Below are 576716 nucleotides of genomic sequence, written 5' to 3' on the forward strand. Positions count from 1 at the left end.
CAGTAAACACGTGTGTTGAAGCAGGTCCAACTCTTATTCAAAATATGCGGGGGGAAATGTGCAGTCTAGGGTTCCCTCCCTTCAGCGCGTAGGAGTCTAGTCTGCGAATCACTTGTGGGTTTTAATTGGACTGGATATGGCAATTAACGGGAATCCTTGTCAGAGAAGAAACCGGCAGCCCGCCTCTCTCTCAGTCCTTATAAAAGCAGATACAGTGCAGGACTCAGCAGGATCTGGACGGAGGGTCACTCTTTCAAGGTACAGTGAGACCTTTCACTCTCAAGTCATTGTGTATAGGCTATATGATTTATAATGGAATAGAAATTAATTGAGTTGTGATGTTCTTTCTTCTCTCCTTTCTGTCTGTCTGAATGCTTTTGCTCAGGTTGAAACAGAGAACACCTGTGAAGATGACTCCATCAGTTCTTTCTGCTCTTCTTCTGCTCGCTTGTGCTCTCCCATTCAATTCTGCTCAGTGTGAGTATTTCTAATCACTGCATATGTAAATTGCTTTGATTCAGTTTCTGATGTGTGGTGTTTCTGGGTGTTATTCTAAATTGTTCTAACCTCCGTTAGAGATGATAAGGATACATGTTGTCACTCTCTATATGTAAATTACCATGAGCGTGCTGAATTGCTTTCTGTAAAAGTATAACAGACTGTATATACTGTATATACACTGATTTCTATTTATTCATTCACAAATGATTAACTAGGAGGGGAAAATAGTTTATTCTGTCTCTGTAATGTATGATTCAGCCATTATCTTGTCAGTGTGATAAGTGATAAGTCCATGTGACAAGGCCTTATTGTTGGAATGATATTGATACTGTTGTCATAGCTGGTGACTTGTGACTGTCTCTTTGTGGATATATCTCCATGACTGTGTGCTAAACTACTGAATGACACAAAATATTATTTATGTTGTTGACCTTTCTGTATAGCAAGCTGTAGTGGGAGATGTGGAGAAGAGTATTACAGGGGTTCCATGTGCCAGTGTGATTATGACTGTCTCACTCACGAGGAGTGCTGTAAGGACTACGAATCCCAGTGCACCACCAGTAAGGACTTTTCTTATCTATTTATTAGTGGTATCTGAGTTACATTACGATAAACAAACATCATAATGACCCATGAGAGTGCTTGACATGTTTTCTAGATGATATAGACGCACATTGATGTACAGGTATTATGCATGTGTTATAACATAACCAGGAGAGGACTGGTGTGATAATGGATGTACTGTATGTTTGATTGTGTCTGTGTACCAGGTGACTCGTGTAAAGGGCGGTGTGGCGAATCCTTTAAGAGGGGCAGGCAGTGTGACTGTGATCCCGACTGCGCTCGCTATAGCAAGTGCTGCCCAGATTACAAGAGCCAGTGTGGTATTGAAGGTAGTAAAATGTCAAACACACCTAGCATGGTCTTCTGAAGTAAAATCCTACATGCACGTTTTTTCCTGCATGTACAGTGCCTTCAGAAAGTATTCATACCCCTTGACTTATTCCACATTTTGTTGCGTTACAGCCTGAATTCAAAATGGATTCAATAGATGTATTTTCTCACCTATCTACAAACAAATACCCATAATGACAAAGTGAAACATGTTTTTAGAAATATTTGCTAATTTATTTGAATTGAAATACAGAAATATCTCATTTACATAAGTATTCACACTCCTGAGTCAATACTTTGTAGAAGCAGTGATTACAGCTGTTATGTGACTTGTTAAGCACATTTTTACTCCTGAACTTATTTAGGCTTGCCATAACAAAGGGGTTGAATACTTATTGACGCAAGACATTTCATTTTTTTTATTATTTTTTTTTATTTGTAAAACTAATGCTTTGCATTATGGGTTTATTTGTGAAGGCCAGTCACAAAAAAATCTCAATTTAATCAATTTTCAATTCAGGCTGTAACACAACAAAATGTGGAAAAAGTCAAGGGGTGTGAATACTTTTGTATGCACTGCAACTTTTCTGTATTGCATCCACAGGTAAAGATAGCATATTATTTAATGTATTAAATAAAATGCATGACATGAAATAATGTAGTATAAATGATAGTATGACTTACAATGAAGAAGTGGTTAGAGTTAGTTGATTTCAAGATAGGCATGCTGGCACTATGCATGTAAATATGCATGTAAATGTTAAACTCATGCAGTAGCCTGCGTCAGTTCATTTTGACTATTTTCTCTTTTAATAATTACTACAGACACCAAAAAACCAGCCAGCACAACAACAACGAAGACTAGCTCATGTAATAATGTAAATGATGACAAACCAAAAGGTATAGCTTTGATTTAAATAAGATAGTATATTCATATAAATATTGGTATGCATGTTAAAATGCAAAAGCTTGTCAGTTCATCTTGACTATTTTCTGTTTTAGTAGTTACCACTACAAGCACAAGACCAGCCAGTACAACAACACCGAAGACTAGCTCATGCGATAACATAATTGATCACAAACCAAAAGGTATATAATTATGATAAATAATAGATTTTAGAGAGATATTATAGGAAAGTTGGTTGCTTTTGGATACTTTGACTCATTTAGTACTTGGTTGACACACCAGAGCCAGAGCCTCCCCAGATCCAACCAACTGAGGAGCCAGAGATGACTCCCAATCCACAGGAGGAACTAAATGAAGGTCAGTATCTTCAGAACAACCTTACTGAGGAGATGGACAACCAACACTTCAGCCCTAAATAAGAATGAAAATTGAATTTCCACCAGTATTCACTCAGCCCATCTTCCAACGACAAATTCAAAACATTCCCTGTAATAAGAGAGTAATATTGTCTAATGAAAAACACAGATCTTTTTAACTTTTCCTGACCAATCAAGCACATGGTAGAGAGTGTGATTCCAATATGTTTTGGTTTGGCTGCCTGTCATGCTACTGTGACTCTCTCTAGCTGTGACTTGAGCCGGAGCCCAGAGGCCTAGTCTCCCTAGAGGTAGCCAGGTGCTCTGTGTCCGTGCCAGCCCCTATGGCCAAGAGAAACATGGGGAAATAATGTCATTATGAGTGGGCCGTGTGGAGGAGGGCAACAGGCACAGCCTCAATCAAAGAGAGAAGTGAGGAATGGAGAGATGAGGCCAGGATGGATGAGGAGATGGGAGTATGTAATATGTGGGTTGCAACTCAAAAGGTTGATTCGGGACAAAACAGGGTGTTTTTGGATTGATCCACTCTGGCCAGCCCACTACAGACCTGTTGGCACTGTAGAAGTGTATTCCTGCCTGGAATGTCATCAGTGTCTGTGGTTTGATTCAAGACATGCCAGGATTAACTAGAAAAACAGGAAAATATCAGAGAGAGACAGAGTTGTGTAATTACACATGCCACCTATAACTCAGCTATGTTAATAAACAATTAAATTCATTTTCAGATTTGTCAGATGACCAGCTCATGCCATTGGTCACCCCAGAACCAGAACTCCAGGATGAACAGGGCGATGGTGAGAGAAACTTTTTTCCCTTTCAACATTTCTCAACATAGCTACAAATTCACTTTTTATTTAGCCTATGCTGAGTTGCTAGTTAGAAGATGTGTGAATATAAACTTTACATTCATTTGCCCTTATTCCCTTCCAGATGTGAAGGGCGAGACCTGGCCAGACCTCCCTGTTCCCTCTCCTGAGGCTGGTCTGGAAGACCCTGAAGCAACCCCTAACCCAGAGGACCCTGAAACTGGTCTGGTGGATCCAAAGGCAACCCCTAACCCAGAGGACCCTGAAGTAACCCCTAACCCAGAGGACCCTGAAGTAACCCCTAACCCAGAGGACCCTGAAGCTGGTCTGGTGGATCCAAAGCCAACCCCTAACCCAGAGGACCCTGAAGCTGGTCTGGTGGATCCAGAAGTAACCTCTAACCCAGAGGACCCTGAGGCAACGCCTAACCAAGAGAGAACCAGTTGGTCAGAGCCATCTCCGACTGAGCCAGCCCCCTCGGAAACCTCTAATCCCACCGACCCCTCCGTGGACATGACCCCTTCACCCACAGACACTGAGACTGACCCTGAGCAGGAGGCCATTTTAGAGGGGGACTACACAGCCTTCCCTGAGGAATTGGATCCAGAGGCAACACCAGGCCCAGAGGGGACCCCACCAGCAGAGGTCAACCTCAACCCCTCCCTTGTCGAACCAGCCAAGGAGGTTCCCACTGAGAAGGAAGGTAAGGGATTCAATTCAATTCAATCTTTATTGTCACAGTAGGGCAATTCATTGTGCAGTCAGGACAGGAGTTTACAAAATACATGCATACACCACAGCATCTGGGCACAGTGTGGGAGATGATAGCTGAGCCATCTCACACATACAACGTCTATGAGATAGTCTTCACTATTTCACTGCTCCTGGAAATTGCATTTGACAAGATGTTTCACAATCTACTTTGAGTCATTTGGAGTCAAATCAAATCTGACACGGACATCAAATCTCATGTTTTTCTATCTCCCAGACTCCAGTGTTCCTGAGGGACAGCCTGATTCCAGCAGCAGCCTGTCTGCATTAGACCAAACTCCCCTTGGATCCTCCTCTGAGCCCACCCCTGCCGCCCCCCAGCCCTCCAACCAGGTCTTCCCGAGCTCAGAGCCCCAGCCTGGGCCTACTCCTGCAGAGGACACCCTTGAACTCCTACCTGAAGGACAGAGTGAATTGGACCCTGAGGGTCAGGAGGCAGAATCTGAGAACACACTGCCAGAGGACTCAGAACCCACACCCTCAAACCTAGAGAATGCTGCAACCACCCCAGCCGCCGACCCAGCCTCTACCAGCCCCACACAGGGTACACCCTCAGCCTCAGAGGATCCTGAGGCTACCCCTGCCTCTCCAGACAGCACCACCCCCTGCACCAAGCCTGACCAGACACCCAGTGCCCCTGAAGGAGCTACGCCAAGCTCAGAGCAGGACAGCCCCAAGGAGAATGCCCCAACAACCACCCCTTCAGACCCACAGGATCCCAATGCGGCCTCTGAGGCACCAGCATCTGAGAGTGGTCCCGAGGATAAACCTGGCAGAGGGGACACCCCAGATAGTTCTGATGACAGTGTCCCCCAGACTGGAGATCTGGCGATGCTTCCCACCCCAGATCCTCTGGCCACATCCACAGACCCAGCGGGACATGAAGAGGAAGGAGACGAGGCCGCACCAGAGGAGACCACCACCGACCCCATGAAGCTCACTCCCGTACCTACCACCAAACCCACCCCCAACAAAACCACGGAGAAACCCAAGCCCAGCAAACCCACAGGGAATCCCAAACCCAAACCCACCCAGCCCAGCACCCTCACTGATATCAACCAAGCTCTGGGCACAGACAACCCCAGGGACTACCAAGCAGGTAAGCTTAACCATGTTGGACCTTGCTTTGCCTTACTTTAATACTATTGCAAAGAAACACAGTCAAAGTGGTAGAGCACTTATTACTGGGCAATGGTAGAGTCACCAGCCTTATTACTGGGTAGAGTTGCCAGCCTATCCTTTTCTTCATGTGTAGCATTGGGTTTTATTACTTCTCTTGGATGAAAAGAGTTTCCTCCTGCCAAGTGTAGCTGCACTATATTAACTGTCAAAGGTGACAGTTTTCCCAGAGCCTAACAAGTCAGTCCAGCACTTTCTGTGGGTTGGAAAAAAAGTACTCAGCTCCTTCACAGAGAGAGCAAAACAGAAAAAGAGGTGACATTAAAGCGGCAATCAGCCGTTGAAACAATAACAAAGCGTTCTCACGCCACTGTTTCATTAAAAAGCTGAGAGATGGGCCTGGAGAAATATAACCACTCTCAAATTCATAGACTATGGATACAAGGACTGACCATGTTTTAACCATGTTTTGAGGCTATATAGTGTTTGTTTACATTTACTTTGTTAACAAATATTGGAGTGAAACAAAGCTTATATTTTGGGTTTTGATAGGGTACGACAGTTGAACTAAGCTCATGAACTAAGTTATATTCTTCAAGAATCAATGGGTACATTCATTTATAAGTTAAAACAAATTGCTGTAGCAACTGCTGATTGCCCCTTGGACAGACTCTTGAAATGGTCCTGGTTCGCTTAATACATTCACCATGTTGTTTTTCTTATTAGTCCTCATGTGGCTCCTTTTAAACGTGTCCTTTTTCTCCAGATGAACACGACACCAACATCTGCAGCGGTCGTCCCGTCAGCGCAGTCACTACGCTGAGGAATGGGACCGTGGTGGTTTTCAGAGGTCAGTGCCAGATCATAACGACTTGGTCTAGATACTGTGATTATATACGTCTATGTACCAGACCCACCAGATGTTGGGTTTGCCCTCAGACTGCACCCAGTCTGTCTGCCTTTGTGATCTTGTGACTGGACTATCCTTCAGCTCTTATTCATATTTTATAGATATGACACTGATTGTTTTTCAAACTCAAGATAATCCCAAACATTTTCTAAACGTTTCCTGTTCATTTACACGAGAGTTAGCTACAGTAAGACAACCCCTGTATTATAGACTAGAGGATACATAGAGGATGAAAAGTAATTGAGGACAAGATGCAGATGGACGTACCATAATACCAGTGTTGCTTCCACTGTCCTCCCTCTTTAGGACACTATTTCTGGGTGTTGGACAGCAACAGGGTGCCTGGACCTGCCCGTGGGATCACAGACGTGTGGGGTGTCCCTTCTCCCATCGACACAGTCTTCACCCGCTGCAACTGCCAGGGCAAGACATACTTCTTCAAGGTACACCTCCTATGTAACATTAAACATAAGATACCCAAGGCAAATGGCAGCATTTCCATTTTGTCATACCCTTCACTTCAAGTCAGTGCTATCTGTTCAATAGGCCTACAATGTGACTATCCTAAGCATAGTGTGTTATAAGACCTACTTTTATACTACACTAAGTATGTTGATAGAGAGAATAAGATTGTTTATCTATGCGTCTTCTCCCCTCCATAGGGTTCTAAGTACTGGAGGTTCGAGAATGGCATGATGGAGCCCGGCTACCCCAAGCTGATCAGGGTGGGCTTCAATGGGCTGCAAGGACAGATCACGGCTGCCCTGTCTGTGCCTGAGTACCGCAAGAGGAGAGAGTCTGTCTACTTCTTCAAGAGAGGTGACTGACCGCTGTACACTACTTACCCAGTGGAGGCTGCTGAGGGGAGGATGGCTCATAATAATGGCTGGAACGGAGCGAATGAAATGGCATCAAACAAGCATGCACATCATAACATAAACAAGCATGCACATGTCATCTGTAGTATCCTGAGTTATCATGTCTGATATCTGTATGATTGTCTGTTCCAGGAGGCTTGGTGCAGAAGTATTCCTACCAGTCTGGAACCAGCCCTACATGCGGCAGGAAGGTCCACTACTCTGTTTATACCGTACGCAACCGTGTTGCCAGGCAAGCAGGTAATGAGCCGCCCACGTTTTGACCTTTCAGTCCTTTCACTGAACATTTTATCAGACTGAGGCAGTGGTGAGAACCTGGGACACCGGTCACAGACAGGTTTTATTTGAGTTGAGATGCATTTTGTTCTCTATAAAGACTCAGAGGGAGATGCGGCAAGGAAGGAGGGAAAGAGAAAGAGGAGAGGGAACAAGGTTCACCGTATGTAAACAGGTTATTCAGAGAAAACAATCACAAGTCAGATTGTGTGGGTGCAGAATCCGATTGTAGTGGAACGTCGCAACACAATGTTTTCAATGAGTTACTAAAAGTAAACTGACAGATTGCAATGTCACACAAATCTAAGAACTACATAATTTCTAAGTTGAATGCACCAATTTGTAAGTCGCTCTGGATAAGAGCGTCTGCTAAATGACTTAAATGTAACATTTCCTCAAACTAGAAATTGTACTCCAACAATCAGACTCCTAGACCATAAACCTTCCATTTCAAATATCACACTATCATCAATAATGACATTTGTCAGTCTCTAAACTGAACTGTCTATCCTCTCAGTGCCTCTGCTGGGACAGGAGATCAACATCCGTCTGACCTGGAGAGGCTTCCCCTCCACCGTGACCTCCGCCGTGTCCATCCCCACCCGCAGGAAACAAGAGGGATACAACTACTACCTCTTCTCACGCTGTAAGTACTTAGCCAAGAGACAATATTTTTATGAACCAAATCAGAGCCTGTAGTCTGCCTTTGATGATTTTAATTAAATGCTACTTCAGCTTGTTTGTTTTTTTAAAGACTGGTTTGGTGGAAAACCATGCCCCTATCGGTCTGCCGTAAAAATCCAGTCCTAGACCTTACACAACGTCATGTCGGACACATGTCTGAGCGGGGTGGGTCACAGAGAGGGGAGGGTGGAGTAGTTGATGGGTCTGCTGGCATGGCATGTGGTTTGGTACTGTCCTAGGAGGTTGTGTCAACAGCAGCCCTTCCTTACTCCATAAGGAGGGAGGTGTTTGTCTGTCTAGTCATTATGTCATTAAGAAACACTAAATTGAGGCTCAGGGTCTGCGGTGGCCAATTAAGAGACCTGCCACAGGTCATGTTTTTCTGATAAAAGATGGTTCATTGTTGGTGGTTTTCTGTCAGTATCTTATTGATACACCAAAAAAAAAGAAATGCTTGGACATGTATGAAGTGACTAACATTTTCCTTTGCCAGTTATATCATATTTTACACGGTTCAAGTCAAAACAAGGAAACTCTGCAAATGATTACCAGTCCAGAGACATCAAGTGCGCCCATATTTTCCTCACATTAACCCACCCTCTTCCCTTGTGTCTTTCAGCCAAATACTACAACGTCAATATGGGAGATGAGCGACCTTTCATAGCTACTCCCCCGGTGAGCTCCATTCCCCAGAAGAACTCGGCCAAAGACTTTTTCAACTGTCCAAAGGAAGTTTGAGGAGAAACAGCTCGGACATTCAAAAACAGATTCAGATTCACTGACACACTGTTTTCCTCACAGATCTCAAACTTTATTAGCATAATTATTCATAAAACCAACACCACAACGTTTTAGCAAGGACTCCGCTTAAACCTTTTAAAAACAAACAAATATTATTCGTCATAACAATGAAATTATCAGTGATCATATCTACAGCTGATTCTAAAGCACGATACGTCATTTAGATTTATGGTATCTGCGGGTCTTCTCTTTGGAACCATGGTGATCAGTCTTGTAGCGGGAATGATGTCTTGTGGAGACGGGAATGATGTTGGGGCAGGAGCTCTGATCGGTTGTTTATCGGGCGAATCTCCTCCCAGTCCCAGTTACACCCCGTGATGGCAACGTCCCTGGTTCCCATCAAACGACACATACTGATATGAGACAAAGGTCTGCTTTACCAATGTAAAAACAAATCACATTCTGATTCTGTACAGCACCTGTATAATGTATAATGCAAAGACGATGCTAATGTAACTAATCATTTTAGATTAAATGTATAGCTTCTGTATTTTCGGACTATTAAAATCGATTTAACATCAACAATGGATCTGGACTTGGTTTTATATGTTGTATTAATAGTTGTGTACAGTATACATGTCTGTATGTTTTATCTCACCTCTCCTCATGCGGTTCTCTGTCCAGCGTTGGAGCTGTCGGCTGTGTCCTGGTCTAGAGGGTTTGGGCTGAGTGCTACTAGTGTCTAAGGTAGAGGCAGAGAGACAAAGGGCACAGTTACACACGGCTCATTCTAACACTGGGTGCTACTACAGCCAAAACTGAGAAAGCAATCTGGCCTACTAGTCAGAGACAATGGACCCTGTAATTAAACATTCCAAGGCGGTCAGAGCCAAGCTCCTATAAAACCAGTATTAATACTCAAATTTGAGAGGAATCTCACTACTAGAATGTTGACAAACTACAATTCCAACAACCAGTATGAATGGAGGGGTATTGGTAAGTGTGCAGAGGAGTAGGTCTCTTCTTGGCTTGGGTAGGGCACGCTAAGGTATTGAGGGTTAGCTAGTGGATAAGGGGTCCATAGGGTAGAGGTTAGAGTACTGTAGAGCGTTGGGGTCAGAACCTGCGGTGCTGGAGGAGAGTTCCTGGCTGGTAGAAGGCAGGCTGGAATCGTCTGAGAGCTGGGCAGGTTCCTCCATCTCCCCTGCCCGAGACATCACAGTTTCCAGAGATACCTCCACACTGGACACGTACACAACACACACAGGTCATTCACTATGGAGGATCACACTATTTATTAATGCTGTGGTTCAAGTACAGTTAGCTATATCAGTTAGCTATACGATTTGAAGCTTTACTTTTGATCAATTTCATAGAGTAAGCAAGGTGGTCTCACCGGTCTCCCTCAGGCTCCATGAAGACATCATCCCTCTCGTCCCCAGGACTGGGTCCTCCGGCCACCGCCAAGCCTGGGGTTGAGGTGATTACTATGGGAACAGACTGAGAGGTGTGTTCCGTGCCATCAGAGGGCGGGACCTCTGCGAATATGGACACTGGAGGGAGGGGGAGAGTGAATTAGAAGACGCTCTTATCCAGAGGAACTAAGGTTAAGTGCCTTGCTCAAAGGCACGTCGACTGATTTTTCAGCTAGTCGGCTCGGGGATTCGAACCAGCAACCTTTCGGCCCAACGCTACCTGCCGGCTCTGTCAATAATCAAACTGTTAAACTGGTACACATTTCACAATTCTCACATTTTCTCGAGTGAGTGAGGGAGTAGAGAGAAATAATGTGTGTGTGTGTGTGTTAGGTTGAGCATATTTAAAATACCCAAATGCAGGACAAAGGGATGATTTTGCAGGACATGTTCATACTATGAATCATTTAGCTATTTGATTTAGAATTTTAGGACCCCTTTAGGTAAAGAAAAACGCATTGAATAACACATTCATAAAGGGCAAAAAGGACAGTCAAAAAATGTATCATAAGAAACAAGATTTAAGGGTCTGTCCTAAATCCAGGGGGGAAAAAAATTATAAAATATATATATATATATATGCACACATACACACACACACACACACACACACACACACACACAGTTGAAGTCGGATGTTTACATACACTTAGGTTGGAGTCATTAAAACTTGTTTTTTAACTACTCCACAAATTTCTTGTTAACAAACTATAGATTTGGCAAGTCGGCTAGGACATCTACTAATCTAATTTTTCCAACAATTGTTTACAGACTGATTATTTCACTTATAATTCAATGTATCACAACTCCAGTTGGTCAGAAGTTTACATACACTAAGTTGATGTCATGGCTTTAGAAGCTTCTGATAGGCTAATTGACGTCATTTGAGTCAATTGGAGGTGTACCTGTGGATGTATTTCAAGGCCTACCTTCAAACTCCGTACCTCTTTGCTTGACGACATGGGAAAATCAAAAGAAATAAGACCTCTAATTGTAGACCTCTACAAGTCTGGTTCATCCTTGGGAGCAATTTCCAAACGCCTGAAGGTACCACGTTCATCTGTACAAACAATAGTACGCAAGTATAAACACCATGGGACCACGCAGCTGTCATACCGCTCAGGAAGGAGGCGCGTTCTGTCTCCTAGAGATGAACGTACTTTGGTGCGAAAAGTGCAAATCAATCCCAGAACAACAGCAAAGGACCTTATGAAGATGCTGGTTGAAACAGGTACAAAAGTATCTTAATGTATGTAAACTTCTGACCCACTGGAATTGTGATATAATCTGTCTGTAAACAATTGTTGGAAAAATTACTTGTGTCATGCACAAAGTAGATGTCCTAACCGACTTGCCAAAACTATAGTTTGTTAACAAGACATTTGTGGAGTGGTTGAAAAACGGGTTTTAATGGACTCCAACCTAAGTGTATGTAAACTTCCGACTTCAACTGTATTCATATGTACAGTGGGGAAAAAAAGTATTTAGTCAGCCACCAATTGTGCAAGTTCTCCCACTTAAAAAGACGAGAGAGGCCTGTAATTTTCATCATAGGTACACGTCAACTATGACAGACAAATTGAGGAAAGAAAATCCAGAAAATCACATTGTAGGATTTTTAATGAATTTATTTGCAAATTATGGTGGAAAATAAGTATTTGGTCACCTACAAACAAGCAAGATTTCTGGCTCTCACAGACCTGTAACTTCTTCTTTAGGAGGCTCCTCTGTCCTCCACTCATTACCTGTATTAATGGCACCTGTTTGAACTTGTTATCAGTATAAAAGACACCTGTCCACAACCTCAAACAGTCACACTCCAAACTCCACTATGGCCAAGACCAAAGAGCTGTCAAAGGACACCAGAAACAAAATTGTAGACCTGCACACCCTGGGAAGACTGAATCTGCAATAGGTAAGCAGCTTGGTTTGAAGAAATCAACTGTGGGAGCAATTATTAGGAAATGGAAGACATACAAGACCACTGATAATCTCCCTCGATCTAGGGCTCCACGCAAGATCTCACCCCGTGGGGTCAAAATGATCACAAGAACGGTGAGCAAAAATCCCAGAACCACACGGGGGGACCTAGTGAATGACCTGCAGAGAGCTGGGACCAAAGTAACAAAGCCTACCATCAGTAACACACTACGCCGCCAGGGACTCAAATCCTGCAGTGCCAGACGTGTCCCCCTGCTTAAGCCAGTACATGTCCAGGCCCGTCTGAAGTTTGCTAGAGTGCATTTGGATGATCCAGAAGAGGATTGGGAGAATGTCATATGGTCAGATGAAACCAAAATAGAACTTTTTGGTAAAAACTCAACTCGTCGTGTTTGGAGGACAAAGAATGCTGAGTTGCATCCAAAGAACACCATACCTACTGTGAAGCATGGGGGTGGAAACATCATGCTTTGGGGCTGTTTTTCTGCAAAGGGACCAGGACGACTGATCCGTGTAAAGGAAAGAATGAATGGGGCCATGTATCGTGAGATTTTGAGTGAAAACCTCCTTCCATCAGCAAGGGCATTGAAGATGAAACGTGGCTGGGTCTTTCAGCATGACAATGATCCCAAACACACCGCCCGGGCAACGAATGAGTGGCTTCGTAAGAAGCATTTCAAGGTCCTGGAGTGGCCTAGCCAGTCTCCAGATCTCAACCCCATAGAAAATCTTATTATACAATGTAGAAACTAGAAAAGATAAAGAAAAACCCTTGAATGAGTAGGTGTTCTAAAACTTTTGACTGGTATTGTATGTAACCCCTTTTTTGGGGTAGGCACAAAACTACTTCCATTCAGTTTTTTTTTTACCGATACCAGTTACCTTCAGACGAGTCCTGTGACACTTGTGGGGGTCGTAGATTGGGGTCCCATTAGTTTGTATCCCAAATGGTTCGGACGCTACAGACGTTTACGTGAAAATACCGATTTTCGGGATGTCTCATGGTCTGACAAACATCGCTCTAGCCACCTTTCACCGCAGAAGTGCGACACTGGCGGATGCGGTGGATTGAGACGCATCCAATGCAAAAAACAGATCTCTAGCTTAAACTGACAGATTTTGATGGGGATATTTTTTGTTATGCAGCTTCGATCGGCACAATCGACTCTAGGAGGTTAACTGTCCTCTCCAAGTTCAGCTGGAATTTAGCCCGAAAGGATTAGACAAATGGGATTGGTTTACAATATAACATTGGCCTACTTCGACTTGCGCTGCATAGAATATCAGATCTCAAAGATTAGAGAAGTGTTCAACATCACCAGTACCACATCCTTATGATATATATTTTCATAAGTGCAACGCGACTACAAGAGGAGACAGGTTGGAATGTCTGACTGAAATACAGGACAAATCAACCTATTTTTTTCTAAATTAGTGGATTGAATTTGTTGATAAAATGCAGGACATTGTAAACAATAACGGTAGAATTTTGTCATACAACCAATTAATCCAGGTGTATGGAGATGTACTGTATGCTCAACACAAAATAATAACCAACATCGCAGCTCTGCCACAAAAATGGAAAAGGCAATTACTTAAGAGAAAGGAATGAATGTCTGCCACCAATAAGAAAATTCTAAATGGCTTAAAACTACTAATATAAATCGTAAAATGTATCAGTTTCACTTACAGTCAAGAGGGTTGACAACTATGCCACATAAAAGTAAAGATAGTTGGGAACAGATTTTCGATGTCCCAATGGCATCGGGTTTATCAACCGATAAACAAAACAATTTATTCATCAATTAGTTATTTTCAATTTAAACTATTATATAAAATTATCGCTACAAAAAGAATGCTCAGTATATGGGGTATTCAACAGTCAGACCAGTGCAGACTGCCATGCGGAAACAGAATCAATAGAGCATCTCTTTTGGTACTGTCCATCGGTAGCTTGTTTTTGGAGTCAGGTCCAGGAATGGTTACTATGACATATTATCAGGTTGGACCTGCAAACTTTATTGCTGGGAGATTTGAAGGACCACAGTCAGTCAATAGGAAATAGAATTGTGATCTTGGGTAAAATGTTTATTTTGGGGGCAATTTCAGCAGAAATGTTCCAGATGGGGAGATTCAAGTCCCTAGTGAGACACCATGGGAGAATGGAGGGATGTATTGTGAGAGGAAATGGTAGAATTATGATTTATTGGGGAAAATGGGTTGATCTATGGCTGTCTGAAGGGTGGAATTAATGAGTGTTGGAATAAGTATATAGACAAATATACAGTGTAAATGTCTGAGGTCCTCCAATCAGGGGTGAGGGTGGGGATTATTGTATGTTTTGCTTTTCGTTAATTATGTTTTGTGGAAAAAAAAGAAAAATGCAGGACATGATTGTTGGGTTGCGGGACAAAATGCAAGACTGTCCTTCACAATCCATGGACATGTGGTCACCCTAGTGTGTGTGTGTGTACCGTACCTGGGGCAGCCACCTGCAGGGGTGTGGTGGGAACGCTGAGGCCCCCAGACTCATCCTCATGACCAGGCAGGAACAGAGGACTATCATACATCCCAAGACCTACAACACACACACTTCTTACTTCACCAAAGAAAGATGGAGATATGGACATGGCAAAAGTAAGATCTCATCAAATGTCTCTAATAGCTATCTGAGAAAGACAGACAGTGAGGAGCATATAACTAATATGTTGATCTCAGTGGTATGTATGAGGACAGAGAGAGTGGGGGTGTCTCAATGGTAGGGTATGGAGAAATAGAAAAGGGATGAGGTGTGCCTGTGTACAGTCCAGTACCTCCTTGTGAGGCCAGCTGTCCCAGGTCAGAGTGGGAGGTGGTGGTCTGGGGCATCAGGTCCTCTGGGGTGCCGAACCTGAACCGGGGTACACCAGCCACCTGGGGAGAACTGGACCACAGAGAGCGAGAAGAGGTTAGAAGTACTATGGAGTCTTTACTAGCGGTGTTTAGCTGCTGATTTTAGTGTGTGTTACTCACTGGATAGCTTCTGCAAAGCTGTCAGAGCGGTGTGGCGCCACCAGAGTAGGAGTACTGGGAACCATCCTGTCATCATCGTCAAAGAAATGCTGCTGTAGGAAGGCAGAGGGAGGAAATAATATTATACTAGAGCCTGACCGAAATCTATTTTTGGGTCCGATACCGACTCCGTTTTTTGGGGGGACCAAACTTACCAATACATCTGCCAATATACTGTTTTACAGCGGGGAAATGAAAAAGTGTCATTTTTCCACATTGAATTCTCATATATTGCCATCCAAAAGAGGAATAGTCCAAGAAATATGCTTCAAATGTTGATTTTTTACATTGTGACAATGACACATGAGAATGGCCGCAATTCAGATAAGCATGACATTCCTTTTTTCATCCTATTTATTAAATATCGGTTATCGGTAGAATTATCGTCCGATACAGCGCTAAAAAGGCCAATATCAGCTGATAATAATTGGTGAACTGAAATATAATCCGGGATCTATATTATACAAACACTGACAACACAACACATGAGTTGCAGTTTAAAGGGATAGTGCGAGGTTTTCGCAACTAAGCCCTTTTTCTACTTAACCAGATAAACTCATGTATACCATTTCTATGTCTCTGCATGCAGTTTAAAGGAAGTTGAAGGTCGTTTTCACAAGCCATTGCTAACTAGCGTTAGCACAATGCCTGGAAGTCAATGATAACAGCTAGCATGCTACCTGTTCCCATATACTTCCAGGCATTGCGCTAACGCCAGTTAACAATGGCTTGTGAAAACGACCTTCAACTTCCTTTAAACTGCATGCAGAGACATAAAAATCATATCCATGAGTTCATCTGACTCTGGGTAAGTAGAATAGGGACTGATTGCCAAATTCTTGCACTATATCCCTTTAAGATGTAAGGGGGTGACTTACTCCGCTGCTGGCCATCCCAGGGGTGAGCTGAGGGACTCTGCCTACAGACTGGTGACGCATGGGGCGCTGTAAGACACACACAACTCGGTACTACACAGATGTAACCACACCACAAACACTGCAATACAATTGTCTTACGCACAGACACACTGGCTATATTGACTCATAAGCACAAACCTGTACCTGAGCGGGGGGTCCCCGTTCCTGGGTGATGTTGAGGTGGGGGGGCAGTGGGTGGGGTGTTCTCCGTGGAGACTGGGGCATTCTGGGAGCAGAGGTGGTTGGTTCACTTGAGAAGGCTTCCATACTGCTGCTGCCCTCGACTGACAGAACAGGAGACGACAATGTGGTTTAGTTTAACACAGTTAAAATCTCAACACAAACGTAATCTCTCCATCAGACAGACGGAGTTTGCATCACCTTTCCTTGTTACATCATTGTCTGTTGAACTAACAGACACCCCAATAATATTATGAAATAGGCTCATGTCCGTATCAGTTTCCGATATGTTGAATCTATTGTCTTGGTTAGTCTACCAACACAGTGACTAAAATGTATCTCTCAATCCTGACAGACACCAACATATTACATCTCTCAGTTACTCAAAAGTGTCAGAGGTCTGTAGAGACAACAGTGTGTGACAGTTTCCATCGTCTTACAGCTGTGTGTCTGGGAGTCGGCCGGGCGCTGGGTGGAGTCAGATGCTCCTAGACTCTCCTCCGTCTCCGTGCCTGGGTCCGTCCCATCAGCACCCTGGGAGGGAGGGAGGCACACACACACACACACACACACAGTGGGAGAGACAGGAAAGAAGGAGACGTTACAGGATGGTTCCCACGCACTATGTTCTTGTGGTAAGCAGCACATGCTGATCATGATTCATTTCCCTTGTACAGGCGTTCCCTTAGAGGTCTAGTAACTTTACAGCTAGCTAGACGGGGAGGGTGTGGCCCGCTTTCTTCTGCACCCCCACCCTGACCACAAAGCCCCCACCCACCCTTCTCCCCTGCCAAATCTCCAGGACCTTCAGTTCCCCCAACACCTCCTTCCCTCCCACACACACTGTCACTCTAGATCACAACACAGACATGAGGTAGCAGAGTGAAGCAAGAGCACTGCTGAGACACCAATGCGTCACAGAAAAACGTGCATGTCTGGCTGTAACATCCGAGAGACGTGAGTTGGAAAGAATTAGGGAGTGGGTGCAAGACAGGAAGTGAGAGAGAGCGGGATTACAAAACACATGCTGGAAATGACATGGTTAAGTTTGTAACGGTGTGTGTGGGGAGCTTACCTCTGTGTCGTCGCCTTCGTATGCCTCATTGCCGTCTCCGCTCCCTTCATTGCTCTCCTCTCCTTCATCTCCCATCCCTCCATCATCTTCATCCTCCTCCTCCTCTTCCTCCTCGTCCTCATCCTCCTCGTCATCATAGTCCTACAGAGAGGAAAATGTAGAAGGTCTCAATCAACACAGTCATTGTTGAATTTAACATTATGAGTGGGCGGCAGGTAGCTTAGTGGTTAAGAGCGAAAGGTCGCTGGTTCTAATCCCCAAGCCGACTAGGTGAAAAATCTGTCGATGTTCCCTTGAGCAAGGCACTTAACCCTAATTGCTCCTGTAAGTCGCTCTGGATAAGAGCGTCTGCTAAATGACTAAAATGTAAAATGTAATGAGTATGGGCTGCATATCAACATTTTCATCCCTTCTAATAGAGTTCCACATATTTCTAAGTGCCATATACTCTCAAATCATTTTAGGCAAGATTTTTTCTAAGACTTGAGGGAGTTCCATTGACCATTTGCTAAACCCCGCCCCAGAATGTTTGGCAACCAATCACAGCACTTCAATGGATAGCAAACACCTCAGGCAAGCTCACATTTTAAATGCATGAAAGCCATTGAGGGCATTACAAAAACTGAGTTTTCTTCCAAAAACTGTGCACCAGGGGTACTTGCTACTGTGATTCCTGAAAAGCAGAGCCTGTTGGAGTATTTTTAGAATACGAAATTATACTTTTGATACATTGTTTGCTAGCTCAGCTGGTTAAATAGCTCTCACTATTGACCACCCAACGTTGCTAAGGCTAGCTAACTAACTAGCCAGTTAATATAACTAGGTTTTTTTCTAAATGTATGTTAGCTAGCTAAGTTAGCCATGTTATGAATAGAACTCATCTGCTGTCGACATCCGGATACGATTTGAGTGCTAGTTAGCGCCAAAAGGTGTTAGTAACTGACTGCATGCTGACAGTGCATTCAGAGCCATCCAGTGGCTAGCCACACTACAACCTTCATTTTACCAGGTTCCTGTGAAGCAATTGTAATGACAGTCCACCACGACCTACCTGAGAGTCTCCTGATTAGCAAGGGGTAGTCCGTTTAATTTAATTGTGTACTAAAAACACAGTATGAGATCATTGTGAGGGGACTTCGCCAGCGGTTAGAAGGGAGAATTGGGCTTCCCGGGAAAATGTTGTAACAGTAACCAAGGGGGGGGGGGCTTAGAGAAGGCTCAATTAAAGTGTCTAGCAACTAAAATATTTCCATTGACAACAGTCGATTCCCTTAGTCCATACCGGTTCCTCTTCCTCATCATCCTCCACCTCCTCCTGCTGCTGCTGCTCGTCCTCGCTCTCCGAGTCAGTCACTATGACGATGACATCGTGCTGGGGGGGTTCTTCGTTGGCGTCGTATGAGAACGTGATAGCTATTTGCTGGGACAGGAGCAGCTCTACAGGGACTGACTGAGACGCTGTCCCCTCCTCTTCAGCCTCCTCTAATACTGGGTACTCCTCCACCACCTGCTGATACAAACACATGATTACAGACACACAAACCAGACTGAAAGACTATATCAGCAGCCTCTCGAGATAGGGTGGGTATCACACACATACCTGGCTGGTGTCTGGGGCTTCCTGGCTCTCTCCAGGCACCAGTTCCTCTGCACTGCCCTCAGCCAGCACCTCCTCCTGGGCCTCTGGCTCCTCTGGGTCGACTCTCTGAATGATGCGTAGCTTCTTGGGCATGGGGGGTTCAGAGGGGTCCTCCTGGGTGGTGTCTGTGTCGGTCACCATAGAGCTGTCCTGCTCCTCCTCACGAGATCTCTTGGACATGGAGGATGTACCTGGGGTGGCTGAAACTGTAGAATTGGAAAATACACATTTCTAACTTGGTAGATATGCAGTTAATTCAATATTAGAGGACCAGTGGTAATGCAGCGAGAACTTCACTCATTGCCAACCCTTAAGCTTAGTTAGACAACGCTACTACACCCCAAATCTATAGAAACTCCTGGTTAGATTTAATCCCATCTCTCACCTGTCCCAAACACAGCTGTGGACGTCGACGGCCTCTCTATTTGCGAACTGGGTGCCGCTTCCATGACGACTGGGGCAGGGGGCTGCTCCTGATTGGCTGGTTCAGTGTGGGGCAGGCTCTGTTGCTGTGTTGGTTGGACGAAGGCTGTAGTCTGGGTCTGGGTCTGCTGGACCACCAGCATTGGGTTGGTGGTCTGAACATTGGGGCTGGTTGACCGTACTGAACCACTGGCACTGCCGTACACTGTCACATGCTCCAGCGGGCCCTCGGATGACTGCATGGCTGTAGGGGTCAGAGGTGACAGGGTCAATACAGTTCAGAGAGGGAAATACCATGGCTGCGGTCTGATTCTCCATCCGTCTGAAATGTGCTCATTCTCCCCCTCATGGATCTCATCCGATTCAAGTAATAAAGTGCACTTCAACTACCAAAACACTTCACAGACAGTCATCCTGTGCTTTAAAAATGACCAATACTCAAATATTTATGCTATAACATTCACATCATGCCAACAGTGATATTGGTTCCACAGAACTCCTCACCTTCCTGGTTCTCCACCTGTGTGGTGGGCATGACGGTGGCAGTAGGGGTGGGGGTGGGCACGGTGGCGGGGGTGATCATGGGCCGAATGCTGGCCCGGGGGGTGGACTTGTTCCCGGGGTTGGCAGGGGGCTTGCTGGGGCCTTGGGCCCCTAGAGGGGTGGGCTTGATGTTGGCAGTAGGGGGCTCAGAGGTACTGGCGCTATGGGGAAGGGGAAATACAACAGGTGAAAACGTTATTGCACAAGTTATCCAAGTGTAGTGAGTGTGTGTGCGGGAGAGAGAGTGTGTGTGAATACTTCACCTGCCCCTGTCTGCAGCTGGGGTGGTCTTCAGTGGTCCTCGCTGCTCTGTGGTCCTCTGCTGTTCCTGGGCCTATAGGTAGGAGAGGAGGAAAAATTAATAGCAATCCAGGCTAGTCGGGTAGAAAGCACAAGTGCTCTATTGAAATCTATGCCTCCATTAACCCCTCCATCTCTCACCTTGCTGGGACCCTGTTCAGGAGGCTCATCCCTCTGCTCTCCGTGTCTCTCCTGCTGTTCCCTCAGGTCCCGCAGCTCCCTCTCCTGGCGGCTCAGACGGCCCTCGTACTGGGACTTCAGAGCACTGACCCTGACCTCCAGCTCCTCCCGCTGCTGCTTCAGCTCCTCATTTTCCTTCTGCAGCTGGTCCTTGGAGCCTGGGGAGGAGGATGGGATAGGGTCAAAAAGGTCCCCCCTTTTCTTTTCTTTTTTACCACCCAGCAAACGTTTGGATGACAAGACAAAAAATATCAGAGATCAGCATTCACATACAGTTGCGGACAAATATATTGGCACCCTTGCACTTTTCTTAAAGCTGCAATTTGTAACTTTTTGGGTGAACCGACCAAATTCACAGAAATGTGAGTGGGCACTATTTCTATGCTTAAGTTTTGTTTTTCCTTTTTTTCCCCTTTCAGTTTTGTACACCAGATTCAAATAGCTTTAAAAAAAAATATATATATATATGTTCTTGAGTGATATTTCACAGCAGTTTAGACGCGATAATGATTCTTGTTTTGTCACAAACTGAAATGAGGCAAACTATTCGATACCGGTATCCCTTGTATATATCCTCATTATTGTTATTTTTATTGTGTTACTATTTTTCTTTAGTTAGCACATTTTTTTACTTTTTTAAAAACTCTGCATTGTTGGTTAAGGGCTCATAAGTTCTACACCTTTTGTATTCAGTGCATGTAACAAATAACATTTTATTTGAAAACGGCGATTTCTGCATATTGCACCTTTAAAATAATTCCCTATTTCTTCTCATATGGTGAAATTGAAAATAAAATTGGTCTCCACACCTTATTGGATTTTTAACATTGCAGAACCAAATACATTTTTGTCAAACTTAATTTTAAATTATTTATTTTTTAAATAAAGACAAATGGCACGGACAAAATTATTGCCACCATGGAGTTAGTACTTGCTTGCACGGCCTTTGGCCAAGATAACGGTTTACAAATGCTTCTTGTAGCCAGCAATAAACTTGCTGCACCAATAAACTTGATGGCCCAGTGTAGCTCAGTTGGTAGAGCATGGCGCTTGCAACGCCAGGGTTGTGGGTTCGTTTCCCACGGGGGGGGCAGTATGAAAATGAATGCGCTCACTAACTGTAAGTTGCTCTGGATAAGAGCTTCTGCTAAATGACTAAAATGTAAAAAAAATTATTCTACCGACAATTTGGCCCACTCTTCAGCAGCAAACTGCTCTAATTCTTGAATGTTTGAGGGGTGCCTAAGATCTGGACTCTTCCCTGACCACTCCAGAACAGTTCAGTGTTTCTTGTTGAACCATTCCTGGGTGCTTTTGGATATGTGGTTGGGGTTGTTGTCCTGCTGGATGACCATCACAATCAAATGCCGACCGTATTACCTCAAGAGAATTCTCTTCGGTTATAGTCACAGCCGTGAATATTCCCCCTCAAGCCGATACCACGATGGCCCTCAAGGAACTACACTGGACTTTGTGAAAACTGGAAACCACATATCCTGAGGGCGTATTTCTTGTAACTGGGGACTTTAACAAAGCAAATGAGGAAAAAGCTACTGAAGTTCTATCAACACAGTGCCTCTAGTACTCGCACTTCAAAAACTCTCGACCATTGTTAGTCTCCCTTCCGGGATGACTACAAGGGCCTCCCCCGCCCTCCCTTGGGCAAATCAGATCACGACTCCATTCTGCTCCTCCCTTCCTATAGGCAGAAACTCAAAACAGGAAGAACCCGTGCTAAGGTCTATTCAATGCTGGTCTGACCAATCGGAATCCATGCTTCAAGATTGTTTTGATCACGCGGACTGGGATATGTTGCGGGTTGCCTCTGAGAATAGCATTGACATATACACTGACACAGTGACTGAGTTCATCAGAAAGTGTATAGGGGATGTTGTTCCCACTGTGACTATTAAAACCTACCCAAACCAAAAACTGTGCATAGATGGCAGCTTTCATGCAAAACTGAAAGCACGAACCACCGCATTTAACCACGGCAAGGTGAGTGGGAATATGGTTGAATATGCATGCTCAGCCCCTTCCTGTTCACCCATAACTGCTTGGCCACGCTCGCTTCCAACTCAAATCATCAAGTTTGCAGACAACAACAGTAGTAGGCCTGATTACCAACAATGACGAGACAGCCTGCAGGGAGGAGGTGAGGGCCCTGGCGGAGTGGTGCCAGGAAAAAATAACCTCTGCCTCAAAAAAACGAAGGCGCTGATCGTGGACTTCAACAGACAGCAGAGGGAGCACACTGGAGAAGGTGAAATACGTCAAGTTCCTTGGCGTACACATCTCTGACAATCTGAAATGGTCCACCCACACAGACAGTGTGGTGAAGAAGGTGCAACTGCGCCTCTTCAACCTCAGGAGGCTGAAGAATTTCAGCTTGGCCCCTAAGACCCCCACAAACTTTTACAGATGCACCATTGAGAGCATCCTGTCGGGCTGTATCACCGCCTAGTACGGCAACTGTACTGCCCGCAACCGCAGGGCTCTCCAGAGGCAACTGTACCGGCCCTCCAGGACACCTACAGAACCCGATGTCACAGGAAGGCTAAAAGATCCTCAAGGACATCAACCACCCGAGCCACAGCCTGTTCACCCCGCTATCATCCAGAAGGCGAGGTCAGTACAGGTGCATCAAAGCTGGGACCGAGACTGAAAAACAGTTTCTATCTCAAGGCCATCAGACTTAACTAGCCGGCCTCCACCTAGTACCCTGCCCTTAGTCACTGTCACTAGCCGGCTACCACCCAGTTACTCAACCCTGCACCTTAAGAGGCTGCTGCCCCATGTACATAGACATGGAACACTGGTCACTTAAATAATGTTTACATACCGTTTTACTAATTTCATATGTATATACTGTATTCTAGTCAATGCCACTCCGACATTGCTTGTCCTAATACTAATATAAACTCAGCAAAAAAAGAAAACGTCTCTTTTTCAGGACCCTGTCTTTCAAAGATAATTTGTAAAAATCCAAATAACTTCACAGATCTTAATTGTAAAGGGTTTAAACACGGTTTCCCATGCTTGTTCAATGAACCATTAACAATTAAATGAACATGCACCTGTGGAACGGTCGTTAAGACACTAACAGCTTACAGATGGTAGGCAATTAAGGTCACAGTTATGAAAGCTTAGGACACCAAAGAGTCCTTTCTACTGATTCTGAAAAACACCAAAAGAAAGATGCTCAGGGTCCCTGCTCATCTGCGTGAATGTGCATGTTGCAAGGAGGCATGAGGACTGCAGATGTGGCCAGGGCAATAAATTGCAATGTCCGTACTGTGAGACGACTAAGACAGCGCTACAGGGAGACAGGACGGACAGCTGATTGTCCTCGCAGTGGCAGACCACGTGTAACAACACCTGCACAGGATCGGTACATCCGAACATCACACCTGCGGGACAGGTACAGGATGGCAACAACAACTGCCCGAGTTACACCAGGAACGCACAATCACTCCATCAGTGCTCAGACTGTCCGCAATAGGCTGAGAGAGGCTGGACTGAGGGCTTGTAGGCCTGTTGTAAGGCAGATCCTCACCAGACATCACCGGCAACAACGTCGTCTATGGGCACAAACCCACTGTCGCTGGACCAGATAGGACTGGCAAAAAGTGCTCTTCACTGACAAAGTCGCGGTTTTGTCTCACCAGGGGTGATGGCCGAGGCCTGTACTCTGGAGCGGGATCAAGTTGGAGGTGGAGGGTCCGTCATGGTCTGGGGCGGTGTGTCACAGCATCATCAGACTGAGCTTGTTGTCATTGCAGGCAATCTCAACGCTGTGCGTTACAGGGAAGACATCCTCCTCCCTCATGTGGTACCCTTCCTGCAGGCTCATCCTGACATGACCCTCCAGTATGACAATGCCACCAGCCATACTGCTCGTTCTGTGCGTGATTTCCTGCAAGACAGGAATGTCAGTGTTCTGCCATGGCCAGCGAAGAGCCCGGATCCTATTGAGCACGTCTGGGACCTGTTAGATCGGAGGGTGAGGGCTAGGGCCATTCCCCCCCAGAAATGTCCGGGAACTTGAAGGTGCCTTGTTGGAAGTGTGGGGTAACATCTCACAGCAAGAACTGGCAGATCTGGTGCAGTCCATGAGGAGGAGATTCACTGCAGTACTTAATGCAGCTGGTGACCACACCAGATACTGACTGTTAATTTTGATTTTGACCCCCCTTTGTTCAGGGGCACATTACTCAATTTCTGTTAGTCACATGTCTGTGGAACTTGTTCAGTTTGTGTCTCAGTTGTTGAATCTTGTTATGTTCATACTAATATTTACCCATGTTAAGTTTGCTGAAAATAAACGCAGTTGACAGTGAGAGGACGTTTATTTCTTAATTCCATTATTTTAGATGTGTGTATTGTTAGATACTACTGCACTGTTAGAGAGCGGAACAAGCATTTCGCTACACCCACAATAACATCTGCTAAATATGTGTATGCGACCAATAAAATGTGATTTGACCCACAAACTTCAACAAAGACCCAGTTTTTGGACACTGGGTTTAACATTGCACTCCAAAACATCTTGATATTCTGCTTATTTCATTATGTCTTGCACACGTTCAAGGTCCCCAGTACCAAAGGCAACCCCACAGCATTATCGAAACTCCCCAATGTTTGGTTGTAGGGAGGGGGTTATTTCTTTGAATGCTTAATTTGGTAATTGGTAAACATAGGAAGGCCCCACTGCTGAAGGAGACAAGAAAGCCTGATTGAACTTCTCAAAAACCCACCTAAACAAGCCTGAATCCTGGGGGAAATGTTCTGTGGACCAATCTATCAAAATTACAGATCACCGCTGTGTTTACCGACAACCAAATGAAGCATTCAATGAAAAGATCACCCTCCCTACAATCAAACATGGAGGTTTGATAATGCTGTGGGGTTGCTTTGCTGCCTCTGGTACTGGGGGCCTTGAACGTACGCAATGCATCATGAAATCAGCAGATTATCAGGTGTTTGAGTCCAATGTTCAACCCAGTGTCCAAAAACTGAGTCTCCATTGAAGGTTGTGGGTCTTCCAGCAGGACAACGACCCCAAACACACATCAAAAAGCACCCAGGAATGGTTCAAGAAGAAACATTGGAGTGTTCTGGAGTGACCAGTGAAGAGTCCAAAACCCATCCAAAACCTATGGCGAGATCTGAAAACAGCAGTTGGTGGGCACCTCTCAAAAATGTAAGAATTAGAGCAGTTTGCTGCTGAACAGTGGGCCAAATTGCTAGTAGAAAGGTGCAGCGAGCTCATTGAAGCATTTATCTGCAGTAATCTTGCCCAAAGGCTGTGCAACCAAGTACTAGCTCCAAGGTGCCAATAACTTTGTCCATGTCATTTGTCTTAATTTTCTAAATAAAAACTGTAACAAGGTGTGGAGACCAAAAGCGTTTTTCAATTTCAACTTATTTTAGAAGAAATAGGGAATTATTTAAGAAGTGCAAGGGTGCCAATATATTTGGCCGTAAATGTATACCTCTATGCAAACCTCAGCCAGACTCAAACCAACACACAAGCTTGCTCCACAGTCAGGTTGTCTGGCATGGCCTCTTACCCATGAGCTGGTTGATCTTCTGCTTGGCCCCTACTAAGGCCTTCCTGGTCTTCTCTTCCTTCTCAGCCATCTGCTGTCTGAGGGTGTCCTCCTGGGAGGCCTTCTCCTGCAGCTCCTGTCTCAGCCTGGTCAGCTCTGTCTGCAGCCTGGTGGCCTGCTCCTGGGCCCCGCGCACCTCTGCGTCACGCTCACCCACCACCTGAGAGGAACACACCATGGTTTGGGTTGGGAATATAGTTTTAAACAACCAGGCACCTTTACCACCCATTCTGACCCAGTGTTTCTCTTAACCCTCTGCCCAATAGGCATTTACAATTATGGTGAAAGTTATCCTGGATGTTGCCTGGGAAAAAAGTACAGGGGAAACACTGCCGGACCTTGTTGAGGTTGTCCAGCTGTCCCTCCAGGTCTTTGGTCCGGGTCTCAGCCTGTCCCAGGGAGTCTCTCAGACCCTGGAGCTCCTGGGCCGAGGCCTGCTGGGCCTCCTGCTCCTGGGCTGGGGTGGACGCTGCCTCCGACACCATCTGCAGAGGAGATCAGTCCAACACTCAGTCCATCAGTCCAACACAATATGGCAGAATTCACACAGTGTCTATTTAATCAAGGATATCAGATTAGACATTGAGTGTTCGACTTGGTCCCACCTAAACCAGCACACTTGTTATTCAGTGACAACATGAGTAGGGTTATTATTAGTTTAATGAGAAAACGATTGAGATTAAGAGTCTGAGTGAATTCAAGGCTAGGTTTCTGGAAACAGCTTAGTTACAAATTGGTTTTTTTAAAATAACTTTGCCCTGTACGAAACCAGAACAGGCACCAGGTGTTTCACCAACTGACCTTGTCGTGCTCCACCTTGAGCTCCTCATACTGGGTCTTGTAGCGGCGGCCGATCTTCTTGACCTGAGTGATGGTGCGGAACTTCTCCTGGATGTCCAGGTTCTTTGCCTCCACGCTCCTCCTCAGAGCATCCCTCTCAGAGCTCACCTTCCCCAGGCCCTCACGCAGCATCTGCACCTGGTTCTGCAGGGTTGTCACCGAGCCGCCACTCCTACAGGGAGATCATGCATTAATACATAACATCCAAACAGACTATTTATAGTACAATCATCAGATTTTCAAAATGTCTATGTATTGTGTTGCTTGCCAATTCATTGTGTAGCATGATGCTTTTTAATGAGGAGCCTATTTTGTTAATTGTATCAAGTAATTCAGCTCCTTGCTGTTGTTGGTACCATGTAATAACAGAATAGTCAAACTGAGCAATATTCCGTTTTGGATTCCAGGCTATATATTCTGTTTGTATTACGGACTAGGCTAACTCTCACCTGGCCACCTCAGCCTTGAGCCTGCCCGTCTCCTCAGTGAGCTGCTGGATGCGTTTGATGTGAGCCTCCTTCTCAGAGTGGAGACGCTTGTACTCCTCTGGGTCTGTGTCCTTCTGCTGGCTCACCAGGTGCTAAGGGGACACACAGTAGTCAAACAGAACAGAACACATTACGTTTCAAATCCAGTCAATAGACAGGCTTTCGGACCTTTGACAAATGGAGTCACAAGGAACAAGGTATCGTTCAAGCGTGGTATCAGTACTTTGAGAATGTTTTTATGGTTTTATTTTCTGTCATAGAGTAATATCTCATGGGTATGTTATCATATGATTGGGACAGATTGTGTCAGGAAGAACACTAACCTGTGTTCTGGCCTTCCAGCGTTTGATGTCCTCTTCCAGAATCCTCTTCTCTGCTTGGAGCATGCCGCTCTTCTCACTCAGTTCAGCGTTGGACTCCTGCATGGGCATTATGTCTGACTCCAGCTTACGCACCTGACAGACAGGGAGAGAGAGAGAGAAATAGAAGAAAATGTCAATCAAAACAGAGAAAAAAAGGTTGGGCCTCTTGTCTAAAACAGGCCCCCCCAAAGAAATTGGGACCAAATTCACAGAAGGTTTCCAGAGAAAAATGCCTTAAGATTGAATTTTGTAGGCCTCCCGAGTGGCGCAGTTGTCTAAGGCACTAGAGATCCTGGTTCGAGTCCAGGCTCTGTCGCAGCCGGCCGCGAACAGGAGACCCATGGGGAGGCGCACAATTGGCCCAGCGTCATCCAGGTTAGGGGAGGGTTTGGCTGGCAGGGATGTTCTTGTCCCATCGCATACTAGCGACTCCCTTGGCGGGCCGGGCGCAGTGCACGCTGACACGGTCGCCAGGTGTACAGTGTTTCTTCCGACACATTGGTGCGGCTGGCTTCCGGGTTAAGCGGACATTGTGTCAAGAAGCAGTGCGGCTCGGTTGGGTTGTGTTTTGGAGGACTCACGGCTCTCAAACTTCGCAGATGGGACAAGACTAACTACCAATTGGATACCATGAAATTGGGGAGAAAAAGGGGTAAAAAAAAAATATTAATAATAAAATAAACAAAAACTGTGATCTTAACCAAAGTTTGGTGATTTGACCCCGAGAAAGTAATCCTGCTGTTTTACTTTAGCCTGTGTCTGCTGGAGCTCCTGTTCCATCCTCTCCTTCTCCTCCCTCAGCATCTTGTTGGTCTCCATCAGGACACTCATGGTCTCAGTCTTCTTCATCAGCTCATCGTGCTGAGCCAGGGTCTTAGCTGTCACCTGGGGTCAGGGTTAAAGGTCATAAGCAGCACTGATATTATATGATCATCTTGAACTGCCATTTCTCTAATCACCCACACGCTCTTCATTTATGAACAAAATCTGTTTTTCCACTCTCCATTGAAAGGGCGTTTTAGTCTAGGAATAGGCTTAACCTGTGTCCAGGAAACTAACCCATGAAGCCATAACTCATTGGCTGTCCATAGTGTCCAGCTCACCTGCATCCGCTCTCTCTCAGCACTAAGGCGCTCCTGTAGTTCTCTCAGCTCTCTCTCCAGGTGCTCCACTCTCAGCCTATGGCGAAGACTCTCTCCTTGGGCCACCTCGAATCGAGACTCCGCTATCTCCTTCTCCCGGCGCACAAACCTGCAGCACGACAGGGAGGGGACAGAGGATATGATGAGAGAAAAGGGTGTTGTAGGAGTGAAGTGATTGCGTGAATTTGGATTTAAATGGCAGACTTGCTCTAGCTCTGCTAATAGACAGAGAGGGGGGGAGAGAAAGACCATTACCTGAGTATCTCAAGGACCTGGTCCTGAGACTTGCCTTCCTCCGTGAGGGAGATGTTCAGAGGGCTCTCGTTGGCCTGGCGCTGCATGGTGGCGGCCATCTTGCTGCTCATGGTCTGAATCTGTTCATGGAGGAGACTGTTCTGCCTCTGCAGCTCCTCAGAACGAGACGTCACCTTAGACATCTCCTCCTGACAGAGAGAGTTCATGCACATTACAGCCTTGTGGTGTACACCAACTATGTAAACTGTACAACCCTTGCAAACGTGAGTGGCAGTTTACAATCACTAGCAAGCGTCCAACTACAACACAAGTGTAAAAATCTATTTTACACTATCACCATCTACACCTCTAACCATTTGCCACAAACACCATATCTATTATAAATAATATAAGCATCTCCTTTTACTGCAATCAATCGACTGCAACTACATACCTTGAGGATCCTCTCCTGTTCTTCCCAGGAGACTCTGGCCTCCAGCAGCTGAGCAGAGGCTCTCTGGGCCCTCTCCTCCAGCTGCTGTCTGAGCGTGGCTGCCTGCAGGGCCTGGGCCTTAGCTGCCTGGAGGGCTTCCACATCTGCAGCGTGGAGCATCATCTCACGCTCATACTTATCCTGTCCCTCCGACGCCAGCTTGGCCTGGGAGGGAGGAGAAGACCAGCATTACAGACAAGCTTTAGCTGACCTTCTAGCTGGAATGCAATACATAATGTAGTTGATATGGATGTATGAACCAGTATCATGGTTTACATGTACTTGGGTTAGAGACAATCAGGCTAGGTAACGCTCTATAGCAGGCATGTGGAAAACAAGGTAGCAAATAGCTTAGTCAGATATGCCATGTGAAAAGTTGGGACACCACTACAACAAGATAAGGGCCAATTAGCCACGGCCCACTTCTCCCTCTCACCTGCTCCTGGCTGTCCAGTATGGCCTGCTGTTCCTGGGCTGCTGCCACTGCCGCCCTCTGTAGCGCCTCCTGGTGGTCCGCCTGGACACTGCTTAGACTCCTTCTCAGCTCAGCCACCTGACACACACAGGGATAAGGAAAACAGGAATTTAGAAATTAAATGTGTTAATTTATTCAACATGGAACAATGGGGACCCCTGCATTGTGTGAACCCAGCACCTATGGTGTGCACTGGATGTGGTTAAATAATACTGAACGCTTCAGCTACCATTTGAGCTATACAGTGTGGAAATGTTCCCTTAACAGTCATAATAAAGTACTGCAAGGGCATAGATGTTTAGCAATGGTCCTCTCTGCTTCGTACCTGCTGCTCAACAGAAGCCAGGTCTTTAATCTTCTCCTCCTGAAGGCCCTGCTTCTCCTTCTCTGCCTCCAGGAGCTTTTTCTCCAGCTGACGGTGCTGCTCCTGGGCCTCCTTCACACGCTCCTCGATGGCAGACCGAGCCTGCTCTGTCACCTAGAGAGACGAGAGGGAGAGAGTGCGAGAGAGAGTTAGGGCTGTACCGTTTATGATACGGGTCTGAATAAGGGCATGAGGGATAGGGTTTGAGGACTAAAGTTGGAAGGTCATGCATGGTTGTCCTCATTTTAAAGGGACAGTGCGAGAAGAACTTGTGGATACCATTTGTATGTCTCTGCGTACAGTATGACGAAGTTAAAGGTCGTTTTGTGAGCCAATGCTAACAAGCATTAGCGCAATAACTGGAAGTCTACAGGTACGCTAGCATACCATACAATGGTATCCACGAGTTCATCTGACTCTGGGTAAGTAGAAAAACAGCTTAATTGCCAGAATCTTGCACTATCACTTTAAGAGCTTAGCGCACTGCTAAGAAGTAAGGGGCTCGGGTGGTATACTACTAAGGGTTTAGGGGCCAGGCTAGTATCCTACTAAGGGTTTAGGTGCCAGGCTAGTATCCTACTAAGGGGTTAGGGGCCAGGGAGGTACACTACGAAGGGGCCAGGGTGGAGTCCTGACCTGCTTCTCCTTGTCCAGGGACTCCTCTAGGCTCTGGGCCATGGCTCTGTACAGCTCCATGCTGGAGGTGGCTGTCCTCAGTTGCTCCGTCAGCTCCTCTGCCCGTGTCTCGGCCTGCCTCAGGCGGCCATGCAGATCCTCAGAGTCCCCTTCTGAAACCTGGAGACCTGGAGGGGTGGGGAGTTGAGAGGAGAAGACTGGTGAGGAGAGGTAAGGAGAGAAAGAGGTAAGTGCCAAAGACTGAGATCACAGCTGGCATGGGCAGCATAGAACGAAAATCCAGGAGAACCCTAATGAAACCTCCATAACACTGCTAATGGTGCATGCCCCAGAACAACACACCCTCCAGGACTGTTTCAGGGTTTTATTTAGCCTGTTTTACTACATTTCCTATAAAATGTCATAAGACAAACTAATGAAAGCATAGCTGTAGACACTGACCTGACCTATAGCTACATGGAAAACTAGGACACATCCCACAGCTTTAATAAGGAAACGTGCTAACAAACGTTTGAGCTATGAAACTAAATAAATACTGCACTCTGACCCACAAAACCTATTTGTTGATTCATGACCGTGTTAGACAAAGCAAGGAAAGTGAACTTCAAAACGTGACGTATTTTTATTGGAATTTGCAGCTGTTGTTGGTAAGTAACGAATCTGCTAGCTTCTGACATTACTGCATCTTTAAGTCTGACATTTAGCTGTGACATTTGAAAAAGATCAGAGGCTATTTAAAGACAGGACAACAAACTGGGATTTAAAATAGTAATTGTGTAAGTGCCTGTGTATTGAAGAAAACTCCAACTGAGTACTATCCACATTCGAGCCATTCCAACATTCAGGCTATAAGAACTTCTATGAGTGGTTCCAGAACACTATGATGTCTCAGAAGGCAGTGAACCTGATGTGATTCTGTAACATTGTATGTACTCTTACCTCTGAGGCCCATGGGAGTCGACGGGGTGCTCAGGGACAGACGACCACCCTCTCCACTGCCCTGCTGCAGCCTGAGAGAGCTCACCTCCAGCTGGGCAGCACTCAGCTGATCCCTGGTCTTCTGGAGCAGGGCAATCTGGGTCTCCAGCTGCCTCTTGGCATCCATCAGTTGCAACTGGATGGGGAGAGGGGAGGAAGGGTTGATTTTATGTATAGGATGTAACAAATGCTTGAGTTTTGCTTTTTTGAAACAAGTCTCTTGGGGAAAAATGTATAAGTGTTATATTAGAGGAGAAAGATAGATAGAATCCAGGTAGAGTGGGGGGGGGGGGGGGGGTTGGACCTGGGATGATTCTTGGATGGACTTACATCTTGGTTTCTGCTCAGCAGGTGGCGTTGCTCCACCTCGTGCTCCAGTCTCTTCTGCAGCTGGCCGATCTCTCTCTCCTGCTTCTCTATCTGGGCGTTCAGACGCTGCCTGGTATCTGTCTCGGAGCGCTCCAATGTGGCCTGGATGAGCACACCGGGAGGGGAACAGTTAAAACATGACACGAACGCAGAGAGAACAGTGCAGCCACCATTTTATGAGTGGTTAGTGTGAGATGTATCTATTGTCTTGAGATTGGTGTGTGTCTGTATGTGTGTACCTGTATGGTCTTGAGGTTGGTGAGCAGCATGTTCTGTCCTCGTTGTTGGGTCTGGATGGTCTCCTTCTCCTGGGTCAGTCTGGACTCCACTAGCTTCAGCATATCTCTCTCCTTCCTGAGGCTCTCAGCACGACCCTGGAGGAGGAAAACACTCAGCTCAACTAGACGTAATGCATGTATAGAAATTCGGAGCAAACCACTAACAAACACACATTACGAGAGTGAGAGTAAGTATTGTATTTTTTCTAACAATTAACAAAATACTTGGAACACACAAACATAGAGGTACACACCTCTGCCATGTTTAGTTTCTCCTGTGCAACCCTCAGGTCCTGGGTCATGGTGTGAACAGTCTGCTCACTCTTCTGGGCTGCAGCAGCCATCTTCTGTCCCTTCTCCATCAGAGAGGCAATCTCCTTCCTGTAGCTCTCCACATTATCCTGAAGCATCTCATACCTGGGGGGGCACGTCACCAGGCAGGTTCAGTAAGTTATCAAGCGAACTTTGCAAAATATTCTGAAATAACTTCATGTTCCCAAGTTCACAGAGAAAGATAAATGTCCAAAACACCTTCTGAAAAAAAACCCAGGGAATTTAGGGAAAGTTCCCAGAATTTTGCAACCCTAATCGTGTGCCATTGTGTTGAATAGTGACCTGAGAGTGCTGTGCAATGCTCTTACCTCTTGGAGGTAAACTCCAGTTGGGTGGATATCTTGGCGTTCTGGGATCTCTGCTCAGACACCTGCTCCTGTAGCTTCTCACTCTGCTCCGCCAGGGCCTTGACACTCTCAGCCCTCTCCCTCTTATAGGACGAGAACACCTCCTGCAACTAAAACACACAAAACAAGACGTTCCTTTAGATAAGAGTACTGCAACCATTTTGTGTAAACCTGATTGAAGGATATTGTTTGTGATCTATCATGGTGGTTTGGTGCAACAAAAAGGACAGAATGTTTGATGTATCAAGCAATGCTGTATACATGTACACTGATTTGCAGAGTACCGTTTTCAATATTAAAACAGTAGACGTCACAGAATTCCAGTAGTTAGTAGGTATATACTGCCCTCTAGTGACTAAGAAAACGTGTCAAACACACAAGCGCAGATGATTGTGGGGGCTCACCTGTCGGAGGGCTGCCTTGGCCTCCACCGCCTCGGTTGACTCTGTTGCCATAGTAATGATTCCAGTGGGCGTGGTGGGGGTGGCGGCCGGGGAGCGGCGAGGGGTGGAGGTCAAGGAGAACTCCTCGGCGGCTGCTGCACCTGAGACAAGGGGTCAAAAGATCAGTATGTAGGTGACATATACACATCCCAAAGTTCTCCACCGGGGCTGGACCTAAAATTACTTATGAACCTAAAGCCTGCACACGGTATATGCTGCTCCTGTGCTTTATTCATGCACCCACATATAGAACGTTTCTGCTACACTAGCCTCATCAGGACCTGAAGAAGGAAATGTGAATTAACCTGAACCCGACCTTGCTGAGGGAAGGTGACTCCGGTGGCCTGGGCCAGCAGCACTCGGTACATGTCTCTCTGCCTGACGATGGACTCAGCCAGCTGCATCTGGTGGCTCCGTTGCTCCCGCAGAGCCACTAGCTCTGCCTGGGCCTTCTCCAGACTGCACTCCAGCTCACTGCGCCTGGGGGGAGGGGAGAATAGAATTACCTTTATTTATCCACAGACAGAAACATTTTACTGAGACAGGGAAACCAAAGGGGAAGGTGGAGCAGGAGCTACCACCATATTGCTTATGCCCATCCAACAATGTCAGATCCACAAAAGTATCTAGTGTAATTGGACACTTATCTTGGGGGGTTGAAAGCAAAACAAATGATCGGCAAAAAATATGGACAATTAAGGATATCACACTTGGTGCCAGTGGTCTCTGCCTCCTCTCTCTCCTGTGCGTCGCTGAGCTCTCTGAGGGCCACCAGGAGGCGCTGGTTCTGCTGCTGAAGCTCCTCCACGCCACGGAATGTCACCAAGTGCTGCGTGATGACCTCCGATGTGCTGCTGATGTCAGCAGAGCTCACCTCCTCATCGTGGGCTACGTGGTTACCACGCGCCTCCTCCAGTTCAATGAGTAGGACACGGATCTGGTGGGTTAGGGTAGGGGTGAGGGGTGAAAAAGTTAATGATTATGTCCCAATTAAACCTTATACCTAAAACCCTCATTTTATGATCTACATTGTTATTGATTTTTCACACCTAATTCTATGACAATAGTGAGGTTATAAGACAGGATGTTCTGTTTGGGCCCCACCTGCTGCCCCATGTCTGCAAGCTGCACCTCAGACCTCTGGTTGTCTCTCTCCAGGACAGAAGAGCGCTTGTTGGCCTCATCAGTCACCTTCTGCAGACGGTGCACCTCCTGAAACACACAGTAACTACTTATAAGTCCACTAAATGGTTTCTGCCACACTATAAGTGCACATCATAGGCAAGTGCAGTGCAGTTCACGAATAGCAACCAAAGCAAGCGGTACTGGAGCATCAAGTCCGACACCAACAGGCTCCTGAACAGCTTCTATCCCCAAGCCATAAGACTGCTAAATAGCTAACAAAATGTCTACACACTATCTGCATTGACCAATCCATTTTATTTTTGCACTGTCTATGCACATTCTACACACACTTCATTTGCTCACACACACACACACACACACACACACACACACACACACACACAGACACACAACACGCACGTCGCACACACATTCATACTGACTCTACACACACACAATCATCATACACGCTGCTGCTACACTGTTTATCATATATCCTGATGCCTAGTCACCTTACCCCTATACACATCTACCTCTATCACTCCAGTTTCCCTGCACATTGTAAATATGGTATTGGCACTGACCCTGGAACTGACCGTGTGTGTGTGTGTGTATATATATATATATATTTGAGATTCTTCAAATAGCCACCCTTGATGACAGCTTTGCACACTCTTGGCATGCTCTCAACGAGCATCATGAGAGTCACCTGGAATGCATTTCAATTAAGAGGTGTTCCTTCTTAAAAGTTAATTTGTGGAATTTCTTTCCTTCTTAATGCGTTTGAGCCAATCAGTTATGTTGTGAAAAGGTATGGGGGTATACAGAAGACAGCCCTGTTTGGTAAAAGACCAAGTCCATATTATGGCAAGAACAGCTCAAATAAGCAAAGCGAACGACAGTCCATCATTACTTTAAGACATGAAGGTCGAAGGTCAGTCAATCCAGAACATTTAAATTAGTTTCTTCAAGTGCAGTCGCAAAAACCATCAAGCGCTATGATGAAACTGGCTCTCATGAAGACCGCCACAGGAAAGGAAGACCCAGAGTAACCTCTGCTGCAGAGGATAAGTTCATTAGCGTTACCAGCCTCAGAAATTCCAGCCCAAATAAACACTTCAGAGTTCAAGTAACAGACACATCTCAACATCAACTGTTCAGAGGGGACTGTGTGAATCAGGCCTTCATGGTCGAATTGCTGCAAAGAAACCACTACTAAAGGACACCAATAAGAAGAGGAGACTTGCTTGGGCCAAAAAACATGAGCATGGACATTAGACCGGTGGAAATGTGTCCTTTGGTCTGGAGTCCAAATGTGAGATTTTTGGTTCCAACCGCCGTGTCTTTGTGAGACGCAGTGTAGGTGAACAGATGATCTCCACATGTGTATTTCCCACCGTGAAGCATGGAGGTGGTGGTGTGGGGGTGCTTTGCTGGTGACACTGTCTGTGATTTATTTAGAATTCAAGGCACACTTAACCAGCATGGCTACCAAAGCATTCTGCAGCGATACGCCATCCCATCTGGTTTGTGCTTAGTGGGACTATCATTTGTTTTTCAACAGGACAATGACCCAACACACCTCCAAGCTGTGTAAGGGCTATTTGACCAAGAAGGAGAGTGATTGAGTGCTGCATCAGATGACCTGGCCTCCACAATCACCTGACCTCTCACCAATTGAGATGGTTTGGGATGAGTTGGATGGCAGAGTGAAGGAAAAGCAGCTTTTTTTGGTTAAAACATGATTCCATGTGTTATTTCATAGTTTTAATGTCTACAAGGTAGAAAATAGGTGTGTCCAAACTTGACTAGTACTGTATGTATTCATGCATATATCACTTACACGTGTTCTTATTTTTATTTTTCGTACTAGACTTTTTAAAATTAATTTGTTATATTATTACTGCATTGTAGGGAAAGAGCAAGCAAGAAAGGCATTTCACGTGACAGAAACTAACTAAAATACAATGCAGTGTAGTTCACCAACACCAACACATTTATTTTCACTTACTCTGGACATGCTCCATTGATATTAAGTGTTCACACAGGATTTGGGATTGTGTTCAATCCATTTTATCATGTCACTCTGGGAGCCAGAAAGTCTGAAGGAACCACTGTTCGTTATCTTAGAATGAGTTCTAGAGGGACTGTCCCATCTGGGGTGCCGGCTGGTACCATCTCGGTTGGGAGGGTATTCCAGTGATGGTTGCCAGATGTTGGTTAAAACTTGTTTATCTTGAAGTATATAAATTGAGAGGTCTCTTTGTCTCTCATTCTGATAGCAAGAGGCAACTCACTTGCAGCTTGTTATGTTGAATCCGGTGCCGTATAATTAAATGCATTGTATCAAATCTCCATCTTAGAGTTTATTTTATTCTTGCATTCTGACTTCCTTAATACCAGAGAAACTCATCATATCATCCATGCTACAGTTTAGTGCAGTTCAGAACCATCCCAAGCCATTGCATTTATCAGGAGTTGACTGGATTGGTTTCTAATTATCCTCACATATCCTCAGATGTTTAACTAACACAGGTCTCTTGGTACTCTGTATGCCAATAATAAAATGCACAAACTCAAACCCACACACCTTAACTGCCTGTTCCAGCTTTGCTGACAGGCTGGCCACAGATTTCAGCATGCGCTCATGCTCATCCCTCTGGCGTTTGAGAATGGGACCCTTAGCCTCCACCTCCTGCACTATGTCATCCAGGTACTTATTCACCCGCTTGTTCTCCACACGCTCCAGCTGTAGTGCCTCCTGGGTCTCCACATACGCTGTGTACAACTGGAGAGAAGATAGAGGTCGCTCAAACAGTTATACAGTCCCACCCTCACCATTGGTACTATAAGCATTGTATTTTAATATAACAGTTTTCTTAGCAAAGTCAATCTCTGCAGATTACTTCTGTAAATGTTAAGTAAATATGTGACATGACAATGTTTAAATATGTGACATAGAAGAGTCCTCTGTCACCAAAGCAGTGCAACTGCGGTGGTTACCTCAGTCAGCTTCATGCCAGGTTTGACTATCTTGGCCACGGCGGCTGCAGTCGGGGACATGGTTGTAATCGTTTCCTCTGACAGCACTGAGGCTGCACCGGCAGGGCCTGGACACACACAACCATGCACAGGGTCAAAGTTCATCCTCCATTTCGAACTGAAGTCTCCAGAGCGTGATCAAAGAAGCAACATCAACCTAATACAAATCAGTCAGTGGACAGTTTATATTAGCCATCTAATGCACATTCAAATACAATCAAACCTGCTGGTAATTATGTTAATTCTGAGAGACATTGTCCGAAATAAAGCCATTTTACAGTCCAGTCAATTGTTCAGTAGAACCAGGCAAGAAATTGTGTCTAAGGCCTGACCTCTGAGCTTGGTGTCGGACAGCAGTTCGTTGGCATTCTCCAGTTCTTTCTCCAGACTGGAGATCCTCTCCTTCAGCTCAGCAGCCTCCTTGTCCCGACAGCCATCCATCTCCTGCAACCTCACCTCCAGGGCCTTGTTCGCTGTAGAGCGGAAAGGAGAGGATAAAGGTAGCCTACTTGTCACAAGCAAACCAAGTGCCCGTGTTTGAAGGTTTTGCATTGAGATGGTGTCTGTCTGGTCTCTCTCACCCTCTCCAGCATCCTTCAGCAGTTTGTGCAGCTCCTCTACAGCCCCACTCAATTCCTCACTCTTGGACTCAGAGTCTGCAGCAGCTCCCTGGGAAGACAAGGTAACGGGTTGTTGGCCAGTGTTGGGAAAGGAACAATGCACTTACCACAAAAATGTAGCATGAACCAGTTAACTAAAATGTTCACCAAAAGCTTACCTACAAAAAAGGCAACAAAAAAAAACCATCAAGATAGCAATGACGACCGCCTTTATTAGGAGAGCTATGGACTATCCATTGGAATTCAAAACAAATCAAAGACTTGTTCTACATACCTTGTACAAGTTGGAGAGCTTTATGTTGGCATTCAGCTCGTTTCTAAACTTCTCCTCCATGCTAGCCTGCTGCTCCTTATCCTCTTTCAGTTTGTTGATTATGTCTTCAGCCTGCTTCTGAAGGCTTTCATTTGAAGTCTTCAAACTGGTCACTTGGTCCTGGACTCTGTTCAACTACATAAAAAAAAAAAAAACGATCATGTTGACACAGTACTGGGAGAGGAGCCAGTCAGGTAATAGTTTGGAGACATTCACATACACTACTAGTCAAAGGTTTTAGAACACCTACTCATTCAAGGGTTTTCCTTAATGTTTTTTACTATTTTCTACATTGTAGAATAATAGTGAAGACATCAAATCTATGAAATAACACATGGAATCTTGTAGTAAAAAATCAAAGTATATTTTATATTTGAGAATCTTCAAATAGCCACCCTTTGCCTTGATGACAGCTTTGGACTCTTTTTCAACCAGCTTCACATGGAATGCTTTTCCAACAGTCTTGAAGGAGTCCCCACATATGCTGAGCACTTGTTGGCTGCTTTTCCTTCACTCTGCCATCCAACTCATCCCAAATCATCTCAATTTGGTTGAGGTCGGGGGATTCTGGAGGCCAGGTCATCTGATACAGCACTCCATCACTCTCCTTCTTGGTAAAATAGCCCTTACACCGCCTGGAGGTGTGTTGGGTCATTGTCCTGATGAAAAACAAATGATAGTCCCACAAAGCCCAAACCAGATGGGATGGCGTATCACTGCAGAATGCTGTTGTAGCCATGCTGGTTAAGTGTGCCTTGAATTCTAAATAAATCAGACAGTGTCACCAGCAAAGCACCCCCACACCATAACACCTCCTCCTCCATGCTTCACGGTGGGAAATACACATGCGGAGATCATCCGTTCGACCACCGGTCTAATGTCCATTGCTCATGTTCCTTGGCCCAAGCAAGTCTCTCCTTCTTATTGGTGTCCTTTAGTAGTGGTTTCTTTGCAGAAATTCGACCATGAAGGCCTGATTCACACAGTCTCCTCTGAACAGTTGATGTTGAGATGTCTTCAACTTAACTCTGAAGCATTTACTTGGGCTGCAATTTCTGAGGCTAGTAACTCTAATGAACTTATCCTCTGCAGCAAAGGTAACTCTGGGTCTCCCATTCCTGTGGCGGTCCTCATGAGAGCCAGTTTCATCATAGCACTTGATGGTTTTTGCGACTGCACTTGAAGAAACTAATGGAAATGTTCTGTAAGTAATGATGGACTGTCGTTTCTCTTTGCTTATTTGAGCTGTTCTTGCCATAATATCGACTTGGTCTTTTACCAAATAGGGCTACAGTGAGGGAAAAAAGTATTTGATCCCCTGCTGATTTTGTACGTTTGCCCACTGACAAAGAAATAATCAGTCTATAATGTTAATGGTAGGTTTATTTGAACAGTGAGAGACAGAATAACAACAACAAAATCCAGAAAAACGCATGTCAACAATGTTATAAATTGATTTGCATTTTAATGAGGGAAATAATTATTTGAACCCCTCTCAATTAGAAAGATTTCTGGCTCCCAGGTGTCTTTTATACAGGTAACGAGCTGAGAATAGGAGCACACTCTTAAAGGGAGTGCTCCTAATCTCAGTTTGTTACCTGTATAAAAGACACCCGTCCACAGAAGCAATCAATCAATCAGATTCCAAACTCTCCACCATGGCCAAGACCAAAGAGCTCTCCAAGGATGTCAGGGACAAGATTGTAGACCTACACAAGGCTGGAATGGGCTATAAGACCATCGCCAAGCAGCTTGGTGAGAAGGTGACAACAGTTGGTGCGATTATTCGCAAATGGAAGAAACACAAAAGAACTGTCAATCTCCCTCGGCCTGGGGCTCCATGCAAGATCTCACCTCGTGGAGTTGCAATGATCATGAGAACGGTGAGGAATCAGCCCAGAACTACACAGGAGGATCTTGTCAATGATCTCAAGGCAGCTGGGACCATAGTCACCAATAAAACAACTGGTAACACACTACGCCGTGAAGGACTGAAATCCTGCAGCGCCCGCAAGGTCCTGCTGCTCAAGAAAGCACATATACATGCCTGTCTGAAGTTTGCCAATGAACATCTGAATGATTCAGAGGAGAACTGGGTGAAAGTGTTGTGGTCAGATCAGACCAAAATGGAGCTATTTGGCATCAACTCAACTCGCCGTGTTTGGAGGAGGAGGAATGCTGCCTATGACCCCAAGAACACCATCCCCAATGTAAAACATGGAGGTGGAAACATTATGCTTTGGGGGTGTTTTTCTGCTAAGGGGACAGGACAACTTCACCACATCAAAGGGACGATGGACGGGGCCATATACTGTCAAATCTTGGGTGAGAACCTCCTTCTCTCAGCCAGGGCATTGAAAATGGGTTGTGGATGGGTATTCCAGCATGACAATGACCCAAAACACATGGCCAAGGCAACAAAGGAGTGGCTCAAGAAGAAGCACATTAAGGTCCTGGAGTGGCCTAGCCAGTCTCCAGACCTTAATCCCATAGAAAATCTGTGGAGGGAGCTGAAGGTTCGAGTTGCCAAATGTCAGCCTTGAAACCTTAATGACTTGGAGAAGATCTGCAAAGAGGAGTGGAACAAAATCCCTCCTGAGATGTGTGCAAACCTGGTGGCCAACTACAAGAAACGTCTGACCTCTGTGATTGCCAACAAGGGTTTTGCCACCAAGTACTAAGTCATGTTTTGCAGAGGGGTCAAATACTTATTTCCCTCATTAAAAATGCAAATCAATCTATAAAATTTTTGACATGCATTTTTCTGGATTTTTTTGTTGTTATTCTGTCTCTTACTGTTCAAATAAACCTACCATTAAAATTATAGACTGATCATGTCTTTGTCAGTGGGCAAACGTACAAAATCAGCAGGGGATCAAATAGTTTTTTCCCTCACTCCATCTTCTGTATACCCCCTACCTTGTCACAACACAACTGATTGGCTCAAACGCATTAAGAAGGAAAGAAATTCCACAAATTAACTTTTAAGATGGCACACCTGTTAATTGAAATGCATTCCAGGTGACTACCTGGTTGAGAAAATGCCAAGAGTGTGCAAAGCTGTAATCAAGGCAAAGGGTGGCTATTTTGATTTGTTTAACACTTTTTGGGTTACTACATGATTCCATATGTGTTATTTCATAGTTTTGATGTCTTCACTATTATTCTACAATGTAGAAAATAGTAAAAATAAAGAAAACCCCTTGAATGAGTAGGTGTTCTAAAACTTTTGACCGGTAGTGTATCAAAAACATACTCAATAGATGAATATGAAAACCAGAATGTACAGCTATAAAATATGTTGTTGTTTTTTAACTGTCATGGCCTTACCTCATCCTCTTTGTTCTCCAGGCTGCACTTCAGCTCCAGGATCTTGTTGCCCTTCTGGCGTGACAGGGCCAGTAGCTCCTCACTCTTAGCCTTGAGCTCTGCGTTCAGCCAGGCCGTCTGGCCTTGCAATAGCTCCTTCTCCTGCTCCATACGCTTCTCACGGTACTGGAGGGAACCGGCACAACAGCGTAGATTACACATGATGTATACATGTATCAGATCATTTCAACACCTTCCTTGAGAGCCGGGTCCTATTCAAGTGGCCACAAGTTACAGAGCGTTCAAATAGGCTCACCTTGATGTTGACCTCTGTGGATTCAAGCTCGTCCAACTTGAGCTGCAGCACCATCTTTGAGGCATTGACTTCCGCCACTTTGTCATTGAGGCGCTGCAGGTCCTCTGATGAGAAAATTAATCCAATAGACATTAGATCAAGTGTATGTGTGTGTTTGCTTGTTTGTATCTCTCCACATAGATTCATCCATACCACTCAGATAGTCCACTTCCTGGGATCTCCTCTCCAGTGTACGCACAAGCTCCCGCTTCTCTGCCTCCAGTTCATTTTTGGCTTTACAGAGCTGGGCCTATAATAAAGATGTTTGAGTCAATGTCAAATAAGGTGTCAACACGAACCTAAGGCTGGGTGATATGGCCTAAAAATGATATCTGGATTTTTTTCAAACTTATGGACGATTCAATATATATATATATACAGTGGGGGAAAAAAGTATTTAGTCAGCCACCAATTGTGCAAGTTCTCCCACTTAAAAAGATGAGAGAGGCCTGTAATTTCCATCATAGGTACACGTCAACTATGACAGACAAAATGAGAAATAAAATTCCAGAAAATCACATAGTAGGATTTTTAATGAATTTATTTGCAAATTATGGTGGAAAATAAGTATTTGGTCAATAACAAAAGTTTCTCAATACTTTGTTATATACCCTTTGTTGACAATGACACAGGTCAAACGTTTTCTGTAAGTCTTCACAAGGTTTTCACACACTGTTGCTGGTATTTTGGCCCATTCCTCCATGCAGATCTCCTCTAGAGCAGTGATGTTTTGGGGCTGTTCCTTGGCAACACGGACTTTCAACTCCCTCCAAAGATTTTCTATGGGGTTGAGATCTGGAGACTGGCTAGGCCACTCCAGGACCTTGAAATGCTTCTTACGAAGCCACTCCTTCGTTGTCCGGGCGGTGTGTTTGGGAACATTGTCATGCTGAAAGACCCAGCCACGTTTCATCTTCAATGCCCTTGCTGATGGAAGGAGGTTTTCACTCAAAATCTCACGATACATGGCCCCATTCATTCTTTCCTTTACACGGATCAGTCGTCCTGGTCCCTTTGCAGAAAAACAGCCCCAAAGCATGATGTTTCCACCCCCAGGCTTCACAGTAGGTATGGTGCAACTCAGCATTCTTTGTCCTCCAAACACGACAAGCTGAGTTTTTACCAAAAAGTTCTATTTTGGTTTCATCTGACCATATGACATTCTCCCAATCCTCTTCTGGATCATCCAAATGCACTCTAGCAAACTTCAGACGGGCCTGGACATGTACTGGCTTAAGCAGGGGGACACGTCTGCACTGCAGGATTTGAGTCCCTGGCGGCGTAGTGTGTTACTGATGGTAGGCTTTGTTACTTTGGTCCCAGCTCTCTGCAGGTCATTCACTAGGTTCCCCCGTGTGGTTCTGGGATTTTTGCTCACCGTTCTTGTGATCATTTTGACCCCATGGGGTGAGAACTTGCGTGGAGCCCCAGATCGAGGGAGATTATCAGTGGTCTTGTATGTCTTCCATTTCCTAATAATTGCTCCCACAGTTGATTTCTTCAAACCAAGCTGCTTACCTATTGCAGATTCAGTCTTCCCAGCCTGGTGCAGGTCTACAATTTTGTTTCTGGTGTCCTTTGACAGCTCTTTGGTCTTGGCCATAGTGGAGTTTGGAGTGTGACTGTTTGATGTTGTGGACAGGTGTATTTTATACTGATAACAAGTTCAAACAGGTGCCATTAATACAGGTAATGAGTGGAGGACAGAGGAGCCTCTTAAAGAAGAAGTTACAGGTCTGTGAGAGCCAGAAATCTTGCTTGTTTGTAGGTGACCAAATACTTATTTTCCACCATCATTTGCAAATAAATTCATAAAAAATCCTACAATGTGATTTTCTGGATTTTTTTTCCTCAATTTGTCTGTCATAGTTGACGTGTACCTATGATGAAAATTACAGGCCTCTCTCATCTTTTTAAGTGGGAGAACTTGCACAATTGGTGGCTGACTAAATACTTTTTTTCCCCACTGTATGTCTATATATCAATCATTTTAATGTTCTCTAAATAAGCTTTGTTGTACAATGAAAGGTCAAATACACTGCATTTCAAACAGTCAGCAATAATCTAATGAATTCAGGGCTTGTGAAATGATACATAGCCTAAATATAAGCCTTCCACCTCCATAAGACCCACTAATCATTTAAGTATTTTATCAAAATATTTTAACCTGATTTTTTCTTTTATTTTTTATAATCACTGATCTGGCTTACAAGTCTATGAAAATGCCTTTTTTGTTACAAATTCCACCAGAACCATGGATAATGCACATTCACTAATAATGACTAACTTCTTGTAGCAGGCATTATAGAAAATGAACACAGGTTTCATAAACAATCTCTCTAGCACAAGCCCACGTGCTAGTGAGTAGCCAGCTAATCTTTATAGTTCAAGTTTAGCCACCTTGGATCTATTTGCTAGCTAACAAGGCAGAAAAGTTGAATTGTTATGAATACACCCTTCTGTCCGTCTCCAACTGTTTGAACAGCATGTTAGCCTGTCCACTTTGTTCAGATGTTAAAATCAAGCGGCCTACCTTATATTACCAATTCCTTATATAATTATGTTTTATGCTTATTGCACATTTATAAAAACAGACTAGACAGCTAGTCATCTTTGGCTAAAATGCCGCAATGCCGTGCTTGACAAAAAAATAAAATTAATTTCCAAAGGGTATTGTTAGAAATGTTAACTTATCCTCTATTACAGTAAAATAATGTCTCAACGTGTTTGGGTATCCATATGACCAATTCTGTTGAACCAAACCACAAACAGCGATTTGAAAATGCTTGTCAGAGAGGAAGAAGTGATCTCTCATCTTTGTTTTTGTGAGTGGCAGGGGGAGGGGCTTGGTCAGTGTGTGTGTGTGTGTGTAAACAGAGAGGAAGGGACGAACAGAGAGGTTTCACTCCCACCAAAATCTGTCCAAAATAAGCCCAATGCGATTCTATGGACATAAGCTTGCCGCCTTTGGGACAACGACTCCCCTTGTTCGGGCGGAGACATGAGCATCTCGTCATTATAGCCAGATCTCTGGTGCAAACGGGAAGGTGCACACAGCACAGAATGTGCGAAGGAGACTTGACCAAAAAGATAACATGAGAACAAGTGGAGATAAACGCTTATAAAAACTTGATTCTTGCAATACAGGTATTTGGAATATGGCGCAAAAACAAATTTCAATAAATCTAATTAATTTGATATATCGCCCAGCCCTACACAAACCGTTAAAGAGGTGACAAGACCATGAGGCTCTCACCTGTTCAGATGTCAACTTCTCTTGGTTGATTTCATACTCTTTATTCTTTTCCCGTACACTCTTGAGTTCTTCATCTGTAGAAAAAATTTGCAATTTCATTAATGGTGGATCGTCATCCCCCCCCAATGATGGGATGTACTTGACCCAAGGTCAATCTTAGGTCATGGTCAGAAGGCTAAATAGTACATTCAACTTGTTGGGGAAACATCTGACTGGGAGGTGTGATTATTGTCAGGAGGAGATGGAGACAGTGGAACATGTTCTATTTCAGTGCCAGAAATATGAGCGAGAAAGGGAGTGATTGTTACAAGATTTGAGGAGTAATGGGGTTGGAGAGCCAGGATTAAGTGAACTGCTGGGGAAATCTTCAGGGGATGTAGTATTTAATTATGTATTCCGTTTCCTTAGGGATTCAAGATTATTGGGTAGGATTTCGACCACTTGGTGACGGTAATGCACCTTAAAGTTAGTCGCCAACCGCCATATAAAACCCACAGAAGAAGAAGAAAAAGGTAATGTCAGTAAATAGCGAATGAAGTAGCTAGTTCCACTTACCGATCTTGGTGAACTCCTCTCGGAGTTTGTGGTGCTGTTCAGTCTGGGTCACAAACTGTTCCTGACTGTGTTCAAGACGTTGCACTTTCTCAAAGAACTGTTGTTCTACAAGAGTGACAACAACATGTTAACTTGGCTGATCTTGTCTTGAAGGCGAAATGATAAATCAAAGTAGTTTAATAAAGTTAGCTGGGAGTAACGTTATAGAGAAGTTCTCAACAAACGAACTAACGTCAGCCAGTGAACTAGCTAATTAGCTTAACAATTTAGGCATGGCTGATGAACAATGTTGGCTAGCTACCCTAGCTAGCTAACTATTTTTTGTATCCATCACATCACTATGCCTTGTAGCTAACTAGCTAACAAACAGTTGTCGATGCTGCCGGCAATGGCCATCCACGTTATCTGAGCTAACTAACGTATACTGTCAAATATTTGCATAAGTAAACCTCATTTTTCTGCGATACCAAATATTTTTTTTACTAAGCCAAGATAGACCACAGCCCGACGTTTCAAATGGGAACAAAGTCATTGTGGGCAGAACCAGCATGGAGGTGGGCAGAGCCAAGCACGAGCTAGCGAGATCCTATTGGCGCGTTCTAGCATGCATGCGCATATTTCCGTTAGGGAACGCCTACTCTGAAGTGCGCGTGTACAATAACTCAATTTGCCTTTGCACTCCTTCTAAACAAGGCAATTTGTCAATTTTATTTTGGCAAAGAGTAAAGTATACAAAACGTAGTCCACTCTGTTCGTAACATATTCTAGTTTTGGGAACAGAAACTTGTATTGGAATCAAATGTTTCATCGATTAGAAAATTAGTTAAATTAATTAGTTAAATTAAACATAATATCGGCCAAAATCCAACTCGTTCCATCTTCTCTCACTGCAGGCAACTGTGCTTCCTCTCACTACCATATTTGGCAGTGAGTGGAAACGCCAAGCGGATGCATCACATTTATACATCCGGTGAAATATCTGTCTCATTCTTCTATCTGCGATACTGTCTTTAGCTAGCTACGTAGCATAACTAACGTTAGCTAGCTAGCTGGGACTGTACACAACATTACAATGACTTATTCGGCTATAACTTACCGCTATCGACTCTAAATTGCTCCTGGTGTGACTTGAGGGAATCTATTTCATATTGCAGATCAGAGAATAACTTTTCTAGTTTATTTTGAACAGCTTTTGGGAGCTTCGCTAGCTCAGCGCGCTCCAGCGCTTGCAGTAACACTGCCGCCATTTTTCACCCTCACTTCCTCTGTTCTGAGCAGGCGCAGTGATGACTTGTTCGCTCACAGCGTGGTGTATGATGGGAAAAGTAATCTTTACAAACAATTTTAGGACCTAAACAAAGACAGTAGAAATTATGTGACCTAGATATGCTTCCACTAACACATTAACGTACTTCTGCACTACTTAGAATATTACTGGTGAATGTAACTTTAAAGTCCTGATTGAAAGTGCACTTCAGTCCAGCAAAGGGTATTATCTGAGTCTTTGAAATCAGCGCTGAATGTTTTCAGCTCATGGTTTCATGACTTTGATTTTCATTAACCAACTATCATTATTAACAAACAGTTCTATTGTATTGCATTACTAGTACAATCTCTAAATTGGAGAGCCAGGATTAAGTTGTGTGGTCCTCTGTAGCTCAGCTGGTAGAGCACAGCGCTTGTAACGCCAAGGTAGTGGGTTCGATCCCCGGGACCACCCATACACAAAAATGTATGCACGCATGACTGTAAGTCGCTTTGGATAAAAGCGTCTGCTAAATGGCATATTTAAGTCCAATATAACTCACCTGTTACATTTCCCCCAGTTTACAGTGACTTTAAGTAAGGAGCTGCTCTTAAATAAACCATGGGAGTTATGTAAAATGCACTATGAGTTCATATCTTGTAATTGACAAATTTTCACAAAGAGATAAATAATGGCTGGAATGGAGTTAATGGAATGGTATCAAACACATGTGTGTCCATTCACTCCATTCCAGCCATTAAACTTCACTCCAGCCATTATTATGAACCGTCCTCCCCTCAGCAGCCTCCACTGCTCTACAATAGTACTGGGATATGCAGGGTCAGACTTAGTTTAAAGTCCTGGATCCTTGGAGAGAGTATAGGTGCTCTATAGTGAAAGTTATACACAGGGGAATTGTTGTGAAGATAATTTTTTTTACTGGACATTTAAACTTTAAGAGAGGTTAGACTTTTATGTATTATTTGGGGGTCTTCAAATCACAGTTACATTTGGTTATCAACTAAAATCAGCCTGCATTTCAAATCTACAGTTAATCAGAGCGCAACAATAAGCAAAACACACAAACAACCTGTGGTGAGCAAACAGGCATGTATTCTGAGATAAATAAGAGATATTGGGATCCAGATTAGATGGGTAAACGGTTTCAGATACTGTAGTTGTCTCCTATTTAGCTTTCAAACATGATTTACTATACAGTTTAACAGTGGTTTGTTATACAAAGGGGTGGCTGGCAACATAACATATACAGTGGTTCAAAATTGCTATCTTCATTAGCAAGAGGCACTAGCATTAGCATAATCACCAACTAATTGACAAATTACTAACAATGTTATTATTGTAGGCCTATGTTTAGTTCAAGAGCTTTTGAAGACCTAAATCCAAATAGTATTTGGCTCTTTACATGATGTGAAAGTGACTTTAGTAAGCGTTGACGTAGAAACACTTTTTTTATGAGTACATTTATATAGAGCAAAGAGTAAAACCAGAGATGTGAAGCTGATGAGAACGTCCAGAAACCCAATACGAGCTTTGTCATTGTCTGAAAAGAGAGGAGAATGATGTTACAAGGACCACATGGTAAAGGGGCATGATGTCAGAAATGAATGCTGTACTGGAGGTTGGTCTAGTGGTCAACACAGTCGCCTCCAGATTACACATGCCCCCCAACAGTGGGTTCACATAAAGTTTGTATTAATTCAAAAGTTTATCATTGTGATCATTCTCTAACTTGAGATTTGCGTTCACATCTTTGCATTCACATTGCAATGTTTAGAAAGGAACCAAGATCTTTTGCCAAGCCATTCCATCAGAACCTGTTATCGGACAGCTAATAGAAGTTGTAATCAGAAGATAATATTAACATGTAAATATTATTGGTAACAGAATAAATAGCAGAAGAATAACTTCAGATTAAATAATACTGTCATTGAAAATTGTAAACCCAATTTAGGCTACAGCCCCTTTAAGAGCTAGCATTGATTTTGTACCAAATACACTATATATATATATACAAAAGTATGTGGACACCCCTTCAAATTAGTGGATTCGGCTATTTCAGCCACACCCGTTGCTGACAAGTGTATAAAATCGAGCACACCACCATGCAATCACCATAGACAAACATTGGTAGTATCAGGATCACAGTGTCACAGAGGTATCAGGAGATTTTTAAGATTTTGCCTATGAAAAGACTTAGCGCTATAGGATGAAAGGAAATGAAAAAATGTATACTAAAGTGTGGCAGCCATAAAGGTAAGGCGAGTAAGGGGAAACAGTACTGTTTTTGCCTATATGTAAGCTTATTGCATGGAGAAATGTGAGTTGTGTATCTGAGCAGAAAGTTGGGCAATGATGTGGAAACTGTTTATTTGCAATATTAATTATTCCTTTGTAATGTTTTTGTAGTTATTATTATTGTAGGTTACTAGAGGCCTATGTTTTCTGATTATCATCATTGTTTCTTTCTTTGTTGATGTCCCTCCTATAGCTCAGTTGGTAGAGCACGGCGCTTGCAACACCAGGGGTGTGGGTTCGATTCCCACGGGGGGCCAGTATGAAAAATGTATGCACTCACTAAGGATAAGAGCGTCTGCTAAATGACTCAAATGTATATGTAAAAAAAAAATTATAACCATGATGGATTTACCCCTTGAACTTGTACAACTGCTTGTGTTTGATATCTATCAATTATATATATATACACAACCAGTCAAAAGTTTGGACACACCTACTCATTCAAGGGTTTTTCTTTAATTTTACAATTTTTTACATTGTAGAATAATAGTGAAGACATCAAAACTATGAAATAACACATATGGAATCATGTAGTGGCGCAGTGGTCTAAGGCACTGCATCGCAGTGCTAGTTGTGCCACTAGAGATCCTGGTTTGAATCCTGGTTTGAGTGCTGAAACTGGCTCTCATGAGGACCACCACAGGAATGGAAGACCCAGAGTTACCTCTGCTACAGAGGATAAGTTCATTAGAGTTACCAGCCTCAGAAATTGCAGCCCAAATAAATGCTTCACAGAGTTCAAGTCACAGACATATCTCAACATCAACTGTTCAGAGGGGACTGTGTGAATCAGGCCTTCATGGTCGAATTGCTGCAAAGAAACCACTACTAAAGAACACCAATAAGAAGAAGAGACCTGCTTGGGCCAAGAAACACGAGCAATGGACATTAGACCGGTGGAAATGTGTCCTTTGGTCTGGAGTCCAAATTTGAGATTTTTGGTTCCAACCGCCGTGTCTTTGTGAGACGCGGTGTGGGTGAACGGATGATCTCTGCATGTGTATTTCTCACCGTAAAGCATGGAGGAGGAGGTGTTATGGTGTGGGGGTGCTTTGCTGGTAACACTGTCTGTGATTTATTTAGAATTCAGGGTACACTTAACCAGCATGGCTACCACAGCATTCTGCAGCGATATGCCATGCCATCCCATCTGGTTTGGGCTTAGTAGGACTATCATTTGTTTTTCAACAGGACAATGACCCAACACACCTCCAGGCTGTGTAAGGGCTATTTTACCAATAAGTAGAGTGATGGAGTGCTGCATCAGATGACCTGGCCTCCACAATCCCCTGACCTCAACCCAATTGAGATGGTTTGCGATGAGTCGGACGGCAGAGTGAAGGAAAAGCAGTCAACAAGGGCTAAGCATGTGTGGGAACTCCTTCAAAACTGTTGGAAAAGCATTCCAGGTGAAGCTGGTTGAGAGAATGCCAAGAGTGTGCAAAGCTGTCATCAAGGCAAAGGGTGGCTATTTGAAGAATCTCAAATATAAAATATATTTTGATTTGATTAACACTTTTTTGGTTACTACTACATTATTCCTGGCGAAAACCAAACACTGCATTCTACAGTAAGAACATCATACAAAAGGTCAAGCATGGTGGTGTGATGCCTCAGGACCTGGACAACTTGCCTTTTATATTTAACCTTTATTTAACTAGGCAAGTCAGTTAAATGCTTAAAAATTCACAAAGTGATGCTAGCTGATGAAGATCATCTCATAGAAAAAAAAGTATAAGATCTCCTAAGCCTGTGTTTGGCACAGACCTTAATATCGGCGTTTATCTAAAAACGCTACAAAAACTCTATTAATTTTCCCATATTAGCTTTGTCCAACGAACCAGCGCATACAAAAAGACGCCATTACTGTTGCTCTCTATGTCCATTTTTAACGGTCATGGCTCGAAGGCATCAAGCTTTAGTCAAATTAATGTCCGATGTGACGTTTCGTAGCAGGTTATGAGAATTGGGTTAAGATTAGTTAAATTATGGTTAGTTTGCCAAAAGTAGATCCCTTTCTTCTAGCCATGTCAATTTGTAATCCATCTGGCAACCTTGCAAAGACGAAGAAGAATACCAGGTCACGTTGACGTCCGAAACTCTACTCTCATTGGTCCTAACGATTTGTTTACGTTTTTGCTAGACTCACGAGACACAGATCGCAAGAACACGTCATGGATGAGAATGGACCATCAATAAATGAGTATAGATAGCCAGCTAGTTTGTCAGTTTGCAACAAATCATATTTCTAGTTTTGCGAAGTAAAGAAATCAAAGCTGAATGCGATGCTTACGATTTATCCGTTCACAAAACGGTCAGCTAACGTTTGCTTGGTTGGCTAACAAACAACGTTAACTATCAAATGAAATCAAATGTTATTTGTCACATGCGCCGAATACAACAGGTGTAGACCTAACAGTGAAATGCTTACTTACAAGCCCTTAACCAACAATGCAGTTTTAAGAAAGAAAACAATATATATAATTAAAACAAATAATAATAAGAAATAAAAGTAACAAATAATTAAAGAGCAGCAGTAAAAATAGCTAGCTAGATGGGTAACGTTAATTCAGATGTAAGGTGTTTAACAGGGGAAAGAGATAGTAGTGGTTTTACATTATATTTACCTGCACGTATACTTAGCTAGCTAGCTGCCTGCATCCAGATCCGGGTTTCAGGGATTAGTGCCAATGGACCAAGACCCTGGGCATTGAGCCCAGGTCCAGATAGATACTGCATTTATGGGCTTTTGAGTAGTCTTAAGGCCAACATCACAATAACAAGAGACTATCTCTGCTATAAAGTATAGTAGGCCTGCTTATACTATGGTTAATAGGGATCAGGCATTCCTGTCATGGCATGTAGCGCATTGGTCAGCAATCCTGTTCCTGGAGAGCCACAGGGTTTGCAGGCTTTTGTCCCAGCTAACACTATGAGGACTAACACTCTGGAGGGCTTGACCTCAAGCCTGCTTTCCCCACGGCTCTACAGGACCATGGTTGAATAGTGTGTACCGTCCTACATATATGCTGAGAGCTGTTGCAGGCAGGCATGCTATATAATTAATATACAACATAGCTACAGGTGTAAGGCTACTTATTATAGGCAGGGTTGGATGGTGACCACGGGTCATAAGTTACCTTGGCATTAAGGGAAGGGCAATATCGGCATTTGCAATGTCATCATAAGGTAAGACTGATTCCTCAGTGTGTGTGATAGCATTAATAACTATTAAAACCTGAAATGTTAAATTGTACATATGTTGCATGATGTATCTGATCAATTACATTTGTATCTAATCATATTTCCCTCTTTATAAAGCAATTCAGGAGCCAAGTAGAGATGAGGCTTGTCAAGAGGAGACACGTAAAGAAGAGGCTCGGAAGAGTAAAGATGTACAGTATGTTAAGCTAAGTATGTTAAGTACAATTTCACCAATCTGAAATGGTGGCAGCATCTCACACTTCAAATTCAAAACACACTGCACAACATGGCCTCATATTAGCCTTCACACTGGGCGATTTCACAAGCCGATTGTTTATACTCGAGCCCCTGCCTTCCTTCTCTACCTAAATTCTGTGTGTACAATAGCTAAAGACATTGGGAGAAGTTAAAGGCCATAATCATAATGTTGTTGACCCTCTCCTCCTTGACCGCCGCATATGGCGTCCTGATGACAAGCAATCTAGAAAAACTACCGGTATGCTGTGGCTTGTGGCAAATTCACGTGATATATCTATTAGACATGACTAGTTCTTTGTCCTAATTCTTTCGATATTACACATTCAAATGAATTTAATTAATTCACATGGAAGAATAAAATGTAACTCTGAATTGCATGATGAAAACAAACATACATGCAGCATACATTTAGGGAACTATTGTTGTGGATGTTGTTTGGAGTTGGCGTTCATGTAGGGCAGGGGTAGGCAACCCTGATCCTGTTTTTGATTTAACCGACCTGGAAGACCAGGTGTGTGGAATTTAGGCAATCACTGAACTGATCAATTAGCTCAGTTGGTCAGTGTGGTGTGTAGTTGGAACAAAATTCTGCAGTTCCGGCGGCACTCCAGGAACAGGGTTGCCTATCCCTGATGTAGGGGATGGATGGTCTTTGAATTCGTTCAGTTCTTGCTTTGACAGGTGCATTTTTCATCCAGAGGTTGTGATGATTGGTTGTGGTAAGAGGTTCCGGTTGTCAGACTGGAGGAGATGATGGGCAGAGGTTGATGGTTGAGTGTGCTAATGTTTAGCTGCTGTATAATGGTCCAAGGATATTCCAGCATGTTCGCTTCTGTATTCACTCTAATTGTGCAGTCATGGTTGAGGTGAGATAGGAGTGCCATGCTGGGGAGCTGTGTTGTAGTAAAGGCCTAAAGTTGGTGGTGTAAATGTTAACCAGGCCAGGTCTGTTGACACTGAAACACTTGAGACAGTGCAGCACAAATAAATACATATATATATATATAAATATAAGAAATATATACACTACCAGTCAAAAGTTTTAGAACACCTACTCATTCAAGGGTTTTTCTTTATTTTTACTATTTTCTACATTGTAGAATAATAGTGAAGACATCAAAACTATGAAATAACACATGGAATCATGTAGTAACCAAAAAAGTGTCAAAGCCTGGAGGTGTGTTGGATCATTATCCTGTTGAAAAACAAATGATAGTCCCACTAAGCCCAAACCAGATGGGATGGCGTATCGCTGCAGAATGCTGTGGTAGCCATGCTGTTCAAGTGTGCCTTGAATTCTAAATAAATCACAGACAGTGTCAACAGCAAAGCACCCCCACACTATAACACTTCTCCTTCATGCTTACCGGTGGGAAATACCCACACCGCGTCTCACAAAGACACGGCGGTTGGAACCAAAAATCTCAAATTTGGACTCCAGACCAAAGGACACATTTCCACCGGTCTAATGTCCATTGCTCGTGTTTCTTGGCCCAAGCAAGTCTCTTCTTCTTACTGGTGTCCTTTAGTAGTGTTTTCCTTGCAACAATTCGACCATGAAGGCCTGATTCACAGTCTCCTCTGTACAGTCAATGTTGAGATGTGTCTGTTACTTGAACTCTGTGAAGCATTTATTTGGGCTGCAATTTCTGAGGCTGGTAACTCTAATGAACTTATCCTCTGCAGCAGAGGTAACTCTGGGTCTTCCATTCCTGTGGCGGTCCTCATGAGAGCCAGTTTCATCATAGCGCTTCATGGTTTTTGCGACTGCCCTTGAAGAAACTTTTAAAGTTCTTGAAATGTTCCGTATTGACTGACCTTCATGTCTTAAAGAAATGATGGACTGTTGTTTCTCTTTGCTTATTTGAGCTGTTCTTACATTTTTACATTTGAGTCATTTAGCAGACGCTCTTATCCAGAGCGACTTACAGTTAGTGAGTGCATACATTTTCATACTGGCCCCCCGTGGGAAACGAACCCACAACCCTGGCGTTGCAAGCGCCATGCTCTACCAACTGAGCTACAGTATTCTTGCCACAATATGGACTTGGTCTTTTACCAAATAGGGCTATCTTCTGTATACCCCACCTACCTTGTCACAACACAACTGATTGGCTCAAACACATTAAGAAGGAAAGAAATTCCACAAATTAACTTTTAAGAAGGCACACCTGTTAATTGAAATGCATTCCAGGTGACTACCTCATGAAGCTGGTTGAGAGAATGCCAAGAGTGTGCAAAGCTGTCATCAAGGCAAAGGCTGGCTATTTGAAGAATCTCAAATATTAAATAGATTTTAATTTGTTTAACACTTCTTTGGTTACTATATGATTCCATAGGTGTTATTTCACAGTTTTGATGTCTTCACTATTATTCTACAATGTAGAAAATAGTAAAAATAAAGAAAAACCCTTGAATGAGTAGGTGTTTTAAAACTTTTGACCGGTAGTGTATGCCATTTAGCTGACTCTTTTATCCGAAGCATCTGTGCATTAATTTTCTGTATGGGTGGCCCCAGTGGGAATCGAACCCACGATCTTGGCATTGAATGCGCCATGCTCTACCGACTGAGCTACAGAGAACCACAAAGAGCTTTTGGTTTCCCTTTTTCACCAAGGACTCCACCTGCCGGTCCACCTGGACATCCAGGATCCCAGCAGTTAAATATCAATCAAATCAATCAATCAAATGTATTTATTAAGCCCTTTTTACATCAGCAGATGTCACAAAGTGCTATACAGAAACCCAGCCTAAAACCCCAAACAGCAAGCAATGCAGATGTAGAAGCATGGTGGCTAGGAAAAACTCCCTAGAAAGGCAGGAACCTAGGAAGAAACCTAGAGAGGAACCAGGTTCTGAGGGGTGGCCAGTCCTCTTCTGGCTGTGCTGGGTGGAGATTATAAGAGTACATGGCCATTTAAGGCCAGATTGTTCTTCAAGATGTTCAAACGTTCATAGATGACCAGCAGGGACAAATAATCATCACAGTGGTTGTAGAGGGTGCAACAGGTCAGTACCTCAGGAGTAAATGTCAGTTGGCTTTTCATAGCTGAGCATTCAGAGGTCGAGACAGCAGGTGCAGTAGAGAAAGAGAGAGAGTCGAAAACAGCAGGTCCGGGACAAGGTAGCACGTCCGGTGAACAGGTCAGGGTTCCCTAGCCGCAGGCAGAACAGTTGAAACTGGAGCAGCAACATGACCAGGTGGACTGGGGACAGCCAGGAGTCATCATGCCAGGTAGTCCTGAGGCATGATCCTAGGGCTCAGGTCCTCTGGGAGGGGAGGGAGAGAGGGAGATGGAGGGAGCATACTTAAATTCACACAGGACACCAGATAAGACAGGAGAATTACACCAGATATAGCAGACTGACCCTAGCCCCCCGGCACATAGACTATTGCAGCATACATACTAGAGACTGAGACAGGGGTGGGTCAGGGGACACTGTGGCCCCGTCCGACAATACCCCCGGACAGGGCCAACCGGGCAGGATATAACCCCACCCACTTTGCCAAAGCACAGCCCCCACACCACCAGAGTGATATCAACAGACCACCAACTTACTACCCTGAGACAAGGCTGAGTATAGCCCACGAAGATCTCCTCCACCGCACAAGCCCGAGGGGGTGCAAAACCAGACAAATCAAATTGTATTTGTCACATACACGTGTTGAGCAGATGTTATAGGGGTGTAGCGAAATGCTTGTGCTTCTAGCTCCGACAGTGCAGTAATATCTAACAAGTAACATCTAACAATTTCACAACATATACCCTATACACACAAATCTAGTAAGGAATGGAATTTAAGAATATATACATACAGTGGGGAAAAAAAGTATTTAGTCAGCCACCAATTGTGCAAGTTCTCCCACTTAAAAAGATGAGAGAGGCCTGTAATTTTCATCATAGGTACACGTCAACTATGACAGACAAAATGAGAAAAAAAAATCCAGAAAATCACATTGTAGGATTTTTAATGAATTTATTTGCAAATTATGGTGGAAAATAAGTATTTGGTCAATAACAAAAGTTTCTCAATACTTTGTTATATACCCTTTGTTGGCAATGACACAGGTGAAATGTTTTCTGTAAGTCTTCACAAGGTTTTCACACACTGGAATTACAATGCTTAATGTATTCAGGCTATCAAAGCGTCCTAAAACACATTCTCAGTTCGACTGCCACCCTTCACACGTCCTTATGTAAGGACCAATTTTACATGTGAAGTCACAGAAGCAACTAATGAATTTGGATTACCAGAGCGTCCTAAAACATAGTCTCAGTTCGACTGCCACCCTTCACACAACCTTATTTAGGCACCTTCATTATGTGAAGTCACAGAAGCAACTGGATCCCTTAGAGACTTTTGTCTCAGGTTAACTGCACCTTTCACACAACCATTTAAATGGAACGTTTTAAATGTGAAATTACAGAGATAGCTGGCATCTCCGGGAATTTAGTACCTCTGGTCAATTTCGGTGATTCTCCCCCACCTAATGATGGGTCAAATCTTATCCACTCATACGTCAAAACACACCTACCACACAACCTATCTAAAATAGGACCTTTTAAATGTGAAAACTTATACGTGTGACTACACACTTCCACACAACCTATCTAAAAAATAGGACCTTTTAAATTGTGAAAACTTATACGTGTGACTACACACTTCCACACAACCTATCTAAAAAATAGGACCTTTTAAATTGTGAAAACTTATACGTGTGACTACACACTTCCACACAAACTATCCAAAAAATAGGACCTTTTAAATTGTGAAAACGTATACGTGTGACTACACACTTCCACACAACCTATCCAAAAAATAGGACCTTTTAAATTGTGAAAACTTATAACTAAATCACAGTACCAGATATCTCACTTATGCCTTAAATCATTTAGGATAGAAAATTATTTTAATAAGTATTCATACTCACACTCAGTACTTCTGATCAAAATTTGGTATTGGTCTATAATACAATATGCAAGATTTCGTTTTAACAGGCTCTGCATACCTTTTTTTTTTGGAGAGCTCTCTGATCAGGTTTCTGAGGTAAGATGAATAGTTGATGTCTCCTGGATTACAGGTCACTCTTCCGTCTGTTTTTAGATCGATGATTTGCCTTTTCCTCTCGCACCAACTCTTTAGATCGAATTAGAAACCATCCTCTGCTACCATTTTGTTGGTGAACACATAATTAGGAGAGGAAGTACAAACCATCGACGCTAGACAGAGAGGAATTTGCTTAAGCAAAAGGCAGTTTATTAAAACAGAGATAGCTGGTACTGCTCAAGCTACATGCATGGACCCAACCAATTGCCTCTTAAGGAGACAGTTGAGAAGGGCGATTAAAAAGAGTTTACAGCATTACTTTATAGAATGTAACATAAAGGAAGGGGTCCTTCTTCTAGTCCCTTGATTGGTTCCCGAGGCGTAGGAGGCGGGTCTGCTCTGTCCAGAGCAGATGCCCCATTGGTGCACGGCAGAGTCCTCTGCCCTTGGCACCCGACCAGTAGACAGGGGAGTGAGTTTGAGTGTGCGTGCAGTGAAATGTCTGTGTGTGTCCAGGGAACTCGTGAGGAGTAGAGAATGAGTGTGCGTGAAAGTGAAATATTGGTGTGTGTCAAGGGAAAGTGGTGGGGAGTATCTGGTGGTTTATGGCCGGAGAGGGGGTGTTGTCCTATTATCGCATTCCTGCAAGACTAGGCCATCTGGTGAGAAGATATGATGTTCTCCTCTGTCCTTTGTTCTCTGACCTGGAACAGCATTTATTGAAAACAAGCCTAACACAAATGGGTCTTTGCACAACATTTTAGTCAGACCAATCTATAACATTTTATATTTACTACGACAAATCCCCCTCTTCACGTCTACTAGACGTGATCCATTAATTATGGTGGCATGAAGCATAGTTGAATCAGTCTCAAAAGAAAAACAATAATGCAGAAAAGAAAACAACACATGATAACGCATAATGCAATTTTTTAAAAATTTCAACCATCCCCCTCTAGCATACTAATTATATGGCCAGTTAATCAAACAATGTTAGTCCCCCTCTAGTGCACGATTAAATACATCAAAGCTGTTGTTCAAATTCTATTTCATCTTCATTTTGGTGTCAAATTTTGGTTTTGGCTGCTCAAATCAGCCCTGACTTCTGTCAGTGATCTAGAAGGAGTGGGGGCTGGTGTGCAATGAGTTAGATGGTGCCAGGGTGCGCCTGATTTACCTCTGACCTGGACTGAGTGTGAAGTAACCTCCTTCACTTCGTACGGTCCAGTCCACCTGGGTTCCAGCCACTTTCTCTTGTGGACTTTTACCCTCACCCAGTCTCCCACTTTTACCTTCAGTGGCAGCGTACTTCCCGACAGCTCCCCCTCTTGGGCCTTCCGCACCTGAGAAGAGAGTGCTGCAGAAAGTTCCGTCAATTTCTTCACATAATCAGTCATTTCTATCTGTTGTACATCAAGGGAGGGCATATGACCTCCCTCCCTTGGTGGACCTATGTTAATTTTGTTCCTGCACAAACCTTTGTTATTTTAGCTTTAAATGTTTGGTTGGCACGTTCCACGAGTCCCTGGGACTGTGGATGTTACTGAACCGAATCTGTGCATGATTCCGAATATTTCCTCCACCTCTCTCAGATGTTTTGTTGCTAAAACGTGTGGTTGTCAGATCTTATCTGCCTTGGTATACCGTACCTGGGTATTAATTCAGTTTGTAGCCACTTAATGACTGACCTAGCATCCTCTTATTCTGTAGTTTTCTGTAGGAATTGCCTCTACCCATTTTGAAAACCTGTCTACAGTTTCTGTCATGTGAGGGTGCCACCAGATGTGTGGGAACTTTTGGAGGGTCTTAAACTTTCCCTCGTGCGTGGGCCCGTGGGCCTCACTCAACAGTTCTGGGCAGAGTCTAGCTGGTTCAACTAGTCTTCCATCATGGCACGTCCAGAGTTCGTCCTGTCCTCTGCCGCCCCCTCCTGGGCCCAGACTGAGTGTTCATAGGGTCCTGCTGAGCTCTGTAACTGTGCTATATCGCCTTGGTTGAGTTCAGTCTGTGATGTCGGTGGTAGTAGTATTGGATGAGGATCACGCCTTCGGGCACCTGGAGTTCAGACAGGTGGGTTTATGGTTGTTGTGGGGGTCCTCCCTTTCCTCTACAGTCTCTTTTAAAATGTCCAGTTTTTCCACAGTTGTAGCACAGGTAGTTCCTTCTTCTAGGAGGACCCGGTGGAGTGCCCCGCTGAGGCCATGGCCGTGGTTGTGGGCCAAAAGTCATGGTGCCTTTTAGGCTGTATAGTGAGGTGGGGCCAGGAGCGGCGCTGGTACTGGCCTCTGGGGAAGCTGTAGGAGAACCCTTAAATGGAGTTTTTATCTCTGCTGGCGCTTCAGTTGCCACACACACATCGTATCTGATTTCTTTGGTTGCACCCTCCTGTTCTCCAACGCCACTTTTTTAACTTTCCTATACTGTACTTTTCCCCTTGCTCTGTCTGTCATTCGTTGTTCTAGATATTCATTAAATTTGGGTTTAGTTATGTTTGGCCCTGCCATCTTGCTTTCTCTATCTTTATACACTTATCCCGTCCCTGGTGTTTTATTTCCAAGGATGTATTATCGGTATCAATACAGACTTATCTCATGTATGACACCCTCGTATATAAAGAGGCTGATTGTTTTTATATTATGTGTAATGCAATCATTATCATAAAAATCAGAATTCCAATCACATACACCAATGCAGTAATTTCTACACACAGCACACACCACGCTTTAGTTATCTCACGCTTGTTCTAGAATCATGCACAACTTCAATATCAGTCTCCCCAGTCCCTGGTTCCTGAAACCCTAGGTCAAATTCACTAAATTCCACAGATTGGTATTCAGTTTCATAAGTCTCACTATAACTTCCCATCATCCATTACACGTTATAATACATAAAAACACACAACCCAAAAAGCCAATTGGAATTACAATGCTTAATGTATTCAGGCTATCAAAGCGTCCTAAAACACATTCTCAGTTCGACTGCCACCCTTCACACGTCCTTATGTAAGGACCAATTTTACATGTGAAGTCACAGAAGCAACTAATGAATTTGGATTACCAGAGCGTCCTAAAACATAGTCTCAGTTCGACTGCCACCCTTCACACAACCTTATTTAGGCACCTTCATTATGTGAAGTCACAGAAGCAACTGGATCCCTTAGAGACTTTTGTCTCAGGTTAACTGCACCTTTCACACAACCATTTAAATGGAACGTTTTAAATGTGAAATTACAGAGATAGCTGGCATCTCCGGGAATTTAGTACCTCTGGTCAATTTCGGTGATTCTCCCCCACCTAATGATGGGTCAAATCTTATCCACTCATACGTCAAAACACACCTACCACACAACCTATCTAAAATAGGACCTTTTAAATGTGAAAACTTATACGTGTGACTACACACTTCCACACAACCTATCTAAAAAAATAGGACCTTTTAAATTGTGAAAACTTATACGTGTGACTACACACTTCCACACAAACTATCCAAAAAATAGGACCTTTTAAATTGTGAAAACGTATACGTGTGACTACACACTTCCACACAACCTATCCAAAAAATAGGACCTTTTAAATTGTGAAAACTTATAACTAAATCACAGTACCAGATATCTCACTTATGCCTTAAATCATTTAGGATGGAAAATTATTTTAATAAGTATTCATACTCACACTCAGTACTTCTGATCAAAATTTGGTATTGGTCTATAATACAATATGCAAGATTTCGTTTTAACAGGCTCTGCATACCTTTTTTTTTGGAGAGCTCTCTGATCAGGTTCCTGAGGTAAGATGAATAGTTGATGTCTCCTGGATTACAGGTCACTCTTCCGTCTGTTTTTAGATCGATGATTTGCCTTTTCCTCTCGCACCAACTCTTTAGATCGAATTAGAAACCATCCTCTGCTACCATTTTGTTGGTGAACACATAATTAGGAGAGGAAGTACAAACCATCGACGCTAGACAGAGAGGAATTTGCTTAAGCAAAAGGCAGTTTATTAAAACAGAGATAGCTGGTACTGCTCAAGCTACATGCATGGACCCAACCAATTGCCTCTTAAGGAGACAGTTGAGAAGGGCGATTAAAAAGAGTTTACAGCATTACTTTATAGAATGTAACATAAAGGAAGGGGTCCTTCTTCTAGTCCCTTGATTGGTTCCCGAGGCGTAGGAGGCGGGTCTGCTCTGTCCAGAGCAGATGCCCCATTGGTGCACGGCAGAGTCCTCTGCCCTTGGCACCCGACCAGTAGACAGGGGAGTGAGTTTGAGTGTGCGTGCAGTGAAATGTCTGTGTGTGTCCAGGGAACTCGTGAGGAGTAGAGAATGAGTGTGCGTGAAAGTGAAATATTGGTGTGTGTCAAGGGAAAGTGGTGGGGAGTATCTGGTGGTTTATGGCCGGAGAGGGGGTGTTGTCCTATTATCGCATTCCTGCAAGACTAGGCCATCTGGTGAGAAGATATGATGTTCTCCTCTGTCCTTTGTTCTCTGACCTGGAACAGCATTTATTGAAAACAAGCCTAACACAAATGGGTCTTTGCACAACATTTTAGTCAGACCAATCTATAACATTTTATATTTACTACGACAGTGACCTCTGACTGTTTCATCCTAATCGTTGGTACCGACGTGGATAACAATATCCCTCTCTACACTCGCCAGTTTTAGCCTTAGCCAGCACCATCTTTAGATTAGCCTTCACGTCGGTAGCCCTGCCCCCTGGTAAACCGTGTATGATCGCTGGATGATTCTTTTAAATCTAATATTGCGGGTAATAGAGTCGACAATGACTAGGGTTTTCAATTTGTCCGATCTAATGGTGGGAGGCTTCGGTGGCTCAGACCCCGTAACGGGTGGAGGAGTAACCTGAGAAGGCACGGCCTCTGACTCCGACTCGTTGCTTAATGGGGAGAACCGGCTGAATGAACGACACCGGTTGAGCATGCCGACAACATTTCTTTCCAGAAGCCTTGAGAAAATTGTCCGGCTGCGGGGACTGTGCGGGGGGATTTATTCTACTATCTGTACTTACTGGTGGCACAGACGCTGTTTCATCCATTCCTACACTTAAATTGTCCTTGCCTAACGATTGCATCTGAAGCTGTGCTTGCAATGCGGCTATACTCACCATAAGGTGATAGTTCTCCTGTATATTATGAGTACAGCGACTGCAATTAGATGGCAGTGTTAATGTTACTACTTAGCTTTTTCGGCTGGTGGAGGTCCTGTAGAACCATGTCCAGATAGCTAAAGCGTCCGAGGTGAAACGGTTGAATGAAAAAAATAGAGCGACGAAAAAACTAAGACGTTGGTAAATGTATTAAAAGTAAAAACCGAAAAGTTTGGCAGATAGCCAAGTTGCAACAAACAGCACGGAGACAAGTCCAGAAGTTGTAGTGTGTGTCCATTTAGGTACAGGGGTTCCAAAGGGGGTGGGTTGTTTGTAAAGCACTTGTTTGGGTTGAATTGCATGTAATACTCATTGACCTATGGAGCACATCTGTTCTACAACATATTGAAGGCTGAGGAGCTGCCCCACCCTTATGCATTCTGCAATGTCATCAATGTATATCCACCTGTGATCAAACTACTTAAGTGTGTTGTCGATGAGGGCCAGGAAGAAGGACCAAGAGGGTCTAAAGCCATGTTCACACTGTAGGCAATAATGCTCAAATCATTTTTTTTTTTTCAAATCCGATTTTGAATACTGACAGCAAGTTACAAGTGACCAAGTCGGATTTGTGTGTGCTCAGACAGCAGTATTTTGCTGACATGGCAACGCTATATACGTCATATTAATGACGGGTGTGTGCGCAGTGGTGTAGGCTGATTGGTGGTGCTCGTGCTTTCTATCGCTCAGAAGTTATGTAGCTCGCTAAGGTTACAGTGCCTGCCATGGACGTTTCCCAGTTGCTTTGAATGTTCAAATTCATAGTGTAAAAACACTTTTAAAGCTTTAAAGGATAATATGATCAACTTTCAAATCAAGTCCTTTTTGTCTAGCCACGGCAGTCAACTAGCTAGCTAGGTAGCTGTTTAGCTTTCTAGCACATTCACTAATTTGTTTGTAAACAATTAATAAGCTAGTTAGCTACCACATGTTCTTGTCAAACTGTCAACAGAGGAGCTAGCAAGCAACAAGATATGCCAAATAAGTCTAAAAACCACTTGAGGGCAAATAAATCAGATTTGACCATTCAGACAAGTCACATGCCCAGAAATCAGATTTGTATCTCTTAAAACCACCTATGAAGGTGGCTTGAAATATCAGATTCCATGCGATTTTTGGCTGTTCAGACCACAGGAAAAACAACAGATTCGAATTGGATATGCAAAAAAATGGATTTGAGTCACTTCAAACTGCCAATGTGGAAACTGCACAGGTCAGCTGTTGCAACTTGCCACGATGACAGGGTGCCTTAATACCTCACCCTCTGCTTCCTGTTGGAGATAAATGGCTTAAGAAGCCACACCACAGGTCAGCTGTTGCAACTTGCCACGATGAGAGGGTGCCTTAATACCTCACCCTCTGCTTCCTGTTGGAGACTAAGCTACAGACCCAGGGGATAAGGGACTTTCTGACTCCTAGCTGAATCAGGCACTTTGTTACATTTTTTACATTTTAGTCATTTTAGCAGAGCACTCTTATCCAGAGCGGCTTACAGTTAGTGAGTGCATACATGTTTTTTTTTTTTTTTCATACATTGTTACCACTGTATGGTCAACTTTGTTAAAGGCATTGTCAACATCTGTTGTTATTATAGTGCAGATGGTCTTGTGTATACAGTTTATTTGGTGTCTGTTGTCAGAAAGTGTAGACTAAATTCCTCATAGAGTGAACAGTGGTGGGTGTAAAAAGGAGCTATAGGACCAAATCTAATGGCAGGGTATCACAGTATGGCCAGGCATAGATAGCGGAAGGTTATGCTAAGACAAACTCAGATTGAGGAGTACAGTCAAACAGAGCACACAACACCAATGTGCATAACACTCCTCACCTCTCCACCCTAATAGCTGATGTGTGGTGAACGTTCTGGCACAATATGGTTGCTATGCATCACCAAGTGGGTGTTACACATTGGTGGTGGATAAGGTGTATGTAAAGTGCTTTGAGAGGTATTTCTGATTCAAACATTTATTTCATGTCTGCATAAAGTTTTCTTCAGACCTAGCGGTAATACATGTTTTTGTTAATTATCTGATTGTAGTCCCAGTCCTTCCTGAAAGATGGTCCAGCAGAGAAGACTAAGGAAGATTCCCATGCAGTTTCCCAGATACAAGTATGCAATGTCCCTTTCATATTTATTTGCAAGATGCAATGCCATCAACTACACCAGGCTTTAACAAACTTTTCCAGCACGGACACCAATTTCTCAGCTTTAATCTAACTTTATTAAACAAACAGCATTCACCAGAGTAGGCTAGCCTGTTCTCTATGACCGCAGTGGAGAAGGTGGAAAGCTTCAAGTTCCCCGGCGTACACATCACTGACAAACTGAAATGGTCCACCCACACAGACAGTGTGGTGAAGAAGGCGCAACAGCGCCTCTTCAACCTCAGGAGCCTGAAGAAATTTGGCTTGGCACCTAAAACCCTCACTAACTTTTACAGATGCACAATTGAGAGCATCCTGTCGGGCTGTATCACCGCCTGGTACAGCAACTGCACCGTCCGCAACCGCAGGGCTCTCCAGAGGGTGGTACGGTCTTCCCAACGCATCACCGGGGGCACACTGCCTGCCCTCCAGGACACCTACAGCACCTGATGTTACAAGAAGGCCAAAAAGATCATCAAGGACATCAACCACCCGAGCCACGGCCTGTTCACCCCGCTATCATCGAGGTCAGTAAAGGTGCATCAAAGCTGGGACAGAGAGACTGAAAAACAGCTTCTACAGTGCCTTGCAAAAGTATTCATCCCCCTTGGCGTTTTTCCTATTTTGTTGCATTACAACCTGTAATTTAAATTGATTTTTATTTGGATTTCATGTAATGGACATACACAGAATAGTCAAAATTGGTGAAGTGAAAGACCATCTATTTTGAAAGGCCCCAGAGTCTGCAACACCACTAAGCAAGGGGCACCAGCAAGCAAGCGGCACCATGAAGACCAAGGAGCTCTCCAAACAGGTCAGGGACAAAGTTGTGGAGAAGTACAGATCAGGGTTGGGTTATAAAAAAATATCAGAAACTTTGAACATCCCACAGAGCAACATTAAATCTATTATTAAAAAATGGAAAGAATATGGCACCACAACAAACCTGCCAAGAGAAGGCCGCCCACCAAAACTCACGGACCAGGCAAGGAGGGCATTAATCAGAGAGGCAACAGACACCAAAGATAACCCTGAAGGAGCTGCAAAGCTCCACAGCGGAGATTGGAGTATCTGTCCATAGGACCACTTTAAGCCGTACACTCCACAGAGCTGGGCTTTACGGAAGCGTGGACAGAAAAAAGCCATTGCTTAAAGAAAAAAATAAACAAACACGTTTGGTGTTTGCCAAAAGGCATGTGGGAGTCTCCCCAAACATATGGAAGAAGGTACTCTGGTCTTTTTGACCATCAAGGAAAATGCTATGTCTGGCGCAAACCCAACACCTCTCATCACCCCGAGAACACCATCCCCACAGTGAAGCATGGTGGTGGCAGCATCATGCTGTGGAGATGTTTTTCATCGGCAGGGACTGGGAAACTGGTCAGAATTGAAGGAATGATGGATGGCGCTAAATACAGGGAATTTCTTGAGGGAAACCTGTTTCAGCCTTCCAGAGATTTGAGACTGGGACGGAGGTTCACCTTCCAGCAGGACAATGCCCCTAAGCATACTGCTAAAGCAACACTTGAGTGGTTTAAAGGGAAACATTTAAATGTCTTGGAATGGCCTAGTCAAAGCCCAGACCTCAATCCAATTGAGAATCTGTGGTATGACTTAAAGATTTCTGTACACCAGCGGAACCCATCCAACTTGAAGGAGCTGGAGCAGTTTTGCCTTGAAGAATGGGCAAAAATCCCAGTGGCTAGATGTGCCAAGCGTATAGAGACATACCCCAAGAGACTTGCAGCTGTAATTGCTGCAAAAGGTGGCTCTACAAAGTATTGACTTTGGGGGGTTGAATAGTTATGCATGCTCAAGTTTTCTGTTTTTTTGTCTTATGTCTTGTTTGTTTCACAAGAAAACATATTTTGCATCTTCAAAGTCGTAGGCATGTTGTGTAAATCAAATTATACAAACCCCCCAAAAATCCATTTTAATTCCAGGTTGTAAGGCAACAAAATAGGAAAAATACCAAGGGAGGTGAATACTTTCGCAAGCCACTGTATCTCAACGCCATCAGACTGTTACATTTCCATCACTAGCCAGGTACCACACGGCTACTCAAACCTGCACCTTAGAGGCTGCTGCCCTATATAGCCATGGAATCACTGGCCACTTTAAATAATGGAACACTAGTCACGTTAATAATGTTTACATACAGTGGAGAAAAAAAGTATTTAGTCAGCCACCAATTGTGCAAGTTCTCCCACTTAAAAAGATGAGAGAGGCCTGTAATTTTCATCATAGGTACACGTCAACTATGACAGACAAAATGAGAAAAAAAAATCCAGAAAATCACATTGTAGGATTTTTTATGAATTTATTTGCAAATTATGGTGGAAAATAAGTATTTGGTCAATAACAAAAGTTTCTCAATACTTTGTTATATACCCTTTGTTGGCAATGACACAGGTCAAACGTTTTCTGTAAGTCTTCACAAGGTTTTCACACACTGTTGCTGGTATTTTGGCCCATTCCTCCATGCAGATCTCCTCTAGAGCAGTGATGTTTTGGGGCTGTCGCTGGGCAACACAGACTTTCAACTCCCTCCAAAGATTTTCTATGGGGTTGAGATCTGGAGACTGGCTAGGCCACTCCAGGACCTTGAAATGCTTTTTACGAAGCCTCTCCTTCGTTGCCCGGGCGGTGTGTTTGGGATCATTGTCATGCTGAAAGACCCAGCCACGTTTCATCTTCAATGCCCTTGCTGATGGAAGGAGGTTTTCACTCAAAATCTCACGATACATGGCCCCATTCATTCTTTCCTTTACACAGATTAGTCGTCCTGGTCCCTTTGCAGAAAAACAGCCCCAAAGCATGATGTTTCCACCCCCATGCTTCACAGTAGGTATGGTGTTCTTTGGATGCAACTCAGCATTCTTTGTCCTCCAAACACGACGAGTTGAGTTTTTACCAAAAATATATTTTGGTTTCATCTGACATTCTCCCAATCCTCTTCTGGATCATCCAAATGCACTCTAGCAAACTTCAGACGGGCCTGGACATGTACTGGCTTAAGCAGGGGGACACGTCTGGCACTGCAGGATTTGTGTCCCTGGTGGCGTAGTGTGTTACTGATGGTAGGCTTTGTCACTTTGGTCCCAGCTCTCTGCAGGTCATTCACTAGGTCCCCCCGTGTGGTTCTGGGATTTTTGCTCACCATTCTTGTGATCATTTTGACCCCACGGGGTGAGATCTTGCGTGGAGCCCCAGATCGAGGGAGATTATCAGTGGTCTTGTATGTCTTCCATTTCCTAATAATTGCTCCCACAGTTGATTTCTTCAAACCAAGCTGCTTACCTAATGCAGATTCAGTCTTCCCAGCCTGGTGCAGGTCTACAATTGTGTTTCTGGTGTCCTTTGACAGCTGTTTGGTCTTGGCCGTAGTGGAGTTTGGAGAGTGACTGTTTGAGGTTGTGGACAGGTGTCTTTTATACTGATAACAAGTTCAAACAGGTGCCATTAATACAGGTAACGAGTGGAGGACAGAGGAGCCTCTTAAAGAAGAAGTTACAGGTCTGTGAGAGCCAGAAATCTTGCTTGTTTGTAGGTGACCAAATACTTATTTTCCACCATAATTTGCAAATAAATTCATTAAAAATCCTATAATGTGATTTTCTGGTTTTTTTTTCCTCAATTTGTCTGTCATAGTTGACGTGTACCTATGATGAAAATTACAGGCCTCTCTCATCTTTTTAAGTGGGAGAACTTGCACAATTGGTGGCTGACTAAATACTTTTTTTCCCCACTGTATGTATATACTGTATTCTATTCTACTGTAGTTAGTCAATGCCACTCCGACATTGCTCGTCCTAATATTTATATATTTCTTAATTCCATTATTTTACTTTTAGATTTGTGTATTGTTGTGAATTGTTAGATACTACTGCGCTGTTGGAGCTAGGAACACAAGCATTTCGCTACACCCGCAATAACATCTGCTAAATATGTGTATGTGACCAATTGAATTTTGAACTTTGTGGCAACAGTTTGGGGAAGGCCCTTTCCTGTTTCAGCATGACAATGCCCCCGTGCACAAAGGAGGTCCATACAGAAATGGTAGGTCGAGATCGGTGTGGAAGAACTTGACTGGCTTGCACAGAGCCCTGACCTCAACCCCATCGAACACCTTTGGGATGAATTGGAACACCGACTGCGAGCCAGGCCTAATCGCCCAACATCAGTGCCCGACCTCTAATGCTCTTGTGGCTGAATCGAAGCAAGTACCCGCAGCAATGTTCCAACATCTAGTAGAAAGCCTTCCTAGAAGTGGAGGCTGTGTGCTCAATCTTATACACCCGTCAGCAACGGGTGTGGCTGAAATAGCCGAATCCGCTAATTTGAAGGGGTGTCCACATACTCTTGTATACATAGTGTACATGTAAAATATATTGATGATTGTAGGCCCACAGCCCCCTCCCCATATAAAGGGATAACAATCATAACATCAATCCCATCCTGTGGGTATCATACTGTACTTACAGTCAGGTCCATAAGTATTTGGAGAGTGACACAATTTGCATCATTTTGTCTCTGTACACCACCACAATGGATTTGAAAGGACACAATCAAGATGTGCTTTAAGTGTAGACTTTCATCTAAGGGTTTTGTCAAAATTAATTTATGAACCGTGTAGGAATTACAACCATTTTTATACATCGCCCCCCAATTTTAGGGGCTCAAAAGTAATTGGACGAACTAACATAATCATAAATTAAATTGTGAGTTTTAATACTTGGTTGCAAATCTTTTGCAGTTAATGACTGTCTGAAGTCTGGAACCCATAGACATCACCAGATGATGGGTTTCTTTCCTGGTTATGCTCTGCCAGGCCTTTACTACAGCTGTCTTCAGTTCCTGCTTGTTTTTGCCTTCAGCAAGTGAAATGCAGTCAGAATGGCGCCCAAGAAGATGGCAGCCGTTTTACAGCCCTCTAACCAATTGTATGTGTGTAAACTGCATTGTTGGTTATGGGCTTGTAAGTAAGCATTTCATTGTATTCGGCGCATGTGGAAAATAAATTTGATTTGATGCATGCTCAATTGGATTCAGGTCAGGTGATTGACTTGGCCATTGCAGAACATTTCACTTCTTTGCCTTAAAAAAAAGTGTTGGGTTGCTTTCGCAGTGTGCTTCGGGTCATTGTCCATCTGCACCGTGAAGCGCCGTCCAATGAGTTTTGAAGCATTTGGCTGAATCTGAGCAGATAATATAGCCCTAAACACTTCAGAATTCATCCTCAAGGGAACCATTTCCATCCATTGGCAGCCATACATGCCCACGCCATAACACTAACTCCACCATGCTTCACAGGTGAGGTGGTATGTTTCGGATCATGAGCAGTTCCTTCCCTTCTCCATACTCTTCTCATCATTCTGGTACAAGTTGATCTTTGTCTCATCTGTCCATAGGATGTTGTTCCAGAACTGTACATGCTTTTTTAGCAAACTCTAATCTGGTCTTCCTGTTTTTGAGGCATACCAATGGTTTACATATTGTGGTAAACCCTCTGTATTTACTCTGGTGAAGTGTTCTGTTGATTGTTGACTTTGACACAGATATGCCTACCTCCTGGAGGGTGTTCTTGATCTGGCCAACTGTTGTGAAGAGGTTTTTCTTCACCAGGGAAATAATTATTCTGTCATCCACCACAGTTGTTTTCCGTGGTCTTCTGGGCCTTTTGGTGTTCTTGAGCTCACTAGTGCATTCTTTATTTTAAAGAATGTACCAAAAAGTTGATTTGGCCACACCTAATGTTTTTGCTATCGCTCTGATGGGTTTGTTTAGATTGTTCAGCCCAATGATGGTAAATACCCTAAAATTAGAGCTGAAAGTCTGCACTTTCAGCTCATATTCATAATTTAATTTCAACTCCAATATGCTGTGGTAGACTGCTAAAATAATAATAACTTGGTCAATGTCCAAATATTTATGGACCTGTCTGTACATATAGCTAAATCTATGAGCCCAGCCCATAGCAGCAGGATCTTCAGTCTATAGAGATGAGGACCACTTCTCTGACCTATTATAACTAAAAGAAAACAAGATTGTTTTCAGCCTCCTGAATATGACAAGTTCGATCAGGCTCCGCAACATCTTACATTCTCATGGATAGACAGAAATTCTCACTCTCACCGAAACCAGACACTTTGGGGGAGTGTATGCCAGTAAATTCTGCTCAGGCCTGATGTGGTTCCTGAGACGATTAATACTTCTTCATGCCCCGCTCTGTAGATCTTTATTAGGAACTCACCTAGTGATGCCAGCAAGTCTAAGCAGCAGTTCCCTTTTATGAGATAAAAATTTAGAGATAGAGAATGAGATCTAACAGCGCAGAATTGTTGAAATTAAAAGGTACTTCTACGCAGTGTCACTGTCAACATCCATGTTCAGAATGACACAGATCTGGTAAAAGATAATACAAAAAAACTTGTTCGTTCCGTCATCTTTGAAATGCATTTGAATATAAAATTGATTTTATCAAACAAAACTATGCTACATTTTATCTCTGGGACCCTTAGGATGACAAATCAGAGCAAGATTACTGAATGTAAGTACATTATTTACCTTCAGAGGTGAATGTATCAAACCAGTTGCTGTGATACGTTTTTTTGTTGTTGTGCACTCTCCTCAAACAATAGCATGGTATTCTTTCACTGTAACAGCTACTGTAAATTGGACAGTGCAGTTAGATTAACAAGAATTTAAGCTTTCTGCCCATATAAGACGTCTATGTCCTGGAAAGTTTGCTGTTACTTACCGTAGTCATGCTAATCACAGTGCACGTTAGCTTAACCGCCCCGTATACGGGACAACGATCCTGTAGAGGTTAACATAGATCGTGCAGAGAAAGATCTGAGCTATAAAACCACACAACCAAATTACATGGTTAGGGAGCTAGAATTTCAGTAATCAGAATTAAGTGAATCAGCCCTGTTTGATTTCTTAATTCCACTATACTCAGGAACCAGTGCACCATTAAACTAGCCTGGCTGACCGCAACCCACATGGTACACTGAGTCAGGACTTCCAATTTGGTTTTAGGACTTAGTTTGGTATCAGCCAAACTACCATAACACAGCATTGGAACATACATTTTCAGACTTTACCATGTTGTTGGTGGCAAGCAACCAACCCACAAAATGGCACCATTTTCTGTGAATTGAATCATAAAACACAGCTTATTTTGTGTGCGATTCTGTATCGATACATGTGGCGGAATTTAAGTCAACAACAATGCAAAAATGAATCAACCTTTATTTACCGACAGAGGTCTATAATAGCAGGGTTAGAGTTCACACATCTATAGAGCACTTTGCTGATCCACACATAACTGTATTTATTTCAGAGCAATTACGCAGTAGTGCCGCAGTAGGGAACCAAAGGTAAAATCAAAATGGAGGATATTCAACCACCACAGGAAATACTGCAGGAGCAGGTTCACAATGGCATCAGTATACTGGGCCCTGTTCAGCAGGGTAAGATGTACAGAGCGTTGAAGATCGATGCCATGAGCAGAGCAGACATGACTTCCTCTACATTTCAGAGGAGCACATCTGTTCTATATTAAGTATATTTCTATTTGAACTTTGCGTGACGCGGTGCCCTGCTGAACACTGCCCTGGAGTGGAGTGTTTAAACAGTGCGAGAAGGTCTGAGGGCTTCCAAAGGACCAAGGCTGCAGCTCAATAGTCTAAAATTGGCTTCCTCTCCTTTCCTCGGACCTGAACTAAATGTCAACTGTGTTTCCAGCTCAGTGCAGTATAGAGGAAACAAGGAGAGGAAGCCACTGTACACCATTGAGACACAGCCCAAGAGTGTGTAAATGAAACAGTACAGTGGGAAATGTTCACCTTTAGAGCCACACGAGCCAAAGATGTCAGTGATACATTTTAAATAATTGAAGTATTCCTTCCCCGTGCAAGTGATCTATTGAGTCATTTGGAAGCTCTTTTCTATACAAAATACCTTTTAATACAGAAGTGATTTAGGCTCCATTTTAACAATTTGTTGAGTGTAGGTACAATCACTAGATCAACGAATGTCCCTATCTGCACCATCAGAAATAATACAATCTCACTCGAAGATCTCTTACCATGAAAATAGTTTACTTTTACAGGCCTACATCAGAGGTCTAGGCCTTACTTAAAAAATTATATAATTCACAAAACCCCAGAACTAAAGCAGTCAAAATCTCACTGAGTGATGATGCAGTAACCTCTTCAGAAATGTGCAGGGATTGGGTTCCATCCCTGCACAGCCTAGCAAGCTATGGGCCACCACAAGCTCAAAGAATAACTCTTCTCATACCTTATATTTGGAAATGCATATTTTCAAGCAGCAATACAAAAAAGTATTCACGAAGAACGCATAATCTCTGAAAAAAATACCGTATGAAAACGTCCCTGCTACCTTGTTTCTAAGTACAAAACCTCCGGAAGTAGCAACAAGTCCTTTTCTTTTTTCTTAGTTTTTTTTATTTTTCCTGTTTTTTTTCTGTTTTTCCAAAACGGGTAAAATTCAGTCCTCAGATGCAAGTGTCATGGGCGATGACAGTCATCTCCATCATATCATTTTTGCTCAAGGATCCAGAAACATGCAAGCCTCGTAGAGGGGCCTAGGGGTCTGCCTGGGGGCCTATGGGGCAGCCGCTCCATCTTAGGCCAGGGCCGGGAAGGCCTCTGGATCATCCACGTTGGGCACAATCACCCCACTTGGCTGAGAGGAGGGTTAGAGGGTTGGGAAAACAAGAGGAAACGAGATTGATCAGACATATACAGTGAAATGATGACCATGTCTGTTGTACTTAAAGAATCCAAATTCCTTTTAATCTCATAAATCCTTTCCACAGCAGCCATAAGACTAGTAGTAATTAGTATTATTTACCCTGTCAGTGCGTCCTCCGCGAGTCGGCCTGGTGGGGGCTCCACCATCACGCTCGCGGGGCTCTCTGGGCTCACGCTCACGGAACTCTCCACGGAACTCTCCTCTGCCCTCTCCGCGCCCACGGCCCCCCCTGCCGCCACGGGGCCCACCACGACCACGGCTTGGACGACCAAGGTCCCCAAAGTTTATCTCCAGTTGGGCTGTGATGTCATTGGCCGGCTTCCGGAAGTGGTGATCGTCCTCTGCCTGAGAGACCGGGGGGGAGAGAGAACGTCATCAATGACAGAACACACGCCTGAGCCACCTCTGAACAGAGTGCTGGCTGTAATTTGCAAACCAATTCTACACGTAGAAATAGGCGAAAATGACAGCTGTCAGTCGCCCACCGGCAGGTGGTCCCTATAACCACCTAGCCGACAGCAAGCGAACGGCCCCTTACTGTGCAGACTGACAATCGTTCTGGCAAGTTCTGCTTTAAAGGGATAGCGCAAGATTTTGGCAATCAATCCCTTTTTATACTTAACCAGACTCGGATGAACTCATGAATACAATTTTAAAGTCACTGCATGTGTAGTCTAAAAATTGAGAGTGAACAAATGTGAACGACCAAGGCCAGTGATGAAGATACTGAAGCCCAGCATGATGACTCAATCACCATTTATGATATTGTTTGGATGCCTGACTATCTGTGGGCTATCACAGGGGTCAAACACACCTTATCTGTGGCTTTCTCCGAGGCGAGATGTTCCCACAGAACCCTGGAAGCACGGACACCGTTGGAGGTGTGAAGACGGATGAAAACGTAAAAATCGACGAAATGAATGTTACTGTGTCAATTAAATTCTTATGTTTGGATTGTTTCAAGAGTTCATAAAGAGCTAAGAATTTGTACATGTTTTATTGTACTGTAAGTGCTATGGATTTATTGTTGCAGAGAAACTGTGTTATTCGGTCACCGGATGGCAGTCAGTTCAGAGGGAGCGACACAGATGTGCGCTCCTATCATTTAGATAAGAGTTATAATCCAAGCATGCTAGCTGTTTCTGTGAAATTCCAGTCATTGTGCTAACGCTAGTTAGCAATAGCTTGCAAAACTACCTTCAACTTCCTTCCAACTGCTATCCTTGAGTTCCATTGGTAGGCAGAAAAATATCCTTTAATGTTTATGTGGAGAGTGTGTGAGCGCGTCTGTTGGATGGGATACTCACCTTAGGGGCAACGGCCTCAGCCTCCACCGCAGCTTCAATAAGAGCATCAGCTTTCTTCTCCTTTATTGGAGAGGGATGAAAACATAGGAGGTTATGGAAAACAAAATGGAGGCTAAGTCAGTATTGTGGTTTTGACAATCTACTCACGTCCTTGGACTTGTGCAGCACGTATCCTTTCTTCCACAGGCTGTCGGCTCCCTCGTTGGCCTTGCGGATGTTGAACTCCACCTTGGTTTTCTCCTTGTCCTGCTGGGCCTTCCATTCATCCAGAGTCATCTCCTTGGGTTCCACTTCCTTAGGTTCACCAACCTCGTTCTCCCTACAACACACAGAGCAGAAAACAGAACTGTAAGAACACACAACTGGCTGGAGAGTGTGAGAAATATGGTGGAGAAGCCATCCAAACCACGCTTTTAAATCCCTGAGAGGGAGTGAACGAGTGCACACTTTGGGCAGGAGAGGGAGAAATGGTTTAAGGCTCAGCCCTCAACTCACTTGTTCTCAGAGTCAGCGGGCCGAGGCTCCTCTCCCTCGGGGGTCTCCTCGGTCACGTTCGATTGGTCGTGCTCGCTGTGGAGAGGAAAAAAACTAGTTTAGCTCTCATACATTCAGTATGTTGACAGGTGACCAGGACAGTATAGTGACCAGGGGTCTTGAATCAACAAGTTGACTTAGTTTACACACAACTGCACAAGGTAAATCAAAACCCTTCCTTGTGGTTTGCAGACAGCCTTTTCGAGAAAGTCTACAGAGAAAATGTGTTGTTGTGCTAGGTCGGCAGTGCTACTCACCCCATCTCATCCTTGACGGTGCCCCAGTTGTGAGATCCACTTCCTCCACGTTTCTCCTCACCTTTCTGGCTGCTGAAACGACATGGGCTTTAGCTCACAGCTTCACTTCAATAGTCTCTCCAGCAAAAAACCTAGTTTATCTCAATGAGCCTACCGGGAAGGATTTTTTTTATAATTTGTTCTTATACTTCTAGCACCAGTTTCCCAGACACAGATTAAGCCTAGTCTTGGACTACAAAGCAATCTCAATGGATAATCTCTGCAGAAAATTATTTTCAGTCCAGGGTTAGTCATAATCTGGACTAAAAACCTAGTTAGAATAGAGATTCTACATTGAGCATGCCATTTAGAACTGGAGTAGGAAATCTGCCTAATAATAAGATATGACTTATCCATCCTGGAGTTTGCTAGCTAGCTACATAATTCACAACATGACACAGAAGACGTACGACCGATCACTGCCACTGTGTCTGTCGAATTCACGCTTTCCTCGGGCGTCGAAGCCGTCGCTCCTGCCCATGCCCCGGCCCCTGCCGCCACGGACACCACCTCGGCCACCACCACGTCCTCTCATCGGCCTATCACCAATGGGCCTGGGGAAACAGACAAGGAAACCGACCAATCAGCAGGCTGCTTCACAGGAAGGAACAGGTGATGTGCATTCAGTGAGGTGAAACATTGCACATAGAAATGTAACGAATAGAGCCGACATCCTCACGAACAGACCCCAGTACACGACTAATGGAAGATAAACATTAAGTGGTACAATGAGGACCCAAAACACGTGTGAAAAATCACCAATACTGTGAACTACACTGAAACAGTGTTATGCCACAGCCATACAGAACTAGTCTTTCCTTAGAGTAGAGTCCTGCACGGTTCCGTTTTTTGGAGCAGCACCCGTCCCTGCCACATGAAGTCCGAGCCCCACCCGATATCAGGAAAAGATTTTTCTCTGCAACCCGACCCACCCGGATAGATAGAATTGTTCCAAGAGCCGATCCGTTACCCGCCATATAACATCAATATGTATTTAATTGTTTTTATGACTCCAGAGTAGTAGGCTTTATTATTAGGCTATTATTACTATTCCACTTCCCTGCATGACTATTCAACATTTGGATAAACGGAAACCATACCATGAATTAAGAACTATATACTTTTTATTTTCATAATCAATGAGTCACTCAAACCACTGAGAAAAAATAGCCTTCTAATTAGCCTTCTTACCTATAATGAAAGCCTATAGCTTACAAAACAATTCCTTAAAAAATTTTTTTGTTTAGACAATCAAATAGTTCAGGCCTAATTAAACCATTCCCAGAATCGATTACGTTATAGGCCTGCATATGGTCTAATGAACGAATTAATGTAATAAATAACTGAATTATCACAAACAAATAGGCCTACCTGCTTGCACTTTGCAGGCTATGTATCTACCGCATTGTTATCCTTCCAAATTGGGGATTTCACTCGTGCAGCAACTGTTACCACGATGGTGTTGTAGCCTATTCCCTTATCATAACCTTTCTTTTATGTCTCCAGTTAGGCCTACGCTAGCCATTTTTGCGTGAGCTAGGCTATCCAGGGAAAGTAAACTTGGCAACGTGTCATATTCTCACGTGAGGAGAGGGAACATGAGCTCTGCGTGTGGACAGTAGAACGTTTTGGCACCACACAAATAAGGGACAGTTCCCGGCTCCACACACACACACAACGCGTGCGTAGGTGGTAGCCTTATGGCTGCCTCGCCGGTCACAGAATGGAATTAGCAACACAATAAGCTCCTGGGTTTAAAAAAAGTTTATTATCTTGCTTTAAAATGTTTCCAGCCCACAATGTAATTGTTCTGAACCCCGACCCGACCCACGGGTTGAAAGAACATTCATTCCACCCGCCGGCTGATATTTTTGCGGCTCACCGGCGGGGAACCATCGGTCTCCGACACGATGCAGGACTCTACCTTTAGAGTAATCACTGTTGAATTGTGAGTTTTAAAAAACGTTCACCTGGCTATTCATGATCGACCAGCAACTCTTTCCACAAAGGAAAGGCGTATTTGAAATGCATCAAAACCGGGTTTTATATGTTTACCACCACACTTTACATACACACCCTGCTGTGCAGTTACAGTTTAAGCTAAGTGGCACGGTAAAGTTGAAAACCATCAGTGAAGGTAGCGTGACTTAACAGTAGTGGTGGAGTGGAACCCATAATTAAGGTGCGGTTGGGTTACCTCTGACAGCCTGAGGGGAAATATTCCTGTCAAATAGAGAAGGGGGTTGTTTTTGTTTACACAATGACTGGTTAGTTTACATTTTAAAGTGAGAAAGTCCTACATTAGAAGGCCAGTGTGGGTTCAGTCTTTTGTATCAAAGTCTTAACACTAGAACCGCTAAAGCAGTCATTTGGACTGCTCATGATTTTTTAAAAATGTATTACTCTGCCATTTTTAAAGTCATGCCCCCCTCCGTCCTTGACATTTCCTAAATAAGTATATAATACAATGTCGTTAGAATTTTAATATCACAAACCGAACTGGAATTATAATCAGTTTTAGGAGGGCATGTCATTTTTTATGGTTTTCCCGTTGCCCCTACTTCTCCCAACAGTAGGGCCTGCTCAGCTCCTTCTCCCAATAGTTGAAGGTGCTGTGCCCAGTTGTTCATCACCCTGATAATTGCATCAAAACTGCGCCTACACTATACCAAAGCTAATTTCACACATAACAAATTCATTTAAGTATGCTGGGGGAGAAGAGTTGATGAGCACGGGGAATCGATCGATGCATAATTCTGTAATCACCAATTGTGAATGAACAGTGCGGCCCATTCTACTGTATTGATCTACTAATTATAATCTCAAAATGGTACGTACCATATACAGTTGATGTCGGAAGTTTACATACACTTAGGTTGGAGTCATTAAAACTTGTTTTTCAACCACTCCACAAATTTCTTGTTAATAAACTATCGTTTAGGACATCTACTTTGTGCATGACAAGTAATTTTTCCAACAATTGTTTACAGACAGATTATTTCACTTATAATTCACTGTATCACTACTCCAGTGGGTCAGAAGTTTACATACACTAAGTTGACTGTGCCTTTAAACAGCTTGGAAAATTCCAGAAAATGATATCATGGCTTTAGAAGCTTCTGATAGGCTAATTGACATCATTTGAGTCAATTGGAGGTGTACCTGTGGATGTACAGTGGGGGAAAAAAGTTTTTAGTCAGCCACCAATTGTGCAAGTTCTCCCACTTAAAAAGATGAGAGGCCTGTAATTTTCATCATAGGTACACGTCAACTATGACAGACAAATTGAGATTTTTCCCCCCAGAAAATCACATTGTAGGATTTTTAATGAATTTATTTGCAAATTATGGTGGAAAATAAGTATTTGGTCACCTACAAACAAGATTTCTGGCTCTCACAGACCTGTAACTTCTTCTTTAAGAGGCTCCTCTGTCCTCCACTCGTTACCTGTATGAATGGCACCTGTTTGAACTTGTTATCAGTATAAAAGACACCTGTCCACAACCTCAAACAGTCACACTCCAAACTCCACTATGGCCAAGACCAAAGAGCTGTCAAAGGACACCAGAAACAAAATTGTAGACCTGCACCAGGCTGGGAAGACTGAATCTGCAATAGGTAAGCAGCTTGGTTTGAATAAATCAACTGTGGGAGCAATTATTAGGAAATGGAAGACATACAAGACCACTGATAATCTCCCTCGATCTGGGTAGAGCAAGATCTCACCCCGTGGGGTCAAAATGATCACAAGAACGGTGAGCAAAAATTCCAGAACCTACTGTGAAGCATGGGGGTGGAAACATCACGCTTTGGGGCTGTTTTTCTGCAAAGGGACCAGGACGACTGATCCGTTTAAAGGAAAGAATGAATGGGGCCATGTATCGTGAGATTTTGAGTGAAAACCTCCTTCCATCAGCAAGGGCATTGAAGATGAAACGTGGCTGGGTCTTTCAGCATGACAATGATTCCAAACACACCACCCGGACAACGAAGGACTGGCTTCGTAAGAAGCATTTCAAGGTCCTGGAGTGGCCTAGCCAGTCTCCAGATCTCAACCCCATAGAAAATCTTTGGAGGGAGTTGAAAGTCTGTGTTGCCCAGCGACAGCCCCAAAACATCACTGCTCTAGAGGAGATCTGCATGGAGGAATGGGCCAAAATACCAGCAACAGTGTGTGAAAACCTTGTGAAGACTTACAGAAAACGTTTGACCTGTGTCATTGCCAACAAAGGGTATATAACAAAGTATTGAGAAACTTTTGTTATTGACCAAATACTTATTTTCCACCATAATTTGCAAATAAATTCATTAAAAATCCTACAATGTGATTTTCTGGAGAAAAAATTCTCATTTTGTCTGTCATAGTTGACGTGTACCTATGATGAAAATTACAGGTCTCTCATCTTTTTAAGTGGGAGAACTTGCACAATTGGTGGCTGACTAAATACTTTTAGTCTGACTAAATACTTCCCCCACTGTATTTCAAGGCATACCTTCAAACACAGTGCCTCTTTGCTTGACATCATGGGAAAATCAAAAGATATCAGCCAAGACCTCTGAAAAACAATTGTAGACCTCCGCAAGTCTGGTTCATCCTTGGGAGCAATTTCCAAACGCCTGAAGGTACTACGTTCATCTGTACAAACAATAGTACGCAAGTATAAACACCATAGGACCACGCAGCCGTCATACCGCTCAGGAAGGAGACGCGTTCTGTCTCCTAGAGATGAACGTACTTTGGTGCGAAAAGTGCAAATCAATCCCAGAACAACCGCAAAGGACCTTGTGAAGATGCTGGAGGAAACAGGTTCAAAAGTACCCATATCCACAGTAAAACAAGTCCTATATCGACATAACCTGAAAGGCCACTGCTCCAAAACCACCATAAAAAAGCCAGACTACAGTTTGCAACTGCACATGCGGACAAAGATCGTACCTTTTATTTTTATAAATGTCCTCTGATCTGATGAAACAAAAATAGAACTGTTCGACCATAATGACCACTGTTACGTTTGGAGGAAAAGGGAGTAGCTTGCAAGCCGAAGAACACCACCCCAACCGTGAAGCACGGGGGTGGCAGCATCATGCTGTGAGGGTGCTTTGCTGCAGGAGGGCGCTTCACAAAATAGATGGCATCATGAGGAAGGAAAATTATGTGGATATATTGAAGCAACATCTCAAGACATCAGTCAGGACGTTAAAGCTTGGTCGCAAATGGGTCTCCCAAATGGACAATGCATACTTCCAAAGTTGTGGCAAAATGGCTTAAGGACAACAAAGTCAAGGTATTGGAGTGGCCATCACAAAGCCCTGACCTCAATCCTATAGAAATGTTGTGGGCAGAACTGAAAAAGCGTGTGCGAGCAAGGAGGCCTACAAACCTGACTCAGTTACACCAGCTCTGTCAGGAGGAATGGGCCAAAATTCACCCAACTTATTGTGGGAAGCTTGTGGAAGGCTTCCCAAAACATTTAAGTTAAACAATTTAAAGGCAATGCTACCAAATACAAATTGAGTATGTAAACTTCTGACCCACTGGGAATGTGATGAAATAAATAAAAGCTGAAATAAAATCACTCTACTATTATTCTGACATTTCACACTCTTAAAATAAAGTGGTGTTCCTAACTAGGATTAAATGTCAGGAATTGTGAAAAAACTGAGTTTAAATGTATTTGGCTAAGGTGTATGTAAACTTCCGACTTCAACTGTATCAGTCCATCAAATCCAAGCAGTCTTATCAATCTACTCTGGCCTACTTGGAGTACACAGTGAAAGCGTGCGTAATGGACCAAGACGAATGGATGCACATGCTGTGTTAGCGTTGCTACAGAATCTGAACGAAAACAACTCAGATGGTAGGGAAGAAATGAATCATGACATCTCTGATGATTATTCTTCTGATTCTGAGCCTCAGCCTGAACCTACACTTCCGAGGTCTAAGCGCAAAAAAAACAGAACGTGCGCACTGAGAAGGTGCCAATGCCACCACCAAATGAAACGGTGAGACAGGAGAGGAAGGGACAACACCGTTTAGATAGAACAAGTCGGTGACAATGCTACTTGCCGATAACCAGCACAAAATGTCTTACATTTACATTTTAGTCATTTAGCAGACGCTCTTATCCAGAGCGACTTTCTTCACTGAGAGTAGACCCTACATCACAAGAAAAAAACAATATCAGCAACGTTTCGTTGTTTATGTGACATGAACATGCTCCAACTGATGCCATTGTGTGAAGACGCACACCATGTAAGCGCAAGCTGACAATAATTTACCATTTATGACTGCTGTCATATTGACAAAGTTATTATAATGCCATTATTGCTTTGTGGCAATTTTCACTATTTATCAAGCCCACTTGGCACTTATGTTTAGGCTACTGATGTTTTCATTAGACCATGCAGCTTGATGACCCCGGGTACAGGTGGCCGTGGTATTTTTTGTATTTTGTCGTTATAAAAACAAGCTGTTACCTCGTTCCAACACATAGGCCTTCTGTTTCATAGTTGTAACAAAGGCACTCCACAAATAAAATGGATTGAACGCTTGAATGTGTTTAGTGTTTTTACATATACCCTATAATAACAAACTAATTAAAATGCTATTGTGTTATTTTAAATAAAAAAAATTGTATTCTAATGTTACCCAAGACCTTCATAAACATAACCACATTATTATTTTTGTGATAGCATATATGAAATGTATTAATTACAATGTTAGAATTTTGCAGTCAGAATTACTGCTCATTAGCTTGAGGGGGGGGGGGGGTCCCTCGAGGCCCAGCAGTTCTACTGTTAAATGAGGACTAACATCAGTTTATTTGTGAAATCAGATGGGTTACTGCTTGGCTGGAACAAGGGCCTGCACTCACACAGATCTGAGTAGTGTTATTGTTGGGGTTAGTACCGCTTCCTTTCACTCCTTAAAAAAAAAAATATATCCTGTTGGTGCCAACTGAACGCAGCCCTGCTCTACCCAGTACTTACTTCTCCACAGAGAACTCTCCTCCCTCGGCTGGCTTATCTTCTCCGCCGGGGGGCCTCTCGAAACGGCGTGGTGGCCGCCTGTCTGTCCGGGGGGGTCTGTCTGTAGGGGGGCGGCCCTCGCCCTGGCCCTCACGGGGTGGACCCCCAGCTGGGCCCTGACCCTCACGCCTGGGACCCATCCTCCTGGGACCAGGTCCTGGTGTAGGACAGAACAGAGGAGGAGAGTTAGTAAGTGATCCCCTAATAAAACGAGTAATTTTCTGCATACATTTTCTAGCCAAAATAGGGGGGTGTAATAGAGACTACAGTTAGAGCTTTCCTCAAGACCAGTCTCCAAAAGAGAGCAGGTCTGACGTGCTGAACTGGAGTGTAAGGACACATTATTAAAATATGGAGAGAATTGAAATAACATGCAAACTTCTTCATAAACAGATAACCTGAGGTTGAGCTTTGTATTATCCACCATACCAGTACACAGCAGATGAAAACATGCCCTGAGACTGGTCTGACAAGTCCCTCCCACTGTTGACCAAAATAGACTCCCACCCCTACACCATGCACCCCCAGCAGCTGAAAGCACGTTGGTGCATGCACCTGTCTCTTCTTCTCTTGGGTTTCCATTTTTTGACTTTGCTTCTGACTGGTGCAACTAGGTTGGAAACTGCTAACAAAATACAGGGGCCTCCTATTTTACTTGTACATGTTTTATAACTAGATCAGTCTACACTACTAATCATGACAATGTATAGGCGAGTAACACTAGTCTACTCACTCAGACGTCGTAAATTATAATGTAATTGTTTGGTCCATTTATATTGTCATCTGTAACCTTATTTGTTCACCTAGTAGCAACAGCGAACATCCTCGTGAAGCTTCGTTATTTGACGAAAAAACAAAACGCCCATATTCACATTCACAACCGCGCTACGCAGGATGACATCATTCCCTGCTTAGTCGAGAACATGTTGTGCGCCATTTAGCAAGTGACAGTTCGGTGGCTGCGGCTGTTTCACACCCCAAACCAGAGCCACGAGGTTGATCACGACGTGGGTTAATGCAGGTAGCGAAAGACTAGCGAGCTACCTAGCTAGCCAATTCGTCTAACGTTAACTAGTTAGAAAACAATCTAAAATGTTAACCTAGCACGATCGCTTTACTTGTGAAAGTTGGCTTACACCCCGGTGTGAACACACGGTTACCTTGGTAAACAATTTGTTGCACAAAACTGACAATTCGCCAATCGTGCATTTAATAAATATATACTAATTAAACACGGATCAACAGGTAGTTGTTAGCAAGCTAGCAAATGACTTTGGTTAGCTAACGTTAGCCAATTAACTTGCGGCTAACAATCCTGGCTAAGCAAGGCCCCGAAGGAAGAGGCGTTTTAATATTGGCAACAAAACAAGTTCGCCTGCAAGTTCGTTTTCAGGGGGCACAATATTGTACCACACCAAGTTACACTGTCGTGATTTTTTTTTTGCAACGACTGCGATAACAAAAGTCTCAGCTTTAGTTGACAAAATGAATCATGTCGACCTCATGGAGGCTTTGAAACCATTGCTAGCTAAGTTAGCTAGCTAACGTAACGTTAATACTTAACTATCCAGGGCGAACTGCGATTTTGCAGATCAAACGGACAATTATTGCGGGAAACAGTCTTACCATCTTTCTTCAGAGTCACGGGTGCCAGAGGCTCATCTTTCTTATCTGCAGGGACGACCTTTCTGTCTTTCTGGGACTCCTTTTTCTGGAGCTTGGCGGCTTGAGCCGCGGTCTTGGCGGCACCAGGGACAGGAGCCTCCTTCTTCTTGTTCTCCGCCTCCTTCAACAGCTCGAACGGGTCCGACTCGTCGTCAAATAGTTGGTCGAATCGGTTGGCTATGGCGCAGCCGAAACCTTCTTGCATATGTCCGGGCATGATGGCGCCCCTTCAGCAGGATTTTCCTCCGATTCTACGAGGCTTGGTGCGAACACTTCGCTAGATGTTGCCACAAGATGGCTGGGGAAAGAACCTTCTTCTCTTCCGGCGTGATAGACATCCGGGACCTAAACTTTGGCGCCGGGTGGGGCGTGTAGTTCTTTGATGAGGGAGAGTGTCGGAAAAACATAAGGGGCGGCTCACCCAAATAAACTACAGTACCCACAACGAGGGACGAGTTAATGGTTTAGCTTTTCTCCAATTTACAAACATGAACGCTCATGCTGTCTGTTGTAGTTTGCAATTTGCATTCAAGCATTTACTTTGTATGAGGCTTGTATGGGAGATCTTTCCCACCCTTTCTATACTCTAAATCCACTGTATACACACACACACACCTAATAGCCATACTTGCTCTCAAACCTTTTGCTACATTGTTGCTCCATAGAATGCATCCACAGTTCTTTGCCATGTCAATTAGGCCTAGACCTGACCAAGTCTGACTTCCAAATCGAAAACACTGTTCTGGTAGTCACCTGAGACATCTGTGCATAATTCAGAGCAGTCAATAGTTTGTGATCTTTTTAGGTATCAGTATATGTTGGTTTGCTGTGTGTAGGCCCTAGGGGCTATTGATAATTTCATTGCATATGGGGAGGAATGCTGATCAGCAATTTACAGTGAGTAACACAGAAAGTGTGGGGGCCAGCTAGTGTGTGAACCACTTTAGATGGATGCTGCTAGCTAAAATAAAACCAGGGGTCATCATCAAACAGAGGAAAAGTCAGGAAAGGTCATTTGAGGGCAGCAGATGGCAGCCATAGGCTACTTGTCAGTCAGAGGAGAAGAGCCAGGCCCACTGCCTAACAGATTTGTATCTTATTATGTCTCTATCTTATTACATAGAGGCTTAATCAGGGTTTGAATTACTGTTTGTAGTCTATGGAGGGTATAAACATTTTTATTTGTAGCCTCTGAAGCGCTGAGAGTGTCTCAGAGTGCTGATCTAAGATCAGGTCATGTCCAAAGTTATCTGTTTCATTATAAAAGGTCAAACTGATCCTAAATCAGCAGTCCTACTCTGAGACACTTGGTTAATATGGACACAGACCTAAATAGGTGTATTTTTCCTGCTAGGAGTGCATAAGGCACCTGATAACTCCTACCGGATGTCTGTCAACATTATTATGTACATTGAGAGACATAGTCGTAGCCATGTCCATAGCGGAGGAATCAACCAGACTCTGAGAAATGGTACAACTTTGACACCACAGATGAGAGGGAAGCTCCATTTTATATCACATTGTTCCTGTCTGCCCAGTGCCCACCCTGGCCATGACTGGTTCTGTTAAAGGTTTAGCCCATCCCAGGTTGCTGTCCTCTCTGAAATAAGAATATGATGAATCATGCTTTTCAGCCCTGATAGCCATTGCATATCATCTCATCTCCACCTCTCTACAGGCAGGACAGTAGGCTGCTGTGACTGTCATTGTCATTGAGCTGTCAGGACATCACATCAGACTGCGCAGAGGGAATGCTCCTGTGAGGCGGGATCAAAGACATTTACAACCTTCCTAAATCATCTCTGGCGGGATATCAATGTTTGTCTGGATTTCTATAGCTCTCCATATAATTTTATAGCGGCGATTTATCTGCTTGCTTCAGCCTATTGTTGCTGCTGTTGTTGTTGCTGTTGTTGTTGGTGAGAGAGAGAGAAGTGTTTGGTGGGTGGAAGGTGTATGCACATTAATTACGCACAACATAATTCACATGAACGATGACATCTGCAGTTACGAAGGCGATGATCGAATCTTACGCACTCATGGTCTTCGTCATGGGGTCGTTTTTCGTGTATTTCTGCGGCATGGTTTGGGCATTCTGCAACCCGAAACTCAGCGGCGTCGAGGAGGAGATGCTTACAGAGGCTCCGGCAGAGGACAACAGCTGCTGGGTGTGCGCCCACCCGCCCCCGGAGCAGATACACTACCACACATGTGCGCACCCCGGTGGGACACCACAGAGGACAGGGGACTGGATCACACAGACCACATATGTGAACTTTTTGGGGGATAGTAGACCTACTGCTGACAGCCTCCTAGCGATGGACCGCACAGGCTTTGCACGTGGAGACAACAGTCAATCGTGGCGCAATTTGTATTGATAGACACAATGCATTTATTTAGACAGTGATGACACGTCTTGTGAATATTTCTATGTTTTTGTGTAGCCTATGTTGTGAGTAGGCTATGTGCAGTTTTGCTTTTATTTCAATGTCTGGTGAAACCTTTCTATTGCTTGTTATCACAGCACAAAAAAACAAGCAAGACAGAGAAACAATGACGTGAAGTGGATCATGCATTTACAGTAGGCCCCATATGCTGGTTAAAATGAACAAAATCATTACACTTAGTTGACGAGATTCCAGTGTAGGTCTACCACTTTTAATCCACAAAGTCATTCAGGGCATCAGTGGGCAGACATTAATAAATGCCATATGGTTTATTGGAATGTTATTACATTATTTGATACATTAAATAATACACATATTATAAAATGTGTTTGTGGAATTCCTTGTGAGGGCTGACAATACATGCAATACAAACACACAATACTTTGTAGCAGCAGCAATGAGTGACATGGTGGCAATCAAATTAGAACCTAATACCAGCAATCATTGTCTGTGAGGCCTCCCAAAGTAGACAAATAAGGCAAACAGTATGCATCATTTCCATCAATGACATAGTGTCAATCAGATGAGTTTTTTTCTCTCCTCAGTCGTCTGCAGGACAGGAAAGGAGTCTCTGTCCATTAGATAGGAGTTATCTCCCGATCAGTGTTCCTTCATTCAGGCTACTGTGGAGTAGCTCTAATACCCTTCTTTTCCTCCAGTTTCCTGCGTACTTTGTCTTCCAGTTCCAATAGCTTCTGACATGTCCCCGTCAATATAGAGTTGTAAATGAGAACTTGTTCTCAACTGGCTTACCTGGTTAAATAAAGGTGAAATAAATAAAAATAAAATATCCATCTGAGAAGGGAACAGAGAGGCGAGCAGACACAGCAGGGGACTGATGCTAAACCAGCCGCTGACTGACAGTATGGTCTGGCAAATGGCTTTCTGGAGTAGATTTCACAAGAATAGAAATGCAAGTCATGACACCAAACAGATATAATAATTACTTAATATTTCATAATTTGGAGGGATGCAATGTTAATCTATAGTTACAATCCACCACTTCAAAATGATCTATCAAGGAATATAATCAGGCAAATTAATATCAATACTTGCCACGCTGATATGATTGAAATTGATATCTTGCTTGGTTGGTAGATAGGTACTCAAAAATGCTGATTGGTACGAAAAAATAGAAAGGCTGGTACTGTATTTAAAAAACAGAACGATAGAAATATGTGATGTACATGTCACGGATTAAAATAACTTGACATTTTTGTGGAAACAGTTTACAACTTTTTATGTGTACAGTATCACTCCTATTTTTGAGTTAGTTTGAATTGACTCTGTGGTTTGTATAGCTATAGCCTAGCTAGTTAGTTTGGATTGACTGGATATCTGTTGTTTGACCCGTGTGGTTCAGTTGGTAGAGCATGACACTTGCAACGCCAGGGTTGTGGGTTCGATTCCCACGGGGGACCAGTATGAAAATGTATGCACTGATTACTTACTGGAAGACACTCTGGATAAGAGAGTCTGCTAAATTACGTGAATGTTTGTATAGCTATAGCCTAGCCAGTTAGTTTGGATTGACTGGATATCTGTGGTTTGTATAGCCTACCTTGTGAGGTTGTGTGTAGTTGTTTCCCAGGCCTGAGGATCCAGACTCAGGTTTTTGCATAAACAGCCAGAACTGCACAATTAAAAGAGGCATAGATTAATCAAACCCTTAAAATGGCATCCTTAAGTCACACCATTAAAATACAAACAAGAAATTAGTGCTAATACTGTGTGCAATATAAATACAGAAAGGTAATATGTTTCCATGGTTCACTGTGAGAGGTATAAGTATTTATTGGTGCTTGTACATACCAGTGAGGGCATGTTATCTGTGGTGAATTCCAGAGCCTCTGCTACATTTTGTGTGTGTGTGAGTCGGTGTGTGTGTGTCTGTGTGTGTACATACCAGAGCCTCTGCTCCATTTTAGGGCTTCAAGGTGAATGTGTTGGTAAAGATTCGAATTTGTTGAACTAAGCAAGAGAGATCATACCCATCATCATGATGAAAGCAAAACAGTGCATTTGGAAAGTATTCAGACCTCTTCCCACATTTTGTTACTCATTTTAGCAGACGCTCTTATCCAGAGCGACTTACAGTTAGTGAGTGCATACATTTTTTTATATATATATATATATATTTTTTTTTTTACTGGCCCCACGTGGGAATTTAACCCACAACCCTGGCGTTGCAAACGCCATGCTCAACCAACTGAGCTACATCCCTGCCGGCCATTCCCTCCCCTATCCTGGACGACGCTGGGCCAATTGTGCGCCGCCCCATGGGTCTCCCGGTCGCGGTCGGCTACGACAGAGCCTGGATTCGAACCAGGATCTCTAGTGGCACAGCTAGCATTGCAATACAGTGCCTTAGACCACTGCGCCACTCGGGAGACATTACATTACAGCCTTATTCTAAAATTGATGAAATAATTTTTTTCCCTCACCCAATAACCCATAATGTTAAAGCGAAAACAGGTTTTTAGACATTTTTGCAAATGTATTAAAAATAAAAAAATAAAAACCTTTTTACATAAGTATTCAGACCCTTTGTTATGAGACTCGAAATTAAGCTCAGGAAGCCACTCCTCAGTAAAAGGCACATGACAGCCCGCTTAAAGGACTCTCAGACCATGAGAAACAAGATTCTCTGGTCTGATGAAACCAAGATTGAACTCTTCGGCCTGAATGCCAAGCGTCACGTCTGGAGGAAACCTGGCACCATCCCTACGGTGAAGCATGGTGGTGGCAGCATCATGCTGTGGAGATGTTTTAAAGCAGCAGGGACTGGGAGACTAGTCAGGTTCGAGGGAAAGATGAACGTAGCAAAGTACAGAGAGATCCTTGATGAAAACCTGCTCCAGAGCGTTCAGGACCTCAGACCGGGGCGAAGGTTCACCTTCCAACAGGACAACGACGCTAAGCACACAGCCAAGACAACACAGCAGTGGCTTCGGGACAAGTCTCTGAATGTCCTTGAGTGGCCCAGCCAGAGCCAGGACTTGAACCCGATCTAACATCTCTGGAGCCCTGAAAATAGCTGTGCAGCGACGCTCCCCATCCAACCAGAGCTTGAGAGGATCTGCAGAGAAAAATGGGAGAAACTCCCCAAATACAGGTGTGGCTGTAATCGCTGCCAAAGGTTCTTCAACAAAGTACTGAGTAAAGGGTCTGAATAAATGTGATATTTTCTTTTTTATAAATTTGCCCAAAATTCAAAAAACCTGTTTTTGCTTTGTCATAATGGGTTATTGTGTGTAGTTTGATGACGAAAAAAATACAATTTAATCAATTTTAGAATAAGTCTGTAACGTAACAAAATGTGGAAAAAGTAAAGGTCTGAATACTTTCCGCATGCACTCTATATCTTGGAAACTGAAAGCATCTTGAAAACTTGAACGTTGACATGCACAGTTTTGTGGAACGAATGATTTGAGTAAAGTGCCCCTTTAACAAATACTATTATCACGCACGTACACACACACACACACCACAACACAACACACACCTGCATGAGCAGGTTCCAGAGGAGGGTGGGGAAAGAGCGCAGGATTCCGTAGGTCAGGTTGGTCATCAATACAGAAGCAGTCAGGTACCCAGGCTAGCGGTACCAGTGATAAGACACCACCACAGTCAACTGGGCTCTCCAATACAGAGCCCTGAGGTCAGAAGAACCCTGAGGTAAGCAGAATAGTAGAGGTGACTCTGGAATTAGCAGTGAGCTAAAAATAAACTCCAGGGAGGGAGAGGACAGAACTATTGTCATAGAAACTGTGGTGTTAATTTTTTATGAAGAGTGTTGCTATGTAAAAGGTAGTTGATGAAGGGCAGTTGGATCTAGTGTCCTCTGCTGTAGAGGGAACGCTAACTTAAGCAGGTGGTCCTCAATGTCTTTACAAAGTCATGATCTCAGGTGATGTATAAAAAGTTCATAAAATAACATGACCCGAACAGATCTCTTCATGATGATCTATCTATACACTACATCACCAAAAGTATGTGGACACCTGCTCATTGAACATCTCATTCCAAAATCATGGGCATTAATATGGAGTTGGTCCCCATTTGCTTCTATAATAGCCTCCACTCTTTTGGGAAGGCTTTCCACTAAATGTTGGAACATTGCTGCGGGAACTTAGCCACAAGAGCATTAGTGAGGTCGGGCACTGATGTTGGGCGATTAGGCCTGGCTCGCAGTCGGCGTTCCTATTAATCACAAAGGTGTTCGATGGGGTTGAGGTCAGGGCTCTGTGCAGGCCAGTCAAGTTCTTCCACACGATCTCTACAAACCATTTCTGTATTGACCTCGCTTTGTGCACGGGGGCATTGTCATGCTGAAACAGGAAAGGGCCTTCCCCAAACTGTTGCCACAAAGTTGGAAGCACAGAATCATCTAGAATGTCATTGTATGCTGTAGCGTTAATATTTCCCTTCACTGGAACTAAGGGGCCTAGCCCGAACCATGAAAAACAGCCCCAGGCCATTATTCCTCCTCCACCTAACTTTACAGTTGGCATTATGCATTGGGGCAGGTAGCGTTCTACTGGCATCTGCCAAACCCAGATTCATCTGCTGGACTGCCAGATGGTGAAGCGTGATTCATCACTCTAGAGAACGCGTTTCCACTGCTCCACAGTCCAATGGTGGCGAGCTTTACACCACTCCAGCTGACGACTGAGGAGATGCTGCTGGTTTCCAGCTGTAGTAGGCCCAGGGTGAGAGGTCAGCAGGGTGGAGTGGGCAGCCTGGGCCTACGCAGGTTCCTACAGGCCAGACACAGCTGGATACTGCCATCCTCAGAGAGGAGACGCTCACACTGCCAGGCCTAATTTTAATTTTTAATTGTACCTTTATTTAACTAGGCAAGTCAGTTAAGAACAAATTCTTATTTACAATGACGGCCTACACCGGCCAAACCCGGACGACGCTGGGCCAATTGTGCGCCGCCCTATACCACTGCAGGGAACAGAGAATAGAACACACACACACACACACACACACACAGAAATCATCATAAAATTAATCACATTCAATTCATTATGTTTTTACAAGATTCTACAATGTTGATGGATATAGGCCTAACAAACTGCAACAGTAACACAGCAAACATCTATATGTCCTTGGCCTTGTCAACTTGATACATTTTACATCAGTGTAGGCTCTAATCCAAGGCTCTCCAACCCTGTTCCTGGAGAGCTACCCTCCTGTAGATTTTCTCTCCAGCTCCAGTTGTAACTAACCTGAATCAGTTTATCAACAGCTAATTATTAGAATCAGGTGTGCTAGATTAGGGTTCGGGGAAAAACCTACAGGAAGGTTGCTCTCCAGGAAAAGGGTCGGTTTCACTAGTTACCACAGCCACAAAGTCAAAGTTGTGTGTATATAAAATTAGCTTTTTGGTCTTAATTTAAGGTCAGCGTTAGGCATAAGGTTAGCAGTGTGGTTAAGGATTGGGTTAGGTTTAAAATCACATTTTATAGAAAATAAATTGTAGAAATGGGCGGGGTTTATAACTTTGTGGCGGTGGTAACTAGTGACGACCCTAATCTATTTACAGTAACAGCGCTGTCCACTAGTCTAGCGGAGAGAACATTGCAATACGCTTGTTTCCTTCACCGATACATCGAGACAGTAATAAAACCAAGACGTGTATATTTTCCTGTTCGCTCCGGTAACTAACACGATATTGGTCATTCTTTCTTGTTTAAATCAATATAATTATGTATAAATACAGCAACAAGTTGTCCACAAACTGTAGAGTACGTCGTTGAAATCTGACTTCTGCCCCTTGCTAACCCCGCCTCCTATGGTATGATTGGGCGACATGACATCCCAGCCCCAGCCAATAGCGTTTAGACTACTGTCAGCCCAGATAGACGAAATGGTTGAGTAGAAAAAACTGTGGAAGTCTGTCACATATTCATATCCTGAACTGTGATTCACATAAATCTATATCCATTGGTCATATTATGAATGTAGTCTTTATTGTAAAGCAAAACAATAGACAATTCATTATTTTGGTGATTTCTGTTTTATTTCGTCTGTAACAAATTATTACCATGACAAATCAGACCAAATTCGATGTTTTTACTGATAAAACAAACAAACATTTGAGTACAAAGATCTTATAAAACTCAACCATTATTAAATGTCCTTGTGCACTAACACTAATAACCTCTATACAACTTAATTACTATACAATAAGTATGCCCTCATTCTCTTTATAGATGGAATATCTGTAGTAATATCATAATAAAGCATTCATACATGATGAAACATTGAGATGCTGTGAACGGGTCCCTTTTTGGTCTTAATGATATATATCAATGCATGCCTCATCCATACTGCTGACTACCAGACCATTACCTTTGGACTACAATATATGTACAAATATACTTCCCACAGGGCAATATAAAGTTAGCTCATGGTCAGGAGATAATTAGAAAATTATAAATGAAATACAGAAATAAAACATTATCAACTTACTTTTTAAATATTCCCTGTATATAGTATGCTTACTTACTTAATTGTGTATTTCATCATTCCCATTCCTATTTCTCTGGTGTTTGTTTCTATTAATACATTGTTATTGATTACTGCATTCTTCGGTTTTGAGTTTGCAAGAAAGGCATTTCACTGTGCATGAGACATTAAAACTTGAAACTTGAATAGTGTTTGATTTGGGTCTCAGCCTATAACTGAACACAACCTATAAAGATGGCCCATAATGACATATAGTGACACCACAATGTGAATAATAAGTTCCAGGGGCAAAGGTTGCTGATTAGAAGGAGAAGGCCCCTGAGTAAAGTTGAATCTGTGTGTGATTGTAGGAAGTATGACATCAAAACTAGGCCTGTAGACCATGAAGATTGATAACATATTGAAGTCATTTAGGGTTCAAACCTTCCAAGCTAATGGTGTAAAAATTGCATAATCATAATAGCTACTATAGTAACGGTCTTGTTGTACAACAACTGTCCTTGTGTGCAGTTGAGATTGTCTGAAATCCTTCTGACCGATTATCATCCTCACCTTAACTCTATTCAGAAACCCTCTAACCACCATTCAGCTCTCACTCTCTTTCAACAGAGATACATCATAAACAGTTGTTTTCCTGTTCAGAACAACTGTCCATTTTAACACGTTCAATACAACACAATGATAGCTTAGAACAAAATGTGTTGTATAAAGGTAGCAAACATACTAACCATTTAAAAAATCCTTCTCTCTAGAAGCATAGTTTCCTACAATTCCCTTTCGAAAGATCCATCCGAACGTACAGTTGGCCCATCCTCTCCCCTCCAGTCTGGATCCTGATTAGCACCATAATCTGATCAGTATGGACCGAACATGGACCAGCACTAATGCATCTTATTTATGACCTGATCAGTATGGACTGAACATGGACCAGCAGTAATGCAGCTTATTTATGATCTGATCAGTATGGACTGAACATGGACCAGCAGTAATGCAGCTTATATATGATCTGATTTGGACAGTGATTTGGTCACAAATATGAATGAGAACCAGCATTTGTAATGTTATTTAAGGCATATCCTCCACCCCACATTCCACAAAGCCAACTGCCATTTTCTGAAACGACTCTCGACTGAGACATTGAACGAAATACAAAACTACAAAATTGAATTTAGAAAATTGCACAATGTACAACTTTGTACAACTTTTCCCATGCAAAAAGAAAAGCTGATCAGTACCCAAATATATAAACAGAAAGCAAACTAAACAAAGAAATATAAACAATACATATAAATATCAATACAAAACATTATTATTTGAGATTGAACAAGATCTATTGAAGTACATACACAACGATGTCTTTGAGCACCCTTGGTCAAATATCACTGGCAGACACTGTGACAAAGTGTACTGCCAGAGAGTACTACAGTTGAGATATGGTCAAATGATGGTTATTGCCCATGTTATTAATTTGTTCATCCCTTGTAACTCTTTACTCAAAGCCAATAGATTAGATATAATGTTATAATGTTAGATATCTATTTCTATATGACACATTGTCAACAGATTCAAAATGGGTGATAGTAAGTCAGGATCATGTAAAGAGTCATATAATGCATTGACTACATGATCATTATCCCTGTTGGCTCTAAGCAAAGTGTACAAAGAAACTGTCAGAGTGACTGAGATGAATAAACTTGCAGAAGAATACAAACTTTTAAGGTATCAAAATAAAAATAAAGTATCCAAACTGAACACTGATGGTTTGCTTAATGAAGACATCTGATTTACATTCAAGCAGTCTTCTTAAAGAAAACACAATTGAATTCATAGATGTGACATTACATTACACTGCATTAAACAAGGTGGAAACTTTATACTAATTTCTAGCACAATTTGGAATAATTGCTACATTTAAAGAAGTGCAGAACTTTCATTGCTACATTTCACTTTGGCTTCTCTAGCTGAGACAACAGACAGCCATTCATAATTTGTCTGTCATTTTTCTGTGCATCAAAAGTTGAACTGAGTTGAACTTTTGACTTATAGACGGAGGCCTAATGCGTTGTTGATGCGTTTCAGCCATCTGTCTGTCTGTCTGTGTGTGCTGGCCCAGGGGTGCAGGCCCTAAGCTTGGCTCTCCAGCAGCACTCGGTGGATCTCCTGGAAGGAAGGCCTCTCCTTGGTGTTCCTCCTCCAACAACACAGCATGATCTTATACAAAGAGTCAGGACACAGCACTGGCTGGGGCAGGTAGATCTACAACACATAGACAAGCCAATCAGGTACAATACAGTAGAACATAGACAGGTATATCTGTAGCAAAAGAGTGAGTCAGTGTGAGTGTGTCTCTCACCTGTCGTTTCTGGTCCCTGAAGAACTCCCCAGTGTTCTCTATGACCTGTTCGTCAGTCAGCTGGGAGTAAGGCTGCTCCTTACAGAAGGTCAGGGTCTCCCACAGCGTCACCCCAAACGCCCACATGTCACTGGCTGTGGTGAACTTACCCTGGGAGTGAAGAGGCAGAACAACAGACATTAGGCTACGTAAGTTATTGAGTTTAAATGATTTGTAAGGGCTTAAAAAGGGGCTAGTTCAACTGATAACCATAGCCCTCATTCACAGGCCCATTACAGTAAACATACACTGAGTATACCAAATATTAGGAACACCTGGCACTTAAATCTTTTGTCTTGCCCATTCACCTTCTGAATGGCACACATACACAATCCATGTCTCAAGGCTTAAAAATCCTTCTTTAACCTGTCTCCTCCCCTTCATCTACTCTAATTGAAGTGGAAAAACATTATGAACACCTGCTCTTTCCATGACAGACTGACCTGGTGAATCGAGGTGAAAGCTATGATCCCTTATTGATGTCACTTGTTAAATCCACTAAGGGCAAAAGGGGGTGCAACTCAATATTAGGAAGGTGTTCCTAATGTTTTGTACACTCAGTGTAAGCGATTGACTGTTTTATCAGTGATTCTTTTGAGTAGAGTGCACTGTAGTGAGGTTAATAATGTGAATGGTCTGATAGCAGCAGGCTGTGAAGTCAACCTCTCTCTCTCTCTCTCTCTCTCTCCCCCTCTCTCTCTCTCTCTCTCCTCCCCCCCCCTCTCCCTCCCCCCTCTCACCAGCAGTATGCTCTCCCAGGACATCCATCGTATGGGCAGCACGGCCCGACCCTGGATGCGGTAGTAGTCTCCACTGTACAGGTTCCGGCTCATGCCAAAGTCAGCGATCTTGATGGTGTAATTCTTCCCCACTAGACAGTTCCTCGTGGCCAGGTCTCTGTGGACAAAGTTAAGCGAGGAGAGGTACCGCATCCCTGAGGCGATCTGAGTGGCCATGTAGCGCAGGTTACTGTAGCTGGAGCAGAGGAGAGACAGAGAGAGATAGAGAGAGAGAGAGATAAAGAGAGAAAGGAGATGATTGTGGACTACAGGAAAAAGAAGAGGACCGAGCACGCCCCCATTCTCATCGACTGGTCTGTAGTGGAGCAGGTTGAGAGCTTCAAGTTCCTTGGTGTCCACATCACCAACAAACTAACATGGTCCAAGCACAAGACAGTCGTGAAGAGGGCACGACAAAACCTATTCTCCCTAAGGAGACTGAAAAGATTCGAGCATGGGTCCTCAGATTCTAAAAAGGTTCTACAACTGCAACATCGAGAGCATCCTGACTGGTTGCATCACTGCCTGGTATGGCAACTGCTTGGCCTCCGACTGCAAGGCACTGCAGAGGGTAATGCGTACGGCCCAGTACATCACTTGGGCCAAGCTTCCTGCCATCCAGGACCTCTATACCAGGCGGTGTCAGAGGAAGGCCCTAAAAATTGTCAAAGACTCCAGCCTCCCTAGTTATAGACTGTTCTCTCTGCTACCGCACAGCAAGCGGTACCGGAGCACCAAGTCTAGGTCCAAGAGGCTTCTAAACAGCTTCTACCCCCAAGCCATAAGACATCTAATCAAATGGCTACTTTTATTTTATTTTTATTTTTTTGTATTCTTTCTTAAAACTGCATTTTTGGTTAAGGGCTTGTAAGTAAGCATTCCCCTGTAGCTCAGTTGGTAGAGCATGGCACTTGCAACGCCAGGGTTGTGGGTTCGTTTCCCACGGGGGGCCAGTATGAAAATGTATGCACTCACTAACTGTAAATCGCTCTGGATAAGAGTGTCTGCTAAATGACTAAAATGTAAAATGTAAATGTGACAAATACAATTTGATTGATCTGATTTGAGAGAGAGAGAGAGAGAATCAGCACCGGGAGAGGTGAAGAAATATATAGGAATACACACACAACCCCTCCCCCAGCCTCCATCCCCTTATCCTTACCTGACAGTGGTTGCGTTGCTGATGAGCGCTATCTGTCCCTCAGGTTCATGGCGGGACAGGAACTGGTTGAGGTCACCGTTCTCCATGTACTCTGTGATCATGCAGAGGGGGTCGCTGCAGATACACACGGCCAGCAGACGGATGATGTTGGGGTCCTTCAGACGAGACATGATCTTAATCTCCTTCAGGAAGTCATTCCTGATTATAAACACAGAGGTGGTCAGCGGTTAGAGGTCAGAGAGGAGACTGTGTGAGAGCTTTGATTTATATATTTATCCCAAAAAAAAGCACATTCAAAATGTGCTGGAAGAATCACTCAAAACATGTCTATGTGGACAATACATTTGGGAGAAGCATATGCTGACAATCACTGTATTCTCTAATCAGGAGTGTGTCTCCCCTCACCTGGCATTTTTGTTAGCATCTGCTCTGAGCATCTTAACAGCAACCAGTACTGGCTGGTTGTCACTGATGTTGAAGGAGAAATCCTCATCTATAAACTCCTGCATGCCCTCTGCCTCACACAGGTGGACCTGTAGGGAGACGGAACATGGAGACTCTGATCAACACACTACATCTAGTGATAACTAATGATGGTTCTAAAGAGCCTGGAGACTCTGATCAACACACTACATCTAGTGGTAACTAACGATGGTTCTAAAGAGCCTGGAGACTCTGATCAACACACTACATCTAGTGATAACTAACAATGGTTCTAACGATGGTTCTAAAGAGCCTGGAGACTCTGATCATCACACTACATCTAGTGATAACTAACAATGGTTCTAAAGAGCCTGGAGACTCTGATCAACACACTATATCTAGTGGTCACTAACAATGGTTCTAACGATGGTTCTAACGATGGTTCTAAAGAGCCACAAAGGTTGTGCAAGCTATTTCTCCAGCCTAAATCACCAGATTAATCTAATTAATGACCCTGATCAATTTTCTTAATCTTAGAAGTGCATAAGAAATTTGTTTAATTAATGTAAATCAAACAAGGAATTGATTAATATGTAATGTCCAGAGAGCACAAACCTCTCCAAACTGTCCCTCGCCCAGCTTCTCTTTGAAGGTGAGCAGTTTCCTGGGGAACTCTTCCACTGCCACGTCTTTCCCTGACAGCAGGTCCATGGTTAGAGCAGGGACCGCGTATGTGTTGCCCCCTGTTACGCCCTGCAGGTTGACGATGTCTGCCTCGGCGTAGTGAGGGACTCCGTCCTGGGCAACTGTTGCAGTGGGAGCCTTGGAGGCTGTCACTGCTGTGCTGGTCAAAGCTGATACCAGAGTGGGTGAAGGTAGATTCAGCAATATAACATCATCATACACAATGGGGTGACTTCATGCTTACAGAATGAGCAGACATGATAATTTGTCAACCTCCTTAACTCAACTCTCTCATGTCTTTTCTGGCCATTTAAACTCTGCTTTGTGTGTCCAGTCTACTCACCGGCCTCCTCAGAGGTGTGGGAGAACTCAGGCAGCATGCGTATGAGTCGTGAGGGCTCCTGGTAGTCAGGGCCCAGGGGGAAGATACGCTCGTAGGTGGAGCTAGACTCCTGCTCGCTGGGTGCTGACGATGATGTTGGGTTGTTGTGGCTGAAGGCGAACGTCTCGCTCTGTAGTGACAAACTAGCAGTTAGTTCATCGTCCAGCATCCGCCGCGAGGCCTAGAATAAAGGATGCTGGGGTAAAGAGACATCTGACCAGCCCTGATGGATCAACACATGGTAGGATTTATTCACTCAACTTTTAATCATATTTTACGTTTCTGGATAGTAACTAACAGTCACAAACTAACATTCACATTCAGAGACATGGTGCTTTTTGACTCAGGCAAAACTCATTTGTGTGTATGTGTGACCAGGTGGGATCTCTCACCTTCTCCAGCATCTTCTGCCAGACCTGCCTCCAGAGGATGATGACGATGATGGCGACAAGGATAAGAATGATGGCCACCAGGCATACAATCAGAATTCTGGTGTTGCTGTCGTCTATTTTGTGGGTGGGGTCATCCCCTGGGAAGGGGATAGAGGAAGACATCATTTGATTGGATGACATAATTAAAGCAGGAAATGCTTTGCACAAAAGGCATTGCTCACGGTTGGGAGTGTGTGTTAAAAAAGGTAAAAATTGTTACAGCTTGTGTTTGTGCGATGCATGTGTAGGCGGCACTGACCTGGTTGAGTGCTGGTGGGGGGGCCGCTGCCAGTCTTGGGGGGAGCCAGGGTAGTGTTGTACATGGCTGTGTCTGGAAGAGCAGAGACAGACGTTAATAACAACAAAGAACGGATAATACTTTACAGATTAATATTGAAAGGGGTGTTCTCTATACATTAGAGGTGATCTGAGGTGTGTGTACAGGTACACATGTTTACCTGACTGGAAGGTGATTTCGCTAAACATCATCCAGGCATCAGCGAAGTAGAACTGGCACTTGATTGCGCTGGCCATATGATTGGCCAGAGAGATGGTGATAAATCGGGCGCTGGGATTGACGTCGTCCACCACGGGACTGAAGGAAAGGGGCGTGGCCTCCCAGTCAGCCTCAGAACGGAAGTAACACACAACCTGGCGGAACGCCTTGATATGATTCATGAACATGTTGTTACAGTGCACCTAGAAACAGAAAGAGAGAGACATAGAGAGAGAGAGACAGAAAGAGAGATGGGAGAGCAAGAAGGGTGTATGTTGTTACAGTGAAACAGGTTATTACAGTAAACCTGCAAGAAAAATGTGTTCTGGTGATGGAAATAGGGTCAAGAAGCTGAAAGATTTAGTAATGCAATGCCTGTTATTTGGGAGGTGGTGAACACTCGAAATACCAGCTGGAGTAACAAGTAAGAGGTTGTCTGCCTCCCCCCAATCCTCTCACACACACCTTCATGGTGGTGAAGTTGCGTGTGCGGTCAAACTCGAACATGATCTCCACGTATCCGTTGGGAAAGCTCTCATTGGTCCATCCCACGTAGTCGTAACCAGGCCACACATTGTAGACGTGGCTATGAGTGAAGTCATCTAATCCACACATTCCATCAGTCAGCTGGCCTAGCCCTTCCGTCATACTGGGGATGGAGAAGGAAGAGGGGAGAGGAGATGAATACAGAGCTCAGTGTTGGTAGTCAAAATACAAAGTAAAAATGTCTAGAAAACGTTGTTTTTGGGGTGAACCAGAGAGTCTCTGGCTGAACTATCCCTTTAAGGAGACCTGGCGACATGTAAACGACTACTTGACAACCTTGCTTGGCACACAATAATAACTAGATTCATGTTTAATTACAAATATTTATTTTACAATGCAAAATATGTATTTTGTGAGGGGGAAGGTTGAGAGACAAACTATTTCACTATGTGTTTGTTCAACTTCCCTCCACCCACCACTAGGTGGTAGCATCATATTATCCACCACCCTCAATATCTCATCTTGAGTATGGTATCAAAACCTTAGCCATTTTCTCTTCTTGGACTGCTTTAACAGACTCAAACTCAGAGAGTGAGAGGAGAGAGAAAGAGAGAGAGAGGGAGAGAGAGAGACTTACTGACTACTATAGCAGAGACAAACTGATGGCAGCGTCATGGAGGATATTGTTCAGCACACAGTGACTCAAACACTAACACAGAAAGGAAGGATAACCACATAGTCATTTATGCTCCCAAGTAGTCAGGTTTTAGTCCAAAGACACTTACTCAAACTCTCCCACGCATTCATGCACCAGAAGCCATGTGTGGGTGTAATTGTTTGTGTGTGTGTGTGTGTTCCTAAAACTCCATTGCATAACTGCACAGAGAAGTGTGATGTGTGTGTGTGTGTGTGTGTGGCATAACCACAGTGACCCATGAAACTGTCTACATCATGCCGGAACTATGGCAACCAGGCAACAACAGGGCCAGTGTGGAACCAAGGCTCAGAGGTTTGTGAAGGAAAGACGAAAGGAGGAGAGAAAGGACAGAGAATGAGGTCGGATAAACCGAGAGGGATACATTGAGAGGCAGAATGAGAAGGAGAAAAAATAAGGACAAGGAGATGAAGGAAAAGAGAAAAGAGGAGGAGCAAGATGACGAGGGAGGATGAGAGGGAAAAGGAGGTATGCACACCCACCTGTAGATGACAGCTCCATCGTACACTGAGTCGTTGAGGTGAACAGGCTGGCCCTCCAGACTCATCTGTTCTCCTGCTGGGGCGTTGTAGGACACCAGACCATCTGACATAGAGAGAGAGAGAGAGAGAGAGAGAGAGAGACTGCATTAGCCCACTGAGCTAAAGCCTAGGCACTGAGTTGGCCCAACTCTGTCTACCTATGGCTCAGAGTAGGGAGCTCCTCCTCCTATCCCTCTCTCCTCTCCTCCCTCTGTCTGTCTTACCGAGCCACTCACAGCCGTAGAGCTCTACCCTCATGCAGACGTTCATGGAGTGGTCTGAGACGGGCATGAACCTCACGAAGCGGGCGATGATCGGAGGCTCCAGGTCCTTCAGCATGATGTCATACGCATTCCTGTTTCCCTCTATCACCTACAGCCATGCCACACACAGATATTAATCAATCAATTATCCTAATTAATAAGCAATAAATCACACATTCCAGTTCCCCTTAACCACCGAGAGTGACGTCACAAATCACCAATATTACCATTATCAATATATTATTATTACCGTTTTTATATTCCTGTCCTCCTTGTCAATCAATCATCATGATCAATAACTGATTGATTACCTGTTTGCCTTGCCTGTTCCTCCAGGAAATCCAGCGGCTGCCGTCACGGCTATATTTAATCTTGTACATCTGGGCGAACTCGTTGCCGATGCCCCCTGCGTGGCGGCCCTGGGTGCCAACCAGGGTGATGAAGTGGAGGGAACGCAGGTCTATCTGGAGGAACTCCTTAAGACTGTCTGGTTCAACCGTTATCTCTGGACACCACGCACCATCACCCTCCTCAAAGTCCAACCTGAGGGTGGGAGAGAAAGGAGGGGGTGGAGAGGGTGGGAGAGAACAGGAATAAAAAAGGAGAGTAGAGAGAAAGGGAGGCAGGAGAACACAGAGAGAAAGGGATGGAGGGAACAGAGAGAGAGATGGAGAGGAAGGGATGGAGGGAACAGAGAGAGAGATGGAGAGGAAGGGATGGTGGGAACAGAGAGAGAGATGGAGAGGAAGAGATGGAGAGGAAGGGATGGAGTGTGAGAGAGGGAAGAGAAAAGGGAGACAGAGAGGTCAGTGGATAGTGAGTGTGGTGGGTGGATGTCAGTTCATACAGCCTATTAAACAAACACCTTTGTCGTAAATTAATGTGACAATGTTCATGTAGGGTTGAGTTGGCAGGGGAGAGGGGAGGCTAGGCCAGAATAAAACTATGCTGTCCAGACCAGAACCTAGATTACATCATTATCCTCAAACTGAGAGCAGCCCTCCCACACTCTCCAACAAACACACATATGCACACACACACACATGCACAATCACTCTCTCTTTCCAGGCTTAACCACATGTTTTCTACACACAGAGAGCGGGAACTGATGCCCAGTTAAGTGAAAACACACATACAGTCTTGAAAACATTTGTTTGTGAGTGTATATGAATGTGCATGAGTGTTTGTGTGTGTAGTTGTGGGGGCGCCTGCATGTGTCCAGTCCACTGAATCGGAATTGAGATGTATTTATGTATGTATATGTGTGTGTGTGTGTCATTGGCGGTCGGTGCCGTTTAAGATGAGGGAGGATGATTATTGTTATTATGAGCATGGCCTTATTTCTATTACAGCATATTGGATGACTGTAATTCATATTCCATTCACCCAGCTCAATGTAACATCGATAGGTTTAGGCTACATGATACTCAAATTTTCCCTGTACCCATCATGACGTTGCTACAACCTAGCCTATGAATTAAAGTTCACAATGTAGCTAGGTGCACAGGTAGAGAGTAATCAAGGTGACAGACAGTGACACATTCAATACCGCCTTGCACACTCTTGCCTGCATCTAGCCGATCTAGGGAGTAATCATTAGTCCAACAGTTGCAAATGTGAATTTCTATTGGACAAATTCAGGTATTTTTTTATTCCCTTTTTGTTCCGTTAGCTTCCGTTTAAGAAATGTTTTTCAACAGAATCGGCGGAATGAATACACCCCTGATCACATGCAAACACAGTTCACTTTCATAGCAGCCGCATAAAAACAGCATGATCACTTTGCTTGTTGTATATATAATTCCCGCTCACAACCATCTACGCGCTCTCCTCCTCTCACCTTTTCCCTTCGCTTGTGGACTTCAGTACACAACACATCAGCTTTCTGTAACCAGGTGAAAATGCCTTTCCAAGCCAAACCTTCATATCATGACCGCTATAACCACTACACAATCCTACATCATTGCCACATCATAGTAAACATAGCTACTAGAACTAACGCATTAGTAAACCCGCTACAATCATTCAGTACAGTGTACTGTCAGAAAGCAGTTTAGCAGTTACACCGGCGGGCCGTGGTAAAAAATTAATAAAACCAAAAGCTTACCTTGACTTGGAAGAGTTCCAGTGTTAGATAGCCATAGCCAGCTAGCTAACATAGCATTCCTCTTTTTGAGCTGGGTGTTTGAGTAGGCTAAACTAGCTAGCTGCATTTGCTAGCTAAGTTAAAGGGAAAGTTAAAAAAATACAACCAAATATAGCTAGCACTCTCTCTCTCTTGCTTCTCCTTAATTTGTTCAAAACTGTTCAACTATTGTCTTTCTCTCTCTTTGAGTCAACTCCTCACCACATTTTATGCACTGCAGTGCTAGCTAGTTTTAGCTTATGCTATTAGTAATAGATTCATTCTCTGATCCTTTGGGTGGACAGCATGTCAGTTCATGCTACAAGAGCTCTGATAGGTTGGAGGACGTCCTCTGGACATTGTCATAATTACTGTGTAAGTCTATGGAAGGGGGTGAGAACCATGAGCCTCCTAGGTTTTATATTGAGGTCTATGTACCCAGAGGAGGACAGAAGCTAGCTGTCCTCTGGCTACACCATGGTGCTACCCTACAGAGTGCTGCTGAGGTTACTGTAGACCTTCATTGCAAAACAGTGTGTTTTAATAAATTATTTTGTGAGGTGAATATATTTTGTATAGTTTTATCCAGAAAGGATAACTTTTTTAATGTTTCACTATTTTTATGAAATTCACTGAGGATGGTCCTCCCCTTCCTCCTCTGAGGAGCCTCCACTGTGTGTGTGTACCTATTTGTAAGTCGCTCTGGATAAGAGCGTCTGCTAAATGACGTAAATGTAATGTAAATGTGTGTGTGTGTGTGTATACAGTACCTGCCGTATCTAGCAGCTGTAGACTCAGACCACTGACTGGAGGCTGAGATGTCTTCATCCTGAATCTGTCCTCCGGACATCCCCAGAGGGTACCGACACACACCTACAACACAACAGCTTTTAGTACAAGCGCGCACACACACACACACACACACACACACACACACACACACACACACACGTATATGCAAAGCATATAGGCCAGGGATCATCAACTAAATTAGATTCAGCCGCGGGACTATTTTCTTTTGAGCGGATGGTCGGGGGGCCGGAATATATTTACAAATAATTTGTAGACTTCAAATTGACCTCAAGAACCCCAAACAGATATAATATTTGACTAAAACATAATAATTTAAAACATTGCTTACATTTGTACTTGATTGTATTTTTAATTTTGCTCAGAAAACTTGGGGAGCCAAATAAAACACCCCACGGGCCAAATTCAACCCGCGGGCCGCCAGTTGGGGAATCCCGATATAGGCATTAGTTCAAGAAATCTTTAGGTGTCAGGCAAGGTTACTCTTCACGCGAGCATGGTTCACTGGACCACCTCTGCTACATCAAGGTGTGTGGTGGTAACTCTTACTGGTGGGAGTTCTGAGCTCTCAGACATAAACACACAGTCTGTATTGACCTGGATTATCTGTCTAATCACAGACATACACTCGCCTACTACTTTCTTCTACAATCAAACTAATCCCCCCTTCTGTCTAGCCACCACAATCTGAAATCCTGCAGGTTGCAGAGGAGATGGGAGGATTGAGGGAGAAGAGAGAAGTGGAAAGGGAAGTGGAGAGGGTAGGGGAGAAGAGAGAAGTGGAAAGGGAAGTGGAGAGGGTAGGGGAGAAGAGAGAAGTGGAAAGGGAAGTGGAGAGGGTAGGGGAGAAGAGAGAAGTGGAACGGGAAGTGGAGAGGGTAGGGGAGAAGAGAGAAGTGGAACGGGAAGTGAAGAGGGTAGGGGAGAAGAGAGGAGAGAAGATGAGGGGAGAGAGAGAGACAGAGAGATGAGGTGCCCATCACAGTGGGGTTAGCTGGTGGGTGTTTAGTCAGGGTCAGGTCAGAGTGTGCACAAACACACACACCCTCTCCCCAGCACTCAGAGAGTGGTTGCTTTATTGAAATAAAGAGCAGGGATTGTTCAACCTCTCTGCCAGTGCAAATATAAGGGGTAGCATGTAGTGCGTGTCTTTGTGTGTGAGTGCTAAAAAATATCTTCCTGTTCCTGTGTGATCTAGGCCTTTCCCCTGTAGCAGTGAGGAGTGATCAACGTTAACAGTGGGCGTTTCAACATTTAATTGCGTTTCAGTGTAATCTGGTGGGCTAACTACTCATGACATACACTGAGTATACCAAACATTAGGACCACCTTTGTCACAAGTGTAGAGAGGAGTAGGCAGGAGGCAGTTGCAGGTTTAGAACTACTGAATTTAATAAAGCACCATAGCTTAAAGCAGGACGAAACCCACAGTGCAAAATATAAAGTACTCAGGAAGTAGTAGGAGAGATTCCTCTCAGGAAAACAAGCAACATATACAATGACCAACAAAGACAAATGACAGAGGGAGTATGTATACAGTCGTGGTCAAACGTTTTGAGAATGACACAAGTATTGGTCTTCACAAAGTTCGCTGCTTCAGTGTTATGATATATTTTTGTCAGATGTTACTATGGTATACTGAAGTATAATTACAAGCATTCCATAAGTGTCAAAGGCTTTTATTGACTATTACATTAAGTTTATGCAAAGAGTCAATATTTGCAGTGTTGACCCTTCTTTTTCAAGACCTCTGCAATCCGCCCTGGCATGCTGTCAATTAACCTCTGGGCCACATCCTGACTGATGGCAGCCCATTCTTGCATAATCAATGTTTGGACTTTGTCAGAATTTGTGGGTTTTTGTTTGTCCACCCGCCTCTTGAGGATCGACCACAAGTTCTCAATGGGATTAAGGTCTGGGGAGTTTCCTTGAGAGAAGTGGCTTCTTTGCTGCCCTTCTTGACACCAGGCCATCCTCCAAAAGTCTTCGCCTCACTGTGCGTGCAGATGCATTCGCAAGCTCTGCACTGGTGGTGCCCCGATCCTGCAGCTGAATCAACTTTAGGAGACAGTCCTGGCGCTTGCTGGACTTTCTTGGGCGCCCTGACGTCTTCTTCACAACAATTGAACCTCTCTCCTTGATGTTCTTGATGATCCGATAAATGGTTGATTTAGGTGCAATCTTACTAGTAGCAATATCCTTGCCTGTGAAGCCCTTTATGTGCAAAGCAATGATGACGGCACATGTTTCCTTGCAGGTAACCATGGTTAACAGAGGAAGCACAATGATTTCAAGCACCACCCTCCTTTTAAAGCTTCCAGTCTGTTATTCTAACTCAATCAGCATGACAGAGTGATCTCCAGCCTTGTCCTCGTCAACACTCTCACCTGTGTTAACGAGAGAATCACCGACATGATGGCAGCTGGTCCTTTTGTTGCAGGGCTGAAATGCAGTGGAAATGTTTTTTGGGATTAAGTTCATTTTCTTGGCAAAGAGGGACTTTGCAATTAATTGCAATTCATCTGATCACTCTTCATGACATTCTGGAGTATATGCAAATTGTCATCATCAAAACTAAGGCAGCAGACTTTGTGAAAATTAGTATTTTTTTGATGCTTGTTGGGATGCTGGCCCATTTTGACTCCAATGCTTCCAACAGTTGGGTCAAGTTGGCTGGATGTCCTTTGGGTGGTGGACCATTCTTGATACACACGGGAAACTGTTGAGCGTGAAAAACCCAGCAGAATTGCAGTTATCGACACAAACCGGTGTGCCTGGCACCTACTACCATACCCCGTTCAAAGGCACTTACATTTTTTGTCTTGCCCATTCACCCTCTGAATGGCACACATACACAGTCCATGTCTCAATTGTCTCAAGGTTTAAAAATAGTTATTTAACCTGTCTCCTCCCCTTCATATACACTGATTGAAGTGGATTTAACAAGTGACATCAATAAGGGATCATAGCTTTCACCTGGATTCACCTGGTCAGTCTATATCACGGAAAGAGCAGGTGTTCTTAATGTTTTGTATACTCAGTGTAGACGTATCTATTCATTTTTACAAGCCTGAAATATCATTTTCTTACTTTTGTTGCTGTTTCTAGGAGTAAAAATATTAGGTGATTTTCCATCAATATTTTCCCAGCAGGGCTGGGTGTATATGGGATATTTATTGAGGTTTATGGTTTATAATCACTGCTTCAACTGTCTTCTCTACTCAGTAGAAAACTAATGTTAACGATTAACTTGAATACAACCCAACCAATGTCTTAGCTGATTATGCTGAACACTTAAGCAAACTTTATGGGTGTACAGTGTGTGTGCACAGGGTTAGACTGGTCAGTAGGAGAGGCAGAGGAAGTTCAAGGGGACACTTGGAGAGAGAGACAGAGAGAGATAGAGAGAGATAGAGTGATAGAGATAGTGTTTATGTGTATACTGTAGTGTACAGTATGATGGCTGGTCACATGAGGTGCAGGCCAGGGGGACTCTCCCTTCAGCATGGCTCCTCAGCTCAGCTCTGTCTGAGACACAGGAAAGTATTTGTGAAACTGCCAGAAACAGCACACAGAACACACAGCGCTCAAGGCCCTTTCTGTCCTCCCTCACTTTTTATCCTTTCTTTCTGTCCTCCCTCTTACTTCCAAATGTTTGCTTAAAAGTCAAGATGGGGAAACCTTGAGTTCGTCCTGGCAGTGACAGTGAGATTCAATCCAGAAAGAGATAGGTCCCAAAACAAAGAACTCTTCCTGTTGTGAGACTGCCTTCTCCTCTGCACATCCCCCATCCTCCCTCCCATCCTCCCCTTCGCGTTTCTTTATCTTCCCCTGTCCTCCCCATCTCCCCCCTCCCTCATGCCCCAACAGACGGAAGCCATAATCATCACACACTTCTCATATTTCCAGTCTATTAGTGGTAACCTTGGTAATATAATTGCAATCAAATGTTATAACATCTGCAATTCCTCCAATAATAATGTCCGTTTTGATTAATGTGTTGTATTTGGAAACATTTAATTGGCTCTCCAGGCAGCTCAGATACTCCACAAGCCAAGGTTTCCCAAACTTGGTCCTGCAGTTTACTCAACTCTGGTAAAATAATAACGTTTCAAATGAAATCAATGACTATTTTTCACAGATCTGTGCTCTTTTGCGTGATGAAAATGTTTCCCTAATGAGTGGTGGAGGTTGGGCTAGTTGACCATGATATTTCACCACTGGTCTGTGAGTGAACGAGGGGAAACATGAGTCCATTCACATACAGGTGTCCACTGCAAACAGAGGCAGGGAGAAAGAGAACCAGAGAGAGAAAGTGTCACGTCTCCTCCCGTTGCTCCCCTCCGGCGCTCTGATTCGCCGGTCTACTGAGCCACCGGTCTGAGCGCACCACCTCGGCAACACCGGAATGGAAACCCAACGCACCCTAATCACCTCCAGCGCACCTGCACCTCATCATCTCATCACCACCCCTATATAGCCCTGGACGGTTCAGTGTTGTGTTGTGTGTAACTGTTAGTATCATGTTGTGTACTCGCTCTTTGTGGCTCTCTTGCTCAGTGTTAAGTAAACCTTTACATTGTTGATTCCTGCGTCTGCGTCCTGCCTCTTTGTATCCTCAGTAGTCGTCACAGAAAGAGAGAGAAGTAGGGGGAGACGAGGCCTGAATTTGCATGCATTGACAGAGCAACAGTTTATTGATTTCAGACTAGAGTAACTGAAAAATCACAACATTATATACGTGTCTTGTTACTTAATATTGCGTGAATGAAGCTCATTATGTTATTGTCAAAGCAGTACACAAATAGAACAGAATGAAACTCTGAAGAACAACATTATTTGGATATTCACTTGGTAAAAAAAAGAAAAGTGATCCATAATAATGTAATGTTCCATCAACTACAGCCAGACAGATCCAAATGGCTCAGCCCACAGACAATAGAGGAGAAGGCAGAGAAAGTGTTTGAAATTGCCTGGGATGTAGTTGGTGAAAACAAGAGTAATTACCAGTGGCTCAGTCAGACCCCATCCTAAACTAAAGCATGGAACAGAGAGAAGAAAGAGAGAGTGAGCTAGACGAACCCTCTAACATCACCATTGGCTAATACACTCTTACAGGTCACATGCACACACACCGATCCAGCTCCAAGTGGCTTCTTTCCCTCTCTCACCACTTATTTTTTTCTATGTGTCCTGGCCAGTGAAAGGCAGGCTTGTTCCATAGTGTTTGCTGTCTAACCACAGGCTCCGCACGCACGCACGCACGCGCACGCACACACGCACACACGCACACACACACCTTGGTCATCAATTCTGATATTTTAGTTAATATTGTTTGTGACCATCTAGAGTAAACTCTCATAGCCTTTCTATTGTATTACTATGAAAGCAATATCGCAGTGGCTCAAGTCAGCCTAAAACCACTGGACGACCTGACCTTGGTGGGAGTTGATGATATATTGTGTGTGAGTGTTGTGCATGAAGAGGATCCAGCTATCCCACTGGAGTCTGTGGTTAATGCATTCCAGACATTCTGACAGCAGGAATGTACATTGAAAGGGGCTTGCCATGTGTATTTGCTGGGATTGTTGTTGACCACTAAGAAGTGGTGGAGTGCAGAGTACTAATGGATCTGAACATGGCCAAAGTTAATTTAAATTCATGCAACAAAATGTTCTAAATCTAAAATATGCCCCATTGTGGGACAATCATTTTGAAGGCAAGTGAGGGAGAAGTCATAATTATTTCCAGATTTCAAATCCTGTAGACTAGAAAAATACTTCTTAAACGCAAGAGAATGGATGAGGGAGTTGTGTGTCTGTCCAATAAGCTATATCTTTATGTCCCTTGTCACTCAACAGTTTTGCTATGAGTCTTGTTGACTCCATCACAGGTCTTACTGTGTCTAACTATCATTCTGCTGAATGGATGAATAATAAAAAATATCAGAACGCAGGAAATATGCATGGCTGCATTTAGTAGCACTGAGAGGCATGGTGATGCCAACTTTCCCCTTTTTAAAATCACAGAACAGTGCAGTTATACCATCTCTGTCTTTCCTATTTCCACTCTGGGTGGGCGACAAGCTTTTCGCTGTAGACTGGGAGCCATAGAGACTCTGGAATAAGGCTTTAGTAGAGATAGATGGAGGAGAAATTGAGAGGGTCTATAAGGCTGGAGTAGAGATGGAGCAAGAGAGAGAAACTGAATAAGGCTGGACTATAAATCGAGTAATAGAGATAGGTGAAAGCTGTATACAGTAATCCCTCGTTTATCGCGGGGGTTACGTTCCGAAAATGACCCGCGATAAGTGAAATCCGCGAAATAGAAAACTTTTTTTTTTTTACAATTAGCAACTATTACATGTATACAAATACAGTGACTCACGTGTAGGCCGTTTCGTCGACATTATGGGTTTAGAAGATGTTCGAAATTACAAGATAATTTGGCCAACTTAATGTAAATTTGCCAAGCTGTTTTATGTACGTACACATAACTGCACGAGACGACAAAATGATAGCACAATTCGTAGCATGTTTTGATACAAGAAGCGGGAGTGAGTTTTTAGCGAATCAGAATGCAGAGCACAATGCACCAAAAAAAAAAAAAAAATGCATTATGAAAATCCGCGAAATAGCGAATCCGCGATAAGTGAACCGCGAAGTGGCGAGGGATCACTGTACTGTCAAGAGGATCCACTCTGCTGTATATCTGGTAAACCAGGTCAGAGACTTCTATCAACAGAGATGACGAGATGTAGAGATGCCTGAAAACAACCACAGCACCCACCACTGCTCTGTCCCTTTGGAGAGAACGCCCTTTTCTTAAAACCTACTCTCTCTCTCAGCCTGCCAATATAGCAACATGCTAGTCTTAAAGATCAGCCACACTGTAGGCTGTAAAATACACACATGAATTGAGAGAAGGGTGTGTCAAGTGTGTGTGTGTGTGTGTGTGTGTGTGTGTCACTCCACTGTTAAATACGTTAAAGTTTTTATCTATGATCATGAAAGTCCATTCAAACTAATTGTCATTTCTCTGCACCAACCCACAGAAAAAGACAAGTTTACAGCATATGAAACATAGCCTTTGTTTACTTTGAGGCGCCCTAGACGAGTTAGGGAAAACATTTCTGGTGTGTTTGTAGTTTGCCTTGAGCAGGATGTAATTAAACAGCAATGTTAATGTGGAGGACTGACTGTACAATTATCTTCATCTCGCTCAGAGTATAGACTGCCACGCCACAGCTGTAAAAGAACTCCAAGCACACACGCATGCACACACACGCACACTCTCCTAGGCCTATTGCTTGGCCCTGTGCCCTGCTCTTGTATGGTGTTAGTGCTTTGTCTCTGCTCACCAAATGTTGCCACTGGGTTTCCTAGTAAAATATAATTGGTAGTCTCATTGACATCACACTTTCCCTCAGTGAACCACCCATAGAGTGGGAACAGAACAGTGGAGAGACCCATGGACAACAGAACAGTGGAGAGACCCATGGATAACAGAACAGTGGAGAGACCCATGGACAACAGAACAGTGGAGAGACCCATGGACAACAGAATAGTGGAGACACTCATGGACAACAGAACAGTGGAGAGACCCATGGACAACAGAACAGTGGAGAGACCCATGGACAACAGAATAGTGGAGACACTCATGGACAACAGAATAGTGGAGAGACCCATAGACAACAGAACAGTGGAGAGACCCATGGACAACAGAACAGTGAAGAGACCCATGGACAACAGAACAGTGGAGAGACCAATGGACAACAGAATAGTGGAGACACTCATGGACAACAGAATAGTGGAGAGACCCATGGACAACAGAACAGTCCCACTCACATCAAAGAGACAGCAGTAGCAGTTAAGGCCACCAAATGGAAACGTACACACAAGCATGCATGCACACAAACATACATACTGTTGAAGTCGGAAGTTTCCATACACCTTAGCCAAATACATTTAAACTCAGTTTTTCACAATTGCTGACATTTAATCCCAGTAAAAAATTCCCTGTTTTAGGTCAGTTAGGATCAACTCTTTTTTTTAAGAATGTGAAATGTCAGAATAATAGTAGAGAGAATGATTTATTTCAGCTTTTATTTATTTCATCACATTCCCAGTGGGTCAGCAGTTTACATACACTCAATTAGTATTTGGTAGCATTGCCTTTAAATTGTTTAACTTGGGTCAAACGTTTTGGGTAGCCTTCCACAAGCTTCCCACAATAAGTTGGGTGAATTTTGGCCCATTCCTCTTGACAGAGCTGTTGTAACTGAGTCAGGTTTGTAGGCCTCCTTGCTCGCACACGCTTTTTCAGTTCTGCCCACACATTTTCTATAGGATTGAGGTCAGGGCTTTGTTGTCCTTAAGCCATTTTGCCACAACTTTGGAAGTATGCTTGGGGTCATTGTCCATTTGGAAGATCCATTTGTGACCAAGCTTTAACTTCCTGACTGATGTCTTGAGATGTTGCTTCAATATATCCACATAATATACCTTCCTCATGATGCCATCTATTTTGTGAAGTGCACCAGTCCCTCCTGCAGCAAAGCACCCCCACAGCATGATGCTGCCACCCCTGTGCTTCACGGTTGGGATGGTGTTCTTCGGCTTGCAAGCTACTCCCTTTTTCCTCCAAACATAACGATGGTCATTATGGCCGAATAGTTCTATTTTTGTTTCATCAGACCAGAGGACTTTTGTACTACTTTTGTACCTGTTTCCTCCAGCATCTTCACACGGTCCTTTGCTGTTGTTCTGGGATTGATTTGCACTTTTCGCATCTCTAGGAGACAGAATGCGTCTCCTTCCTGAGCAGTATGACGGCTGCGTGGTCCCATGGTGTTTGTACTATTGTTTGTACAGATGAACGTGGTACCTTCAAGCGTTTGGAAATTGCTCGCAAGGATGAACCAGACTTGTGGAGGTCTACAATTCTTTTTCTGAGGTCTTGGCTGATTTCTTTTGATTTTCCCATGATGTCAAGCAAAGAGGCACTGAGTTTGAAGGTAGGCCTTGAAATACATCCACAGGTACACCTCCAATTGACTCAAATGATGTCAATTTGCCTATCAGAAGCTTCTAAAGCCATGACATCATTTTCTGGAATTTTCCAAGCTGTTTAAAGGCACAGTCAACTTAGTGTATGTAAACTTCTGACGCACTGTACAGTCGTGGTCAAAGGTTTTGAGAATGACACAAGTATTGGTCTTCACAAAGTTCGCTGCTTCAGTGTTATGAGATATTTTTGTCAGATGTTATTATGGTATACTGAAGTATAATTACAAGCATTCCATAAGTGTCAAAGGCTTTTATTGACAAATACATTAAGATTATGCAAAGAGTCAATATTTGCAGTATTGACCCTTCTTTTTCAAGACATCTGCTGCAATCCGCCCTGGCATGCTGTCAATTAACTTCTGGGCCACATCCTGACTGATGGCAGCCCATTCTTGCATAATCAATGCTTGGAGTTTGTCCGAATTTGTGGGTTTTTGTTTGTCCACCCGCCTCTTGAGGATTGACCACAAGTTCTCAATGGGATTAAGGTCTGGGGAGTTTCCTGGCCATGGACCCAAAATGTCGATGTTTTGTTCCCCGAGCCACTTAGTTATCACTTTTGCCTTATGGCAAGGTGCTCCATAATGCTGGAAAAGGCATTGGTCGTCCCCAAACTGTTCTTGGATGTTTGGGAGAAGTTGCTCTCGGAGGACGTGTTGGTACCATTGTTTATTCATTATTCCTGTGTTCTTAGGCAAAATTGTGAGTGAGCCCACTCCCTTGGCTGAGAAGCAACCACACACATGAATGGTCTCAGGATGCTTTACTGTTGGCATGACACAGGACTGATGGTAGCGCTCACCATGTCTTCTCCGGACAAGGTGTTTTCCGGATGCCCCAAACAATCGGAAAGGGGATTCATCAGAGGAAATGACTTTACCCCAGTCCTCAGCAGTCCAATCCCTGTAACTTTTGCAGAATATCAGTCTGTCCCTGATGTTTTTCCTGGAGAGAAGTGGCTTCTTTGCTGCCCTTCTTGACAACAAGCCATCCTCCAAAAGTATTTGCCTCACTGTGCGTGCAGATGCACTCACACCTGCCTGCTGCCATTCCTGAGCAAGCTCTGCACTGGTGGTGCCCCGATCCCGCAGCTGAATCATCTTTAGGAGATGGACCTGGCACTTGCTGGACTTTCTTGGGCGCCCTGATGCCTTCTTCACAACAATTGAACCTCTCTCCTTGAAGTTCTTGATGATCCGATAAATGGTTGATTTAGGTGCAATCTTACTAGCAGCAATATCCTTGCCTGTGAAGCCCTTTTTGTGCAAAGCAATGATGACGGCACGTGTTTCCTTGCAGGTAACCATGGTTAACAGAGGAAGCACAATGATTTCAAGCACCACCCTCCTTTTAAAGCTTCCAGTCTGTTATTCTAACTCAATCAGCATGACAGAGTGATCTCCAGCCTTGTCCTCGTCAACACTCTCACCTGTGTTAACGAGAGAATCACTGACATGATGGCAGCTTGTCCTTTTGTGGCAGGGCTGAAATGCAGTGGAAAAGTTTTTTCAGGATTAAGTTCATTTTCATGGCAAAGAGGGACTTTACAATTAATTTTAATTCATCTGATCATACTTCATGACATTCTGGAGTATATGCAAATTGCCATCATCAAAACTGAGGCAGCAGACTTTGTGAAAATTAGTATTTGTGTCATTCTCAAAACCTTTGACCACGACTGTAATTGTGATACAGTGAATTATAAGTGAAATAATTTGTCTGTAAACAATTGTTGGAAAAATTACTTTTGTCATGCACAAAGTAGATGTCTTAACCAACTTGCCAAAACTATAGTTTGTTAACAAGAAATTTGTGGAGTGGTTGAAAAACAAGTTTTAATGACTCCAACCTAAGTGTGTGTAAACTTCCGACTTCAACTGTACATACACACACACACACAACGTTCCCCACACCGTTCCCATGCCAACACTCACCAGGGTTAACCTGCGAGGTGACGTCTCCTAACAGGTAGAGCAGGATGAGCAGCGGAAAGTGTGTCCCCCACAGGCGCTTCATCCCAAACACACACACACACACACACACACTCACACACAGAGGGTCTTCAAACCTGAAATCAATGAGAAAACAACAGTCAGAATATGTCATACAAGTTGAAGTATTTGGACTGTGGTGAAATGAAACAGAAGTTCAAGGGTCCGTGTTTGGATCCATGGGGCATATTCAGGCTGTTTCATGTCTTTCCTCCAGGGAACCAGATCATCTGAGAGGTTCAAGGGAAAGCTGCAGCTTTTACAGGAGGAATGGTTTTCATTTGCTCAATAAAGACAATAATTGCTGTCTGAAAGTGGAATTTCCATTCATTCATTATCTTACCACGAGTGAAGAGTGAAGGCATATTAAAATCAAAATGGCAGGGATAATTCAACATTACAGTAGCCAGCTCTGAGTAATAAAACTGTACATAAAACTGTACCCATACATCTAAAAGTAAATACTTTAACATTCTTTAGTAGTTCTCCGTCCCCTGGCTGTGTGTGTGTGTGTGTTAGAGAGGACTTTTGACAGAAGGAGGTAGGAATAAATGAAGTAAGGCAGCATTTCAGAGAGAGAGAGACAGAGAGAGAGAGACAGAGAGAGAGAGCGAGAGACAGAGAGAGAGAAAGGGAGAGAGAGCGAGAGACAGAGAGAGACAGAGAGAGAGACAGAGAGAGAGCGAGAGAGACAGAGAGAGAGAAAGGGAGAGAGAGCGAGAGACAGAGAGAGACAGAGAGAGAGCGAGAGACAAAGAGAGACAGAGAGAGAGCGAGACAGAGAGAGACAGAGAGAGAGAGCGAGAGACAGAGAGAGACAGAGAGAGAGAAAGAAAGGGAGAGACAGCGAGAGAGAGAGTGAGAGAGGCAGAGAGACAGCGAGAGAGACAGTGAGAGAGAGAGAGGGAGAGACAGAGAGACAGCGAGAGAGACAGAGAGAGACAGCGAGAGAGACAGAGAGAGAAAGGGAGAGACAGCGAGAGAGACAGCACACCTCCTCTCTTCAACAGACCCAAACAGCCAATGGTCTAATCTCCTCTTACCTTAGAGGAAATGTTGATGTCCACTCACAGTGATCTTTTAGTGATTTACTCTAGTCTCATGTGGTTGTCTGACCTACCACTAATAATGATCCAGTAAAAGGTGTGGGGGGAGAGAGACGGGGTTGCACATGTAAATGCTTTACTGTCATGTTAACTGATTGTTACATAATCACAAACAGTCTTAGGATGTGGAGTTCTCACTGTGTTAATAGCTTCTTATGTAACGAACACCATGCTGCATTTATTACTGGACCGACTGGAACAGAATCATTAGTGGTTGTTCTACCTTAGTTTACATAAAAGAGTGAACATTTCTCTAGCAAGATTGTAATCTTTGGACAGCACCTATGCAACTACCATGTAAATGCATAGGGTTTTGGAACCTTAGGTAAAGTGGCAGTGTATTTTTGAAGAGAAAGGCAGAGGGGTGAAGAGTGTACTATGGACTGTATAGAGTTAAGCTGGAGAGATCAGAAAGCCAAGGGGAGGTTTCCTGGTCTTCATCCTAGGCCAAAGGGGCACGTGTGTGTGTGTGGGACATTTCTGGCTGTTCATCCATGGCCAAACAACTTTATTTTGGCGGTGCGTGGCTGCGTAGGAGTGGCTGATAGATCAACATGTCAGGGTCAAGCAGCACAGCACTCCTCACAACCACACACACACGCAGGCACACACACGCGCCACACACACGCGCAACACACACATGTGCAACACACACACAGTCTTATGTAACTAACCTTGTGGGGATACTCAATTCCGTCCCATTCAAAATCATATTTTTCCTAACCCCTAACCCTAAACCTTACCCTAACCTTAACCCCAAAACCTAACCTTAACCCTAAACCTAGCTCCTACCCCTAAAGCTAATTCTAACCCTAATTCTAACCTTAACCCTAAACCCCCTAGAAATAGCATTTGACCTTGTGGGGACCAACAAAATGTCCCCAGTTGGTAAAAAAAAAAAAAAAGTTTAGTTAAACACGACCACTCACACACACACCTCCACTAAACCTCTCAGTGCCCTCTGCAGTAAACATTTACACACACTCACCATCCTCCACACACTCACAACTACCTAGGAACCTCACAATAACCAGGCCACTGCCAGATATCAGTGTAAAACCCTGGAGTTTCATTCAATATAACTGAGTTGTATTCTGGCTGTGGGATACATATTCAGATGTGTTGATTTAGATCTGCTGTCCAATAACTCTCTGTCTCTCTGCCAAGATGGAACTCTGATGACACCCGATATTACAGAACAACTCTACACAGTTCCTAGAAACCAATATCAGACATTTATGTTATCTTAAATTCCAGAATATAAGGAATTCTGCTTTCAGGCAGGTCGTCAGACATTCGGCATACGATTTCTAAACCATCTATCCTCTCACAAATAAAATAACATCACTGTAATTATGTTATTATAATCAGCTAATCACAAAACAAAACAGCTGTAAAAATGTACAAATTCTCTCAACAGCTCTCCTTCACCAACACCCATCAACCTCTGAATGGCCTAATTGTGCATTCATTATCATTACACATAATCTAGTTAGTTTCTCCTTCAGAAGTGCTAAAGTTCCTGTAGTATCAGATTACAGCCATATCACACTGAGACACTGGCCTCCTTATAAGGGTAAATATATAGGTGCTAACTCTGGGCTTGAACAGTTAATGAAACACAAACAGCTGCCGGCTTGTGTCATGTGTTGGGGAGGGAGAGTCAGAGAGGTATTTACCATGAGGCCAGATAGGGCAGCACTCATGTAAAAGTGGCCGTAGAGTTAGAATGAAAAAAACAGATTTTCCATTTTCCAAGGCCCTGTTCTGTGGAAATACTCTTAAAATCTGTCCTTCTATCTTCCCTTCCTTGAGGTCAACACTGATTTGTATGTGACTGTGTAACAGAGGTTTAACGTGCGCGCGCACACACACACACACACACACACACACACACACCTTTCCACCCCTTCCCAGTGGTGGTAAAAGTACTCAATTGTCATACTTGAGTAAAAGTAAAAGATACACTATATATACAAAAGTTTGTGGACACCCCTTCAAATTAGTGGATTCAGCTATTTCAGCCACACCCATTGCTGACAGGTGTATAAAATCGAGCACACAGCCATGCAATCTCCATAGACAAACATTGGCAGAAGAATGGCCTTACTGAAGAGCTCAGTGACTTTCAACATGGCACTGTCATATGATGTCACCTTTCCAACAAGTCAGTTGATCAAAATGTTGCCCTGCTAAAGCTGCCCCGGTCAACTGTAAGTGCTGCTATTGTGAAGTGGAAACATCTAGGAGCAATAACGGCTCAGCCGCAAAGTGGTAGGCCACACAAGCTCACAGAACGGGACAGACAAAAATAAAAATACAATAAAAGTGCTGAAGCGCATAGCGCGTAAAAATCGTCTGTCCTCGGTTGCAACACTCACTAATGAGTTCCAAACTGCCTCTGGAAGCAACGTCAGCACAATAACTATTCGTCGGGAGCTTCATGAAATGGGTTTCCATGGCCGAGCAGCCGTACACAAGTCTAAGATCACCATGCACAATGCCAAGCGTCGGCAGGAGTGGTGTAAAGCTTAGCTGCCATTGGACTCTGGAGCAGTGGAAACGCGTTCTCTGGCGTGATGAATCATGCTTCACCATCTGGCAGTCCGACGAATCTGGGTTTGGCGGATACCAGGAGAACGCTACCTGATCGAATGCACAGTGCCAACTGTAAAGTTTGGTGGAGGGGGAATAATGGTCTGGGGCTGTTTTTCATGGTTCGGGCTAGCCCCCTTAGTTCCAGTGAAAATACATCTTAACGCTACAGCATACAATGACATTCTAGACAATTCTGTGCTTCCAACTTTGTGGCAACAGTTTGGGGAAGGCCCTTTCCTGTTTCAGCATGACAATGGCCCCGTGCACAAACTGAGGTCCATACAGAAATGGTTTGTCGAGCTCGGTATGGAAGAACTTGACTGGCCTGCACAGAGCCCTGACTTCAATCCCATCGAATGAATTGGGATGCCGACTGCGAGCCAGGCCTAATCGCCCAACATCAGTGCCCGACTTCAAGAATGCTCATGGCTGAATGGAAGCAAGTCCCCGCAGCAATGTTCCAACATGTAGTGGAAGGCCTTCCCAGAAGAGTGGAGGCTGTTATAGCAGAAAAGGGGGGACCAACTCCATATTAATGCCCATGATTTTGGAATGAGATGTTTGACGAGCAGGTGTCCACATACGTTCTGTCATGTACAGTGGGGAAAAAAAGTATTTAGTCAGCCACCAATTGTGCAAGTTCTCCCACTTAAAAAGATGAGAGGCCTGTAATTTTCATCATAGGTACACATCAACTATGACAGACAAATTGAGAAGAAAAAAATCCAGACAATCACATTGTAGGATTTTTAATGAATTTATTTGCAAATTATGGTGGAAAATAAGTATTTGGTCACCTACAAACAAGCAAGATTTCTGGCTCTCACAGACCTGTAACTTCTTCTTTAAGAGGCTCCTCTGTCCTCCACTCGTTACCTGTATTAATGGCACCTGTTTGAACTTGTTATCAGTATAAAAGACACCTGTCCACAACCTCAAACCGTCACACTCCACACTCCACTATGGCCAAGACCAAAGAGCTGTCAAAGGACACCAGAAACAAAATTGTAGACCTGCACCAGGCTGGGAAGACTTTAATCTACAATAGGTAAGCAGCTTGGTTTGAAGAAATCAACTGTGGGAGCAATTATTAGGAAATGGAAGACATACAAGACCACTGATAATCTCCCTCGATCTGGGGCTCCACGCAAGATCTCACCCCGTGGGGTCAAAATGATCACAAGAACAGTGAGCAAAAATCCCAGAACTACACGGGGGGACCTAGTGAATGACCTGCAGAGAGCTGGGACCAAAGTAACAAAGCCTACCATCAGTAACACACTACGCCACCAGGGACTCAAATCCTGCAGTGCAAGACGTGTCCCCCTGCTTAAGCCAGTACATGTCCAGGCCCGTCTGAAGTTTGCTAGAGTGCATTTGGATGATCCAGAAGAGGATTGGGAGAATGTCATATGGTCAGATGAAACCAAAATATAACTTTTTGGTAAAAACTCAACTCGTCGTGTTTGGAGGACAAAGAATGCTGAGTTGCATCCAAAGAACACCATACCTACTTGTCACGGTTTCGGCCGAGGCTGCTCCTCCTCCTGGTTCGGGCAGGCTTCGGCGGTCGTCGTCCCCGGAGTACTAGCTGCCACCGATCTATGTTTCATGTTCGTTTGGTTTTGTCTTGATGTTGTACACCTGTGTCTTGTTAGTCCTCGTTAGTGTCGTATTTAGTTCTCGTTGTGTGTGTTTGTCTTTGTGTGTGATTGCTCTTCTGTTTCGTGTTGGAGCTACATACTTCCCTCCAGTGTTTTGGAGAGGTTTTTCGCACATGTTAGTGCGCCGTTTGTTTGACGCCTGTGTGCGCCGTTATTTCGCCTTCGGGCTTATTGTGCTTATTTTCTACGTGAATATTGCACTAAAGTCTTTTGGACTGAGCTTCTGCGTCCTGCGCTTGATTCATGCACCACACCCACCTTCAGCACCCCTTGACACTACTGTGAAGCATGGGGGTGGAAACATCACGCTTTGGGACTGTTTTTCTGCAAAGGGACCAGGACGACTGATCAGTGTAAAGGAAAGAATGAATGGGGCCATGTATCGTGAGATTTTGAGTGAAAACCTCCTTCCATCAGCAAGGGCATTGAAGATGAAACGTGGCTGGGTCTTTCAGCATGACAATGATCCCAAACACACCGCCCGGGCAACGAAGGAGTGGCTTTGTAAGAAGCATTTCAAGGTCCTGGAGTGGCCTAGCCAGTCTCCAGATCTCAACCCCATAGAAAATCTTTGGAGGGAGTTGAAAGTCTGTGTTGCCCAGCGACAGCCCCAAAACATCACTGTTCTAGAGGAGATCTGCATGGAGGAATGGGCCAAAATACCAGCAACAGTGTGTGAAAACCTTGTGAAGACTTACAGAAAACGTTTGACCTGTGTCATTGCCAACAAAGGGTATATAACAAAGTATTGAGAAACTTTTGTTATTGACCAAATACTTATTTTCCACCATAATTTGCAAATAAATTCATAAAAAATCCTACAATGTGATTTTCTGGATTTTTTTTTGTTTCTCATTTTGTCTGTCATAGTTGATGTTTACCTATGATTAAAATTACAGGCCTCTCATCTTTTTAAGTGGGAGAACTTGCACAATTGGTGGCTGACTAAATACTTTTTCCCCCCACTGTAGTGTACCTTAATAGAAAATGACTAAAGTAAAAGTGAAAGTCACCTTGTAAAATACTACTTCAGTAAAAGTCTAAAAGTATCTGGTTTTAAATGTACTTAAGTACAATGGTGGAAAAAGTACTCAACTGTCATACTTCAAATTCCTTATATTAAGCAAACCAGATGGCACAATTGTCTTGTTTTTTAAATTTACGGACAGCCAAGGGCACACTCAAACACTCAGACATAATTTACAAACGCAGTATTTGTGTTTAGTGAGTCCGTCAGATCAGAGGCAGTAGTAATGACAACACGTTATATTGATATGTGTGTGAATTTGACCATATTGCTGTCCTGCCTGAGCATTCGAAATTTAAAACAAGTACTTTTGGGTGTCAGGGAAAATAATGCGAGTAAAAAGTACATATATTTTTTAGGAATGTAGTGGAGTAAAAGTTGTCACAAATATAAATAGTAAAGTACAGATACCCAGAAAAACTAATTAAGTAGTACTTCAAAGTATTTTTACTTAGTTACTTTTCACCACTGCCCTTTCCTCTCTCTCTCTCTCTTAGTAAGAGCTGTATTCTCCATCCAGGTAGGTATCTGCATGGAGCGCAGGGCTGTTGTCTCATAACAAGGCTTTGCTATGGTAACATCAGAGCAGGCTCTGACACACAGGATACAGGGTTATGGGCTGTCTCACATTCACCATTATGGAAAACTTCTGCTCCTTCTCATTTCATAGCAGCATGGAACACTTATCCACTCACCAGTATCGTTTTAACCTCCAATTCTTGACATAGTTATCAAGTCCAAATTGCCATTTTCTGTAAATGTTTTTGCAGTGTCTGTAAAAGTTTGCTGACATGTTAGGAGCTGAGATCAAGCTTTCAGTAATGATCAGTGAGTAACTCCTCTTGATAATGTTTTATTCTGATGCAGCAAACTGTTGAGAGTAGTGTTTCTGCAGTCCAACATTACAGCTGCTGTTCAGTTACACACCTCTCACTGACAGGCTGTCAGGACTGGAAAGAGAGGGAAGGAGAGAGGGACAGCACAGCACAGAGAAGAGAAGACAGCACAGCACAGGTACAGTATGTCCACAGGTCAGAGATGACAGGTACATAAGCCCAACCTCTCACCTCACCTCACTGACTAAAATACATTCCTGACTAAAATGAGGTGGAGGAGAGGATCTAGATCAGACAGCACTATTCACCCCCCAGCCCTTCAGGATCCAACTAATAATAACTATCATTCTGCAGCTATACCAGCAGAGGCCCAATAGGCAGCAGAGAGATTTGTTGAATCTTCTGGTCTGAGGTCAATTCAGGGGAGTAGAGGGAGACAGGGGAGGGACATAGGGGGAGACAGGAAGAGAGGCGTAGGTAGCAGGACAGAGCGAGGTACAGGAGGAGGCACAGGGGGAGTTAGGGGCCCTCCTAGGCGTAAGGTGAGGGGCCGTAGTGGGGCAGAGTGGACAGACAGGACCTGTGTCTTGCCATACACTGTCCCTCACATAGCCTGCTCAAGGGGGCCTGTTGCTAGGGGTCTACTGTCGTGAGTTTGTGTATGCGTGTATGTGTGTGTGTGTTAGTACACAGCCTGCTCTATGGGGTTACTGGGGCCTACTATAGGGCTAATTTTACCCAGGAATGGGTTTCATACACTCCTATTGCTTCTGCAGGAATCAACCTAGACTCACTAAGTAGGGCCTCCCATATACTGTACCTAGTGTGCACATATGCAATCTAAATTATACAGTTGACTTCTGATATATGCAATGGGCTTGACAGTGTGCACTAAACTGAAGCATGCAGGGAATAGAGGTCATGGGTAGGGGATGGGGATTGATATTGAACTAAGTAACTGAGCGGTTCTGCTTTGGTCCACTGCTGTCTGTCCCTCATTACTTAGGCTCCTGAGTGGCGCAGTGGTCTAAGGCACTGCATCGCAGTGCTAACTGTGCCACTAGAGATCCTGGTTCGAATCCAGGCTATGTCGCAGCCGGCCGCGACCGGGAGACTCATGGGCGGCACACAATTGGCCCAGCGTCGTCCAGGGTAGGGGAGGGAATGGCCGGCAGGGATGTAGCTCAGTTGATAGAGCATGGCGTTTGCAACGCCAGGGTTGTATAAAAAAAAATATATATATATATAAAAAAAATATGTATTCACTAACTGTAAGTCGCTCTGGATAAGAGCGTCTGCTAAATGACTAAAATGTAAATGTAATTACTGCTGTCAAAAAAAACGGATATCATGAGACAGGGTCGAAATAAATGCTTGATCCTATTACTGTACTAAAGGGGAATTCAACCTTCTGGTCCACCCTACCATATACAGTGAGGGAAAAAAGTATTTGATCCCCTGCTGATTTTGTACGTTTTCCCACTGACAAAGAAATGATCAGTCTATAATTGTAATGGTAGGTTTATTTGAACAGTGAGAGACAGAATAACAACAACAAAATCCAGAAAAACGCATGTCAAAAATGTTATAAATTGATTTGCATTTTATTGAGGGAAATAAGTATTTGACCCCCTCTCAATCAGAAAGATTTCTGGCTCCCAGGTGTCTTTTATACAGGTAACGAGCTGAGATTAGGAGCACACTCTTAAAGGGAGTGCTCCTAATCTCAGCTTGATACCTGTATAAAAGACACCTGTCCACAGAAGCAATCAATCAATCAGATTCCAAACTCTCCACCATGGCCAAGACCAAAGAGCTCTCCAAGGATGTCAGGGACAAGATTGTAGACCTAAACAAGGCTGGAATGGGCTACAAGACCATCGGCAAGCAGCTTGGTGAGAAGGTGACAACAGTTGGTGCGATTATTCGCAAATGGAAGAAACACAAAAACACTGTCAATCTCCCTCGGCCTGGGGCTCCATGCAAGATCTCACCTTGTGGAGTTGCAATGATCATGAGAACGGTGAGGAATCAGCCCAGAACTACACGGGAGGATCTTGTCAATGATCTCAAGGCAGCTGGGACCATAGTCACCAAGAAAACAATTGATAACACACTACGCCGTGAAGGACTGAAATCCTGCAGCGCCCGCAAGGTCCCCCTGCTCAATAAAGCACATATACAGGCCTGTCTGAAGTTTGCCAATGAACATCTGAATGATTCAGAGGAGAACTGGGTGAAAGTGTTGTGGTCAGATGAGACCAAAATGGAGCTCTTTGGCATCAACTCAACTCGCCGTGTTTGGAGGAGGAGGAATGCTGCCTATGACCCCAAGAACACCATCCCTACCGTCAAACATGGAGGTGGAAACATTATGCTTTGGGGGTGTTTTTCTGCTAAGGGGACATGACAACTTCACCACAAAGGGACGATGGACGGGGCCATGTACCGTCAAATCTTGGGTGAGAACCTCCTTCCCTCAGCCAGGGCTTTGAAAATGGGTCGGGGATGGGTATTACAGCATGACAATGACCCAAAACACACGGCCAAGGCAACAAAGGAGTGGCTCAAGAAGTAGCACATTAAGGTCCTGGAGTGGCCTAGCCAGTCTCCAGACCTTAATCCCATAGAAAATCTGTGGAGGGAGCGGAAGGTTCGAGTTGCCAAACGTCAGCCTCGAAACCTTAATTACTTGGAGAAGATCTGCAAAGAGGAGTGTGACAAAATCTCTCCTGAGATGTGTGCAAACCTGGTGGCCAACTACAAGAAACGTCTGACCTCTGTGATTGCCAACAAGGGTTTTGCCACCAAGTACTAAGTCATGTTTTGCAGAGGGGTCAAATATTTATTTCCCTCATTAAAATGCAAATCAATTTATAAAAATTTTGCTATGCGTTTTTCTGGATTTATTTGTTGTTATTCTGTCTCTCACTGTTCAAATAAACCTATCATTAAAATTATAGACTGATCATTTCTTTGTCAGTGGGCAAACGTACAAAATCAGCAGGGGATCAAATACTTTTTTCCCCTCACTGTATGCATTAATAACAGATGAAGCTTGGAGTCTCAGAGCACGTCTATCTAATATAAAGTCAAACACAGTCATCACAAAACATCTTTAGAATAACAAATGTATGTCAGACGGCGAAGCACTTCTCAATGCTTTCACGACGGCTACAAAGGAAAACAACCAGGCTTGAACCTGTGGGAGAGAAGTCAAACAAAGCACTCACAAGGGCCGTGTCTAATACCTCGAGAGTTTGTGGTGTAGAGGTCAAATCACTGATGGGGTTGTGTGTGTGAGTGTGTGTGTGAGTGTGACTGTGAGTGTGAGAGACCACTGTTTTTTTTTTATGAACTGAAAAACAACTGCCAAATCAAATCCAAACCGGATCCAAAAGAATAAGTACAGATATAATTATTTCAGTGGTAAACAGTTTAACCGTTGAAGAGAAAACAAATAACACAATATTTATTGCACTCTTAAGCTGAAAACATTTTTCAACGCAACATGCAACAATTTAAATGATTTTACTATGTTACAGTTCATATAAGGAAATCAGTCAATTGAAGTACATTTATTAGGCCCTAATCTATGGATTTCACATGACTAGGCAGGGGCGCAGCCATGGGTGGGCCTGGGAAGGTATAGGCCCACCCACTGGGGAGCCAGGCCCAGCCAATCAGAATGAGTTTTTCTCCACAAAAAGGCTTAATTACAGACAGAAATACTGCGTTTCGTCAGCTGTCCAGGTTGCTGGTCTCAGACAATCCCGCAGGTGAAGAAACCAAATGTGGAGGTCCTGGGCTGGCATGGTTACACATGGTCTACGGTTGTGAGGGCGGTCGGACGCACTGCCAAATTCTCTATTATCTGGCAACAGCTCTGGTGGACATTCCTGCACTCACCATGCCAATTGCATGCTCTGTCAAAACTTGAGACAACTGTAGCATTGTGTTGTGTGACAAAACTGCACATTTTAGAGTGGCCTTATATTGTCCCCAGCACAAGGTGCACCTGTGTAATGATCATGTCGTTTTATCTGTTTCTTGATAAATCACACCTGTCAGGTGGATGGATTATCTTGGCAAAGTAGAAATGCTCACAAAGAGGGATATAAACACATTTGTACTAAACATGAGGGAAATAAGCTTTTTGTGCGTATGGAACATTTCTGGGATCTTTTATTTCAGCTCATGAAACATGGGAGCAGCACTTTACATGTTGCGTTCATATTTTTGTTCAGTATAGTTCTATCTGCACACAGTGCCCTGTCTTGTGCTTCCAGAGCAATACATTCTGTAACTGTCAAAAGGAAAGACTCATAAACTAAAGTTTTCCTTGTATATTTTTCTACCACAGAACAGTCTACTCTCTCTGTATAAAATATGGACATATTCCCCATCAATGGACTCTTTGTTGAAGTGACACATCTGGATAATTAAAGGGAGGTGAGACGTGGCATTGTGCGTGTGTGTGTGTGTGGATGTGTGGATGTGGACTGTGTGTGTAGGCTGGTGGATAATTCCTACTGATGAATAGGCTGATGTGACTGAGAAGTCTGCCTGTCCTTCCCTCACACACACAGCTGGCCAAAGCACTGCATGGAAATATAAGTATTCCTGTTTACATTTATTTATTAAGACCAATCATGGGAATTAGCAATAGAATACACAATGGTACAATTTGGTAAATAGTTTAAGGTTACAAATGGTACAGTTTGGACATGACAATGTGTGTAAAATAAAAATGGCTGTGAAACACCATAGGAACCCTCCCTCAATCACACATCCCCATACAGTTTACCCTCCCATCCACCCCTCCCCAGCTTCACCTCATCCCACCTGCCAGGAAGACAGTGAGACCCCTCTTAGCTGTCCCACCAGTCCCAACCACTCCCCAGTACTGGAAGTGCCCAGCTTCACCCCAGCCACCCACCCACCCACCCACCCACACACCCTCCCCCACCCACCCAAACCACCCACCACCATCAGGTTCCCCTTCCTCCCACCCCTCCCCCCGGACCTAACCCCCCTCCTTCCACCCCACTGCTCCCCTGTCACCAGAACCTGACCAGTCAGAAATATTGACTTAACTTATCTCACAGGTGCACAGTGGTAAAACCTATGGGACAGAAATATTACTGTGCTTAAAAGCTTTCATGAATGTTTTATTTTTAAGATAGAATCAGAAATGTTCTCACTCACTATCATCACGCTCTGTCACTCCTACTTGCTTTTATTTAACTTCAAATGTGTGTTTATGTAAAGTGAAGTTAGCGGGTTGAAGTTGTACAGAGCAGCAACTTATAGTCTGCTGTTCCTGAATAAGAAGACTAGAACGTTGCTTCTGGTGCTGGGAAAAAGTATGTTCTCCAAAAGTATTGGAAGACAAAACTATTGGTTCCCCCCAGGCTCAGAAGTGGCCAAGGACAGATACTCCCGTCAGAAAACCACAGACTGGGCTTTATGGGGCTGGAATTGGGAACTCTTTATTCAGCCAGATATCATGAACAGGCTGCACTGGACATAAACCTTTATGCTGACTGTATGGAGACAGACACATATCAAGACGTCTGTGAACTGGAACTGTCTGTGAACTGGAACTGTCTGTGACCTGGAACTGTCTGTGAACTGGAACTGTCTGTGAACTGGAACTGTCTGCTACTACTGATCAAACAGTGTGCACTGTAGTTAGTACAAGGTGGGACTGAGAAGAGAGGGTGTGTGGGTTTTATGCTGTTTGCACAGGGGTTTTGGATGTGCAGAAACAATCAGCTTCTCTTGGAAAGACTTCCTCTCCTTCCCCTCGTCCTCTCACGGTCATGCAGAGGGGTGATGGTCCTTGCACCATGGGAGAACCGGTAGAGTCAACACACAGAGGTGCCCTGCCCTGGTGCCCTGCTCTGGTGCCCTGACCTGGTGCCCTGCCCTGGTGCCCTGCCCTGGTGCCCTGCCTTGGTCCCCTGCCCTTCCCTGGTCCCCTGTCCTGTCCTGCCCCTGAACTAGTCCCTTGCCCTTGTCCTCTGCCCTGGTCCCCTACCCTGCCCTGCCCTGGTCCCCTGCCCGGTCCTGCCCCTGCCCTGCTCTAGTCCCCTGCCCTGGTCCCCTGTCCCTGCCGTACCTGGCTCTACTGTCAACAGCACTCACATGCTATCCCATGAGTGAGAGGAGTTGTGGAGAGAGGAGGACTGGAGAGAGGAGAAGGGGAGAGAGGAGAGTGCAGAGCTCTTTGGCTGTGGAACAAGCCAAGGCTCAGAGTAAAAGTGAACTGCGATGTGATGTGAATAACATTTGGTCCATACTTTTCATGGGGTGATCTGCTCAATAACAACAAAGGACGAGAGCAAATTGGAAACAAAGTGAAAAATGTTTATGCAACTAAGATCACAACTGTTGAATATACTTGTAAAAGTAAGGCTATGTACTGTATTCTCTGCATGGAGGAGAGCTTAATGACAGTAAAGGAAGAGGTTTGATTTACTGTGGAACCAACTGGGCTCTATAGCACAACCTGAGACCATTGAGTAAAGTCTGCAATGTGTGTAATTCTGTCTCTCTGTGTGTGTGTGTGTGTGTGTGTGTGTGTGTGTGTGTGTGTGTGTGTGTGTGTGTACTTGCCTATGATTGTAGGGTCTGCCTTCCCACAGCCCCTGACTATGTAATGCACCAGGCAGGGTAGTTATCTTTTATAGTGGCCAATTACAGAGAAGTAATGCTGTGCAGACCAATGATATCAGCCTTAAATCACTAGTCAGCCTTGATTAAAGGGGCATCCCTACAACTTACCCATTACCTGCTCTGAAACACACAACCTGCCACTATACACAACCTGCTATAAAACACACACACAACCTGCCACTACACACAACCTGCTCTGAAACACACAACCTGCCAGGGCTCTACAGTGCAACCATTTTACTTGCATATGCGCTTAAATATTTTGCTGTGCGACTTGATATTTTAATTTAGGAGCACCAACGCGCCAAGAAAAATTAAGAATTCTACTTTAATAGTTCAAATATTTTTCATTGTGCTCCTACATTTCTTTGTGTGTGCTTACATTTTTTCAACTTAGGCGAACACGTGCTCCTTGTAAAAAAGGTCAGCGTAGAACCATTGCCTGCTCTGAAACCCACAACCTGCGTCTATACACAACCTGCTCTGAAACCCACAACCTGCGTCTATACACAACCTGCTCTGAAACCCACAACCTGTGTCTATACACAACCTGCTCTGAAACCCACAACCTGCCACTATACACAACCTGCTTTGAAACACAGTCAACCACTAGGATGTGAGGTCCTGAGTGTTCCAAGTTACACATGATCGAGGAGAAGGCTGAACTAATAAATACGGAATAATATAAACTGTAACACCTAATCATTTCCTCTTCTGCAACCCACTCTTCTTCTTGTATTCAGGTTGTGTGAACCACATTTTTTATACAGAATGTAACCTTTCATAACCTATCCTGTGATGTGGCTTCAGGAAGTGCCATGATTGTGCATATCGGAGCTGACATCTTTACATCTTTCCCTGTACATTAATACACCATAGACCTTGACTGAAATATATTTGCCTCTGAAACAGACTGTTAGAGAAGAGAGAAAGAGGAGAGATTCTCTGAAAGCTATAATTTACTCCCAACTTCAGTCAGTTGAGATCTGGTAGTGATTAGTGGGCTAAGAGTGTGACACACACACCCACGCACACACACACACACACACACACACACACACACGCAGGCCACACAGGAACAAACATGTGTGTACACTGCACACACGCACATGCAAGCACATGCAAACATACAATTATATCCACAAACTATTAACCTTCTCTGGAAAACATAAAAAATTATAACATCTAAACATTTGATTCATTCAAGGGTATGAAAGTACACGCTATGGCTGGTTACATTCCTGGACAACAAGAGCAATGTAACCTGGGCAGGCAGGCGGGGCAAATGAACAGAAAGCAAAACAATGCAGAGAGCATTTTGTTGGCCATGCGTTCATTAGCTGTAACTGTGTATGTATGTAGCCATACGCTAGCCTAGCTACCATGACCAGCCACATGTGCTTCTGATTACAGCCTCTCTGGTTTCCCCTTAAACCCATAACATAGCATCCCATGGCAGAGATTTTATTTTGATGGGAATGCATGAAATCCTAATCAAATGTTTTTTTTTTAACCCAAAACCAGAGCGCACACACCCACGCGCATGCACGCACACCCACACGCACACACACAGGAGAGGTGGGAGGGAGAGGAAACACTGGAGAACACAAGGCTCCATTATGTGCATTTATGTGTAATGCTAATGTGTGACACCTGGCAGCGAGGTGGAGAAGGGAAGATTATATACAATGATGGCCGGACCACATGTGCTACCTAGGGTGATAATGTAAGGATGAAGTCCAAATCAACAACACAATTGTAGGGTCCTGTGTGACACACACTCAAATACACACTCTCAGTTGGTGTCACTCCCAGCCCCGTTACTAGTGACCCTCTCCCTGACTGTCTGGCTGGTAAGACTATCTGGACTGTATTCACTGTTAATGATACCCAGCTGGGCTTAACGAGACCTGAGAGACAGAGAGCGAGAGAGACTGAGTGGAAGAGAGTCAGAGAGAGAGAAGGAAAAAGAGAGAGACAGAACGACAAAGCAAGAAAGAGAGAAAGAGAGAGGGAGAATGAGAGAAGTTAACTGAACCCTCAGTATTGGATGGACTATGCAGTGCAGTTTTCAGAGTTAAATGAAGCCCTGTGGAAACTCAATGGTCAGGTCCAATAAGTTATTTTCCATTTCCCCCCATAACAGCAGCAGTCAGTCTGCTGGACCATGGTGTTTAAATCCTCTCAGAGCCCCAGACCCGCTCCACTCTCACTCTGCCTTTCCCCATCCATCTCAATTCTCTACCACTCAACTAAATCTGTTAATGTCAATATTACCACTTAAAATACAACTACTTCAATAAATTACCCAACTACTGCTTGCAAATGTAACACTACTACTGCTACTACTAGGGCTGTGGCGGTCACGAAATTTCGTCAGCAGGTGATTGTCAAGCAAATAACTGTTGGTCTCACGGTAATTGACCGTTAATTAACATGAACACATTTAGCATCTCCTGGCTTCCACACATAAAAAAGTATAATAAATCCATGTAATATAGCCTACACCTTCACAATAAATCCATTATTTATTTTAGACAGGTCTAAAGAAGCATGAGATGAAGAAAATGTAGTCTATTTCAGAATAAAATAATAGCATACTCTGAGTTGTCGTTATGTTAGGTCCTGATGTGGCTATGCCAAATGGCTGTGGGCTACACTAGTTCATTTAGCAGACATGATTTGCTTATAATTCCGTGGCATTATTTTATATAATTTTAAAGTATGAAGAATACAATTGAACAAAGCTGAATAAAATATAAATATTTTCTCCAAACGATTTGAGGGAGTGCGCACATTCGGCTATTCTGTGTTGAGCGGTTAACAAATAAATAGGTACTCCTATATGCTTAATTTAGAGTTATTAATTTAAATGTAATTGTTCTACAAACGTTGGCCTATATGTTTTGATGTTTAATACATTGTAAGGCTGTATGATGAGATTCTAATGAGATTGCTGAACCTTGGCAAGACGGAGCTGCTCTTCCTCCCGGGGAAGGACTGCCCGTTCCATGATCTCGCCATCACGGTTGACAACTCCGTTGTGTCCTCCTCCCAGAGTGCGAAGAGCCTTGGCGTGACCCTGGACAACACCCTGTCGTTCTCCGCTAACATCAAGGCGGTGACCCGATCCTGCAGGTTCATGCTCTACAACATTCGGAGAGTACGACCCTGCCTTACACAGGAAGCGGCACAGGTCCTAATCCAGGCACTTGTCATCTCCCGTCTGGATTACTGCAACTCGCTGTTGGCTGGGCTCCCTGCCTGTGCCATTAAACCCCTACAACTCATCCAGAATGCCGCAGCCCGTCTGGTGTTCAACCTTCCCAAGTTCTCTCACGTCACCCCGCTCCTCCGCACACTCCACTGGCTTCCAGTTGAAGCTCGCATCTGTTACAAGACCATGGTGCTTGCCTATGGAGCTGTGAGGGGAACGGCACCTCTGTACCTCCAGGCTCTGATCAGTCCCTACACCCAAACGAGGGCATTGCGTTCATCCACCTCTGGCCTGCTGGCTCCCCTTCCTATGCGGAAACATAGTTCCCGCTCAGCCCAGTCAAAACTGTTCGCTGCTCTGGCACCCCAATGGTGGAACAAGCTCCCTCACGACGCTAGGACAGCGGAGTCACTCACCACCTTCCGGAGACATTTGAAACCCCACCTCTTTAAGGAATACCTGGGATAGGATAAAGGAATCCTTCTACCCCCCCCCCCCCGCAACAGCCCTAGCTACTACTGCTACTACAAATATCTCCATGGTCACACTTTATTTGGATAGTCCCATATAGATGATCTACAGATGGTCATACTAACAAACTATCTGTTGATAAGCATCTGCTTGCCAAGGTTACAGGGTTAGGATTAGGTTTAGAATTAGGGTTAAAGTAAGGGTTAAGGTTAGAGTTAGTGTAAGGGTTAAGTGTAAGGATAGGATAAGGTTAATGTTAGGGCTAGGGGTAGTGGAGTTAGTTGAAATGTTGTTGACAGTTATTGAACGGTCTACTGAACATCTACAAACATCTACTTGGGACTATCCAAATAATGTGTTACCGCTCCACTTCTAATTCTAAAAACATCACCATAAGTACTGTTCTATTACTACGCTATGTCTGAGTGGTTTCAAGCTGTCAAGACATCTCTCCCAACATACTCCAGTACACTCAGAGACAGTTTGGATCATTCTGTTTTCTTGAATATCATACAAAATCATACTGCTTATTCGTAACAGAGCTGAGATATTTTTCTCTCTCTAACATTTTCCTGTTGTTTTCAGGTTCTTGCCAATCCATCCATCTGTGTGAGGCGTTAAGAGACCAGTCTTCCCTCTGTTTTTCTCTTTCCTTTCTCTCCATCTACTCAAGGCATTTTCCCACTCAGAGCAAAGTAATTATTTTTATTATTTTCTTTCTTCACTCTGTTCTCATCATGTGGACCTCAAAACACTGAACCAGCAAGAGACAAACAACTTCAGCCTAGTTTGCTAAGCGTTGATCACGAACCAGCAGAGACGTTTGGGTGGTTGTGATATTTATGTACACTGGTACTTAGAGTGGGACAAGACTGAGTGTGACTGTGCATACTAACCAGTAGTTCACACTGTCTTTAAATATAACACTTTATTTGTATAGTCTATCTGTAGATGGTCTACAGACTAACAGTAACATTTTAACCAACTATCTACTAACCCCAACCCTAGCTCTAACCCTAACCCTTATCCTAACCCTTACCCTATCCTCTGCCGAGTCCCCAACAACAGGATGTTCTGGTTTTCAGGGGAAATGGAAAGAGAGCCTGTGACACTACTTCCACTTTTGGACATCAACAAGGGGCTCGTTTGAGTGGTAAGGTGAAAGCAAACTGACTGTAGATGAAAGTCAAGGAGTGAAGTCGGGGGAGGTGCATCTGCGACAGCCAAGAGTCGGACACTGATGTGGTTTTCCAACAGCAAGGCTCAGTGCAACATGGCGGTGTTGACATTGTTTATACAAGTTGTTCTTTATAATATCGAAATAAACATGTCTCCAACCCCCTTATCACACACTCATGAACTGAAAATATAGGTGTGTACATTGTACAATATATTGGTTTGAGAAAGAGCCTGAAACATCACATTTATTTGCTCATATCCACGTAAACACAAAGTGTGGAAAAGTTGGTTCCTTTTTCAGTCACTTCTTTGGTCGTGTGGGTGAAACAAAATCACCCTAATGATTGGCTGACAATAGAGCCTCCCATAATGCAGGTCATGGCTGCAGGATGAAGTTGGGGAAGAGTAACACAGAAACGTACAGTCGACTGCAGTCAAAACTTCATGGCCTTTTATCACATGATTTTTGTAAAGTTCATACATTCGACATGTAGGCGCATGTCAGACAATTTTTATCCCCATAATGCAACACACTTTGAAAGGCGGTGACCACCGACTTGACAAAAGTGATCCGCTCGAATGCACCCAAGGTGATACCCCTCTTAACTCCTCCTCCACATTTACTGGATTGGTTGAACAGTGCAGAAGAGAACCTCCCCAACAGTTTTTTTTCTTATTTTCAAGACCAGTATATAGGGGATCTATATTGAACAAAAAAGGGTTTCAAACTTGGTCCTTTTCGGACAATTCTTGTGAACTCAGTGTGTTTCGCTTAATTTTTTGTGCTGTGTGAATACTCCAAAAGGAACTCAGACCCCTCAAAAGAGCCCCGAACTGAACCGAACTGAGACCATCTCGAGAAGTGAAATGAGTTCGGTTCACTTGAATTCCATGATCCGATTCCATTTTTTAGGACAATGTGAACGCAATACAGTTTCCCCTGCCATAAACCCTCACATTGATGCCACAAAAGAGAAAAGGTGATGATGTGCAGGTTCACTGAAAAAAATGGGTGGAGTTTTTGGATATTGATTAGCGATTGTCAAGGACGCACAGAAATTCCAAAATGTGTGGAGTTTTTAGTTCAGGTTATTTGTTTGCAATATGTGATCTATAGGCTAAGAGAGTTTCATAAGCTGTTCATTGATAGTGGGGTTTGAATAGTGTGAGAAGACAACCTATTTGGTGAGAATCAAAACAAAGGGTACAACATTTATTCTAGCTCTTAAAGGGGCAGTAGCCTACCTTGGGTGTACAATTTTGAATTACAGCATTATTTATTCTGCAGTTATTCTATTGCTATTTATTCTGCTACCAATCAAATGTACTTGTTAATAGTATCTTCTGATTACAATTATTAAGTCTCATATTTTAACTAAATGCAATCTATTAGCTTCCAAAATGTAAGTAGGTACGTATATCTAGCTGTCCAATAACGTATTCTGATTGAATGGCTTGTCCTGCACTTTGTAAAAACCCAGAGTGCATGTTGGAAAAAGATCTTGGTTCCTTTCTAAACATAGCAATGTGAATGCAAAGAGGACTTGGTCCACAAAATAGTTGAAGTGAACTGGCAAAAGAGTTGAGTCCTCATTCAAAGGCAAGGGCAGTGTGAATACAAAGACAACTGGGTTCTTTAGCTTTTTTTTTTTACCCCAGAGTTCACTTTAAAGAGGACTGAGATCGGTTCTTTTAAAGAGGACTACAGTTGAAGTCGGAGGTTTACATACACTTAGGTTGGAGTCATTAAAACTCGTTTTTCAACCACTCCACACATTTCTTGTTAACAAACTATAGTTTTGGCAAGTCGGTTAGGACATCTACCTTGTGCATGACACAAGTCATTTTTCCAACAATTGTTTACAGACAGATTATTTAACTTATAATTCACTGTATCACAATTCTAGTGGGTCAGAAGTTTACATACACTAAGTTGACTGTGCCTTTAAACAGCTTGGAAAATTCCAGAAAATGATGTCATGGCTTTAGAAGCTTCTGATAGGCTAATTGACATCATTTGAGTCAATTGGAGGTGTACCTGTGGATGTATTTCAAGGCCTACCTTCAAACTCAGTGCCTCTTTGCTTGATATCATGGGAAAATCAAAAATAAATCAGCCAAGACCTCAGAAAAAGAATTGTAGACCTCCACAAGTCTGGTTCATCCTTGGGAGCAATTTCCAAACGCCTTAAGGTACCACGTTCATCTGTACAAACAATAGTATGCAAGTATAAACACCATGGGACCACGCAGCCGTCATACTGCTCAGGAAGGAGACGCGTTCTGTCTCCTAGAGATTAACGTACTTTGGTGGTGAAAAGTGCAAATCAATCCCAGAACAGCAGCAAATGACCTTGTGAAGATGCTGGAGGAAACAGGTACAAAAGTATCTATATCCACAGTAAAACAAGTTCTATATCTACATAACCTGAAAGGCCGCTCAGCAAGGAAGAAGCCACTGCTCCAAAACCGCCATAAAAAAGCCAGACTACGGTTTGCAACAGCACATGGGGACAGAGATCGTACTTTTTGAGAAATGTCCTCTGGTCTGATGAAACAAAAATAGAACTGTTTGGCCATAATGACCATCGTTATGTTTGGAGGAAAAAGGGGGTTAATTGCAAGCCGAAGAACTCCATCCCAACCGTGAAGCACGGGGGTGGCAGCATCATGCTGTGGGGGTGCTTTGCTGCAGGTGGGACTGGTGCACTTCACAAAATAGATGGCATCATGAGGAAGGAAAATGATGTGGATATATTGAAGCAATATCTCAAGACATCAGTCAGGACGTTAAAGCTTGGTCGCAAATGGGTCTTCCAAATGGACAATGACCCCAAGCATACTTCCAAAGTTGTGGCAAAATGGCTTAAAGGACAACAATGTCTAGGTATTGGAGTGGCCATCACAAAGCCCTGACCTCAATCCTATAGAAAATGTGTGGGCAGAACTGAAAAAGTGTGTGCGAGCAAGGAGGCCTACAAACCTGACTCAGTTACACCAGCTCTGTCAGGAGGAATGGGCCAAAATTCACCCAACTTATTGTGGGAAGCTTGTGGAAGGCTACCCGAAACGTTTGACCCAAGTAAACAATTTAAAGGCAATGCTACCAAATACTAATTGAGTGTATGTAAACTTCTGACCCACTGGGAATGTGATGAAAGAAATAAAAGCTGAAATAAATCATTCTCTCTACTATTATTCTGACATTTCACATTCTTAAAATAAAGTGGTGATCCTAACTGACCTAAGACAGGGAATCTTTACTAGGATTAAAATGTCAGGAATTGTGAAAAACTGAGTTTAAATGTATTTGGCTAAGGTGTATGTAAACTTCCGACTTCAACTGTATATGTGAAAACACCCTTTAAGCCTAGCCCTAACTTTAGCAAGCAGTTGCTTATCAACAGATAGTTTGTTGATAGTATGACCATCTGTAGCGCACCTACAGATGGACTTTCCGGACTATCCAAATAAAGTGTGTCCCACAATAGTACATCGAAATAGTATACTATGGAATATCCAAACTATCCAAATAAAGTGTGACCCACAATAGTACATCGAAATAGTATACTATGGAATATCTGGACTATCCAAATAAAGTGTGCCCCATAATAGTACATAAAAATAGTATACCATGGAATATCCGGACTATCCAAATAAAGTGTGACCCACAATAGTACATCAAAATAGTATACTATGGAATATCTGGACTATCCAAATAAAGTGTGCCCCATAATAGTACATAAAAATAGTATACCATGGAATATCCGGACTATCCAAATAAAGTGTGACCCACAATAGTACATCGAAATAGTATACTCTATTTACTGTATGTTCACTAACAAAACACTTTCTGTACAGTAACATATTTATGTCCATTGGTATTACTGGGAACCTGATCTCAGTGGCGTGTTGAAGGAAGGGCTGTTGGTTAGGGAAGGGTCAGAGTTCAAGCACAAGTGTGGAACGCTAAGCACACCTGGTATTTTCGATGATGTTCTCTGGGATTTAGCTATTTATACCAAACTACACACTGCCTGCCTCTCACTCCCAACGTGCTCATCTGGTCTGTGCTGCCAGCGAGTGGCCTGATCTGTATGGGCTCAGTCAGACATGGACCTACGGCAGGCAGGCAAGTCCATGTAAGCACTGGGTGCCTCTGCTGTGTTTTGAAAGTGGAGTTGAAATTACACCCTGACCCTGCTGGTTCAGTAGTGTGTCATTATATCTCTACCTCTGTATCTGGAGATGTCAGTCAGACAGACTCTGAGGCCCCAGGGGGAAGGAGGGAGAGATGGATGGAGGGATGGAGCGGGGAAGAGAGCGAGGGAGGAGTTGCTAATTGAAATTATATGTCTGAGAGACTCAACGATAACAGCCTGCTAATCTTTCTCTGCCCTTGGCTCCAGCCACAGTGTGTGTGTGTGCACGTATCTAGATTTCACCACATGGTTTTCATATTTTTCCATAGCATGGTCACTTTTCCGATTGAGATTCCCTGAATTGCCTATTTACTAGATGTACTATACACTGAGTGTACAAAACATTAAGACCCCCCCCCCCCCCTCAGAACAGCCTCAATTCGTCGGCCCATGGACTCTACAAGGTGTCGAAAGCGTTCCACAGGGATGCTGGCCCATGTTGACTCCAATGCTTCCCACAGTTGTGTCAAGTTAGCTGGATGTCCTTTGGGTGGTGGACCATTCTTGATACACACGGGAAACTGTTGAGCGTGAAAAACCCAGCAGCGTAGCAATTTTTGACACAAACCGGTGCGCCTGACCGTTCAACCTTCTGTCTTCACATTAATTTTCAAAATGTCAACACAGACATTGTTATTGAACCTTACTGAGAGAGTCAACTTCAAGGGACCACAGAAGTACCTGGTGTGTGTGTGTGTGTTCATTGGGCCATTGAAGTACCTGCTGTTTATTCCTCTGATAACTTAAAGCACATGTTCAGAGTTGGAAGAGAGATGTCAGGGCTGGCTATTATCATCAGTGAGGTCATGAACCTGGCTCAACACACACTCTCACATACCGACACACACCCTGCCAGTAATGGCTAAGGGGTCACACCACATGCCTCACCACCTTGACCTCCCCAGAAAAACTGTCCTTTATGACTCTGTGGTCGTTTCCACTAACCTGGCTCAGATGTCTCAGCCCGGCTGGAACAAGGTGTCGGCAACACCAGACCAGTGACTATTAGATCCTGTATGAGTCATGACTATGTACAGTACCAGTCAAAAGTTTGGACACACCTACTCATTCCAGGGTTTTTCTTTATGTTTACAATGTTCTACATTGTAGAATAATAGTGAAGACATCAAAACTATGAAATAACACATATGGAATCATGTAGTAACCAAAAAAGTGTTAAACAAATCAAAATATATTTTATATTTTTCAAATAGCCACCCATTGCCTTGATGACAGCTTTGCACACTCTTGGCATTCTCTCAACCAGCTTCACCTGGAATGCTTTTCCAACAGTCTTGAAGGAGTTCCCACATATGCTGAGCACTTGTTGGCTGCTTTTCCTTCACGCTGCCGTCCGACTCATCCCAAACCATCTCAATTGGGTTGAGGTCGGGGGATTGTGGAGGCCAGGTCATCTGATGCAGCACTCCATCACTCTCCTTCTTGGTAAAATAGCCCTTGCACAGCCTGGAGGTGTGTTGGGTCATTGTCCTGTTGAAAAACAAATGATAGTCCCACTAAGCCCAAACCAGATGGGATGGCGTATCACTGCAGAATGCTGTGGTAGCCATGCTGGTTAAGTGTGCCTTGAATTCTAAATAAATCACAGACAGTGTCACCAGAAAAGCATCCCCACACCATAACACCTCCTCCTCCATGCTTTACGGTGGGAAATACACATGCGGAGATCATCCGTTTACCCACAAATCTCAAATTTGGACTCCAGACCAAAGGACAAATTTCCACCGATCTAATGTCCATTGCTTGTGTTTCTTGGCCCAAGCAAGTCTCTTCTTCTTTTTGGTGTCCTTTAGTAGTGGTTTCTTTGCAGCAATTCGACCATGAAGGCCTGATTCACACAGTCTCCTCTGAACAGTCAATGTTGAGATGTGTCTGTTACTTGAACTCTGTGAAGCATTTGTTTGGGCTGCAATTTCTGAGGCTGGTAACTCTAATGAACGTATCCTCTGCAGCAGAGGTAGCTCTGGGTCTTCCATTCCTGTGGCAGTCCTCATGAGAGCCAGTTTCATAATAAGCTCTTGATGGTTTTTGCGACTGCACTTGAAGAAACTTTCAAAGTTCTTGAAATGTTCCGTATTGACTGACCTTCATATCTTAAAGTAATGATGGAATGTCATTTCTCTTTGCTTATTTGAGCTGTTCTTGCCATAATATGGACTTGGTCTTTTACCAAATAGGGCTATCTTCTGTATACCCCCCCTACCTTGTCACAACACAACTGATTGTCTCAAACGCATTAAGAAGGAAAGAAATTCCACAAATTAACTTTTAAGAAAGCATACCTGTTAATTGAAATGCATTCCAGGTGACTATCTCATGAAGCTGGTTGTGAAAATGCCAAGAATGTGCAAAGCTGTCATCAAGGCAATGGGTGGCTATTTGAAAAATCTCCAATATAAAATATATTTTGATTAGTTTAACACTTTTTTGGTTACTACATGATTCCATGTGTTATTTCATAGTTTTGATGTCTTCACTATTATTCAACAATGTGAAAAATAGTACAAATAAAGAAAAACCCTTGAATGAGTAGGTGTCCAAACTTTTGACTGGTAGTGTATATATAGCTAACTATTTGGGATAAAAGTGTCTGCTAAGTGACGGTGTTATGTCCCCACATCAAAATGACTGAATTTAGCCTCTGTATGGATCTGTCACCCACATACCACAGGGCACCTGCATACCTCATACATTCCATCTACATACCACCTACATAACACCTACATACCGCCGGCATGACACAAGAGGACAAGTATAGACACACAAAGACAGATGGTATGTATGATAATACCAAGCCAAAATAATGTGTCAGGGCCAGGAACTCAAGTGGTCAACAGTTGCTAAACTTTTCCAAAACACAGTGAACAAATGCCCAGCAAAACAAAGCACAACAAATTATCTCTGAGGTTTGAACTGGCAGCATGAAAGTGAAAAAGCCTCAAGCAATTTCTGCATTAGTTCCACCGTTGCTTCTCCAGACAAAAAAACAAGACTTTCAATATCCTTCTATCAATGGGGAAGCACAAGATATTTTTGCAGTCAACATTTTATAAGAGATGTCGTTTTAAACTAAACTAGATACAGTATAATATAGTATGTGTGAAATGGCCTCTGTGTATAGCAGTTGGATTGCAGCAGTGCTTTTCACAGTGAAGTGTGGATCTGAGATAGGCTGCATCTCGTCTCTCTGCTACCTCTATTCTAGCCTGCCATACAAACACTAGCTTTCTCTCTCTCCAAGAAAAATTAGACATTGGGTTCAAAACTAGACTAAAAACACACTGAGACACCTAGACTTGTGTGAGGTACTGACACAATTCTACAGAAAGCAAAAGCATCTCTATAGCTTCTAGTGGAACCCAAACCCTTTACCCTTGAAACACATTAAGAAAAAAGTAAAATAGAAAAGTTATTTTGCAGAAAAAGGAGAATTGAAACGTACTTTTAAAGAGTTTTGTCCTTTCAAACCATTTGCTCAGAGGAAGCGGTGGAGTATTCCAGCGAGTGTCCGTGTCCCCAGTTCTGTCTGTTAGAATCCAAGCCTTTTCTCTCTGTTCTTGCTCGCTCCGCTCAGGTCCCTCTCATACTCACTTGACTGATGCAACACACCCCTGCAAAAAAGGAAGAAAAAAAACGGAGCTTGGAGCGGAGGCAGAGAAAGAGAAAAAATACCCCATCACATTCTGAGGATTGTTGGGGGCATGCCAACAATCCCAGAATTCCTCATGCTACAAATAAGGTTTCAATTAAGTCAGAACCCAGTACACAATCAAAATGCTTTTTTCTCCTTGAGGAGAAAGTTTTCATTCGACAGCCTGAGTGAGCGATGAAACCACTATAATTCACGGCAGCAATAATTCAGAAAGCACAAAAATGTAAATTCAACGTTGCATATTCTTGTTGTGTGGAAGAAATTACATTTGATTCTGTTGACAAATAAAGTGCCTTCAGAAAGTGTTCATACCCCTTGACTTATTCCACATTTTGTTGTTACAGGCAGAATTCAAAATGAATTAAATATTTTTTTCTCTCACACATCTACACACAATACCTCCTAATGACAAAGTGAAAACATGTTTTTTGAAATCTTTGCTAATTTATTGAAAATGAAATACAGAAATATCTCATATACATAAGTATTCACACCCCTGAGTCATTACTTTGTCGAAGCACCTTTGGCAGCAATTAGAGCTGTGAGTCTTTCTGGGTAAATCTCTAAGAGCTTTTCAACCCTGGATTGTGCAACATTTGCCCATTATTATTTTCAAAATCCTTCAAGCTCGGTCAAATTGGTTGTTGATTATTGCTAGACAACCATTTTCAGGTCTTGCCATAAATTTTCAGTCAAAACTGTAACTCGGCCACTCAGTAACATTCACTGTCTTCTTGGTAAGCAACTCCAGTGTAGATTTGGCCTTGTGTTTTAGGTTATTGTCCTGCTGAAAGGTGAATTCATCTCCCAGTGTCTGGTGGAAATCTTACTGAACCTGGTTTTCTAGGATTTTGCCTATGCTTAGCTACATTCTGTTTCTTTTTTTTATCCTGAAAAACGTTCTAGTGCTGAATGATTACAAGCATACCGATAACACGATGCAGCCACCACTATGCTTGAAAATATGGAGAGTGGTACTTAGTAATGTGTTTTATTGGATTTGTCCCAAACATAACACTTTGTATTCAGGACAAAAAGTGAATTGCTTTGCCAATTGTTTTGCAGTATTACTTTAGTGCCTTGTTGCAAACAGGATGCATGTTTTGGAATATTTATATTCTGTACAGGCTTCCTTCTTTTCACTCTGTCAACTAGATTAGTATTGTGGAGTAACTACAATGTTGTTGATCCATCCTCAGTCTTCTCTTATCACAGCCATTAAACTCTGTATCTGTTTTAAAGTCACCATTGGCCTCATTGTGAAATCCCTGAGTGGTTTCCTTCCTCTCCTGCAACTGAGTTAGGAAGGACGCCTGCATCTTTGTAGTGACTGAGTGTATTGATACACCACCCAAAGTGTAATTAATAACTTCACCATAATCAAAGGGATATTTAATGCCTGCTTTTTTTTTATATACCAATCTACCAATAGGTGCCCTTCATTGCGAGGCATTGGAAAACCTCCCTGGTCTTTGTGGTTGAATCTGTGTTTGAAATTCACTGCTCGACTGAGAGACCTTACAGATAATTGTATGTGTGGGGTACATAGTGGCTTGCGAAAGTATTCACCCCCCTTAGCATTTTTCCTATTTTGTTGCCTTACAACCTGGAATTTTTTTTGGGGGGTTGTATCATTTACACAACACTTTGAAGATGCAAAATATTTTTTGGGGTGTAACAAACAAGAAATAAGACAAAAAAACAGAAGACCTGAGCGTGCATAACTATTCACCCCCCCCAAAGTCAATACTTTGTAGAGCCACCTTTTGCAGCAATTACAGCTGCAAGTCTCTTGGGGTATGTCTCTATAAGCTTGGCACATCTAGCCACTGGGATTTTTGCCCATTCTTCAAGGCAAAACTGCTCCAGCTCCTTCAAGTTAGATGGGTTCCGCTGGTGTACAGCAATCTTTAAGTCATACCACATATTCTCAATTGGATTGAGGTCTGGGCTTTGACTAGGCCATTCCAAGACATTTAAATGTTTCCCCTTAAACCACTTGAGTGTTGCTTTAGCAGTATGCTTAGGGTCATTGTCCTGCTGGAAGGTGAACCTCCGTCCCAGTCTCAAATCTCTGGAAGACTGAAACAGGTTTCCCTCAAGTTTCCCATCCATCATTCCTTCAATTCTGATCAGTTTCCCAGTCCCTGCCGATGAAAAACATCCCCACAGCATGATGGTGCCACCACCATGCGTCACTGTGGGGATGGTGTTCTCGTGGTGATGAGAGGTGTTGGGTTTGCGCCAGACATAGCGTTTTCCTTGAGTACCTGCTTCCATATGTTTGGAGAGTCTCCCACATGCCTTTTGGCGAACACCAAACGTGTTTGCTTATTTTTTTTCTTTAAGCAATGGCTTTTTTCTGGCCACTCTTCCGTAAAGCCCAGCTCTGTGGAGTGTACGGCTTAAAGTGGTCCAATGGACAGATACTCCAATCTCCGCTGTGAAGCTTTGCATCTCCTTCAAGGTTATCTTTGGTCTCTTTGTTGCTTCTCTGATTAATGCCCTCCTTGCCTGGTCTGTGAGTTTTGGTGGGCGGCCCTCTCTTGGCAGGTTTGTTGTGGTGCCATATTCTTTCCATTTTTAAATAATGGATTTAATGGTGCTCCGTGGGATGTTAAGTTTCTGATATTTTTTTATAACCCAACCCTGATCCGTACTTCTCCACAACTTTGTCCCTGACCTGTTTGGAGAGCTCTTTGGTCTTCATGGTGCCGCTTGCTTGGTGGTGCCGCTTGCTTGGTGGTGCCCCTTACTTAGTGGTGTTGCAGACTCTGGGGCCTTTCATAACAGGTGTATATATACTAAGATCATGTGACAGATCATGTGACACTTAGATTGCACACAGGTGGACTTTATTTAACTAATTATGTGACTTCTGAAGGTAATTGGTTGCACCAGATCTTATTTAGGTGCTTCATAGCAAAGGGGGTGAATACATATGCACGCACCACTTTTTCCGTTGTTTATTTTCTATAATTTTTTGAAACAAGTAATTTTTTTCATTTCACTTCACCAATTTGGACTATTTTGTGTATGCCCATTACATGAAATCCAAATAAAAATCAATTTAAATTACAGGTTGTAATGCAACAAAATAGGAAAAACGCCAAGGGGGATGAATACTTTTGCAAGGCACTGTAGATGAGGTAGTCATAAAAAAAATTATGTTAAACACTTGTTGCACACAGAGTGAGTCAATGCAACTTATTATGAGACCTGTTAAGCAAACCTTTACTCATGAATGTATTTAGGCTTGCAATAACAAAGAGGTTGAATACTTATTGACTCAAGACATTTCAGCATTTCATTTTTAATTAATTTGTAAACATTCCACTTTGACATTGTGGGGTACTGCGTGTAGGCCAGTGACAAAAAAATCTCAATTTAATCAATTTTAAATTCAGGCTGTAACACAAGACAATGTGGAAAAAGTCAAGTGGTATGAATACTTTTTGAAGGCACTGTTACGTCAACAAAATTAAACAAATAACTTTAATTCAACACATTTCTGTTGACAAATTTGATCGGGTTCCATTTTACCTACAAAAATGTTTTATATTTGCCATAGTAATGCCAATGGCAATAGACTTAAGTAGTGTTTTTACACTGTAAGTACACACAGATACTTACAATTGTTATACAATTCATGAAGCACTTTTATACATTGATAACACTCGGACCACAGAATGAGCTCACCTTAGTGACAAGTAAGGACAGTCACCACCTGATGACATCATCACCGCCAGTGTTTCGTAGCTGATGTGGACTAAAATGCCAGACTCGGGAAATAAAAGGGATACAGAGGAGCAACGCATCAAATAATGGTAAGTGGGTGGAATTCCCCTTTAAATGTACCCCTTCCTTCATGGTGGAAAAGCATGGTGTGGCTTAGTGAGGAAAGCACACTCTACAGTAGTCCAGTTAAGGACAGTCCAGTGTGCTAAAACTATCGATGCACATGGTCATGTTTCATATCTGCCTGAAGGAATATAACATTCTATAATAGACATCAAGGTTATTTATCTAAGTCAATTCAACATTTACACTTTACATTGAGGTATCCTTTATAAGTGTTACCTAAGCATAGCCCTATGTCAATACAATACCTTCTGTCAGAGATACTGTAGTGGGAGTGAGAGCAAGTGAAAGAAAGGGAAAAGAGGAGATGAGAGAGAGGAAGAAAAAAGGAGAAAGGGAGAGATATAGAAAGTAAGAGGAATTGTGTGTGTGTGAGAGACAGACAGGTAGAGAGACTGTTAGCAGCCACAGAGTAGATTTTCTGAGTGGCTGCAGCAGTAAATGTAGCATGCTCTCTCTGGCCCATCTTAAACACAAACCATGTGCTGCTGCTGGAAACTCTGATTTAACACACCAGGACTTCTAATGCAATAAACACACCCATCACACACACAGCCACGCACACAGAGACCGACAAATCCACACACACACATGCAGACAACTCTACGCACACACACAGGCACACCACGCTAAGCTTAGGTTTAATCAAAGACTCATACCTCTTCCAAATGTGATATTTCTATAATAAAGAAAATGTAAAACAATTCCTATGTCAACAGCGTCATTTGGAAGCCAATCAGGCAGAAGACTAGCAGTAGTGTGCTATGAAACCCAGTTATCATAAAAAAAGTATTTCCGTGTACCAACATTACATGTTAATAATAATCAATCATATTAGGATCATCTGACTACAATTGTTGTACCTATCTCTACTTGTATCTGTACGTACAAATCACTTGGTAAAATGCATAGGTGGTAATTTCCATCTACAAGACAGATAAAAAATTGGCTTAAGCAAAATAAATAGCTTGATCTTCAGACTGCTTCATCCAGTCATGCAGCCCCTCAAGGCTTCTGTCCTTCATCTTATGCTGCGGCCATGTGCTCCTCAGAAAAATCAGACATTTGGAAAACATTCCAACTGGGGGTTGGATCTCATTGTATTGAGTTATAGCACGGATTTCCCCACTTATAATTCCAACTCAGAAGCTCGTTTTTGGATGTCGGAAATGCATTGTGTTTCAATTATTTAGAAAAGCACATGAACGCAGCATTATTGCACGGAAACAAACGACATCACAGTTTCTCCCAGTTGTAGGGAGGAGGAGAGGGAGAAGAAGTGGAATAGGTCTTTGGCACGTCTCTCTTCTTTTGCTCACTCGCTCTCTTTCATTCTCCCTCTCCCTCCCTCCATTCTTCCGTCCCTCAAACGCCATTCTTCACCAGTTCGTGGGCTCCACTCTCGTCGATGACCAGGGTGGGGCGGAACTCTCGCCCACTCACCAGCTCCTCCAAACCCTGCAACACAACAGGAAGTGACATCATCAGGCTATTATATCATCAATGCTCGTAAAACTGAATGTAATAACTATAACGGGAATCACTTTTTAATATTTATTTATATTTCAACAGGTCCCTACTGTTAAGTCCCTCCCCCTTACCTCTCCGCCATAGGACACCAGTGGGGAGATCTCACATTTAATTGGCAGGTCTGTTCCATCCTTCAGACTGTGGGGAAAAGAGGAGGAAGGAAGGAGAGGAGGAAAGGTTGAGTGCTTTTCTCTTGTGTATGAAGAAAAGAGAAGAAGCAGCTGGATGTGTGATTCTCTGCTCCAGCTGTTCTTAGATTATTAGATGTTTGGAGCAAAGCATTAAAGCGTTAACGTCAGAGAGACTCCTATACCTTTTTCCTGGACCCAGATTAAGCCTATTCCTGGACTAAAAAGCACTTTCAGAGATTCCATTTAGTCTAGGAGTATGCTTTATCTAGGTCCAGGAAGACTAAGTAGGCACAAGTTTGAAGTGGAAGTGAATGAAGTCTATATTGATTGGGAGAGAGCATACATCACACAGAAAGCGCCATTAGACCTTATTACAATTTAAATGACACCACTAAGTAGCATTTATGAATGTAATAAATATTTTAAATGCTGTTGAATACACTACTTTCATTTAAATCATCATCTTTGAACAATCAGGAGGATTTAAATGTATTTGGTGTTGCCGTCACAATCACAGATAACTGGCCAACATCAGATCTGAAATGGCCACTCATCGTCTCCCCATCATCATCAGATAGACAGTGACATCAGAGACGTCATCAATTGCAAAGCATGCCCAGTGCCCATTACCCAGCATGCTCCACATTCCGTGGGTTAGTAGCTACTGTCCCAGTTAGCACTAGGCCCTGCACCAATAGCTTATGCATCCTTCTTTCCTTCCCTCCCTCCTTGAGATAATCACTGCTCTAGTATAGTTTGATTGGTGAAAGCAACAGGATGGTAAACTGGCCTACACTTACCTAAGCACGTGCAGACCAGTGATTGGCTAAAGAAAGAGAGGAAGGAAGGAAGGATGCATATGAAGACTATTGGAACAGGGACCAAGTCAGCAGGCAGGTCAGGTAACTCCGTCCCCACCTGCACAGGACAGGTGACCCTGTGACCTCGGCCCTAGCACAGCTAAACCACAGGCTGCATCTCAACACTCTAGTCCTTTCCTCTCCTTCCCTTCACCCACACTGATAGGAATAAACTGACCAGGTGAAAGTAGGACAAAAGACAAGGAGACTAAGAGAGGAAGCCACTACATAGAATTGAGACACAGCCCAGATGTTTGTGTGACAGTGGGTTACAGTGAGCGACTGAGTGTGTGTGTGAAAGCAAAAGCCCCGTCACCATGCAGTAACTCAGTCAGTACCACAGAGAATAGTTACTTCTGGTTGACATCAGCTGTGCCACTTCCTGCAGGTCCATCTCTGGAAACATTAAAACATTACACATGACACACAGGGTTAAGGGGAACCGTGAGGGATGCTGTGAGAAAAAGTGGGATTGTGAAAAAGCTGTGACAGAGAGACTATATGGTGATGAACGTGACAACAGGTGGAGAGATAAATAGAATGTATACTCACTGTGAGTGTGTTTAGTGTGTGTGTGTCTCACCTGGGTATAGCAGGCACACGCGTCCCGTTTTCGTCTATGAAGTGTCCTCCAGCATTGAGGACCCAGCGGTGATGCAGGGACATGAGGGCGTGTTTCACCGTGGTGGGCGTGTCTTTACCGTCCTGGCTGTCTGCGTTCTTCAGGGCAGAGAACTCGTCTTCACGAAGAACCTCGTACACCACAAAGGTCCTGAGACACACACACACAGTGTGAAAATGCATCTTTAGTGCTACTGTTTCCAAGGTAACCCACCCCCAGAACAACAACACATATTAATCATCGTCCCATTCCAGTTTAAAACAATCTGAGAATGGTAATGACGAGTTCTAGAATAGAGCCACATAGAATTGCATCCTCATTGCAATGAGAGGAATCCATTGACTCCATGTAAAGTTCTAAAAGCAGCAACATGACTCAGAGGTGATGTCATGATTCAACTGGAGAGAGAGACACAGAGAGAGAGAGAGAGAGAGAGAGAGAGAGAGACAGAGAGAGAGACAGAGAGAGAGACAGAGAGAGAGACAGAGAGAGAGACAGAGAGAGAGACAGAGAGAGAGAGAGAGAGAGAGAGAGATAGAGAGACTGGAGCAGCTCGTAAAACTTCAATTTTACAGGCCCCAGCAGCAGGGCTGGGCCGGCTCTGGGACAGTGGCTATGGAGCTGGGGTTTGGGCTAGGGGTCTGAGGTCCTGGAACCTGTCAAGGAGCTGGGGAATGGAAGCTGGGGCTCCAGAGATCTGGGTGTCAGGACCTGGATCTTACTAACGGATGCTGGCTGTGTGCCTCCCTTTCCTCTCCTCTCCTCTCCGCAGGTTTTAAGGGAAAATGCAGCCAGCTCCACACATGCTAAAGCCAGCTGGAAAAGCACTGCACTTACTTGGCAAACTGGAAGATGTCAAAGACAAATTTTTCCATTTTAATCCCGTTGGGTTTGTCGGGTTTGATTAGCCGTCCCTGCGTGTCCACGTACGGGATTTTCTTCTGGGCCACGTGATGCTGCAGCTGAGGCTCGAACGTCCTGACAGAGAGTTTCAAGTTTCAATGTCACATGCACAAGTACAGTGTAATGGCTTTTTTGCAAGCTCTAACCCCAACAATGCAGTAATCAATAACAATGTAATACTAAAAATAACAACGTAGAACAAAAACACACGATATATAAAAATAAGAAGAACGTGATAAAGTAAGCATACTAAATTATATATTAGGGTCAGTTCCAGTACCATATTTACAATGTGCAGGGATACTGGATTGATAGAGGTAGATATAGTGCCTTCAGAAAGTATTCATACCCCTTGACTTATTCTACATTTTATTGTGTTAAAGCATGAATTCAAAATGGATTACATTTTTATCCATCTACACACAATACCCCATAATGACAAAGTGAAAACAGGTTTTTAGAATTGTTTGCACATTTATTGAGAATGAAATACAGAAATGTCAAATTTACATAAGTATTCACACCCCTGAGTAAATATGTTAGAATCACCTTTGGCAGCGATTACAGCTGTGAGTCTTTCTGGGTAAGTCTCTAAGAGCTTTGCACACCTGGATTGTACAATATATTTGCTCATTATTCTTTTCAAAATTCTTCAAGCTCTGTCAAATTGGTTGTTGATCATTGCTAGACAACCATTTTCAAGTCTTGCCATAGACTTTCAAGCACATTTAAGTTAGAACTGTAGCTTGGCCACTCAGGAACATTCACTGTCTTCTTAGTAAGCAACTCCATCGTAGATTTGGCCTTGTGTTTTAGGTTATTGTCCTGTTGAAAAGGTGACTTTGTCTCCCAGTGGCTGGAGGAAAGTAGAATGAACCAGGTTTTCCTCTAGGATTTTGTCTGTGCTTAGCTCCATTCCATTTATTTTTAATCCTGAAAAACTCCCCAGTCCATAACGATTACAAGCATACCTATAACATGATGCAGCCACCACTATGCTTGAAAATATGGAGAGTGGTACTATGTTGTATTGGATTTGCCCCAAACATATCACTTTGTATTCAGGATAAAAATGTAATTGCTTTGCCACAATGTTTTGCAGTATTACTTTAGTGCCTTGACGCAAACAGGATGCATGTTTTGGAATATTTGTATTCTGTACAGGCTTACTTATTTTCACTCTGTCAATTAGGCTAGTATTGTGGAGTAACTACAATGTTGTTGATCCATTCTCAGTTTTCTCCTATTCCAGCCATTAAACTCTGTAACTGTTTTAAAGTCACCATTCGCCTCATGGTGAAATCCCTGAGCAGTTTCCTTCCTCTCCTGCAACTGAGTTAGGAAGGACGCCTGTATCTTTGTAGTGACTGGGTGTATTGATACACCATCCAAAGTGTAATTAATAACTTCACCATAATCAAAGGGATATTTAATGATAATGCTCCGTGGGATGTTCAAAGTTTCTGATATTTTTTTATAACCCAACCCTGATCTGTACTTCTCCACAACTTTGTCCTTGACCTGTTTGGAGAGCTCCTTGGTCTTCATGGTACCGCTTGCTTGGTGGTGCCCCTTGCTTAGTGGTGTTGCAGACTCTGGGGCATTTCAGAACAGGTGTATATACACTACCGTTCAAACGTTTGGGGTCACTTAGAAATGTCCTTGTTTTCGAAAGAAAAGCATTTTTTTTGTCCATTAAAATAACATCAAATTGATCAGAAATACAGTGTAGACATTGTTAATGTTGAAAGTGGCTATTGTAGCTGGAAATGGCTGATTTTAATGGAATATCTTCATAGGCGTACAGAGGCCCATTATCAGCAACCATCAGTCCTGTGTTCCAATAGCACGTTGTGTTTGCTAATCCAAGTTTATCATTTTAAAAAGGCTAATTGATCATTAGAAAACCCTTTTGCAATTATGTTAGCAGAGCTGAAAACTGTTGTGCTGATTAAAGAAGCAATAAAACTGGCCTTCTTGAGACTAGTTGAGTATCTGGAGCATCAGCAATTGTGGGTTCGATTACAGGATCAAAATGGCCAGAAACAAATAACTTTCTTCTGAAACTCGTCAGTCTATTCTTGTTCGGAGAAATGAAGGCTATTCCATACGAGAAATTGCCAAGAAACTGAAGATCTCGTACAACGCTGTGTACTACTCCCTTCACAGAACAGCACAAACTGTCTCTAACCAGAATAGAAAGAGGAGTGGGAGGCCCTGGTGCACAACTGAGCAAGGAGGACAAATACATTAGTGTCTCTAGTTTGAGAAACAGGCGCCTCACAGGTCCTCAACTGGCAGCTTCATTAAATAGTACCCGCAAAACACCAGTCTCAACGTCAACAGTGAAAAGGTGACTCCGGAATGCTGACCTTCTAGGCAGAGTTGCAAAGAAAAAGCCATATCTCAGACTGGCCAATAAAAATAAAATATTAAGATGGGCAAAAGAACATTGGACCTTTTCTTTGCAACTGTGCCTAGAAGGTCAGCATCCCGGAGTCGCCTCTTCACTCTTCATACATATGCACGTACCACTTTTCCATTATTTATTTTGTAGAATTTTTTGAAACAAGTTATTTTTTTCATTTCACTTCACCAATTTTGACTATTTTGTGTATGTAAATTACATGAAATCCAAATAAAAATCAATTTAAATTACAGGTTGTAATGCAACAAAATAGGAAAAATGCCAAGCGGGATGAATACGTTTGCAAGGCGCTGTATAATCAATAGCCTAACTTAAAAGTGCCTGTCTTTTTATAAATCATCAATATATCTACAGAAATAAAACAGATTCTGTTGCCTGTTTGAGTGTTTGTTTAATAGCCTACTGATTCCGTGAGCACCGAGCCTCACGCAACGACATGTCAAGTAAACAATTTCACAAATCTGGCAGTTTTTAATCTTTGCTTTGCTGTAATAAAGGCTTTATATGTTTTTTTTCGTTAGAACAGCCTCTCTGGTATTATTTATTTAGTGTTGTTTACACTGTTACACATTGTCCGAAAAATTATATTATTAATAATAATAATAATAATAATAATAATAACTTTTTCTTGATCTCCTTGTTATTACTATTATTATGGCACAATCAAATCAATTGCTGTCGGACTCCGTCTAATCATTTGTGTGTCTTAATTATTTAATCAAACAGTGTGCTTAAAGCATCAGACACGTTCAGTGAACATGGTTGATTTGATTAAAACACATAGGATGTGTCAATATATGGAAAAGTACACGTTTTAAAATTTAGACCAATCGATTGGTCAAAAGAACAGACGACTCTTGGTCGACCAATATTTTTTTTTAGTCGAGGACAGCCCTACTTTTGTTTATTGATTATCTTTCCCATGCCAATCAAGCCCATTTGAATTTAACTGAAAGGGGGGGGAATGCAGAGAGAGAGAGGTGGATGCAGTGACCGAGAGAGAGAGAGATCAGGAAATTTGAAACATGCACTTGGTTTTAACTGTTAAAAGTGAAGAGAGAAAAACTGCAGCTTTTTCTCCTTTAATTTCCTTCACCTTAGATTCTGGGTATTCATTAAAGTCACTGCGATGTTTCCAGGCATTTATCAGCTGACAGACACTGCTCATTAGAAACCAGCTAGGTCCAAGGCAACTACTTCGCTCTCAGGTTATGAGGCTCCCACTAGGCAGGTAATGACCTCAAATACCTGCTTAATGGGGGTTACACATTCACCATGTAATTACTCACTTACTGTATGGAGGTGTGTGTGGCTGTGTGTGTTTGCATACATGTTTGTGTGTGTGAGACTCACTGGACGACGTCCCTGAGGAAGGCTAGGGTGAAGAAGTGATTGGCCACGTTTCCTGCATTGAACATCAGCCGTCCGTCCGCGCTGCGCTTCTCAGCTGTAGCCAAGGTGATCTCGCTGTATTCTACCACCTGGTAACGGCCGTCGACCTTACAGACCACGCCCACCGCCTCCGTTGGATTGGTCTTCTCCACCACCTGGAAGTGATGTCACAGGAAGAAATTTTACCTGTGTCAAAACGTTTCAGATAGAAATGTAGATATGGATGGGACTCTTAAAAATAGTATTGGACTCTACATTTTAGTGACTGGAGTATGGTCTGAATCAGAAATCCAGCCCTCAGCCCATCTGGTTGGTAGTCCAAATGACAGAGATGGGCTTGATGAGGGGGTTAGTGGTGGGGTGAGGAGGGGGAGACTCAGTAGGCTGATGAGGGGTTTAGTTCGGTAGCAAGAAGCCACATCAACTGCAGTATTTGTGAGTTAACGACAGGAGGGTGGGTCCCTGCATTCTTCTGATCCTAGCAGAGCCTCACACCACAGCTCTTAAACTGACACACAACAGGAATGGCTTTACTACAGCTCTCAACTCTGAGTTAAACACACTATATATACAAAAGTATGGTGGACACCAATGTTCCCTCTAAACTGTGCGCGTGTGTGGGCCGAGACCGCCGTGCAGAAGAAATACAGTATCAGCCCACGGAGAAGCACGAGATTGAACTTCACTCAACTTTCTAGAGTTTTCCCTGTTAGTTAACACTATCAACTTTTCCCTTTACTGTGGCAATTGTGATCGAATCACTGCAATATTAGCCACTTTCAAAGCAACATACCGGAAAAAAAACGAACTATGCAAGACTTAGTATGCAAAACGAACACATCAGAGTAAGATTCTATTGCTTTGACACGCACACCTCAGCCCGTACTCTAAACAGAATGGTGCGGCATAACCAATCAGAGCTGCAGTAGGTTTATATGCAAATAGACCATTGCCATATATGGATCTGCGCCATTTACTTTGAACATGACTGTTTATAGCATGAGCGTTCTTGAGTAGATGCGCCTGTTTTGAGATCAAAGCGAGAGCTGCATGTAGCTACCACGTGTGCACATTTTGTTAATATCCTTTGCTAGTTAGTGAGTTATTAGCCCAGTTATAGATCATTTGTAGTCAGCAATAGGGGAGTGATTGCTTCCTACAAGAGCACAAAATGTGTACATTTCTAGAAATCTTTGAAAAGCAAGTCAGGTAAAGAGCTTTTTTTTGTCTTAAAGGGGCAGTGTTGTATTTTGAGACAGGCTTGAATAAGCTAAGTAGCCAATAGGCAGTGCATAGCATAATTTGTCTGATTCTCTGTAATAATGGTATGGGAATAATAATGCATTTTATTTTATAAAGTGGTTTCTTGCATCAAACACCAACATTTTCAGTCACCTCCTTGACTGAAGGACAAGTGGATAAACAGGTTAATGTTAAGCCCTGCATGTCTTTATTCCCAAAAGTCTCATGGAATGTAGGCCTACACTACTGGTCAAAAGTTTTATAACACCTACTCATTCAAGGGTTTTTCTTTATTTTGACTATTTTCTACATTGTACAATAATAGTGAAGACATCAAAACTATGAAATAACACATATGGAAAATTGTTAAACAAATCAAAATATATTTTATATTTGAGATTCTTCAATGACAGCTTTGTACACTATTGGCATTCTCTCAACCAGCTTCATTAGGTAGTCACCTGGAATGCATTTCAATGAACAGGTGTGCCTTCTTAAAAGTTAATTTGTGCAATTTCTTTCTTACTTAATGAGTTTGAGCCAATCAGTTGTGTTGTGACAAGGGGGGGGGGGGGGGGGTTTGGTAAAAGACCAAGTCCATATTATGGCAAGAACAGCTCAAATAAGCAAAGAGAAACAACAGTCCATCTTTACTTTAAGACATGAAGGTCAGTCAATACAGAACATTTCAAGAACTTTGAGTTTTTTCAAGTGCAGTCACAAAAACCATCAAGCACTATGATGTAACTGGCTCTCATGAGGACCGCCACAGGAATGGAAGACTCAGAGTTACCTCTGCTGCAGAGGATAAGTTCATTAGTTACCAGCCTCAGAAATTGCAGCCCAAATAAATGCTTCACAGAGTTTAAGTAACAGACACATCTCAACATCAACTGTTCAGAGGAGACTGTGTGAATCAGGCCTTCATGGTCGAATTGCTGCAAAGAAACCACTACTAAAAGGACACCAATAAGAAGAAGAGACTTGCTTTGGCCAAGAAACCCGACCAATGGACATTAGACCGGTGGAAATGTGTCCTTTGGTTTGGAGTCCAAATTTGAGATTTTTGGCTCCAACCACCGTGTCTTTGTGAGACAGATGGTGAACGGATGATCTCCGTATGTGTATTTCCCACCGTAAAGCATGGAGGAGGTGTTATGGTGCTTTGCTGGTGACACTGTCTGTAATTATTTAGAATTCAAGGCACACTTAACCAGCATGGCTACCACAGCATTCTGCAGCGATACGCCATTGCATCTGGTTTGGGCTTTGTGGGCATATCATTTGTTTTTCAACAGGACAATGACCCAACACACCTCCAGGCTGTGTAAGGGTTATTTGACCAAGGAGCAGAGTGATGGAGTGCTGCATCAGATGACCTGGCCTCCACAATCCAAATTGAGATGGTTTGGGATGAGTCAGACGGCAGAGTGAAGGAAAAGCAGCCAACAAGTGCTCAGCATATGTGGGAACTCCTTCAAGACTGTTGGAAAAGCATTCCAGGTGAAGCTGGTTGAGAGAATGCCAAGAGTGTGCAAAGCTGTCATCAAGGCAAAGGGTGGCTATTTGAAGAATCTCAAATATAAAATATATTTTGATTTGATTAACTCTTTTTTGGTTACTACATGATTCCATATGTGTTATTTCATAGTTTTGATGTCTTCACTATTATTCTACAATGTAGAAAATAGTCAAAATAAAGAAAAACCCTTGAATGAGTAGGTGTTCTAAAACTTTTGATCAGTAGTGTACATTGAACACCACACATTGGCTGCTACTGTAGGCTGAATGATAGAACAGCTACAGTGGTGTGACGTGTTTGCCCCCTTCCTGATTTGTTATTTGTTTGCATGTTTGTCACACTTAAATGTTTCAGATCAAACAAATTTAAATCTAGGTCAAAGATAACACAAGTAAACACAAAATGCAGTTTTGAAATGAAGGTTGTTATTATTAAGGGAAAACAAAATCCAAACATACATGTCCCTGTGTGAAAAAGTGTTTGCCAGAAAACATCTTGAGGATCCCCAAGACCTTTGGGAAAATACTCTGTGGACTGACAAGACAAAGTTGAACTTTATGGAAGGTGTGTGTCCCATTACATCTGGCGTAAAAGTAACACCGCATTTCAGAAAAAGAACATCATACCAACAGTAAAATATGGTGGTGGTAGTGTGATGGTCTGGGCCTGCTTTGCTGCTTCAGGACCTGGAAGACTTGCTGTGATAAATGGAACCATGAATTCTGCTGTCTACCAAAAAATCCTGAAGGAGAATGTCCGGCCATCGGTTCGTGACCTCAAGCTGAAGCGAACTTGGGTTCTGCAGCAGGACAATGATCCAAAACATACCAGCAAGTCAACCTCTGAATGGCTGAAGAAAAACAAAATGAAGACTTTGGAGTGGCCTAGTCAAAGTCCTGACCTGAATCCTATTGAGATGCTGTGGCATGACCTTAAAAGGGCAGTTCATGCTCGAAAACCCTCCAAAGTGGCTGAATTGCAACAATTCTGCAAAGATGAGTGGGCCAAAATTCCTCCACAGCGCTGTAAAAGACTCATTGCAAGTTATCGCCTAAACGCTTGATTGCAGTTGTTGCTGCTAAGGGTGGCCCAACCAGTTATTAGGTTGTAGGGGGCAATCACTTTTTCACACAGGGCCATGTGGGTTTGGATTTTGTTTTCCCTTAATAATAACAACCTTCATTTCAAAACTGCATTTTGTGTTTACTTGTGTTATCTTTGACTAATATTTAAATTTGTTTGATGATCTGAAACATTTAAGTGTGACAAACATGCAAACAAATAAGAAATCAGGAAGGGGGCAAACACTTTTTAACACCACCGTATTTCCATGGTAAAATGTTATGGGATGCATTATTTTTGATGGTAGGCCACTCTGGTAGGCCTACATTTAGATCAAATAGCCACAGTAGCCTACTTGGCCACTGTTAAAACTAACTTAAAGCGGCCTCACTGTTCACAGTAAACGCGCGCTGGAAGATGCACTGAAGTTTGCGCTCAGTGAACTTGAAATTTGCTCAGTGTCCCCAAATATTAGAGGGGACATTGGTGGACAGCCCTTCAAATTTGTGGATTCGGCAATTTCAGCCACACCCGTTGCTGACCGGTGTATAAAATCGAGCACACAGCCATGCAATCTCCATAGACAAACACTGGCAGTAGAATGGCCTTACTGAAGAGCTCAGTGTCTTTCAAAGATGGCACCGTCATAGAATGCCACATTTCCAACAAGTCAGTTCATCAAATTTCTGCCCTGCTAGACCTGCCCCGGTCAACTGTAAGTGCTGTTATTGTGAAGTGGACCACACAAGCACACAGAATGGGACCGCAGAGTGCTGAAGCATGTAGCGTGTAAAAATCGTCTGTCCTCGGTTGCAACACTCACTAACGAGTTCCAAACTGCCTCTGGAAGCAACGTCAGCACAATAACTGTTCGTCGGGAGCTTCATGAAATGGGTTTCCATGGCCGAGGAGCCGCACACAAGCCTAAGATCATCATGCGCAATGCCAAGCGTCGGCTGGAGTGGTGTAAAGCTCGCCGCCATTGGACTCTGGAGCAGTGGAAACGCGTTCTCTGGAGTGATATATCACACGTCACCATCTGGTAGTCCGACGGACAAATCTGGGTTTGGCGGATGCCAGGAGAACGCTACCTGCCCCAATGCATAGTGCCAACTGTACTCCTGAGTGGCGCAGTGGTCTAAGGCACTGCATCGCAGTGCTAACTGTGCCACTAGAGATCCTGGTTCGAATCCAGGCTCTGTCGCAGCCGGCCGCGACCGGGAGACTCATGGGCGGCGCACAATTGGCCCAGCGTCATCCAGGGTAGGGGAGGGAATGGCCGGCAGGGATGTAGCTCAGTTGATAGAGCATGGCGTTTGCAACGCCAGGGTTGTGGGTTCGATTCCCACGGGGGGCCAGTATAAAAAAATAAATAAGTATGTATTCACTAACTGTAAGTCGCTCTGGATAAGAGCGTCTGCTAAATGACTAAAATGTAAAAATGTAACTGTAAAGTTTTTTTGGGAGGAGGAATAATGGTCTGGGGCTGTTTTTCATGGTTCTTAGCTCCAGTGAAGGGAAATCTTAACACTACAGCATACAATGACATTGTAGATGATTCTGTGCTTCCAACTTTGTGGCAACAGTTTGGGGAAGGTCCTTTCCTGTTTCAGTATGACAATACCCCCGTGCACAAAGCAAGGTCCATACAGAAATGGTTTGTCGACATCGGTGTGGAAGAACTGGACTGCACGGAGCACTGACCTCAACCCCATTGAACACCTTTGGGATTAATTGGAACGCCGACTCCGAGCCAGGCCTAATCGCCCAACATCAGTACCTGACTTCACTAATGCTCGTGGCTGAATGGAAGCAAGTCCCCGCAGCAATGTTCCAACATCTAGTGGAGAGCATTCCCAGAAGAGTGGAGGCTGTTATAGCAGCAAAGGGGGGGACCAAATCCATATGAATGCCCATGATTTTGGAGTGAGCTGTTTGACAAGCAGGTGTCCATATACTTTTGGCCATGTAGTGCGTTTCATTTAATTTTAGGGACAATCTCATGGTCTGTCAAGTGACTGAGAAGAACCCAAGCCAATAATGCAGAACTAAACCCTAAAATGTCAACTGAACAACCTGATGAAGGTCTTGCAGCGCATTGGTGTGTGTGTTAACTGCCAACTGTGTGTTCCAACAGGAGCAGGCCTGTCAGTAATAACTAACTAAAGGAGATAGGGAGGAGGTGAGGGGGAATACAGAGGGTGAGGGAGGAGTGTCCATTCATGTGAAGAAAGCACACTAATGAAGGGTAATAGCAGCTTCTAGCCTAAAGAGTGTCCAACTGGGACCAGCCAGCCAAAACATTTCTGTGTGTTCCAGCTCTGAGAGGATGTTACAGACGTCACAAAGCTGCCGTCAGGAGGAAATGGATGATAGAACAACTAGGGCCCATCTCTGCTCTAGTGCTGCACGGATACAAGATTTCCCACGACTCACCCAAGTCCTAGACTTACTACTTCTATCCTCTTCACATTACTCATGAACTGGCCTCACACAGTGTGTGTGTCTGCATGGTGGGGATGCTGTACTGCTGAATTTGAGCAAGATCTCCCCAACATTTGAAGGTCAAATAAAAAAAACTATAAAGAAAAATAGTTTAATAGTTGCACTGCCACGCTAGTTAAACACGCCGTAAAAACTGTTGCTTTCCTGAGAAGAAACCAGTTAAGTTTCATATTTAACCACTGTTCCCTGTAAAGTTTTCTTCCCTCTCAAAAATAGTACACTGTGCCCAAACTCATTGTCTAGAAAAAACAGATCCATACATCAGAGGTGAGTTCAACAAGGCTTCTGTTTGCGGCGATCATGTTGCCAGAGTAACAATTTCAGTTGAACGATTTGAATGAACATTCCAAAATGTTACGGTGAAACATCAAATAGCTTCTTTTTGTAAGGATTACTGTAGCTTTTTAGCGACAATATTCAAACTGAGAATGACTTAATTATTCCTACTAAATTCATTCTACTAAATGATTCAGAGGGGTTGGGTTAAATGGGAAAGACATACTTCAGTTGAATGCATTCAGTTGTGCTGGCAACTGACTAGGTATACCCCTTTCACTTTACCTAAATATAGTAGAAAGTCTATATGGCCACTATTATTTTTAGAGGCAGTTTAGATCCGAAACAGACACTTGTGTTTGCTGCACACTAGCTTCTCAGACTGTTTGCCAATGTTCGTGGCTAACACAAAACAAATGGAATATGTTAGCCAACGTTCATGAACTATTTCGGACTCCTGAGTGGCGCAGTGGTCTAAGGCACTGCATCGCAGTGCTAACTGTGCCACTAGAGATCCTGGTTCGATTCCAGGCTCTGTCGCAGCCGGCCGCGACCGGGAGTCTCATGGGCGGCGCACAATTGGCCCAGCGTCGTCTAGGGGAGGGAATGGCCGGCAGGAATGTAGCTCAGTTGATAGAGCATGGCGTTTGCAACGCCAGGGTTGTGGGTTCGATTCCCACGGGGGGCCAGTATAAAAAATTAAATAAAAATATATGTATTCACTAAACTGTAAGTCGCTCTGGATAAGAGCGTCTGCTAAATGACGTAAATGTAATTTCCCTTGTTGAATGCACCTCAGAGGCTTGTGATACTATAGGCTGAGTGGGCCAAGCCTAGTCTGTGTGATGGAGGGCTGTGTGGTTCCCTCACTGTCCATAATGACGCAGTAAAACCAGGCCACTATCACTTCATATAGTTGCAGCAGTAATTTACACTGAACAAAAATATATAAAACGCAACATGTAAAGTATTGGTCCTATGTTTCATGAGCTGAAATTAAAATCCCAGAAATTTTCCACACACAAAATGCTTATTTATCTAAAATGTGGTGCACAAATTTGTTTACATCCCTGTTCGTGAGCATTTCTGCTTTACCAAGATAAGCCATCCATCTGAAAGGTGTGGCATATCAAGAAGCTGATTAAACAGTATGATCATTACACAGGTGCACCTTGTGCCTGGGACAATAAGAGGCCACTTTAAAATGTGCAGTTGTGTCACACAACGCCACAGACTTCAAAAAGTTGAGAGGGAACGTGCAATTGGCATGCTGACTGCAGGAATGTCCACCAGAGCTGTTGCCAGATAATTTAATGTTAATTTCTCTACCATAAGCTGCCTCCAATGTCATTTTAGAGAATTTGGCAGTACGTCCAACCGGTCTCACCACAACTGCAGACCACGTGTAACCACGCCAGCCCAGTACCTCCACATCCGGCTTCTTCACCTGCGGGATCGTCTGAGGGGGGGTGGGGGTTGCTGAGGAGTATTTCTGTCTGTAATATCCAGGCTCTGTCGTAGACGGCTGCGACCGGGAGACCCATGGGGCGGCGCACAATTGGCCCAGCGTTGTCCAGGGTAGGGGAGGGAATGTCCGGCAGGGATGTAGCTCAGTTGGTACAGCATGGCATTTGCAACACCAGGGTTGTGGGTTTGAATTTTTTATTTATTTAAATTATGTAACTGTAAGTCGCTCTGGATAAGAGCGTCTGCTAAATGACTAAAATGTAAATGTAATTGTAAAAACTCATTCTGATTGGCTGGGCTTGGCTCCCCAGTGGATGGGCCTATGCCCTCCCAGGCACACCCATGGCTGCACCCCTGCAAAGTCATTTGAAATCCATAGATTAGGGCCTAATGAATTTATTTAAATTGACTGATATCCTTATATGAACTGTAACTCAGTAAACATTTTGAAATTGTTGTGTTTATCTTTCTGTTCAGTATAGATTTTAGTTAATGTGTCCTATATAAATCTCAGCCATCAAACCCATCAATCTAGAGAGAAATACTTGAAGCAGCAATGAATGAGCTTCCCTGGATGTGTTTTTAAATGGAATAGTCGATCATATAGTTCCTGACATCGTCTGGCAAAAACGCCACTGTTCAGACCTTGGCGCTCTGCTACTGAACTCCTGAGTGATAGCAGTCTACACCCCCACCTAGTGGTGAATTAGAAGTGCAGTTCTTTATAGAGGAAGTCATGCCAGGGCAGTTTTCACTGTTTCCATTAGGGGATTTGATTAAACTGGCCCAGGTTGCACTGGGCTATGGTCAGTCACGTGACCGTGCAAAAGACTGAGGGAGGAACACCCTGCTCAAATCGAACAGTAATCTGAGCTGCTCGGTCATATTGTCAACAAGGCAGCATGATGCATCGTACAGAAACATTTAACATTTATTTTCCATAAAATATAAATTCAAATTTTCTAACTAGTTTTCATTGGGAAGGCAGGCAAAGAGTTTTAAACCACAAGCAATCACTTTGCATGTGATAACACAGAATCCTACTCATCACTCCACGTGCTTAACCTAAGTCACTTTTGTTTGAGTCTACTTCACCATCGGCCAGAGGGACGCCCGGGAGGCAGCCCAGTTCCAAAACGAATGCAATAACTTTTCACCCGGTGTAAACTCCGCCCACCCGGGCCAGTTGAATAGGATCCCCTCAATCATACCCTCTTATCCAAACACATTAGTCAAACACACCTCCTTCATTGAATACATAGAACCAAGACTACTTCCTGGTATAACAGGACCTGAACAACCAGCTGATCAAGGATTGGTCTAAATTAATTTCAATATATTCCTTCTTATTCAAAAGTGACCAACCATATTGCTTTCAGCTCAAAGCCTTTGTGAACAATGGCTTAGAGGGAGAGGGGACCAGGAGAGGAAACCAATTTAGGATATACTGAGATAAAAGGAAGGAAGTCATTTAAGAGTATTGGATCACATTTGGTGACATTTGGTGAGTCACCTTTGGCCTCCAGTCGAGAGCGAGACACAGAAGAGGGCAGAGAGAGACAGCTAGAGAGAAAGAAAGAAAAACTTCCAGTGAGAAAGAGACAGAGGGCTACTAACCTTAGCCCCACAGTCTGCTCCTTTCTGGACACAGAAGCCAACAAAGGCAGGGTCTGCTACTTTAACCAGGATGTTGTCCACACAGTAGACATGGATGAACTTGACCCCCTTCCGATCCATGTCCTCCACGATCCCCTGGGTACCCAGAGCTCTGTAAAGACCCCCGTTACCGTCTGAAACACACACACAGAGACCCCTGTTATCATCTAAAATACACAGACATGCACGCACCCACACACACACACGTTAGGTTGTGTACCTGGGGCCATGGCCAGCTTGTTTTTGCTCTCCAGGATGATCTTGCCATTGTAGTCCATCGCAGGCAGCATGCCCTGCTGGAAGAAGATCACGTTGTCTTTGCACAACCCAAAGTAGCTGTGGCGCGAAAATAACTTTTTAGTTGACTCCATGGTTCGGCCGCTCGTCATGATGTACCTAGGGGGAAATCAGGAGGCACAATTCAGTTAATGATTCATTCATTCACTGGTCATTATGCACAGGGAGAATGGGGTGATACATTGGGTTTGATTCAAGACTAATACAACTCTCAAGACAGTGGTTCATTCGTTTTTTATCAAATGTTTTCAACTTTTCAGTGTTATTCACTGTATCAGTGACTCATAAGAAGTTTCATAAAATAACTTTGCCAGAAAGTTATTCATAATCCACATAGCCTAATCTGGCAAATATTTTCATCCAGATGAATTTTAGCTTGGCCCCAATGATGTACTGGGCCGTACGCACTACCCTCTGTAGTGCCTTGCGGTCGGAGGCCGAGCAGTTGCCATACCAGGCAGTGATGCAACCAGTCAGGATGCTCTCGATGGTGCAGCTGTAGAACCTTTTGAGGATCTGAGGACCCATGCCAAATCTTTTCAGTCTCCTTAAGGGGAATAGGTTTTGTCGTGCCCTCTTCACGACTGTCTTGGTGTGCTTGGACCATGTTAGTTAGTTGGTGATGTGGACACCAAGGAACTTGAAGCTCTCAACCTGCTCCACTACAGCCCTGTCGATGTGAATGGGGGCGTGCTCGGTCCTCTTATTTTTCCTGTAGTCCACAATCATCTCCTTTGTCTTGATCATGTTGAGGGAGAGGTTGTTGTCCTGGCACCACACGGCCAGGTCTCTGACCTCCTCCCTATAGGCTGTCTCGTCATTGTCGTGATCAGGCCTACCACTGTTGTGTCATCGGCAAACTTAATGATGGTGTTGGAGTTGTGCCTGGCCATGCAGTCATGAGTGAACAGGGAGTACAGGAGGGGACTGAGCACGCACCCCTGAGGGGCCCCTGTGTTGAGGATCAGCGTGGCGGATGTGTTGTTACCTACCCTTACCACCTGGGGCGGTGCGTCAGGAAGTCCAGGATCCAGTTGGAGAGGGAGGTGTTCAGTCCCAGGGTCCTTAGCTTAGTGATGAGCTTTGAGGGCACTATGGTGTTGAACCCTGAGCTGTAGTTAATGAATAGCATTCTCACATAGGTGTTCCTTTTGTCCAGGTGTGAAAGGGCAGTGTGGAGTGCAATAGAGATTGCATCATCTGTGGATCTGTTGGGGCGATGTGCAAATTGGAGTGGGTCTAGGGTTTCTGGGATAATGGTGTTGATGTGAGTCATGACCAGCCTTTCAAAGCACTTCATGGCTACAGACATGAGTGCAACGGGTCGGTAGTCATTTAGGCAGTTTACCTTAGTGTTCTTGGGCACAGGGACTATGGTGGTCTGCTTGAAACATCTTGGTATTACAGACTCAGACAGGGAGAGGTTAAAAATGTCAGTGAAGACACTTGCCAGTTGGTCAGCGCATGCTCGGAGTACACGTCCGGGTAATACGTCTGGCCCTGCAGCCTTGTGAATGTTGACCTGTTTAAAAGGTCTTACTCACATCGGCTACGGAGAGCGTGATCACACAGTCATCTGGAACAGCTGATGCTCTCATGCATGTTTCAGTGTTACTTGCCTCAAAGCGAGCATAGAAGTAATTTAGCTCGCCTGGTAGGCTCGTGTCACTGGGCAGCTCGTGGCTGTGCATCCCTTTGTAGTCTGTAATAGTTTGCAAGCCCTGCCACATCTGACGAGCGTCGGAGCCGGTGTAGTACGATTCGATCTTAGTCCTGCATTGACGCTTTGCCTGTTTGATGGTTCGTCGGAAGGCATAGCGGGATTTCTTATAAGCTTCCGGGTTAGAGGCCCGCTCCTTGAAAGCGGCAGCTCTACCCTTTAGCTCAGTGCGGATGTTGCCTGTAATCCATGGCTTCTGGTTGGGGTATGTACGTACAGTCACTGTGGGGACAACGTCATCGATGCACTTATTGATGAAGCCAGTGACTGATGTGGTGTACTCCTCAATGCTATCGGAAGAATCCCAGAACATATTCCAGTCTGTGCTAGCAAAACAGTCCTGTAGCTTAGCATCTGCTTCATCTGACCACTCTTTTATTGACCGAGTCACTGGTGCTTCCTACTTTAGTTTTTGCTTGTAAGGAGGATAGAATTATGGTCAGATTTTCCAAATGGAGGGAGAGGGAGAGCTTTGTACGCGTCTCTGTGTGTGGAGTAAATGTGGTCTACAGTTTTTTTTCCTCTGGTTGCATATTTAACATGCTAGTAGAAATTAGGTAAAACGTATTTAAGTTCCTTTGCATTAAAGTCCCCGGCCACTAGGAGCGCCACCTCTGGATGAGCGTTTTCCTGTTTGCTTATGGCTGTATACAGTTCATTGAGTGCGGTCTTAGTGCCAGCATCGGTTTGTGGTGGTAAATAGACAGCTACGAAAAATATAGTTACTGCATGATTTTAGCGGCTTTACTAACGCGTTAGTTCTATTAGCTATGTTGACTATGACGTTACTTTAGCTAATACGGTGACAATGATGTAGGCTGTGTGTAGCTATGATATGGTTTGGCTTGGAAAGGATTTTTCGCCTGGTCACATACAGCTGATGTGTTGTGCATTGAAGTCCACAAGTGAAGGGAAAAGGTGAGAGGAGGAGAGCGCATAGATGCGAGAAGGAATATAATGTGGCTGCTATAAAAGTGAACTGTGTTTACACGTGATCAGGTATGTATTCATTCCGCCGATTCTGTTGAAAAACGTTTCTTAAACTGAAGCAAACGGAACAAAATGGGGATAAACATAGCTGAATTTGTCCAATAGAAACTCTCATTTGCAACTGTTGGACTAATGACTACACCCTATATCAGCTAGATGCAGGCAAGAGTGTGCAAGGTGTTATTGAATGCGTCACGGTCTGTCACCTCAAAAACATTTCTCGACCTGTGTGCAACTACGTTGTAAACTTTAATTAATAGACTAGGTTGTAGCAGCCTCATGATGGGTATAGGGAAAATTTGAGTATCATGTAGTAGCCTTAACCTATCGCAGTTACATTGAACTGGGTGAATGGAATATGAATGACAGTCATCCAATATGCTGTAACAGAAATAATGCCATGCTCATGAAAAAAGAAACCCATGACTAGACAAAACCAGAAGTAATTCCTTATGACTGGAATGAATGTCACCTGGCATCTCATGGTGAGCTCTTAGTCCTGACCCCTGACCTTAATTACAGACGGAGCCCAGCCCAACCCTGGATGCCAGCGAGACATGTCTCCTTCCATCAACCAACTCCTGAATCGTCTTAATTACTTCCTTCATCTACTCCACAGGGAATTATAATCCTGCTCTTTTCCGGGATCAAACCACTTCCTGATTGATACAGGTGAGTGCCAACAATAGAGTGCCTTCAGAAAGTATTCATACCCCTTTACTTTTTCCACATTTTGTTGTTACAGCCTGAATTTACAATGGATTCAATGTAGATTTTTTTGTCACTGGCCTACACATACACACACACACACACAATACCTCATAATGTCGAAGTGGAATTATGGTTTTCAAAATGTTAAAAATGAAAAGCTAAAATGTCTTGAGTCAATAAGTATTCAACCCCTTTGTTATGGCAAGCCTAAAGTTCAGGAGTAAAAATGTGCTTAACAAGTCAAATAATAAGTTGCATGGACTCACTGTGTGCAATAAGGGTTTATCATGATTATTGAATGACTGCCTCATCTCTGTACCCACACAAACAATTATCTGTAAGGTCCCTCAGTCGAGCAGATTCAACCACAAAGACCAGGGAAGTTTTCCAATGCCTCGCAAAGAAGGGCACCTATTGGTAGATGGGTAAAAAAAAGATTTCGAGCAAGGTGAAGTTATTAATTACACTTGGGATGGTGTATCAATACACCCAGTCACTACAAAGATAAGGGAGTCCTCCCTAACGCAGTTGCTGGAGAGAAAGGAAACCGCTCAGGGATTTCACCATGAGGCCAATGGTGACTTTAAAACAGTTACAGAGTTTAATGGCTGTTATAAGAGAAAACTGAGTGAAAAGAAGTAAGCCTGTACAGAATAAAATATTCCAAAACATGCATCCTGTTTGCAACAAGGCACTAAAGTAATACTGTATATGATTTGGTAAAGAGGGCCTAAAATGAACTTTTTGGTCCATCCAGACACTGTGGCAAGTAGATAATAATAAATCAAGCAATCTACCAGCCACTGATTTTTTTACCAGCCAAAATATTTTGGGGAACATAATTACATAAAAACCTCACAAAAATAACAGATAACCATGCTTTGTAATGTTTCTAAAACAATACATTTATTAGTAAGAAGTAATGCATTTCATTTTTTGTGACCCGAGTCTTTTAATCAAAATATCAGATACAAATGTTCAGCTGCCAGTTTAAGGGCGGGAGGTTACCATGGTAACGGGGACACTCAAGTCCTATTGTGTGCGCGCGCGTGAGATTTTGGATCTGACAAGGCTAGGGCGTCTATTCCCTATCAGTTTAACCAGCAGACTCAAACTATCGTTGAAAAACAACTGAACAAATGTAAATAGCCAAGAAACACAAGGACAAAGTCTCACTTTGTAGACTTCAGAGTACATTAAAGCAACTTTTATGCCTGTGCACAGCGCCTCCAAAAAAGGTATCTACAGTTGAAGTCGGAAGTTTACATACACCTTAGCCAAATACATTTAAACTCTGTTTTTCACAATTACTGACAATTAATCCTTGTAAAAAGTCCCTGTCTTAGGTCAGTTAGGATCACCTCTTTATTTTAAGAATGTGAAATGTCAGAATAATAGTAGAGAATTATTTATTTCAGCTTTTATTTCTTTCATCACATTCCCAGTGGGTCAGAAGTTTACACACACTCAATTAGTATTTCGGTAGCATTGCTTTTAAATAGTTTAACTTGGGTCAAACGTTTCGGGTAGCCTTCCACAAGCTTCCCACAATAAGTTGGGTGAATTTTGGCCCATTCCTCCTGACAGAGCTGGTGTAACTGAATCAGGTTTGTAGGCCTCCTTGCTCGCACACGCTTTTTCAGTTCTGCCCACAAAGTTTCTATAGGATTGAGGTCAGGGTTTTGTGATGGCCACTCCAATACCTTGACTTTGTTGTCCTTAAGCCATTTTGCCACAACTTTGGAAGTATGCTTGGGGTCATTGTCCATTTGGAAGACCCATTTGCGACCAAGCTTTAACGTCCTGACTGATGTCTTGAGATGTTGCTTCAATATATCCACATACATTTTCCTTCCTCATGATGCCATCTAGTTTGTGAAGTGCACCAGTCCCTCCTGCAGCAAAGCACCCCCACAGCATGATGCTGCCACCCCTGTGCTTCATGGTTGGGATGGTGTTCTTCGGCTTGCAAGCCACCCCTTTTTACACCAAACATAACGATGGTCATTATGGTCAAACAGTTATATTTTTGTTTCATCAGACCAGAGGACATTTCTCCCCATGTGCAGTTGCAAACCGTAGTCTGGCTTTTTTAATGGCAGTTTTGGAGCAGTGGCTTCTTCCTTGCTGAGCGGCCTTTCAGATTATGTCGATATAGGACTCGTTTTACTGTGGATATAGATACTTTTGTACCCGTTTCCTCCAGCATCTTCACAAGGTCCTTTGCTGTTGTTCTGGGATTGATTTGCACTTTTCGCACCAAAGTACTCTAGGAGACAGAACGCGTCTCCTTCCTGAGCGGCATGATGGCTGCGTGGTCCCATGGTGTTTATACTTGCATACTATTGTTTGTACAGATGAATGTGGTACCTTCAGGCGTTTGGAAATTGCTCCCAAGGATGAACCAGACTTGTGGAGGTCTACAAAAAAAATTCTGAGGTCTTGGCTGATTTATTTTGATCTTCCCATGGTGTCAAGCAAAGAGGCACTGAGTTTGAAGGTAGGCCTTGAAATACATCCACAGGTACACCTCCAATTGACTCAAATGATATCAATTAGCCTATCAGAAGCTTCTAAATCCATGACATCATTTTCTGGAATTTTCCAAACTGTTTAAAGGCACAGTCAACTTAGCTTATGTAAACTTCTGACCCACTGGAATTGTGATACAGTGAATTATAAGTGAAATAATCTGTCTGTAAACAATTGTTGGAAAAATGACTTGTGTCATGCACAAAGTAGATGTCCTAACCGACTTGCCAAAACGATAGTTTGTTAACAAGAAATGTGTGGAGTGGTTGAAAAATGAGTTTTAACGACTCCAACCTAAGTGTATGTAAACTTCCGACTTCAACTGTATATCAGCACTTCACACATTGCACACAGCTCCACTGTTGCTGTGCGAGGTGGGATATAGGATTCATATTTATTTGTGCAATTAGCAGCTATGAAACAAAACAGCAGAAATACTTTGAAAACAGCTACTGCAGCATTTGTCTAACCCTAACTCGTACGTGGTCATACTTTACTTTTTACTATTTTTCTTAGCTAATTAAATGCTTGCACTGTAGAGCCCTGCAAATTGACCACCCGCCAACATTGCTGAAGAAATAGACATTCTTACCCGCCAATACCTAAATATACCCTCAACGGCAGGTGGCAGTTGTTAATTTTATGGTGGCTAAGCAATTAACTTTTTGTCCTGAATACAAAGTGTTATGTTTGGAGCAAATCCAATACATTACGGTGTACCACTCCATATTTTCAAGCATAGTGGTGGCTGCATCATGTTATGGGAATGCTTGTAATCGTTAAGGACTGGGGAGTTTTTCAGGATGAAAAAATAAATGGAACTAAACACAGACAGAATCCTAGAGGAAAACCTGGTTCAGTCTGCTTTCCACCAGACATTGGGAGATTAATTCACCTTTCAGCAGGACAATAACCTAAAACGCAAGGCCAAATCTACACTGGAGTTGCTTACCAAGAAGACAGTGAATATTCTGAGTTGGCAGACTTACAGCTTTGACTTAAATCTGCTTGAAAATCTATGGCAAGACATGAAAATGATTGTCTAGCAATGATCAACCACCAATTTGACAGAGCTTGAACAATTTTGAAATAATAAAATGGGCAAATGTTGCACAATCCAGGTGTGGAAAGACTTACCCAGAAAGACTCATAGCTGTAATCACTGCCAAAGGTGATTCTAACATGTATTGACTTCAGAGGGTTGAATACTTATCTAATCAAGATAAATTAGTGTTTTACAAATATAATACTTTTTCGTCCACTTTGACTGAGTATTTTGTGTACATCGTTGACAAAAAATGACAATTAAATCCATTTTAGTCCCACTTTGTAACAACAAAATGTGGAAAAAGTCAAGGGGTGTGAATACTTTCTGAAGGCACTGTATAATAATAATAAGACAGATGAAACTGGAGAACAGAGGGGGATCATAAAAACGTATCTTTGATACAATAACAACTTTCTATGGTTTGTTTGTGATTTCACAGACCGGGCTTTAACAAAAATGGGCCCCTCAGAAATGGATTGAGAAACAGTGCTCTGTGGTCAGCTTGCTGTGGTGCTGTATGTTCTGTAAAGTATAACCCCCATAGTGTATCATTATGCCCTTAGCTGCCAGTCCCAGTCTCACCAGGGGATGGAGCACTTAGCTCCATAACTCTGTTCTGCCAGCTGTTGCAGCCTCAGTATCCTCTCTGCCTGGATCTGGAACAGGGTCTTGTGGGATGGCAGGCCCACGTCGTACATGCCTTTAGGGTAGGACACCCCCAGCCTGGTCCCCTGGCCGCCCGCTAGCAGGAGAACAGCCACCCTGCTCTGTGAGATACACCGCAGACCTGGGTGAGGAGAGAGACAATAGATCAGTTAATGTATGAGACTTTCATTTAGCTAGCTACTCCTTCACTACTACCAAAATTAAGGACCCACTTAGATGATGCTACGACAGTTACATGGTGCCAGAAAGCACACCACATTTCAATAATATTTCAAGAGCAGCCTTGTAATTATGCCCTCCCCACGATCCTCATCACTGCACACCTCTACTGTCTTGCTTTCGGCTTCTCTCCATCCTCAACCTCCAGACACTGGCAGGCATTCGAACCAAAACAGATATGCCACTAGAAATGTGTTCATTTGCAGGTAGAAATGTTTTCAACATCCACTGAAGTAGCTAGCAAGTTTACTAGATAGCTAGCTACAGTAGTTGCCGTGGTAACCAAACAAACATACTTACTAGTTTAGCTAACCAAACCATCCGTCCTAGCTTGCCATTAGGAAAATCTAACAGAACAATTTAATAACGTTTTCAATTCGACTTTTGCTTTCAAAAAGCATTTCTAACATAGAACATGTAAGAATGAACTATAGCCATTGAATTCTACCGTGCAAATATACTGTGCGTTATAGGGAAATAATGCACGCTCTAGAACGCCCTTCAAGCCAATCAGAAACAAGCATTCAAAAATGTCATGGTATAATTACGCAATAAGGCCCAAGGGGGTGTGGTATATGGCCATTATACAACGGGTGGGTCTAATCCTGAATGCTGATTGATTAAAACTGCATTCCAGCTGGTGTCTATTTCACATGTTACCACAGGCTAAATATATGACGTTGAAATGCCTATTTACTCTGTTCCATCTGACTGTGCAATCCACTGTCTCATCAACCCTGCCAGGAAATGTATAAACTTGATCTCCACTATAAAAAGCATCTAGACATTATCTCCCATTTCTTTTAGACTAGCATTTGGTTTTCAACAGCAGAGATTTGTATAAACCTTGCTGTCCGTCTCTCCGACCTTTTCAATATTGAATTACGATCTCCACGGTCCCATATAAAGTATATGTGTCCGAACGAGCCAGACAGCAAATTGAGCTGGTTGTCATGGCAACATACTATTTTTTCAGTTGACTGGCTAAATCGATACTTGTTGCAAAAACTAAAATGGATGAGTGGAACATTTATTTTGATCTTTTCGGCGGCATGACTATGGATGAATGGGAAAAAGAGATGGCAATAATACCCAGGCATGCAGATTTGGGGGATACTGCATTGAATGACCTAGAGAAAAGCCGCAACAACAACAAAAACACAGTTAAGAATACAAACTGGGCTGTGCGGTGCTTCGAGGGCTGGCTAGCAGAGAAGAGAAAAGTTGTTGACTTCAAAACTGTCACTAAGGAAGAGTTTAACATCCTTCTCCGACAGTTTTATGGAAATGTACGAAATGGGAAGGGGGAGCAGTACAGCATAAGTAACTACCTGGCACTCCAGAGTGGGCTCAACTGATTTCTAAATGACCCACACATCGGTCACAGCTGGTGCCTTATGAAGGACACTGAATTTACCACCTCAAATCATGTATTTCTGGGCAACATCAAACAGCTAAGGCGGCAAGGAAAATATATCACGAACAGCCACCCTCCCATCACCAATAAGGACATGGCCCAGCTCCAAAACTCCCAGGCTCTGAATCCCGGTACACCAAGGGGTCTGGTCCAGAAAGTGTGGTTCGACCTCCAGTTACATCTGGGTCGAAGAGGAAAAGAGGGGAACAGACAACTAAAGCCCAACTCATTCCTTGTAAAAACAGACGAGAACGGTCTAAGGTATGTTGTTCATAGCCTGTTTGTGTTATTTCTAAGTTGCACTCGTAATTAGGCTAATGGAAAACAATATTATAACAATGCATTCTCTCTCTCAGATACGCCACTCTCGCATATAACGAGGCCACAAAGAATAATCCGGACCCAAGGGAGAGGGGCAGGGAGTCCAAGAGGGGATTCATGTTCAAGCAGCCAGGGAACCCACTATGCCCAGTGGCATCACTGGAGAAATATCTATTGAAATGCCCGGATAACGCCCTTGCATTTTATCTCCACCCAAGGAGAGGAGAGTGTATCGGGGACTCGATCTGGTACACTTCAGAGCTGATGGGCGTGAACTATCTGGCAGCACTTCTACCAAAGATCTGCAGGGCAGCCGGAACAACTACATATACAAATCACAGCATCAGGACCACGACAGTCCAGAAACTGGCCAATGCTGGTTTAGAAGCGAAGGAGATTGTCAGTGAGTGGGCATCAGCTCAAATGAATGTCATGGATTGTCTTTCTTTTGTCTGAACAGTGTCCTGACAAGAGAGCACATTTTCTCTGCCAGGCAAAGTCGCGCATCATAAGCGGATTGTTATGGATGTATCCAAATAAATGTCCCAAGAAAACAGCTTCAACAAATGCAAATGCAGCTACTTTGCTGGCTGAACTTTTTGACGTAACTGTAAATTAGCCGTAGTTGGCTAGCTAGCAAACAAGGGATAAGAACGTTGCCAGCCAGTATGGCAATGGAACATTTAGAACGAACGACTGGGTCGCGTCTATAGATACTGAACAAAAAGACTGAACGACTGGGTCGCGTCTCTAGCAACCCTAGATTTGTGTCGGGACTATATCTTGTGGAAGGATGAAATAGCACGAATAAATTAATCCAAATAACGTTTTTAATTAAAATAGGTAAATCATTATTTGAATATGTTGGTAACCCGTGGTATATTGGTTTAAATATACCACGGCTAAGTTCATATGCACGACACAACATGGAATGTGGGACAGTTGGAAAATATATCCCGACACCTTGCAATCATGACGCAATAAGCGCCTACACATGCAGACCGTATTTGCTACAAAGTTACAGAAAGCTAAACCAACAACCACACAAACCGAAATTGGATACATTGTAAACGCAGGTTCAACAATTATATATATATATATATATATATATATATATATATATATATATATATATATATATATATATATATATATATATATATATATATATATATATATATATATATATATATTTTTTTAGCTAGCTAGCATTCATTTGTTTTTGCAGAGACCATTTGTTTTTAGCATCTGATGACCTAGCTAACGTGGTGAGTGATGAACATGAATTTCTCTGGTCCTTACTATTCATGACGCAAGTGGCGCTATGCTGTCAAATCCTCCCACATTTGTAGTTTGACCAGCTGTTTTCAGCAACTTCTATTTTTTTATTCAGTTGTCATATTGGCAGGTTTGTTAGCAACAAACTATTTAGTTAGCTTCTAGCCTAGTGTTTGATATGCAATGCGATCTCCTCGTAATGAACAGTGTCGAGTGTCCTGACGAGAAGGCAAACCTTTCTTGCTATGCCAGGCAAAATCGGGCATTATCAGCTCATTGTTATGGATGTCTCCAAATGAATATCAATACAAAACATCTACTTTGCTGTTATTCTGGCTGCAGTCTGGCTGTCGTGACTGTGTTAGCCGTAGCTAGCTGGCAAGCAAGGGATAATAACGTTGCCAGCGAGTATGGCAACGGAACATAAAGAACGAGCGACTGGGTCGCGTACATAAATATCAAACGAACAACTGGGTCGCGTCTCTAACAACCAAAATATGAGAAAGTAGGAATTTGCTTATTAAAATGTATATATTTACTACGTTTTTTTATTTCTACCGGTAAATGTGTGCTTCCAAATTGTTTTCTTTGGCGACTGTGGTATAAGCGGGATAAACGCCTCCATTCTGTACATTACCTTGGAAAAATGAACTCCGGCATAAGGTAATGTACAGAACGTCGGCGTTTATCCCTTACATATGTTTTTGTTTTAAGAATGAACAATTAATAGGTAAAAAATGCCATAAATTAAAAACATTTACAAAATGTACAGGAGCCCTCTGCTTAGGCTGCTGATGGGCGCCATGGCAACTGTAGAACTATGAAATATGGTACAAACAATAGGCCTATAGCTTATTCAAGCAATATAACTAAAACTAAACATATTTGTGATGGTTGCCAAAACTCAAGAACACTATGGAATTTTATGGCTAACGTATAATCTACCTTGGAAAGGAGTCCTGATACAATCATTGCAGGTGAAACAGCAAGATAAACTCAAAATAACCCATAGTTCAATTACAGTCAACCTCACTATCTAAACATACCAGGTCAACTACACCCTTATTATACAGCTCTACTTTATCTTACAATAAACTGTTGTTATGCGAGTCAGTGATTAGCCCACAAATATGCACACAAGGTCCTGAGCCATTGAGAGTGGACTGGAAGGTGCTATTGTAGGCTTTGGCTATCCTGACTCATACACACCCTGGGGTGTATGTATCCTTAGCTTGCTGCTGTAGATGTTGGCTGCCCTGACACACACACACACACAAACGATTAAGAACTGACGCAGAGCTGGATGACCTCATGAGTGAGGGCGCAGTGAGCAGTACCCCATTTACGTCAGGCCCAAACCAGAAACAGATGCTCCCTCCCTCCTCCTCCTTCATCCCCCAGGCTGGACCTCCCCAGCTACAGGTCAGGCCTGCTAAACATTCAGAGGTTTTACTCCAAGGGAGTAGCCTATTTTACAAGGCTACGCCAGTTAAATGTCTCAAACAACTCCATATTTCCTAGATCATGATGAAAGAGAAACTGGACAAGGGAATGGTGTGACTGAATTGATGTTCTCAATAAACCCATATTCAGCTTTCTTTATGAATCAGAGTGTTAAGAGTTATAAGGCTCACTGATGGTGCTTTGTGAAATACAAGCCAGGATCCCCCTTAGCCATTTCAACATCACAAGCCATCAAGGTTTACCCACTTTCCCCTAAGGGTTGCCAGGTCATGTAAGGGTTGCAAGGTCTTGTTTAACCTCAGGGTTACCATTATATGATCCCAGTAAATACTACATGCTGCTGCCCGTCACTGTGCTATTTGAAGAGGGTTACCAGAGACATGTTGGGCGGGTTAGTTCCAGTAGCCCTGCCTGCCCTAAGGAAATTATCACCCCACTACCTGGGAGTGTTGAATAAGGTTTGACCTCAGTTTATGCCCTTGCGTAACTGAGAAGACCGACACACACACACACACACACACTGCACGAACAGAACGTAATACTAATCAGAATATACACCTACTATATAACATTATATCGCGCACCATAAAACCTGATATGATTTCCCTGTCTGTCTGTTTCACTTCCTGGTAGCATATAAAATAGAGGTTGTTGTAAATCGGTGGAATTCAATCCCTTGAATGAAATAAGCTCCTGTTTAAAAAGCTAAATAGAAACTGCTTCAGGCTTTGTGGAAGAAATGCATCATTATGACTGAGTCACAAAAGTGTCAACTCCAAGCTCAATCAAGATTGAAGTTTTCATGTATTTGACATACAGTACTTGATCCTGGTCTTGTCCCCCCCCACCCACCCACCCACCAAATGGGAACCCCTGTACCAGCCGACTCACCCTCCTCTTCCCAGACCTTGAGGCAGTCTCTGTCCCTGGTCACGCTGCCCAACACCTCCCTGGGCACCGGCTCCATGCGGGTGTCCATCTTCTCCTGCTTGCTGCTGCCCGACACCTCCATGGCGCTGCCGAAGAACTTGTTGATCTCCTGGAAGTCCATAGCTTCCAGGTCAGAGGTCATCTCGGCTTGCTGCTCGGGGGTCAGCTCGTCCCAGAACTGCACGAGGTGAGACTGGCCGGCTTCAGCCAGCCTCTGGGCCAGTCTGCTTCTGGTGCTCTCCATGACAATGATCACACTGCTGGGTTAGGGCTAAAATAATCTCCTCTAGGGAATCTACCTACCACACCCAGAACAGAATAGGAAAGTGTTGTGAGTGTCAGGGATATGTAACTAGCCTACACAGTCATGATGATTGACTACATTACTGGGCTCAAAACTCATCTGAAAACTAACACACCCAATACAATGGAAACGTATTGTGAGTGTCATTTGAATACACTTGCTCTAAATAGAAACATAGATGCTGGTACCGCTCTGGTTCAACACTAGCCATATTTATGACTAAAAATATAATAAATTGTACAATCTGAATTTTTGTCAACACGTACATCATTGATATCTGTGGTACCGTAATGACATGGGTGTGCCTGCCATGTTTCTTCTAGCAAATCATTAGTTAGGTGACTTTATTAGACACATCTATGAGGACATTCTAGTAGGGAACTTGTTACAAACTAGACTACACGCCCATCTGTCCATTTCCCCTTTGATTTACATCAACAGATAAACTGAGCTGTCAATTTGGCACCCCAATACTGGCGTAAATTTGCTTGATCTTTTCTACTGCAATAAGCAGGCCAGAACCATATCCTCGGGACACCAATAAGTGGTGTTTACTTATGTTGACACTAAACAGAACATTTCCCCTGTCAGACAATCCAAGACATAGAAAGTGTTCTAACATGCAATGAATACAGAAGTCCCTCTTTGATGCACCAAATCTATTTACAGGTTATTTCTAAGTTAGCTAGCTAATGTAATACTACACATTTAACACTATCATATAGAGCCATAATGCCGCGGTTATGTTAACTAATCAAATCGGATATTAACTAGCTATCTAACTAACTACATGATGACTATCATCATCATACCATTTGTGGTCCTAAACATCACGCTATGGGCGCGCGACGATAATTGAAACCTCGTATTCTACACACGTGGTTGAATATTATTATTTTTGCTAACTAGACTATTCGATGTAAATATAGCTAAGATAATAGCAATTGGAGTTTATATAGGCTTACCTTCAACGCTGTGTCTAGGAATCAATTTGGCCGGACAGCGTCTAACAGGAGATTCTTGTATTGGCCACGGTGCCCCCACCCCCTCGAGTACACCTCCTACATCCGTCACTTTGACGTGGCACTCGAGTCGAATGGGAACGCCCTACAGCTCACTTACATTTTGCCGTTACAGTATTGAAGAAAAAGTCAGAAAAACTGAGTAAGATCAGATCAGTAAGATCATATTAACCATAAAGTGCTTAACCATAAAGATGAACCATAAACAGACAACTATGGTAGTAAAATAGTTATGAGACCATCCAATGAGAACTGATCCACGGCAAAAAAAAATTGCCCTCATAATTCTTTGTCATTTTTGAACTGTAGACTGATCCCATATCTGTAGGGGACAACAACTGGGGCGGCAGGTAGCTTAGTGGTTAAGAGCGTTGTGCCAGTAACCGAAAGGTCGCTGGTTCTAATCCCCGAGCCGACTAGGTGAAAAATCTGTCGATGTGCCCTTGAGCAAGGCACTTAACCCTAATTGCTCCTGTAAGTCGCTCTGGATAAGAGCGTCTGCTAAATGACCAAAAACAACAACAAAAAAACAACCACCCATCCAATCAGGTACGAGAGGAAGTAGAAACGTGACGTTTGACTTTAATTACGGAGAAGTCTAAATGGGATCCTTGGGACGTCACAACTCTGACGTTACCCCATTGAAGTTGACGTTCAAAAGGTTAAAGAGCAACTGCCCCTATAAACCAACTTCTTATTTCGAAAACACCCTATGTGACATCGATATGAGTCAGGAACATTTATTCTACTGTCAAAATTGACTACAAAGTGTAAATAGGATAATTTTGGTCATAAAGTCAGTCTCGTCCAAAACGGAGTTTTGTGAGACTTGTGGTTATGACAGCATCACAATGGGCGCATTCCTTTGCCCAGGTGTTGCTGACGCCTGTCAGATCTTACAACGCCTGGAAGGGTATTTTAAGTATCAGCTAACCACATTATATGTTATAGCAATCTGTCAGTCGATGACACAGTCGATGATGTGAATATGTACATTTAAAAAATATGTACATTCATTGGAAACTCTAAAATCTCTGACTTCAGTGCATTCAAAACAACTGGGAAATCGGAATGAACAGTCATCCAATTCGGAATTCCAAGTCGGAAACTTGGGCATCTTTCGAGAACACCGATTTTCCGACCTGAAGATCAGTTGTTTCTATATTTCTTAATTCCATTATTTTACTTTTTAGATTAGTGTGTATTGTTGTGTATTGTTAGATATTACTGCACTGTTGGAGCTAGGAACACAAGCATTTCGCTACACCCGCAAGAACATCTGCTAAATATGTGTATGCGACCAATAACATTTTATTGTATTTGTCTTGAAAGCACCAATAGACGGGTTGGCTGACAATGTCACAAAGATGATGCACGCACTTCAATGGGGCAGAAGTCTGTGTGTTATTGTGATTCTGGATGTGAACCCCGTCTGTTTTGCCCCATAGTTGCGCATGTGTTGGTTTTGTTGCTAAACAACCAACCCGTCTATGCAACGTCTGAGCAGAGGAACATGACCAACGTAAATGAAGGTTGGGTTTGTTTCAATCCTGCCCACAGCTGGCAGCGCACAAGTAACTGGGCGTGTTCCTCTGCCCAGGTGTGGCTGACGCTTGCTAGATCTTACAATGCCTGGATAGGTATTTTATGTATCAGCTAAGCACATTTGTTATAGCAATCTGTCAGACGGTGACACAGTCGATGATGTGGAATGCAACCAACATCTGAGCAGGGGAACGTGACCATAATCAGTTCGGAGTGCAGCTGCATGCGACCCAATCATAATTTCCATAGTCAATTTGGGTTGACTTTGAATATCCCTATAAAAAAAAAATATATATATATTTCACCTTTATTTAACCAGGTAAGCCAGTTGAGAACAGGTTCTCATTTACAACTGCGACCTGGCCAAGATAAAGCAAAGTAGTGCAATAAAAACAACACAGAGTTACATATGGGGTAAAAAAAAAACATAAAGTCAGAAATACAACAGAAAATATATATACAGTGTGTGCAAATGTAGCAAGTTATGGAGGTAAGGCAATAAATAGGCTATAGTGCAGAATAATTACAATAGTATTAACACTGGAATGCTAGATGTGCAAGAGATTATGTGCAAATAGAGATACTGGGGTGCAAAAGAGCAAAATAAATAACAATATAGGGATGAGGTAGTTGGGTGGGCTAATTTCAGATGGGCTGTGTACAGGTGCAGTGATCGGTAAGGTGCTCTGACAACTGATGCTTAAAGTTATTGAGGGAGATAAGAGTCTCCAGCTTCAGAGATTTTTGCAATTCGTTCCAGTCATTGGCAGCAGAGAACTGGAAGGAATGGCGGCCAAAGGAGGTGTTGGCTTTGGGAATGACCAGAGAGATATACCTGCTGGAGCGCAGACTACGGGTGGGTGCTGCTATGGTGACCAATGAGCTAAGATAAGGCGGGGATTTGCCTAGCAGTGATTTATAGATGGCCTGGAGCCAGTGGGTTTGACGACGAACATGTAGTGAGGACCAGCCAACAAGAGCGTACAGGTCACAATGGTGGGTAGTGTATGGGGCTTTGGAGACAAAACGGATGGCACTGTGATAGACTACATCCAATTTGCTGAGTAGAGTGTTGGAGGCTATTTTGTAAATGACATCGCCGAAGTCAAGGATCGGTAGGATAGTCAGTTTTACGAGGGCATGTTTGGCAGCATGAGTGAAGGAGGCTTTGTTGCGAAATAGGAAGCCGATTCTAGATTTAACTTTGGATTGGAGATTCTTTATGTGAGTCTGGAAGTTGAGTTTACAGTCTAACCAGACACCTAGATATTTGTAGTTGTCCACATACTCTAGGTCAGACCCGTCGAGAGTGGTGATTCTAGTCGGGTGGGCGTGTGCTAGCAGCGTTCGATTGAAAAGCATGCATTTAGTTTTACTAGTGTTTAAGAGCAGTTGAAGGCTACTGAAGGATTGTTGTATGGCATTGAAGCTCGTTTGGAGGTTTGTTAACACAGTGTCCAATGAAGGGCCAGATGTATACAAAATGGTGTCGTCTGCGTAGAGGTGGATCTGAGAGTCACCAGCAGCAAGAGCGACATCATTGATATACACAGAGAAAAGTGTCGGCCCAAGAATTGAACCCTGTGGCACCCCCATAGAGACTGCCATAGGTCCAGACAACAGGCCCTCCGATTTGACACACTGAACTCTATCGGGCTAGTTGAACCATCGGTAAATTAGACAATGTACATGGGACAATATGTTACAATTCCAATAGCTCCATATTTCAATGACTTAAAAACCTCAAACCAACTAAAAATTGTATAAATTCATGTACAAATATTGAAAGCATTAAATTAGAAAACTAAAAGGTGTACAACATGAAAATATTGTGTAATTTATTGACAGTCCCGGAGATAGGCCCCCCTGGAGATAGGCTATCCAAAGTCAAACCAATTTTGCCACAGTCGCACACCAGCTGGCTGAAGCTGCACTGAGCAAAAATATAAACGCAACATGCAACAATTTCAAAGATTTTACTGAGTTAAAGTTGTAGCCCATGTATCTGATGCGGTCTGGCCAGAAAAAGTATGACATGCCATACTCCCTTTGTCCAGACAGCATCAGAGTGGCGCTGTTTCACACGCGCGGATGCTTTATCTGAGATTGATGCGTCTTTCTGTCGGTGAGTCTTGGTCAAATAAATGATCAATATTTTATTTGGATGGGCAAGGAGGTACGGTAGGGTGGGGTGGGCCAGGCTCCCTAGGGCCCACCAGAACACCGACCCTGTCTAAGATGTTGGTTACTTCTATGGGAGACTGTAGTTCATATTCTTCATGTTACACCTACATGAGGACTGCATGAACTTTACAAAAACCATGTGATCAAAGGTAATTTAGTTTTGACTGTACATTTCTGCAGTTACTCTTCACCAACTTCATCCTGCAGCCATTACCTACATTATGGGAGGCTCTATTGTCAGCCAATCATTAGGGTGTTTTTGTTTGACTCGCACGAATGTGACCGAAGACCTGACTGAAACAGGAACCAACTTTGCCGCAATTAATGTAACAGTTATATGTGATATGAGGCTCTCTCTCACCAATTGATAGTACAATGTACACACATACACTGAGTGTACAAAACAGTAGGAATACCTTCCTAATATTGAGTTGCACCCCCTTTTGCCCTCTGAACAGCCTCAGGGCATGGACTCTACAAGGTGTTGAAAGCATTCCACAGGGATGCTGGCCCATGTTGATTCCAATGCTTACAACAGTTGTGTCAAGTTGGCTGGATGTCCTTTGGGTGGGCAACCATTGTTGATCCATGGGAAATTATCTCAAAGCTTAAAAATCCTTCTTTAACCTATATCCTCCCAGTCATCTACACTGAGGTGAAGTGGATTTAACAGGTGATATCAATAAGGATCATAGCTTTCACCTGGATTCACCTGGTCAGTATGTCATGGAAAGAGCAGGTGTTCCTAATGTTTTGTACACAGTGTATATTTCGTTTGTGAGTGTGTGATATGGGGGTTGGAGACATGTTTATTTCGACATTACAAAGAAAAACTTGTATAAACAATGTCAACACCGCCATGTTGCACTGAGCCCTGCTGTTGGAAAACCACATCAGTGTCCGACTTTCGGCTGTCACAGATGGACCTTCGCCGACTTCACTCTTCGACTTTTGTCTACAGTCGGTTTCATTCGCATTACTACTCAAACGAGCCCAAGGTTAGGGGTAGGGACGTCCCAAGGATCTTTCGCCTTACTACTCAAACGAGCCCAGGGTTAGGGACGTCCCAAGGATACGTGTTAGCACTAACCATTGAATGACGGCTGCTGCTTCCGAGGGGATGGCTAGCTAAACAATGACAAAAATATATCATTCTACAAATCAAGAAGAAACATTTCGCTTTTGCAAACTACTTGGATTAACCAAAGTGTTCGGATTAAATGCGTGCAGTTAGGTAGTTTATTTGGTGACCGTGTGCATGCATGTTGTTTAAATTACTGTTTGATTCAACTAATTTAGCTAGCACATGCGAAGTAGCTAACATGTCAGCTATTGGTATCTAAAGTTGAAACACGCAACTGATTTATTATTGAGTTGCATGATCGAGAAATGGATAGTATACACGTTTACAGTGCTGGCTAGTGTCAAAACGTTCGATCTTTTTATCGGGGTGTCTCGCTGGTCGATTGCTATGTGCCAGCAGCTGCATACAGCTGTCTAAAATTTAACTAGCTAGCTAGCTTGCCTTGATTCACTAATCTCAATGATGGCACACTGCAGTTCATCAGATCCAAGTGGGAAGATACCCCGTCCAGATAGCAGCGCAGTATTGATGGCAGGATCTCCCAGAAGCGTTGATCAGGCAATGAGGCCGGTGTTGTTTGAAATATTTGGAGAAATTTGGAACGTCCAGGCCCGGCTCGGGCAAGGCGTCTCGGCCTCGGTATACCGGGTGAGCTCAGGAAGGACGAGTACGGCCGCGGTTAAGGAGTTCCTAGCGGACACTCAGGGCGGAGATTACGGGTACCACAAGGAGAGGTCCGTGCTGGAAGACATCCAAGGACACAAAAACATCGGTAAGGACCTTTTTATTGTATTGTAATATGGTTGTAACGTTACTGTGCACAATCTCTGGAATTACAGCGCTCGTCTTCTAGTGTACCTCATCAATGACCAGGTTATCTGAGAATCACATTATGAGTGTTATTACAAAGGGTTTAGCTTCATTTAACCTTGGCTACTTGAAATCTGTGTTGTTATCAAGCTGATTGCCAGTCAGTCATTACAACCAAGTCACAGATCTCAATCTTGTCTCAGATCAGTCATAGTAAGCTGTTTTCAGTAACGCTGGTTTTTAAAGGATTCATTGGCATATCGTAAAGCCCTTGTCAGCCACGTCAAACCAACACCTGATGATGATGATGACCCTGACTGACACATCCTAATAACTAGAGAACGACCTCTATGGATTTTTTAGGGCTGATATCAATTTTAGGCCGATATTCAATATTTCCCAGAGACAGCCATGTATGCATAATGCATACATTTTTAAATCAAACAATACAATACATTTTACTTTGTTTTTACCAATCTACCTACATAACAACATAAAGGTAATAATTGTATTTGAATGGTAAATCTCTTGATAAACTGGGTAAATTAAGATGGCAGAGGCCTACTCACAATACAGGTGAATGCATATTCAATAGGAGCAGTGGCGACCTGTCATTTAGGGCAGGTGGGGCAGAGCCACCTGTTTTGAGCCCCACATTTTAAGGAAAAATACAAGTTTATTTAAAAAAAATTTGGGGGGGCTTGCCTGTTTTGCATGTTATTTTGGCATTAATATGTGTCATATCAGTTTGCAAACAATGTAAAAAAAAATCATTGAGTTAATAAAGCCGCATACAAACATGGTCTCTTTTTTGCTTTCTTGAGTAAGGCAGCTCCAAAATGCAGGTGTTTCAGCCTAGCTCAGTGCTTTCTTTGGTGGTGGGGCAGACAGCGGAAAATACGGAGCGTAGGTGTTGGTAATGTTCTCTAGTTGCGCCGTGATTAGCTCAGTGTTGTGTCAGTATGTCACCATGAAGTCTAAGGGTAGAGCTAGAAAATTCAAGCCCCTTGGGTGCTGCCATAGAGTTACATTAGAAGTGCCCATCCAAGAAGGCTCAAGGTCATTGGCCACAGATAAAATGACGTTAAATCACGTTATATCTACAGTACCTTTGATTGGACTGATCATGCCAACATCATACTTTCAAAATCTTAGCCAGCAGTCATCATCATGAATCAAGTCGACAATCTACTGGCAAATCCTTTTTAATCCTTGTCATATGAAGATAAATAATGAAGAGAAATGATAGATAAAACGTATCAGTGCTCATTGGACATAAACATTACACAACAAGTTGGAAATTGCAAATTCAACAATGAGTGGTTTGGAAGGAATCAGTGGCTAACTGCAAGCATTGCAAAGCAATCATTAGCCTGCTATTCAGTGGAGTGGCTGTTTGTCCCAAATCTGGGATTAAGGGTCTCTGTTCCAAATTTAAAATGATAAACATGAAACATTGGCCATGCTTTCAATGAAGCATGATTTGTTCAAAACAACTGTTAACTCGGAACTGCGAAGTCTTGAAGTCAAGTTAACTGGGAACTCTGGGGAAAAAACGAGCTCCGACTGGGGAAAATACGTTTTGAACGGTCATCCAACTCAGAATTGTAAATCCGGAACTCAGCCTCTTTCTAGAGCTACGACCTGAAGATCAATTACGTCATCATGATTCAACCTTGTTTTTTCCGAGTTCCCAGTTGTCTTGAAAGCACCATAAATCCAGAGAATGCCAGACTTTGATGACAAAATTTGCCCACGAAGGACCGCCGCACCACCTTCCTGTTCAAGTGAGCACAACACAACAAGGTGAGTCCAAAAATGTATTGTATGCTGCTGCATAAATGATGTAATATGCCAGGGAGATATGTAGGCTATACTGTAGCTAAGAAAGTAATACTAAGTGTACAGTTGAAGTCGGAAGTTTACATACACTTAGGTTGGAGTAATTAAACTTGTTTTTCAACCACTCCACACATTTCTTGTTAACAAACTATAGTCGGACATCTACTTTGTGCATGACACAAGTAATTTTTCCAACAATTGTTTACAGACAGATTATTTCACTTATAATTCACTGTATCACAATTCCAGTGGGTCAAAAGTTTACATACACTAAGTTGACTGTGCCTTTAAAAAGCCTGGAAAATTCCAGAAAATTATGTCATGGCTTTAGAAGCTTCTGATAGGCAAATTGACATCATTTGAGTCAATTGGAGGTGTACCTGTGGATTTATTTCAAGGCCTACCTTCAAACTCAGTGCCTCTTTGCTTGACATCATGGGAAAATCAAAATAAATCAGCCAAGACCTCAGAAAAAGAATTGTAGACCTCCACAAGTCTGGTTTATCCTTGGGAGCAATTTCCAAACGCCTGAAGGTACCAAGTTCATCTGTACAAACAATAGTACGGAAGTATAAACACCATGGGACCACGCAGCCGTCACACCGCTCAGGAAGGGGACGCGTTCTGCATCCTAGAGATGAACGTACTTTGGTGCGAAAAGTGCAAATCAATCCCAGAACAACAGCAAAGGACCTTGTGAAGATGCTGGAGGAAACAGGTACAAAAGTATCTATATCCACAGTAAAACGAGTCCTATATCGACATAACCTGAAAGGCCGCTCAGCAAGGAAGTAGCCACTGCTCCAAAACTGCCATAAAAAAGCCATACTACGGTTTGCAACTGCACATGGGGACAAAGATCGTACTTTTTGGAGAAATGTCCTCTGGTCTGATGAAACAAAAATAGAACTGTTTGGCCATAATGACCGTCGTTATGTTTGGAGGAAAAAGGGGTGGCTTGCAAGCCGACGAACACCATCCCAACCGTGAAGCACAGGGGTGGCAGCATCATGCTGTGAGGGTGCTTTGCTGCAGGAGGGACTGGTACACTTCACAACATAGATGGCATCATGTGGAAGGAAAATTATTTGGATATATTGAAGCAACATCTCAAGACATCAGTCAGGAAGTTAAAGCTTGGTCGCAAATGGGTCTTCCAAATGGACAATGACCCCAAGCATACTTCCAAAGTTGTGGCAAAATGGCTTAAGGACAACAAAGTCAAGGTATTGGAGTGGCCATCACAAAGCCCTGACCTCAATCCTATAGAACATTTGTGGGCAGAACTGAAAAAGCATGTGCGAGCAAGGAGGCCTACAAACCTGACTCAGTTTCACCAGCTCTGTCAGGAGGAATGGGCCAAAATTCACCCAATTTATTGTGGGAAGCTTGTGGAAGGCTACCCGAAATGTTTGACCCAAGTTAAACAATTTAAAGGAAATGCTACCAAATACTAATTGAGTGTATGTAAACTTCTGACCCACTGGGAATGTGATGAAAGAAATAAAAGCTGAAAGAAATAATTCTCTCTACTATTATTCTGACATTTCACATTCTTAAAATAAAGAGGTGATCCCAACTGACCCAAGACAGGGAATTTTTACTAGGATTAAATGTCAGGAATTGTGAAAAACTGAGTTTAAATGTAATTGGCTAAGGTGTATGTAAACTTCCGACTTCAACTGTATGTTGTGTAGTAAGCTGTTAGTAGCCCATGTGCCTCACCCTAATAATTTGGTCTATTTTCTCCTCTTAATTTCGCCTACTGTTCTGACTTGGTGGTGCACATGTAGCCTATAACCTGTTTTAGATATATGTAATCATCAAATATTGTAAGCGCTTTCATTGTCTGCTTATACAGTGGGGAGAACAAGTATTTGATACACTGCCGATTTTGCAGGTTTTCCTACTTACAAAGCATGTAGAGGTCTGTAATATTTTATCATAGGTACACTTCAACTGTGAGAGACGGAATCTAAAACAAAAATCCAGAAAATCACATTGTATGATTTTTAAGTAATTCATTTGCATTTTATTGCATGACATAAGTATTTGATACATCAGAAAAGCAGAACTTAATATTTGGTACAGAAACCTTTGTTTGCAATTACAGAGATCATATGTTTCCTGTAGGATTTGACCAGGTTTGCACACACTGCAGCAGGGATTTTGGCCCACTCCTCCATACAGACCTTCTCCAGATCCTTCAGGTTTCGGGGCTGTCGTTGGGCAATACAGACTTTCAGCTCCCTCCAAAGATTTTCTATTGGGTTCAGGTCTGGAGACTGGCTAGGCCACTCCAGGACCTTGAGATGCTTCTTACGGAGCCACTCCTTAGTTGCCCTGGCTGTGTGTTTCGGGTTGTTGTCATGCTTGAAGACTCAGCCACGACCCATCTTCAATGCTCTTACTGAGGGAAGGAGGTTGTTGGCCAAGATCTCGCGATACATGGCCCCATCCATCCTCCCCTCAATACGGTGCAGTCGTCCTGTCCCCTTTGCAGAAAAGCATCCCCAAATAATGATGTTTCCACCTCCATGCATCATGGTTGGGATGATATTCTTGGGGTTGTACTCATCCTTCTTCTTCCTCCAAACACGGCGAGTGGTTTAGACCAAAAAGCTCTATTTTTGTCTCATCAGACCACATGACCTTCTCCCATTCCTCCTCTGGATCATCCAGATGGTCATTGGCAAACTTCAGACGGGCCTGGACATGCGCTGGCTTGAGCAGGGGGACCTTGCGTGCGCTGCAGGATTTGAATCCATGACGGCGTAGTGCGTTACTAATGGTTTTCTTTGAGACTGTGGTCCCAGCTCTCTTCAGGTCATTGACCAGGTCCTGCCGTGTAGTTCTGGGCTGATCACTCACCTTCCTCATGATCATTGATGCCCCACGAGGTGAGATCTTGCATGGAGCCCCAGACCGAGGGTGATTGACCGTCATCTTGAACTTCTTCCATTTTCTAATAATTGCGCCAACAGTTGTTGCCTTCTCACCAAGCTGCTTGCCTATTGTCCTGTAGCCCATCCCAGCCTTCTGCAGGTCTACAATTTTATCCCTGATGTCCTTACACAGCTCTCTGGTCTTGGCCATTGTGGAGAGGTTGGAGTCTGTTTGATTGAGTGTGTGGACAGGTGTCTTTTATACAGGTAATGAGTTCAAACAGGTGCAGTTTAATGAGTGGAGAACAGGAGGGCTCCTTAAAGAAAAACTAACAGGTCTGTGAGAGCCGGAATTCTTACTGGTTGGTAGGTGATCAAATACTTATGTCATGCAATAACATGCAAATGAATTACTTAAAAATCATACAATGTGATTTTCTGGATTTTTTGTTTTTGTTTTAGATTCCGTCTCTTCAGTTGAAGTGTACCTATGATTAAAATTACAGACCTCTACATGCTTTATAAGTAGGAAAACCTGCAAAATCGGCAGTGTATCAAATACTTGTTCTCCCCACTGTATGTCCCCTTTATTTATCCTACGGTTCTGACTTGGTGTACAGGGAGAGCGCTGTAAGAACGGCCCATATTCTGAATTCTGTCGCTGTACATTTCAAAAGTGCTAAACAAATAGTTATATTGACTACGTCTGTCCTAGCTCGCTCATTAATGTCTTAATTGAAATTACGGATTGCTTCTTATCCGCTTGTCGTCCCCTTATGCCATAGTTTGTACATCTCAATTGTCATTCGAAACCACATTTGTTTAAGCAAGTCAGCCATATCTGCTATGTTTTTTTAAAAGGCAGTAAATGAGGCTGAATGAACTGTTTTGCTGCCAGACAAGGCTCCGCTGATAGCCAGGTGTAGCAGTGGTAAGATGTTGGGATTCTGCTGTTGGGACAGCTTTATTTAGGCCCTAACAGTTTGTGGGCACCGTTTGTCACCGTTATAGTGCAATTCATGCATTGTTTAGTGTTGTCTTTGCTGGCATGCATCCCATGTTTTTGTTTGCCCCACAAAGATTTACATGCAGAAATTGCTACTGAAGAATAGTATGTGCATGCATTGAGTTACTGCGCTTGTTTTGGCTGATCAGTGGAGTCTATGGTGCTACAGATTTGGGATTTATAGCCTACTGATCCACAACATTTGCAAAGAAGAAATCACTCCAGCATGTATGGAAGGACATCATATAGGCACTGCTGTTAGTTTGAGAATATAAAATAATAACAATTCAATGCAAATGGGTCCAACGTAACATCAAGATTTGTGAGCATGGATGCTTATGAAACAAGTATTATTTTTATTCTTCATTTTCCGTGATCGGGAAAAGGTATTTTTTCAGCTGTCAGGACGCATCTCTAAACAACTCAGCTGCCAGGACGAAATTCGAAACAACTCAATTGGCTAGTAACTTGATCCTACTGCTATGATTTTTCATACGGGGGGGGCCAGTATGAAAAATGTATGCACTCACTAATTGTAAATCGCTCTGGATAAGAGCGTCTGCTAAATTACTAAAATGTCTATTGGATCACTAAAAAAAATAAAGCGAGGCTGTAACTCTGCTCCCTTTCACATCTCCTCATCGCTCACATCACTTGGTGCGGTTTACTGCTACTATGAGAACTAGCTCAATGGCGATGACATTTGCTACCAAGCCGTAAATGTGCATAATATCTAACAAGGAGAGCGAGGGTAGGAAAAAAAGATGAAACGACGATGCACGTTCTGCCTGAATGACTCATATCTGCTTATAGATTTAGAATTTAGAATGCGCACACGCGGATCTACAGCTTTCTTGGTTCATAAACATGCAGGAAGATTATTTGGTAGCTAAACCAATTGCCAACCTTTTATTTAGGCATTTTTAAAACACTCCTTTCTTTCCCTATTACGACAATCCATCTAATCTGACTACCAACTGTCAATTTACGGATATCATTGTGGCTGGTCAGGTCAGCACACCACTAAATAGCTAACTTTACACCACAAGTCAGATGGCTCCTTGCCGAAAATGGTTAATGTTCAAAATGATAACCAGCTACCGTTAGCTAGCTATGTTGGCTATTAGCTCCTATCTGATATCTTAGTACCATATTTATCTAACCAGCTAGCTAATACCACAGATGAAAGGGTTAGTTATCGTAATCTTTGCTAACAGGTCACATACAGTGCCTTGCAAAAGTATTCATCCCCCTTGGTGTTTTTCCTATTTTGTTGCATTACAACCTGTAATTTAAATTGATTTTTATTTGGATTTCATGTAATGGGCATACACAAAATAGTCCAAATAGGTCAAGTGGTATTGTTTAAAAAAAAAAAATAACAGAAAAGTGATGCGTGCATATTTATTCACCCCCTTTGCTATGAAGCCCCTAAATTAAGATCTGGTGCAACCAATTACCTTCAGAAGTCACATAATTAGTTAAATAAAGTCCACCTGTGTGCAATCTAAGTGTCACATGATCTGTCACATGATCTCAGTATATATACACCTGTTCTGAAAGGCCCCAGAGTCTGCAACACCACTAAGCAAGGGCCACCACCAAGCAAGCAGCACCATGAAGACCGAGGAGCTCTCCAAACAGGTCAAGGACAAAGTTGTGGAGAAGTACAGATCAGGGTTGGGTTGTAAAAAAATATCTGAAACTTTGAGCATCCCACGGAGCACCATTAAATCCATTCTTAAAAAATTTAAAGAATATGGCACCACAACAAACCTGCAAAGAGATGGACACCCACCAAAACTCACGGACCAGGCAAGGAGGGAATTAATCAGAGAGGCAACAAAGACACCAAAGATAACTCTGAAGGAGCTGCAAAGCTCCACAGCGGAGATTGGAGTATCTGTCCATAGGACCACTTTAAGCCGTATACTCCAGAGCTGGGCTTTACGGAAGAGTGGCCAGAAAAAAGCCATTGCTTAAAGAAAAAAATAAACAAACACGTTTGGTGTTTGCCAAAAGGCATGTGGGAGACTCACCAAACATATGGAAGAAGGTACTCAAGGAAAACGCTATGTCGGGCGCAAACCCAACACCTCTCATCACCCCGAGAACACCATCCCCACAGTGAAACATGGTGGTGGCAGCATCATGCTGTGGGGATGTTTTTCATCGGCAGGGACTGGGAAACTGGTCAGAATTGAAGGAATGATGGATGGCGCTAAATACAGGGGAATTCTTGAGGGAAACCTGTTTCAGTCTTCCAGAGATTTGAGGCTGGGATGGAGGTTCACCTTCCAGCAGGACAATGACCCTAAGCATACTGCTAAAGCAACACTCGAGTGGTTTAAGGGGAAACATTTACATTTCTTGGAATGGCCTAGTCAAAGTCTAGACCTCAATCCAATTGAAAATCTGTGGTATGACTTAAAGATTGCTGTACACCAGCGGAACCCATCCAACTTGAAGGAGCTGGAGCAGTTTTGCCTTGAAGAATGGGCAAAAATCCCAGTGGCTAGATGTGCCAAGCTTATAGAGACATACCCCAAGAGACTTGCAGCTAATTGCTGCAAAAGGTGGCTCTACAAAGTGGGGTAGGGGGGGGGGGGGGGATGAATAGTTATGCACGCTCAAGTTCTGTTTTTTTGTTGTATTATTTCTTGTTTGTTTCACATTAACAAATATTTTGCATCTTCAAAGTGGTAGGCATGTTGTGTAAATTAAATGATACAAACCCACCCAAAATCAATTTTTAATTCCAGGTTGTAAGGCAACAAAATAAGAAAAATGCCAAGGGGGGTGAATACTTTCGCAAGCCACTGTAGCTATCTGCTTAGCTAGCTTGTTTATTGCTTGCATGTCCGGGCACGTTGACACAAGCCTTATTAGTGAATTAACTGAAATAATATTTGCAACTGGAGTTTGATTTTGGTCACTGTGTGAATTCATCAATTTCTCAATACTGCACCTTTGTGTTGGAGAATGAGCTAGCCTCCTCCCGCTGCTGATTTTCCCAGCTAGACATTCCCTGGCATTGTGCAGTGCTCGTGGCTCAGGCGGTGAGTGGCGGCTGGCATAGCAGCAGCTTTGCAATGTAGAGTGACTATCAGCAAAGCCTTAGAGAAGGACCAATAGACTAGAAAAAGCCAATATTGACCCGATATATCGGCTCAGCAGATTATCGGTGGTTCTCTACTAATAACCCAACCTCGGTCTCCTTTGTGTAAGGTTCAAGCTCTTGATTTGTTCTACAAGAATTCAATGGAAGATACGATGTTGGAGAGTTTACTTTGCCCCTATATAAAACAATTCCATATTTATTGATCATCACTGCATTTACAAGTCGTGGACTTTGGAATTGTTGACGGAGTGGGCTTTAAAAGAATATGGTTTTGATTATGAAATCGATATCGCCATATAGACTTACTTTACATTCATGATACGTGAATACTCAGATAAGACTTCCATGTTTTTATAACACATGCAATGTTTTATAACCTTTTATAACAGGGTGATAACCTTGCTTTACAGATCACATCAGTGTAACCTCAAGGAAGGGATGCATTTTATGAGTATTCAAACAGAGCCCCTGACTTCACCACCCAATCAAATCTGTGCTTATGCTGACTGTTCCATTCCTGTATGTCTCCATAGTAACGCTGTATGGGGTGTTCACCAACCACAGCCATGTGGGCGTGGCCACACGCTGCCTGCTGCTGGAGCTGCTGGATGTCAGTGTGTCTGAGCTGCTGGTTAGGGCCAGTACCCAGGGCCAGGCGGGCAGCCCCCAGAGTGGTGGTGCCCAGCAGCAGGGCCACTCCATGTGGCTGGTGCAGCACTGTGCCAGAGACATCCTGGAGGCCCTGGCCTTCCTCCACCGAGAGGGCTACGTCCATGCAGACCTCAAGCCCCGCAATGTGCTCTGGAGTGCAGACGACGAGTGCTTCAAACTCATCGACTTTGGACTCAGCTTCAAGGAGGGTAACCAGGTGAAGTGGACTCGAGAACAGGGGTTTGTGTGGGCTACATACCTCTGAGGGAGGGTTTTCAAGTTGGTTTTAGCATCTTTGTACGTTGATCAGTTATGCATAAAATTAGGTGACATACAACAGGAAAACAATTATATGGACCAGGTTAAACTTTGGTGTGTGTGGTTTTCGGCCTGTATAATAGTGTCCGTTCTCGCCGTGTGTGTTCCAAGGACGTGAAGTACATCCAGACGGATGGGTACCGTGCCCCGGAGGCTGAGCGTCAGAACTCGCTGTCCCAGGCGGGGCTGGAGGTGGAGGGCAACTCTTGCTGCTCGGCCGCTGTGGACCTCTGGAGCCTGGGTATCATCCTGCTGGAGATGTACTCAGGCATCAAACTCAAAGACACTGTCAGGTCACCCGAGTGGAAGGTACGTCCACAGCACTGCTCTCCGACTCCGGGCCTGTATTGCCACTATACTGAGTGTGCAGGCTTTTGTTCCAAACCAGCACAAACACACCTTTTTAAAAGACTGTTCTTTACCACATTATTGTCATATACACCCATCCCCTGTGATTACATAGCCAGACATACAGTGTACTGTGTTCCATAGGACTGTTGCTAATGGATACATGGGTACTTGTTTTCCTAGGAATGCAGTGGACTCTGATCCACCTGTAGCTTAATAGATCAATATGTTCTTCACATACAGTGCATTCATAAAGTACTCAGACCCCTTCACTTTTTCCACATTGTTACATTACAGCCTTATTCTAAAATGGATTAAATTGTTTTTTCCCCTCATCAATCTACACACAGTACCCCATAATGACAAAGCAAAAACTGGTTTTTAGAAATTCTTGCAAATGTATTAAAAATAAAACGGAAATATTACATTTACATAAGTATTCAGACCCTTTACTCAGTACTTTGTTGAAGCACCTTTGGCAGCGATTACAGCCTCGAGTCTTCTTGGGTATGACACTACAAGCTTGGCGCACCTGTATTTGGGGAGTTTCGCCCATTTTTCTCTGCAGATCTCTCAAGCTCTGTCAGGTTGGATGGGGAGCGTCGCTGCGCAGCTATTTTCAGGTCTCTCCAGAGATGTTCAATCGGGTTCAAGTCCGGGCTCTGGCTGGGCCACTCAAGAACATTGAGACTTGTCCCGAAGCCACTCCTGCATTGTCTTGGCTTTGTGCTTAGAGTCGTTGTCCTGTTGGAAGGTGAACCGCCCCAGTCTGAGGCCTGAGCGCTCTGGAGCAGGTTTTCATCAGGGATCTCTCTGTACTTTGCTTCGTTCATCTTTCTCTCGATCCTGACTAGTCTTCCAGTCCCTGCCCCTGAAAAACATCCCCACAGCATGATGCTGCTACCACCATGCTTCACCGTAAGGATGGTATTGGCCAGGTGATGAGCGATGCCTGGTTTCCTCCTGTGACGCTTGGCATTCAGACCAAAGAGTTCAATCTTGGTTTCATCAGACCAGAGAATCTTGTTTCTCATGGTCTGAGAGTCCTTTAGGTGCCTTTTGGCAAACTCCAAGCGGGCTGTCATGTGCCTTTTACTGAGGAGTGGCTTCCGTCTGACCACTCTACCACAAAAGCCTAATTGTTGTCCTTCTGCAAAGTTCTCCCATTTCCACAGAGGAACTCTGGAGCTCTGTCAGTGACCATCGGGTTCTTGGTCACCTTCCTGACCAAGGCCCTTCTCCCCCGATTGCTCAGTTTGGCCAGGCGGCCAGCTCTAGGAAAAGTGCTGGTGGTTCCAAACTTCTTCCACTTAAGAATGATGGAGGCCACTGTGTTTTTGGGGACATTCAATGCTGCAGACATTTCTTGGTACCCTTCTCCAGATCTGTACCTCGACATAATCCTGTCTCGGAGCTCTATGGACAATACCTTCGACCTCATGGCTCGGTTTTGTGGGGTCTTTATATAGACAGGTGTGAGTCTTTCTAAATCATGTCCACTCAATTGAATTTACCACCGGTGGACTCAGTTGTAGAAACATCCAAGGATGATAAATGGAACAGGATACACCTGAGCTCAATTTCGAGTCTCATAGCAAAGGGTCTCAATACTTATGTAAATGTCATATTTCTGTTTTTTATTTTTAATACATTTGCAAAAATTTATAAAAACCTGTTTTTGCTTTGTCATTATGAGGTATTGTGTGTAGATTGACAAGGAATTTTTATTTATTTAATCCATTTTAGAATAAGGCTGTAACATAACAAAATGTGGAAAAAGTGAAGGTCTGAATACTTTCCGAATGCTATAAATAGATAAATAAGACATTTAGGTAATAGACATTTTATTAGACAGATATGGGTGTGTTGTCCAACCTGCTGTTCTGTAGCCTACTGTTCTTTTGCTCTTGCAGGACAACAGTGCAGCAATAGTCGACCATATCTTTGCCAGTAACAGTGTGGTGTGTCCTGCTATCCCTGTCTATCACCTCAGAGACCTGATCAAGAGGTAACAACATTCATTCATTCATTCATCCATATGCATTTTGTTTTTATTGTTTTAGTTTGTACATAAATGCAGACATTTGATCCGTTGTACCAAATTGACTCTACACTCCCTTAAACATAACTCGTCATTTTCTACATTGTAAACTTGAGAGAGGGGTTCCTAACGTTGACATTCATTTTTGTAATGTTTGTATGCACCTGCAGCATGCTTCACAACGACCCCAAGCACAGAGGCACAGCCGAGACGGCCCTGCTTAGCCCTTTCTTCAGCATTCCCTTTGGTAATCAGAAACACCAATGCAAAGTCCACAGCAGATATGGGCACATCCGGTGGTGTCATAAGTATTCACCCCTCTTGGATTTTTTCATGTTTTGTTGCGTTACAAACTGGAATTGAAATGGATTTAATTGTGATTTTTTTTTTTGTCATTGCTCTACACAAAATACTCCATAATGTCAAAGTGAAAAGAAAATTCTACAAATGAATACAAATTTAATAACAAAAATATAGTCGTTGCATAAGTATTCACCCCCTTTCTTTAGGCAAGCGTAAATTAGTTCAGTAGTAAAATTTGGCTTAACAAATCACATAAGTTTACATAAGTGAAATAATAGGGGTTGACATCATTTTTGAATGACTATCCCTTCCTCTGTCCCCCATACATACAACATCTGTAAGGTCCCTCAGTCAAGTATTGAATTTCAAGCACAGATTCAACAACAAAGACCAGGGAGTCTTTCGAAAGTCTCATAAAGAAGGGAAGTGATTGGTAGATGTGTAACAATAATAGATCAGACATTGAATATCTCTTTAAGCATGGTCAAGTTAATAATTATGCTGTTGAGGATGTATTAAACCACCCAGGCACATCAAAGATACAGTCATCCTTCTGAACTTAGCTGCAGGACATTACGGAAACTGCTTAGGGATGTCACCATGAGTTGATTTTAAAACAGTTACTGAGTTCAATGGCAGTGATGGGAGAAAACTGAGGTTGGATCAACAACATTGTAGTGACTCCACAATAATGACCTCAATGATAGAGCGAAAAGAATACAAATATACAGAATTAAAATAAAATAAACGTGCACCTGTATACAACCAGGCACTAAAGTAATACTGTAAAAAAAAAAACACAAAAACAACACGACAAAGGAAAACACTTTTTGGCTTAAATGCAAAGCTGTATGATTGGGGCAAATACAACACATCACTGAGTAACTGCCTCCTTATCTTCAAGAATGGTGGTGGCTGCATCATGGTATGGGTATGCTTGACATTGGCAAAGACTGGGGAGACTTTCAGGATAAAAAGAAATGGGATGGAGCTAAGCTCAGGCAAAATCCTAGAGGGAAACCTGCTTCAGTCTGCATTCACCAGACACTGGGAGAGGAATTCACCTTTCAGCAGGACAATAACCTACAGTACCAGTCAAAAGTTTGGACACACCTACTCATTCAAGGGTTTCTTTATTTTTACTATTTTCTACATTGTAGAATAATAGTGAAGACATAAAAATTATGAAATAACACATATGGAATCATGTAGTAACCAAAAAAGTGTTAAATAAATCAAAATATATTTTATATTCTTCAAAGTAGCCACCCTTTGCCTTTGACAGCTTTGCACACTCTTGGCATTCTCTCAACCAGCTTCATGAGGAATGCTTTTCCAACAGTCTTGAAGGAGTTCCCACATATGCTGAGCACTTGTTGGCTGCTTTTCCTTCACTCTGTGGTTCAACTCATCCCAAACCATCTCAGTAGGGTTGAGGTCGTGTGATTGTGGAGACCAGGTCATCTGATGCAGCAGTCCATCACTCTCCTTCTTGGTCAAATAGCCCTTACACAGCCTGGAGGTGTGTTTTGGGTCATTGTCCTGTTGAAAAACAAATGATAGTCCCACTAAGCGCAAACCAGATGGGATGGCGTATCGCTGCAGAATGCTGTGGTAGCCATGCTGGTTAAGTGTGCCTTGAGTTCTAAATAAATCACTGACAGTGTCACCAGCAAAGCACCCCCACACCCTCACACCACCTCCTCCATGCTTCATGGTGGGAACCACACATGCAGAGATCATCCGTTCACCTACTCTGCATCTCACAAAGACATGGCAGTTGGAACCAAAAATCTTAAATTTGGACTCATCAGACCAAAGGACAGATTTCCATGGTCTAATGTCCATTGCTCGTGTTTCTTGGCCCAAGCAAGTCTCTTCTTCTTATTGGTGTCCTTTAGTAGTGGTTTCTTTGCAGCAATTCGACCATGAAGGCCTGATTCACGCAGTCTCCTCTGAATAGTTGATGTTGAGATGTGTCTGTTATTTTAACTCTGTGAAGCACTTATTTGGGCTGCAATCTGAGGTGCAGTTAACTCTAATGAACTCTGCAGCAGAGGTAACTCTGGGTCTTTCTTTCCTGTGGCGGTCCTCATGAGAGCCAGTTTCATCATAGCGCTTGATGGGTTTTGCGACTGCACTTGAAGAAACTTTCAAAGTTCTTGAAATTGTCCGGATTGACTGACCTTTATGTCTTAAAGTAATGATGGACTGTCGTTTCTCTTTGCTTATTTGAGCTGTTCTTGCCATAAGAAGGACTTGGTCTTTTACCAAATAGGGCTATCTTCTGTATACCACCCCTACCTTGTCACAACACAACTGATTGGCTCAAACGCATTAAGAAGGAAAGAAATTCCACAAATTAACTTTTAACAAGGTACACCTGTTAATTGAAATGCATTCCAGGTGACTACCTCATGAAGCTGGTTGAGAGAATGCCAAGAATGTGCAAAGCTGTCATCAAGGCAAAGGGTGGTTACTTTGAAGAAAAGTTTAACACTTTTTTGGTTACTACATGATTTCATATGTCTTATTTGATAGTTTTGATGTCTCCACTATTATTCTACGATGTAGAAAATAGTAAAAATAAAGAAAAACCCTTGAGTGAGTAGGTGTGTCCAAACTTTTGACTGGTACTGTACAACATAAGGCCAAATCAACACTGAAGTTTCCTAAGTGGCCAAGTTAGTTTTGACTTAAGTCTGCTTGAAAATCTATGGCAAGACTTGAACATTGCTGTCTAGCCATGATCCCCAAAACCTTGACAGAGCTTGAAGAATTTTTACCCAAGAAGATTCACAGCTGTAATCTCTGCCACCAAAGGTGTTTCTAACATTTATTAACTCAAGGCGGTGAATACTTATCTAATCAAGGTATGTTAGTGTTTTATTTTTCATAAAAATAAAAACATTTTTCCTCCACTTTGACATGTATTAGTATTTTGTGTGGATCGTTGACAAAAAATTACAAATCAATTTTAATCCCACTTTGTAACACAATAAAATCTGAAGAAATCGAAGGGGAGTGGATACTTATGATAGGCACTGTACCTCATTCTCATCCAGCTCATATGAAAGCTTGCATTACAGCATAATCTTACCATCTATCACTGCACCTGCCCACCAACACACTCTTTCGCTCGATTTGTAATCTACCTCTATGATATGCATATTGAATTTTCACTGAAAACAAAAAAGATTATAATCATAATAGAGAGGTTGGGTGGTGCTGTATAAACCATATAAAAGGCTTCTTAAACCTATTGATTGAAGAAAAGGGTGTGTGTGTGTGTCAGCTCCTCACATAGAAGACTTGGTTCTGCTGCCCTCTCCTGTTCTGCGCCTGCTCAACCTGATTGATGACAGCCACCTACACAATGAGGAGGAGTATGAAGGTAAGGCACAGCCTTTTCGAACCAACTTTTTGGAACCACTGACGATAAATGTAAGAACAAATAGCTCCTACAGTTGGTCTTTATGAAGATCAGCGTTGGAAATACACTGGGGCTTGTGGCACCACAAGTCAGTGCCACAAGTCATCGGTGAACTAAACAATATGATGAAGCTATATATAGACTCAGTGATATGACGTTGCCACGAGCAGCAGGATTAACCGTAGATATTACAGATGAGCGCAATGCAAGACTATGCACATATCTGTACATGTGGTGTCCGTGGGACCAAAACAGCTGAGAAGTTTATCCACGCTTTGCGCTCTTAGTTGTTGCGGAAGTCTGCACAATTCTGCTGTCCACTTCATGCTTCGTTGACTCTGCACTGCAATATTCTGGTAATTAAGAAATGTTTCTAATTACCCAGAGTCAGGTTAACTCGTGGATAAAATGTTTGTCTCTGCATGCAGTATGAAGGAAGTTAAGAGGTAGTTCTGAGAGTGTACCGGTAGACATCCAGTCAGCTAATACTAGTTAGCATTGGCTCGCGAAACTACACTGCCTACAGAAAGTATTCATATTCATACCCCCTTGACTTATTCCACATTTTGTTGTGTTACAGCCTGAATTCAAAATGGATTAAATTGATTTTGTTTTCTGTCACCCATCTACACACAATTCCTCATAATGACAAAGTGAAAACATGTTTTTAGAAATGTTAGCTAATTTATTGAAAATGAAATACAGAAATATCTCATTTACATAAGTATTCACACCCCCTGAGTCAATACATGTTAGAATAACCTTTGGTAGCGATTACAGCTGTAAGTCTCTAAGAGCTTTGCACACCTGGATTGGACAATATTTGCACATTATTATTTTTAAAATTCTACAAGCTCTGTCAAGTTGGTTGTTGATCATTGCTAGACAGCCATTTTCAAGTTTTGCCATAGACCTTCAAGCTGATTTACGTCCAAACTGTAATTAGGCCACTCAGGAATATTCAAGGTCGTCTTGGTAAGCAACTCCAGTGTATATTTGGCCTTGTGTTTTAGGTTATTGTCCTGCTGAAAGGTGAATTTGTCTCCTAGGGTCTGTTAGAAAGCAGACTGAATCCTTTAGGATTCTGCCTGTGCTTAACTCTATTCAGTTTCTTTTTATCCTAAAAAACTCCCTTGCCAATGACAAGCATACCCATAACATGATGCAGCACCACCATGCTTGAAAATATGAAGAATGGTACTCTGTGATGTGTTATGTTGGATTTGCCGCAAACATAACATAATGCTTTGTATTCAGGACATAAAGTTAATTTCTTTGCCATTTTTTTTTTCCAGCTTCACTTTAGTGCCTTATTGCAAACAGGATGCATGTTTTGGAATATTTGTATTCTGGACAGGCTTCCTTCTTTTCACTCTGTCATTTAGGTTAGTGTTGTGGAGTAACTACAATGTTGTTGATCCATCCTCAGTTTTCTCCTATTACAGCCATTAAACTCTGTAACTGTTTTAAAGTGTCCATTGGCCTCATGGTGAAATCCCTGAGCGGTTTGCTTAATGTCCTGCAGCTAAGTTGTGGGTTCGATTCCCACGGGGGGCCAGTATAAAATAATAATGTATGCACTCACTAACTGTAAGTCGCTCTGGATAAGAGCGTCTGCTAAATGACTAAAAATGTAAATGTAAAAATAACTTCACCATGCTCAAAGGGATATTCAATGTCTGCTTTTTTTTATTTTGACCCATCTACTGTTATGATGAGTTTCTCAGGTATCAAGGATGCAAGGATATACTTAGACATTCTGTGGAGATTTCATACAAAGTATTTATTGAATCACGAGCTCGTGGGTTCATCTAACAAACGGACATGGCTTTGCCCTTCGTCAGTTGAACTAACTTAACAAAGGAGACACTCTATCTTATATAGCCTTTATTACCATCTTCCTGGCATACATCTGGCAAGTCTCCATGGGCACTCCCTGCCTTTGATGTTCATCACTCTTTACCCCAAGTCACTATCCTAAACATCACTCATGCTATCCTAAACATCACTAATCTACCTTGACATAATGGAATGTAGACTTCATGGCCCCAAACCACTCATCTCTTAACTCTTTCCCTGTCCTCACAATACTATGGCATGACATCATTATACCATAAAAACATAATATAATCTACCAATAGGTGCCTTTCTTTGAGAACCATTGGAAAACCTCCCTGGTCTTTGTGGTTGAATCTATTTGAAATTCACTGCTCGACTGAGGGACCTTAAAGATAATTGTATGTGTGGGGTACAGAGACGGGGTAGTCATTCAAAAATGATGTTAAACACTTCGATTGCACACAGTGAGTCCATTAACCTTATTATGTGACTTGTTAAGCACATCTTTACTTCTGAACTTATTTAGGCTTGCCGTAACAAAGGGGTTGAATACTTTATGACTCGACATTTCAGCTTTTAATTTTTAATGACTTTGTAAAAATGTCTAACAATATAATTCCACATGGGGTATTATGTGTACAGTCGTGGTCAAAGGTTTTGAGAATGACACAAGTATTGGTCTTCACAAAGTTTGCTGCTTCAGTGTTTTGAGATATTTTTGTCAGATGTTACTATGGTATACTGAAGTATAATTACAAGCGTTCCATAAGTGTCAAAGGCTTTTATTGACAATTACATTAAGTTTATGCAAAGAGTCAATATTTGCAGTGTTGACCCTTCTTTTTCAAGACATCTGCAATCCGCCCCGGCATGCTGTCAATTAACTTCTGGGCCTCATCCTGACTGATGGCAGCCCATTTTTGCATAATCAATGCTTGAAGTTTGTCAGAATTTGTGGGTTTTTCTTTGTCCACACGCCTCTTGAGGATTGACCACAAGTTCTCAATGGGATTAAGGTCTGGGGAGTTTCCTGGCCATGGACCCAAAATGTCGATGTTTTGTTCCCCGAACCACTTAGTTATCACTTTTGCCTTATGGCAAGGTGCTCCATCATCCTGGAAAAGGCATTGTTCGTCACCAAACTGTTCTTGGATGGTTGGGAGAAGTTTCTTTTTGAGGATATGTTGGGACCATTCTTTATTCATGGCTATGTTCTTAGGCAAAATTGTGAGCGAGCCCACTCCCTTGGCTGAGAAGCAACCCCACACATGAATGGTCTCAGGGTGCTTTACTGTTGGCATGACACAGGACTGATGGTAGCGCTCACCTTGTCTTCGCCGGACAAGCTTTTGTCCGGATGCCTGAAACAATCGGAAAGGGGATTCATCAGAGAAAATGACTTTACCCCAGTCCTCAGCAGTCCAATCCCTGTACCTTTTGCCGAATATCAGTCTGTCCCTGATGTTTTTCCTGGAGAGAAGTGGCTTCCTCGCTGCCCTTCTTGACACCAGGCCATCCTCCAAAAGACTTTGCCTCACTGTGCGTGCAGATGCACTCACACCTGCCTGCAGCCATTCCTGAGCAAGCTCTGCACTGGTGGTGCCCCGATCCCGCAGCTGAATCAACTTTAGGAGACGGTCCTGGCGCTTGCTGGACTTTCTTGGGCGCCCTGAAGCCTTCTTCACAACAATTGAACCTCTCTCCTTGAAGTTCTTGATGATCCGGTAAATGGTTGATTTAGGTGCAATCTTACTAGCAGCAATATCCTTGCCTGTGAAGCCCTTTTTGTGCAAAGCAATGATGACGGCACGTGTTTCCTTGCAGGTAACCATGGTTAACAGAGGAAGAACAATGATTTCAAGCACCACCCTCCTTTTAAAGCTTCCAGTCTGTTATTCTAACTCAATCAGCATGACAGAGTGATCTCCAGCCTTGTCCTCGTCAACACTCTCACCTGTGTTAACGAGAGAATCACTGACATGATGGCAGCTGGTCCTTTTGTTGCAGGGCTGAAATGCAGTGGAAATGTTTTGGGGGGATTAAGTTCATTTTCATGGCAAAGAGGGACTTTGCAATTAATTGCAATTCATCTGATCAATCTTCATAACATTCTGGAGTATATGCAAATTGCCATCATAAAAACTGAGGCAGCAGACTGAACATTTATATTTGTGTCATTCTCAACTTTTGACCACGACTGTAGGCCAGTGACACAATTACATTCAGGCTGTAACACAACAACATTTGGAAAAAGTCAAGGGTTGTGAATACTTTCTGGAGGCACTGTACCTCTAACTTCCTTCATACTGCGAGCAGAGACAAATGTTTCATCCACAAGTTCATCTGGGTAAGTAGAAACATTTATTAATTGTCAGAATGTCGCAGTATCCCTTTAAAACACATGGTCAGATGCTACGTTGTGAATAAAGAAATACATGGAAATGGCACCATTTCTTTTTGCAAAAATGCAAAACAGGTGCAAAGTTTGCCCCCTATTTTTTTATTTACACTGATCAAAATGATATTGTGAGTGTGACTAACTAGCATGATGCTGTTGTGTTGGCAGACATCTTGGAGGACATGAAGGAGGAGTGTCAGAAGTACGGCTCTGTGGTCTCTCTTCTCATTCCCAAGGAGAACCCAGGCAAAGGACAGGTAAGACACACTAGCCCCATTACCAGTGGTTTATTGTTGTCATTTAAATACTTCCATACAATCTTTCAAAAGTATATATTTGTACATATTGTAGACCTGCATTTTTACTGTCTCTTCTTGTCTTAATCTCTGTGTGTGTATGTGTGTGTTTCCCTCAGGTGTTTGTAGAATACGCTAACGCAGGCGACTCCAAAGAGGCCCAGAGACTGCTGATGGGACGGACCTTTGATGGGAAGTTTGTCGTTGCCACATTCTACCCCCTGAGTGCTTACAAGAGAGGCTACTTGTACCAGACCGTGCAGTGAACACACACGCTCACACACCGTCAGCTGAAGAGCACAGGCCTAGGCCCCAGTCAGTCAGTCTCTGTCATGATGTGGATACTTATATCAGATCACCACTCTGCTTTCTGCAGCCTCTAGGGCAAGAGTTAACCTACTGTGCCCTGTAGCTTTAATTACTGTATATAGCAACAGTATGGATTATACAAATATCCTTTCACAATTTTCCATGTCCTCCTATGGGGATGTATACTGCTGGAGGCTGCTGTTAACATTGATCCATATTGGTCATATGTTTATCAGAGGGTAGATGGCTTGACTCTCAGTAGATAGATACACCCTCACTGGCCACAACTGTCCCACTCTGCACACTGAGCTGATGTCAAACCCTGAACAAGACAAAGAGTACAGTACCAAGTGCCCTATGGGTTTCTCTCGTAAACCCAGCAGGCTTTTTAGCTTGAATATCCTATGTTTATTTAAGTAATTGAAACTGTTCCTACTGATTGATCTTGGGTCTCTCTTGTTAAAGGCTGAGCCACAATTTCATCTTGTCCAAAGTTACCTTCCTATGACATATTTTTCTATGAGATTTTGAGACTTGAATTCCAAAGGTACCACTCCAGAACATCAGTAGAATCACGTTCTGAGACTAAAGTCCAACCATTGAACTGCGGCACTTTTCTATGGTACATAAAAAAATCATCTAATCTTTAGTAATTTCTACCATATGTTTTTATATAATAAATTCTACCTTATATAGTGTTATTCAATTTTGTCCAAATTGCCACATATACCAAGTTTACTCCTGAATGGTTGGGCTGATGTAAATGGAAGTTCAGTTTTCGATACGTTATGAAAGGGATGGGTAATTCCCTAGCTCTGTACAGTACATAGCAACAAGCCTACTGTACGCTCAGGACCCATGAATAGGGTTTTCACAGTGGAATATTTCAGTTGGATAGCATTACAGCTGTGTCAGTGTTGTAGCACAGTAGCTGACTATTCCAGTTCTGTCTGTGAGTTTTATAGTCTGCATGTCAAATCAGTGTGTGAGAGCAGAGCTAGTTTAGTTGTTTGTTGACTATGGTGAGATTATAGAATAATTCAAGACTTTTGTAGCCTCTGTCGTGTGTTGAAGATGTTGAAATGAACAACAAAATGTTGCATGCACTGAACTGAATTGTTAGAGGCAGTATTTATTCTGACAGTTTTGACTCTCCCCCTTGTCTGTCTGCTGCTCATATTCAGGCCAATGACCCTGTGAATCTTAGGCTGGGCACAGAGGCTTCTGAATCAGTAGGCTGGCATTGAAACTAGAACAGTTTCAAGCAGGGGGCTAGTGGCATCCTGCCCATCTATATAAATACTGCAGCACCCCTTAGCGGTAAGGACTCGTCTTCCTATATTATACCTACAGTAGCTGATCTTCTAAAACTCCATCCTGCCTGCCCAACCTCTCCAGATGCTCTTTAAGTTATTTGAGAAAGAGACCATATTTACATGAGCAAAAATAACTACTATTTAAAGCACATTGTTGATACACTGCGATTTACTCCATTTGTAACTCACACTTTCAGTCAACTGGCATCATGCGACAAGTGTGAATGCTGATTGAGACATCGTTGACGACGTCCTGCCTAAATGTGAAGTACTGACTCTAGGACCTCTGAGTGACGTACCATCAATATGTGAGGTGATCCATACTAAATGTAGTCCACTGCCTTAGCTACCTTCTCTGTGTTTATAATCTAGAGTCTACCACTATAATGCTCCCATTTAGTATATTTATGTTTAGGCACACAATAGATCCCAATGAAAGCCTCCATGGATTCCTTCCTAATCCCCACAACCATTGAACATGATTATGACATTTCTTTATGGAAAACATTTCAGGGAGCTCCTTTGTGTTTTGGTTACACTTTGGGTCAGCTATCTGAATACAGTGTCAGTTTCTTTTCTTCTATGTCTTCTTATATATAAGTACTCATATGAGTAATTCTAAGTATCTGATAAAGCTGGAATTGATTTGTGGGCAAGGCGATGTCAGGTATTAGTCCATTTGCACATAGGTAGCAAGATACTGGTACCCCCTGTATATAGCCTCGCTATTGTTATTTTTACTGCTGCTCTTTAATTATTAGTGACTTTTTATTTAGTATTATTTTATATAGTATTTTTATTTATTATTATTTTTATTTTTTTGATACTAGGCCTAACTCCTATATGATATGTTCTAATAGCAGAGGATATAATATTAGGATTAGAATGCAGGTGGCAGAGCAGGATTCCTCTGGACGGTGACTATGAACACAATACTGATGAGGGAAAACCGGTACAGACGCTACATGAGAGAGCAACAGTAACAGAGGGAGAGGGAGCTCTGCTGTTAGTAAGTCAAGAGTACATGTCACCAGGGCAGTAGCCAGGGTCTGAGTTTTAGTGAGATCATCCAAGAAATGAAGGAAGTTGAAGCTCATTTACTGCATTTCTATAATAAAATTGATCCTGTTTATTGCCCAACTCCATGTCGAGAGGAAGCAGAATGATTGTATAACTGTCTCTGTAAAGTTTTGTTGTGGTACTCTGAGCAGTTGTAGAAATATCACTGAGCAGCCTCCCGACCGGGCCAACCCCAATCTATTTAGAAACGGATGGAAGGAGTGTCTCTGTTTGCAGACACGCTGGGCAATCAGAGAGTGTGGGTTTGTGTTTGGGTGTGTGTGTGCGCCTGTCAGCCCTATTCCTGTTCCAATAAAGCACCTCCATCCCACTCCAGCCCTGACATCTGACCCCCTAACCTTACAGACCAGTCCAGCAGAGGACCAGAGCCTTGTTAATATGCATAAAGCCCCTCTTTAGGACTCTCAGATTTTGCCAACTGGACAGAACGGCCCTGGTCCTCATCCGTCCATATACACACGACACAGGAAGGAAGCTTTATAGCTAAATATACAGGGCTTTAATGGTGTGGAGATGAGTGGTCAAGGTGAGGCCTGGAGTGGGATTGGGGTTATTAGGCAAATGAGGAGGGAGGCAGGTCACTGGGTTAATGTGTATCAGTGGGGGGATATTGAATGAGAAGTGTGTGTGTGTGTGTGTTAGTCTGTGGATACTGAAGGGGTGGGCCGGAGGTGTGTCAAGGCTGAAAATGAGCAATGCCTCCCAAGCTGACACTGTACTTCATCTCTCTCGTTCTCTCATTAGAAGCCAGTGTTGACTCAAGTTGCTGCAGTAACGCTTAGCTGGGTATAAAGGTTAGAGATTACAGAGTGTGTGTTTACATGTATATTCATTTATAGTGGTTTGTATGTGGGGATGCTTCCTGCATCCTCCCAGCTTGTTGTTGATAGGCATTGTTATGTTGTTTCATTCAGGTTTATTAGTTAGTGGAGTTATGCTGTTACAGAACTGCTGTTGCCAGAGATGATTTGCACAAATTGGCGATTTCCTAAACTGAATTGAATCAACCCTGCTTTACAGCACTGATCAAATGAAAGACAAATCTAAGTCCGCAATGATGTAGACCAATCCCCCGTCGCCACATAGTATCCAAAAAAACAAAGATGACAGGATTGAAATTAGGCATTTTATTGTCAATGCTTTGTCTGCTAGGCAATATTGAAGGAGTCTCCGAAGACTACAGCACTGATACCAATGTGTTATATATAAATCATGTCCCTTCCCCACTCAAAGACAATCATGATGATTTTCACTGTTGCCTTTCTATGTTTTGAGCAACATGTCTCCTTTTGGGTTTTGTGAAAGCCTGCTGCATTGAGCAGCTGTCAGCCCCCCTGTTACAAAGAACAACTCTGTCTCCAACAGAACTAAAACTGACTTGAATGTGAATATCTCACTCTGAGATCACTCCACTCACACTATCTGATCTGTGTGATCAGGATTATCAAAGGCACATATTTTGAGTATAAAACAAGTGTATGTATGATGGAACAAGCGTGTGTGAGAGTCCATGCATTGCCACATAGAACCCTGTGATTGTAAGGGAGTGATTATAAATGTTCATATTGTCGCTGTTTGCATATCTCAAAATAAAGAAAGCTATACTTGACTATCTTCAATCTGTGTCCACAATGTTAGCCCTATATGTCTGTTTTTATGGTGGGGATCAGCTATATCAATAGCCCTATATGTCTGTTTTTATGGTGGGGATGAGCTATATCAATATGGAGTAAAACTACACTACACATGTTGTAATAGCATTGTACTGCCAATAGGGGTCAGCACAGCCATACTTTACAACCTACTGCTATCACTAATAGATCTATTTACTACTACTTTTGCTGCCTCTTTTTATTGATCCCCACAGTTGTCTCGCCGCTGTGTAGAACAGACCTCACATCCACACACAATAAATTAATAACCTAACCAGGCCTATTGATCTCTGTTATACTCTGATCGATTACCCTACCATGCCATGATGTTTTCACCAAGAAGCCAACAAATAATTGCTTTTCACAACTCTCTGGGGTGGAAGGATCCATACTGACGGAATATTATAAAAGGAATAGAAGTCAGAGAACTCTCTCTCCAATAGTTGGATAGCCTGGAGGTCAGGCTAACTTGTCATAGTTAAATACAGAGCCAGTCAGGCTCAAGTGGTAAACACTACGATGCCTTGAATACATACGAACCCATGAAAGAGGTAGTAGTGTTGTATCAAGACCAAGTTTATTTCCAATTGTAGGTATTAAAAATACATAGTAGGCCTACATTAGAACTAAGATAGACCTCTCAAACAAGTAAAAACAAACCCACTGAATACAGTGTGAGGAGTCAGGCTATAAGAGCAGACCCCCTGTAGCACTCTGCATTCCACAGCCCCCAACACATTGTCCTGCTGCTTCCTGTTACTGTGAATAGTGGGACTTTCAGCCCATTTATGGGCTCTCTGTTTACAGCCTGCCCCATAAAGAGGGCCTTGTCCGGGCTGGGCTCAGCCACACTGAGCCCCTGGAGAACAGACCAACGCATGGATGATGGAAGTAAGAGACTTACCCATATTCTCTTTCTCTCGTACAAGTTTGAAGGGTCAAACTTTGGGTCAAACAAAATCCTCTCTGTCTGCAGCGATTCATGACTCTCAGCCTGGAGTTGGTCATTGGTCTGCTGATGAAGAGAGGGGTAGAACTAGAACAAGGAATAGTCTGTCTTAGAGGGCCTGTCAGACAGGGATATAATTAATTACTGTCTGTCGCAGGCATGTTCCCTGAAGAGAGGGGAAGCGAGGGAGATAGAGAAATAAGCTGAGAGCAGGGGAGTGAGGGACCCGCAGGGACCTAGTCCAGAGAGGATCAGCACAGCGCCCTCATCACATCTGAGAGGATGGAGGATAGAGGGGGAGTACAAACAGACACACACACACACACACACACACACACACACACACACACACACACACACACACACACACACACACAATATCTGATCGATAAGGCTGATAAAAGCCTATTCACCTTGCTGAGGCTGACTAATCTATTGGCAGTGTAATAATATATAGTAAGTGCTTCACATCATCAAATAATACAATAAAAGTGTTGTACTAACAAAGAAACAAAAACCAGAGGAAGGATAAATGAAACATTTGAAGTGTGTCTTCAGCAGGGATTTACAAAAAGAGTCACTGAATATGCAAGCCTGATCTCCTCTAACAGACCATTCCAAAGTCTAGGGGCCCTAATGGCAAATGCCTGGTCTCCTTTAGTTTTCAATCTAGAATTTGGAATGGTCAACAGTTCCCTGCCGGAGGATCTCAGGCTGCGTCCTGGCTCGTAAGGAGATAAAAGATCAGAGATATAGGATGGGGCTAAACCAAGCCTTAAACGTGATTAATACAATTTTAAAATATATTCTAAAAGTGACTGGTAGCCAGTGTAGAGAAGCTAAAATAGGTTTGATATGGTTACATTTTCCTGTGCCTGTTAAAAGGCGAGCTGCAGAATTTTGAACTAACTGTAGATGATGGAGTGATTTCTGACTGAGACAGGTATACAAAGAGTTACAATCTAGGTGTGAGGAAATAAAAGCATGTGTACCTTTCTCCAGATCAGTGACGGAAATAAAATACTTTACTTTAGCTATAGTATACAGTATTTCTGAGAAAAGCATGACTGGACAACATTTTTTACATGCAGCTCGAGATTTAGGTCAGGTTCAAAGAAGACACCAAGATTTCTGGCCTTAGGCTTTACCTTGGTGGACAAATGACCAAGGTTATCTACAATCTGAGTTATAGCAAGGTGGGGGCCAAATACAACCTCAGATTTTCTATAATTGAGCTGGAGAAAATTGTCAGACATCCAACATTAGATGTCAGCAAGTCACTTATGAAGGGTAGCTACACTAGCTTGGTCACTGGGTCTGATTGATAAATAGCGCTGTGTGTCATTTGCATAGTGAAACTGAATGTTATGATTGGGGAAGCATATACAGCAGGGTTTCCAAAACTCAGTCCTCGGGACCCCAAGGAGTGCACGTTTTGTTTTTAGCCCTAGCACAGCTGATTCAAATAATAAACTAATCATCAAGCTTTGATAATTTGAATCAGCTGAAACTGTTTTGGGGCCGGGGACCCTTTTTGTGATAGCAAATTCATCAGGGACCCCCTCATAATCAGAACACAACTTGAGTGAGATAAAAATAGTCTACAAGCAATTTTACTATGATGTCTGCAGTGCATGGCTGGACGAACCAAGTCTCGGGTCCGGGGAAAGAACATTTAAAAGGCCCGCCTCTTGGCATTGGAAAGAAAATGTTAATTTTTACATCTTTAAAGCTAATGTCCTGGAATTCTACACATTTTGCCATGAGGGAGAGAGAGAACTTTGCCATTTTAAAGGCCCAGTACAGTCAAAAACGTGATTTTCCTGTGTTTTATATACACTGAGTGTACAAAACATTTCCATGACGTAGACTGACCAGGTGAATCCAGGTGAAAGCTATGATCCCTTATTGATGTCACCTGTTAAATCCACTTCAATCAGTGTAGATGAAGTGGAGAAGACAGGTTAAAGAAGGATTGAGACATGGATTGTGTATGTGTGCCATTCAGAGGGTGACTAGGCAAGACAAAAGATTGAAGTGCCTTTGAACAGGGTATGGTAGTAGATGCCAGGTGCACCGGTTTGAGTGTTTCAAGAACTGCAATGCTGCTGGGTTTTTCATGCTCAACAGATTCCTGTGTGTATCAAGAATGGGCCAGCATCCCTGTGGAACGCTTTGTAGTCCATGCCCAACGAATTGAGGCTGTTCTGAGGGCAAAAGGGGTGAACTCAATATTAGGAAGGTGTTCCTAATGTTTTGTACACCCAGTGTATATTTCCACACTACGAAGTTGGCATAATACTCAAATGATAATGCCCTTTTAGTGTAAGAGCTGTTTGAAATTTCAGCCTGTTTGGGTGGGAAGGAGTTTTGGCCTGACTGGTGACATCACCAGGCGGTAAATTAGTTAATAGACCAATAAGAAAGAGAGTTCCAAACTCTGCCAATAACAGCTAGTTTTCAGTTTTCCCCTCCCCACTCATACCACTCCCAGACAGTCCTAGCAAAATTCTTGCTTGAGAAATTGCTCTTTGCTAATAAGCTATTTCTGTTTCTTTTTGACCATTTAAATTTAAAACAATCACAGTAAGGTACTGAATTGTTACATAGAAATGATTTGATATTGAGATGAAAAATGGCTGCATTTGACCTTTAAGGCTTAAATTACAGTGCATTTATGCAAAACAAATAATAGGGAATAGTATTGAGTTGAAAAATTGATAATTTGTGGAATTAAAAATATATATATATATTTTGAGATCTGGCCGCGGACCCCCTCCAGTACTTCCGCGGACGGTACTTGGAGAACCCCTGCCCCATAGTGAATAGGCCCTGGGGATGATACTGAACCACCCATGCTCACTGAGAAATGTCTGCCACAAAAATATGACCTGAACCAGTCTTGGGCAACGCCGGAGATTCCCAACCACCTCTCCAGCCGGTCAACAATGATGTTATGATCAATAATGTCAAACGCGGCACTGAGATCCAAAATAACTAGAATAGGACATTCACCGGCATCGGCAGCCAACAGAAGTTCATTACAGTCTTTCAATAAAGCAGTTTCCGTGCTGTGAAGTGAGCGGAAGCTCGACTGGAATTTTTCAAATAAGTTGTTCATACTCAAATGAGCCACCAATTGCTTGAAAACAATGTTTCTAAAATCTTGGATAAAAAAGGAAGCTTAGAAATTATTTGATATTGAGATGAAAATGGCTGCATTTGACCTTTAAGGCTTAAATTACAGTGCATTTATGCAAAACAAATAATAGGGAATTGAGTCTATAAATATTCAGTGAGGAGGGGTCTAGAAAGGGCTTTTTAAGGAGAGGTTGGACCAGAGCAGTTTTAAAGTACGCTGGAACGGAGCCAGAGGTCAGGGAACTATTTACAATAGACAGAATGTTGGGGCCAACAGTAGGCATAACCCCTTTTAGTAGTCTAGTGTAGTGTGTATTGGAGTTCAGACTATCCTATCAGAGTGAGAGGAAGGGAGGGAGAGAGAAAGAGGGAGATACAGACAGAAGAAGAGAAAGGAGACTCACTAGACAGGAGGATTCTACACACTGGTGTCTCATGTGAACTTGTCACCTGTATGTCTACCGATGTGTAGTGCCTTTGAACCTGTGTAGTCCACCTGTCTTTCTGGGCCTGTGTCTGTCTAGTTTGTGTATGAGACCAGGAGTGGAAGCTCCTTTAGACTATTGACTAGTGAAGCAGCCTTTCTAATCAAATGAAATGCATTCACTCACTCTGATTAATGAGTTCTTCCGACTGACTCTCCACTCTCCCACTGGCTCTATTAAAAGTGTGTGTGTGTGTGTGTGTGTTTACTCTGTGTTTTGGCCTGTGGGCTTTGTCCTCCTCAACAAACAGAGTCTGTCAGTCTGTCTTAGGAGAGCGAGGAAAGAGTGTAAACAGCCAGCCTGTCATGTGAATATTCATGACTGTGTGTGTGTAGCCACGCTGTGTGGTCCTGGTCCAGACCCAATTACTCACACAAACACACTTACACATACACACTCCAGTACCAGAAACAGCTGTTGAATTATGAATGGACTGATGGGACAGAGCTCTATCACAATACCACAACAGCAGACAGGTCACATCAGGACATAGAGGATGATACTCACACAATCAGGCCAGGATTCAATCAAAGGCACATTATAGTCCAGCGCACTGCACTTTCCCTGACGTTCGCAGAGATCACATACAAGGTAAACACTGCAGAAGTCGTCTGAAGTGTAAATTACTTTTAAAAGTCAAGTACAATGCACGTGTCTACAACACGCATTTGATTGAATCCCGGCCTCAGTCAATACAGTATCTTTGTCAGGAATGTGTTAAAGGGGCAGTGCAGTGAAAAACGTGATTTTCCCCAAAAAATATTATGATATGTCTCACTCAAATTAAAGAATAGATTAAATATACATTAAAACAGATGATTATCTTCAGTCAGTGGAATGACCTCCCTCTCATTACAGAGGATGTGTTACAATCAAAAAGCAGCTAGTAAATTAATTCACTTTCATCCTTCTCAGAGGAAGTGATCTAAAAATGAATTTGTTCTCTTCCTCTTCTCTTGGTCTGGTTGATAGATAGGATAGATAGGTAAACCTGTTTATTATTTGGTTCACTTCACAGTATTCCCTTTGAAGGATTTAATGAAGTCTGTATGCCTTGATCTGATTAACTGTTTACACACATGGGCCTGGATTCAATCAGATTAAGCATTAAACAGCTTTGGCCGACATACGCAGGGCAGATGTTTTGGCGGTGTAACTGCGGTATGAGCTGACATATCGGTGAGTGGCTGTTGGTGTGTCACAAACCACTCCCTTCCTTATTAGCCTATCCCTACTGCGTTAGAAGTTCAAAACGGAGCTAGAATGTGTAGGCTCTATCGATGTTAGAAATAATGACTCTCAAATATCAAACCATTGATGTTAGGCTAATGCATTTTTTCATGTTAATCTGGATGGGGGATTTATGCCTATCAGTCTAATTCGAGTGTTTGAACTGGTATGAACTTCTTATGCAGCTACATAGGATTTGTTGGATTATAGTCGGGTGTGGTTTAGTTGCATCCAGTGCACTGTCCGCAATAAGGTAATGCAACGAGCCACTTGTGGATTTGACAGCTCTAACCAAGGGTTGGAACTGACCCAGGGAACAGAACAGAAAACCGGAAAATAATGAAATTATTTGAGGAACAGAACCCAAACCGAAAATGAAAGTGATCTATACTGTTCCGGAACAGAACCGTTATTTTAAAAGTATTGGGAACCAGTTAATAATGTTATTTTACATTCCAGGCATTTTTTTTCAGACCCACAAAAATCCCAACAAAGCGCTCCATCACTGAGAAACTTATTCCAGCGCCTGCCTACCAACTGGAAATATTTGCCAGTGGGTGTGTGTAGGCTACCTGCCTCTCTACTTTGCCCCTTTTACTGTAGCCTTCTGACGACGTTACAAGCGTAATACCGAAATTAGGGAGAGACGTTTAATTAGAGAAGAATGGATACTTTTGTGGGGTTCGAACCGGTTCAGAACGTTATTTTGCTGGTTTGAAGAGTGGAACGGAATGAAAAAAATAATGGTTTTAATCAAAACGAAACGGTTTGAAAATAATTTTGGTTCCAACCCCTGGCTCTAATGCAGTTCCACCTCCGACAACGCCAAAACAACGCTATGCAGATGTCAATCTGATTGAATCTGGCGCCAAGATCTGCATAAAGTCAATAAATAAATCACTTAATCTAATTTACATATTAATCAGCGTTGTTACACAGGTCCCACGGGGCTGCCAGAGGATGTTAGACCCTCACACATGCATGCATGCACGTATGCACACACACACACGCTGGTGCTGCCTTCCATTTTTGAGATACAACTCCGGATCCTATCAGAAAAGGTATGCAGCATTTGAAGACAATAGAAAAATGACACAAATGCCATTTATGACACTTAGTGCAAGAGAGGATGTATGCAAATTCATGGACATCAAATGAGGTCTGACATTATACTTTAATTATTGTAGCCTCTTTATTTTGCTTCTCCATAGAAGAGCTTTCAGAGAACAGGGACAGGAGGTATTAGGTTCAAGCCAGGGTCCTGATTAGATCTGGTAGTCTAGCTTTCACCAGTTCCTCCGCATACAGAAAACATGTGCCAAACAGTACAGCAAGAAAAGAAGCCACAGTTTGTAATATGTTGGAACCATGGTGTGTGTATTTGTGACTCGTTTCAGGAAACTAGGCGTATGTCGCGCTTCACTACTTCACAGGAGAGGCATTTGAACGTAACCTTTTAAAAAAAAAAACTAAATGCGTTTTTTGGCAGAAATGCCTTCTGGAACATGTGAACTTTCATGTGCCTTAATAACAAATTTGTATGCCATCTGTAAATACGAATAAAATTGTTAAATTACGAGCCTAATTGGTTTAGCCACGGAAAAAGACAGGAACCTTCCCGCTAGCCATGATTGGCTGAGATAATGGATGGGCTGGCCATGCCAAGAGATGAGTTCGGATTGGTCTGCCATGTGGCATGCTTCTGTCTATAACATGAGCTGGTCAGTATGTGTAGGTAATCCTTTCTAACGCTGCTGTTTTGAAAGATATCACATAGTAGGACTGCAAAAGTGTTGCTCTCCATTTTCTGGAGGACCGAGTTTTGAAATCAGTGGAATGCCCGGTGGAATTAGAGTATGATAGCTAAGGATATGGAGAAAATTCAGCCATTTGATTGCAAATATGCAGAGGGTCGAAAAGAGAACACACAGAAGGCTGTTGTATAAAACACTTGTCTCCGGATTACATCTTCAAACTAAGGGCAACCATGGCATCCGTGACAGAGAGGGAGAAGCATCCATGTATACGGGTAAGATAGTCTAGTAAATTACATTTTCAGATTTTGTCAGAAAGTCGTTTTCATTTCAAGTTAAAGCGTACTGTTTGCTAGCTAGCTAACGTTAGCTGGCTGGCTCGCTAGCTAATGTTACGTGTATGATCTGAGTAGTAATATTATTAGTATCTCAGAGCCATTTGCATTGCTAGTTTTAGCCTAATGTTAGCTAGCTAACATTGAACCTGGTTGGTTAGCTACCTGCAGATTCATGCAGGGTAGTAACGTTATGAGTTGGGATTATGGTTCTTTGTTTAGCTTGCTAGCTAGCTACATGTATAAACAAAAGACTCCACTATGCAAGTAACCATTTCATTACACCTTCTGTATCCTGTGCATGTGACAAATAAACTTTGATTTTATTTGATATAGTATGTGTTTACCAGAGAGGGTAATGTGAAGAACATGACCTGCACCAAAGTCAAATTAGAATATAACGTTAGGCCAACGAGACAGTGTCCAAGTTCTAAAATTCTCTGGTAGAGTGTCCTGCTTTTATTTTGTCACACTCACAACCGCACGCTTTTTTCTGTAATTGGCTTGCCATTAACTTGTAAATAATGATCTTGTTGTGAGTTTATTTTCATGTAATAATGAAGACAAATGAGCTAAAGTGAAGACGTTGTCAGCTATATGATATGATCATTATTTGAACTGGCTAGCCAGCTAACTTAACATTAGCTAGCTAGCTGACAAGATAGAAACAAACCAAAACATTGTTTAGAAAGTTGCTTTTAGTTGCCTGGTTTGCTAGATTGACATATACTAAATTAATTCTTAAACGGGTGGGTTTATTGGTGTTAAAATACACTAGTTACAGTGAGGGAAAAAAGTATTTGATCCCCTGCTGATTTTGTACGTTAGCCCACTGACAAAGACATGATCAGTCTATAATTTTAATGGTAGGTTTATTTGAACAGTGGAACAGAATAACAACAACAAAATCCAAACAAATGCATGTCAAAAATGTTATAAATTGATTTGCATTTTAATGAGGGAAATAAGTATTTGACCCCCTCTCAATCAGAAAGATTTCTGGCTCCCAGGTCTTTTATACAGGTAACGAGCTGAAATTAGGAGCACACTCTTAAAGGGAGTGCTCCTAATCTCAGTTAGTTACCTGTATAAAAGACACCTGTCCACAGAAGCAATCAATCAATCAGATTCCAAACTCTCCACCATGGCCAAGACCAAAGAGCTCTCCAAGGATGTCAGGGACAAGATTGTAGACCTACACAAGGCTGGAATTGTCAGAGTGTTGAGTGTGGATGTAGTGCAGGAATCAGGCGCAGGGACAAGGAGGTTCTTCAACGGACTTTAGTATATATATGTATCCCAACACGGGAAATGAGTCGCCAACCCAACCGGGCGGCACGAACAATTACGCACAACACACAGTGCGGAAAAACAAGAAAAGGCGCACGCAGTGCGAACTCTCGAAAATACTAAATAAACGAGAGAGAGAACTACTCGGAGGCAAACTGACAATAACAATCACGCATAACACCTGCCCCAAACAAACCAACTAAATAAGGAGAATAATCAAGACACAAATAAGGGACAGGTGTTATGCACAGACAAAACCAAAAGAACAAAAAACATCGAACGGTGGCAGCTAGTACTCCGGAGACGACGACCGCCGAAGTCCGCCCGAACAAGGAAGAGGAGCAGCCTCGGCCGAAACCGTGACAGTACCCCCCCCTTGACGCGCGGCTCCAGCCGTGCGCCGACCCGGAGCTCGAGGACGACCCGGACGACGCGGAGCAGGGCGCGCAGGATGACCCCGATGGAAATCGGTCAGTAGGGACTGGTCTAGCACGTCCCTCCTTGGCACCCAGCACCGCTCCTCCGGACCGTACCCCTCCCACTCCACGAGATATTGAAGACCCCCCATCCGGCGTCTAGAATCCAGAATGGACCTCACGGTGTACGCCGGAGCCCCCTCGATGTCCAACGGGGGCGGAGGAGTCTCCTCAATCTCAAAGTCCTGGAGTGGACCAGCTACCACCGGCCTGAGGAGAGACACATGGAACGAGGGGTTAATATTTTTGTAGTCAACAGGTAGTTCTAACCTATAACTCACCTCGTTCAATCTCCTCAGGACTTTAAACGGCCCCACAAACCGCCGACCCAGCTTCCGGCAGGGCAGGCGGAGGGGCAGGTTTCTGGTTGAGAGCCAGACTCGATCTCCAGGTGCGTACACTGGCCCCTCACTGCGGTGTAGGTCGGCGCTCGTCTTCTGTCGACGTATGGCACGCTGCAGATGGACGTGTGCAGCGTCCCACGTCTCCTCCGAGCGCCTTACCCACTCATCCACAGCGGGGGCCTCGATCTGGCTCTCATGCCATGGTGCCAGCACCGGCTGGTACCCCAACACACACTGAAACGGGGTTAGTTGGGTGGAGGAGTGGCGAAGAGAGTTCTGTGCCATCTCCGCCCAGGGCACATATCTCGCCCACTCCTCCGGCCGGCCCTGACAGTATGACCTCAGAAACCTACCCACATCCTGGTTGACACGTTCAACCTGCCCATTACTTTCCGGGTGGTAACCCGAGGTAAGGCTTACCGACACCCCCAACCGTTCCATAAATGCCCTCCACACTCTCGAGGTGAACTGGGGGCCTCGGTCAGACACTATATCCTCGGGTACCCCGTAATGCCGGAAGACATGGGTGAACAGAGCCTCCGCGGTCTGCAGGGCAGTGGGTAGACCCGGCATGGGAAGGAGACGACAGGCCTTCGAGAACCTATCCACAACGACCAGGATGGTAGTGTTTCCCTGTGAGGGGGGAAGGTCGGTAACAAAATCCACCGAGAGGTGGGACCAGGGTCGTTGTGGAATAGGCAGGGGTTGTAACTTACCCCTGGGCAAATGTCTGGGCGCCTTACACTGGGCACACACCGAACAGGAGGAAACATAAATCCTCACATCCCTAGCTAACGTTGGCCACCAGTACTTCGTGCTAAGGCAGTGCACTGTCCGGCCGATACCCGGATGACCAGAGGAGGGAGACGTGTGAGCCCAACAAATGAGGCGATCGCGTATCTCGAGCGGAACGTACGTCCGACCCACAGGACACTGAGGAGGACTCGGGTCGGTGCGTAACGCCCGCTCGATCTCACCATCAACCTCCCACACCACCGGAGCAACCAGACAAGACTCCGGTAGTATGGGCGTGGACTCAACTGACCTCTCCTCCGCGTCATACCGCCGGGACAGAGCATCTGCCTTCCCGTTCTGGGACCCAGGGATGTATGTGATCTTAAACACAAACCGGGCCAGGAACATAGTCCACCGAGCCTGGCGAGGATTCAGTCTCCTAGCTGCCCGGATGTACTCCAGGTTACGATGGTCAGTTTGAATGAGGAAAGGGTGTTGAGCCCCCTCGAGCCAATGCCGCCACACCTTTAGGGCCTGTACCACGGCTAACAGCTCCCTGTCCCCTACGTCATAATTCCGCTCCGCCGGACTGAGCTTCTTAGAGTAGAACGCACAGGGACGGAGTTTAGGTGGAGTACCAGAACGCTGGGAAAGAACGGCCCCTATTCCGGCCTCTGACGCGTCCACCTCTACTTGGAACGGTAAAGAGGGATCCGGATGCGCCAACACCGGCGCCGAGGTAAACAGGTCCTTCAGTCTCCCAAATGCCCTGTCCGCCTCAGCTGACCACCGCAAGCGCACCGGACCCCCCTTTAACAGAGACGTTATGGGAGCTGCCACCTGTCCAAAACCCCGGATAAACCTCCGGTAGTAATTCGCAAAACCCAAGAACCGTTGCACCTCCTTCACAGTGGTTGGGGTTTGCCAATTACGCACAGCTGACACCCGGTCTACCTCCATCTTCACCCCTGACGCAGATAACTGGTAACCCAGAAAGGAGACCGACTTCTGAAAAAACAGACATTTCTCTGCCTTGACATATAGGTCATGCTCCAACAGCCTCCGCAATACTCGGCGCACCAGGGCTACATGCTCAGCACGGGTAGGACTATACACCAGAATGTCGTCGATGTACACAACCACTCCCTGTCCCTGCATGTCCCGGAAAATCTCATCAACGAAGGATTGGAAGACTGAGGGAGCATTCATCAACCCATATGGCATGACTAGATACTCGTAGTGCCCGGAAGTCGTGCTAAACGCTGTCTTCCATTCATCGCCCTTACGGATGCGCACCAAGTTATATGCGCTCCTAAGATCCAATTTTGTAAAGAACCGCGCGCCGTGCAGTGACTCCGTCATAGTCGCAATCAGAGGAAGTGGATAGCTGTACTTCACTGTGATCTGATTGAGACCGCGGTAATCAATACACGGCCGCAGACCTCCATCCTTCTTCTTCACAAAAAAGAAACTTGAGGAAACGGGTGAAACGGAGGGCCGTATGTACCCCTGTCTAAGAGACTCAGAGATGTACGTCTCCATCGATTTTTTCTCCTCTTGAGACAAGGGATACACATGGCTCCGCGGGAGACCTGCGCCTGACTGGAGATCTATCGCACAATCCCCCCGTCTATGAGGCGGCAGCTGCGCAGCCCTAGTCTTACTGAACGCCAGTGCCAAATCCTCATACTCGGGGGGAATCTGCAGTGCTGGCATTAGATTCGGACTCTCCACCGAGGTCGCCCCTATGGAAACACCCAGACACCGCCCCTCACATTGAGCAGACCACCCTTTAAGAGCTTTCTCTCGCCACCCAATAATAGGGTCATGAGTCATCAACCAGGGAAGACCCAGCACCACCGGATACGCAGGAGAGTCAATCAGATAAAGCTGAATTCTCTCCTCATGACCCTCCTGCGCCATCATCTGAAGTGGTGCTGTGACCTCCCTAATCAACCCAGACCCTAACGGACGGCTATCTAGGGCATGGACGGGGAAAGGCTTATCAACAGGAAGGAGGGGAATCCCTAACTCTAAACAGAACTGGCGATCTATAAAATTCCCAGCTGCGCCTGAATCTACCAGCGCCTTATGCTGGGAACGAGGTGCAACCTGTGGGAAACAAACAGGCAAGGTTAGGTGCACGACAGAAAGCTCTGGGTAAGCAGGGCGCCTACTCACCTGGGGGGACCCCCCAATGCTAGACCTGCCATCTCCTCCCCTGGAGGACCCGCCCCAGCACCTAGCCGCAGTGTGCCCTCCACGACCACAGTTGGTGCAAGGGCCGGGTCCCCTCGGGCTCCTCCTCCTGCGTTCCCTAGCGCCAGCACCTCCGAGCTCCATAGGGCTAGGCTCAGAGGTGCTGGAGAGTGGAATGGGCAGACCCCCCCCTCCGGGACGCCCACGGGTGGCGAGCAGGGTATCCAGCCGGATGGCCATGTCGACCAGCTGGTCGAACGTCAACGACGTGTCCCTGCACGCCAACTCTCGCTGGACGTCCTCCCGGAGGCTGCAGCGGAAATGGTCGATATGGGCCCGCTCATTCCACCCTGCGTCAGCCGCTAGGGTCCGGAACTCCAAGGCAAAGTCCTGTGCGCTCCTCATCCCCTGTCGGAGGTAGAACAGACGCTCCCCCGCCGCCTTCCCCTCTGGTGGATGGTCGAATACAGCACGGAAGCGGCGGGAGAACTCCGCATAGTTCGTGGTTGCGGCGTCCATTCTCCTCCACTCGGCGTTGGCCCACTCCAACGCCTTGCCGGTGAGACAGGAGATGAGGGCTGAGACGCTCTCGTGTCCCGAGGGCGCCGGGTGGACGGTGGCGAGGTAGAGCTCCACCTGCAGCAGGAACCCTTGACACCCGGCGGTGGAGCCGTCGTACGCCCTCGGGAGCGAGAGCCGAATCCCACTGGGTTCCGGAGATGTACCCTGAGGGCTGACCGCTGGAGCTGGGTCGGTGGTTGGAGGTGTGGGCACCCCGCTGGTCTCCCATCGGTGTAGGGTGGTCATCACCCTATCCAGGGCGTGACACACCTGGTTCATACGGTCCTCCTGACCACGAAGCCGTTCGTCCAGATCGGCGGTCGGCGCGGTCGCTCCTGCTGATTCCATGATGATGCGTGATTCTGTCAGAGTGTTGAGTGTGGATGTAGTGCAGGAATCAGGCGCAGGGACAAGGAGGTTCTTCAACGGACTTTAGTATATATATGTATCCCAACACGGGAAATGAGTCGCCAACCCAACCGGGCGGCACGAACAATTACGCACAACACACAGTGCGGAAAAACAAGAAAAGGCGCACGCAGTGCGAACTCTCGAAAATACTAAATAAACGAGAGAGAGAACTACTCGGAGGCAAACTGACAATAACAATCACGCATAACACCTGCCCCAAACAAACCAACTAAATAAGGAGAATAATCAAGACACAAATAAGGGACAGGTGTTATGCACAGACAAAACCAAAAGAACAAAAAACATCGAACGGTGGCAGCTAGTACTCCGGAGACGACGACCGCCGAAGTCCGCCCGAACAAGGAAGAGGAGCAGCCTCGGCCGAAACCGTGACAGGAATGGGCTACAAGACCATCGCCAAGCAGCTTGGTGAGAAGGTGACAACAGTTGGTGTGATTATTCGCAAATGGAAGAAACACAAAAGAACTGTCAATCTCCCTCGGCCTGGGGCTCCATGCAAGATCTCACCTGGTGACCAAGTACAAGAAACGTCTGACCTCTGTGATTGCCAACAAGGGTTTTGCCACCAAGTACTAAGTCATGTTTTGCAGAGGGGTCAAATACTTATTTCCCCCATTAAAATGCAAATCAATTTATAATATTTTTGACATGCGTTTTCTGGATTGTTTTGTTGTTATTCTGTCTCTCACAAATACTTTTTCCCCCTCACTGTATGCTATTTTGGACCACCAGACTGCTGATGTCATGCAGCCTGTAGTTTTTCTATTCATACTTTTTCATAACGACAACGACAAGTCTGATGTCGGACGACAATAGAATGTTTATGATGTCACTGCGATAACTGTCGATAGACGTAGTATAAACCAGCCTATACTCTTGAAATCATTGGTTGTTTAGTACATGACCTCAGGATACAGGATACAACAGATGTAGGATCTTAATTTGAGCCAGTTTGCTACAGCAGGAAAATAATCTTGCAGCAACGGGAAATGTGAATTATTATGTGGATTATAATTAAAGTTGCAATATTTTTTGGGGGTGACCTGACCAAATTCACATAGAAATGTGAGTTATAGATCTGTCATTATCATTGAAAGCAAGTCTAAGAAGTGGTAGATCTGTTCTATGTGCGTTATTTCTATGCTTCCCATTCTTAAGTTTAGTTTTTTGTCTTTTACTTTCAGTTTGGTACATCAGCTTCAAACAGCTGAAAATAATATATTATTGGTTATTGAAAATATATTTCTCAGCAGTTTAGATGGTACAATAATTATCTACACTATACTTGCTTGTTTTGTCACATAAACTGAAATTAGGGGAACTATTAGAATTTTGCAACCAGGAAATGGTGGAGAGATTTCTGCATAGTGCATCTTTAATGGACATTTTCTGTAAGGGTTGATACATTTTTCATTTGGGCAAATCAAGTTTGACATTTTAAAGTGGAAATTACAAACGTTAGAAGCATTTTTAAACCTAGAATACACTACAAGTTTGTATTTCCTGCTGTGCAGGAAAATTCTCAGCAACAAAATAGTGATCAAATTAAGATCCTACATCTGTATGACCCGAAATAGACAGGAAAGCTTCTGAAAAGACAGAAGAGAGCAAAGTTCTCTCCGTTTCGTCCATAAGTTACAGGCACAAGGAGTCATATTTCATTTTTCAACTTTATATTTTCCAGTAGCAAGATTAACTATTTCCCCAACGTTAAAAAACAGAGAATCATAAAACTATAAAATCTAAATAAATCAAAAACAAATATTTAAATCACAGATTTGTTGTAAGAAATGGTGACCCAAATGCATTACAAATAATGCATAGTAAAACTGTTCCAGTGAAAGGTCTTCATCAGAACTGTCCATATGTCTCAAAATACACCACAAGTCTCTCTCTCTCTCTCTCTCTCTCTCTCTCTCTCTCCCGCTCTCTCTCGCTGTCACACACACCCACACCCACATCATCCTTGCTCATTATAGCTTTCCTTCATTCAACAGTGGAGTAGTGAAATTATATTGACCATCTTGTAGAATACGATACTTAAAACAATAATTACAATTATGAATAAATCAATCATAACAAATCAAATGCACAGTATGTTATATCATTCCGTTTCAATCAAATGTCTTTACAACTAGCTAAATAGAAACAGTTTCTACTAGATTTATGACTAAAATGTGTTTCAATATAAATCACTTTCATTCATTTCTTAAGATGTGAAACGATTTTCATATACACAGAGACGGTATAAAGGTGTAGTAAAAATATTTCCACAAATGTACAGTATATTCCTTCACATTTCAAGATCTGATATAACTTAAGTGGTCAGCATAGTATTGATACAGATAAGCTATGTGTTGATGCTGTAAAATGTAGCTTTATAAGCAACTGTCCTCTTTAGTGTTCTCATTTAGAAATAACAATATAACGCCAACACCCGTCTAGACTCTACAAACGATGATTGATTAATTTCAAATATATCAATTATTGCTTTAGTTTACATCATGATTAGGTTGCCTTATCAAACAGATTATCTAAAAACACAGTCTAAAACAAATAGTTGAAAATACAGTGGTTGCCAAACATTTTGTTTACCATTGACATACATAAAGCCTTTCAAACATCCAATCACACAAATCCATGTTTTTAGTCACATCCCTGTTTTCAGCCATGTCCCATGACCCACAGTTTGGAAAACACTGGGTTGATACAATACAATAGGCTAACAACAATCTGGATGTAAATACTCCCAATGCTATCAATCTTCGTGCTGTCGCCTGCAGTTCACCCCCCCCCCCCCCCTCTCTCTCCCTCTCCCTCTCTCCCTCCCTCTCCCTCTCCCTCTCGCTCTCTCCAGTCTCAGTGTTTGGCTACTACATTCCAGAGATACTGGGTCCAGACTAATACTCTGTGTGCTGACTGATGGAAGCACATATCCACATACACCCTAATTGCACCCCACCCAGAATAACTAAGCATTGTTCTATTGGAGTAGTAGTTCCCCTGCACACTGATCTACGGTCAGTTTTGTGAGACACTGGTGTGAAGTCTCATTAATCTGTGCTAGGAGCATAAAAAGGCTGTGGTAGTGGATTATATCTGTTTGTTCATCTCAGGAAGGAGTGGAGGAGAGGGGAAGAGGAGGAGTGAAGGAGAGGGGAAGAGGTGGAGTGGATGAGTGGAGTGGTGAGGAGGCTGTGGGAGAGACCTGCCTTACATTCCCCTCATTCTGTCCTACTATGTGTCCTGTGAGTGTGTGTGTGTGTGTTTGTGATATTTTCTGTCAAAACTTTTTTTTTGCAGAATGATCCATTACTTCAAAACAAATGACAAAATAAAGATGACACATAAAAAGGAAATAAAACAACAGGACTGTGAGTGGCACTACTAAAACAATGACTGTCGATCAACAAACATAAACCAGGCACACACACAGGCTGAACAAACCCAATCTCACGTCTCCCACAATACATGTCTCCACTTGTGGAGTGAGAATGAGGAACAGTGGGCGTATAAAAACAGAGAAAGTGCTTGTGGTGTTGAATCATATTAGTCAGTGTTTATGTCGTGTTCACTGGTGTACCTGACACCCCCGCAATCCACGCAAGACCTTCCGAGGGGGCCCCGTGAAACTGCGTTACGCCACTGGTCATGTTTTCATATTTAGCGCTGAATGCTTGATATTTTCTTAAGGGCAACAGTTATAAAAGCTCATACAAAATACATTCTGTCTCAGCATGAAAGGGTACTATGACATTTCAAATTATATATTTGAAATCTAGATATCTAGAATCCTTGGGTATAAATCTTCTTTCAGCATTATCTTCTAAGATTAACACTATAAAACATGACTTAAAAAACAAGGTTATAAAACAATGTTTGGCAGACCAAGAGGTTTTGGTCTGTCCCTTCATGATGCTAAAATAGATCCTCTTTCTCTGTCTTGTTCTCTCTACCTCTCTCACACATACCCTTCCTTTATCCACTCCTCTCCCACTATATCCAACTCCCACTCACATTCAAACACACTACATCTCAATCTATATCTCTATCCCCTAATCCTAGTCTAGGGTCTAGTCAAAAACATCCTCTCTCCTTCTTATTTTCTTACACAAACAATCTCTGTCTTCTTCTCTCCCTCTGCCAAGTCCTCTCCACATTGCTGTTCCCCCCCATCTCACCCTCTCTACTGTTTTGGGGCCTCAGAGGTTCAGGGTCTGTGTGTGTATGTATGTATGTATCCATGTATGTGTGTGTATTTATGTGTGTATGTATGTATGTATGTGTGTGTGTGTGTGTGTGTTTGTGTGTGTCTCTACTCAAAGGAGAGCAGGTCGGGATGTTGTTCAGGCTCCTCTGTGTCTGTAACTGCTGATCCTCTCATACAGAGGGAGCCGTTCTCAATCAGCCCATCCTCACTTACACTCAGACTGATCCTGTATGGAGCCTTCACGGGGGTGGAGGCCAGCCTCATGTCCACTCCCGGGGCCTTCTGCCTGTGCTCAGACGTCTTCGACCTGTGGGGGTCCGGGTGGTCCTTATGGATGAGATCTGGGACAGAGAGCTGGAGCTGAATCTGGGTCTTCTCTGGCTCTCTCCTCTCTTCTGTCTCATCCCCTTCCACTCCATCCATCTTACTACTCCCATTTCTCTCTATCTCCACCACCTCATCCTCCTCTTTCCTCTCGCTGTCCAGAGGGCCAGTCAGTCCGGTGAATCCGTCTCTCCCTCCATCGTTCTCTCCATCCCTCTCTCCCTGGGGTAAGGTCTGCTCCTTGCTGATGAGGGGGGTCTTGTCAGGGGAGGAGAGGAGGGAGTGATCGGGGGTCTCAGGGGGAGTGGTGACGACGGGGTCAGATGAGATCATCATGTCCTGGGTGGTCTTCAGGGCGCGAGGAAGACGCTTCTTACTGGGGGGAGGGGGGTCCAGACGAGGGAAGGAGTCCAGAGAGGTATGACTGGAGGGATAGAGAAGAGAACTGTGTCAATCATTGTGTGTTTCTGTGTCTGTTTAATAGACAGGGGAGAGAGAAGACGTACAGACATCCGTTTTAGCTCTGTAGTTTAGTGTGTTTATTTTATCAGTGGAATATTTCTCTACCTGTCCCCCATTAACGAGCATATTGCCATGGTGACGACTTATCATCACGGTTTTACCAATTCTATGATGAGGATATGATTTCCGCAGCTGAGAAATGTCTGTCCTGGCCCCATGTGGCAGGGTGGTGACTGTGTGTCAGTCAAGAGAGACAGATCAATGATCAGCTACAGCGTAGACAGACAGATCATTCTGTCTCTTTAGACAGAGGGAGACCCAAGGCTGTGTGTGTGTGTGTGTGTTTGTGTGTGTGTGTGTGGTTTAATCTCAGTCTTCAGTCTAACTAACCCTCCTCTTACTCTTCATCACTTATTCACGACCCCACAGTTTGGAAAAATTCTGATGAATCATTTAAACATTTTTGACTCCATGGTTATGATTTTAATATGGGGTGAAAGGACAACGGATTTTTCCAAGCTTAAATAATTCCACTTTAGACAAAATAATACAATGCTTTTTGAAATAACTAGCTACAGTTCGACTCTGAATCAAACCAATATTGGAGTGAATCACCAGAGCACAGTGTCTAAAAGCGTCTGTGTGTACTGTGTACTGTGTACTGTGTACTGTGTGTATCCCTCCTTACCTATTGGCAGTAGTCCCTAGGGTCATCTCCTCCATATTGCTCCAGACTGCTCCTACGTTCTTGTTGACCTCTGTGACCCCGATGTCTCCTAGAAGACTGGGCTCCTTCCTCCGCAACAGGTCGTTGACCTTTGCCCCCACCACCTTGCCCAGGTTCAGGGCGTTCTTCAGCCTATGCTGACCTCCAGCGATAGTGGTGGAGGTGGGGGCCTCGGCAGGGCCGCTACCCAGGGCAGGGTTAGCCGTGACCAGGGAGCGACGGGCAGAGGCCTGGGTCAACCTGGAGGCCTGGAGCCCCTGGCCTGGAGCTCTGGAGGCGTTGGAGTTCTCAAACATACTCTGGTCAACTGGAGAGAGAGAGGGAGGGAGGTAGAGGGAGCGTGTAAGATAGAAGTGAGGGTATTGTGAGGGCACATTCAGTCATGGCATTTCTAGTTAAACGCAAGGTTTCAGATACATGGAACATTACAGGCACCAACGGAATGTTACAGATATAAATGGAATGTATAGAAGACATTAAATCTCATGACCTGGAGCAAAAGAACACTCCTGACATTCCATTTCTAATTGCATCTTTTATGCAACATTGCAGAATGTTGCAAAATCAAAAACATGTTTAAGTATGGCTTACAGGGTGTCTCTAGTGATAGAATGAGCATATGGGGTGCCACAAGGCACAGTGTTACAACCGCTCCATATGGATGCAACACATGTTACACAATCATCAACAAGTCATGATGCAAGCAAGGGGCATGACACATGCACATAACCACATCCACTAATCACAATTAAGCTGAAAAAGGGACCACAATGAATTGCAGGATGGGTAAATGCACAAAGAAGCGGGTTGTTGTCAGTCCACAGCACAATAATATATTTGTCTTACCTCGTGGAGAAAATAATTTCTTGGAAGGCACAACAAGATACAACAAGTGCTTAGATTTAATAAAAAGTGTATTTGTAAAGCGGGTTCCAAACATTGCGTACAAAGCGTTATATAAATACATTTTAAGTTCTAAGTTAAGTCGTTAAGCAGATGGTCTTATGCAGAGTGCTTTCAAATAACCTCCAGTACATACAGTGGGGAAAAAAAGTATTTAGTCAGCCACCAATTGTGCAAGTTCTCCCACTTAAAAAGATGAGAGAGGCCTGTAATTTTCATCATAGGTACACGTCAACTATGACAGACAAATTAAGATTTTTTTTCTCCAGAAAATCACATTGTAGGATTTTTTATGAATTTATTTGCAAATTATGGTGGAAAATAAGTATTTGGTCACCTACAAACAAGCAAGATTTCTGGCTCTCACAGACCTGTAACTTCTTCTTTAAGAGGCTCCTCTGTCCTCCACTCGTTACCTGTATAAATGGCACCTGTTTGAACTTGTTATCAGTATAAAAGACACCTGTCCACAACCTCAAACAGTCACACTCCAAACTCCACTATGGCCAAGACCAAAGAGCTGTCAAAGGACACCAGAAACAAAATTGAAAACCTCCTTCCATCAGCAAGGGCATTGAAGATGAAACGTGGCTGGGTCTTTCAGCATGACAATGATCCCAAACACACCGCCTGGGCAATGAAGGAGTGGCTTCGTAAGAAGCATTTCAAGGTCCTGGAGTGTCCTAGCCAGTCTCCAGATCTCAACCCCATAGAAAATCTTTGGAGGGAGTTGAAAGTCCGTGTTGCCCAGTGACAGCCCCAAAACATAACTGCTCTAGAGGAGATCTGCATGGAGGAATGGGCCAAAATACCTGCAACAGTGTGTGAAAACCTTGTGAAGACTTACAGAAAACGTTTGACCTGTGTCATTGCCAACAAAGGGTATATAACAAAGTATTGAGAAACTTTTGTTATTGACCAAATACTTACCACCATCATTTGCAAATAAATTCATAAAAAATCCTACAATGTGATTTTCTGGATATTTGTTTCTTATTTTGTCTGTCATAGTTGACGTGTACCTATGATGAAAATTACAGGCCTCTCTCATCTTTTTAAGTGGGAGAACCTGCACAATTGGTGGCTGACTAAATACTTTTTTTCCCCCACTGTATGTAAGAGTAAATGTAGAGTTCAGAATGTACTGCCTGATTCTTTCTGGCTGATCAGACTAATGCTCCGAGGCCCTAACGGGCTCTTCATGGGGACAAATAGGGACTTTACGGCTAGAAACTGGGTTGGACTGTAACTCTAAACACTACATCTCATCTCTGGACAGAAATATGGAAAGAAACAGTGAGAGCAGTGAGACAGCACAGCACAGGTACCCTTGACTTCACTTTGTGTTGCGGCTGTAATTCAGATGATTTCAAAGACACCGGCAGCTCCAGAGATCTTAGAATACATTAGTGTGTCTTTGGAGAGTGAGCTAATATGAATCAGCAGTGAACGGAGGGTGTTTGAAGGAGGGCGAGAGAGGGAGAGTGGACATCCAGGTGGTTATTCACACAAACACTGATATCTCCTTTCACTGTTAGAGGCCTGCCAGGGGGAAGGATTCTCTGTAGCCTGACTAAAGAGAAGTGCTATTAGAAAAATGATATTTAACAGAAAATCAGTCTGTCTGTCTCTGTGTGTGTTTGTGTGACAGCTCTCAGATAGCCATTGTGTGTGCTAGAAAAGCAGTTCCCACACTTCTTTTAGCTAGAATCCCAGTCAGAAGGCTGCATAATGATAGAATAAGGATAGTGTTTTAAGTATGGGCGGGCATGATAATAAATAGCACAAACATAGTCAGCTCGAGACTAAATCCTCCATTACACATTAACTTCCCATGTTAAGACGCTGGAGCTTGTTTGTCTACGGCTGAGGCTGAGACTGGCCCTGTACTATAATACATACTGGTATCCCTCTCTCTGTCAGTCTCTACCCCCCTCTCTCTCTACCCCCCTCCCTCTCTCTCAACCCCCCCCCCCCCATAAATAAAGATAATTAAGTGAATGAAAGACAATTAAATGAAAGAGATATAATTCTAGAAAGACAATCAGCTGTTATGATAGTACGGTACAGTGTGGCACAGCACAGCAAATCAAGTAGAGGAGGAGTACGGAAAGAAAGAAAGAGAAAGTAAGAAAGGAGACGTTTATTGAGCAAAAGCAAGGTCAGTGACAGAATGAGATGCAGGGTAAGTGCATTTTCACTCCCACACATATAAGGTACAGTACAGTATACTGGGTTTCTCTTTATACAACAGGCCAGGGAAGGACCTGATGGAATGAAACACGTTTTGTACCAGAGAAAAAAGACCCGGGTTAACAGAACAAAGGGAGAGAGGTCACACTATTGAGATGCTCCCAATGCAGCCATAGTCACAGGAATAGGAAACTAAGTTTGGCCACAAGTTTGGAACTTAGAATCATAGGGTCCTATATCTGACAACAGTCTAGTTGGGAGATACTGGAATTCAATGTAACGTTCCAATTGGTTTATACTCTGTCAAGCAATCTTTAATTTAAAGTTTTATCTGAAGTGTTATTAAATGTTTTATCTCCAGTGTCACATAATTGGCTGTATTACTAACATATACCCTTAGAGAGAATGTCCATGACGATAACAACTTCTACAGTGTCAGTCAGAGCTTTATGTCAGTCTTATAGGCTGCTGTATCTTTATGGACTCAACTTTCACCTTCATCTGAAGAAAACATTTAGACTTTGTTCTGAGCTGTGAGTAACCCACTTCTGTCAGAGTGACTAGAACACACACACGCACGCACGCACGCACGCACGCACGCACGCACGCACGCACGCACGCACACACACACACACACACACACACACACACACACACACACACACACACACACACACACACACACAGTGGGTGAGACTTGGGTTGTTAGTCAGACAACAGCAGCCTTCCTCAAGGAGATGTTGTTATATCACAGTTTGAGACAGGAGGAGAGTATGAGACAATCACAGGGCTGAGTGGAGGAGAGTAGAAGAAAACGTACCACAGGGCTGAGTGGAGGAGAGTAGGAGACAACGTACCACAGGGCTGAGTGGAGGAGAGTAGGAGACAACGTACCACAGGGCTGAGTGGAGGAGAGTAGGAGACAATGTACCACAGGGCTGAGTGGAGGAGAGTAGGAGACAATGTACCACAGGGCTGAGTGGAGGAGAGTAGGAGACAATGTACCACAGGGCTGAGTGGAGGAGAGTAGGAGAAAACGTACCACAGGGCTGAGTGGAGGAGAGTAGGAGACAACGTACCACAGGGCTGAGTGGAGGAGAGTAGGAGACAACGTACCACAGGGCTGAGTGGAGGAGAGTAGGAGACAATGTACCACAGGGCTGAGTGGAGGAGAGTAGGAGACAATGTACCACAGGGCTGAGTGGAGGAGAGTAGGAGAAAACGTACCACAGGGCTGAGTGGAGGAGAGTAGGAGACAACGTACCACAGGGCTGAGTGGAGGAGAGTAGGAGACAATGTACCACAGGGCTGAGTGGAGGAGAGTAGGAGACAATGTACCACAGGGCTGAGTGGAGGAGAGTAGGAGAGAATGTACCACAGGGCTGCGTGGAGGAGAGTAGGAGACAACATACCACAGGGCTGCGTGGAGGAGAGTAGGAGACAATGTACCACAGGGATGAGTGGAGGAGAGTAGGAGACAACATACCACAGGGCTGCGTGGAGAAGAGTAGGAGACAATGTACCACAGGGCTGAGTGGAGGAGAGTAGGAGTAAATGTACCACAGGGCTGAGTGGATCAGCGTTCTGACAAAGGGAGAGCAGAGAACCTTGCCTAGCCGAGGCCATTACTACTGATGTGTAAATGAGCCTAACGCTCAACACATACCGTTTAGCGCCTAGCAGGGAGAGATAGATGGGAGGGAGCGAGAGAGAGCGAGAGAGAGGGGGCAGGGAGAGAGAGATGGGAGGGAGAGAGAGAGCGAGAGAGAGAGAGAGAGAGCGCCTAGCCTAGCGCACCACGAAAGACCATTTGACATGTGTGTGTGTGTGTGTGGTGAGAGAAGCAGCATTAGGGACAAGTAGACCAATCAGTCTTAAGTGGCAGAGTGGCTATTTAGCAATGTTGACAGATTATCTTTAAATCTACATGAGTGAGGCTTGTCCAAGGAGGGACAAAAGCCTCACAGGGGTTTATTTAAAAAAAACTTTTTTTTAAACTTACCCAGAGTCAGATGAACTCATGGATACCATTGTTATGTCTCTGCGTGCAGTTTGAAGGAAGTTGAAGGTACACATACAGGTATATATACAAAAGTATGTGGACAGCCCTTCAAATTAGTGGATTCTGCTATTTCAGCCACACCCGTTGCTGACAGGTGTATGAAATCGAGCACACAGCCATGCAATCTCCATAGACAAACATTGGTCTTACTGGCCTTACTGAATAGCTCAGTGACTTTCCAACTAGTCAGTTTGTCGAATGTATGTTCTGCTAGAGCTGCTGCGGTCAACTGTAAGTGCTTTTATTGTGAAGTGGAAACGTCTAGGAGCAACAACGGCTCAGCCGCAAAGTGGTAGGCCACACAAACTCACAGAACGGGACCGCCGAGTGCTGAAGCGCATAAAAATCATCGGTCCTTGGTTGCAACACTCACTATCGAGTTCCAAACTGCCTCTGGAAGCAACGTCAGCACAAGAACTGTTCGTTAGGAGCTTCATGAAATGGGTTTCCATGGCCGAGCAGCTGCACACAAGACTAAAATCACCATGGGCAATGCCAAGTGTCGGCTGGAGTGGTGTAAAGCTTGCCGCCATTGGATTCCGGAGCAGTGGAAACGCGTTCTCTGGAGTGATGAATCACGCTTCACCATCTGGCAGTCCGACGGACGTATCTGGGTTTGGTGGATGCCAGGAGAACGCTACCTGCCCGAATGCATAGTGCCAACTGTAGAGTTTGGTGGAGGAGGAATAATGGTCTAGGGCTGTTTTTGATGGTTCGGGCTAGGCCCCTTAGTTCCAGTGAAGGGAAATCTTAACACTACAGCATACAATTACATTCTGGATGATTCTGTGCTTCCAACTTTGTGGCAACAGTTTGGGGAAAGCCCTTTCCTGTTTCAGCATGACAATACCCCCGTGCATAAAGTGAGGTCCATGCAGAAATGGTTTGTCGAGATCGGTGTGGAAGAACTTGACTAGCCTGCACAGAGCCCTGACCTCAACCCCACTGAACACCTTTGGGATGAATTGGAATGGCGACTGCGAGCCAGGCCTAATCGCCCAACATCAGTGCTCGACCTCACTAATGCTCTTGTGGCTAAATCGAAGCAAGTCCCCGCAGCAATGTTACTTTTGATCATGTAGTGTAGTTTCTGTCAGCAGCTGCTCCCATAGACTTCCAGTCATGCGCTAACACTAGTACAATGGCTCCAGAAACTTCCTTCAACTTCCTTCAAATTGCACGCAGAGACATAAACATGGTCTCCATGAGTTCATCTGACTCTTGCCAAAATGTGAAACTATCCTTTTAAGTCACCGAACGAGACTGCATGCTGGGTGGTAAATTCAATTTAACACGCTCATTTGTGGCAATTAATGAAATTAATTGACTGTTCCAAAGTAAAGTAGTGTGTACACTGTGCACTAACCGAAGACGAAAATGAGGCACTTAAAATAAAACAGGCTAATTATTTTAGATGAGTTACATCTAACTTTGGAGCCAGACGTGACCCAGAGAGCTAGACTTCCTGTTCCCCTGACCCACAGTGCAGTAGTCCAGCCACACACTACACACCCAGAGCACAGCTATTGTTGGCCAAACATCTATAATTCACACACCCCCGTTTTTGAATATGAATCTTTCAATTTAGTGGGTTTTGTTGGTGGGGGATGAATAATTTGAGTGCTGTACACTACAGAGCTAGAGGGGTCTGAGGGGGTCTGTTCATTCTCTAACCTCCTGTTGAGTCGTACCCCGCCCTGCTTCCTGTCTCTTATGGCTTGGACAGGGAGGTCAGAGGTAAAAGGTTAGACCTACAGCTACAGCGGTTGATGGGATTATGAGTTCTCCTCCTGTCCTGACAGACTACAGCTCTGATCTATGACCTCAGAACAAGGCTTTAACAGCTCATTAGCAAACACCCCCCTAACCATACCCACCCCCCTCACATCACTCTCCATCCCCAACAACTCCCTCATTTCCCCCACTCAATAACATTTCATCAAGGGTCCGTTTAGCTCAGTCCATAGGTGTGTGTGTGTCTGTTTGTGTGTGTGTGTGTGTGTGTGTCTCCTGTAGCTCAGTTGGTAGAGCATGGTGCTTGCAACGCCAGGGTTGTGGGTTTGATTCCCACGGGGGGCCAGTATGAAAATGTATGCACTCACTAACTGTAAGTTGCTCTGGATAAGAGTGTCTGCTAAATGACTAAAATATAAATGTGTGTTGCGTCTCATTTATTCCCACTTGCACACTGAGGTTAACGCAAAGGTCTGATCAATAGAGTCCTTCACAAATTCACCCTCGCACGCGCACACACACAAACACACATACACACACCAATAACATCCAATACATACTGTTGAGGTTAGCAGAGATCAACTAGAATGTGTTGGAGATGACAGGAGCATGTAGAACCAGGGGTTCCCAGATCATGACACCCCCCCAACCACACACACCTGTCAGCTGTGAGATTAATGGCCGTGTCTGCACCCAAACAACAGAAGAAAAACCTCAGGAACAATAATTAATCCTCTAACCTCCAGATTAATGAACATATCAAACCCTGTTACAGCAACACCACTGGTATACCACACATCCCTGCAGCCCCTTGGAGGTCGCCCCCCCCCCCCCCCCCAACATTTTCTCTCAGCCTCATGTCAAATGTGTAGAATAGCATGAGATTACCTATAAAACAGCAAAAAATGTTTTTGCCCCATGGCAAAATGTATAGAATTGTAGGAAGTTAGCTGTTTTCCCCCTTGCTCAGACCTTGTGGGGGCCCCCCGCAAAACTGCGGTACCCCACAGAGCAACCCACACTCATATCAAACCCTGTTACAGCAACACCTACTCTCATCAAAGAAACTCTTCTTTAACCCTGATACAGCACACACACTTCCAACAATCAAACTCTGCTGAAAGACTGCACTGCTTTCAGACCCTAGTCTTTGAGCTGACGAGGGAGGAGGGCTTATGCACCCTATCACCACAGATCGAGATGAATAGCTCTATGTTTTCATGCATAGGTTCACACACACGCATGTGCGTAAGCAAGCACAAACCCCACACAAACAGACCCAACAGATAACCTCTTTATATGCAGACAGAACGGTTGGGATAAAGCATGCACTGATATTGGACTAGATTTCAATTATGATGTGAGAAGATGCAGGGAGCTCAGAAGAACATGGTAAACAGCATGGTAAACAACATGGTAAACATCTCCTCTGTAAACAGTAAACAGCAGCCAAATATCAGAACTGAAGAACAGAATCCTGTTAGTCTCATCCATTTCTCTTCCTGCCTCTCTCTCCATCCCTCTCCTCTGTCTCTACTCTCTTTCTCTGCCTATCTGTCTCTCTCTCGCTCCCTCTCTCCCTCATCTTTCTCTCAGCGTGGGTTCTTGTTTCTTTTGAGGCTGCAGTGACAGCCTCAGCCTGTTACCTCTGCTACGCTTCTCTGGAAGGACTTCAATGCTGCCACTTAGTGTATGTGTGAGAGATGGAGAGAGAGAGAGAGAGAGAGAGAGAGAGAAAGAGAGAGAGAGAGAGAGAGAGAGAGAGAGAGAGAGAGAGAGAGAGAGAGAGAGAGAGAGAGAGAGAGAGAGAGAGAGAGAGTGGCAATGTAAACATATGTTTCCCATGCCAATAAAGTCCCTTTGAATTGAATTAAAATGGAATGGAGTGAGAGAGAGAGAGTAAGAGAGAGAGCGAGAGTATCTTCTCTTTCATTATTCCAGAAATAACGAGTCAGTGTCTCTACAATCCTACACACACAGTTAGGACAGATGGGATGGCCACCCCATCCACCTGCAAATAAAACCTCACAGCTGTGTGTGTGTGTGTCTATGTGTGTCTATGTGTGTGTGTGTGTGTCTTTGTGTGCGTATGTGTGTGTGTCTGTGTGTATGTGTGCGCGCGCGCATGCGTGTGTGTGTGCTGTCTGGTCAATTCCACAGCAGCTTTCCCATTCTCCCTGGGTGATCCACACTCCGTTAACCACAGAGCTGTGAATCTGGGAGCGTGGCTTTAATTAACATTGCACTAGGCCACTGGGTGTGCAATGACAGTGACTTTGATGACTGTGGTGTTGTTATGACGGCTGGGTGCGAAGGGACAGAGAGACTGGTCTGAACATTTCAAAGCCTGCTCAGTGTCACTGTGACCTCTGGGACCTGTCCCCACCCCTGCAGCACCATGTCACGTTTCCCAGGACCCTGTTATCTCTGCTGTCACCGGGAGAAACCATCATATGTCAGAGGGGTGGGTAGTCAGCAGAACATTCAATCTATGAAGAGTCACACAAACTTTTCTAACCGACTGACTTTGCCTGACTTTTCACTGTGGCAGAACTGTGTGTGTGTGTGTGTGTGTGTTTGATAGGGCATGTGAGTGTGTGTGGCATTTTACACAGTGCATGTAAAACTTCAGAAGAGCATCTGTCTAAATATTAAACAAAGAATCATTATCAACTCCAGTGAGGTGTGTTTGCTGTGTGTGCCTGTGTGTGTTAGTCAGGGTGAGTGATGAGTCCTTATTGGTAGATTAAGTGTGGGGGCGTGACTAGGTTCCAGACTGGAGATCATTGATTCAGGTCTGGAGCAATCGCTCCTATTAATCATCAACATGTCCTTCAGCAGGAGAGGAGAGGAAAGGAGAGGAGACGGGAGAGGAGAAGGGAGAGGAGAAGGGAGAGGGGAGAGGAAAGGAGAGGAGACGGGAGAGGAGAAGGGAGAGGAGATGATGGGAGAGGAAAGGAGAGGAGACGGGAGAGGGGAGCTGGTGTGGATAAGAGGAGAGGAAGAGAGGAAAGGAGGAGGATGAAAAGAGTATACATGGGGAGTGTTTATCCCAGGGGGTTGTGTGTGGGTGACTGGCGAGGAGGAGGAGAGAAGGCAGGAGAAGAAGAGAGGTGAGAGGAAGAGAGGTGAGAGGAAGAGAGGTGAGGGAGAGGCCAGAGGCTGTTGTGTGGGTGACTGAGGACACTGGAGATTGAGGAATCTGAACAGCTGGACCCTAGCCTCTAGACCTGGAGGCCTTCTGAGACCACCACCATGCTTCACCAACTAACTACTGAATGAGTACAACCTAGAAACCTCCCTCACTAACCCACTCAAGGAGATCACAACAGGGGTTGATTGGAGGCGGTATAACTATTCACACACACATGAACACACACACACACAGCACTCTGGGTTTGTTGGGTTACACATAGAGGAGAACAGAGACTTCAGAGATCAAAGTATGATCAAAGCTTGAATCCTTTTAAATAACTGTCACCTTCAATTCTCTGCTCTCTACTCTACTGAACCTGATGCAAGAGATGAGCTGAGGATAACTGACTAATGTAAACTGACTTGACCTGCTATGGGCCTTTTACTGTATATGATTCTTTCTGTAACCTCTATACTACCCACACACAGTGTTGTCCTAGGGCCATGCGGTGACTAGGGTTTAATAAGAGGAAAATTTGGCAGGTGCTCTTAGTCACTGTTAGTGCACAAGGTCTTAAAGGGGACCAGTTTCTGGCGGCGTTCTAGTCACTGTTACGACACAAAGTCTTGTAAATGAACTACATTCCTAGAGGTCCGAATAATCAAAGTTTACATAAATTAGACACTGTTTAGAGAGGGGTAGGGGTTAGTTTCTGAAACAGTCCACATATGCTTCCAAAAAACTGGTTATTCAGAAACAAAAAGCGCTGGAATAATACGTTCTCAACCAACATAATACATATTATAGAGCATCACAATGACCATGTAGAAAATGTAATTTTCTCCTCTACACATACAGATATCATCATAATCTTACTAAAAATAGTATTTGCTTATGAAGTGTGGAGATGGAGAAGAGGCTCCCTCTATAACAGACACCAACAGTCCTGTACACTTAGGACACGTGTCAAACTCATTCCATGGAGGGCCAAGTGTCTGCGGGTTTTCGCTCCTCCCTTGTACTTGATTGATCAATAATAACCATGGGGCGGCGCACAATTGGCTCAGCGTCGTCCAAGGTAGGGGAGGGAATGACCGGCAGGGATGTAGCTCAATTGGAAGAGCATGGCGTTTGCAATGCCAGGGTTGTGGGTTCGATTCCCATGGGGGGCCAGTATAAAAAAAATTATGTATGTACTCACTAACTGTAAGTCGCTCTGGATAAGAGCGTCTGCTAAATGACTAAAATGTAAATGTAAAATGTAAGGTCACTGATTAGTTAGGAACTCCCATCACCTGGGTGTCTAGGTCTAAACTGAACACAAATTGAAAGGAAATAATGAAAACCAGCATACACTTGGCCCTCCATGGAATGAGTTTGACACCTATGCTTTAGGACCTGTATCATTACACTCTGTAGACAGACAGTTTGAGTCATAACCTGTAGGCTGGGGTACACACACAGAGGTGCAGTAAAGGAATCTGTTTCTGATGATTCTGACAAAAATGTCTGTGAGCAGAGCGAGAGGGGCAGTGGTGGTCAGGTGTTTTCACCTAGTGGGGGTGTGTGTGTCAATCTGGGTCAAGCAGGGTGGTATGTGTGCCAGTATGTGTTTATGAGTGCGTGCATGTGTGAATGTGTGTGTGTTGTCGTGCTACACTGCTATCTCATCCCCCAGGCAGTCTGGTGTTCCCTGTCTGTTAAGCACGTTTAGTAGACGGAGGGTCTCCTCGTCAGACCCCCAGCTGTATATGATATCCCTCTCCTCCATCTCCTCCCTCTCTTCTCTCTCCTCCCTCTCTTCTCTCTCATCTCTCTCTTCTCTCTCATCACTATCATCACTATCGTCAGTGTTGGACTCGTACTCAGATGCAATGCCAGACTCCCGGAACCTCAGCAGCTCCAGACTGCCAAGCACCTCGTCGCGGGTTGATGACATCACCACTCCTGACCCCTCCTGACCTTTCACCCCATTTTGACCCCACCGCTGTGGAGGAGTAGGGGGGCGAGGTTCAGGTGTTGGGGGTCCGGGCAGGAAGCGGAAACATTCAAGCTTGAGGAGACACTGATCCCTACCTAGGGGGCTGCCTAGGGGCAGGGAGGAGGAGGAGAGGGGGGCGGCCATCCTGTCCTGGCCCATGCCCATGTTGATGCCCAGCGCTGGCAGGGTTAGGTTGACATGGTCCTGGGGTCGCGGGGTCGTAGGGTCACACAAAACTGGGGGGACGGTGGAACGGAAAGTGATCTCCAACAGACTATCCTGGGAACCCACTGAAGGAGTGGAGGAGGGGGAGAGGAGAAAAGGGGGAGAGAGAAAAGAAGGTGGAAAAGAAAATAAGATAAGCATAATTCCACACATTGAGCGTACATTCATCTGTTTTACATGACTAATGCTAACATGAGCCTGGTTGTATGAGCAGATTGGGCAACCTGGTCTCAGAGCATTTAGTATTATTCTGTACGTAAATGCGGGACACTCCATTTAGTATGATATGTTACGTTTAGTATGGTATGTATTAATTTGTAGATGTCCATCACCCATTTCCTATGATATGTTACGAATTTGCTAAAGTTATTATATGTTATGAATTAGCTAAGCTAAGGGTAAGGGTTAGGGTTTATGTTAGGGTTAAGTTTAGGAGTTAGGTTAAAGGGTTAAGGTTAGGGTTAGGGGAAGGGTTAGCTAAAAGGGTTAAGGTTAGGGTTAGGGGAAGGGTTAACTAACATGCTAAGTAGTTGCAAAGTAGCAAAAAAGTGGTATGTAGTTGAAAAGTAGCTAATTAGCTAAAATGCTAAAGTTGTCCGTGGTAAGATTCAAACTCGGGACCCTGTGGGTTGCTATACGTTCGTGTTATACGCCCACCCATCTGTGTTATATGTTACGTTTCGTATGGTATGTATTAATTTGTGGATGTCCATCACCCATTTCGTATGATATGTTATGAATTACAATTCGGATTATATGTTATGAATTTGCAAACATACAATATGTTACGAATTTGTCAAATGTATGATATGTTACGAATTCTAGCTAAGTGGCTAGGTGGCTAACAATAGCTAGCTGGCTAATGTTAGCTAGGCTAGGGGTTAGGGTTAGGGGTTAGGGTTTAGGTTAGGGTTAAGTTTAGGAGTTAGGTTAAAGGGTTAAGGTTAGGGTTAGCTAAAAGGGTTAAGGTTAGGGTTAGGGGAAGGGTTAGCTAACATGCAAAGTAGCAAAAAGTAGTAAGTAATTGAAAAGTTGCTAATTAGCTAAAATGCTAAAGTTGTCCGTGATGAAATTCGAACTTGCAACCTGTGGGTTGCTAGACGTTCGTGTTATATGCCTACCCAAGTTATGTTTCGTATGGTATGTATCAATTTGCCCACCCATCCATCCACCCTACTTTTTCTTATGTAACCATACCAAACGTAATATACAGTATCATACTAATTTGAGATTCCCAGATTTATGTTACCTATGTTACGTCTAGTCTGCGAGACCAGGCTGGACTGGGGCATGGTAGGGATTGAGAAACGGTGTCAAACACTACATTAGGAGGAGGTGAGGTGTGACATGTGAGATCAGGAGGAGGGGAGAGGGCTGAGTTGGCTGAGATGTAGAGCAGGTTGGTCCGCTGAGGTGTAACATGTTGTATAATGATGCAGCTGAGAAAGGTGTGAAGTAAAGTAACAGGTTACATGATAACATGCTGGTTGGTCTGTTGGAGTCTATGCTTGGCCAGAGAGCTTAAAGAGGTCATGTAAAAACTGCCGCACTGGCATTTTCCAGCCCTAACACCAGGTTCGGCAATTCACCTGTCTTATATCAGCTCGCTTGCGCTCAGATGGGCGGGTGAAAATATTTGAGGTGTGTCCTTAAAAACATGATCCAAAGTGCTAATTTCAGGAGGCGCTGATGGGGATATTTAAGACAAGATTAGCCTAATGTGCTTGTGGTGCCTGAATACTTTGTATTAAAAAAATTTAATAAATGTTTTTCCCCCAGTTAGTTTTATTTGATTAAAAACCAAGCATAGCCTCCCCTTCTCTCAATGAATGCATTTTTTTGTCTGCCCAATGCAATCGCAAATTAGTCAAGACTGTCGATAAAGGGTTTGGCTCCAGACACCGCTTGGAAATATACTGAACAAAAATATAAACGCAGCATGTAAAGTGTTGGTCCCATGTTTCATGAGCTAAAAAATAAAAGATCCCAGAAATATGTCTGTCACGGTTTCAGCCGAGGCTGCTTCTCCTCCTTGCTCGGGCAGACTTCGGCGGTCGTCGTCCCCGGAGTACTAGCTACCACCGTTGTATGTTTTCGATGTTCATTTGGTTTTGTCTTAATGTTGTACACCTGTTGTCGTTTAGCGTTGATTATGTGTCCTTTAAGTTCTCGTTTTGTTTGTCAGGGGTTGTGTGTGATTGCGCTACCTGTCTACTGAGACTGTGTTTGGTTTTTCTCCGTTGTTGTAGGAGAGTTTTCCGCACGTGTGTGCGCGTTATTATTTTCTTTGCTAGTTTACGCCTGTGTGCGTAATCGCTCGTCTCCGGGCTCTTTTTGGCTCGTGTTGTGTTTGGAGTACTAAAGTCTGTTGGACGAAGCTTCTGTGTCCTGCGCCTGATTCCTGCACCACATCCACATACAGCACTCTTGACAGAATCACACACCATTATGGAATCAGCAGGAGCAGCAGCAGCACCCGAGTCACTGGAGGAGCGCGTCCGCGAACAGAACGACCAGATCCTTCGTATCGGGACCGCCCTTCAGGACGTAATAAACACTCTGCACCGATGGGAGAACAGAGGGGCATCCACATCTCCACCTACCTTGCCATCACCATCGGCCAGTCCGCCCATCCAAGCTCCGGAACCCAGTGGGATTCGGCTCTCGCTCCCGAGGGCGTATGATGGCACCGCTGCCGGGTGTCAGGGGTTCCTCCTGCAGGTGGAACTATACCTGGCCACCGTACACCCGGCGCCCTCGGGACACAAGAGCGTTTCCGCCCTCATCTCCTGTCTCACCGGCAAGGCGTTGGAGTGGGCCAACGCCGAATGGAGGAGGATAGACGCCGCCACGATCACATACGCGGAGTTCTCCCGCCGCTTCAAGGCTGTGTTCGACCATCCACCTGAGGGGAAAGTGGCGGGGGAGCGTCTATTCTACCTCCGGCAGGGGAAGAGGAGCGCCCAGGAGTTCGCTTTGGAATTCCGGACTCTAGCGGCGGATGCAGGGTGGAATGAGCGGGCTCTCATCGATCACTACCGTTGTAGTCTACAGGAGGACGTCCGTCGTGAGCTGGCCTGCAGGGATACCAGCCTCACGTTCGACCAGTTGGTGGACATGTCCATCCTGCTGGACACCCTGCTGGCCACCCGCGGACGTTCCGATTGGGGTTCGTCCATTCCACCCTCCAGCACCTCCGAGCCGAGCCCTATGGAGCTCGGGGGTGCTGGCGCTAGAGAGAGGAGAGGAAGGAGCACTAGGGGGGCCGTCCCCTGCACCAACTGTGGCCGTGGAGGACACACCGCGGCCAGGTGCTGGGGAGGGTCTCCTAGGGGAGAATACGGCAGGCGCCGCACTGGGGAGTCCTTCCAGGTGAGTAGGCGTCCCACTTACCCAGAGCTCTCTGTTGTGCACTTCTGTATACCTGTGCGATTTCCACAGGTTGCACCTCATTCCCAGCATAAGGCGCTAGTAGATTCAGGCGCAGCTGGGAATTTTGTTGATCGTACATTTTGTTTAGAACTAGGGATTCCCCTTCTTCCTGTTGACGTCCCATTTCCCGTTCATGCCCTAGATAGCCGTCCGTTGGGATCGGGGTTGATCAGGGAGGTCACAGCGCCACTTAGGATGTGTACGCAGGAGGGTCATGAGGAGACTATCCAGCTATATCTGATCGACTCTCCTGCGTATCCGGTGGTACTGGGAATTCCCTGGTTGAGTACCCATAATCCTTCTATTTCGTGGCAAGAGAGGGCTCTTAAGGAGTGGTCTGCCCAGTGTGAGGGGCGATGTTTGGGTGTTTCCGTGGGGGCGACCTCGGTGGAGAGTCCAAACCAGGTGTCCGCAATGCGCATTCCCACTGAGTATGAGGATTTGGCACTTGTGTTCAGTAAATCGAGGGCGACGCGGTTGCCTCCTCATAGACAGGGGGATTGTGCGATAGACCTCCAGGCAGGAGCAGCGCTTCCGCGGAGCCATGTGTATCCTCTGTCCCAAGAGGAGAAGAGAGCTATGGAAACTTACATAGCCGAATCTCTGAGACAAGGATACATACGGTCCTCCACTTCTCCTGCGTCCTCGAGCTTCTTTTTTGTGAAGAAAAAGGATGGAGGGTTGCGCCCGTGCATTGATTACCGTAGTCTCAATCAGATCACTGTGAAATACAGTTATCCACTCCCTCTGATTGCGACTATGACAGAGTCTTTGCACAGAGCCCGTTTCTTCACGAAACTGGATCTCAGGAGCGCATATAACTTGGTGCGCATTAGGGAGGGCGATAAATGGAAGACGGCATTTAGTACCACCTCGGGTCATTACGAGTATCTCGTCATGCCATACGGGTTGATGAATGCTCCTTCAGTCTTCCAATCCTTCGTGGATGAGATCTTCCGGGACATGCAGGGGCAGGGTGTGGTCGTGTACATAGATGACATCCTGGTGTACTCGCCTACCCGAGACGAGCATGTAGCCCTGGTGCGCCGAGTGTTGGGTAGGCTGTTGGAGCACGACCTGTATGTCAAGGCAGAGAAATGTCTGTTTTTTCAGGAGTCGGTCTCCTTTCTGGGTTATCAGTTGTCCGCGTCAGGGGTGAAGATGGAGGTTGACGGGTGTCAGCCGTGCGTAATTGGCAAACCCCAACCACCGTTAAAGAGGTGCAGCAGTTGTTGGGTTTTGCGAATTACTACCGTAGGTTTATCCGGGGTTTTGGACAGGTGGCAGCTCCCATAACGTCTCTTCTGAAGGGGGGTCCGGTGCGCTTGCAGTGGTCAGCGGAGGCGGACAGGGCTTTTGGGAGACTGAAGGCCCTGTTTACTTCGGCTCCAGTGCTTGCGCATCCGGATCCCGGTTTACCATTTCAGGTAGAGGTGGACGCGTCTGAGGCTGGTATAGGGGCCGTGCTATCTCAACGGTCCGGCACGCCACCTAAACTCCGCCCCTGTGCCTTTTACTCCAAAAAGCTCAGCCCGGCGGAGCGTTATTATGACGTAGGTGACAGGGAGCTGTTAGCCGTGGTTCAAGCCCTAAAGGTGTGGAGGCATTGGCTTGAGGGGGCTCAACACCTTTTCCTCATTTTGACTGACCACCGTAACCTGGAGTACATTCGGGCAGCTAGGAGACTGAACCCTCGCCAGGCGCGATGGAACATGTTTCTAACCCGGTTTGTATTTAAGATCACGTACATCCCTGGGTCCCAGAACGGTAAGGCAGACGCCCTGTCCCGGCGGTATGACACAGAGGAGAGGTCCGTAGAGCCAGTTTCAACTGTTCTGCCTGCGGCTACGAATTCCCTACCTGTCCCAGACCTGCTGTTTTCAACTCTTAATGATCGGCTATGAAAAGCCAACTGAGAGACCTGAGCCCTAGGACCATACGTCGGGACTACCGGCCGTGGTGACTCCTTGCTGTCCCCAGTTCGCCTGGCCTTGCTGCTATTCCAGTTTAAACTGTTCTGCCTGCGGTTATGGAACCCCTACCTGTCCCAGACCTGCTGTTTTCAACTCTTAATGATCGGCTATGAAAAGCCAACTGAGATTTATTCCTGATTATTATTTGACCATGCTTGTCACTTATGAACATTTTTGAACATCTTGGCATGGTTCTGTTATAATCTCCACCCGGCACAGCCAGAAGAGGACTGGCCACCCCTCATAGCCTGGTTCCTCTCTAGGTTTCTTCCTAGGTTTTCGCCTTTCTAGGGAGTTTTTCCTAGCCACCGTGCTTCTACACCTGCATTACTAGCTGTTTGGGGTTTTAGGCTGGGTTTCTGTACAGCACTTCGAGATATTAGCTGATGTAAGAAGGGCTATATAAAATAAAATTGATTGATTGATTGATAGAGCCCACTTCCATACTGCCGGAGTCTTGTCTAGTGGCACCGGTAGTGTGGGAGGTCGATGCTGAAATCGAGCGGGCGTTGCGTACCGACCCTAGCCCTCCACAGTGTCCGGTGGGTCGGACGTACGTTCCGCTCGAGGTTCGGGATCGACTCATTTATTGGGCTCACACGTCACCCTCCTCTGGACATCCAGGTATTGGCCGGACAGTGCACTGCCTTAGTGCGAAGTACTGGTGGCCAACGTTAGCCAGGGATGTGAGGGTTTATGTCTCCTCCTGTTCGGTGTGCGCCCAGTGTAAGGCGCCCAGACATCTGCCCAGGGGTAAGTTACAACCCCTGCCCGTTCCACAACAACCCTGGTCGCACCTCTCGGTAGATTTTGTTACAGACCTTCCCCCCTCTCAGGGGAATACCACCATACTGGTCAATCAATCAATCAATCAATTTTATTTTATATAGCCCTTCTTACATCAGCTAATATCTCGAAGTGCTGTACAGAAACCCAGCCTAAAACCCCAAACAGCTAGTAATGGTCGTTGTGGATCGGTTCTCTAAAGCCTGTCGTCTTCTCCCAATGCCAGGTCTTCCTACTGCCTTGCAGACCGCTGAGGCACTCTTCACCCACGTCTGATCGAGGTCCCCAGTTCACCTCCCGAGTCTGGAGAGCGTTCATGGAGCGCTTGGGGGTCTCGGTGAGCCTTACCTCGGGGTACCACCCGGAGAGTAATGGGCAGGTAGAACGAGTGAACCAGGATGTGGGTAGGTTTCTGAGGTCGTATTGCCAGGGCTGGCCGGAGGAGTGGGCGAGGTATATTCCCTGGGCAGAGATGGCCCAGAACTCTCTCCGCCACTCCTCCACCAACCTAACCCCTTTCCAATGTGTGTTGGGTTACCAGCCGGTTCTGGCACCGTGGCATCAGAGCCAGATCGAGGCCCCTGCGGTGGATGAGTGGGTAAGGCGCTCGGAGGAGACCTGGAACGCTGCACACGTCCATCTGCAGCGGGCCATCCGTCGACAGAAGGCGAGCGCCGATCTCCACCGCAGTGAGGGGCCGGTGTACGCACCTGGAGATCGAGTCTGGCTCTCGACCAGAAACCTACCCCTCCGCCTGCCCTGCCGGAAGCTGGGTCGGCGGTTTGTGGGGCCTTTTAAAGTCCTGAGGAGATTGAACGAGGTGTGTTACAGGTTGCCACTGCCTATTGAGTATAAGAATATTAACCCCTCGTTCCATGTGTCTCTTCTCAGGCCGGTGGTAGCTGGTCCACTCCAGGAAGATGAGATTGCAGAGACTCCTCCCCCCCACTGGACATCGAGGGGGCTCCGGCGTACACAATTCGGTCCATCTTGGATTCGAGACACCGGATGGGGGGTCTCCAATATCTTGTGGAGTGGGAGGGGTACGGCCCGGAGGAGCGGTGCTGGGTGCCGAGGAGGGACATCCTAGACCCGTCTCTCCTGACACAGTTCCACCGTAGTCACCCTGCGCGCCCTGCTCCGCGTCCTCCTGGTCGTCCCCGAGGCCGGGGTCGGCGCACGGCTGGAGCCGCGCGTCAAGGGGGGGGGGGTACTGTCACGGTTTCGGCCGAGGCTGCTTCTCCTCCTTGCTCGGGCAGACTTCGGCGGTCGTCGTCCCCGGAGTACTAGCTACCACCGTTGTATGTTTTCGATGTTCGTTTGGTTTTGTCTTAATGTTGTACACCTGTTGTCGTTTAGCGTTGATTATGTGTCCTTTAAGTTCTTGTTTTGTTTGTCAGGGGTTGTGTGTGATTGCGCTACCTGTCTACTGAGACTGTGTTTGGTTTTTCTCCGTTGTTGTAGAAGAGTTTTCCGCACGTGTGTGCGCGTTAGTATTTTCTTTGCTAGTTTACGCCTGTGTGCGTAATCGCTCGTCTCCGGGCTCTTTTTGGCTCGTGTTGTGTTTGGAGTACTAAAGTCTGTTGGACGAAGCTTCTGTGTCCTGCGCCTGATTCCTGCACCACATCCACATATAGCACTCTTGACAATGTCATATAGAAAAAAGTTTATTTCTGTCAAATTTTGGGCACACATTTGTTTACATCCCTGTTAGTGAGCATTTCTCCTTTGCCAAGATAACCCATTCACCTGACAGGTGTGGCATATCAAGAAGCTGATTAAACAGCATGATCATTACACACATGCACCTTGTGCTGGGGACAATAAAAGGTCACTCTAAAATGTGCAGTTTGTCACACAACACAATGCCACAGATGTCTCAAGTTTTGAGGAAGTGCGCAATTGGCATGTTGACTGCAGGAATGTCCACCAGAGCTATTAACAGATAATATAATGTTAATTTCTCTACCATAAGCCGTCTCCAACGTCGTTTTAGAGAATTTGGCAGTACGTCCAACTGGCCTTACAACCGCAGACCACTTGTAACCACGTCAGCGCAGGACCTCCACATCCGACTTCTTCACCTGCGGGATCATCTGAGACCAGCCACCCAGACAGCTGATGAAACTGAGGAGTATTTCTGTCTGTAATAAAGCCCTTTTGTGGGGAAAAACTGATTCTGATTGGCTGGGCTTGACTTCCCAGTGGATGGGCCTGGCTCCCAAGTGGGTGGTCCTATGCCCTCCCAGGCCCCCCCATGGCTGCGTCCCTGCCGTCATGTGAAATCCATAGATTAGGGCCTAATGAATTCAATTGACTGATTTCCTCATATAAACTGTAACTCAGTAAAATTGTTGAAATTGTTGCATGTTGTGTTCATATTTTTGTTCAGTATACATCTTAATCACCAAAGCTTTATTAAAATATCAGGTTTGAGAGGAGTACAACAGTGAGCTGACATTCCCTTTTTCTCTATGCATTGTAGGCAGGCCCACATTATTTTAGCCATGCATGTCCATGCTCAGCCATAATGAAATTTACAGTAGGCCTAGCCCCTATATCAGTGTGAATGCTATTGAAGCCATACAATTACTTAGAACAATGTGGACTGCAAATGGGTTCAAGTTAACGTATTTAGCAAAGATAGGTCTACATGTTGTTATTTTGTTTCTGTAAGCCATTTAACAAACTATAACGCACTAACATTGGAGTTGGAGTTGATTCCAAGGCAATACATAAATGACCGTAAACACACAACTTGAAGCAACCACTTATTTCGCCATGGAGCATGTTCTGATTGGCCAGTGAGGGGCCAAGTCTCGACACAGCCACAACTTGTTTATTCATCAAAACCCAGCAAGTGAGCCGATCATTGTTATAGTGAAAATAGCTAAAATATTTCTGACACACCCCTGAACTACTGCCTGCGCTTAGATTAACCATTGCGTTAGGTTTGTTAATATAGAGCCCCAAGACTGTGTGTCCATGCTTGTGTGTGTGTGTGTTCGCAAGTCCACCTGTGCATGTGTGTGCATGCGTATGTTTGTGTGTTTGTAGTCATGCATCCGTGAGTGTACTCACTGGAGCAGGGTCCTGACATTTTGACCTCCAGCTCCTGGATCTGTTTGACCAGTAGAGAGATGTGCTGCAGCAGGTCCTTGTTCTGGAGCAGCAGCTGGTGCACTCTGGCCTGGGCCTCCAGTCTGGCTGTAGCCTCCGCACTCAGCTGGTCCTTCAACAGGTGCACCTGGGGGGAGAGAACACACAGACTTACTGTACGTCTGAGATAAGTACACACTTGGGAGAGAGAGAACACACACACATGCACGAATGCACGTGCACACGATACACTATGTACATACACCTGAGAGAGAGAGTACCAACACTCCTGAGATATGCATGTACACAAACAAACACTCAATACCGACTTCAGACTATTGAGAGTGTCAGTGTGTCTGTGTGTGTCTCACCAAAGCCCATAACATGAAGAGCAAGATGAGGACTGCCAGACTCCAAGCTCAAGCTCAAGCTCATGTAAAGGTAATGCCATGTATGGTCTGTAGCAGGATTAAACCAAGAGAAGAAGAAAGACAGTTTCCATTAAAGGAGCAGCCTGCAGTGGCATTAGTCACTAAATAATTTAAACCAGAGAAGAAGATACCCTGTTTCTTCTCTATCCCAGGCTTCAACACCAGGCTCAGGACACAGACAACCCTGGGGATTATCATGTCTTCTCAGAAACAAGTGGAGAGACACTGATGATGGCCAGAGCAGTAGCTGAGTGATTTTGTCTGAATCAAGGGACATGCATGTGCATTAGTCTACATGGTATTACTAGCCAGAGCTTAGATTCAACCTCTTTTGTTAAGCTTCATTCCAAGGGGAGGCAGAGTGGCATTGGATGTAGGGCTGGCATAATTACTATATAATCGTGTAACTGACGATTATGGATAAAGAAAAATTGTATGTGTGTGGATCGCGGTTAAGTCAGTTTCCGCTGTAACATGGACTCTATACAACGTGATGAGACTTTGTTGCTCCTTGCAGAAACAAGCAAGGTGTTGTAGCAAACAAGTATTTTGATGCATAGGTAACCCCCCCTCCCTGCAGCAGCAGCACATGCAGTCAGAAAATGTGAGTCTTTAAAAAATGTTTTACAAAATAATTACTATTCAAACGATTATAACGGTGACCGCGGTCATTTGGCTGACCAATAACCATCATCCAAAATTCCATGACAGTCACAGCCCTAATTGGATGTGCAGCATATTTTACCACATAAATTGAATGAGAGGGGCAAATTGGGAAATTAGCCAGGTTAACACCCCTACTCTTAGTGCCATGGGATCTTCAGTGACATCCCATCCAAAAGACAGCACCCTACACAGGGCAATGTCCCCAATCACTGCCAGGGTACTGGGATATTTTTAGACCAGAGAAAATAGTGCCTCCTACTGGCCCTCCAACACCACTTCCAGCAGCATCTGGTCTCCCATCCAGGGAACGACTAGACCAATCCTGCTTAACTTCAGAGGCAAGCCAGCAGTGGGATGCAGGGTGGTATGCTGCTGGCATATTTCCTGACAAGACAAGCAATGAAGATATTGCAAAGAAAAAGGCCCATCGATTTGTGAATGGTTGACAATGAGTGCTACTGTGGTATTTCTAACTTGACATTGAGCGAGCGCTTCTACTTCAAACTTTGTGATGGTTTATATAGGAACACTTCTGCTGTGGTTTTCTTACTTCAAGGAGCATTATGAATACAAAGGGATATTTCTGGCTTGGTATACAGCCCATGACTCTAAAGCACTGCATTAATTTCTCACATCAAGGAGAATGGAGCATGAATAGAGTCATGAGGCTGTAGCTAGAGAGTCTGAAGCTCTCTGATTCTGTCTTTCAATTTAACAAGATGATATTATTCTGTTTCATCATACATGTACCATAGCTACAAAAATTCTGTAACCAAGGTAATGCTACTGTGACGATTAGAATTCATCCAAACAAAAAACTGTGGATAGATGGCAGCATTCATGCAAAACCAATGCATTTAACCACGGCAAGGTGACTGGGAACATGGACATGTACAAACAGACCAGCTACGACCTCCGTAAGGCAATCAAAGAGGCAAAACAACAATAAAGTGTAGTCGCAATTCAATGGCTCAGACACGAGACGCATGTGGCAGGGACTCCAGACAATCACAGGTTATAAAGGGAAAGCCAGCCACGTCGCGGACACTGACGCCTCGCTCCCAGACAACCTTAACACCTTCTTCGCCCGCTTTGAGGAAAACAACACTGAGCCGGCAACATAGGCCCCCGTCGCTCACGTGGTCTGTGTGTTCCTGATCTCCCTGGCAGACGTGAGTAAGACATTCAAGCGTGTTAAGGATCATATCACCACCACTTTACCAGACACCCTAGACCCACTACAATTTGCATACCGTCCCAACAGATCCACAGACGACGGAATTGCAATTGCACTGCACACTGCGCTATCTCACCTGGACAAGACAAATACATACAGTGGGGAGAACAAGTATTTGATACACTGCCAATTTTGCAGATTTTCCTATTTACAAAGCATGTAGAGGTCTGTAATTTTTATCATAGGTACACTTCAACTGTGAGAGACGGAATCTAAAACAAAAATCCTGAAAATCACATTGTATGATTTTTAAGTAATTAATTTGCTTTTTATTGCATGACATAAGTATTTGATACATCAGAAAAGCAGAACTTAATATTTGGTACAGAAACCTTTGTTTGCAATTACAGAGATCATACGTTTCCTGTAGGTCTTGACCAGGTTTGCACACACTGCAGCAGGGATTTTGGCCCACTCCTCCATACAGACCTTCTCCAGATCCTTCAGGTTTCGGGGCTGTCGCTGGGCAATACGGACTTTCAGCTCCCTCCAAAGATTTTCTATTGGGTTCAGGTCTGGAGACTGGCTAGGCCACTCCAGGACCTTGAGATGCTTCTTACGGAGCCACTCCTTAGTTGCCCTGGCTGTGTGTTTCGGGTCAATCAATCAATCAATCAATTTTATTTTATATAGCCCTTCTTACATCAGCTAATATCTCGAAGTGCTGTACAGAAACCCAGCCTAAAACCCCAAACAGCTAGTAATGCAGGTGTAGAAGCACGGTGGCTAGGAAAAACTCCCTAGAAAGGCGAAAACCTAGGAAGAAACCTAGAGAGGAACCAGGCTATGAGGGGTGGCCAGTCCTCTTCTGGCTGTGCCGGGTGGAGATTATAACAGAACCATGCCAAGATGTTCAAAAATGTTCATAAGTGACAAGCATGGTCAAATAATAATCAGGAATAAATCTCAGTTGGCTTTTCATAGCCGATCATTAAGAGTTGAAAACAGCAGGTCTGGGACAGGTAGGGGTTCCATAACCGCAGGCAGAACAGTTTAAACTGGAATAGCAGCAAGGCCAGGCGGACTGGGGACAGCAAGGAGTCACCACGGCCGGTAGTCCCGACGTATGGTCCTAGGGCTCAGGTCTCTCAGTTGGCTTTTCATAGCCGATCATTAAGAGTTGAAAACAGCAGGTCTGGGACAGGTAGGGGTTTCGTAGCCGCAGGCAGAACAGTTGAAACTGGAATAGCAGCAAGGCCAGGCGGACTGGGGACAGCAAGGTGTCATCATGCCCGGTAGTCCTGACGTATGGTCCTAGGGCTCAGGTTCTCAGAGAGAAAGAGAGAACGAGAGAATTAGAGAGAGCATACTTAAATTCACACAGGACACTGGATAAGACAGGAGAAGTACTCCAGGTATAACCAACTAACCCCAGCCCCCCGACACATAAACTACTGCAGCATAAATACTGGAGGCTGAGACAGGAGCGGTCCGGAGACACTGTGGCCCCATCCGAAGAAACCCCCGGACAGGGCCAAACAGGAAGGATATAACCCCACCCACTCCGCCAAAGCACAGCCCCCGCACCACTAGAGGGATATCCCCAACCACCAACTTACAATCCTGAGACAAGGCCGAGTATAGCCCACAGAGGTCTCCACCACAGCACAAACCAAGGGGGGGGGGGGGCGCCAACCCAGACAGGAAGATCACGTCAGTAACTCAACCCACTCAAGTGACGCACCCCTCCCAGGGACGGCATGAAAGAGCACCAGCAAGCCAGTGACTCAGCCCCTGCAACAGGGTTAGAGGCAGAGAACCCCAGTGGAGAGGGGAACCGGCCCGGCAGAGACAGCAAGGGCTGTTCGTTGCTCCAGCCTTTCCGTTCACCTTCACACTCCTGGGCCAGACTACACTCAATCATATGACCTACTGAAGAGATAAGTCTTCAGTAAAGACTTAAAGGTTGAGACCGAGTCTGCGTCTCTCACATGGGTAGGCAGACTGTTCCATAAAAATGGAGATCTATAGGAGAAAGCCCTGCCTCCCGCTGTTTGCTTAGAAATTCTAGGGACAATTAGGAGGCCTGCGTCTTGTGACCGTAGCGTACGTATTGGTATGTACGGCAGGACCAACTCGGAAAGATAGGTAGGAGCAAGCCCATGTAACGCTTTATAGGTTAACAGTAAAACCTTGAAATCAGCCCTTGCCTTAACAGGAAGCCAGTGTAGGGAAGCTAGCACTGGAGTAATATGATCAAATTTCTTGGTTCTAGTCAGGATTCTAGCAGCCGTATTTAGCACTAACTGAAGTTTATTTAGTGCTTTATCCGGGTAGCCGCAAAATAGAGCATTGCAGTAGTCTAACCTAGAAGTAACAAATGCATGGATTAATTTTTCTGCATCATTTTTGGACAGAAAATTTCTGATTTTTGCAATGTTACGTAGATGGAAAAAAGCTGTCCTTGAAACAGTCTTGATATGTTCGTCAAAAGAGAGATCAGGGTCAAGAGTAACGCCTAGGTCCTTCACAGTTTTATTTGAGACGACTTTACAACCATCAAGATGAATTGTCAGATTTAACAGAAGATCTCTTTGTTTCTTGGGACCTAGAACAAGCATCTCTGTTTTGTCCGAGTTTAAAAGTAAAAAGTTTTCAGCCATCCACTTCCTTATGTCTGAAACACAGGCTTCTAGCGAGGGCAATTTTGGGGCTTCACCATGCTTCATTGAAATGTACAGCTGTGTGTCATCCGCATAGCAGTGAAAGTTAACATTATGTTTTCGAATAACATCCCCAAGAGGTAAAATATATAGTGAAAACAATAGTGGTCCTAAAACGGAACCTTGAGGAACACCGAAATGTACAGTTGATTTGTCGGAGGACAGACCATTCACAGAGACAAACTGATATCTTTCCGACAGGTAGGATCTAAACCAGGCCAGAACTTGTCCGTGTAGACCAATTTGGGTTTCCAGTCTCTCCAAAAGAATGTGGTGATCGATGGTGTCAAAGGCAGCACTAAGGTCTAGTAGCACGAGGACAGATGCAGAGCCTCGGTCTGACGCCATTAAAAGGTCATTTACCACCTTCACAAGTGCAGTCTCAGTGCTATGATGGGGTCTAAAACCAGACTGAAGCATTTCGTATACATTGTTTGTCTTCAGAAAGGCAGTGAGTTGCTGCGCAACAGCTTTTTCTAAAATTTTTGAGAGGAATGGAAGATTCGATATAGGCCGATAGTTTTTTATATTTTCCGGGTCAAGGTTTGGCTTTTTCAAGAGAGGCTTTATCACTGCCACTTTTAGTGAGTTTGGTACACATCCGGTGGATAGAGAGCTGTTTATTATGTTCAACATAGGAGGGCCAAGCACAGGAAGCAGCTCCTTCAGCAGTTTAGTAGGAATAGGATCCAGTATGCAGCTTGAAGGTTTAGAGGCCATGATTATTTTCATCATTGTGTCAAGAGATATAGTACTAAAACACTTAAATGTCTCTCCCGATCCCAGGCCCTCGCAGAGCTGTGCAGATCCAGGACAGCTAAGCCCTGGAGGAATACGCAGATTCAAAGAGGAGTCCGTAATTTGCTTTCTAATGGTCATGATCTTTTCCTCAAAGAAGTTCATGAATTTATCACTGCTGAAGTGAAAGCCATCCTCTCTTGGGGAATGCTGCTTTTTAGTTAGCTTTGCAACAGTATCAAAAATAAATTTTGGATTGTTCTTATTTTCCTCGATTAAGTTGGAAAAGTAGGATGATCGAGCAGCAGTGAGGGCTCTTCGGTACTGCACGGTACTGTCTTTCCAAGCTAGTCGGAAGACTTCCAGTTTGGTGTGGCGCCATTTCCGTTCCAATTTCCTGGAAGCTTGCTTCAAAGCTCGGGTATTTTCTGTATACCAGGGAGCTAGTTTCTTATGACAAATGTTTTTCGTTTTTAGGGGTGCAACTGCATCTAGGGTATTGCGCAAGGTTAAATTGAGTTCCTCAGTTAAGTGGTTAACTGATTTTTGTCCTCTGACGTCCTTGGGTAGGCAGAAGGAGTCTGGAAGGGCATCAATGAATTTTTGTGTTGTCTGAGAATTTATAGCACGACTTTTGATGCTCCTTGGTTGGGGTCTGAGCAGATTATTTGTTGCGATTGCAAACGTAATAAAATGGTGGTCCGATAGTCCAGGATTTTGTGGAAAAACATTAAGATCTACAACATTTATTCCATGGGACAAAACTAGGTCCAGAGTATGACTGTGGCAGTGAGTAGGTCCAGAGACATGTTGGACAAAACCCACTGAGTCGATAATGGCTCCGAAAGACTTTTGGAGTGGGTCTGTGGACTTCTCCATGTGAATATTAAAATCACCAAAAATTAGAATATGATCTGCTATGACTACAAGGTCTGATAGGAATTCAGGAAACTCAGAGAGGAACGCTGTATATGGCCCAGGAGGCCTGTAAACAGTAGCTATAAAAAGTGATTGAGTAGGCTGCATAGATTTCATGACTAGAAGCTCAAAAGATGAAAACGCCATTTTTTTTTTTGTAAATTGAAATTTGCTATCGTAAATGTTAGCAACACCTCCGCCTTTGCGGGATGCACGGGGAATATGGTCACTAGTGTAACCAGGAGGTGAGGCCTCATTTAACACAGCAAATTCATCAGGCTTAAGCCATGTTTCAGTCAGGCCAATCACATCAAGATTATGATCAGTGATTAGTTCATTGACTATGACTGCCTTTGAAGTGAGGGATCTAACATTAAGTAACCCTATTTTGAGATGTGAGGTATCACGATCTCTTTCAATAATGGCAGGAATGGAGGAGGTCTTTATCCTAATAAGATTGCTAGGGTGAACACCGCCATGTTTAGTTTTGCCCAACCTAGGTCGAGGCACAGACACAGTCTCAATGGGTATGGCTGAGCTGACTACACTGACTGTGCTATTGGCAGACTCCACTAAGCTGGCAGGTTGGCTAACAGCCTGCTGCCTGGCCTGCACCCTATTTCACTGTGGGGCTAGAGGAGTTAGAGCCCTATCTATGTTGGTAGATAAGAGGAGAGCACCCCTCCAGCTAGGATGGAGTCCGTCACTCCTCAGCAGGTCAGGCTTGGTCCTGTTTGTGGGTGAGTCCCAGAAAGAGGGCCAATTATCCACAAATGTTATCTTTTGGGAGGGGCAGAAAACAGTTTTCAACCAGCGATTAAGTGCTGAGACTCTGCTGTAGAGCTCGTCACTTCCCCTAACTGGGAGGGGGCCAGAGACAATTACTCGATGCCGACACATCTTTCTAGCTGATTTACACGCTGAAGCTATGTTGCACTTGGTGACCTCTGACTGTTTCATCCTAACATCGTTGGTGCCGACGTGGATAACAATATCTCTATACTCTCTACACTCGCCAGTTTTAGCTTTAGCCAGCACCATCTTTAGATTAGCCTTAACGTCGGTAGCCCTGCCCCCTGGTAAACAGTGTATGATCGCTGGGTGATTCGTTTTAAGTCTAATACTGCGGGTAATGGAGTCGCCAATGACTAGGGTTTTCAATTTGTCAGAGCTAATGGTGGGAGCCTTCGGAGTCTCAGACCCCGTAACGGGAGGAGTAGAGACTAGAGAAGACTCAGACTCAGACTCCGACTCGCTACATAATGGGGAAAACCGGTTGAAGGTTTCTGTCGGCTGAATGAGCGACACCGGTTGAGCATTCCAACAGTATTTCCCTCCAGAAGCCATGAGAAAGTTGTCCGGCTGCGGGGACTGTGCGGGGGGATTTATACTAACGTTACTGTCTGTACTTACTGGTGGCACAGACGCTGTTTCTTCCTTTCCTACACTGATATTACCCTTGCCTAACGATTGCGTCTGAAGCTGGGCTTGTAGCACAGCTATTCTCGCCGTAAGGCGATCGTTCTCCTGTATATTATGAGTACAGCGACTGCAATTAGAAGACATCATGTTAATGTTACTACTTAGCTTCGGCTGTTGAAGATGTTGATGAACCATGTCCAGATAAAGCGTCCGGAGTGAAAAAGTTGAATAAGGGAAAAAAGTTGCGATGGAAAAAAGGAAAATAACGTAAAGTTGGCAGCTAAAACGCACAGGAAAATGACTCTTCTGTCTCGGGATAAACGTCCGGGGTGAAAAAGTTTAACGAAAAAAGATGAGTGAGGACAAAACTAAAAAGTTGGTAAATTTGTTGAACACAGAGATTGATTAAACGTTTATTAAAAATAAAACGTGAATAGTTTGGCAGGTAGCCAAGTAGCAACAAACAGCACAGCAGCACGGAGACAATGCGGAAGCGAGACGGAAGTCACGTGTTCATGCTGGAAGACCCAGCCACAACCCACCTTCAATGCTCTTACTGAGGGAAGGAGGTTGTTGGCCAAGATCTCGCGATACATGGCCCCATCCATCCTCCCCTCAATACGGTGCAGTCGTCCTGTCCCCTTTGCAGAAAAGCATCCCTAAAGAATGATGTTTCCACCTCCATGCTTCACGGTTGGGATGGTGTTCTTGGGGTTGTACTCATCCTTCTTCTTCCTCCAAACATGGCGAGTGGAGTTTAGACCAAAAAGCTCTATTTTTGTCTCATCAGACCACATGATCTTCTCCCATTCCTCCTCTGGATCATCCAGATGGTCATTGGCAAACTTCAGACAGGCCTGGACATGCGCTGGCTTGAGCAGGGGGACCTTGCGTGCGCTGCAGGATTTTAATCCATGACGGCGTAGTGTGTTACTAATGGTTTTCTTTGAGACTGTGGTCCCAGCTCTCTTCAGGTCCTTGACCAGGTCCTGCCGTGTAGTTCTGGGCTGATCCCTCACCTTCCTCATGATCATTGATGCCCCACGAGGTGAGATCTTGCATGGAGCCCCAGACCGAGGGTGATTGACCGTCATCTTGAACTTCTTCCATTTTCTAATAATTGCGCCAACAGTTGTTGCCTTCTCACCAAGCTGCTTGCCTATTGTCCTGTAGCCCATCCCAGCCTTGTGCAGGTCTACAATTTTATCCCTGATGTCCTTACACAGCTCTCTGGTCTTGGTCATTGTGGAGAGGTTGGAGTCTGTTTGATTGAGTGTGTGGACAGGTGTCTTTTATACAGGTAACGAGTTCAAACAGGTGCAGTTAATACAGGCAATGAGTGGAGAACAGGAGGGCTTCTTAAAGAATAACTAACAGGTCTGTGAGAGCCGGAATTCTTACTGGTTGGTAGGTGATCAAATACTTATGTCATGCAATAAAATGCAAATAAATTATAGACTATTTACATTGACAAAATGTACATTTTTTATTTATCTCCAGGCCATCCGACTGTTAAACAGTCATCACTAGCCAGCCTCCGCCCAGTACCCTTCCCTGAACCTTAGACACTGTCACTAGTCGGCTACCAGTCACTTTAATAATGTTTACATACTGTTTTACCTACTTTATATGTACAGTTGAAGTCGGAAGTTTACATACACCTTAGCCAAATATATTTAAACTCAGTTTTTCACAATTCCTGACATTAAATTATAGTAAATATTCCCTGTCTTAGGTCAGTTAGGATCACCTCTTTATTTTAAGAATGTGAAATGTCAGAATAATAGTAGAGAGAATGATTTATTTCAGCTTTTATTTATTTCATCACATTCCCAGTGGGTCAGAAGTTTACATACACTCAATTAGTATTTGGTAGCATTGCCTTTAAATTGTTTAACTTGGGTCAAACGTTTCGGGTAGCCTTCCACAAGCTTCCCACAATAAGTTGGGTGAATTCTGGCCCATTCCTCCTGACAGAGCTGGTTTTACTGAGTCAGGTTTGTAGGCCTCCTTGCTCGTACACGCTTTTTCAGTTCTGCCCACACATTTTCTATAGGATTGAGGTCAGGGCTTTGTGATGGCCACTCCAATACCTTGACTTTGTTGTCCTTAAGCCATTTTGCCACAACTTTGGAAGTATGCTTGGGGTCGTTGTCCATTTGAAAGACCAAGCTTTAACTTCCTGACTGATGTCTTGAGATGTTGCTTCAATATATCCACATAATTTTCCTTCCTCTTGATGCCATCTATTTTGTGCAGTGCACCAGTCCCTCCTGCAGCAAAGCACCCCCACAGCATGATGCTGCCACCCCCGTGCTTCACGGTTGGGATGGTGTTCTTCAGCTTGCAAGCCGCCCCCCTTTTCCTCCAAACATAACGATGGTCATTATGGCCAAACAGTTCTATTTTTGTTTAATCAGACCAGATTACATTTCTCCAAAAAGTACGATCTTTGTCCCCATGTGCAGTTGCAAACCGTAGTCTGGCTTTTTTATGGCGGTTTTGGAGCAGTGGCTTCTTCCTTGCTGAGCGGCGTTTCAGGTTATGTCGATATAGGACTCGTTTTACTGTGGATATAGATACTTTGTACCTATTTCCTCCAGCATCTTCACAAGGTCCTTTGCTGTTGTTCTGGGATTGATTTGCACTTTTCACACCAAAGTACGTTCATCTCTAGGAGACAGAACGTGTCTCCTTCCTGAGCGGTATGACGGCTGCGTGGTCCCATGGTGTTTATACTTGCGTACTATTGTTTGAACAGATTAACGTGGTACCTTCAGGCATTTTTTTCTGAGGTCTTGGCTGATTTATTTTGATTTTACAATGATGTCAAGCAAAAGAGGCACTGAGTTTGAAGGTAGGCCTTGAAATACATCCACAGGTACACCTCCAATTGACTCAAATTGATGTCAATTAGCCTATCAGAAGCTTCTAAAGCCATGACACAATTTTCTGTAATTTTCCAAGCTGTTTAAAGGCACAGTCAATTTAGTGTATGTAAACTTCTGACTCACTGGAATTGTGATACAGTGAACTATAAGTGAAATAATCTGTCTGTAAACAATTGTTGGAAAAATGACTTGTGTCATGCACAAAGTAGATGTCCTAACCAACTTGCCAAAACTATAGTTTGTTAACAAGACATTTGTGTAGTGGTTGAATAACAAGTTTTAATTACTCCAACCTAAGTGTATGTAAACTTCCGACTTCAACTGTATATACTGTATTCTAGTCATGGCTCATCGTAGATGACTACTGCTTCTGTACACACCTTTTCTATTCATATACAGTATTTATATTCCGGATTCTGACATTGCTCGTTCTGATATCGCTCATTCTGATGTGTCTTAACTTCTTGTTCTTTTTTTAGTTTAGGATTATGTGTGTATTGTTATTGTATTGCTAGATATTGCTGCACTGTTGGAAACATAAGCATTTCGCTGCCGCTGCGATAACACCTGCAAAACATCTGTGTGCGCGACCAATAAACGTTGATTTCATTTGAACGCGGATGTATAGCTGTCTATCATCATTGGTGATGTAATAACTGTAAAGACAAACAGTTGATGGTGATGGAATGGGAAAAACAGCTGAAGGACTATGTGTCTAATAAGAAGCCTCTGAACCATACAGACACAAGATGGAGCCACTCTTCAACCCCACACCCTCCCCTCTTCCGCTTAGTGTACTCTCCCTTTATTCTCTCCCCATCTCCCCCTTCACTCTCCTCTCTCCCCCTAGCTCTTCTCATCCTCACCCCCCATCCACCCCTGGACGGTGTGACAGACTCCATCCTAGCTGGAGGGGTGCTCTCATCTTATCTACCAACATAGACAGGGCTCTAACTCCTCTAGCTCCACAATGAGATAGGGTGCAGGCCAGCCAACAGGCTTTTAGCCAGCCTGCCAGCTTAGTGGAGTCTGCCACTAGCACAGTCAGTGTAGTCAGCTCAGCTATCCCCATTGAGACCGTGTCTGTGCCTCGATCTAGGTTGAGCAAAACTAAACATGGCGGTGGTCGCCTTAGCAATCTCACTGGAATAAAGACCTCCTCCATTCCTGTCATTATTGAAAGAGATTGTGATATCTCACATCTCAAAATAGGGCTACTTAATGTTAGATCCCTCACTTCCAAGGCAGTTATGGTCAATGAACTAATCACTGATCATAATCTTGATGTGATTGGCCTGACTGAAACATGGCTTAAGCCTGATTCATTTACTGTATTAAATGAGGCCTCTCCTTCTAGTTACACTAGTGACCATATCCCCCGCGCATCCCGCAAAGGCGGAGGTGTTGCTAACATTTACGATAGCAAATGTATAAATGTACCCCTCCAAAAATGACTGCGTTTTCGTCTTTTGAGCTTCTAGTCATGAAATCTATGCAGCCTACTCAATCACTTTTTATAGCTACTGTTTACAGGCCTCCTGGGCTGTATACAGAGTTCCTCACTGAGTTCCATGAATTCCTATCGGACCTTGTAGTCATGGCAGATAATATTCTAATTTTTGGTGACTTTAATATTCATATGGAAAAGTCCACAGACCCACTTCAAAAGGCTTTCAGAGCCATCATCGACTCAGTGGGTTTTGTCTAACATGTCTCCGGACCTACTCATTGCCACAGTCATACCCTGGATCTAGTTTTGTCCCGTGGAATAAATATTGTGGATCTAAATGTTTTTCCTCATAACCCTGGACTATCGGACCACCATCTTATTATGTTTGCAATCGCAACAAATAATCTGTTCAGACCCCAACCAAGGACCATCAAAAGCCGTGCTATAAATTCTCAGACAACCCAAAGATTCCTAGAGGCCCTTCCAGACTCCCTCCAACTACTCAAGGACATCGGAGTACAAAAATCAGTTAACGACCTAACTGAGGATCTACATTTAACCTTGCGTAATACCCTAGATGCAGTGGCACCCCTAAAAACAAAAAACATTTGTCACAAGAAACTAGCTCCCTGGTATACAGAAAAGACCAGAGGCCTGAAGCAAGCATTCAGAAAATTGGAACGTAAATGGCGCTCCACCAAACTGGAAGTCTTCCTACTAGCTTGGAAACAAAGTACAGAGCAATATTGAAGAGCCCTCACTGCTGCTCGATCATCCTATTTTTCCAACCTAATTGAGGAGAATAAGAACAATCCAAAATGTATATTTGATACTGTCGCAAAGCTAACTAAAAAGCAGCATTCCCCAAGAGAGGATGCCTTTCACTTCAGCAGTGATGAATTCATGAACTTCTTCGACAAAAAGATCATGATCATTAGAAAGCAAATTACGGACTCCACTTTGAATCTGCGTATTTTTCCAAAGATCAGTTGTCCTGAGTCTGCACAAAACTGCCAGGACCTAGGATCAATGGAGACACTCAAGTTTTTTAATCCTATATCTCTTGACACATTCATGAAAATAGTAATGGCCTCTAAACCTTCAAGCTGCATACTGGACCCTATTCCAACTAAACTACTGAAAGAGCTACGTCCTGTGCTTGGCCCTCCTATGTTGAACATAATAAATGGCTCCCTATCCACTGGATGTGTACAAAACTCACTAAAAGTCGCAGTAATAAAGCCTCTCTTGAAAATGCCAAACCTTGACCCAGAAAATGTAAAAAACTATTAGCCTATATCGAATCTCCCATTCCTCTCAATTTTTTTGAAAAAAGCTGTTGTGCATCAACTCACTGCCTTCCTGAAGACAAAAAATGTATACGAAACGCTTCAGTCTGGTTTTAGACCCCATCATAGCACTGAGACCGCACTCGTGAAGGTGGTAAATTATATTTTAATGGCGTTAGACCAAGGCTCTACATCTGTCCTCGTGCTCCTAGACCTTAGTGCTGCTTTTGACACCATCGATCACCACATTCTTTTGGAGAGATTGGAAACCTTAATTGGTCTACATGGACAAGTTCTTGCCTGGTTTAGATCTTATCTGTCGGAAAGATATCAGTTAGTCTCTGTGGATGGTTTGTCCTCTGACAAATCAATTGTACGTTTCGGTGAGATGCTAGTTCTAGGTCCCAAGAAACAAAGTGATCTTCTGTTGGATCTGACAATTAATGTTGATGGTTGTACAGTCGTCTCAAAGAAAACTGTGAAGGACCTCGGCGTTACTCTGGACCCTGATCTCTCTTTTGATGAACATATCAAGAATATTTCAAGGACAGCTTTTTTCCCATCTTCGTAACATTGCAAAAATCAGAAACTTTTTGTCCAGAAATGTTACATAAAAGCTAATCCATGCTTTTGTCACTTCTAGATTAGAATACTTCAATGCTCTACTCTCCGGCTACCCGGATAAAGCACTAAATAAACTTTGGTTAGTGCTAAACACGGCTGCTAGAATCTTGACTAGAACCACAAAATTTGATCATATTACTCCAGTGCTAGCCTCTCTATACGGGCTTCCTGTTAAGGCTAGGGCTGATTTCAAGGTTTTACTGCTAACCTACAAAGCATTACAAGGGCTTGCTCCTACCTATATCTCAGAGTTGGTCCTACCGTACATACCTACACGTACGCTATGGTCACAAGACGCAGGCCTCCTTATTGTCCCTAGAATTTCTAAGCAAACAGCTGGAGGCAGGGCTTTCTCCTATAGAGCAACATTTTTATGGAATGGTCTGCCTATGTGAGAGACGCAGACACAGTCTCGACCTTTAAGTCTTTACTGAAGACTCATCTCTTCAGTAGGTCCTATGATTGAGTGTAGTCTGGCCCAGGGGTGCGAAGGTGAACGGAAAGTCACTTGAGCGACAAACCGCTCTTGCTGTCTCTGCCTGGCCGGTTCCTGTCTCTCCATTGGGATTCTCTGCCTCTGACCCTATTACGGGGGCTGAGTCACTGGCTTACTGGTGCTTTCCATGCCGTCCCTAGGAGGGGTGCATCACTTGAGTGGGTTGAGTCACTGACGTGATCTTCCTGTCCGAGTTGTTGCTCCCTCAAGCTTGTGCAGTGGATGAGATCTTCGTGGGCTATACTCAGCCTTGTCTCAGGGTAGTAGGTTGGTGGTCTGTTGATATCCCTCTGGTGGTGTGGGGGCTGTGCTTTGGCAAAGTGGGTGGGGTTATTATCCTGCCTGGTTGGCCCTGTCCGGGGGTATCGTCGGACGGGGCCACAGTGTCTCCCGACACCCCCGTCTCAGCCTCCAGTATCTATGCTGCAATAGTCTATGTGCCGGGGGGCTAGCGTCAGTCTGTTATATCTGGTGTTATTCTCCTGTCTTATCCGGTGTCCTGTGTGAATTTAAGTATGCTCCCTCTAATTCTCTCTCTCTCCCTCTCTCCCTCCCATCCCGGAGGACCTGAGCCCTAGGACCATGCCTCAGAACTACCTGGCCTGATGACTCCTTGCTGTCCCCAGTCCACCTGTCCACCAGGTTCCACTCTTCTGCCTGCGGCTATGGAACCCGGACCTGTTCACCGGACGTGCTACCTTGTCCCGGACCTGCTGTTTTCAACTCTCTCTCTCTACCGCACCTGCTATTTCAACCTCTAAATGCCCGGCTATGAAAAGCCAAGTGACATTTACTCCTGATGTACTGACCTGTTGCAACCTCTTCAACCACTGTGATTATTATTTGACCCTGCTGGTCATCAATGAACGTTTGAACATCTTGGAGAAAGATCTGGCCTTAATGGCAATGTACTGTTATAATCTCCACCCGGCACAGCCAGAAGGGGACTGGCCACCCCTCAGAGCCTGGTTCCTCTCTAGGTTTCTTCCTAGGTTTCTGCCTTTCTAGGGAGTTTCTCCTAGCCATCGCGCTTCTACATCTGCATTGCTTGCTGTTTGGGGTTTTAGGCTGGGTTTCTGTATAGCACTTTGTGACATCTTCTGATGTAAAAAGGGCTTCATAAATAACATTTGATTGATTGATTGTTTTGAGAGAGGGTAAAAGACAGATCAGATTCCATCATCACTCCACTTAGCGACAAATGGCAGTGATCTAGCCTCCATTAGTACATCACCCTCAGAGTTCATCTGTAAATCCAGACAGTCTAACGGCGCTGTCAGGGTAATATACTGCCGTACGACACCGCAAGCACTGCCAGGACACAACATGAGATATGGGGGCCGAGGTTCGTGACTCTGAGAAGAAGACATGCTGTACTGATAAAAGTGTGAAAGCTAAACTGAGTTTAATCCGACAGGTCTTGGAGAAGGAAGGTGTCACATTTGTCCAAGACGTGACTTTTGAAGTCCTGTGAGACACGCTGCAAAAACGCTGCTCTGTGGTGATGGTGAATGCAGCCTGAATAATAACACAGAGCACAGAGAGACTGTATGTGTCTCTGTGTGTGAGATAATTGAGAGATAGAGATGAATGCAGAGAGGGAGATAGAGAGCGAGAGAGAGACAGACATGTTCTTATCAACACCTTACAGCATTTTCTGCAAATTTAATCAAAGAAACAGTAATTAAATGCTTTGAAGCAGAGTTTGGTTTGATGACACGGGATTCCACAGGTAATCATTTCTGGGACTGGAGGCAGTGAGGGTACAGAAATAATGCAACATAGATGGCTCAATAATTACAGTCTCTAATGAACTGTAACAGACTAAAACGTAGTTGAACTTCCAGTGACACCTGCAAGTCTGGATTAGCAAACAGCCTAAGTGCACCCGTTGAAAAGGGTTTCGGGGGGGAAAATCCCTCCACCCTAAAACGTTCCTTCTCAATCAACGACTTAGTTTTGAGGTGACGTTCCTACAAGAACCAGAGGATGTACAACTCTATTACCACCCAGTTCAGGATTATCCTCATGTAGTTTATGCAGCCAGGCAGAGAGAGACAGAGTGTGTGTGTGTGTGTGTGTGTGTGTGTGTGTGTGTGTGTGTGTGTGTGTGTGTGTGTGTGTGTGTGTGTGTGTGTGTGAGCTAACTTCCAGCAGGGTATGAATTATACTGAACAAAAATATAAATGCAACAATTTTTATTTATTTTATCTTTATTTAACTAGGCAAGTCAGTTAAGAACAAATTCGTATTTACAATGATGGCCTACACCGGCCAAACCCGGACAACGCTGGGCCAATTGTGCGCTGCCCTATGGGACTCCCAATCACGGCCGGTTGTGATACAGCCTGGAATCAAACCAGGGGGTCTGTAGTGACGCCTCAAGCACTGAGATGCAGTGCCTTAGACCGCTGCGCCACTCGGGAGCCCATTTTACTGAGTTACAGTTCATGTAAGGAAATCAGTCAATTTAAATAAATTAGGCCCTAATCTATGGATTTCACATGACTGGGAATACAGATATGCATATGTTGGTCAAAGATACCTTTAAAAAAAAAGTAGGGCCGTGGATCAGAAAACCAGTCAGTATCTGTGACCACCATTTGCCTCATGCAGTGCGAAACCTCTCCTTTGCATCGAGTTGGTCAGACTGTTGATTATGGTATGTGGAATGTTGTCCCACTCCTCTTCAATGGCTGTGCAAAGTTGCAGGATATTGGCGGGAACTGGAACATGCTGTTGTACACGTTGATCCAGAGCATCCCAAACGTGCTCAATGGGTGACATGTCTGGTGAGTATGCAGGCCATGGAAGAACTGGGACATTTTCAGCTTCCAAGAATTGTGTACAGATCCTTGCGACATGGGGCCGTGCATTATCATGCTGAAAAATGAGGTGATGGCGGTGGATGAATGGCACGACAATGGGCTTCAGGATCTCGTCACGGTATCTCTGTGCATTCAAATTGCCATCAATAACATGCAATTGTGTTCGTTGTCCTTAGCTTATGCCTACCCATACCGTAACCCCACCACCACCATGGGGCACTCTGTTCACAACGTTGACATCAGCAAACCGCTCACCCACACGTGGCCATACACATGGTCTGCGGTTGTGTGGCCGGTTGGACGTACTGCCAAATTCTCTAAAAAGATGATGGAGGTGGCTTATGGTAGATAAATTAACATATACAGTGGGGAGAACAAGTATTTGATACACTGCCGATTTTTCAGGTTTTCCTACTTACAAAGCATGTAGAGGTCTGTAATTTTTATCATAGGTACACTTCAACTGTGAGAGACGGAATCTAAAAAAAATCCAGAAAATCACATTGTATGATTTTTAAGTAAATAATTTGCATTTTATTGCATGACATAAGTATTTGATACATCAGAAAAGCAGAACTTAATATTTGGTACAGAAACCTTTGTTTGCAATTACAGAGATCATACGTTTCCTGTAGGTCTTGACCAGGTTTGCACACACTGCAGCAGGGATTTTGGCCCACTCCTCAATACAGACCTTCTCCAGATCCTTCAGGTTTCAGGGCTGTCGCTGGGCAATATGGACTTTCAGCTCCCTCCAAAGATTTTCTATTGGGTTCAGGTCTGGAGACTGGCTAGGCCACTCCAGGACCTTGAGATGCTTCTTACGGAGCCACTCCTTAGTTGCCCTGGCTGTGTGTTTCGGGTCGTTGTCATGCTGGAAGAGCCAGCCACGACCCATCTTCAATGCTCTTACTGAGGGAAGGAGGCTGTTGGCCAAGATCTCGCAATAGATGGCCCCATCCATCCTCCCCTCAATACGGTGCAGTCGACCTGTCCCCTTTGCAGAAAAGCATCCCCAAAGAATGATGTTTCCACCTCCATGCTTCACGGTTGGGATGGTGTTCTTGGGGTTGTACTCATCCTTCTTCTTCCTCCAAACACGGCGAGTGGAGTTTAGACCAAAAAGCTCTATTTTTGTCTCATCATACCACATGACCTTCTCCCATTCCTCCTCTGGATCATCCAGAAGGTCATTGGCAAACTTCAGACAGGCCTGGACATGCGCTGGCTTGAGCAGGGGGACCTTGCGTGCGCTGCAGGATTTTAATCCATGACGGCGTAGTGTGTTACTAATGGTTTTCTTTGAGACTGTGGTCCCAGCTCTCTTCAGGTCATTGACCAGGTCCTGCCGTGTAGTTCTGGGCTGATCCCTCACCTTCCTCATGATCATTGATGCCCCACGAGGTGAGATCTTGCATGGAGCCCCAGACCGAGGGTGATTGACCGTCATCTTGAACTTCTTCCATTTTCTAATAATTACATTAACAGTTGTTGCCTTCTCACCAAGCTGCTTGCCTATTGTCCTGTAGCCCATCCCAGCCTTGTGCAGGTCTACAATTTTATCCCTGATGTCCTTACACAGCTCTCTGGTCTTGGCCATTGTGGAGAGGTTGGAGTCTGTTTGATTGAGTGTGTGGACAGGTGTCTTTTATACAGGTAACGAGTTCAAACAGGTGCAGTTAATACAGGTAATGAGTGGTGAACAGGAGGGCTTCTTAAAGAAAAACTAACAGGTCTGTGAGAGCCGGAATTCTTACTGGTTGGTAGGTGATCAAATACTTATGTCATGCAATAAAATGCAAATTAATTACTTAAAAATCATACAATATGATTTTCTGGATTTTTGTTTTAGATTCCATCTCTCACAGTTGAAGTGTACCTATGATAAAAATGTACAGACCTCTACATGCTTTGTAAGTAGGAAAACCTGCAAAATCGGCAGTGTATCAAATACTTGTTCTCCCCACTGTATTATCTGGCAATAGCTCTGGTGGACATTCCTGCAGTCAGCATGCCATTTGTGGCATTCTGTTGTGTGACAAAACTGCACATTTTAGAGTGGCCTTTTATTGTCCCCCAGCACAAGATGCTCCAGTGTAATGATCATGCTGTTAAATCAGCTTCTTGATAGGCCACACCTGTCACATGGAAGGATTATCTTGGCAAAGGAGAAATGCTTACTAGCAGGGATGTAAACACATTTGTGAACAAAATCTGAGAGAAATAAGCTTTTTGTGCGTTTGGAACATTTCTGGGATCTTTTATTTCCTCTCATGAAATATGGGACCAACACTTTACATGCTGCGTTTATATTTGAGTTCAGTGTAGGTTCTGCTCTGCAGTGTAAGAGTCTCATTAAACACAAGTATTCACACTTCACTGATTAAGTTAATAATTATTCTCTCCTCCTCTCCCTCTCTCATCCTTTCCTCTTCTTCTCTCCTTTCAACTCTAAATGATTGTGATAAGTGTGAGCTTTCACGGAGCGGCTAACTTCTAACTTCTCAGCTACCGTCAGCACTTTGGTTAGAAGTCCTTTCAGTCTCAGAGAGTTGGCGTTGTACCAACCTAACTGGGCCGATCGCTATTCGCTCTCCTGGCCCTCCCTCTGAGACTAAAGAGAAGTTATATGCTTGACCCACCTTGACACCTGATTGGCGGAGATCAAATATTTTCTTCCTGACTGTCTGTTGCACAAAGTCAATAGTGACATCATCACCCTCTCAGGGCGATTGACTGACTGGACTGGCAGACAGGGGTTAGAGGGGTGCTTTCAATCAGGTCCAGCTAACCGGGTACCCAGTCTCACACACACGCAAGAAAGTACAGACACACACACACAGGCACATGCGCACACACACATGCACACACGCACACACACACACACTCTGGCCTTCAGAACTAGACTTCCACAAGGCAGTCACATCCTCCTCTGCTTCACTGGCTCTGACGCTCGTCGGATGTGGCAGGGCTTGAAAACTATTACAGACTACAAAGGGAAGCACAGCCGCGAGCTGCCCAGTGACACAAGCCTACCAGACGAGCTAAACCACTTCTATGCTCGCTTCGAGGCAAGCAACACTGAAGCATGCATGAGAGCACCAGCTGTTCCGGATGACTATGTGATCACGCTCTCCGTAGCCGATGTGAGTAAGACTTTTAAGCAGGTCAACATTCACAAGGCCGCAGGGCCAGACGGATTACCAGGACGTGTACTCCGAGCATGTGCTGACCAACTGGCAAGTGTCTTCACTGACATTTTCAACATGTCCCTGACTGAGTCTGTAATACCAACATGTTTCAAGCAGACCACCATAGTCCCTGTGCCCAAGGACTCTAAGATAACCTGCCTAAATGACTACCGACCCGTAGCACTGACGTCTGTAGCCATGAAGTGCTTTGAAAGGCTGGTCATGGCTCACATCAACAGCATTATCCCAGAAACCCTAGACCCACTCCAATTTGCATACCGCCCCAACAGATCCACAGATGATGCAATCTCTATTGCACTCCACACTGCCCTTTCCCACCTGGACAAGAGGAACACCTACGTGAGAATGCTTTTCATTGACTACAGCTCAGCATTCAACACCATAGTGCCCTCTAAACTCATCACTAAGATAAGGATCCTGGGACTAAACACCTCCCTCTGCAACTGGATCCTGGAATTCCTGACGGGCCGCCCCCAGGTGGTAAGGGTAGGTAACAACACATCTGCCACACTGATCCTCAACACGGGGGCCCCTCAGGTGCGTGCTCAGTCCCCTCCTGTACTCTCTGTTCACCCATGACTGCATGGCCAGGCACGACTCCAACACCATCATTAAGTTTGCCAACGACACAACAGTGGTAGGCCTGATCACCGACAACGATGAGAAAGCCTATAGGGAGGAGGTCAGAGACCTGGCCGTGTGGTGCCAGGACAACAACCTCTCCCTCAACGTGATCAAGACAAAGGAGATGATTGTGGACTACAGGAAAAAAAAGAGGACTGAGCACGCCCCCATTCTCATCGACGGGGCTGTAGTGGAACAGGTTGAGAGCTTCAAGTTCCTTGGTGTCCACATCACCAACGAACTATCATGGTCCAAACACACCAAGACAGTCGTGAAGAGGGCACGACAAAGCCTATTCCCCCTCAGGAGACTGAAAAGATTTGGCATGGGTCCTCAGATCCTCAAAAAATTCTACAGCTGCACCATCGAGAGCATCCTGACTGGTTGCATCACCGCCTGGTATGGCAACTGCTTGGCCTCCGACCGCAAGGCACTACAGAGGGTAGTGCGTACGGCCCAGTACATCACTGGGGCCAAGCTTCCTGCCATCCAGGACCTCTATACCAGGCGGTGTCAGAGGAAGGCCCTCAAAATTGTCAAAGACTCCAGCCACCCTAGTCATAGACTGTTCTCTCTGCTACTGCACGGTAAGCGGTACCGGAGTGCCAAGTCTAGGTCCAAAAGACTTCTCAACAGCTTCTACCCCCAAGCCATAAGACTCCTGAACAGCTAATCATGGCTACCCGGACTATTTGCACTGCCCCCCCACCCCATCCTTTTTACGCTGCTGCTACTCTGTTAATTATTTATGCATAGTCACTTTAACTCTACCCACATGTACATATTACTTCAACTACCTCAACTAGCCGGTGCCCCCGCACATTGACTCTGCACCGGTACCCCCCTGTATATATAGCCTCCCTACTGTTATTTTATGCTCTTTTTTTCTCAACACTTTCTTTGTTGTTGTTTTATTTTTTACTTTTTTTGTTAAAAATAAATGCACTGTTGGTTAAGGGCTGTAAGTAAGCATTTCACTGTGATGTCTGCACCTGTTGTATTCGGCGCATGTGACCAATACAATTTGATTTGATTTGATTCACTTACTTTCCAAATGTTGTGTTTTACACAGCTTATTATTGTCTTCTTTTTAACCTCGGAGTGGGTTTTTAATTCTCCTTACTCATCAAGGACCAGTTGAAACTAGCTGTGGGCAAAGTCTTAATGCCACACGGCACGGCAGGCAGCAGAACTGATGGGTTTATCCATGCCTGTGCAGTGAGCTGGGGTTTGGACAGACAGATAAGCAGGATAAGAGCCAAGACTCCTTAAGCTCAGTTGGACTGCCTCTAATGCTCTCATGGCCCACGAGTGTAAAGCCTTACACTTTCACCAGCAAGACAATACAAACAGCAATTAGCCAATAACAACAGGAGGAGGCCGGACTAATCATTACTTAATAGGCCTACATCGGCTGGAAGGGAGGAGAGGGAGGGAGGTTGGTTATTCCCCTGTCCCCGTCTAGCGTTGAGCTGTGTGAAATGTGTGTGTGTGTGTGTGTTTGAGTTATTTCCATGTCCATGTCTTGTATTTGTAAAATTATCTCTTTCAACATCAAAAACATTGTGTCTGTGGTTTGATCTGACAAGGCAGGGCTTTCCCCAGGGAACCACGGCCCAAAACGCTGCTGGAGAGATAAATAAACTAACATCACAGGCCTCAGATTAAGTAGAGGGTGACATAAGAGTGTGCGTGTGTGACATCACATCAAAAGTGACACTGCCGTCACTCACGGGCAAACGGCAGAGGGACTGCCTTGATTTTCTGTGTGGTCCGTGTGTGAGAGAGTGTGTGTGCACTTTATGTGTGTGTGTACGTAAACTATCCATACAGTAATGGGAACTGTTATGTAGTTTATGCCTACTGTTTGACCTCTGTGTATAGGCCCTCAGAGGAAGAGTGTGACCTCAGTTATACAACTTCAGTACAGGCAATGACAGGACAGCTACATCAGGCCTCCTGGAATATTGAAACACATCAGCGATCAACAGCAAGGGACACTTTGGGTTCAACTGCTTCAGTTAGGACAGGTAGTGAGTATGTGTGTGTGTATGTGTGTTCAAGCAGTTTGAGGTAAATAAAGGGAGCTCAGTTGTGAAATTGCGGCCTTTGGTCTCCAGGCTTGTTGCTAACTCGCTGACAGTGTGTGGGTTTTGTGTTGTGTAAGTGTGTGTGTGTTCATATAGTTGTGTGTAAATAGGGGGAAAATAGGGGGAGCTTCGCTAACTGGCTGACAGTGTGAACCTGTGTGTGTGTGTGTTTGTGTGTGTGTGTGTGTGTTAATTCCACACAGATGGAGTGTGAGGGAGTGTATGACCTAAGCGTCCTGGCAAATCTGACTTTATTCAATAGTAACCCAACTGTAACCTTTCTATTTTCCTGTATCTACAGTGATACACTGTAAAGGTGACAGTGGTTCAACATGCATGTTGTATTAATCATGTTTTGTTAATACTGATGTACAGTACATACATTAATCCTCTTTTCTGCTGTGAGTAATTGGTATTACGTGTACTGTGTATGTGTGTGTGTGTGTGTGTGTGTGTGTGTGTGTTCGTTTGTGTGTGTAGGAGAGCTAGTGTTAAAGTCACACAAGATAAGGTTGACATGATTCATAAAGGTTAATATTAGCAAAGTGAAGAGCTCGCAGACAAACAAGATGGTAGCTAGGAGGGAACCACACACAAACACACAGTACACCGGGGCAAGGTTAAAACACCATTTGTTATGGTAATGACCATCTCACTGTAGTTCAAACAACAAGACCTCCTCACCCATCCACAGTACTACAAACACCATCTGTTAACATACACAAACGTGTGTGTGTGTGTGTGTGTGTGTGTGTGTCTCAGTCCTACCTGTGCCACAGCTACATGTGTCTGTTGCTGTTGTTGCTGTAGTTGTTGCTGTAGCAGTTGGATCTGGTGGTGGACTGACAGGGGGGTGCTGGGAGGCAGAATACCCGATGACGGCAGCAGCATCCTGGGGGACGCCAGCAGCAGAGAGGCCTCCTCTGGAACCTGCCATGGAGGAGAGGAGTGGGTTAATGATGGATTGATTTTGAGAGAGGGAGACATCAATACAAGGAGAGAGAGGATGGAAGATGTAAGGAGGATATGGAGAAAGACAAACAAAGAGAGAGAGAGAAAGTCAGAGAAAGTGACATATTGATGTTCATATTCAGAATGTGTCCTTTGGCAGTGCGAGTGTACATTTCCCCCGGTGATAAGCAGAGCTTGAGGTAAAACAGAGGCATGGCTGAACAGGCCCTAAGAGAAAAGGAAAACTCATGCTCACTCACGCATCCACCCAGACACAAACAGACAACCCAATAAGTCACTACTGGAATAGCATTCACACAATAATGAATTGAAAAGATGAACAATAGCAGCTTGTATCTGTCAAAGGACTGGAGGACTATATTGTTTTTCCTTGAAGAGCAAATTCAATCTGTCACTGTGTCAGACAGAGATAATTGCCTAGACTGAGAAGATGCTTTTACTGAGAAGAATACATAAGATATACTTTATTAGTCCACGCGAGATAGAAATGTGTCTTCTGCTTTTATCCAACCCCCCGATACACACACACACATTAGGTTGGATCACAGGGCAGCCACAAAGCAGCGCCCAATAAGCAATTATTTTAAGGGGTTAAGCTCCTTGCTCAAGTGAACATCAGCGGTAGGTGGCAACAGATATTGATGCCAGCAACCCTCCAGTTGCCAGGTCAATCCCTGCCAGCACTGGGATTCGAACCGTCAACCTTGGGTTGAGAGAGAGAGAGAGAGAGAGAGAGAGAGAGAGAGAGACAGAGAGAGACAGAGAGAGAGAGAGTTTGATTGATTGATAGAGATTGATTAGTGTGGGAAATAAAGAGAGAGAGAGAGTTTGATTGATAGAGATTGATTAGTGTGGGAAATAAAGAGAGACAACTCAAGGTTTGTACCCCCACTGGGCCAGTGGATGAGTGATGGTGTGTCACTGTCTGATCTACAGGTTAATGGGGACATTACCAGACAGGCTGTTTACTCTCACGTCTTAATGATGAACAGTGGAACTAGGACACTGTGTGTGTGTGTGTATGTGTGTTTATGTGTGTGTGTATGTGTGTTTATGTATGTGTGTTTGTGTGTGTGTGTGTGTGTGTGTGTGTGTGTATGTGTGTGTGTGTATGTGTGTTTGTGTTTGTCTTTGTGTGTGTATGTGCATGCGTGTAGTGATTTCATCAAGTGCAGTACACATCCTTGTACGTTTACTTCAACTCTGGTTAAATATTGGTTTCCTTCAGACAGACATCGTCAAAGCGACACTACAACATCAATCTCTGTAGAACATAGTGAGGTACACACAATACACAGTTTGGTGGAAAATATATCCTTTAAAGAGACCAGGTCTCCCATAGCTGTAACCATGGTGACTAAAACAGTAATTTCAGAGAGTGGTAAACCTGCCATCTCATCAGAATAATTGTAGTAGTTTGAACATGAAAAGAATACCTTGGCAGTCAGCTCAAAGACAGACTGTTTTATTTATTTTATCTACTAAGTACCTTTGCATAGAGAACTGTCAGTGATATAATGGTAGTTGGAGTGAAGAGGGAGTTAATATAATACATGTGTAATGGTTAGGGGCGCTGGGAAGGCGAGAGAGAGAGAGAGAGAAATCTCAGTAAGATATATATATATATTTTTTATTTTATTTAACCTTTATTTGACCAGGTAAGCCAGTTGAGAACAAGTTCTCATTTACAACTGCGACCTGTCCAAGATAAAGCAAAGCAGTGCGATAAAAACAACAACACAGAGTTACATATGGGGTAAAACAAAACATAAAGTCAAAAATACAACAGAAAATATATATACAGTGTGTGCAAATGTAGCAAGTTATGGAGGTAAGGCAATAAATAGGCTATAGTGCAAAATCATTACAATTAGTATTAACACTGGAATGATAGATGTGCAAGAGATGATGTGCAAATAGAGATACTGGGGTGCAAATGAGCAAAATAAATAACAATATGGGGATGAGATAGTTGGGTGGGCTAATTTCAGAAGGGCTGTGTACAGGTGCAGTGATCGTTAAGGTGCTCTGACAACTGATGCTTAAAGTTAGTGAGGGAGATAAGTGTCTCCAGCTTCAGAGATTTTTGCAGCTTTTATTTATTTCATCACATTCCCAGTGGGTCAGAAGTTCACACACACTCAATTAGTATTTGGTAGCATTGCCTTTCAATTGTTTAACTTAACGTTTCGGGTAGCCTTCCACAAGCTTCCAACAATAAGTTGGGTGAATTTTGGCCCATTCCTCCTGACAGAGCTGGTGTAACTGAGTCAGGTTTGTAGGCCTCCTTGCTCGCACACGCTTTTTCAGTTCTGCCCACACATTTTCTATAGGATTGAGGTCAGGGCTTTGTGATGGCCACTCCAATACCTTGACTTTGTTGTCCTTAAGCCATTTTGCCACAACTTTGGAAGTATGCTTGGGGTCATTGTCCATTTGGAAGACCCGTTTGCAACCAAGCTATAACTTCCTGACTGATGTTTTGAGATGTTGCTTCAATATCTCCACATCATTTTCCTTCCTCATGATGCCATCTATTTTGTGCAGTGCACCAGTGTCTCCTGTAGCAAAGCACCCCCACAGCATGATGCTGCCACCCCCGTGCTTCACGGTTGGGATGGTGTTCTTCGGCTTGCAAGAACCCACCTTTTTCCTCCAAACATAACGATGGTCATTATGGCCAAACAGTTATATTTTTGTTTCATCAGACCAGAGGACATTTCTCCAAAAAGGTACGACCCATATGCAGTTGGAAACCGTAGTCTGGCTTTTTTATGGCGGTTTTGGAGCAGTGGCTTCTTCTTTGCTGAGTGGCCTTTCAGGTTATGTCGATATAGGACTCGTTTTACTGTGGATATAGATACTTTTGTACCTGTTTCCTCCAGCATCTTCACAAGGTCCTTTGCTGTTGTTCTGGGATTGATTTGCACTTTTCACACCAAAGTACGTTCATCTCTAGGAGACAGAACGCGTCTCCTTCCTGAGCGGTATGACGGCTGCGTGGTCCCATGGTGTTTATACTTCCGTACTATTGTTTGTACAGATGAACGCGGTATCTTCAGGCGTTTGGAAATTGCTCCCAAGTTTTTTTCTGAGGTCTTGGCTGATTTCTTTTGATTTTCCCATGATGTCAAGCAAAGAGGCACTGAGTTTGAAGGTAGGCCTTGAAATACATCCACAGGTACACCTCCAATTGACTCAAATGATGTCAATTAACCTATCAGAAGCTTCTAACGCCATGACATCATTTTCTGGAATTATCCAAGCTGTTTAAAGGCACAGTCAACTTAGTGTATGTAAACTTCTGACTCACTGGAATTGTGATACAGTGAATTATAAGTGAAATAATCTGTCTGTAAACAATTGTTGTAAAAATTACTTGTGTTATGCACAAAGTAGATGTCCTAACCGACTTGCCAAAACTATAGTTTGTTAACAAGACATTTGTGGAGTGGTTGAAAAACGAATTTTAATGACTCCAACCTAAGTGTATGTAAACTTCCGACTTCAACTGTACCAATTAGGATCTTGCTAAAAATACTTCAATCAGTTATAGAACCCATTGTCCTTTATGGTTGTGAGGTCTGGGGTCCGCTCACCAACCAAGAATTCACAAAATGGGACAAACAACAAATTGAGACTCTGCATGCAGAATTCTGCAAAAAGATCCTCTGTGTACAATGTAAAACACCAAATAATGCATGCAGAGCAGAATTAGGCAGATACCCGCTAATTATCATAATCCAGAAAATAGCCGTTAAATTCTACAACCACCTAAAAAGAAGCGATTCCCAAACCTTCCATAACAAAGCCATCACCTACAGAGAGATTAACCTAGATTAGAGTCCCTTAAGCAAGCTGGCCCTGAGGCTCTGTTCACAAACACAAACTGACCCCACAGAGCCCCAGGACAGCAACACAATTAGACTCAACCAAATCATGAGAAAACAAAAAAATAATTACTTGACACATTGGAAATAATTTACAAAAAAACAGAGCAAACTAGAACGCTATTTGGCCCTAAACAGAGAGTACACAGTGGCAGAATACCTGACCACTGTGACTGACCCAAAATTAAGGAAAGCTTTGACTATGTACAGACTTAGTGATCATAGCCTTGCTATTGAGAAAGGCCGCCGTAGGCAGACCTGGCTCTCAAGAGAAGACAGGCTATGTGCACACTGCCCACAAAATGAGGTGGAAACTGAGCTGCACTTCCTAACTTCCTGACAAATGTATGACCATATTAGAGACACATACTTCCCTCAGATTACACAGACCCACAAATAATTTGAAAACAAATCCAATTAGGATAAACTCTCATATCTATTGGGTGAAATACCACAGTGTGCCATCACAGCAGCAAGATTTGTGACCTGTTGCCACAAGAAAAGGGCAACCAGTGAAGAACAAACACCATTGTTGTCACACCCTGGCTCTGGGACTCTATATGTTGAGCCAGGGTGTGGATATTCTATAGGTTGTATTTCTGTGTTGGCCAGAGTGGTTCCCAATCAGAGGCAACGAGTGTCAGCTGTGGCTGGTTGTCTCTGATTGGGAGCCATATTTATAGAGGCTATTTGCCCACAAATGTTGTGGGATCTTGTTTCTAGTCTGTTTGTGTTAGACCGTGAACTGTCACGTTATCGTTTTGTTGTTTTTGATCGTGTCTCTAATAAAGAGTATGTTTGCCTGCAACGCTGCGCCTTGGTCCTCCTCTGTATACGACTATCGTGACAGAAGATCCCACCAAACCAGGACCAAGCAGCGTGTCCAGGAACACACGCAGGAGGTAACGCTGGTGGATGTCCTCCTCGGCTGGGGGCAGATTACGAAGGAGGAGGCCGTCCGGTACCGGAAGGCGATGAAGGGGGAGACCCAGGCAGGAGTGGAGAAGCGGCGTCAACCGGGCCGTGGTCGGACGGGCGAGAGGCACCCCCAATAATTTTTTAGGGGGGGGCACACGGCATGGGCGACTGGGCAGCAGGAGGCTGCCACAGGGCGAATTGGGAGATTAGGAGAGGAGGCCACCGGGTTTTGGGGGCCAGAAGGCAGGTTGGCGGAGCCTGGATGGAGAGCAGAGCCAACTCCCCGTACTCAGGCATGGCAGCATGAGACTGGGCAGGTTCCGTGGTATGCGGAGCTGCGCACTGTGCCACGAGTGGTCCGGCATAGTCCGGTACGTCCTGTGCGAGCACCCCGCACGTGTTGTGCGAAGGTGGGCATGCAGCCAGGACGGAGTGTGCCGGCTCAGCGCTCGTGGCCTCCAGTGCCTCTCCTCGGTCCCGGATATCCTGCGCCAGTGTCACGTGCTGTTATGCCAGTACGGGTACACAGCCCTGTACGTCCTGTGCTGATGCCTCACACAGAGTGTGTGAAGGTAGGCATTCAGCCAGGACGGGTTGTGGCAGCTCTTCACTCCAGGTCTCCTATCCGTCTCCACAGCCCGGTCCGGCCTGTCCCTGCTCCACGCACCAAGCCTACGGTGTGCGTCGCCAGCCCGGTCCGGCCTGTCCCTGCTCCACGCACCAAGCCTACGGTGTGCGTCGCCAGCCCGGTCCGGCCTGTCCCTGCTCCACGCACCAAGCCTACGGTGTGCGTCGCCAGCCCGGTCCGGCCTGTCCCTGCTCCACGCACCAAGCCTACGGTGTGCGTCGCCAGCCCGGTCCGGCCTGTCCCTGCTCCACGCACCAAGCCTACGGTGTGCGTCGCCAGCCCGGTCCGGCCTGTCCCTGCTCCTCGCACCAAGCCAGGGGTGCGCATCGTCAGCCCGGTCCGGCCCGTTCCTACTCCACGCACCAAGCCAGGGGTGCGCATCGTCAGCCCGGTCCGGCCCGTTCCTACTCCACGCACCAAGCCAGGGGTGCGCATCGTCAGCCCGGTCCGGCCCGTTCCTACTCCACGCACCAAGCCAGGGGTGCGCATCGTCAGCCCGGTCCGGCCCGTTCCTACTCCACGCACCAAGCCAGGGGTGCGAGTCGTCAGCCCGGTCCGGCCCGTTTCGGCTCCACGCACCAAGCCAGGGGTGCGCGTCGTCAGTCCAGCACAACCCGTGCCTGGGTCACCGGTGCCTGGTAAGGTACAGCTGCTCCACACCGGAGCCAAAGCGGTCCGCTTCTACGATGTCCGGTCCAGCTCCAGCCAGCGGGGCCAGACCGGACCAGGGGCGCCACGGGGGGATGGTGGAAGGGTGGTGGTCAAGCCCGGAGCCGGAACCGCCTCCGAGGAGGAATGCCCACCCAGCCCTCCCCTGGTGTGTGTACGTTTAGGCGCGGTCGCAGTCCGCGCCTTTAGGGGGGGGTACTGTCACACCCTGGCTCTGGGACTCTATATGTTGAGCCAGGGTGTGGATATTCTATAGGTTGTATTTCTGTGTTGGCCAGAGTGGTTCCCAATCAGAGGCAACGAGTGTCAGCTGTGGCTGGTTGTCTCTGATTGGGACCCATATTTATAGAGGCTATTTGCCCACAAATGTTGTGGGATCTTGTTTCTAGTCTGTTTGTGTTAGACCGTGAACTGTCACGTTATCGTTTTGTTGTTTTTGATCGTGTCTCTAATAAAGAGTATGTTTGCCTGCAACGCTGCGCCTTGGTCCTCCTCTGTATACGACGATCGTGACAATTGTAAATACAACCTATATTTCTGTTAATTTATTTTCCTTTTTGTACTTGTACTATTTGCACATCATTATAACACTGTATATAGACATAATATGACATTTGAAATGTCTTTATTCTTTTGGAACTTTTGTGAGTGTAATGTTTACTGTACATTTTCTATTGTTTATTTCACTTTTGTTTATTATCTATTTCACTTGCTTTGGCAATGTTAACGTATGTTTCCCATGCCAATAAAGCCCTTAAATTGAAAATTGAATTGAGAGAGAGAACGAGAGAGAAAGGCTGTCTGTATTGGTCGGAAGAACTAAACTGAGACATTACGTTGGTAGGGAATATGGGGAGAGGGAGAGAAATGGAAAGAGAGAACGAGAAAGAGAGAGAGAGTGGTCAGGAGAGAAAGAGAGAATGAAAGAGAGAGTGGTAGGGAGAGAGAGAGAGAGGGAGAATGGTAAGGAGAGAGACAGAGAGTGGTAGAGAGACAGAGAGAGACACTTCCTGTCAGTTTCCATAAAGGTGTCCATCCATCCCTCTCAGTCAAGCAGAGCTTTGTGACGAGTCATGCTCCACTGAGTCTTCTGTACACATATAGTACGATGGGTAGTTTAAAAGCTTCACTAACAAAGACACAGTAGAGGTTATTCAAGACCGTTGTTGTCAGAGATAGCGCCTTTACTCCTTCCTTTGAAGAAACAAACAGTAGATTTTTACTGTATATTTGAAGAAAGCAGAGGGCTAGCGAGTGAATTGTTGTTATTCATCGTGATTTCAGGGTGTTTTGACTTGGTCTACGCCTTGGGGAGAAATACATTAAACTTGTGGTTTTTGAACAATGGCCCTCCGGCCTCTGTTGGTTAGTAGTGAAATATCAACACTTTCAGTCAAAGCACTCTGGACCATACACACTGAGAACAGCAGAGAGACCAATGTGTGGAATAAAACCCAGCATCATTTTGCCTGAGGCTGTGCTATGCCCCGCAGGCACCAAGAGACAGACAGACACGCACGTACACACACATATACCAAGCACTTCTAACGAGCTAACGACAACACACTAACAGGCATACTGAATAAAGATTAGATTCCCTAACTGTGTCTGATCCACAGCCTTCCAAGTGTGTTTAACTCAACAGACAGAGAAAACAACAATCCTTATGCAGTGAATGCCAAATGTGTTTACAGCAATCTGGTCCCAATTTGGATGGAAACAGCATTTGCATTTTTTATTCAGACAAGTAAACAAACGAGTAGAAGAAAATGGGGTCTCAAGTTCGTGTTCTGAACAGAATTACAACTACAAGTACTTTTATGTTTAGATCAACAAAAACAAAACACTTCCCAAATACCCCTCATAATTTTTTTACATGACCAATGTCTCTAAGTTCACACTTCAATGTCACAACGTTACAAGGCAATATCCATTAAGAATTCAACATGCTGTAGATGCTACACACTCACTCCCCGCTCCCTTCCACCCTCTCTGCAGCGTCTGTAGGACACTTCTGCCCCTTCAAAGGGGAAATCAGATGCCCTGATACGAGACAGTCGTAAACTACATGTTCCCTTCCAAGTCTCCACTCCTTCCTTTCAGAGAACACTGTGAAGGGCACTCATCTCCTTCCCTTCAGAGTGTGCACTGCATGTTCCATTCCAAGTCTCCCTCCCTGACTATGGATGCCCTGAGAGCCCTTAAGTGCTGTGGCCCTCTGCCTTTGAGTACACACACGCACACACGCACACGCACACACACACACCCCGTCAGGGGTCTGGGTCTAGTGTTGTAACAGCAGCTGGCAGTGTGTATAAGGCAGTGTGTGTGTGTGTGTGTTTACTCCACCCAGTCCCCTCAGACGTCCTTTGCAGCCGCAGTAATCTGCCCATCCATCTCTCTGCCACCACATCCACTCAGCAACACAGCCCAACGACGGGGGGGGGGGGGGGGAGAAGAACGAGACAGGAAGTAATGGACCCCTGAGATAGAGAAGGAAGGCTGGCTCTCTCGTCCTTTAGCAGTGATTACACTAGCTGCTATCTATCCTGTCCTTCTGACAACCTGGATCCACCCACAGCACCAATAACACACTCAGAGCTGTGTGTCTGAGAGAGAGAGAGTGTGAGAGAGAGAGTGAGTGAGAGAGTGTGTGTGTGTGTGTGTGTGTTGGGGGGTGAATGCATAGGGCAGAGTAGCAGGGGCTAGGGGGTAATGTAGTGGGGACTAGGTAGGAGTGGATTAGGGGTTGGGTGAGGGATGCCAGTGGTGTGTGTGATGTGGATAAGGGAAGCTCATCCACACAGAGCGCTAGGAGCTACAGGCTATTTTGGAACAGGGAGGAACGGGGGAGGAAGTCAACAACAAAGGACCTCTGAAGTGTCACTCCCTCCTGTATCCTGGCAGCCATCCAGGACAGGAAGAGACCTCTGGATACAGGAAATATTTTCCAACACGCAAAATAACCACGCCTTGTACCAGTTTATGCACACTCAGTTACAGCCATCTATCTCTCTCCCACTGAGTGCATCTATCTCTCTCCCCACGAGTCTATGACCGACTAGTTTTAAACACGGTCACCTGAATGCTACAAGACTGTGTTAGCCTGCGGAACTAAAGCCTAGTAAAACACAAACCATCTCTGCTACATCAGCACTGTTGCCAACTAAGTACAGTTGCTCTCTGGAGGCACAATCTAGACAGGATTAGAAATATCTGTGTGCGTGTGTGTGTGTGTGTGTGTGTGTGTGTGTGTGTGTGTGTGTGTGTGTGTGTGTGTGTGTGTGTGTGTGTGTGTGTGTGTGTGTGTGTGTGTGTCTGTGTGTGTGTGTGTGTGTGTGTGTGTGTGTGTGTGTGTGTGTGTGTGTGTGTGTGTGTGTGTGTGTGTGTGTGTGTGTGTAGGGTTGTTGTGATGGAGAGCACCAAGCGGAGAGGCCTGCATGGGGAATGAGAAGGCAGGAGTACTGATTATGTAATACAGCTGAGATGACAGGCAGAACAGCCACAAATAAATCACACACTAACTATTGTATATTCTTCCATGAGCTTCATTTAACCCCCACCCACAAACGTTTGCTTTACTATCCTTGTGGGGAACCAAAAATGTATTCCCATTCAAAATCCTAACCCTAACCTTAACCCTTAACCCCAAACCCTAAAACTAAACCTAATCCTCTCCTAACCCTAACCCCTAATTCTAACCCTAATTGTAACCCTAACCCTAAACCTAACCCCTAAGCCTAAAGTAGTCTTTTTCCTTGTGGGGACCTGCGACCCCAGTTGTTTGAATTGTCCTTGTTTTACTATCCTTGTGAGGACTTCTGGTCTCCACAAGGATAGGAAAACCAAACCACACACACACACAATGAAACTTAAACAGTCACTGCCATAATAAGACTACCCTAAGTGCATCTTATTGTAGAATTACTGCAGTATCTTTAAGAATTTCGTCTGAGTGTTGTGATATACACTGAGTATACCAAACATTAGGAACACCTTCCTAATATGTGGTGCACCCCCCCTTTTGCCCTCAGAACAGCCTCAATTTGTCGGGCCATGGACTCTACAAGGTATCGAAAGCGTTCCACAGGGATGCTGGCCCATGTTGACTCCAATGCTTCCCACAGTTGTGTCAAGATGGCTGGATGTCATTTGGGTGGTGGACCATTCTTGATACACTCTTGAAACGGTTGAGCGTTAAAAACCCAGCATATACAGTGGTGCGATATACAGATTTGTATCTGTATTCTGTGGGTATTCTGTGTTCATAAATAAAGCACTGTGTCTGTCTGTGTCTGTGACGTTACTATTGATGACTGATATTAATGGCCTGCTCAGTACGACTAAGCACAGCCAGGTCAATGCCTCTAGACCTGGGGTAATGGAGGGAGGGGAGAAGTGTGGGTGGGTGTGTGTGTGTGTGTGTGTGTGTGTTCGCGTGCGTGCAGCAGAGGAGTATGCATTCTAATCTTAATGCTAAGAGGTCCCTTCCCTCAGAACTGTCTGTGCCTGTGGCCATGTTTACGGTAGCTGATACAGTGAGTCTTCAAGGACACAGTGTTTAAATGAGCAGACTGAATGACTCCAGTGTTACTATAGCAATTCCATGCGGCGCAACAGGGAGAGAGAGTTTCTGTAAGTGAAGAGCTGATCCAATCAGTGAAGACATCATTCATGACAGATGATTTCTATCACAGGGTTTGGCAAATGACAACTAGTCGGAGAGGAGAGGCTAAAACAGCATTTTAGCAGTTAGCAGCACATTCAAACTATTGATACATGTATATCGTTAATGTTTCAGTGTTGTGTTTGGGTAGTTAATGGATATCAGGCTAAGTGGTTGTTGTTCTGAAGTTGTTCGGGTTAGACACTGCTGAAAAACACATACTGTCATAATTTATTCACACATACACACACCACTGAACACTTAACATGCCATCTTCCTGATTCTTCAGCCATGTGGTGAAAACAACAATACGCCTTGGAAAGTTGGCACTTTGAATTATTTACTGATACAGAGGAGAAGAGAGAGAGCAAAACTGAGAGAGAGAGTGAGTGAGAGAGAGCATGTTAGAGAGAGAGTGAGAGAGAGAGAGAAAGAGAGCATGTTAGAGAGAGAGAGAGAAAAAGAGAGAGAGAGAGAAAAAGAGAGAGAGAGAAAGAGAGCAAGCAGTAGCATCCCAGTCTCCTGCTGAAGATAGTTTCCGAGGTCATCTGTTGGGCAGCGTAAACAGTATGCGCCATTAAAACAAATGTTTTCTTTCAAACATTCAAACACACCTGCAGGCATCTGAACAGGAGAGGGGAGGATAAGAGTTGAGTAGAAAAAGACTGCACACCTCGAAGCTGTTTGTTCTACAACTCACATCCAGATAACAGCAGAGCAAAGCAGAGCAGAGTTCAGGGACACCAGTAGTATAATCTAAACAACCCAACAAAACCTAGTCCAATAGGCCTCAAACTGGACCATTTTGTTTCTCTCCGTCAACCCACGCATTTTCAACATTTCATTAATAAAGCATTTGACTTTTCCATTGCGTTGATTGGTTGATTTCCAGTTTTTAAGAATACGTTTTCTCAAGATGATTGACGAGAAAAGTATCGTCCAACCCATCGGGTATCTCACTGCACCCTCATATGCCATGTCTTGAAATATGCAGGCAAAGTACATTTACAGTGCATTCGGAAAGTATTCGGACCCATTGACTTTCTCCACATTTTGCTATGTTACAGCCTTATTCTAAAAATGCTAAAATTGTTTTATTTTGCTCATCAAATTACACACAATACCCCAAAATGTTAATTTATTAAAAATAGAAAATTGGAATATCACATTTACATAAGTATTCAGACCCTTTACTCAGCACTTTGCTGAAGCACCTTTGGCAGCGATTACTGCCTTGAGTCCTCTTGGGTATGACGCTACAAGCTTGGCACACCTGTATTTGGGGAGTTTCTCCCATTCTTCTCTGCAGATCCTCTCAAGCTCTGTCAGGTTGGATGGGGAGCGTCCCTGCAAAGCTATTTTCAGGTCTCTCCAGAGATGTTTGATCGGGTTCAAGTCCGGGCTCTGGCTGGGCCACTCAAGGACATTCAGACACTTGTCCCGAAGCCACTCCTGCATTGTCTTGGCTGTGTGCTTAGGGTTGTTGTCCTGTTGGAAGGTGAACCTTCCCCCAGTCTGAGGTCCTGAGCGCTCTGGAGCAGGTTTTCATCAAGGATCTCTCTGTACTTTGCTCCATTCATCTTTGCCTCGATCCTGACTAGTCTCTCAGTCCCTGCCGCTGAAAAACACCCCCACAGCATGATGCTGCCACCACCATGCTTCACCTTACGGATGGTGCCAGGTTTCCTCCAGATGTGACGCTTGGCATTCAGGTCAAAGAGTTCAATCTTGGTTTCATCAGACCAGATAATGTTGTTTCTCATGGTCTGAGAGTCTTTAGGTGCCTTTTGGCAAACTCCAAGCAGGCTGTCATGTGTCTTTTACTGAGGAGTGGCTTCTGTCTGGCCACTCTACCATAAAGGCCTGATTGGTGGAGTGCTGCAGAGATGGTTGTCCTTCTGGAAGGTTCTCCCATCTCCACAGAGGATCTGTAGAGCTCTGTCAGAGTGACCATTGGGTTCTTGGTCACCTCCCTGACCAAGGCCCTTCTCCCCCGATTGCTCAGTTTGGCCAGGCGGCCAGCTCTAGGAAGAGTCTTGGTAGTTCCAAACTTCTTCCATTTAAGAATGATGGAGGCCACTGTGTTCTTGGGGACCTTCAATGCTGCAGAAATGTTTTGGTACCCTTCCCCAGATCTGTGCCTTGACACAATCCTGTCTCAGAGCTCTACAGACAATTCCTGTGATCTCGTGGCTTGGTTTATCTCTGACATGCACTGTCAACTGTGGGACCTTATATAGACAGGTGTGCCTTTCCAAATCATCAATCAATTGAATTTACCACAGGTGGACTCCAATCAAGTTGTAGAAACATCTCAAGGACGATCAATGGAAACAGGATGCACCTGAGCTCAATTTCGAGTCTCATAGCAAAGGGTCTGATTACTTATGTAAATAAGGTATTTCTGTTTTTACGTTTAATAAATTTGCGAACATTTCTAAAAACCTGTTTTCACATTGTTATTATGGGGTATTGTGTGTAGATTGTTGAGGATTTTTTTTATTTAATCCATTTTAGAATAAGGCTGTAACGTAACAAAATGTGGAAAAAGTCAAGAGGTCTGAATACTTTCCGAATGCACTGTACATTGTAATACTTCGGACAGCCAACCTTCTAACTCCGCCCATAACTTTTGGACTTTATAGCACTCCCAGAAGGCATGGATTATTGAGTCATTGTTAGTTTTACACTTAAGACAAGACTCTGCCGTTGTGCTGTAGAATTTGTGAATATTGTCTCTTGTGTAATAAATTCGATACATTCGTTTATACTGGATTAACAGTACATTTTACGTTAACTGTAATTCTGTTTGTTATGTTCCAACATTCCCTCCATCTTGTGCCAATATCAGTTATTTTTAAGTCTTGGTTCCAATAGTTTCAATTTTTTTTCTAAGAGATTGTCAGTTGGATAGGCTCTCTGCAAGGTTTTGAATATCAATTTTTTTACGGGGTACATCAGCTTTAATATTGCAGGTAGATTGTAACTTCCATCAATGTAATTGTCTGCATCACTTCCAATCCCCCTTTTGTTTTTTTCCCGCAAATATATATATATATATACAGTGGGGGGAAAAAGTATTTAGTCAGCCACCAATTGTGCAAGTTCTCCCACTTAAAAAGATGAGAGAGGCCTGTAATTTTCATCATAGGTACACGTCAACTATGACAGACAAATTGAGGAAAAAAATCCAGAAAATCACGTTGTAGGATTTTTTATGAATTTATTTGCAAATTATGGCGGAAAATAAGTATTTGGTCACCTACAAACAAGCAAGATTTCTGGCTCTCACAGACCTGTAACTTCTTCTTTAAGAGGCTCCTCTGTCCTCCACTCGTTACCTGAATTAATGGCACCTGTTTGAACTTGTTATCAGTATAAAAGACACCTGTCCACAACCTCAAACAGTCACACTCCAAACACCTCTATGGCCAAGACCAAAGAGCTGTCAAAGGACACCAGAAACAAAATTGTAGACCTGCACCAGGCTGGAAAGACTGAATCTGCAATAGGTAAGCAGCTTGGTTTGAAGAAATCAACTGTGGGAGCAATTATTAGGAAATGGAAGACATACAAGACCACTGATAATCTCCCTCGATCTGGGGCTCCACGCAAGATCTCACCCCGTGGGGTAAAAATGATCACAAGAACGGTGAGCAAAAATCCCAGAACCACACGGGGGGACCTAGTGAATGACCTGCAGAGAGCTGGGACCAAAGTAACAAAGCCTACCATCAGTAACACACTACGCCGCCAGGGACTCAAATCCTGCAGTGCCAGACGTGTCCCCCTGCTTAAGCCAGTACATGTCCAGGCCCGTCTGAAGTTTGCTAGAGTGCATTTGGATGATCCAGAAGAGGATTGGGAGAATGTCATATGGTCAGATGAAACCAAAATAGAACTTTTTGGTAAAAACTCAACTCGTCGTGTTTGGAGGACAAAGAATGCTGAGTTGCATCCAAAGAACACCATACCTACTGTGAAGCATGGGGGTGGAAACATCATGCTTTGGGGCTGTTTTTCTGCAAAGGGACCAGGACGACTGATCCGTGTAAAGGAAAGAATGAATGGGGCCATGTATCGTGAGATTTTGAGTGAAAACCTCCTTCCATCAGCAAGGGCATTGAAGATGAAACGTGGCTGGGTCTTTCAGCATGACAATGATCCCAAACACACTGCCCGGGCAACGAAGGAGTGGCTTCGTAAGAAGCATTTCAAGGTCCTGGAGTGGCCTAGCCAGTCTCCAGATCTCAACCCCATAGAAAATCTTTGGAGGGAGTTGAAAGTCCGTGTTGCCCAGCGACAGCCCCAAAACATCACTGCTCTAGAGGAGATCTGCATGGAGGAATGGGCCAAAATACCTGCAACAGTGTGTGAAAACCTTGTGAAGACTTACAGAAAACGTTTGACCTGTGTCATTGCCAACAAAGGGTATATAACAAAGTATTGAGAAACTTTTGTTATTGACCAAATACTTATTTTCCACCATAATTTGCAAATAAATTCATTAAAAATCCTACAATGTGATTTTCTGGAGAGAAAAAAATCTCATTTTGTCTGTCATAGTTGACGTGTACCTATGATGAAAATTACAGGCCTCTCTCATCTTTTTAAGTGGGAGAACTTGCACAATTGGTGGCTGACTAAATACTTTTTTTACCCACTGTAAATATTGCAATCCTTCAGCCATTCCTGGACCAAAAACAATCTAGAAATGGACACTACCAAAACAATTGATCGAATGATTCTGTCTCTTCACAGCAAAAATCTGCAGAGCTGGGAAGATTGTATCCCCCATATAAATAACATTCTACTGGTTGCAATAAATTTTATAATAATTTAAATTGAAAAATTATACGTTTTCAATCCGGTGTTGTTTTGCGCATCAGTTCATAAACCATTTGCCATGGAATCGGTACGTCAAAAATCTCTTCCCAACTATTTTGCAATCTATATGGGACAGCTGCCAATCCTTTGGTCCTCAAATGAAACTGGTATACTTTTTTATTTATCACAATTTTCTTTAACCAATTATGGTCTTTAATGCAGGGCCGACAGACAAGTTCCTTACTTTTCCCCCTTCCACTTTCCTCTTCCATTTTTGCGGTAATGCTGCAATTATTTGGTTGTAATTTTGGGTAGAGCAGACATTTCCATATGTTTTTTGTTAGCTGCATGTGCGACATAACTCCACCAGTTCTACCTATGATATCATTTACGAAGACTATAAATATATATTTTTTTCTCTCCAAAAAATTTGTTTTTTTTTATCAATTAGTATGTTTGAGTTTAACCACAATATTTGTTGAATTATTTGTTCTGTCGTTTTTGGATGATTAAATTGAAATTGCAACCAACTTTCAACCAAGGTTTTGTATATCTTACCTATCATATGAATATCCTTTTTTGACTCAAATGTAAGTTTCTATTTCACCTTGTTGGCCCAGGGGACAGAGAACCTACGGACTGTGCCTTTAATCCACAACACTAGCCTTGGTGTCTTGCAAGTTGTTCACATGATGTCGTTGGATTGATTTGTGCCTGTGACCAAGGAGCGGTTGGAAGTAAAAGGCATCGTCAGATGAATGAGACCTGACAGGAGAAAATAGACCTTAAGCTCTTTATCTCCTTTCCTTTCATGAGCTTCCAGAAAACCCACAGTGGATGAGGTATACACAACCCTCCCCCTCCCCCCTACACACACACACACACACACACACACACACACACACACACACACACACACACACACACACACACACACACACACACACACACACATACATACACACATACACACACACCACACCTCTACTACCAATGTCACACACTCCCGTCCCAATCCATCTCTATCTAATCCATCATGTGCACACACACATTCACACGCGCACACACACACTGACTCAAGGGGGTGAGCAAGGCCTTTCCTAACCCTCTGTTGTTGTAGTGATTTCACACCATGTTGGTTCCATTCTGATCCATATAGAACACGCCGTTCCATAACATAACATAATCTTTAACCCTTTGATGCGTACGATCACATATTTGTAATCATTGTTGAGTGGTCACTGCAGCGTACCATCGTAAATATGTGATTGGAACAGTAGCAACAGAACGTATGATGCAACAAACGTGTCTAAACAGCATTGTTGTCTGAAAAGCATCTAAACAATGTTTTGTACTGATGGGAAATAAAGGTCTTCCCAACTTTATTCCTCAATTTCACCTTTTATTGTAAAAGATAAATGCGAACTTCATCATCCAAGCATCACACGGAACACATACACAGCCAAACTCATTCCATAAACCAGTCTAATTAACAGGTTGGCTGACAAAAACATAAGTTAGTGACCTAACAGCTAGACTTGTTTACAATGTACCACATCTCTGGTGAGCACAAGGGAGAAATGTAATATTGTTGAGAAAAGAAATGCATGTCGGCTAAGCTAACAGCAACTCAATTATTTATGATGGCAGCTATGTTTGTTTATGTTTGACAAGCGAAAACTCCCTAATCCCAGAATGCCATTCACTATAAGACGCAAATAAACAAAGTCAAAGTCAAAGATGGCTGCGCCCATTGCCTGAAAAATATTAACTTAGTTTGGCCACTTTTTAACATATTAGAAATCTTCGATGTACTTGTTACAAGAACCGGAGCACATGACTTTCCAAGTCGTTTACAGTTTTTGACAAATCACAAAGCAAATAAAATGTTATCGCCTCACAGATCATCACCCCAAATACAAGCCTACTGCCTAGCCTAACCGTTGCGTGAAAGCTAAACAAGGTTGCCAGATATGGATGAAGCCATTTTAGGGGGGTTTGGGGGGGTTAATTTAATTTGTGAAGGGTTTTCAAGTCCATTGGGGATAGAAATGGGGCAAGGTATCTTGGGGGGATATGATGCAGGAAATATTACTATGATGGGGGACAAGCTCACAGAACGGGACCGCAGAGTGCTGAAGCACGTAGAGCGTAAAAATCGTCTGCCCTCGGTTGCAACACTCACTACCGAGTTCCAAACTGCCTCTTGAAGCAACGTCAGCACAAGAACTGTTCGTCGGCCATGGAAATGGGTTTCCATGGCCGAGCAGCCGCACACAAGCCTAAGATCACCATGCGCAATGCCAAGCGTCAGCTAGAGTGGTGTAAAGCTCGCCACCATTGGACTCTGGAGCAGTGGAAACGCGTTCTCTGGAGTGATGAATCACGCTTCACCATCTGGCAGTCCGACGGACTAATCTGGGTTTGGTGGATGCCAGGAAAACGCTACCTGCCCCAATGCATAGTGCCAACTGTAAAGTTTGTTGGAGGAGGAATAATGGTCTGGGGCTGTTTTTCATGATTCACTAATGTTCTTGTGGCTGAATGGAAGCAAATCACAGCAATGTTCCAACATCTAGTGGAAAGCCTTCCCAGAAGAGTGGAGCCTGTTATAGCAGCAAATGGGGGACCAACTCCATATTAATGCCCATGATTTTTGAATGAGATGTTCAACATACTTTTGGTCATGTAGTGTACATACGGTATGCTACAGTAGAAACGACAACACAATATACAGAAAATAAGGCACTTACTTTGAAAGGAACGCACACATGTCCAAAGTTATTATTAGTAAGGAAAACAACAATGAAGGCAATGTGGGCGCCAGCCAGAAAATGTGCCAGGGGGAAAAAGTTAGTGCAAGGCCTGTTCCGACTAGAGATGTGCAAATGTCTGCATACATGGTCTGGGGAAAAACTGGGGAAATGCTTGGGCTCTCGTCGAAGAGAGAAGTTTGTCCGGCTCAGTAAAGCCTCAAACATAAATCTTCCGCAACAGTAAAATGGGCTACTTCTTATGTGAATTAATGAGGAGGCGGAACACACCTCAATTCAAACTGTTAGATAATTATCAGGCAGCGAGCCTTGGTTTGAGGGCAGTGTGGGTTAACTGTCCTGTTGCGTAACAATCACATTTTGGAACAGTGAGTGCATTCTGACATCACACGCATACAAAAACTTATTCTGGGGTGACCGTTAGAGATATTTGGAACTCAGGCATGAAAAGGTTAATGGAATTCAAGGATAGACTTCACCTCACAGACCTCCATTTACCCTCTCTATAATAACTACAAGCTATCTGACTACTAGAAGATACTAGCTAGAAAAAACTACATACTTGATGTAAGCATGCTGTAGCAAAGCTAATTATGGGCTTATGTTTATAGTTGTGAGTGTGGCGCTAACTACATGTAAACGCCACGTTAATTACATGGTAACTACATGTTAACTAAGTTATAACTACTGACATGTACATAATTAAATGGAATGTTTATGTTACATGTAAACTACATCATGTTTCCACCCTGTCCAAGCAGTCTAGAGATAGAGGAAACAATTATTCAGTCTTCGATCCAAGAATAGCAATTTTACCCAATATAACTCAATCTGTCGTAACATCAGACAATGCTGTGTGTGTGTGTGGGTTCTCCCTGACTCACAAAAGAAGTGTCACTGTACATATCAACCTATACAAGGGCCAAACAATATTGTTTTCCGCCTCCTCAAGCCCCTTTAGACAGGCCACAATATATTGTATTCTCTGGTCCAAGCAATCTATAGATAGACCAATGGTATTGTATTCCCTGGTCCAAGCAATCTATAGATTGACCAATGGTATTGTATTCCCTGGTGTAAGCAATCTATACAGTAGATAGACCAATTGTATTGTATTAACTGGTCTAACAAGCAATTACTGTGTTCTCTCATTCCAGCCCTTAGTTAGAATACTGCATATATGGAACTTTCATCCCGCTTGGCTTGCACCCCTCTCTCCCCTTCAAACACACCCCAACCTCACCCCCAAAACACATACACACACAGCCATACCTTCTTGTCATTGTCGATGTTGTTGAGGTGTGTGTGGTCAGTGTTGGCGGTAGCATCCACTCCGTCCAGGTCAGTGACGCCGCGGTTAAACTCCTCAACCGTACTGTCCGGTAATGGTAAGGGAGCCTCCTCCGCATCGATGTCTGTCTCCACAGCAACCGCCGACTTCTCCGCTCCTGTTAACTCCCGGGCTGAGAGAACAAACACACCAACACATCGTCAAGGAAACACCACAGAAGGACGGCCAATGGAGTAACAGACTTTGTTGTTAGAAAAAAAGTTGCTACACCACAAGAGGTAGAGAAAGATAAAAAGATGAGGGAGGAGTGGAGAGGACTCAGAGGTATTTTTTTGAAAGTTGCTACACCAAAAGAGGTAGAGAAAGATAAAAAGATGAGAGCGGAGGGGAGAGGACTCAGAGGTATTTTGTTGAAAGTTGCTACACCAAAAGATGAGGAAGGATGACAAAAAAAGAGAGGGGGCAGGAGGAGAGGAGCTTCATTAAGGTGTTCTCCTGTGGTTCTCTTGTTCTCCCAGCTCTGACAATTAACACTCCAGATAAGCCCATTGGCTGTGCTCAGAGGCTCCTGAGGCTTACACTATTGGGAGAGACAGAGAGAGCAGGGATCAGCTCTCATGTGTGTGTGTGTGCGTGTCAAATCAAATCAAATTGTATTTGTCACATGCTTCATAAACAACAGGTGTAGACTAACAATGAAATGCTTACTTACGGGCTCTTCCCAACAATGCAGAAAACAATATAAAAATAATAGAAAGATAATAACACGAGGAATAACTGTGATGAGTCAAAATATTTGGTGCAAAGGAGGGGGTCAATGCAGACAGTGTGTGTGTGTGTGAGCGTAGCGCGTGGGTACTGTGGGCTCATCTCCATATGAAAGGACCCAGCAGTCACTGGAGCCAGAGTCATCCCACCACTGTTCTGTTCCACAGTCACAGTCTCTCTCTATAGACTGACTCATCTGTGATGCTATCCTCTCAAATGGCCTCTTACACTCAATCAGGAGTGTGTTGGTGTGTGGGTATTCACCTGAGAGCGTGGACTCCTCGTTGCAGGTCTTGTCACTGTCTGCGTCCTCCTGTCCATCTGCGTTCTGGTGTGTGTGTTGCAAGCTGAGTTTATGACACACCTCGAATGCCTGGCCCACCGTCCGCACGATACGCATGGCCTGGGACTGGAGAGAGAGAGAGAGAGAGAGAGAGAGAGAGAGAGAGAGAGAGAGAGAGAGAGAGAGAGAGAGAGAGAGAGAGAGAGAGAGAGAGAGAGAGAGAGAGAGAGAGAGAGAGAGAGAGAGAGAGAGAGAGAGAGAGAGAGAGAGAGAGAGAGAGAGAGAGAGAGAGAGAGAGAGAGAGAGAGAGAGAGAGAGAGAGAGAGAGAGAGAGAGAGAGAGAGAGAGAGAGAGAGAGAGAGAGAGAGAGAGAGAGAGAGAGCGAGAGACAGAGCGAGAGCGAGAGAGAGAGAGAGAGAGAGAGAGAGAGAGAGAGAGAGAGAGAGAGAGAGAGAGAGAGAGAGAGAGAGAGAGAGAGAGAGAGAGAGAGAGAGAGAGAGAGAGAGAGAGAGAGAGAGAGAGAGCGAGAGAGAGAGAGAGAGAGAGAGAGAGAGAGAGAGAGAGAGAGGTTATTCAATGGTCTTTGATGAGCTACTGTGGATGACTTGTCTCTGTCTTTTAATTAAATATACTGTTCTCGGACCAGAGAAAGAGAGATAGAGCATTCCTATTCTCCAGATGCTTTTAAAATAGTTGGAGGAGTACTGGGGGTGATAATGAGAGGTTATCAGAGAGCAGCCAAGAACACTTTATCACACCACAATCAGAATGACTGGACAGGATGCGTGTGTATGTGCGTGTGTGTACATGTGTGGTGCGTATGTGTCTGTGGTCCCAGGTGGCTCAGTTGGTAGAGTGTGGCACTTGCAATGCTAAGGTTGTGGGTTCGATTCCCACGGGGGACCAGTATGAAAATGTATGCACTCAGTACTGTAAATCGCTCTGGATAAGAGCGTCTGCTAAATGACGTTAATGTATATGATGGATTAGAACAAGGGTGTCAAACTCATTTTGGCCGCATTCGGTCTTCAAAGAGGTCCGGAGGGCCGGACTGAAAACGTGTTATATTTCCTCACCGTCAAAATGTGCAAATAAAAGTATTCTATCCATAGTCTTTGGAATTTTCAATGCTGTCTAGCTTTCTTATCGGTGATTATAAACGAGCTGTACAAAGTCAAGAAACTGTATGAATCTACGTCCATTATAATTTATACACCGTTTCGATTTGTGTTTTGTAATTTTTAAGTATATTGCGCCCCCCCCCCCCCCGTATGTTTGACACCCTTGGATTAGACAGTGATGGATTGTGACGGGAGTGTGTGTGACATTGGTAGCATTGGAGACTGAACGATTAGCTCTCTATTCAGCCGAGCAGAGAGAGAGAGAGGAAATGTCCATTCACACACTGCCTTGCGCGCGCACACACTCCTCCCCACACACACAGTTGAATTCACACGGCCTTGTCCTTGCCCCAGGATTGTATAATCAATAGCAGGAGCAGCACTAGCATCGGTAGCCTTTTTAGAGTCGGTACACTCTTAGAAAAAAAGGGTTCTTTGGGGTTCTATATAGAACCTTTTGGTTCTTTAGTCGAGATTAAATAACCTTTTACTAAAAAAGGTTATATATATACAGTACCGGTCAAATGATTGGACACACCTACTCATTCCAGGGTTTTTATTTATTTTTACTATTTTCTACATTGTAGAATAATAATGAAGACATCAAAACTATGAAATAACACATGTGGAATCATGTAGTAACCAAAAAAGTGTTAAACAAATCAAAATATATAGTATATTTTGAGATTCTTCAAAGTAGCCACCTTTTGCCTTGATGACAGCTTTGCACACTCTTGGCATTCTCTCAACCAGCTTCATGAGGTAGTCACCTGGAATGCATTTCAATTAACAATTGTGCCTTGTTAAAAGTTAATTTGTGGAATTTCTTAATGCGTTTCAGCCAATCAGTTGTGTTGTGACAAGGTAGGGGTGGTATACAGAAGATAGCCCTATTTGGTAAAAGACCAAGTCCATATCATGGAAAGAACAGCTCAAATAAGCTAAGAGAAACGACAGTCCATCATTACTTTAAGACATGAAGGTCAGTCAATATGGACATTTTCAAGAACTTTGAAAGTTTCTTCAAGTGCAGTCGCAAAAACCATCAAGCGCTATGATGAAACTGGCTCTCATGAGGACCGCCACAGGAAAGGAAGACCCAGAGTTACCTTTGCTGCAGAGGATGAGTTCATTAGAGTTAACTGCACTTCAGATTGCAGCCCAAATAAATGCTTCACAGAGTTCAAGTAACAGACACACCTCAACATCAACTGTTCAGAGGAGACTATGTGAATCAGGCCTTCATGGTCGAATTGCTGCAAAGAAACGACTACTAAAGGACACCAATAAGAAGAAGAGACTTGCTTGGGCCAAGAAACATGAGCAATGGACATTAGACCGGTGGAAATCTGTCCTTTGATCTGATGAGTCCAAATGTGAGATTTTTGGTTCCAACCGCCGTGTCTTTGTGAGACGCAGAGTAGGTGAACGGATGATCTCCGCATGTGTGGTTCCCACCATGAAGCATGGAGGAGGAGGTGTGGGGGTGCTTTGCTGGTGACACTGTCTGTGATTTATTTAGAATTCAAGGCACACTTAACAAGCATGGCTACCTCAGCATTCTGCAGCGATACGCCATCCCATCTGGTATGCGCTTAGTGGGACTATCATTTGTTTTTCAACAGGACAATGACCCAAAACACACCTCCAGGCTGTGTAAGGGCTATTTGACCAAGAAGGAGAGTGATGGAGTGCTGCATCTGATGACCTGGCCTCCACAATCACCCGACCTCAACTCAATTGAGATGGTTTGGGATGAGTTGGACCGCAGAGTGAAAGAAAAGCAGCCAACAAGTGCTCAGCATATGTGGGAACACCTTCAAGACTGTTTGAAAAGCATTCCTCATGAAGCTGGTTGAGAGAATGCCAAGAGTGTGCAAAGCTGTCATCAAGGTAAAGGGTGGCTACTTTGAAGAATCTAAAATCTAAAATATATTTTGATTTGTTTAACACTTTTTTGGTTACTACATGATTCCATATGTGTTATTTCATAGTTTTGATGTCTTCACTATTATTCTACAATGTAGAAAATAGTAAAAATAAATAAAAACCCTTGAATGAGTAGGTATGTCCAAACTTTTGACTGGTACTGTATATACCCAATGAAGGCAAATAACCTTGAGGGTTCTATCCCTATTTCCTACCCCAGGGGTGTAATGGGGATTGTAGAAAACAACAGTTAATAAAAGCTAACCCAGTCACATCAAACTCTGAAATGACAGGTAATGCTCCCTTTTAATTTGTTTCAGCTGCTTTGCATTGTCACGGTTTCGGCCGAGGCTGCTCCTCCTCCTGGTTCGGGCAGGCTTCGGCGGTCGTCGTCCCCGGAGTACTAGCTGCCACCAATCTATGTTTCATGTTCGTTTGGTTTTGTCTTTATGTTGTACACCTGTGTCTTGTTAGTCCTCGTTAGTGTCCTATTTAGTTCTCGTTGGTTGTGTTTGTCTTTGTGTGTGATTGCTCTTCTGTTTTCGTGTTGGAGCTACGTACTTCCCTCCAGTGTTTTGGAGAGGGTTTTTCGCACATGTTAGTGCGCCGTTTGTTTGACGCCTGTGTGCGCCGTGATTTCGCCTTCGGGCTTATTGTGCTTATTTTCTACGTGAATATTGCACTAAAGTCTTTTGGACTGAGCTTCTGCGTCCTGCGCTTGATTCATGCACCACACCCACCTTCAGCACCCCTTTGACATGCATTGACATTTATATCCATATTAATTATGCTGCTGCATGATTTCGCCTGTTCAGAAAAAATGTCTAGCTGACGTCCAAGACCGTTAGCTCTCTATGGCAGGGGGAAGATCGGATTCATATTTTGCAACACTGTTGCTGAGGTGTAAGTGGCAAACAGCAAGGTTCATACAAATCTGTGCTGTTGCAAACTAAATGCTAGCTAGAAGCAAGAGGAAATACTGTGTTTAATAAAAGTATTCACTCTTAGATAAAAAAGGGGTTCGATGTAGAACCTTTTGGTCAATTCAAAATGTAACTGCCATTCCGATTCAAAAACCAACTTCCATTCCAGCATGACAACTAGGCTTGGGCGGTATACCGTATAAACCGTATACAGGGGTATTTGGAAAAAGCCACATACCGTCAATATCGTTGAAAATATGTATTTGAAGTTTTTTTAATACATTTCAATATTTGTAGTTACTTTTTAAGTAAATACCTGCAGTCAACTTGTGCAATACGTTAGGAGATAAAGAACATTGCGTTTTTAATTTCACCTGTCACATTATTATGAAGCTTACGGTAGTCCGCAGTCACGTGTCATGTGGTGTTTTTCACAAGCACACAACGAAGAGAGACCAGAGCCTTGTGAGTCACTCACTGTTGTGCAGCATTTGCCAGGCGATCTAATTATAGTATGGAATTCACAACTAAATGTTTGCCAGCTAGCCTTCTTATAACTATTAAGTTAACTGTCTAAAATGTGCTAAATGCGCTGCAGTTGTGCATTTGGTTTGCTAATTTAGTAGTTAGTTAGTTATCTAGCTAAGTGGTTAGCTTCTTCCAAAACCAAGCATTCACTTGGTAACAGCAGAGAATCCCCTTCTGGATCAAGAGCCTTGCTGGCTAATATTTGTTTTGTACGAGCAGCAAACTTTGAGTAGCAGTTTTGAGTTACTTCTATACTTCGCAATGTGCTCGTTAGCATTTAGTTAGCATTCTCTATGGGATTTTACATGTACTTGTTAGCATTACTAACCTTCGGATTACAGAGTATCAGTGAGGTTTGAAAACAGTGCCCCTTGTGTTCAGTACCGGTATTACCGAATATCCCAGAATGGCACAAGGTCGGTATTGGACTTGTGGCCGCAAGGTGGCCGGTTCGAATCCTGGGCCAGTCGCCGGAAAAAATGGGCGGAATTGATCTGACAACTGGAGGGCTGCTGGGTTCATATCCTCAAAACATTCCCCTACTGTTGGGCCCTTGAGCAAGGTACGTAACCCCACAACATGCTCTCTATCCAGGGGTGCTGCACTGCAGCTTGAACCTGTGTTAGTCTCAACTGTATGTGTGAGGTCTGCTGTTTGGCGGGTTGAGAACGGAGCAGAAGACACATTTTTGTTGTTCGCTGTAACTAATGGACAAAGTTGTATTGTATTGAAGTCAGCCATAGTTGACGTGATCCATCATTCAAACAAAGAGATGCCTCTGCTGGCCACCAGTGCATATTTCCAAACTATGTTTGCATATACATTTACATTTACATTTAAGTCATTTAGCAGACGCTCTTATCCAGAGCGACTTACAAATTGGTGCATTCAACTTATGATAGCTAGTGAGACAACCACCCAATATATATATATATATATATATATATATATATATATATATATATATATATATATATATATATACATATACAGTGGGGGGAAAAAAGTATTTAGTCAGCCACCAATTGTGCAAGTTCTCCCACTTAAAAAGATGAGAGGCCTGTAATTTTCATCATAGGTACACGTCAACTATGACAGACAAAATGAGGAAAATAAATCCAGAAAATCACATTGTAGGATTTTTAATGAATTTATTTGCAAATTATGGTGGAAAATAAGTATTTGGTCAATAACAAAAGTTTCTCAATACTTTGTTATATACCCTTTGTTGGCAATGACACAGGTCAAACGTTTTCTGTAAGTCTTCACAAGGTTTTCACACACTGTTGCTGGTATTTTGGCCCATTCCTCCATGCAGATCTCCTCTAGAGCAGTGATGTTTTGGGGCTGTCGCTGGGCAACACAGACTTTCAACTCCCTCCAAAGATGTTCTATGGGGTTGAGATCTGGAGACTGGCTAGGCCACTCCAGGACCTTGAAATGCTTCTTACGAAGCCACTCCTCCGTTGCCCGGGCGGTGTGTTTGGGATCATTGTCAAGCTGAAAGACTCAGCCACGTTTCATCTTCAATGCCCTTGCTGATGGAAGGAGGTTTTCACTCAAAATCTCACGATACATGGCCCCATTCATTCTTTCCTTTACACGGATCAGTCGTCCTGGTCCCTTTGCAGAAAAACAGCCCCAAAGCATGATGTTTCCACCCCCATGCTTCACAGTAGGTATGGTGTTCTTTGGATGCAACTCAGCATTCTTTGTCCTCCAAACACGACGAGTTTAGTTTTTACCAAAAAGTTATATTTTGGTTTCATCTGACCATATGACATTCTCCCAATCCTCTTCTGGATCATCCAAATGCACTCTAGCAAACTTTAGACGGGCCTGGACATGTACTGGCTTAAGCAGGGGGACACGTCTGTCACTGCAGGATTTGAGTCCCTGGCGGCGTAGTGTGTTACTGATGGTAGGCTTTGTTACTTTGGTCCCAGCTCTCTGCAGGTCATTCACTAGGTCCCCCTGTGTGGTTCTGGGATTTTTGCTCACCGTTCTTGTGATCATTTTTACCCCACGGGGTGAGATCTTGTGTGGAGCCCCAGATCGAGGGAGATTATCAGTGGTCTTGTATGTCTTCCATTTCCTAATAATTGCTCCCACAGTTGATTTCTTCAAACCAAGCTGCTTACCTATTGCAGATTCAGTCTTCCCAGCCTGGTGCAGGTCTACAATTTTGTTTCTGGTGTCCTTTGACAGCTCTTTGGTCTTGGCCATAGTGGAGTTTGGAGTGTGACTGTTTGAGGTTGTGGACAGGTGTCTTTTATACTGATAACAAGTTCAAACAGGTGCCATTAATACAGGTAACGAGTGGAGGACAGAGGAGCCTCTTAAAGAAGAAGTTACAGGTCTGTGAGAGCCAGAAATCTTGCTTGTTTGTAGGTGACCAAATACTTATTTTCCACCATAATTTGCAAATAAATTCATAAAAAATCCTACAATGTGATTTTCTGGAATTTTTTTCCTCAATTTGTCTGTCATAGTTGACGTGTACCTATGATGAAAATTACAGGCCTCTCTCATCTTTTTAAGTGGGAGAACTTGCACAATTGGTGGCTGACTAAATACCTTTTTCCCCCACTGTATATATATACTTTTTTTTACTTTTATACTATTCCAGGTATTCCTTAAAGAGGTAGGGTTTCAAGTGTCTCCGGAAGGTGGTCAGTGACTCTACAATGACAATACATTCTAAAAATTATGCCGGTATTATTTTGTCCATTATTTAATTGTTTATGAAATTATATTCTTAGCTAACAATATTACTATTCATAGTAGTAGCTATAATTAATTAATGGCACCATGCAGGGTTCTATATGGAACCATGTTGGTTCAGTGAAGAAGAACCTCAAGGGTTCTGATCAAAGAACCCTATAAAAGGGTTCTATATAGAACTTTTAGGGGTTCCATATGTGACGCAAGCGATATAACCCTTTTTGGTTCTATAAGGAACATTTTTTCTAAGTGTGTAGCCCAGATTAAGGACCAGCAGCACTAACATCGTTAGCATCATTAGCCTTGTTAAAGTCATTAGCCCAGATTAAGGAGCAGCAGTACTAGCATAGTTAGCATCATTAGTCTGGCTAGAGTTGTAAATCCAGATTAAGTACCAGCAGTTCTAGCATCGTTAGAGTCGTAAACGCAGATAAAGAACCAGCAGTGGAACAGCCCCATAATGTTACTGTGTCATAATGACTCTCTCTGTCTCTCTAACTGCCAAGCCTTTGTTCTGAGTCAAGGTGTTTCCCTCCAATTCAGCCTGTCAATTAACAGCCATTATGGCTCAGCAGTTTCTCAGACAGTCATTATAACAGACAGGGCTGGGGTGCAACAGTGACTGTTCTGCACAATGACAAGGGGAAGGACTAAGAATTTGATTATTTTCTCCCCTTATCATATTCTAGAGTTCTGTCTTTGAGGATGAATTATCTGATTTATTAATTTGGAAAATGTAGCCAGATTGGTGAGTATTTGCATGGTCAAATAGAATCTGTTAGCCAACCGCTGGCTCAGTCTCCTGGGTGATGGGATGCCCAAAGCTATGCCACTTGCTTTAAACTGTCCACAGGAGGACAGCTAGAGAGGAGGGAGGGAGGAATTTTATTTGTATTTATTAAAATGTATTTCAAAAGGGAAATCCCATTGAGACCAAGGCCTCTTTTACAAGGGAGCCCTGCACACAATCATACAAATTCACAATTTTTACAATTCCAATGCAATAAAAACATACAATATTTACAATTCATTTATGAAAAGTAACTTAAAAAACACGATCATGAAAAACAAACATTCCTCAGTAAAAAAAGTAATGAACAATCTGTCTGAACTGCCCTAGCGGCACCAAAACATAAAACTTTAGAGAGTCCGGGAGAATAGAGGGAGAATAGAGGGGGGAGAGAGAGAGAGAGAGAGAGAGAGAGAGAGAGCGAGAGCGAGAGAGACTCTCACCTTCTTCTTGGACTTGAAGACGTTACAACGGAAGATGTTACTCTGTCCGTCTCTGGCGATGTAGCTGAAGATCTTCAGGTCCTGGGAGTCATGAGACACATAGAAGATCCTACAGGACAGAGGAAATAGATACACAACCAAACATAACCATAGAGGAGGGACACTCAAGGCTGAACCCTAACTCAAAATCTGTTTGTGTAACTCAACCTCTCACGCAAACCTCCAATTGACGTCAATGGATGACAGCTGACTAATTAAAAACAAAATAGCTACTATGCCAAACAGAAGTGTACTATATTGTTTTGTATTGAGACTACAGGCTGTTTACATCGTGGCATTTATCTGTTTTATTCAACAAAGCTAGCCCAGCCAAAGAATGCCATTCTCTGCTTTGAGGTTCCTATTGTACTCCGTGTAACACCGACCCGTAACACTGTCGTGTAAACTAGAATTCAAGTGGAAAATTGTTCTAATTGCTCTTTAGACGTCAATAAGCTCAGAGGTAGGAGACATCACACACACATTATTACACATTATCACACAAGAACACCCCTATTACACATTATCATACACGAACACACACACACGAACACACACACAATCACACGTACACCCCGCCAAGACAAAACAGAGGACACCTACTGCGGTGAGAGAAAAAAAACCCACCACCTTTAATTAAGAACTGTGTGTGTGTGTGTGCGTGTCACGCCAGCGGCTTAGCTGATGTCCAATGACCTCTTGGTGGCTGCAGTGCATTATGTCCCTGCCTACTCTACACTATGAGGTTCTTCACACTTACTAGACCTTTCGCAAAGATACCCTCCGCTACACATATACTGAGTGTACAAAACATTAGGAACACCTTCCTAATATTGAGTTGAACCCCCCTTTTCCCTCAGAACAGCCTCAATTCATCGGGGCATGGACTCTACAAGGTGTTGAAAGCGTTCCACAGAGATGCTGGAACATGTTGACTCCAATCCTTCCCACAGTTGTGCCAAGTTGTCTGGATGTGTTTTGGGTGGTGGATGATTCTACACACGAGAGCGTGAAAAACCCAGCAGCGTTGCAGTCCTTGACACACTCAAACTGGTGCACCTGGCACCTAATACCATTCCCCGTTCAAAGGCACTTCAATATTTTGTCTTGCCCATTCACCCTCTGAATGGCACACATACACAATACATGTCTCAATTGTCAAGGCTTAAAAATCCTTCTTTAACCTGTCTCCTCCCCTTCATCTACACTGATTGAGGTGGATTTAGCAAGTGACATCAATAAGGGATCATAGCTTTCACCTGGTCAGTCTACGTCATGGAAAGAGCAGGTGTTTCTAATGTTTTGTACACTCAGTGTATTACGGCAATGTAAACTTGCGAATTTGTCACTTCCTCCGGAGGTAGTAACACACGACACTCTCCCGACAGTTGCTAAGCAGGGCAGCGTAAACAGAATTGTCTCGTTGAGCCAACACTCTTTCAGTACATTTTTTTTTTATAGCAGAGCAATGTTTATGAAACAGCTGAAATGTACAGACATTTTCCTTATTTTTGGACTTGTTTTATTGAGTTTTTACTTGAAATTGTAGTAACAGCCTGTTACATTCTGAAATTGTCGCCATAGCTTTAAATCTCGACAGTGTTTTTTTGTTTTTGCTTGACTGCACTGAGCCACTGATGTCCAGGCAAGAAGCAACTCCCCAGGGAATTATCAACATTATCAGTCGCAATTTGCTTTTACCTTATATAATGAAGTCCATCATTGTCTTACATCAGATCGATTCCGCCTGCACTGATCTGTCTCTTATCTCGCAAAGGGTGAATGAGATAGATCAAAAGTAATCCTGCTACAATGGGCTGCCATAACATTAGAAAATATTACCTTTTTTATTTCTATTTAACCTTTATTTTAACAGGGAAGACATATTGAGACCTAGGTCTAATTTCCAAATGCGCCCTTGTATAATACAATATACACTGAACAAAAATATAAATGCAACATGCATCAATTTAAAAGATTTTACTGTGGATTTCCCATTACTGGGAATACAGATATGCATCTGCTTGTCATAGATACTTTTTTTTAAAGGTAGCGGCGTGGATCAGAAAACCAGTCAGTATCTGGTGTGACCACCATTTGCCTCATGCAGCACAAAATATCTCCTTCGCATAGAGTTGATCAGGCTGTTGATTGTGGCCTGTGGAATGTTGTCCCACTCCTCTTCAATAGCTGTGCGAAGTTGCTGGATATTGGAGGGAACTGGAAAATGCTGTCGTACACGTCGATCCAGAGCATCCCAAACATGCTCAATGGGTGACATGTCTGGTGAGTATGCAGGCCATGGAAGAACTGGGACATTTTCAGCTTCCAGGAATTGTGTACAGATCCTTGCGTCATGGGGTCATGCATTATCATGCTGACACATGACGTGATGGCAGTGGATGAATTTCACGACAATGGGCCTCAGGATCTCGTCACGGTATCTCTGTGCATTCAAATTGCCATTGATAAAATGCAATTGTGTTCATACCATAACCCCACCGCCTCCATGGGGTACTCTGTTCACAACGGTGACATCAGCAAACTGCTCGCCCACATGACGCCATACAAGCTGTCTGCCATCCGCCCGGTACAGTTAAAACTGGGATTAATCCGCGAAGAGCACATTTCTCCAGCGTGCAAGTGGCCATCGAAGGTGAACATTTGCCCACTGAAGTCGGTTATGACGTCGAACTGCAGTCAGATGAGCTTCCCTGAGTCCGTTTCTGACAGTTTGTGCAGAAATTCTTTGGTTGTGCAAACCTACAGTTTCATCAGCTGTCCGGGTGTCTCATCTCAGACCATCCCGCAGGTGAAGAAGCCGGATGTGGAGGTCCTGGGCTGGCGTGGTTACACGTGGTCTGATGAGTCCAAATGTGAGATTTTTGGTTCCAACCGCCGTGTCTTTGTGAGACGCAGAGTATGTTAACGGATGATCTCTGCATGTGTGGTTCCCACCGTGAAGTATGGAGGAGAAGGTGTGATGATGTGGGGGTGCGTTGCTTGTGACACTGTCAGTGTTTCATTTAGAATTCAAGGCACACTTAACCAGCATGGCTACCACAGCATTCTGCAGCGATACGCCATCCCATCTGGTTTGCGCTTAGTGGGACTATCATTTGTTTTTCAACAGGACAATGACCCAACACACCTCCAGGCTGTGTAAGGGCTATTTGACCAAGAAGGAGAGTGATATATTTTGATTTGTTTAACACTTTTTTGGTTACTACATGATTCCATATCTGTTATTTCATGGTATACAGTGCATTCGGAAAGTATTCGTACCCCTTAACCTTTCCCACATTTTGTTACGTTACAACCTTATTCTAAAATGTATACCCCATAATGACAAAGCAAAAACAGGTTTTTATAAATGTTTGCAAATGTATTACAAAATAAAAACAGAAATAGATTTATTTAAATAATTATTCAGACCCTTTACTCAGTACTTTGTTTAAGCACCTTTGGCAGCGATTACAGCCTCGAGTCTTCTTGGTTATGAAACTACAAGCTTGGCACACCTGTATTTGGGGAGTTTCTCCCATTCTTCTTTGCAGATCCTCTCAAGCTCTGTCAGGTTGGATGGGGAGCGTCGCTGCAAAGCTATTTTCAGGTCTCTCCAGAGATGTGTGATCGGGTTGAAGTCCGGGCTCTGGCTGGGCCACTCAAGGACATTCAGAGCCTTGTCCCGAAGCCACTCCTGCGTTGTCTTGGCTGTGTGCTTTGGGTCATTGTCCGGTTGGAAGGTAAACCTTCGTCCCAGTCTGAGGTCCTGAGCACTCTGTAGCAGGTTTTCATCAAGGATCTCTCTGTACCTTGCTACATTCATCTTTGTCTCGATCCTAACTAGTCTCCCAGTCCCTGCCGCTGAAAAACACCCCCACAGCATGATGCTGCCACCACCATGCTTCACCGTAGGGATGGTGCCAGGTCTCCTCCAGACGTGACACTTGGAATTCATGCCAAAGAGTTCAATCTTGGTTTCATCAGTTCAGAGAATCTTGTTTATCATGGTCTGAGAGTCGTTAGGTGCCTTTTGGCAAACTCCAAGCGGGCTGTCATGTTCCTTTTACTGAGGAGTGGCTTCCGTCTGGCCACTCTACCATAAAGGCCTGATTGGTGGGGCTGTAGAGATGGTTGTCCTTCTGGAAGGTTCTCCCATCTCTACGGAGGAACTCTAGAGCTCTGTCAGAGTGACCATCGGGTTCTTGGTCACCTCCCTGACCAAGGCCCTTCTCCCCCGATTGCTCAGTTTGGCCGGGCGGCCAGCTCTAGGAAGAGTCTTGGTGGTTCCAAACTTCTTCCATTTAAGAATGATGGAGGCCACTGTGTTCTTGGGACCTTCAATGCTGCAGAATTGTTTTGGTACCCTTCCCCAGATCTGTTCCTCGAGCTCTACGGACAATTCCTTCGACCTCATGGCTTGGTTTTTGCTCTGACATGCACTGTCAACTGTGGGACATTATATAGACAGGTGTGCCTTTCCAAATCATGTCCTATCAATTGAATTTACCACAGGTGGACTCCAATCAAGTTGTAGAAACATCTCAAGGATGATCAATGGAAACAGGATGCACCTGAGCTCAATTTGTCTCATAGCAAAGGGTCTGAATACTTATGTAAATAAGGTATTTCTGTTTTTTATTTGTAATACATTTCCAAACTATTCTAAAAACCTGTTTTCGCTTTGTCATTATGGGGTATTGTGTGTAGATTGATGAGAACAAATGTATTCAATCCATTTTAGAATAAGGCTGTAACGTAACAAAATGTGGAAAAAGTCAAGGGGTCTGAATACTTTCCAAATGCACTGTATGGTGTCATTTCATGGGCTCTGAATACTACGGAGTGTTGCTGGACTTCCACTCCACACATTTCATTGGTGGCCGAATCACATCACGTGCGCTTACTGCACTACAGAAAACTCGCTAACCAAACAACAGTGCAGGGCATGCTCACTGAATTAAAGGGCAACTATACAAAAAAATCTACATTTCTTAGATTTTCCCAGACCTCAAAAGTAATCCCCTGATGTGGTGTAATCATTGCTACGAACACAGAACATCTAATTGTTGTTTTTCTATTATAAAAGTGTTGGGTAAACCAGAAATAAATGGGGTAAATCCGAAACCTGGAAAAACAAAAACAAGAAAATGGCATTTGGGAAAAAAACAGAAGTACTCAAAAAATGTAAATAGATTTGAAAAGGCCCTACCAATGTTTTTTGCTGTTTTTTGCATTTAGGGGGAAGTTGAGGTCAGGTCCAATATTGACTATGCACCCAAGAGGGAAAGAGGTTGGGCCAACCTAGAAATGTTTTAGTGAAATATAATATAATATAGAAAATTTAGCAGACGCTTTTATCCAAAGCGACTTACAGTCACGAGTGAATACATTTTTACGTATGGGTGGTCTTGGGAATCGAACCCAATATCCTGGCATTGCAATGCACTACCAAGATGCATGACAGGGTTATAAATGCTTTGTGGAGCCTCAATTTAATATTATTTATAAGGCCTTTATTTAGCGGTGTTTATGCCACCCTTTATAAAGCACATGTTTATGTCATATTTGACATAGCGGGTTATGTCACATTTGACTTTGGTGGTTATATGTCACACAGGTATGCCACATTTATGAACCCTTTATAAAGCATGACATACGGTTATAGATGATTTGTAACACATTTATGTAGTGTTTATGAAGGCTTTATGAAGCCTTTATAAGCTGCAGGTAATTTAAAGCGGGACCCATTAGGTCAATAGTGTAATAGGTTTTAGAAGAAACGTTGCTCGGATTGTTAACTAGTTTGTGCTTACTGGCTAGTGGCTACTGTGATATTTATGGTCAATTTGAGCTGCGGACCAAGAATGTCGCGTTGCCAGCCACAATGAAAGGTAAGGCAAGGATGTAATGTGAATTGAAAAGTAGAAATCTCCTCAGACTCTCCTTCATCTCTCGTAGTGGGAATAGGGCCTATGCCTCGCCATGCCCATGGTGATGTAGGTAGCTGGTGTGGTGATTAGCACAGAGAGTGTGACAAAGACAGGGTACGCACACACACACACACACACACACAGTCAGACAACACATCAAGGTTGGTCCTCTATTAGACCGTGAAATATAATTCTCATCTGGGGTCCAGAAGATGAAAGGCCCATTGCAGTCAAAAATGTGATTTTTCTGTGTTTTATGAATATATTTCCACACTATGAGGTTGGAATAATACTGTGCAATTGTGAAAAGGATGATAATGCCCTTTTATTGTAAGAGCAATTTGAAAGAAATTCATGAAATTTCTGCCTGTTTTGGTGGGATGGAGTTTTGGCCTGCCTGGCGACATCACCAGGTAGGTTATAAGTTAATAGACCAATAACAAAGAGAGTTTCAAACCTCTCTGTCTGCCAATAACAGCTAGTTTTCAGGTTACATATCCCTCCCATTAGGCTCGTCCAATTTGTCCCCTCAGACCACTCCCAGACAGTCCTAGCAAAATTCTTGCTTGAGAAATTGCTCTTTGCTAAAGAGCTATTTTTGTTTCTTTTTGACCATTTTAATTTAAAACAATCACAGCAAAGTACTTAATTGTTACCCAGAATTGATTTGATATTAAGATTGACACGGCTGCATTGGACCTTTTAAAGATAAAAGTGTTCATTATCTGTCTTCTTCAGCTGATCTGATACACATCGATCTCCTACCAAGACACTGCCTTTCATGTAGAGGTGGAGAGGAGAGGGAGGATATCTACTGCCAAAAAGTGCCTGCCCAAAAGTTTTAACCTCTTAAGGCCCAAGCTGTTTTTTTACATGCATTTTTTATTTCTCTTTGCTATTTGGGCTTATTGGAACCTAATTAGAATAAAAACTAAGTATCATCTTTTGATATGATGTACTTTTAGAGAAAAATGATGTCCACATATGTGGATTCATGGTCCGAATTTCCATAAAACACAATAAAGTCACCTTTGTGTAATAGAATGAAAAACTCTTCATTTCTGCCTTGAACACAGCAGTTTTTTTCCTGACTGTTTTTTAATGTATTAATAACACATACACATATTTTTTGAACATGTTTTGACTATCGGAGAGTAAAAATAATATGGAAACATTGCATTTTTGCCCATTTTGGACAGTTAAAAATAGTGTTTGGAACATTTGATATGCTGCAAAATAGTTGCAGGATGACATTGTATGTCTGTAACAAAATATAAAACATTCAAAGCATTTTAAATAGTCACTCTTGCATTAGGCTAACATTTTCAACACAACTAATTTAAGTATGTATGTATGTATTTAGTGATTTAATTGTTATTTATTTCATTGGGACCATGTACAGCTTTTTAGCTGCATCAGAGCTAGCTTTTTTCCCATTTTACGTGTGTGCATGTTTACAAGCATATTAGCTGTTTCGAGGAGCCTCAGTCCATAAGTACACTTACGTGTACTTCATGTTTAGCGACCTACAAAGTTGCTAGTTTTACACTTTTTTTTTTCAAATTTGCATGTCATGACAAATATACAAGGCTTTTATAAATATCTAAATCAGAATAAGCCATGAAATATGACAGAACTTCTACACAATTGTGGACATAAGAGCTAAAAAGTGCTGTCCACGTATGTGACCACTAAGCCCTAGGAGGTTAAGGAAGGGGGGTTAAGGCTAAGATTTTATCTGTTGCCAGAATGTGTGAGCTCGCTGGTCTGAGAAATCTCTGGGATCTATTTAAACGACAGACAGATACATGTACATGTATATCAACACCAAACACCAGATATATCAACACTGTGTCAAACTCTGCCTCAAAAACCTCTACAGTCTACACACCAATACCAACAGCAGCAGATGGATCTAGATATAACAGCTGTCACCAGACAAAGGAACACTAGATATGTCTATATAAAGCATAGAAAAACACCAGCCTTACAGTGTGTGTGTGTGTGTGTGTGTGTGTTTGTGTGTTAGAGAGGGATGCACTGGTGCCTGACGGGTAAATTAAAACTTCAGAGTGTTTCAGTGGGGTGTGTATCAACAAGAGAGATGAAGGGAGAGAGGGAGTGAGGAGGAGATGGAAGGAGATAGAACATTGGACAGGGTACTCCCCTGCCCACCTAATGAAAGCAGTCATCCACTTCAACCCCCCTACACACACACACGCCTTAAAAACATTTAGTAATTAGTTCAAGACCCTTTTAACTTTTGACACCTGCTTTGCTCGACCCAGCGCTTCGTAGAGGATGACAAAAACATATTTTGCTGAGGCCATATCACTTTTAATACACATAAGCACACACACAGCCACCCACCCTCACACACGCGCACATACAAACACACACACACACACACACCACTTTTAATACCGTGATAGCCCAGTATGAGACAGGTTGATATACAGTGGCTTGCGAAAGTATTCACCCCCCTTGGCATTTTCCTATTTTGTTGCCTTACAACCTGGAATTAAAATTGATTTGGGGGGGGGGGGTTTGTATCATTTGATTTACACAACATGCCTACCACTTTGCAGGCATAACTATTCACCCCCCCCAAAGTCAATACTTTGTAGAGCCACCTTTTGCAGCAATTACAGCTGCAAGTCTCTTGGGGGTATGTCTCTATAAGCTTGGCACATCTAGTCACTGGGATTTTTTCCCATTCTTCAAGGCAAAACTGCTCCAACCTCCGTCCCAGTCTCAAATCTCTGGAAGACTGAAACAGGTTTCCCTCAAGAATTTCCCTGTATTTAGCATCATCCATCATTCCTTCAATTCTGACCAGTTTCCCAGTCCCTGCCAATGAAAAACATCCCCACAGCATGATTCTGCCACCACCATGCTTCACTGTGGGGATGGTGTTCTCGAGGTGATGAGAGGTGTTGGGTTTGCGCCAGACATAGCGTTTTCCTTGATGGCCAAAAAGCTCAATTTTAGTCTCATCTGACCAGAGTACCTTCTTCCATATGTTTGGGGAGTCTCCCACATGCCTTTTGGCGAACACCAAACGTGTTTGCATATTTTTTTCTTTAAGCAATGGCTTTCTTCTGGCCACTCTTCCGTAAATCCCAGCTCTGTGGAGTGTACGGCTTAAAGTGGCCCTATGGACATATACTCCAATCTCCGCTGTGGAGCTTTGCAGCTCCTTCAGGGTTATCTTTGGTGTCTTTGTTGCCTCTGATTAATGCCCTCCTTGCCTGGTCCGTGAGTTTTGGTGGGCGGCCCTCTCTTGGCAGGTATGTTGTGGTGCCATATTCTATCAATTTTTTAATAATGGATTTAATGGTGCTCTGTGGGATGTTCAAAGTTTCAGATATTTTTTTATAACCCAACCCTGATCTGTACTTCTCCACAACTCTGTCCATGACCTGTTTGGAGAGCTCCTTGTTCTTCATGGTGATTGGTGGTGACATTTGCTTAGTGGTGTTGCAGACTCTGGGGCCTTTCAGAACAGGTGTATATATACTGAGATCATGTGACAGATCATGTGACACTTAGATTGCACACAGGTGGACTTTATTTAACTAATTATGTGACTTCTGAAGGTAATTGGTTGCATCAGATCTTATTTAGGGGCTTCATAGCAAAGGGGGTGAATACATATGCACGCACCACTTTTCCGTTATTTATTTTTTAGAATTTTTTGAAAAAAGTAATTTTTTTCATTTCACTTCACCAATTTGGACTATTTTGTGTATGTCCATTACATGAAATCCAAATAAAAATGCATTTAAATTACAGGTTGTAATGCAACAAAATAGGTAAAATGCCAAGAGGAATGAATACTTTTGCAAGGCACTGTAATGTCACAGTAATTTATGTGATTTGTTTTAGCCTGGCCTTTGTTTACTCTGATTAATATCTGCTATGAAATATGCTGCCGATAAATCAGATGCTAAGAGGCACCGCAGGCCACAGCACTCTGTCATTAAATGATGCACGCACACACACACCCACGCATGCTCTGAGAGAAAGAAAGGAGAGAGAGCGAAAGAGAGAGTAAGATAAATACAGTAAGTTACAGTAACAACATTTGATCAATATTTTCCCATCTATCCTGCCAGATATAAAATCAAATCAAGCTTTATTTATACAGCACACTTCAGACATGGAATGCCACGCAATGTGCCTTACAGGAATAAACTAATAAAAACAATGAATAGATAGATAGATATAGGAAAGATGGCAGCCATCAGCATTATGATCTTTTAGCATTCATTACAAGATATGACAATAACCACAGACAGATCACACTGTGAGGTCATCACAATCTCTTACACACAGGATATTACAACCTGTTTTAACCGGTCTTTTCCTCTGAGGAATAATATCTAAAGCTTAGGACAACATTGGGCTGGGCGGTATACCGTATTTTACTATATACTGGTATTGATGACAATATACCGGTATCAATGACAACTATGTTGTTTCCACCTTGCTTCTTAATATAAATCCACAAGTGTTCTATAAGTACACTATTAGTTTGTGTTTCTTACATCTGCAAACAGGTAGTTTGTCTTTTCTTCAGGTTTTGGCTAAATCGTGTTAGCTGCTAATGCTAATCGCTAGTTAGCTGGCTAGCTAATAAATGTACTGAATCAGAGCAAACATAGCTAGCTAGCCTGATACCAGTGATGGTGTAGGCCTAAAGTAGAATGTTGGTTGTAACAGTATCTTCTAAATCAACGAAGAATAGGCAAAGCATGAATATGTTGGCTACATGAAGAATCATTTAATGTAGCCAAAGATTATAGGGTCCATTAGGAAACACTGACCAACACTTTTGGTTTCTACCCTGTCACAATAACTCCTCCCTGGCATTTTCATTCGTTGTCATGTCAAACACTGTATCCAAAGTGCCCACTATTATTTATATTATAAAATTAGAATAAACATTTTATTTCCAAGATTCCAACAGTTCACCCAAGTGTTTTGATCTAAATCGCAAGTCAAATCGCAACATTTGGTTAAAAATAGGGCCTAGATGTTTTGCCAATATCGTGCAGCCCTATGTGGCAGTGTGGAAATAATCTTAAATGAGTGCAGAAAATGCTGGAAATTATTTTTGGTTGAAGTTGAATTGAACAATATAAAACAATCAGAATGGAGAAAGCCCCAATGAAATCACTTAGAATGTATGTGTTGCCACCCTAGGGTCGCGCACTACTCATAAAGCAACATTTAAAAAATACAGTGGTATGATATTTTGGCCATATTGCCCAGCCCTACAACAACAACATAAAAGTTGAGTGTGAACTAAAATTGAAGACTGTTGTTTTAGCTTTGTTTCAGTCTATTTTGTCCCCTGTGAAGATAAGAGGTGAAAGTACATAAGTATGTGGAGTACATCTGGCCATGGAGTCCAACAGTGTCAGCGCAAAATCTGACTCCATACGCTGTCAGTGGAGCGTAAGCGTAAACTACTGTAGTGCTCTAACTTCAGAACAGCTAAGAATATCTGCTTTTAAACTTATGCTCTTAGTGTAGAATGGCTATGCATATCTGTGTGTGTGTGTCTGTCTATCTATCTGTCTGTATGTATGTCTGTCTGTCTGTCTGTGTATGGTTTGTGCTATGAATGCTTGTTTTGTGAGGGATCACTCTGACCCGTACAGAAGACATTTCCACACCCATCAAAACAAACCTTACTCACACACATCCACACCCACAAAAAGACAGGAAGATAGGAGGGAGAGAAAACCCACTGGGCACACACTGGTTGAATCAATGTTGTTTCCAAGTAATTTAAATGAAATTATTTTGAACCAACGTGGAATAGATGTTGAATTGACGTCTGTGCCCAGTGGGTAGGCTCCCAAGGGAGGGAGGGAGTGTCGAAGGGAGTGGAGAGGATGAGAGGGAGTAAAAAGAGAGAACGAGGGATTACATCCCCTGCTGATTTTGTACGTTTGCCCACTAACAAATAAATATTCAGTCTATAATTTTAATGGTAGGTTTATTTCAACAGTGAGAGACAAAATAACAACAAAAAATCCAGAAAAATGCATGTCAAAAATGTTATAAATTGATTTGCATTTTAATGAGGGAAATAAGTATTTGACCCCCTCTCAATCAGAAAGATTTCTGGCTCCCAGGTGTCTTTTATACAGGTAACAAGCTGAGATTAGGAGCACACTCTTAAAGGGAGTGCTCCTAATCTCAGCTTGTTACCTGTATAAAAGACACCTGTCCACAGAAGCAATCAATCAATCAGATTCCAAACTCTCCACCATGGCCAAGACCAAAGAGCTCTCCAAGGATGTCAGGGACAAGATTGTAGACCTACACAAGGCTGGAATGGGCTACAAGATCATCGCCAAGCAGCTTGGTGCGATTATTCGCAAATGGAAGAAACACAAAATAACTGTCAATCTCCCTCGGCCTGGGGCTCCATGCAAGATCTCACCTCGTGGAGTTTCAATGATCATGAGAACAGTGAGGAATCAGCCCAGAACTACACGGGAGGATCTTGTCAATGATCTCAAGGCAGCTGGGACCATAGTCACCAAGAAAACAATTGGTAACACACTACGCCGTGAAGGACTGAAATCCTGCAGCGCCCGCAAGGTCCCCCTGCTCAAGAAAGCACATATACAGGCCCGTCTGAAGTTTGCCAATGAACATCTGAATGATTCAGAGGAGAACTGGGTGAAAGTGTTGTGGTCAGATGAGACCAAAATGGAGCTCTTTGGCATCAACTCAACTCGCCGTGTTTGGAGGAGGAGGAATGCTGCCTATGACCCCAAGAACACCATCCCCACCGTCAAACATGGAGGTGGAAACATTATGCTTTTGGGGTGTTTTTCTGCTAAGGGGACAGGACAACATCACCGCATCAAAGGGACGATGGACGACGCCATGTACCGTCAAATCTTGGGTGAGAACCTCCTTCCCTCAGCCAGAGCATTGAAAATGGGTCGTGGATGGGTATTCCAGCATGACAATGACCCAAAACACACGGCCAAGGCAACAAAGGAGTGGCTCAAGAAGAAGCACATTAAGGTCCTGGAGTGGCCTAGCCAGTCTCCAGACCTTAATCCCATAGAAAATCTGTGGAGGGAGCTGAAGGTTTGAGTTGCCAAACGTCAGCCTCAAAACATTAATGACTTGGAGATGATCTGCGAAGAGGAGTGGGACAAAATCCCTCCTGAGATGTGTGCAAACCTGGTGGCCAACTACAAGAAACGTCTGACCTCTGTGATTGCCAACAAGGGTTTTGCCACCAAGTACTAAGTAATGTTTTGCAGAGGGGTCAAATACTTATTTCCCTCATTAAAATGCAAATCAATTCATAACATTTTTGACATTCGTTTTACTAAATAAAGCCAACACATTATTTATTTTTTTAAAAATCCTATAAATCACATTGGCTATGCATGGCCCTTCTGCAACAAACTTGAAACATTGTATAAAATATTCTGGGCCCTCAGAGTTTCCCAGCCAGTGAGCTCGGGACAGACACAGCTGTAGGCTATTTATGCAAGGGATAAGAAGTAATCAGGTATTTTATGACGTTTCCACTGGATCAGAACATTATATTTTTCCCTTTCATGCCGAGGGATTATTGAAAGGGAGAGAGCTGGAAATACTGTTCAAATACTTTGAGGAACTATTGTCATTTAATTGATTCTAAAAACAGACTTTGTTTACTTGCTATTTAAGGTGAAGAAAAATTACTTTGAAGCGCCACAGCTCATTAGTGGTGGTGAGTTAAGACAATCAGAAATACTATCAGACATCCCCAAATGGGCACATTAATAGGCCTACATTTGCGCGCAGGCCAGGTAGACTAGTCCTACTACTATAATATATTCGTAATCAGGTGCGTGTCCTTACTCAACATTGACAGGAGCGTTTCAAACAAAAGATGATGAATAAACTCATAAATGGAATTAAATAAACAAAAACTTGTTTCTAACAAGTGTAGCATAGGTTGTGAGTTCTGCAAAACACATGTTCACTCTGACAATGAGAACAGTAAATGACTGTAATAATAATATATTGAATGCATTAACCAAAATTACCGTTACCAAACAAACATTGCAGATTAGAAATGATGGGAATTAACGGTAAATGTAGGCTACTACTGGTGATATATGTAATGGGGAATTGATAGACACAACAAACAATGCACACAATTAAGTTATGAAACAATGAATACCCACAAAGTGGCGTGAGAGAGCGCATTCTGGAGAGAGACATGCCTTGTGCATCTGAGCCACAATCCCCATATTCTTGGACAGTGGAATCCCTGCGGCCTCCTCAATGGATTAGTCCACTCAGACAGGCGCAAATCAGACAGGTGTCTCGTGTGCCATGAAAACAAATATATATTTGTGACTGCTCAACCCAAAAAAATCTCATGTTTTCAATACAGACCCCTTTTGTCATACAGTATTCCATATAAGGCACCCAGACCGTATGACAGTTGCACAGTATACCCTTAATCTTGTAATACATAAACGCTAGTGATACATAACTTGACATTTCTGCCATCCATTGTGACATAGTGGGAGGATAACCAACCTTCCAATTAATGGCAATGCATTTCTTAGCCGCTATAAATGCTGGTTTACACAGTTTCTTCTGATAACAGTCTCCAGTATCAACATTTCCAAGCAAATAAAAACAGGGAGAAGGGAGAATCTGTAGACATGCTGAGATAAAAGGACATACTCTATGCCAGATTTCAGCCAGAATTCACAAGATTACAACATATGTAAATATGTCCTCTTTTGTGTTTTACACCTCCAGCAGAGGAATTACATTTCTGAGTGCATGTTATTCAGTTTCATGTTCTATGGATGGTCTTAAACTGCAGTAATTTATGTCTGATATCATATGAACATGACTGGGCATTCAAACATACACTACATGACCAAAAGTGTGTGGACACCTGCTCGTCGGACATCTCATTCCAAAATCATGGGCTTTAATATGGAGTTGGTCCCCCCTTTGCTGCTATTACAGCCTCCACTCTCCTGGGAAGGCTTTCCACTAGATGTTGGAACATTGCTGAGGGGACTTGCAGGCCAGACAAGTTCTTCCACACCGATCTCAACAAACCATTTCTGTATGGATCTCGCTTTGTTCATGGGGGCATTGTCATGCTGAAACAGGAAAGGGCCTTCCCCAAACTGTTGCCACAAAATCGTCTGGAATGTCATTGTATGCTGTAGCATTAAGATTTATTTTCACTCGAACTAAGGGGCCTAGTCCGAACCATGAAAAACAGCCCCAGACCATTATTACTCCTCCACCAAACTTTACAGTTGGCACTATGCATTGGGGCAGGTAGTGTTCTCCTGGCATCCACCAAACCCAGGTTTGTCCGTCTGACTGCCAGATGGTGAAGCATGATTCATCAGTCCAGAGAATGCTTTCCCACTACTCCAGAGTCCAATGGCGGCAAGCTTTACACCACTTCATCCGACGATTGGCATTGCGCATGGTGATCTTAAGCTTGTGTGCGGCTGCTCGGCCATGGAAACCCATTTCATGAAGCTCCCGACTAACAGTTATTGTGCTGACGTTGCTTCCAGAGACAATTTGTAACTAGGCAGTGAGTGTTGCAACCGCTATGCGCTGAAGCTATGCGCTTCAGCACTCAGCGGTCCTGTTCTGTGAGCTTGTGTGGCCTACCACTTCGCAGCTGAGCCGTTGTTGCTCCTAGACGTTTCCACTTCACAATAACAGCACTTACAGTTGACCAGGGCAGCTCTAGCAGGGCAGAAATTTGATGAACTGACTTGTTGGAAAGGTGGCATCCTATGATGGTGCCACGTTGAAAGTCACGAGCTCTTCAGTAAGTCCATTCTACTGCCAATGTTTTGTATATATAGTGTATCTGTATTTATTCATCACCTATAGTGTCTCACAGGTCTTCCTCACATTTTTGTTTGGAATGTTTTGTGTCATTGGGAAAAGCCTCTATCAACCCTTGATACAGTTTAGAAATCAACTTTAGAGGTTTGTCAGACTGCCTTAAAATAGATTCAATCTTTGAAGCTTCTGGCTTGTCCAGTGTTTGCTGCACAGAGAGAATAAAGTGTTCTATCTGCAAAAGTTCACCTCAGCGCCGTCACAGACTGGTCTTCCCTGGCTGCCTGACCCTGCTGAGACCCATGTCACCATCTGATCCTGCTCAGATGAGGCATGACAAAGAATGACCTTGCTGTACATTTATACATGATATTATCCAAGAATAGAATGTTTGAATAATTGAAATGACCATTATTCCCATATCCCAGACTGTAGCCTACCCCTCAAGACAAGAAGGAACTTTGTATCTATTCACTGATTGTTATCAGTGGTGTAAAGTACTTAAGTAAAACTACTTGAAAGTACTACTTTAGTTTTTGGGGGGTTTCTGTACTTTACTTTACTATTTATATTTTTGACAACTTTTACTTCACTACATTCCTAAAGGAAATTATGTACTTTTTATCCATACATTTTCCCAGACACCCAAAAGTACTTGCTACATTTTGAATGCGTAGCAGGACAGGAAAATGGTCTAATTCACACACTTATCAAGAGAACATCTCTGGTCATCCCTACTGCCTCTGATCTGGCGGACTCACTAAACAATGTGAGTGTTGGAGCGTGCCCCTGGCTCTCTGTAAATTAAAAAAACAAGAAAATGGTGCCGTCTGGTTTGCTTAATAAAAGGAATTTAAAATGATTTATACTTTTACTTTTGATACTTAAGTATATTTTAGCAATTACATTTACTTATGATACTTAAGTATATTTTAAACCAAATACATTTAGACTTTTACTCAAGTAGTATCTGACTGTGCACCATTACAGTGTAGCCTGTAGAGCTGTTTATACTGTGTCAGTGTGAAAAGTAGGGAATTAGCAAGGAAAACTGACAGATCAATAACGTTATATTGCTATACTGACTCTAATAAAAACTCAATTTGGGCTGTCAAAAAATTTCTGAATATTGATCTTCAATCATTTGGCCGCTGGTTTCATCGTTTGATTCAAGTCTAGTGTGATTGAGCAAAAATAATAGGCAAAGTTAGTGAGCTAGCTAGCTAACGTTTTTGGCTAGCTCTAATGGTACATCAACTGGCAAAAACTTTCCAAGTTAATTTACTTCTGTTGAAACGGGACAAAAAGGCTACCAAACATTTCCATACACACAACAGCTGTTAGACACTGCTATCTGACAGATTGCTAGAGGCTAGAGCTGAACTGACTGTGGTAGCTACTAGCTAGCAAGCTAGTTTATTCTCTTCAGACAGAACTTCAGTCAAGAGGGGATGAAACATGATTAGCTAACGTTACATGTCAGTTACACTACAAGCTCAGCACTGGGAATAACTACTTTTTTTCTGTTAAGTCAAACAGCAGTTACCTTGCCAGCTACATCAGTCAACTAAAGAGTAGCCAGTTTCTGCTTGCTTTTACAACTCTGAGAAAAAGCGCAATACACACAGACAGCAGCTGCAGACAGCAGCACCATGCTGGTCCTATTAGGCAGCCTTTCAGAAGCTTTGCCTTCACACAGCCTGTCCGCACTCTCTGTGGTGTCCGCACGGTCCTAAATCCAGTGTCTGAAACCGCCGAACAGCCTATCCGACCACTCTGATTCGTCCGCATGATTCTAAGCACGCCGATGCCTCTTTTTGCAATGATAAGACTTGGGGGGACAAAAATGCAATTTTAGAATGTGGGGCGGTCATGTCCCCCCTGTCCCCAGTGAAAGTTGTGCCCCAGAACCAGAGTTTGTGAGCAGAGTTGAGAGTTGGAAATCCCGCTAAAAGATTATTTAACAAACACTCCATCTACTTTTCTGACTATGTACCATTTGGTTTTGAAGTAGGCTATTGTAAGAAGTTTCAACATTTCAACAACTGTCACAACTTCCTCCAAAGCTGCCTCCTCTCCTTGTTTGGGCAGGCTTCGGCGTTTGTCGTCACCGGCCTTCTAGCCACTGTCGCTCCTCATCTCATCATTCCATTTGTTTTGTCTTGTTTATTACACACACTTGGTTCATATCCCCTCATCAGTATCTGTATAAGTGTTCCCTCTGCCCCCTTGTCTTTGTGTGTGATTGTTTATTGTGGAGCTTATTATAGCTCGGTGGAGCTCTTTTGTGTTTTGTATCGCCGGGACATTCACCCGTGTGCCTTGTTGTTTTCCAGTGCGCCGTATTTCCGCACTGGAGTGTTTTACGCATTGCTGCGTACCGCTGTGTTACGGAATAAACAATTTATTCTGTGATTTACCCTACCCTGCACCTGACTCCTTCTAAATCACGCACCACAACAACATGTCATACGCTATTAAAGAAGGACTTACAGTGCATTCAGAAAATATTCAGACCCCTTGACTTTTCCCACATTTTGTTACATTACAACCATATCCTAAAATAGATTACATAGATTTTTTCCCTCATCAATCTACACACAATACCCCATAATGACGAAGCAAAAACAGTTTTTTAGATTTTTTTGCAAAAAAATAAAACAAAACAAAAATGAACTGAAATTTCACATTTACATACAGTGAGGGAAAAAAGTATTTGATCCCCTGCTGATTTTGTACGTTTGCCCACTGACAAAGAAATGATCAGTCTATAATTGTAATGGTAGGTTTATTTGAACAGTGAGAGACAGAATAACAAAAAAATACAGAAAAACGCACGTCCAAAATTTTATAAATTGATTTGCATTTTAATGAGGGAAATAAGTATTTGACCCCTCTGCAAAACATGACTTAGTACTTGGTGGCAAAACCCTTGTTGGCAATCAGAGGTCAGACATTTCTTGTAGTTGGCCACCAGGTTTGCACACATCTCAGGAGGGATTTTGTCCCACTCCTCTTTGCAGATCTTCTCCAAGTCATTAAGGTTTCGAGGCTGACGTTTGGAAACTCGAACCTTCAGCTCCCTCCACAAATTTTCTATGGAATTAAGGTCTGGAGACTGGCTAGGCTACTCCAGGACCTTAATTGTGGTCCTCTGTAGCTCAGCTACAGAGCACGGCGCTTGTAACGCCAAGGTAGTGGGTTCGATCCCCGGGACCACCCATACACAAAAAAATAATGTATGCACGCATGACTGTAAGTCGCTTTGGATAAAAGCGTCTGCTAAATGGCATATTATTTATTATTTATTATTTTAATGTGCTTCTTCTTGAGCCACTCCTTTGTTGCCTTGGCTGTGTGTTTTGGGTCATTGTCATGCTGGAATACCCATCCACGACCCATTTTCAATGCCCTGGCTGAGGGAAGGAGGTTCTCACCCAAGATTTGACGGTAAAAGGCCCCGTCCATCGTCCCTTTGATGCGGTGAAGTTGTCCTGTCCCCTTAGCAGAAAAACACCCCAAAAGCATAATGTTTCCACCTCCATGTTTGACGGTGGGGATGGTGTTCTTGGGGTCATAGGCAGCATTCCTCCTCCTCCAAACACGGCGAGTTGAGTTAATGCCAAAGAGCTCGATTTTGGTCTCATCTAACCACAACACTTTCACCCAGTTCTCCTCTGAATCATTCAGATGTTCATTGGCAAACTTCAGATGGGCATGTATATGTGCTTTCTTGAGCAGGGGGACCTTGCAGGCAATGCAGGATTTCAGTCCTTCACGGCGTAGTGTGTTACCAATTGTTTTCTTGGTGACTATGGTCCCAGCTGCCTTGAGATCATTGACAAGATCCTCCCGTGTAGTTCTGGGCTGATTCCTCACCGTTCTCATGATCATTGCAACTCCACAAGGTGAGATCTTGCATGGAGCCCCAGGCTGAGGGAGATTGACAGGCCTTTTGTGTTTCTTCCATTTGCGAATAATCGCACCAACTGTTGTCACCTTCTCACCAAGCTGTGCTCCTAATCTCAGCTCGTTACCTGTATAAAAGACACCTGGGAGCCAGAAATCTTTCTGATTGAGAGGGGGTCAAATACTTATTTCCCTCATTAAAATGCAAATCAATTTATAACATTTTTGACATGCGTTTTTCTGGATTTTGTTGTTGTTATTCTGTCTCTCACTGTTCAAATAAACCTACCATTAAAATTATAGACTTATCATTTCTTTGTCAGTGGGAAAACGTACAAAATCAGCAGGGGATCAAATACCTTTTTCCCTCACTGTAAGTATTCAGACCCTTTACTCAGTACTTTGTTGAAGCACCGTTGGCAGCGATTACAGCCTCAAGTCTTCTTGGGTATGACGCTACAAGCTTGGCACACCTGTATTTGGGGAGTTTCTCCCATTCTTCTCTGCATATCCTCTCAAGCTCTGTCAGGTTGGATAGGGATTGTCGCTGCACAGCTATTTTCAGGTCTCTCCAAGGATGTTTGATCGGGTTCAAGTCCGGGCTCTGGCTGGTCCACTCAAGGACATTCCGAGACTTGTCCCAAAGCCACTCCTGCGTTGTCTTGGCTGTGTACTTAGGGTCGTTGTCCTGTTGGAAGGTGAACCTTGGCCCCAGTCTGTGGTCTTGAGCACTCTGGAGCAGGTTTTCATCAAGGATCTCTCTGTACTTTGCTCCGTTCATCTTTCCCTCGATCCTGACTAGTCTCCCAGTCCCTGCCGCTTAAAACAATCCCCAAAGCATGATGCTGCCACCACCATGCTTCACCGTAGGGATGGTGCCAGGTTTCCTCCAGAAGTGATGCTTGGCATTCAGGCCAAAGAGTTCAATATTGGTTTCATCAGACCAGATAATCTTGTTTCTCATGGTCTGAGAGTCTTTAGGTGCCTTTTGGCAAACTCCAAGCAGGCTGTCATGTACCTTTTACTGAGGAGTGGCTTCTGTCTGGCCACTCTACCATAAAGGCCTGATTGGTGGAGTGCTGCAGAGATGGTTGTCCTTCTGGAAGGTTCTCCCATCTCCACAGAGGAACTCTGGAGCTCTGTCAGAGTGACCATCGGGTTCTTGGTCACCTCCCTGACCAAGGCCCTTCTCCCCCGATTGCTCAGTTTGGCCAGGCTGCCAGTTCTAGGAAGAGTCTTGGTGGTTCCAAACTTCTTCCATTTAAGAATGATGGAGGCCACTGTGTTCTTGGGGACCTTCAATGCTGTAGACATTTTTTGGTACCCTTCCCCATATCTGTGCCTCGACACAATCCTGTCTCGGAGCTCTACGGACAATTCCTTCGACCTCACGTCTTGGTTTTTGCTCTGACATGCACTGTCAACTGTGGGACCTTATATAGATAGGTGTGTGCCTTTCCAAATCATGTCCAATCAATTGAATTTACCACAGGTGGACTCCAATCAAGTTGTAGAAACATCTCAAGGATGATCAATGGAAACAGGATGCACCTGAGATACATTTCGAGTCTCATAGCAAAGGGTCTGAATACTTATGTAAATAAGGTATTTCTGTTTTTTATTTTTAATACATTTGCAAGAATTTCTAAAAACCTGTTTTTGCTTTGTCATTATGGAGTATTGTGTGTAGATTGATGAGGAAAAAATAATAATTTAATCCATTTTAGAATAAGGCTGTAATGTAAGAAAATGTGGAAAAGGTCAAGGGGTCTGAAAACTTTCAGAATGCACTGTACCTAGGTTATAGGCCACTGTGTAAAAAAAGAAGAAGCTTTTTCTCTAATCTATTGATGGTCAGATACTTCAGTTGTAACTGGCTCTGTTGTGCTCAGATTTTACAGTTGATAGACAACTTCAGCACTGTTACAAACTTAGACTCCTCTTTTTTAAACAATAGCCTATATAGAAACCAAACTGTCTTTGGTGCTGCTGCATTCATTGTCTTGCCGTCAACTACACAGGCTGTGTGACCTATTTCTTGGTCGACTCATTTCAACACATTACATTTATGTAATTTAGCAAACACTCTTATCCAACAATACTTATAGTAGTGAGTGCATACATTTCTTTCTCCATACTGGTCCCCTGTGGGAATCAAACCCATAACGCTCTCGTTGCAAGTGCCATGCTCTACCAACTGAGCCACACGGGACCATTAGTGGTGGGGTAGCCTAAATACATACAACAGAATAGGCCTAATTAAGAGAACAATGAAGAAGAAAAGGAAAAATGCTGGGCAGAGCATGGCCATAGCTCGTGGACAAATTATGCACGCTCCGATCCTTGCTCCACTCCAGCTCCACTCCGCTCACATCCTCTGTAATACACATAACAACGTATAGACCAGAGGTGGCCAGTCTTAGACTTTTGGTCCCCCCACAGACCTTATCATATCCTATTACATAGCTCTTCCCTTATCTCTCATATCTCTCCTTACATCGACTGATATCAGATGAAGGTCACATGATCTCTAGAGATCCCGCAAAGCGCCACGACTTACAGTAAATTGTGTGTGTGTGTGTTTCTGTTGGCGTGTGTGTGGAGCTCCATTTTCCCCTGCTGCTCAACCGCATTATCTCTCTCTGATCTCCAGTGAGTAAAATAGTCAGATAAAGAGTCTGTGTGTCAGACATGACACCCCAAGCCTCTAGTCTCTAGTCCCAAATCCCCAGACAGCTTCTGTAGATGAGACTGGCTGTAAAGTGATCAGTTCTTTGAGAGCGACTCCAAGGTCATCCATGGAGCACTGCTAATGCAGAGAGAGAGAGAGAGAGAGAGAGAGAGAGAGAGAGAGAGAGAGAGAGAGAGAGAGAGAATTACAGACCTCTACATGCTTTGTAAGTAGGAAAACCTGCAAAAGCGGCAGTGTATCAAATACTTGTTCTCCCCACTGTATAGACAATGTATCTCAATCACTCCCAAACGCATTGAATATCATAGATAAATTCAGCTTCATCTCAAGTTATAAAATGTATGTAATCATATCAGCCCTACTGCCTCTCAAGACCCCAATGAAGGACTTTCTACTTATGTAATCCCAATAATTTCCTATTTTAAACATTTGGTAAACATTAGACACTTTAACAGAACGATTAAAACAATTAAATCCAACCTCATTAGATGGACTAATTTCCCAGTTGCTTTAACCGGCAGAATATCTACAAATTCACAAAGAGGGATAGACATAGGAAGACTATCCGATTACTGCTGACAGGCAGCACTGCTGCGAAAAATGTTTAGGCCTCTAAGATGGCAACCACCTCTGGTCGTTTTGAGGGGGGGGGGGGGGGGGCGGGGGGATGTAAGGGGACACTCAGGGGATGGATGAATGGGAGGGGGACTGATAAGCTGGGGGGGGGGGGGGGGGGGGGGGGCTAGGCGGGTTGGGAAACATGGTTTCTGGGTGTGGAGGGAGGATGCGGGCGGGTGGGGACTGAGGGGGGTAATGGGTTGGGGTTATCTTGGTATGCAATTATTTGATTGTTTTTGTATCTGTAACCCCCTCAGATTATTTTTTTTGTTTATAACGAAATAAAAGTTTGGTTACAAAAAAAAGAAACTTGTGCCCGCCCGTCATAATAATGTGAATAATGTAGAGTTTCAACTTTAATCTTGTTCACATGGAATGTAAAAAAAAAAAAAAAAAAAGATAGGCTACTGTTCACTCAACTAAGTTAAGACAGATTGAAGTATTTTCATTGTAATTTCTTTACAGCAAAAGCCATTTGCTTTCCAAATAGTTTTTCCGCAATTGTATATTTAAAAATTGCGATATACCTGGCTGGGTCTCTCTACTTTTCACAGACAATCGCAACAATCGTCTATTTGGTATTTGCAGCACGCGCTGCCAAAATTGCGGGCCCTTCAGACTGTAGGCTATGCGATTTAAAACAATCCACAGCTGTTTTTTAAGAAGCTAATGATCCTCTGTGGCCAAATCATGCTTTCTGGTGTAGTAGCCTATTTTGAAGGATTTTATTTATTTCTGTATAGACAGGAGTAAGCTAATTAGGCTATATAATGTTTGCAATCTAATTCAATTGGCTTTAGGGAAAGCTTAGCTTCCCCGAGCCTTATGGACAAGCCACCTAAACCTTTTAATGTGGCATAAACACAACCAGTCATGATGTTTTCATCTGATTGTCAAACAATCACTTGTCGTGTAGGCTACCCCCACACATTTGTCCCCTCACAAAATAATTTAGGAACCAAACCCCAACAGTGCACTTTGCACCCACAATTTGATGAATGGAAAGAGACATACACCACCGTTCAAAAGTTTGGGGTCACTTAGAAATGTCCTTGTTTTCGAAAGTAAAGTATTTTTTTTGTCCATTCAAATAACATCAAATTGATCAGAAATACAGTGTAGACATTGTTAATGTTTTAAATGGCTATAGTAGCTGGAAACGGATGATTTTTAATGGAATATCTACAGTGAGGGAAAAAGGTATTTGATCCCCTGTTGATTTTGTATGTTTGCCCACTGACAAAGACATGATCAGTCTATAATTGTAATGGTAGGTTTATTTGAACAGTGAGAGACAGAATAACAACAAAAAAATCCAGAAAAACGCATGTCAAAAATTTTATGAATTGATTTGCATTTTAATGAGGGAAATAAGTATTTGACCCCTCTGCAAAACATGACTTAGTACTTGGTGGCAAAACCCTTGTTGGCAATCACAGAGGTCAGACGTTTCTTGTAGTTGGCCACCAGGTTTGCACACATCTCAGGAGGGATTTTGTCCCACTCCTCTTTGCAGATCTTCTCCAAGTCATTAAGGTTTCGAGGCTGACGTTTGGCAACTCGAACCTTCAGCTCCCTCCACATATTTTCTATGGGATTAAGGTCTGGAGACTGGCTAGGCCACTCCAGGACCTTAATGTGCTTCTTCTTGAGCCACTCCTTTGTTGCCTTGGCCGTGTGTTTTGGGTCATTGTCATGCTGGAATACCCATCCACGACCCATTTTCAATGCTCTGGCTGAGGGAAGGAGGTTCTCACCCAAGATTTGACGGTACATGGCGTCGTCCATCGTCCCTTTGATGCGGTGATGTTGTCCTGTCCCCTTAGCAGAAAAACACCCCCAAAGCATAATGTTTCCACCTCCATGTTTGACGGTGGGGATGGTGTTCTTGGGGTCATAGGCAGCATTCCTCCTCCTCCAAACACGGCGAGTTGAGTTGATGCCAAAGAGCTCGATTTTGGTCTCATCTGACCACAACACTTTCACCCAGTTCTCCTCTGAATCATTCAGATGTTCATTGGCAAACTTCAGACGGGCCTGTATATGTGCTTTCTTGAGCAGGGGGACCTTGCGGGCGCTGCAGGATTTCAGTCCTTCACGGCGTAGTGTGTTACCAATTGTTTTCTTGGTGACTATGGTCCCAGCTGCCTTGAGATCATTGACAAGATCCTCCTGTGTAGTTCTGGGCTGATTCCTCACCGTTCTCATGATCATTGCAACTCCACGAGGTGAGATCTTGCATGGAGCCCCAGGCTGAGGGAGATTTACAGTTATTTTGTGTTTCTTCCATTTGCGAATAATCGCACCAACTGTTGTCACCTTCTCACCAAGCTGCTTGGCGATGGTCTTGTAGCCCATTCCAGCCTTGTGTAGGTCTACAATCTTGTCCCTGACATCCTTGGAGAGCTCTTTGGTCTTGGCCATGGTGGAGAGTTTGGAATCTGATTGATTGATTGCTTCTGTGGACAGGTGTCTTTTATACAGGTAACAAACTGAGATTAGGAGCACTCCCTTTAAGAGTGTGCTCCTAATCTCAGCTCGTTACCTGTATAAAAGACACCTGGGAGCCAGAAATCTTTCTGATTGAGAGGGAGTCAAATACTTATTTCCCATATTAAAATGCAAATCAATTTATAACATTTTTAACATGCGTTTTTCTGAATTTTTTTGTTGTTATTCTGTCTCTCACTGTTCAAATAAACCTACCATTAAAATTATAGACTGATAATTTCTTTGTCAGTGGGCAAACGTACAAAATCAACAGGGGATCAAATACTTTTTCCCTCACTGTACATAGGCGTACAGAGGCCCATTATGAGCAACCATCAGACAAGTTGTATAATAATTTTAAAGCCTTGAGACAATTGAGACATGGATTGTGTATGTGTGCCATTCAGAGGGTGAATGGACAACACAAAAAATGTAAGTGCCTTTGAACAGGGTATGGTAGTAGGTGCCAGCCGCACCGGTTTGTGTCAAGAACTGCAACGCTGCTGGGTTTTTCACAGTCAACAGTTTCCCGTGTTTATCAAGACTGGTCCACCACCCAAAGTACATCCAGCCAACTTAACACAACTGTGGGAAGCATTGGAGCCAACACGGGCCAGCATCCCTGTGGAACGCTTTTGACAACTTGTAGAGTCCATGCCCCGATCAATGTAGGCTGTTCTGACGGCAAAAGAGGGGAGTGCAACTCAATATATGTCATGGTAGAGCCACCAGTATTACTCTACTGATTTACAGTACTTGAATACAAATGTTCCTTGCTAGCTTTTTCATTCACCCTCCTTTGGTTTTACAGTCTGTGTGTATGTGTGTGTGTGTGTGTGTGTGTATAAGTGATTAATGCTTCAGACACTGCACTGTATTTATCTCATTTCTCATCAAATCTGTCTGAGCCTCCAAATCCCTCTGCTGCATTGCTCCGTAAGTGTGTGTGTGTGTGTGTGCGTGCATGCATGCGTGTGTGTATGTGTGTTCAGGGGCCTGAATCTGCTGCCTGGCAACCCAGACCTCATCGAAACTTGAGCCCCCTCTCTGCACTTTTGTCATACACACATGCGCGTGCACACACACACACACACACACACACACACACACACACACACACACACACACACACACACACACACACACATACACACACACACATACACACACACACACACACACACACACACACACACACACACACACACACACACACACACACACACACATACACCAATCTCCAGCCAGGTACGGCCTGGTACATTTCCTCAGAGGTAATCCTGTGATTTGGACTAATACCACAGCCTCTTATTATCCCAGCTGAAAGACACCCACACCCCGCTGCCAAGACACTGCTGGCTGCCGCAGCACACGGAGGAACTTCCTACAAGGTCATAAGAAATTCTCCTTCACAAGGTATTTGAGCTAAAGGGGCAGGGCTGGCATTATGGGCAGGCCTTAGGGGCCTTGGCCCGCCCTACTGTACCTCCTTGCCCCTCCAACTATACTGAACAAAAATATAAACGCAACATGCAACAATTTCAAAGATTTTACTGAGTTACAGTTCATATAAAGAAATCAGTCAATTGAAATAAATTCATTAGGTCAAAATCTATGGATTTCACATGACTGGGAATACAGATATGCATCTGTTGCTCACAGATACCTTTATAAAAAGGTAGGGGCGTGGATCAGAAAACCAGTCAGTATCTGGTGTGACCACCATTTGCCTCATGCAGTGCAACACATCTCCTTCGCATAGAGTTGATCAGGCTGTTGATTGTGGCCTGTGGAATGTTGTCCCACTCCTCTTCAATGGCTGTGCGAAGTTGTTGGATATTGGCGCGAACTGGAACACGCTGTCGTACACATCGCTCCTGAGCATCCCAAACATGCTTAATGGGTGACTTGTCTGGTGAGTATGCAGGCCATGAAGAACTGGGATATTTTTAGCTTCCAGGAATTGTGTGGGGCTGTGCATTATCATGCTGAAACATGAGGTGATGGCAGCGAATGAATGGCACACCAATGGGCCTCAGGACCTCGTCACGGTATCTCTGTGCATTCAAATTGCCATTGATAAAATGCAATTGTGTTCATTGTTCGTAGCTTATGCCTGCCCATACCATAACCCCACTGCCACCATGGGGCACTCTGTTCACAACGTTGACATCAGCAAACCGCTCGCCCACATGACGCAATACACGTGGTCTGCGGTTGTGTGGCCGGTTGGACGTACTGCCAAATTCTCTAAAACGACATTGGAGGTGGCTTATGGTAGAGAAATTAGCATTAAATTATCTGGTAGCATTCCTGCAGCCAGCATGCCAATTGCACGCTCCCTCAAAACTTGAGACATCTGTGGCATTGTGTTGTGTGACAAAAATTCACATTTTAGAGTGGCCTTTTATTGTCCCCAGCACAAGGTGCACCTTTGTAATGATCATGTTGTTTAATCAGCTTCTTGATATGCCACACCTGTCAGGTGGAAGGATTATCTTGGAAAATTAGAAATGCTCACTAACAGGGATGTAAACAAAAAAAGAGAAATAAGGTTTTTGTGCGTATGGAACATTTCTGGGATATTTTATTTCAGCTCATGAAACATGGGACCAACACTTTACATGTTGCATTTCTATTTTTGTTCAGGTAGCATTTGCAAAGTCATCAACATCTATTGTTTCAAATCAATCCAGAATACAACAAAAAATTGACAATACAATAGGCCTAGGGTTTCAAGCTCTGGTTGATTTGAAATGTAATGATATTCAGTGATATTTAATAGTGTTTGGTTGTCAACGCAACCAAATATCAACCTTTAGTACCTTCAGAAAGTATTCATACCCCTTGACTTATTCCACATTTTGTTGCGTTACAACCTGAATTCATCTACACACAATACCCCATAATGATAAGAAAATAAAATGAAAACATGTTTTTAGAAAATGTTGCTAATTTATTGAAAATGAAATACAGAAATATCTCATTTACATAAGTATTCACACCCCTGCGTCAATACTTTGTAGAAGCACCTTTTGGCAGTGATTACAGCTGTGAGTCTTTTTGGGTAAGTCTCTAAGAGCTTTGCACACCTGGATTGTACACTATTTGCCCATTATTCTTTTTAAAATTAATCAAGCTCTGTCAAGTTGATTGTTGATAATTGCTAGAAAGCCATTTTAAAGTCTTGCTGTATATTTTCAAGCCAATTTAAGTCAAAACTGTAACTAGCCCACTCAGGATCATTTAATGTCATCTTGGTAAGCAACTCCAGTGTTGATTTGGCCTTGTGTTTTAGGTTATTATCTTGCTGAAAGGTGAATTTGTCTCCCAGTGTCTGTTGGAAAGTAGACGGAACCAGGTTTTCCTCTAGGATTTTGCCTGTGCTTATAGCTGTATTCCATTTATTTGTATCCTAAAAAACATCCTAGTCCTTGCCAATGACAAGCATACCCATAACATGATGCAGCCACCACCATGCTTGAAAATATGAGCGGTACTCAGTGATGTGTTGTGTTGGATTTGCCTCTAAGTTAAAGAATAGGACTAAATCAAATCAAACTTTATATAAAGTGCATTTAAAGTTTGATTTGATTTGATATAGTACTATTCTTTAACATAGATTTTTGGTTGAAATAGAGATGTGAATCCAACATATCGATTATTCATTTGTAGACAAACTGGAATTAAAGCCAGACTAAGTCAATAGCACAGATGTAACTATCTAAGCAGAAAATACATTTCCTTCAAATGTTGATTTCTGGTGGCGTTGACAACCAAACACAATTAAATATCACATTTGAAATACAATATATAACCTATTAACTTGTTGACAAGTTAACAAATTATATGTTGGATTCACGTCTCCAACTCAACCAATAATAAAAGTTAAAGAATGGGATTAAACCAGTGGCTCAGATGGAACTATCCAAGCAGTAGATACTTCTCCTTTAAATGTTGATATTTGGTTGTGTTGTCAACAAAACAAAATTCAATATTACTTTTGTAATATAGTAATAGTTAAAGCTATTTTAACAACGAATTTAACAATCAAACTTAAAATCCATGGCCACATTTTGAGGTTAATTTAACTATTAGAGCTGTTGAAGTTAACGCGTAATTAATGCTTTAACGCGTGACATGTTCATCGGCGTAATTTTGTTTTACACCGTTCATCGCTTCTCCATTTCTTCACCCCATGGAATCTTTTAAGCGCAAGTGTTTCCGCACGGACCCTTTTAAGCGCAGAGCACAACACGGAACACAGCTACAGTCAATGCTTGCGCCTATACATCGTGCTTCGTGCTCATGTCATGAGCCATTTGAAACTACTTGGGAGCTGCTATTTTTTGGTTTGTTAACTAACAACATTGTTTAGCTAGCTAGTCATGTTACCTAGCTAGCTAGCAACCTGATAACTTGACCACTGACTAGGCTATGCACAAATTCGGATGACACAGGTAGAACTGAAAAGGAATAGGCTACTCAAAGAGATGCATCAAAGGTAGGCTGCATATGCTAGAGTGGGATGTATGTGTGTGTGTGTGTGTGTGTGTGTGTGTGTGTGTGTGTGTGTGTGTGTGTGTGTGTGTGTGTGTGTGTGTGTGTGTGTGTGTGTGTGTGTGTGTGTGAGATCGGGAGTAAGTGAGAAAGAGAGGGTGTGGGAGGGAGGGAGAGTGTGTAGGCCTATGTGTGTAAAGTTATCTGAACAGTACAGATGTAACCGATGATTAGTGTTTTCATAATATCGTTGGACAAGCAGTACAGATGTAACCGATGATTACAGTGTTTTCATAATATCGTTGGACAAGTGTAGCCCTTTCCTGCAGTCAAATGGCTAGTGGCTTCATGGGTGGAATGTTATTAATATTTTTCATAATTTCCAAATTAATAAACAATTTTTTTTAAACATCCGAAAATCCGGTGTTTCTATGTCAAACGGTTTTGTTATATTTAAGTCTTCTGTGATGTATATAAAGTGTAATATTGGAATACAAACTCAAAATTGAAAACATTTCAACTTTATATGGTCTCAAAGTATATTTGTTTAAGACTACCAACAATCACTCTGTGTGACCCTGATTTAGCCCACTGCAGTAAAAGGTTAAAAGCTCTTTGTATCCATAGAGATGGTTCTTTTTTCATATATTCACACTAATTTAGAATGCCTGAAGCTTTAACAGTATGAGAGAGAGAGAGGTGTTAAACTTCAAGAACATTGATAAGAGGGAGTAGGCCTACTGAAACATATGGAGCATTAATAGCTAGCTGTATATTACAGTGACTTTTGTGTTGTTTATGGTGACATTTTGGGGTAAAATTTGAGAAAATGTGATAATTTGGATTAATCACGATTAACTAATGTCATTCACTCTAAATTATTTTAATTGTTTGAGAGCCCTAGTCACTATACATTTCTTCTTATGTAATCATATAAAGCATGCATGTTCAAGATAGCATGCATAGGTCGTGACAGGTCTGTGAAGTTCTTCACAATTGCTGTAATAATCTGTGCAGAATCTTGAACGCCATTGATCACTGGCACCATGTACTTTTAATGCAATCTCAACTGCAATCCAGGTCATTTGGTTCTGTTATTATATGAAGCACAGTGATAACACATGAATCTGTTCTATAAATAAACAAAATATCTGACATTTTATTCCCATTTGAACTTTGCTGTGCTTTTAGATGGTTGAAAGCACAGTGATAACACATTGGAAATTCAACTAATTTTTGGCTGTCTTTTTGAGTGGGTGAATATAGGTTGTAATCTCATTGATCAATGTCTCAACCAAATATTACCCAATTATCCATGTTGAAATGACACTGTGTGCCCAGTGGGAAGTTCCCTTTAATATAGACCACATGGAGATTTATTTTATTTATTATTTTACATTTTTAATATGAATAAAGACTTGCTAAAGTGCCAAAATTCAGCATTTTGACATGTCCCTCCGTGCCCCCTCTGTGACTTCTTGGAAGATTTTAACATACTTAACCCCAAAATGTATCTAAGTTTTCACCATCATTGTAATGCCATAGTTATTTTGTTGCTTTGACAGTCATTTCTGAAGACTATTACTAATTTCATGTGATTAGTGATTCATTTACGTCTGTCCCCCATTTTAAGGTCAAACCTGTTACGTGAACTGAACTCTTTTTAATATGGTGAAACTATTCCTTTTTAAATAATTGTTTTCAAAATAAACATTTAACATCTAATAGTCAAATCCCAGCGTGAAAGCAGGTGAGCTGGCAATTTTCTGTTTTTTTTGTGGTGGAAAACTGAGTCGATCAAGCATAACAAGTCAAACCTGTTACCCATAGATAGACAAGCTAGATTTCTCTTTATTTTTTTCAATGTTCACTTTTTTTGTGAAGCTTGCATTCGATTGCCTCTCCCTGTTGCACACAAGCTTCCATTCCCCTGTCACAACGAGATTCATGTCTGATTTAAGATGAAATCGTCAAACCTGTTACGGTCAACCCTGTTACTTTATTTGGCACTTCATAGTCACTTACTATAGCCATTTAATTTTTTATCTCTTGAGATGAGAAAACTTAAGTTGATCATGTGCATGGGGCGGCGCACAATTGGCTCAGCGTTGTCTAGGGTAGGGGAGGGAATGACCGGCAGGGATGTAGCTCAGTTGGTAGAGCATGGCGTTTGCAACGCCAGGGTTGTGGGTTCGATTCCCATGGGGGGCCAGTATAAAAAAAATAATTATGTATGCACTAACTGTAAGTCGCTCTGGATAAGAGCGTCTGCTAAATGACTAAAATGTAAATGTAATGTGCTCTTTATAACAGAATGTTAAAATGAGGTGAAATCCAAAAGTTTTTGGGACAAAGTTACACTTCTCAAAAGGCACCAAATTGCTGGAACGATCCTGTTATGTGCTGCTTCAATGAGTCAATACTGCAGGTATGTCATACACTATATTATTGGACATTTTCAAATGGCTCAGAATAAACTGATTATTGACCTTGAACCATTAAACTTTTAATTAGATCATACACCATATTTTATACACAGATTCAGTCATTAAAATCAATAATGGATTCACTGGACAATCTCCATCACCAAAGTCCTGTGTGTGTGAGTGTGTGATGAATCATTAAAATCAATAAAGCGTCTACAGATGCATACTCACCATCACTAAACCACTATAGTCAGCCAATTAACCCAGCAGCGTTTAACTGCTCATTCTGGGCACTGGGCCATTAATTACCATCAACCATATCTAAACCAGCCTAACACACACATAGACACACATACATACACACACACACACACAGCATATAATTGTATACTGTACAACACCGCTAGGCTATTAAACCTTTTAGTATAACACAAGGAATTAGCTGTGGCCAATCGTTCGTGAAATTAAAACTCTCTCCCCCCTCCATGGTCACATCTTGGACCGGTCTGAACCCCCCAGAAGAGCTGCAGGGTGTGTGTGTGTGTGTACACGTGTGGGTGTCCCAGGGTCAGAGTGGACTGACCCAGCCCATCTGGAGCCAATGAGATGCTACGACACCAGCTGTCACTATGGAAACCATTCAGGTCCCGCCCTGACCTGGCCTGCTCTCTGATGGGACACATTAACTGCTGTAAGATGGTGGTGAAGTGTGAAATGTTACCTGTAAATGGGATCCTGCATCACCATCATCTTACTCTCATCCCACGTCCACTCCTTCTTCTGTGGAAAGACAGAATCAATTGTTCAGTGAAGAGTGTGTCGAAGATTGTCAGCCAGAGGTTTGTGTGTGTAAGGAGTGTGTGAGAGATGCTAAGACGGTGTGAGAGGAGATCAGGACCTCTGTGTAGTACGTTCATGCCAGACACTTTAAAATGAGGCTGTCCCCGCTAGCTACTGCCATTCACCACCGTGTCTCTGATTGCCACAGTAATGAACTTTGACCTAGGCTGGGCTGGATGTTGGGCCCAAGGACTGGAGATATTGATTCAATAGAACCAACCGATCCACAATCTACACCGTGAATAAAGCAATTATCTAGCTGTGAAGTTCCATTTAGATATTTTGCTCTCTGTCGTTTTTCCTTTCTTCCCATCTTTCTCACTCAGTCTTGCTTTGGCTGCTCTTTTTCACTTGCTCTCTCTCTATCTCTCTCTCTAGACTCTTTCACGCTCTCTCTTTCTCTCACTTGTACTCTTTCTCTAATTTTCCCTAGCTTTGTCTCCCTCTCTGTCTTCTCTCTCTCGCTCGCTCTATCTCTCTCCCTCTTTCATTCTCATTATCTCTCTTTCTTTCTACATTGAGCTTCGTCCCAGTTTACTGAGACAATATAAATGTCAACAGGAGAGCGATTGGAATTATTCCTCCTATTGATTTTTGTTTCACAATTTCCACTCAAACATCTCACTTTTCATACCTCCTTTCATCCCTCCATTCGGTGAGATGTAAATGAGGCGGTCTCTGGACGTGTTGACATTTCATTCTTGGCCAGAGAGCAGGCTGAGAGACAAAGCAGACAGAGCCATATAGCCCCATTCAAACCACAACACCTTTCATTCACTGTACAGCTCATAATAACAACACAAACACCACTGCTGTGCTGCGCTGTGTTCAGTTCACTCCAGCTGTTTAGAACAATTCAACCAGAGATTCTGGGTCTGGCAGGGGCATTTACTGTCTGCTTAGGGGGACTGACCAAGGTACGAGACGTGTTTGCCTCTTTCTTTTACTGGGGTTATCAAGGTAAATTATCATTCACAGTCTAGCGATCACTACGTCTATTCTGCTCTTTCCTCCTCTCTCTATTCCCTTTGTCTGCCTCCCCATATTCTTTCCTCCTCTCCATATTCCCTTCTTCCAGTGGTGGAATAAGTACTCAATTGTCATACTTGAGTAAAAGTAAAGATACCTTAATAGAAAATGACTAAAATAAAAGTCACCCAGTAAAACACTACTTTCTAGTCTAAAAGTTTCTGGTTTTAAATGTACTTAAAGACATGCTCCAATTAGTAAGTATTTTGTTAACATCCCGCTTTGGGCTGGATGTGTCAATATGGGGTGCCATTATATATATATATTTTTTTTTTACGGACAGACAGAGGCACACTCCAACACTCAGACATAATTTACAAATGCAGTATTTGTGTTTATAGAGTCAACCAGATAAGAGACAGTAGGGATGACAACACGTTATTATTCATAGGTGCATAAATTGGACCATCATTCTGTCCTGCCTAAGCATTCAAAATGTAACAAGTACTTCTTGGTGTTAGGGAAAATGTATGGGAGTAAAAAGTACATATTTTCTTTAGGAATGTAGTGGAGTAAACGTGAACGTTTTTACTGAAGTACTTTACACCACTGCCTTCTTCCTCCTTTCTCTGTTCTCATCTTCCTCCATTGCATCCCATAGAGTCCCATATACAGTGGGGGAAAAAAGTATTTATTCAGCCACCAATTGTGCAAGTTCTCCCACTTAAAAAGATGAGAGAGGCCTGTAATTTTCATCATAGGTACATGTCAACTATGACAGACAAATTGAGAGAAAAAAAATCCAGAAAATCACATTGTAGGAATTTTTATGAATTTATTTGCAAATTATGGCGGAAAATAAGTATTTGGTCAATACCCATTCTCCCACTCCACTGACTGCATAAATAAAGCCTCATCCACAGATCTGTGTTGGTTGGGATGTGTGGATGAGGTTTTATGAGCGATCGACCAATGGACAGCAGCTATAGACAGCTGCATAATAGGCTGACGGATCCTCGCGGACATGGAAGTATCCATTGGCATTTAGAGGGGGAAAAAGTGAACACAAGCATGCGCACACACACACACACACACATTAGTTGCCCTTTAGCGTGATCTAATGAAGAGGCGTGCCCTAGAGGACCACTAAGAACAACTCAATTAAGGCCTGACTGTAATCAGTGTGGAGGGAGGGAGGGAGGGAGGGAGGGAGGGAGGGAGAAGCTAATGCAGCTAGGGGATATGTATAACCGGCCATATACATTCTCTCTGTAGCATCCCTACACCCTTCGCCCTCCGCACCATTGTTAAAGGTTAAAGGCTAAATGCATTACAGGTTCCTATAGAGCTTAAGTGTAGCCTTCAGCCTTCAGTCGCTGCCTTGAGCCATGTCTAGTGCATTAGTACTGTCCTCTCAGTACAAAAAAACTGAATAGAGAGAGGAGAGAAAGGGGAGAGAGAGTAGAGAGAGATAGAGAAAGAAGATCTCCATACAGGACTCCAGACAATGGTGGGTCGAGACAGGAAGAAGAGTAGGAGACATCTGCTGAATACCAGTGGCTTCTTTAGGCTTGTTTGCATACCTGGGGTTATGAGTGTACTTCTAGCTTTAATAGGGACTGACATTAATAGTGAATTGTAGTAAACTGAGAGACAGGAGAGAGGTCACTCAAGGTAAACCCAGTCTAACTACTGTCAAGGTTTATAGTAAACCCAAATCACTGTAAAACTGCCATAAAGAAAGCTTTATAAAAATTATATGGAGCAAAACAGGATTGGTGGGGTGTATTTAGCATAGGACGGATTTACTCCTCTCCTCCACTCTACCCTGTCTGGAACGTTATTTAGCAGGGCACAGATTCACTCCTCTCCTCCACTCTACCCTGTCTGGAACGTTATTTAGCAGGGCACAGATTCACTCCTCTCCTCCACTCTACCCTGTCTGGAACGTTATTTAGCAGGGCACAGATTCACTCCTCTCCTCCACTCTACCCTGTCTGGAACGTTATTTAGCAGGGCACAGATTCACTCCTCTCCTCCACTCTACCCTGTCTGGAACGTTATTTAGCAGGGCACAGATTCACTCCTCTCCTCCACTCTACCCTGTCTGGAACGTTATTTAGCAGGGCACAGATTCACTCCTCTCCTCCACTCTACCCTGTCTGGAACGTTATTTAGCAGGGCACAGATTCACTCCTCTCCTCCACTCTACCCTGTCTGGAACGTTATTTAGCAGGGCACAGATTCACTCCTCTCCTCCACTCTACCCTGTCTGGAACGTTATTTAGCAGGGCACAGATTCACTCCTCTCCTCCACTCTACCCTGTCTGGAACGTTATTTAGCAGGGCACAGATTCACTCCTCTCCTCCACTCTACCCTGTCTGGAACGTTATTTAGCAGGGCACAGATTCACTCCTCTCCTCCACTCTACCCTGTCTGGAACGTTATTTAGCAGGGCACAGATTCACTCCTCTCCTCCACTCTACCCTGTCTGGAACGTTATTTAGCAGGGCACAGATTCACTCCTCTCCTCCACTCTACCCTGTCTGGAACGTTATTTAGCAGGGCACAGATTCACTCCTCTCCTCCACTCTACCCTGTCTGGAACGTTATTTAGCAGGGCACAGATTCACTCCTCTCCTCCACTCTACCCTGTCTGGAACGTTATTTAGCAGGGCACAGATTCACTCCTCTCCTCCACTCTACCCTGTCTGGAACGTTATTTAGCAGGGCACAGATTCACTCCTCTCCTCCACTCTACCCTGTCTGGAACGTTATTTAGCAGGGCACAGATTCACTCCTCTCCGCCACTTTACCCTGCCTGAAGCGTTATTTAGCAGGGCACAGTCACTCCACTCTACCCTGTCTGGAGCAATATTTAGCAGGGCACAGATTCACTCATCATTCCCTCACTGCTGGTGACAGGATATGAATCCCACTCACTCCTCCACTCACAACCCCAGGATATGACATTGCTCAGCAATGGCTGAGTGCGCAGTTTGACTGGGGAGGTTAGAAACAACACAACACCCATCCACTCTACTCCCTGCCCCTGAGCTCCAGACAGTTCAAATGGAAAGAAACAGGGCGAGAGATAATAACAGGTTATAAAAGAGAAATCAAATACTCACTTTTAACTTTTTTCTGAGCGCCACCTTCACTCCATCCACTGAGACGATGATGTTGACCTTCTTCTTCTTGATGTTTTTCACTTTGAATTCATACTGTGGAAAGAATGATTGATGAACAATAGTAAGAATATATTAAGACTTTGAATTTAAATTGCGGAAAGAAAGATTTATTAACATTAGTAACAATATAACGTGTTACCAGTGAAAGCATTTAAAGTGAAAATTAAATGAAACACTGCCGCCCAAATAAAAGAAAATATAGCTGCAAGCTGCAATGAAATGGGGTGCTGGAAGCATATACATCCTCCCTCATGTAGGCTACATGTAACAATTCAAAACACTTTATGTGCAAGTTTCATGTTGATAAAGTGAAGAGAAGTGAAGTTATTATGGTTTAATTGAGGACACAATATATTATTTTAGATAGTTGTCATCTCAACAGTTGATGTTGAGATGTGTCTGTTACTTGAACTCTGTGAAGCATTTATTTGGACTGCAATTTCTGAGGCTGGTAACTAATGAACTTATCCTCTGCAGCAGAGGTAACTCTGGGTCTTCCTTTCCTCATGAGAGCCAGTTTCATCATAGCGCTTGATGGTTTTTGCGACTGCACTTGAAGAAACGTTCAAAGTTCTTGAAAATGTCCGCATTGACTGACCTTCATGTCTTAAGGTAATGATGGACTGTTGTTTCTCTTTGCTGATTCGAGCTGTTCTTGCCATAATATGGACTTGGTCTTTTACCCAACAGGCCTATCTTCTGTATACCTCCCCTACCTTGTCACAACACAACTGATTGGCTCAAATGCATTAAGAGGGAAAGAAATTTCACAAATTAACTTTTAAGAAGGCACACCTGTTAATTGAAATGCATTCCAGGTGACTACCTCATGAAGCTGGTTGAGAGAATGCCAAGAATGTGCAAAGCTGTCATCAAGGCAAAGGGTGGCTATTTGAAGAATCTCAAATATAAAATATATTTTGATTTGTTTAACACTTTCTTTTGGTTACTACATGATTCCATATGTGTTATTTCATAGTTTTGATGTCTTCACTATTATCATACAATTTAGAAAATATTAAAAATAAAGAAAAACCCTGGAATGAGTAGGTGTGTCCAAACTTTTGACTGTATACTGAGCAGAAATATGTGCTAATTGGTTAGGATTGATAGAGGCGTCATTAGTATTTTACATTCATTTGAATTTAATTTATCCAGGGAAAGGGTGTGAGTGTGTATGAGTGTGTCTTTCCATTTAGCAAAAAACTTAAACTAAAAGGCTGAGATCTCAAAGGCATTAGCTACTAGGGTAGCCACTTGAAGGCATTAGCTAGCAGGGTAGCTAGAGGTTTTAAGGCTTTGGCTAGCTTCCCTACATCTTTAAAGTCGATTAGCCTTATCCCTGCTGGTGTCTGATAAATCAGCGTTAAGCATATGAAAGCTTTCTGCTCTTCAAAAGCATCACACATACATCACACACCACACCTACACAGCCATAGGGATTTACATTTTCACAACTTGACTGGGAATAATAACTCTGTCATAACCAAATATGGGCCTAGCAGCAGCATGAATCAATGTGAACCTGCTGTCTTCATGTCTTTAATATATCCCTTTAATGTTCCTCTGGTCGGATGCCTGCTCTGTGGGAGGTGACTGACTAGGCTGGGTGTGTGTGTGTGTGTGATGTCTGTGTGTGTGTGTGTCCTCTCCTGTCTGCTCTGTAGCGACCTGCACCTTGCCCAGACAGACACAGCTAGGTGTGTGTGTGTGTGTGTGTGTGATTGAGTGCATGTAACTGTTTGTGTGTGTGTCCGAATGCCTGTGGTGTGTGTGGCCAGACTGGCCACCTGTCCCATGTGTTGGCCCTGGACTGACGCCCTGATACCTGATGCAGACAGGACACAGGTGCCATGTGCATTTTACGTTCAGTTTAGAAAACCCCAAATCTCAGTCTCTAGGCACATTCAAGTATTCAGCACAATCCACACCAGCTGATCCATACTGGCCAGGTTTTAAAAGTCAATTAAATGTTTATCTGTGTCTGGGTGAGGTGTCTGCCCAGGCTGGTCACTAGAAATAGACAGCAATTTCTAATATTTGAAAAGGTCCTGAGAACGTCGATATACTATATGCCTTTCTCGGCTCTCAAAAAAAGAAAAGAAAAAGACTGTCCAGCACTAGGTGTGAACTCATTAGGCTCGGATCCGGAGCGTGCTGCTTAGACCACTTCACTACGGCAGTTCACAACGATCTAGCAAGCTGTGAGAACATTATTAATACTGAAGATACCTAGTGCATCGTTTTAAGCCTTCCCCGAACCATAGCCGTAACCTTAACCTCTCAGAATGAGGGCCTAAACTGTTACCATTGAGTTGTTTCTGTTTTAACCTTGTAAACATGCGGAATTAACCCTGTACCATCCATAATATGTCGAACTTCGAAGGGAAACTATGAGATCATGTTGGTCTGCCTGGCCTGTTCAGTGCAGGGCAATTCCCTGGTAACAGAATGACATATTTTATTTTATGCAGCAGTCAGGATTCTGAGCACAGCTCCAATCTCTGGAGGAGAGTATTAATTCCAGGAGAGTATTACCAATGTCTTTGGTATATCACTGGCTGCTCTGAGGCTTGCCAGGAATCTCATCCTTTGCTAACCCTGTTACCAGGTCAGTGGATAACACAGACAGCTGGGATAGATAGACAGTACAGTACCGTGACCTTCTGTGCGACGTGTGTGTGTGTGCATATGTGTTTGATGTGAGTGACCTCTTTATAGATTACTGCATCTATCTAATGGCTCTCAATGGACAGCTGGCACATACAGTATATGCATCTATGCGGCGTAATGTGACAAATAGCACTTATCTTTTAATAGGCCTGTCTATCCCTCATGATCCTGCTCCATCTCACAGTCAATCACATCAACTAGTCTGGTCTGGCAGGCTAGTGAAGAGGCGCCACAGCACATTCATTTTCAATTTCCAATCTACATCTAATACTGATGATAGGATGTTCAACAACACATGAAACGACCAAATAAACGGACCTAATTATGACAGTGAACACCGCAATGGCTCCCTGCTAAAAAAAAAGCACAGGCCATTAATGTTTGTGCTGCCATTTAGAAAATTAGATATTGTAAAGAAGACAGGGTTTAGAATACGAATCCTTACATGACAAGAAAGACTTGTCATGTAAGGACTGTTTTGTGTGTGTCTCAGCATGTGATCCATTTAACATTTAGCCTCCATATTGCCAGATAAGCAGGTAATTATTTCCTGAACATCGGCCCCAGCCGTTTGCTCTGTAATCCATCATAGCAATAACAACACCATCAGACAAACATAATGCCATCTTCAGTCTCAAAGGCTATTTTCACACACATACAAATACCATTAATCTCATCCAACAATGAGACCGGGCCATCCATTGATGACTGTCATAATAATAAACCTTTTCAACGAGTTTGGATGCAGCATTTTCATCTCTCACACGCACGTACAGTGGGGAGAACAAGTATTTGATACAGTGCCGATTTAGCAGGTTTTCCTACTTACAAAGCATGTAGAGGTCTGTCATTTTTATCATAGGTACACTTCAACTGTGAGAGACGGAATCTAAAACAAAAATCCTGAAAATCACATTGTATGATTTTTAAGTAATTAATTTGCATTTTATTGCATGACATAAGTATTTGATCACCTACCAACCAGTAAGAATTCCGGCTCTCACAGACCTGTTAGTTTTTCTTTACGAAGCCCTCCTGTTCTCCACTCATTACCTGTATTAACTGTACCTGTTTGAACTCGTTACCTGTATAAAAGACGCCTGTCCACACACTCAATCAAACAGACTCCAACCTCTCCACAATGGCCAAGACCAGAGAGCTGTGTAAGGACATCAGGGATAAAATTGTAGACCTGCACGAGGCTGGGATGGGCTACAGGACAATAGGCAAGCAGCTTGGTGAGATGGCAACAACTGTTGGCGCAATTATTAGAAAATTGAAGAAGTTCAAGATGACGGTCAATCACCCTCGGTCTGGGGTTCCATGCAAGATCTCACATCGTGGGGCATCAATGATCATGAGGAAGGTGAGGGATCAGCCCAGAACTACACGGCAGGACCTGGTCAATGACCTGAAGAGAGCTGGGACCACAGTCTCAAAGAAAACCATTAGTAACACACTACGCCGTCATGGATTAAAATCCTGCAGCGCACGCAAGGTCCCCCTGCTCAAGCCAGCGCATGTCCAGGCCCGTCTGAAGTTTGCCAATGACCATCTGGATGATCCAGAGGAGGAATGGGAGAAGGTCATGTGGTCTGATGAGACAAAAATAGAGCTTTTTGGTCTAAACTCCACTCGCCGTGTTTGGAGGAAGAAGAAGGATGAGTACAACCCCAAGAACACCATCGCAACCGTGAAGCATGGAGGTGGAAACATCATTCTTTGCGGATGCTTTTCTGCAAAGGGGACAGGACGACTGCACCGTATTGAGGGGAGGATGGATGGGGCCATGTATCGCGAGATCTTGGCCAACAACCTCCTTCCCTCAGTAAGAGCATTGAAGATGGGTCGTGGCTGGGTCTTCCAGCATGACAACGACCCGAAACACACAGCCAGGGCAACTAAGGAGTGGCTCCGTAAGAAGCATCTCAAGGTCCTGGAGTGGCCTAGCCAGTCTCCGGACCTGAACCCAATAGAAAATCTTTGGAGGGAGCTGAAAGTCCGTATTGCCCAGCGACAGCCCCGAAACCTGAAGGATCTGGAGAAGGTCTGTATGGAGGAGTGGGCCAAAATCCCTGCTGCAGTGTGTGCAAACCTGGTCAAGACCTACAGGAAACGTATGATCTCTGTAATTGCAAACAAAGGTTTCTGTACCAAATATTAAGTTCTGCTTTTCTGATGTATCAAATACTTATGTCATGCAATAAAATGCAAATTCATTACTTAAATAATCATACAATGTGATTTTCTGGATTTTTGTTTAGATTCCGTCTCTCACAGTTGAAGTGTACCTATGATAAAAATTACAGACCTCTACATGCTTTGTAAGTAGGAAAACCTGCAAAATTGGCAGTGTATCAAATACTTGTTCTCCCCACTGTACGTACGTACACATGCAGGCACACACATCATCAGACAGTAAACCTCTGCAAAAGGTGTCTTCCAGGCAGTCAGCCAGCTAGATGTCTTGTAGTGTTGCATGGTATACCAAAACGTAGATACTTTTTTGATACTAAAACATGAAAAGCGGTTCGGTACTTGAATCTTTGTTACTTTCGGTACTTGTGTCAAATGTGTCTCACGGATCAAGTCTGTCTATCAGTGCAGCCGATGTCCCCCTTATAGCCTGCACCTGAGCTGCATCATGTTAGCTCCCCACTCATGCTGCACAGAAGTGAGCACACTTTATCCCTACCTACAGTTGAAGACAGAAGTTTACATACACTTAGGTTGGAGTCATTAAAACTCATTTTTCAACCACTCCACAAATTTCTTGTTAACAAACGATAGTTTTGGCAAGTCGGTTAGGACATCTACTTTGTGCATGACACGTAATTTGTCCAACAATTGTTTACAGACAGATTATTTCACTTATAATTCACTGTATCACAATTCCAGTGGGTCAGAAGTTTACATACACTAAGTTGACTGTGCCTTTAAACAGCTTGGAAAATTCCAGAAAATGATGTCATGGCTTTAGTAGCTTCTGATAGGCTAATTGACATCATTTGAGTCAATTGGAGGTGTACCTTTGGATGTATTTCAAGGCCTACCTTCAAACTCAGTGCCTCTTTGCTTGACATCATGGGAAAATCAAAAGAAATCAGCCAGGACCTCAGAAAAAGAATTGTAGACCTCCACAAGTCTGGTTCATCCTTGGGAGCAATTTTCAAATGCCTGAAGGTACCACGTTCATCTGTACAAACAACAGTACGCAAGTATAAACACCATGGGACAACGCAGCCGTCATACCGCTAAGGGAGACGCGTTCTGTCTCCTAGAGATGAATCTACTTTGGTGCGAAAAGTGCAAATCAATCCCAGAACGACAGCAAAGGACCTTGTGAAGATGCTGGAGGAAACGGGTACAAAAGTATCTATACCTGTGATGAGTGTGATGGAAGGAGTCAGGCGCAGGAGGGTATTTACCAAATACAGAGTTTATTCCTTCGTTACACAAAATACGCTGGAATAGCGACAAACGAAACAGGCACAGGGGAAACTATCTACCCTGGCAACAAAATGGTACGAGTAGCTCCACCGAGCTACACTACTCTCACATTCAAACAATCATGGACTAATGAGGAGATTAGAACCAGGTGTGTGTGATTGACAAGACAAGACAAATGTGATAATGATAATTGGGGCGGCAGTGGTTAGTAAGCCGGTGACGACGAACGCCGAACAAGGAGGGGAGGCAGCCTCGGTGGAAGTCGTGACAATATCCACAGTAAAATGAGTCCTATATCTAAATAACCTGAAAGGCCGCTCAGCAAGGAAGAAGCCACTGCTCCAAAACCGCCATAAAAAAGCCAGAATACGGTTTGCAACTGCACATGGAGACAAAGATCGTTATATTTGGAGAAATGTCCTCTGGTCTGATGAAACAAAAATATAACTGTTTAGCCATAATGACCATCGTTATGTTTGGAGGAAAAAGGGGGGACGCTTGCAAGCCGAAGAACACCATCCCAACCGTGAAGCACTGGGGTGGCACCATAATGCTGTGGGGGTGCATTGCTGCAGGAGGGACTGGTGCACTTCACAAAATAGATGGCATCATGAGGAAGGAAAATTATGTGGATATATTGAAGCAACATCTCAAGACATCAGTCAGGAAGTTAAAAGCTTGGTCGCAAATGGGTCTTCCAAATGGACAATGACCCCAAGCATACTTCCAAAGTTGTGGCAAAATGGCTTTAGGACAACAAAGTCAAGGTATTGGAGTGGCCATCACAAAGCCCTGACCTCAGTCCTATAGAAAATTTGTGGGCAGAACTGAAAAAGCGTGTGCGAGCAAGGAGGCCTATAAAACCTGACTCAGTTACACCAGCTCTGTCAGGAGGAATAGGCCAAACTTCACCCAACTTATTGTGGGAAGCTTGTGAAAGGCTACCCAAAACGTTTGACCCAAGTTAAACAATTTAAAGGCAATGCTACCAAATACTAATTGAGGGTATGTAAACTTCTGACCCACTGGGAATGTGATGAAAGAAATAAAAAGCTACATTTAATCATTCTCTCTACTATTATTCTGACATTTCACATTCTTAAAATAAAGAGGTGATCCTAACTGACCTAAGACAGGGAATTTTTACTAGGATTAAATGTCAGGAATTGTGAAAAACTGAGTTTAAATGTATTTGGCTAAGGTGTACAGTGGGGAAAAAAGTATTTAGTCAGCCACCAATTGTGCAAGTTCTCCCACTTAAAAAGATGAGAGAGGCCTGTAATTTTCATCATAGGTACACGTCAATTATGACAGACAAATTGAGGAAAAAATAAAATAAAAAATCACATTGTAGGATTTTTTATGAATTTATTTGCAAATTATGGTGGAAAATCAGTATTTGGTCACCTACAAACAAGCAAGATTTCTGGCTCTCACAGACCTGTAACTTCTTCTTTAAGAGGCTCCTCTGTCCTCCACTCGTTACCTGTATTAATGGCACCTGTTTGAACTTGTTATCAGTATAAAAGACACCTGTCCACAACCTCAAACAGTCACACTCAAACCGTCCACTATGGCCAAGACCAAAGAGCTGTCAAAGGACACCAGAAACAAAATTGTAGACCTGCACCAGGCTGGGAAGACTGAATCTGCAATAGGTAAGCAGCTTGGTTTGAAGAAATCAACTGTGGGAGCAATTATTAGGAAATGAAAGACATACAAGACCACTGATAATCTCCCTCGATCTGGGGCTCCACGCAAGATCTCACCCCGTGGGGTCAAAATGATCACAAGAACGGTGAGCAAAAATCCCAGAACCACACGGGGGGACCTAGTGAATGACCTGCAGAGAGCTGGGACCAAAGTAACAAAGCCTACCATCAGTAACACACTACGCCGCCAGGGACTAAAATCCTGCAGTGCCAGACGTGTCCCCCTGCTTAAGCCAGTACATGTCCAGGCCCGTCTGAAGTTTGCTAGAGTGCATTTTGATGATCCAGAAGAGGACTGGGAGAATGTCATATGGTCAGATGAAACCAAAATATAACTTTTTGGTAAAAACTCAACTCGTCGTGTTTGGAGGACAAAGAATGCTGAGTTGCATCCAAAGAACACCATACCTACTGTGAAGCATGGGGGTGGAAACATCATGCTTTGGGGCTGTTTTTCTGCAAAGGGACCAGGACGACTGATCCGTGTAAAGGAAAGAATGAATGGGGCCATGTATCGTGAGATTTTGAGTGAAAACCTCCTTCCATCAGCAAGGGCATTGAAGATGAAACGTGGCTGGGTCTTTCAGCATGACAATGATCCCAAACACACCGACCGGGCAACGACGAAGTGGCTCCGTAAGAAGCATTTCAAGGTCCTGGAGTGGCCTAGCCAGTCTCCAGATCTGAACCCCATAGAACATCTTTGGAGGGAGTTGAAAGTCCGTGTTGCCCAGCGACAGCCCCAAAACATCACTGCTCTAGAGGAGATCTGCATGGAGGAATGGGCCAAAATACCAGCAACAGTGTGTGAAAACCTTGTGAAGACTTACAGAAAACGTTTGACCTGTGTCATTGCCAACAAAGGGTATATAACAAAGTATTGAGAAACTTTTGTTATTGACCAAATACTTATTTTCCACCATAATTTGCAAATAAATTCATTAAAAATCCTACAATGTGATTTTCAGCATGTTTTTTCTCTCATTTTGTCTGTCATAGTTGACGTGTACCTATGATAAAAATTACAGGCCTCTCTCATCTTTTTAAGTGGGAGAACTTGCACAATTGGTGGCTGACTAAATACTTTTTTCCCCACTGTATGTAAACTTCCGACTTCAACTGTATATGTACATATCTACCTCAATTACCTCGTACCCCTGCACATCGACTCGGTACTAATTTTGTAGTTATTCCTTGTGTTATTATTTAGCTATTTATTCCATGTGTTATTATTAATATATTTTTTATTCTTCTACTATTTCTCTTTTTTTTCTCTCTTCTCTACATTGTTGGGAAGGGCCCGTAAGTAAGCATTTCACTGTTAGTCTACACTGGTTGTTTACGAAACATGTGACAAATAAAATGTGATTTGATTTGATAATGCGACACGGCATGTAGAAATGTTGAAACTGTTCATTACTGTTTGCAAAACAATGTCCATACAGGCTAGAACACTTTACAATGCAAGAAGATACCGGTAGCTTCCAACTTTGTAGGGTAACTTTCCCTTGCTAGCTTACAGCTGAAGCTAACATCAATTCACTACCCAAGTACTTTGTTTGTGATAATATTCTAACCATAATGCAAAATACGTTGATTTCAAATCTGATTGCCACCAAAGCTTTATTCATTCACATAATCGGTCTCTCTCTCATGTCTCTTCCAAAGATTATCTATTGCCTCAGCAAACTGACTGTGTGTGTGAATGGGGCTCCGTCCCCCCTTGCCTCATGAATGATGTCATTAATAAGCTACTTCTATGCAAATATTGTTGATCAGTCCAATAAAAGATGTCCCAAATGGAAGGAAAACAGATTCTTTGTCATCTGTAGCCCCATGAAATCAGCCAAAACAAGCTCAATGCATGCACACACTCCTATTGAATATGCATTCACCTGTATTTTGAATAGGCCTAGGCTACATTTTGATTTACCCAGTTTATCAATATAAATTATTACCATTATGTTGTTATGTAGTTAGATTGGTAAAAACTAATTCAAATTGATTGTATGATTGTATAATTTATTAAAACGTTGACATAAAAAATGCTAAAAAGATGCCCAAAAACTGAACAGAGCAGTAGCTGAGATAATCTGTCTGGATCAAGTGCCATTCGTTTTGGTATCGAGTATTGTGATGGTATCGAGTAGGAGATACCACATTTTGGACATTCCTATTAAAGCCCATAGAAACGCATTGAATAACACATTCATAAATGGCAAAAAGGACAGTCAAAAAACAAATCATAAAAAACAAGGTTTTGACGTGTCTGTACTAAATCTAGGAGATATAAAAAAAACTCAGGAAATATATATATTATTTTTTCTGATATTTAACCCCTTTTTTGCAGTAGGCACAAAACTACCTTCATATCTTACTTCCATTTGTTTTTTAAAACTGGTACCCGTTACCTTCAGACGAGTCCTGTGACACTTGTGTGGGTCATAGAGCAAAACGAAGAACACCATCGTGTTCGTGAGAATCTCCCCTTTCCACAGTGGAGTCCCATTAGTTTGTAGCCCAAACAGTTTGGACGCTACCAAACAGACGTTGGCACATCAACGGTACCGACTTCAGACGAGTGTCCTGACACTTGTGGGGGTTGTAGAGCAAAACGGAGAACACCATCGTAGTTTGTAGGTCAAACCACTCGGATGCTACAGACGTTTTCGTGAGAAGGCCGATTTTTGGGATGTCTCATGCGCTGACAAACACCGCTCTCTAGCTCTGCCACCTTTCACCGCAGATGCGGAAGTGAGACACTGGCGGATGCAGGGGATTGAGACGCATTCAATGCAAAAAAACTAATATCTGTAGCTTGAACTCACATTTTGATGGACATTTTTTGGTTATTTAACTTAGATTGACGAATCCACTTTAGGGGGTTAAACACAACCTAGTGCCCACATTACAGGAAGCCTTTCTAGCCCCCATGCACTTGTGGAGATCTGAGTAGATTAGATAAGTAATAAGGTAATAGCTCCATCTTACCCTTCAGCCATTTTCCTATCATTCAAGATCTCCACAAGTGTCTAGGGACTAGGAGTCGATTTGAGATTGGCCGACTGTGTTGTAAGACAAGTCACGGGGGACCATTAGATCCCAAATCACTTTAATTGATATTACTATAAGCAGTTTGTGTTTTGTCGTTTGAAGAGAGAGGCCATAGGCCATCAATTCCCACTCAGAGATGCCCTGTGTCAATGTCTACCGGAGCCATGAGAGGACGGCGAGTGGTTTCCATAGCGACTCGTTAGAATATCAAGATTTCCTCCAGAAGCATTCATCTAGAGAGGGCTATTACCATGTCATCATTAGACCCCTCTCTCTGTTATTCTCTCTCTCTCTGTTTATCTACCATGTTCTTACTCTTGCCCTCTGTCTTTCTCTCTCGCTCTCTCTCTCTGTCTCTCTCTCTCTCATATCTCACTAAGGACCTAAGACATTGGCCAATGGAGAGAGAGGGACATAGAGAGACAGAGAGTGATATCTCTCTCATCCCACTAGAAACATGTCTTATTCACTCAGCTAGAACAGCACACATTCACCACGCCTCTCCCAATGAAAAATAAAATCTATGGGAATATAGAATAGAAACCCACTGGCCTATGGCTCATTCAATACCCAGTAAAATATTTTATTTTAAAAGCAGTTCTCATTCAGCGGTCACAGTTGTACAACCACAACAAAGCAATGTGTGAATTAAAGCTAGGAGCAGTCAGAGTGTGAGAGAGTACAGTCTGTAACAGTGCATCACCAGAGGTGGAGGCAGAAGATATTGAATGCTATCGATCTATAAAAGGCCTCCATCTTCTCATCTAGTCTTTGAAATAGAGAGTGGTTTCATCTAAATGTGAAACAATGGGGAGTGTTTGGGTTGCTACATTAGCAGCCAGTAGAAAGAAGATGTCTCATTCCCCTCATCCTATTAGGAGCATTAAAGAGCTTGCCCATGGCAGTAATCACACCACAGATACCGTAGCTGTCTGTCTGTTACAGCACAGTACAGAAACTACATTCCATCTCTACGTTACAGGGAAGAGAGGAATGTACTGATGGGTAGAGCAGAATAAACACACTATCGGGAATACAGTGTACACCAGGGATCATCAACTAGATTCAGCCACGGGTCGATTTATTCTTAATAATTATTAGACTGCAAATTGACTGCAAGAAGCCCAAACTGATATATTTGACTAAAACATAATAATTCCAAACCTTGCTTACATTTGTATACAATCACATATCTCTCTCTATTATGTGTGGGAATACTTTGGAACATATTTCCAAAATTTAAATAACTTTTTACTGGTAATTTCACAGTATTTTATGTATTTTATCAGACAGTATGAAAAGATGTGAGAGAGTGGGATGCAGGGAGATATATATAGAGAAAGAAAGAGTGAAAGTACAATGAAGAGAGAAAGGGAAAGAGAGGGAAGGGAGAGAAGGCAACAAAGAAAAAGTGCCCACAGTGTCCTGTCTTGGCTCCAGCCTGGCTTCGTGGTCTATTCCATTACTGAGGTGATGCCGGCCTCCCCCTCTCGCGCTTTACTTTTTTATTCTCTTTCTATTGACCATGGGAAAGAGAATGTGATTGAATACAGTTATCTAGTCTGGTTGGAGCAGAACAGGGTTCTGTGTCAGAACACAAGACAAACCCAATTTGGAATCCATTTTGCGATAGAGTACTTCCAGGGCCAATCTATAAGGATAATGAGAGTGGTTTGACCTCAGCTGGATGATGGAGTTCTGGGGTTTAGTTTAAAGAGACTCTCTCCCTCTCGCCCTGTCTCTCTCTCTCTCTCTCGCTGTCTCTCTCCCGATCTGTCTCTCTCTCGTCCTGTCTCGCTCTCACCCTGTCTCTCTCTCTGCCTCTCTCTCTCTCTCACTCCCACTCCCTTTTACTTAATATCTCTCTCTCGCCCTCTCTCTCCCTCTCTTTCTCTCACAGATGGAGCAGTTTACAGAATATCTTCTTAACGTGGGTGGCCTTTATTCTAGTGAGGTTTGGGGGGGGGGGGTTCGTTCTCTCATCCTACAGCTAATGAAGGTCATTACCCCATATCTACTGCTTTATTACCCAGCCTAATGACAGGGCTAGTCAGCAGAACACAGAAATGCAGAAACAGAGAATATTTAAGACGAGAGAGTTCTGGTGGCAGCCAAGTGAGTCAGAGGCTCATCAACTTATGAGTCTATGAGTGTGTCTAAAATGAATGCTAGGAGTGGACAATTCAGTTATAACAAATGAGAGTGTCTGCTAAATGACTAAAATGTAAAATGTAAAGATATTTGTCAGTTATATTTTTGTCAGTTAGAACAGAAACTGATGAATCATTGTATGAAAGACAGGAACTCATTGTTGTTACAAAGATACCTTGCGCACACACAATTCTCTCTTATTCCTCAATTTATCTGATCTCCGCACAGATTAAATCCCTTGACTCAGTAATGAACACACACACACACACACACACACACACACACACACACACACACACACACACACACACACACAGAGGCAACCAATTACACAGTGAAAACTCTCCAGTGTTGACAAGGTGCGTTAGCTTCAGTGGAATGTAATTACAGTGAACAGAGGAGTAGGAGTCCATTATGATATGATAACCACACAGTCATATACATACAAGAGTCTTATTAGTTCACGCGCCTTTAAATAACATTAACTGCATGAAGTAGCTTTGATTAAAGAACAACAGTCATTCTAAAGGGGCTTGAGACTCCCAGCTGAAAGGCTTTGGTTAAAAGACCCCATTCTAAGTACAGTATCATCTATTCTACATTCATTTGTGTGTGCTCGTGTGGCTGTGGAACAGGAACAAATCTTTTTCTCTCTCTATGTCTCTGAGCTATAGGACTCGGCGTGCAGTCAATGTGAAGTGGGGAAACAGTTGAAGAGTGTGTCTGCTCGGCTCCTGTTCTGGGTTTAGTTGTTATAAGTCTCTCACACAGACTCATCGGAGAGTTACAATAAGACAGTTACCGGACTGGCTCTGCAATTTAAAAGTGGAAAAGGCAATTGGAGGGGGAGCAGTTCCATTTGCCTGGAAAAGCACAACACCTCTTTTAATCAACAAATATGACACTGAGATCTCGCCTGCTCCATCTCCCAAATAACATTTAATCTACAGAGAGAGAAAGAGATAGAGAGAGAGAGAGAGAGAGAGAGAGAGAGAGAGAGAGAGAGAGAGAGAGAGAGAGAGAGAGAGAGAGAGAGAGAGAGAGAGAGAGAGAGAGAGAGAGAGAGAGAGAGAGAGAGAGAGAGAGGTGCATCAATAAGACAGACAGACAGGAGGAGGATATGACATTGTTTCAGCCGCCATTCTCACAGCTAGGGAACAGCATCGAGGACAAGTTCACTGTGGCATAAAGCCTCTAAATCTCATCAGCAGTGATGACTTCTACACCACCTGTATGTATCTCCCCTCTCTTCTCAGCTCTCTGATGGTGATGGAAATAGCGTCAGAATGCCCACTCTATCCAAACAACACTGCACGACCTCTCATCTTGGATAGTCCTTATCCCTATGTGTGTGTGTCTCTCTCACTCTCTCTTTCTCTCTCTGTTTATCTCTATCTGTCCCCCTCTGTCATAAAGCCAGTTGGAGACCTGAGTATAGTCCATATTTCTGCTCTCTATTATAGCTAACAGTAAAAGCATTAGAAACAGAATGTAGAAATCTGAATGATGACCACATCATTCCAATTCCCTCTAGAATCATGGAAATTGCCTTTTTATTAGCTTGGCAAACCACCAGCCCACTTTATCACCATCACACACACACTCATGTAGGAAAACCCAGAGTATGCTTAGAGGAAGTACGAGACAGGATAAGATATGTTTACCCCGACCATGGTTTATCCACCCTGAGGGAGTTCTCTCTGTGAAACCCAAACACTGCCTGAGTCAACCACACAATGGAGAGGGACAGCTCTGAGAGGACTACAGGGAACTATCTCTGGCTCTGCCATCACTGTAAAACACAAACACAGTGAGGTACATCCTTGTGTTTTCACAGTGTGTAGCGGCCCTGTCCTTGTGGTTAAAGAGACACCAATGGCCTGCTCTCTCCTGCTATCTTATCAACTGCTGCTGTGCTATAAAACACAAACAGCGCTGTGCTGCATAGATGACTGTTTTCACAGAGGGGTTATGTAGTAGGCCAGGCACCATTGTGTCTATTGTTTAAAGGACACACACACACGTACGCACGCACACACGGTGGCCCAGACGCTCTGGGTTGTTTAAAGGACACACCCTGGTCGTTTTTCAGCGGGAGAGGGGAGAGAGGTGAAGGAATGTGGTTTGAGAGAGAGGAGATCGAGAGGGGAGCAAGAGGGGAGCCAGTGGGGATTGAGAGGCATTCCATAGTCATAATGTAGGCCAGACGACACAGGAACTGTCGGCTAAAAGGGTTTTCTCAGGGGCAGCACAACCATTATGGTCTTAACCTCACAATGAAGGGTTATTGGGAAGGCAATTCCAGCTGCCAAGAGCCTCTGTGGACTGGGATGCGGCTTTGGCTGCTGTTATAGGATGGTTGACTTAATTTATTCTGACTATGAGGAGTATTTGTGGGGAATCTTGTGGGGAATCTCCCATTTAAACTAGCAGACCGAAAGTTGGAGAAAGTTCAGACTTCTGAAGAGTTTTAATCGTCCGTTTTCTGTCTGTATCGGTACTCCTGTCCCACATTTTCTTTAGAGAACAGTTCCATGAATGAGAAGTTATTTATTTCTCTCTGCCGCTTCTCCTCTGGACCATTTTCCTCTACACCTGGTCCGATGGATCCTGAAGAGTTTCTGGGCAGACAGATTGAGTGGTATGGGTAACTGTCCTGTCAATAGTCAAGACGTTTCCATTTCAGTTAAATACCAGCAGATTACCCCACTGTCAAAATCATTGTGACTGTGAGTGTTGACTGAGTGCTAACAGCAGACTGTCAAACTGTTTAACACTGAGAGGGGCTGAGAGCTGAGACTTCTCTACAATAGGCGATTATTTACCTCCCAGAACTTTCCTCGACTCAACTTCTATCTAACTGTCTGACTGAGTGAGCACCCTTCTGACAGGTCTGTGTCATAGCTTTAATGGAATATTCCACTTGACAGAACTAAATAAATAAATACAAACTTTTTTGAAAATATCCAAAAAAAATCTATTTTTTCTCTCATTCCTTTCTATTAAGATTTAAAATGATAAGTCATCAAACTTGTTCACAGGGTTGGTTACCTCTGGAGACTCCTTTGGTGTCCAGAGAGTTAAGTAAATCAGCTTTTCATTTCCTTGCACCTTACGTGTGGAATGATCTACAGTACACTTAAACATTGGAGGAATTGATGCCTCTTGGTCATTTCAGAGATTGTTAGGGACCTTTTTACTGAAGAATGTGTCTGTTTTTTATGATTGTGTTTTGCTTTTCGTGTATTGTTGTGTGTATAATTACATGTATTTGAATGTGTATATGAATGTGTAGTTTCATGTGTTTATTGTATTTTGATGTGTATTGTTATTCTAAACAGGGCTTATGTGGTCTCAGCATTGACTCCCTGTCAAAATAAAGGTTAAATAAACTTTCGCTCTCTAAAATGCCAGTTCATAAACATTTCAGTGGGCCATTTCAACACCCAACACTAGCAGTATTGCAATCCATTCTCTCCGTTGGTCTGCCTGGCCCCATCAGACATATGACAGCCGCTATACGCCACACCCACATTCAAATGCTGCTCTGTTGTTTTTGGAGGAGGAGCACAGGTTGCAGTCCGTCAGGCCAAAATGTGATTTTTTATGCAGCACACCCCCACTGCATTGAGGGAGAGCTGAATCCCTCGCTCAAACCAGATTAGAGTTTTTCTGTGGTAGAGAAAAGGCAAGCATTCTGTCTTTCAGGCGCGAGTATGACAGACAGTATTTGTCCTGAAAGCTCCAGTCTGAATGGGAATAAGACATTGATATGAGAGGAGGGTGAATCTGGTTGACACTGCTCCGAGAGAAGGGTGGTGGTAATTGGCAGACTAAGAGAGAGTGAGAGAGGGAGAGACGAAAAGAGGAGAGGTGTTTTATTGGAGAGATGCTCTTCATGCATTGTGTCTGTAAAGAAAAGATCCCTTAGAGAGAGAGAGAGAGAAAATGTCTGTCCATTGTCTGTCCTAGTTGTTGTTAAATGACGGGCTGTGTTAGATTTCACATATATGACACGACACACATCTTTATTGCTAACGCTAATCTGAGATCTCCTTCATTTTGAATGGCAGGCCTGGTTTGTCAATCACTCTCTTCCAGTATTTAGCCACTCTAATTAAAAAACATAAGGAAACAGAACTAGAGACAAGGCAGGTGTTGCTGTAATGTAGGCTAAATGTGATGAAATCTCACATGCAAAACAGTTGTAGCAAAAGCCATTTACAAAGCAATTTACATTCACCAACTGTTCCTTAGTGATTCATATCATCCTGTGCGATTTTCATTAGTTGAGCGCATATAATGTGCTTCTCTTCCATTATTTATCTCGTTGTTGTCCCTTGATGAAAAACATAGCAGAAACAGAGAACAAATCCTCTCTGTGCAAATGAGAAATTCCTTAAAAGTGAAGGACGGCATAATTCTTGAATCTCTCCTCAGAGAGAGGAAACTATCTACATTTCAGTCATTCCGCTGTAGCTTTCAGGGTTTAAGAACCCTCCCTGTCTCATACAACACAAAGTCTATGTATTAATTATCTCACAACTGATCACGTTAGCCAGTGCTTGACTTGGATTGAAATAGGTGCCGGTACTCATTTTGGGTGCCGATACTGTTTACATTTACACTACCGTTCAAAAGTTTGGGGTCACTTAGAAATGTCCTTGTTTTCAATTTTGTTTGTCCATTAAAATAACATCAAATTGATCAGAAATACAGTGTAGACATTGTTAATGTTGTAAATGGCTATTGTAGCTGGAAACGGCTGATTTTTAATGGAATATCTACATAGGCGTACAGAGGATTATTATCAGCAACCATCAGTCCTGTGTTCCAATGGCACGTTGTGTTTGCTAATCCAATTTTATCATTTAAAAAGGCTTATTGATCATTAGAAAACCCTTTTGCAATTATGTTAGCACAGCTGAAAACTGTTGCGCTGATTAAAGAAGCAATAAAACTGGCCTTCTTGAGACTAGTTGAGTATCTGGAGCATCAGCAATTGTGGGTTCGATTACAGGCTCAAAATGGCCAGAAACAAATAACTTTCTTCTGAAACTCGTCAGTCTATTCTTGTTCTGAGAAATTAAGGCTATTCCATGTGAGAAATTGCCAAGAAACTGAAGATCTTGTACAACGCTGTGTACTACTCCCTTCACAGAACAGCGCAAACTGGCTCTAACCAGAATAGAAAGAGTGGGAAGACCCGGTGCACAACTGAGCAAGAGGACAAATACATTAGAGTGTCTAGTTTGAGAAAAAGACACCTCACAGGTCCAAAAGCCATATCTCAGACTGCCCATCTTAATCTTTTATTTTTATTGGCCAGTCTGAGATATGGCTTTTTCTTTGCAACTCTGCCTAGAAGGTCAGCATCCCGGAATCGCCTCTTCACTGTTGACGTTGAGACTGGTGTGTTGCGGGTAATATTTAATGAAGCTGCCAGTTTCTTTAATCAGGACAACAGTTTTCAGCTGTGCTAACATAATTACAAAAGGGTTTCTAATGATCAATTAGCCTTTTAAAATTATAAACTTGGATTAGCAAACACAACGTGCCATTGGAACACAGGACTGATCGTTGCTGATAATGGGCCTCTGTACGCCTATGTAGATATTCCATTAATCAGCCGTTTCCAGCTCCTATAGCCATTTACAACATTAACAATGTCTGCACTGTATTTCTGATCAATTTGATGTTATTTTAATGGACATAAAAATTGCTTTTCTTTCGAAAAGAAGGACATTTGTAAGTGACCCCAAACTTTTGAACGGTAGTGTATGTGCAGGAGCTAATATTCTATAAGAGGAACAGGAGCTCAGGCAGTAGAACATTTGAGGAGCAGGTACTCAGATCCAGTGAGCTCCTGCCCAAATCAAGCACTGACGTTAGCGAACAATCATTCAGGCTGTCCCGCTTCTCCTCCAAATCTGTCTCTGCTCTCCCCCGTGGAGCAGAGCGCTCAGCAGCCATAGGCTCAAAGTGGGAGGCGTGGAAACAGGAATGTGGGGCTAGTTTCGGCCCTGTTTACTCAGCACATAGCTGGAGAGAGCCTGAATCTGACTGACACGTTGCTTTGATCAAAAGTCTGAGAGAGCTGAAGGAGCTAAGAAAGCTCCCTCAGAGGCGCTAGCGCCGCGGGCAGGCTAGCTACAGTAGCAGGAACCAGCATTCTAGAACTGGAACACTGACTACATTGACTGACTCATCAGAGTTCTACTGCAGTGCATGGTGACCAGTTGTGTCAACACTAGTGGATTTGAAGTTGAAGAAAAGGCTTTTCAGCGCCTACTCTGACACTGACTAATACAAAGTAAATCACACATCTCTAAATATGAACAGATCGGGGAGTTTCAAAGTGTCTCAACTTTTAAGAGACTGGTTTTTCTGAGAATGGATGTCCAGATAGAGGATAACCAAAACAAGATGGCAACTTCAAACAGCCTTCTATTGCGGGTGTTTTGTAGCCAAAGCCTGGTCTCTCGCATGGCCAGAGCAGTTATGCCCTCGAGAAGTGTGTAGGCCTATCTCCGCTTGGTACCTTGTCACTGTGCCCTAAACCTTTCGGCCTGTCTCCCAGAACAGTTACACTAGGCAGCTAAAGGAAGTATTCAGAACTACTGGACACCTACTGGACACTCCTTTTCAACAATTCTTACCCCTAATATAATCGCAAGCAACAAGAAAAACTAGACACACACCTCTGGCAGCACTGTAACCGTGGACAGGCAGGCTGACAGTGCAGAAATCCCTGTAATTGGAGAGCCTTCAAAGCTCAGACTCTCTATGAGAAATGCATCAAAGCTGACAGCATTCACTGGATTCCTCCATATATGCAAGGCCATGGGATAGACAATGTTCTCTCTCTCTCTCTCTCTCTCTCTCTCTCTCTCTCTCTCTCTCTCTCTGACTCCCACGTCTGGGAGATACTGATGTTTTTATCTGACACCCAATTTATCTGACATCCAATTCCATACAGTACAAGGTCAGTTTCCCTTTCCTGTGGGGGGCTTTAGTAGCAGGTACTGTCTATCTGTCTGCAAATGTATCTAACTCTCTCTAAACTCTCAATTTTCTTCCTCTACCTCCAGCTGTTACCCTACTCTGATTTGTCAGAGGTTACCTTGGTAACACTCCTGCTGTTTCCATTTTCGTAACATTCCAGAACCTATTGGAATCTCTGATCCCTATTTGCATAATATGAAGAACAGTAGGGGCACAGGGGCGACAGGCGAGGAGGATCTTCCCCTGTGTGACTGACAAATCTGGCAGCTGTGATTGGAAAAATATGGAAACTCTAAACAGGAAAGTGTAAGGTAGATGTGCATCTTTGGGTGCTGTAGCCCCGGTGTAATCCAACTTTAACAAAAATATGTTTCTTTCTTGTGTGTGTGTTCATGTCTAGCAGACATTTGCAACAAACACTCTGTAGAACTTCCACTGAGGGAGCAATGTGGAACATGTTGTCTTTCTGTCTGTCTGATTGATAGGACACAGAGGAGATAGAGCTCTGCCAACGTGACAGATAGAGAAGCTTACAGAGTTACCAGTCATTCAGTCCACAATCCTACAGCCTTAGTCAGGTCTCAGTACAACATAATACAACTGTATTAATATTGGCCTGGATGGTAGAAACTGATATTTTTCAGTCAAGGCCACTGTAGTATATTTTTTTCTAAAGGGAGGATAGACTGTCATATTTCAACCTGTCTGCTAGCTCCATTTTAAATAAAATAAAATAAAATAAAATTTTATTGGCCACATGCGCCGAATACAACAGGTGCAGACATTACAGTGAAATGCTTACTTACAGCCCTTAACCAACATTGCATTTATTTTTAATAAAAAACTAGAATAAAACAAAAAAGTGTTGAGAAAAAAAGAGCAGAAGTAAAATAAAATAACAGTAGGGAGGCTATATACGGGGGGTACCGGTGCAGAGTCAATGTGCGGGGGCAGACGGCTAGTTGAGGTAGTTGAAGTAATATGTACATGTGGGTAGAGTTAAAGTGGTTTAGAGTTTAGTGGTGGGAAGGTGGTTGAACACTTAGATAAAAATAGCTATATACTGTACATGCAAATCTATCAGGAATACCATTCATTCTCACAGTAATGGATGACGCATCACAATTAACTCAATTTTCCTATCAATCACTTTTCTCTGCACAGAGAGAAGTAGCTGTAGTCCATCTGCATTCCAGGGTACAGCTCTGTGACAGAGCGGCTGGCAGGAACAGATCCTCTACACTGGTCATGTTTGGTTCTGTTATCCCTGTCAGACATAGTGTGCCCCTGCACACACACATAAGGCACACACACACAGGCACAAGCACGGCAACTAGCTTGCATACACTTTCCTACAGAATTAAAAAACGTTAAATACACATGCCATACCTTTGTGCTACCTTGCTATCACCTGACAGTCAAATGATGGAGTTCTATGCAACTTAAACTTAATTAATTCGTGAGATAAAACTTAGTAACTCCCTTCCTTCCTACTTCTCACATTAGTTCTGAGTTCCATCAGTGAGTACCTGCTTTGCAGTGGCACCCCATCTCATGGTTCCCAGCCCTGGGGCTTCTGATGATAAATGAACTTAGTTAATAACCAGTCATAAAATATTATTAGTGCGACATTATTAAGAGGACATTACTTCTGATCCCCCTGACTGGGGCTGGTTGATGGATGGATCCAGCTCCAACTCCACTAAAAGAGTTTGCAAAGAGTTAGAGATCTGAATTAGCAGATTTTTTTTGGAGGGGGGGTTATTCAGTTTTAATATTGCAGATAGATTGTAACTTCCATCAATGTAATTGTCTGCATCACTTCCAATCCCCCATATGTTTTTTTCTCGCAAATATATATACACAGTTGCTTGCGAAAGTATTCACCCCCCTTGGCATTTTTCCTATTTTGTTGCCTTACAACCTGGAATTAAAATTGATTTTTTGGGGGTTTGTATAATTTGATTTACACAACATGCCTACCACTTTGAAGATACAAAATATTTGTTATTGTGAAACAAACAAGAAATAAGACAAAAAAACTGAAAACTTGAGCGTGCATAACTATTCAACACCCCAAAGTCAATACTTTGTAGAGCCACCTTTTGCAGCAATTACAGCTGCAAGTCTCTTGGTGTATGTCTCTATAAGCTTGGCACATCTAGCCACTGGGATTTTTGCCCATTCTTCAAGGCAAAACTGCTCCAGCTCCTTCAAGTTGGATGGGTTCCGCTGGTGTACAGCAATCTTTAAGTCATACCACAGATTCTCAATTGGATTGAGGTCTGGGCTTTGACTAGGCCATTCCAAGACATTTAAATGTTTCCCCTTAAACCACTCAAGTGTTGCTTTAGCAGTATGCTTAGGGTCATTGTCCTGCTGGAAGGTGAACCTCCGTCCCAGTCTCAAATCTCTGGAAGACTGAAACAGGTTCAAGAATTTCCCTGTATTTAGCGCCATCCATCATTCCTTAAATTCTGACCAGTTTCCCAGTCCCTGCCGATGAAAAACATCCCCACAGCATGATGCTGCCACCACCATGCTTCACTGTGGGGATGGTGTTCCCAGGGTGATGAGAGGTGTTGGGTTTGCGCCAGACATAGCGTTTTCCTTGATGGCCAAAAAGCTCAATTTCAGTCTCATGTGACCAGAGTACCTTCTTACATATGTTTGGGGAGTCTCCCACATGCATTTCGGCGAACACCAAACGTGTTTGCTTATTTTTTTCTTTAAGCAATTGCTTTTTTCTGGCCACTCTTCCGTAAAGCCCAGCTCTGTCGAGTGTACGGCTTAAAGTGGTCCTATGGACAGATACTCCAATCTCCACTGTGGAGCTTTGCAGCTTTTTCAGGGTTATCTTCGGTCTCTTTGTTGCCTCTCTGATTAATGCCCTCCTTGCCTGGTCCGTGACTTGGTGGGCGGCCCTCTCTTCAAATCAAATCAAGTCAAATTTTATTGGCCACATGCGCTGAATACAACAGGTGCAGACATTACAGTGAAATGCTTACTTACAGCCCTTAACCAACAGTGCATTTATTTTTAATAAAAAAGTAAAATAAAACAACAATAAAAAAGTGTTGAGAAAAAAAGAGCAGAAGTAAAAATAAAAAAAAAGTAGGGGGGCTATATATACAGGGGGGTACCGGTGCAGAGTCAATGTGCGGGGGCACCGGCTAGTTGAGGTAGTTGAAGTATTATGTACATGTGGGTAGAGTTAAAGTGACTATGCATAAATAATTAATAGAGTAGCAGCAGCGTAAAAAGATGGGGTGGGGGGGCAGTGCAAATAGTCTGGGTAGCCATGATTAGCTGTTCAAGAGTCTTATGGCTTGTGGGTAGAAGCTGTTGAGAAGTCTTTTGGACCTAGACTTGGCACTCCGGTACCGCTTGCCGTGCGGTAGCAGAGAGAACAGTCTATGACTAGGGTGGCTGGAGTCTTTGACAATTTTGAGGGCCTTCCTCTGACACCGCCTGGTATAGAGGTCCTGGATGGCAGGAAGCTTGGCCCCAGTGATGTACTGGGCCGTACGCACTACCCTCTGTAGTGCCTTGCAGTCGGAGGCCGAACAGTTGCCATACCAGGCGGTGATGCAACCAGTCAGGATGCTCTCGATGGTGCAGCTGTATAATTTTTTGAGGATCTGAGGACCCATGCCAAATCTTTTCAGTCTCCTGAGGGGGAATAGGCTTTGTCGTGCCCTCTTCACGACTGTCTTGGTGTGTTTGGACCATGATAGTTCGTTGGTGATGAGGACACCAAGGAACTTGAAGCTCTCAACCTGTTCCACTACAGCCCCGTCGATGAGAATGGGGGCGTGCTCAGTCCTCTTTTTTTTTACTGTAGTCCACAATCATCTCCTTTGTCTTGGTCACGTTGAGGGAGAGGTTGTTATCCTGGCACCACACGGCCAGGTCTCTGACCTCCTCCCTATAGGCTGTCTCATCGTTGTCGGTGATCAGGCCTACCACTGTTGTGTCGTCTGCAAACTGAATGATGGTGTTGGAGTCGTGCCTGGCCATGCAGTCATAGGTGAACAGGGAGTACAGGAGGGGACTGAGCACGCACCCCTGAGGGGCCCCCGTGTTGAGGATCAGTGTGGCAGATGTGTTGTTACCTACCCTTACCACCTGGGGGCGGCCCGTCAGGAATTCCAGGATCCAGTTGCAGAGGGAGGTGTTTAGTCCCAGGATCCTTAGCTTAGTGATGAGCTTTGAGGGCACTATGGTGTTGAATGCTGAGCTGTAGTCAATGAATAGCATTCTCACGTAGGTGTTCCTCTTGTCCAGGTGGGAAAGGGCAGGGTGGAGTGCAATAGAGATTGCATCATCTGTGGATCTGTTGGGGCGGTATACAAATTGGAGTGGGTCTAGGGTTTCTGGGATAATGGTGTTGATGTGAGCCATGACCAGCCTTTCAAAGCACTTCATGGCTACAGATGTCAGTGCTACGGGTCGGTAGTCATTTAGGCAGGTTATCTTAGTGTCCTTGGGCACGGGGACTATGGTGGTCTGTTTGAAACATGTTGGTATTACAGACTCAGTCAGGGACATGTTGAAAATGTGAATTATAAGGCCTCCTGAGTGGCACAGCGGTCTATGGCACTGCATCGCAGTGTTGCAGCATCACTACAACCGTGACCGGGAGTCCCATAGGGCGGCGCACAATTGGCCCAGCGTCGTCCAGGTTAGGTGAGGGTTTGGCCGGAGGGGCTTTACGTGGTTCATCGTGCTCTAGCGACTTCGGTCGTCAGTTGAACGTTGTGGCTGGCTTCCGGGTTAAGTGAGCGGGTGTTTAGAAGCGCGGTTTGGTGGGTCATGTTTCGGAGGACGCATGACTCGACCTTCGCCTCTCCCGAGCCTGTTGGGGAGTTGCAGCGATGAGACAAGATTGTAATATCACAAAATTGGGGAGAAAAAGGGGGTAAAAAATAAATAAATAAATATATATATATATATAATAATAAAAAAGGAAATGTGAGTTATAGATCTGTCATTCTCATTGAAAGCAAGTCTAAGAAGCGGTAGATATTTTCTATGTGCAATATTTCTATGCTTCCTGTTCTTAAGTTTAGTGTTTTTCATGTTTTACTTTCGGTTTTGTACACAAGCTTCAAACAGCTGAAAATACAATATTTTTGGTTATGGAAAATACATTTTTACAGCGGTTTAGATGGTACAATGATTTTCTACACTATAATTGCTTGTTTTTTCACATAAACTGAAATTAGGCGAACTATTCAAATTTTTACAACCAGGAAATGGTGGAGCTATCTTTTAAGAATTATTCTGTGTACACAAGAAACAGGACCCCTTCTCTTATGCAAATATTCTAACCTCACCTGCCACTTCCCCAGGTCCGTTCTCCTGGTGTGGAAAGACAGATTACCCAACCATATCCACTATCCAGTCAGACACAATCACATCCCAATATATTTTCCAATGAAAACAGCGTATATTCTGGTAGCTAACTGCCCCTCTGGCTTGATAAACATGCGAGACAAACTAGATTTGATTAATTTCAGAGCCAGTTATTTCTAGGTGTATCAATAATGATAATGATATCTGCTTCAACTAACATGATCGAGAAGTGTATCACATGCTCTATGAGTCAAAAGGATACAACTGTGCCTCTTTGGGGAATTAAAGTAATTTCCCTCTGATCCACGTTCATCTCCACACTCAAAAAATTAGAGGTTCAACAAGGGTTCTTCTAAGATCCTCAAAGTTCTGAGAAGAACCTTAGGGAAAATTGCCAAGAACCCCATAGGAGGTGGGGTTCATCGAGGAACCTCCTTAGTTGGTGGGGACCTAACTGCCCAACTGAAACATTTGGATTTGAATTTGAAAGGAGAGCAGGTGCAGGCACTTTACTGAAATATTTTAAGATCTCCTCAATTTAAGGTAAGGTTTGTCCCTTGTATGATCTAAATTCATATTGTTTTATGATGATACCATCTATCTTTTCATATTTGCACAAATCTTTCTAAAACAGAAAATGGACACAATTCAATGGAAATCAATCAACAAAGAGGTAAGAATATGTAGGCTATAAGAATATGTTGAAGGCTAGCTGTATTGGGTGCAGATGACTGAACTGCTTACTTTTGTGTCTGTGTCTGCAGGTATACAGACGAGGCATACAAAGGTATGTCAATTGGTACTGATATGTTATGCAGATCACATTTACCATCCTCCTCCCTTACCTCTTCAATGAATATCCCATAGGTCTCTACATTATGGACAAGGTATGTGTATGAAAACCATTATCAAAACAGTTATTTCATTCACATTTACCACAAAAACCAAGGTATGAATACTGTCGTGTGCATGTTTTGTTAATCATCTGTATAATTACAACTTTTGGGATTCACAGACTTCACCCTCCCTACACCTCTTATGAATATAACAGGAAACCTGTTCGATCACCATGCACTGCAAAATCATTCTGGCTATGGATACGGAGAACATCAAGACATTAACATCAACACGCCAGAGGATGTACCCATTGGACTTGGGGCTCTGCTGGGAGTTTACCTCATATTTTTATTTTCAAATTCTGCTTTGCCTCTAAAATCATAATGAACACTGACAACTAAAATATTGTGTTATTGTTATGCGTATTATTAATAATAATAATAATAGGGGAGGGAGGTAGTTCAAAAATGAACCCCAAAAGGCTCTTCAAAAGGTTATTTGAGGATCCATCAAAAGGGGTTCTTTGAAGAACCCTTTTAAAGGGTTCTTTGAATAACTTATAGGGGTTCCCCCACAGTTTCAATTTGAAGAACCCCTGAAGGATACTCCAGGAACCTTTTCATTTTATAGTGCAAGCATGTGTATACTCTTAAGAGAGGGGGATAAGAAACTCCCTTAGTAATTATATTCTTCAAACCACTCATGGGCCCTGAAGAGCCCCTCTTTGTCTCTGAAATAACAAGGCATCTATCTTAACACATTAGAGCCAAGGAGAGAGTGAGCCTCTATTACCACAAACACACTGTGGAGTCATAACTCTCATCAAGAGGCCCCCAGCATCCAGACCCTCTCACGCATGCACGCGCACACGCACACACACCTCCAATCTCCAATCCCTGACAGGATAGATCAGATTCTGCTCATCTCTTCATATCACCACTCCTCCTATTGGATTTCATTTAGCCACATGTAGAGATAACTGCCGGCTGATTGTCTCAGAAGACAGCCTCTTCCAGCCATTACAGTGACTGGAGAAATGCATTAAACACCCCAGGGAACAAGGCACACAGCCCAGATGGGCGATATTCAGGCTAACACAACAACTGAATACAAAAATATGGGGCACACATCTCAACAATAACATAGACTACTCAACATACACCACACTGATAACCACCAAACTGATATCATGTCTGAGCACTTTATATGCAGCACACAGCTCATTCCTCATATAACACCTCTACTTCACTTTACCCCTACCTACATGTACAAATTACCTTGACTAACCTGTACCCCAGCACATTGCCTTGGTACCGATACCCCCTGTATATAGCCTTGTTATTGTTATTTTATTGTGTTACTTTTAATTGTAATTCTTTCTTTAGTTTATTTAATAAATATTGTCTTAACTCTATTTCTTGAACTGCATTGTTGGTTAAGGGCTTGTAAGTAAGCATTTCACGGTAAGGTCTACACCTGTTGTATTCGGCGCATGTGACAAATAAAATTTTATTTGATACTACCCCCTGGTTGTGGTAAAAGAGGAACACCGAGGACTGACAGGCTTCCCAGACACCAGCTACAGTGCATTCGTAAAGTATTCAGACTACTTGACTTTTTCCACATTTTGTTACATTACAGCCTTATTCTAAAATGTATTAAATAGTTTTTTCCCCTCATCAATCTACACACAATACCCCATATTGACAAAGCAAAAACAGGTTTTTAAAAACTGAAATATTACATTTACATAAGTATTCAGACCCTCTACTCAGTACTTTGTTGGCACACCTGCATTTGGGGAGTTTCTCCCATTCTTCTCTGTAGATCCTCTCAAGCTCTGTCAGGTTGGATGGGGAGCGTCGCCGCACAGCTATTTTCAGGTGTCTCCAGAGATGTTCGATCGGGTTCAAGTCCGGGCTCTGACTGAGCAACTCAAGGACATTCAGAGACTTGTCCCGAAGCCACTCCTGCGTTGTCTTGGCTGTGTGCTTAGGGTCGTTGTCCTGTTGGAAGGAACCTTCACCCCAGTCTGAGGTCCTGAGCACTTTGGAGCAGGTTATCATCAAGGATCTCTCTGTACTTTGCTCTGTTAATCTTTCCCTCGATCCTGACTAGTCTCCCAGTCCCTGCTGCTGAAAAATATCCCCACAGCATGATGCTGCCACCACTGTGCTTCACCGTAGGTATGGTGCCAGGTTTCCTCCAGACGTGACGCTTGGCGTTCAGGCCAAAGAGTTCAATCTTGGTTTCATCAGACCAGATAATCTTGTTTCTCATGGTATGAGAGTCCTTTAGGTGCCTTTTGGCAAACTCCAAGCGGGCTGTCATGTGTCTTTTACTGAGGAGTGGCTTCCGTCTGGCCACTCTACCATAAAGGCCTGATTGGTGGAGTGCTGCATAGATGGTTGTCCTTCTGGAAGGTTCTCCCATCTCCACAGAGGAACTCTGGAGCTAAGTCAGAGTAACCATCAGGTTCTTGGTCACCTCCCTGACCAAAGCCCTCCTCCCCCGATTGATCAGTATGGCCGGGCGGCCAGCTCTAGGAAGAGTGTTGGCGGTTCCAAACTTTTTCCATTTAAGATTGATGGAGGCCACTGTGTTCTTGGGGACCTTCAATACTGCAGAATTTTTTTGGTACCCTTCCCCAGATCTGTGCCTCGACACAATCCTGTCTCGATGGCTTGGTTTTTGCTCTGACATGCATTGTCAACTGTGGGACCTTATATAGACAGGTGTGCCTTTCCAAATCATGTCCAATCAATTGAATTTACCACAGGTGGACTCCAATCAAGTTGTAGAAACATCTCAAGCATGATCATTGGAAACAGGACGCACCTGAGCTCAATTTCGAGTCTCATAGCAAGGGGTCTGAATACTTATGTAAATAAGTTATTTCTGTTTTTATTTTTATAAATTTGCAAAAAAATCGAAAAACCTGTTTTCGCTTTGTCATTATGGGGTATTGTGTGTAGATTTATGAGGAAAAATTAATGTAATCAATTTTAGAATAAGGCTGTAAAAAAACAAAATGTGGAAAAAGTCAAGGAGTCTGAATACTTTCCAAATGCACTGTCTACCTCTCCGTGGGTGAGAGATGTTCATGTTCTGCTCTTCTTTATCTATGAATGAGTGTAGTTCAGCACAGTTCTACACACGTCTCTCTGTGAGTGATGCAGCCTTGTTTCACAGTTCTTCTACAATTGAGAGAGATAAATCAAGAGAGATGGAGATGGATGGAGTGTGTGTGTGTGTGAGAGAGAGAGAGAGAGAGAGAGAGAGAGCTCTTTCGTAGCTCTGTCTGTACATTCGTCACTGATTCACTCTGACGTACCATCACCTAAGAAGGATGAGTCTGGCTATTGGCTTTATCAACACTTTCAAACACTACTCCTGACATCCCAGATCACATAGTGACTGTGCGAGCTCTCAGTCTGTCAGATATGCTTCTGTTAACTGCAGCCATTGTGTGCTATGACCACAGAGCTGGGTTTAAACAGCCAGTGTTTTGCTGGGCACAGAGCATGATTAAACACTGTAATCATCATCCAATTATTACACTCTAAATGGGTTGATGGTGAATTATTTGGAGTGCCTGACTAGACATGTTATAGCCCAGCCCTGCCATTACCCAGGCCATCAATGATAACACATAGACAGAGATCACACTGGGTCACATCTCAGCTCTGAGACAGATCTGCTGGCGGACCACAACCGAACTCAGTATCAAAGGCACTGGCTGTATTACACAACAACAACACTGGTCACAATGCTGTCATTATACACTTCATAAAAGAGGGAAATGCTGGACAAAAGGACATTGATGATGAAGATTAATAGGCTATACGTTGCGTTTACATAGGGGCAATTCTACGGTAACAGAGTGATGCTGAGACTAAAATTGGTCACTTTAAAATGTATGCCAAACAAAAACCAATGATTGCTAAATTTAAAAAACAACACAACTCTATGCACAAGGACTACTTTTAAGAATTTCCACAGAACATTTTATAAAAACACATTTACTTGAAGAACAGTTCAGATGCAAAGTTTGGTAACAGAATAACGCCACAAACAGCACAAACCATCATTCTGTTACCAAACTTTCTTCAAGTAAATGTGTTTTTGTTTTAAAAACTGTGGAAGTTCTTAGAAGTAATCATTGTGCATAGAGTTGTATGGTTTGCAATAATTGGTAAAGTGAGTCTCAGCATCACTCTGTTACTGTGGAATTGTCCATAGCGCTTTGAACTAAGTGTCAGCCAGACCCTAATTCAACCCATGTTGAACAAATATGCATCCATAGTTATGACTATATACCGTAACTGTAATATTGGGGATCTTTGGATGAACTTGGTAGCTTTTCATGTAGTTCTAGCTGTATCAATGGCCTGGGGATTCTGAAATCACGGATTCTGATTCTGTGTAATAGGATGAAAGCAGGCATTCTGCTGAGGCCCTAATTCTGAAGAGACATGATAGATTACACTTCTATCTGCGCTAGTAACTTCACTCCACTGACTAGCTCTGCTGTGAAATAATTATCCAGTAGTAATCCTCTGAAAGGAGAGGTTCAAAGACCTGGCAGGCATGCAGAAGCAGAGGAAGCCAGACCAAAAACACTAGATTAATTGATCTATAGTATAGAGGCCCAATATACATGGCTTCAAACTGGTTGACTTAGTTTTGGGTAGCTGTTGGTTGTTTGTAGAGATGTAGGATCAGCTTACCCAAAAGAGTTAAGGAGCGTTAACTCAAAACTGACCTTAGATCAATGTGTAGTGGCACCATCAGTCTACTGCCCAAGCTCTAAACAGAATTGGATGTGAGGCAGGCTCGTCGAACATCTCATTCCAAAATCATCAAATCAAATCAATTTTGATGGGCATTCTTATGGAGTTGGTCCCCCTTTTGCTGCTATAACAGCCTCCACTCTTCTGGGAAGGCTTTCCACTAGGTGTTGCAACATTGCTGCTGGGACTTGCCTCCATTCAGCGACAAGAGCATTAGTGAGGTCGGGCACTGATGTTGAGCGATTAGGCCCGGCTCGCAGTCGGCGTTCCAATTCATCCCAAAGGTGTTCGATGGGGTTGAGGTCAGGGCTCTATGCAGGCCAATCAAGTTCTTCCACACTGATCTCGACAAAGCATTGTTGTATGGACCTCGCTTTGTGCACGGGGGCATTGTCACGCTGAAACAGGAAAGAGCCTTCCCCAAACTGTTTCCACAAAGTTGGAAGCACAGAATCGTCTAGAATGTCATTGTATGCTATAGCGTTAAGATTTCCCTTCACTGGAACTAAGGGGCCTAGCCCGAACCATGATAAACAGCCCCAGACCATTATTCCTCCTCCACCTAACTTTACAGTTGTCACTATACATTCAGGCAGGTAGCTTTCTCCTGGCATCTGCCAAACCCAGATTCGTCCGTCGGACTGCCAGATGGTGAAGCGTTATTCATCACTCCAGAGAAAGCTTTTCCACTACTCCAGAGTCCAATGGCGGCGAGCTTTACACCACTCCTGCTCGGCCATGGAAGCCCATTTCATGAAGCTCCTGACGAACAGTTCTTGTGCTGACGTTGCTTCCAGAGACAGTTTGGAACTCGTTAGTGAGTGTTGCAACCAAGGACAGATGATTTTTACGTGCTTCAGCACTCGGTGGTCCCGTTCTGTGAGCTTGTGTGGCGTACCACTTCGCGGCTGAGCCGTTGTTGCTCTTAGACATTTCCACTTCACAATAACAGCACTTACAGTTGACCCGGGGCAGGTCTAGCAGGGCAGAAAATTGACAAACTGACTTGTTGGAAAGGTGGCATCCTATGACGGTGCCACGTTGAAAGTCACTGAGCTCTTCAGTACGGGCCATTCTACTGCCAATGTTTGTCTATGGAGATTGCATGGCTGTGTGCTTTATTGTATATACCTGTCAGCAACGGGTGTGGCTGAAATTGCCAAGTCCACTAATTTGAAGGGGTGTCCACATACTTTGTATGCTAGTGTATCTTGTGGGCCAGCCAGGTAAACATTTTAAAACCAGTTAACACTGAGAAGCATTGGAGTATCTATGAGGGACATGAGCAATGGTTCACTCTGGAGAGAAGAGAACAAGTTCATTCAACTTCCTAAATCGTATATCCAATATGGCTGCCGGCCCACTTCCCTCCTGATTCTTATTCCTCGGACATATCCAATCATAGAGAAGGTTGTGGCTCTGGTTAGTGGAGAGGCGATTGGCATTCTCAGCGTCACCAGTGAAAGTGTGAATAATTATGTGTATAAACAGTGTTATTGGAGCGGATAGCGTATGGCAAGCAGAGAGAGATGAGGGAATTAATTATACTACGGGATGCCACCGGTCACAGGCTCATCCTATTCTATTAGAGATCAATCACAATCTAATGGGGAGGCCATATTACTAGCGAAGCAATGCGATAGGCTTCTGCCTCCCTCCACCCAATACCACAAGGATCGAATGCACACACATATACACATACACCCTCCCTCTTTCAAAAACCACTATAATCGAGGGCTGTGCTTATCTTCTGCTGTCTACTACTCTACTGCTACTGCCAATCCACGATCCATTACTGCATGAACAATGGGGAAGGGGAGTAGGGAATGGAAAAGAGAAAGGAAATAAAGGAATAAGGGGAAGGGGGGGGGGGGCACTTTGACATTTAACTAAAAATGGTTTATGTGTTTCGGTATTTTTGCAGTTTCACACCATTGTGTGAGCTGCCTCGTTAAACCCTTCCTGTTATGAATGAGGGGAATAATGGTCCTGGACTAATGGTATACTGAGGTATGGCGGAAGTGGAGACTTAGAGGTTAAATAGTAGACAATGTTCTAGAGTATTGGAAGAATACTTAAGAGTACCAAACAAGTACTTCACTTTGGTCACAGGTCATTTCCATGTAAAAGGACCCATGAGCACCAACATGTGAAGCTTTTTTATTCTAAAATGCTATATATCAATTTTCAGAAATTAGCTTTTATTGTTTAAAGAAATGATGAAAGAGATTGTTGTGTTTTTTCACTATCTAATCATGGCATGGGGTTGTACATGACGGACATCAATTTTTTTTCAAATCTATCCCTTGATGGTTTAATTTCAGAGTCAAATAATCACGTTTTCGCTAAATGCTATATATCCGCCTCACTGTCAGATAAATAAGTAGTACTGGTAGGTTTGACACAGTGAAATGTAACAAACAACTACACTACCGTTCAAAAGTTTGGGGTCACTTAGAAATGTCCTTGTTTTCGAAAGAAAAGCAATTTTTTTGTCCATTAAAATAACATCAAATTGATCAGAAATACAGTGTAGACATTGTTAATGTTGTAAATGGCTATTGTAGCTGGAAACGGCTGATTTTTAATGGAATGTCTACACAGGCGTACAGAGGCCCATTATCAGCAACTATCAGTCCTGTGTTCCAATGGCACGTTGTGTTTGCTAATCCAAGTTTATCATTTTAAAAGGCTAATTGATCATTAGAAAACCCTTTTGCAATTATGTTAGCACAGCTGAAAACTGTTGTGCTGATTAAAGAAGCAATAAAACTGGCCTTCTTGAGACTAGTTGAAGATCTCGTACAACGCTGTGTACTACTCCCTTCACAGAATGCTGACTTTCTAGGCAGAGTTGCAAAGAATAAGCCATATCTCAGACTGCCCATCTTAATCTTTTCTTTTTATTGGCCAGTCTGAGATATGGCTTTTTCTTTGCAACTCTGCCTAGAAGGTCAGCATTCCGGAGTCACCTTTTCACTGTTGACGTTGAGACTGGTGTTTTGCGGGTACTATTTAATGAAGCTGCCAGTTGAGGACCTGTGAGGCGTCTGTTTCTCAAACTGGACACTCTAATGTATTTGTCCTCTTGCTCAGTTCTGCACCGGGGCCTCCCACTCCTCTTTCTATTCTGGTTAGAGACAGTTTCCGCTGTTCTGTGAAGGGAGTAGTACACAGCGTTGTACGAGATCTTCAGTTTCTTGGCAATTTCTTGCATGGAACAGCCTTCATTTCTCAGAACAAGAATAGACTGACTTTGTTTCTGGCCATTTTGAGCCTGTAATCGAACCCACAATTGCTGATGCTCCAGATACTCAACTAGTCACAAGAAGGCCAGTTTTATTGCTTCTTTAATCAGCACAACTGTTTTCAGCTGTGCTAACATAATTGCAAAAGGGTTTTCTAATGATCAGCGAACACAACGTGCCATTGGAACACAGGACTGATGGTTGCTGATAATGGGTCTCTGTACGCCTATGTAGATATTGCATTAAAAATCAGCCGTTTCCAGCTACAATAGCCATTTACAACATTAACAATGTTTACACTGTATTTCTGATCAATTTGATGTTATTTTAATAGACAAAAAAATTGCTTTTCTTTCGAAAACAAGGACATTTTAAGTGACCCCAAACTTTTGAACGGTAGTGTATATTTTTTATAAAATGTACAAATGATAAATTTGTGACATTAATATTTATAATTAAATACAGTAATATGAGATGTGTAAAACATTTACATTTCACATTTTAGTCATTTAGCAGATGCTCTTATCCAGAGCGACTTACAGTAAGTGCATTCATCTTAGGTGAGACAACCCCATATCACAGTAAAATATACAGGATATGAACAGATCTAAAATGTATGAATAAAACATCTGAGAAAAGTACAGATGTAGGATCTTAATTTGATCCCTCTTTTGTTGCTGAAAATGTTCCTGCACAGCAGGAAATCTGAAGTTGTAGTGTATAAGTTGTAGTGTAATTTACTGCAGTGGGCTAAATCAGGGTCACACAGAGAATTTCTTGGTAGTTTTAAACCAATCTACTTTGAAACAAAAGTATACACCTCACACACATGATTATGGGCTTAAACAAATGAAGACACACGTACCATGTCAGATATAGAGTTGAAATGTATTCAATTTTGAGTTTCAATCCCAATATAATACTTTATATACATCACAGAAGACTGAAATATAACAAAACCGTTTGACATAGAAACACTGGATTTTTGGCTGGGTTTTTGAAATAATGTTTATTTATTATGAAATTATGAAAAATATTAATAACATTCCACCCTTGGCCACTAGAGGGCAATTTGGTCATTTGACTGCAGGAAAGGGCTACAAAGGCTCTTAAAGTTTTTAATTTCCACTTTAAAATGTCAGACTTAATTTGCCCTAACAAAAAATGTATCAACCCTTACAAAAAAAGTCAATTCAATATAATCCACATAATAATTCATATTTCCTGTTGCTGCAGGATTATTTTCCTGCTGTAGCAAACTGGCTCAAATTAAGATCCTACGTATGTAATATTTTACACACACACAAAGGTACCCATAAACCAGTGGTTCTAAAACCTCTCCTCAGGGACCCCCAGCCATTCCATATATTTGATCTGTTCCAGAGCTAGCACACCTGATTCAACTTGTCAGCTAATCATCAAGCCCTTGACTTGGTGAATCAGGTGAGCTAGTTCAGGGCTACAACAAAATTGTGAAACTGCTGGGGGTCCCGAGGAGAGGTTTGAGAACCACTGCCATAAACACATATGTGAAAAATTGGTGGATATAGTGTTTTGGAAATAAACTAATGTGAAGTTTATAGGAGTATATCAAATTTGGTGTCAAATGAAAGCTCTATATTTTGGGGAAATTAAGGCATAGACACATTATTCAAGCTTTTTCCATCCTAAAAATTAGGAATAAGTAAATGTTTACATTTTTGTTAAAAGAGATGGAAAAGGGGTCTTAAAAAACATATACTAGAAAAAGTCTTAAAAGGTATTAGAAATACATAAAAACACAATCATGTTGAGGTAAAGGCCCCTGCCAACTAATATTAACATTAATATTTAGTTTTGTAGAAAATAATTGCCTTCTGTAAGTTTCAGATATATCGCCTAGTTTCTTGTTATTCTGTTACCAAAAACCCACATATGTTTAAGATATTTTCTAATTTCTCTCCCTCATGAGGGAGGATTATGAAAGTTCACAGATGTAACAAGTAAAGGTAGACCTACCAATGAGTTCTAGTATTTTTACTGATAACAATTTTGTATATTAATTACAGTGCATTCGGAAAGTATTCAGACCCCTTGACTTTTTCCACAGTTTGTTACGTTACCGCCTTATTCTAAAATTGATTAAATAGTTTTTCCCCTCATCAATCTACACACAATACCCCAAAATGACAAAACAGGCTTTTAGAACTTTTTGCAAAAACAATAAAAAAGAACACTGAAATATCACATTTTCATAAGTATTCAGACCTTTTACTCAGTACTTTGATGAAGCACCTTCGGCAGCAATTACAGCCTTGAGTCTGCTTGGATATTACATTACAAGCTTGGCACGCCTGTATTTGGGGAGTTTCTCCCATTCTTCTCTGCAGATCCTCTCAAGCTCTGTCAGGTTGAATGGGGAGCGTCGCTGCACAGCTATTTTCAGGTCTCTCCAGAGATGTTCGATAGGGTTCAAGTCCGGGCTTTGGCTGGGCCACTCAAGGACATTGAGACTTGTCCCGAAGCCACTCCTTCGTTGTCTTGGCTGTGTGCTTAGGGTCGTTGTCCTGTTGGAAGATGAACCTTCGCCTCAGTCTGAGGTCCTGAGCGCTCTGGAGCAGGTTTTCATCAAGGATCTCTCTGTACTTTGCTCCGTTCATCTTTGTTTTTGCTCTGACATGCACTGTCAACTGTGGGACCTTATATAGACAGGTGTGTGCCTTTCCTAATCATGTCCAATCAATTGAATTTACCACAGGTGGACTCCAATCAAGTTGTTGAAACATCTCAAGGATGATCAATGGAAACAGGATGCACCTGAGCTCAAATTGAGTCTCATAGCAAAGGGTCTGAATACTAATGTAAACACGGTGTTTCTGTTTTTTATTTTTTATACATTTGCAAAAAATTCTACAAACCTGTTTTTGCTTTGTCATTATGGGGTATTGTGTGTAGATTGATGAGGAAGATAAACAATTTAATCCATTTTAGAATAAGGCTGTAACGTAACAAAATGTGGAAAAAGTCAAGGGGTCTGAATACTTTCTGAATGCACTGTAAGTATATGGTTTGTTAAACTTTGCAATCAATGGGTTTTGAATATGTAAGAGACACAAAACAATATGTGAGAGACAGAGCGAGAGAGCGAGACAGAAAGAGTTAGTTCCCAGAACCTTGTCATAGCTGGGTCAGACAGGGCTAGTAGCTTGTCTGTATGACATGAATGTCTAGTGGCCGGAAGGAGGGTGATCCTCTTTGGGACTAATTACACTGAGTTCCTCTAAGATGGCAGATTAAGCATTAAGCAGACTTCAATGAACAGGGAGGAGTCACACACTGTAGCATGAGAAAGCTCTTAGGGGAAAGTTCCAGAACACACCAGACATTTTTTCAAGATAGAACTAGAAAAGTAATGCCTCAGTACAATGCATGCAACAGTAAAGTTATACGTTTGCAGGATGAGGTCATACAGTCCTTCATTCCACTCCTTCCTTCCTGGTCTGTATGATTCGTTAAACTTGTTCATTTCCTTATTTTTTCTCTCTGTGTGTGTGTGTGTCTGACTGACTCATTGACTGTGTGTCTGAATTGTGATAAAGCAGAAAGGCCCATCTGTAACACTGGATATAGGCATTGCTCTCCTATTTCCCCTAAATAAAAACCCTTCCTGAGGATGACTCAAACACACACACACACGCACGCGCGCATACAGACAATAAAATAGCCTTCCAGAATGCCGTAGAGATGGGGCGGCAGGAGGAGGTGATGTGGAGAGGGTCTGTTGATATTCCACATCCCCATTCTCCAAGGTCTACCCCAACACACACACACCTTTTTCATCCCGTGATATGTATGTGTGTGTGTGTGAGATTCTCTCCACTAGGGAACTTGTTATGTACATATCAATACAGTGGCTATACTAAAGGCCAGGGCACACATTGATTTCTATCTGTCCATGCTGGTATTTACACTCTCACATTCCCATGCCAGTGCCGAGCTCAGTGTTTTCACAAAATACGATAGACAAGGTGGGATCTTTTTGTGTCGATACAATTAATTATGCGAGAAATAAAGAAATAACGGTGGAGATGCTTTTATGCGCAAATATAGATATAATAACCATCATATCGTAGTAAACTTGGAGTCACAAGATAACATATTGTGTGGTCCTTCCAACACGACTCGTTGGGAAAGCATGCAGTTTATTAGGCTACAGACTAAATAAGTTATGATGAACTTCATAGGGTGGTGAAAGTGCACGGTGATTAGCTTGATGCTCCATTCCAATAAATATTGAGGGTCTTATTCTGGTGACATGACGATCGATGCTTGGCTACTGACAAATAAAAATAATCTCTCTCTTTTGTCCATAATAATCTCATCATGTAGTAGGTTATACCTGCATTGTAATTGCGAACTGTAGGCTAGAGTGCACGTGCCAATACCAGAGTGGGCACATTCGCTACATAACGCAATTTTTTTTGTGTCAAAACCATCAGTAGAGTTGAAAATGCAATGCCATTTAACTTTTATTAGGTACATGGGAATTTAACCACAGAAGTTGTTTTTATGTTAACTACGTAATCACGCACAGCCTTTTATCTGCAATAAGTTCATTTGATGGAAACATCTCTGGTGGGAAAATGCCCATATTGTTTTTATGCGGATTTTAGAATCCTCACGTGAAACTCTGTTGCCAATTGGATGGAAACCTACAGTGAGGGAAAAAAGTATTTGATCCCCTGCTGATTTTGTACGTTTTCCCACTGACAAAGACATGATCAGTCTATAATTTTAATGGTAGGTTTATTTGAACAGTGAGAGACAGAATAACAACAAAAAAATCCAGAAAAACGCATGTCAAAAATGTTATAAATTGATTTGCATTTTAATGAGGGAAATAAGTATTTGACCCCCTCTCAATCTGAAAGATTTCTGGCTCCCAGGTGTCTTTTATACAGGTAACGAGCTGAGATTAGGAGCACAGCTTGATGAGAAGGTGACAACAGTTGGTGCGATTATTCGCAAATGGAAGAAACACAAAAGACCTGTCAATCTCCCTCAGCCTGGGGCTCCATACAAGATCTCACCTCGTGGAGTTGCAATGATCATTTTTTAAAAAGATTTAAAAAGATAAGTTAGGCCTACTCCACAGACTTAAAATGTTATGAATGAATGACCCTTTCTGTGAGTCTGACAGCCTGCAAACATGCTTTGTTCATACATGCCCATTGCATTCTAAATCTGTTTGTGAAAGAAGAGAGATATCACCTGGTGAGGAAAAACATGTTATTGATCCCAATAACTGGGTCAATATGAATCCTTTTTGGAAGAACATTTCCACAGGGAGTCATAGTTGCCTCTTGCCTTAGGTCTAACTTATTGAGGTGCTTCAATGAAATCATTGAACATTGTTACGTCTTACACTGTTGTTTATTAGTCTATAAAACAAAAAATTATCGGGAAATACAAAATAATTGATCGGGAAATACAAAATCATTGCTGTGCTTTCTTGCCTAAGCTTGCTATTACGGCTTAATTGCTAAGAAAAGAGCCTCTCCACATCTCTCTCAGACCATAATGTGGTGCCCAACAGACAGCGATAGATAGAGGCTGTAAAAACAGAACGGGATCAGTTAATTACATATGTCCAATCACCATATTAAAGAAATTGATATTCAGCTATTTGTGTCCAATAAGAGGCATACTAATGAAAAACATAATTTCCTGGAATTAAAATGCTCTGCCGTCTGAGTCAGACATAGTGGCAGTGCATTGTTTGTGTCTGGCCTGGCCTGCATGGCTGGCTGCTCAGATCTGTTTTACATCTCCTATAACTCCACTGCTCTGCGACGGACCTCTCCTTGCATATAAGCAAAACCCAAAGAGCGTGTTGGGTGCTCTGCTAGTTTTGGATCAAATGCATCAGCACAGCTGCAGTGTCAGCTCCACACAGCTCTGTCGACAACACCGATGATGGGGACTTGAAAAGACCAGTCTATAAATCAGCTGGAAGTGGACATACATTCTGAGAGGTCTCAATGTTTTTATAATGCAGATCTGGCAGTAAAGCATCAACCTGACAGAAGGCCTCTCGCTGCCTCACTCTCTGCCAAGTAGCCCTGACTACACTCTGAACGTCAATCATGTAGAAACACCTGCAGAGACCCAGCAGAGAGAGAGAGATGGGGGAGAAGTGTGAGAGAGAGAGAGAGAGAGAGAGAGAGGTCCAAGAGGAGGGAGAGGGGTAAGAGAGGAGAGAGAGGTGTATATGTGAGAGAGACAGAGGGAGAGAGCAAGCGAGAGAGAGGTTAGGTAGGACCTCAGGTGATGGATAGGCTCTATGCAAATTGACTCAGCTAAACTAGAACAAATGAGGTCTGCTCTCTCCTCTCGGTAAATGTGAGAAAATCAGCCGTGTGTAGCTGGATCACTTCACTGTTTTGACACACGGCACGATGGATGATGACCTGTCAGTCAGGGTGAAAAACGACAGTAAATAAATGTCTGGCCCTGGGTCCTGCACCACCACTTACAGAGATGGAGGGAGGGACGGAGGGATGGAGGGAGGGACTGAGAAAGAGGAAGAGAAAGTAAGAGCATTGAGGCTGTGGAAGCAGTATATCAGTAGTGTGGGGTCAGCTGCAGAGTAATAGGAACATCATGATGGGGTCACCTAGGGAGTATGAGACTGTCAACCCTGGATAGCTGAAAGTAGGTGTTGAACATTAGTGCAAATGTAGGAAAGGAGACGAGGAGAGGAAGAGCCATTAGTAGTATTGAGATGCAGCCGAAGAGGAGTTGACAGATGAGAGGAGAGCCAAGGTCAGGGGGATAGGTGGACATGACTACATTAACATTATCCCTGGTACCTGGGTGTGTGTGTGTGTTCATGTGTAAGTGTGTGTGTGCGTGTGTTAATGTAAGCCATCCATTCTGGGATAAAACACTGACCCATTCAATCTCCGATGCAGAAGATATTCTGTTCTCAAGGTAGTGGTAACGCTACCAGCTGATCTGCATTGGTACAGGATCATGACAGTGATTCACCAGTGTAATCAGCCTAGAAGCCAGGATGAAATGTACAGTCATGGGGATTTCTCAACTGACATTTTGCTGGGAAGAAAGCCATTACCTCTGCAATAAAGAAGCCACCTTTTCTACCTTTCTAAATGAAATACCAGCAGAGGTGTAAGGATGCCTGCAACATCTGGGCTACATTACCCTGTGACAAGATTAAGAGTGTGTGTGGAGGGATGGAAACTATGGCTGACCCCATTTAGTCGACTCGTCGACTGTTTGGTCGATAGGCTGTTGGTTGACCAATATTTCTTTAGTGGAGCAGTGGAAAATATATATTTAAAAAATGATGGCCCACGAGACACCTGTCTGATTCACGCCTGTCTGAGTGGACTAATCCATTGCGAAGGCCGCGGGAATGGCACACCAGTATCACCAGTAGTACATTTACCCTTCATTACCATCATTTATCATCTACAATGTTTGTTTGGTTACGGTAATTTCTGTTAATGCATTCCATATATTATTATTATTATTATTATTATTACAGTCTTACCGTTGTCATTGTAGGAGTGGACAACCTAGGCTACACTTGTGAGAAAAAAGTTTCGGTTTATTTCATTCCATTCACGAGTTGTCAATTTATTAATTGTCTTTTGTTTGGAGCGCTCAATCTTGAGGAAGGACACGTACCTGATTACGCATAGAAGTAGGCTAACTGGCCTGCGTGCAAATGTAGGCCTATAAATGTGCCTATTTGGGGATCTGATACTATTTCTGATTGTCTTAACTCACCATCACTGTGGACCTTCTCAAAGTAATTTTTCTTCACCTCAAACAGCAAACAAACAAAGTCTGTTTTTACATCCATTGAAAATGACAATAGTTAATGTATTTGAAAAATCTTTCCAGCTCTCTCCCTTTCGATAACCACTCAGCGTGAAAGGGAAAAATTTCATTCTCTGATGCAGGGGAAATGTCATAAAATAGGCCTACCTGATTACTTCTTACCAGTGCTTGACTTGGACTGAAATAAGTTCCGGAACTCATTTTGGGTGCTGGTACTGTTCATATTTAGGTTCAGGAGCTCCACGATACTTTTGAGCTAATATTCTATAAGAGGAACAGGAGCTCAAATTTGAGGTGTAGGTACTCAGCTCTGGTGATCTCCTGCCCAAGTCAAGCACTGCTTCTTATCCCTTGTGCAAATACAGCTGTGCCTGTCCCGAGCTCACTGGCACAGGAAACTCTGAGGGGCCCAGAATATTTTATACAATGTTGCAAGTTTGCTAGCACAAGCTTCAGCCGGACCAAGTTAATAGTTGATACAATGTTTCAAGTTCCTTTCAGACAGGCCATGCGTAGCCAATGTGATTCATAGGATATTTATTTTCATCTTGATATTTTCTACCTGCAGGCTGCAATGTTTTTATTTGTTGGCTTTATGCAGGCTATTTTTACATAGTTGGCAATAGCAATATAAGTTACTTTTAGATTTGTATCATTTTCATTTATTTATTTGATTAACCACATGACATTGATTTTGAGATATGAATAATTTATTATAAATTAAATGAATCTGTTTCAAGAAAATGTGCATCTGAAAATCATAACTGGCACGCAGATCAATAGAAATGGTACGATAACTTGGCACTCCAAATGGAAAAGGTTGCCAACCGCTGGTGTAGCCTATTACCGGCAACTTCAGGAGCGTAACGGCTGCGAAAGCCAGCAGGGTCGGGAACATGTTTTTTTTCTTCTGGTTAGGCTATATTGATCTCTGGCTCCCTCTTTAGTTATTTAGCTATATATAAAGAAAAATATATGTTTAAAAATTTCAGCCAATCGATTGGTCAAAAGAACAGACGACTCTTGGTCGACCAATAATTTTTTTGTCGGGGACACCCCTAATGGAAACACACCCCAGTCTGCTGACAACCCACTTTAAGGCTGCTAGATGAGTTTGTCATTGTCTAAGTAGGAAACAGTGGGATCTCTGCTGATATCTTTATTCATGTACAGTACACTAAGCTTAGGCCAATGCCTTCTGAGTGAGTAATTCCCATGATAGCCCTGCCAATAGGCAGTAAAACATATCCTTAATGCACAGATAGCAGGTGTGTGTGTGTGTGTGTGTGTGTTTGTGTGTGTGTGTGTGTGTGTGAGTCCTTTAAGTACACCAGACAGCACTCCTCCAAGTCCATCACTCCTCTAGCCGTGGAAACAGAGAGGCTGCTCATATTAGCAAAAAACAGCAGCAGGTTAGCAGATTTACTTTCATTTACCACCCATATATATTCCCAGGCTCAAAACAGAACATTTGTTTTAATTTATTACGTGATTTCTTGCCTACAGATCATTATTAACCTCTCTGTGGCTCCTGGAGCAGCAGAGCACCACGGGTTTGGCTCCGGGATATTTATCTCCCAGTTATTTAATGTTCCTGGGATTAAAATCTTGGAAGAACCCCCCCCCCCCCACCAGGGAAAGGAGTTATATTTGTATAGGCGCTGCAGGTGTTAATTAAAAAGGGGTCTGAAATTAGAGCAGCATCTCCATTAGTTACAGCATAGCCTGACAAAAGGCAGCGCTGCTTCTAAGAGACACAGTGAATCAGCAAAGGTTTCACTTAGGGCTGGGCAATATTTGGATTTAATTAGATTAATTCTAATGCCTATATCGCAAGATTAAAGTTTTTTTTGTAAATGTTTTTATAAGCTTGTTCTCATGTTGTCTTTTTGATCTAGTCTCCTTCGCTCCTTCCCATTTACACCACATATATGTACAGTGCATTCGCAAAAGTATTCAGACCCCTTCACTTTTTCCACATTTTGTTAAGTTACAGCCTTATTCTAAAATTGATTTAGAAAATAATAATCCTCATCAATCTACACACAATACCCCATAATGACAAATCTTTGCAAATGTATAAAAAAACACAACTTAAATAGTAACATAAGTATTCCGACCCTTTGCTATGAGACTCGAAATTTAGCTCAGGTGCATCCTGTTTCCATTGATCATCCTTGAGATGTTTCTACAACTTGATTGGAGTCTACCTGTGGTAAATTCAATTGATTGGACAGGATTTGGAAAGGCACACACCTGTCTATATAAGGTCCCACAGTTGACAGTGCATGAGGTCAAAGGAATTGTCTATAGAGCTCAGAGACGGGATTGTGTCGAGTCACAGATCTGGGGAAGGGTACCAAAAAATGTCTGCAGCATTGAAGGATCCCAAGAACACAGTGGCCTCCATCAATCTTAAATGGAAGAAGTTTGGAACCACCAAGACTCTTCATAGAGCTGGCCGCCCGGCCAAACTGAGCAATCGGGGGAGAAGGGCCTTGGTCAGGGAGGTGACCAAAAACACGATGGTCACTCTGACAGAGCTCCAGAGTTCCTCTGTGGAGATGGGAGAACCTTCTAGAAGGACAACCATCTCTCCAGCACTCCACCAATCAGGCCTTTATGCTAGAGTGGCCAGACGGAAGCCACTCCTCAGTAAAAGGCACATGACAGCCTGCTTGGAGTTTGCCAAAAGGCACCTAAAGGACTCTCAGACCATGAGAAACAAGATTATCTGGTCTGATGAAACCAAGATGGAAGAATATGGCCTGAATGCCAAGCGTCACGTCTGGAGGAAACCAGGCACCATCCCTACAGAGAAGCATGGTGGTGGCAGCATCATGCTATGGGGATGTTTTTCGGGCGGCTGGAAGACTAGTCAGGATCAAGGGAAAGATGAACGGAGCAAAGTACAGAGAAATCCTTGATGAAAACCTGCTCCTCAGACTGGGGCGAAGGTTCACCTTCCAACAGAACAACGACCCTAAGCACACAGCCAAGATGACGCAGGAGTGGCTTCGGGACAAGTCTCTGAATGTCCTTGAGTGACCTAGCCAGAGCCCGGACTTGAACCTGAATGAACATCTCTGGAGAGACCTGAAAATAGCTGTGCAGCGACGCTCCCCATCCAACCTGACAGAGCTTGAGAGGATCTGCAGAGAAGAATAAGAGAAACTCTCCAAATACAAGTGTGCCAAGCTTGTAGTGTCATACCAAAGAAGACTCTAGGCTGTAATCGCTGCCAAAGGTGCTTCAACCAAGTACTGAGTAAAGGGTCTGAATACTTATGTAAATGTAATATTTCAGTTTTCAATTTTTTATACATTTGCGAAAATGTCTAAAAACCTGTTTTTGCTTTGTCATTATTGGGTATTGTGTGTAGATTGATGAGGAGAAAAAACAATTTAATCTATTTTAGAATAAGGCTGTAACATAACAAAATGTGGAAAAAGTCAAGGGGTCTGAATACTTTCCGAATGCACTGTATATAATGACGAGTTGCTCATGTCTCTGGCCTAACAATGGGAAGGCAGGCGACAAGCTTAGGTCCAAAATAAGCCCATAGAAACGCATTGGGCTTATTTTGGACAGATTTTGGCGAGAGTGAAAACACTCGCTTTGCCTCTACCTCTCTGTTTACACACACACCAAGACCCTCCCTGTGCCACTCACACAACAACGATGAGAGATGACTTCTTATACTCTGACAAGCGGTTTCAACTCGCTATTTGCATTTGAGGTTTGGTCAAACAGAATCGGTCATATGGACACAGAAACACATTGAGACATTATTTTACTGTAATAGAGGAGTTATCTAACAATACCCTTTATGTCTCAACGACTAAAATCGCAGAGCAGACACTACTAAAATGGGAGTATCAATGAACATTGATTTTGGAAAATTCATGCTCAGTTTGTCGCATTACGGCATTGCGGTACCACGTCCCACTAGCAGCGTTTTAAGCAAAGACTGTTGTACTAGCTATCTAGTCTGTGTTTTATAAATGTGCAATAAGCATAAAACACAATTATATAAAGAATTGGCAACTTGTTCTCATTCTGAGAAATACGGTAGGTGTCTTGATTTCAACATCTGAACAAAGTGGGCAGGCTAGCATGCTGTTCAAACAGTTGTAGATGGAAAGAAGGGTGTGTTTATAGCAATTCAATTGTTCTGCCTGGTTAGTTAGAAAATAGATCCAAGTTGGCTAAACTTGAAATATAAAGATTCCTATAAAGATTAGCTGGCTACTCACTAGCACGTGGGCTTGTGCTTTAGAGATAGTTTATGAGACCTGTGTTAATTTTCTATAATGCCTGCTACAAGAAGTTAGTCATTATTAGTGAATGTGCATTATGCATGGTTCTGGTTACATTTACAACAAAAATGGCATTTTCATAGACAGACTTGAAAGCCAGATCAGTGATTATTGCAACAAAAAAAGCAGGTAAAACTATTTTGATAAAATAATTACATTATTAGTAGGTTTTATGGTTGTAGAAGGCTTATATTTCGCCTAGGTATAATTTCACAATCCCTGAATTCATTAGCTTATGCTGACTGTTTGAAATGCAGTGTATTTGACCATCAATTGTACAACAAAGCCTATTTAGAGAAAACATGAAAACATTTTAGATATGATTTTTAGGCCATATCGCCTGATGAGAAGGGGGGGGTGAAATTACTCGCTCAACGGAGGAGGGACGGTGGGAAGGAGAGAGAGAGGGAGAGAGTCAGGGAGAAAAGCTGAGAGAGCGATAGACAGGAAAGGAGAAAATGAGAGTGCAGGAGAGAAGAAAGGGAGGTTGGGAGAAAAGGAGAGAGAGGGAGGGTATGGTTTGATTTAGAGCTGTCAGTCTCTCTGGGAAACGAGTGAAGGGGTCCGACTATGTCTTGGCTCTGTTTCCACACTCTGGGTCAGTGCTGCTGAGGGCACATTGCTGCTGCCGATAGTGAGAGTACACATACACACACACACACAAACTGGGTCTTTGAGTGTGTGAGAGGCTCTTTGGGGAGAATAGAGAGGGCAGGCACAGCATGCGGGCCGCTGGCCAGGAGTCCCACTGACAGAAAGTCTGGCCAGAGAGAACAGATGGGAGAGGGACACTCAGCTGAGCCTTTTGCATATTTAACTGCTCCACATCAATGACTGTACAGCCCCACAGCCCCTCTGTGTGAGTCAAGTGTCTGGTACAACACTTGGCTAGCTAGCTATCACTCATCCCAACAGCAATACTCCCTAAGGCACTACAGTTTAGCCACACTGATGAAAGTTTCCATTAAAGCTACTGAGCTATTCATACACAGCAGTGGTGGTCGGTGCCATTTAAGATTAGGGAGGACGATTATTTTTTATGAGCATGGCCTTATTTCTGATTACAGCATATTGTATGACTGTCATTCATATTCCATTCACTCAGCTCAATGTAACATCGATAGGTTTAGGCTACTACATGATCCTTGAATTTGCCCTATACCCATCATGACCCAAATTAAAGTTTATAAAGTAGGTGCACAGGTCGAGAGACAAATTGGAGTCATCAATGTGACAGACAGTGACACGTTCAATAGCACCTTGCACACTCTTGCCTGCATCTAGCTGATCTGGGTTGTAATCATAAGTCCAAACAGCTAGATATTGGACAAATTCAGGTAGGTCCATCCCTGTTTCATTCCGTTTGCTTCCGTTTAAGAAACGTTTTGCAACAGAATCGGCGGAATGAATACACCCCTGATCACCCGCACCCGCACACGCAGTTCACTTTCATTACAGTTCATTACTAAATTATTCAATGTAACAAATCAAACATTAAACTTCGTACACAATTCATTTAGACCCACCGTTTATTTGAAACAGCCGTTTATTTGCTGAAATGTGTGCCGTTGCCCGGCTATTAAAAGGGACAGGCGGCTATTTGAGACTCTGCGTTTAATTGAAGTTTTAAAGTAGCTACTAGAACTAACGTATTAGTAGTAGGGATGTGACAAATGTTACATTTTTCTTAACGTTTAAACTGCAATTTTTCTGTTGTTTAAATGTTTTAACGTGAATGACATTAACAAAAAAATGCAGATGTGGTCACGTATGACCGCTAGGGGGCAATGCAGTTTAATGTACCGCTGTCCTGGCTACCTACCAGCTAGACGGTGCTAACCTTACTGCTGTCCCCAACCCACTCAGCAACGATGGTATTAATGCCGTTATAGGATCTCTGTTTTGTGCCTCTCCTCCATGTTCTCAGTTGTCAGTACATGGGACTTGTTGCAGTGATGTATGACAGCGTGTTCATAGACGTCCAACAATCTGTTGCTAATGCCACATATGGTGTTTGAGAGCTTGCGCTTTGAAACATTGTACAATTTCTCCATCAGGGCCGTCACGTTTTTTCGACATGGCATCTTGTAGTCTGGTTCTAGATATGCCATTAGGGTATTGAAGCTGCATATCAACTGCAATAATTTCTGTAATCAGCGCTGTGATTTTCTCACTCTGTCCCTTATCGCACTGCTGCCAGCAACGGTTTGAGTCTCACAGTGCCTCCGTTTCAGCATTCCACCCATACTGTCACTGTAGCTCAATTCCACCTCGCAAAGTTTGCATTTCATCACCTTCTCATTTAACTTCACAAAGTATTGCCATACAGGACTTCACTGCAGTCGCTTCCCTGTCTCACTCTGCCATTTTTCCAACTGTTAACGACGATGACATGCGAAGCGCTTTATTTCCGTGGCAAATAATTTGAAAGATGCATATCTCCTACTTACAGCATTGTTGCTATGATAGGTTGGAGGATGTCCTACGGAATTCATCATAATTACTGTGTAAGTCTATGAAAGGGGGTGAGAACCATGAGCCTCCTAGGTTTTGTATTGAAGTCAATGTACCCAGAGGAGGACAGAATATAGCTGTCCTCCGGCTACACAATGGGCCTACCCTAGAAGGTGCTGTTGAGGCTACTGTAAACCATTGCAAAACAGTGTGTTTTAATCAGTTATTTGGTGACGTTAATATATTTAGTATAGTTTTATCTAAAAAGGATAACTTATTTAATGTTTCACTATTTTAATTTTGATTAAATTCACTGAGTAGAATGGTCCTCCACTGATACACAGCTACTGTCAGCCAACCCAGTCTCCCTGCAAGGAGGCTTGTCATCATTACACATGTAAGAAGGCTATAGGTATGTTGTGTGTTAGTAGTGTGTTAGAGCTGGGCTGGCACACACAGCAGTTTTCCAGGACAGTGTTGTATGCATTCGGAAAGTGTTCAGACCCCTTGACTTTTTCCACATTTTGTTATGTTACAGCCTTCTGCTAAAATTGATTAAATTGTTATTTTTCATCATCAATCTACACACAATACCCCATAATGACAAGGCAAAAACAGGTTTTTACAAATGTTTGCAAAAAAAAACAAAAAACATTTACATAAGTATTCAGCCCTTTACTCAGTACTTAGTAGAAGCACTTTTGGCAGCGATTACAGCCCTGAGTCTTCTTGGGTATGACGCTACAAGCTTGGCACACCTGTATTTGGGGAGTTTCTCCCATTCTTCTCTGCAGATCCTCTCAAGCTCTGTCAGGTTGGATGGGGAGCGTCGCTGCACAGCTATTTTCAGGTCTCTCCAGAGATGTTCGATCAGGTTCAAGTCCAGGCTTTGGCAGGGCCACTCAAGGACATTCAAATAAAATAAAGTCCCAAAAAATGACACATGCGCCGAATACAACAGGTGTAGACCTTACCGTGAAATGCTTACTTACAGTTGAAGTCGGAAGTTTACATACACTTAGGTTGGATTCATTAAAACTAGTTTTTCAACAACTCCACAAATTTCTTGTTAACAAACTATAGTTTTGGCAAGTCGGTTAGGACATCTACTTTCCAACAATTGTTTACAGACTGTATCACAATTCCAGTGGGTCAGAAGTTTATAATAATAAATAATAATAATAAAGTTTACATACACTAAGTTGACTGTGCCTTTCAACAGCTTGTAAAATTCCAGAATATGATGTCATGGCTTTAGAAGCTTCTGATAGGCTAATTGACATAATTTGAGTCAATTGGAGGTGTACCTGTGGATTTACTTTAAGACCTACCTTCAAACTCAGTGCCTCTTTGCTTGATATCATGGGAAAATCAAAATAAATCAGCCAAGACCTCAGAAAATAATTTGGGAGCAATTTCCAAACGCCTGAAGGTACCGCGTTCATCTGTACAAACAATAGTACGCAAGTATAAACACCATGGGACCACGCAGCCGTCATACCGCTCAGGAAGGAGACGCGTTCTGTCTCGTAGAGATGAACGTACTGATTGAATTGATCTTCCAAATGGACAATGACCCCAAGCATACTTCCAAAGTTGTGGCAAAATGGCTTAAGGACAACAAAGTCAAGGTATTGGAGTGGCCATCACAAAGCCCTGACCTCAATCCTATAGATCATTTGTGGGCAGAACTGAAAAAGTGTGTGCGAGCAAGGAGGCCTACAAACCTGACTCAGTAACACCAGCTCTGTCAGGAGGAATGGGCCAGAATTCACCCAACTTATTGTGGGAAGCTTGTGGAAGGCTACCTGAAACGTTTGACCCAAGTTAAACAATTTAAAGGCAATGCTACCAAATACTAATTGAGTGTATGTAAACTTCTGACCCACTGGGAATGTGATGTAAGAAATAAAAGCTGAAATAAATAATTCTCTCTACTATTATTCTGACATTTCACATTCTTAAAATAAAGTGGTGATCCTAACTGACCTAAGAAAGGGAATTTTTACTAGGATTAAATGTCAGGAATTGTGAAAAACTGAGTTTAAATGTATTTGGCTAAGGTGTATGTAAACTTCCGACTTCAACCAACAATGCAGTAAAAAAAAAAATAGAGTTAAGAAAATATTTACTAAATAAACGAAAGTAAAAAACATTACACTATAAAATAACAATAATGAGGCTATATACAGGGGTCCCGGTACCGAGTCAATGTGTGGGGGTACAGTTTAGTCGAGGTAATTTATACATGTAGGTAGGGGTAAAGTGACTACGCATAGATAATAAACAGCGAGTAGCAGAAGTGTAAAACCAAAGAGCGGGGGGTGTCAATGCAAATAGTCCGGGTGACCATTTGATTAATTGTTCAGCAGTCTTATGGCTTGAGGGTAGAAGCTGTTAAGTAGCCTTTTGGACCTCAAATAAGTTACAAACAATGCAAAAAAACACACAAAATAGCACAATTGGTTAGGAGCCGGTAAAACGGCAGCCATTCCCTCTGGCGCCATTGAAACAAGACTTGTCACAAAGCCACTTCTGCGTTGTCTTGGCTGTGTGCTTAGGGTCTGTGTCCTGTTGGAAGGTGAACCTTCGCCCCAGTATGTGGTCCTGAGTGCTCTGGAGCAGGTTTTCATTAAGGATCGCTCTGTACTTTGCTCCGTTCATCTTTCCCTCAATCCTGACTAGTCTCCCAGTCCCTGCCGCTGAAAAACATCCCCACAGCATGATGCTGCCACCACCATGCTTCACTGTAGAGATGGTGCCAGGTTTCCTCCAGACGTGACGCTTGGCATTCAGGCCAAAGAGTTAAATCTTGGTTTCATCAGACCAGAGAGTGTTTCTCATGATTGGTGGAGTGCTGCAGAGATGGTTGTCCTTCTGGAAGGTTCTCCCATCTCCACAGAGGAACTCTAGAGTTCATTCAGAGTGACCATCAGGTTCTTGGTCACCTCCCTGACCAAGGCCCTTCTCCCCTGATTGCTCAGTTTGGCCGGGCGGCCAGTTCTAGGAAGAGTGTTGTTGGTTCCAATCTTCTTCCATTTAAGAATGATGGAGGCCACTGTGTTCTTGGGGACCTTCAATGCTGCAGAAATATTTTGGTACCCTTCCCCAGACCTGTGACTCGACACAATACACAATAGTGTCTTGGAGCTCTACGGACAATTCCTTCGACTCATGGCTTGGTTTTTGCTCTGACATGCACTGTCAACTGTGGGACCTTATATACACAGATGTGTTCCTTTCCAAATCCTGTCCAATCAATTGAAATTACCACAGGTGGACTCCAATCCAGCTGTAGAAACATCTCAAGGATGATCAATGGAAACAGTATGCACCTGAGCTCAATTTCGAGTCTCATAGCAAAGGGTCTGAATACTTATGTAAATAAAGTTTTTCTGTTTTTTATTTTTAATACATTTGCAATCATTTCTAAAAACCTGTTTTCGCTTTGTCATTATGGGGTATTGTCTGTAGATTGATGAGTAAAAAAAAATATTTGACCCATTTTAGAATAAGGCTGTAACGTAAATAAATGTGGAAAAGGTCAAGGGGTCTGAATACTTTCCGAATGCACTGTAGATCCCTGATGCAGGGCTGGCTATAGCTTCAGAGAGCAGCAGTAGCATCACATTAAGACTTTAACACACAGCAGCAACAGCATCCCTCCCTCAGAGAACAGGACAGGCCATTAATGGAGCCAGGGTTGTTTAATTCGACCGGCGCCTGAATCCCATCTCGTTACTGTCAATCACACAGACACAGGTAAACACCAGGCAGCAGGATAATTAAAGAGCCAGATAAAGGAGATGCTGAGAGTGAATCACTGAAGCACAATCTCTCTTTCTCTCTGTTCTCTCTCGACTTTCTCTGTCTAGTCGTCTCTCTCTATGTTTGTCTGTAACTTTCGCTGTATCTCTTCCTATCTCTCTCTCTCTCTAACGAGGCTGTAATGCTGTTTAAATGAATCCTCCGTAGTTAATTGGAGACAAAAGGATTACAAGGGGAACTGGAAATAATGTGGGGTGGGGGACACAAGGGCTAGAGTAGCAGTCACCACGATGCCCATACCCACACGACACCCATACTAGGCTTGGGTGATATAACGCATATACCGTATGACGGTGTATTTAGACATACTGACGGTGGTGCGTGCTACGCCACTGCTTATAATTATAAGTTAACTGTCTAAGATGTTAAATTATATCCAGCTCAGAGATCCACCTATGCATTTGGTTTGCTAACTTCCTAGCTAAGTGGCTAGATGGCAAGATTAAGCTTCTTGGCTACAGCAGAGACAAATAATCCCCTTCTGGATCAAGATCCATGTTGCCTAAATTGTCTTGTGCATCAATAAAATCATATATATATATATATATATATATATATATATACACTACCGGTCAAAAGTTTTAGAACACCTACTCATTCAAGAGTTTATCTTTATTTTTTACTATTTTCTACATTGTAGAATAATAGTGAAGACATCCAAACTATGAAATAACACATATGGAATCAAAAATCAAAAAAGTGTTAAACAAATCAAAATATATTTTAGATTTTAGATTCTTCAAAGTAGCCACCCTTTGCCTTGATGACTGCTTTGCACACTCTTGGCTTTCTCTCAAACAGCTTCACCAGGAATGCTTTTCCAACAGTCTTGAAGGAGTTCCCACATATGCTGAGCACTTGTTGGGTGCTTTTCCTTCACTCTGCGGTCCGACTCATCCCAAACCATTGTGGAGGCCAGGTCATCTGATGCAGCACTCCATCACTCTCCTTCTTGGTAAAATAGCCCTTACACAGCCTGGTGGTGTGTTGGGTCATTGTCCTGTTGAAAAATTAATTATAGTCCCACTAAGCCCAAACCAGATGGGATGGCGTATCGCTGCAGAATGCAGTGGTAGCCATGCTGGTTAAGTGTGCCTTGAAATCTAAATAAATCACAGACAGTGTCACCAGCCAAGCACCCCCACACCATAACACCTCCTCCTCCATGCTTTACGGTGGGAAATACATATGCAGAGATCATCCGTTCACCCACACTGCATCTCACAAAGACACGGCGGTTGGAACCAAAAATCTCCAATTTGGACTTATTATTGGTGTCCTTTAGTAGTGGTTTCTTTGCAGCAATTCGACCATGAAGGCATGACTAACACAGTCTCCTCTGAACAGTTGATGTTGAGATGTGTCTGTTACTTGAACTCTGTGAAGCATTTATTTGGGCTACCATTTCTGAGGCTGGTAACGCCAATGAACTTATCCTCTGCAGCAGAGGTAACTCTGGGTCTTCCATTCCTGTGACGGTCCTCATGAGAGCCAGTTTCATCATAGCACTTGATGGTTTTTGCAACTGCACTTGAAGAAACTTTCAAACCTTGTCACAACACAACTGATTGGCTCAAATGCATTAAGAAGGAAAGAAATTCCACAAATTAACTTTTAAGAAGGCACACCTGTTAATTGAAATGCATTCCAGGTGACTACCCCATGAAGCTGGTTGAGAGAATGCCAAGAGTGTGCAAAGCTGTCATCAAGGCAAAGGGTGGCTATTTGAAGAATCTCAAATATAAAATATATTTTGATTTTGAACACTTTTTTGGTTACTACATGATTCCATGTGTGTTTTTCATAGCTTTGATATCTTCACTATTATTCTACAATGTAGAAAATAGTAAAAATTAAGAAAAACCCTTGAATGAGTAGGTGTTCTAAAACTTTTGACCGGTAGTGTATATATATATATATATATATATATATATTATTTTTCATAAAGAAATAGGGCCCCTTGTGTGCACTTCCGGTAATACTGTATACCGCCCCACCCTAACCCATACCCATACTCAAACATACCCCTCTACCCATGACATATACCAACACCTCTACCCATGCCCTATACTCTGTATGCCGGCACATACAGTCAAGAGGGAGCTAGGCAACCACTAGTTGACCTCTACAATTCACAGAAACATTTGTATCTTCAGATATATGTAAATATATAATAGATAACATTACTATACTGTTTTAACATGCTTATAAATGATAACATATGTGACCCGTTTCAAGAAACTAGGCGTATGTCACATGTCACTACTTCACAGGAGGGGCATTTGAACATATATTTTATCAAAATGCATTTTTGGCCAGAAATGCTTTCTGGAACATGTGAACTTTCATGTGCCTTAATAATAAACTTGTATGCCATCGGTAAATAATAATACAATTGTTAAATTACGAGCCTAGTTGGTTTAGCCACAGAAAAAGACAGGAACCTTCCTGATAGCTATGATTGGCTGAGATAATGGATGGGCTGGACATGCTGAGAGATGAGTTCGGATTGGTTTGCCATGTAGCAGGCTTCTGTCTATAACATGAGCTGTTCAGTATATGTAGATAATCCTTGCTACCGCGGCTTTTTTGAAAGATATAACGTTAGCAATGGAAAACCGCAAAAGTGTTGCTACTGATCTCAACAACATTGCTGCCCAGAATTTAGCAGGCGCTATCGACAAAGATCAGTGAGAAAAAGTTGTGATGGACTACTTTCTGCACATGGTCAGTGTGAAACGGAGTGACTTGACACAACAACGGGCCAAACAAGCTGTAGCTAGCTACAAACCAAATGGAAAAGACGCTGCCGTGAAGTGTTCATCCATGTATATGGGTAAGCTACATTTTCAGATATTTCACGTTTTTAATTTTGTCAGAAAGCTGTTTTCATTGCAAGTTAAAGCGTTCTGTTAGCTAGCTAGCGAACGTTAGCTTGCTGGCTCGCTAGCTAACGTTATGTGTATGATCTGTGTAGTAATATTATTTGTATCTCAGAAATCTATTTGCATTGCTAGTTATAGCCAAATGTTAGCTAGCTAGCTAACATTGAACCTAGTTGGTTAACTTTAGCTAACTGCAGATTCATACAACAGCATTTCATGTGGCTAACTATGACAATCAGTTTGTATTACTAGTAGTATGGGTTGGGATTATGGTTCATTGTTTAGCTAGCTAGTTAGCTAGCTACATGTCTAAACAAAAGACTCCACTTCGCCAGATGATTACATGACCCATCAAGTTAGCCCGCTGTGTCTGGGGGTGATTACGGCCATCTATTGTATTTCATGAACATGTGTACATGTCTAGACAATAGTGACCCATCCACTTACCTAAATGTGGCTGGGGGGTGGTTATAGCATTTCTTTCACATGTCCCATCAATTTAGACAAGTGTGTCTGGTAGAGTTGTGCCGACATGGCCATACTCGTATTCGTAATCGTATCCATAAATTGACAGTTGATAGTTGGATCGGATGATACTTGTGATCAGTGGCGTGTATTCATGGATGCCAAGGGAAGCCAGACTTCCCCAATTAATTAAGAAATATATACATTACCGTTCAAAAGTTTGGGGTCACTTAGAAATGTCCTTGTTTTCGAAAGAAAAGCATTTTTTTTGTCCATTAAAATAAAATCAAATTGATCAGAAATACAGTGTAGACATTGTTAATGTTGTAAATGGCTATTGTAGCTGGAAACGGCAGATTTTTAATGGAATATCTACAGAGGCCCATTATCAGCAACCATCAGTCCTGTGTTCCAATGGCACGTTGTGTTTGCTAATCCAAGTTTATCATTTTAAAGGCTTATTGATCATTAGAAAACCCTTTTGCAATTATGTTAGCACAGCTGAAAACTGTTGTGCTGATTAAAGAAGCAATAAAACTGGCCTTCTAGAGACTAGTTGAGTATCTGGAGCATCAGCAATTGTGGGTTCGATTACAGGCTCAAAATGGCCAGAAACAAATAACTTCCTTCTGAAACGCATCAGTCTATTCTTGTTCTGAGAAATGAAGGCTATTCCATGCGAAAACTGGCTCTTACCAGAATAGAAAGAGGAGTTGGAGGCCCCGGTTAACAACTGAGCAACAGGACCAATACATTAGAGTGTCCAGTTTGAGAAACAGACGCCTCACAGGTCCTCAACTGGCAGCTTCATTAAATAGTACCCGCAAAACACCAGTCTCAACGTCAACAGTGAAAAGGTGACTCCGGGATGCTGACCTTCTAGGCAGAGTTGCAAAGAAAAAGCCATATCTCAGACTGGCCAATAAAAATAGAAGATTCAGATGGGCAAAAGAACACAGACACTAGACAGAGGAAGATTGGAAAAAAAGTGTTATGGACAGACGAATCGAAGTTTGAGGTGTTCGGATCACAAAGAAGAACATTTGTGAGACGCAGACCAAATGAAAAGATGCTGGAGGAGTGCTTGATGCATGGTGGAGGCAATGTGATGGTCTAAAATGTCAACAACAAAAAATGTCTGGGGGTGCTTTGGTGGTGGTAAAGTGTGAGATTTGTACAGGGTAAAAGGGATCTTGAAGAAGGAAGGCTATCACTCCATTTTGCAACGCCATGCCGTACCCTGTTGACGGCGCTTGATTGGAGCCAATTTCCTCCTACAACAGGACAATGACCCAAAGCACAGCTCCAAACTATGCAAGAGCTATTTAGGGAAGAAGCAGTCAGCTGGTATTCTGTCTATAATGGAGTGGCCAGCACATTCACCGGATCTCAACCCTATTGAGCTGTTGTGGGAGCAGCTTGACCGTATAGTACGTAAGAAGTGCCCATCAAGCCAATCCAACTTGTGGGAGGTGCTTCAGGAAGCATGGGGTGACATCTCTTCAGATTACCTCAACAAATTGACAACTAGAATGCCAAAGGTCTGCAAGGCTGTAATTGCTGCAAATGGAGGATTCTTTGACGAAAGCAAAGTTTGAAGGACACAATTATTATTTCAATTAAAAATAATTATTTCTAACCTTGTCAATGACTACATTTCCTATCATTTTGCTATATTTCCTATTCAAACTCATTTTCATGGAAAACAAGGACATTTCTAAGTGACCCCAAACTTTTGAACGGTAGTGTATATATATATAAAATAATTTATTTAGTCTCTCTGTGTTTTCACAATTTTCGTTCAATTCACAAGAGGCTGATTGTATCTCACCGGAGAAAGCATCCAAGCGAGCGTGTAGGCTATCTATCTGATGCTGTCTGGTCATAAAGAGTATGACATTGTTGCCGCCCGTAGCATTGAATGTAAGGGAAACCAGCGAGCATTTGACCTCCCTCGATAAAAAAAGTATAAAAGAAATAGCCAATCAGCACTGAGCTAAACTGAGTGAGCTCAACTGTGAATAGTCCTGGTGCACCCCAAAAAAATGGGGAAGCCAGTTTGGATTTGGCTTCTCTCCTATCACGTCGCATCAAGAGAAATACGTCATTGACAGAAACAACTTGAATTGTTGCATCTCATTGTATTGTTGTCCTCCGGTGGCTAGCTAGCTAAAATTGGCCCTTTCCTAAATTAGCCATGGATGGAGATGGGGATTTGGACTTGTGGTTTTACTTAATTCTCCGTACTGGCCAATGATTATAACGGCGATTCTGATCCAACCATAAATGCATACATTATGCCCCTGGACTGAGAGGATGGAAGTTCAATATGTAGCAGGATCAACGTACAGCCCGCCCTTCTCTTTACAGTAGGCCTGTCGCCGACCCAAAATAATATTGGTAGAGCGAAAGTCGATTGGTCAAAAAAAATATTATGTGTATTTTTCCATATATAGACACACCCTATGTGTTTTAATAAAATCAACTATATGCATTGAGCTTGTCTGATGCTTTAAGCTTACTGTTTGATGAAACAAGACACAAATGACTCAAGGGGGAGCCAGAGATCTAGATAACCAGAAAAAAAAATCACCTGACCCAACCATTCTCATCCCTCTCCTGCTAGCTTTCACAGATTCTGCCATTACTCTCCTGAAGTTGCCGGTAATAGGCTACACGAGGAGTTGGCAACCTTTCTCATGTGGAATGCCAAGTTATCTTACCATTTCTACTGATCTGCATGCCAGTTATGATTTTCATATGCACATTTTCGTGGTACAGTTTTATTTGAATTATAATAATGTATTCATATCTCAAAATCATTGTCATGTGGTTAATCAAAATTCTATCAAAATCAAAATTAAAATTATACAAACCTAAAAAGTTACGTCTTTTGCCATTGCCAACTATGTAAAAATAGCCTGTATAAAGCCAACAAATAAAAACATTGCAGCCTGCAGGTAGAAAATATCCTGATACAAATAAATATCCTATAAATCACATTGGCTATGCATGGCCTGTCTGCAACTAACTTGAAACATTGTATCAACTATTAACTTGGGTCCAGCTGAAGCTTGCCCTAGCGAACTTGCAACATTATATAAAATATTCTGGGCCCCTCAGAGTTTCCTGTGCCAGTGAGCTCGGGACAGACACAGCTGTATTTGCACAAGGGATAAGAAGCAGTGCTTGACTTGGGCAGGAGAGCTGAGTACCGACACCTCAAATTTGAGCTCCTGTTCCTCTTATAGAATATTAGCTCAAAAGTATCGTAGAGCTCCTGAACCTAAATATAAACAGTACCAGCACCCAAAATGAGTTCCTGAACATATTTCAGTCCAAGTCAAGCACTGGTAAGAAGTAATCAGGTAGGCCTATTTTATGAAATTTCCCCTGGATCAGAGAATGACATTTTTCCCTTTCACGCTGAGTGGTTATTGAAAGGGAGAGAGCTGGAAAGATTTTTCAAATACATTGAGGAACTATTGTCATTTTCAATGGATGTAAAAACAGACTTTGTTTGTTTGCTGTTTGAGTAGAAGAAAACATTGCTTTGAGAAGCTCCACAGCTCATTAGTGGTGGTGCGTTAAGCCAATCAGAAATACTATCAGATCCCCAAATGGGCACATTTATATGCCTACATTTGCACGCAGGCCAGGTGGCCTATAGGCCTACTTCTAAGTGTAATCAGGTGTGCGTCCTTACTCAAGATTGACAGAAGCGCTCCAAACAAAAGACAATGACTAAATTGAATTGACAAAACTTGTAAATGGAATGAAATAAACCAAAATATGTTCCTCACAAGTGTTGCATAGGTTGTGCACTCTGCAAACAATGTGTCCACTCCGACAATGAGAACGGTAAACGGAATAATAATATATTGAATGCATTAACAGAAATTACCGTAACCAAACAAACATTGTAGGTTAGAAATGATAGGAATTAATGGTAAATGTACTACTGGTGATATATGTAATGGTGAATTGAACAATCAAACACAACATCTCACACAATGATGTTATGAAACAATAAATGTGCACAAATTGGCGGGAGAGAGCGCATTCTGGCGAGAGAAGTGCATTGTGCATCTAGGCACTGCATGGTCAATCTGACAATCCGTGGGTTAAAGGTTTATCAACTTTCAAAGCAGAATTACTTTCCCATTGTTCCTCAACTGCAGTGTATGATATACCATTTTGTAGCTCTGAGTCTCTACTTTTATCCAATGTAAAAAACACAATTTCAAATTTTGCTACATAAGACCGAATCGAGGCAGTCGGTCACATATGGATAAACTGCTGATGTTTCAAAGGGCATCATCTAGACAGCAGAATTAGTAGCTAGTTGTAGTCAATTGATGTATTCTGGCGCATTGGAGCTCTCTTCTCATCCTTTGTCTGTCTCTAATCATTTCATCCCTGCTGGTTTATCAGAGCACCGTCAATTAACCCAGCTAAGGCAGATTAATGAGAAATTAATCCCTTTAAGACACTGCAAAGGTCTCTTCTCCTATGAAGAGCTGCAGCTCCAGTACTGAGGCTATACAGGGAGGCTAAGGTAAGATATAGAGCCTGATTCTCTACCCCTTCTACTATTCATCTCCCAGCAAAGATTTCTCATAATGCTCTGCTGTAAATCACTCATATTAAATTTCCTTTAATCCTCAGAGAATAATGAATTATTCGTATGTGTGTGTGCGTCAGTGGCGTAGCGCAGTTTTGTGGGGCCCCCCGCAAAGTCCGAGCAAGGCCCCCTCAAATAATGAACTATATGTTTTCAAAATGCATACTGCCTCCAGGTCATTGCAAAGTGGTGTGTGACACCCTGATGAAGCCTTCCGTTGCCTATGTTTGCTGTTTGAGATGCTGTAGCAGCAGCTCTCGCGCTGTCTGACAGTTTATCCACTCAATGGCTCTGTATCTGTATGCTGTACGCGTGTGATAAATAAGATAGGCCTACATAACGAATATACTGTACACACGCGCCCATTTAATTCCACTGAATTATGCAAATTAACCTATAGACCAATAAGCAAAACCAATCAAATGTATTTCCATCAATGAATAGGCTAAAAAGCATTATTTCGCAATAGGATATTTTCTTTTCAAGGACAATTGGCCAGCGGCAATTTTATTTCTGTCTTTTCAATTTTTTTATTGGTTATCAGGTATGGCAGTTCTAATAGGTGACTCACACACACTATCAACAAGTTGCTTGGCAACCGCAGTGACTCATGACTCAGGGAAACAATCATTTGCTGCAATACTAGTGAGATAAGCTGACAGTGAGACAAACCAACACAGCTATTTTACAACAAGCCTACATATTGACCTTTATTCGTCTCCTCAGGGGCAAATTCGGTCTATGTGACAATAAAAAATAAAATAAATAAAAACTTTTAGGGGGTATCTTCTGGACAAATTAGCACAATTACACAAGTACACCTACTCATTCAAGAGTTTTTCTTTATTTTTACTATCCTACATTGTAGAATAATAGTGAAGACATCAAAACTATGAAATAACACATATGGAATCATGTATAACCAAAAAAGTGTTAAACAAATCAAAACATATGTTATATTTGAGATTCTTCAAATAGCCACCCTTTGCCTTAATGACAGCTTTGCACACTTGGCATTCTCTCAACCAGCTTCATGAGGTAGTCACCTGGAATGCATTTCAATTAACAGGTGTGCCTTCTTGAAAAGTTAATTTGTGGAATTTCTTTCCTTCTTAATGCGCTTGAGCCAATCAGTTTTGTTGTGACAAGGTACAGTGGGGAAAAAAAAGTATTTAGTCAGCCACCAATTGTGCAAGTTCTCCCACTTAAAAAGATGAGAGAGGCCTGTAATTTTCATCATAGGTACACGTCAACTATGACAGACAAATTGAGCATTATTTTCCAGAAAATCACATTGTAGGATTTTTTATGAATTTATTTGCAAATTATGGTGGAAAATAAGTATTTGGTCACCTACAAACAAGCAAGATTTCTGGCTCTCACAGACCTGTAACTTCTTCTTTAAAAGGCTCCTCTGTCCTCCACTCGTTACCTGTATTAATGGCACCTGTATGAACTTGTTATCAGTATAAAAGACACCTGTCCACAACCTCAAACAGTCACACTCCAAACTCCACTATGGCCAAGACCAAAGAGCTGTCAAAGGACACCAGAAACAAAATTGTAGACCTGCACCAAGCTGGGAAGACTGAATCTGCAATAGGTAAGCAGCTTGGTTTGAAGAAATCAACTGTGGGAGCAATTATTAGGAAATGGAAGACATACAAGACCACTGATAATCTCCCTCGATCTGGGGCTCCACGCAAGATCTCACCCCGTGGGGTCAAAATGATCAAAAGAACGGTGAGCAAAAATCCCAGAACCACACGGGGGGACCTAGTGAATGACCTGCAGAGAGCTGGGACCAAAGTAACAAAGCTACCATCAGTAACACACTACGCCGCCAGGGACTCAAATCCTGCAGTGCCAGACGTGTCCCCCTGCTTAAGCCAGTACATGTCAAGGCCCATCTGAAGTTTGCTAGAGTGCATTTGGATGATCCAGAAGAGGATTGGGAGAATGTCATATGGTCAGATGAAACCAAAATATAACTTTTTGGTAAAAACTCAACTCGTCGTGTTTGGAGGACAAAGAATGCTGAGTTGCATCCAAAGAACACCATACCTACTGTGAAGCATGGGGGTGGAAACATCATGCTTTGGGGCTGTTTTTCTGCAAAGGGACCAGGACGACTGATCCGTGTAAAGGAAAGAATGAATGGGGCCATGTATCGTGAGATTTTGAGTGAAAACCTCCTTCCATCAGCAAGGGCATTGAAGATGAAACGTGGCTGGGTCTTTCAGCATGACAGTGATCCCAAACACACCGCCCGGGCAACGAAGGAGTGGCTTCGTAAGAAGCATTTCAAGGTCCTGGAGTGGCCTAGCCAGTCTCCAGATCTCAACCCCATAGAAAATCTTTGGAGGGAGTTGAAAGTCCGTGTTGCCCAGCGACAGCCCAGTAACATCACTGCTCTAGAGGAGATCAGCATGGAGGAATGTGCCAAAATACCAGCAACAGTGTGTGAATACCTTGTGAAGACTTACAGAAAACGTTTGACCTGTGTCATTGCCAACAAAGGGTATATAACAAAGTATTGAGAAACTTTTGTTATTGACCAAATACTTATTTTCCACCATAATTTGCAAATAAATTCATTAAAAATCGTACAATGTGATTTTCTGGAGAAAAAAAATCTCATTTTGTCTGTCATAGTTGACGTGTACCTATGATGAAAATTACAGGCCTCTCTCATCTTTTTAAGTGGGAGAACTTGCACAATTGGTGGCTGACTAAATACTTTTTCCCCCACTGTATATATACAGAAGATAGCCCTATTTGGTAAAAGACCAAGTCCATATTATGGCAGCTCAAATAAATAAACAAAGAGAAACGACAGTCCATCATTACTTTAAGACATGAAGGTCAGTCAATACGGAACATTTCTAGAACTTTTAAAGTTTCTTCAAGTGCAGTCTCAAAAACCATGAAGCGCTATGATGAAACTGGCTCTCATGAGGACCGCCACAGGAATGGAAGACCCAGAGTTACCTCTGCTGCAGAGGATAAGTTCATTAGAGTTACCAGCCTCAGAAATTGCAGCCCAAATAAATGCTACACAGAGCTCAAGTAACAGACACATCTCAACATCAACTGTTCAGAGGAGACTGTGTGAATCAGGCCTTCATGGTCGAATTGTTGCAAAGAAACCACTACTAAAGGACACCAATGAGACTTGCTTGGGCCAAGAAACACGAGCCATGGACATTAGACCGGTGGAAATGTGTCCTTTGGTCTGGAGTCCAAATGTGAGATTTTTGCTTCCAACTGCGTGGCTTTGTGAGACACGGTGTGGGTGAACGGAGGAAGTGTTATGGTGTGGGGGTGCTTTGCTGGTGACACTGTCTGTGATTTATTTAGAAATCAAGACACACTTAACCAGCATGGCTACCACAGCATTCTGCAGCGATACGCCATCCCATCTGGTTTGGGCTTAGCGGGACCATCATTTGTTTTTCAACAGGACAATGACCCAACACACCTCTAGGCTGTGTAAGGGCTATTTTACCAAGAAGGAGAGTGATGGAATGCTGCATCAGATGACCTGGCTTCCACAATCCCCCGACCTCAACCCAATTGACAAGGTTTGGGATGAGTCGGACCGCAGAGTGAAGGAAAAGCAGCCAACAAGTGCTCAGCATATGTGGGAACTCCTTCAAGACTGTTGGAAAAGCATTCCAGGTGAAGCTGGTTGAGAGAATGCCAAGAGTGTGCAAAGCTGTCCGCAAGGCAAAGGGTGGCTGTCACGATCGTCGGATACAGAGGACCAATGCTCAGCGTTATTTGCGAACATGCTTTTATTAAATGATACACAAACAAAATAACAAAATCGATACGTGACGTCCAAAGGTGCAAAACACAAACCTACACAGGAACAAGATCCCACAAACACTGTGGAAAAACAGACTGTTTAAATATGGTTCCCAATCAGAGACAACCAGCAACAGCTGACACTCGTTGCCTCTGATTGAGAACCACTCTGGCCAACATAGAAACACAATACAAGAACTATACCCTAGAAACACAAAACTAGAACAACATAAAGAACACTCACACCTTGGCTCAACATACAAGCATCCCCAGAGCCAGGGCGTGACAGTACCCCCCCCCAAAGGCGCGGACTCCGACCGCGCCAACAGAACACCACAGGGGAGGGACCGGGTGGGCACTCCGCCTTGGCGGCGGATCCGGCTCTGGGCATGATCCCCACTCCCTCTCTAAACCCCCACAGTACCCCTGGTCCGGTCTGGCCCTGCTCACCGGAGCTGGACTGCACACTGGTGGAGCGGATTGCTCTAGCTCCGGCGTGAAGCAGCTGACCCGTGCCGAACCAGGCACCGGTGGAACAGGCACGGGCTGTGCCGGACTGACGGAGCAGGAACGGGCCGAGCCGGGCTGACGAAACGCACCCCTGACTTGGTGCGGGGAGCAGGAGCGGGCCGGACCGGGCTGACGAAGCGCACCACTGACTTGGTGCGGGGAGCAGGAATGGGCCGAGCCGGGCTGACGAAGCGCACCACTGGCTTGGTGCGGGGAGCAGGAACTGGCCGGGCCAGGCTGGCGACGCGCACCATTGGCTTGGTGCGGGGAGCAGGAACAGGCCGGGCCGGCGACGCGCACCATTGGCTTGGTGCGGGGAGCAGGAACAGGCCGGACTGGGCTGGCGACGCGCACCACAGGCTCGGTGCGAGGGACAGGAACAGGCCGGACCGTACTGGGGACAAACACCACTGGCCCTACGCGGGGATCAGGAACGGGCCGGACCGGACTGGTAACACACCCCAGTACCTCTCGCCGTGCCTCTACACTTTCCTTTCCCTTTGTGACCAGTGGCCCCCGTAACCTGGCGGCCTCCTCTGCCAACCCGCTGGACCGCTCTATCGCGGCCTCCTGCTGCCCCGTCGTCCACGGCGTGAGCCCCCCCCCTAAAAATTATGGGTGTCTCTCCTCCCCGTGGACCAGGCCTCCATATCTCTCGCCAGACTCTCACCCCACTGCTCCAAAGTCCAACCTCTCTGCTCTTCACTTGGCTTGGCCCAGTAGAGACTCTTACTCCACTGCTCCAAAGTCCAACCTCTCTGCTCTTCACTTGGCTTGGCCCAGTCGAGGTTGCAAAGGAGATCCGCTAGAGATTCCCCTGGCGATGGCTCCTGGACACGCTGCTTGGTCCAGTTTTGGTGGGATCTTCTGTCACGATCGTCGGATACAGAGGGCCAATGCGCAGCGTTATTTGCGAACATGCTTTTATTAAATGATACACGAACAAAATAACAAAATCGATACGTGACGTCCAAAGGTGCAAACCACAAACCTACACAGGAACAAGATCCCACAAACACTGTGGAAAAACAGACTGTTTAAATATGGTTCCCAATCAGAGACAACCAGCAACAGCTGACACTCGTTGCCTCTGATTGAGAACCACTCTGGCCAACATAGAAACACAATTCAAGAACTATACCCTAGAAACACAAAACTAGAACAACATAAAGAACACTCACACCCTGGCTCAACATACAAGCGTCCCCAGAGCCAGGGCGTGACAGTGGCTATTTGAAGAATCTCAAATATAAAATATATTTTGATTTGTTTAACACTTTTTTGTTACCTCATGATTCCATATGTGTTATTTCATAGTTTTGATGTCTTCACTATTATTCTACAATGTAGAAAATAGTAAAAAATAAAGAAAAACCCTTGAATGAGTAGGTGTTCTAAAACTTTTGACCGGTAGTGTAGACTTGAAATCACTGGCCACTTTAACCCTCCCGTTGTCCTAGGGTCAAAATGACCCGCCACTGTGTTGAACCAACTTTATTTAATTTTTATATTTTTTGGATCATTTGTGAGAAGGAGGCAGTGAGACTTTAAAGAAAGTCTCACTGCCTCCTTCTCACAAATGATCCCAAAAATATAAAAATTTAATAAAGCTGGTTCAACACAGTGGCGGGTCATTTTGACCCTCGGACAACGGGAGGGTTAAGAGACTAACAGCTTACAGACGGTAGGCAATTAAGGTCACAGTTATGAAAGCTTAGGACACTAAAGAGGCCTTTCTACTGACTCTGAAAAACACCAAAAGAAAGATGCCCAGGGTCCCTGCTCATCTGCGTGAACGTGCCTTAGGCATGCTGTAAGGAGGCATGAGGACTGCAGATGTGGCCAGGGCAATAAATTACTGTGAGACGCCTAAGACAGCTCTACATGGAGACAGGACGGACAGCTGATCGTCCTTGCAGTGGCAGACCACGTGTAACAACACCTGCACAGGATCGGTACATCCGAACATCACACATGCGGGACAGTTACACCAGGAACGCACAATCCCTCCATCAGTGCTCAGACTGTCCGCAATAGGCTGAGAGAGGTTGGACTGAGGGCTTGTAGGCCTGTTGTAAGGCAGGTCCTCACCAGACATCACCGGCAACAACGTCGCCTATGGGCACAAACCCACCATCGCTGGACCAAACAGGACTGGCAAAAAGTGCTCTTCACTGACGAGTCGCGGTTTTGTCTCACCAGGGGTGATGGTCGGATTTGCATTTATGGTCGAAGGAATGAGCGTTACACCGAGGCCTGTACTCTGGAGCGGGATCGATTTGGAGGTGGAGGGTCCGTCATTGTCTGGGGCGGTGTGTCACAGCATCATCGGACTGAGCTTGTTTTCATTGCAGGCAATCTCAAAGCTGTGCGTTACAGGGAAGACATCCTCCTCCCTCATGTGGTACCCTTCCTGCAGGCTCATCCTGACCCTCCAGCATGACAATGCCACCAGCCATACTGCTTGTTCTGTGCGTGATTTCCTGCAAGACAGGAATGTCAGTGTTCTTCCATGGCCAGCGAAGTCTGGGACCTGTTGGATCGGAGGGTGAGGGCTAGGGCCATTTTTGACCCCCCTTTGTTCAGGGACACATTATTCAATTTCTGTTAGTCACATGTCTGTGGAACTTGTTCAGTTTATGTCTCAGTTGTTGAATCTTGTTATGTTCATACAAATATTTACACATGTTAAGTTTGCTGAAAATAAACACAGTTGACAGTGAGAGGACGTTTATTTTTTTGCTGAGTTTATGTATATATTCTTAATTCCATTCCTTACTTAGATTTGTGTGTATTGGGTATATGTTGTGAAATTGTTAGATATTACTGCACTGTCGGAGCTAGAAGCACAAGCATTTCGCTACACCCACAATAACATCTGCTAAACATGTGTATGTGACCAATAAAATCTGATTTGACATCCTCCATATGCTATACATACATACAACCCTTATAGCCCTACACTGATAGTTTAGATTGAGTTTGTAATAACATTGTAATCTAGAACCCACATTGTTACATAGTAACCAGTGCTTTGGAATCACATAGCAGTGGACTTCTGTGATTTTGTTATACAAGTGGACATCCATACTGTTCAACGTACAATACGGGAAGGAGTTGAATGATCCTACTATCAGTTCAGTCATTCAGTATGAGTAGGCCTACAAGATAATACCATACTGTTCAATACGAACAAAGTACACTATTTTTATTAGGCTTACACTGTACTTAACAGGAATAATTACACAGTAATAAGGACACTGCAATATAGAAATGTGACTTGAAAGTTTAAAGTCCATACCAACAGTCTGTCCAGAGATTCCATACCAGGCCCAGATGCCTGTTTCCGGCCTTTGTGTTGACCAGGCCTGTTTTAACTATTTTCACACTGTAAGAGGTAGAGCCTTTTCTGCTGCCAACAACAACAGCTGCTGCTATGCCCCGGCAGGGGTCCGCACTCTGGGCAGGGGGTCTCAGCTCTCAAACAATTAATAGGATCATTTGCACCTTGTGTGTGTGTGTGTGTGTGTAGGGGGGGGGGGGGGGGGGCTAGACAAGTATCAGAAGCCTGCAACAACAGGGAATGAAGAGCACATCTGAGTAACAATGTCAAAAAATAACAAACAATGATACAAAGCCCTGTTGTGTGGTGGGAGTATGGGAGAACTCTCTCATCTCTCTGATATTCCACATATTTGAAAAACACTACAGATAAAAACTTTCTCCAGAGACGTGATATTCCACAGGAATCTTTCTAGAGATAAAACTCAAAATGCACACGTACTTACAGGAACTTGTAAGCCAGGGCCATGAGCAAATATTGACCCTATAACCTTTGCTTGTACTGGGAAAACAGTGATGACATAGCCTACCTTCACCAAACAGCCAGAATTACCATGCAGAGGCTATACAGGCTATACAACTGGAGAAATTAAACAGGACATAGCACAAGTAAATGGTCATAAGGCAAGAAACAGAGGATGGTGGTGAATATTGAGGTCAATATTTTAAGATGGACATTGTTGACATAAGCATAGGCTAATAATCGGACAATATTGGACCAATGAAGAGAGCAAGACCGCCAAAAGCAGTTTCTATAAAGCATTTCCACCCCATTGCCTCACTTCAAAGAGCGCCATCCCAGATCACCGACCGCATGGACCACATGAGAACAAGAAAAAGCGGCCTGTAGACTTTTCAGGAGCCTATAAACCTGAGTAATAACTTATGTATGTTTATATTTTTCTTTACTAACCCAATGAACTCCTGCAAGCCGAGTCATTTATTTGTTATACTTTCTAGTGGCTGGTTAATTTACGCTGGAGGCGGTAGCAGCCAGGCCACCCAGATAGGAACACTGTGATAAGTGCATCTGTGCTTAGTTCTTTCACGTTTTTCTTGCCCACAAATCCAGCAAGATTTATCGCATGGCCTAGCCTACATGGGCATTATGGAATTGTTTCGCAATGGAACTTCTTTAGATGAAGGGCACAACTAACCCGTATTCTTCTCATTGCAGCTACGATCTCCACTCTGCTGTTCGGCCGCGCCACGTCCAGACTGCCGATGTACTGGTTAGGAACAAAACAGAAAGCAATGATAGAAATGTTACCATATTTGTTTTTACTATTGCGATATTCAAACACCCACACTAACAACGTTAAATAGGGAAAAGTAGAAAGGGGATTAGCCTAGGATATAGCCTAGGCTAATACTCAAAAAACCTTAATAAGCAAAATACAACATTGGTTTGTCCAAAGTTAATGATAGTTTAGCAAATAATCTCAATATAATAACATATACAAACAACTCACCTTGGCTTCGAAGTTGATCCCATGTTGGAATGCTTCCTCGTTATGCAATGGAATTCTCAAATCATGGCCATCATCAACTAGATTGTACTTTGTTTTCGCTGGCATGACTGCCGACTATCCGTTTTCACAACACACGGAAAGGAGACGAATTTACTTGTTAATCCAAAACGCTGTCAGACAGCTAAAATATTCCCCAAAATCAGGAGTCCCAAATTCCTTAATTCCAGTGTTCCATCATAGCGACTGGAGTCGTCCCAGACCTGAGTATCACACTAGCATGTCCAGTGGGCTAGGAGGTGTAACTTTGTATGTATTGCTCACGCAAGTAGGCTGGCTTCCTGTTCTGATACAAAAACAATCGTTGCTCTCCTGCGAATCAACTCACTTCCAAAAATAAGTAGCCCAAGGTTACTTCCAGCGACGTAAGAGCACTTATAACCAAAAACAATTTACACAATAGTCTTTTTTGTTTGTTTTTCTGGTCCTGCCGTATTTCCCCTGTCGAACTTCGCTACAGCGCCATGGCCAGCCTCTTCACTCTCCCCATGGATTCTCAAGGCAGATCGGGATTGGAGGAATCTGGGAATTCCACCTGTTTTCATTGGAACAGAGTTACATCATGGAATAGTAGGAGGGGAGAAACGCTCAAACTCAGCCCCAGGAAAGCGGTGAATGTCAACTAGCGGCACAACGAGAAGGAATAGTTGCTCTTTCGGTCCAACTTTCCTAAAACCTATGTAGTTACATGGTAGTGATTAGTGAGTTACATAGGCATGTAGGAGGCTACAGTGTAGGCCTAATTGCAGTGTAGGTGCATGCTGTTACGCTGTAGGCCTACGTATAACTGTGTTATAACACCTGTTTGTATAAAACGAAAACACATTGGTATGTTTATGCATTGCATTACTAAACCAACTCAAACTAAGTGTGGGTAAATTCTCTCTCACCCAACAATGTATCCTATGTTTTAGATCAGGTATCTTCGTTAGAAGTTAAATTATGATTATGTAGAATAGTGATGTTGTTTAGGCAGAAAGCAATGGATAGACAGCTGCTTGAGATTTAGAAAGAGCAAGACTACCGACTAGTGGTCACCTAAGCTAGTGACTGTAATAAGGCACTCATTATGCAATGCAGGCAATATTCTGGACATCATGCTCTGCACATGATGTGCATAAATGCTGTTTGGTGTTGTATAATGCAGAGTCCCTCTGTGTCACCTGCACTGTAACTTACAGTAAGAAGCAGCGCTCTGCTCCCCAAGGTCTCAAATGTGTGGGGAATTGGAGCAGCACTAATTCACATTCTCAACACTTCACTGGCAGAGGCTAAAGGCTGTCACTGTACTGACTAACTAGTCTGAGGGTGCATCTCAATAGTCTTAAGTGGCTTAATCTCCTCATCTCATTAATCATCAGCATGTTGTCCCAAGCAGTGAAATAGATAATTGCAGTAAAGGCGTTAATCCTAACAGTCTAAAGTCGCTTCCTCTCCTGGGTGAAAATCATATGGATAATACAGGGATGCCTAGGGCCATCTGTTATCACCTATCCTGTGCTTTCAGGTCAGTGTGGATGAGGGAAAGGAGAGGAAGCAACTTTAGATGATTGGAAACAGCCCAAGTCTCACTAGCTCTCTCTCAAAATAACATCATGGATAATCTCCCTTTAGTCTTTTGTCTCCATTTCCATCTGTGTGTGCTCATCGTTAAGTGGATTTTGGAGATCAGTCATTATGCTTCCTGATTCTTTAGAAGAGGGATCTCTGATGATTCTGCCGTCACTGACCATTTCTGCTACTAGGCTACTACAGCTGCTGCTGATTATACAGCCACAATTATTCCTACCTCAGGTGGTTATTCATTTACTAATGCATCTAAAATGACTATGAAGTAATAACCTTGGGATCATTTACAGTATTTAATGTGCTGTGATATTATTAGTGTTAGTGTGTTTAGCTGTGCAGGCTGGGGATGTCTTCGGTGGCATCCCCCCCCCCCCCCCCCCCCCCCCCCCCCCCCCCCCCCCCACACACACACAAACACACACACACACACACACACACACACACACACACACACACACACACACACACACACACACACACACACACACACAGCTAGCCCAGAGGCCTCTTAATCTGAATTAATCATGGCATTTCTTTAAGAATGTGGGGCAAGTGACACAAGCAGGGGATGGACCACTCCCCAGAGACAACCAGCGAGAGAGAGAAGAGGAGGAGAGAGAAACAGAAAATAATAATAAAACGATTGTGCCATTTCCCAAGGACACAAAAAACAGACAGTTTAAAATAATGTTACATTTCATTTGCTGCTTTCCAGATCCCAAGGACATTGTACATGGAAAAGATGAGAGACAGAAAGAGAATCAGCAAGAGAGAGAGAGAGAGAGAGACATAACTGGTCTCAATGAGGGGAAGCTGGAGATTTACTGAGTTAACTTGGTGGATGAAGAGAGCGTAAAACATCAAATATCATCCAATATAGACAGTTAAAAGGCAAAATCGTCTAAAAATCGTGAACATTATCCAGATAGAGACCAGGAAGAAACACAGAGACTCATCTACACCACATGACTTTCTGGTCCTGCAGATGATTAACCTGGGGTGCTTTTATGCAGTGACTTCTTTGTTTGCATGCAGTGCATCACTTGGAGACTTGGAAGTGCCTTTGTGTGCAATAATATAAAGCTTTTGAATATTTTGAATAGAGATGTGGAAAGGATCTGAGCAATGACGTGTCTTTCACATTGTCAATTAACTCCAAAGGTGAGCGATCATTCAAGCACATATTCCATCCTGATTACTGAGAAACGCATACTCTTTCTCTTCCTCTCTCTCTCTCTCTCTCTCTCTGTTCTTTTCTCTCTCTCTCTCTGTCTCCTTACTCTGATGTGACGAATGAGAGGCTCCGGTTCAAGGTTCACATTGTAGGTGTAATATTACTTGCTCCCATAGGTGGGGCAAGAACTGCAGAGATAACGCTAGACAGCACTCAGTACATAGACAGATTTATGACATACAATACAAAGGTATTATCAAGACATAAGTCTAAATTCTCTCTCTCTCTCTCTCTCTCTCTCTCTCTCTCTCTCTCTCTCTCTCTCTCTCTCTCTCTCTCTCTCTCTCTCTCTCTCTCTCTCTCTCTCTCTCTCTCTCTCTCTCTCTCTCTCTCTCTCTAAATGTCTTCACCACACCATTAAAGCTACTCTATCTTTCTCATCTGCCCACTTGGATCTACACAGAGAAAGAGGGGTCCTCGGGGTATGAATAGGTGTTTTCAGTTAGGCCTGCGTGTGCAGTGCTACAAGATGGAGTCGCTCCACAGGAGGTCTTCATGGGGACTATTTCTAGCAGAGAGTATAAAGCAACGCTCACCTTGCTTTGAACATGAAAAGCATTTCCTTCATAGCTCTGGCATCCTCTGATAAACATTAAAGGTCAGGGGGCTTTCATACTGTATACACTCTCCAGGAACTACTTAAACCGTGTGTTCATGTATGTCTTTTTCAGTTTGTGTGTGTGTATGTGTGCATGCGTATGCAAGTTAACACATGGTAAATGTTCTGTATTAGAATAATGTGTTTACAATACTGTACAATACAGGATACTCCCTCCATCCAGCAAGCTGTTTCACACATAAATAATATGCTGCTGTACATCTAGATAAATATAGTGTAGGCCTATAACTATCTGTCTACTACCTGTAGAGGAGGGTCAAGAGGCACTCATTCTCTCACACAGCATGGTACCAAGTGTTCTATTTCAAAGGAGAGCAGCAAATGTGCCCATGGGTGTAATTATGTTTTCTACAACTACTACTATTTGTTTTACTTTCTGCCATTTTCTTTCACCCCGAACAGTAAAACAAAACAAGACAGAAAATAAATAATATTTGTGATCTGAGGCCGTGATGATTGTAATGTAGTTTTTGTAATTCTGTGTGAGCATCATTCTAAACTCTGTCTTTGCCTCCAACTGCAACCTACTCTACTCTGACATTCACATACTGAGTCTACCCAGAGGAGTGAGAGAAAAGAGAAAGAAAGAGGAGGGAGAAAGAAGAAGAGAGAGGGACTGGCGAAAGAAAGGGATGCTCTGATTGACGATGATTTACCTTCGATCTGCACACTCTTTATCTCAGACAATAGACAGCCATCTACTCAAAGCACTAATGCCTCTCTATCTATCTATCTATCTCTCCCTCTCTCTATCTCTCTCCCTCTCTCTCTCTTACTATCTCGCTCTCTCTCTATCTCTCTATCTCTCTCTCTCGCTCTCTCTCCCTCATTCTCTTACTATCTCTCTCTCTCAATTCAATTTCAATTCAATTTAAGGGCTTTATTGACATGGGAAACATACGTTAACATTGCCAAAGCAAGTGAAGTAGATAGTAAAAAAAAAGGTGAAATAAACAATAAATATTAACAGTAAAAATTACACTCAGAAGTTCCAAAAGAATAAAGACTTTTCAAATGTCATATTATGTATATTTACAGTGTTGTAACAATGTGCAAATAGTTAAAGTACAAATGGGAAAATAAATAAACATAAATATGGGTTGTATTTACAATGGTGTTTGTTCTTCACTGGTTACCATTTTATTGTGGCAACAGGTCACAAATCTTGCTGCTGTGATGGCACACTGTGGTATTTCACCCAGTAGAGAAGGGAGTTTATCAAAATTGGGTTTGTTTTCGAGTTCTTTGTGGATCTCTGTAATCTGAGGGAAATATGTGTCTCTAATATGGCCATGCATTTTGCAGGAGGTTAGAAAGTACAGCTCAATTTCCACCTCATTTTGTGGGCAGTGTGCACATAGCCTGTCTTCTCTTGAGAGCCAGGTCTCCCTACAGTGGCCTTTCTCAATAGCAAGGCTATGCTCACTGAGTCTGTACATAGTCAAAGCTTTCCTTAATTTTGGGTCAGTCACAATGGTCAGGTATTCTGCCACTGTGTACTCGCTGTTTAGGGCCAAATAGCATTCTAGTTTGCTCTGTTTTTTTGTTAATTCTTTCCAATGTGTCAAGTAATTCTCTTTATGTTTATGTTACGATAATAGACAGTACTGTGCAGCTGTCTTCATCGACCTGGCCAAGGCTTTCGACTCTGTCAACCACCGCATTCTTGTTGGCAGACTAAATAGCCTTGGTTTCTCAAATGACTGCCTCGCCTGGTTCACCAACTACTTCTCAGATAGAGTTCAATGTGTCAAATCGGAGGGCCTGTTGTCTGGACCTATGGCAGTCTCTATGGGGGTGCCACAGGGTTCAATTATTGGGCAGACTCTTTTCTCCGTGTATATCAATGATGTCGCTCTTGCTGCTGGTGACTCTCAGATCCACCTCTACGCAGACGACACCATTTTGTATACATCTGGCCCTCATTGGACACTGTGTTAACAAACCTCCAAACGAGCTTCAACGCCATACAACACTCCTTCCGTAGCCTCCAACTGCTCTTAAACACTAGTAAAACTAAATGCATGCTCTTCAACTGAACGCTGCTTGCACCCGCCCACCCGACTAGAATCACTACTCTCGGCGGGTCTGACCTAGAGTATGTGGACAACTACAAATACCTAGGTGTCTGGTTAGACTGTAAACTCTCCTTCCAGACTCACATTAAGAATCTCCAATCCAAAGTTAAATCTAGAATCAGCTTCCTATTTCGCAACAAAGCCTCCTTCACTCATGCTGCCAAACATGCCCTTGTAAAACTGACTATCCTACCGATCCTTGACTTCGGCGATGTCATTTACAAAATAGCCTCCAACACTCTACTCAGCAAATTGGATGTAGTCTATCACAGTGCCATCCGTTTTGTCTCCAAAGCCCCATACACTACCCACCACTGTGACCTGTACGCTCTTGTTGGCTGGTCCTCACTACATGGTCGTCGTCAAACTCACTGGCTCCAGGCCATCTATAAATCACTGCTAGGCAAATCCCCGCCTTATCTTAGCTCATTGGTCACCATAGCAGCACCCACCCGTAGTCTGCGCTCCAGCAGGTATATCTCAGGTCATCCCCAAAGCCAACACCTCCTTTGGCCGCCATTCCTTCCAGTTCTCTGCTGCCAATGACTGGAACGAATTGCAAAAATCTCTGAAACAGGAGACTCTTATCTCCCTCACTAACTTTAAGCATCAGTTGTCAGAGCACCTTACCGATCACTGCACCTCTACACAGCCCATCTGAAATTAGCCCACCCAACTACCTCATCCCTATATTGTTATTTATTTTGCTCTTTTGCACCCCAGTATCTCTATTTGCACATCATCTCTATCATTCCAGTGTTAATACTAATTGTAATTATTTTGCACTATAGCCTATTTATTGCCTTACCTCCATAACTTGATACATTTGTACACACTGTATGTATTTTGTTGTATTTTTTGACTTTGTGTTTTTTTACCCCATATGTAACTCTGTGTTGTTGTTTTTATCGCACTGCTTTGCTTTATCTTGGCCAGGTCGCAGTTGTAAATGAGAACTTGTTCTCAACTGGCTTACCTGGTTAAATAAAGGTGGGAAAAAAAAAGAAGTTTTCTCATGATTTGGTTGGGTCTAATTGTGTTGCTGTTCTGAGGCACTGTGGGATCTGTTTTTGTTTGTGAACAGAGCCCCAGGACCAGCTTGCTTAGGGGACTCTTCTCCAGGTTCATCTCTCTGATGGCTTTGTTATGGAAGGTTCGGGAATCGCTTCCTTTTAGGTGGTTGTAGAATTTAACGGCTCTTTTCTGGATTTTGATAATTAGCGGGTATCAGCCTAATTCTGCTCTACATGCATTATTTTATGTTTTATGTTGTACACAGAGGATATTTTTGCAGAATTCTGCATGCAGAGTCTCAATTTGGTGTTTGTTCCAATTTGTGAATTATTGGTTGGTGAGCGGACCCCAGACCTCACAACCATAAAGGGCAATGGGTTCTATAACTGATTCAAGTATTTTTAGCCAGATCCTAATTGGTAAGTCGAATTTTATGTTCCTTTTGATGGCATAGAAGGTCCATCTTGCCTTGTCTCTCAGATCAGGAAGTTACCTGTGGCGCTGATGTTTAGGCCAAGGTATGTATATATTTTTTGTGCTCTAGGGCAATGGTGTCTAGATGGAATTTGTATTTGTGATCCTGGCAACTGGAACTTTTTTGGAACACCATTATTTTTGTCTTACTGAGGTTTACTGTCAGGGCCCAGGTCTGACAGAATCTGTGCAGAAGAGCTAGGTGCTGCTGTAAGCCCTCCTTGGTTGGGGACAGAAGCACCAGATCAACAGCAAACAGTAGACATTTGACTTCAGATTCCTCTCTCTCTCTCTCTCTCTCTCTCTCTCTCTCTCTCTCTCTCTCTCTCTCTCTCTCTCTCTCTCTCTCTCTCTCTCTCTCTCTCTCTCTCTCTCTCTCTCTCTCTCTCTCTCTCTCTCTCTCTCTCTCTCTCTCTCTCTCTCTCTCTCTCTCTCTTTTCTTCATGCTTTCTCTGCAACCTCTCTTTATCAAACATCAGGCAGTGTATCACTATTCAGCTGACTCAGAGACATTGGAGAGACATTGGAGAGACCCGCCTCTGCACTCACAATGAGGCAAGGTTAATCATTACATTTTAAAGGGAGTTGAACTGAACTGAAAAACACTCTCAACTTAGAATGGCTGCAAGTTGTGAAGACAGTTTGGCAAGTATGTTATGACTTTAGGGTGCACAATGTGTTTTGTTTACTCTTTGTGAATGTAGAGAGTTATACACTGTTAGACCTTTGTCTATAGGCATAGCTTGATGAATGCAAATGTGTTTGCATTTAACACCCTCGTGTGGATTGGTTGTTTTCATTTGGTGAGTCATGGAACTGGATAGACTTCATAACATCCCTACATGGTTGGAATAACTTTGACATTGTATGTTGCAGCCTTAATGGGTAGAAGGAGTAGAGAAATATAAAACACTACAAAAGGTGTAATTCCACGATACTTGATAAGTTATAAAAGCACCACATTCTCTGTGTTTTAGGCTAACCACAGGGTGTCACTAGAGATCTTTATAATTTAATGTAGTGAAGAAAGTAGAGGAAGATGGGTCAAGGGGGAGGGACCAGATAGGGTTAGATAGTGGAATAGGGTGATGGGTTTTTATTCAAGGTTAGATGGATGCCAACCGCCATTAAACCTCATCGAAGAAGAAGAAGAAGATGTCACACCCTGATCTTTTTCACCTGTCTTGTGCTTGTCTCCACCCTCCACCAGGTGACTCCCATTTTCCCTGTGTATTTATACCTGCGTTTTCCATTTGTCTGTTGCTAGTTCGTCTTGTTTTGTCAAGTCTTACCAGCGTGTTTCCCGTTTCTCCTGTTCTCTAGTTTTTGTTTTCTAGTCTTCCCGGTTCTGACCTTTCTGCCATCCTGTACCTGTCTGACCTGGTTTACGAACCTCTGCCTGCCCTCGACCTGCCTTTTGCCTGCCCCTTTGTTATAATAAATATTCGGAGAATCTAACTATCCGCCTCCTGTGTCTGCATCTGGGTCATATCCTGAGTCGTGATAGAAGATGAAGAAGAAGAAGAAGGGAAAGGAAGTCACTCAAATAAGAAGTAAACCAAAACAGCAGATGCTAGCAATAAATAAATATTAAAGCACTTCTAAGTAAATCAATTCAAAATAAAGCACACATGAGGGAAAAGGAAAAAGGACTAAATAGAACCATGTTTACAAGGTTGTATATGACATTGCGCATCAAAATTACTGGTGTACAACATGTTCATATCACAACGTGTTATAGGGAGTGGTTGTTAGTACCAAATATGCATAGTACAGTATAAGTCAACGTAATTAAAAAAATTAGTGATGAGATTAACGTGGCTCCAGCCTCTATCCCTACCCTGAGGTCTAAGGAACATGACATCTTAAATGTTGTATGTTTATCCAACATCTTATACAGATACCAGAATTTGAAACAGCACCACAGGTATGACACTTCTTTAATGAAACTTTGATTGGTTTTGCATGTTTCGATGTAAGGACAGTTTTCACAGCTTGTGGGCTTAGCTTCACTGTCTGCAGCATTTGAACAGCTTGCACTGCAAGGGTTATTTTCACCACTTCCTCCTTACAGTAGCTCTCCAGTTGCATCTTCAATTCTAACATAGATTTTTTCACCCTCCCAAAGTCACAGCCTGGGTTGATAGTGGTGGTAGACAGTACTTCAGACAAAGGAGGGTTGGAATGGTCTTTGTACCTCTGGAGGAAATCTATGGGATTCTCTGTGTGTGAGAGCTGCTCCAGCTCAGAGTCTCTCCTCCATAGCTCAGCCACTTCCTGCTCCAGTCGCTCCAGGAGTTCTTCAGCCCGACTCACTTCAACCTTCTCCTGGGCTCTGATCAGCTCCTTCACCTCAGAGCGCCTTCCCTCAATGGAGCGAATCAGCTCGATAAAGATCCTTTCACTGTCCAGCACGGCTGTCTGTGCAGAATGTTTAAGTGACATTATAGCTTTTTGGAACTTCTTAATCTCCCCCAGTTTATCTTTTATTTTCTGTTGAAGTGTTTCCTGTTTCAATTTCACATGATTTTGTTTCTCATTTCTTTCTGCTGCAGCTGAGACTGTATCATGACCTTTATGTTCATCCATTGTACACAGATAGCAGATACACTGCTGATCGGTACGGCAGTAAATCTCCAGCAGTTTATCATGATGAGAGCAGATCTTCTGCTGTAGTTGTGTGGAGACTTTGACCAGCTTGTGCTTCTTGAAGGCAGCAGATTCACGGTGAGGCTGGAGGTGAGTCTCACAGTAAGAAGCCAGACACACAAGACAGGACTCGACAGCTTTGGATTTTCTCCCAGTGCAGACGTCAAACTCCACATCCTCAGGTCCAGCATAATAGTGAGCAGGAGGAGCAGCTTGGAGTCCTGTCTTCAATTTCTCCACCAATTCAGCCAGCATTGTGTTTCTGTTTAGAACAGGCCTTGGGAAGAAGGTCTGTCTGCACTGGGGGCATTTGTAGACTCCCCTCTGATCATCCTGATCCCAGCAGCCCTCAATACAATCCATACAGTAGCTGTGTCCACAGGGAATTGCCACCGGATCTTTCAATATGTCCAGACAGATCGAACAACAGAATTGGTCCCTAGCAACAGAAATATTAGCAGCTGCCATTTTCTTGGAATGAGTTCAAATTCTTTTTTTTTTAAAGTAAAGAGTACAGACCATCCAATTAAATGCATCAAGTGTAGAGGCAATGTTGTGTTGAGTCGTAAAGTGGAGATGAGTGAGTCTGACTTAAGTTAAATTTTCTCTGAAACCTTTATTCAGATAAGGAGTGGTTTATGGAACCTGTTTAGCAGTTTGTATGTATGATGATTGTGGATCAAAATATGCCACGTAATAGAAAGGTCTGATGGGGAGTGGCTTGTAAGAATGGACTTAAAATGGCTGCAAGTCAAAAATGGATGTTTCACTTAAAACGTTTTCTCAAGACACAGTTCATGATTTAAAGTTCACAATGCATTTAGTTGACTTTTTGTAGAGTCAACTAAATGCATGTAGAGTGTTATAAAGGAGTGCTATAGAGGGTTATACACCGTTAGACCCTTGTCTGAAAGCATAGCTTGATGAATGCAAACACATTTGCAGGTAAAGGTTTGAGTCCTCGCGGGCTACGCAACAAAGTGATTCATTAACACCCTCAGGTGGAGTGGTTGGAACTAGAGAGACTTTCTTCATGACGTCTCTGACATGGCTGGAGAAAATATGTATTGATATTTTTGGCATGATACTGTATGCTGCAATGCATCATTCATGGATAGAAACTGTCTACAGGCGGAATAATCAGAGATGTGGAAGATGTGGAAAAGAAGGTCATGGTGAATGTGATGAAGAAACTGTAAAGTGTTGGAAATCATGTAGCTACATCTTTGGAGTGCCCGTCAAGGGTGAAAGACAATGAGGTTGCCAAAGTCAGAGTCCTCCAGTGCATTTCATACGCAGAGGCGGTCAAAAGGGTTGAGGGAACGAATGGTCCTCCTGAGAACTTCATTGTGTTGGATAGGCCTTCACTGCAGGCTGCAGAGTTGGTCTCCCACCAGCAGGAGCCAGAGATATTATGTGTAAAGAACGTGGACATTGTGATTTAAAGTGCACAATGCATTTAGTTGACTCTTTGCATGTAGGGTACTATAAAGGGTTATACACTGTTAGAACTTTGTCTGAAAGCATAGCTTGATGAATGAAAATGCATTTGCAGGTAAATGTTTGAGTCCTCGGGGGGCTAAGGAACAAAGTGATTCATTAACTCCCTTGTGTGGAGAGGTTGTTTTCATGTGGCGAGTCATGGAACTGGACAGACTTCATGACATCCCTGACATGGTTGGAATAAAAATGTCTTTGATATTGTATGTTTCAGCCTTAATGGGTAGAAGGAGTAGAGAAATATAAAACACTAAAACATTTTAAATCCACTGATTCCACGTTACTAGAGAGCAATAAAAGCACCAGATTCTGTGTGTTTTAGCCTAACCACAGGGTGTCACTAGAGCTCTTCAGAGTTGTGTTCAATATATATTTTGCCTGTCCAGTACTCTCAGGTCAGTGCAGGTGAAAGAAAGAAGACAAGCAGAGAAATGGGACACACTTACGTTTTTAGTCATTTAGCAGACGCTCTTATCCAGAGCGACTTACAGTTAGTGAGTGCACACATTTTTCATTCTTAGGAACCATTATGGACTTCTGACGTTACCATTCAGTTTAATGTTAATTTTTTTAGACAAAATAACAGCCTTAACAGCAATAATCGTCTCTATTCTGTATAACTATGTCATAATGAAAATAATACATTTAATATCACTACAGTCTTAACCACCTAGAATCGATTGACGTGCCCGCTTGTCAATTAATTAGCATAATAAAAAATTCCCCATCAAAATCTGTCTGGTTAAGCTAGAGATATCATCTGTTGAGTCTGAATGGTTTGGGATAGAAACGAATATGAACCCACCATCGAAAGCTGAGACTCTCACGAACACATACATGTTGGCTGTTAAATGCATCAAGTGTAGAGGCAATGTTGTGTTAAGTAGTAGAGTGGGAATGAGTCTGAGTTAAGTTTTGTTTTCTCTGAAACCTTCATTCAGATAAGGAGTGGTTTATGGAACCTGTTTAGCAGGTTGTATTTATGACGATTGTGGATCAAAATATGCCACGTAAAAGAAAGGTCTGATGGGGAGTGGCTGCTAGAAACAACATAGCTAACTCATATGTACAATAGAATTGTACAAAACTCCTCCCACTTCCCTTCTACCCTGGAGGGGAGCCTGCCACCCTATTAGTCACCACACACCTCATTCAACTTTATCAACCAGATCACAGATAACCCTTTAAATGCCCCACCTGCAGTCATTAGTCCTCTTTCAACCAAACCAGCATGGACCACTAGAGATGTGTTATTGACTGTGTATTGCATGAGTGTGGTTTGGCGGCCAAGGTATTTTGTTCATATTGTTATGTATATTTATATTGCTTGAAGTTGTGCATTTAGGTGCACTTCCCTTATTTGCTAATTGTGTAACATTGTAGCATTTGGAGTATTTTAGTTTGGGTATGTTTGCCCTTTATTTACCATGTGTCCCACTGTTTTATATTAACATTATATTTCTGTGTACCTAGATATCACCATATTTCAGCTGTGACATTTGAAGGCTACAAAAGACTAACAAAGCTGTTCTACCCTCTCCTTGTGTTCTTACAGACAAACCCATTGCGTTACCTCCCACCCATCCCTACCCAGACTTTAAGCTATTGTCACGTTGTATAATGATTTGAAGACAGGAGCAGGAACACGTATTTGGGGTTTTATTACTCCACCCAACACAAACACGTATATATATACAAAAGGGATGTAACCAAAACAAAGAGCGAGGTGTAACCTCTACACAATACACGGGATGAGACCCGTAAATAACAAGAGCACAATACATGGTACTCACGAGACCAATGGACAAGGGACAAGGACAATAGGGAACAGAGGGCACATATATACACACACTAATCAGGGGGAATGGGAACCAGGTGTGCGTAATGAGACAAGACAGTCCGGGGTTGGTGGTAATGATCCATGTCAGTGGCGCCTAGAAAGCCAGTGACGTAGACCTCCGGAACTGGTGAACGGAATGAGCAGCAGTACCGGGGGGATCCGTGACAGCTATCTTTCAATAACTGACTATACTGTAGCTCAGTTGGTAGAGCATGGTGCTTGCAACGCCAGGGTTGTGGGTTCGTTTCCCACGGGGGGCCAGTATGAAAATGTATGCACTCACTAACTGTAAGTCGCTCTGGATAAGAGCGTCTGCTAAATGACTAAAATGTAAAAAAATAACATAAGCCATATGCAGTGGCGATTTTAGCATGTAAATCTTGGTGGGGCAAAAAATAAATAATGTGGGATGCATGCCAGCAAAGCCCCTACACAGCACAACACTAAACAATACATTCATTACACTATAACGGTGACAAACGGTGGCCACAAACTATTAGGGCCTACATAAAGCTGTCCCAACAGCAGAGTCCCAACAGCAGTCCCAACACCTTACCACTGCTACACCTGGCTATCAGTGGAGCCTTGTCTGGCAGTGAAACAGTTCAATCAGCCTCATTTACTGCCTTTACAAAAAACATAGCTGATATGGCTGACTTACTAAATCAAATGTGGTTTCTACTGACAATTGAGATGTACAAACTATGGCATAAGGGGACAACAAGCGGATAAGAGGCAATCCGTCATTTTGATTAAGAAATTAACAGGAACGGTGTCCCGTATACGGTTGAGCTAACGTGCGCTAATGTGATTAGCATGACTGTTGTAAGTAACAGCAAACTTTCCAGGACATAGACATGTCTTATATGGGCAGAAAGCTTACATTCTTGTAAATCTAACTGCACTGTCCAATTTACAGTAGCTATTACAGTGAAAAAAAGACCATGCATTGTTTGAGGAGAGTGCACACCAACAAAAAATGTAGCACGGCAACTGGTTTGATACATTCACCTCTGAAGGTAAATAATGTACTTACATTCAGTAATCTTGCTCTGATTTGTCATCCTAAGGGTCCTAGAGGTAAAATGTAGCATAGTTTTGTTTGATAAAATCCATTTTTATATTCAAATGTAGGGACTGGGTTCTACAGTTTGAACCTATGCTGTCTCTGGCTCCACACCCACCCCGCCCGGCCATCTAGATGTGTGAAAGTTAGTGTATAAGCTAATGATCCATCATGTATGACATTCCTGGGAGTGTGTAAACTTACATTTTGTATTACCATGTCATTTATGTATATTCTCTATAGTTATGTACTTGAAGATGTATCAATTGACCAATTCGGCACATTTGGGCAGACTTGATACAAAATAGTCCAGTATTACAATGCTTCACTGGATCAATCCGAAACTTTGCACACACACTGCTCCCATCTAGTAGCCTAAACTGCAATATTATATTGTGGCCTTTCTCTTGCATTTCAAAGATGATGGAAAAAAAAATAATAATAGAAAACGCATGTTTTTTTGTTTGTATTATCTTTTACCTGATCTAATGTGTTACATTCTCCTACATTCATTTCATATTTCCACTAACTTCAAAGTGTTTACTTTCAAATGGTATCAAGAATATGCATATCCTTGCTTCAGGTCCTGAGCTACAGGCAGTTCGATTTGGGTATGTCATTTAAGGCGAAAATTGAAAAAAAGGGTACAATCCTTAAGAGGTTAATGAGCGAGCCAGGATGGACGTAGTCAATATAACTATTTGTTCAGCACTTTTGAAATGTACAGCGACAGAATTCAGAACATGGGCCGCTCTTACAGTGTTCTCCCTGTACACCATGTCAGCACCATAGGATTAATAAAGCGGGCATATAAGTAGACAATGAAAGCTCTTACAATATTCAGTGATTACATTTATCAAAAACAGGTTATAGGCTACATGTGCACCACCGAGTCAGAAAAGTAGGCGAAATTAAGAGGTGAAAATAGACCAAATTATTAGGGTGAGGCACATGGCCTAACAGCTTATTACACAACATGCAGTTAGTATTACATTCTTAGCTACAGTATACATATCTCCCTGGCATACACATCATTTATGCAGCAGCATATAATACATTTTTGGACTCACCTTGTTGTGATGTGCTCACTAGAACAGGAAGGTGGTGCGGCGGTCCTTCATGGGCAAATTTTGTCATCAAAGAAAGAGAAAGAGGCCGGATTTACAATTCCGAGTTGGATGACCGTTCAAAACGTATTTTCCCAGTCTGAGCTCGTTTATTCCCGACTTCCCAGTTGCAATGCTTGCAGTTAGCCACTGTCACCGATTCCTTCCAAACCACTCATTGTTGAATTTGCGATTTCCAACTTGTTGTGTATTGTTTATGTCCAATGGCCGATGAGCACCGATACGTTTTATCTATAGTTTCTCTTCATTATTTATCTTCATATGACAAGGATTAAAAAGGATTTGCCAGTAGATTGTCGACTTGATTCATGATGATGACTGCTAGCTAAGATTTTGAAAGTAAGATGTTGACATGATCAGTCCAATCAAAGCTACTGTACATATAACATAATTTGTCGTAATTTTATCTGTGGCCAATGACCTTGAGCCTTCTTGGAAGGGCACTTCTAATGTAACTCTATGGCAGGGACCAAAGGGCTTGAATTTTCGATGTCTACTCTTAGTAAGGACTTAGACTTGGCGGTGACGTAGTGTCCCCATGAGTGACAGAACACTGAGCCAATCACGGCGCAACGCTCCTATTTTCTGCTGGCTTGCCCCACCACCACAGAAAGCACTGAGCTAGGCTGAAACACCTGCATTTTGGAGCTGCCTTATTCAAGAAAACAAAAAAGAGACCAGGTTTGTGTGCGGCTTTATTAACTCAATAATATATACATATTTTTACATTGTTTGCAAACTGATATGTGACACGTAACATGCAAAACAGACAAGGCCACTGGCCATATGTCACTCCAAATGTGAAATGTCAATGTACTGTAATTTGAAATTGGACATTAATACCCCCCCCCCCCCCCCCCACCCCCTAAAAGGTAAGCCCCATCTTTCCCATCCCAACCTATCTCTGCGATGAACGGTGGCTTCAGCCTCTGTCCCTACCTTGAGGCCTCAGGAACATGACGTCTTAGCTGACACACAATCTTATTTTCCATCCCCGGTGCATGTCCTCTTGTGTGTCCCCAGGGAAATATATGTATTGGGTGGGTTAAGGCTTCCTCTCCCCGAAGGAGAGACGGTAGTAGAGAGTGGGGTAAATTGAGCCACCCTTGTTTCTATGAAACCAAACACAAAAGTAACAATTTGACCAAATTTAGGAAGTGCTCTGAATGAAGATGCAAGTTAGGTCTCAAACTGATTTTCATCAAGTCAAATGTATTTGTGTTAGAGGTTTCATGATGCTTGTATCTAAACCAAAATAGATCATTTTACGATTGTTCTATACATCAGTTAGTCTCTATAAGCTTCAATATGAGGTCCTAAAACTAGCATGAATGTGCTAGCTGTGTGTGCTAAAATAGTCAAAATGTTTGCTCTGGTAAGTTGAGTCAATGGCAAGTTGAACAAATTGAAGTGGGATATGAGGTAACAGGGCCTGGCCTGTTAAAAGTGTTAAATCAAAAAAGTACAAAGTGTTAGGTGTTAAGCCTGTTTTAAAATATGCTTAAAATTATTAAAAGACAAAAAGCTATTCTGATTGTTAAATTGTGTTTCGGAAATTAAGATTTTAAGACACGGTTTTAAAAAGGTAGTGGTAATATTTAATTCAGAACAGACATTTGTAAGCAGCTTAACTTACCCTGTCCCGCAGTTCAACTGACCAAATACCTGGTGTAAGTTGTGCAAGAGCCCACTTTTGGGTGTTTTAAAAACTGTTTACATGAATTCTGATTATTTCCACAGATACACAACAGCCTGAAATATATGTAGATATCTCTGTTAGAAAGAATACTATATTTCCCTTGATGGAGTGATGCTGAATGTAAAAAATTGCTCAACTGACCCCACTCTCCCCTACACGACAGAGACACCATGTCAAACTATTCCTGGAGGAGACTTCATGTGCGACACGTACCCCAGTGGCTCTCTTGCATAAGATGTTTATTTTCCATCCATTGAGGAAAGGCCTTAATGGTTATTTATGATTCACGTCAGTACGTTAATTGATGTAGTAGTTAATAGTATATGATAGTGTAATTTATATTCAACATTTTATGTAAAGGTTTAACTATCAATGAAGAATGTTCGGATGTTTCTGTTGAAAACAGAGTAAGTCATACAAATTGTAAATGAACTCTGAAATGTAGCTAATGAAAAGCTATGATGAATGTGGTTAAAAATAATGACCAAACTTGGCGGCAAAATTTAGAATGGCCAAAAATCTGGTGTGTTCTACTCTTAAAAGTGATTATCCATTTGTCATTGGGAGCTGTAGCCCAGGATTAATCCAACTTGAATGGAAAGTCCATGCAACAATTTATTTGAAATAGAACTGAATTAAAATAAATAGTCTACTTGCGGGGGTGACCATATTTTGTAATCAAGTTGTATCATCAACTGAACCATCTTGAGCTACACAGTGCTACTAAGGCAAATAAACAGTGTGTATGGAACATGTCCTGAAATAACCCAATCAACATCAAACACTGAGAGGAACTAGTGACTGAAGCCTAATAAACTCTATTATTACACACCTCAGTGTTAGAGGCTGGCCATAGACTACAGCCTTCTAAAAGATTCAGCCTGATAGATTACGGCCAGGTGTTTGTCCATACAAGGTATATGTTACAGACTCTAGCCCACCTCCATAGCCCTCCACACCTCCAGCCCCGGCCCCAGCCTCAGCCTCCAACCCACCTTCGCCACCATCCAACCCCCTTTCCCCAGCCCCACCCCACCATGCCTCAGATGAAAGCGGAGAAGCCGGTCACTCAGCAGCATCTGGTCTGATATCCATCTCCTGCCCTGTGCTGTACAGCACGTAGCCTCACAGCTGTAGATAATACCTCCACCAATGACTGACAAGATTACTAAACAATGTGCACATATGTCCCCTCCCCACTCCAGACTAGCTAACAGTCTACGGGTCAGTTGATTGAGCAAAGAAAGGTTTGCTTGATAGTTTTGTCAGAACGTTTGCGTTCCACGTGTGTAACGTCAGGACCACAGTCTAATCAGGGGTTTCGTTCTTTCTCATTCTTTCATGTTTTGAAAGTGTAATGATGAAGTCAGTCAGTCAGTCAGTTGAAAATAATATCAGTCACACAGACTACAGTATGTAGGATGCAGAACAGGGTAGCATAAATGTTTTGATGTGTCAGTTGTGATTATGAGTTATAGTCTGTGGACACAGAAAAGCAGGCATCTCTGTCTCCTCTGCTTCTCTAAATCATACTGACTGATCATACACAGACAAATCCAATAAAATCCAATCAAATGTTATTTGTCACATGCGTTGTGTAGACTAACAGTGAAATGCTTACTTACAGGCTTACTTATGAGCCTTTCCCAATAATAAACAGAGAAAGAAAATTGAGAAATAATAAAAAAGTAAAACAAGTAATTATAGATACATAATGAGTAATGATAACTTGGCTATATAGAAGGGGTACCAGTACCGAATCGATGTGCCGGGGTACGAGGTAGTTGAGGTAGATATGTACATATAACTAGGAATAAAGTGACCGATAGTAAACAGTAGCAGCAGCGTAATTGATGAGTCAAAAAAGTTAGTACAAAAAGAGTCAATGCAGATAGTCCAGGTAGCTATTTGGTTAACAATTTAACTAACAATTTAGCAGTCTTATGGCTTCAGGGTAGAAACTGTTCAGGGTCCTGTTGGTTCCAGACTTTGGTACCGCTTGCCGTGCGGTAGCAGAGAGAACAGTCTATGACTTGGGTGGCTGGAGTCTGACAATTTTTAGGGCCTTCCTCTGACACTGACCTTTCTGTCCCTGTCAATCTACAGTGAGGGAAAAAAGTATTTGATCCCCTGCTGATTTTGTACGTTTACCCACTGACAAAGAAATTATCAGTCTACAATTTTAATGGTAGGTTTATTTGAACAGTGAGAGACAGAATAACAACAACAAAAATCCAGAAAAGCGCATGTCAAAAATGTTATAAATTGATTTGCATTTTAATGGGGGAAATAAGTATTTGACCCCTCTGCAAAACATGACTTAGTACTTGGTGGCAAAACCCTTGTTGGCAATCACAGAGGTCAGACATTTCTGTAGTTGGCCACCAGGTTTGCACACATCTCAGGAGGGATTTTGTTCCACTCCTTTTTGCAGATATTCTCCAAGTCATTAAGGTTTCAAGGCTGACGTTTGGCAACTCGAACCTTAAGCTCACTCCACAGATTTTCTATGGGATTAAGGTCTGGAGACTGGCTAGGCCACTCCAGGACCTTAATGTGCTTCTTCTTGAGCCACTCCTTTGTTGCCTTGGCCGTGTGTTTTGGGTCATTGTCATGCTGGAATAACCATCCACAACCCATTTTCAATGCCCTGGCTGAGGGAAGGAGGTTCTCACCCAAGATTTGACGGTACATGGCCCCGTCCATCGTCCCTTTGATGCGGTGAAGTTGTGCTGTCCCCTTAGCAGAAAAACACCCCCAAAGCATAATGTGTCCACCTCCATGTTTGACGGTGGGGATGGTGTTCTTGGGGTCATAGGCAGCATTCCTCCTCCTCCAAACACGGCGAGTTGAGTTGATGCCAAAGAGCTCGATTTTGGTCTCATCTAACCACAACACTTTCACCCAGTTCTCCTCTGAATCATTCAGATGTTCATTGGCAAACTTCAGACGGCCCTGTATATGTGCTTTCTTGAGCAGGGGGACCTTGCGGGCGCTGCAGGATTTCAGTCCTTCACGGCGTGGTGTGTTACCAATTGTTTTCTTGGTGACTATGGTCCCAGCTGCCTTGAGATCATTGACAAGATCCTCCCGTGTAGTTCTGGGCTGATTCCTCACCGTTCTCATGATCATTGCAACTCCACAAGGTGAGATCTTGCATGGAGCCCCAAGCCGAGGGAGATTGACAGTTATTTTGTGTTTCTTCCATTTGCGAATAATCGCACCAACTGTTGTCACCTTCTCACCAAGCTGCTTGGCGATGGTCTGTAGCCCATTCCAGCCTTGTGTAGGTCTACAATCTTGTCCCTGACATCCTTGGAGAGCTCTTTGGTCTTGGCCATGGTGGAGAGTTTGGAATCTGATTGATTGATTGCTTCTGTGGACAGGGGTCTTTTATACAGGTAACAAACTGAGATTAGGAGCACTCCCTTTAAGAGTGTGTTCCTAATCTCAGCTCGTTACCTGTATAAAAGACACCTGGGAGCCAGAAATCTTTCTGATTGAGAGGGGGTCAAATACTTATTTCCCTCATTAAAATGCAAATCAATTTATAACATTTTTGACATGCGTTTTTCTGGATGTTTTTGTTGTTATTCTGTCTCTCACTGTTCAAATAAACCTACCATTAAAAGTATAGACTGATCATTTCTTTTTCAGTGAGCAAACGTACAAAATCAGCAGTGGATCAAATACTTTTTTCCCTCACTATATCTGTCTGTCATCAATCATGAAGGCTTTGCAGAGTCGCTCCTGGAATCAGAAATACAAAAATACGGTTTAGCAGCGTAACACCATAATGCTGCCGGCGCACACACCAACCATCTCTCTCTCTCTCTCTCTCTCTCTCTCTCTCTCTCTCTCTCTCTCTCTCTCTCTCTCTCTCTCTCTCTCTCTCTCTCTCTCTCTCTCTCTCTCTCTCTCTCACACCTCTATGGTAATGCACTAACCCTGCCTGGTGAGTCAGATGGGAATACTGTAATGGGTCAATCACCTGATGGGTTTATCACCCTTTATCTCAGTCATGGGATGAAATGGGCTGCCAATTTACCTGTGTGTGTGTGTGTGTGTGTGTGTGTGCGTGTCAGAACTACAGATACAGGACATTGTACACTGGACCCATGTACTGTATGACTATTCTTCTGTCCAATGTGTTCAGGCTTAGAGGAAAGTGTCGTTACCACCTCTCCAGGGCCGGATTAATACAGGAGTTTACCGGGGCTGAAGCCCCAGGGCCCAGAAAATGAGCTTTAAAACAGCAAAATATTATCTGCACCCCATGACAAAATGTGTAGAATTGCAGGAAATAAACCTGCCAAATTTAGTCTCCGCCAAAAAGAGGGCTGTGAACAGTTTGTGTCATGAACAGTGCTTGTGCCCATAGAAAAATATGTGACACTCGTGCGCGCATGTGGGGGCACGGGATGGGAACCCCTGCCATAACATATACACTATATATACAAAAGTATGTGGACACCCCTTCAAATTAGTGAATTCAGCTATTTCAGCCACACCCGTTGCTGAAATATGTATAAAATCGAGCACACAGCCATGCAATCTCCATAGACAAACATTGTCAGTAGAATGGCCTTACTGAAGAGCTAAGTGACTTTAAACGTGGCACGGTCATAGGATGCCACCTTTCCAACAAGTCAGTTCGTCAAATTTCTGCCTTGCTAGAGCTGCCCCGGTCAAATGTAAGTGCTGTTATTGTGAAGTGGAAACGTCTAGGAGCAACAACGGCTCAGCCGCGAAGTGGTAGACCACACAAGCAGCCTCACATAAGCATAAGATCACCATGCGCAATACCACGCGTCGGTTGGAGTGGTGTAAAGCTCACCGCCATTGGACTCTTGAGCAGTGGAAAAGCGCTCTCTGGAGTGATGAATCACGCTTCACCAGCTGGCAGTCTGACGGACGAATCTAGGTTTGGAGGATGTCAGGAGAATGCTACCTGACCCAATGCATAGTGCTAACTGTAAAGTTTGGTGGAGGAGGAATAATCTGGGGCTGTTTTCATTGTTCGGGCTAGGCCCCTTAGTTCCAGTGAAGGAAATCTTAACGCTACAGCATACAATAACATTCTAGATGATTCTGTGCTTCCAACTTTGTGGCAACAGTTTGGGGAAGGCCCTTTCCTGTTTCAGCATGACAATGCCCCCGTGCACAAAGCGAGGTCCATACAGAAATGGTTTGTCGAGATCGGTGTGGAAGAACTTGATTGGCCTGCACAGAACCCTGACCTAAATCCCATCGAACCCCTTTGGGATGAATTGGAATGCCGACTGCGAGCCAGGCCTAATCGCCAACATCAGTGCCCGACCTCACTAATGCTCTTGTGGCTGAATGGAAGAAAGTCCCAGCAGCAATGTTCCAACATCTAGTGGAAAGCCTTTCCAGAAGAGTGGAGGCTGTTATAGCAGCAAAGTGGGGACCAACTCCATAAGAATGCCCATGATCTTGGAATGAGATGTTCGACGATCAGGTGTCCACATACTTTTGTATGTAGTGTACTTTGTATCCCTTGTTAACCCAAGTGTTTGCTTTATTTTGACAGTAACCGGTATGCCTACAGTTGAGAAGGCCGCAGTATAGAAACAATTTGGCTCTACAGACAGATTATTTAAAAAACGAAGGAAGACAAGCACATACGCACATACAGACGCGCATGCATGCACACACATGCTTCAGGCAGGCTAGTGTTCTGTTAATGGCCATTTTGAGAAAACAAGTGTAACTGGCATCAAGTTGTTCCTTAACAGCTTTGCTTCCTTACTCACAAGCCCACACTGGGTTGTCGTGACGTGACTTTCATTTATGTGATGACTGTTATTTATCAAATAATTACCTACTATGTTTAATTGTTACTCGATTAAATGAATCATGTAACAATTAACTCATTAGGAATTTGGGGCACCACGGGAGAAGTTGTTTAACGAGTTACAATCTCCCGAATTAAACTCAATAATATATAGATATCGATAACAGTAACTTATTAATCATTTACCTCATATCAGTCTCATTCTGAATGTCACAGACTTCTTGAATCTGCACAAACCCGAGTCTTGCTGATCATTCCATACCACACAAATTGATTTGATTATTTATTTACTACCAAACTAAATGATAACACAGGATACACACACACACACACACACACAGTATAGGTTATTGATTAGAAACTTAATACGATGACGACAGGTCCCTAGCGGACTAACACAATATGACACTTGTTACAAAAGATGGAGCCCTTTTGGGTAAGAAGTAAGGTCTTCGTCGTGTATCTCTGTTGGACCCAGGCCCTTGTGGAAAGGGTTCGATTGGGCCTTCTCCTTCGGATGGGCCTTCTACTTCGTTCTCAGGTGTAAGGCTCTGATTGTCCACAAGAGGTCCCAATGTCCTTCTTCTTAGTTGTCTGTTTACTTTCACTCGTTCTGGAAGTGGTCTTCTGAGGACAGCTAATCAGCCATGTTGATGATCCCCAGTGGGGTGATTAGAGCAGTGTAGTAGACGATGGTTTGAAGAGAGTAACAGGATGGTCCCACTTAAATTCACCTTCTTAGATACAGTACTTAGAACAGCTACTCAGCCGTAACATTGATTGTTAGAGAGGCGACTTTGTCGTCTTCACCTCGTGTTGATTTTCAGGATCGTAACCAATGGAGACAAAAGCTGCAGCTTGAGTCCGTCTGGTCTGGTCTGTTAATTCTTAACTCAATCTTTTATACCCTCGGGTAAAAAGGGGCATTTTCTGGGTATCTGTCAGCCATTTGCCAAGCTGACCTGGCACCTTTGATCCTCACCAAGGAGAGTCATGACAGGGTCTTGAGCTTGTGGCTTTTGTCTTTGAAACGCACGTGACCGGCCCTCTTGAAACACATTAGCCAGCTGCACCACCGAAAAGCTAGCAATTCGATGGCTAGGGTATTTCAACCTGAGGAGTGAGTTTAACTAACTCACCTCAGTTACACAAACAAACAGTTCTCTTTTCATTCTGAATGTTGCCATCAGACAACAGTTTACAGCAATCAGCCACATAACAGTTTCACTGCATTACGTTTCCTCCACACGCTGCTATGCTCTGGGCAGCCATCCAGAGTTTAAATACCTATGCCGGCTAAACATGTACACAGAGGTACAGTATGTGTGTGTTTCTGCTACCCTTCATGTAGATCAAAGGAAGCTGAGTTTGGGCCGTTGATAAAAGGAGAGGCTCAGGGAATGTTCTGGGGATGTGGAGTTTGAAATGAGGGGAGTTGATGATGACGTCAATGCCATTTTAATGGACCCCTTTGTAACAGAGGTGGTTTGGTGAACCACGCTCGCATAAGGAATTAACCTAGCCTGAGACCTGAAGATCTCCCTGAACTAATACCTAACCTTTAGCTCAGCAGGCTAACACAGTCTAGTGGTGTGCAAACGACACAGGTTCAATCCAAGCCAATTCATACCTAGTCCTTATGCCTCAGGTGCACGCACAAATGTGTAAGTCAATGCATTGTTGACTCAATCAATGCAACCAAAGCGAGAGCCTCTATAGGCTACTATGTCAACACCATCCACAAGCAACTGATCCATAACATTGAGAAGAGCACAAGATGATCCAAGGTGGCGAAAGCAATATTGGACTAATACTATTGGCAAAGAAAGAAAGTATTTGTATATCTTTGGCTTCTTTACAATAACATAATTATCCTAAATCATTCCAAAGAGGGAAGGCAATGGAAATCACCTTCTCTTATTCAGTGAAAAGCATATTTAGTTTAGTCTGTTACTCACGTCAGTGCTCTTCTCCCTGCTGATATTATTTTCCCCCTTTGAGAGAATTGATCGAGCATACTTAGCCCAGTGAGGGCTGTGATTGGCTCTCTGTCTGTGTGTGAGCACTGTAGTTGTATAAAACCCCAACTGTGGGAGGAGATTTCACTAAGACACAGCATACCACTGACACACTGACAGGACTAACAGTCATACTATTACAGACTTCTCCTCTGCACTCTAAACCACTGCAAATCATTATCCTAGATTTGGATTGAGTAAGCATACAACATGTGTAAGGGATTAGCAACACTGCCTGCAACCTGCTTGAAAAGGTAAGATGGTTATTCTAGTTTGTTAGCATGTTGTTGTAGATCACTATCAACATGTGTGGAACATGTATTGACTTGTATGGAAGAGGATGCATGCAACAGTAACAGTTGGAAAATGCTTGGTTTAAAATTTGAAACAAGTAATGCAACATGTGAGATTCTAACAACTGAAAGATGTAATGTCTGTGCTGCAATGGGATATTTTCAGACAGTAATGTATGTTGTATACGAGCCTTGTGTGCCAGGCATCTTGGTTCTGCTATAAGTGCATTACATATAATAGGACACACCACTGTGTCTTAATGAGATGTTTTAATACATTCTGTAGCCTAACACTACCCACTTTCTCTCCTCCCTCAGTGCCAAAGACATTAAACACAAGATTGGCTTTCTGCTCCAGAAGCCTGAGTTTCCACCAGACCAGAAACCGGTCAAAGAGAAGACCACCGCTGCCAAGAGGTGAGTGTACAGGAGAATAATGACACTTTGAATGTATTGATTGATTGATTTATAATTTATTTATAAAGGACATTTCTTTGAGATTAAGGATCTATTTTACCAGGGATACCTGTTATATGACAGCAGCAAATAAACACTTGATACTCAATATCATACAGACTGAACAAAAATATCAATGCTACATGTAAAGTGTTGGTCCCATGTTTCATGAGCTGAAATAAAAGATCCCAGAAATGTTCCATACGCACAAAAAGCTTATTTCTCAAAAATGTTGTGCACAAATTTGTTTACATCCCTGTTAGTGAGCAATTCTCCTTTGCCAAGATAATCCATCCACCTGACAGGTGTGGCATATCAAGAAGCTGATTAAACAGCATGATCATTACACACCTTGTGCTAGGGATAGTAAAAGGCCACTCTAAAATGTGCAGTTTTGTCACACAACTCAATGCCACAGATGTCTCAAGTTTTGAGGGAGCGTGCAATTGGCATGCTGACTGCAGGAATATCCACCAGAGCTGTTGCCAGAGAATTGAATGTTCATTTCTCTACCATAAGTCACCTCCAACGTCATTTTAGAGAATTTGGAATTACGTCCAACCGGCCTCACAACCGCAGACCACGTGTAACCACACCAGCCCAGGACCTCCACATCCGGCTTCTTCACCTGCGGGATCGTCTGAGACCAGCCACCCGGACAGCTGATGAAACTGAGGAGTATTTCTGTCTGTAATAAAGCCCTTTTGTGGGGAAAAACTCATTCTGATTGGCTGGGTGCCCCTGCCCAGTCATGTGAAATCCATAGATTAGGGCCTAATGAATTAATGCAATTGACTGATTTCCTTATATGAACTGTAACTCAGTAAAATCGTTGAAATTGTTGCATGTTGCGTTTACATATTTTTTCAGTTTAATATTGAACAACACACTAGAGATCATAGATAAAATAGCCTTCAGACTCCATTAAATTAATTTATCACACCATGGGGAATAATGCTCTTAAGGCAATAACCATTGAACACGTGGGTAAATAGGTTTTAATGCAGGTCTACCCGCTGGGCACAGACGTCATTTCAATGTCTAGTTTTGATTTACATTAGGTTAAGTTGTCAACTGATGTGAATTCAACGTGAAATCAACATAACATGTCACCATGTCCTTGTATTTAGGTTAAAGGTTGGGTGAAAAAAAGACAAAATTCCCTTACCTGAATGACTTTCTGCAAATCCAATCAGTTTTCAACATTGATTCAACGTCATCACATTTATTTTTGTTGTTGAAAGGATGTGGAAACAACATTGATTCAACCAGTTCTTGCAACTGTTTAGCATCTGTTGTCCCTAAACTAGTTAGCATAGACAACATCCAGCCTGACTTTTTATTTCATTAGCGCTAAATCTAATCAACCTAATCAATCTAATCTAATCTAACCTGATGAGAAAAAATTTATGCAACCCCTTAATTGCAACCTCACAATTTGCATTAATATTGATCAACTTTGATCATCTGATTGTAGCCAATGTAGGTGATATCATTTGACTTCGGAATAAAAAATTTAAATGGTACTTTCAGTTAAAAAACAATCCCTTTAAAATAACGCATTCTATCATGGCATTTGCCTAGCGGCATACAGTTCAGCAGAAGCGTTTTTAGGATTTACACACATGGGGGGGAAATCTTAGGCCTACATGACAGGAGACATTATCAGAATCCTTTTTAATACTACACAATGACCAAAATGTGTGGCTACCCTGACACTGTCAAACAGATACATAAAAACGCATCTTAGGCTAAGTTCATTGTTGAAAATAGGATCCTACGGTTCTAAGATGAACTTAGCCTTAAAATGCTTTTGAGAAACCGGACCTTGGTCTTGACCTGGCCCAGTGCCAATAAAAAGAAGGGCGACACACAGATTGTACAATATTAGGAGGAAATATATAACTATTATATACTGCAGTAGGCTACTAAATCAACTTTCCAGTGGCACTGACTCACCCAATGATGAAGATAACATGAATATGCATAGCCTAGGCTTCTCACCGCACCTGTGATGGTCTCAAGATAAACCAGAGCACACTTTAAAATACAGTACTGTTCGTCCGAGTTGTTGAGAAAGAAAATGGTAGCTTCTACTGACAAATTAGTTTTCTCTTTTCAGCAGTAGGCATTTGCTTTCCAAACCTTTTTCCCGCGATTGTATTTAGAAATTTGCTAAAAGCCTTTAGCTATACACTGAAAGCGCATAGAGAAATAAAATCAGTAGAAATAGAATCCATAGAATGAAAGTGCCCATTCAAGTCAGGACTGACAGCCATTTTGAGCATACCCATGAGTTTACCAGTCAAATTACCAGGGTGAGGTTCCAAAACCCTTTTCCAGCTAGCACATTTGGTTCCTTGGAAGTTGTGGGAATGTACGTTTTTTGATTTCCCATTGGTTCTGGGAACGAAGCCATAAGTTTCCTGACCGTTAAAACATAACGTTTATTTTACGTTCTGAGAACAGAATGTGATTTTTTACATTACAGGGAGGCTCTGAGAAAGTTTTTCTATGGTTCCCAGAAAGTTTTCCTGGGAGGTTTTATTAACGTTCTGAGAACACAAATTATGAGTTATTTGAATAACATTCTGAGAACATGTTTCAATAAGACTTTTAATAACACTGCTACTTTAACTGTTTTGAACTCCAAGCACAGATAGGACACATATAAATTCAGTTGCTTAGGCATTAATCATGCAAACACATGTATTTTTTATTCTGGCATGACAACCTATGATCTTCTGCTCTCTAACCATGGGATTAGTCCACTGCGCCACCAGGATGGAGCTAACATGCCATGTTTTTTTAAACTCATACAAGGCTATTCATTTCAGTCTATTCAAACACCCTATTTCAAAGGAAACAAGCATTCATTAAGATCAGGTGTAGCCAATTAGTGGGCTCGACCAACACACCTGAACACATTTAACAAGATAGTAGATAGATCGTTTTGTTGATGCTGATAATGGAATGTATTTGTTTTAAAATAACATTAGAACGTTCTTTGAACGTTACTAATGTTTTCTTGTGGTTCTTATGGAAGGTTTTCTTAATGTTCTGAGAAGAGGTCTTTAAATTGAACCATGAGGAAACCTGCAGAAAACTTTATGCTGAAGTACTGGAATTCCCACAGAAGAATGTTGTTTTTCAACATTCTCTGAACATTCTGAGAACATTACTTTAAATAGGACCATGAGGAAACCTGTAGGAAAAGTTATGGGAAGGTTGTATGCAATATAACCATAGGACAACCACGCTCTAAGAACATGTGGTTCTCAGAACGTTATGTGCTAGCTGGGTGCTATGGATTATATTCTATGGCCGCAACTCAACAATCTGTTCGATATTTTGCGTGTATGCTGCCCAAATTCAGTGTGTTTAGACAGGAGTAATTATATAATTTTGGAAACATTATTTACATTTATCAGGGGGTGCTGCATCAGCTTCAGCACCCCTACATCCCGCGGCTATGGTCCTCCTGCTCAGTATCATTCTGTTTCTCCAAACAAACATTTCTAAGTTGCTCCAAACGTTCAATTTGGAAGTATAAGGTTTTGGATAGGGTTAAAACATTAAGTTTATGGACTCATTCCGAATGGTTAAGGGTCCAGGGTCATGGGATTAAACCCATCCACCACTCTGTTCACAACCGCGCAAAACCCCAAACCTACTTGATGGTAATAGCGCTCACTGTTGCCCCTAGTGGCCGGTTTTGAAGGCATTTCCCGATGTCCTCAGAACATGGATAGATGTCCAATTTCGAAGTCTCTCTTCAGCGATCTGCCTGATAATGTTATAAAATGGTTGGTTACTCATTAGCTCAAATAGGTGAATAATGTAAATAAATTATGGTTACTCAGTAGCTCGAAGAGGTGCACCCGGTATGGCTAATGCTCATGGAAAATACAGTTGTCAATGTCATGTTGTAAAGAACATTATGAAATCTACTGGTAGGCTATCATTAAAATACAGGTCATCAGCAATATGTAGGTCAAGAACTGTGAGATATCACACAACAGATGTACTGAAATATTTCAAATATTATTGTTTCTCCCAGTAATACAGGTGTACAGTATAATAATTATGCTCTTTCTCTGGTTTTAGAGGTTCACCTGCTGATGTTGAGAAATGGAAGCTGTCCTTCAACGACCTGATGAATTGTGAAGGTGAGTTTCTCACAAACCGAAGAGACATCTTTAGAATACTGTAGGATTGGGGAGTTTATCTTGCTCAAATGTGCTCAAATGTGATGGTTTACTGAATTGAAAAGTTGTATTGATTTTGAATTTAATTGAAGCACTCTACTGCCCCTTGTGTAGAATTCCTGAACTCCCGAATCTCTGACAAAACTCTACCATGACCTATTACCAGCATACACTCCAGACGTGTGCTACGTGTCTGGAGGGTAAGCTGGGTAGCCCCTAGGCGCCTGCTGCTCTGCTCCCTCCTTGTGTGTGTGTGTGATGCGCAGGTTGAACCATAACTTGTGTGGATGAAGGGCGGGTGGGTGGTGGGCAGGTTGAATAAAGAGAAAACAATGCATGGTTTTTAAAAGTTATTTTTCTTCATAATTTTTTTCTGTTTTTTGTAAGTTTTATTTTTCCATTATTTTTATCTGGCATTAGTGCCTAACTGTACCCGTCAAATACACACCAATCGCCAAATGCTTTTGGGAACTTGGGCAGAAAAAGTTAACGACGATCGACTGAGGCAAAAATAACAATGTTAAATTGAATTAAATAAGAGAAATGCTGCGAAATGGAGAGTTAACTTGAAAATAAACAGAAGGGAGGGACTGAACAGCAATGTTTGGGATAGATTTGGTGAAAAGAGGATGATAGCAGTGCCGGCTATGTTATGTGTGATGATTATGAGGCGCTATACAAATTCCACAGTCACAAGTCGGGGACTTCAGAATGGCACGTCAAGGGAACTGTAGGCTCAGATGGGCTAAATGGAATAGTTGCCAAATTGAAATCTGGACACTGACTGTAGGTCTATAACCTCTCACATATCCTTATATAATATTAGCCTAACTTCTGCAGGATTAAGCATTTCTTGCAGTAAAATGATACACCAAATTTACATTTTGAATCCGGAACAGGAGTGGAGAAATAGGCTATAATTTATTTATTTCAGCATCTTGCTTCACAAAGATGAAAGAGAACTTACCATGTCAACTAGATTGAAGCATTAATTCCATCGATTTATGACATTATTCTGTTGAGCAAGGGTTTATTTAGTCTTCTAGGATAACAAGTAATAACAGAAGAGAAGCTGCATGTACATATAGCCTACCAAAATGTCGGAAATTATAAGCAGATAAAAAATCCTGCACCCCCTTTCAATAAATCGTTCTGCCATCTCTGACTCTACAACCCATTTTCTATATTTGCGGGTTAGGGTCGGGTGCGGGGCACAGATTTTCACTTTATCACATATAGTCGGGTGGTTGCGGATGGGTTATTAGCAATTGTGGGCAGGTGCTGGTGAACAAACAGCTGACCCACGCATCACTAGTGTGTGTGTGCTGACAGTCCATGTGGTGTCAGGCTGTCTGTGGGGACACCCAACCTAGTCTCAGAGCATTTCGTATTATTCTGTACGTACATCCAGGACACTCCATTTAGTATGATATGTTACCTTTCGTATGGTATGTATTAATTTGTATATGTCCAGCACCCATTTCGTATGATATGTTACTAATTAGCAAAACGTATGATATGTTATGAATTCTAGCTAGGTCGCTAACGTTAGCTAGCTGGCTAACGTTAGCTAGGCTAGGGGTTAGGCTTAGGGGTTAGGGTTAAGTTTAGGAGTTAGGTTAAAGGTTTAAGGTTAGGGTTAGGGGAAGGCTTAGCTTAACGGGTTAAGGTTAGGGTTAGGGTTAGCTAACATGCTAAGTAGTTGCAAAGTAGCTCAAAAGTAGTAAATAGTTGAAAAGTTGCAAATTAGCTAAAATGCTAAAGTTGTCCATGATGAGATTTGAACTCACAACCTTTGCGTTGCTAGATGTTAGCGTTATATGGCTACCCATCCACCCCAACCAACGACCCTGCATTCATTTTTGCCTTAAATAACAATCTGTCTTATGTAACCATACCAAACGTAGCATATCATACTAATTTGAGTGTTCCGGATTTACTTCTACTATGTTACGTCTAGTTTATGAGACCAGGCTGCGACACAGAGCAGGAGCAACATCTCCTGAGAACCATCCAGGCCTTGACCTCCACCACTGACTCCCTACAGAGGGATGCTCTCTCTCTCTCTCTCTCTCTCTCTCTCTCTCTCTCTCTCTCTCTCTCTCTCTCTCTCTCTCTCTCTCTCTCTCTCTCTCTCTCAACCCCCCCGAACACTCAACCCAGCACCCAGGAAATATCTCTGGATGTTACACATGCTAAGTAAGAGGAACTGAGACTAATCTAACCTATCCTCTTTCTCTCTTTGTCTGTCTGTCTGTCTGTCTGTCTATCAGGTGGTCGTACAATGTTCACTGCGTTCCTGAAGTCAGAGTTCAGCCAGGAGAACATGGAATTCTGGAACGCTTGTGAGGAATACAAAAAGTCTGCCCAAAACAAGATGGCGGCAAATGCCAAAGAGATCTACGAACAGTACATCGAGGCAGACTCTCCAAATGAGGTCAAATGGAAATAAGATTTGGCATGTTTACGGCATGATCATAAAACTTTTTTTATTTTTCATTATTTAACCAGGCAAGACAGTTAAGAATACATTCTTATTTAAAATGACAGCCTGGACATATGCAAATATTATGTCAACCAAGCAAGAGCAACACAACCTATACCAACTGAGAGACACTCTCAAAAGCGGGTTAAAACTATAATTTTGATATCATCATATCATTTTGATGTCTATGAATTTGAGAGTGGTTACATTTCTCCATCCCCATACCTCATTTTTTCACCAAAACAGTGGTGGGGAGAACGCTTTGTTATTGTTTCAACTGTGGATTACCTCTTCAATGATTCCCCCCTTCCTAAAAACACCTGTTGTTTTTCCTTTGGGATTGTCCTTTTGGATTTGTATAGCAATTTGTAAGGCACATTATGTTGATACAGTATCCATGTTTTAATGCATTACTTATACAGTGTGTATCTATTTTTCCCTCTCCCTATCAGGTGAACCTGGACTCAGCAACGCGAGAGGAGACCAGACAGAACCTGTCTATTGCCGGCCTATCCTGTTTCGACAACGCCCAGCAGAAGATATTCACTCTGATGGAGAAAGACTCATACAGACGGTTCCTCTGCTCCAAACTGATCCAGGATCTGTCCCTGTTGCCCACTACCACCCCACTCTGTGTGCTGAAGATGAAAGGAGGGAAAATAGGCTGTTCTGAGAACAGATGTGGTGCATAGATGGAGATGGAGAGAGAGAGAAACAAGGACAGATTGAAGAATGTGTCAAATTTTGTCAATCTGTGAGGGAAAAAGCAGGTAGTCTTGAAGAGAAAACGGATTATTATGAGTGGGTGGGGTTTTATTTTTTCCGTCCATTGTTCCAGATAACTATTTCAACACGCATCACAAATTGATTATTTTTGAGACGAGGGGATGGTTGGAGAGGGAGAGAAAACTGTCAGAGATGTGATTTTTCAGGAAGAAATATGCTCCTGAAAGGATGCTCCTTTCCTTGATTTTCATTGTTGTGCGAGGGTCTGCTTTCTTTCCACTGAATATCTTCCAGAGCTCTAACAAATGGTTCAAACAGGCATTTAGGTATTTCACTCTGGTCAGTTCCCTGTGTCCCCTCTGTCTGGCTTTAATCAAGAGCTCAAAGCTAAGTCATGCTTAAACACCAATAATGCTTTCCGGCTTGAAAATGCTCTTCCTCAAACTGAGTGATAAATTAGATGATAGTTTCTGAATGGAGATAACTAAGGCTGGATTGGTGTTAAAAGCTTATTTCACCTGACTGATGTTTTGTTTGACACTGTTTTTCTGTCTTTACTTTACCTGTGGCCAGTTTGTGCACTGCTAAGGTGTAACTCACTTGCCCTCTGTTAACCTGCCAACAAAGTCATGACCAGGTGATGTTTTGATTCACAACACAGGGAGAAACAATCTGGAATTACTTCTCTATCCACCCCTAACACACACACAGACACACACAGACACACTGACACGCACACACTCCCATTTGAGCAATTCAGCGACTGTTACACTTTCCTTGCTTCACCTGATCCTTTCCTGTTGTGCTTATGAAGTAACCCCACAGACAGTCAGACATGCTTCTGAATGGACATCATCTGAACAATTTGAATGTTGTCCCTCAGCTTCGTTTCACCGCATGAAGGTAGCAAATTACCCACATGTACATTACAGAACTGGGACAGAAACACAACACACCTGCCAGTGCTGGAAATCTTCTTCCGTAGCTTAATACATGAGAACGGGCCTTCACATATGTCTATATTCTTATTAAATTATTACATGGCTGTAAGCTTTGTGTTCATTACATGAAAGCTGCTCAAATTATAGCTTTGTTGGTATTGTATTTTGATAATAACTCCCTGTATTGCTTATTGTAAATTATTTATGTTATATTGTTATTGGTAATGCTATTGATATCATTATATGGTTATTGGTAATGCTATTGATATCATTATATGGTTATTGGTAATGCTATTGATATCATTATATGGTTCTGTAAGTTTTGTTTAAACATGACTCCTACTCGCCTCCAATGATGATGGCTAAATATTTATTGTAAAATGTAATAATCATGTTTATATTTATTTTATTTTCCTATTCACGTTTATTCATAATTTATTTGTGAATAAAACAATGTATCACAGAGTTGGTTACTTATTTTCAGACATTTACCCAAATGAACGAAAGGCCAATATTGTAAAACTTTCCAGTGTCGAAAACATACATATGCTAATTTCAGCACACTAGCTGTACTTATTCTATTTAAGGCAATGTGCAGTTTCCTACGACCATGTATTCCAATAGGTTTCAACATTCTATTGCCCTGTATAAACTGAATACATCACCACTGAAAAAATTCAGATTTAATTAGTTCATCTGTTGATAAACAGAGAAACGGGACGACAGAGAGTTACACAGACACCAGTTTAAACTACTTGAAACTATGGACTGCTCTCAGTATAAATATTGCTTTTACCTCCCACTGTAGAGGACACAGTGCTAGTGACAGACGATATGCGCCAGTACACAATATTCCTACTAGTTTATTACCACAGACTGCAACTTTAATGTGGAAAAGACAGTATTTACATACATACAACTTGGCATAAGAGTTGGGCAAAAATAGAAGAAGCAACTGTACAGAAGACTAGGTTCACTCACTCTTTGCTTCTCCCATACGTGGTCTTGACCCGTGCTATCACAAGCCATAATTAGAAAGATAAGGTCTTACGTCAATGGCCTGATGCAGATCACATCGATTCAAAGGTTATTTGTGTGTCACTGAAAGCACTTGTGGAAGCAGTGGACATATTTTAAAAAAGGAAGTTTAATATTACCTTTCGCACAGCTCTCATTGGTGCCAACAACAGACAGTGTAATTTGTTTGCCATTAAAGCTTGTTTATTCAGAGCCACAGTGAAGATACACTACATGGCCAAAAGTATATGGACACCCCTTCAAATTAGTGGATTCGGCTATTTCAGCCACACCCGTTGCTGACAGGTGTATAAAATCGAGCACACTGCCATGCAATCTCCATAATGTTGCTTGATTGGTTGTTAGGCTATAGCTGGCCAAAAGTGGGCTACATGAAAAGAGTAATACTGTTAATATAACCGTGTGTAACTGTGGGGTTTCAGTAAATGTATGTACAGTGGGGAGAACAAGTATTTGATACACTGCCGATTTTGCAGGTTTTCCTACTTACAAAGCATGTAGAGGTCTGTAATTTTTATCATAGGTACACTTCAACTGTGAGAGACGGAATCTAAAACAAAAATCCAGAAAATCACATTGTATGATTTTTAAGTAATTAATTTGCATTTTATTGCATGACATAAGTATTTGATCACCTACCAACCAGTAAGAATTCCGGCTCTCACAGACCTGTTAGTTTTTCTTTAAGAAGCCCTCCTGTTCTCAACTCATTACCTGTATTAACTGCACCTGTTTGAACTCGTTACCTGTATAAAAGACACCTGTCCACACACTCAATCAAACAGACTCCAACCTCTCCACAATGGCCAAGACCAGAGAGCTGTGTAAGGACATCAGGGATAAAATTGTAGACCTGCACAAGAATGGGATGGGCTACAGGACAATAGGCAAGCAGCTTGGTGAGAAGGCAACAACTGTTGGCGCAATTATTAGAAAATGGAAGAAGTTCAAGATGACGGTCAATCACCCTCGGTCTGGGGCTCCATGCAAGATCTCACCTCGTGGGGCATCAATGATCATGAGGAAGGTTAGGGATCAGCCCAGAACTACACGGCAGGACCTGGTCAATGGCCTGAAGAGAGCTGGGACCACAGTCTCAAAGAAAACCATTAGTAACACACTACGCCGTCATGGATTAAAATCCTGCAGCACACGCAAGGTCCCCATGCTCAAGCCAGCGCATGTCCAGGCCCATCTGAAGTTTGCCAATGACCATCTGGATGATCCAGAGGAGGAATGGGAGAAGGTCATGTGGTCTGATGAGACAAAAATAGAGCTTTTTGGTCTAAACTCCACTCGCCGTGTTTGGAGGAAGAAGAAGGATGAGTACAACCCCAAGAACACCATCCCAACCGTGAAGCATGGAGGTGGAAACATCATTCTTTGGGGATGCTTTTCTGCAAAGGGGACAGGACGACTGCACCGTATTGAGGGTAGGATGGATGGGGCCATGTATCGCGAGATCTTGGCCAACAACCTCCTTCCCTCAGTAAGAGCATTGAAGATGGGTCGTGGCTGAGTCTTCCAGCATGACAACGACCCGAAACACACAGCCAGGGCAACTAAGGAGTGGCTCCGCAAGAAGCATCTCAAGATCCTGGAGTGGCCTAGCCAGTCTCCAGACCTGACCCCAATAGAAAATCTTTGGAGGGAGCTGAAAGTCCGTATTGCCCAGCGACAGCCCCGAAACCTGAAGGATCTGGAGGTCTGTATGGAGGAGTGGGCCAAAATCCCTGCTGCAGTGTGTGCAAACCTGGTCAAGACCTACAGTTGAAGTGTACCTATGATAAAAATTACAGACCTCTACACACTTTGTAAGTAGGAAAACCTGAAAAATCGGCAGTGTATCAAATACTTGTTCTCCCCACTGTAAATCACAAAGCTCATCCTCAACAACAAAAGAGTGATCAAATCTGTACCCACTTTTAATCCAATGTTACATAAATATTATCTTGGTGAGTCTAAATTCTAACTTGAATTGACAGAATAAGGGCAATATGTTCAAATATTTAGTCTAGCCAAGTTGGTGTGATCACACTGCCAACCTGGCTGTAGCAGAAGGAATGTGTCTGTACAGATTTAGCTATAGTGGGGAGAACAAGTATTTGATACACTGCCGATTTTGCAGGTTTTCCTACTTACAAAGCATGTAGAGGTCTGTAATTTTTATCATAGGTACACTTCAACTGTGAGAGACGGAATCTAAAACAAAAATCCAGAAAATCACATTGTATGATTTTTAAGTAATTAATTTGCATTTTATTGCATGACATAAGTATTTGATACATCAGAAAAGCAGAACGTAATATTTGGTACAGAAACCTTTGTTTGCAATTACAGAGATCATACGTTTCCTGTAGGTCTTGACCAGGTTTGCACACACTGCAGCAGGGATTTTGGCCCACTCCTCCATACAGACCTTCTCCAGATCCTTCAGGTTTCGGGGCTGTCGCTGGGCAATACAGACTTTCAGCTCCCTCCAAAGATGTTCTATTGGGGTCAGGTCTGGAGACTGGCTAGGCCACTCCAGGATCTTGAGATGCTTACGGAGCCACTTACGGAGCCACTCCTTAGTTGCCCTGGCTGTGTGTTTCGGGTCATTGTCATGCTGGAAGACCCAGCCACGACCCATCTTCAATGCTCTTACTGAGGGAAGGAGGTTGTTGGCCAAGATCTCGCGATACATGGCCCCATCCATCCTACCCTCAATACGGTGCAGTCGTCCTGTCCCCTTTGCAGAAAAGCATCCCCAAAGAATGATGTTTCCACCTCCATGCTTCACGGTTGGGATGGTGTTCTTGGGGTTGTACTCATCCTTCTTCTTCCTCCAAACACGGCGAGTGGAGTTTAGACCAAAAAGCTCTATTTTTGTCTCATCAGACCACATGACCTTCTCCCATTCCTCCTCTGGATCATCCAGATGGTCATTGGCAAACTTCAGACGGGCCTGGACATGCGCTGGCTTGAGCATGGGGACCTTGCGTGTGCTGCAGGATTTTAATCCATGACGGCGTAGTGTGTTACTAATGGTTTTCTTTGAGACTGTGGTCCCAGCTCTCTTCAGGTCATTGACCAGGTCCTGCCGTGTAGTTCTGGGCTGATCCCTCACCTTCCTCATGATCATTGATGCCCCACGAGGTGAGATCTTGCATGGAGCCCCAGACCGAGGGTGATTGACCGTCATCTTGAACTTCTTCCATTTTCTAATAATTGCGCCAACAGTTGTTGCCTTCTCACCAAGCTGCTTGCCTATTGTCCTGTAGCCCATCCCATTCTTGTGCAGGTCTACAATTTTATCCCTGATGTCCTTACACAGCTCTCTGGTCTTGGCCATTGTGGAGAGGTTGGAGTCTGTTTGATTGAGTGTGTGGACAGGTGTCTTTTATACAGGTAACGAGTTCAAACAGGTGCAGTTAATACAGGTAATGAGTGGAGAACAGGAGGGCTTCTTAAAGAAAAACTAACAGGTCTGTGAGAGCCGGAATTCTTACTGGTTGGTAGGTGATCAAATACTCATGTCATGCAATAAAATGCAAATTAATTACTTAAAAATCATACAATGTGATTTTCTGGATTTTTGTTTTAGATTCTGTCTCTCACAGTTGAAGTGTACCTATGATAAAAATTACAGACCTCTACATGCTTTGTAAGTAGGAAAACCTGCAAAATCAGCAGTGTATCAAATACTTGTTCTCCCCACTGTAGCTAACTGAAGAGAATGGATCTGGATAGATAAAGCAGAGGAAAATGGGTCTGGTTCTGATATTTAGAGGTACAGTATAATTGGTAGCCTCAGGTGGTTGTTGGATGATGCAGGAGAAGACCCGGTCACCAATATACTGTCTAACAGACCTATTACAAGGGATTACACAGGCAGCCTCGACATGACCTGGGTACAATACATATGTCAGATACTTTCAAATACTTATAAATATTTAAGGTAGTTTAGCTTGATTTAGCTGGAGTATGCTCTTTTGGAACTATTCCATTGGTAATTACTGTAAATATAGGGCAGCTCAAGTATTTGACCCAGGTCTGGCTCCAAGAAACATCAAAAGGTTTGAGCACAGACTTTTACTGAACAATCTGATAGATGTTTGATATTGACTCTGAGCTCTTTACTGAAAATGAGAGTGAGCCTCCATTGCATAATAATAAGCCATTTAGCAGACACTTTTATCCAAAGTGGCTTACAGTCATGCGTGCATACATTTTTGTGTATGGGTGGTCCCGGGGATCGAACTCACTACCTTGGCATTACAAGCGCCATGCTCTACCAGCTGAGCTACTTGCATCTAGCCGATGAAAAGTGGAGGCCTGTCATATACAGTATACACAGGGAGCTGCAGATGCTGAGCATGTGTGTGTGAAAGACCTTATCTTTCAAACAGTCCGTGAAGAACATAATCACAAACACACACACACACACACACACACACACAGGGCCGGATTAATGCAGGGGCTGAAGCCCTGGTAAAAAGAGAATTGTAAAAATAACTTACGGAAGTTTATAGAGCATACAGTATATTATATTATATCCTTCAAATAGCCACCCTTTTCTTTGACAGCTTTTCACACTCTTGGCATTCTCTCAACCATCTTCACCTGGAATGGTTTTCCAACAGTCTTGAAGGAGTTCCCACATATGATGAGCACTTGTTGGCTGCTTTTCCTTCACTCTGTGGTCCGACTCATCCCAAACCATCTCAATTGGGTTGAGGTCGGGGATTGTTGAGGCCAGGTCATCTGATGGAGCACTCCATCAATCTCCTTCTTGGTCAAATAGCACTTACACAGCCTGGAGGTGTGTTGGGTCATTGTCCTGTTGAAAAACAAATGATAGTCCCACTAAGCCCAAACCAGATGGGATGGCGTATTGCTGCAGAATGCTGTGGTAGCCATGCTGGTTAAGTGTGCCTTGAATTCTAAATAAATCACAGACAGTGTCACCAGCAAAGCACCCCCACACCATAACACCTCCTCCTCCATACTTTACGGTGGGAAGAAACACACATGCGGAGATCATCCGTTCACCCACACCTTGTCTCACAAAGCCACGCAGTTGGAAGCAAAAATCTCACATTTGGACTCCAGACCAAAGGACACATTTCCACCGGTCTAATGTCCATTGCTCGTGTTTCTTGGCACAAACAAGTCTCTTCTTCTTATTGGTGTCCTTTAGTAGTGGTTTCTTTGCAGCAATTCGACCATGAAGGCCTGATTCACACAGTCTCCTCTGAACAGTTGATGTTGAGATGTGTCTTTTACTTGAACTCTGTGAAGCATTTATTTGGGCTGACATTTCTGAGGCTGGTAACTCTAATGAACTTATCCTCTGCAGCAGAGGTAACTCTGGGTCTTCCATTCCTGTGGCGGTCCTCATGAGAGCCAGTTTCATCATAGCGCTTGATGGTTTCTGCGACTGCACTTGAAGAAACTTTCAAAGTTCTTGAAATGTTCCGTATTGACTGACCTTCATGTCTTAAACTTGTTCCCTCACGACGCCAGGACAGCGGAGTCACTCACCACCTTCCGGAGACACTTGAAACCCCACCTCTTTAAGGAATACCTGGGATAGGATGAAGTAATCCTTCTACCCCCCCTTACCCCCCCCCCCCAAAAAAAATAAATATTTAAAAAAAATAAATAAATGGTAAAGTGGTTGTCCCACTGGCTATCATAAGGTGAATGCACCAATTTGTAAGTCGCTCTGGATAAGGGCGTCTGCTAAATGACGAAAATGTAAATGTAAATGTTAAAGTAATGATGGACTGTCGTTTCTCTTTGCTTATTTGAGCTGTTCTTGCCATAATATGGACTTGGTCTTTTACCAAATAGGGCTATCTTCTGTATACCACCCCTACCTTGTCACAACACAACTGATTTGCTCAAACGCATTAGGAAGAAAATAAATTCCACAAATTAACTTTTAACAAGGCACACGTGTTAATCAAGTCAAGACTGGCAGCCATTGCTAGTGTATCCATAAGTTTAATAGTCAAATTGCCAGTGTAAGAGGTTCCAAAACCCTTCTATGGATTATATGTCTATGGCTGTATATTTGGCGTGCATGCTGGCCAAATTGCGACCTTCCCGAATGTAGGCAACCGGTAACTGACAAACAAAAAGGAAACACTTGAGGAAATGAAGGATGCAAATAATATATTATGTAGGGTATATTTTCCTGTTATGATTTAGGTCCATATGTAGAATCTATGTCAAGATGTATTGAAGCTGTTCTGGCAGCTTGTGGTGGCCAAACACCCTTTTAAGTTGCTATGTTGGTGTTTCCTTTATTTTGTCAGTTACCTGTATGTGCTCAGTGGCATGTATTCATGGATGCCAAGGGAAGCCAGGCTTCCCAAAAACATTTACCATTAAAAAAAGAAAAGATATATGTAAAATAAAGTATCTATCATCTCTCTGTGTGTCATAATTTTCCTTCAATTAGCAAGAGGCTGAATGTATCTCACCGGAGAATGCATCTAAGCGAGCGAAACAGCGCCCCTCTGTCTCTACATGTGTAGCCCATCTATCTGATGCTGTCTGGTCAAAAAGAGTATGATATTGTTGCCACCCATAGCATTGAATGCAAGGGAAGCCAGTGAGCATTTGACCTCCCTTGATAAAAATGATTAAATACAATAATAGCCAATCAGCATTGGGTTAAACTGAGTAAGCTCAACTGTGAATCCTTCTAGTGCAACAAAAAAAAGTGTAAAGGGAAGCCAGTTTGGATTTGGCTTCTCACCTATCACATCACATCAAGCTAAATGTCACTGACAGAAAAAAAAACTTGAATTGTTGCATCAAGTTGTGTTGTTGTCCTCCGGTGGCTAGCTAGCTAGCTAAAATTCACCCTTTCCTAAATTAGCCACGGACAGAGATAGGGATTTGGACTTGTGGTTTTACTTAATTTTCAGTACTAGCCAATGATTATAACAGCGATTCTGATCCAACCATAAATTCATCCTTGTGCCTCTGGCCTGAGAGGATGTAGCTAGATGTAGTAGGCTAATGTTAACTAGCTGGCTAATCGTTGCCCATGAAAGTAAGTTAAGCTAGTGAGCAAGCATTTTAGCCAGGTAGCCTAGCACAGCGGGGGGTCATGTAATGGCACGGGGGGCGCGGGATCCCCCCCCCCACCCAAAAAAAGTACATTTTTTTTAAAGGAACTCAGTCCGGCTTTAAACTTACTTTTGAAAGATGTAATAGTAGAATACACAAGGTGTAATTTCGAAATTGGGTAGTACATCATCAGTTCCTCTTGTCATGTTAGTCATTGCATACCTTAGAGAGCTATTTATAACTTGTCAGAAATGTCCAGATCAACTAGCCCATGTCAGCAAAAAAAAAGTGATTTAGGTTTTTTTGCCCGTAGATATTGTTGTAATTTTTTAGTCACTCAAATACACATTAGACATGGGAGAATGTATAGAATTGCAAGAAAATGTGCTTTAAAAATGCAAAATGTTCTTTGTACCCCATGACAAAATGTGTAGAATTGCAGGAAATAAGCTTTAAACCTGCAAGATTCTCTCCACCAACAAGAGGGGTGTGAACAGTTTCTGTCATGAACAGTGCTTGTGCCCATAGAAATAGACGTGGTGCGTGCACATGCGTGCATGGGGGTGCGGGATGTTCCCCAATGCTGGAAGGGGGGCCCCGAGTGAAAAAGTTTGTTGATTGTACTAAATTGTTTTTGGAAGCTTTCAGTTGTCACTGTATTAGACTAAGCATAGGTGATTTGATGATGTTGAAATGTTGAAATTGAAATGGTGCTGGAATAGTGGAGGCAGCTCCTGTTTTCTTAGCGACTTGCGGTAACTCTCCTGTGTTCTAAATCAAGAGTTGTTTAGTAGTCCGAAAATGTCAAAAACATTAATTTGATTGACCATACTTTAGGTCATGTAACTGTTTGTTACATGCAATATGCTTTGTGGAATGCACCAGACAGATGTTGCTCTCCGGTTTTGTGATTAAACAAAGTTGTGGTTGAATTTATTCTGCCACTGTGTCTTCTTATTGTCTCGGCCTTCGGCCTATATATCACAGTGGCGAGGCATATGAACTAACAGGTTATAGAGCAAACAACGCAATTATAACAACACAGAGGTTGTAAAATGGCTTTTTTCTCTGGCTTGGATTCCCAAGCGATTCTACCCAAGCACCGCTACTGGATGTGCTTGTGCTAAAATGTAATGAAAACATTGATCTTCTGTGGTAAATAATGCTATCTGGTGTAATTTGAACATTGAGAGCGAGCTCTTGTGGTTGGATAAAAAAATATATAATAATGTAATTTACTTTTTTATTTGTTTTGTCTCTTGGGCCCCCTATGGGCTTGGGCCCAGCCAGACTCACAAAATTGACCAGTCACATATATTTATTATGCAGTTTTTTTTATTTTTTTTATTAATCAGTTACCCAAGGCAGCGCCCCCCAGTTACCCACGTGTGCCCCCTACCTCCACTCCTCCCCCCATCTGACGATTAGCAGAGCAGCAGCAGGCAGTCTACAATCATTGAAAGCGGGATCCTGAATCCTCCTGGGATTGGCGGTTATAATAATATATATATATATATATATATATATATATATATATATATATATATATATATATATATACAGTATATATATATATATATATATACAGTACCAGTCAAAACTTTGGACACACCTACTCATTCAAGGGTTTTTCTTTCTTTTTACTATTTTCTACTTTGTAGAATAATAGTGAAGACATCAAAACTATAAAATAATTCATATGGAATCATGTAGTAACCAAAAAAGTGTTAAACAAATCTAAATATATTTAATATTTGAGATTCCTCAAAGTAGCCACCCTTTGCCTTGATGACAGCTTTGCACACTCTTGGCATTCTCTCAACCAGCTTCATGAGGTAGTCACCTGGAATGCATTTCAATTAACAGGTGTGCCTTGTGAAAAGTTATTTTGTGGAATTTCTTTCCTTCTTTAATGTGTTTGAGCCAATCAGTTGTGTTGTGACAAGGTAGGTGTGGTATACAGAAGATAGCCCTATTTGGTGAAAGACCAAGTCCATATTATGGCAAGAACAGCTCAAATAAGCAAAGAGAAACTACAGTCCATCATTACTTTAAGATATGAAGGTCAGTCAATCTGGAACATTTCAAGAACTTTGACATTTCTTCAAGTGCAGTCGCAAAAACCATCAAGCGCTATGATGAAACTGGCTCTCATGAGGACCGCCACAGGAATGGAAGACCCAGAGTTACCTCTGCTGCAGAGGATAAGTTCATTAGAGTTACCAGCCTCAGAAATTGCAGCCCAAATAAATGCTTCACAGAGTTCAAGTAACAGACACATCTCAACATCAGCTGTTCAGAGGAGACTGTGTGAATCAGGCCTTCATGGTCGAATTGCTGCAAAGAAACCATTACTAAAGGACACCAATAATAAGAAGAGACTTGTTTGGGCCAAGACCCACAAGCAATGGACATTAGAACGGTGGAAATTTGTCCTTTAGTCTGGAGTCCAAATTTGAGATTTTTTGTTCCAACCACCGTGTCTTTGTGAGATGATGATCTCCGCATGTGTATTTTACTCCGTAAAGCATGGAGGAGGAGGTGTTATGGTGTGGGGGTCCTTTGCTGGTGACACTGTCTGTAATTTATTTAGAATTCAAGGCACACTTAACCAGCATGGCTACCACAGCCATCCCATCTAGTTTGGGCTTAGTGGGACTATCATTTGTTTTTCAACAGGACAATGACCCAACACACCTCCAGGCTGTGTAAGGGCTATTTTACCAAGAAGGAGAGGGATGGAGTGCTGCATCAGATGACTTGGCCTCCACAACCCCCCTACCTCAACCCAATTGAGATGGTTTGGGATGAGTCGGACCGCAGAGTGAAGGAAAAGCAGCCAACAAGTGCTCAGGATATGTGGGAACTCCTTCAAAACTGTTGGAAAAGCATTCCAGGTGAAGCTGGTTGAGAGAATGCCAAGAGTGTGCAAAACTGTCATCAAGGCAAAGGGTGGCTATTTGAAGAATCTCAAATGTTAAATATATATTTATTTCTTTAACACTTTTTTGGCTACTACATGATTCCATAGGTGTTATTTCATAGTTTTGATGTCTTCACTATTATTCTACAATGTAGAAAATAGTAAAAATAAAGACAAACCCTGGAATGAGTAGGTGTTTCCAAACTTTTGACTGGTACTGTATATGTAATGTTTTAAATGATTGACGAGAAAAGTATCGTCCAACCCATCGGGTATCTCACGGCAACCTCATATGCCATGTCTTGAAATATGCAAACAGACGGATTAAAAGTACATTTCCATTGTAAATTCTGTGGGAATTTCAGTACTTCAGCATAATGTTTCCCACAGGTTTCCTCAGAACCCCACCTGTTTCGAGCCCCACCTGTATACCTGTTTTGGATGTTATTTTGGCATTAATAAGTGTCACATATCAGTTTGCAAACAATGTACAAAAATAAATAATCTGTGAGTTAATAAAGCTGCATACAAACATGGTATTTTTTTTGCTTTCTTGAGTAAGGCAGCTCCAAAATGCAGGTATTTCAGCATAGCTCAGTGCTTTCTGTGGTGGTGGGGCAGCCAGGGGAAAATACGGAGCGTAGGGATTGGTAATGTTCTCTAGTTGCGCCATGATTGGCTCAGTGTTCATTCACTCATGGGGACACTATGTCACCTCAAAATCTACAGGGGAGAGCTCGAAAATTCAAGCTCCTTGGGTGCTGCCATAGAGTTACACTACCGTTCAAAAGTTTGGGGTCACTTAGAAATGTCCTTGTTTTTGAAAGAAAAGCAATTTTTTTTGTCCATTAAAATAACATCAAATTGATCAGAAATACAGTGTAGACATTGTTAATGTTTTAAATCTACATAGGCATACAGAGGCCCATTATCAGCAACCATCAGTCCTGTGTTCCAATGGCACGTTGTGTTTGCTAATCCAAGTTTATCATTTTAAAAGGCTACTTGATCATTAGAAAACCCTTTTGCAATTATGTTAGCACAGCTGAAAACTGTTGTGCTGATTAAAGAAGCAATAAAACTGGCCTTCTTGAGACTAGTTGAGTATCTGGAGCATCTGCAATTGTGGGTTCGATTACAGGATCAAAATGGCCAGAAACAAAGAACTTTCTTCTGAAACTCGTCAGTCTATTCTTGTTCTGAGAAATGAAGGCTATTCCATGCGAGAAATTGCCAAGAAACTGAAGATCTTGTACAATAAATATGTCACCGTTATAGTCCAATTAATGTATTGTTTAGTGTTGTGTTGTGAAGTGGCTTTGCTGGCATGCATAATCCGTTTTTGGGGGGAGTTTGCCCCACCAAGATTTACATACTAAAATCGCCGCTGGACTTAAGCGATGTCCTCAGAACATTCAGAAGATTTATGGTTCTCCTTTATGTCAGTTCTTGCCAATATTCTTGGAATGTTCAAAAAAATTAACATCACACATTAACATCAATAAGCTCAGTGCCTACTTATTGGTCACACTTGATCTTAATGAGTGCTTGTTTCCTTTGAAATGGGGTCTGTTTGAATAGACTAAAATGAACAACTTTGTATGCTTAAAAAAAATAAACATGGCATGCTAGCTCCATCCTGGTGGCGCAGTGGACTAATTCCATGGATAGGGAACAAAAGATCAAAGGTTTGAATGTCACTGATGCCGTGTCACAATCAAAAAGAAATGTGCTTGCATGATTAATTTCTAAGCAAATTAATTTCCATTTGTCCTATCTGTGCTTGGAGTTCAAAAAAGTTAACCTAAAATAAGCTAGAACATTCAGTCAAACATTGAAGGAAGTTATTCAAAAACCTCAAAATAATCTTTAAATGTATTTCTTAGTGTTAATAAAACTTTCACTAATAACCATAACTGTCACGTTCGTTGAAGGACGGGTCAGACCAAAGCGCAGCGTGAAATACATGTTTATTATAACGATAAACCCACGTAACGTGAAGTCCTCAGGCTAAACACAATACAAGCCTCTACACGGAACAAGATCCCACAACTAATGATAACAAACAGGCTACTTAAGTATGATCCCAATCAGAGACAATGAGTGACAGCTGCCTCTGATTGGGAATTACACCCGGCCAAACATAGAAGTAGAACAACTAGAACTAAACATAGAATATACAACATAGAACTCCACACCCTGACTCAACATTCAAGAGTCCCATAAGTCAGGGTGTGACAGTAACAAAAGATTTAGAGAATGTTCTCAGATTGTTATTTAATTACCTTAAAATAAACTATAATTTCCCTTCTCAGAGCGTTAATAAAATCTCCCTGTTAGGCCTACTGCTGCTAGGTAGCTCTCTCTCTCGGCTCTCCCCCTCCCCTCTGTCTGTTCTTAATTGCAGGAGTGAAGTCTGGTGTGCGGGAGTCAGGGTTCCAGCTGCAGCTCATTCACCATAATCACCTCAGCCTTAAAGACCCGGTCAAACTTGCCACTCATCGTCAGATCATAGTCAAGATGACCATGTTAGTCTCGCTGCTGACGCAACCTGCTTGTTTTCGCTCTTTGTGTTTTTGGCCTGTTCTATTTATATTTCTCCTGTGCCACAGATTATTGGAACCTGACTCCTGCCTCCGCTTCACTCCTGCCACCACCATCCTGCTTTCCACTACTGGACCTCACATTTGGACTCACCACGGACACTAGGACGTTACGGTACCACTCCTGCTCAGAACCCTGGATCTGTTACCCTCCCTGTAGACCTGGACTTGCTCTTCCCCTATTTTTGGAAACCTGGACAATTTAACTTTGAAATAAACCTGTTAAACCTTCTCTGGCTCGGTGTAGTTGTCTGCATTTGGGTTCATATTCAGTTTAAATCGTGACACTCCCAGGAAAACTGTCAAGGAACTCGAGTAAAATCTCCCTGCAACCTAAAAAGAAACATTCCCAGAACAGTCTAGGAGGTTCCCTACTGTTCTCAGAATGTAAAAAAAAAACATGTTTTACCAGTCAGGAAACATAGGGCTTCATTCTCGTAACCAGTCTGAAACCAAAAATACACGTTCCTACAACTTCCAAGGAACCAAACATGCTAGCTGGGTTGAGGCAAGTTGTAGTCATTTATTACCCTGCTCCTCATTTTGCTATCAATACTTTTGGGTTTATATTTTAATTACAATATAATTATTTAGTTTGTAATACTAAGAATTTAGTGCTTGACTTCAGAAGTTTTGCAAAATAAAACTCACTCACTAGAGGATTGCACCATAAAATAACACTATTACTCTATTAAAGGTGTTTGTTCCGGCAATCCTTAAATGAAACAAAAAGTAGGCTCCCCGCCACAGTTTCGGTAAAAAGCTGAAGGATGGGGCTGCAGAAATGCAAAGACTGCGCTATGGATGCAAGGACTGACCCTCCATGTTTTAAAGATTATAGTTTTAACCATGTTTTTAAACTATACAGTGTTTGTTTATATTTACTTTGTTCACAAACATTGGAGTAAATGTGGAGTTTTCTTACAGGTGAAACTGCAAATTAGATTTTCACTTTCACATGTGGAATTGCAAGTTCTCATGTGAAAACTCACTTTCACATGTATAACTGCACATAATATTTTTTTATGTGTTTCCACATGTGAAAGTAAGATTTTCACATATGAAACTGCATATCCGATTGTCAAGTGGAAGTTTTGAAAATGTGAAACCTCAAATTTCATATGGAAGTTTTGAAACAGCAATTCACATATGAGGTGAAAACATCTTATTCTCCTCACATATGAAAAGGTGGTGTTAACATGTGAACTCTAAATTGAATACGTGTGAAAATATGGTTTCATGTGAAGTTTAAGGTCAGCATGTGAAAACAGCTCTTCCACAGGTTAAACTGCAAATTTGACATGTGTTTTTTTTTGTAAGGGTTCTACCTGTGTGTGTCTACCTGTCTATCAGGTCTGCGTTCACTGATCCAGATACAATAACATAATCAACATTAGAACACTAAACACACAATTAGTCTCTGATGCATCGCCAAGCCCAAACAGACTCTCTAACCCACAAAACAATCGTAGCATTAACACAGATTTAAATAAAAAAAACGAATGTAGTGCCAGTCGTGGGTGTCAATACAAGTTGGATGATGTTTTTTTTGCATACAGAAATAAGGTGAGAATGGTCTAACTAAACATGACTGACCCACTTTCAGAAGTAAAAAAAAACTCATAAGTATCCTGTGGGTGGCAGTGGAATGGGAAAAAAAATGGGTGGATAAGTGACCAAGTTTGGTCCAAAAGTAGTAAACAATGTTTCAGGAGGACCAGAAACCTGCTGTACAAAAAGTATCATCATCGGGAGGAGATCTGTTTTACAGAAAATGCTCAGATCATTGTGTACAATATCTCCTGAAAATGTATCTACAATCAAGCCAAGATCAAACTTGCTATCATATTCTATTAACATTCAGTGGCAGTACCATTGACCTCTTCTTCTCAATGGAAGAGAATAAAAACAGACCGTCGAAGATATTAGACGAAAATCATTAGGACAATTTCCTATCAACACCGCTGGTGGGTAGACGTTTGTTTGTTTGTGGGTGGATGGAAGGGGTGTTTGTCTGTGTTTGTGACATTCGTTTGATTAGATGCACCAATAATGAGGATGTGCCAGAGTAGGGCTGTTACGGTGATCGTATTACCGCCACACTGGCAGTCACGAGTCATGATGGCAGTCAAATTCCACGTGACTGTTTAGTCACAGTAATTAGGCTTCTCCAAGCTCTGATGCTGCTGATGGTCATTAGCAAATGTAATCGAAAATCTAATCAAACACTTTATGAGAGCCCATAAGCTCATGTTGCGCAACATTTCTATAGGCTACGCTATGCAATTGTGTGAGAAAACAGAGTTTTGATGGCCTCTATTAAAAAGAGGAGGATCCCATCAGCTTTCTATAGGCTATGCGGCCTACTAGATTTATTTATCAACTTTCCTATTGTTAAGCACATTGCTTCGCTTTACAACAGGAGTATAGCCTACCTGGATGGCATGAAAATGAACCACTGGAAAAGCGTCCTCCATTCATTATTTAAGTGCATAGATTACATGTATTTTTTTTCCCCCATGCCCCTGTTCCGAGACAGGTGCATTATAATGGTCCATTCTAAATCAAAACTAATTTCACACATATATTATTTAGCAAATGTAAAGACAAGATTAAATCAAGAATAGTCTGATGGGTGACAATATTAGCCTATCACTTGTAAATGATGTATTATTATTTGTGAATGATGCCCAGCTTGTGCAGTAAGGCAAGACACAGCGCAAGCCTTTTTTTTTGCGGCTTTTTCTAATCATAGTCGCACACCTCATGTAGCCTAGCCCATGGGCCTATATGTTTTGATAAGGTTTGTATCGCAACTAAAGTGGCCAAATAACTGGCATACACAGGCTGCGCGTGGGTTTTAAGTTTGGGGAAGATAATTTTCACCATAAAAATGCACCTTTATAAGAAAGCATTACATGCATAATCACATTTGCAGTCACTTTCGAGAACAGTGTTTTCCTGCTAATTGATTGCATTTTGGAACATTCATGCTTATAGACTACTGCCTTGTGCACATTGCTGTGCTTATAATGTGAAGAAATAGCCTAATAGTTTATCAACATTTTAAGCTAAACGTTCTGATCTGTTGCATCAGCCTCATTGCTTTTAAAAGGTTTTTTGATGTGAGTGGTTGTATTAATTTGGGATCTATCGCATCCTACAACGGTCCCAGACTATGTTTTGAATACGTATTTCTTGCACTTCTTGCACTTTCTGGTCAACTTTTGTACTATGGGGGATAGATAGTAGATTGACATAGGCTAGTGCTTTTGCTGTTCGTTAGGCCTACTCATCTTGTTAGCTGAAGAAAAGTAGGCTAAATGTGGACAGTTGTAACATCTTCAATATGCGCCTCGGAATTCGATAAGAGGGACACGCGCAGTTGCGTCCCCGATGTGTCTGTCGTCATTCACTTGTAGCCTACTTCTTAGCTGAAATGCCTGTGAGAAGGACCCGATCACGTGACGGGCATTGGCTAATAAGAATCGAGATATCTGAGAGAGCCATGTGAGTGAGAGGCGCTTCGGAGCACGACAGCCGGGAGAAGGGAATTATAATTATTATATTCAGCTTAAGGGCACAACGGCCACTTTGGCCGCAAAGGTATGGATTTTTTTAGGGGGCATTGTGGCCACACAAGGGGGACGCTGCCGGGAAATTCGAGGCCTGGTGAGAATATTATCAAGTGCTTGTCATATTGTGAATGTGAGACTGACAAAGTGTAAGCAGCTTGAACAAGAAACATGCTCATGTCTTTCATGCAACTTTTTTCAAATCATCATTAGAGTCCCATCATGCAGCCTTAGAATGTATTAAAAATCAAAACATATAGCCCAATGTTTGTATCACAACTAAAGATGCATATTTAACTCTAAATTAAGCATATAAGAGGACCAGTTTCTTTGTTAACCTCTCAATACAGAATAGCCGCATGTGCGCATTTCCTTTGAAATCATTTGGAGAAAATATCCTTTCTATTTTATTAGGCTATGTTCAATTGTATTCTTCATACTATAAAATAATAAAAAAGAATACTAATGAATTCTAAGCAAATCTTGTCTGCTAAATGAACTAGTGTAGCCCACAGCCATATGGCATAGCCATATCAGGGCCTAACTCAGAGTATGCTATTCTGTTCGTCTGAAATAGAATACATTGTCTTCATATCATGTTTCTTTAGACCTGTCTAAAATAAATAATGGATTTATTGTGATGGTGTAGGCTATATTAAATTGATTTATTATACTTTTTTAAATGTAGATGTTCCAAAGGTCTGCATCAGTGGCTTGTAGACTATGCGTGGAAGCCAGGAGATGCTAAACTTGTTTATGTTAATTAACGGTCAATTACCGTGAGACCGGCAGTTATTTGCTTGACAATCACCTGCTGACAAAATTTAATGACCGCCACAACCCTATGCTAGAGTGCTTCGTGGGGCTCTGGATGCATGGATAATCTCTATGTCATTGGTAACCTATCTCTTCTGTTCTCTCTCTTTTTTCCCAATTATTCTCTCTCTCTTTCTCTTTCTCTCCCTCGGTTCTCGCTTCCTCTCTCTGTTCTCTTTCCCTCTGTTTCCTCTCCTCTCTGTGTCTCTGTAGCTGCAGGCAGGACAGAAGCCATGCAGGTCTGTTACAGAGTAACAGAGAGGGCCTGGTGTTAGTAATGTCATCACACTGACTCCTCCAGGCTGCAGCTCTGCATCTCTGGAGTTCTGGGGGCCTGCAGCTCTGGAGTCTTACTCTGGGAGGACATGTCCCCCCCCCGCTCCTTTGCCCCCTGGCTCTTGACAATATGAATCTGAATTAATAAGAATGAAGTTCAAATGTGCTGTTTGTTCTGTCTTTCATCTTTCATAAAATTATTCATTGCTATTTTACCGTCAGTGTTTAAACCCGAACTGTTTTCAGAGCATTCATGAGAAAGTTCTGGAGTTATTGCCACAGAGTTATCAGGTATGAATAACCTCAGTGTGTGTGTGTGTGTCTGTGTGTGTGTGTGTGTGTGTGTGTGTGTGTGTGCCTGCATATGTTACAGACTATGTCAGTGAAAGGGACAGAACATTCTAGTCTTTGAAGTGGAGCCAAGTGAGTAAGAAGCTCACTATGCTCTCAGAAAGCTATTGTAAACATCAATCATATTGGTCACACTTTATTTGAATAGTTCATCTGTAGACGCTCTACAGATGGTCATACTATCAACCAACTATCTGTTGATAAGCCACTGCTTGCAAAGGTTACGGTTAGGGTTAAGTTTAGTGTTAGGATAAGGGTTAATGTTTGGGCTAGGGTTAGTAGATAGTTAGTTGAAATGTTACTGATAGTCTGTAGATAGTCTGTAGAGCATCTACAGATGGACTATCCAAATAAAGTGTTACAATTATATTGAGGTTTATGGTCACTATCCATCAATGGGATCTAAACTTAGCGACCCTAGGAAGCACAGTTTAGTTTTCTTCCCAAGTCTTGATGGTGATGTTCCTTGACAGATGAATAAATTCAGCTGAGAAGTTTCCTCACTGTATGCTGTAGGATGAGACAGCTTGTGCTTCTAGAGACTAAGAGACTAGGAGCAGTTCAAAAGTTCAAATGAGGAGAGAAGGCAAAGCTCTTTTTCTTACGTTTGTAAATACATAATTTATTAAAGCAGGATTCAGGTTTCGGTAATCCTAGCTTTTGTCGTAATCACCCATCTCTTCATGTTGCATGGTATAACAGTATAACAGATGACCATAAGAAGCATTGAGGTGCTATCTGCCCATGTCCATGGTGTGTGGGTTGTCATCTCCAGTAAAAAGAGATGTCGGCTATTTCTTAACATTATAAAGTCATGTTGTCTGGTCTGGCTTTTAATAGTATTTACACTCCTTATAAACAATGGGTTGGTTTGCTCATGAAATTTATATTATAAAGATTTACCAAGATGTCTGACTGATATTCTTGATATTTTCCAATGACCTAACTTTGGGTAAATGTCAACACGTGACAGAACCCGCTACTGTGTAAGAAGTGAACATGTAAAAGAAAAGAGAGAAACCCAACGAGATGTCTATCAGGTTCACCGATGCCCCCAAGGGGCCATCACAACCCTTCTCCGAGTGATTCTAGGAACTGTGACCGTAATAAGGAGTGTGTACATGTTAGGACTTAACACTGTTTGTGTTGGCTGTATCTCCCAGAGTGCATCTGCTTCCTCTCTGTTTCCCCTCGCTAATCTGACATTTTCATTAGCTCGCCGGCGAACGATGCACTCCTCCCGGGTCCGACTGACGCACTTTTTTCTGAAGAAGAAAAACACTCTCTCTCTCCGTGTGGGAAAAAGAGAAGTCAAGAGTAAGGACGTTAGCTAACTCTGCCTCAGGAAGCTGCGTGTTTTGTTGTTGGACAATTTCATAGTGGGTGTTTATTTTCAATGGGATTTATCATCCTCATCTCTCCTCTCGGGTTTTAAATGGTTATTTGTATGTATGAGTGTAATAAATATCCCTTATGTCATCACACAAACACTTGGTGTTTATAAGAAACAAATACGCTTGTGTAATCCTTGTGTAGGCCTTCTCTTGGGTACTATGTTGAGAGATGTTTTCAGTAAATGATAAACTTGTGATCACAAAAAGTGTAAGAAATACTCCAATATTGGATAACAAAAACAGAGTGACAATAGATAGTCAGATGTTTTCTCTTTTATGACAATGAAAAGACACAGTTCTCTCCTGGATACTCCTGGACCCAAGTGCTCTCTTGGCCACAACACCCATTCATTCCATTGGGGTAGTCGTGAATAACTTAATCAACACAAATACTACTAAATACTGGTAGATACTGTATTTACATAGAAAAATAAATACATCTTCAGGAATTTAATGTATTGATGCCTTTTATGTTGTTGACTACAAATAATACATGCACAGGCTTTATGCGTCAGATATTAATTTAGCACCACATAAGTCCTTACTGATGTTTTCATTGAGTGTTTTCACTGAAGGCATGACATCTTGGGCAATAGCAGTAGATTGGCCAATCTATGCAACTGGATACCCTTATCAATGCCACTTTAGAAACATGTTTTTTTTGTGTTGGTATTGTTACTAAACTCTAAATTACTATATGATGTCAAGTGATTACAAAGTATGTGATCTAACATTTTGTCACTTTAGCTTCAAATGAACATAAATTGGAAAATCAGTTAATTATAATGACCATAATTGTCAACTCCTGACCTGCAGTGTTGCAGCAAGTCAAATTATGCTGTATGGGGCAACAATAAGGACTTATTAAGGTATTGAGTATTTGTGTAATAGTACTTCAATGATGTGGCTATGACAGCTGCACTCCTCAAATACATAAAAACATGCAAGAGCATTATAGAAACACACTGTAAGGTAATTATATATTAATACTACATGGGACTGAGAGACCCTTTGCATAACAAAATACCTCCTCCACCCTCAAAACCATCTTCTTCTCCGACTATGAAAGCTGTGAAGTCTAGTTATTATAGTGAATGGTGAGTGACAAAAATGCTGAAAGCTGGAATACTGGATAAGATTAGTCAATAATGGAGTGCATATATTTCCCTTTGGTTAGTGTAGTAAAGTCCCTAAACGTTATAATGTTGTTGTATTGCATATGTGTCCTTTCCTCATCTCCTTTGCTTCATGACTATCTGTAGGTGAAATGACTGGCTGAAATGACCTAAGATGGAATGAATTTATGCCTACTTTCAATAAGTTCAAATGGGTATAAAATAATTACCTGGAGAAAATACTGAGTTCTTTTATTTTCTGAGATCCACTCCTACTTGGTATTCCCATCTTAGCAACTTACAAAACAGTGGCCCGTGACCCACTGAACAAACTGCCTACCACTGATCCCAAGGATGGCCTTAGAGCATGTTGGAGCCAACTCACAGCTACTCAAGACACTTGGTTTCTATGTCTGTTGTTTATAAACTGTTTACCACTTGGCTGTGTGAATGCTAGAGTGGCCAAGTCCCTCACCATTTCCCCTCCATTTAGAACACTTAATGGGTACTGCATGTGTCACTAAGAGTCTCAAGGCAGAGGTCAGATTGTTCCCTCCTGAAACTTTGAAAGCCACTTCTGTTTGTTTCCTGGGAAAGCTATGACGTACAAATATGGTCTGTCTATCTGTCTGTCTAGGATCTTCCTTTTTATTTAGAAGATGGGACAAAATCATTGCGAGAGATTTTCTCTGCAATATTTATGACCTTTGGTTTATCTTCCCAAGAGATTGTGATGTTCCAATGTATTTGTTTAAATCACTGTTTAATTGATTGATGGTTTGTTTGTCTCTCAAGCATTTAACAAATACTGTCACATTGTATGTTCTACACTCTTTACATTTTGAATTGACGTGTGACATTTTGATTGGCTGCAGGTAGATAAGACAAATATAGAAGTCATTTGAAATATGGATTCAAGTTGGTCTAGAATTAGATCAATCTTTATGATGGTCCTTAGTTATCAAACCTGCAGTCTCGCCTGGGTCAATTCCATCAAATTATTTTAAAAAGGCCTAATTTCAACCACTTCAAATGATATCCAATTGGTTTGGAATTGACCCTTATTCTGCGACCATCTCCTTATTTGACCAGCTCCTGGTACTGCTCAGATCTCAGGAAGCGGCCGAAGGAGTCCTTCTCCATCAGAGCATAAATTCTCTTCTGGGCCAGGTCAAAGGTCACGGGGGAAAGATCAACCAGGTTCCTCAGGGTCACATCCTTGGTGTAATGATCAATGTTCACCTGGAGGGAGGAAGAGAGAGAGACAGAGAGAGAGAGAGAGAGAGAGACAGAGAGACAGAGAGAGAGAGAGAGAGAGAGAGAGAGAGAGAGAGAGAGAGAGAGAGAGAGAGAGAGAGAGAGAGAGAGAGAGGCGACAGAAAGGCAAAGGTAAGTCTGGGCTTCCACAACAAATACAACCACAGATTTGCTGGCCACATTTTCTGTCACCTCTCTGGGTCCCTCGGTCTGGATGAAGTCCTCATAGATCTTCTTGGCCTTCACAGCCATCTTCACGGGAGACTTGGTCTTCTTGAAGTCCTCGCAGGCCACCCAGAACTCAATGTTCTCCTCACTGAACTCAGAGCGCAGGAAGCTACGGAACATGGCCAGGCCATCTTGGAGATGAAGAGAGAGATGGAGAAAGAGAGAGAGAACAGAGGCCCATTATCAGCAAACATCAGTCCTGTGTTCCAATGACACGTTGTGTTTGCTAATCCAAGTTTATCATTTTAAAAGGCTAATTGATCATTAGAAAACTATTTTGCAATTATGTTAGCACAGCTGAAAATGGTTGTGCTGATTAAAGAAGCAATAGAACTGGCCTTCTTGAGACTAGTTGAGTATCTGGAGCATCAGCAATTGTGGATTCGATTACAGGCTCAAAATGGCCAGAAACAAAGAACTTTCTTCTGAAACTCGTCAGTCTATTCTTGTTCTGAGAAATGAAGGCTATTCCATGCGAGAAATTGCCAAGAAACTGAAGATCTTGTACAATGCTGTGTACTACTCCCTTCACAGAACAGTGCAAAGAAAAATACATATCTCAGACTGGCCAATAAAATGAAAAGATTAAGATGGGCAATCTGAGATATGGCTTTTTCTTTTGAACTCTGCCTAGAAGGTCAGCATCCCGGAGTCGCCTCTTCACTATTGACGTTGAGACTGGTGTTTTGCGGGTACTGCACTACCTACCTGCCAGCCAGCTCTAGCCTGGACTATTATTTGGCCAGTCTGCACTGTCTGCACAGCGCGTTATCGACCCTGACATATCGGTTTTTCTGCCGGAATCACTGAACCTTTAACACCGGATTCATCACTACTATCTAGCTGCAACCAAATGGACGTTTGTGGTTGGCTAATCAGCCTTGAGTTAGCCTTGAGCCAGGCCCATCTCCTGGCTATCTACCTCTCTGTTAACCGGACGGGACCTCCTAGTGTTGACACGGAGCCCCGCCGATCCTACACGACTGGTCTGCCGATGAAATCGTCTGATGTGGTTACAACAGGCTTCCCATTACGACGTCGACCACGGAGATCCATCTGCTAGCCCCGGCCCGCTAGCACACGCTAGCCGTGGCCTCTTGCTCGCTAGTGCTATAGCAGCCCCTGAATCTACCTCCGAACTATCCTATTGCTGTTCACCGGACCTTATGATAACTCAGCTATACAGCTGATGCCTGCTGGACTGTTCCTTTTTACGGTACCGCATCCTGTTTATGTTTAGCCTCAGCCCAAACTTTGTCGCTATTACCAGCTGTTGTCTTAGCTCTCTCGAATTACACCTGTGATTGCTTTATGCCTCTCTCCCATGTCAATATGCCTTGCTTATTGCTGTTTTGGTTATTTCTTATTGTCCTATTTCACTGTAGATCCCCCAGCCCAGCTAAACCTGCCTTAGATAGCTCCTTTGTCCCACCCCCCATACACGTGGAGACCGACTCAATCGGTGCCTCCAGTGATGCTATCTCTTTCATCGTTACCCAACGCTTAGGTTTACCTCCACTGTACTCATATCCTTCCATATCCTTTTCTGTGCATAATGCCCTGAATCTATTCTACAACGCCCGGAAACCTTTCCCTTTTTTTCTCTGTACCCAACGCAGTAGAAGACCAGTACTTAAAGCCTTTAGCAATATCCTTATTCTACTCCTCCTCTGTTCCTCTGGTGATGTTGTCAGTGGTACTGATGTCGATGTGGTGGTGGAGTCAGGCGCAGGACACAGAAGCTTAATCCAAACAGACTTTACTAGTCAGGAAAAGGACAAATACAAAATAAAGAGCCTCAAACGACGGAGGCGAGTGATACGCAGACCGTGCGTAAAACACTAAATACAAGAGATGCGCAAACAGTGCGAAACTACTCTTGAACACGAGAATGCAAAAACCAACAAACCCCAACAGACAGGCGTACAATTACACACAACTAACTACAAACAAAACGAGAAACTTATAGGGGACATAATGAAAACTAAATGGAAACAGGTGTACAAGGAAGACAAAACCAAACAAACATCGATAACATTCAACGGTGGCAGCTAGTACTCCGGGGACGACAAACGCAGAAGCCTGCCCGAGCAAGGAGGAGGAGAAGCCTCGGCCGAATCCGTGACAGTACCCCCCCCTTGACGCGCGGCTCCAGCCGTGCGCCGACCCCAGCCTCGGGGATGACCAGGAGGACGCGGAGCAGGGCGCGTGGGATGACCACGGTGGAACTTAGTCAGGAGGGATGGATCTAAGATGTCCCTCCTCGGCACCCAGCACCGTTCCTCCGGGCCGTACCCCTCCCACTCCACGAGATATTGGAGACCCCCCATCCGACGTCTCGAATCCAAGATGGACCGGACTGTGTACGCCGGAGCCCCCTCGATGTCCAGTGGGGGTGGAGGAGTCTCTCTTATCTCACAGTCCTGGAGTGGACCAGCTACCACCGGCCTGAGAAGAGACACATGGAACGAGGGGTTAATGTGATAATCAAAAGGCAGTTGTAACCTGTAACACACCTCGTTCAATCTCCTCAGGACTTTAAATGGCCCCACAAACCGCCGACCCAGCTTCCGGCAGGGCAGGCGGAGGGGCAGGTTTCGAGTCGAGAGCCAGACTCGATCTCCAGGACCCTCACTGCGGTGGAGATCGGCGCTCGCCTTTTGTCGACGGATGGCTCGCTGCAGATGGACGTGTGCAGCGTTCCACGTCTCCTCCGAGCGCCGCACCCACTCATCCACCGCAGGAGCCTCGATCTGGCTCTGATGCCATGGTGCCAGAACCGGCTGATACCCTAGCACACACTGGAAAGGGGTTAGGTTGGTGGAGGAGTGGCGGAGAGAGTTCTGTGCCATCTCTGCCCAGGGGATATACCTCGCCCACTCCTCCGGCCGGCCCTGGCAATAAGATCTCAGAAACCTACCCACATCCTGGTTCACTCTTTCTACCTGCCCATTGCTCTCTGGGTGGTACCCCGAGGTAAGGCTCACCGAGACCCCCAAGCGCTCCATGAACGCCCTCCAGACTCTGGAGGTGAACTGGGGACCTCGATCAGACACTATATCCTCGGGCACCCCGTAGTGCCGAAAGACGTGGGTGAACAGTGCCTCAGCGGTTTGTAGGGCAGTAGGGAGACCCGGCATTGGGAGGAGACGACAGGCCTTAGAGAACCGATCCACAATGACCAGTATAGTGGTATTCCCCTGAGATGGGGGAAGGTCTGTAACAAAATCCACCGAGAGGTGAGACCATGGCCGTTGTGGAACGGGCAGGGGTTGTAACTTCCCCCTGGGCAGGTGTCTAGGCGCCTTACACTGGGCGCACACCGAGCAGGAGGAGACATAAACCCTCACATCCCTAGCTAACGTTGGCCACCAGTACTTAGCGCTAAGGCAGTGCACTGTCTGGCCAATACCTGGATGTCCAGAGGAGGGGGACGTATGAGCCCAATAAATCAGACAATCCCGAACCTTGAGCGGAACGTACGTCCGACCCACAGGACACTCTGGGGGACTAGGGTCGGTACGCAACGCCCGCTCGATTTCCGCATCGACCTCCCACACCACTGGTGCCACCAGACAAGACTCTGGCAGTATGGGAGTGGGCTCAATGGACCTCTCCTCTGTGTCATACCGCCGGGACAGGGCGTCTGCCTTACCGTTCTGGGACCCAGGGATGTAAGTTATTTTAAATACGAACCGGGTTAGAAACATGTTCCACCGAGCCTGACGAGGGTTCAATCTCCTAGCTGCCCGGATGTACTCCAGGTTACGGTGGTCAGTCAAAATGAGAAAAGGGTGTTGAGCCCCCTCAAGCCAATGCCTCCACACCTTTAGGGCCTGTACCACGGCTAACAGCTCCCTGTCCCCTACGTCATAATTTCGCTCCGCTGGGCTGAGCTTCTTGGAATAAAAAGCACAGGGGCGGAGTTTAGGTGGCGTGCCGGACCGTTGCGACAGTACGGCCCCAATACCGGCCTCTGACGTCCACCTCTACCTGGAATGGTAAAGCGGGGTCCGGATGCGCCAGCACCGGAGCCGAAGTGAACAGGTCCTTCAGTCTCCCAAATGCCCTGTCCGCATCAGCTGACCACTGCAAACGCACCGGGCCCCCCTTCAGCAGGGAAGTTATGGGAGCTGCCACCTGTCCAAAACCCCAGATAAACCTCCGGTAGTAATTGGCAAAACCCCAAAACTGCTGCACCTCTTTAACCGTGGTTGGGGTTTGCCAATTACGCACGGCTGACACACGGTCAACCTCCATCTTCACCCCTGACGCGGACAACCGATAACCCAAAAAGGAGACAGGCTCCTGGAAAAACAGACATTTCGCTGCCTTGACATACAAGTCGTGCTCCAACAGCCTCCCCAACACTCGGCGCACCAGGGCTACATGCTCGGCTCGTGTAGAAGAGTACACTAGAATGTCGTCAATGTACACTACCACACCTTGCACATGCATGTCCCGGAAGATCTCGTCCACAAAGGATTGGAAGACTGAAGGAGCATTCATTAACCCGTATGGCATGACGAGATACTCATAATGACCCGAGGTGGTACTAAATGCTGTCTTCCATTCATCTCCCTCCCTAATGCGCACCAAGTTGTAGGCGCTCCTGAGATCCAGTTTGGTGAAGAAACGCGCTCTGTGTAATGATTCCGTCATACTCGCAATCAGAGGGAGTGGATAACTGTATTTCACAGTGATCTGATTGAGACTACGGTAATCAATACACGGGCGCAACCCTCCATCCTTCTTCTTCACAAAAAAGAAACTCGAGGACGCAGGGGAAGTGGAGGGCCGTATGTGTTTGTCTCCATAGCCACCTTCTCCTCTTGAGACAGAGGATACACATGGCTCCGCGGAAGCGCTGCTCCTGTATGGAGGTCTATCGCACAATCCCCCTGTCTATGAGGAGGCAACCGCGTCGCCCTCGTTTTGCTAAACACGAGTGCTAAATCCTCATACTCAGGGGGAATGTGCATTGCGGGCACTTGGTTCGGACTCTCCACCGAGGTCGCCCCCACGGAAACACCTAGACATCGCCCTACACACTGGGCAGACCACTCCTTGAGAGCCCTCTGTTGCCACAAAATGGAGGGATTATGGGTAATTAACCAGGGAAGCCCCAGCACCAGAGGATACGCAGGAGAGTCGATCAAATATAACTGAATAGTTTCCTCATGAACCCCCTGCGTACTCATCTTAAGTGGTGCTGTGACCTCTCTAATCAACCCCGATCCCAACTGGCGGCTATCTAGTGCATGGACAGGGAAGGGAGTATCAACAGGAAGGAGGGGAATCCCTAACCTTACACAAAAATTCCGATCAACAAAATTCCCAGCTGCGCCTGAATCGACTAGCGCCTTATGCTGGGAATGAGGTGCAACCTGAGGAAATCTTACAGGTATACATAAGTGAACAACAGAGAGCTCTGGGTAAGTGGGGCGCCTACTCACCTGAAATGACTCCCCAGTGCGTGGCCTGTTGTCCCGTCCCCCTGGAGACCCTCCCCAGCACCTAGCCGCAGTGTGCCCTCCACGGCCACAGTTGGTGCAGGGGACGGCCCCCCTCGGGCTCCCTCTCCTCCTCTCTCTAGCGCCAGCACCCCCGAGCTCCATAGGGCTCGGCTCGGAGGTGCTGGAGGGTGGAATGGACGGCCCCAACTCGGGACGTCCGCGGGTGGCCAGCAGGGTATCGAGACGGATGGACATGTCCACCAACTGGTCGAACGATAGGTTGGTGTCCCTGCAGGCCAGCTCTCGACGAACGTCCTCCCGTAGACTGCATCGATAGTGGTCGATGAGGGCCCGCTCATTCCACCCTGCATCCGCCGCTAGAGTCCGGAATTCCAGGGCGAACTCCTGTGCGCTCCTCTTCCCCTGTCGGCGGTGGAATAGACGCTACCCCGCCGCTTTCCCCTCAGGTGGATGGTCGAACACTGCCCTGAAGCGGCGGGAGAACTCCGCGTAGGTGATGGTGGCGGCATCTATTCCCCTCCATTCGGCGTTGGCCCACTCCAACGCCTTGCCGGAGAGACAGGAGATGAGGGCGGAAACGCTCTGGTATCCCGAGGGCGCCGGGTGTATGGTGGCCAGGTATAGTTCCACCTGCAGGAGGAACCCCTGACACCCGGCTGCGGTGCCATCATACGCCCTCGGGAGCGAGAGCCGAATCCCACTGGATTCCAGAGCTGGGATGGGAGGACTGACCGATGGTGGTGGTAAGGTTGGAGGAGGTGTGGGCACTCCTCCGGTTTCCCATCGGTGCAGAGTGTTGATCACCTCATGCAGGGCGGATCCGAGTTGCTGGATCCTGGCGTCTTGACCGCTGACTCGATCCTCCAGCGACTCGGGTGCCGCTGCTGCTCCTGCTGACTCCATAATGGTGTGTAATTCTGTCAGTGGTACTGATGTCGATGTGGTGGTGGAGTCAGGCGCAGGACACAGAAGCTTAATCCAAACAGACTTTACTAGTCAGGAAAAGGACAAATACAAAATAAAGAGCCTGAAACGACGGAGGCGAGTGATACGCAGACTGTGCGTAAAACACTAAATACAAGAGATGCGCAAACAGTGCGAAACTACTCTTGAACACGAGAATGCAAAAACCAACAAACCCCAACAGACAGGCGTACAATTACACACAACTAACTACAAACAAAACGAGAAACTAATAGGGGACATAATGAACACTAAATGGAAATAGGTGTACAAGGAAGACAAAACCAAACAAACATCGATAACATTCAACGGTGGCAGCTAGTACTCCGGGGACGACGAACGCCGAAGCCTGCCCAAGCAAGGAGGAGGAGCAGCCTCGGCCGAATCCGTGACAGATGTAGAGGTTAACCCAGGCCCTGTAGCCCCCAGAATCACTCCTACTCCCCAGGCGTTATCATTTGTTGACTTCTGTAATCGTAAAAGCCTTGGTTTCTTGCACGTTAACATCCGAAGCCTCCTCCCTAAGTTTGAGTTATTCACTGCGTTAGCACACTCCGCCAACCCTGATGTTCTAGCAGTGTCTGAATCCTGGCTTAGGAAGGCCACCAAAAATTCAGACATTTCCATCCCCAACTACAACATTTTCCGTCTCGATAGAACTGCCAAAGGGGTTGGGGTTGCAATCTACTGTAGAGATAGCCTGCAGAGCAATATCGTACTATCCAGGTCTGTGCCGAAACAGTTTGAGCTTCTACTTCTAAAAATCCACCTTTCCAGAAATAAGTCTCTCACTGTTGCCGCTTGCTACAGACCCCCCTCAGCCCCGAGCTGTGCCCTGGACACCATATGTGAACTGATTGCCCCCCATCTATCCTCAGAGTTCGTACTGCTTGGTGACCTAAACTGGAATATGCTTAACACCCCGGCCAACCTACAATCTAACCTAGATGCCCTCAATCTCACACAAATTATCAACGAACCTACCAGGTACAACCCTAAATCTGTAAACATGGGCACCCTCATAGATATCATCCTGACAAATTTACCCTCTAAATACACCTCCGCTGTCTTCAACCAGGATATCAGCGATCACTGCCTTATTGCCTGCGTCCGTAATGGGTCCGCGATCAAATGACCACCCCTCATCACTGTCAAACGCTCCCTAAAACACTTTAGCGAGCAGGCCTTTCTAATTGACCTGGCCCGGGTATCCTGGATGGATATTGACCTCATTCTGTCAGTAGAGGATGCCTGGTTGTTCTTTAAAAGTGCTTTCCTCTCAATCTTAAATAAGCATGCCCCATTCAAAAAATTCAGAACTAAGAACAGATAAAGCCCCTGGTTCTTCTGAGACTTGACTGCCCTTGACCAGCACAAAAATATCCTGTGGCGTACTGCATTAGCATCGAACAGCCCCCGCGATATGCAACTTTTTAGGGAAGTCAGGAACAAATATACACAATCAGTTAGGAAAGCAAAGGCTAGCTTTTTCAAACAGAAATGTGCATCCTGTAGCACTAATTCCAAAAAGTTTTGGGACACTGTAAAGTCCATGGAAAATAAGAGCACCTCCTCCCAACTGCCCACTGCACTGAGGCTAGGAAACACTGTCACCACCGATAAATCTACAATAATTGAGAATTTCAACAAGCATTTTGCTACGGCTGGCCATGCTTTCCACCTGGTTACCACTACCCCGGACACCAGCTCTGCACCCTCCGCTGCAACTTGCCCATGCCCCCCCTGCTTCTTCTTCACACAAATTCAGACAGCTGATGTTCTGAAAGAGCTGCAAAATCTGAACCCCTACAAATCATCTGGGCTAGACAATCTGGACCCTTTCTTTCTAAAATTAGCCACCGAAATTGTCGCAACCCCTATTACTAGCCTGTTCAACCTCTCTTTCGTAATGTCTGAGATCCCCAGAGATTGGAAAGCTGCCGCGGTCATCCCCCTCTTCAAAGGGGGTGACACTCTAGTTCCAAACTGTTATAGACCTTTATCGATCCTGCCTTGCTTTTCGAAAGTATTTGAAAGCCAAGTTAACAAACAAATCACCGACCATTTCGAATCCCACCGTACCTTCTCCGCTATGCAATCCGGTTTCCGAGCTGGTCATGGGTGCACCTCAGCCATGCTCAAGGTCCTAAACGATATTATAAACGCGATCGATAAAAGACAGTACTGCGCAGCCATCTTCATCGACCTGGCCAAGGCTTTCGACTCTGTCAACCACCGCATTCTTATTGGCAGATTAAATAGCCTTGGTTTCTCTAATGACTGCCTCGCCTGGTTCACCAACTACTTCTCAGATAGAGTTCAATGTGTCAAATCGGAGGGCCTGTAGTCTGGACCTCTGGCCGTCTCTATGGGGGTGCCACAGGGTTCAATTCTCGGGCCGACTCTATTCTCTGTGTATATCAATGATGTCGCTCTTGCTGCTGGTGACGCTCGGATCCACCTCTATGCGGACGACACCATTTTGTATACATCTGGCCCTTCATTGGACACTGTGTTAACAAACCTCCAAACGAGCTTCAACGCCATACAACACTCCTTCCGTAGCCTCCAACTGCTCTTAAACACTAGTAAAACTAAATGCATGCTCTTCAACCGAACGCTGCTTGCACCCGCCTACCCGACTAGAATCACTACTCTCGGCGGGTCTGACCTAGAGTATGTGGACAACTACAAATACCTAGGTGTCTGGTTAGACTGTAAACTCTCCTTCCAGACTCACATTAAGCATCTCCAATCAAAAGTTAGATCTAGAATCGGCTTCCTATTTCGCAACAAAGCCTCCTTCACTCATGCTGCCAAACATCCCCTCGTAAAACTGACTATCCTACCGATCCTTGACTTCGGCGATGTCATTTACAAAATAGCCTCCAACACTCTACTCAGCAAATTGGATGTAGTCTATCACAGTGCCATCCGTTTTGTCACCAAAGCCCCATATACTACCCACAATTGTGACCTGTACGCTCTTGTTGGCTGGCCCTCACTACATATTCGTCGCCAAACCCACTGGCTCCAGGTCATCTATAAATCACTGCTAGGCAAATCCCCGTCTTATCTTAGCTCACTGGTCACCATAGCAACACCCACCCGTAGTCTGCGCTCCAGCAGATATATCTCACTGGTCATCGGCAAAGCCAACACCTCCTTTGGCCGCCATTCCTTCCAGTTCTCTGCTGCCAATGACTGGAACAAACTGCAAAAATCTCTGAACCTGGAGACTCTTATCTCCCTCACTAACTTTAAGCATCAGTTGTCAGAGCAGCTTACCGATCACTGCACCTGTACACAGTCTTTCTGAAATTAGCCCACCCAACTACCTCATCCCCATATTGTTATTTATTTTGCTAATTTGCACCCCAGTATCTCTATTTGCACATCATCTTTTGCACATCTATCATTCCAGTGTTAATACGAAATTGTAACTATTTCGCACTATGGCCTATTTATTGCCTTACCTCCATTCGCACACACTGTATATACAGTGGGGGAAAAAAGTATTTAGTCAGCCACCAATTGTGCAAGTTCTCCCACTTAAAAAGATGAGAGAGGCCTGTAATTTTCATCATAAGTACACGTCAACTATGACAGACAAATTGAGAAAAAAAATCCAGAAAATCACATTGTAGGATTTTTCATGAATTTATTTGCAAATTATGGTGGAAAATAAGTATTTGGTCACCTACAAACAAGCAAGATTTCTGGCTCTCACAGACCTGTAACTTCTTCTTTAAGAGGCTCCTCTGTCCTCCACTCGTTACCTGTATTAATGGCACCTGTTTGAACTTGTTATCAGTATAAAAGACACCTGTCCACAACCTCAAACAGTCACACTCCAAACTCCACTATGGCCAAGACCAAAGAGCTGTCAAAGGACACCAGAAACAAAATTGTAGACCTGCACCAGGCTGGGAAGACTGAATCTGCAATAGGTAAGCAACTTGGTTTGAAGAAATCAACTGTGGGAGCAATTATTAGGAAATGGAAGACATACAAGACCACTGATAATCTCCCTCGATCTGGGGCTCCACGCAAGATCTCACCCCGTGGGTTCAAAATGATCACAAGAACGGTGAGCAAAAATCCCAGAACCACACGGGGGGACCTAGTGAATGACCTGCAGAGAGCTGGGACCAAAGTAACAAAGCCTACCATCAGTAACACACTACGCCACCAGGGACTCAAATCCTGCAGTGCCAGACGTGTCCCCCTGCTTAAGCCAGTACATGTCCAGGCCCGTCTCAAGTTTGCTAGAGTGCATTTGGATGATCCAGAAGAGGATTGGGAGAATGCCATATGGTCAGATGAAACCAAAATAGAACTTTTTGGTAAAAACTCAACTCGTCGTGTTTGGAGGACAAAGAATGCTGAGTTGCATCCAAAGAACACCATACCTACTGTGAAGCATGGGGGTGGAAACATCATGCTTTGGGGCTGTTTTTCTGCAAAGGGACCAGGACGACTGATCCGTGTAAAGGAAAGAATGAATGGGGCCATGTATCGTGAGATTTTGAGTGAAAACCTCCTTCCATCAGCAAGGGCATTGAAGATGAAATGTGGCTGGGTCTTTCAGCATGACAATGATCCCAAACACACCGCCCGGCAATGAAGGAGTGGCTTCGTAAGAAGCATTTCAAGGTCCTGGAGTGGCCTAGCCAGTCTCCAGATCTCAACCCCATAGAAAATCTTTGGAGGGAGTTGAAAGTCTGTGTTGCCCAGCGACAGCCCCAAAACATCACTGCTCTAGAGGAGATCTGCATGGAGGAATGGGCCAACATACCAGCAACAGTGTGTGAAAACCCTGTGAAGACTTACAGAAAACGTTTGACCTGTGTCATTGCCAACAAAGGGTATATAACAAAGTATTGAGAAACTTTTGTTATTGACCAAATACTTATTTTCCACCATAATTTGCAAATAAATTCATAAAAAATCCTACAATGTGATTTTCAGGATTTTCTTTACTCATTTTGTCTGTCATAGTTGACGTGTACCTATGATGAAAATTACAGGCCTCTCTCATCTTTTTAAGTGGGAGAACTTGCACAATTGGTTGCTGACTAAATACTTTTTTCCCCCACTGTATATTTTCTGTTGTATTTTTGACTTTATGTTTTGTTTACCCCATATGTAACTCTGTGTTGTTGTTTTTATCGCACTGCTTTGCTTTATCTTGGCCAGGTCGCAGTTGTAAATGAGAACTTGTTCTTAACTGGCTTACCTGGTTAAATAAAGGTGAAAAAAGTTGAGGACCTGTGAGGCGTCTGTTTCTCAAACTAGACACTCTAATGTATTTGTCCTCTTGCTCAGTTGTGCACCGGGGCCTCCCACTCCTCTTTCTATTCTGGTTAGAGCCAGTTTGCGCTGTTCTGTGAAGGGAGTAGTACACAGCGTTGTACGAGATCTTCAGTACCAGCACAGTGATCCAGCCACTTCACTTTATTTATTTCCATCAAATGTGATTGTTTGCGGTTTAGTTCTTGGAGCTCCTCATCTGTGTCAAATGTGCTTTAGTCTACACTTTAAAATAAAGGTTATTTGTGGCTTGTGGGTCCCAGGTAGAATTCCTACATTGAATGTGAGAAGAAACTGTACATTTATCGTTGCCACATAGGAAGCACTTCATGTCTAAACTAAAATGTACAGGACGTGCATGGCGGCCATAAATTCTTTTTTTAAACTCAAACTGCAAAATACTTTCAAACAAACATTTGGAAATTCTTAGTTTTTGTTAACCACACCCTCCAAATGTCACAAACTAAAATTAACGCAATTTAGCAAATGATGGAACACTTAGGTGGTGGTTCAAAGATCCAACATTCATTTAGATTTTGGAGCCAGAGGTGCAACAGGGGAACTGAGGATCCAATAATTGGAAACCTGTTTGAGAAAGCAATTTAGCTAGCTAATGTGAGGAAATCAATTATTTGACACATTCTACATGACTTGGTGGTTATACCAAATGTTTTTCTTTAGCTAGCTAGTTAGATGACTAAGCTAACCTAATCACTAGCTAGCTAGCTAACTATTTTCTGATATCCCACGAGGGCTAACATTAACTAAGAGTTTGCAATGTAGCTAGCTAGCTAGGTTGCCTGAATGCAAGGTAGTAGCTTAGTCTTCAGTCAAATGAGGAGGTAGCTAGCTAGCTAGATATTTCACAGCTTCCCGGCATTCCTGTTGTTAGTTGCCTTGGACCAGAGCACCTGTTTTGTCAAAGTTATGTGTGTGCGCGCGGGTGCCTTCCGATAGTTATACGCGGCCTTCCCGCGAGTACGCCAATATTATGATTGAGTGTGAATTGTGAATTAAATGAAGTTCCTTTATGAACAAGTTCTGATTATGATTGTCTGCTTAAACCCCATGAGCGGATACTCAGGGGGAAACCACATCCATATTAACTGTAATGTTAATGTCAAATGTCCATCATTAGAGAAATAATCAGAGCACAGCAGTTTCCAGCTCCTGGGTAATTAATCACTTTAGTTTTGAGCTGATCTCTGTCTGGGGATGTTACAATAACAGCCTTAACCTCTCATAGCTTCATAGCGCCTCTACAAGCTATGAGTTTTACTGGAGAGGAGATTGATGGGGCTGCTCAGAGGAGTTGCACCACTGGGTTAATCTGATGTGTGTGTGTGTGTGTGTGTGTAGGCTACTACCATACACTAAGATCAAAGCATGTGGTAACATTACAACCCACTAAATAATGTATTTATGTACGTAAGCACTGTACATATCTGATCCCAGATGAGTATATGATTTACAGATGTACAGTGCATTCGGAAAGTATTCAGACCCTTTGCGTTTTTCCACATTTTGTTACGTTACACAGCCTTATTCTAAAATTGATTAAATAAATGTTTTTCATCATCAATCTACACACAATACTCCATAATGACAAAGCGAAAGCTGATTTTTAGAAAGTTTTTCAGATGTATATATACATATATATATAAAATGTATAAAAACATACATAAGTATTCAGACCCTTTGCTATAAGACTCGAAATTGAGCTCAGGTGCATCCTGTTTCCATTGATCATCCTTGAGATGTTTCTACACTTGATTGGAGTCCACCTGTGGTAAATTCAATTGATTGGAAATTATTTGGAAAGGCACACACCTGTCTATATAAGGTCCCACAGTTGACAGTGCATGTCAGAGCAAAAACCAAGCCATGAGGTTGAAGGAATTGTCGGTAGAGCTCAGAGACAGGATTGGGTCGAGGCACAGATCTGGGGAAGAGTACCAAAAAATTTCTGCAGCATTGAAGGTCCCCAAGAACACAGTGGCCTCCATCATTCTTAAATGGAAGAAGTTTGGAACCACCAAGACTCTTCCTAGAGCTGGCCGCCCGGCCAAACTGAGCAATCGGGGAAGAAGGGCCTTGGTCAGGGAGGTGACTAAGAACCCGATAGTCACTCTGACAGAGCTCCAGAGTTCCTCTGTGGAGATGGGAGAACCTTCCCGAAGGACCACCATCTCTGCAGCACTCCACCAATCAGGCCTTTATGGTAGAGTGGCCAAACGGAAGCCACTCCTCAGTAAAACGCACATGACATCCCACTTTGAGTTTGCCAAAAGGCACCTAAAGACTCTCAGATCATGAGAAACAAGATTCTCTGGTCTGATGAAACCAAGATTGAACTCTTTGGCCTGAATGCCAAGCGTCACGTCTGGAGGAAACCTGGCACCATCCCTACGGTGAAGCATGGCGGTGGCAGCATCATGCTGTGGGGATGTTTTTGAGCGGTAGGGACTGGGAGACTAGTCAGGATCGAGGGAACGATGGACGGAGCAAAGAACAGAGAGATCCTTGATGAAAACCTGCTCCAGAGTGCTCAGGACCTCAGACTGGGACGAAGGTTCACCTTTCAACAGGACAGCAACCCTAAGCACACTGCCAAGACAACACAGGAGTGGCTTCGGGACAAGTCTCTGAATGTTCTTGAGTGGCCCAGCCAGAGCCCGGACTTGAACCCGATTGAACATCTCTGGAGAGACCTGAAAATAGCTGTGTAGCGACGCTCCCCATCCAACCTGACAAAGCTTGAGAGGATCTGCAGAGAAGAATGGGAGAAACTCCTCAAATACAGGTGTGCCACGCTTGTAGCGTCACATCCAAGAAGACTTGAGGCTGTAATCGCTGCCAAAGGTGCTTCAACAAAGTACTGAGTAAAGGGTCTGAATACTTACGTAAATGTGATATTTCATTTTTTTCATTTTTATATATTTACAAAAAATTCTAAAAACCTGTTTTTGCTTCGTCATCATGGGGCATTGTTTGTAGATTGATGAGGAAAAAAATAACAATTTAATCAATTCTAGAATAAGGCTGTAACGTAATAAAATGTGGAAAAAGTCAAGGGGTCTGAATACTTACCGAATGCACTGTATGTTGTGAGTAAGGAGAGATTCCTGGCATAATACCGTCTCATCATTTATGGGGAAGTGATTGCATTTATTGAAGCATCCCTGAGCATTATATTATATTATTTTGCTTTGTCTGTTGGGTCGACATCAATAATCTTCTGTGTGCTGCAGAGCAGTTTACATACCACCACCAGCAGATCATTACTCTAACCAACTCTGAGTAAATAATGCTTCCCAGTGTGTGAATGTGAGCTCATTATCTCTACCGACACAAATATAAACAAGCAGACTGAAGCACTGTGTCTGGTCATTCGCGTGCACACACACACACACACACACACACACACACACACACACACACACACACACACACACACACACACACACACACACACACACACACACACACACACACATGCACACACACACACACACACACACACACACACACACACACACACACACACACACACACACACACACACACACACACACACACACACACAGCCTGGAGGAATGCACCACTCTGGAACATTTAGACCAGGCCTTTGAGGAAGGCATATATTCCAGCAGTTTAATTTTAGACACAGGTGTCATTTATTACATAATATAGACGTTATGTCCACAGATGGATTATGAAATGTTACTTCTCTGGATCTGGATAACGAGAGTGAATACCATCCAAGTTACTGTAACCAATACCATCAGAGTTACTGTAATCCTATTCTAGTCTGTCTGCTCTGTATTTGGCATGACTCGTACATTTTCATATGATGGGGTGAAGAAACATATAGTTTTCCACAAGACCTCATGGCTTTTCGTAAGGACTTATTTGGTGTGTGTGAGAGTGCTTGCGCGTGCATTCCTGTATATCTGGACATACTCACAGCTGTTGGTCAGCACATGGTCCAGCGACTCACGCCACTGAGAAGCCTCCTCAGGAATGGGCCTGTACAACACACCAACACAATATTACAGTCACACAACACCCACATATTATAGTCAATCACCATATCCTTGATTTAACAAGAGACAAGCAAATGAGCATGGTCAGTCCTTACTAGCCAAAGAAGGAGAATAACTTATTTTCTGAAAGGCCCAAACAATACTAGCCTTTGGTTGGAACATATTTCCTGCCTATTCATCTTCACCAAGTCAGTCCATTATCAGAAGGCCATATTAACAGCTGGATTCAGAGAATCCCACCCAGAGTGTTTTATCCCCAGGGTCAGCAGTTTGTCACTCACAGCCTCTTAATACTACTGCTCCCTGTAAGGTCATTGAGGTCCTCGATTGCCCTCTTCCTAACACACACACACACACACACACACACACACACACACACACACACACACACACACACACACACACACACACACACACACACACACACACACACACACACACACACACACACACACACACACACACACACACACGCACACTAATGAGAAAGAGCCCTGCAGCATCTCTGCATCTCATCTTTATTGATGACTGTTCTACTGAGCTAGTGGGGAAAATAGCTTGCAAACATCCATTATGTAAGAGGTTACGCAATTAAGTGGTAGACACAGCAGCAGTATGCAATGCTTTTATGGTCAATTTCGAGACTATTTAATATATAAAGATCACTGTGACATTCACAGGATGTTCTCTCCCCCTCGTTCTCTCTCTCCTCCTCCTTCAACACTCACTTTCCATAATCATACATACAATCAATTATTTCCCTGTAGAATAACTGTAGAGACTGAACACATATAGTATAGTATATTAATTTTAGTGATAAACAACCAGTATCTAGGTCTTGTCAGTTCCAGTGCCTGGGATGGAGATGTCTCAACCTTTGAACTCTCCATCTGATACATGCAGTGGTCTCTGCACATGCACGGCTATCAAATATGAGGCTAACATGCATACTGACATTCCACAGGCATGGAGACAAGCTCTCCCTCTCTCTCTAAGTAAGATCTGGAGAGGAAAGCCAAGCATCAAATCATGGAAGCAATTTACAATTGTCTATTTGACACTGTTTGAAGTAGAGTAAGGCCTAAACGTTTCACTCCTTTGAGGAGCACTTGAAGTAAAATTACCACTTGAAAATTGATTGAATCTGAGTCAGGGATGTAACTGACAGACCATGTAGCGATAAGGTGTGTTCACACACGCAAGCGAGAGAGAATGTGTTCCTGTTAATGTCCGTGTGTGCGAGGACTGTCTGTGCTACTCACTTCTGAAGCTTCTCTGGCTTCTTCTCTGGTTTCTCTGGGTATGGGATGATCAGGTCAATGCCATTCTCAGGCTTCTGGAGGAGAACCCCCAACTTAGACTTGATCTCTTTAGCCCTAAGAAAGGCAAGACATGAGGAAATAAGGCCATTAAGGAGGATGCTGTAATGTTTTAAATGGCACACATTCATGAATTAGAACAGTATAACAACCCTGGTAATGACTTTGGCTAATGAAGATTGTATTCAGAAAAACCAAGTGAGACACAGATAGCTATAACCAATCAATCAAGTTCAATACAATACAAGTTGAACAGCAATCAGCAACAGAGCAAAATACATACCAAACCTCAAAAAGGAGGGACTAATCTTAAACTAGGCCTACATATACATTTTTTGGATCTTAAATGTACCCTTTCCAACCCAGGATAACACAACCCCATCCTCAGATTAATCAGACCCATTAGTAGAGGTCCTGTGATGTAGCCTTTGTTTTCAATGGCACAGTGTCAGGAGTTAGATTACACTATAATGTAATCATGAAATGTAAAAGGGCTAAAAAAGGTGATGCAATTTTTATAATATGACTTTTGATTTTAATCTTCAATCAGCCTATTATGCTAACTATTAATCATAATAATCAAAAGACCCACTTCTAAGCCATCTCAAACTAAAAGAGAGTAGAAAAGACAGAAAAAAAGCTGGACACTATGTTGTGGACACAATAACACACATAGCAATTTTACTTGCTATTTGCAAAAAGGCAATAATCAAAATACGTTTTATACAAAGAGGACATTTAAATGAGTAAACCAAAAATACTTTGAATAGAATACCCACCTTTATCATTATCTACTGCTCCCATTACTCAGGTTAGAAAAACAGCAGAGACAACTAAACAAAACAAAGTCTGATCAATAATTCATGACGTGGTGAGCCTCATGTAGTTGATTCCTCTTTGTTACTTTCATCGATCCATGAAGTCAGCGATCAATAGATGGGCTCAACTAAAACCACAGCCACACATGCAGACACACATGAATCCACTTGTTAGCAAGACAGACCTTGTTGTTCCTGACCGGGCATGACACCCAACTACATCTACACTCTTAGAAAAAAGGGTTCCAAAAGGGTTCTTTGGCTGTCCCCATAGGAGGAACCCTTTTTAGTTCCAGGTAGAATCCTTTTTGGTTCCAAGTAGAACTCTTTTGGGTTCCATGTAGAACCCTCTGGGAAAAGGGTTCTACATGGAACCCAATAGGGTTATACCTGGAACCAAAAAGGGTTCTTCAAAGGGTTCTCCTATGGGGACTGCCAAAGAACCCTTTTAGGTTCTAGATAGCACAATTTTTCTAAGAGTGTAGGGTTGCAAAATTCCAGGAACTTTCAATAAATTCCCTGGTTTTCCAGAAATCCTGGTAGGAGGATTCCAGATTTCCTGCTTATTCCCTCCTGACTCCGGGATCCTTCATTTCCAGAAATCCCGGGAATTTATTGAAAGTTTCCAGGAATTATACAACCCTAACTATGACAGACCGCACATTTCCATGGGTTTCTACAGAATATTTATTCTAACCAGAGCTGCAATTAAGTGTTTGCCCAGGAGTTCAGGGCATTGCCATTCTCAATCAGGATAACCCACATGAAGAAGAAAAAAATGTGTTACAATTTTTAGACGTGTTATCATTGGTCTAGGATTGGTCTAGGCAACTTTTAATAATAATAAATTTTTTAGGACATCTCCAAGTAACTATGTGTAATTTAAAAAAAATCCCCCATGAAAAGGATAATATACTGTATCGTTAAATTCAGGGTTTTTGATTAACTGGTAACTGTTCTAATTGTTTGACTAATGAGCGGCTTTCAGGGAATGTCTGTTGGAAAAACAGCCCTGCATTATCAGGGATTTAAAAAAATTAAACTTAAGAACCATTTTAACACCTAAGAGATTTTCATTGAGTCTTTTATTGCCATAGGTTATTTATGAACTTCCTACTATATCATAAAAAGACTTCTCAAAATAATAGTCTGATTTAGGAAATCTATAACTCAATATAAAAGTTACTTTAATTTTGAGGGTGACTCCAAATCCAGACCTCCATGGGTTGATACATTTGATTTCCATTGATAATTTTTGTGTGATTTTGTTGTCAGCACATTCAACTATGTAAAGAAAAAAGTATTTAGATTTATAAAGATTATTTCATTCATTCAGATCTAGGATGTGTTGTTTAAGTGTTCGACATCATATGCATGAATACTGAATTAATCAACCCATTTCACAGAAACAGGGCAGTGCAGTATATCATACTGATTCCGCTTTCTATTTTTGGCCACTTATGCTGCTTAATAAGTTCATGACCAGAGGATGACAAAGAGCAGATACTGTACCTCTGTTTTGCTTTTACATTTGGCTAAATGTCCCTGCTGCAGTTGGGAATATAGTCAGCAAAATGCTATCATTCAGGTATTAAGATCTTATCAGATCATGAAACCATACCTTTATCTCAGCAACTGGAAACGTGTAACATTTTGGACAGTTGAAAATGTTTAATCAAGTATTTAATCAACTTTAAACTTTCCATTTGTCTAACATCTTTTGCAATGAAGAGCAAACTATATTCACAATCTAGATTACCATGCAGCGTCTGTCAATAACTTCAACCATACTAAAAAGAGCTCAGAAAAAATGAAAAATACAGAAATCTGATTTTGAATATAGAGCAAACATTTTCTGACTAAGAAATCAACTGAGAAATGTTGTGAATGTGATTTCTCTGGTCTTATTTCAGGCAAGAATAGGAGAGATTACCCTTTCAGGGAACAGAAGAGTATAATGCTTATGTTATCTCACCTTATCCGACATGTTTGGGGCAACGCAGCTAATCCTTTACACATTTTGTGAAGTTTTCCTTTTAGATGTGTTGTTGAGTGAGTCCACCACCGTAAGATTCAGAGTCCTTTTTCTTTTTGACTTTGTCCTTCAGCCCTCTTGGGGAGTTTATATACAGAGAGCCTATTGGCTTTGGGACAAGAGCCAATGAAACGGATGTCTGCGACTGCAGGAAGAGGAGTCAGGGTCGGCTGGATGAGAAGTGGTCTGCTAGAACTGGGATGGCTGGAAGTGGAGGTTAGTCCCTAACCACAGATCTGGGATCAGATGCTTACATTTACAAAGATAAAAAAGTTTCACTGAACTCAACCATTGATCAGGTGTGTCAAGTAATTCATTTGACAAAATCCATGCTACACTAAAAATAAAAGGTTCCTCGAGTATCCTTTCAGGGGTTCTTCAAATTGAAATAACCCCTTTTAATGGATCCTCGAAGAACCTTTTGAAGAACCATTTGGGGTTGATTTTTGAACTACCCCCCATCCCCTATTATTATTATTATTATTATTATTAATAATAATATGCATAACAATGACACAACATTTTAGTTCTCAGTGTATTATGATTTTAGTGGCAAAGCAGAATAAAAATATCCAAATATGAGGTAAACTCCCAGCAGAGCCCCAAGTCCAATGGGTATATCCTCTGGCTTGTTGATGTTGATGTGTTGATGTTCTCCGTATCCATAGCCAGAATGATTTTGCAGTGCATGGTGATCTAACAGGTTTCAGTGTTATATTCATCAGAAGTGTAGGGAGGGTGAAGTCTGTGAATCCAAAAAATAGTACTTATACAGATGATTAACAAAACATGCACACAACACAATACATACCTTTGTTTTTGTGGTGAATGTGAGGCCTATGGGATATTCATTGAAGAGGTAAGGGAGGAGGATGGTAAATGTGATCTGCATAACATACCAATACCAATTGACATACCTTTGTATGCCTCCTCGCCTGAATACCTGCAGACACAGACACAAAAGTGAGCAGTTCAGTCATCTGCATCCAATACAGCTAGTCTTCAACAGATTCTTATAGCCTACATATTCTTACCTCTTTGTTGATTGATATCCATTGAATTGTGTCCATTTTCTGTTTTAGAAAGATTGGCACAAATATGAAAAGATAGATGGTATCATAATTAAACAATATCAATTTAGATCATATAAGGGACAAACCCCACTTTAAATTGTGGAGATCTTTACATTTTTCAGTTAAGTGCCTGCACCTGCTGTCCTTTCAAATCGGAATGTTTCAGTTGGGCAGTTAGGTTCCTACAAGAACCCCCACCAACTAAGGAGGTTCCTCGATGAACCCCACCTCCTATGGGGTTCTTGGAAGAATCTTTTGGGGGCCATTTTCAGTGCCAAGAACCCTAAGGTTCTTCGAAGAACTTTGAGGATTTCAGAAGAAGCCTTGTTGAACTCCTAATTTTTAGAGTGCAGTAGATACCCATAGACTTCCATTCATTGTGCTAACTCTATTAGAATTGGCTCGCGGAATTACCTCTAACTTCCGTCATACTGAACACAGAGACATGAAAAGTGTATCAACGAGTTCATCTGACTCTGGGGAAGTAGATAAATCCTGAAGTATCCCTTTAAACACAAATCAAGATTACTTTGGTAAAAGTGTATCCATGAGTTTATCTGACTCTAGGGAAGTAGATAAATACTGAAGTATCCCTTTTAACACAAATCAAGATTATTTTGATAAAACTTTATTTAAAGGGTCCTTAATAAACAAAGGCACTTATACATTGTGTGTTCACCATTTATTAATCAGTACTCCCACATTTATGGGCTCCCGAGTGGCGCAGCAGTCTAAGGCACTGCATTTCAGTGCTTGAGGCGTCACTACAGACCCCCTGGTTCGATTCCAGGCTGTATCACAACCGGCCGTGATTGGGAGTCCCATAGGGCGGCGCACAATTGGCCCAGCGTCGTCCGGGTTTGGCCAGTGTAGGCCGTAAATAAAAATGTGTTCTTAACTGACTTGCCTAGTTAAATAATTTTTTTTATGTATAAACTGTTTACTGATCATTAGTAAAGTATTTTTGCAGTCCCAAATCTAAAGTGAGCTCTATCTATACATTATAAATGTTATATTAGTCATTTAGCAGACGCTCTTATCCAGAGCGACTTACAGTTAGTGAGTGCATACATTTTCATACTGGCCCCCCGTGGGAAACGAACCCACAACCCTGGCGTTGCAAGCGCCATGCTCTACCAACTGAGCTACAGGGAACTGTAATCATCGTAATTTCTCACAAAAAGATGAAAGATGGGCATGCCATTGGTAGACATTCCTTTAGTACCTGGTAAAACAATTATCACACAAAACAGAATGTTTAAGGAAATATATATACATGTGTGAATAACTAGCTTACTAACATTTACAAATGTCGGAGTAATGATTTAATAAATGGTGAGCAAACTGTTTGTAAATGCCTTATAAATGGTTTATTATGGACCTTTCAAATAAAGTGTTACCATTACTTTGATTATCTTTCTCAATTAGCAAAACATGGTTGTGAATTCAACTTTAAGTATAGACTGCAAACAAGGGGTCCCAGGACTGGCCCGAACTCCAGTGGAGCTGGAGAAACATGTTTTCAGATAAACATGATCTATTTGAGCAGTGTATGCTTGGCCTTTTCAACCATCACACAAAGCAAACATCATTAGCTATAAATAGGAAACGTTCAGTCACAGATATCCCATCTACAGCCATTTTAAAAAACAAGGTGAAAGACCAAACCTTATAATCCATATGGGAGATAGAGACAGTCATTTTTTGTCCAAATTCATTACAAGAGATCTGGACATTTTTTACATTTAAATGTTTTGTCATTTAGCAGACGCTCTTATCCAGAGCGACATACAGTTAGTCAGTGCATACATTTTTCATACTCATGTTAGGGCCTCATGTTAGAAGAAGTTGATAATTTGATGCAAATACAACGATGTAAAGTAGTTGTGTGTTGAATTGTTTGGAACGTTGTGTTGATTAGACAGTGTGACAAATGTAACTGACCATGCTGTAATCAAGAAGTCAGTGGTAAACAGTGATTGCATTTCCCCATTGACGAGTAATGGTATGCATAGACATAGAGACCACACACACGCTCTCCAGCTTTCTTTGGCACTAGCAAGTAGACTGACCTCTGAACAATGGGATGTTAAGTTCCCATTGCCATATAGCTGATAGCCATGGTTACTAATGCACAGTAATGCAAAAAAGGCTTGTTCACTTTGGAGGTTGACTTTCCCATGCCAACTCTGGCATGAACTACTCTCAGTAGACAGAGGGTTGGACTTGAAGCCATCAAATGTACAGTGGGGAAAAAAAGTATTTAGTCAGCCACCAATTGTGCAAGTTCTCCCACTTAAAAAGATGAGAGAGGCCTGTAATTTTCATCATAGGTACACGTCAACTATGACAGACAAAATGAGAAAAAAAATCCAGAAAATCACATTGTAGGATTTTTTATGAATTTATTTGCAAATTATGGTGGAAAATAAGTATTTGGTCAATAACAAAAGTTTCTCAATACTTTGTTATATACCCTTTGTTGGCAATGACACAGGTCAAACGTTTTCTGTAAGTCTTCACAAGGTTTTCACACACTGTTGCTGGTATTTTGGCCCATTCCTCCATGTAGATCTCCTCTAGAGGAGTGATATTTTGGGGCTGTCGCTGGGCAACACGGACTTTCAACTCCCTCCAAAGATTTTCTATGGGGTTGAGATCTGGAGACTGGCTAGGCCACTCCAGGACCTTGAAATGCTTCTTACGAAGCCACTCCTTCGTTGTCCGGGCGGTGTGTTTGGGATCATTGTCATGCTAAAAGACCCAGCCACGTTTCATCTTCAATGCCCTTGCTGATGGAAGGAGGTTTTCACTCAAAATCTCACGATACATGGCCCCATTCATTCTTTCCTTTACACGGATCAGTCGTCCTGGTTCCTTTGCAGAAAAACAGCCCCAAAGCATGATGTTTCCACCCCCATGCTTCACAGTAGGTATGGTGTTCTTTGGATGCAACTCAGCATTCTTTGTCCTCCAAACACAACAAGTTGAGTTTTTACCAAAAAGTTCTATTTTGGTTTCATCTGACCATATGACATTCTCCCAATCCTCTTCTGGATCATCTAAATGCACTCTAGCAAACTTCAGACGGGCCTGGACATGTACTGGCTTAAGCAGGGGGACACGTCTGGCACTGCAGGATTTGAGTCCCTGGCGGCGTAGTGTGTTACTGATGGTAGGCTTTGTTACTTTGGTCCCAGCTCTCTGCAGGTCATTCACTAGGTCCCCCCGTGTGGTTCTGGGTTTTTTGCTCACCGTTCTTGTGATCATTTTGACCCCACGGGGTGAGATCTTGCGTGGAGCCCCAGATCGAGGGAGATTATCAGTGGTCTTGTAAGTCTTCCATTTCCTAATAATTGCTCCCACAGTTGATTTCTTCAAACCAAGCTGCTTACCTATTGCAGATTCAGTCTTCCCAGCCTGGTGCAGGTCTACAATTTTGTTTCTGGTGTCCTTTGACAGCTCTTTGGTCTTGGCCAGAGTGGAGTTTGGAGTGTGACTGTTTGAGGTTGTGGACAGGTGTCTTTTATACTGATAACAAGTTCAAACAGGTGCCATTAATACAGGTAACGAGTGGAGGACAGAGGAGCCTCTTAAAGAAGAAGTTACAGGTCTGTGAGAGCCAGAAATCTTGCTTGTTTGTAGGTGACCAAATACTTATTTTCCACCATAATTTGCAAATAAATTCATTAAAAATCCTACAATGTGATTTTCTGGATTTTTTTTCTCAATTTGTCTGTCACAGTTGACGTTTACCTATGATGAAAATTAGAGGCCTCTCTCATCTTTTTAAGTGGGAGAACTTGCACAATTGGTGGCTGAGAAGAAGAGCGCCGGAGAAGATGGCTGCAGTTTTACAGCCCTCTAACCAATTGTACTATTATGTGTGTTTTTCCGCGTTATTTGTAATTTATTTTGTACATAATGTTTCTGCCATCGTCTCTTATAACCAAAAAGAGCTTCTGGATATCAGGACAGCGATTACTCACCTCGGATTGGACTAATATTTTTTCTTCAACGAGGCGGCTTCGAAGGATATCATACAGACACCCGACAAGGCCCAAATCCCCGTCATTCGCGTGAGGAAGAGACGGAGATATCGCGGACGCAGATCGGGGTGCCTTGTAAGGATCCGACGGCGAGCGAGTAAACTGCCTCTTCCATCAATCCTATTAGCCAACGTTCAATCTTTTGAAAATAAAATGGACGATTTAAGATTACGGTTATCCTACCAACGGGACATTAAAAACTGTAATATCTTATGTTTCACGGAGTCGTGGCTGAACGACAACAATGATAACATTCAGCTAGCAGGCTATACGCTACATCGGCAGGACAGAACGGCTGACTCTGGTAAGACAAGAGGTGGCGGTCTGTGTATATTTGTAAACAACAGCTGGTGCACAAAATCAAATACTAAGGAAGTCTCGAGGTTTTGCTCGCCTGAGGTAGAGTATCTTATGATAAGCTGTAGACCACACTATTTACCAAGAGAGTTTTCATCTATATTTTTCATAGCTGTCTATTTACCACCACAAACCAATGCTGGCATTAAGATTGCACTGAATGAGTTGTACAAGGCCATTAATCAACAGGAAAACGCTCATCCAGATGCAGCGCTCCTAGTGGCCGGGGACTTTAATGCAGGGAAACTTAAATCCGTTCTACCTAATTTCTACCAGCATGTTAAATGTGCAACCAGAGGGAAAAAAACTCTAGACCACCTTTACTCCACACACAGAGACGCATACAAAGCTCTCCCTCGCCCTCCATTTGGCAAATCTGACCATAACTCTATCCTCCTGATTCCTGCTTATAAGCAAAAACTAAAGCAGGAAGCACCAGTGACTCGGTTAATAAAAAAGTGGTCAGATGACGCAGATGCTAAGCTACAGGACTGTTTTGCTAGCACAGACTGGAACATGTTCCGGGATTCTTCAGACAGCATTGAGGAGTACACCACATCCGTCACTGGCTTCATCAATAAGTGCATCGATGATGTCGTCTCCACAGTGACCGTACGTACATACCCCAACCAGAAGCCATGGATTACAGGAAACATCCGCACTGAGCTAAAGGGTAGAGCTGCCGCTTTCAAGGAATGGGACTCTAACCCGGACGCTTATAAGAAATCCCGCTATGACCTCCGACGAACCATCAAACAGGCAAAGAGTCAATACAGGTCTAAGATTGAATCATACTACACTGGCTCTGATGCTCGTCGGATGTGGCAGGGCTTGAAAACTATTACAGACTACAAAGGGAAGCACAGCCGCGAGCTGCCCAGTGACACAAGCCTACTGGACGAGCTAAACCACTTCTATGCTCGCTTCGAGGCAAGCAACACTGAAGCATGCATGAGAGCACCAGCTGTTCCGGATGACTATGTGATCACGCTCTCCGTAGCCGATGTGAGTAAGACTTTTAAGCAGGTCAACATTCACAAGGCCGCAGGGCCAGACGGATTACCAGGACGTGTACTCCGAGCATGTGCTGACCAACTGGCAAGTGTCTTCACTGACATTTTCAACATGTCCCTGACTGAGTCTGTAATACCAACATGTTTCAAGCAGACCACCATAGTCCCCGTGCCCAAGGACTCTAAGATAACCTGCCTAAATGACTACCGACCCGTAGCACTGACGTCTGTAGCCATGAAGTGCTTTGAAAGACTGGTCATGGCTCACATCAACAGCATTATCCCAGAAACCCTAGACCCACTCCAATTTGCATACCGCCCCAACAGATCCACAGATGATGCAATCTCTATCGTACTCCACACTGCCCTTTCCCACCTGGACAAGAGGAACACCTACGTGAGAATGCTATTCATTGACTACAGCTCAGCATTCAACACCATAGTGCCCTCTAAGCTCATCACTAAGCTAAGGATCCTGGGACTAAACACCTCCCTCTGCAACTGGATCCTGGAATTCCTGACGGGCCGCCCCCAGGTGGTAAGGGTAGGTAACAACACATCTGCCACACTGATCCTCAACACGGGGGCCCCTCAGGGGTGCGTGCTCAGTCCCCTCCTGTACTCTCTGTTCACCCATGACTGCATGGCCAGGCACGACTCCAACACCATCATTAAGTTTGCCGACGACACAACAGTGGTAGGCCTGATCACCGACAACGATGAGACAGCCTATAGGGAGGAGGTCAGAGATCTGGCCGTGTGGTGCCAGGACAACAACCTCTCCCTCAACGTGACCAAGACAAAGGAGATGATTGTGGACTACAGGAAAAAAAAGAGGACTGAGCACGCCCCCATTCTCATCGACGGGGCTGTAGTGGAACAGGTTGAGAGCTTCAAGTTCCTTGGTGTCCACATCACCAACGAACTATCATGGTCCAAACACACCAAGACAGTCGTGAAGAGGGCACGACAAAGCCTATTCCCCCTCAGGAGACTAAAAAGATTTGGCATGGGTCCTCAGATCCTCAAAAAATTCTACAGCTGCACCATCGAGAGCATCCTGACTGGTTGCATCACCGCCTGGTATGGCAACTGCTTGGCCTCCGACCGCAAGGCACTACAGAGGGTAGTGCGTACGGCCCAGTACATCACTGGGGCAAAGCTTCCTGCCATCCAGGACCTCTATACCAGGCGGTGTCAGAGGAAGGCCCTCAAAATTGTCAAAGACTCCAGCCACCCTAGTCATAGACTGTTCTCTCTGCTACCGCACGGCAAGCGGTACCGGAGTGCCAAGTCTAGGTCCAAAAGACTTCTCAACAGCTTCTACCCCCAAGCCATAAGACTCCTGAACAGCTAATCATGGCTACCCGGACTATTTGCACTGCCCCCCCACCCCATCCTTTTTACGCTGCTGCTACTCTGTTAAGTATTTATGCATAGTCACTTTAACTCTACCCACATGTACATATTACCTCAACTACCTCAACTAGCCGGTGCCCCCGCACATTGACTCTGCAACGGTACCCCCCTGTATATATAGCCTCCCTACTGTCACTTTATTTTACTTCTGCTCTTTTTTTCTCAACACTTTTTTTGTTGTTGTTTTATTCTTACTTTTTTTGTTTAAAATAAATGCACTGTTGGTTAAGGGCTGTAAGTAAGCATTTCACTGTAATGTCTGCACCTGTTGTATTCGGCGCAAGTACCAATAAAATTTGATTTGATAAAAAAAAAAAAAAAAAAAAACTTTTTTCCCCACTGTACATTATTAGCCCCCATAATAGTTTAGGCATTGGTTGAAGCTCAATGTTAAATTCAATTCTCCCTACCATCATATTTAAGCCAATATGACACAAAGCTTTATGGAAATTTGCAAATCAACTTGATTGGAGGTACACAACACACTCCCCACCTCTCGTCATGAGCCGTTCAGCCGTTACCAAAAACCACATTCTGGATTTTTTTAAAGGGCTGTTAGCAATTGAGTTTTCAGAGTATTTTCTGCGTCTACCTAGCTCAACTTCTAGATGTTGGATTAAAACGAGACTATAGCGTCCATAAAGGGACCATTGGACATTTTCTACATTTGTAGGTGCAACATTTTTTATACAATTTATAATTTATCGCTCTAAAATGCTCATTTCTGCCCATTAAGAACCAACGATGCGCTACCTTTTTGGAGTATTTTTGACAATGCTAACATCTTTTCAGCTGAATCTCAGAGTTCTAAAACCGGGACCAGCCACTTGGTTGCAGTGCAACAGCAGCTGTAGCTAGCTAGCTAGCTAACACCAGTCGGATGAGAAGCAAGTTACAAGCAAAGGAAGCTAGCTAGCTAGGTATATTTAGCTATGGAAATCAGGTTCATTTTCAGTTCTGAATGAATGTTGAAAATACTTTCTCTACTTTTTTTTACTGTACTATAATGTACTGCACTCTGATGTACTCTACTACAGTGGTTCTCAAACCTCTCCTCTGGGACCCCCAGATGTTTCAGGTGTGCTATCTCTGGAATAGATCAATTATGTGGAACTGCCTGGGGTCCCCATGGAGAGGTTTGAGAACCACTACTCTACTGTACTGTGCTGTCCAAACTTGTGAAACATAGATGTCTATGATTGGTTCAGATTTGGTACCATCGGGACGTTTGTGGACGTTGAACTAAAATTCGCACCGGACCAAATCTAAACCAAACACAGACATCTATGTTTCGAAAATGCTCTCCTAACCTGCTACGAAAAGTAACTTGTATCGAAGTGGCATGTTTTTAGGGAGTCCCGTCCGTGGACTTTGAAATCAAGGACAGTCCAGACTGCACCAAAGAAATACACAAAAAAAAGACGGCCGGTCAGGACAGGACCAAAAAAATATGTAAAAAAAAAAGAGGTCCAAAAGACCTCACCGTAGGTTCCCTTAGTGGGAAGTAGCCATCAACAAGTAAAAAACAAAAGTGGGTTCTGGGGGGCCTCCCCCAGATTTTGGGTAGGATTTCTTTCCAAATGCTCACTCAGCCGACTTCTTCAGTACTTTAAAAGTCACTTACAGGAACTGGTATGTGTTTAATTTAAAGCAGCTGTTGATATTCACCCCCCTCTTTAAAGGGAGAATCCATATGTTTTGCATAAATGTAAACAGCCATGCCCATTAATTAATTGCCTGGGCCCGGTTTCCCGATAGTGATGTAATTTAAGCTTACGAGTGTTTTAAGGATGTATCGTTTCTATAATGACCGAGGAACTCACATGCTTTTCCCACAACACCACGTAGGGAGAACTTTCAATAAGTGCATAGTTAGAGCATGTGTCGATACTGATAGGATTGAAAGAAAGGCAGTGCTGCTCAAGGATCAGTGCTGCCATTTAAATCTTATCTTACTGACGACGGATCAGCTCCTATAAATAAATTATTACCTATGGCTGCAAATATTGAGGTGGCTTATTCTAATGCTTAGGCTATGCACTAAATTTAATATTTGGCACATTATTGTGCACATGTTGTTGATTGAACATTAAATTGATTTCAATATGATTTAAATATATAGGCCTATATAGCCTACTCTATTTATCTTTTAATGCAGTCATCTTGGTTTTCATTTGAAGCATATTTTTACCCTTTGCTTGTTTATAACAATTGCAGACATTGGCAACTTTGGATTGTAGTCAACTTCGTTCTGAAGTTATCAGTGGTCACAGATTGACAGATAAAATCAAGATGTTTATGTTTAGCGGAGATCTTCTGTGTATAAATTGACGCGTAAGGACAAAAAAGCATCTAAAGACCCAGTTAGCTATTCTATGGGTGGTCTTAAGTAGTTGGAAAATTACGAGTGTTTTGAAGTGCTACTTTAGTAATGATGGTTTTGGGAAACAGCTCTGGGATTTAACAATGTGCCTTAACAAGTTTGTAACGATGAACATAGCTTTAGGATGCTTTTGGGAAACCGGGCCCTGGACAATAAATGATGCTAGACAAAACACTATTTTTTTTTTTTTTACATCATTTGAAGCAGAAACTACATTTAGGAAAGACACCTTTTGCATGTGGAAATGTTGTATAATTTGTATAATCACCTTCCGGTGTAAAAACCATGGAAATTTAAAACACAAAACAATGTTTTAAGTGAGAAGTAGGCATTGGTCTGGAGCCCAAAAAAAGAAAGGTAATTAACGAGCATGACAATGCCTACTCCACCCATGCTTTTCCAAGGTTTTCCAGCACACAGCTTTGACCTACTACAGTAGCTATGTTGGTCTATTGTACTTCAAACAATGTGTATGCAGGTTGCTTAGCATTCAAATCTTTTCAAACACCCTATTTGTGTATATACAGTATATACTGTATGTGTAATTCTATAAACTAGGCTACCAGTGATGATTTCCTACACTGGAAAACTTGTTACAGTTGTTGATAAGTCATTGATAATAATCTGCAAATGTTTTTCGTGTCATTACATTAAGATATAAGAGGGGATCTTAGCTATATTCAATAAAATTAATGAGTTGATTTAAGCCTTTATCATGCATGGTTGGTGTCTAAATGGATTTGTCCATAATCATGTGACATAAAACATTACTTTTCTGTCCTTGCATTTATGGCAGTGTAAGTTGTCGTTATGTCATATATTATGCATTAATCAGTTAAATTTGACATTGAATTTGAACCCTGTAAGAATCCTGGATCTACAGTGCCTTGCAAAAGTATGCATCCCCCTTGGCATTTTTCCTATTTTGTTGCATTACAACCTGTAATTGAAATGGATTTTTATTTGGATTTCATTTAATGGACATACACAAAATAGTCCAAATTGGTGAAGTGAAATGAAAAAAATAACTTGTTTCAAAAAATGCTAAAAAATAAATAACGGAAACGTGGTGCGTGCATATGTATTCACCCCCTTTGCTATGAAGCCCCAAAATAAGATCTGGTGCAACCAATTACCTTCAGAAGTCACATAATTAGTTAAATAAAGTCCACCTGTGTGCAATCTAAGTGTCACATGATCTCAGTATATATACACCTGTTCTGAAAGGTCCCAGAGTCTGCAACACCACTAAGCAAGGGTAACCACCAAGCAAGCGGCACCATGAAGACCAAGGAGCTCTCCAAACAGGTCAGGGACAAAGTTGTGGAGAAGTACGGATCAGGGTTGGGTTATAAAAAAATATCCGAAACTTTGAACATCCCACAGAGCAACATTAAATCCATTATTAAAAAAATTGAAAGAATATGGCACCACAACGGGGGTGAATAGTTATGCAAGCTCAAGTTCTGTATTTTTTCTTATTATTATTTCTTGTTTGTTTCACAGAAAAAAATATTTTGCATCTTCAAAGTCGTAGGCATGTTGTGTAAATCAAATGATACAAACCGCTAAAAAATCAATTTTAATTCCAGGTTGTAAGGCAACAAAATAGGAAAAATGCCAAGCCGCTGTAGCTGTCTGACAGTTTTTTTGTATAGAGATATCAGAAATGCAGTGTAACTACATAACATTTCGTGTCTCTTTATGTTATGGGGTAAAAACAGTTTCATGGGCACACAAATCCAAAATTATGTTTGCGATTGCAAAATGGAATGCCTCTAACCTAAAGACTCACCTTGATACTTAAAACCTCAATCATTACTGTCATTAACGTGGTGATTCAATAATTATGCTTAATACTTGTTGGATGCGCATTTGATGTCCTGGTGATTAGTTACACAGTGATATTTTAACACATCACCATCTGATCCAGGAAGGAATTTTCCAAATGACAGTCAAGTGATGAACAGCTGTTGTGATAGTGCATGCGTTGCAACAACAGCCCAAGTTCTGGAAAAAAAGGAATGTCCAGAATATTTTGGTATCTCATTCGTTACGACAGTTATACCTATAAAATAGCGAGTGTGCCCACTCTTTTATCGACATTTGGAAAGTTTACCGAAAAATATTATGTTTCCATCAGGCCTGTCATTAAGTGTTTTTATCCGACATACTTTACTTGCATGAAAAGGTTGGATGGAAACCTGGTTAGTGTCATTGAATGAGCAGGTTCCTAATGTTTTGTACACTCAGTGTATAATAATTCAGATTGATTCACACTATGACAGATCATCAGTCTATGAACTCTAAGAGCTTGGAGAGGTTCTTCTCACTATCTTGTCTCTCTCTCCCTCTCTGTCTGCCTGTCTGTCCGTGGGTATCGTCATGGCTGGCTCTCTCCTGCATGAAGTTAACACATGCAATACACCCTCTAGACCAGGGATGGGCAACTTTGATGGGGGTGGGGGCCACCAAAAAGCTGAACTCACCATGAGAGGCCGCAGTGGCTCTCGGGTCTGCATACCCACATCCATGCCCACACATGCAGTCAGAGCCGGCCCTAGTGTTTCTGAGTTCATGTCAATATTTCACAGGTAAACTAACGGTTACAGAAATCAGGAATGGAGACAGGCTCTATAGACCTCTATATATGACTGACTGTGTCAAAAACACTGATCTGATAAAGCTTATGCAATGTAACTTGTGACAACTTCTCACACAATAACCATGGCTGACATTAGCATGGTTGGTTGGATCATGGTGCTGGCATTTTAGAGGTTAGATTGCCACAAGTCCAACATATATTCAATATATGCTAACCGGTAGTTGCTTTGAACAAATGACCATAATGCAGTAAATCAGTCCCTTGGTACCATTTACGCTTCATCTGTATGTTTACAGTACATTGAAAGTAAACAATCCCTCCAAATCTGATGTGAGGAATCCTCTGAGAAGAACATGGAAAATTGCAATTACACACTCATGATACTCAAAGAACAAGTAAACAAACATGCCATTACATACAGTCTGATCCTTCTACTGTCTGAAGAACATTCTGGGTACAATGAAAAAAAGAGAACCCTTAATTTGGCTCAGAGATGCTGGAGAACATTTGTTGTAAAATACTTAAGTAAAAATACTTGAAAGTACTACTTAAGTAGTTTTTTTTGGGTATCTGTACTTTACTTTACTATTTATATTTTTGAAAACTTTTACTTCACTACATTCCTAAAGAAAATTATGTACTTTTTACTCCATACATTTTCTCTGGCACCCAAAAGTACTTGTCACATTTTGAATGCTTAGCAGGACAGAAAAATTGCCTAATTCACACACTTATCAAGAGAACATCCCTGGTCATCCCTACTGCCTCTGATCTGGCGGACTCACATGCTTCGTTTGTAAATTATGTCTGAGTGTTGGAGCGTGCCCCTGGCTATCCGTAAATTTAAAAAAACAAGAAAATGGTGCTGTCTGGTTTGCTTAATATAAGGAATTTGAAATAATGTATACTTTTACTTTTGATACTTAAGTATATTTAAAACCAAATACTTTTAGACTTTTCCTCAAGTATGATTTTACTGGGTGACTTTCACTTTTCCTTGAGTCATTTTCTATTAAATTATCTTTACTTTTACTCAAGTATGACAATTGGGTACTTTTTCCACTACTGCTGAATAGGATCCAAGCTAGGGACTAAAACAATGATGGAACGTGATTTACAGCCAGTAGCCATGCTATAGAGACCAGGCTGCTTGGCAGGGAGGGATATTTGGAGAGCACACAGAAAACAGATGCCAGTTTCCTGAATAGGAGGAGAAGGTGCCGTTCCTGTCCCAAACAAACCAGGACCACATCAGTTACATAAACAAGGGGCTTAACATTGTTCTACTGAAATATAAAACTTTCTTGATAACGTTTTACCCTGAGTTACATTAACAAAGGCCATAGAACTTTATTTTGACCAGATTCGTTGAGACTTGCTAACTTGTCTTTGCTCCTTGTGTGCTGTGTTGTCTATAGAACATGTAGGCTATCGATCTAATCTATAGACCTCCAGACATCAACAGTGACAGATTGGACTGTTGACAGACATTATTTAGTAGAAAGGGAAACTGGAGAGAGGGAAATTGGTTCAGTATTGTTGATAACAAAATGTAATCTAGCATGTTCTCAAGTGGACCATAAAGTGGCGCCAAGCAGCTTGGCTTATCTTGATGACATGGTGAACAATACGTTTTCCCCACTTTTCCCCACCTCAGTAGAACAGCAGCACTGTGTCAGGCAGATGGGGGAAGAGAAAAAAAGAAACAAATGTTCTCTGTTAGTGGCAGCTCATCAAAAGCCAGCTTGTTTGGAAAGTGTTTGTGTGCTCTAGGCAGCAACATCAGTGGTAACGGATCAGAGACCATATAAGCATACAAAACCACAAAAACGTTGTTTTTTAATTACAGACTTTACTGGAAGCCCAAGTTCACCAAGTGTAAATAAAAGTACTTGACGGATATGTACTAAGGCCAGAGACGATCGTTATAATGCAGTTCAAATAAACATAGACCAGTTGGCAGCCGGGCAGTTTGTTTGTTCCATGGACATATGCTCTATGCTCAGCTTAGGGATGTAATGACCCAAAGAAAGGTCTGCCAAGGGAAAACACTGCCATGCAACCCCACTGGTTGGGATGTCATTGTGTTAGTTGTCATTCCACATACAGTATGGGCTTATATGGAGGGCAATTAGACAGGATTCTGTAAAATGGTAATGATGCGTTAAAAACGATTTGGTCACAATGAATAAGTGGTGATTCAAACGGTGTAATTACATAGTAACTACATACTACATGGTAGTTAGTTAAACTAGCAAATACATGGTCTTGTAATATAAAGCGAGGCCAAGTATTTCAACCCTCACGTTATGCTCTATCACTAAGATGATGATTCAATAACTGTAATATTGGCAGCAGGGGATCTAAACTTCGGTTACATCATGTGAATGAGGTCATCATATGTTATATAACCGCGTTATTGATTGCAGTTTGGATGAAATCTGACTTTAATCTTCGTACAATATTTGGAATGCCATCACAATCACACATCAAAGAGTAGGCAGAACACCTGCGTGAATATTTATAGAACTATATAATTATTTCTAAACTCACCTCACTTCTAAGAGATCTGAAGAAATAACAAGTTGTCCAGCTATAATCTCTCTAAACCAAGACCCTTTTCCAAAAATCTCCACTTAATATTAATAGTCATGTTGTTATTTGGTCGTTTAAGTGCAATAAGCCGTGGTATTTGCCATAATCACTGGTTTCCTGGGAAATCTGAATATAACAGTGCAAGAGTGTTTGACAAAACAGGAAGGCGAGTGTAATCTCACGTTGACATTTCTCCAGAAATACCACAGAGCACCAATCCTGCTGTAATTTCCGGTCTTTTTATGACTCCTTGAATGCCTTAGTGTGGCTCTAAGACTGGCCCTCTGACGTTTTACTTCCTCCTTGGTTAGTTAGTTAGTTAGTTTTATAGCTAATCTCATGATATTCTACACATTTTGCGATGAGGCTGAGTGAAAATGTTGTTGTTTTAGAGTTCATTTCCTGTAATAAAAAATGGTATTACAAAATCATGGCTTATGACATGTTCATATACTATCTACGGGGCCTGATCTCCGGGGGGACACCAACCAGAAAAAAAAGAGGATGGGGGTTGGGGCCCCCAAAGCGTGTGGGTGTGTGCTACACCAGTGATCTCCACACTTCCAAACTGTCCCAAACTGGACTGGACTTGATCCAGGACACAGGCTAGGCAGGCTTGGGTGGATTCCTATAAAGGTGTCCTGTTTCTCCGGTATGCTATCACAGGCCAGAAGAAGGAGGAAATTAAATGGCTTTTCCCACAGCACCATTAATTGCTTAGATAAAGGAGGTTTATTTGCAAAGTATTTTCCGGAGAAGGGGAAGAAAAGAATTGCAGAAATGATTTGCGAATGCCTCTCTCTCTTTTCCATTCTGCAACTGTAGCCGGAGCTAAATACAGAACAGGAGATAAATAGATATATTAATTATCATTCCTCTCCTTAGAGAAATAAATGAATCCTCATTGAGAGAAAAATGAGTTTACACCACACATTAAAGGACGGTGTAAGTCTAAAGCATTTTAAGTGGCTCTATTATAAGAGCATTGTTATAGAGATATACAGTGCATTCGGAAAGTATTCAGACCCCTTGACTTTTTCCACATTTTGTTACGTTACAGACTTATTCTAAAATTGATGAAATAATTTTTTTCCCTCATCAATCTACACACACAAGTCTCTGAATGTCCTTGAGTGGCCAAGTCAGAGCCTGGACTTGAACACGATCGAACATCTCTGGAGAGACCTGAAAATAGCTGTGCAGCGACGCTCCCCATCCAACCTGACAAAGCTTGAGAGGATCTGCAGAGAAAAATGGGAGAAACACCCCAAATACAGGTGTGCCAAGCTTGTAGCGTCATACCCAAGAATACTCGAGGCTGTAATCACTGCTAAAGGTGCTTCAACAAAGTAATGAGTAAAGGGTCTGAATACTTATGTAAATGTTATATTTCCGTATTTTCTAAAAACCTGTTTTTGATTTGTCATTATGGGGTATTGTGTGTAGATTGATGAGGAATAAAAACAATTTAATCCATTTTAGAATAAGGCTGTAACGTAACAAAATGTGGAAAAAGTCAAGGGGTCTGAATACTTTCCGAATGCACTGTAAGTAGTTTATAGATGCCATTAGGCACTAATTGATTTGTACTGTGGAGCACTTTGTCAGTAGGATAAATATGAACTTTGTTCCACAGGCATAATGTATAAGCGAGTGTATAGTTACTGTATATTTAGTAGGCACTAATGCTGTTGATTGTAGTAGCAATCATGAGCAAGAACCAAAAACCAAGCATACAGGGTAAGAAACAGGAATGGCACCTCCTGATATCACTTATTTTCTGTGTGTTGTTATCAAGGACAAAATGCACTAATGATAATCAGAAGACTTCCACCTCAGTGTCTGATGAAGCCAATGTCTCGCCACATAATAATGAGGATGATTATGGCAAAACATTCAATCTGGGCCTGAAGTCTTGATGTGTTTGGTTTAGCAGAAGAAGTAGGCAGATCAGACTGCTTACCCTAAGCTTTTAAGAGGCGCAACAGAAAACGGCCAATCCAAACTTGACACTGAAGTTATTATGGAAAATGGCTGCAGTCTGAGGTGACCACTTGTGTGATCTTGGAGATGGCGAGGGGAACGAAAGGCTGGGTGATGCTTGTGTAACAGCCCCTTTGTGGGAATTATAAATACCCTGTAGCCTATGGACCTCACTGTAATCTATAGTGTTTGGCTGGCTGACATGGAGAGGGAGGAGGGGTTTACACAGAGGAACACATCTAACAGAGATTTGACTAAATAAACTGTGTTGGCCAGAACTGCATACTTTTTGGACTATGGTACATCAGATGAGATCTGAGGTATTGAGCAAAATCATATTTTCACAGGAGAGACTTCACCCTTTGTTTGGGCTACAAGACTTGAAAACACTTCATGTAGTCTCTCGCTATTCTCCCTATTATAAAGATGTACTGTACTATAGCTAGCAAAGCAAGAAAGCCAGATTTTCCTCTCAATATATGGTCTTGATTACCAAGACCTATTGTGTAGAAATATTCCCTGGTATCAGAATTGAGCAGATTAAGCCTGACAGTTATTTTTCTAAATCCTAAACATTGAGCAACGTACAAAGAACACTGAGATTGATGTTGGAGAGCTAAACAACAACAAATAACCTGCTGCTGGGTTTGTGCAATCGCCCAGAAAGCATCAGTCTGTTTCTGACTTCATATTCATCACTGTGTTCCACATCAAGGGTGCCTCGATTCAGAGAGGGAACAGAATGTTCTCAGGGGAGCGCAGAATGGATTTCACACGCAGGTACAGAGTAAAGAGGAGGGGATGAATAGCAGAGAACATGAAAGTGGAGACTCAGTCAGAGTGTTAGTTGATCTTAGAGAGGAGAGGCCAAGTCAAAGCTTTGCTGAGGTCACAGCAGTCCAGGCACCTGCCACTCTTCATCTAACACTGAGCCTGTGGAATGAGATATGGTTAGCCAACAGGTTCAGGTTAACATAGGAATTTCAATTTTGAAAAAAATAAATACACATTTTCTTGAATTAAGTATAGACTGTTTTTGTAGGTTTTTGCATTGTTGATGTTGTGAGTGGGCTTATATGGAACATATCTGTGACGAACAGGCACTCAGTAGGAAGTCATACATACATATTTGAGGATATTTGAGCGTTTTTTGTGTCTTATGATGAGTTGAATGACATAACAGAGAAATGGCCTATGAGATGGTCTCTCTGGGTCTCTCTGTGATCCACAGAGGATAGAGCATCTAAACCCCATGGAGACCAAGGTCAGGGGATAGCACAGTTTTCCCTTTCCGCTAGGGACACGCAACAAAACATTTCCCACGCTTTGAGTGTAAAATGCAGTTGCCTCTCTCTCTCTTTTTCTCTTGCTCCTTTTCTCACACCCTCTCTCTCTATCCTCCCTCCCTAGTTGAGGTTAGATGTAACCAAATTGGATCTACATTAAACCTCAGAAGTATTTAAACTCATGGGACATCAACGGACCCCCCCACCCCTCTCCCTCTCTCTACAGAAATCCCTCCCTAGCAGTTATTGGAAAATATGGACCCCCTCTCTCTCCATCTCCCCCAACATCTCTTTCTCATAACTTATGATAACATACTGTATGTAACCCTGCCAAAATATTATGGAAAGTACAGTATTTGTTGGGGGAAGAGAGAGTGGTGGGAGGACGATGGCCTCAGAGCTTGGGATGTGAACAGGCAGACGTTTCAACCAAGGCCACAGGAGGAAGAGGAAAAAATCAAATTTTATCGGTCACATACACATATTTAGCAGATGTTATTGCGGGTGTCTCGAAATGCTTGTAAACAACTGTAGCTTAGTCTGATAAGTTCCTAGTCCAGGTGTATTTATATACTAGCCCTTAAGCTGAAGTATTGCTGGTTTTCCTTTCTACCTGGTACTGTAGTTCTAAAGAAACCATATACTTAAGTAATTTTCTGCCTTGAAATATATTGTCAGAGGTCCAGGTCAGTTCGGTTTCTTCCTCTTCTCTCTGAAGTATACAATCCTTCAACAGGTGTAGACTAACAATGAAATACCTACATGTCCTTTTCCAACAATGCAGAGTTAAAGATAAAGATACAAAATAAAATAAAAACAGTGAAATGTTGGCTGGAAAGCATTATTTATTAATTTTTTCCCCAATCCATTAGGGGGGAGGAGAAGGGGGAAACAGAACTGGGCTCAAAGCCTCTGTTTTATTTAGAAGCCTAGTACGCCCACTGGTGGTTCCCTCATAGAACTACCGCCTAAGTGGAGAACGACTGCCGCCTATCATTGAAGCCATGGAAGTTCAAGGCCAACCGCGGTACTGCAGGCATTGTTTTCATGAAAACAGGATCCCCCCATTATAGTGAATGGAAAAACGGCAATCTTCGTGGTCAATCTTCGTGTAAATAAAAACATGTGTCCAAGACAATCATGGTACCAATAATTGCTTCTACTACACCAGATGTATGTCCTTGAACCGATTATTTAAACATCACACAGAAGAAGATATGAGGATAATTGACTTGCCAATGGCAGCCTGCAGTACCCCGGTTGAACTTCAACTGGAGTTTCTCAATAAGAGGGGCAGCACTGAGCTAGACTGCAATGTCACTTCCTGGAGTAGCTCAAACTGCTCAAAGTGGTGCGTGCATATGTATTCACCCCCTTTGCTATGAAGCCCCTAAATAAGATCTGGTGCAACCAATTACCTTCAGAAGTCACATAATTAGTTAAATAAAGTCCACCTGTGTGCAATCTTAGTGTCACATGATCTGTCACATGATCTCAGTATATATACACCTGTTCTGAAAGGCCCCAGAGTCTGCAACACCACCAAGCAAGGGGCACCACCAAGCAAGCGGCACCATGAAGACCAAGGAGCTCTCCAAACAGGTCAGGGACAAAGTTGTGGAGAAGTACAGATCAGGGTTGGGTTATAAAAAAATATCTGAAACTTTGAACATCCCACAGAGCACCATTAAATCCATTATGAAAAAATTGAAAGAATATGGCACCACAACAAACCTGCCAAGAGAGGGCCGCCCACCAAAACTCACAGACCAGGCAAGGAGGGCATTAATCAGAGAGGCAACAAAGATACCAAAGATAACCCTGAAGGAGCTGCAAAGATCCACAGCGGAGATTGGAGTATCTGTCCATAGGACTACTTTAAGCCGTACACTCCACAGAGCTGGGATTTACGGAAGTGTGGCCAGAAAAAAGCCATTGCTTAAAGAAAAAAATAAACAAACACGTTTGGTGTTCGCCAAAAGGCATGTGGGAGACTCCCCAAACATATGGAAGAAGGTACTCTGGTCAGATGAGACTAAAATTAAGCTTTTTGGCCATCAAGGAAAACGCAATGTCTGGCGCAAACCCAACACCTCTCATCACCACGAGAACACCATTCCCATAGTGAAGCATGGTGGTGGCAGCATCATGCTGTGGGGATGTTTTTCATCGGCAGGGACTTGGAAACTGGTCAGAATTGAAGGAATGATGGATGGCGCTAAACATAGGGAAATTCTGTTTCAGTCTTCCAGAGATTTGAGACTGGGACAGAGGTTCACCTTCCAGCAAGACAATGACCCTAAGTATACTGCTAAAGCAACACTTGAGTGGTTTAAGGGGAAACATTTAAATGTATTGGAATGGCCTAGTCAAAGCCCAGACCTCAATCCAATTGAGAATCTGTGGTATGACTTAAAGATTGCTATACACCAGCGGAACCCATCCAACTTGAAGGAGCTGGAGCAGTTTTGCCGTGAAGGGGGGGGGGGGGGGGGGGGGGGGGGTGAATAGTTATGCATGCTCAAGTTCTGTTTTTTTGTCTTATTTCATGTTTGTTTCACACACAAAAAATATTTTGCATCTTCAAAGTGGTAGGCATGTTGTGTAAATCAAATGATACAAACCCCCCAAAAAATATATTTTAATTCCAGGTTGTAAGGCAACAAAATAGGAAAAATGCCAAGTGGGGGGGGGGGGGGGGGGGGGTTGGTGGTGAATACTTTCGCTAGCCACTGTATTTCCCTCAGATTACACTGACCCACAAAGAATTAAAAAACAAATCAAATTTTGATAAACTCCCTTATCTATTGGGTGAAATACCACAGTGTGCGATCACAGCAGCAACATTTGTGACCGGTTGCCACAAGAAAAGGGCAACCAGTGAAGAACACCATTGTAAATACAACCCATATGTTTATTTATTTTCCCTTTTGTACTTTAACTTTTTGCACATCGTTATAAGACTGTACACAGGCATAATGACATTTTAAATGTCTCTATTTTGAAACTTTTGTGTGTAATGTTTACTGTTCGTTTTTGATTGTTTATTTCACTTTTATTTATTATCTATTTCACTTGCTTTGGCAATGTAAACATGTTTCCCATGCCAATAAAGCCTTTTGAATTAAAAGGATGTTGTGCTATTTCAGTTTATCCCCACATGGTGGCAGTACTCTCATTAGAACGTTATCCCAGTGGGGGCTCTGTTACATTCACTACATGGCCAAAAACATATGGACACCTTCTCGTCGAAGGGCTGTTCCACAGGCCCCATGAAGGAAACCCAACAGAGACCCAGAAAGTTGGCCCCACATGTGGTTGCCATTTTGGGATTCTTGAGGGACCCCAGTGGGCAAATGTGTTCTTACCCACAGGGGCCCCAAGTTTTTAGCCTACATGGGTTAAAGAACGGTTTTAACATGTGGGCCCAAAATAGGATAACCACTTATGACCCACAGAGTTTTGTCCTCAGTATCCACGTTGGCTCCACATGTGGTTGCCATGTTGGGCTATATGTGGGTTCATTTTGGGCTTCTTGAGGGACTCCAGTGGCCAAATGTGCTTTTACCCACAGGGGCCACAAGTTTTAATCCTACATGGGTTGAAGAATGGTTTCAACATGTGGGCCCCAAATAGGATTACCACTTAGGACCCACAAAGTTTTGTCCTTATTATCCATGTTGGCCCCATATGTGGTTGCCATGCTGGGCTTTATGTGGGTTAATGTTAAGCTTCATAAGTTGCCCAAGTGGTTTACCCAAATGGGTTACATCTGGGTAAAGGATGGGTGTGTAGTGAGACCTACAGTATATGGGCAATAGGTAGGCTGTGAATGTGATTTTCAATTGGGCTGTCCACCTGGGATTGTTCTCAGTCTCCATGTAGGCCCCAGATGCTGCTGCCCAAGCACGCTTTCTTAAGAGATGACAAAAGCAGTTCTTTATAAAATATATAAATATTTATTTATAGCACATACTCAGATCAAATGCAATGCATGAACTCTGAGTAAAGCGGTAGTTCAATCAAATTACAAAATGTACACATTGGTTTCCTCACCCTGTATACAATCCCAGAAATGTGCATGTCAGCAGTGAAGTTCTCAAGCTAGAGGACATTCAGTACAGCAGTTTTCCTCAAGCCTGGTCCCTTGGGGTGCACATTTTTGTTTTTGCCGCACTCACATACCTTATTCAATTCAAAGGCTTGATGATGAGTTGCTCAGTTGAATCAAGTGTGTGAGTGTTAGGGCAAAAACAAAAATGTGCAACATTTTGGGTCCCCAGGACCAGGATTGGGAAACACTGCAGTACAAAGCAAAAAGTGTGATGATGATGCAAATCATATGCAATGATCATTTTGGTCATTTGCATCATCACACTTTTTGCACTGTACTGAAAGTTTGCTATCATGAAAATGTGATTGCTTACATACACCATTTTTTGTATTGTATTAACAATGGACTAATAAAATACTACAATTGTTTTTTTTTTGTAAAACATTTACATTTACATCATTTAGCAGACGCTCTTATCCAGAGCGACTTAGAAATTGGTGCATTAAACTTATGATAGCAAGTGGGACAACCACTTTTTTTCTTCTTTTTTTTATGGGGGGGTGGGGGAGGGGGGGGGGGTAGAAGGATGACTTTATACTATTCCAGGTATTCTTTAAAGAGGTAGGGATTCAAGTGTCTCCGGAAGGTGGTCAGTGACTCCGCTGTCCTGGCGTCGTGGGGAAGCTTGTTCCACCATTGGGGTGCCAGAGCAGCAAATAGCTTTGACTGGGCTGAGCGGGAACTGTGCTTCTGTAGAGGTAGGGGAGCTAGCAGGCCAGAGGTGGATGAACGTAGTGCCCTCGTTTGGGTGTAGGTTCTGATCAGAGCCTGAAGGTAAGGAGGTGCCGTTCCCCTCACAGCTCCGTAGGCAAGCACCATGGTCTTGTAGTAGATGCGAGCCTCAACTGGAAGCCAGTGGAGTGTGCGGAGGAGCGGGGTGACATGAGAGAACTTGGGAAGGTCGAACACCAGACGGGCTGAGGCGTTCTGGATAAGTTGTAGGGGTTTAATGGCACAGGCAGGGAGCCCAGCCAACAGCGAGTTGCAGTAATCCAGACGGGAGATGACAAGTGCCTGGATTAGGACCTGTGCCGCTTTCTGTGTAAGGTAGGGTCGTACTCTACGAATGTTGTAGAGCATGAACCTGCAGGATCGGCTCACCACTTTGATGTTAGCGGAGAACGACAGGGTGTTGTCCAGGGTCACGCCAAGGCTCTATGCACTCTGGGAGGAGGACACAATGGAGTTGTCAACCGTGATGGCGAGATCATGGAGCGGGCAGTCCTTCCCCGGGAGGAGGAGCAGCTCTGTCTTGCCGAGGTTCAGCTTGAGGCGGTGATCCGACATCCACACTGATATGTCTGCCAGACATGCAGAGATGCGATTCGCCACCTGGTTATCGGAAGGGGGAAAGGAGAAAATGAATTGTGTGTCGTCTGCGTAGCAATGATAGGAGAGACCATGTGAGGATATGACAGAGCCAAGTGACTTGGTGTATAGAGAGAATAGGAGAGGGCCTAGAACTGAGCCCTGGGGGACACCAGTGGTGAGAGCATGTGGTGTGGAGACAGATTCTCGCCACGCCACCTGGTAGGAGCGACCTGTCAGGTAGGACGCAATCCAAGAGTGAGCAGCGCCGGAGATGCCCAACTCGGAGAGGGTGGAGAGGAGGATCTGATGGTTCACAGTATCAAAGGCAGCGGATAGGTCTAGAATGATAAGAGCAGAGGAGAGAGAGTTAGCTTTAGCAGTGTGGAGAGCCTCCACGACACAGAGAAGAGCAGTCTCAGTTGAATGACCAGTCTTGAAGGTCATTCTGAGAGAGATAGCAGGAGAGTTGGCTAGAGACGGCACGCTCAAGAGTTTTGGAGAGAAAAGAAAGAAGGGATACTGGTCTGTAGTTGTTGACATCGGAGGGATCAAGTGTAGGTTTTTTGAGGAGGGGTGCAACTCTCGCTCTCTTGAAGATGGAAGGGACATGGCCAGTGGTCAAGGATGAGTTGATGAGTGAGGTGAGGTAAGGGAGAAGGTCTCCGGAAATGGTCTGGAGAAGAGAGGAGGGGATAGGGTCAAGCAGGCAGGTTGTTGGGCGGCCGGCCGTCACAAGTCGCAAGATTTCATCTGGAGAGAGAGGGGAGAAAGAAGTCAAAGCATAGGGTAGGGCAGTGTGAGCAGGACCAGCGGTGTCATTTGACTTAATAAATGAGGATCGGATGTCGTCAACCTTCTTTTCAAAATGGTTGACGAAGTCATCCACAGAGTGGGAGGAGGGAGGGGGAGGAGGAGGAGGATTCAGCAGGGAGGAGAAGGTGGCAAAGAGCTTCCTAGGGTTAGAGGCAGAGGCTTGAAATTTAGAGTGGTAGAAAGTGGCTTTAGCAGCGGAAACAGAGGAAGAGAATGTAGAGAGGAGGGAGTGAAAAGATGACAGGTCCACAGGGAGTCTAGTTTTCCTCCATTTCCGCTCGGCTGCACGGAGCCCTCTTCTGTGAGCTCGCAATGAGTCGTCAAGCCACGGAGCAGGAGGGGAGGACCGAGCCGGCCGGGAGGATAGGGGACATAGAGAGTCAAAAGATGCAGAAAGGGAGGAGAGGAGGGTTGAGTAGGCAGAATCAGGAGATCGGAGGGAGAAGGATTTAGCAGAGGGAAGAGATGATAGGATGGAAGAGGAGAGAGAGAGCGAAGGTTGCGACGGCACATTACCATCTGAGTAGGGGCAGAGTGAGTAGTGTTGGAGGAGAGCGAGAGAGAAAAGGATACAAAGTAGTGGTCGGAGTCTTGGAGGGGAGTTGCAGTGAGATTAGTAGAAGAACAGCATCTAGTAAAGATGAGGTCAAGCGTATTGCCTGCCTTGTGAGTAGGGGGTGACGGTGAGAGGGTGAGGTCAAAAGAGGAAAGGAGTAGAAAGAAGGAGGCAGAGAGAAATGAGTCAAAGGCAGACGTAGGGAGGTTAAAGTCACCCAGAACTGTGAGGGGTGAGCCATCCTCAGGAAAGTAACTTATCAACATCCCTTTCATAGCACCTTACACTCCATTCAGAAAAGCTGTGTCGAGTAACTTTTGCGCCATCGCCTCCACATCCGGGATAGTATTCATAGGGAAATTAGCCCCTCGATCAGTGCTGCTGTTGCTGTGTTACCACTGTCAGGTCCTGACTCTTCTTCATCCATGTCTGAGTGTCTGCAGATCAGAAGTCTCCTCTGCCTTTTTAAAATTGATCAAGGCCTGTTCATAGGTAGCTGTGAAAAGAAAACATAAAGTATTTAGGCTACTGATCTAGTGCAACATTTCTGCTTTATCCAAGGGCTCTAAATGGTCATCTTAGCTGGTACCTAGTTGGGTTAACCTTTTGCCAAGACATGGACAAACCCATGTGGGCTACAACATGGGTCCCTATGGCTGCGTTTACACAGGCAGCCCAATTCTGATTCTTCTTTCCACTAATTGGTCTTTTGACCATTCAGATCGGCTCTTTTGCCAATAACTGGGCAAAAGATCTGAATTGGGCTGCCTGTGTAAACGCAGCCAAATGGACCCTTTACCACTTGGTAAACGCTTACGACATAATCATATATTTTTTTTCATTTGAAAGATGAATCTCATTCAGATTTCAGAATCAATTCCAAGATCATATGTAATTTAAACTTTTCTGGTCAGTCTGTCCTAACAAGCTGAGTTTAGCCAGCTCAATAATTTAACATGGTATTTATTTTATTTCAGTTAGTGTAGGAGGCAAAGTTTCTAATTTAAGTTTCGTTTTTTTTTTTTTTTTTTTACAACATTTACATTACATTTTAGTCATTTAGCAGACGCTCTTATCTAGAGCGACTTACAGTTGCATACATTATTTTATTTTTCATACTGCCCCCCCCCCCCCCCCGTGGGAATCGAACCCACAACCCTGGCGATGCAAACACCATGCTCTACCAACTGAGCTACATCCCTGCCGGCCATTCCCTCCCCTACCCTGGACGACGCTGGGCAAATTGTGCGCCGCCCCATGGGTCTCCCGGTCGCGGCCGGCTACGACAGAGCCTGGATTCGAACCAGGATCTCTAGTGGCACAGCTAGCACTGCGATGCAGTGCCTTAGACCACTGCGCCACTCGGGAGTCTACGTTTATAAACGTTTATAAAAGAAGAAAATAATAATACTTGAGTCTTTAAATCGATTCCACAAAAAAAGACTTGAATTTTCCTTCAAAATAATAAATTCCCGACATGTGAATCATTAATTTCCCAAGCGATTCCTGAACATTTGATAAGCATTCTGCAACCAAAATGGCAGCTGTCATTTAACACAGTCCTGTCAAATTCTATTTGCCTCGGTACAAACATGGCTTGGACCGAGTAGGCCAACAGTAGATAAATACAGCGAGGGCCGTATAATTTGCTACTGAGAAATGTTCACTCACAAAGAACGACAAAATAAACTCAGAGTGGTTCAAACACGAGTGTTTCCTTTACTACTAATGCAAGCTTGTTCAGCAAGCAAAACATTTTGCTAAAGTTAGCTCCAATGCAAAACAAGCTATCTAGTAACCAATGTTAGCTAGATAACTCAACAAGGCCGGCTATAGTTTGTGCATGACTGACAAGGCTGGCTAACTCGATAACACACGTCCAATCGCTCAACAACAAGTCAATGCCTAGTTTGTTCGTGACGCAGCTAACTCAACAACAAGGAGATTAATTGAGTGAAGTAGTTAGTTAGCCATTGTATTTCAGCCCGTCTTGAGTTAGCTAACGTTACCAAATAGCATTGGCTAGCTTACTAGCAACCATGCCAAACATTAGTTGGCTAACGTTAGCTATAACGAGTCTGCAGCAGCAGAAAATACAAAAACCGATTAGCTTACAACACAAGCAAATATTACATTTAGTCAGTTCAACTTACGGGTCGAATCACTCTAGATTTCCAGCTCCGTTGTCTTGCCTGGACATCTCCAACGTTTAGCGCCTGAATTTGAAATTCCGTCTTCTGCCCATTTGCTCTTCAAAATGTTGAATGCGTATGCGCCCCCAGGTGGTATAAGCAAGTCGGTCCCAGAGACAATCTCTGACCATATTCACACCAGATAGCCCACTTACAACCCATTTATATATGGTAAAGGTCCCATTTGGGACATATGTTGCCCACATGGGTTTGCTTGTGTGTGACCCAACTGGTTAACCCGACTGGGTTCCAATCATAATTCTTAAAAAAAACAAAACAAAAAAGTTGTATCCAAGTTACAGGCCATTAAAAAAATATTCAAAGCCCTTTTCTGGCACCAAATATTAACCCAACTGGGTACTAGCTACATTTACATTACATTTTAGTCATTTAGCAGACGCTCTTAACCAGAGCGACTTACAGGAGCAATTAGGGTTAAGTGCCTTGCTCAAGGGCACATTAACGTCATTTAGCAGACGCTCTTAGCCAGAGCGACTCACAAATTGGTGCGTTCACCCTATAGCCAGTGGGATAACCACTTTACAATTTGGGCTACAGTGGGGGAAAAAAGTATTTAGTCAGCCACCAATTGTGCAAGTTCTCCCACTTAAAAAGATGAGAGAGGCCTGTAATTTTCATCATAGATACACGTCAACTATGACAGACAAAATGAGAAAAAAAAATCCAGAAAATGAAATTGTAGGATTTTTAATGAATTTATTTGCAAATTATGGTGGAAAATAAGTATTTGGTCAATAACAAAAGTTTCTCAATACTTTGTTATATACCCTTTGTTGGCAATGACACAGGTCAAACGTTTTCTGTACGTCTTCACAAGGTTTTCACACACTGTTGCTGGTATTTTGGCCCATTCCTCCATGCAGATCTCCTCTAGAGCAGTGATGTTTTGGGGCTGTCGCTGGGCAACACGGACTTTCAACTCCCTCCAAAGATTTTCTATGGGGTTGAGATCTGGAGACTGGCTAGGCCACTCCAGGACCTTGAAATGCTTCTTACGAAGCCACTCCTTCGTTGCCCGGGCGGTGTGTTTGGGATCATTGTCATGCTGAAAGACCCAGCCACGTTTCATCTTCAATGCCCTTGCTGATGGAAGGAGGTTTTCACTCAAAATCTCACGATACATGGCCCCAATCATTCTTTCCTTTACACAGATAAGTCGTCCTGGTCCCTTTGCAGATAAACAGCCCCAAAGCATGATGTTTCCACCCCCATGCTTCACAGTAGGTATGGTGTTCTTTGGATGCAACTCAGCATTCTTTGTCCTCCAAACACGACGAGTTGAGTACCAAAAAGTTCTATTTTGGTTTCATCTGACCATATGACATTCTCCCAATCCTCTTCTGGATCATCTAAATGCACTCTAGCAAACTTCAGACGGGCCTGGACATGTACTGGCTTAAGCAGGGGGACACGTCTGGCACTGCAGGATTTGAGTCCCTGGCGGCGTAGTGTGTTACTGATGGTAGGCTTTGTTACTTTGGTCCCAGCTCTCTGCAGGTCATTCACTAGGTTCCCCCGTGTGGTTCTGGGATTTTTGCTCACTGTTCTTGTGATCATTTTGACCCCACGGGGTGAGATCTTGCGTGGAACCCCAGATCAAGGGACATTATCAGTGGTCTTGTATGTCTTCCATTTCCTAATAATTGGTCCCACAGTTGATTTCTTCAAACCAAGCTGCTTACCTATTGCAGATTCAGTCTTCCCAGCCTGGTGCAGGTCTACAATTTTGTTTCTGGTGTCCTTTGACAGCTCTTTGGTCTTGGCCAGAGTGGAGTTTGGAGTGTGACTGTTTGAGGTTGTGGACAGGTGTCTTTTATACTGATAACAAGTTCAAACAGGTGCCATTAATACAGGTAACGAGTGGAGGACAGAGGAGCCTCTTAAAGAAGAAGTTACAGGTCTGTGAGAGCCAGAAATCTTGCTTGTTTGTAGGTGACCAAATACTTATTTTCCACCATAATTTGCAAATAAATTCATTAAAGATCCTACAATGTGATTTTCTGGATTTTTTTTCCTCATTTTGTCTGTCATAGTTGACGTGTACCTATGATGAAAATTACAGGCCTCTCTCATCTTTTTAACCCTCCCGTTGTCCTAGGGTCAAAATGACCCGCCACTGTGTTGAACCAACTTTATTTAATTTTTATATTTTTTTGATCATTTGTGAGAAGGAGGCAGTGATACTTTCTTTAAAGTCTCACTGCCTCCTTCTCACAAATGATCCCAAAAATATAAAAATTAAATAAAGTTGGTTCAACACAGTGGCGGGTCATTTTGACCCTAGGACAACGGGAGGGTTAAGTGGGAGAACTTGCACAATTGGTGGCTGACTAAATACTTTTTTCCCCCACTGTAAAATAATAATTTAACCTTTTACTACAGTGGGCTAAATCAGGGACACACACATGGTTATGGGCTTAAAAAAAGAAGACATCTGTACTATGTCAGATATAGAGCTCACTTTTTATATTTGTTACGTTTGCCTTCAAGGTCAAACAACCATTATCTCTGGTTTGGAGCATTGCTTTCCCAGTCAGAACACTGCCTGGTGCTCCACTAAAGGGAATTTCCATCAGTGAGTCCATGCTGAAGAGGCTTCAGCAAAATAGTCCTGAGTACCCCTCTTCAGAATCCCCAATGCACTGAACAGCTATCAGCATATAGCATTTGCCTACAAAACTAGCTTAATTGACAGTCCTCGGCTGGGACGAATGGACATTTCGTTCCCAATAAGATCAGATCTAACTTAAATTAAAATTCAGCAGCTCTGTTCCACCTGCACTAGATCCACTCCTCCCGGATGACATTTAAATAACCATGATTTGGACACTTATCATTAAGACATTGGCTGATTAAAAGACCATTTCAAAATTACATTTTCTAAATCAGATAATATCCTTATCACATTTGTAGTGGGTACTATGCAATATTGTGTAGTCTACCAACATAGTCATTACTTGAATAGTTGCCATGTAATTACATTGCCTATGTATTAGTGACAGTTCTTGAAAAGTGTTATCTAAATGAAGTCATACAAACTGGTTTTACATAATCTCAGCAGGATTATGAACCATTGTGGATGTGTTAGATGGCTGACGTGGTTGTAGCAGCCGAGGAGTGTCAATAAAGCTAGTTTGGTAGGCATATGCTATATGCTGAGAGCTGTTCTGCCACAATGCTAGCTTGATTTATATCCTTGGTTGCCAAAGATAGATGACTTGATCAAACAAAAATGACTAACAAGGCTTTATGACTCTATATTACGTAGATGCTCTCACACTATCTCTCCTTTATTTCCTGTTTCCAAGAACTAGCTTCCAGTTCACACCATGTGAAACGAAAGCTCAGATAGTCTACACAATGCACATACAATGCACAGTTATTAGCTGGCAGGAACATTTGGTGTTCCTGGTGATTTGGAATACAGCCCAAAATGGTTGCCTTGGTGACCCAATTAGTGTAAAATAATTATCATAGTAATGATAGAGTATGAGCAAACATGTTCTATCATCATCCGGAGATGAACGTTGTATTGCACGTCTGATACCCTGTTGCACTGAAATGGATGTTGTCTAGCTTCGTAAGGAGAGGCTCTGATTGGTGTGATGAATAGTAAATATATTGAAATGCATAGCTAAATTACATATTTTGTGCTACTTAGTTATTAACTACAGTATATAGTGATTTTTTTTTTTTAATGGCACGTGGCCAGTGTTGTACTATGCAGGCATAATCATGTACTGATCACCACGGTTGGGTAGGTTACTTTATAAATGTAATCCGTTAAAGTTACTACTGTAGTTACCTGTCCAAAATTGTAATCAGTACCATCACTTTTGATTGAGCCAAACTCAGTAACGTAATCGGATTACTTTCAGTTCCTTTTGGATTACATTCCCTCTAAGAGACATTAGAAGAAGACAAAAAGGATCCATCAAACGCATTTGGTGTATCATCACAGTGGTCTGACTTGTGGTTAGACTCGCTAAGGTGGAACAAACTTGCGCCTTTGTAGGGTGGCAGGTAGCATAGTGGTTAGAGTATTGGGCCAGTAACGAAAAGTTGCTGGTTTGAACACCCGAGCCAACAAGATGAAAAATCTGTTTATGTGCCCTTGAGCAAGGCACATAACCCTAATTTGCTCCAGGGGCACAGTACAACTATGGCTGACCCTGTAAAACAACAACCTATCTGGTGTATGTGACAATAAAGCACATCTTTTTTTTTCAATGCTGAATTGAATGTCATTGAGAAAGCATAAAGGTGTCATAATGTATTTTTTCCTTCATATGTTACCAGCAAAAGTATCTGTAATCTGATTATAATCATTTTGCTGGTAATGTAACTGATTACTGTTACAGATTTTTTTGGTAATCAGATTACTCCCTAACCCTGCTGATTACAACTTTGCTATTCAGTTACCTCATCAATATAATATACTGACTCAAAAGTGATATTGGAAGTGATATTGGAAAAACAATATTAAAGGAAAATATGAAAGAGACACTGTTGTAATATTGTGGTTTAGTTTTTTATTCAAATAACATATTATTTTTTCCAGTAAAAAACATCACAAATCAGTTAACAGTAGAAATATATTGCACAATTTTTTCATAATTTGTTGGTCTTGTCAAACACAATAATTAAAACATAGAGACAACAGAACAGAGTAGAAACAAATAAATATAATAAATACTCAGTTTCTATTTGCATTAAAAAACATGTAGAAAACATGCCTAGTCATGAACACAGTGTTAGACATTGATGCAGCAAACTGGGACACTATAACAGTGTGTCTTTGATTGTAAATGTCCAACTTGTCAATGCAAATTGTCAATGCATCCTTTACACCCTTCCTTCAGCCCACTCTGTGTCTCTGTACATTCACTGATGATAGTCCACATCATGTGGTGATATTGCCATCACAGTTCTTGTTCAAGTCTCAACTTCCGTCCTCATGGGGTATCACTCCATCTGCCTTCTCTCTTTCTCTCCTTCAGAGCTTTATGGTGATTGACACTCATCATTTTTCAGAGTAGCTGGCACCAGAACTTCTGGTTCATGACGAGACATTCGTCCATCTGTACAATTCCGGTCTTGAGGCTTCATGCCCAGTCAATGCTCAAGGGCGATGCATTCCTTTTCTGTTTAAACTTTAGACGACCACACTAGGTCCTCTGTTACTAATTCACGCCTTCTTGGAGGTGGATGTGCACTTGGCACGGAGCTGGCTGATCAGGTCTTTGTAAGCCGGGGAACGAAGGAAGCGAGGGTAGCAGTCCTTGGCCATGAGAAGGTAGATCCTATGCTGGGCCATGTCGAAACAGGATGTAGATGGATCTTTTAGGTTAGCCCTGGTGATGTCACGAGTCTCGTGGTCAATGTTCACCTGGAGAGAGAGAATGGAGAGAGGGAGGTTAGTCATCTGCTGCAGTCTGAATGAAGGTTTTTTATTTTTCACTTTTGAGTTATAATTAAGATTATTGAATGTGGGATGCTATGCAAATTCCATAGGTGAGGGAGAATAAAGCAAGCTGTTGAGGGATGCATACCTCTCGGGGTGCGTCGGTGCAGATGAACTCATCATAGATTCTCTGGGCTTTGGCCTCCAGCTTGGCAGCAGACTTAGTGTTCCTGAAGTCCTCACAGGCAACGTAGAACGCAATGTTCTCCTCACTGAACTCTGACACCAGGAAAGCTGTAAAGGCCATCAGTCCATCTGATGAAGAGAGAGAGAAAGAGAGAGAGAGAGATTAATATTGGTACAGTGCAATAACAATGATGCTGTGCAGTGGGCTATCCTAGCATCTGTGTCCTTGCATTATCTACTGTGTGTGTGTGTACACATGTGTATGCATGTGTCTGTATCTTGTGGTATAGCCACCAGCACAGTGCCAGCACGTGTGTTCTAATCTACAACAGCGGCTGTGTGATGTGGTCAGTAATACTGGGGCTAAAATCTGGGGCTAAAATTTGACAAAATGCCCTACTCTAATCATAAAGGTTTATTTCTGTCGCATCTCTGTAGAACTAGGCTAATCGTGTGTATGTGTGCGTGTGTTTGTGCACTGAAGAGTAAGGTTTACTTACGTTTATTGGACAACAGCTTTTCGAAAGACTCTTTCCACCTCATGCATTGTTCCAGAGTAGGTCTAGTTTTGCCTATTTTGAAGCTTGCTAGACTCCAGTCGGGTTTTTGCAGAAAGCTGCCCAGCCTTGCTTTTAGTTCCTTGGCCCTAGAGAGAGCGAATAACGTCATAGGTTAGATAAATACTCCACAAGTCCTTGAATTGAGTCATTGTTCAGCACAATATTTTGCTACAAACTAATCACAAAATAATCTAGACACGTCTCCACGCTGCAAGGTCTAAATTTAGAATCCACCAAAACCGCCTTCACTTTCACCATTACAGAAGCTACAACACCCAATAATTATCCCCTTTAATCCTTTAATCCAAATGCCAAAGACAGCAACAGTAAACCTGTGGATGGTAAAAAAGAGTTCTATATACCTTTCCAGGCAGGTGGTAGGCAGTAATGTTAGTCCTTTGCACATAGTTGCTGTGGATTGTAGAGAACAGTAGGTAGATAGGTAGATGTGTAGCAGTTGAACTGATATCAACAGTGTGTCTGCAGTGAGGGAGCATAGAGCTTTTATCTTCCAGCCTGCGACTCATCATCAGTCTGCTCAGCCAATGACACAGCCTGAGGACTCTGCGTGTGTGTGTGAGAGAGAGAGAGAGATACAGGGAGAGAGAGAGATAGGGAAGGAGGAAAATGAATAGGAAGGGAGGGAGGGTGGGTGGGAAGGAAGGAGAGAGAGAACAAGAGAGGGATAGAGAGGAGAGATGGGGAGAGAGATGGAGGGAGGGTGAAGCTGGGAAATGACTGTGTGACCTAATGAAAAAAGCTTCAGATAATTTTTTATGTTCTTTTCAACATCCCTGAAATCAAACATGTTCTTTCTGTTGTTTGTTCTCTTTATGCTCTCTGGAAACATGTTACTGTCTGATTGGACAAAATGAATCTCCCACTTACATGGGCCAGCGGGTATTTGTGTGTGTGTGTGTCCATGTCGGTGTGTGTGTGCATCCATTCACGTGTGTGCGTGCATGTGTTCAGTTCATGTGTGTATGTGTGGCAGCGCTTACTAACCGTAAGGAAGAGCTGCCAACATGTGCACTGTTATATCCGCCACCTGTTGGATGTCAGCTCAATAAGGATACTCTTCCTTTGTCTGCAGTTTTTTTGTATTATTATTTTTAACCTTTATTTGACTAGGCAAAATCTGGGGCTGCTGTTTTGTCTGCTATTAATGATCACTGCTTGGACACAAACACACAGGAGATAGCAGGGGAGATAATATGAGAATACAGTAATACAATTACATCCTACAACTGTAGGAATTACCCCTCAATAAAGATGACCTCATAGATACAAAAAGTCCAGGGCCTGTTTCAGGGAAGGAAATGTGGTTTGATTCTTTTGTAATGTTTAATTATCATTACAACATTTGATTGGATATACATAGCTCCTTGATATTCCAAAAAAAGGAAAGGTGATAGCATCTCCAGTAAATGACTGCAAATCATGTATGAGAGATGCTATCACCTTTTCTTTTTAGGAATATCAAGGATCTATAATGACTCAGATTAACACCCCATTCCAGAGAAACATTTAGCAGAGCCGGCACATCTATACTGTATATTAATGGAACCAGGAACCAGTCAAGAACTGCAACACTGCTGGGTTTTTCACACTCAACAGTTTCCTGTGTGAATCAAGAATGGTCCGTCACCCAAAGGACATCCAGCCAACTTGGCACAACTGTGGAAAGCATTGGAGTCAACATGGGCCAGCATCCCTGTGGAATGCTTTCAACACCTCGAAGAGTCCATGCCCCGACGAATTGAGGCTGTTCTGAGGGCAAAAGGGAGTTCAACTCAATATTAGGAAGGTGTTCTTAATGTTTTGTAAACTCAGTGTATACACCAACAGATGTAATAATGCAAACACACACTACAATGAAATAGAAATACATTGTTTTGAGGCCTTTTTCAATTAAACTCAGGTGAAAAGAGTCCAACGACATTCAAACCAAACAACATCTCTACAAAAGATCTCTGCCTTCATAGATACCTGTGTACACTCTTAGACAAAAACGTGCTAAGTAGAACCATATAGGGTTCTTCCATTTGAAGCCTTTTTGGTGCAAAGTAGAACCCTTTCAGGAGGGATTTCGGGAGGTGGGGGGGGGGGGGGATTTTTGCTAAGCTAACATATGAAATTGTTTTAAGATGGTCATACCATGGTTCATTTTGCTATTTGATTTAGAATTTTAGGTCCCCTGTAGGTATCAATCTTTCTTATTTTCTTATTTGATTAAACATTGAATTTGGCCTTACTGCTATTAGCCCATAGAAACGCATTGAATAACATATTCATACAAGGCAAAATAGATAGTCAAAAAATAGACCAGAAGGAAGCTTGTTTGGAAGTGTCTCTCCTATATCTGAGAGTTTGCAAAGCTGTCATCAAGGCAAAGGGTGGGTATTTTAAGAATCTCAAATATAAAATATATTTTGATTTGTTTAACACTTTTTTGGTTACTACATGATTCCATATATGTTATTTCATAGTTTTGATGTCTTCACTATTATTCTACAATGTAAAAAATAGTAAAAATAAAGAAAAACCCTTGAATGAGTAGGTGTGTCCAAAACTTTTGACTGGTACTGTATATTTTTTGACCCATGTTTAAGCCCTTTTTTTGGGGCACTAAACTACTTCCATATAATATACTTCCATAAATTGTTTTAACTGGTACTGGGCCACCTTGTGAGGCTTGTGGGCGTCTTAGAGCAGAACAACTAACGTACGTGTTCGTGTGATTCTCATCTTTCCATAGAGGGGACATATTAGTTTGTAGCCATTCGGATGTTTCTGTGAGAAGACCGATTTATGGGATGTCTCCTGGTCTGACAAACACTGCTGTAGCTCTTCCACCTTCCACCGCAGATGCAGAAGGCCGACATCGGTGGATGCGGTGGACTGAGATGCAGATATCTCTAGCTACCTCTTAGATGTAAGGTCCCCTTTTTAGGGGACCTGCGTGGTTCTGGTACCGGTTCCAACTAACATTTTTCCTTATAAATTGATTTGTGGATACCGTAGATCAATATGGCTTGCATTGAGCGATAGCCCTGGTTCCCGCGGACCAGTAATATTTTTTTCTGAGCCTGTGTGACATAGGATGTGAAATCTGAAACCACTTGAAGCAGGGATGTCCCTCCTACCATTTAGTTCGCTCTTCCAACTGTCCATCAACTCCTGACTGAACCCTACAACACAGCCACTGACAAAGCACATGCCTGCAATCGTTACATCGTAGCGCAGCAGGAGAGTGTGGTTTCATCATGGTAGCACATTCATAGATCGATTTATAGCCATTAATCGAAAACAATTCATAGATTTTAAACAAAAAAGACGGAAGACGAGTTAGAGCTCTGTGAAACGTTCACAGCGATGGGGGCAGACATTTTGATCAAGAGAGACCTTTAGAAAATATGCACATTTTCTCTAACACTAAACATTATAAATATGTATTTTACAGTTATAAGGAAGGTGAAATCTTATAGTCGTTTTATAATTTGATTATGTTATATTTAGAAAGCACAGAAGTCATTTCAAGCCTTATTCATACAGTTTTGTTGAATAGGAAATACATCATATAAATATATTTCATATTTTTATCATATTTGTGCTCTGTACTTGAGCTTGTGTCCTCAAAAGTGACTACACCTCAGAAATGTATAACTATCTTTTACCGGAAAGGTGATATTGTAATCTTTATTTGAGTATGCAGTATTGCTAGTTATTGTTTATGGCCCTCTCATGATAAATAATTACTTTTGGGGATTACGTAGATTACATTTTCGATTACATTTATTTACATTTAACTGGTTTTAAACCGATGGATTTAGATTTTTCTATTATGCTAATTAGTTTTCCGCACGGTCATCGACTTTAGGGGGTTTAAACACTGAGGTAAACACTAATGCTCAGGCGCTATTTAAAAGAAAGTTAAATAATACAATAAAAAAGCTTATTTGGATTCAGAAGGGTTCTAAGTAGAACCTTCTTGCCTTCCAAATAATCCTTCTTGCCTTCCAAAGAATCTTCAAAGAACCCTTTCTTCCAAAAAGGGTTCTTCAGATGAAAATAGTTATTGGTAGAACCCTATCGCTCCGCAAAGAACCCTTTTGGAAATCCTTTTTTCTAAGAGTATCATCATAATGTCGTCAGACAGATGCATCATTTGTATTACCTATCCTTCTTACGCGACCCTAGAGAAAATAAACATATGACCGTGCAATACACAAACATAATGACTGCACAATGCACAAATGCCATTTTTTATTACAGCATTAATCAAGGTTAGTTTTCATTAATGAGGATGATTCACCTGCATCATCAGTGTATGGCTCATAAAATAGACCATGGGGACTGTATGGGTTACCATGGGGAGCATTCAGGTAAAAGACCATTCGATTTAATATGAGGGAATAAAAAGTATCTCTGGTCCTTAGAAAGGCCTGGGAGAATCTGCCCACACACACAGCAACACACAGTTATCATGGTGATGTCATCACACAAAAAAAGAGAATGAAGGAGGGAGGAAGAGTCTGGAAGGAAATAATGTGTTTGTTGTATAAGGTGTGGGAATTACAAAAGGAACTCTCCGGAAGCTGTGAAGATGCTGTCCTTGAGGTCTCTTGCTGTCTTCTCTAAGGTTGGGGTTGCCTGGGTGATGTAAGCTAGGGTACTTTCTTCTCTTCTTTACTTGGGAGCTATTTGCTCAAGGAGGAGGTGTGGAGGGAGGCCATAGCCCTCTGTATTTTCTTTCCATATCTCTCTTTCTATCTGTCTTGTTGCATACTCTACATACAAACCTACAGCATTGGCATATACACAAGTAATTCAAGATTTATGCTAAGATGATGGTTTCTTTATGGAGGTGAAGATCAGTTATTGGAAGGCAAACCATATAAGGGATGCTTTACCGGGGTCTAGTAGCAGTTCGCAGTAGCCTTTCGGTCTTTGGTTGGGATTCTGAAAATATACACAAGCAGCTGATTCTCTGTCACAGTTAGATGCTCAATATAACACACTCACACAGACCTGCTTTGTTAGAAGATCCCCTGATAATGACCTATTCTGGGTATACAGTACCCTAACCCTGCAGACAAGCAGAGGAGTAGACAAGATATGACCCAAACATACACGTTCACAAAACAGACAGTCCTTGAGAAGGACTGTCACACATAATTTCATGTCTCCAAAGGGAAATAATAATTGAAAGCATCTTTCTTCTTTTATTAATTCCGTTCTGGTCTTTCATGGAATGTGTTTGATAATCTCCTGACTTAGCCTCTCTGAACAGGTTTGCTGGCGCTTTGTAGTTGTCCTGTGTAGCAGCACTGAGTGTGTTATTATTTACCAAATAACCATCTGTTTACCTAACTGTATATGTTCATCATTGCATTCAAGTTTTTTGACACCACAAAGCCGAACAACACTGCATAAAACCTGAATTGACGTTTCAGGTCAGGGTGGAATACAGTATTAAAAAAGTTTTATCTGTGGTAGATTATTCTTCTCTCCTTGTGTAACACCATGAGGGGTAGCCGTTGAGGACAAGGACCTTACAGTACCTCTCCGTACCATCTTAGTCACATTTGGTCTCAGAACACCTGACCTCACCTTACTTAGGCACTAGGTATCATCTCATTCTATCATAGCCTTCCCCAGATCTCCCACTAAGCCTTATACGGCAGCTCCATTTGGATCCAGCTGCGAGGGATACAGTAGTCATTAGATATTGGTTATTAGAGGCTCAGAGATGATGTATTCAGCTTTGAAGATATCCTGCTTTCCACTGCTCTCTCAGGAAACAGGAGAGCAGTCTGGGACAAAGTTTCCTAAATGGGCGGCCGAGACCAATTGTTGGGTCATTGCTAGTTCATTCTGGGTCACAGCTGAAGACGAGGCTGGAACGTTAAAGCATTTTTGGGTTTATTGGGTCATGAAAAAATTATAAAGGCTTTTAGGCAGTCCCCAAAAAGTTTTTTTGACACAAATGGTGAGTGCTTTCATGAAGTCTAATGTACTTAATGTGTTTGTTAAAGTCGAACCTCATTCAATATATGTTGTTTTCCTAAATTCAAAGTAAAGTTTTTGCTAGCAACAGAGGAGAGTTTAGCTCCCTCTCCCTTGGACAAAATATTTTTCTCTATGTGGCTTTGTACCTCCACAGGGGCAAAGTCCTGTGCTTCCACTACACAAACATCAATAATCGATTGCGTTGATGTAAACCAATCAGCATTGATCACCAAGTGTACTTTCTGTCTCCTCTCTATCAAGCATACTTTCAGTCCTCGCACGGCCATTAAAAAAAAACTGTTATTCACCTCAGCTACAACAGAAACAGTTCAGTGTTTCCATCTTAACACAGATGTAACAAAATCCACAGGCATCATTTAATATAATAGTCTGTCTCTCTGTATCCTGAGAAACCATGGTTTCCCTAGCAACTTGTGTGAATAGCCCAGTGGTGTGGTGAGTGTTCTGAAGGCCAGCAGCAGGCACCATAATGCCTGTGAAATCCGGTAATTAAGAAGTGTGTGTGTGGGTGTGTGTGCGTGTGTGTTTGAATGTGTGTCCTGGAATATGGCTCGCTTCAGTTCAATGCCACCGGAAAGGCCCGTTATGGTTCCCAGCAGCACAGACAATTTTGTATGTTTGTTAGTTTTTGAGGCCTTCTAGTCAACAGCAAGCAAAGGGATGGCTTGGTTAATATCATTGATGCAGAATGATGATAGGAAAAAGTGTAATTGATGAATGCAGCCAGATGAATGAATCCTTGAGACCACAAATGCTGCTGAGGGAAGGACAGCTCATTATAATGGCTGGAATGGACTGAATGGAATGGAATCAAAAACATGGTAACCATGTGTTTGATTTGTTTGATACCATTCTATTTATCCTGTTCCATTACTATGAGGCTGTCCTCCCCAATTAAGCTGTGACCAGCCGCCAGTGCTTGAGACACATGGGAAGTTGCACCTCCATGAACCCAGAGTTGACGGAGTGTGTTCAGCTACTATTGCTATAGAGATGCCGGACATGCTCTATGGCTCTGGGGTCCATAATGTCAGTTCAAAACCTCTATAATTGCAACGTCCATGAGTAGACAAAGATTATCTATGCAGGTTTTAAAAAATGTAAACGTATGAAAGGCATCATTGGTATGCGTATGCTTCTTGTATGCGACAAGTATTGGCGCTCTAGTATTTATAAAATAAAATATATGAATGCTGTGCTGTGCTGTAATTCCAAACTAGTTTTCAATCAAATGCGATGCGATGAGTATTGGTTGAAATGACACGTTACAGAAGATACCATATTTGGTAAAAGACCAAGTCCATATTATGGCAAGAACAGCTCAAATAAGCAAAGAGAAACGACAGTCCATCATTACCTTAAGACATGAAGGACAGTCAATACGGAACATTTCAAGAACTTTGAAAGTTTCTTAAAGTGCAGTTGCAAAAACCATCAAGTGCTATGATGAAACTGTCTCTCATGAGGACCGCCACAGGAATGGAAGACCCAGAGTAACCTCTGCTGCAGAGGATAAGTTCCTTAGAGTTACCAGCCTCAGAAATTGCAGCCCAAATAAATGCTTCACAGAGTTCAAGTAACAGATACATCTCAACATCAACTGTTCAGAGGTGACCGTGTGAATCAGGCCTTCATGGTCGAATTGCTGCAAAGAAACCACTACTAAAGGACACCAATAAAAAGAAGAGACCTGCTTGGGCCAAGAAACACGAGCAATAGACATTAGACCAGTGGAAATTTGTCCTTTGGTCTGGAGTCCAAATTTGAGATTTTTGGTTCAAACCGCCGTGTCTTTGTGAGACAGTGTGTAGGTGAATGGATGGTCTCAGCATGTGTATTTCCCACCGTAAAGCATGGAGGAGGAGGTGTGATGGTGTGGGGGTGCTTTGCTAGTGACACTGTCAGTGATTTATTTAGAATTCAAGGCACATTTAACCAGCATGTCTTCCACAGCATTCTGCAGCGATACGCCATCCCATCTGGTTTGGGCTTAGTGGGACTATCATTTGATTTTCAACAGGACAATGACCCAACACACCTCCAGGCTGTGTAAGGGCTATTTTACCAAGAAGGAGAGTGATGGAGTGCTGCATCAGATGACCTGGCCTCCACAATCCCCCGACCTCAACCCAATTGAGATGGTTTGGGATGAGTCAGACGGCAGAGTGAAGGAAAAGTACCCAACAAGTGCTCAGCATATGTGGGAACTCCTTCAAGACTGTTGGAAAAGCATTCCAGGTGAAGCTGGTTGAGAGAATGCCAAGAGTGTGCAAAGCTGTCATCAAGGCAAAGGGTGGCAATTTGAAGAATCTCAAATATAAAATATTTTGATTTGTTTAACACTTTTTGGGTTACTATATGATTCCATATGTGTTATTTCATAGTTTTGATGTCTTCACTATTATTCTACAATGTAAAAAATAGTAAAAAATAAAGAAAAACCCTTGAATGAGTAGGTGTGTCCAAACTTTTGACTGGTACTGTATTAACAAACTGTAGTTTTGGCAAGTCGGTTAGGACATCTACTTTGTGCATGACACAAGTAATTTTTCCAACAATTGTTTACAGACAGATTATTTCACTTATAATTCACTGTATCACAATTCCAGTGGGTCAGAAGTTTACATACACCAAGTCGACTGTGCCTTTAAACAGCTTGGAAAATTCCAGAAAATGATGTCATGGCTTTAGAAGCTTCTGATAGGCTAATTGACATCATTTGAGTCAATTGGAGGTGTACCTGTGGATGTATTTCAAGGCCTACCTTCAAACTCAGTGCCTCTTTGCTTGACATCATGGGAAAATCAAAAGAAATCAGCCAAGACCTCAGAAAAAAAAATGGTAGACCTCCACAAGTCTGGTTCATCCTTGGGAGCAATTTCCAAACGCCTGAAGGTACCATTTTCATCTGTACAAACAATAGTACGCAAGTATAAACACCATGGGACCACGCAGCCATCATACCGCTCAGGAAGGAGACGCGTTCTGTCTCCTAGAGATGAACGTACTTTGGTGCGAAAAGTGCAAATCAATCCCAGAACAACAGCAAAGGACCTTGTGAAGATGCTGGAGGAAACAGGTACAAAAGTATCTATATCCGCAGTAAAACAAGTTCTATATTGACATAACCTGAAAGGCCGCTCAGCAAGGAAGAAGCCACTGCTCCAAAACCGCCATGAAAAAAACAGACTTCGGTTTGAAACTACACTTGGGGACAAAGATCGTACTTTTTGGAGAAATGTCCTCTGGTCTGATGAAACAAAAATTGAACTGTTTGGCCATAATGACCATCATTATGTTTGGAAGAAAAAGGGGATAGCTTGCAAGCCAAAAAAACACCATCCCAACCGTGAAGCACGGGGGTGGCAGCATCATGCTGTGGGGGTGCTTTGCTGCAGGAGGGACTGGTGCACTTCACAAAATAGATGGCATCATGAGGAAGGAAGATTATGTGGATATATTGAAGCAACATCTCAAGACATCAGTCAGGAAGTTAAAGCTTGGTCGCAAATGGGTCTTCCAAATGGACAATGACCCCAAGCATACTTCCAAAGTTGTGGCAAAATGGCTTAAGGACAACAAAGCCAAGGTATTGGAGTGCCCATCAAAGCTCTGACCTCAATCGTTTAGAAAATGTGTGGGCAGAACTGAAAAAGTGTGTGCGAGCAAGGAGGCCTACAAACCTGATTCAGTTACACCAGCTCTGTAAGGAGGAATGGGCCAAAATTCACCCAACTTATTGTGGGAAGCTTGTGGATGGCTACCCGAAACGTTTGACCCAAGTTAAACAATTTAAAGGCAATACTACCAAATACTAATTGAGTGTATGTAAACTTCTGACCCACTGGGAATGTGATGAAAGAAAGAAAAGCTGAAATAAATCATTCTCTTTACTATTATTCTGACATTTCACATTCTTAAAATAAAGTGGTGATCCTAACTGACCTAAGACAGGGAATTTTTACTAGGATTAAATGTCAGGAATTGTGAAAAACTGAGTTTAAATGTATTTGGCTAAGGTGTATGTAAACTTCCGACTTCAACTGTATGAGCCTGTTAAAAACATTGCTATGGTAGGTTTGATTCCATATAGGACCCTGAGAGCCATCCCAGACCTGCATTAAGCTGCATTCCCATCATATACACTCTGAAAAAGAACATATTTAATATGTTGACATCACATGCACACTACAGACTTTAATATCGCAATCAATCAAAAACCACGATTTCACATGTGGAAAGTCACATGATTTCACATTAAATTTCAGATGTAAAATTCATGTGAAAACATGTTTTTGGAACACTTCACGTGATCACGTTTTAAGATGTGTAGTTTCATGTTGCTTTACATGTTGTCACGTTATCACGTAAGATAATGTGATCACATGAAAACATGTACTTTTGGAACACTTCACGTGTTCATGTGAAATTCATGTGTTTTTTCATTAAGGGAGTGTCCGTCAATTTCCCTCTTGTGTTTTGCTTGTCTCCAACACCTCTTGTTGCTATGTACTTCCCTTGTGTATGGTTGGTTCCTTTCATAGCATATTGACTGGGCTGAGACAGATGCTCCATGACTGCATGGTCCTGTAATGTGATGACTGTATTGTCTGTTTTATTGCCCTGTGATAAAACCATTTCACAGCTCCTCTGCCTCAGAGGAGGGACTGAGCGTGAATAGGGTCCAGTTTATTGAACACTACACTACCAGAACCCTGAGGTGCTGACAACATGCTTCCCAGTGTTTGACTGGGTTTAATGACTGCATAGTGATCTCTAGCCTGTTGGTCATATGATCAACATAGACTTCTAACTGATTAACTCTAGCATGCAGAGAATTGGTGCTTATCTTTCACTACACAATGGGAAGCCTGGGAAATAACATGTTGATCACAGGAGTCTTACTTCACTCACACCAACGTGCCATTTGAAGTGATTTTGGCAATAACAATCAATATGTAAAGTGACCCTCTTTGGGATGGAGGCAGATGTGTTTCTACTCTCTGGAACTCTTGTTGTTTCTCTGTAAATGTGATGAGTGAGGAGCAATCATAACAGCAGCAGGCTCTGGGCAGGTGATTGTGTTTGCTATTGATTAGGAAGCTACAGAGAGAGGAGAGAGAGAGTGTGGCACGTTTGTTAGATTTCTCATTAGTGAAGTAGAACACGTGTTGCCTTGCCGACAGTTTGCTTTGGAAATCTGTGCAGCTGGAGTGGGACATTTGTTTGGCTTTACTGCAAATAAATACAGAAAGATTAGTGATGTGGGAATAACATTCAAAAAAGGATCAGCCAAAAATATGATGTTGATGGCTTATTTTATGTAAGAAAGGAGTACCACTACTACTGCTATTAGCAACGCTCATGCCCATCATAACCGTAACCATCATAATTACATAACCATCATCATCACCGTCAATAATATCCAACGTAGCTCAGTGGGTGTGTTGTTTGTCTATTGACCTACATCCGACCATGTGCTGCCCGTGTGCTGCCCTTGTGTCTATGAATGAGAACACTGGCCTACATTTCCCTTGGTCCTCTTCCCCACAGTGACTCAACAACTTACACATACACAACAGGCGAAACTAAGTGGTGCTGTGGGTGAGACCACTGGGCACCTGGCCTACACATTCAAAGGGCACAGATCCCTCGTGACTGGCATAGCAAACATACATTTTTGACACCTGCACTTGTTTTGAGTTTTTACTAAACTCTCCCTGAATAACCAGATGCTGTTCCTGTCTTCTTTATCTTTATCTCTCTCTCTCTCTCTCTCTCTCTCTCTCTCTCTCTCTCTCTCTCTCTCTCTCTCTCTCTCTCTCTCTCTCTCTCTCTCTCTCTCTCTCTCTCTCTCTCTCTCTCTCTCTCTCTCTCTCTCTCTCTCTCTCTCTCTCTCTCTCTCTCTCTCTCTCTCTCTCTCTCTCTCTCTCACTCTCACTCTCTCTCTCGCCCTCTCTCCTGAGGTGTTATGTATTCATTGGTTTGGTCTGTATCTGTGTGCATTTTTTCTGTGTGTGAGAAAATCCAGCTTGACTCCAGATCATTTCATTTTTATAGGAAAAAAAAATCTCAGAGGACATTACATTCAAGGTATGCACCACTACGAACAAACCATTGCAAATATGTATATTTTATATTTTACTCATGCAGTTTCACTGATCCACAGTAAGTTTAAATCATATCTTTGTGTATATCATAAATCATTCAAATATTCTCTATATTCTTTGTCATTTTTAAGAATAATAATCGAGATATTCAGCATCTGAAATAATATTACAGTATATATATAACATGTCGTGCTGCAAAAGTTGAATAAAATTCCCAGAAACGTATCGACTTCAAAATAAGTATGTATTGAGAGGAGAAATACACATCAACAACAACAACACGTTGTCTAATAAGAGCAATAAAAGTATACACAGTACAAGGTCTTGTGGTATTTTGTTTTCTAAGTGCAAACTAGCTCGACACAGTTCTAAGAGGGATGATACAATATCACGATATGTCTAAATTCTAAGAATCCCTCTGTTAGAATCCTATCTTGATACTTCATGTATAACTTAAACTTTCACATGATTCAATATGTCAATGGGAGACTGAAATCGAGTTACGAACATAGATCTCAAGATAGGACTTGAGGAATAATGGTTACTTGTGTTCTTGTAACTACTGAAGAAGTGTGTGTGTGTGTGCGTGTTTATACAACGGGTAGGTCTAATCCTGAATGCTGATTGGTTAAAACCGCATTCCAGCCAGTGTCTATTCCACAAGTTACCACCGGAAAAGTCTATGACGTTAAAATGCCTATTTACTCTGTTCCATCTGACCGCGCAATCCACTGTCTCATCAGCCCAGCCAAGCAATTTATAAATTTATGTAGCCCCGTGTAGCTCAGTTGGTAGAGCATGGCGCTTGCAACGGGGGGCCAGTATGAAAATGTATGCACTCACTAACTGTAAGTCGCTCTGGATAAGAGCGTCTGCTAAATGACTAAAATGTAAATGTAATAAACTTGATCTCCACTACAAAAAGCATCTATACATTATCTCACATTTCTTTTAGACTAACATTTAGTTTTCAACAGCGGAGATTTGTATAAATCTGCTGTCTGTCTCTCCGACATTTGCAACATTGTTTCAATATTAAAATTAGATCTCCGGCTGTCCCATAGTAATGAACGTGTCGGGAGTCGGGACAAGACAGACAGGCAGAAAGCGTTTCTCAGCCAGTCGAAAACATGAATCAGATGGCATCATTTTTATGGATATATACAAAGTATATAGTTTGCTGTCTTTCCAGCTTCAGTTTGAAGTGATTGTGTTAGCTGTGTTGTTGGCTAGCTCCTCTTAACAACAGTGTCCTGACGAGTGAGCATATTTTCTATGCCAGGTGAAATTGCGCCTCATTAGCTCAATGTTATGGATTTATCCAAATAAATATAACTAGAAAACAGCTTAAACAAATGCGAATGCAGCTACTTTGCTGGTATTCTGGCTACACGTTTTGACGTGACTGTAAGTTAGGTATAGTTGGCTAGCTAGCAAGCAAGGGATAAGAATGTTGCCAGCCAGTATGGCAATGGAATATTTAGAACGAACGACTGGTTAGCGTCCATAGGTACAGAACAAAAAGACTGAACGACTGGGTCGTGTCCATAGATACAGAACAAAAAAACTGAACGACTGGGTCGCGTCTCTAACAACCGAACCGATAGAACGAACAACCAGCCGGCTTGGGTAGCAACCCTAGATTTGTGTCGGGACTATATCTTGTGGAAGGATGAAATAGTATGAATAAATTCATTAAAATAATGTTTATAATGAAAATATGTCAATCATCATTTTAATATGTTGGTAACCCGTTGTATAAAAGTGATGATGCCCTCGAAGCTGTTGTTTGGAGGATATATTGGCACGGTTTGCTAACAACACCCATGCCAATATATCCTCTAAACACCGGCTTCTAGGGCATTATCACTTACATGTAAGTGTGCGTGTGTGTATCTGCGGCTGCACATGTGTGTGTTCTTCAGACAGAGTTCCGTTGACAGTGTGTGTACTGCGTTTTGAGTAAGTCCTGGTAGATCTTGGAGCGGAGGAAGCGGGGGTAAGAGTCTTTCTCCATGAGGCTGTGGACCCTGGCCTGGACCTCGTTCAGACTGGAGGGGGTGGGCTCCTCAAGGCTCTGTCTCGTCACCTCCCGCGTACGGAAGTCTATGTTTACCTACAGGGACCAAGGGAGAGCAAAATAAACATTAGATATCTGAATCATCTAAGTATGTCAATGTCATATGAAAAACTTGTTTGAAGACAGTATCAAAATTACTTTTAATCCATATAATCAAAGTATGCGTATTCATGTGTACCTATGTGTAATATTGCAGGGTTGTGGATTACATTTTTTTATCTGACACATAGTAACCCCAGATTAAAAACAAACACAGCCTTTAGCATTGATATTTAAAGTAACTGTCCAGTATAAAACGAACTTTTAAAAGTTCATATTCTGTTTACTCATACCCAAATAATGTTGATGACTCGTCCTATACTCGTATTTATGACCAAAGCGTAAATTGGAGAGAAAAAAACCCACTTCAAAAGTCCACTTAAAACTTGTATCTCAAAAAGACTGTTAAAAAAATGCTTTCTATTTCCTCATAGAACATGATGTCATGTTGGCTCATTGGCTGAGCATTAATATTTTTAAAGACTGGTATAAGCCCACACCATTCTGTTGTTGGGTTACATCTACACTGTTCCAACACAGAAAAGCTGCTTTTTAATATACTTTATGGTCACACTTTATTTGGATGGTCCCAAATAGATGATTTACAGCTAGTTTGTTGATAGTATGACTATCTGTTGATAAGCAATTGCCTGCTAAATTTACAGTTAGGGTTATGTTTAGAATAAGGGATAGTTAGTTAAAATGTTGCTGACAGTTATTGAACATTTACATTTGAGTCATTTAGCAGATGCTCTTATCCAGAGCGACATACAGTAGTGAGGGCATATTGTAATTAATTATAGGTCATATTTCATATAAATCTGGAAACACTGCACAGTTGTATCATTAGTCAGCTGATCGAACACAAACCTCTCTGGGAGCCTTGACATCGATAAACTCATTGTAGATGTTGTTGGCTTTGGTCACCAGTTTAGCGGGAGTCTTGATTTTTTTATATTCCTCGCAGGCCATCCAGAACTCAATGTTCTCGTCGCTGAACTCCGTCTTGAGAAAAGCCCGGAAGGCAGCCAGGCCATCTACGACACAAAACATCCATCAGCCAGTTAGAGGAGCTAACGGACAGCAAGTGTGTGTGTCTTTACAAAGATCTATATTGTATCCCAGCACCTATTTCTGAACATGGCCAGTTTTTGTGGAACTGATGTGTTTTTTTCCACAGAGAGCACCTGTAGTTCCCTTGATACACATAATAACAGGGTTGATTATCATGCATTGATATTGTCTGAGATGAGGAGTGTGCTTTCATTCTCAGCACAGGAAACAGCCCTGTGGCTAGAACATAAAAATATGTCCTACAACCCTCCAATGAGCTTTCTGTTTTCATCAATCAAAGATTAGATACATTTGTCCGACATCAATGATAACACGGAGGGAGGTCATGTTTTACAATCGGCGTGTCATGTTGACATGTTTTCTCCCTCCCTCCCTCTTTTCTCATGCCTGTATTTGCTTAACATTTGCCCAGCAGCAGCAGCAGAAGTGTAGTCCATCAGGCCAATCACCAACATTAGTCACACACTCTCACTACAGAATGGTTTTAGGAAGATCACCAGAAGGACACCTTGTCAACAGACAGTGTTCAAAATAAAAATAGATCCCTGAGGCAATGAACCTTTGCTTGGAGGAAGATTTTCTCTCGCTGCTTTATTTTTAATCAGCCTCTTTGGAATAGGCTATGATGTGTTACTCAAGCCAAGGCCTTCTAATGTGTAAATGTTGGTCAGTGTAAATTTCTCACTCTGAAAGGGTTTTCGATTTTCTTTACAGAATGCAGAAACATAGAGTGAGCTTACATACACGTAAATATTATAATTAAATATTGAAAAACATAGACATTAATGTTGAAAGGAGACTTATTAAGTTAAGCTTCAAGGTCTCACATAATGCAGACAATATGTGTCACATAAAATGGACTCCCATAGAAATGAGAAGCAGTCACAAACCACATCATCACAGATAGGTAGCCTAAGGTACCCAGCAAGAAGCAAAGGGCAACCAGATAAATAGGATTAGCTGTGATACAAATGGGCTGAGGTTATATGATAGGCCAGGTGAATGTGATAACTGTGTTCTCCTGTTAGATCCAATAAGTGCTTAATCAGGAGGTGAGGACAGAGCCAATGTGGCCAAGGCATGGGAACAAATAGTACTGCTTCTGTTTCTCTTATGCAATTATAAAGTTATGTGTGTGTGTGCGTGCATCTTGATTCACTCCTTTATGTTCAGTGAAGCCGGATACAGAAGTCTGTCCCTTTGTCCCCTTGTGTCTGAAGATAATATTTGTCATTTCGAAGAACAAGTAGACCCAGAACCTAGAGTTTCAAGCAGCTAGGTTCATAAGAGGATATGTGTGGATGTGACGTCAAACCATGATTCAAGTTCACACCAATTTGTCTATGTTATAAACACTGCACCACCTGTTAAACGGTTGGCAGTGGGGTCTACAGTATACTGTATACTATGCTTGATTAACTCAATAGGGACAAATGCTAACTTGAGACATGCACACATTAAATGTTTATGCAAATGTCCATTAACATTAACACTACCATATGACTTGATTTGTGCGTACATGTTTGTATCTCTAGTTTGGACAACATATTATATAATGACTTTATTGACCTATTAGGCATCCTAACAATGGAGCATCACGATAAGACAACAGAACATTTAAGACATTTAGTTTGCTTTTCAGGAACGCTGGAGGAACAAAGCCTGAGATAATTATGAAGCCAGAATCAGTCAGAGGTTTAGAGGTCTACTTTTTCTAGAGCAAAACCTGCCAGGTGCTGGTTTTGGCAGGAACAACTAGTTATTCAAAAACAGCAAGGTGGTGTTCAAATACCTAGGTGTCTGGTTAGACTGTAAACTCTCCTTCCAGACTCACATTAAGAATCTCCAATCCAAAGTTAAATCTAGAATCGGCTTCCTATTTCGCAACAAAGCCTCCTTCACTCATGCTGCCAAACATGCCCTCGTAAAACTGACTATCCTACCGATCCTTGACTTCGGCAATGTCATTTACAAAATAGCCTCCAACACTCTACTCAGCAAACTGGATGTAGTCTATCACAGTGCCATCCGTTTTGTCTCCAAAGCCCCATACACTACCCACCACTGTGACCTGTACGCTCTTGTTGGCTGGTCCTCACTACATGTTCGTCGTCAAACCCACTGGCTCCAGGCCATCTATAAATCACTGCTAGGCAAATCCCCGCCTTATCTTAGCTCATTGGTCACCATAGCAGCACCCACCCGTAGTCTGCGCTCCAGCAGGTATATCTCACTGGTCATTCCCAAAGCCAACACCTCCTTTGGCCGCCATTCCTTCCAGTTCTCTGCTGCCAATGACTGGAACGAAATGCAAAAATCTCTGAAGCTGGAGACTCTTATCTCCCTCACTAACTTTCAGCATCAGTTGTCAGAGCACCTTACCGATCACTGCACCTGTACACAGCCCATCTGAAATTAGCCCACCCAACTACCTCATCCCTATATTGTTATTTATTTTGCTCTTTTGCACCCCAGTATCTCTATTTGCACATAATCTCTTGCACATCTAGCATTCCAGTGTTAATACTATTGTAATTATTTTGCACTATAGCCTATTTATTGCTTTACCTCCATAACTTGCTATATTTGCACCACTGTATATATATTTTCTGTTGTATTTTTGACTTTATGTTTTTTTACCCCATATGTAACTCTGTGTTGTTTTTATCGCACTGCTTTGCTTTATCTTGGCCAGGTCGCAGTTGTAAATGAGAACTTGTTCTCAACTGGCTTACCTGGTTAAATAAAGGTGAATTTTTTTTTTGGGATGCACTGCAAAATGAAAACAAATATAAATACAACTAAAGTCAAGGTCAGTTGCCTGTTTTTTCTTCTGTGCGGTGTAATTTCCCACTCCCTGTGGAGAGCCTAGTTATCACAGCTATTTCTGCGTGTACATGTGCGTGTGTGTGTGCACGTGAACATGTGCATGTGTTTGCATGTGTGTATTTGCACATGAACATGTGTTTGTATGTGTGTTATTGTGTAATCCACAGAGAAGGTCACAACAAAGAGTGTGTCTCATTGTGTATTGAGGAGTCCTACACATCAATAACCAGAAAGACAGGGGATCTTACATAAGAAGGGTTTAGGGGGAGAGAAATGGACTGATGTGGGGAGACATCCTCAGATAGGGAACAGAAAGACAATCCTCTTTTCAAAGGAAATACATAGGCAATCATTTTGTCAAAGGGACAAACAGAAAGAGTACAGAATGGGACGGAGGACAAAATGTAATCAGTACAGTTGCCTGGTTTGCTTCTAACAGTTCGCTAACAATGACATGGACTCCCAGAGGTTTTTTGCAGGGTTGGTTGATAAAAGGTGAAATATTTTGGTTCAATTTCTCATATCTAACTCTAAAGAGAAGGATCGACTGTTACTTGTTAATATAAAAGGGACCGTAATTTAACTTACACTTGTGCGAAAGAAGAACATCGAAGGAATCTGCCCATCGAACGACCTCGTCTTTTGTCAGCCTAAAGGAAAGACAGAGATACTGAGACACGTTTTTAAATGTGTATGCAAATATGCATTTGAAGGCAATTCAACACACAGATATTCACAGTTTCAGAGGTTTGCTCTAAAAGACCCTACACCATCTATTGTTTAGTAGTCCTATTACATATCCCTAGCTTTGGTAGAAATAATACCTCAATCCTATCTGAATGGGAGAGACTGGCACCATGTAATCAGATATAAAGGTCTAGTTACTTTAGGCATCTGGTGGCCCTGTCCTGAGCAGGGGGCAGGAACTCAGTGAAGTCGGTGTAGGAGTCGGACTTATTGGACAGGCAGGCTAATCTGGTCTTCATGGTTCTGCTCAAATTAAGGGGAGAATAGAATAGAATAGAATACAAGCGTGTAAGAAAGTACAGTACATTTCCTGAATATTGATCACATAACATCAAAACAGAGAATGTCAGATTCAGATCACATTGATTGTCTTCTGATGTATAAATTCCTCTTCACAGCTTCTTTCTACGGTAGCTAACTAAAGACTGGGCTATTTCCATGTACACCTGCAGCTCTGCCATGTACACCTGCAGCTCTGAACATAGTCTTCTCAGAAAGTGCTCGGATCCAACTGAGCCACACGGTTGTCCTGTGTGGCTCAGTTGGTAGCGCACGGCGCTTGCAATGCCAGGGTTGTTGGTTCAATTCTCATGGGGGACCAGTATGAAAATGTGTGCACTCACTGCTGTAAATCGTTCTGGATAAAAGCGTCTGCTAATGGATTGAAATTTAAAATGTTTAACCTCCTGCCTATAGGCAGTATGCTAATGCATCAGTCATGAGCAAGGCCGTGGTCTTCGATCAGTGTATTGACCCTTCGAATGACTGCATAACAAAATGTTTGGATTCAGATGTTGAAGGAGGTGAAGCGCAGTTTCAGGATGTGCCTGATGAAGGTTACTAAACATCACTTCACATTTGTTTAGTCTGCACCGACCTGATGAAGCATGGTCATTTGCTTTCAACGTTTTTCTGCTTACTGACTCACACTACAGTACATATCACACAATCAATCTGATCAATGTTTTGTCTATGGTGTTTCATGCACTCCGGTTGTAGATGTAATCAAAAAGTGATGTTTAATATCATGACCTATTGGCCAGCTGCTGTAGGATTAGACAGATAAGACATACTGATGGGTCTGATAAGATGAATTGCCCTTAACGCCCAGATAGACATTTACAGCAGGTGTAGCTCCATATGGAGCAGGCAACATACCCATCAGCTAGCCACCAGAGAACATCCAATTTGGATAGTGAGCCACGAGCCTCTCTACCATGCATCTAGTCCCCCTGATAACACACAGACCAAACACACCAAGCACTGCAGTGAGTGCCTAATATGCCGTAATGGAATGAGTGGAATGAGTACTCCCATCTGTAGTTAGTTACATAAGGGACACGATCTCCATCCCGCTGGTGGGTAAGCTGTTAGAGCACTCACTGTTGCTTTGCCTCTTGGTGTTGTTGGAATGGTCTGTCAAGCTTTTGTAATCCAAGGACTCCTCTAAGATCACTGGTGGTTGCTGGAGTTCTCTGTTGGAGAGAAATAAAGTAATGTATTTTATAGTGAACAACAACAAGGTAGTTAGTGTAATTATTACTCCCATTGGTGCTCATTGTCCTAATGCCAGATGCCACCTGAAGTCCCATTACAATATCAACAAACTGATTCGGTCCCAAAAGCTCAACTTATTCAATAAGCTTGATCCCTAAAGGCCACTAAACACATTCCAAAACAAATTGTGGTTAAGATGGTTCAGTTGGATGGTGCATGGTGCTGCTAGCAATACTGGGATTGTTGGTTTGATTCCTGCATGTGCCACACATACTGAATACATGATAGGTCAACTCTAGGTCACTTTGGATGAAAGTGTTTGCAAAAATGTACTATATTATTGAATTTCAGCATCCATCTGAACAAACACTTCCTCTACAGGGAAACATTGATGGGTGTTGAAGGAGGCGTCATGGTGGATTGTTTTGCCATCTGCTGTAATTGGGAACATTGCATGAAACGTACCACTCATGTTTCTAGAGAAAAGCACTTTACTGGAATTAATGGGCTTTCTTATCATGTACTCTTAAGATTCCACTCATAGATTCCATCCAGGCAGAACGGATTTGTTTTGATGCTCGGTGTGTGTTTACAGTGAGGGAATTAAGTATTTGATCCCCTGCTGATTTTGTACGTTTTCCCACTGACAAAGACATGATCAGTCTATAATTTTAATGGTAGGTTTATTTGAATAGTGAGAGACAGAATAACAACAAAAAAATCCAGAAGAACACATGTCAAAAATGTTATAAATTGATTTGCATTTTAATGAGGGAAATAAGTATTTGACCCCTCTGCAAAACATGACTTAGTACTTGGTGGCAAAACCCTTGTTGGCAATCACAGAGGTCAGACGTTTCTTGTAGTTTACACACATCTCAGGAGGGATTTTGTCCCACTCCTCTTTGCAGATCTTCTCCAAGTCATTAAGGTTTCGAGGCTGACGTTTGGCAACTCAAACCTTCAGCTCCCTCCACATATTTTCTATGGGATTAAGGTCTGGAGAGTGGCTAGGCCACTCCAGGACCTTAATGTGCTTCTTCTTGAGCCACTCCTTTGTTGCCTTGGCCGTGTGTTTTGGGTCATTGTCATGCTGGAATACCCATCCACGACCCATTTTCAATGCCCTGGCTGAGGGAAGGAGGTTCTCACCCAAGATTTGACGCTACATGGCCCCGTCCATCGTCCATTTGATGTGGTGAAGTTGTCCTGTTCCCTTAGCAGAAAAACACCCCCAAAGCATAATGTTTCCACCTCCATGTTTGACGGTGGGGATGGTGTTCTTGGGGTCATAGGCAGCATTCCTCCTCCTCCAAACATGGCGAGTTGAGTTGATGCCAAAGAGCTCGATTTTGGTCTCATCTGACCACAACACTTTCACCCAGTTCTCCTCTGAATCATTCAGATGTTCATTGGCAAACTTCAGATGGGCCTGTATATGTGCTTTCTTGAGCAGGGGGACCTTGCGGGCGCTGCAGGATTTCAGTCCTTCACGGCGTAGTGTGTTACCAATTGTTTTCTTGGTGACTATGGTCCCAGCTGCCTTGAGATCATTGACAAGATCCTCCCGTGTAGTTCTGGGCTGATTCCTCACTGTTCTCATGATCATTGCAACTCCACGAGGTGAGATCTTACATGGAGCCCCAGGCCGAGGGAGATTGACAGTCTTTTGTGTTTCTTCTATTTGCGAATAATCGCACCAACTGTTGGCACCTTCTCACCAAGCTGCTTGGCGATGGTCTTGTAGCCCATTCCAGCCTTGTGTAGGTCTACAATCTTGTCCCAGACATCCTTGGAGAGCTCTTTGTTCTTGGTCATGGTGGAGAGTTTGGAATCTGATTGATTGATTGCTTCTGTGGACAGGTGTCTTTTATACAGGTAACAAACTGACATTAGGATCACTCCCTTTAAGAGTGTGCTCCTAATCTCAGCTTGTTACCTGTATAAAAGACACCTGGGAGCCAGAAATCTTTCTGATTGAGAGGGGGTCAAATACTTATTTCCCTCATTAAAATGCAAATCAATTTATAACATTTTTGATATGCGTTTTACTGGATTTTGTTGTTGTTATTCTGTCTCTCACTGTTCAAATAAACCTACCATTAAAATTATAGACTGATAATTTCTTTGTCAGTGGGCAAATGTACAAAATCAGCAGGGGATCTAATACTTTTTTCCCCACACTGTATGTGTGTGGTGTGTTTGTTTGTGTGTGTGTCTGTGTGTCTGTGTGTTTGGCAGCTTGATAATGTAGAAAAATACTCTTCCAGGAGTCTCTTGAGAAAAATACTTGTTATTTGCAGACAAAATCAACAACAGGGAGATGTGGAATTGATTTCTAAACTTTCTAATCATTTCATTTTTTCATTTTTCTGAAGATATTCTGATGACACTGATATATCTTCTACAATATTTTGTTGCATTAGTTAGCCTAACATTGCAAATATTAGTGTATGGGCATATATAGTTTTAGGCATCAGTGATAAGATTTCATTGAAGTATGGAGGTCACATGATGAAACTACAGTATATAAAACCAAATGATGTCACAAAGTGTGCATTTTGAACACTTTTGAGACTGATGCCATTAATAGTTCCTAGTATTATGAGAAAGGAGATGCATACTAATTACCACAGATCTATCACAAATATTAATGCATTTCAAGATGCATATCTTTTGCACAGTATCAATCTTTTTGGAATATACGTCTGCTGATTGCAGGTTTCAAACCAGTCTGCAGTCTCTCTGCAGTGGAAAGCAGATCTGTCTTTTCCTGTTCTCTCTCTGCTCTGCTCTGCAGCGGGCAGAATATTTTTTTGCCTACATTGGGTGGGTACACGTGTCTGCCTGCCTGCCTGCCTGCAGAGCTATTTATATAGTTCCCTGACAAATCCGTGCAGTCAGGGGGAAGCCACTTGATGTTTTATTCAGCCATGCAGCAGGCACAGGCTCCTGGAGGGGCAGCTATAAAAAGGAATCCAAATGTTAATGTGTCTGAAAAAATGGGGATGTCATGTTGCCTCGTGAATTTTTAACATGCCAACATTCTCAATTCCACTTTAAAGATGCATGGTTGCTAAAAAAGGGACCCTGAAAGTACTGAGTCTAAAAATTCCCTTTGATTTCGTTTTGGTGCATTGCGTTTTTTCGACTTTTTCTGTGCCCTGGTTTTCTTGTTCTTAGTGTGGAGAATGTAGTTGGAGAGCAGAACCTGGTATGTCCATCTGTCAAGCAAACATTACTCTCAGCAGCCATTTGGCCATGAACATGTATCACTTCAAATTAATCTATTACTTGTTGAAAAAAATAGCAATGCACAGTATAAAACACTGCATGAATAACAACACCCCTGAATTGGTGCAAGCAGTGTCCCACCTTGCAGAGTTTCTCTCTGTTGCTACAGTACAGTGTTATCTATCCTAAATGTTGCATAAGAAATGGAGAAAAGCAGTTCCTGCAATAAATATTCCAGTGTGTTTATTAGTTAAACAACATGGGAACACTGAAGAATTATGTGTCCTTTTTACTGTCATTGTGTGTGTGTGTGTCTACTTTAGCATGTGCGTGTGTGTGTGCATAGGCGCCTGAGCAATGGAGCAAACAGAGCAGCTTCACACCACTTTCAAAATAGGAGTGTAAATGTATGTTTTTGCACCCCCACTTCTTACCAGAAAATTATCATGATCCATTGGGTAAATTGTAATTTTGAATGATTAGTAGTGTTTTCATGTAGTCTGTATTAAAATAGATATGTTAATTCTGTATATGCTGTTCTTTGTTTCTATTCATCAAATTTGGCCTACACTATAAAAAAAATATGCAGGCTGTATATGAGTAGCTCGCACATTTATTTTGGTATGAAGTAGCCTTTATGAAATAAAGGGTTGGAGACCCCTGCTCTAGGCCAAACTATTCAATTATGACCCATATTACCAGAGCTACATTTTAGTCTTTCTATTGCAGATTCAGGGCCTTAATTTATGGATAAATAGTGCATTCGGAAAGTATTCAGACCCCTTGACTTTCTCCACATTTTGTTACGTTACAGCCTTATTCTAAAATTGATTAAATAAATGTTTTTCCTCATCAATCTACACAGAATACCCCATAATGACAACTCAAAAACTGGTTTTAAAAATGTTAAAACAGAAATACCTCATTTACATAAGTATTCAGACCCTTTGCTATGAGACTCGAAATTGAGCTCAAGTGGATCCGGTTTCCATTGATCATCCTTGAGATGTCTCTACAACTTGATTGGAGTCCACCTGTGGTAAATGCAATTGATTGGACATGATTTGGAAAGGCACACACCTGTCTATATAAGGTCCCACAGTTGACAGTGCTTGTCAGAACAAAAACCAAGCCATGAGGTCGAAGGAATTGTCCGTAGAGCTCCGAGACAGGATTGTGTCATGGCACAGATCTGATGAAAGGTACCAAAAAATATCTGCAGCATTGAAGGTCCCCAAGAACACAGTGGCCTCCATCAATCTTAAATGGAAGAAGCTTGGAACCACCAAAACTCTTCCTAGAGCTGGCCGCCAAACTGAGCAATCGGGGGAGAAGGGCCTTGGTCAGGGAGGAAGGAAACTTCCAGAAGGACAACAATCTCTACAGCACTCCACCAATCAGGCCTTTATGGTAGAGTGGCCAGACGGAAGCCACTCCTCAGTAAAAGGCACATGACAGCCCACTTGGAGTTTGCCAAAAGGCACCTAAAGGACTCTCAGACCATGGGAAACAAGATTCTCTGGTCTGATGAAAGCAAGATTGAACTAATTGGCCTGAATGCCAAGTGTCCCGTCTGGAGCAAACCTGGTGGTGGCAACATAATGCTGTGGGGATGTTTTTCAGCGAACAGGGACTGGGAGACTAGTCAGGATTGAGAGAAAGATGAACGGAGCAAAGTACAGAGAGATCCTTGATGAAAACCTGCTCCAGAGTGCTCAGAACATCAGACTGGGGTGAAGGTTCACCTACCAACAGGACAACGACCCTAAGCACACAGCCAAGACAATACAGTAGTGACTTCGGGACAAGTCTCTGAATGTTCTTGAATGGTCCAGCCAGAGCCCGGACTTGAACCCGATCGAACATCTCTGGAGAGACCTGAAAATAGCTGTGCAGCGACGCTCCCCATCCAACCTAACAGAGCTTGAGAGGATCTGCAGAGAAGAATGGGAGAAACTCCCCAAATACATGTTTGCCAAGCTTGTAGCGTCATACCCAAGAAGACTTGAGGCTGTAATTGCTGCCAAAGGTGCTTCAACAAAGTACTGAGTAACGGGTCTGAATACTTATGTAAATGTAATATTTCTGTTTTTTAATTTTAATACATTTGCAAAAACTTCAAAAAACCTGTTTTTGCTTTGTTATTACGGGGTATTGTGTGTAGATTGATGAGGGGGAAAAAACAATTTAATCCATTTTAGAATAAGGCTGTAACGTAACAACATTTTGAAAAAGTCAAGGGGTCTGAATACCTCCCGACTGCACTGTATATGTAGCTGCCAAAAAATATCACATTTGATAATGATTAATTCATAATACGTTAGCAATATTATTTTGATGTAAACATTGTTAAAAGATAAATCAAAGTTTACTTTTGTAATTTTACTACATTATTGTGATCGCATTATTTGTGGCAGAAAGAAGATGAAAACTTAATGTGCAATTTAACAATGCTTTTTCTTAAAAATCCTCATTGGGTAAAACAATATTATTCCTTTCATTGTCATATGTTTCCTTGCCACATTCTTAAAAGTTTGACCTGTCAATCGATCACTGTGGGTGGGATTGTCAGGGGAGGAGCAGATTATTTGTGAGAGTCACAGTTGGTAGGGTTTCAGTTTTTCAGGAAAGGGAGTAGATTAGTAATCTAGTCATTTAAACACTTTTTAAATATAATTTATTTTGGAAAAATCTAAGAAAAATAGTTGTGCTCTGTTCATGAAAAATGTATGCACTCTAACTGTAAATCGCTCTGGATAAGAGTGTCTGCTAAATGACTAAAATGTAAAATGTAAATGTAAATGACCTACCGGCTCGATTTGGTCTTATGTAGCAAAATTGGACATTACATTTTTTACACTGGATAAAAGTAGTGAAAATGGTATATCATACACTACAGTTGAGGATAACTTGTAACCTCACTTTTGAGAAAATGGCCCTTGAATGTTTTGGTACACCTACTAGAGAGCTCTCCTTTGTCTACACCCATTCAGCATCGCTCACACACTCTTAAGCTTTAGCACCACCCATGTCTTTAAGGATTTACATGTGAAGCCATGTACTAAACAACCATAGATTTCAAGACTAAAGGCTGGTATATACTACGGGTGTGTTCGTAAATTGAATCTGTAGTGCCAGAGTGTGCTCTGGGCGTTCGTAAACTCAGAGCGTTGTCAGATTGTCAGTTCATAAATTCAGAGCGTTTCGCTCTCGGAGCGTTCAGAGTGCACACTGGATGCTCTGGCCAAGCATTCTGACCTAGCAACAGCAGTCAAGCACCCAAGCTAACTGGCTAAAGTTGGCTAGGTTGCTAGCTACTTCCACACACAAATGAGAGAACAGCTCACTCTGACCATTTTACTCGCCCTAGCAGAGCTGGTTAGGCTGTTTTTATGTTATCCAGATCGTTGGTGACTGCAACTGTGCTGCTGGCAACAATTTAATTACGCTTTTTTGCCAACGTTTACTGACACCAGCCATATTCAACGGGTGTTGAGCGTTCGTAAATTCATCAGTTATTCTGCGCTCTGGCACACTCAGACGAGAGTGCTCTGAAATCGGAGTAGATAGCCAGAGCGAATTTACAAGCTACGTCTATCGACAGTTGTCGCAGTGACATCATGAACATTCTATTGAAATGGTTACTTGCATAGTGGAGTCTTTTGTTTAGACATGTAGCTAGCTAAACAATTAGTGACGCATGACATACACCTAGTTTCCTGAAACGAGTCACAAATGTAGAATTGCAGTGTAGAATTGCAGGATTTTTTAAAAAATAATGCAAATATCTCCTGGACTCCCCCCCCCCCAATCTTTTGCATCCCCACATCTTTTGTGTGCACTTGCGCATGCATGCATTTGGCTACCCTCTATGTCCCTGTCTGAAAGATAAGTGCCTCCTGCGGAAGCCGTGCTGCCCACAGACAGCGTGTCAGGCCATCTGATGTGTAGCCTCCGGCGGGAGGGCTGTTTGGGTTATTTCTGGCCTTACAGACCAATGCTGCTCTGCTTTCTCTGTTTCAGCCTGGGGTCTGTCTGTCTGATGTCCACTGTGTCTCTGAGGGGAGTACTTGACTCAGATTGAACTGATTCCATTGCTCTCTCTGTACCCCCTCTCCATCTCCGGAGGCGGCAGGTAGCTTAGTGGTTAAGAGCGTTGTGCCAGTAACCGAAAGGTTGCTGGTTCTAATCCCCGAGCCGACTAGGTGAAAAATCTGTCGATGTGCCCTTGAGCAAGGCACTTAACCCTAATTGCTCTGGATAAGAGTGTCTGCTAAATGACCTATTATTTATTTATCTCTCCCTCCATCACTCTCTCCATTAGTCTCTTTCTACACCCCTTCCTCTATCCCTCTCTCTATCTCTTCTTCCCTCCCTGTTTGTTTACATGTAGCCACTGCCAGCAGCTTCCCTCCAACATTGTTATGTGGACCCCCAGCTATCATGATTTTATCCACATAGGCATTGACCTTACCCGCTCAGGTAATCTGACTCTAATAATAGCCCTGTTGTCTGTTCTGCAGCTAGCAGTCTCACTGATGTCCTTGCCTTGTTATGCCATCTTAGCACTTAGCCTACACTCATGTTGTTATCTAAACACTCTCATAGAGTAGGCTTAATTCTAATGAACACATCAGACCTGATTTATGGCTCACCTAGACAGGTGTGGGGTATAGCCAGGACAGAAGCCTCTCAGTCTCAACTCATCAAACTAACACAGTCTATCTATTTTTACTCTAGCTCTCTTCAGGTACATCAATGTAAGGTCCTATTACTGTCACTTTGTTCCCCAAATGGTTGTTTGCTTCTGCTTGATTTTAATAGTTACTGCTGCCCAGTAGGCTACAATAGACTCTAAGGCACTCTAAACCAGGCTAAATAAGTATGAATAAAACACACATGCATGCACACATGCATGTGCACCTGCACACACTTGCTAGCACGCACACACACACACGCACGCATGAAGGTGGAAGTTGAGGACTGAGGCATAAGACACAAGGGTTGTGATGACCTTGAGATTGGCCATACCCATCCAGCCCTGAGTGATGAGGATATGACTATTTAAAGTAAATATATGCACAGAGAGGTCACGTTAATGGGGACATTCTGACTTAATATTGGCTGAAAATAATTGTGCAGAGCATCAGAGCACGTGATTTATAATTACATGTGAAGCTTTTGTTTTAATCTCTGTTTCAGAATCATTGTATGTTTTACAACGAAACTTGTTAAGAATTTTAGCAAAAATAAATAAATACTGAACAAAATTATAAACGCAACATGCGACAATTTCAACGATTTTACTGAGTTAGAGTTCATATAAGGAAATCAGTCAATTGAAATAAATAAATTAGGCCCTAATCAATTGATTTCACGACTGGGCAGGGGTGCAGCCATGGGTGGGCCTGGCAGGGGCCCACCCACTAGGGAGCCAGGCCCACCAACTGGGGAGCCAGGCCCAGCCAATCAGAATGAGTTTTTCCCCACAAAAGGGTTTTATTACAGACAGAAATATTCCTCAGTTTCACCAGCTGTCCGGGTGGCTGGTCTCAGAAGATCCCACAGCTGAAGAAGCCGGATGTGGAGGGGCTGGCGTGGTTACACTTGGTCTGCAGTTTTGAGGCCAGATGGACGTACTGCCAAATTCTCTAAAATGACGTTGGAGGCGGTTTATGGTAGAGAAATGAACATTAAATTATCTGGTAACAGCACTGGTGGACATTCCTGTAGTCAGCATGCCAATAGCACGTTCGCTCAACACTTGAGACATCTGTGGCATTGTGTTGTGTGACAAAACGGCACATTTTAGAGTAGCCTTTTATTATCCCCAGCACAAGGTGCACCTGTGTAATGATCATGCTGTTTAATCAGCTTCTTGATATGCCACACCTGTCAGGTGGATGGATTATCTTGGAAAAGTAGAATTGCTCACTAACAGGGATGTAAACAAATTTGTGCACAACATTTGAGGAAAATACATTTTTTGTGCGAATGGAACATTTCGGAGAACTTTTATTTCAGCTCATTAAATATGGGACCAACACTTTACATGTTGCTTTTATTTTTTTGTTCAGTGTACACTACCAGTCAAAAGTTTTAGAACATCTACTCATTCAAGGGTTTTTCTTTATTTTTACTATTGTCTACATTGTAGAATAATACTGAAGACTAGTAACAAAAAAAGTGTTAAAAAAATCTAAATATATTTTATATTTGAGATTCTTCAAATAGCCACCCTTTGCTTTGATGACAGCTTTGCACACTCTTGGCATTCTCTCAACCAGCTTCATGAGGTAGTCATCTGGAATGCATTTCAATTAACAGGTGTGCCTTCTTAAAAGTTAATTTGTGGAATTTCTTTCCTTCTTAATGCATTTGAGCCAATCAGTTGTATTGTGACAAGGTAGCCCTATTTTGTAAAAGGACAAGTCCATATTATGGCAAGAACAACTCAAATAAGCAAAGAGAAACGACAGTCCATCATTACTTTAAGACATGAAGGTCAGTCAATACGGAACATTTCAAGAACTATGAAAGTTTCTTCAAGTGCACTCGCAAAAACCATCAAGCCCTATGATTAAATTGGCTCTTATGAGGACTGCCCAGTTCATACGTTCATTAGAGTTACCAGCCTCAGAAATTGCATCCCAAATAAATGCTTCACAGAGTTCAAGTAACAGACACATCTCAACATCAACTGTTCAGAGGTGACTGTGTGAATCAGGCCTTCATGGTCGAATTGCTGCAAAGGACACCAATAATAAGAAGAGACTTGCTTGGGCCAAGAAACACAAGCAATGGACATTAGACCGGTCAAAATTTGTCCTTTGGTCTGGAGTCCAAATGTGAGATTTTGGGTTCCAACCACCGTGTCTTTGTGAGACGCGGTGTGGGTGAACGGATGTTCTCCGCATTTGTATTTCCCACCATAAAGCATGGAGGAGGAGGTGTTATGGTGTGGGGGTGCTTTGCTGGTGACACTTTCTGTGATTTATTTAGAATTCAAGGCACACTTTACCAGCATGGCTACAACAGCATTCTGCAGCAATACACCATCCCATCTGGTTTGGGCTTAGTGGGACTAAAATTTGGACAATGACCCAACACACCTCCAGGCTGTGTAAGGGCTATTTTACCAAGAAGGAGAGTGATGGAGTGCTGCATCAGATGACCTGACCTCCACAATCCCCCGACCTCAACCAAATTGAGATGGTTTGGGATGAGTTGGACCGCAAAGGGAAGGAAAAGCAGCCAACAAGTGCTCAGCATATGTGGGAACTCCTTCAAGACTGTTGGAAAAGCATTCCAGGTGAAGCTGGTTGAGAGAATGCCAAGAGTGTGCAAAGCTGTCATCAAGGTAAAGGGTGGCTATTTGACGAATCTCAAATATAAAATATATTTTGATTTGTTAAAAAAAATGTTGGTTACTACATGATTCCATATGTGTTATTTCATAGTTTTGATGTATTCACTATTATTCTACAATGCAAAAAATAGTACAAATAAAGAAAAACCCTTGAATGAGTAGGTGTTCTAAAACTTTTGACCGGTAGTGTATATACAGTGGGGAAAAAAAGTATTTAGTCAGCCACCAATTGTGCAAGTTCTCCCACTTAAAAAGATGAGAGAGGCCTGTAATTTTCATCATAGGTACACGTCAACTATGACAGACAAATTGAGGAAAAAAAATCCAGAAAACACATTGTAGGATTTTTAATGAATTTATTTGCAAATTATGGTGGAAAATAAGTATTTGGTCACCTACAAACAAGCAAGATTTCTGGCTCTCACAGACCTGTAACTTCTTCTTTAAGAGGCTCCTCTGTCCTCCACTCGTTACCTGTATTAATGGCACCTGTTTGAACTTGTTATCAGTATAAAAGACACCTGTCCACAACCTCAAACAGTCACACTCCAAACTCCACTATGGCCAAGACCAAAGAGCTGTCAAAGGACACCAGAAACAAAATTGTAGACCTGCACCAGGCTGGGAAGACTGAATCTGCAATAGGTAAGCAGCTTGGTTTGAATAAATCAACTGTGGGAGCAATTATTAGGAAATGGAAGACATAAAAGACCACTGATAATCTCCCTCGATCTGGGGCTCTACGCAAGATCTCACCCCGTGGGGTCAAAATGATCACAAGAACGGTGAGCAAAAATCCCAGAACCACACGGGGGGACCTAGTGAATGACCTGCAGAGAGCTGGGACCAAAGTAACAAAGCCGACCATCAGTAACACACTACGCCACCAGGGACTCAAATCCTGCAGTGCCAGACGTGTCCCCCTGCTTAAGCCAGTACATGTCCAAGCCTGTCTGAAGTTTGCTAGAGTGCATTTGGGTGATCCAGAAGAGGATTGGGAGAATGTCATATGGTCAGATGAAACCAAAATAGAACTTTTTGGTAAAAACTCAACTCGTCGTGTTTGGAGGACAAAGAATGCTGAGTTGCATCCAAAGAACACCATACCTACTGTGAAGCATGGGGGTGGAAACATCATGCTTTGGGGCTGGACGACTGATCCGTGTAAAGGAAAGAATGAATGGGGCCATGTATCATGAGATTTTGAGTGAAAACCTCCTTCCATCAGCAAGGGCATTGAAGATGAAACATGGCTGGGTCTTTCAGCATGACAATGATCCCAAACACACCGCCCGGGCAACGAAGGAGTGGCTTCGTAAGAAGCATTTCATGGTCCTGGAGTGGCCTAGCCAGTCTACAGATCTCAACCCCATAGAAAATCTTTGGAGGGAGTTGAAAGTCCGTGTTGCCCAGCGACAGCCCCAAAACATCACTGCTCTAGAGGAGATCTGCATTGAGGAATGGGCCAAAATACCAGCAACAGTGTGTGAAAACCTTTTGAAGACTTACAGAAAACGTTTGACCTGTGTCATTGCCAACAAAGGGTATATAACAAAGTATTGAGAAACTTTTGTTATTGACCAAATACTTATTTTCCACCATAATTTGCAAATAAATTCATTAAAGATCCTACAATGTGATTTTTTTTTCTCATTTTGTCTGTCATAGTTGACATGTACCTATGATAAAAATTACAGGCCTCTCTCATCTTTTTAAGTGGGAGAACTTGCACAATTGGTGGCTGACTCAATTATTTTTCCCCCCACTGAATGTCTTTTTTGTATTTGGATTCATGCTCTATGTGGTGATAATAACCACTAGTCTAATCATTATAACGTTTATGATTACAAGTCTGACCATTGCTCTTCTTCTGTTGGTATTTTGATATTTTGTCTGCAGAGTAAGGAATGATGCTCTTAATCCTGCCTTTAGCTTTTGATGTAATCAATTTATTTGTGGGATTAGGTTTGCAGACCACTTTATCCAGACAGTATAAGTTTGACAGCTCATTCTGTTTAAAACTTTCACAGTTGCTAACCATCTGTAGGCTCAGTTGTTTTAAAGGTATCGCTCTCGCTCTCGCTCTCTCTCTCTCTCTCTCTCTCTCTCTCTCTCTCTCTCTCTCTCTCTCTCTCTCTCTCTCTCTCTCTCTCTCTCTCTCTCTCTCTCTCTCTCTCTCTCTCTCTCTCTCTCTCTCTCTCTCTCTCTCTCTCTCTCTCTCTCTCTCTCTCTCCCTCCCTCTCGCCCTCTCTCCCTCCCTCTCTCCCTCTCTCTCTCTCTCCCTCTCTCTCGCCCTCTCTCCCTCCCTCTCGCCCTCTCTCCCTCCCTATCTCCCTCTCTCCTTCTCTCTCTCTCTCGCTCTCTCTCGCTCTCTCTCTCCCTCACTCTCTCTCTCCCTCCCTCTCTTACACAGACGCGCGCGTGCACACACATTTCAAAACTTGTAAACAATGCACTGTTGTAGTAAATAATCAATAACCAATATTACCAAACTATATTTGGAGGAGCAAACACACTCTCCACTTATGTCTCTAACAGTGTGTCTTTTCCAGATGATGACAGTTGCCTGTCTTGTAAACAAAGAGTCTCCATCTTTTATATTCTGATGTCAGTCAAGATCAGACAGCCATACAGTACATAATAACAGCAGATGTACATAACGACAGCCTGCCTCCCATCCCTTATCCATAGTGGACTTACTTACATAATGAAACTATCTACTAGCCAGATGAATATGGATGATGTTTTACCTTAGCCCTGTTGTGTATGAGATGAGCGCAGGTGGACACTCTCTCTCTCTCTACCTCCCCAGCGTACGTTTGAGAAGAATAAGCCGCTGTTCATCCAACGCTAGTGTGTGTGTGACTGTGTGTGTTTGGGTGTCTGCGATGGCACTCCTCTTGAGTGGCGTTATCTCTGCTGTTACTGTTACAGTTTCCGTGATGAGTAGGAGGCTAGGAGCCACACAGCATGCTCATCGGTTTGAAAACGTGGGGGAAAGACAGAAACAGAGAGGGTGGAAGAGAGGGATAGGGAGAAAGGAGAAACAGAGAGGGAGGGAGAGGGGGATAGGGAGAAAGGAGAAACATAGATGGAGGGAGAGGGGGATAGGGGGAAAGGAGAAACAGAGAGTGAGGGAGAGGGGGATAGGGAGAAAGGAGAAACAGAGAGGGAGGGAGAGGGGGATAGGGAGAAAGGAGAAACAGAGAGCGAGGGAGAGGGAGAGGGGGAAAGGGAGAAAGGAGAAACAGAGAGGGAGGGAGAGGGGGATAGGGAGAAAGGAGAAACAGAGAGCGAGGGAGAGGGAGAGGGAGAGGGGGATAGGGGGAAAGGAGAAAACGAGAGCGAGGGAGAGGGGGATAGGGAGAAAGGAGAAACAGAGAGGGAGGGAGAGGGGGAGAGGGGGATAGGGAGAAAGGGAGAAACAGAGAGGGAGGGAGAGGGGGATAGGGAGAAAGGAGAAACAGAGAGCGAGGGAGAGGGGGATAGGGAGAAAGGAGAAACAGAGAGGGAGGGAGAGGGGGAGAGGGGGATAGGGAGAAAGGGAGAAACAGAGAGGGAGGGAGAGGGGGATAGGGAGAAAGGAGAAACAGAGAGGGAGGGAGAGGGGGATAGGGAGGAAGGAGAAACAGAGAGCGAGGGAGAGGGGGATAGGGAGAAAGGAGAAACAGAGAGCGAGGGAGAGGGGGATAGAGAAAAAGGAGAAACAGAGAGGGAGGGAGAGGGGGATAGGGAGAAAGGGAGAAACAGAGAGGGAGGGAGAGGGCGATTGGGAGAAAGGAGAAACAGAAAGCGAGGGAGAGGGGGATAGGGAGAAAGGAGAAACAGAGAGCGAGGGAGAGGGAGAGGGGGATAGGGGAAAGGGAGAAACAGAGAGGGAGGGAGAGGGGGATAGGGAGAAAGGAGAAACAGAGAGCGAGGGAGAGGGGGATAGGGAAAGCGACAGAAACAGAGAGGGAGGGAGAGGGGGATAGGGAGAAAGGAGAAACAGAGAGCGAGGGAGAGGGGGATAGGGAGAAAGGAGAAACTGAGAGGGAGGGAGAGGGGGATAGGGAGAAAGGGAGAAACAGAGAGGGAGGGAGAGGGGGATAGGGAGAAAGGAGAAACACAGAGGGAGGAGAGGGGGATAGGGAGAAAGGAGAAACAGAGAGGGAGGGAGAGGGGATAGGGAGAAAGGGAGAAACAGAGAGGGAGGGAGAGGGGGATAGGGAGAAAGGAGAAACAGAGAGGGAGGGAGAGGGGGATAGGGAGAGCGACAGAAACAGAGAGGGAGGGAGAGGGGGAGAGGGAGAAAGGAGAAACAGAGAGCGAGGGAGAGGGAGAGGGGGATAGGGAAAGAAACAGAGAGGGAGGGAGAGGGGGATAGGGAGAAAGGAGAAACAGAGATTGAGGGAGAGGGGGATAGTGAGAAAGGGAGAAACAGAGAGGGAGGGAGAGGGGGATAGGGAGAAAAGGGAAACAGAGAGGGAGGGAGAGGGGGATAGGGAGAAAGGGAGAAACAGAGAGGGAGGGAGAGGGGGATAGGGAGAAAGGAGAAACAGAGAGGGAGGGAGAGGGGGAGAGGGGGATAGGGAGAAAGGGAGAAACAGAGAGGGGGGGAGAGGGGGATAGGGAGAAAGGAGAAACAGAGAGCGAGGGAGAGGGGGATAGGGAGAAAGGAGAAACAGAGAGGGAGGGAGAGGGGGAGAGGGGATAGGGAGAAAGGGAGAAACAGACAGGGAGGGAGAGGGGGATAGGGAGAAAGGAGAAACAGAGAGGGAGGGAGAGGGGGATAGGGAGAAAGGAGAAACAGAGAGCGAGGGAGAGGGGGATAGGGAGAAAGGAGAAACAGAGAGCGAGGGAGAGGGGGATAGAGAAAAAGGAGAAACAGAGAGGGAGGGAGAGGGGGATAGGGAGAAAGGGAGAAACAGAGAGGGAGGGAGAGGGGGATAGGGAGAAAGGAGAAACAGAAAGCGAGGGAGAGGGGGATAGGGAGAAAGGAGAAACAGAGAGCGAGGGAGAGGGGGATAGGGGAAAGGGAGAAACAGAGAGGGAGGGAGAGGGGGATAGGGAGAAAGGAGAAACAGAGAGCGAGGGAGAGGGGGATAGGGAAAGCGACAGAAACAGAGAGGGAGGGAGAGGGGGATAGGGAGAAAGGAGAAACAGAGATTGAGGGAGAGGGGGATAGTGAGAAAGGGAGAAACAGAGAGGGAGGGAGAGGGGGATAGGGAGAAAAGGGAAACAGAGAGGGAGGGAGAGGGGGATAGGGAGAAAGGGAGAAACAGAGAGGGAGGGAGAGGGGGATAGGGAGAAAGGAGAAACAGAGAGGGAGGGAGAGGGGGAGAGGGGGATAGGGAGAAAGGGAGAAACAGAGAGGGGGGAGAGGGGGATAGGGAGAAAGGAGAAACAGAGAGCGAGGGAGAGGGGGATAGGGAGAAAGGAGAAACAGAGAGGGAGGGAGAGGGGGAGAGGGGGATAGGGAGAAAGGGAGAAACAGACAGGGAGGGAGAGGGGGATAGGGAGAAAGGAGAAACAGAGAGGGAGGGAGAGGGGGATAGGGAGAAAGGAGAAACAGAGAGCGAAGGAGAGGGGGATAGGGAGAGAGGAGAAACAGAGAGCGAGGGAGAGGGGGATAGAGAAAAAGGAGAAACAGAGAGGGAGGGAGAGGGGGAGAGGGAGAAAGGGAGAAACAGAGAGGGAGGGAGAGGGGGATAGGGAGAAAGGAGAAACAGAAAGCGAGGGAGAGGGGGATAGGGAGAAAGGAGAAACAGAGAGCGAGGGAGAGGGGGATAGGGGAAAGGGAGAAACAGAGAGGGAGGGAGAGGGGGATAGGGAGAAAGGAGAAACAGAGAGCGAGGGAGAGGGGGATAGGGAAAGCGACAGAAACAGAGAGGGAGGGAGAGGGGGATAGGGAGAAAGGAGAAACAGAGAGCGAGGGAGAGGGGGATAGGGAGAAAGGAGAAACAGAGAGGGAGGGAGAGGGGGATAGGGAGAAAGGGAGAAACAGAGAGGGAGGGAGAGGGGGATAGGGAGAAAGGAGAAACACAGAGGGAGGAGAGGGGGAAAGGGAGAAAGGAGAAACAGAGAGGGAGGGAGAGGGGGATAGGGAGAAAGGGAGAAACAGAGAGGGAGGGAGAGGGGGATAGGGAGAAAGGAGAAACAGAGAGGGAGGGAGAGGGGGGTAGGGAGAGCGACAGAAACAGAGAGGGAGGGAGAGGGGGATAGGGAGAAAGGAGAAACAGAGAGCGAGGGAGAGGGAGAGGGGGATAGGGAAAGCAACAGAAACAGAGAGGGAGGGAGAGGGGGATAGGGAGAAAGGAGAAACAGAGATTGAGGGAGAGGGGGATAGGGAGAAAGGGAGAAACAGAGAGGGAGGGAGAGGGGGATAGGGAGAAAAGAGAAACAGAGAGGGAGGGAGAGGGGGATAGGGAGAAAGGGAGAAACAGAGAGGGAGGGAGAGGGGGATAGGGAGAAAGGAGAAACAGAGAGCGAGGGAGAGGGGGATAGGGAGAGTGACAGAAACAGAGAGGGAGGGAGAGGGGGATAGGGAGAAAGGAGAAATAGAGAGGGAGGGAGAGGGGGATAGGGAGAAAGGAGAAACAGAAAGCGAGGGAGAGGGGGATAGGGAGAAAGGAGAAACAGAGAGCGAGGGAGAGGTGGATAGGGAAAAAGGGAGAAACAGAGAGGGAGGGAGAGGGGGATAGGGAGAAAGGAGAAACACAGAGGGAGGAGAGGGGGATAGGGAGAAAGGAGAAAGATAGAGGGAGGGAGAGGGGGATAGGGAGAAAGGAGAAACAGAGAGTGAGGGAGAGGGGGATAGGGAGAAAGGAGAAACAGAGAGGGAGGGGGATAGGGAGAAAGGAGAAACAGAGAGCGAGGGAGAGGGGATAGGGAGAAAGGAGAAACAGAGAGGGAGGGAGAGGGGGATAGGGAGAAAGGAGAAACAGAGAGCGAGGGAGAGGGAGAGGGGGATAGGGAGAAAGGAGAAACAGAGAGCGAGGGAGAGGGGGATAGGGAGAAATGAGAAAAAGAGATGGAGGGAGAGGGGGAGAGGGGGATAGGGAGAAAGGGAGAAACAGAGAGGGAGGGAGAGGGGGATAGGGAGAAAGGAGAAACAGAGAGCGAGGGAGAGGGGGATAGGGAGAAAGGAGAAACAGAGAGGGAGGGAGAGGGGGATAGGGGGATAGGGAGAAAGGGAGAAACAGAGAGGGAGGAGAGGGGGATAGGGAGAAAGGAGAAACATAGAGGGAGGGAGAGGGGGATAGGGAGAAAGGAGAAACAGAGAGTGAGGGAGAGGGGGATAGGGAGAAAGGAGAAACAGAGAGGGAGGGAGAGGGGGATAGGGAGAAAGGAGAAACAGAGAGCGAGGGAGAGGGGGATAGGGAGAAAGGAGAAACAGAGAGGGAGGGAGAGGGGGATAGGGAGAAAGGAGAAACAGAGAGCGAGGGAGAGGGAGAGGCGGATAGGGAGAAAGGAGAAACAGAGAGCGAGGGAGAGGGGGATAGGGAGAAAGGAGAAACAGAGAGGGAGGGAGAGGGGGAGTGGGGGATAGGGGGAAAGGGAGAAACAGAGAGGGAGGGAGAGGGGGATAGGGAGAAAGGAGAAACAGAGAGTGAGGGAGAGGGGGATAGGGAGAAAGGAGAAACAGAGAGGGAGGGAGAGGGGGAGAGGGGGATAGGGAGAAAGGGAGAAACAGAGAGGGAGGGAGAGGGGGATAGGGAGAAAGGAGAAACAGAGAGGGTGGGATAGGGAGAAAGGAGAACAGAGAGCGAGGGAGAGGGGGATAGGAAGAAAGGAGAAACAGAGAGGTTGGGAGAGGGGGATAGGGAGAAAGGGAGAAACAGAGAGGGAGGGAGTGGGGGATAGGGAGAAAGGAGAAACAGAGAGTGAGGGAGAGGGGGATAGGTAGAGCGACAGAAACAGAGAGGGAGGGAGAGGGGGATAGGGAGAAAGGAGAACAGAGAGCGATGGAGAGGGGGATAGGGAGAAAGGAGAAACAAAGAGGGAGGGAGAGGGGGATAGGGAGAAAGAGAGAAACAGAGACAGAGGGAGAGGGGGATAGGGAGAAAGGAGAAACAGAGAGCGAGGGAGAGGGGGATAGGGAGAGCGACAGAAACAGAGAGGGAGGGAGAGGGGGATAGGGAGAAAGGAGAAACAGAGATTGTGCTGATCAATGGACAATTCATTAACTCTGTCAAAATAATATGTCGCTTAAAGTTATGTATGTACTTGAATTTATTTTTGCAATAAAGATGGTGATGCAACAATAATACACATTTACAATAGGCCTATATCTAAAAATACATACAGCCAAATGATAGATATATATACTGGTATACATAATTTTAACAGCAGGACACTGTAAAGTCCATTATCCCTCTGAAGAGTATGAATTAGGCTGTTTGAGAAGGGTTGAATCCTGAGCAGCCTGTCTACACATAGTTTGAAGTACAATACCAACATAGCTACTGTAGTAGGTCAAAGCTGTGTGCTGGAAAACCTTGGTAGAGCATGGGTAGAATAGGCATTGTGGTGCTCATCAATTTCCTATCTTCAGACCAATGCCTATTCTCACTTAAAACATTGTTTTTTGTTTTTAATTTCCATGGTTTTTACACCGGAACCTGATTATGCAAAAATTTTATATAACATTATGATTAAGCAATAAGGCATGGGGGGGTGTGGTATATGGCCAATATACCACGGCTAAGGGTTGTTCTTATGCATGACGCTGGGATACAGCCCTTAGCCGCGGTATCTTGGCCATATACCACAAACACCAGAGGTGCCTTATTGCTATTATAAACTGTTTACCAACCTAATTAGAACAGTCAAAATATATGTTTTGTCATGATATACCACGGCTTTCAGCCAATCAGCATTCATGGCTCGAACCAGCCAGTTTAAAATACAGCATAACACAGCAATAAAAGTTCAGTCAAAGTAAACAATAATGACAAATGGGAACAGAAATCATATAGTTGTTAGTATTTATTTAATTTTAACAGCTGATTTTCCAGAGGGAAGCGAAAAACCAGAAACCCATTTAAGCCAATATGGAGTAAACTGGAACATTCTTCCCTGATCTCTCTTAAGACAATCGAGCAAACTCCTGGAAAATACACAAATAATCAACATGTACCCATTAACTATTTACATGAAAATGTACCTTAAAGTTTACAGAAGAAAGGCGTAGTCAGTGGCGACCCGTCATTCAGGGCAGGTGGGGCAGAGCCTGTTTTGCATGTTATTTTGGCATTAATACGTGTCACATATCATTTTGCAAACAATGTAAAAAAAATTGAGTTAATAAAGCTGCGTACAAACATGCTCCAAAATGCAGGTGTTTCAGCCTAGCTCAGTGCTTTCTGTGGTGGTGGGGCAGCCAGTGGAAAATACGGAGCGTAGGACTTGGTAATGATCTCTAGTTGCGCCGTGATTGGCTCAGTGTTCTGTCACTCATGGGGACACTACGTCATTGCAAAATCTACAGGGAGAGCTCGAAAATTCAAGCCCCTTGGGTGCTGCCATAGAGTTACAACAGAAGTGCCCATCCAAGAAGGCTCAAGGTCATTGGCCACAGATGAAATGATGTCAAATCATGTTATATCTATCGTAGCTTTGATTGGACTGATCATGTCAACATCATACTTTCAAAATCTTAGCTAGCAAGCTAGCAGTCATCATCATGAATCAAGTCGACAATCTACTGGCAAATCCTTTTCAACCCTTGTCATATGAAGAGAAATTATGAAGAGAAATTATAGATAAAACGTATCGGTGCTAAATAGCCATTGGACGTAAACATAAACATTACACAACAAGGAAATCGCAAATTCAACATTGAGTGGTTTGGAAGGAACCAGTGGCTAACTGCAAGCATTGCAAAGCAATCACTAGCCTGCTATTCAGTGGAGTGGATGTGTGGTCCAAGTCTTGGTTTAAGGGTCTCCTTTCCAAGCTTAAAGGGATAAACATTCAACATTGGCCATGCTGTCAATCCAGCATGACTTCTGCCACGTTCAAAACAACTGGAAACTCGGAACTGGGAAATGTCTGACTTCAGTGAGTTCAAGACAACTGGGAACTCTGAAAAAAACGAGCTCTGACTGGGAAAATACGTTTTGAACGGTCATCCAACTCGGAATTCCAAGTTCCATGCCTCTTTCTAGAGCTCCGACCTGAAGATCACTGACGTCATGATTCAACCTTGTTTTTTTCAGAGTTCTCAGTTGTCTTGAAAGCACCATAAATCCAGAGAATGCCAGACTTTGATGACAAAGTTTGATGACAAAATTTGCCCACGAAAGACAGCAGTCTTTGTATTGTATGTATTGTATGCTGTATGTTGCTGCATAAATTATGTAATATGCCAGGGAGATATGTATACTGTAGCTAAGAAAGTAATCCTAAGTGTATGTTGTGTAGTAAGCTGTTAGTAGCCCATGTGCCTCACCCTAATAATTTGGTATCTTTTCCCCTCATAACTTAGCCTACTGTTAAGGGCTGTAAGTAAGCATTTCACTGTAATGTCTGCACCTGTTGTATTCGGCGCATGTGACCAATAAAATTTGATTTGATTTGATTTGTTCTGACTTGGTGGTGCACACGTAGCCTATAGCCTGTTTTAGAGAAATGTCATCATCGAATATTGTAAGATCTTTCATCGTCTGCTTATATGCCCCCTTTATTTATCCTATGGTTCTAACTAGGTGTACAGGGAGACTACTGTAAGAACGGCCCATGTTCTGAATTCTGTCGCTGTACATTTCAAAAGTGCTGAACAAATAGTTATATTGACCACGTCTGTCCTAGCTCGCTCATTAATGTCTTAATCGAAATTACAGATTGACTCTTATCCGCTTGTCATCCCCTCGGGGCGGCAGGTAGCTTAGTGGTTAAGAGCGTTGTGCCAGTAACCGAAAGGTCGCAGGTTCTAATCCCCGAGCCGACTAGGTGAATAATCTGTCGATGTGCCCTTGAGCAAGGCACTTAACCCTAATTGCTCCTGTAAGTCGCTCTGGATAAGAGCGTCTGCTAAAATGTAAATGTTATGCCATAGTTTGTACATCTCAATTGTCAGTAGAAGCCATATCAGCTAGGTTTTTTTTAAAGGCAGTAAATGAGGCTGAATGAACTGTTTCGCTGCCAGACAAGGCTCCGCTGATAGCCAGGTGTAGCAGTGGTAAGGTGTTGGGACACTGCTGTTGGGACAGCTTTATGTAGGGCCTAACAGTTTGTGGGCACCATTTGTCACCGTTATAGTGCAATTAATGTATTGTTTAGTGTTGTGCTGTGTTATGTAGTGGCTTTGCTGGCATGCATAAAAAAATAAATAACATGATTTACATGCTAAAATCGCTACTGGCGTAGTACTACATTACCTGTAAACCTGAGTTATCACTAAATATAAAATATACAACCAAATGTACATTCATCAGATATAGTCAACGTTGTAAATACAATTTATGGATGGCCACAATTGCTCTTGACAAGCTACAGGTTTATACAGGCTTTTTTGTTCATGCCCAGTTCTACCACACCTTCTATTCATGGTCTCGATGAACATCTGAGGTGTTGATGAACAGCTGAGTAGTAGAATCAGCCGTGGTAGCAATGGGCTTGAACAGAATAGCCTGCATAACCCTATGGATCGTTGAGAGCAATTTTGATAACTCCTGATACAAACACTGTAACAAGTCATTAGACAAGTACAAAACTCTTAAGAGAAATGATAGACATATTTATAAATCTGAAATTGGATAGCTGCTCTAAACCCTCATGCCCTCATTTATAAATGGCAGTATAAATATGAAAACAAGTGGAAGAACTCACAGATTTGGAACAGAACATACATTTTAAGTACTGATAGTGTGCGAAGTACCATGTTTACTGCTTGCATTTGAATTGGCATAAGTCAGGGTTCTTCAATTCCGGTCCTGGAGGGCCGAAACACTTCTTATTTCTACCTGGTAGTTAATTGCACTCACCTGGTGTCCCAGGTCTGAATTAGCCCCTGATTAGAAGGAGAGGATGAAAAACAGAGGTGTTTCGGCCCTCCAGGACCGGAATGGAAGAACCCTGGCATAAGTCGTTTGTAAGTTCCACATGGGCCAGCTTGCATTTCTCTGTGACAGACGTATTCCCACAATCCGCCACTCTACCATAAAGCACTGTGTCCCTAGGCAGTACCGTAGGGCCACAACCTCTTCCTTGATAGTCTGAGTGCTGGTCTCTCCTCCGTTCTAGCAAGATGCACACAGTAGTACACACCTCCACACTCACTGACACTTGCCTGACACTCCACGAACCTAATACATTTAAATGTAAGAACCACCTAATAAATGAAAAGTGTGTGTGTGTGTGTGTGTGTGTCAGTAGGGGGCTGTCAAAACTATTTAAAAAAAGATTTTCTAAATGTATCCTCCGGGAGGCAAACCCACAATCTTCAGATACACAGGCGCTACCTCTAGCCATTACACTACGAACCCTGTTCTTAAAACAGTGATTTCGACAGACCATTTAAATGGACAGTCTTGAAGCGTTCATTGAAAAACGATTTTGTTCGTATATTTATCTTGCCTGGTTAAAATACAATAGTCTAAAATGGTTGATTTGTTGACAACAAACTAATTCAATCACGTAGCTAGCCAAGTTAGCAAGCATGTCATTTTCTTTTGACTGGGCACAGCATGGCACACAATTTAAGCAAGCAGAGAGGGGGTTTGATTAATCTGGCCTGGGGTACACCGGCCTATGGCTCATCACATCATCAGGCGAAAGTGGGGAGGGAAAGCAGATAAAGCATTTTTATCAAAAGCAATCACTTTTGCATGTGAAAACACAGAATCCTACTCATTACTACACTTAATTATGTCACTTTTGTTTTGAGCCGACTTCGCCGTCGGACAGAGTGGGCATCTGGCTCACAACCGGAAATCGAATGCGATCGACTTTCAGCCTATACGGGCGCCGAACCCCCTCAATGATTCTGATGTTGTTTTACCTGGGTGCACCGTGTGCAGCACCCACACCCCCTGACTACTTTTTACTTGTTGATGGCAACTTCAGATTTTCTGGGAACACACGGAAATTGTAACTTGACACTGTGTTAATCAGTCAACACAAATGTGGATTATATTAATGACAAGGCAGGAGAAGGAGCGTATGCCGGTCGGAGCTGGAATGTATTCTACAGCGATCCTGTCAGTCGAGTGTGGTAAATCTGATGCTAGCGTGCATTTGCACACTTACAGTGCACTACTGAACTGAGGCTCTGTGTACATGTGCGTTTTGGGTTCAACCATTCACTATAGCTACAGTGCATTCGGAAAGTATTCAGACCCCTTAACTTTTTCCACATTTTGTTATGTTACAGACTTATTCTAAAATGGATGACATTGTTTTTCTCCCCTCATCAATCTACACACAATACCCCATAATGACAATGCAAAAACAGGGTTTTAGACATTTTTGCAAATGTATTAAAAATGAAAAAATGAAATATCACGTTTACATAAGTATTCAGACCCTTTAATCAGTACTTTGTTGAAGCACCTTTGACAGCGATTACAGCCTTGTGTCCCGAAGCCACTCCTGTGTTGTCTTGGCTGTGTGCTTACTGTAGGGTCATTGTCCTGTTGGAAGGTGAACCTTCGCCCCAGTCTGAGGTCCTGAGCACTCTAGAGCAGGTTTTCATCAGGAATCTCTCTGTACTTTGCTCTGTTCATCTTTCCCTCAATCCTGACTAGTCTCCCAGTCCCTGTCGCTGAAAAACATCCCCACAGCATGATGCTGCCACCACCATGCTTCACCGTAGGGATGGTGCCAGGTTTCCTCCAGACGTGACGCTTGACATTCAGGAGTTCAATCTTGGTTTCATCAGACCAGAGAATCTTGTTTCTCATGGTCTGAGAGTCCTTTAAGTGCCTTTTGGCAAACTCCAAGTGGGCTGTCATGTGCCTTTTACTGAGGAGTGGCTTCCATCTGGCCACTCTACCATAAAGGCCTGATTGGCAGAGTGCTGCAGAGATGGTTGTCCTTCGGGAAGGTTCTCCAAGCTCCACAGAGGAACTCTGGAGCTCTGTCAGAGTGACCATCAGGTTCTTAGTCACCTCCCTGATCAAGGCCCTTCTCCCCCTATTGCTCAGTTTGGCCGAGCGGACAGCTCTAGGAAGAGTCTTGGTGGTTCCAAACTTCTTCCATTTAAGAATGATGGAGGCCACTGTGTTCTTGGGCACCTTCAATGCTGCAGAAATGTTTTGGTACCATTCCCCAGATCTGTGCCTCGACACAATCCTGTCTCGGAGCTATACGGACAATTCCTTCGACCTCATCAATTGAATTTACCACAGGTGGACTCCAATCAAGTTGTAGAAACATCTCAAGGATGATCAATGGAAACAGGATGCACCTGAGCTCAATTTCGAGTCTCATAGCAAAGGTCTGAATAATTATGTAAATAAGGTATCTGTTTTTTATTTGTAATAAATATGCAAAAATATATAAAATAAACTGTTTTCGCTTTGTCATTATTGTGTGTAGATTGATGAGAAAAAAATCTTAATTTAATCCATTTTAGAATAAGGCTGTAACGTAACAAAATGTGGAAAAAGTCAAGGGGTCTGAATACGTTCCGAATGCACTGTATATGCGTTCATAACTAGCTTACTGTTTCTTAACAAAGCAATTTGTTTTCTCGGCTATGGTTTGTGTTGTGGTCTTGGTTGTTCTTAGTTGAGGAAATGTAGCGTAGCTAACTGCAGTGTTTTTCCTGTCTGAAATCTGGGTACCTCATCTTACCGTAGCTTGGTCTGTGCAATGCAAATGAACGTGAGCAGCGTGGCAGTTTCCCAAAGTTTGGTGGTTTTAAACTTAATGTAACTAACGTTAACTCGCTATGATTTGTGTAAGAAAGTGTGATATGTTTTGGCACATGAACTGGCCATACACGTTAGCTAACATTACAGTCTTACGTTGGCTAACGTTAACTGGCTATTATAGCAGCTAAGGATGTACGCTATCTTATTTGTGCATATTTGTGCATGTTTGTGCTCCGATTACATACAAGTGTCTAGATTAGCAGTTTACACATGATGACTTCAGCCTTATATGAAAAACCTTACTTGGCAAAATATAGCTAGTTAGCTACCTAGCCAACGTTAGCTCTCATCTGGCTGGTATAACGTTACGTTAGCTAACTAGTTAAATCAAAACAATAGCACATTTATTGGCTAGCTACCTTTATTTGCCTGTTCGTTAGCTAGCTAGCTTTTAGCTGACTGGTGTTAGCTAGCTACAGAGGCTAGCTGCTGGACTTTGTACAAGCAAGCTAACGTTAGCTAGGTACGTTAGCTAGTTAGCTACCTAGCTAATCAAAATATTTGCTTGCATTTATTGATTAACCTCAGCTTGAATACCACCATATAGCTAGCTATATACAGTAGTCTAGGTTTGTTCGCATATACTTCTTATGATTGGCAGCATGGTGCAAGCAGCTGTGTTATTGCTGAGCAACCAACCCAGTGTTAGAACTCTTTGATTCGACTGAAAATATGTTAGCATTGTCAGAAATGCTACAAAAAGGTAGCACATTGTTGGTTCTTAACGGACAGAAATGAGCACGTGAGAGTGTTCATTTATTAATGTAATCAAAACTGTTTCCCCTACAAACTTATTCAGTCCGAAAGGTGGCAAGTCTAATGGTCACTTTATGGACTCTGTAGTCTCGTTCTTATCCAACGCCAAGATATTGAGCTAGTTCTGGGCAAAAATGTTTGCTAACAACCCTGTTAAAAATCTGGTATGTGGTTCTCGGTAACGGACGTACGGCTCATGTCGAATGGCGGCGAGTGTGTCATCGAGATTGGTGTCATATTGTCTTAGATATGGTGGTAGGGAGATTATAGTAAATTATAGTAAACTGAAACTAAAATAATAACTACAATTGGAAAAATTATTTAGTAGACTGAAATAAAATAATAATGAAAAACTGAAACTATCATCTTTGACTGCAAAACGAACTAAATTAAAATAAAAACCATCATAAATTATGTTTAGTGTTAGTTTTTTTCCCCTTCTAAACTTTGGGTTTTCAAGCTTTATTTCTAATGGAGTTTTCAAGGTTATGAATCTGGTGGGTAAATGCTGCCAGTAATGATTCAAATAGGCCTAGCTTGTGCATCACTATCACTATCTACAGTGGGGGAAAAAGTATTTAGTCAGCCACCAATTGTGCAAGTTCTCCCACTTAAAAAGATGAGAGAGGCCTGTAATTTTCATCATAGGTACACGTCAACTATGACAGACAAATTGAGAATTTTTTTTCTCCAGAAAATCACATTGTAGGATTTTTAATGAATTTATTTGCAAATTATGGTGGAAAATAAGTATTTGGTCACCTACAAACAAGCAAGATTTCTGGCTCTCACAGACCTGTAACTTCTACTTTAAGAGGCTCCTCTGTCCTCCACTCGTTACCTGTACTAATGACACCTGTTTGAACTTGTTATCAGTATAAAAGACACCTGTCCACAACCTCAAACAGTCACACTCCAAACTCCACTATGGCCAAGAACAAAGAGCTGTCAAAGGACACCAGAAACAAAATTGTAGACCTGCACCAGGCTGGGAAGACTGAATCTGCAATGGGTAAGCAGCTTGGTTTGAAGAAATCAACTGTGGGAGCAATTATTAGGAAATGGAAGACATACAAGACCACTGATAATCTCCCTTGATCTGGGGCTCCACGCAAGATCTCACCCCGTGGGGTCAAAATGATCACAAGAACGGTGAGCAAAAATCCCAGAACCACACGGGGGGACCTAGTGAATGACCTGCAGAGAGCTGGGACCAAAGTAACAAAGCCTACCATCAGTAACACACTACGCCGCCAGGGACTCAAATCCTGCAGTGCGCCCTGCTTAAGCCAGTACATGTCCAGGCCCGTCTGAAGTTTGCTAGAGTGCATTTGGATGATCCAGAAGAGGATTGGGAGAATGTCATATGGTCAGATGAAACCAAAATATAACTTTTTGGTAAAAACTCAACTCGTCATGTTTGGAGGACAAAGAATGCTGAGTTGCATCCAAAGAACACCATACCTACTGTGAAGCATGGGGGTGGAAACATCATGCTTTGGGGCTGTTTTTCTGCAAAGGGACCAGGACAATTGATCCGTGTAAAGGAAAGAATGAATGGGGCCATGTATCGTGAGATTTTGAGTGAAAACCTCCTTCCATCAGCAAGGGCATTGAAGATGAAACGTGGCTGAGTCTTTCAGCATGACAATGATCCCAAACACACCGCCCGGGCAATGAAGGAGTGGCTTCGTAAGAAGCATTTCAAGGTCCTGGAGTGGCCTAGCCAGTCTCCAGATCTCAACCCCATAGAAAATCTTTGGAGGGAGTTGAAAGTCCATGTTGCCCAGCGACAGCCCCAAAACATCACTGCTCTAGAGGAGATCTGCATGGAGGAATGGGCCAAAATACCAGCAACAGTGTGTGAAAACCTTGTGAAGACTTACAGAAAACATTTGACCTGTGTCATTGCCAACAAAGGGTATATAACAAAGTATTGAGAAACTTTTGTTATTGACCAAATACTTATTTTCCACCATAATTTGCAAATAAATTCATTAAAAGTCCTACAATGTGATTTTCTGGATTTTATTTCTCATTTTGTCTGTCATAGTTGACGTGTACCTATGATGACAATTACAGGCCTCTCTCATCTTTTTAAGAGGGAGAACTTGCACAATTGGTGGCTGACTAAATAATTTTTTTCCCCACTGTATCAGTAGAAATCAGAGGACGATGAAAGAAATCAGAGGACGAACGCAGAGTATGAGCTTGAACCATAGGCATGAACAATGGAGGCAGCAGGGAGGCAGTAATGGAGTGAGGTCTCAGGGTCAGGGTGTCTAGAGGCAGCAGGGAGGCTGTAGTGGAGTGAGGTATCAGGGTCAGTGTGTTGGGAGGCAGCAGGGAGGCTGTAGTGGAGTGAGGTCTCAGGGTCAGTGTGTTGGGAGGCAGCAGGGAGGCTGTAGTGGAGTGAGGTCTCAGGGTCAGGATGTCGGGAGGCAGCAGGGAGGCTGTAGTGGAGTGAGGACTCAGGGTCAGGGTGTCTAGAGGCAGCAGGGAGGCTGTAGTGGAGTGAGGTCTCAGGGTCAGTGTGTTGGGAGGCAGCAGGGAGGCTGTAGTGGAGTGAGGTTCTCAGGGTCAGTGTGTCGGGAGGCAGCAGGGAGGCTGTAGTGGAGTGTCTCAGGGTCAGGGTGTCAGGAGGCAGCAGGGAAGCTGTAGTGGAGTGAGGTCTCAGGGTCAGGGTGTCTCGAGGCAGCGGGGAGGCTGTAGTGGAGTGAGGTCTCAGGGTCAGTGTGTCGGGAGGCAGCAGGGAGGCTGTAGTGGAGTGAGGTCTCAGGGTCAGTGTGTTGGGAGGAAGCAGGGAGGCTGTAGTGGAGTGAGGTCACAGGGTCAGTGTGTTGGGAGGCAGCAGGGAGGCTGTAGTGGAGTGAGGTCTCAGGGTCAGGGTGTCTCGAGGCAGCAGGGAGGCTGTAGTGGAGTGAGGTCTCAGGGTCAGTGTGTCGGGAGGCAGCAGGGAGGCTGTAGTGGAGTGAGGTCTCAGGGTCAGTGTGTTGGGAGGCAGCAGGGAGGCAGTAGTGGAGTGAGGACTCAGGGTCAGGGTGTCGGGAGGCAGCAGGAAGGCTGTAGTGGAGTGTCTCAGGGTCAGGGTGTCGGGAGGCAGCAGGGAGGCAGTAGTGGAGTGAGGACTCAAGGTCAGGGTGTCGGGAGGCAGCAGGGAGGCTGTAGTGGAGTGAGGTCTCAGGGTCAGTGTGTCGGGAGGCAGCAGGGAGGCTGTAGTGGAGTGAGGACTCAGGGTCAGGGTGTCGGGAGGCAGCAGGAAGGCTATAGTGGAGTGAGGACTCAAGGTCAGGGTGTCGGGAGGCAGCAGGGAGGCTGTAGTGGAGTGAGGACTCAGGGTCATGGTGTTGGGAGGCAGCAGGGAGGCTGTAGTGGAGTGAGGTCTCAAGGTCAGGGTGTCGGGAGGCAGCAGGGAAGCTGTAGTGGAGTGAGGTCTCAGGGTCAGTGTGTTGGGAGGCAGCAGGGAGGCTGTAGTGGAGTGAGGTCTCAGGGTCAGGGTGTCGGGAGGCAGCAGGGAAGCTGTAGTGGAGTGAGGTCTCAGGGTCAGTGTGTTGGGAGGCAGCAGGGAGGCTGTAGTGGAGTGAGGTCTCAGGGTCAGTGTGTTGGGAGGCAGCAGGGAGGCTGTAGTGGAGTGAGGTCTCAGGGTCAGTGTGTCGGGAGGCAAACACAGTAGCAGCTCAGATACATGTTAGTAGTGTTCTTCTTAGACAGTAGAGAAAGAAGAAAATACCTTTCCAAGCACGGGCAATGTTTGGATGTGTTTCTTTTTATTTCACATGGTGGAGCAGATACTCTTACCGTTTTCCAGCAACAGCACAACAGAAGGACAGAGAGCCAGGGTTTTCTATTTCTCTATCGCTTTCTTTATTTCTCCCTTTGTCTCTCTCTGTTTCCTTGTCCCTTCTTTCTGTCTGTCTCTCTCTCTCTCTCTCTCTCTCTCTCTTTTGTTCAGGGACATAATTGGCACGTGCACTTCACTACTGAACAACCCTCTCTAGTCTCTTGTCAACTCATTGGGGAGTGGGAAGGACGTAGCTGCCAATTACTGAACAACAATGAACATGCCATCCCTTGATTTCACCATTGACAATTGTGACAGTATGCACAAAGAGAATAACCAGTGCTTTTCATAGCATATTCAATCAGAAATATGCATAGCTGTCAGAATGCTCACCCTGAAGAGCCCTGAGCCGAAGTCTTTTTCTTTTAACTCCCCTCCACATCAGCCCACGTCAGACGGAAGCAAAGATTGTTTGCGACAAGGAGAGAATCAGCCGCACGTAAATCAAATGGAGCCCTTTTCAATACTAGGAAGAACAGCACAAAGGGAAAGTGATGTGAGATGTCCGCCCACTTGGTACCAAGGACACACACCTTTCATATGGCTACTACTATCATAGCTAACTAATGCTGCTGGCATCGCTGATGCCATTCAAATCCCACAGATGCTTATTTTTTCTCTATCTTTCTCTCTCAATCTCTCTCTCTTTACCTCTGCTGTAGATGACTAATCGACATGGAGAACCTCCCCGGCAATTGTGTGAGAGTGTGTGTGTGTGTCGTGTGTGTATGTCGTGTGTGTGTCGTGTGTGTGTGTGTCATGTGTGTGTGTGTGTGTGTCATGTGTGTGTGTGTCGTGTGTGTGTGTGTCATGTGTGTGTCGTGTGTGTGTGTGTCATGTGTGTCATGTGTGTATGTGTCGTGTGTTTCTGTGTCATGTGTGTGTGTGTCGTGTGTGTGTGTGTCGTGTGTGTGTCGTGTGTGTTTGTCATGTGTGTGCGCATGTTTCATTGTGGTGAATGATAGACGGAGTCAGGCGCAGGAGTAAAATAACCGGATGCAGATTTATTCCCTCCAGACATACAATGCGCCTACAACGGCAATCAAAACAGGTACAGGGGAAACAATCCTCCCTGACCAAACACAGTCTCAGAAAATACAATAAATGTAATGACACAGGGGAAAATCAACCCTGCCAAAATAAATGAGAGCGTATCTCAACCGTGCTACTCTCCTCCCACATAGAACAATCACTCACAAAGACAAGGGGGCAGAGGGAACACTTATACACAGACTAATTAGGGGATGAGCACCAGGTGTGTGTGATTGACTCCTGGAGCGGACCAACCACCACCGGCCTGAGGAGTGACACATGAAACGATGGGTTAATACGGTAATCAGGGGGAAGTAATAACCTGTAAGTGACCTCGTTTATCCTCCTCAGATCTTTAAACGTCCCCACAAACCGCAGGCTCAGCTTCCGGCAGGGCAGGCGGAGGGGCAGATTCCGGATTGAGAGCCAGACCGGATCCCCCAGTACGAAGCCTGGGGCCTCCCTGCGGTGGCGGTCAACGTTGGCCTTCTGACGACGCACAGCGCACTGGAGGTGAACGTGGGCAGCGTCCCAAGTCTCCTCCGCGCGCCGAAACCAGTCATCCACCGCAGGAGCCTCGGTCTGGCTCTGGTGCCACGGTGCCAGAACCGGTTGGTAACCTAAAACACATTGGAAGGGCGTTAGGTTAGTGGAGGAGTGGCGGAGAGAGTTCTGGGCATATTCTGTCCATGGCAAGAACACCGACCACTCCCCCGGCCGGTCCTGGCAGTAGGTCCGTAGGTACCTACCCACATCTTGATTAACCCTTTCCACCTGCCCATTACTCTTGGGGTGGAATCCAGAGGTCAGGCTGACCGAGACCCCCAGACGTTCCATGAATGCCTTCCAGACCCTAGACGTGAACTGGGGACCTCGGTCGGACACTATATCCTCTGGTACCCCGTAGTGCCGGAAGACGTGAGTAAACAGGGCCTCCGCAGTTTGTAGTGCCGTGGGGAGACAAGGCAGAGGAAGGAGGCAGGACTTCGAAAAGTGGTCCACAACGACCAGGATGGTGGTGTTACCTTGGGAGAGGGGAAGATCAGTAAGAAAATCAATACTTAGATGAGACCATGGTCGTTGTGGAACAGGTAATGGTTGCAACTTACCCGCTGGGAGGTGCCTAGGTGCCTTACTCTGGGCGCACACCGAGCAGGAGGAGACATACACCCTCACGTCCTTAGCCAAGGTAGGCCACCAGTATTTATCAGTCAGGCAGCACACTGTACGGCCGATACCTGGGTGACCAGAGGAGGGTGACGTGTGTGCCCAGTAGATCAAACGATCAAGGATAAGAGCAGGCACGTACCGCAGCCCAGCTGGACACTGAGGTGGAGATGGATCTGTGCGTAATGCCCGCTCTATATCCGCGTCCATCGCCCATACTACCGGCGCCACGATGTAGGCCGGGACAGTGCATCTGCCTTCACGTTCTTCGTACCCGGAATGTATGATAGTGTGAAATCAAACTGGGTGAAGAAGAGGGCCCACCTGGCCTGGCGAGGATTCAGCCTCCTCGCTGCCCGGATGTACTCCAGGTTACGGTGGTCTGTCCAGACGAGGAAAAGGTGTTTCGCCCCTTCGAGCCAATGCCTCCACACGGTCAAAACTCGGACAACAGCCAGCAGCTCCCGATCACCAATGCCGTAGTTCTGCTCCGCGAGCTGAGCTTCTTAGAAAAGAAGGCACAGGGGCGGAGCTTGGGTGGCGTGCCCGAGCGTTGAGACAGGACAGCGCCTATCCCTACCTCGGACGCATCCACCTCCACTACGAACGGTAGTGATGGATCGGGGTGGGCCAGTACCGGGGCTGAGGTGAACAGACCCCGCAGTCTACTGAAGGCCAGGTCAGCCTCAGCAGACCAGCGGAGCCGGGA

The 576716-nt window shown here is 43.2% G+C and overlaps 12 protein-coding genes across 18 annotated transcripts; 3 read left to right on the forward strand and 9 right to left on the reverse strand.

The window, feature by feature from the left end:
* Positions 1-234: 234 nt before the first annotated feature.
* Positions 235-9445, forward strand: LOC311131650 (uncharacterized protein). Its single transcript, XM_084164757.1, has 16 exons — positions 235-258; positions 386-477; positions 945-1061; positions 1272-1394; positions 2221-2295; positions 2398-2484; positions 2585-2659; positions 3405-3473; positions 3610-4188; positions 4474-5355; positions 6142-6225; positions 6592-6728; positions 6948-7104; positions 7296-7403; positions 7957-8085; positions 8743-9445. The coding sequence occupies exons 2-16, from the start codon at positions 411-413 to the stop codon at positions 8859-8861; spliced, it is 2808 nt and encodes a 935-aa protein (XP_084020883.1). The 5' UTR covers positions 235-258; positions 386-410; the 3' UTR covers positions 8862-9445.
* Positions 8913-47826, reverse strand: tprb (translocated promoter region b, nuclear basket protein). 4 transcript variants are annotated; one of them, XM_084164754.1, is made up of 49 exons: positions 47654-47826; positions 46558-46662; positions 46003-46076; positions 42900-42996; positions 42708-42811; positions 42413-42577; positions 39044-39217; positions 38731-38818; positions 38482-38622; positions 38111-38217; positions 37698-37895; positions 35087-35194; positions 34693-34919; positions 34299-34462; positions 33944-34083; positions 33501-33649; positions 33114-33276; positions 32821-32955; positions 32543-32683; positions 32174-32348; positions 31235-31401; positions 30560-30712; positions 30196-30312; positions 29721-29924; positions 29288-29475; positions 28994-29141; positions 28638-28775; positions 27852-27983; positions 27490-27620; positions 27002-27212; positions 26539-26685; positions 26162-26360; positions 20550-20746; positions 20372-20442; positions 20070-20269; positions 19528-19809; positions 19104-19348; positions 18786-19010; positions 17504-17644; positions 16869-16962; positions 16393-16532; positions 16210-16275; positions 15293-15381; positions 15094-15203; positions 14760-14858; positions 10261-10417; positions 9988-10106; positions 9523-9606; positions 8913-9253 (listed from the first exon to the last, which is right to left on the reverse strand). In XM_084164754.1, the coding sequence occupies exons 1-49, from the start codon at positions 47802-47804 to the stop codon at positions 9201-9203; spliced, it is 7113 nt and encodes a 2370-aa protein (XP_084020880.1). In that variant the 5' UTR covers positions 47805-47826; the 3' UTR covers positions 8913-9200. The 4 variants fall into 4 exon arrangements, with proteins under 4 accessions (XP_084020880.1, XP_084020882.1, XP_084020879.1 ...); XM_084164756.1 differs by having other exon boundaries at positions 8913-9277; XM_084164753.1 differs by having other exon boundaries at positions 15293-15384.
* Positions 47827-73181: 25355 nt separating this feature from the next.
* Positions 73182-85907, reverse strand: LOC311131584 (SERPINE1 mRNA-binding protein 1-like). 2 transcript variants are annotated; one of them, XM_084164649.1, is made up of 9 exons: positions 85522-85907; positions 83857-84052; positions 77277-77420; positions 76828-76896; positions 76532-76606; positions 76184-76355; positions 76037-76096; positions 74829-75074; positions 73182-74660 (listed from the first exon to the last, which is right to left on the reverse strand). In XM_084164649.1, exons 1-9 carry the CDS (start codon positions 85775-85777, stop codon positions 74601-74603), a joined length of 1278 nt encoding a protein of 425 aa, XP_084020775.1. In that variant the 5' UTR covers positions 85778-85907; the 3' UTR covers positions 73182-74600. The 2 variants fall into 2 exon arrangements, with proteins under 2 accessions (XP_084020775.1, XP_084020774.1); XM_084164648.1 differs by having other exon boundaries at positions 76828-76899.
* Positions 85908-96611: 10704 nt separating this feature from the next.
* On the reverse strand, positions 96612-117240 carry LOC311130439 (discoidin domain-containing receptor 2-like; the record flags this gene model as incomplete). The annotated part of the gene is made up of 15 exons (XM_084163165.1): positions 96612-96743; positions 96841-96990; positions 97620-97854; positions 98821-99018; positions 99226-99353; positions 99859-100087; positions 100267-100490; positions 100702-100898; positions 101199-101439; positions 101702-101885; positions 102920-103022; positions 103183-103330; positions 103533-103764; positions 106117-106219; positions 117159-117240. The coding sequence occupies 15 exons, from the start codon at positions 117238-117240 to the stop codon at positions 96612-96614; spliced, it is 2586 nt and encodes an 861-aa protein (XP_084019291.1).
* Positions 117241-147350: 30110 nt separating this feature from the next.
* LOC311131321 (UDP-N-acetylhexosamine pyrophosphorylase-like) lies at positions 147351-180252 on the reverse strand. Of its 2 annotated transcripts, XM_084164227.1 has the most exons (11): positions 180189-180252; positions 178881-179218; positions 173207-173411; positions 165547-165722; positions 165288-165460; positions 155558-155751; positions 151711-151851; positions 150835-151023; positions 150606-150647; positions 149332-149398; positions 147351-149188 (listed from the first exon to the last, which is right to left on the reverse strand). In XM_084164227.1, the coding sequence occupies exons 2-11, from the start codon at positions 179161-179163 to the stop codon at positions 149096-149098; spliced, it is 1563 nt and encodes a 520-aa protein (XP_084020353.1). In that variant the 5' UTR covers positions 179164-179218; positions 180189-180252; the 3' UTR covers positions 147351-149095. The 2 variants fall into 2 exon arrangements, with proteins under 2 accessions (XP_084020353.1, XP_084020354.1); XM_084164228.1 differs by lacking the exon at positions 150606-150647.
* Positions 180253-185419: 5167 nt separating this feature from the next.
* Positions 185420-208100, forward strand: LOC311131142 (serine/threonine-protein kinase Kist-like). Of its 2 annotated transcripts, none has more exons than XM_084163976.1 (8): positions 185420-185830; positions 195256-195590; positions 195803-196000; positions 197953-198047; positions 198251-198327; positions 201679-201777; positions 206222-206310; positions 206469-208100. In XM_084163976.1, the coding sequence occupies exons 1-8, from the start codon at positions 185518-185520 to the stop codon at positions 206613-206615; spliced, it is 1353 nt and encodes a 450-aa protein (XP_084020102.1). In that variant the 5' UTR covers positions 185420-185517; the 3' UTR covers positions 206616-208100. The 2 variants fall into 2 exon arrangements, with proteins under 2 accessions (XP_084020102.1, XP_084020103.1); XM_084163977.1 differs by lacking the exon at positions 185420-185830 and adding an exon at positions 187518-187674.
* Positions 208101-226288: 18188 nt separating this feature from the next.
* LOC311131467 (carboxyl-terminal PDZ ligand of neuronal nitric oxide synthase protein-like) lies at positions 226289-413483 on the reverse strand. Its single transcript, XM_084164481.1, has 12 exons — positions 412933-413483; positions 412618-412689; positions 343035-343127; positions 338815-338873; positions 305608-305716; positions 297131-297275; positions 296080-296270; positions 276232-276393; positions 251867-252032; positions 242465-242659; positions 230322-230667; positions 226289-229595 (listed from the first exon to the last, which is right to left on the reverse strand). Exons 1-12 carry the CDS (start codon positions 413035-413037, stop codon positions 228953-228955), a joined length of 2286 nt encoding a protein of 761 aa, XP_084020607.1. The 5' UTR covers positions 413038-413483; the 3' UTR covers positions 226289-228952.
* An 8146-nt stretch (positions 413484-421629) lies between these two features.
* Positions 421630-423094, reverse strand: LOC311131604 (tripartite motif-containing protein 29-like; the record flags this gene model as incomplete). Its single annotated transcript, XM_084164672.1, has 1 exon — positions 421630-423094. The coding sequence occupies one exon, from the start codon at positions 423092-423094 to the stop codon at positions 421826-421828; it is 1269 nt and encodes a 422-aa protein (XP_084020798.1). The 3' UTR covers positions 421630-421825.
* Positions 423095-437780: 14686 nt separating this feature from the next.
* Positions 437781-447261, forward strand: LOC311131605 (regulator of G-protein signaling 4-like). Its single transcript, XM_084164673.1, has 5 exons — positions 437781-437948; positions 438306-438404; positions 442551-442612; positions 444925-445088; positions 445589-447261. Exons 1-5 carry the CDS (start codon positions 437905-437907, stop codon positions 445826-445828), a joined length of 609 nt encoding a protein of 202 aa, XP_084020799.1. The 5' UTR covers positions 437781-437904; the 3' UTR covers positions 445829-447261.
* Positions 447262-467103: 19842 nt separating this feature from the next.
* On the reverse strand, positions 467104-489535 carry LOC311131469 (regulator of G-protein signaling 5-like). Its single transcript, XM_084164483.1, has 5 exons — positions 489359-489535; positions 486509-486622; positions 485168-485229; positions 469412-469578; positions 467104-469204 (listed from the first exon to the last, which is right to left on the reverse strand). Exons 1-5 carry the CDS (start codon positions 489400-489402, stop codon positions 469043-469045), a joined length of 549 nt encoding a protein of 182 aa, XP_084020609.1. The 5' UTR covers positions 489403-489535; the 3' UTR covers positions 467104-469042.
* A 32167-nt stretch (positions 489536-521702) lies between these two features.
* On the reverse strand, positions 521703-523810 carry LOC311130741 (regulator of G-protein signaling 5-like). Its single transcript, XM_084163528.1, has 4 exons — positions 523701-523810; positions 523279-523424; positions 522741-522907; positions 521703-522577 (listed from the first exon to the last, which is right to left on the reverse strand). Exons 1-4 carry the CDS (start codon positions 523742-523744, stop codon positions 522377-522379), a joined length of 558 nt encoding a protein of 185 aa, XP_084019654.1. The 5' UTR covers positions 523745-523810; the 3' UTR covers positions 521703-522376.
* A 13592-nt stretch (positions 523811-537402) lies between these two features.
* Positions 537403-542489, reverse strand: LOC311131235 (regulator of G-protein signaling 8-like; the record flags this gene model as incomplete). The annotated part of the gene is made up of 4 exons (XM_084164090.1): positions 537403-537597; positions 538471-538637; positions 542092-542153; positions 542389-542489. 4 exons carry the CDS (start codon positions 542487-542489, stop codon positions 537403-537405), a joined length of 525 nt encoding a protein of 174 aa, XP_084020216.1.
* Positions 542490-576716: the final 34227 nt, after the last annotated feature.

This window comes from Coregonus lavaretus (genome assembly GCF_964263955.1).
Source record: "Coregonus lavaretus genome assembly, chromosome: 6".
Lineage (NCBI taxonomy): Eukaryota > Metazoa > Chordata > Actinopteri > Salmoniformes > Salmonidae > Coregonus > Coregonus lavaretus.

Excerpts from the sequence above, each read along its gene's own strand:
- LOC311131584 (XM_084164648.1), bottom strand. The coding sequence starts at position 85,777 with ATGCCCGGACATATGCAAGAAGGTTTCGGCTGCGCCATAGCCAACCGA. Across the intron at positions 84,053-85,521 it reads CGTGACTCTGAAGAAAGATG|GACCTGGTCCCAGGAGGATG; the intron begins GTAAGACTGTTT and ends GTCCTACACCAG. Across the intron at positions 76,607-76,827 it reads ACCGTCAAGGATGAGATGGG|CGAGCACGACCAATCGAACG; the intron begins GTGAGTAGCACT and ends TCCTCTCCACAG.
- LOC311131142 (XM_084163976.1), top strand. The coding sequence starts at position 185,518 with ATGATGGCACACTGCAGTTCATCAGATCCAAGTGGGAAGATACCCCGT. Across the intron at positions 198,048-198,250 it reads CTCAGAGACCTGATCAAGAG|CATGCTTCACAACGACCCCA; the intron begins GTAACAACATTC and ends ATGCACCTGCAG. Across the intron at positions 206,311-206,468 it reads AGAACCCAGGCAAAGGACAG|GTGTTTGTAGAATACGCTAA; the intron begins GTAAGACACACT and ends TGTTTCCCTCAG.
- LOC311131650 (XM_084164757.1), top strand. The coding sequence starts at position 411 with ATGACTCCATCAGTTCTTTCTGCTCTTCTTCTGCTCGCTTGTGCTCTC. Across the intron at positions 2,296-2,397 it reads AAATGATGACAAACCAAAAG|TAGTTACCACTACAAGCACA; the intron begins GTATAGCTTTGA and ends TTTCTGTTTTAG. Across the intron at positions 6,729-6,947 it reads GCAAGACATACTTCTTCAAG|GGTTCTAAGTACTGGAGGTT; the intron begins GTACACCTCCTA and ends TCCCCTCCATAG.
- tprb (XM_084164753.1), bottom strand. The coding sequence starts at position 47,804 with ATGGCGGCAGTGTTACTGCAAGCGCTGGAGCGCGCTGAGCTAGCGAAG. Across the intron at positions 35,195-37,697 it reads AGCTGGAACAGGCAGTTAAG|GAGGTGCACCGTCTGCAGAA; the intron begins GTGTGTGGGTTT and ends TGTGTGTTTCAG. Across the intron at positions 15,204-15,292 it reads AGCTTTGCAGAAGCTATCCA|TTCTCCCCAGGTGGCTGGTG; the intron begins GTGAGTAACACA and ends TCTGTGGTCCAG.
- LOC311131605 (XM_084164673.1), top strand. The coding sequence starts at position 437,905 with ATGTGTAAGGGATTAGCAACACTGCCTGCAACCTGCTTGAAAAG. Across the intron at positions 438,405-442,550 it reads AAGACCACCGCTGCCAAGAG|AGGTTCACCTGCTGATGTTG; the intron begins GTGAGTGTACAG and ends CTCTGGTTTTAG. Across the intron at positions 445,089-445,588 it reads AGGCAGACTCTCCAAATGAG|GTGAACCTGGACTCAGCAAC; the intron begins GTCAAATGGAAA and ends TCTCCCTATCAG.
- LOC311131321 (XM_084164227.1), bottom strand. The coding sequence starts at position 179,163 with ATGGAGAGCACCAGAAGCAGACTGGCCCAGAGGCTGGCTGAAGCCGGC. Across the intron at positions 155,752-165,287 it reads GAGCAGACTGTGGGGCTAAG|GTGGTGGAGAAGACCAATCC; the intron begins GTTAGTAGCCCT and ends CATCACTTCCAG. Across the intron at positions 151,852-155,557 it reads TTCCTCAGGGACGTCGTCCA|GACGTTCGAGCCTCAGCTGC; the intron begins GTGAGTCTCACA and ends ACTCTCTGTCAG.
- LOC311130741 (XM_084163528.1), bottom strand. The coding sequence starts at position 523,744 with ATGTGCAAAGGACTAACATTACTGCCTACCACCTGCCTGGAAAG. Across the intron at positions 522,908-523,278 it reads AAAGCTGTTGTCCAATAAAC|ATGGACTGATGGCCTTTACA; the intron begins GTAAGTAAACCT and ends TCTCTTCATCAG. Across the intron at positions 522,578-522,740 it reads GCACCGACGCACCCCGAGAG|GTGAACATTGACCACGAGAC; the intron begins GTATGCATCCCT and ends CTCTCTCTCCAG.
- LOC311131467 (XM_084164481.1), bottom strand. The coding sequence starts at position 413,037 with ATGCCAGCGAAAACAAAGTACAATCTAGTTGATGATGGCCATGATTTG. Across the intron at positions 276,394-296,079 it reads ACATCGACAATGACAAGAAG|GTTCCAGAGGAGGCCTCTCT; the intron begins GTATGGCTGTGT and ends CCTCCATGGCAG. Across the intron at positions 230,668-242,464 it reads GCCCCTAGGCAGCCCCCTAG|TTGACCAGAGTATGTTTGAG; the intron begins GTAGGGATCAGT and ends CTCTCTCTCCAG.
- LOC311131469 (XM_084164483.1), bottom strand. The coding sequence starts at position 489,402 with ATGTGTAAAGGATTAGCTGCGTTGCCCCAAACATGTCGGATAAG. Across the intron at positions 486,623-489,358 it reads CCCCAAACATGTCGGATAAG|GGCTAAAGAGATCAAGTCTA; the intron begins GTGAGATAACAT and ends TGCCTTTCTTAG. Across the intron at positions 485,230-486,508 it reads AAGCCAGAGAAGCTTCAGAA|GCCCATTCCTGAGGAGGCTT; the intron begins GTGAGTAGCACA and ends TGTGTTGTACAG.